At 36.2% G+C, this 570,297-nt stretch overlaps 8 protein-coding genes, 2 long non-coding RNA genes and 1 other non-coding gene across 29 annotated transcripts; 4 read left to right on the top strand and 7 right to left on the bottom strand.

Annotated features, from left to right (window-relative positions):
* Positions 1-58,547: 58,547 nt before the first annotated feature.
* On the bottom strand, positions 58,548-63,108 carry LOC106056449 (microsomal glutathione S-transferase 3-like). Its single transcript, XM_013213197.2, has 5 exons — positions 62,903-63,108; positions 61,668-61,732; positions 61,503-61,560; positions 60,583-60,655; positions 58,548-59,200 (listed from the first exon to the last, which is right to left on the bottom strand). Exons 1-5 carry the CDS (start codon positions 63,026-63,028, stop codon positions 59,100-59,102), a joined length of 423 nt encoding a protein of 140 aa, XP_013068651.1. The 5' UTR covers positions 63,029-63,108; the 3' UTR covers positions 58,548-59,099.
* Positions 60,875-83,880, top strand: LOC106056448 (fatty-acid amide hydrolase 2-like). Of its 2 annotated transcripts, none has more exons than XM_013213195.2 (9): positions 60,875-60,954; positions 69,938-69,988; positions 71,016-71,256; positions 72,877-73,105; positions 73,684-73,893; positions 75,035-75,154; positions 76,467-76,624; positions 77,379-77,477; positions 79,371-83,880. In XM_013213195.2, exons 3-9 carry the CDS (start codon positions 71,071-71,073, stop codon positions 79,953-79,955), a joined length of 1,587 nt encoding a protein of 528 aa, XP_013068649.2. In that variant the 5' UTR covers positions 60,875-60,954; positions 69,938-69,988; positions 71,016-71,070; the 3' UTR covers positions 79,956-83,880. The 2 variants fall into 2 exon arrangements, with proteins under 2 accessions (XP_013068649.2, XP_013068648.2); XM_013213194.2 differs by lacking the exon at positions 60,875-60,954 and adding an exon at positions 63,669-63,791.
* A 654-nt stretch (positions 83,881-84,534) lies between these two features.
* Positions 84,535-148,933, bottom strand: LOC106056450 (cadherin-23-like). 14 transcript variants are annotated; one of them, XM_013213199.2, is made up of 27 exons: positions 148,674-148,933; positions 126,827-126,873; positions 125,689-125,800; positions 124,198-124,305; positions 120,179-120,303; positions 117,991-118,044; positions 116,631-116,732; positions 116,273-116,383; positions 115,886-116,023; positions 115,652-115,762; positions 106,098-106,194; positions 104,524-104,633; positions 101,239-101,412; positions 99,293-99,436; positions 98,263-98,439; positions 97,444-97,643; positions 95,906-96,032; positions 95,199-95,245; positions 93,488-93,563; positions 91,930-92,064; positions 91,697-91,755; positions 91,110-91,251; positions 90,894-90,982; positions 89,870-89,944; positions 89,385-89,450; positions 88,973-89,137; positions 84,535-88,647 (listed from the first exon to the last, which is right to left on the bottom strand). In XM_013213199.2, exons 3-27 carry the CDS (start codon positions 125,726-125,728, stop codon positions 87,837-87,839), a joined length of 3,483 nt encoding a protein of 1,160 aa, XP_013068653.2. In that variant the 5' UTR covers positions 125,729-125,800; positions 126,827-126,873; positions 148,674-148,933; the 3' UTR covers positions 84,535-87,836. The 14 variants fall into 14 exon arrangements, with proteins under 14 accessions (XP_013068653.2, XP_013068655.2, XP_013068656.2 ...); XM_013213201.2 differs by having other exon boundaries at positions 125,689-125,797; XM_013213202.2 differs by lacking the exon at positions 148,674-148,933 and adding an exon at positions 139,160-139,274.
* A 54,189-nt stretch (positions 148,934-203,122) lies between these two features.
* On the bottom strand, positions 203,123-206,983 carry LOC129926567 (uncharacterized). 2 transcript variants are annotated; one of them, XR_008778263.1, is made up of 4 exons: positions 206,772-206,983; positions 205,427-205,552; positions 205,017-205,084; positions 203,123-204,654 (listed from the first exon to the last, which is right to left on the bottom strand). It is a non-coding gene; the product is annotated as an uncharacterized LOC129926567 (long non-coding RNA). The 2 variants fall into 2 exon arrangements; XR_008778262.1 differs by having other exon boundaries at positions 206,744-206,982.
* Positions 206,984-216,289: 9,306 nt separating this feature from the next.
* LOC106056440 (pyrokinin-1 receptor-like) lies at positions 216,290-447,610 on the top strand. Its single transcript, XM_056032859.1, has 5 exons — positions 216,290-216,698; positions 281,083-281,771; positions 361,835-362,374; positions 410,386-410,517; positions 440,527-447,610. Exons 2-5 carry the CDS (start codon positions 281,441-281,443, stop codon positions 441,150-441,152), a joined length of 1,629 nt encoding a protein of 542 aa, XP_055888834.1. The 5' UTR covers positions 216,290-216,698; positions 281,083-281,440; the 3' UTR covers positions 441,153-447,610.
* On the bottom strand, positions 444,910-448,888 carry LOC129926798 (uncharacterized). Its single transcript, XM_056032858.1, has one exon. The coding sequence runs from the start codon at positions 448,886-448,888 to the stop codon at positions 445,232-445,234; it is 3,657 nt and encodes a 1,218-aa protein (XP_055888833.1). The 3' UTR covers positions 444,910-445,231.
* A 26,091-nt stretch (positions 448,889-474,979) lies between these two features.
* On the bottom strand, positions 474,980-475,409 carry LOC129926830 (uncharacterized). The gene is made up of 2 exons (XR_008778585.1): positions 475,316-475,409; positions 474,980-475,208 (listed from the first exon to the last, which is right to left on the bottom strand). It is a non-coding gene; the product is annotated as an uncharacterized LOC129926830 (long non-coding RNA).
* An 18,946-nt stretch (positions 475,410-494,355) lies between these two features.
* On the top strand, positions 494,356-539,134 carry LOC106056452 (serine/threonine-protein kinase par-1-like). Of its 4 annotated transcripts, none has more exons than XM_013213214.2 (12): positions 494,356-494,614; positions 506,881-507,037; positions 508,116-508,638; positions 518,186-518,388; positions 521,122-521,211; positions 523,793-523,848; positions 524,096-524,225; positions 533,800-533,924; positions 535,359-535,610; positions 536,354-536,525; positions 536,805-537,820; positions 538,253-539,134. In XM_013213214.2, the coding sequence occupies exons 3-12, from the start codon at positions 508,357-508,359 to the stop codon at positions 538,471-538,473; spliced, it is 2,547 nt and encodes an 848-aa protein (XP_013068668.2). In that variant the 5' UTR covers positions 494,356-494,614; positions 506,881-507,037; positions 508,116-508,356; the 3' UTR covers positions 538,474-539,134. The 4 variants fall into 4 exon arrangements, with proteins under 4 accessions (XP_013068668.2, XP_055889596.1, XP_013068667.2 ...); XM_013213213.2 differs by lacking the exon at positions 494,356-494,614 and adding an exon at positions 497,591-498,020; XM_056033621.1 differs by lacking the exon at positions 506,881-507,037.
* A 1,033-nt stretch (positions 539,135-540,167) lies between these two features.
* LOC106056453 (uncharacterized) lies at positions 540,168-553,365 on the bottom strand. Its single transcript, XM_056033185.1, has 7 exons — positions 553,051-553,365; positions 551,319-551,427; positions 550,498-550,632; positions 545,750-545,991; positions 544,265-544,390; positions 542,702-542,930; positions 540,168-540,716 (listed from the first exon to the last, which is right to left on the bottom strand). Exons 2-7 carry the CDS (start codon positions 551,332-551,334, stop codon positions 540,523-540,525), a joined length of 942 nt encoding a protein of 313 aa, XP_055889160.1. The 5' UTR covers positions 551,335-551,427; positions 553,051-553,365; the 3' UTR covers positions 540,168-540,522.
* A 2,740-nt stretch (positions 553,366-556,105) lies between these two features.
* Positions 556,106-565,214, bottom strand: LOC106056454 (uncharacterized). Its single transcript, XM_056033184.1, has 6 exons — positions 564,799-565,214; positions 564,010-564,144; positions 563,173-563,423; positions 562,041-562,166; positions 559,249-559,477; positions 556,106-556,872 (listed from the first exon to the last, which is right to left on the bottom strand). Exons 1-6 carry the CDS (start codon positions 564,812-564,814, stop codon positions 556,679-556,681), a joined length of 951 nt encoding a protein of 316 aa, XP_055889159.1. The 5' UTR covers positions 564,815-565,214; the 3' UTR covers positions 556,106-556,678.
* A 4,488-nt stretch (positions 565,215-569,702) lies between these two features.
* On the top strand, positions 569,703-569,784 carry Trnas-uga (transfer RNA serine (anticodon UGA)). The gene has a single exon. It is a non-coding gene; the product is annotated as a tRNA-Ser (tRNA).
* Positions 569,785-570,297: the final 513 nt, after the last annotated feature.

Below are 570,297 nucleotides of genomic sequence, written 5' to 3'. Positions count from 1 at the left end.
TTACTATTTCAGTTGTGACATATATTTGTTTTTTATTTCATTATTGTTATTCATGAGTACACATCCATATTGTCATATAAAAGATTGCTTTTTGTACATTAATTTTTGTTACATTTTATTTGCTCTTAAGGTAGTTTCAGTTTTTCTGTTTAAGAAGAATGTTCTCTTCTCCCCAGTATTATTATTATTATTATTATTATTATTATTATTATGTTAAAAACGAACGATTGTTCATTCTGTGGCACTGCCAGGGTCGACTTTCGCTAAATAAAAACAAAGTTCATTGTAGTCCTTTTATCCGTTTCCACCGAGGAATTTTCTGGGGATGTGGCAGGTCTGCAGCAGCACCGCCCTCTGAAAGGCAACGAGAATGTTCCTAGGAATGCCATTGCCTTGAATGTATCTGTGAGGTCAGTTGTCCCCTCGGTTGATATAACGCTATTTGTTTTGTTTGGAATGTCTGTCCGTCCGTCCATCCGTCCGTCCTGTTTAGATATCGTAAACTAGAAAAGATAGTGAAACTCGGACATTATAATATTTTAGGCCTTTCAAAGTTCTGATGCAACGGCTACTTTTTTCTAATGTAATTTTTAAAAATCATTTATGCAAGCAGTTTTTTTTTCATAAAAATACACATGTTTTTCAACTATTCACTATTAATAGTAACAAACATGGGAGGTTCTGTAGCAGTAGAGACAACTATATACCATATTTTTAACACATTTATGCAAATGGTTTTAGATTTTTGTCAAAAAATTATTTTTTTTTTACATTTGTATTGCTTAGTTATATAAGTTCTGTCATACTAACTACTAAATTTACTAAACAAAAACAGTTTAAGAGAAAAAACTATTTAGTATGCATATAAGTTGGACATATTCTAAAATAACAATTAATAAGTAGTTTTTCATATTATCGTGTGAACTGCAGCCTGTAATTAACGGAAATTAAAGAACACTTACTAAAAGATTTTTTTTAATGTTTTTTTCTTGAAAATTTGAATAAGAGATCAATCAGATATTCATTATAAGACATCAGTTAGGCCAGGTTCACATCTAACTTCCCATTCACTTTCACCTATTCTTTTATCTGCTGACCACTGGGGCACCACACAAGAGCTGTCAACCCTCTTTCTCCATGCTTCTTTGTCATTAGTCTTTTATAGAATTTCATTCAGATGTTCTTTCTGAAAATATTTAAACCTGCCTTTTTACCTGCCTGGGTCGGACCACTTCGGGGACCGATTTTGAGTTTGTGTTTCCACACAAACTGTCTTTGTAGCCTTGTTATTTTACCATACTGGTCATTGAGGGTGTAATGTTAATTACTGACGATAAAAAAAAAATAACTAAAAGATTGAACACAAACATTGGGAATAGAAATATTTATAATGTATTGTGAAGACACTGGCCCATGCGGTCTATAGGGCAGACGATCATCTGTTTCTTCGGTAAACGTTTCACGGGCAGGGTGTCATGTGGCCAGCACAACGACCTACCGCTTCCCTAACTCAATTCAGGCACCCATTAGAGTTGAGTAAACTTATGGGCCAAGCCAAGCATTGAACCGCTCAGCCACCCCACCCCACAACAAGTATCATTGTATTTAAATAACCAATACCTGTTTCAACTCGTTTTTTTTTTTTGTATTTAAACAAGTCAAAAGAGACACACAATAGATAGACATACTAAATGACTATATATAATTTTAAAAAAATTAATTCCATTATGACGCTGGCGTTGGTCTATAACTTTTCATTCTATTTATTTCTTGTAATGCTTCATTATTGCAAGGAGTCTTCCCGTCACTGTGTGTCAAAGTAAAGTTTCAGACCTTGTGATCTATGGGGTAGATGATGTAAAGGTCATCTGTTTCTGTTAACGGTCAACGAGGGTGTCATGTGGCCAGCACAAAATCCAACCGCCTTGACCTTTCCCCAACGAATGTCTGGTCTTGGTCTTCACCAGGATTCGAACCCGGGACCTCCGGTTCGTAAGACAAGCGCTTCACGAATCAGCCACCACATCTCCTCCATCACAGTGTATGTAACATTTTGATTTAACTATTCATTCAATTGTTACATGTTACAGACAGTAAACTGTTCTGATATTATTTAAAACAGGGCGCAAGCAAGGGGTTCCACAATAAAGATAAAAAAAAAAAAAAAACTCCATTATAGGACTTAACATAGGTATCACATTCAAAGACCGCATCAGGAACCAAGAGACCCCCCAGGGTTGCTGCAGCGATTGGAACCCATGATGACCTGCTAACTATTGTAAAAAAACGAAATCTAAAAATCTTTACCGTTACCTTTACCTATCATTTAGTCTGTTGGACCGTTGGCACACCATGCAAGATTAGTCGACCGTGTTTCTCCATTCCTCTCTGTCTTCTGCCTTAGTCAAAAACCTCTTTCAAAGGCAGGCCCGTCATTCTCTCACGTTGCCCTTCTTCTTTTAATAGATTATAAATTATTAATTAAATTAAATAATAAATAAGATTATATAATTATACAATAAATTTTAATAAGAATACAACATGAAGACTCACTGGAAGCTACAAGAATCAAAGTATTAAGTAACTTCCTGTTTACACTTATCTTACAACCTTGACAGTGACCTCTGTGATTGAGACGGCCTTGACGAGTACACCACTCGACAGAATATATTCAGCCTATAGTTACACTCAAACACATACAAACAAACACACACACACACACATACAGTTGTTATCAAAGATGTCACACGGCGAATTTTAAGAAACTACTTATATCTTTATTACTTCTTTATTTATAAATATAAATATAAATATAAATATAAATATAAATCATGGGCGTAGCCAGAGGGGGTTTTGGGGGTTCAACCCCCCCCGAAATGAAATCCCCCCCCCTTGGGGGGGGGGGGGATCGGAATTTAGTGATTGATTTTTTCTTTGATTTTGTTTATTTTAGGTGAGATTTTAAAACTAAACCATCAATTGTCCCAGCACAACCAATGGGGTTTTGAGTTTAAAACCCCTTACCAGGGGGTTTTGAGTTTAAAACCCCCTACCAGGGGGGTTCGAGTTTAAAAACCCCTACCAGGGGTTTTGAGTTTAAAACCCCCTACTAGGGATTTTGAGTTTTAAACCCCCTACTTGGGGTTTTTGCAGTTAACCCCCCCCCCCCTCTTCTATAAAACAAGACAAAACAAAAATGCAAACGAAAATTTCCTAATTCCAAGAGCACAGTTAAGGGAGATTTTGATTTTAACCCCCCCCTCCAAAATTTACGATAAACCCCCTCTTCAATATAAAAGAAAGTTAATTACGCACTCAAAATGTTATGAGCGTAGCTAAATGGGTTTTGACTTAGTTTTTAGTTTAAACCCCACTTCAGCGGGGTTTGAAGGTAAAAAATACCTCTTTAATAATAAAAACAAAGCAAATTATACACTCAAAATGTTTTGTGTGTAGTCAAAGGGGTTTTGAGATTAAACTCCCGTCCAGTGGAGTTTGAAGCTGAAAAGTACCTCTTCAATATAAATAAAAGCAAATTACTCACACTAAAATCTATGAACGCAGCCAAAGGGGTTTTGAGTTTAAACCCCCCGCCAGGGGAATTTGAGACTAAAAAATACATCTTCAGTGTAAGAAAAAAAGCAAATTACGCACTCAAAATGCTATGAGCGTTGCCAAAAGGGGTTTTGAGTTTAAACCCCCATTCAGAGGGGTTTAATGCTAAAAATACCTCTTCAATATAAAAAAAAAAGCAAATTACACACTAAAATTATTTGAGCGTAGCCAATCCAATCGGGGGTTTTGAGTTTAAACCCCTCTTCTACAGATGGCGTTTGTTTAAAGTTTAAAACCCCTCCAGATGGTTTTGAGTTTAAGATCCCCCTACAGAGCATTTTGACGATAAAACTTCTCTTTTGAATATAAAATCTAAAGCTAACTACAGTCACTTAATTCCAAGAGCGCATTAAAGAGTGGTTACACATTTTTATCAGTGGCAGGGCTCCCTTAATAAACTGCAGTGAATAGTCATCTGCCGAAATTGAATAATACTAAATGTACAGTGGCTCAACAAAGATGGCTAAGACAGATTTTAGAAGTCCGAGAGATCGGGTTTAAATCAAGGAAATCCTATGCCGAACTGGGAGTCGACCCTTTAGTAAGATTGTGAGAGAGCGACGCATGAGGTTTGCGGGACATGTTCTCCGACTAAATGGATTACGCATAAGAAGAGTTGCAATGATATCCTAGTACAACTTGACGCCACTCATTCATTGAGGTCCTCATGGCAGGTGGGAAGAGGCTTTAGACATTACCAGTGACAGATTTTTATGGAAACAGCTTGACGTCAAATGCTCCGAACGGCTCGGTAGGGTCTAAGTCAGTAAGAATAGCACATTAGGTTTTTGAAATAAACTTTTTTAATAGCAGGAAAATGCACTGTAGATACCTCAGAATATGCATTTTGTTGGCTTTCAATACCAGAAATAGTGCTTGGCGGCAGGGCTTCGCCCCGCGCTAGCGCTCCCCAGACCCCATTGCTAGTAATGGCAGGGAATCTACAATTTTATGGAAACAGCTTGACAGCAAATGCGCCAAACGGCGCGGGAGGGTCTAAGTCAGTAAGAATAGCACATTAGGTTTTTGAAATAAAACTTTTTAATAGCAGGAAAATGCACTGTAGATACCTCAGAATATGCATTTTGTTGGCTTTCAATATCAGAAATAGTGCTTTGCGGCGGCCACAACAAATGCAGATTTATCTCTGACTTACAATAATCAGTCAAATGTACTTAGTGGTTCAAATATTGGGTACGGCAAAGCTGTTATCACTTGCGGAAGGGGGCAAAGGTGAGTAACTGGCGCCTTAACAAGTTTCGGACAGGAAGAGCGGGTCAGCGTTGACTGGCTACCCACCTAGGAGAAGGAAAACTTAAACTTTTGCTGCCTTGCGGATATACTCAACAGGGGGAAAGGCTTCGGGAGTTGACCCTGAAGAAAAAAGCCGGCACTGAACTATTCTTTTGAACACATCAGCTACGTGGAAATGGGAGGGGGGAGCTGCTATTTGGGTGACCTCGTTCTAACCATAACTGATGCCCTTGCCATATCTCATATCTATGAAATAATCCTTAATTGCCTGGACTACTAAAAGAAAACATATAGCCAAACGAATGCGCTAAAGAACCCCAAATATATTGTCGTTTTCTATTTTATCGTCAATGTGCAGCCACGTGCTTCTCAGTCATTCCTGACGTCACAATGAAGTTTTTATTTAGAACTTCTAGAAATTACTAGTAAATATTGGTAAATCTTTTACTTTAAGCTAAAGTTCCTTGCTATAAGCAACGCAGATCGCTATAGGCGTCATTTTTCCGTATGTTGTATAATAATAGGGCCTATAGAATAAAGTGAACTACTTACATACATTTATAGTAAATTGTGATTGTTCCGAGGTCCAATCCTCATTATTTCTACCGGAAGTCTATGGATAGGGTTATATTGGAATTCTTGTTAGAACGTGATAAGATAGCAGTCAGGGCAGTCAGGGCTGGCCTTAGTCTACCGCAATCTATACGGCCGCAGTGGGCCCGCACTTTCAGAGGCCACGTGCAAAAGCATTATAACTTAAAACTTATATATAAATATATATATATATATAATAACACTGCCTACTTATTTTCCATGACCACCTGGAAATCTCCTGAAATAGCAAAATATACGAAAAAGTCATAAAAATCTGAAATTATTAAAATATGAAAACTCATGAAAATCTCCTGAAAAACACACAAACTTTTCATTTTGCGATGCCATTCCTACGCTGGATTAAAAAAAAAACCGGCATTGTCAGCTTTTATTTAAGACGAATGCATTTTCAAAGACAGACTGGTCCCCGCGCAATCAGTTTCGCACAGTGCCCCGCAATTGCTAGAGCCGGCCCTGATAGCAGTCCTATGATATAGTTAGCTTACATGAAATTTTGAAAAGAGTTATTGAGAAAGCTGGATAGAAAGAGAGAACGAGAAAGAGAACGAAAGAAAGGGATGAAAAAAGAAACACCAAGACATCGTAGCTGAGAAAGGCACACAAATCAGTGAAGGACAAACTTGCCTATCAGATGAAGACTCGGTGCAGACAGACAAAACGGATACTTTGCGTCATTAAGGTGGACAGTCCGGTCATTGTTCTTACTGCGTGTGAACCTTGTCCGAACGGAAGACAGACCCCCCCCCCTCAACTTTTACAAGCCCCCCCCCCTTTCCCTGTGCATTCTGGGGTTGCATTTTTTGTTGTCTTTCCAACCCTGTGCTGCAGGGAGTTGACTGAACTAGCCAGGAAGTCACGTGGTGAGGGACAAGTGCTAGCTACATTGCTTAAGGTTGTAACATTGCTCGGACTTCGGAGCTCGGGCTTCAAAGCTGGACAATGAATGTAACACTGAAGTGACCTTTCGGCAGGGGGAAGAATAACGGAGATTAACTTTTGAAATAGTAACTTTTTTAAAGAAATATGAAAATGATGAAAACTACACAATACAGCTTTGTTAACTGTGCGAAACAATGGATTTGTATTTTGAGTCTTTGTAGACGATTATTTGAATATTTTTTATATCTATTATACAAATATTGTCAACTTCCGGTTTAAGGAAAAAAGAGTCTGGTAAAAAAAATAGGATTCTATAGTTGATTTGTTGTTGTCGTTTTGGTTGGGTTTTTTTTTTTTTTTTTTTTTTCACAAATGTTTTAAAGTACTAAATAAAAACAGGAAGTGATATTGTCTTGATACTTCAACACTCCAACAATCACACAAGTTTCTCTGCGCCCTCCTGTGTGTTACGACTACTCCATCTCTGCTTATCTCTCTCTCTCTCATTCTTCCTCCTTATGTCTGTCTCTCTGTCTGTCTGTCTCTCTCTCTCTTCCTCGTTATGTCTGTCTGTCTGTCTGTCTCTCTCTTCCTCGTTCTGTCTTTCTGTTTGACTCTCTCTGTTTGTATCTCTTTACCTCATTTTCTGTCTATTTGTCTGTCTCTGTCTCCAGCTTTCGTTTACTCATTGCCTCCCTCTCTCTGTCTCTCTTTCTGTCTCTTTAATTCTCTCTTTCTTTTTCTATTTCTCTGTCTGTCCGTCTCTGTTTCCTTCTTTTCGTTTCTCTTTCTCTGTCTGTCTTTGTCTCCCACTTTCTTTCTCTCTCTAACGTACACGCACACATCTACACTGAGACGATTGGTCCACAACATTTTCCGCTCTGTCTCTCCCTCTCTCTCTCTCTCTCTCTGTCTCTCTAACACTCACCCACACACATTTACATTGAGACAATCGGGGCCACAACATCCTCCTCTGTGGTACAACACAACAGCGACACCACACTGACAGGTAACAATGTCATCAAATAAAATACAATAAGGCCCCTGGCTAATTCGATCAGCGGACTACCAAATCCTGTGTTAAACCAACTGTGAGAACATTCCAGAACCTCTTTCGCTACCAAACCAAAAGGCAGACGTCTAATTTGTCATCATTTACCTCCCTTGCCTCTTTCCCGCTCTCGTCTCCATCTTGCAAAAAAAAAAAAAAGGCGTTTATTGACAGAGAAGGGTGACCAACAGATTCTTTAAAAAACATCCGCGGAGTGTTTTTTTTTTTCTTCCTCTAATTTAACTTTCCCGAAGAACCACGTCCTTGATTGTTAAAGACAACCAGATTCCTCCGCCGCAAGTTACCTTCCGGTCTGCGTTAAGGAGGCAATCGCTCCTGGCCACCGAGTTCACAAATACATTTTGAATGCAAATTTTGTCCCCCTCAGAAATGGGCGGGCCTCGTTCCGAGTCTAAACACTCGCCATCCGCTGTTAATCGTTGAGTCAATGACGAGTTAAACCGTTTGTTGAAACAAAAGCATCACACAATGAGTCGATTTATCTTCTGTGCCCATAGAAAGGTCGAAAAAAAAATCCCAAGAAGAAGCAACTGTATATAGGTCTTCATTGTACTAAAAGACCGAAGTATTATAAGCATTTCCAACCGGCTACACCCGTTACATATAAATACCATTTATTCATCTATCAAGAGATCTTTAGAACCGCCTAATGATTTTTTTTTTTTGCATTAACTTTTGCACACGTTTAATTTACCTCTTAGGTGCTCGCTAAAAAAACGGTTTTGAAAGATACGCAGTCTAAAAGCGTTAATTTGGGAAAAAATGCAAACTTTCTAGTTTTTATTAAACCTCTACATTTAATTTCCACCGAAACAAGCAAAAAAGATTTCTGTATTTTTTAAAGCATTTTTTTTTCTTTTTCCTTAAAATAGATCCATGAATGTATGTGTTTGTGTGTATAACTGAGAGGGCCGGTCTTCTCCTTGGGGGCTCAGCTCTATTGAACCATCGCCCGTTCAGTCCACAATTCAAGCATGGTATGGTGACTAGAACTTTATAATTAATGGGGTCTGCTTCATATCGTAACTGGATGTATTGCGGAATGGGTGTATCCTTTTCTCACTTTGATGAAGGATACCCATGTAACAGAAGCGACTCCATCTTTTCTACAAGGTCTTTTTAACTATATACAAGGTTTTATAAAAGAACTACATAGTCTTCTTAATGATCTATCCGGTTTATTCAAATATCTACGTGGTCTTCTTAAAGATCTACAAGGACTTCTTAAAGATCTACAAGATCTTCTTAATGGTCTACACGGTCTTCTTAAAGATCTACAAGGTCATCTTTAGGTCTTCTTAAAGATCTACAAGGTCTTCTTAAAGATCTACAAGGTCTTCTTAATGATCTACACGGTCTTCTTAAAGATCTACAAGGTCTTCTTAAATATCTACAATGTCTTCTTAAAGATCTACACGGTCTACTTAAAGATCTAAAAGTCTTCTTAAAGATCTACAAGGTATACTTAAAGATCTAATAGGTCTTCTTAAAAATCTACAAGGTCTTCTTAACGATCTATATGGTTTTCATAGTACTTAAGTTTTCAAAGTGAATGCGTGTCGTGTCTGTTGTTGATACGCGGGCAGGAAAATGAGGAAATTGGTTGTAGTCTAGGCTGAGTAACTTACACGACGTTTTAAACCAAAGCACTTTCCATTGCTTGTTCAAAGGGCAGGTGGACTAGCGTTCTCTCAAATTCTTTTTTTCTGATCACTCCAGGTGACAATTGCATATACTAGGTCCACCCATCCACCCCCCTCTAACAGACACTGATGATAGCCACAAATAGTCACCGCGATTCTGCGTTTGGGCACCATCCCCTGGTTGACCAAACAACAGATTAGGTCAATTAGAACCGCGGCGTTTCGTTCGATTATTACTGACCTGGGCGATGAGAGGGGCGGCTTCGACTGACCACCACCAAGACCGTGACCCCGAGGTGAAGCCAAGGAGATTTAACGAGAAAACACAAACCAAGTGGGCCTCTATTGACCACTCCACCAAGTAACAACTCAGACACAGAAACTGGTAATCTTCGAACAATGGACCCCAGCTTCTGGCCGCCTTGCACTCAAACCTGCTTGTTAACATTTAAAGTACTGGGATTTCAAAAAAAAAAAAGAAAAAAAAAGAGGCATATTTGCGAAGCAATCTCTAGCCTGTAAGTTAAAATGTAAACTTAAAGATCAAATCTATATAGATTGGCTTGGAGATTAGAATAATAAATTTGAAGCATAGAAATTGGCTCCTTTTATACATTGATTTTTAAGATCCGGTTTAAATCTAAAAAAAAAAGGTAACATAGAAAAAGAAGAGTGATAGGGCAAAATGTTGGGGAGATGCAAAGAACCACAAGAAAAATGTAACAGTATAAAAAAAAAGATTGGGAGTCATATGAAAGACAAACTAAACAACGTAAAAATAACCAAATAGAAAGATGAACGGTGCTAAGCAAATTATTAGAAACAAGGTTACAAAGACAGCTTCAGTATATGTTATAGTATACTCGGCCACCGATGTGGTCTACCCACAACTACTTATTAATTGTTGTTTTAAATTATGTTCAACTAACTTATATGTATACTAGATTTTTTTTTCTCTTTAAAAAAAAAGTAAACCTTTTTTATGTAAATGTAGTAGTTAGTATAATAGAACTTACTTAACTTAGCAATACAAATGTAAAAAAAAATATTACTTTTTTGACAAAGAATCTAAAACTGTTTGCATAAATGTGTTAAAACTATGGTAAAATTGTTATCTCCGGTACTAAAGGGCCTCCTATTTCCGTTACCATTAATAGTGAATAGTAAAAGTGTATTTTTATGGAAAAAAAAATCTTCTTGCAAAAGTGATTTAAAAAATTAGATTTTTCGCTTTCAGAAAAAAAAAGTAGCCGTCGCATCAGAACTTTGAATGGTCTAAAATATTATGGTGTCTGATTTTCACTATCTTTTCTAGTTTACGAGATCTAAACGGGACGGACGGACGGACGGACAGACGGACAGACATTCCACACAAAACTAATAGCGTCTTTTCCCCTTTCGGGGGTCGCTAAAAATCACTTTCTTATACACTCGAAAAAAAAACAAAAACATTGTAGTGCTAAAAAGGCACACACTTCTTGAATACTTTTTGCAACACAAAGCTTATCTCACTTTCTATATTCAATACACCGGATACACCAAACAGCTGGCTATTTAAAGTTTTAAAGTTATCCATCAATAATGGAAATCTCCAATTCGCAACCCCCCTTTTTATTTTCTAACTCTAAGGCCACTATGATAATGCTATTAAAACAAAAGTGTCAAGCTAAATATATCTTGCCCTTGGCTACTCCGGAGACTTAAGAATGCTTTCCCTTTAGAATCTAACCTCACCAAAAAAAGACTAGGCGCCGCTTCAGGACAATTAGCGCCAAGCTCTGAGTGCGACTGCCGTACAAGGGAGACACTGTGTTAGCTCTCCTGGCCGTGAGTACCTCGATTTTTCGCCTCGCTCATAACAAGCCTCCGCCATATGGCACGTGCGAGAATTAATAAAGGCCAGGGATGAGCGGCCAGGGATCAGAACCATTGTCTGAGGAAAGAAGAGCTCGCTCAAGGCTTGGAGGCAATATGGAGTCGCGCGTGTCTGAGTTTTGTGGCAACTTTCCGCGCGTTTACGTTCTAATAGAATGTTTAACTAATTAGCTGACTTAACATTTTTTTTTAAATATCAGCTTATCAATTAATTGGAGTATAACTTTGACAGATACACGGCGATGCGTTTTATGCTGTTTTCACTACACTAAACTAAACTCAATAAAGTTGGGTTGGAAAAAAAATCTGTTGAACAAAATATAAAAAAAAAGTTGTTCTTTTTATTTCATTGGCGGGTATCTTTCAATGGAATTTTTAACTATGCTTTTTTTTTTCAGCTTATATCAACTCACCCACTCTGTCTGTCTGTCTGTCTGGTACAAATCTTGTACACGTTATTTCTCACTCTTCATATTCTCGAATTAAGTTATTCATTGTCGTCATGACAACACATAAATCAATAAAAAAAAATTTTAATCAATTTGTTCATAAATTAGTGGTAATTAAATAATCATGTTGTATATAAGAGATAAAAAGTAGGAGATAAATCTTGCAGTATTGAGATATATGACAGTAATTGTGTGGTTATTTCCAATCTTAGTTTAAGAAAACATTTTATTTAAATTTTATTTATTCATTATTTTGTTTAATTTTGTCTTATTCGTCTTTACTTTTTCAATATGTGAGTTTTTACATATCTGTATGGGAGAATGTAATTATTTTTGTTCAACCGGATTATTATTCATTGATGCAATCCCATATTTACTCTGTTAAAACATTAAATTTAATAAAGAAGAAAAGGATGTTTATTTTACATTGATGAATAATGTCAATCACCTGTACATTGCAATTCTAAATTCCATTTCCGTTTTCTGCTGCCTTTTACCAATACACCCTAATGCTTTCTGTGATATGGGATCAAAGATTTAGGATTCATATTTTAAAAGTCCAATAGCAAGACGAGATATGCCTAAGTTTGGCCAACGCAATGACCAGCAGACTGAATCTCTTCAGTTGAAACATTTGGCACTGTTTCGTCTCTATGGGACAAATTATTCCTGATAATCAATACATTTGTATCATACCCTTTAAGAAAAATAAAAATTTATATCGTTCGCCATGGATTTTTCCAAACATCGATTCTAGATTTAACCGAATATTTCAGTAGAATCTTTAGAACGATTTAAGATTTAAACGAATATTTTAGCAGAATTTCTAGAATCGATTCTAGATTAAAACGAATATTTCAGTAGAATATTTAGGCTATAATATAGGACAGCTAATTTAGTCCATTGTTGGCAGGATGACGCTGATTTAATATTTAGAGTATTTCTAAACGCTCTTCTATAAGAACAAATAAATAAGGTTAGGATTATACTTATACATTTTTTTACAACTCTTAGCATTGCGACTTCTTGGATGATGACAAATTTCATATAAAGGCTTTTTAGACCTGTTTCCGGTTGCCGATCATTATCGTTTTACCACCTAACTCAGATACTAGCATATTTTAAGCGTTTGTTTATGAGAAGTGGCGTAGCTAGAGTGGGGCAAGAGGAGAATTTGAAAATCCCCCCGGCACTAAAATAAGTATTTTTTTAAACATTAAATATTAAATATGTAAAATACAGGGACCCCAAAGAGGTCAACCCCCCCCGGGTCCCCAAATGATGAACAATTCCTAGCTACGCCCCTGGGATGAAGTCATCTTTACAACGAGATAACTCCATGGATCAATATACACCTATTTATAAGGAATAAGTAATATCATGTGTTATTTTATCTTTAACGGAAGCAATAAGTCGAAGTTTTAAACATTTTCCATGAAGGTGGTAGCTGTCGTGCTTGCATTCAGAGATAGAAAGCGCAAGGTCGACACGTCAGAAGTATGTAAAACTAATTATCAAAAAATGTTTGTAACTACTGCTAAATATATTCCCTCACTCTCCCTAGCATACCGCCCTATCTATCTAAATATCGGGGATGATCATAATGTGTATTACAATTCAGTTGAAGCACTCGAAATGGAAGGTGGGTGGCAAGTGGGACTTGACCAGCTCATACATGAATTGAGGATTCGAAGGCGGATACGAAGACGTTGCTTTTATAGCAGGAGGGCACCAAGGGTCCCTGTGATCAAAGCCGCAAGTGGGTTTGGTAGGAGGGGTCAAAGTAAATGATACCGGGGACCTAATATGTACCAACAAGGCAGCGCATCTGTGGGCTTGAGATTAGCCTCACTAAATCCTCCTACTTAACACCGGTACAGCATTTGAGATCTCTACGCACAGCTTTTTTTTTTAATGTTCAAAACGAACATGCCGGTGCCCATTCACCAGGTTAGAATGGTCAAGCTTCGAGGGCCCTCACAGCACCCCCCTCAACGCTAGGAGACCTCGTCTCTGATACGGAACTACTCTAATTATCGACCAGAGCCTTGCGGACCTGCCGTCACCCCATTGACCGTCTCCAAACAAAACTGACCCAGGAGGGCTGAGAGTGTGTTAGCTCTACGCCTTTGGCAACCATTGTACTTCTCGCTGTAAACCTGATTTTTCGACTGCAGTGTAGGGTCTTCAATCGCCCCCGGTAAAGAAAGGGGGGAAGGAGGAAAAAAGGGGGGCTCTTGGTAAAGATACAGAAAAGCGTTTTCAGCACAATGAAAATTGAGTCTTGCTGGACAAGAAGATAAGAACCATCTCCAATAACCAACACGCTCTTGCAGTGTGATCTCGCCTCTGGCTTGTTTTGAGATAAATAATAAAATAAAACTAGACTCTAACTTTCTTTTGTCAAGTTCCTGCGAACAATCAAAAACGTGGGCAAGCGGAGGGGGAGGGGAAACAAAAATGTCCGCGGGCAAGAACTAGAGACCAATTTCGGGACTCAAATACGATAATTTCACCTTTGGTTCTTTGCGAACTCTAGAATGGAGTATAGACAATTTTCCTCAAAGTAAATAGAATTCCACCAGCATTTGTTTTTTCTAGAGAGTAGAGACTTGAAGGATTTGTTTACTCAGGAAGTGGAAAGTAAGCGCAAAATGTTGTGACAGTGTTCTTTATCTAAATAGATTAAAGTCGCTCAGTTTTTGATATACCTTTGTGAACATCTACAAAATGTGGCTCGTATCTGTCAAGGAAGCGTTCTATGCCCTGTAATTATATCAACAGAAAAGAGCACTACATACTCTAAAGTTGATTAAATGTGTGCTATTTTCTATCTATCTATCTATCTATCTATCTATCTATCTATCTATCTATCTATCTATCTATCTATCTATCTATCTATCTATCTATCTATCTATCTATCTATCTATCTATCTATCTATCTATCTATCTATCTATCTATCTATCTAATCTATCTATCTATCTATCTATCTATCTATCTCTCTCTCTCTATCTATCTATCTATCTATCTATCTATCTATCTATCTATCTCTCTATCTATCTATCTATCTATCTATCTATCTATCTATCTATCTATCTATCTATCTATCTATCTATCTATCTATCTATCTGTCTGTCTGTCTGTCTGTCTGTCTGCCACTTCATTTCAGACTCAAAGTGACAGAGAAAAAGCAAATACACAGCTTTCAAGATTAAAGAATCGCACCAGTAATTGAGAGTAACTCAACTATTCAACCGAGGAGCCTTTCTCCCTCAGCAAAAGAAAAAAATGATAATAATATAACCGTTAACTATATATTGTATCGGACATAAAGAAACTTTACATATAATACATTACTTTTAAAATAATTCTTATCATAACCATCATAATCATCATTAAGCTTCTCAAAGTAGGTCTGAGCTGGAGACTGATCTCCCCACAGCGGACAAAGGAGTAGCTGAGTTGTTGAAAGCACACTAACAACACAACATTTGACAATATATATAATATTTAAAAACAACAGCTAGCAAAGCTTCTATTTAGTGTAATTGTATCAGTTAGTTTGGATCAATTATGTACAATCAACATAGACATATAAATCTGTGTGATAGAAAATTTTTACCAATTAATTTTGTTTAGCTATTTGCTTTCTCATTGCGCTATGATCCTATCACTTGTCTGGACCAGTTGTGAAAGAGGGAGGGAAGAAGAGGGTATCTTGGTGAATGTTTACATGATCGTTTTTTTAATGCATAAAAAAAATTTCATTCAGTGCTCAAGATTCTTCAAGGGGACTAATTCAACTTATACCACCACATCTGTCAAGTACAATTTGTTTCCCTTCTTCAGGATACCAAACACTATAATTAATTATCAATAGTTAATTAAAAAATCGTTTTTTAAAATTGATTCTTGTTTTGTCAGGTAAAAGAAATAATTGTTCAAAAGTTCAGCTTAAATTGAGATTGGGTGTGGGAGAGATAATGTGTACAAACTTTTTACCACACAGGCAGACATAGTTGATATAAGTTTTGTAAAAATACTTGCTTAAATAAATTACTACTACAGTGCTTTCTACTCGCGACGTTTGACATACTATTTATCAACCCCCCAACATGACATTGTTTGCATTGACCTAAAGTGACCAATACAGCAAACTTTGACCACTTCTATCCCCCCTCCCCCAAACACACCTTCTTTTCTATTGTTCACGCCTCTCTTCATTTCTGAAAAGTAGCTGACCACATGAAGGAATGTCCACTGGGAAATTCCCAAGACAGTGTTAACTACGCCCGACTGCGCTCTTTCTGGGACACTTGACCGATCAAGAGTTATCTTAACGGAATAACTCCTTGTCATTTGTCGCCCATTAGGTCATGACTCCACCGGGGAGCTTCACAAACCTTTTCGTTAACTTAACGGCTTCAAAGACTGAACACAAGAAAGGAAGAGGGGGGGGGGGGGGAGGATCAAGTCCGTTAGTTCCAGTGGGTACTTACTAGTCAAATAATTAGGAGATTATCTTGACCCGATGTTACGTTAGAGTTCCGTATGACCGCGGTGAATTGAGCTAACGGGTGCGGGGTTGAATAGTAACGGGTCTTAAAGGTCCATTTTTAGGTAGAGTTCCACTTGTTACAATACCCAAGTATTTCTGTTTCGTTTTTCTTTGACCGGATCAAATAGAAGCTCTTTCTCCTTCTCTCTCTCTCTCTCTCTCTCTCTTCCTCTCTCTCTCGTTTACGCAGTCTCTTTCTCTCTCTCAGTTTCTGCCTCTCTCCCTCTCTCTCTCTCTTACGCACTTTCTCTCTTTATCTCGTTTATTTTGAGAATGCTGAGTTTTGGCGCTGCCAGTAATGAGCAACATTAATGCCAAGAGATCAAGCCATTAGACGTTTGCAGTTAGGCGTACATTCTCCATCATTACTAACGGAAGTGTGACTCGCCCCTGTCATCCTTTAGCAGGCCTCAAGTTTGGAAGGTGGTCGCTGTCATTTCATTTCGTTCTGCAGTTCGAATTAAATTGTGGCGCTTTTGATCTTTATTTCAGACGGATCTTCTCAAACAGAACCTACTTTCTGTTTCATGTATCTTATTAGATGCACATCGTATGACCAGCATCAAATTTTACAATATCAGTTTGAGACAGTGTATTCAAGTCATTAAAAAAACATATCTTACTTCTTCTAGCACGCTTTTTGCTGCTGAGCTGTGAGCTCTTTTGCAGACTGTGCCAAGGAAAAACAGTGCTGTTCTCTTCTGTTGTTCAGCACACTTTTAATTTTAAATCTTTAAATTAAATCTAAATATCAGAATCTATATTGCATCCCAATTCAAAGGAGAAAAAAAAAGGTAGATGTTTTGTATTCTAATAGCAGGGCAGGCCTTATGTATAGGCAAACTAGTCAGGCGCAGATTAGTGCAGGCATAGGATTCAAAGTCATTGTTTTAAAGTAAAAATAGTAACATTTATTTTTTTTCGAGTCACTAGGTTTTAAGTAAATTGGCGAATTTTATGATTTTCGTTTTTCTATTTTATTTGGGGCTACCTTATTCTCATATGGCCTCCAATCATCTAAGGCCGGCCCAGATAATAGAATATAAATTTTAAAAACAAATGCAATTTAAAAAAAAAGAATACTCACAAAAACAAACACTCGTGGGTGGCCCCTGTGGGTATTTCATTTTGGTAAATAATGCAGGTCATAATGCATGTTTTGATATTTCATAGCTCGATAGCCATGAGTGTAACATTATATCTCAACAGCCGTTTTCGTTTTTGACTGATAAGTACCTCATAGTAACATATGAGCGGTCACAGTAACTCTACAGAGTAACAAAGTTTTGGACACAGTAACTCTACAGAGTAACATAGTTTTGGTCACAGTAACTCTACAGAGTAACATAGTTTTGGTCACAGTAACTCTACAGAGTAACATAGTTTTGGTCACAGTAACTCAACAGAGTAACATAGTTTTGGTCACAGTAACTCTACAGAGTAACATAGTTTTGGTCACAGTAACTCTACAGAAAAAGTGGATAGAGAATAAGTGTCAAGAAATTGAACAGAGACTTAATAGAAACAACAGCAAAAAAGCGTACCAATTAGTAAAGGACCTCACTACTTCAAAGCATGGAAGAACCAACACAATACAAGACAAAAACAACAAATGCTTAACCGAGGACAAAGATGTGTTGAAAAGATGGACGGAATACTGTTCAGAGTTGTATAACTTTGAAATCTCAGGAGATCCAGAGATACTAAATGTCCCGACAGTTTCCAACATTGACGACTATCCGATTCTTCGCTCGGAAGTAGCAGCAGCAGTAAAAGCTCTGAAAAAGGGAAAATCGGCCGGAGTTGACAACATTCCTGGCGAACTTCTTCAGGCGGGAGGAGAAACTATGATAAACGCACTCTATATGATTTGCAACAAGATCTGGCAATCAGGAGATTGGCCCAAACCCTGGACCCAATCACTCATAATAACCCTTCCAAAGAAAGGCAACTTACAACTCTGTCAAAACTATCGCATCATCAGCCTCATAAGTCATCCCAGCAAAGTTCTGTTAAAAATCATATTAAACCGGCTAAAACCGATAGCAGACAACATCATATCAGAAGAACAAGCAGGTTTTAGACAAGGTCGCAGCACAACAGAGCAAATCCTAAACCTCAGAATACTCTGTAAGAAATATCTCCAACACCAAGAGAATCTTTTCCGTGTCTTTATTGATTTCAAGAAAGCTTTCGATCGAGTATGGCACGGAGCACTCTGAGCGACAATGGAAAAGTACAACATTAATAAAAACATAATCAAAGTTATCCAGAACCTCTACAAGGAGGCCACCAGTGCGGTGTACTTCAACAATAATATTGGGGACTGGTTCAAAACCACAGTTGGAGTAAGACAAGGCTGCCTACTGTCACCAACACTCTTCAATATCTTCCTTGAAAGGATAATGGAAGATGCCCTCGAGGGCTATGAAGGTACTGTTAGCATTGGAGGAAGAAGAATTACTAACTTGCGCTTCGCAGATGACATTGACGGCCTAGCAGGGACAGAAGAAGAACTAGCTGACCTGGTGATGCGCATTGACAAGACTTCCGCAGCATATGGCATGCAAATAAATGCCGAAAAAACTCAAATTATGACCAATAGCCATCAGGGCTTTAAAAAAGGCATCAGTATTGGAGGTGAAAAGCTAACTAGTGTTAACAGCTTCAAATACCTTGGAGCTATTGTCTCAGATGAGGGAACAAAACCCGAATTATTGGCCCGAATAGCACAGTCCACAGCAGCCCTTTCAAAACTTAAAATAATATGGAAAGATAAGGGCTTAGCCCTCGGCACCAAAATTAGACTGATGTGCTCTCTCGTCATGGCCACATTTTTATATGCTTCTGAGTCGTGGACGTTGAATGCAGAGCTTGAGAGGAGGATCCTAGCAATGGAATTGAGATGCTACAGAAGGATCCTAGGCATCACATTCAAAGACCGCATCACAAACCAAGAAATCAGAGACAGGGTTACTGTAGCGATCGGAGCTCATGACGACCTGCTTACTATTGTGAAAAAACGAAAGCTTAAAACCTTTGGCCACATTACGAGATCTACGGGGCTCGCAAAGACCTTTCTTCAGGGAACAGTGCCAGGGAAAAGAAGAAGAGGCAGACAGAAAACGCGATGGGAGGACAACATTAAAGAATGGACGGGCCTGCCATTGAGAGAGGTTCTGAACAAGGCAAAAAAAAAGGGAGGAATGGAGAAAGACGGTCGACAAATCTTGCCTGGTGCCCCAACGGTCCAACAGACTAAGGGATAGGTAAAGGTAAAGGTAAAGGGGGGACACGACAATTCGTTCACTGACATTTCGTTTACCGACAAATCGTTCACGCGACTATTCGCTCACAGACAACTTGTTCACCGACAACAATTTGTCCGTGCCGTGAGCGAATAGTCGCGTGAACGAATTGTCGGGTGAACGAAATGTCTGGTGAACGAATAGTCGCGTGAACGAAAAGTCGTGAACAATTTGTCGGTGAACGAAATGTCAGTGAACGAATTGTCGTGGAACCAGGTAAAGGTAACTCTACAGAGTAACATAGTTTTGGTCACAGTAACTCTACAGAGTAACATAGTTTTGGTCACAGTAACTCAACAGAGTAACATAGTTTTGGTCACAGTAACTCTACAGAGTAACATAGTTTTGGTCACAGTAACTCTACAGAGTAACATAGTTTTGGTCACAGTAACTCTACAGAGTAACATAGTTTTGGTCACAGTAACTCTACAGAGTAACATAGTTTTGGTCACAGTAACTCTACAGAGTAACATAGTTTTGGTCACAGTAACTCTACAGAGTAACATAGTTTTGGTCACAGTAACTCAACAGAGTAACATAGTTTTGGTCAAAGTAAGTCAAGCACGACTACTTTGTAGTGGTTCCTACATAACCAAAACTGCATGTTAAAGTTTAGTTAAAATAATGTGAACACCCACGTACATTCGATATCAACATTTGAGTTGTTTGTTGTTTTCACAAAAGTGTACCTTTTTTGGTGTATTGTGAGAAATTTGGTAGTGGTGGCTGAGTGGTAAGGCTGTAGGCTTCATAACAGAAGGGTCTCTTGGCTGAAGACCTAGATCTTGAACTTTGGGATTTTTAGAACGTCCTTGAGTCCATTCAACTCTTTTTGGGACCTAATATACGTTAGGGCAGTCTAAGCGGTTGGTTTTTGTGCTGGCCCCATGACGCTCTCGATAATCGTGTCATAGTAACAGATGAGCTTACATAATTTACCACCAGAGATAGCAAGAACTGAGAGGGATAGTTTATATGTTTTTGTTTTACATATTAAATATAAATTTACCACACAAAAACAACAATAATGTTTTACGCTGCTGCCCTTCATCAACACATTTAGCTTTTCCCTATTAAGTTGTAGCGTGATAGTTTTCTTTTTGGTCTAAAACATAGTGAATGAAAATAAGGTTTACATATTTCATCTTAAAATGGTTCGCTTTCAGGGTAACAACATCTAAGTTTAACCAACTCTAAGCTTACCACAGGATATGATGTGATTAGATTTTCCATATCGCTTGAGATTCAAAAGTTATAGACAGACCTACAGACCAACAGACAGACGCCATATTGTAACTACTCTCTGCGTTTCTCTTTTCGGGTCCGTTAAAGCAACTTTATTTGTTTTTATGTTCACCAAAAAGGAATCAGATAAGGGTGATTTCTGTTATAAAATTGTCTTTTTTACAAGCAACAGAAACTTGCATGTTAAGCAATAGAAGCCAGAGTATTTAATTTCTTTTTAAAGGGAGGCGTGTAATAACCGACTAAAGCTAGAGATAAGAGATAGAGACCCTGGAGCTCAGTGAGGATGGCTGTACAATTACCAGTGCTTACTGGGGCATTCCTCTCTATGTCCCGCCTGTTGGTGCGGAGCCACACGAGTGAAAGAAAAAAGAAAATACGAGACCAAACAAAATGCCACAATTGGCTGTTAAAATGGCGGCTTGGCTCGATTAGTAGCGGTGGGTTTGTACTAGAAGGGGCAGCTGAATATACACAAGTAGACCCTCAGAAGAGATCAACTCAGACTACAATGGAGCAAGCAAAGCGTGAAAACTGTCCAATGAAACAGCCCCTCCATCCCTTCTTTAGGGCTTTTTTTTTTTTTAAATAGTTTTTCCATCTCTTATAGGAAGCAAATTTGTGAGCATCACTCGGAGAAGTAAAGCACAGTTAAAAAGGGGACATAAGAAGGTATTTCACTTCTTACTTTCTGTAAGACGCTAATCCGAGTTATCGGTACTTGTGGAGGCCTGGTCAAAAAAATAATGACGACTATTTGAAAGTGAAGGATTAGTTTCTGGCTGCTCTTATGAAGTAAATAGCTAGGACCAGTCACATGGTTTACATTCCACAAGTCTATGGGTAGTTCTCAACATACTGCACTACTTTATGCTCGTGCTGGCTTGTTAGAAGAGTGGATCCAGAACTTTGAAGTTGGGGACAGGGCTATTTAAAACAAAAAGAACAACAGAAAAAAAATATCTATGCTAGACACATACCGGTACGTAAATCTTGTTTAATGGGAGGCATGGTGGCTAAGTAGTAAACGCTCTTGGGGTCTCGGGTTTGGGTCTCTATGATTTTGAATTTCGGAATTAGTTGGGTATCAGACCTAAGTTGGGAAAACGTAACGGCATTTGGTCGTTGTGTTGGCCACTCGACACTCTCGTTAAGTCATAGAAAAAAAAATGACCTGTATATAACCTGGCTACAGAACGCAAGGTCGGAAATGCTTACTTTCCTTCTTTTTTTATTATAGGAAAAATTACAAAACAATTTTCAAAGAAAGGAAATTTGATTGCGCTTCCTCAAGAGAATTTTTTTTACCCTAAAACTAGATAACTCATTTGGCCAGCATTAAATACAATAAAATGGCACTAGAAGAACATTACAGCCGGCTAAACGTTGTGCAAAATCTGATTTAAAGGTGCAACATAACACTCGACTTATACTTTTTGTTTTCATTTAGCATGAGGCATCTCTCAGGGGCTGGGCCCCGAGTGACAGTCTCTACTTGTCCTTCTGACGGGCCCATTCTCGGTTTACGGAACCTGCATTCCGTTAAGCCACATCACCGTACCAGAGAGTGACATGGTTAGAAAACATTGATTGTTTTCATTTCAAATCATTCTTGTAAGTACTGCTTGAGAACCTGCGTACCGAATATTTACCGACATGTGCACGGGTGGGCCCCGCGTTGTCAAAGAAACAGGAGATGAAATCAAAACACAACTAACTCAAAAGCCCTCAACTTGTCTTGTGGAGAGGGGAGGAAGAGGGAGAATGGTCAGTTGGTGACCTTTTGTGACCTCCCATGCGACAAACTTTTTTTTTTGCTCCATGCATGCTAGTCATCCCAAACGAGGCGGTGGGTGCCTGCCGATACTGACCCCTCTGTATTCTTACATCTATTATCACTCTCTCGCCGCACCTTCGGTCCCAAGGGCCCACTGACAAATTGGCTTCGACCCTGGTCCATGCGATGCCTGTCATTTTCACCCTTAATCTTCCCAAAGAACTGACCTGGCTGTAGGCGTGTCCAGCTGCGTCCACTGGAGTGGACATCTCTTTATGCTCATGCGTATGTGCCTTTTCATCGTGGCCACTAATTGCGAAAAAATGTAGTCCACATTGAGCAGACAATAGACCTGACCGTCCCGCCCTACAGTCTACCCCCCACCTTCAACATGTTAAGATAATACCTTTCATAGATGAAGAATGCAAACATACACACACGTACACACTCAGAGACTCACACTGACATAGGTCTACACTTTCTCTCTGTGTTTCTCTCCCCCCCCCTCTCTCTCTCTCTCTTTGTCTCTCTCAGATGAGATGTGCATTCTCTGATGTCTAAAATGCATTATTTCTTCTAGTTAAAAAAAAACAACACTATTCAGGTCATATTCTGTCCAATACTAATCTACTTTCCTAATATGCCCAAGGTCAATATAAACAAAGAAAGGTGAGCGAACAGCACTGCGATAGTTAGAAATGTAAAAATATACTTTCATGATGTCTTGTGTTTACAAAGCTTATACCAACTTTGTCTGTCTGTCTGTCTGGTGCAAAGTTTGAACATGAGTTTTCTTCCACTTCCCATTCTCGGATCCAGTTGAAACTTTGCACCCTGGTATAGATAGATTCGTTGTACCCAGCAAAACTTGAATCAATTAAAACAATTTGTCAATTAGGTAATTAATCATTAGTAATTCATTAAAATAAGAGAAATAAGTGCTACTTAATAATAGATTTGGATGCATAAATGGATTTATCCCCCTTATTACGTCGTGACACGTTTTTTTTCTCCCACTCCCCATTCTCGAATCAAGTTGAAATTATTCATAATTAAAGACAATATATGAATCAATAAAAAAAAAATTAAATAATCAATTAGAAGTGTTTAATTAATTTTGTTTCATATAGAAGAAAGGGAGCTAAACCTTGCCATCTTGAAATTAATGGCAGTAATTAGCGGTTCTTTACCATAAATAAGCTTTGTTTTTCAAAAAGAGTATTCTTTTTTCTTTTGCTTGTCGCATGTGTGTTTGACATAACGACCTTGACCCACAACTTTAATACATTACATGCACACGTGACATACAAGAATTTTTTTTTGATCTTATTTATTTATTTCTATGGGGGGAAAGGTGAAGCTTGTATTACACTACCACATACCGTTCCTCCGTGACGAGTATTACGGTGAACGATATTAAATTTTAATAAAGTTAGTCACCAGAATCAATTGATTCAGCGGCCCCCCTCTCGCTTTACCAACACATATATATTTCGTTGTGGTATTACCTCACTTACCTTGACTTCTAGCTGCAATCACGGGCCCGCGCACGCACACACACACACACGTTTCGATTTGTTTACCGGTAAACGCACTAATCACCACATTACACTCCGAGGCGTTAGAACGAGGGGAGGTAAGTCTTAAACTATTGTACGCGTAATCAGACGTGGTTTCCTGTAATGATACGTGACTCCTGGTGTCAATCGGCGTCTTAAGTGAAAACCTACCCCCCCCCCCATTATTTCCCGTCAACCTATTCGGTGGTTTGTTTAATTATTATGTCTCCCCCCCCCCTTTTTTTTTAAACCCCAGGTACTATGACGGAATCTCTCGAAGGTAAGTTATCGTATCCCGAAGTCAGCCCCTCTACGGAGGCACGGAGCATTAATTGGATATGTGTGGGGTGTCAAGTCAGGTCTGGAGTGTGGACATAACGGGGACGTGCGCTGGATGTCCCGCTTTGTGTTTGTCCAATTGGTGCGGGGTAACTTTTATGCAAGAAGATAAACTTTGAAATCTGACCCTAACTTCCTGTTGTATCTAAGCGGAGTTGTAGACCAAGAAGAAAGGTTCTTCAAACAAATAAAACAAACTCTGCGCGCCTCGGAGAATAATTGGGAAAGTGAGAGGACGAGAGAGAACACATGGCTTCCAGACTTTCCTGCAATGTACTTTCAAATTAAGTAAGTAAAGTTTCCCTTTCAGACCTTGCGATCTATAGGGCAAATGATGTAAAGGTCATCTGTTTCAGTTGTCCATGGTTAACGAAGGTGTCATGTGGCCAGTACAACGACCAACCGTCTTTACTTGCCCCAACTAATGTCAGGTACCCATTAGAACTGGGTGGACACAGAGTCATCCAATGATTCCGAAATTTAAAATCCCAGTCTTTACCAGGATTCGAACTTAGTTTCAAGGAAATTCCATTTAAGAAATGAAAGTATACAAGTGAAATTTCTCCACTCTAAACAAGTAACTAAAAAAAGTTTGTTTGTTTGTTACAGACAAATCTTCCACTATAAAGCCGAGAGTCTGACCACGTTTTGTAAGAGCGACTACTTTGTTCTTAATAACTAATGAATGATAGGTGATTGAAGAAATATATATTTACCATCTCCTATTCTCCAACCCCGAAAACATCCTGGCTACACCATTGTATAATAAACTCAGCATTTATAAAATTCTAGTTTGCTGGATATAAATCAAGAGTTACAAACATACAAGACAGTAGTCTAGACTGAGTTGCACATTCAAGACAGTAGTCTAGACTGAGTTGCACATTAAAGACAGTAGTCCAGACTGAGTTGCACATTAAAGAGTAGTCTAGACTGAGTTGCACATTAAAGACAGTAGTCTAGACTGAGTTGCACATTAAAGACAGTAGTCTAGACTGAGTTGCACATTCAAGACAGTGCGCAAAATAATCCTAAACGTCTTTTTTTTTTAAATTTAGCTTTTTAGTGAATATAATCGGGAATTTCCTGTGACGTGTTCAAAATGAAGATCTCGAGACCAATTTTAATTTGATTATTATTATATTTTGAAAATTTAGAATGGTTATACCAGACTTTACCATGTTTGTGGCCAATTAGTTATTACTACTTTTCCCAAAGATATAGATAAACTCAAATTTCTAGGTAAAATCTTGCAATATATTTCGAGGTTCAAGTTTCCATGAAAAGTTTGCAAGCGGATAAAAGGAATTATTTACAAACCAAAACAACAATGAACTGGGACTTCTGACACTAAAAGTTAATTGCAGTAGTCTGCTCTTTGCTTTCACTTTGATTTTTAATATCCCGTTTAACATATTTAAGAAATTTCCCTATTGTGTACATTGGCTAGATGTAAACTAAAGAAAGTTTTGCTGTTTCATGGATTTCAAGCCATGTATGAAACTATCCCGTAAAAAATAATTATGTTATACCCAAACCTGTTTTATTTGTTGTCAAATGTTGGACATGTTTCGGATGTTCCTTCAGATTCTGAAAATAATTACTGCTAGCGCAAACCTCCCACAGGACGACGGGGGATGACAGCGGACAGGGTTCGCATCCAGGACTTTCAAGACCACGGAACGACAGTCCAATGTACCATAAGACCAGCCAGCCTACGTAGGTGGAGCTAGAGGGTCAGTTAATTTGTATACATTACATTACATAAAGCTCTGTGTAATACATCCGTATGGTCATGGTGGTCCTTTATAATTAGTAAATAATAGGAGCTTTTAAAATCATTCTTAAAATGAATTATACGTATATGCATACACAGTGGCGTAGCTAGCCATGTGCGGGTGGTGCGGGCCGCACGGGCATCAAGTGATGAGGGGCATCAAACCGAGCACAAAATTTCTCAGTAGAAACTCCACACATTGTAGGCTACATACATGAACAAACATGAACTAGTGCATTTGGTTAAAAAATGTATTTATTTTGACACTCTGTTAATTGATTGATAAGTCTGGCTGGCTCTCATAGTGCTATCTCAGATGAAGAAATTGTCTTCTCTGTTTAAAATGGTTGACGGCAGGGATCAAATGGTCCTAAAGGTAAAAATCTGATAATGAAAAGAAACTTGGATATCATTTATTTTCTCTCAAAGCAGAATCTGGCCCTCAATGGGCATCATGAACGAGTTTGAAGAAGAATTGTAAAGACACAATCTCTTAAGTAGGTGGATTGTTAGTTGCTATGCAGTCTTAATTTTCTCACCTATTTTGAATTCTTAGCCCCTGAATTAACTGAAATAAACGGCGGGTAAGTCTACCTTCAAAAACACTGATCGTCAATTCGAGACAGCACACTTAAATTGAAAACATTAAAAACATCGATAACTGAAGCCGTTATTAGCCTACCTTTAGCAAATAAAGCAAGTACTCTGATCTGAGGGTTAGTGCAGAACATGAAAGATGTATTGACCACAATAAAAAGAAGCCAAGAGAAAAAGGTGAAGATTCTGTATAAACACATAAGAACGAGCTACGGATTGAGATTTATTCTTCCTTGGACGTGATAGTTCAAGAAATAATCACCAAATATGATGTGATAGGTGAATATGAATTTGGTCGCTATCACAACTATTGAATCCTCAGATTGAAATCAATTTCGATGGTGCTGATAGCTACATTGACGAAAACAAATTTCGTCTGGAGTGAAAGAGGCCTCAACAGTTTGTCGCAATTTCTTTAGAAGCCTTTGAACTTCTCAAACAAAGACCGTTTGAAATCTTGAATTTAAAAAAATAAATAAAAAGATATCAGCTAGAATGCCACTAGATCTAGATGATTCAGTTCTAGGTATTGTCTAAATATTCGCGATGACTATTGAACGCCACATTCTGCTTTGAGAGAAAAAGAATCATGTGCAAGATTCTCTTCAGGTAGCATTATCAGATTTTTACATTTTGACAATTGTGGTCATATGCGAGCGAAGTTTTTTTAAAATTAAGTTGATCAAGAATTAATACCAATCCGTGATGCTTTTCACTAACTAGGCAATTAGTGGAAAACAGATTTCGATAAAAGTATTGATAGTTTTGCGACCAAGAAAGCTCGTAATATTTATTTATAGTATATTTTGTTAATATATATTGACGTATTTTCGTTGTTTTATATCCCTAGGGGGAAGGGGGGGCATCATGAGGAGATGCCGCACTAGGCATCAAACACCCTAGCTACGCCACTGTGCATACAGGAAGCATACTCAATTATAAAAACAAATGGGGACTTGTAGACGGCCAAAAGTATCTCTGTTACACTTATGAACATATTTTCCGATACATTTTAAACACATTTTTTTTTGTTTAGCTTTTCGCATTTTAAGCCGGAAAAATCCAATCATAGAAAAAGAACATGAAACGATACGGTAAAATGTGAAGGCGATATGAGAAAATATGTATACAAACAACACTGATAAATAAAAAGAGGAAGATTGGGAGAAATTTGGAAATAAATAAACGAACTAAGCACTGTAAAGATACAAATTGCCAACTACATAAAATTAGTTTGTCCTACAAGCGAAAGAGATTGTTAAAAAAAAATATTTCGCAGATGCTAAAAATGACATAAATTATCTTGTACATTTTCAAATGCATAGATTTCCTAAACTTCCATATTCTGAACTCTCGATAAACCAAAAATAGTATATAATAATTTATTCTTATCTAGCCAGTGGCGTAGCTGGGGCACTGGCGGATCCATGGGGGGGGGGGCGGTAGGGGCGATCGCCCCCCCCCCCCACTAAGCCGACCTTCGGGGGGGGCCGGACGAATTATAGTATAGAATTCACACAATTTGTATGCGAATTTATTACTTATGTTAATAATATATACTAATTATTTATATTTCAACCTATTTTTAGATTATTTCGCCCCCCCCCTTTCTAGTATTTTGGCTGATTTGGTAAGGTCGGGAGGGGGCGATGGCATCAACAACCCCCCCCCCACACCATAAACTTTCGAGTGGGGGGGGGTCCTATTTATCTGTAGAAATCACAGCTAGCTAACAGAATCAATTAAATATCTATATGATTAAAACGTGTTATTGGTATTTTAACCGGTCTTTATATAATTTCGTTCACATGTTGGCCGATTGGAAGGGGAAGAGCGAATACCTCCACCGCCCTTCCCATCTAAACCGTTTGAGTGGGGGGGGCGGTCCTACTTTTATGGAGAAATCATAGTATGTGAACAAAATTAGTCGAATATCTATATAATATAAACAGGTGGAAGTGCGATACATGCAATCCCCTTCCCCCTATCGGACAAATCAACACTTTTTCTTTTTGTATTATAGTAAGAAATTACAAAATTACAAAAATCTGTCACTAATTTAATTTATATATGCTATTCTTCTTCTTCTTCTTCTAGCCAGCTTTATTGCTGCTGAGCTGTGAGCTCTTTTGCAGACTGTGCCAAGGAAAAATAGTGTGCTGTTTTCTTCAGTTGTTCAGCACTGCCGTACAGGGTGTTGGTTATGTTGGGCTGTAGTGGAAGTAGGGTCTGCCTAAGGTGGATTAGGGAGGGGCATTCAAAGAGGATATGGTTTACGGTTTCAAAGGGGTGGGCGCAATATCTGCAAAGGGGTAGTTGTGTGGAGTTTATTTTGTTCAGGTGGTAATTTAATAGTGGTGTGTGTCCTGTTCTTAGTTGGAAGATTGTAGATTGTTCTTTGCGGGGGAGGAAGTTAATACTGTCCAGTTTGTTAGGCGTAGTCATTTCTCTGTACATGGCTCTGCCTGTGTTTCCTGATGCCCATTGGTTGAGCCACTTCTCTTTGTGATTGTTGACTAACATTGACCTTAGGGTGAGGTAGTTAACAGGTCTATCTGGTTGTTCCATAGTTGAACCTGCCTTTGATAGCTTTTCTGCCTTTTCATTTCCCATGATGCCAATGTGTCCAGGGATCCACTGTAGTGTAATATTGATATTTAATTTTGATATCATCTCGTGGATTATCACACTGAGTGTTGTCAACTCTCTTGGGCTGTTTGAGGTGCTGCTGTTAAGTGCTTGCAGAGTAGATTGGGAGTCTGTAAAGACAACAATATCTGGTGGTGGTTGCACTCCTTCATATAATTTGTTTTCCACTGTCTGGAGTGCTATGGTAATTGCCTCAATTTCGGCTTCGAAGTTTGAGCAGTAATCGCCACAGGGTGCGCTTATCTCAAAGTGTTTATTTTTAGGGAAGACCAGGAAAGCACCAAGACCAGCATTGATGGTAGCTTTGAAAGCCGATCCGTCTGTATAAATATGGATAGCTGTTTTTTGATAGCTTTCGATTGTTTCAAGCGTGCCTACTTTGAGCTCCAGTGGATTTGATTCTTTTGTTAAGGTGTTATTTAGTAAATGTGTTTTGATGGTTGGTTGTTTGTAGTTTAGTCCGGGTGTAATGTTTGAAAACCTGGTAATTTTTTCTCTGTTATTGGGTAGGTGGTGTTTTAGGGCTAGTTCGTCAGTAAGTTGGATCAGAGTCCTTTGCTTTTTTTGGTTGTTTTTCCTATTTCTCTGTGTTAGTAATTTATTTGGATGATCGTCCTCCAACCTTCTGTATCTCTCAATAGCTTCTAATGCTGCTCTGTTGCGCCTTAACTTAAGAGGTTCAATATTGGAGTCTATTTCACAGGCTGCTGTGGGAGTAGTTCTCATACCTCCACTAATTAACCGCAAGGCTTGGTTTTGGATTGTATCTAATGATGATTGATAGGTTTTGTTGGCAGCTACTTGTATGGAGAGACAGTTATCCATTACAGATCTGACATATCCAGTGTATAACTGTCTTAAGGTTTTCTTTTCAGCTCCCCAGGATGTTCCTGCTAGGTGTTTTATTATGTTTAATCTTTGTGATGCCTTTTCTTTTAAATCTGCCATAAAGTGTTTTAGAGACAGTCTTTGGTCTAGTTTTACACCAAGATATGTTGGATTTTCTTCTTTATTTATTGGCTGAGAGTCTATTTTTAGGATGTAGTTTCTTTTTGCTGTTTTGTTGCTGTGGCTAAAGATTGAATAAACTGACTTTTCTTTGTTTATTTCCATTTTCCATAATTTTGAATATGTGGAGATAGTTGTGAGGGCTCTATTTAGTTTGGATCTAGTCAGCACTGGATATTTCTCTGTAGTCCAAATTAAAAGGTCGTTTGCATAAAGTGCCTTATTGACCGAAATGAGGTCCGGGAGGTCATTCATGAAGATTAGAAAGAGAGTGCAGCTAAGACCTGAAACTTGTGGTAGTCCTTCTTCCAAACTTTTTTTTACTAGAGATGGCACCTTCGAATCGGGTTTGGATGGTTCTGTTTTTTAAGAATGCCCTGATCCAGTTGTACATTTTTCCATGGATGCCCATTTTTTTCATCTTCAAAAATAGACATTTTCTCCACACTCTATCATAGGCTTGCTGCAAATCTATAAATACTGCTTGTTTTCATGAAAATCTTCTACTGTGTCCTGGATAAAACGAAAGAGGTGGTCTTCTGTTCTACTTGCTTTCCTGAAGCCAGCTTGTGCATTGTGGAGTGAGCAAGTACTTTCTAGCCACCAATAAAGTCGGTTATTGATCATTTTTTCTGCCATTTTGCCAATGTTGGATGTTAGAGAGATTGGTCTATAACTTTTTGGGTCTCCAGGTGGTTTATTTTTATTTAAAATGGGTATTATGTTTGTGGTTCTCCATTCCTGTGGTATGTCTCCAGTTTTCCATGTATGGTTGATAAAGTTAAGTATACAGTTTTGGGCCTGTGGTCCTAGTCCCCGAATCATTTCATTTGTTATTTTATCGGGTCCAGGGGATTTTCTTGACTTGAGGCTTTTTAGGGCAGTATTCAGCTCATGTAGAGTGAAGGGAGTGTCAAAGATCTGACAGTTGACTGTTGGAGCTTTTTCTTCTTTCTTTAAGATATTACTAAAGGCCTGGTCCAATTGTTTTCTTGGCTTTGACTTGTTAATGCTGGCAAAATATTTATTGAAGGTTTCAGCCTTTTTAAGGTTTTCTGTTATTATGTCGTCAGTGTCTTTTATAGGTTGGGGGTTTGTTATTTGTTTCTTTCCTGCTAGCCGGTGCAGAAGGGTCCAGGCCTTTCGACCATCCTTGTTTAGATCTAGTTGTTCGCATGTTGTGGTCCACTTTTTCTTTTTTTCTGTTTTATTTTTGTATCTTATAAGCCCTGTCAATTTGTTGTACGTTGTCTTGTTCTCTCTAGTAGGATTTTTTTCTATAGTCTTCCTGGTCATGTTTCTTTCTTTTACTAATTTATCTAATTCAGGTGTCCAAAAAGGTTTGTATTTCTTAACTTGGCCTCGGGGGATGTATTTTTTTGCTGCTTGTAAGATGTTGGAGACTATAGTTGAGTAGGTTGAATTGACGTCTGTCTCAATTACGCTTGATAGTCTTGTGTCTGTTTCTTGTGAAAAAGCTGCCCAGTTAGCTTTTTTATAGTTCCATCTAGTTGTTTTGTTGGATTGGTATCTACCTGGCGTTCCAATATTGAGGAGTATAGGCCTGTGGTCACTACCTATGTCTTCAAGTACTGTTATTTTAGAAGAGTCGGTAATGTCTGTAGAGATAAAAGTTAGGTCAGGTCTGCTAGTTGTGTTGTGTGCTCTGTGGAGGAAAGTTGGAGGTGTAGTTTTGTTTTGCAGAAGGTGTAGGTTAGAGGCATTTGTTACATCCTCTATTTCTTTGCCACGCTTGTTGTAGTGTGGGTAGCCTAGGGAAGGTGTGTGTGCATTGAAGTCGCCAGCTATTATTGTCCTTGTGTAGTGTGGTAGTTGTATGTCTATTTCTGCTGTTGATGATGGTGGGCAATAGTAGTTTTTGATGGTGTACTTTGTTCCTCCTCTCCAAAGAAGTATTTCCTGCGTGTCGATGTCTGTATTGTTCTGTATTTGTTTTACTGTGGCTTGTGTGTCGTTTCTTATGAGGGTCATAATTCCCTGGCATTTGGTGCAAAGGCATCTGTACTGTGTGTAGCCTGTGATGTTTATTTTTTTCTTGGGCAGTAGTGTTTTTTGCAATAGCGCTATGTGTATATCATGCTTCTTGAGTATGTGTTGGAGTTCTGTTGTCTTGTTTTGTAGGCCTAAGATGTTGAGTTGCAAAAGGTTTAGGTGTTTGCTGCTAGTCTGTTTTTTATTTCCAGTAGCTGACTTATCACAGGCAGTCCTGGAAGAAACTGCCATGCGCAGACCTTTTACGAGGCGACGTCTGAGCTCGTATGGATTTTTCGTTAAATTGGCATTTAGTGTAGGCTGGGTGTTTCCTCAGACTTTTTTTAAATATATAAATATATAGTCCCCGCATTTTAAGGGAGTTTTCGGTCTTGCCAATTTTCTCCAATACTGACATAAAAGGAAACATCTAGGTCTGAAGACTGTAACCGGAATATCCATGGGACAAGGTGGGGTTGGCCAATGGTCCATTCTCCGCCATCCATAGAGCTCTTCAAATGGAACTTTTCTGCAGTAGAAAGCTTAAAGTGGACTGTGCCCTGGGTATGCTCTGTGGAATCGTCACATCCTGGATCCAGGCCCCTTCACGATATCACATTCACCAGATTTAGAAAAAAAACACTTCATGTTGGGTTTATGTCTAGTATTAGAATGTAGTGAGACAAGGACCTCCGTCTGGTGTAGTGCAATCCAGACCTCTGTCAAAAAGCACCTAGAGGGGGGGAAGGTCCACTATTATTCACTTAGTGAAATGCAAGTGGAAAGGCAGTGGGGTTATTTATTTCTCTTGGTCATTTCCAAGCCCCGATACCCACACGGGGGAGTATCGCCACAGAGTGGAGGTTTGGAGTCAGAGTTTTCCTTCTCCTAGATGGGTTGCGTTATTTAGGCTGACGTGCCCCATCAACACGAAGCTAAACTGGTTTTGAGGCGCCAGTGTTCCGCCTTTCATCCCTTCTCCTGTCAGTTTGTAAGAACAGGTTCCGCCGGATTTTTGAGAAAATCACACGTGAAGGCCAAGAGCTGGATTTGACTGTCAGAGGCATTTAGAGACGCAAGCCATGGGAGCATTTCTTGGAAAGTGGGTGCTTATCCCCACTTTCACCCCCGGCATTGACAGTCCTTTGGAACCCATATATGCTATAAAGTAAATTCTTATCGAGTCGCCCAACCCCTATTCTTTAATGCAAAATGCAATCAATAGCAGAAATTATAAAAAGGAGCGAGAATTAATCGTTTTCATTTTACCGCCCTTCCCATTTCCAGACAGAGTTTGTGTAATTTGACATTTATCATTATTTTAAGAAAGACTTTGCTTTGGAAAAGTTATAATTCAAACGAAATTTTTCAATATAACAGTCACGGTTGAGATGAGTTCAAAAGCCAGATAATCTTTTCCTAGTCGACTTTTTCCAACCTTTACTCTATCTCATATTTTTCTAGTTAAATACATTTAAGACTATAACTCACAATGTATGCTAGAATTTTATTGAATATTATTAATCGAATTTTTTTTTTCGGCGGCGATCTTCAAAACCTTAATCTAAATATGTGGGGTATATGTGGGGACTGTAAATTCATATTAGAATATTTATCTCATTATTCAAAAGGCACTTTATAATAGAATGAATAATGAGCTGTAGGTCAGGAGAATGCGTTACTGCAGTGAAGAATGCCAGAAAACGCTTTTAGCGTCGAGGCTTCGCCCCGAACCTCACTGATGAATAATAAGCTGTAGATGTCAGGAGAATGCGTTTCTGCAGTGAGAAATGCAAGAAAACGCTTTTGGCGTCGGGGCTTCGCCCCGAACACCACTAATAAGTAATGAGCTGTAGATGTCAGGAGAATGCGTTTCAGACGTGAAAAATGCAAGAAAACGCTTTTGGCGTCGGGGCGAACCCACTAGTAAATAATGAGCTGTAGATGTAAGAAGAATGCGTTTCTGCAGAGAAAAATGCAAGAAAACACTTTTGGGCGTCGGGGCTTCGCCCCGAACCCCACTTAAGAAGCTTACAGCACTCTCCCAGACCCCCAAGCTTGCAAGAGAAAGACTGTTTTTTTTTTCTGTTTTTTTCGCCGAAGATTGAGAAACAGTCTTATTTTATTCTCATATGTCGAATATATATATATATGCTGTACGCACGTTTATGCATAGGGTTAGGGTTTACTGGGCGTTAGGGTTAGGGTTTGGACAAAAATCGCCCCCCCCCACTCCAAAGTTCTGGATCCGCCAGTGACCACAGACAAGCTCTTTTGAAGTGGAAGTTAGACACAGAAGACGAAAAGCTTAAGGCAGAACCAGAAAAACTGTCACATGTTTCATGAGCACATTTAGAAAAAATCAGCAGTATTAGAAATAAACATATAAACGGATGTTCTGAGCAATTTGAGATGTAAGCCTCGGACAACGAGTTCACACTGGATGTCATGAACAACGAATGCGAGATTGATGTATTGAGTAATGAATGTGAGATTGATGTATCGAATAACGAATTGATGTCTCGAATAACTAATTGTGACATTTGTCTTCTGAACAACGAATGTAAGATGTAGACCTAGGTTTTGAACAAGGATGAACACACATTTTTTTGTTTCTTTTTCTTTTCTTAGATCTCAGTCTGCACTTCATACGCTACAATCAACCAAAATCAGTGCCGTAGATAGGGTGGGGGGGGAGGAGGGGGAGAATTTGAAGATCCCCCGGGTTCCCACTTGAGGGGGGTCCCCATATTATGGTCCGAAATTTGTTTTTAAATAAATTTAATATTACGTCACTGCCATGTAATCTTGCTTTTCACGTTGTTATATAACAGTGTTTCTCAAACTTTTTTGTCTGCGGGCACACTAAAAAAACTACAAAAATTTCGCGGCACACCACGAAGAGCTATAGTTGTTTTATAATAAAACGAAAAAAAAAAAGATTTGACCTGTTTTTAAGTATTACATTTAATGTGAAAGGTGTGCCTGTTTTTGAGAGCAAATGCGATCTAATCGAGGCTCCAGAGTCGACAAACAAACTCGCATTTCATTGTCTATTGCAAGAAGTCTCTCTCTTTTCTTAGATTTGATTTCAGTCAGTGCTGAAAATCCAAACTCACAAAACCATGAAGATGCAAATGGAAGAATTATTTTGATTGCTTTTAAACTGATTGCAGAATATAACTTGTTGATTGAAATCCAAAACATATTCAGGCTTTTCTCGGCAAAACTTGACTTAAGAACTGCATCGTTTTTTTTTAAATCAATGAGCTGCTCTTCTTCTTCAGTTGTAAGATTTGTAGCTTCATTGTTTCCAAATGGAGAGCTGACCCATCCATAATCATTACTTCAAACTTTTGGAAAGTAATGCTGCTATTCTGACTGCAGGTGTGTCAAAGTGTCCAGAATTTCTGGGGTGATTTCTTTAGTTGAAGCACATTCATTGTAAGTAGGAGAAACAAAAACACATTTCAAGATCTTACTTTGCCACAAAGACAATTTTTTCACCAAATGACTTCAGTTTTGAGGATGCAGTGATGATGGTTTCCGATGGTCCTTGAAGACTTAAATTCAATGAATTTAATTTGTCAAATAAATCAGAGAGAAATGTCAACTTAACCCACCAGATCTCGTCATGAATAGAAAATCCAAAGTCTTTTTTTTTCAGCCTCCAAGAATGAAATCAGCTCAGCCTTGAGATGGACGACACACTTTAACACTTTTTCCCCTGGAGAGCCAACAAACGTGTGATACAGGAGACATTTGTAGTCTGAATCCATTGCTTCACAGAGCTGAGAGAAAAGTCGGGATGCAAGCGGTTGAGATTTGATGAAGTTTACAACTTCAATCACTTGATCCAGAACAGACATCAAAACTTTCGGCAAATATTTGAAGGCAAGAGCTTCTCTGTGGATCACGCAGTGAACAACTAATACATTTGGATTTTCTTGACGCACAAGAGTGATGCATGGAAGGACAGCCATCGGTGCAAGCGCTGACACAGTTGTCCACTGTAGTTTGAAGAGAAAAATGTTTTCGTTCACCACTTTGAAAATATCTTCGCCTTTGGTCGTAGTCTTTGCAAAATAAGAATTCGTTGACACATTTTTCATCCTTTATGAACCGAATAAAAGCTAGCAGCTGGGCTTTGCCGCTAACGTCAGTAGATTCATCAACTTGAAGAGACCACAGCAGAGACACCTCATCGTCAGTCACATCTAAGTGTTCGCCAATTTGATCTTGTAAATCTGATCTTCAATTCTGCACGAGATAGTATCATTTGACAAAGGAACTTTTTTAACTTTTTCGGCGGCATCGGGTCCAAGGATAGTTTCAACAACTATTGCTAAAGCTGGTGCAATGACTGATTCAGTCTTTGTGTGTGCTTTCTTGCGTTTTGCTAATAACTGAGCCACCCTATAACTTGCAATCAATCCCTTTTCAGGCAGCTTTAGGTAGTTCGTAAGTTTCTTAGCTTGTTTATTTTGTTGAGCCCTGATGTTTTCGAAGTATTCCTTCTATTGCGCTTTTACAGCTGGATGTTTTGTTTCCAAGTGTCTCTTCAATTTGCTTGGAACAAGCGCCTCATTCGACAGAGTTGCATTGCAGACCAGACAGAATGGCAATGGAGCATCTTCAGGTCCGAAGATATGAAACCATATCTGATGTAATCTTCTTTGTACCTTCGTTTGGTTCCTTGCTTTTCATTTAACGCTTTCGCAGTTTCATTCTTGCTAACGTATTTCTCCATGGATAACAATGAATAAGGCTTAGTGATAATTTGTTATTATTAGCATACACCTAAACAATTTACATGAAACACATCGCTTATTATTATCGTTACCAATTCAATAACTGCTGTCATTGCTGTGCGTCTAAGGCGGCCAACATTTGATTCATTAAAAGAATATATTATGTATAGTGGACAATTCCATAACCTGAAAAGCTAACACCCCTTTCCGTCACTATGGAGCGATCCACTACTATTACTGGTCGTTGCAAGAGATGATGTCATCGCAACGTAAAATACAAATTTAATATTAGGCAGACCTGTGTAACGCTGCACGGCTGGCGTTCTGAAAACTCACGCGGCACACCTGCAGATCTTCGCGGCACACTAGTGTGCGGCGGCACACAGTTTGAGAAACACTGTTATATAAGTTAGTGCCCCTTTTGTATGTATTCCACACATATTATTAACACTTTCCGTGCGGGGTTACTCTTAATTTCAGGGAGTAACTTCCATAGTTCTGACTAGTGACGGATAAACTGTCACATATGTTTCATGTGCAAATTTTGAAAAATCAGCAGTACTGGAGAGATATTCCGAAGCGTGTAGTAGCAGCTATGTAGTAATTAGAAAAAACAAACTCAAACTTACGTGGTCACAACCCAATCCTGGGAGCTTCCTAGCTTCCTAGCATCTTTGAAATTTCTTGCAGAATTTGATGAAGTTACAAAACACCATAGAATCGAATATGGGAAGACTTATTATTTGTCTCTAGAAATTCAAAATGAGTTTATTAACTTGATGGGCAATAAAGTTAGGGAATCAATTGTTGGGAAAGTCAAACAAGTTTGAAACTTTTACCTAATACTTGATTCCACCCCAGATGTTTCTCATCAAGAACAGGTATCCCTAACAGTTCGTTACTTGGATGTTGATAATTCGAAATAAAAGAATCATTCATTGGTTACTTTGATATTTTGAAACATGATGGACAACATTATGAAGAACTTGTTCAGAAAACTCTTAAAGACATTGGACTGGACTTTGATCTGTGCAGAGGTGAAACCTATGATAACGCAGCCACAATGAGTGGCCGTCTGTCTCTTAGACATAAATACAAAGGCAACATTTCTAAATTGTGATGATCCCTCTCTGAACCCGGCAGCTCTTCATTCATAAATCCGGCAAGTGTCACCTTTTTTTTTTTTTTGGAACAGTACATGAATTGTTCAACTTTTTTCCAATTCACCCCAGAGATTGGCCAAACTGAAAGAAGATGGAGCCTGGAGTTTAAAAAAAAGAGTAATACAAAGTGGTCCGCAAGGGAAGAACCTACGTCGGCAGTTTCCTTGCATCTTGACAAAATAATCAAGCTGTTGGAGAAACTTTCTATATCAACAGCAAAAGAATGGACACTTAGAAAAAATGCACAGAATCTTCTTCATGCAGTGAAAAATTTTGAATTTTTTGCTTATCTGGAATTCTGGTCAAATCTCCTGCTCCTAATCAATATAGTTTAGAAGAAACTACATAGTCTGGACTGCATATATGGGAAGCTGCTGAAGTAATTAAAACCCTTTCATGCTTTCTGCAAAATGATGAGAAACTGACAAAAGTGGTCACCCAAATCATCGAAAAAGCAAAAGAAGGTAGTAAATCTATGGATTTCCTGTAATTAAAACAACCAGAAGAAAGAAAAGACTTGATGTGGAGTTGAGTTCTGATGTAATACTGTCAGTATAACTGCAATTCAAAACAGTAGCGACAGAAGTGCTGGACAGACTTCATATGGAGATGAAGAACAGGTTTCAAAGGCTGGAAAGCCATGTGGACACCTTTGGGTTTCTTCTTGAACCAAGACACTTCTTGGAGTCTATGGATGATGACACACTGATGAAAAACTTTCTTACTTTTTACTGTATGATGAAATACAGGCAAGTCGCTTGTTTAATGATGCCATTGATGCACGAGCACTTTTCATCAACAAACCATTGCCATTTTGAGGAAGTTGGCTTGCAACATTCATCCGAATACCGCTAACTCAGGCCACTTCCATTGCGTCATGTGAGAGATCATTCTTAAAGCTCAAGTTAATCAAAAACTATCTCAGGAGCACAATGGCTTTAATGTAAGTGGAGTCACAAATACTAGACACTATTGATGTAGATGATGTTATAGATGCTTTTGCTGCACCGAAAGCACGACGTGAAGCGATATGAATTGAGATTTGTCTCTTGTGCATTGTTTTGTCAATGAACAACGGTATTATTCATTTAAAGAGTCTTAATGATTATTTCTTGTTAATTTTACTGGTATACTGTACCAATTTGAATGTAGGGTTATATATTTATTAAGTACATTATCTCATGTCATGATGTTGAATGTCAAAATGCAAGGGGCCCCCAAAGAGGTCAATCCCCCCCCGGCCCCCAAATCTCTAGCTACGCCCTTGACCAGAATCTTCATAAAATATTAAAAACACAATTGTATCATAAATTTGTTTCTCAAGTCGAACGTTAAAGTTGCGAGGATAACGACTTTGGACTTATTTATTCATTTTAATCTTTTTTTTTTTTAATTGTATCCAACGTTGTTTAGAGGAATCGTATTTCCATTTTTAATTAATTTCTTAACACACATCAATAGGCCGATTATTCGTGGAATCGATCTCGTATCGTTGGAGTATCGTTGTCGAAATCTAAACATCAATGAACTTTGTGTAAAATTATATGGAATGCTTTCGCCGCCCATGAGATGACAAAAACTTGGATTCTTCTCTTGACATCATGTGTCATCACGAATATGTCAAGTGTCTCTTTACCCAACTGTCACACATACAGGCACGTTTTAACACATGTCTTCATTGTCCTGGTGTCTCTTTCACTTGAAGCAATGTCAAGCATTTTTTATTATAAAGAAATTTAATCATGCACAGATCTTGTAAGCAGTATAAAACTTTAAAATATTTAAAGAAAAGTCAAGGAAACCAAGAAGCGTTAACGCTAACGCAGGAGCCACTAATAATGTTTTGCCTCAAAGCTCAGGTCTTGAACTGCACATGAGAATTAAGACATTACACAGCATTGTAGACAATGTTTTACAATAATTAGTGGAAACAGGCTTGTGGACAACAAAATAATTTATTTAAAACATATAAAATTAAATAGAAAGATTTGAGTTGAAAATTCAATCGAAAGTATTAAAAAAAATAAGGTAGATACAAGTTTTCCCACTACTTTCCCTATTTCGGTAAGTGTTTCATCCCGAATATTTTAATGGTAATTATGACTTTTAAAGTTACGTTAGTTTGGGTTTTTGTTTTTTTTTTCTAATGTACTTGAATGATACGCAGTAAGGGGCAGCAGGCTGAGCGGTAGATTGCTTGGCTTCCAAACGGGGTACGGAGTTCGAATCCTGGTGAAGACTAGTATTTTCAATTTCGGTGAGTCCACCCAGCTCTAATGGGTACCTGACATTAGTTGGGCCACATGACACCCTCGTTAACCGTAGGCTACAGAAAAAGATGACCTTTACATTAGGCTATCTGACCAATAGATCACAAGGTCTGAAAAGGGAACATTTTTAAGGGGCAGCGATTAAGTTGTAGATTTTATATGTAATGGTTTTGTCTTTGTTATAATACTGGAGGAATTAATACGTTGAAAGTTTTACATACTTAGAATTATAGTTATCCTATCCTTGTATATACTTTAGTTACAACGAGTTTCTATTATGAGGAAGAAAAAATAATATTTCCAGCTATGCTCATGTAATTATTAATATCCTATTGCTGGTAGCTGTAATTTTAAACTAACACATCTTAATCTTGAAATACATCTGTGAGAATTGTATCCTACTATTTAGATATATGATGTGAATTGTAAATACATTTTTGGTGAGATAGGAGGCTTTATTATGTGCTATGCGTTATATTTTGGCTACTAGGATCTATGTATAGTTCATATTTAAAGTTATTGTAACTGTTCAAAAAGATTTTTTTTAAAGTTAGCCATTGCTAAGATTATGTTATGTTTCAAAGTCGGAGGTCGCTAAGAAAGAAGCTGCTGTTACATGGGAGTGTTAGGTCAACTACATACGGGGGGCATTCTTCTCCACCTCCGGGTGTTCCCCTCGACAGGAGGATCTTTTTGATTTGGTGAATGCCGTGGGCTGTCACTTTTGGGGGGAATCGGGTTTGTTGTTGTCCCTGTGTCCCGCAGTGTCACTTGAAGTCGTCAGCTTGTCAACTCGTACACAGAGCCCCCGTGGTGCCCTTCTACAGCTCTCCCGGGCATGTCACGAAGAGACGGCACTACTGGGTGGTCTGTCCGCCTCCCGCCACCCATTTTACTTATACATCTGGGTACTTACTTGGGATAACTTCTAGTGCTACTGCATCAGTCATTATTTTTTTCCTGCTACAAAATTAAGGGCATAATTTATAAAACAGAATGTCAGGTGTATATATGCATGTATGTAGGCTATATATGAATTGATCTTAGTTATAGAAATCCACACCGTTAGATACATTTTGATAAAAAAACTTAGCATGAATATACTTTAGATTATGGCCAGGACGTAATTTATGTTGGAATCCACCGCCAGCTCCCAGGGGTCCTTTGTTTTTCTTTATTTGCATTAATTTTGTTTTAACTTTTAGAATACACTCGGGCAAAGCTGGGAATCTCTGCTAGTATTAATCTAGAAACCCCTATACCAACAGGAAAACTGATAAATATTGCCTGTTTATTACAAACCTTCTATCAACTCACCAGTGGCGTAGCTAGGGTATGTGATGCCAGTGCGGCAGCTCCTCACGATGCCCTCACCCCCCCCCCAAAAAAAAGATAACGAAATAAAACAGCTAAAAGTCTTTTTTTTCGAACTAATTTGTTTTCATTGTTAAAGTAATGCTTTTTTTTTTGTTTTCATCAATTGCTAAATTAATGAATTAGTAAATTTTCCAGCTTTGTCTTTGCTGAGTGGTCATTAAAATTTACAAGAAGCAGTGGATTCTGTTTTTAAAGTGACTGAAACTAAACAGAATAATACTGAAATTATTATCCAGATCTAGAGTCTCTAGAGGTAGACCTATACTAACAAGCCATAGATCAAGATGAAACCCGCGTACTGAGCAATGATTCACAACATGTACCATGTGCCCCAGAAGAAAGTGGGCGTGTAAAAGTGCGGGTCTTAGGAGATTTTAAAAAATTTAGTCAATTTGATTCAACCTGGTCTACAGTTTATGTTTCATTTACGAAAGAACATCGGAGATGAACAAAGGTAGTCGGTAGACAATAATGAAACTTTTCAAACACATTCGTTTGTATTTGTTCATGTATATTTGTTCATTTATATTTGTTCATTCATATTTGTTCATGTATATTTGTTCATGTTTATTGGTTCATGTTTATTTGTTCATATTTTTTTGTTCATGTATATTTGTTCATGTTATATTTATTGTTTTTACTGAGAAAGTTTATCCTAAGTTTGATGCTCCTCACCACATGATGCCCCGTGCGGACCGCACCACCCGCACATGGCTCTGCAACTCACCTTGTCTGTCTTTCTGTCTGTCTGGTAAAAAGTTTGTCCGTGTTATTTCTCCCACACCCATCCTGTAATCAAGTTGAAACTTTATTCTATCAAGCAAACATGACTAAAAATTAGCCAATCAGTCAATTAGTTATTTGTAATTAATTATTTGTTGGATATCAAAAAAATGGAAATAGCTTCTCCATTATTAAGTGACATATAGTTGTAATAGCGGAGTTCTTTCCCTTAGATAAACTTTTATTCTTCTTTTTTTAAAGATTTTTTTTAACTTGCTTGTAAAACCTGGACATTTGACAGCTCTAACAATTTTCTAGAAATTTTGACAGTTTATGTATATCCTTGGAGAAAGACGGTCGGCAACTCTTGCATGGTGCCCCAACGGTCCAACAGACTAAGGGATAAGGTAAAGGTAAAAAGGTTTATCCTTGGAAACAAAATTACTAGTTAATTGACCACATAGTGAAAACTATTTTGAACACGTTTTCAGCTGGTATTCCCGCATTCGACTCAAATGTTTCTTTCTATTTAGTGAAGGATTGAATAAATAAATAGAAGTTCATGAACATTTTGCGCACTATTTTATGTAGAAATGATCTGGACTCTAATAAAAGACCTTGATTGTGCAAGCTGACTAGAGAGGCTCTTTGCAGAATTTGAAGCATCACAAGAATGAGACATTTTAGACCGCCACCAGCTTCATAAAAAAAGGAAGGAATTAATTTTTCTAAAAACTTTTATTTTTTTATGTTAGTTCTTTACAATATAATATATTAGCTAACAAGGGAAAAAAAGTTGGCAGTTGGTCAAATTTGCGCAGCATGGTGTGAATGTGGGCTGGTGAGAGAAACTATAAGCTGCTGTATCTAGATCTAGATAGATCTATCTAGGTGTCCTATTGCCGTACAGATCAATTTTTTAAATTTATTTTGAAGCTTAAATTTCGCGAATGTGTGTTAGAGAGAGAGTGAGAAAGAGAGAAAGAGAGAGGTAGGAAGAGTAAAAGAGAGGAAGAAAGAGAGATTTGGGAAGAGAGAGAGAGGAACAGAAAGAAAAAAGGTGGAAAGAGAAACAAAGAGAAACGTGCCAGAGAGTAAGCCATTACGGGTGGTGGCGGACGAGGATAGAAAGAGAAAGTGAGAGTGGGAAGAGATTAAAAGAGAAGGAGAAAGAAGGAGAAGAGGAAGATAGAGAGAGAGTATGTGTCAAAGAGAGAGAAGGGAAAGAGAATGGGAAATACAAAAGGTGAAAAACAGAAGTACTAAGAGAGAGGAAGGGAAAAAAGAGAGAAAGAGAGAGAGATTAAGAGAGAGAGAGAGAGAGAGAAAGGGAGCAAGAGGGAGAAAGAGAGATTGAAAGAGAAAGAGAGACATTAAGAGAGAGAATGAGAGAGAGAGAAAGAATGTGAGAGAGAAAGAGAGCAAGAGAAAGAGAGCAAGAGAAAGCAAGAGAGAGCAAGAGAGATTAAAGGAAAAAAGATTAACAGAGAGAAAGAGTGCAAGAGAGAGAAAAAGCGAGAGAGAGGGGGAAAGAGAGAGAAAGAGAGCGGGAGAGAGAGAAACAGAACGAGAGAGAGAGAGAGAAAGAGAGCAAGAGGCAGAAAAAGAAATGACGTTTCACCTTCTTTGGCCAGCCCCATTTGCCACTCTCTACTATATTTCATCAGAGCCCTGTTTAGTGTACATTCCTGTATCTAGCTCCCACTAGGGTGGTCTGGATCTGGAAACAAAGACTTGTCAGTATCCAACTTGACATCGACATTTACACTTGACATTTGAAAAAAAAAATTATGAATAGCAACTTTTCAGATCAAGTCTCCGACTTTATAATCTTGTCTTGTTATTCTGAGACAGAGGCATGTCTTTAAAGGTGGCGTAGACATTTTGTTTTCTTACAACATAGATATATATATGTATATCTATATACTAGCATTTCCCAGCGGCTAAGCCCGTCGATTTGTCTGAGGCTAAATATATTGTTTATTTTTGTCAGTGTCAGGGCCATTTAATTTATAAATTTAAAAAAAAAATAATTTATGTATTTATTTATTACAAATACAGATAGACAGACAGACAGGCAGCTAGAAAGATAGACAGACAGACAGACAGACATACAGATAGATAGATAAATAGATAGATAGATAGATAGATAGATAGATAGATAGATAGATAGATAGATAGATAGATAGATAGATAGATAGATAGATAGATAGATAGATAGATACCATTTGTTGTTTAACCTTTCATCCAGCCAGAATGTCTCTTTGATAGTACAAGCAAACAGCGAATTCACCATCTTCTTTGTTCTTGTTATGATTTCGGAATGTCCAGTGAAGTGTGCGGTGGTTCCCTCATCAGGCAGTTTCACTTTGATAGGGGCGTTCTAGGGTTATTCCTTGATGAAGTATGCAAGTTTGAAGGTCGTGGTTAGCACTCTCTAGTGACTCTCTTCTAGGGTTCCAATATTCCAGTATCTTGTACAGGATAAAATTGAGATTACACTTTGAGTTATTTCTTCAAACGATCAAATGCAATGAAATTGTAACTTTGCAATGTTATCTGCCTTTTTCCGGAACCACAACGAAAATAATCACCAATTCGAGAATGCAATATTTAGCTTCGGGAAACTCCCGTTTTCCAATTTCTATAACATTATCTATGATATCAGGCTTGTGAATTGAAGCATCAGTTTCGTCAAGGAACATTTCATTAGTTCTCTGCAGCTCTTCAATGTTCGGAGCATAGACCTATATATATTATATCTAGACTGGAAATCGGAAACAAATTCTTATCCGCGATTTATCGGTTCACAGACCTATTTATATATATTTATGTACGTAACTCTTTTTCAAGCTGTAAGGGAAGGCACCCCAAATCTAGGAAAATTAATCTTTTCTGTCTTAGAAAAGTAATGATCTTTAGTTTTCAAAGTTTAGAAATAATGCAAATTATTTCTCGGATTTTCTTTAGAATGGGCTATTAATCACAGAACTATATATTCACGCAAATATATGAAACAAAGCCATTTCCTGTTAGTTATCTTCTTATCTTATATAATACAGACGTTACTTCAAAAAAGAAGATGATTACGTCCTACGCGTCATGCATTTAGTCATGCATATTAACCAATGACATAAATTCTGCCAAGTCACTGGTTTTCCTGGCTAGCTCAGGCAACCCATTCCACGCTGTAATAGCACTAGGGAAGAAGGAGTATTTGACAAATTTGTCCTAGCATATGGGACGAGGAATGTGCCTTTATCTTTGTGTCTTTCATAGTATTTTATTAAATTTTGTTTTGTATTTGAAGATTATGGATCAGTGTTTTATGTATAATTGCTACTTTACTTTTGAGTCTTCTGTCCTGAAGGCTTTCTAAATTTAGTGATTTTACTAAAGGTGTTACTCTAGTCAAATGTGAATATTCGTTTGTTATGAATCTCACTGCTCTATTTTGTGTCTGTTCCAGTTTCTTAATGTTTTCTTGAGTTGAGGGGTCCCAAACGGAGGATGCATATTCTATTATTGGCCTAACCAAGGTTAAATAACATTTTAGTTTTATGTTCTTATTTGATTTATAGAAATTTCTTTTAATAAATCCTAATGCTTTGTTTGATTTTTTTTATAGTTTCATCAATATGTGGATTCCGTGACAGTTTTTCATTTATTATAGTTTCCATTCCCTAACCCTAACTCAAAAGTCCTAGATCGAAATTATTCATGTCTTATCTTATCTTATACATTACAGACGTTACTTAAAAAAAAGAAGATGATTACGTCCTTCGGGTCATGCATTTATTCATGCATATTAACCAATGACTTAAATTCTGCCAAGTCACTGGTTTTCCTGGCTAGCTCAGGCAACCCATTCCATGTTCTAAAAGCACTATGGAAGAAGGAGCATTTGTTCAAATTTAATCATTTATGTATATTTGAATAGATTGATAACCTAGATCTTTCTAGATTATGTATCTAAAAATTGCAAAATAATAATTATGAGACGAGAGTACTCTTATTTTTGATGTTCAATTACTAGATCTAGATCTAAAAATTAAATTATATGTTACATAGGTTAGGGTTGAAAAAAGAAAGACTTTACTTCTTATAACTACTTACAAGATAACGCCTTGTTTCAACTTTTAAAAACATTTCACGACATTTTTTGAGGTGTTAAAAGATCTCCTTGTCCAGTCTAGATATAATATATATAGATCTATGGTTCGGAGCTAATCGAAGGGATGTGAATTTCTTCAATGTGAATTTTCTTGTGAATTTTGAAGACAGAAAACATATTAAAGATAACAAACTTGTTCAGCTTTTGCTGACGTAATAGTATGATTCTATGGAAACACCAACCAGACAATTACTTCAACTGTCACTTTGTGTAAAATTAATTCGTGACATTGTTAGAAGGCAATATGAAAAAAAAAAAAATCCCAATGATACACAACAAAAGAGATTATCATTTTGATGAAATGTGTCAACTTTCAGTTACAAAATTTAAAAAAAAAAAAAAAAAAATTGTTGACTTGTTATTTAAAAAAGAGATGTAAAAAAGGTGAGGCCTACCAGGAATGGAGCTATTGGTGGTAACTTAAAAAAAATATTGAAGATTAGAGAAACTAAGTTTCTACTTGAAGGGAACAATGTCTTCCTGTCAAAATATCGAATGACCGAAATTCCAACAAAGAAAAATATCTATTAGCATAGGATTTAGCAGACTACTTGGGTACTTCCTGAGTTGGCAGCCTCTTCCACCGCGCCCCCCCCCAACACGCACACACAGGATGTCAGGACTAACTTTTTTTTTTTAGGTGCGTCAGTCAGGTAGTGACAGGCAGTGGGCGGTGTCAGCCATCACGTGCCAAAAGTGAGCCATCAGGGGCGATGGCGGACTACAAGTGACATTTTCAGTGGCGGCTCCTTGGAAGGAAGGATACGATGGGAAAGGGGCGGTCATCATTAGGGCCTATTGTTTTCATTTTCGTAGAGTAATTGTTTTAATTACTGTGTTGTATCCTTTAATATTAGTGGCTTGCTGAGTACAATGACATGAAACGTAGGTCGTCGAAACGTTTCAGCATTAATTCTGTGTGGTGCTTGCAGTTGGCAAGTAGTTAGGAAAAATAAAAACGAAAGAAAACAAGATTTCTAGATTGTAATGCCTTAATCCTACGCCTGCATTTATTAGATTTGAGCAATGATGTTCCCGATGCCGGATTCACAATTGATAACGCCCCAAGCTATTTAACGTAGGCCTATGTAATCAACATAATTGGACAATTTTTGGAGCACCCAGGCCAGTGACGGCCCTAAGCAAAAGATTATATGTTCCCTATAGGTAAATCCAGCTCTGGATGTTTAACTTTATTTAAAAAAAAAGACATTTTAGGCTTCTTTACGTGTGTCAGCTCACTTAGCATACTTAGGGAAAGTTCAACTTGCACAGACAATAGTATTCTGTACCATTACATGTGCATCTGGAATCTGGAAAGTAGGCTATTCAATTTGATAGACAATTATACTATGTACCATTACTAGTGCATCTGGATAGTAGGCTATTCAAACATTGTTGCAATGCCTAGACATCGTATGACAGTGAGCTTTATCTTTAGTTTTATTTGGGTGTCAGTATCTTCATGCTTATTTTTATTCTATTTATTAATAGTGACTTTTTGTGTGGATGACTCCAACTGACTTCAAGTGTGAATGAAACTTCAATGTTTTGATTTGTGAGTATGATTAGTGTGTAATTTGTAAATAAAAGGCAAGTCGACCTGTAACTTGTAACAGGCCTTGGTGTTGACTTAAATACTGTAAGTCTAATTTCAAATGTTAATTTTATAGTTGATAACCATTGTCATGTACCCTCTTTTAGTGGGTAGGTTAATTGTTCTTTTTTGTCTTGTTAGATCTTATTTTATGCTACATTCTGTAGAGGATATTGTTTAAGTGTTCAGAATTAGACTATATCGAGTTGTTACAATATTACTTTTATAAGTTTAGTGTCTGGGAAATTACTGTGTTGACAGAGACTGTCTTAAAATAATAGCGTTTTTGTCTTGTAAATAGATGAGGGAATTGTCTATAATCCGGACACTGAAGAACCCGTACGAGAAGGTGTCGAGTTGATACTTATGTAGTTTAGTTCACCATTAAAGACACGTTTTTTGGTTGTAACCTCCGACGAAAGTTTGAATTCATGTTCAACTGTAGCTTATGAACTCTTATGAAATCAATTTACTATATGAGAGACTTTCGAAAATCGATTAATTGAGTGGATCTGAAGAAGAGAATATGAATATAAACTAAGTATTGTATAAATCATATGACATTTGTGTGTGTGCGATAATTGAGCAGGAAGGCCGAGGGGCACACATTTGTAGAAGACAGACAAAGCAGACGTAAAGAAAAGTTGAATAGAATCTATCCCCCCCCCCGGGCAGACAAGTGCAACTGCATCAGATGTGGACACAAAAATATATAGGTCGCAACTTAATTTGAGTGGCCTTTTGAAACATTGCACGCACTCTTAAGACATTTCTATTATTATTATTATTATTATTACTACTACTACTATTATTATTATTATTATTAGTAGTAGTAGTAGTAGTAGTAGTTGTATTATGTTAGAAATGAACGAGTAGTCATTCTCTGGCGCTGCCAGGGTCGAGTTTCGCTAAAGAGAAACAAAATTCATCGTAGCGGCGCCTTCGACACGGAGGTCACGATCGTAGTCCCTGTAACAGTTTCCACCGAAGAATTTTCTAGTGATGTGGCAGGTCTGCAGCAGTACCGCCCTCTGACAGGCAACGAGGATGTTCCCAGGAATGTTATTATTATTATTAGCACTGCTGAATCAAATAAGTTATTTCGTTTGGAGCACAGTGTAAACTTTAATTATTTAGTTGGTAATCGTAATTTTTCGATACAGCCTCGTTGAAATCACCATTTGGGTCCCTCCAATCTTCTTCAGTTCGAATTTTCTAGGTCTTTCTTTTGGATCCATTACATTAATCCCACATTTCTCCATACCGCAGTTTTTTTTTTGTTTCTATAATGTTAACCTGTGTTATAAAAATCAAATGACCAAAGAGTAGATTACTGTGAACAAGTGTGATTAGCTTCACCGTAGTTATGAAAATCTCCTACTTACTTTGAATGTTCGCTAAGTTAATAACAGTAACCAAATAAACTAGAGGCACCTAATCCGGTTACAGACTCAAGTTAACAAATAGAAAGAAAAAATGGGTTGTTAGCGAAGTTATTTACTAGAGAAGTTATTGTGTACTACTGATCAGGCCTGCATGGGATTATCCCCTCTCGTAAATCTGCTTCCTGAAAGTTTGTGACCGCACCTCTAACTGTATATCGATATGGTACTGTAAACACTCACATTTTGTGATACATTTTATGGGCAGGATATTAAGACTGAAAACGAAGACTCGAGGAAATAGACAGCAGTCCCCTTCAACGTAGGTAGCGACTCTTGATTGGTTCGTGACGTTGGCCCTTGAGGCGACGCCTGACCGTGGCGCTGAGTTGGAAGATTATCATCTGCTAGCCTTTGTCCATCGAGTCCTGCAACCCCCCAAAAAAAGAGGACCGTTTGCGGTGGTGGCTTATTGTCCAGCATACGAGAGGGCGTGAGACATCTCTATTTGCTCGGGAAATTGTCCCTTATTATCATTAATATGCGTATTATCTGCGACCACGATGCCCGGATGGACAGCACGCCATTTGAGACTTGCGGTCCTGTGTGAGAAGAACGTCTGCGTGGATGAGGAGGGGTTTGTCTTCAGGGCGAGAGCAAGAGAGGGAAGAGAGAGGGAGAGAGAGAGAGAGAGAGGGGTAAGAGAAGTTTGGCAGTGAGTGTCCCCAAAACCAAAAAATAAACCCTAAGGCCTGTCGCCGACAAGCTATCCACCCCTCCCCCCTCTTTTCCCCACAGCCTCTTTCACGCCTTCTTTCTTCAGCGCGTGAGCAGCGGGGGTCGCCCATTCATTGGATTACTTCGGAGGTTAAAGGTTAGTTATTGAAGTCTGGTTGGAATAATGATGTCCAAGAGACAGATGAAAGTTGAGACATCAAATTTTGAGGGAACCAGATGTTGTTGGTCCCCTCCTTGTCACCGGGGACCCCACTGAAGATGAAGATACAAGGGGGGGGGGGGGACACCGTATTTCCGACATATTGTAGCCATGTCAAGATGGAAAGGGCAAAAATCCATGTGTCAAACATAAGCCCTTGTAATTGTTAAACTATTTTGACAATGTTTGTTTTCGGGTCACTTCCTGGAAAACTTTTTCTGGTAACATTTACTAAGCTATCTATGGAGGGGGGTATGGAGTCCACTTCCCCTGGTCCCACACTCTAAAATAGAGCGACAAACGAGTCACGTGGGAACGATTTTTTTTAAAATAAAAAAACATCTTCACACCGTTATGTACTTGTTTAGAGAGTATGTTAGTTTCGATAGACAAATATTTTGTGTATTGTTTTTAGCGACAGTAAAAGTAATGACGTAGTCAGACAGACGAATGACGTAGTAGACTTAGGCGAACAAGAAGAACAATATGGCGATAGCGTAGAAAAAGTTTGTTTAGTAGTATAGACAGATAAATAGCGACGCTTAAGAAGACTAGACAGACATCCCAGTAATAAATAAATGTATCATGTACAGCAGTAAAAAGTCATTATCAAGTGTATATCGTTAACTGTAATGTTCTGTGGCTAATGTGAAAGATTTAATGAAATAGAAGTGAAGTTGAACAAGATACTAGCCAACAGCAACACACACACACATGCACACAACTATATCCACGGCATGTTTCCACGGTCTTTCCTTTAACCGGAAACAAAATAAATAAATAGAAGATAATGCTAAGAAATCAAGTAATATAAATTTGTTTAAAATCAATAGCCTAATAGTCTAATTCACAGTAAAAAAAAATGGACCTCATTCACTAATCATAAACAAACAACTTTTAGCCACGTGATTCTATATATCTTCTACTACACAAATACGTAATCCATAGTGGCTGTCACGTGATACGTATTTTTCATTGTTTTATCAATCTTATGACGTGGCTAAATGTGTTTATTTACGATTGGTGAATGAGGTTCATTATTGTACTCAATATATTTTTATTTGGAAAGAAGAGCTTTATTTCAAGGCTTTATTTAAACAACAACAACAGTTAGATGCTATTTATAATGAATACTGTAGTGAACGAATGAACGAAGTGCTAAGTGGCTGGATGCTTCTCTCTGGGTCACGATTTTAAACCCGGCTTAGGTGGCTCGTAAAAAATAAACATCTCTCGTGGCAGTTGGTCGTTGTGCTGGCAACGCAGTACTCTAATAATTTCTGAACTTTTTCAACAGAGATAGTAGGCCTACTTACACTTCTATTCATAAGCAGCATGTCGTTTTATGGAGATCAAAATAAAACCGATGAAGACTTCATACAGACATGTTAGTTGCAGCCATTTCTTGCCTGGTTCTGTGCTTTGTACATCGTCAAAACTGGCTGCATGTAAAATATGTCTATTTCAAAAAAATGTTGGTGGAGCGGCAACAAGTTGTAAATCAGACCAACATTATTAGATCTCAAAAACAAGAAGAGCTATTTTAAACAATCTCTTTCACTGTCGTCTGCAGAGCATTCGAAATAGGCACAGCGACTACTTTCGGTCTTCTGAATGCTAACCTTGTTTTTTAAAGTTACAAACTGTTGTTTTTTTTTGGTTGTTTTTTTTTTTTTTTTTTGACATACACCATTTTTAGGGGTAGAAAGTTAACGGTACACTTTTTAGACCTTATCATCTACGGGGGCAGATATTTTGAAAATTTTCTGTTTCTATGGTCGACGGTGTAATGAGGTATGGCCATCACAAAAAATAAACCGCCTTTACTTTCCCAACGTATATCCAAACAAAATGTGTAGTTCAAAAGCCCATCTTCACTGGGATTCAAACTCGAGACCTCTGCTCGGAAGCAAAGCAATTTCCACTCAGCCACTACGCAAACTACACCATCTTTAAATCAAGATTTAAATATTGTTTTAATTAATACAATTGTCAAGTGGTAGAGAAGTAACTTACAGTCACTCACACATAATACATTGACACACACACACTCAATATGTGTTGGAATTTTTCATGATGAATATAGTAATAGATGTTATATGTTAAACATGTTTTCAAACGTACAACAGCTAATTATGATTTTCCTAAATGTTAGCACTTTTTTTTTTGTAAAGAAGACTATTTATTTTATGTCAACATTTGTTGTTTTAAACAGTACGTATTCATTTGTGATTCATATTTCATTTGATTGGGAATTTCTGTGAGATGTAATGTGTGAGTGGGACTGACCCTCAGGTCTGCCGACGAGTTTGTTTGTAATACGAACTTCCTTCAGAATGTTTTTTCTTGTATCTACCTTTCAGTGCCCGATGCCCCTCCTAAATTGCACTTCCGTTTTGGATGAACTCATACCCGACAATGTCATGTTTAAATCCTCTATCCGCTTGGCCACCTAAACTTCACTGCGGTTTACACGTCAATGCAATTTCTTATCAGTAAATCTACCACACCTTTTCTTGTTGTTTAACCCGAAATTGAGTTTCCGTGGGGGAAAGTCCAGTCCAACGATGCACGAACTGTTCAGCCATTCATGCGAAGCAACGCAAAGAGAAGTGTCAAATCTTGCTAGCCAAGGGAAGCAATTATCAAAACAAATAGGAAGAAATCCTTCCCTCTCTGGCAATGGTCTAATTTCTGACACACACAAAGAACTCGGTGCCAAACTTAAGTGTCACATTTTTTGTGTGTTTGGATTAACTCCTTTTGCAGATGTCAACGAGTCCTTAGCTCTTTAATACACAAAAATGAAAAGTTTTCATTTGAAAATTATATTCCAGAGCCGCGTAAAAAGTAAGCTATATTAATTTTGTTCAATCAGTAGGACCGCCAGGGCCTACACTTACTTTAATCCAGCTTGTGGTAAACTTTATAAGAACGAATTTTGCCTTCTATTAATAATACAAATGAAAAAAAATATTAAAAAGGGTTTAAAAATGTCCGGCTTCATGTTCATGGTGATGCCAACTAAGAGGTTTATTTACAAGATGAATCAGACTCTAGTCGTCTTATATATTTCAGACGTTCCTTCCTATGCGTATCATAGCGTTAATCTAGTCGTGCTTGCTAATTAAAGACTTAAACTCTGCCAAGTCTTTGGTTTTCCTGGCTGGTTCAAACAATTATTTTATTGCTCTAGTGAAGAAGGAGCACTTGTATAAAGATGTCCTAGCATATGGAATAAGAAATGTGACATTGTCTTTGGTTGTGTATTTAAGTTTTAAGAAATAGTCCTAGTAGGCCTAAGTACTTTAAAAAAAAAAAAAAAAAAAAAAAAAAAAACAAAAAAAAAAAAAAAAACAAAGCCTTTATAAGACAAATAATTGCACATTTACAGCCAGAAATCTCAATGTTGTCAGATTTATTTCACCTTTTCTATACCAAACAAAATTAATTAATTACCACTAATTAATGTATTAATTGGTCAACTTTTAAATTGATTCTTGTTTCGTTAGGGACAACGAATAATTGTGCAAAGTTTAAATGATCCGAAATTTGGCAAGTGGGAGAAATCCCATGTACAAAATATCAGACAGACAGAGTGAGTGAATTGATAGAAGGTTTGTCATCACACATTTTGGGGCAGGGGATATCTATCAGTAGGTTACTCTCTGTGATGTGTTACTCTCTGTGATGTGTTTCTCTATGTGATGTGTTTCTCTCTGTGATGTATTACTCTCTGTGATGTGTTACTCTCTGTGATGTGTTTCTCTCTGTGATGTATTACTCTCTGTGATGTGTTACTCTCTGTGATGTGTTACTCTCTGTGATGTGTTTCTCTATGTGATGTGTTACTCTCTGTGATGTGTTTCTCTATCTGATGTGTTACTCTCTGTGATGTGTTACTCTCTTTGATGTGTTACTCTCTGTGATGTGTTTCTCTCTGTGATGTATTACTCTCTGTGATGTGTTTCTCTCTGTGATGTGTTTCTCTATGTGATGTGTTTCTCTCTGTGATGTATTACTCTCTGTGATGTGTTTCTCTATGTGATGTGTTACTCTCAGTGATGTATTACTCTCTGTGATGTGTTTCTCTATGTGATATGTTTCTCTCTGTGATGTGTTACTCTCTGTGATGTGTTACTCTCTGTGATGTATTACTCTCTGTGATGTGTTTCTCTATGTGATGTGTTTCTCTATGTGATGTGTTACTCTATGTTGTGTTTTACTCTCTGTGATGTGTTACGTTGTGTGATGTGCATGATGTTTAAGGGTTACGAATGCTGTTGACGGTCGTTGACTTGTAGTACCAAACTGCTGGTAGTCAACTAAACCGCTGTAAGCGTGTTATATCTCAACTAATAAAACTTTAAACGACTTGAGCAGCTTTCTTGTGAACAACACTAAATAGAACTTTTATTATAATATAGACACAACCAGTTAGACATTTTTTCTTCTATTTACATTTTTATCTGCACAATACCAAATTTTATATTCTTCCTTTCTATTTCCACTGTTGATACTAAATTGATACACACAATTCAGTCATTTAAAAAAGAGGAAAGTATATAGAAAAAGGAAAGGGACAATCAAACGGCAAGTGTACATCATTAAATGAATTGAACCTAGTTATGGGTTTACGGATACTGTTGAAACATATCTTGTTGGGAGCAATCGCTGACTACAATTCAGTCTGATAGTCAGGATTGGCTGCCTTGCTGTGTGGTATGCGCTCTGGATTGTCATCACTGTTGTCCCGAGTTCGAACCGTGTCAGTCACCATCCCACACCTTACCGCAGGAAGTTTGGGCAGGGCCGGCTTTAAGAATAGGCAAACTAGGCAGCCGCATAGGGCCTCCGATTGATGTGGGTCTCGCATAGGATTAAAAACATTTTTGTAGACAAGAAATAGCGAGACATGAGCTCAATGTTATTGTTGGAGTACACTAGGTCTTAAGTAAAAGACGTCATTGCACTTTCCCGCTGTTTATTTGTAGGCTACAAGGCTTATATCAACTCACTTTGTCTGTCTGTCTGTCTGGTAAAACGTTTGTACACATTTCTGCCACACCCAATCACGGATTAAGCTAAATTTTGCACATCTATTTCTTTAGCTGACAAAACTAGAATCAATAAAAAAAAAAAACCAAGTAATTAGTTAATTAACTATTGGTTATTAATTATTTTGTTTGGTATCTTGAACAAGGGAAAGAAGTCGTACTTGATAGATGTGATGATAAAATTTGAATTAGTCCCTTTGAGGACTCTTGAGTCCTGAGTCAACTTTTTTTGTATGCATTTAAAGAACGATCATGTAAACATTCACAAAGATAGGACCTCCCCCTTTTCACAACTGGTCCAGACAAGTGGATAAAATCATAGCGCATTGAGAAACCTAAAAAAAAAAAAAAAAAATACAATAAAACGATTATTTGTAATCGCGCATTTTTTCGTATACATTGAAATTTCAGATTTCCAGGACCTCCTGTTAAATCGACAGGAGGCCGCGGGAAATCTTTTATAAGTTATAAAATGGTTGAATATAATAATTTATACACCTAAAATTAGCGCGGGTCCTATAAAAGTGCGGGGCCCACTGCGGTCACATAGGTTGTAGTGGCCTAAGGCCGGCCCTGCAAAAATAGCGGCATATGCTACGCCGCCGGTCGACTGATCCAAACTCAATTACACTTAAAATAAGTTTTTCTGTTTTTTAAAAAGTATTTTGTATGTTTTCCTTGTTAATTGTTCTATTTCATTTTGGGGGCCACCAAATTCACTTTGCCTAGAGCCTCCAATCACCTCAGGCCGGCGCTGGTTTTAATTGTCTTCAGTTCTAAAGGAAAATCCGAAGCCCAGAAAAACATTAGGCCTTCACCCATACTTAAGGTAGAAACAATTGGATAGGATTTCTGAACATATAGTTCGTTCCTTCCTATATGGCGTGTTTAAAGATGTATTAGCCCTACTCATGATAATGACTCTGTAGTTGTAACATTCGCTGTTGTAAGTGTTCTCAACCTTTCTTTCATTACCCACCAAGTAGACCAATTAAACCACGTTTTATCTTAAGACGTTTGTAGGGCTTGACTAAAAGAAATCAAGAGGCATGGTTCCCTGAGATGGCACTCATTTAACACATCTGGCATGCAAGTATTACTTTTGAATTAGGTACGTAGGCCTACAGATAGTGTCAGTAAACTTCAAGATCTGACAATAGGATCTTTACTTGTCTAGTCATTTCTTTATTTTTTACTGGACCAAGGGACACAATTCTTGAAATCTTTTGACAAATATGAATATAAGGTATTGAGAAGTTGTAGAAACCTAGTGTTATTGGACTTAACCTACATAATAGCTTTTTAAAAAAAAAAATATCAAAAAAAACTATGAGGTTTTCAATCCTCAAAAATAAAAATAAATTTGGTTTACTTTTGATACTTTGATATATTTGGTTATTTTGAATATTATTACCAACCAAATAGTATCTTTCTTTGATTTAAATTTACCTATAGGCAACACAAGCTATAGCTGAAGGCCTCGACTCAATTACTGGCCCACAAAAATAGTCCAGGTACCGGGTATTTATATTTCAATAATTTGTGAAGAAAAAGAAAAGAATAATTGCTCTCAGATAGCCAAGTCCAAATCCAGCACTGTTTGTATCAAGAGTAGTTTAGCTATAGAAGAGCGTCCTATTTATTCAGTGTTTTTCAATAGTCAATCTGTCATGTTATGTTTCACAAAGGGGTGTTATAGATTAGTTTAGATGGTTGTTGTGTTAAAGTTCAGTAGATATGGAGGAAATTAATAATGACCCGAAAAAATTTAAAACTAAAGAATAGAGATAGAATAGTGAGTCGACTAAATGTAAAAATAGAGAACAGAGATAGAATAGTGACCCGACAAAATGTAAAAATAGAGAACAGAGATAGAATAGTGAGTAGACTAAATGTAAAAATAGAGAACAGAGATAGAATAGTGACCCGACAAAATGTAAAAATAGAGAACAGAGATAGAATAGTGACCTGACAAAATGTAAAAATAGAGAACAGAGATAGAATAAGTGACCCGACAAAATGTAAAAAATAAAGAACAGAGATAGAATAGTGACCCGACAAAATTTTAAATAAAGAACAGAGATAGAATAGTGACCCGACAAAATTTTAAATAAAGAACAGAGATAGAATAGTGACCTGACAAAATGTAAAAAATAAAGAACAGAGATATAATAGTGACCTGACAAAATTTTAAATAAAGAACAGAGATAGAATAGTGACCTGACAAAATTTAAAAATAGAGAACAGAGATAGAATAGTGACCTGACAAAATTTAAAAATAGAGAACAGAGATAGAATAGTGACCCAACAAAATTTAAAAATAGAGAACAGAGATAGAATAGTGACCTGACAAAATTTAAAAATAGAGAACAGAGATAGAATAGTGACCTGACAAAATTTAAAAATAGAGAACAGAGATAGAATACTGACAGAAACAAAGACAGTTAAGTAAGGGATTTGTAAAAGAAGTTTTGGACTTTATTTTCATTGATGTCAACATTGGACTTTTATTTTAGTGGATTAAATCATCATTTATACTATAATATTTCCTGGCATGATAAATTTTGTTTCTTTTAATTTGTAAGCTAGTAGTTGCAATAACTCTTAATTCAAATTTATCATTATTAATTAAAGTCATTGAAATAGCAGTCTACACAATAACATCCCACAGCAAGCATTGGAAAGAAATTATATTTTACAATGTGCACACTTATATATTGGAAAGATTTTGTTTTGCTATGTGCAAACTGTCATATTGGATAGATGCTATGTTTTATAGGGGAAAAAGTCTAATGTTGGTTTGATGTTATTTTTACATTTGTTCAGTCTTTATGTACTTTTATTTGTACTTTCATAATGTGCTTGCTAACCATTGTTTCAAAAAGAAATGCACCAACACAAATGTTTTTCTCTTAGTTTTACTACAAAAATGTATTACAATGTACATACAGCATTAACAGAAAGCTTTATTTGGCCCGTTCTGAACTAGTCCCTATGATATAGCTTAAGAGCTTTACCATGGCACAAAATATTGTTTTAAATAAAAAATCTAAACACAGCAAGGAAACAATACAAATAATTAATATGTTTACAATAAGGCTTAAAATGTAAGTAGTGATGTAAGTGTCATGATTAAAGTTAAGACACAAGAAAAAAAAGTGATGTTAGTATCAACAATGAATTACAAACCAAAAAATTACTACAAAAAAATAAATGACAATCGCAAAGTATAATTATTTCTGAAATCAGAATAAGTGATTATCAACATTGAAACTACAAAAGTCATTCAATTAACACATCTGACATGTATGTATTGCTCTTGAGTTAGGTAGGTACAAAATAATGTGTTAGAAAAAGATAAATTATGTTTCTATAACAAGAAAGTGTATTGCCCTAAATGATAGTTGTTTCTATAACAAGAAAATGTATTGCCCTAAATGATAATTAAGCAAATGTTTAAATGAATCCAGTGGAGTTCAAACCAAACAGGACAGTGTTCACCAGCAGGCCCAAAAGGCCAATGTAACCGAAGGCACCACGATTTCTTTTGCTTGGATCTAAAACCAAATTAGGAAATAAATATGAAACATTTTAACAAGAATAACAGAATACAGATTCAAACACAGATTTAAGTTTATTGACATGATAATATATAAACATATATAAATAGCAGAATTGATTGTAAAGTATTAGAACCACTTGAAACAAAAGTATAATCCCCTATCATAAAGAATATGTGTGGGGTCAATACAAGTGCTATAAAGACACCATTAAGAACTTAAGAGTGTGATATTGACATTCATGGCTGGGAAGCACTAGCTCTCAGTCGCTCCTCCAGGGATGAAGCCTTTAGTGTCTGAATCACGAGATATGAAGGAAGGAGGATGGCCAGCATGAAAGAGCGCCAAACCAACAAAAAGCTGACAAGAAGCAGACCTATATGCAACTGACCAAACCTACCCATGCCACATAGGTGGCCAGCCTTTCAAAGCAAGGATTGGACTTTACAGTCATCTTCGTGTTCATGGGAAATGAGAAATATGCTCATCTATAATATCAAAATCAAATGAACTAAATAACTATGTTATCACAAAAGTATTAGCTTGAGATAGTGTCAACTAGTTAATTAGATATTTAATACAATTCTCTGATTCAAAAATTCTGTCCCTAAGTTTTCCCTAACAAATAGTTCACTGGCTCACTTCCTATCTATCAACTCCTTCTGAACAACTCAAAGTCTTCTATATGACCTTGAACTTTAAATATTGTTTCCACACTTCCACACAAATCAAGTTAGCTGTCCTCTTGAACTATTAAATTAAATAAATTATGTCTCTATCCTCAAGTTCAGTACACAGTTCAGACACAGAAAAAATACTTACAGTAGTCCCACCACATTATTAGATAACTTCTACAACTTCACAAAAAGACAGCACTTATTTAACACTGGAGTACAGTCTTAAAATGATTATGCTGGCAATGATTTTTTTTAAGTATCCATTTTAAAATATCCTCCTCTTTTAACTGAGACCTTTTTAGTTTTGTTATTTCTGAGCCAATTTAAGAGAAAGATACTTTTTTTTTCTTAGATAAAAAGAAATGGTTCTTTTTTTTTTTTTTTTTTACAATGTCTGAAACTCATTACATTATAATAATGTCAAAACTAGATATATTTTGAAAAATAAATATAAATTATTTACTATTGTGCCAATAAAATATTATTTAATTTTAATAGCTTGCTATACATTGAATAAAGTATTCAACTTACAAAAACATTTTAAACAATCTATATTTCAAATCATCAATGACAACACTATATTTGTCATGTGAGAAAAACAAAAACAAACTATAATAGTATTTAATAATTATTAAATAAAGAAATAAAAATAATAAGAAAATACTTTTTTTTATAACCTAGCATAATAGCACAAAAACTTACCAAATGTGTAGTAGCCATGAGCATAGACCACTCTGCTGACAAGCCATATGTTGCCAAGTACAGCACTCAGTCTCTGTAGAAAAACAAGTTTCTCATACTTATCATATTTGTTTATTTCACAAAGTACATCATATCATAAAAAACAAAATTGTAAATGATAAAGTTTAAGGACAGCAATGAATCCTACTAGGCATGTAAAATCAATAAAATAATAATAATGAGAATCAATAGTGAAAGCAGCTTTAGATTTTCTTGGAAAAGTGATATATATTGCATATTTTCTCAGAAAAAAATAATTAATCTCTTCAGTTGTGTTATTTTTTTCAGAAATGATCAAAACCAGGTTACACTGCAGTTTGTGGCTGAACACAGGTATGGAATGCTTTAATTTCTATCTGTAGTGGATCAGTTTGGGTTCAACTCTAATTTATTAAGTACTATCACTTAACTAAAATAAAATAACAGAAAATGTTGTATACTTTGTAAAATGGTATTTTATTTCCTTTCATGTGAAGTAGAACTTTTCATGCTGCCACAGTAGTTAAGGGAAGAATGACTAAGCTCTTCTAGACTAAAAAAAAACAACATCACCACTATCTTCTTAATTTATAGTTAGGTGTGGATAAACTGCCTCCTAGTACAGGTCACTATCAGTAACAATAAAAGTAGGTCAAAACAATTCAAAATGATTTAAATTGTTACAATACTAGTGATCATATTCTCAAAATAAGACTTTGATGATTTCTAATTAATATTAATTATCAGAAGCTTTCAAAAACTTCCAAAGCTTTCAGAACGGTCATAGAAACTATTAGTCCTAAATACAAAATTAAGCTAACATGTTTGTTACTCAGCTACATCTATTTAATTTATGTAGCTAAAAGGAAAATAAACTATACAGCAATTGTGTCAAAACTTACAGGCAACTGAAGTCCTCCAAGTAAAAGGAAAGCCAAAAATTGCGGATACACTTCCAGCCTTTTTAGAAGGAAACCAAACAATAAAGAAGGAAACAAAGATTATTGATATCCAATTTATTACACTTATGATGTACTAAAAATAAAACAGACAAAAATGTAACTTACGTGTTTTGATGAGCACGCTGTATACAGTTGAACTCATTGCTGGTTTCACTATATAACTTTGGATACTAGAAAAAACAACAACAATAAAAAAAAAAAACTAAGTTAAAAAAAAAAAAAAAGAAGATCTCTATACAAACAATATTATTTTAAGAAATTTCAACACAACTTTGAGAAGGGTTTCAATAGCATCAATGTCAAGACTTAATGCTCAGTGTCACACACTGTGTTTTCTCCATTTCATTTAGAGTATGACCTAGCCATTGCATCTTCTTGAACTGATATGATTTGCTTTCTTCTTTTTCATTTCCCATATTACCTGGTGTAACAGCATGTATTCTAAATGTTAGTGGGTTCTAAGTTCAGTCTACTTATATACTGACAGCACATCAGCAACTAAGATGTGTGTGTACACAGAGTCAAGTCTTATTTCAGCAGACATAATTTTATTATACAGAGTAGATATCTATATCAAACAATAAAAGTCATTCCAGCCACCAGCTGCTAGTAGTCATACAGAATATAAATGCAATCTGTATCTTAAAATCAAACAACTAGTCCAGAAAAGTTAGCAGATAGTCGCAGTGTGAATACATTTATAAAGTAATAGGCCTATCTGATTTTAACAATAAAAATTTATGAAATTTATGGTCATATATATATTATATTAAATCTAAGAAATTGGAAATAACAGGTGTATCCCCAATAAAAAAGGAAGATAAAACATAAGGATAATGGAATTAAAGCTAATATTCATATCTTCTTTTTTAAACTAAAGTCTGTAATAAATTAAAGGTTAAGTCCAGGTTAACTCTTTTCTCTCCGTAATTATTTACCACATTCTGGTAGAATCAACGCTGGTATCGTCAGTTAGGAGAGAAAGAGTTAAGATAAGTAAAGTTACACATTTTGACATTGACATGAATCAGCATAATTGAGCCTCTGTACATGATCATGATATATATATATATATGTTTAACTTCTGTTCTAGTTAACTTAGAAACATAAATGATGTATCAATAAACTCGGTTCAAAAAGCTCTATCTAACTATATTAGTATTATTACTATATCTATCTAACTATATTACTATTAGACGTCTAGTTTCATTGCAATACACTGAACTTGAAATCTTTAACTTTAAACTTTAACTGAACTTTAACCTTACTGTTAGTGTTAGTAGTAAACTTTAGTTAGTGACTCTTTGAGTGACTATCATCCAGATCTAGACTAGATTTACCTGTACATCATACTTCTTTCTTGCTTTCATTACTTGAAACCCTAAGTAATTTAGTAAAATCCAACTCTCTGCTACAACAAGTGCAATATAGCCATAATCGGCAGGTAGCTGGTAACCAGCAGCCATATTTGATGTTTTTGTTAGATCTAGGCTAGCTGAACAAAGTAATCAGTCTTGACCCCACCAAGTAATCGTGGCCAGAGAACGTCATATTCCGCCAAATAGATTTATTTTTTTTATATAAATGAAAATCTCATTTGCATTTTTTTGCAAAGGGAAAAGATCATCTTTCGAGACGTAATATAATATGCTATAGTGTATAGTCACTATAGAGATTCTAGATCAAGATCTTACTAGAATCTATAACTTAGACTATAGTCACTATAGTGACTATAATTATAGCCTGAGTGTTCTTTTCGACGCCTTCGTACATTTGGTCTGAAATGTCTAGATCTAGATCTGTATAAAGTCTTTATTTTGATTTGAAGAAAATTGAACATACAAAATGAATGTAAATCGATACTTAACTTACAAATCAGATTATAAAATATAGATCTATCAATTCTACTAATCTAAGTGTCTAAATCTAGATAGATCTAAAGTCTTTTTTTTTTTACATAATGCATAATCGTCAATTAATTTTATAATTATTTTCATTTATATAGGTCTATTTAATTTATTTACATTTAAATTTAAATGCAGTTACTTTGCAGTCTATATATTTATATATTATAAAAATATTTGTTTTATTCTTATATCTTTTAAAGCCAATGTGGCAGCATCACTATTTGCACTACAAACTCCCCCATCCCCGGCACAAAACTAAACCGAAAATCATTACATGAATGATGAACAGACAACAAAGTCAAAGTAGCTTAGCCCCAAGCAGGTAGATCTAGCTAGAGTCCAGACAGAGCTACACTTAGACTGACTTAGTCAAGATATACTGATATAGAATTATCTAGATTTATCTATGTCACACTGACACTGTGTGACATGTCTAGTACTAGTAAAGTCTAGTTAGTTACATCTCTAACATAATAATAATATTAATAATAATATTTATTATAGATCTTGAAACTAATAAAACCTTGCCCTAGCCCTTGGCTACAGCCTCACCAAAAAAAAAAAAAAATCAAAGAAAAGATTAAAATCTGAACTGTAGTCAGTCTCACAGTGTAGATCTAGATTCTAGATCTAGTGAATCTAGTGATTCTAGTCAGAAGTGACAGACAGTGTCTCAGTCACTCAAGTGACACTTACACTGTAATTTGTAAATCAGAAATGGTCACCCTGCCCGACTCAGTACCTAAATTCATAAAGATCTAGAGTAACTTACTGTCTTACATTTATCGAACAAGTTAAGCTCAGTTGCCGACAATTTTTATGTTTGAATTTGTGACTGTGTATCTCCGTAAGAATTAGACCTAGAAAAAAACTGATTCAACTGATTGTATCTATGAACTCCTCATCCATTTTTCTTAAAAAGTAGACATGTTTTATTCTATTACTTCTCATAGTTAAAATTATATTTGATGTTAAAGTGGGTCAGGTCGATGCTTTCAAACATCGTTTTACTGCTACCTTTAAGAATCTTATAATATCGAACATATTAAGAAATTATCGACCACACGAGAAGTATGGTGTTTTATAAGTGTTATAATCTTAAAATTTTGTGAAAAGTATGGTGTTTCAAAAGTGTTATAATCTTTAATTTGTTTGTATTTATACCATTTTCTTTTTACGCCATGTCAAGACAGACAGATTTTCGCTCATGCTCCACATCGAAGGAATCTATCAGCTCTGCTTAGAAACTGACAATACACATATGCGTAAGGTGCTAAGCCCAGTAACGCATTACCGACACATTACCGTACTGGTACTTATTTAGGTCTAAGCTATTTTGAGATACAAGGCCCTTAATAAATCCAGATATTATTTATTTGGGTGAAAGCCTAGTAAGCTTTGGTAGCCAATAGATAATCCCGCCCTCCCCAAGCCATTGCAGGACACAACAGTTTATGTGGTTGACCTAAAAACAAAACATACGCTGCTCTACGTATCTAGCCGCCGATCTAGCATGCTCAGTGTATGTAACAGCCCAAAAGTCAGTGCTAGATATTTTTTGATCGTGGTGGGGGAGGGAGGGGACTGAAAAGCTATGGTAGCTTGTAAGCTGTGTTACCTATAGATGTAGATAGATCTGCCCTCCCTGGTTGACCAAAAAAAACAACAACGTATTGTAGAGCACGTTTAGTATTTGTCACACACACAAACAACATATCTCTATATATCTATCACCCCTAGTGTTTGTGACCTAATTAGCGGCTTGACCGTAGGTACTCATCTGATGGCTCCTCTCCCTTTCCCCTCAACATTGTTCTTACTACAACTTGAACAATGTTTTGGGACTGTGTTGATGGCCTGGTTTACACCTGTGTGTTGCGCTATCACTGACCATTTTATTTTTGTTGTGTGTTAGTCTGGTGGCTGCGTTTAGATTGAGTCTTGAAATTTACATTGTTACTTTGCACTGAAAAAGTGTGAATGTTGGAGAGTGGAATTGTGTAAAAAGAAAGCGCGGGTAAGGGGGTGTAAGCAGAATAAGAGAGTGGTTAAATGTGTTATTGTTATTATTTTGTGTATTTGTGATGTTTCAAAGGAGTGTCTTTGTAGCCCATTATGACCTTTATCATACTTTATGGCAAAAAAAAACAACATATATATATATAATTTTATAGACCCGGCGCCACAGGTCTAGACCGAGAAGCACTACTGTCTCTACTCTATGTATTTGAGGCTGACATCACATTTTAATGGTCAATCAATTATTGATGATCTCTTGATTCAGTGTCTTGACTGTTTCTCTCTCTTCCCCCCCCCCTTTTTTTTTTTAACCTGCCAAAGACATTTTTATTTCAAAATACCATAATATCTACATTCTACATCCCCCTTTCATTTATTAATATCTCACATCAAGCACATGCGCTAGGTATTGGTTTACAACACATAATTCAAAAGTTAATAGAATGGGGCATCTGAAAAAAAAAAGAAAAACACAACTGGATATGTTCTACTTTCTTTATTTTATTGTCGTTTGTGGGCGGCTATTAGTATCGAAATATATCATCTAGTATGTGTGTCATAAAATCAAGCTTTTAAAAAGGGTACAATTAGTGCATATCGATGTAAATCTTTTTACTTAAAAATATAGCACATTTAGGGTAAACCTCAAATAGCTGATACAAATTGTAACACACGAGTAATTTATATCTGTAGTTTGCATTACATTATTTTAAAAAATAACAATTAAAAAAATATAATTTAAATATTTTGTTATCTTTGGGTTATATCCCTTTGATGTTTATTTTTAACATTAAAATGGTGTTTGATATTTTACGAAGCTGAGATTGCTTATAAAAAAACAACTATCAAACACCCCCTATTTAAACCTCAATTTTCATGTTTGGGTAGCAAGGGACACTTTAAACAAATAGTTGCAAATATTTCTCAGCCTAATTAGAAGCATAATATATAGGTTTTGTTGAGCTGAAGCATCATTGGCATTAAAAAATACCCTTAACCCGAGACTCACTTCACTCTTCCCAAGAGGTTAAAAAAAGTGATGTTTTTATACCAATATTACCAATGCACTTTGAATATAAGTAAAAAAATTATCCTCGGGTAAAAAGAAACTAAATATAACTTTACTATAAAGAAATGGACGATGCACAATACGAATGGACTAGTTTCGTCATAATCATCGAAATAAAGGAGAATTTAAAAAAATACAATGGGGTGTTCGATAAGTACCTTAAAATTAAGGTGTTCGATAGACGTAAGTTACTTTAGATCTAGACTCTATTTTTTTTTTTTTTATATACTATATACTATTTATTTTATTATAACCAAGACTAGAGAGTAAATCTTAGTTCATAAAATACAGACATTATTGAGACATCACTTCAAAAACAACAACAACAAATATTGACTGTTTCAGCGGTAGATCTAGATTCTAGATCTATTTAGAAAATACAAAAATAACAATAAACTTATCAAACAAAAAACAAAAGAGCAAACAACACAAAATAGGCTAAAAGTTAACTTCTCTCCAACCAAAACTTACATGTTAATGCACATTAAACTCCACATTGCTATGCCACTTAGTTGACTTAACCATGTAGATCTATTCTTCATCTAAGTATTCTAAGTGATGTAACTGTCAGACCTCCAAACACATGCTTGCTACACCCACTGTCACTTGTCCTAAGATGACCATCAAGATCAGTGGCAAATTTAACTGTAATAATAGAGGAGTCATATATATTGTTACGATCTTCTCTATTAGGCCTTCTGCAAACACTACTTAACAACACAACAGCACATCTAATACAAGAACTTGACAACAAGAGCTTCAAGTAAAAGTGGCGATTTAATTACAAATACATCGACAGCCAATTCAACACAATTGGCTACATCAAATTCAAATGCTTTCTTGTACTTAACAGAACTGCCTAACTAACACTACAAGTCTCTCTAGCTCGTACAGCTACATTTTCGAGGACTCAAAGGTACATCACAGTCCTTCTGCTATTCTGTCCTGGAGTACTGTCTATTGTTACACACTGTCGCTAGTCCGTGCAGGCTCTCGATCACATGACCACAACATGGGTCATATTTGCTTGAACTAGTAGTACTGTCCCTTGTCTATCGACAGCCGTTGACCTGTGTGATTGGCCTGAGTCGTGTGTATCAGTAGGCCGCACACACATTAACCCTTTCAGTCCGCCACTGGAGTTACTACAATATATATATATATATATATATATATATATATATATATATATATATATATATATATTTGCGATAATATGCTCAAGGTGTCAAATGATCTACATTGGAAACACAGGCAGGACCTTAAAAACACAACTCCAAGAACATCTTAGAGACATTCAAAATTTTGCAACTAAGTTTGAACTAAGCAAGTTTCTATTTATTTCAATAGCACACATCAAAGGGACTTACACTCCACCCTTGTCCCATTCATTTTTGCCGGATTTCACCCCCTCCCCTTTCCAATTTCCTGCGCTTTTACACCAATGTAAATCATCTCTGCCTCTAAAGAGAACAACATTGGACAGATCAAGTTAACTTAAGCCTATTTTATGTTGTTTGTTCCTTTGTTTTTGTTTGTTTGTTTTGTAGTTGATGAAGGCCTTGTGGCCCAAAGTCCTTTGTTTTAACTTTGTCTGGCAGAGTTACATATGTTAAATGTGTTTAAAAAAAGATGATGATTACGTCCTTATGCATGTCCCTTGGTCAATCTAGTCTTACATGTTAATCAATTACTTAAACTCTGCTACATCATTGGTTTTCCTAGCTGACTCAGGCAAACTATTTCATGTCAGTGACATTTTTTATTTGAATTTGTGTATCTTTGTAATGGTTAGATCTAGAAGCTAGGAAAAACTGATAGCTGTAAACTATAGCAGATCTAAATTATCTATGAATTCCTCATCCATTTGTCTTTAAAAATAGACTTGTTTTAATGTACGCTACTATTACTACTACTGATAGTTAAAATTAGATTTGATGTCAAAGTGGGTAAGGCCGATGTCTTTAATTTTGTTTCCTATAGATAATCCAGCACTCCACAAGCAATTGGAGGACAAAACAGTTGACCAGGTTTACTTAAAAAATAAAACAACAAAAAACATGCACGGTTCTATCTATCTAAGACGCTCAGTGTCTGTGATGAAAAAATGTCCAAAAGTCAATATACCATATAATATGTCAGTGCTAAATATTTATCTGTGACCCTAATATGCTAAGAAAGTTTGTGTATTGTGTTACCTGTAGATGATCCGGCCCTTCCAAAACCAGAAACCACCTGGCTGACCAAAAAACATTTGCGCAACTCTATGTATCTAGATCATGCTTAGTGTCTGTCACTTAAAAAAACCAATGTATCTACATATCTAATATGCTTAGTGTTTGTGACCGAATTAGTGCCTTATGACCCTTGGGACTTCCATTGAAGAGAGAAAAAGAAAGGGTGGGGGTGTAAACAGAGGATGTATAGTGCAAATTTCTGCATTTGTTATTTTTAAACACATTTTTTTTTTACATTATTATGTGTTTAAAATGACTTGTCTTTTTAGCCAACTGAGCTTTGTGCAAAACAGTAAAAAAAATAAAAAATTACTGACCATCCCCTCAATCACAATGTTGGTTACTTTAATCCTCTATCAATAATTGAAGTGCAAGAAAGTGATTAAGTCATATTTTTATAAAAATTGAGCTAGTTACAGACTTAATTAATCACCAGAATGCTCTGTGCACCTTCTACAGACTGGTAAAATGAAGTTAATGTGTTTGTAGTGTACATAGTGCCATTGAAAAAATGTACTGGTGGGAGCTATGTCCATCCATAGCCACTTTATGTATGAAATTGCGTGGAAATGACCACCTAGTTACACTGAATGGTGTTAACAAAAAGAGCACAATTTACCTGTTTCACTATTGCATTGGTTCTAGCCTTATAACATAATATACCATAGCATGTTAAAATATTTTAGCTCATAGCCCACAAAAATTGAAGTTTTCATGGATTATTAATTTTTCAAATACGTTACTGTCATCAGTAAAAAGAATTTTACCAGAGGAGAAACAACAGAGATATGGCTACATTTATGAAATTAAATAGAAATGAATTTTTTAAATTGAATTATATTAACAAAACCTTGCCAAGTGATTTTTGTGTTAGTATTTTGTTTTAATGTAGAGTGTGTGCTGTTAAAGTTGTTCCATTTATAAACCTCTGTAAATGATTTTTAGGGTTCACATAAGTAACCTTGAATTTTAGACCCTAATCTGAATTTTTTTAAGCCTGGAATGTAGCAACTCTGAGTAAATTTAAGAAAAAGCATTTTTTTCTCATAAAAGATATAAGACCAACTTCCATTCTGTTTTCCTTATGGAATGACTATGTTTATTGAATTTCTAAAATATGATTGATTTTTTTTCCATTTTCAGAACATCAATGTATGGAGAAGTAACTAAGTAGACTCTTTGGCCCTGATATATGTAAGTAAATTATAAAGGTCAAATTGATATGATTTTTGTTTATATAAGAGTTGATTTCTATTTTGGAACTTAGTGTATTTCTTAGCTAGCTCAATCTTGCAATTTGTTTTCAATCTATTTAATAGTTGTTGTTTTTTTTAACTTTGACTTCTGCTATTTACTGTTGAACTTGGGCTGTCCTCACTATTTTTATGAATGTGTATTTGAGTATTCAGCTGCATGGTATGTGCTTTCTACTGGCATCATGATGGTCCCAAACGATCCCCACCCATGACCATTCTCTGCCATCCTGCAGGTCTAGGCCTACATGTTATAATATTCATGATTGAAGGAGAATCCAAAACTTGTAAAACAAACTAACAATATATTCTTTTCCACAAAATTTACTTATATAAATATATTTCATTATATACACATTTTGTTCAATTATCTTAGCTGTTTTACACAATGAAATAATATTAATGTTTTTGATCATTGAGCCAATTTGTTTCAAGTGAATAAAAATTATTGATTGCATAGATGTGTTAAATAAATTGTAATACTTTCATAATGTCCTCATCAATTACTTAAACATATATTTTTCTACTAGATCTATACATATTTTAATAAACGAACACTGATATTTTTACAAAGCTGCTATCAACTCACTATGTTTGTCTGTCTGTATATGTGAAGCTATTTCTCTTATTATGTTTTGTAAAAACAATTTTTCTTCCACTTTGTATTCTCGGATCAAGTTGAAATTTTGCATAATTATTCGAAGTCAATGACAATACATGAATCAATCAGAAAATTAATCAATTAGTTTATCAATTAATTAATTTTGTTTTAAATAGCAAATGTGGGTTTATTCCTGCAGTATAAAATATATGGCAGTGATATTGCAGCTCTTTCCCTTTGATAAGCTTTGCTTTTAAAAAGCATTTTAAAAATATATTTAGCTTTTTTTTTTAAAGATAGAGTAGGTGCATTAACTGTTTGTAATGCATTTTATTTTTGATTTGTTAATAATTCTTATCTATTATAGGTAACATTGCAAGACTCTTCCAGGCCCAAACAAAAAACAAATCAAATAATAAATCATGAATCCTTACCTACGCTCTATGCTCTACTGGATCTTCACATTGATAACATTTCCTTTCATGACGCTGGTGGATGCCATTTTTTATTTAATCTATTCTGGTTCAAAGAAGAAAGTCTCTAGAGTTGAAGACCCAATATTGTTGACACCAGCCAATGAAATTGCACAGAAAATTCGAAACAGAGAGGTACTACTAAGTAGCTTTTGAATCAGTTAATGTTTTTACATTAAGATATAGAGTATTATGAAGCAATCCAGTTTAGGTTCACCTGTTTTAAAAGCCAATGGTTTATCAGGGTGTCATATGGTCAGCAAAATGGCTAATCTCCTTTACTTTTCATAACGCTTGTGATATCTGCAGATTTGCTCCGGGACATTGTAAATTTCTAAATTAAAATGTCCAGCCAATAACATTTTTAGTTCACCAAATTAATTTTTTTTTAGTAAGTTGCTTGAAACTAAAATATTAAGTAAATTAATTTTAAAATAAATATTTTCCTTTTTCATTTTTCAACAAGTAGTAGTTGGCTTATTTTGAGTTTGTTTCATTATATGTATGGTATAGGTTCAAGCATTCGCAAATTCTTTCAACTACAAAACTGTATCAGTTAAATACCAGATAGATCTGGAGGGGATCATAGTTTATTCCAGTTTTCAATTATTTTTTTTTCTTAGTAGAGGGTAACCTAGGAATATCTGTATTCTAGGGTTGTCCGAATATGATCTTTCCAAATCACCTCTTCTGTTTAATGTTGAACTATCATCTGCAGGTCCCACTGTTGTACTTGTTATTAATATATGTGGAGAAAATAACTCTGAAACATTGTAATGGAAGACATTTAACATTTAATTCTTTTTGTAAAGTGCTTATATTAACTTGCTCTGTATCTTTCTTGTATGTTTCTATTTACACAGTCAATTTTTCAACCATTTCTTCACATCCTATCATCTTCAAATTTTGCATACAAGCTCATGATCAATGACAACTCATGAATCAATAAAAAAAAAAAACTAGTTTGTTAATCGATTAGTCGTAATTAGTTAATTTTGTTTTTATATAGAATATTAAGAAAAACAAACTTCATGCTAAGGGGAGATAAGCCTTGTGTAGAGAATTAGAAGATAAGAATTGAAAGATAGCTATAATGAAGTAAAATAATTAAATGCTATTGTAAAGATTATATCAAAGACTACATGATGATGCTAAGATTATATTAAGGGTATGAATATCAGTTATAAAACTGTGTAATGATTTGTAAATTAATACTGTCTTAATCACAATTTTCACTGTTGGTGGGACAGAGTTTGAAAGAATTAAAGTCAAGAAAGTGATATCTACACTGTGCCATTTTATTTTATATCAGTACTATTTGACTTATATATCAACGGTTCCTCTGAATAACACTAAATTTTAATCTCTAAAATAATAAAAAGTAAAAAAAAAATATTAACAATCAATGTTTATAAAAAACAACACTAAAATTGAAAATTAAAAAAAAAAAAATTGAATGTGAGTTTTACTTCAACTCCTCTACTAAACTCACCCAACACTTTTGTTTTAAGCGTTGTTTTAAAAAAAAAATCTGTTTACTTTTTATTATTTTTCTGTTTTCACAACACTTTGTCTATGTGTTTCTATTAGTTTAATTAAGTTTATATCCCTGTAAGCCCGTTGCATAGTTCAGTAGTTAATTAATGTTATCAATCCATGGCTCAATAACTATAATGTAATGACCTGTTCATTAAATGTACAGAATCAACCTTTAGTAAGTGAAACATTTTTTTGTTCTTTCTTGTGAACTTTCAGTGGAAAGCTGAAGATGTCATGTCTGCGTTCATTATCAGGGCCAAAGAAGTGAATCCTCTCGTGAATGCTGTTGTAGGCGAACGCTATGATTTAGCTTTACGAGAGGCTCGAAACCTGGACTGCACCTTAGACTCCATGACACCTGAACAACGAAATGCAGAGTTCTCTGAAGAAAAGAAGCCATTTCTTGGAGTTCCTTTGTCAGTGAAAGAAGCATTTTATTGGAAAGGTGAGGCAGTTTTTATTTAAAGGAATAAGTAAAGAAAAGTACCTTGTGATCTATGGGGCAGATGATGTAAAGGTCACCTGTTTCTGTTAACAAACTGTCATGTGGCCTGCACAACAAACAACAAATGTCAGGCACTGATTAGAGCTAGGTTGACTCAGAGGAGCCCAAAACACTCTGAAAGTAAAAATCCCAGTCTTGACCAGGATTTGAACCCAGGACCCCCAATTCAGAAGCCAAGTGCTTTACCACTCAGCCACTGGCCTTTTTAAAGGAATAGCTATAGACATGTTAAAATACTATAGAGTAGAAAACCATGTCCATATAGTATGTCCATACATTGAATGAGCTAACACAACTCACATAATCAACATGTTGTGAACTTAATTCTCGTGACCAGTTAGTACTGTTACAAACATGTTTAAGCAGCAGAAGAATGACAACTGACACAACAAATCATAATTCATCTCCACATTGTTGTCACTTTTTGTTTCAAGATGTCAATATGTTTTAGAACTTGTTTTTGGTATTCTTATTGACCTTATTAATGAACCAATAATTGCTCATTATATTTTGTATAGGTATGGCCAACACATCTGGACTAACAGCTCGAAGACATATACAAGCTAGTGAGGATGCTCCAGTTTTGATCAACTTGCGAAATGCTGGTGCCATCCCGTTCATTCAGACAAATATAAGTGAAGTGTGCATGTGGTTTGAATCCTCCAACTATGTTTATGGTACTACTAACAATGCCTATGATGTAAGACGTATGGTAGGAGGCAGTTCAGGTACATTTATTATTTTTTTGTTCTAATTATAGCACTGCCACAGGAAGAATGTGACCCCCTAGCCTGTAGTTTGGACATCACTAATGCAATAAATTAGAAAATTGCTTAACTCTTCCTCTCCGTAATTATTTTCCAAGTTTCAATAGTATTATTCATTTTGCTCATTTGTATTTCACTATCCTGTTATGATCAAACTTCAATTACTTTTTTGTTTGTTATCAGAAAATGTTATATTTGGTATTCAATTATAGGAGAATGCATGCTCTTTTTACACAACACAAATTAAAGTTTATATGTCCAAAATCAATTTAGTTTAATGGGGGTCAATGTTGGCATTGTCAATTAGGAGAGAAAGAGTTAATGCAAAAAATTTTTTTTTAGAATTTGAACTATACTAGTAAAATTTTTAAAAAATTCAACTTACTTAAAAATGTATTCTCTTGATTGTACATTCTATCCATAAATTTAAATAAATCACTAGACAAATTTTGTCACTCAAATTTTCATGAATGATGATCAAATGCATGGTTACTTTTTTGTCTCAATTTGATTTTGTGACCCAGAAAAAAACAAAAAAAATTTAAGTAAAAAACTATATATTAGCAGTGTTTTTAAAAACAATATAAGCACATCCAGTGTCCAATTAATGATAGTAAGAAAGAAAAATAATTTTGGCATTTGAAAAATAAATAAAAACATTTGTAAGAATGAAATAAACACCATTTACCAAACTACAAGTCAGGGCTAGTAATGCCACACTGAAAAGTTAACTTTCATACCAAAATCTTTATATAGGGGGCACATTGGCTGAGTGGTCCTTGGTTTGAATCTCTGTGAAGACTGAGATTTTGAATTTCGGGATTTTTAGGGCGCCCCTGAGTCCACCCAACTCTAGTTGGGGAAAGCAAAGGTGGTTGGTCGTTGTGCTTGCCACATGACAACCTGCTCTTTAACCAGTGGCCAAAGAAACATGACCTTAACATCATCTGCCCATAGATTGCAAGGTCCGAAAGGGGAACTTTACTTCTTTACATACCAAAAATTATTAATTAGCTAAATTAGTTGGATGTTTTTCTTGACAAACAACTTTTTATATAAACCTTTATAATATTGATCATTGTATTTGTTTTTTTTATCAAAGGCGGTGAAGGCTGTATCATATCAACAGGAGCATCTGTTTTTGGTGTTGGCTCAGATATTGGGGGAAGCATACGCATGCCCTGCTTTTTTAATGGCATATTTGGACACAAACCTACAGGAGGTAAAATACATCTTGATTTTACAGATTTGAATTCAATCAAAATAATAAGTAAATTAACTCAATAGCTACTAAGCCCATACCTAAGCAGCATCTCTCTAAATACTAAGCAAAACAGAAATTGATTGACTTTACAAAATATATTTAAAAAAACATAAAACAACATCTATGAATAACAAAAAAAAAGAAATGGATGACCTTTAAAATGATGTATAATTTGAATAGGTTTTACAAGATTAAAACATCAGGTAAAGACGAAAATTTGTTCAAGTGCCTGATTTTTTGAAGACTGGTTGACCCCCCCATCAGATCTGTAATTTTTGGTAACCTCCAACAATTACCAAAGACCAGTAATGTTTATAAGTAGGAATTTAGTAGGCCTATACAATAAACATTAGGCTTATAGATAAAATCTGTAGATGTCTTGAGTATTTACTGACTTTCACTTGGTGCGAGTGAGGCCCTTAGTTGCCTGAACATGGCATCATGCCTGCCATCATGCTGATGTGGTTCTGCGTGTGTCTCAGATTTCATTACTTCTAGCATAACAAAGTAAAAGTAATCAAACCATTGTCCAAACCCTAACCCCAACTAGATCTATTTCATCAAAAGTTTTCATGTGGTAAATAAAAACTTCAAAATATCAGTCAAAGAAGATTCATTGACTCTAGATCCAGAAGTCTAGATCTAGACTAGATGATAGATTTAATGTTTACTTCACTCTCTCTCTGAATCGGACTAGATCTAAGTCTAAATGTAGCGCTAAATTCTAATGATCAATGTCTTGATCAATATCAAGTTCATTATTAGCTGTATTTAGTGTATTATTTGCGATTATGGGTCTAAAAATTGAAAGGTCATTGAGAAAATGGCCTGCGCAGCTAAGGAAAATAATAAAAAAATCACCAAATTTTGAAGGTCCAGAGAAACTGAAGCGAAAGATGTAAAAACATCCATTTTTTTAAACAAAGGGATCTATATTTCTACTTTTTAAAAAACCCAGCCAGCTCAAAATAACACCACGCGTCGCGCAGGAAAACGAAAGCTACGCAAATCACGCTGTGTGTTTGATGTGGCGGGCGCATTTGGATGCTTTAGTAGCGAGTGGGGGATGGGCGCATTTGGTCGCAGTAGTAGCTATTGGGTTAAACAATTTTTTTTCATTTCTAAAATGATTTTTATATTAAGTAATCTCATCAAATTAAAGACATAAACATCACAAATAAGATATGGCTTAGATTTTATATGTATATAGAATTACGTTTGGTAAATAAAACTATGTTTTATAAGAATATCATTTTTCCATCTTATTTAGGCATTGTTGAAAACAGAGGTCAATATCCAATTGCTAGTGAGAAAGCCAAAGATTTATTATCAACAGGTCCCATGTGTCGCTATGCCAGTGACCTCATTCCAATGTTAAAGGTTATGGCAGGGCCTGAGAAGGTTGCTAACTTGAAGCTTGATGTCAAGGTGATTTATTGAAATATATTTTTAAAACTAATTTAGTTTTGAATTTAATTATGGTGCCGCTAGAATTTGGCAAAAAAAGAATGAAGGAAGAGTTGAATTTATTTTTATCGTCTTTGTCACGTGACAAGTGACACCTCATTGTTCACAAAATGAGGACATTGTACCTATCTCAAATCAGGTCACACGTAACAACGCTTAGATGCCAGATAGAGGCCGATTAAAACTTAGTTCAAGGCTACAGCAGAGAAACATAATTAACGTAGGTTAAATTAAAAAACAATTAAAAGGAAAATTAAATGTAAACAGGTCAAGGAGTCAAGGATGGGTATTGAAATGTCACGGTTCTTTATTCTAAGGAAAGATATAAAAGAAGGAGTAGTACCTTGGGACGAGAGAGAGAGAGAGCTAGAAAGTTAGACTTAGAAGTCACTAGTTTAAAAGTAAATAGTTACTCATTTTATTGATCATAATTTGTATTGAATCCTGTATCTGCTTTATATATCTTTGTACATACATTTATTATTTCAAATTTGAGTTTAAAAATAATTAAAACTCCAGAAAAGCAAATCAGCACTTTGTTACTTCATTAATTATTAAAGTGTTTGAACTATAATCAAGGCACCTCCGAACCTGCATATGTCACAAGTTCATATCATCAAGATCATCAAATCAAACAAACATAATAAACATGTGACAGTCTTATACAAATAGAAGAGAAATATTGTATTGTATATAATTCACTGTCTTCCTGTAGGTTGAAATATCCAAACTGAGGGTTATATCTGTACCTGATGATAGCGGCTCACTCATGGTTAGCAAAGTGGAGAAGGAACTTGTGGAAATACAAAGAAAGGTAAAACGTTGGACTAAAGTGTGGCATTACTTTGTATATCTAACTCTTTTTAGACATTCCTGCAAGATTATGACAATCTCATACCCCATATTTCCAGCTGGGCAGGACAGTAAGGCATTAATTAAATACCTAACTTCTAGTTTATTGTCTGGAGCTCATGCAGCATTTCTCACGAATTTGTTTCTAACAATTGAAACAGTCTGACTTGTATATTATAATTTATTATTGCTTAAAGCAAAATCAAAAACAAATGCAGCAGTAATCAGAGACTTGCTATTTGCTGATGACTGTGCCCTAAATGCCTGCTCTGAAAACGATCTGCAGAGCATCGTCAGTGACTTCTCAAGAGCATGCTCAGACTTTGGCCTTACCATCAATACGAACAAGACTGAAGTCTTATATCTACCTGCTCCTGGGAAAGCCTACTAGGATCCAAGCATCACTATAAATGGACAGGATATAAACGCAGTGGAAAAATTCACATATCTTGGCAGCACACTCTCCAGAAATGGAAAAATCGATAGTGAAATCGACCTGCGTATCGCCAAGGCCAGTGCATCCTATGGCAGACTGTCTACAAATGTCTGGAACAGACGTGGTATCACCACAAACACAAAGCTAGGGGCCTATAGAGCCGTCATCCTCCCTACATTGCTCTATGCCTCAGAAACATGGACAGTGTACAGTAAACATGCAAAGAAACTAAACCACTTCCACATGACATGTCTGAGAAGAATACTAAATGTCAAATGGCAAGACAAAATACCAGATACAGAAGTCCTTCGAAGAGTGTGTCTGCAAAGCATCCACACAATCCTGATGCAGTCCCAGCTGCGATTGGCAGGTCACGTCTACAGAATGGAAGACCACCGCATCCCTAAAAGACTCATGTATGGCCAACTAAGCGAAGGAAAGCGCTTGCAAGGTGGTCAAAGAAAGCGCTTCAGGGACACCCTCAAAGCTTCTCTGAAGGCGTTCAGCATAGACCCAGGCACCTGGGAGACAGAGGGACATGACAGAGCATCATGGCGTCGGGCTGTGAAAACTGGCGCACAGGTTGCTGAGGAAAAAAGAACAACGCTGGCAGAAGAAAAACGCCAGAAAAGAAAAGCAAGACAAACGACACTAGCTCCAGCTGGAATAACCTGCCCAGTGTGCAGTTGAACATTCCGGGCTCACATAGATCTCACCAGCCACATGAGGAGGCATAAAACCCCAGTGCAAAGCCCTCAGCCCCCTGGATGACAAAGTGGTCATCATCGAACCATGATGGACTAAATATATATATATATATAATTTATTATTGTGATAAAGGACAGGGATACACAAGTACCACATTGCTGTACCTTGTAAGATAAGTGTTTTAAAATAGAGCAAATAAGTTTTGTTTAAATAAGTTTTGTTTAATTCTGTGAAGATGCATTAGACTTTGGAATATAGTTTGACATCTTGTATATAATATATTGATGTAAATCACATGTTTCATGTTCTTAAAGATTCTGTGGCATTTTACGTCTCGAGAGACGATCTTTTCCCTTTGCAACTTCTTGTGTGACTAAAGAGGCCAATCCTTAAATCCAATATCTTAAAGATATATGTTATGTTATTCATAAATCATAAACATTTATTTGCACATAAGTATGCCATAAAGTAGGCAGAAAATACATAGAATGCATTCAATAGTACTAAATAAAACACATCTGATAAATAGACAATTAATTATTGGTTTGATGTTTTTCTAGAATGAATTCAGGAATAGATTCTGTATCTTGTAAAGTCGTTTTTGATTTTGTCGTTAAGCTTATATTAACTCACTTTCTCTCTGGCTGGATTCTTTTTACCCGTTTTTGTTTTACAAAAAGTAATTTTAAAAATATTTTGTTGACCTTTCAGGTTATGGAATTTTTTAAGAAAGAAAGGGCGGAAGTGCATGAGAAACGCATCAGAAAGTTTCGTTACAGTTTAGAATTCTGGACTGGGAGAATGAATCTGGCTGATGACGGTCCTAAATTTGCTAATTTAATGTCTGGTCGTGAAGCGGGTCATGTCAACTGTTTTCTGGAGCTCCTGAAAAAGTTTGTATGTTTGTCTGAGCACACCCTTCCAGCCATAGCCCTGGGACTTTTTGACGACGTTCTGCCCAAGCTGACTGTTAAAAATGATTTGAAAGCTGTTGAAGTGTTAAAGGTTTTAAAACAAGAATTACTAGCAATGATGGGTGATGATGGGGTGCTATTGTATCCGTCTCACCCAAAATTGGCCCCTTATCATTCCCATCCAATCTTCACTCCCTTTAACTTTGCCTACACTGGACTATTTAATGCACTTGGTTTTCCAGTGACCCAGTGCCCACTTGGCTTGTCCAAAGATGGACGTCCACTGGGTGTCCAGGTAGTAACTACTCCATTCAATGACCATCTAAGTTTGGCTGTGGCTCGCACCCTTGAGAAACATTTTGGTGGCTGGGCTAACTTTTGATTTTCTGACCATCAAAATTTCAAATAGGGTGAAAAAAAACTAAAAACTGACATGCATTGAAGAAATTGGGCTTATACATTGTAAACATTGCTTCAATAACAGGTATTTCTAAACCATAGTTCATAAACGTAACAAGATTTTATTTAGTAAGAAAGCAAGCAATTAAGAATAACAAAAAATCTAAAACATTTTTACTTGTTCTGCCAAATGGGTCTAATAGAAATTCATCTTCAAGTTTTATATTAATTTCAAAGAGAAATAGGGTACAAATTTTGTTTATACACATGTAGACTGCTTTTTATCACCTTTGTATGGACTTCAAGATAAATGAAAAAAAAAAGAAATAATTAAAGAAATAATACAAACATAATTGGATTTATCTTGAAAGACAGCATATTTCCATAAATTTTGTCACCACAAAGGATTTATTAAAAATGGTGTTTGTAATCTTCAATTAGTCAGGGAAAATTATTTGAATTTCATTTGCCAATAGAGAAACATTTTGAGTGTGTTAATTTTTTTAAAGTAATGTTAGCAAATTAAGCTTTTGATTCCATGTAGTTCATGAAGTTACATCATAGATCAGTTGCAGAAACATCAGTGGCACTGGGCATGGAACTGAATAAAAAAACAGCATTCTTTTGCTACGTTTATGTGTGCTTATGGTAATGAATGAAATTATTTATCGTCATTCTGACACATATGTGATGCTTTGTATTTGAGAAAGTATTTGTTGACTTGTTTTTTTTGATACCATCTGTACATTCTATACACTTTATCTACTTTATATTGCATTAACCCTTGATTTTATTTCGTTAACGATTTGTGTTTGAAAAGAAAATTAAATTTGATTATATTAGGTCTTATCAATAGAACTTGACATTTTAGTAGGTATACTCCAGTTTTTTTTAGCAATAATTTTTTGTTCATTTATGGGTTGTCTTTACTTTACTACTGGTTATATGATTTATATATACTCTTGATTAGATGTTTTGTGGTTGCAAGAATATTTTTTAAACCTTGTCTATATTAATTTTTTTTATTCAATATATTTTATACTAAGACATTTTTTCCTCCATCTGAGCAAGTGTCTAACCTAGCTTTTCTTTTTGTAAACATCTAATTATACTGTTAGCGTTCAAATATAAATTTCATTATACATTTATTTTGTTCTCTATTATTATTAATATACTTATAACCATATAATGACCACATTATGTTATAGTATACTGCCATCAATAAACAATTCTGTTCAGATTTTATGTCTTGCACTTAATTAAAGTATTGATTTTGTCTCAGTTTTATCATTTTGAATGTTTGACATTATGTTATTTCTCGAAATATTTATTCAAGTCATTGTTTCTGAGAAATCCACTTTGTGTTTAAATTTCTGATGTTTTTTTTAGAGCTTGTGTTGTGTTTTTTTTTTACCTTTTCAAAGCCGATTGATTTATTTCTTGATTTTGTATCATACATTTATTTAAGCTTTGTAAAAAGTGGCATTTTCTTTTCTTTATTTCTATTTTTTGGGCAAACCATTCATGTTTTTTTTTTTTAAATATTTAGTTTCATTTTGTTTTTTTAAGAGTTAATTTGTTTTTGTGGCTTAAAATGTTTGTGGTAAGAATTGAAGACCTAAATTGGAAAGTACATCCCCACTGAATTTAGTGTTTTCTTTTTATGTAGCCTACACATTTGTTTGACTGACATAGTGTTCTTCTTTTCCTGTTTACTTTTGTACAGAGAGGAATACGAAGCAGGTCTTTCTAATGGTCAAAGCGAAAATGTCAATTTATTTATTGAAGACTTAAGTTTTCTTTATACACAGATCAACTAATGAACTGATTCTCGTGAGTTGATGCTTTATTTCTACAACTACGATATCCATCAATGCTTAGTTTTTGTGTTGTTTTGGATTTTTATTGTTATTTATTGATTTTGTTAATTAGCAAGGCAGCAATTAAAGAAGAAAATAAAGACTGTTTGGTTGTTTCTAGTTGATCTAAGAGTACAATTATTGCAAACTTCTCCCTTCAGACCCTAGGGCTCATGAGCTATATAATGGGAGGCTTATTTATTTCAACTAATACAAAAAAAAATTCCAAATCTTTTTGGATCATAAAATTTACTACCTCTGAGTTTGATTAATTTGCTGTTATACCTCTTTGATTCCCTTGTGAAGGTAACCATTAATTGGGTGAGTGTTGAAGAGAAACTCATTTCTTCATCTCATCATTGGTGTAACTCTTGTATCAGGGACAATAATTGACCAAGTACAGTTATTTATCATACACTAATACAGGATGAGGCAAACTTTCTAGTCTAAAATATTTTTGACGATGACAAAATACATTTCAGTCATACTATTTAAAGAATCATTGTTGAATCATCTACATCAAAAGTATATTTCAATCTATTTCATAGTATTATACTTCATGCATAATTCAGCAAACAAACTATTTCATATTTGTTGCTAAATATCAGTTATTTGTTCTCACATCTATGCTTCTTTTTCATGGTTATTAGTGGGAGTCTATCTTAGTCTAGATTTAACTTTTTTTTCTGGTGCCTGTAATCTCATCAATAACTGAGACTGGATTAGATGGAACAAACAATTTGTTCATTTCCTAACTGTATCACCTGTATGTATTATTTCTCTCTAGAAACATTGACATGTTTGTGCTCTGGTAAAACCTCTTCTAAGAAAGAAGTTTAGTTTTTAAAAGGAGAGCCATGATGCATTCCATCTTTCACTGAACTATAGATTTATGACAAGAGACGAACAAACGAGTGTAACCTTGTGTCTTGTTCAGGCTTTTGTTTCATTGGTTATTTGAAATGTGCCTTGCATAGGAATCTTTTCAGCTTTTCTGTAACATGCCTCCACCCATGTTACAGTTGGTCTACTTTATCTTGCCCTCTTCCCACAACCTTGTTCCACACATTTCACACTTGAATACATTTGCCATATACTTTGTGTTGGTGTCATTTCATTACATTCCCATTTATGTCTGGTTCATTTCCAAGTTTGTTGATATTGAAAATGACTTCCTCCAAACCTGGCAAACCCATCAGTTATCTATAGACTTGTCTGAGATTCATTACTCAACTCACTGTAGTAGTCAGTTCAGTCCAGTGTATTTGTAATGTTGATCTTCACTTAGTTTTATAGTTGATAATACAAAGTCATGTTACTATTTATTATCTATGTTATTATTTTGTTATATTGTACACAAGTGCTAGAAAATATGAAGTGGCAGGGGCATAAATAGAATCAAACAAAAAAAAAAGGGGCAATACACAACTAACAATGTGTAAAGACTGCAAAGTATTTCTTCAATGAGACCAGACATTTAGATGCTAGTCAAGTGAAGTTGTACTGAAATTACTTTAAACTGATTTTGTTGAGTGTACATGTGTAGTGCAATGTGCAGATTTGAAAACGAATTCATGTCAATTATTTTATTCATTTTTCAACTTTGACAAGTTCAAATCACTCCTGCTATACTTAATTTTCAGCAATACAATTGAAATGTGGCTATCATAAAAACTACACGCTGACCTGCTTTTATATAGATGTAAATTGCTCATTTATATGTTCCAGCAACTGTTGTCAATTGGTTTATCTAGCCCTGCTTCTTCAACGCCTTTCCCTAAATTAATGTAAAAAATGTTAAGAAAGTTTTATGATTAGTGCTGCGCTTACCATGCTGTTAAATTAGTTCTGCAATAATGTTTCTGTTCATTCAAATAAAACTAGAGTAAGATCTCAGCCTCGGTTAGGAAAGCTAGTGTTACAGTATTGTGAAAAGTCCCAGAGATGTTCATATTAGAAACAGTAATTCTGCATTGTAAACTCTTGTCTCACCGGGCAATGTTGTTGAGTAAAATGAATTAAGACATGAAATAAAAATGTTTTCACAAACGTTTGTCCTTTGTTTTGATGTATGCAGTAAATATTAGCAATGAGCAGATACAATTGAGCTATGCAGAAAACACATGTGACACTGTTTCATATATTATTGTTCACAATATTTCTCACACACCCATTCTTGGATCAAGTTGAAATATTAAACAGTTATTTATTGTACCTAACAAAACATGAATCAATTTAAAACAAGGTTACAAAGACAGTTTGGAAACTCAAAATCGGCCCCTAGAGTTGTCCAACAAACTAATAGCATCTTTTCCCCTTTCGGAGGCGCTAAAAATTAACCAAATTGTCAATTTTTGGTAATTAATTATTTTGTTTTATATCAAATAAGGAAAATAAGTTCTACATTATTGAGAAATATAGTTTTAAGTGTGCAGTTCTTTCCGTTAGATAAGCTTTATTTTTTTTAAATATATTTACTTCTTTCCACTCTACATGATTTCTTTTTCCTGATGCTCATGTTGATCATGATGCACTCTTCTATCTACCAAGTTTAGTTTTTCTCTATAGTTTTCTCTTGTTTGATTTTCTCTTTTTTTTTTACCCTCTCCAATGATTTACCTGTACTACTTACCATTTAAGTCAAAGATTTTTCTTGCATTTAATCCTGTTAATATCCAAACGTCAATCATTAGAAAGACAATATCTGAAAGGTTATTTTTATTCATAATATATTTACCATCATCATTTGTATCGTATTCAGTTCAAAAGTCTATAAAATATGTGACCATTGGTAGATATGTGATATTAACATATTTGACAGTTATTTACATTGGAATTGTTTATGTGATAGATCAACAAAGTAGCAATTATTTGCAATTATACATGAAAATATTTTTTAATACACAAACAACCTAGTGGTAAGTCACCCGTTTTGGTAGCCAACAGTGAAATGAAAATCTATATATTAAACTATCATGAAAGTGTTAGTTTAACAATGTAAGAACAGACCTCCAATACAGAGAAAATATCAAACAGAATCCATAAGCAAACTTGATCTCTAAACCATCAGTCTAATGCTCAATAGTTTGTATGTGTGATTCTATTTTTGATAAGGAAATCAGAAGATGAACAAATGAGACAGGTAATAAAAGAGGTTGGGAATTCAAGAAAAAACTTTAAACTGCATTCCATATACAATTGAATTCCTTTCTAGAGTTAAGAGTAAGACAAAATCATTATTATTTATTAGATTTATTAAAGGAAGGTCAAGTCCCAGGTCCATTCAATAAGACATGAGTAAAAAAAAAAAGTGATTTAAAATAAATAAGAAATAGGAAGATTGAGTGAATAAGGCAAAAGTCATATTTTTTAAAATAGGAATAGAAGTTTTTGTTAGGTCTTGTTATTAGGCACACTTCAGATCATGCTGTGCCCACTCAGCCCTCATAAGTCCTAATCCATCCATCAAAAAACAAAACCTCAACATATGACACAAAAAGCTATTATGTTTACAGTTCCAATATTAAAAATGTTAAAATAATAATATTAATGAAAATATCCATCTAAAACAAGATATGTCTCTATCTTTACACTTGAAGTTACTCCAAGAAATATTTTTTTCTGCAAATAAACTCTGTTTAAACAGAACTTAGATAAATATTTACTAAAGCTTTTAAATGATCATTATGTACAATCAGGAAACAACAAAGAAAGCAAATAATGATAATAACACATGATTGATCAAAATACAACTCCTTATTACAAGCACTAATCACATAAAAAATCTGAGTCCACCAATTACCTTTACTACTTACAAGATTCAATTATGTTAATAAGAGTGTTTAAAAAATTCACTAAAATTTTGACCTATCAGTACTACTCTGAAACACTAAACAAGTAATAGAAAAGAAATGTAAAACTAATATAGTAAACTAAACATTCAACTTTTATTCTTCGTAATGACTGCATACAGTACATTAAAGTGGTAAATTTGAAAGTGACTCTTCTCTGTATTTTCAATTTTCCTATTTATATAATTACAAAATAGAGAAAAAAAAATGACATTACATTCAAAAGTGAATAGAAAATAAAAATGGCTGCCAAAAATGAATCTTGATTAATAAAAAAAAATTATTAATCCAATAATTTACAAAGTGGTATTTCTGAAATTTTAAAAGAATTAATTTATGTGTGAAATTTCAGCTGGATGGGGTAATGAAAACTTGTTGACATAAATTATTCACTTTTTTCATTTTTGACTTTTATGTATTGGATGAAAATTAGTGGCTTCAATAAAAAAAAAAAGAAAAAACTAATACAACAAAATATGAAAACATATAGGCCTAAGCTTGAACATTAAGTAATTATGGAAGTAGGCATTGAAACTGAAGATTTTTATACCAGTCAGAGGACAGCTGCTAACTTGCCATATCATTAGAAAATTTGTTACAGAAATAGATTTTTAGAAAGCTTATATCAACTCATTCTGTCTGTCTGTCTGTCTGTTAAAAAGTTTGTACATATTATTTCTCACATAGCCATTCAGGGATCAAGTTGAAATTTGGCAATTTATTTATTGGCATAGATAAGACTTAATCAATTAAAAAGAAATTACCAATTAGTCAATTTATTACTGGTTTGATACAAACAAGGAAAATTGATCATTTAGTATTCAGAGATATGGCTAAATATATATAGAGTTCCCCCCCCCCCCCCTTAAATAATTGAACACATTATTTCTCCAACAGCCTTTATCGGATCAAGTTGAAATTGGAAACAATTATTTGTTGTACCTAACAAAACATAAATCAATTAAGAAACTAACCAATTAGTCTATTAATTATTGGCAATTAATTATTTTGCTTAATATAGACTGGAAAAATAACTTCCACATTTGTAAAAGAATTAGTAGTAAATGCAGAGTTATTACCCTTTGACATGCTTTGCTTTTTTTTTTTTTTAACTTTCTTAAAAATATTTTGCTTCTTTCTAATTAATGAAATTTCATCACAAAAATGCTAGAAAATGACATGAGTTAGAATAATATCTGTAGCCCCATTCAAATCTAGAAAGACAACAAAGAAAGATTAAAACTTACGTTTGTTAAAGAATATCTTGAAAGTAAAGATGGTAAAAAAAACGGAAAAATTCTACAAACAATTCTTGCTATAAAAATGATTAAACAAATCATTGATTTTATGTTACAGTGTCATTTATCTGAATGAAGGGATAAATGAGGAGATTGGATGTCCATAAAAGTTTGGGCAGAGTCTGGTAAAATTATTAACCTCCATGCTTTGAATTGCTAAGTCTTTTTGAGACATAATTTAAGTAATCATCAGAAATAAAATGCTTAAGCATTGGTATTTCAAACTATGGTTTACTTCCAACAGTTCCTGAAACTCTGTGAGTTGGAGCTGACTTTGTTAGAAATCCTTTGGGTCACACCAGCTTTGAAACCCATGTTTACATTAGATCAGGATGTGCCTTTATAATATCCATCTTTCAGGGTATAATAAAGTCTTAAATGTTAAATCATTTTTGTTTTCATTATGGAACAAAATATTTAATACTTTTTAACTTGTAATGCATTTGGTAAAATGCTTCAACAGTTACACAAACAGTGAATTTCAAATATTTGGTTCAATATTTGGATATGTTTTTAAGCTTGTCCATGATTTATGGAATAAAAATTCAACAAATGGGGGAAATAAATTGCAGATGACATTGAAATAGGATGCATTACTTAAAATTGCAGGATTTTTTAATCCAGGACTTTTGAAAAGTATAATTTTAGTTCCTCAATCTCTGACTTAAAAAAATGTTGATGATAATGATTGAAATGATATTACTGTACAGGGGAAAGAGTGAACAGTACATTTTGGATGTTAATTTTTAATTGCAGTTATTCATTATTTAATAAAATTTCATTCTAATTGAAAACACATGTGAACAATGAATAGCATATAATACACATTAGAAAAGTATTGCAAAGTCAGTTCTCACTATAATGCAGTAATTTCTGTGTCACCAAAATAAAATTCCTCTTCTATAGCTGAGTTAGAAATGATAATCTCCTCATCTAATCTGTCTTTGTTACTGTCTATCGACCCCCTCTTTGAATTACTTTTCTTAGGCTCTTCATGGAAATGAACTTTTTTAGCATAGTCAGGTTCTGGTTCATAAATATCTACGTAGCTTGTATCTAATTTTGTATCACTGGTTGTTGATAGTGTTGGTGAATTTGTTATGGGTAGCTTAGCTGTTTTCTTGACATGTGCATATGTATCATCAAGGTTTTGGGTTAAAATGTCAGCAACTTCTTTGTCCGCCTCATCAGAATCAATTTCATCAAAGTTTCCTCCTATGCCAGGTACTCCACTGTCAGTTTCACTGGGTCCTCGGCTTAAGGTACGTTTCTGACCTGCATCAGGAGAATCTTTGAGGCTGGAGCTGTCTGAAAGTGTTCCATTTATGTTAGAGCTTATTAGAGGAGGAGTAGACACTCTAGTTGTTTGTCCTGTGGTGCCATCATGCTCATCAGAGCCATGACTTGAAGCACTTATATTATCAGGAATGTTGGTGTTAGTGGCTGACTCAGAGGCATGTGGTGCATCTTCAGTATCAGGTACAAATGTTGGATTTTCAAAAGCCACGTCAAGTTGGGGAAGACTGGTATCTCTGTGGTTGTTTGCATATTCATGATTGCTGTTGTTATGCATTAGCTCTGTTCTAGACTCAGTGTGTGTGCGTGTAGAGTCATAGATTGAGGTATCCTTGTTTAACTTTTCAAAAAGCTGTTTCTGTCTTTTAAGTCTAAAAAAGTAAAAAGAACATATCAGTATTTCTCAAAATAGTTATTGAATTTTTAGCATTAAAAACTATCAGGACTTCATGTTAAAATACACTAAGACTTAAATGTATAACACAAGAAATGTCAGCTGGGTGCTGTTAGATCACTATTTGCTATAAACTACCAAAAAATAAAGTAAAGTAAGCTATATAGATTAACTCACTTTCTAAATTATTTTTTTTAGTCAAAATAAAAAAGTTGAAAAGAGAAAAAGGTTGTCCATTAACTAATTAAAAACTACAAAGTAGAAAAGTAGATAAGGTTTATTAAACAAACAGGGCTACTAACCTCTTTTGTTTCTTTCGCAAACAAATAGACATTACAATGGTAATTATCAGAAATAATACTGCCAAAACTAACACTGCAATGAAGGGACCCAAATAAGCATTGGATGTGGATTCATCAGCATTCTTGAATTGTGAGTAAATTTTCTCAGCATTAGCTTTTATCAAACTGAAGAAAAATAAATGAATTAATAATACATTTTAGTTTCATCTAAATAATAAATAGGCTTTATCTACCACTAAGACTGTGTGTATTTTAAGGTTATTTAATTCATGTATTCATAGACTTTCTTATCTTATTCATCAATAAAGTGCTCTGTAATTCATGAATACAATGTAATAGAAAAACACAAAACAGTGCTATAGGATGCTTTTAATAATTTGATTACCCTAATGCAACTTTGATCCTAACTCACCTATTCAATCCTGTAGCATCAAGTTGTTTCCCTTGTAAAGTAGATGCAGTTATGTAAACTCTTGAACTGGAGAATTTAGAAATCATATTTTCATTTGTTCTTTGATACGAACATTTAAGAAATGTGAGAAAAAAATTCTGATGAATTAAAATGCAGTTATTCTTGCCTGAATCTAGATTATTTCTAGATCTACTAGAAAGTGTAACATTTTAAGTCAAACATATATTCTCAACAAAAAAATATCATTTGAAAATTGTATTTTAAAGGAAATTCAGCTTTTAGAGATGATAACAGGAAAATTTTAAGAGTTATAAGCAAATCTTGATCATTGAGTATTAAAATTAAGTATTACAATTATATTTTTTTTTACTATGATAACATAGAAAGCAATACAAAAAATGAGTTTCCATTTGTTTTCTAAGATTCATTATTTTGTATTGTACAAATAAAATATGTTATGACAGAATAAAGAAAATTAAGTTTACCCCATAATGGATATTTCAGAAAGACTTTCAATATTTAAAATTTTCACTTTAACACCAAGACAGGATTCTAGTTTTCTGAAATACAATAGAAAACTGATTGTTTATTTTGCATTTTTTATTTTGAGAAATATATTGTATAAATATAAATAGTGTGCACTTTGTTTAAAAAAAAACAAAAAAAAAAAACAACTACTCTAAGCTAATCAAATGTTTAAATAAAAAATATAAAAGAAAAAAAAAAGTTCCCCTTTCAGACCTTGTGGTCTATAGGTTAACAAGGGTGTCATGTGGCCTGCACAGTGACCAACCCCCTTTAATTTTCCCCAACTAATGTCATGTACCCATTAGAGCTGAGTTGACTCAAGGCACCCAAAGATACCGAAATTAAAAAGCTCTGTCACTAGGGTTTGAACCCAGGACCCCCAGTTTGGAAGTCAAGCGCTTTACTGCTTAGCCACTGTGCCTCCTTGAATAAAAATATAATTAAATTTAATTGTTGATAACAAGATATGGGACAACTGGAAAATAAAACATCTGTTTATAGGCCTTAAGACACAATTGCAAATTACACAACACAAAAACAATATCGGCTATGGCTGGTGTCAATATAGGTTCTGATTTAAATTTATGAGATATTAAACAAATGCTCTAGTTAATCCTTATTATTAGCATTAAAAGATCAGAAGGTAGTCTGATTCTGATTTACTATTCCAAATGTTTTAACTTTTTCATTTATTATTTATTTTATAGTTGTAGAATAGGTTCTAATATAAAAATAGGTGGTACATTTTGATTTGTTATGATTATTTATTGGTTTGAACATATTTAAATATTTAAATATTACAGTGCATTATAGTTACACATTTACATTGCTATACAAAATGTAAAATGTGTTTGTTTTATTTACTGGTATATCTTAAATGTTTTGTTTTTTTTAAACTCTCAGAAACTCTTTTATGATATTAAAAAAGTTAGTTTGCCTATAAATGTGGTTATTTAAGTTAAAAAAATGCAGTCTACATACTGTCCAACATTTTCACGATCAGCCATTAATTTGTCTTTATCTACTGGCAGATCCACATAGGCAGTTTCATTAAAACGAGGGATATATACCTGTATTAAATAATTAAATGATAATAAGTAATGCATGCTTTTTGACCTAGATAATATCAATATTTAATATAAATTAAAGTATAATCAAATTTCAAATAATAAGATGAATCAATAGAAAATATATTACCTTTAATATAGCTGTACTTTGTAAAGGAGGAAGTCCACTGTCAGTGACTAAAATAGTATAGCCTGTACCATTAATTTCTTTGTCAACAGGAATATTAGTTAGTTTTATTTGGCCCATTTTCTCATCAATGCTTAAAAACTCTCTGTTATAAGGAGTATATATTTGGCATTATTTTTTAGATCTAAAAAAAATAAGTCTTAATGGATAAAAGATAGGTTTAAATAAATTTCAAAATAGAAAGCAGAGAAACACAATGGCAAAAAACACAAAACCCCAATACTGATTGTAAGGGTTTCTGGCTTAAGTTCCAGTGCTGAATCAAATGGACACAACAGCTTGTGAAAAAGTAAGAATTTTAAAAAATTAACAAAAGCAGCTGAGATGGTATTTGGGTAGACTCCATAAGTGTGGAGCTTTTAGGTATCTAAACTAAGTTCAAATGAGTTAGAAGGTATCAGAACTGCGATTGCATTTCAGAGTATAAATAAATATTTTTTTTCAATTGAAAGTGACATGTATACTTATTGCATCCCATGATATAAGTTCAAAATGGAAGTTACGTGATGATGAAAGTCAGGTTGACTAACCTTCCTGATAGTAAAGAATACTTCAGTTCTGCATTTTGTTTGAGATCAGCATCTGTTGCCTGTGAAAAATTAAACAAGATCACAATTTAACAAACATATTGAGCAAAAGTAATGATTTCAAAATATGAAATTGCATGATAATTTAATAGTAAGTTTCTTTTTCTTTGTGCCTATTTAATAAGCCTGCATAGAAGTGTTCATTGATCTGACAGATTGCTATTTAAAAGACTTACATTGATCTGTAGTAACACTTGACCAATGGTAGCATTTTCTTTAAGCAGTAAGTAGTAAACATCATTGGAAAACTTTGGAGCATTATCATTTACATCTTCAATTATGACAGTCATTTTGAAGAACACAGAACTTTGCTATGAATAGAATTGAAAAACAAGAAATAGAAACAAAGTTTTAATATCTGTAATAACAGATAAAACAAAACAAGGAGCCAGGCTTATTTTAACATATTGATAAATTGAAAACAAACAGTCAACTTAAAAAATACAATTATATTGTGGCATATAATATTTCCTGATGAGAAAAATAAAATGATTTAAAAATGATCAAAAATGGAATCACTATTGTTATAATTTGTCAGGTTGAATTTTAAAAAAATATATAAATATTTTACTAAGGGCATAATAGTCTGATTCGTTTTTTAGCATCCCCTGAAAGGGGAAAAGACGTTATTAGTTTTATGTGGAATGTTTGTCCGTCCGTCCTGTTTAGATCTCGTAAACTAGAAAAGATAGTGAAAATCTGACACCATAATATTTTAGACCATTTAAAGTTCTGATGCAACGACCACTTTTTTCTTTTATGTAAGCGAAAAATCTAATTTTATAAATTACTTATGCAAGCTATTTTTTCATAAAAATACACCACTTTTACAACTATTCACTACTAATAGTAACAAATGCGGGAGGCTCTTTATGCAGTGTTTCCAATCTACAAGAGAAAAAATCTATTTAGTATGCATATAAAAATTGACATAATTTAAAACAACAATTAATAAGTAGTTTTTCATATTATCCCATGAACTGCAGTGGTACACTACATAAGTAGTACACTTAACTAAAGGAATTTCTTTTTTTTTTTATGGAAATGTTTTTTTTCTTGAGAATTTGAATAAGAGATTGGCCCTATATAAAACAATTAGATATTCATTATAAGATATCAGTAAGGCCAGGTTCACATCTAGCTTTACATTCACTTGCACCTATCCTTTGGTCTGCTGGACTGCTGGGGCACCACACAAGATCTGTAAACCTTCTTTCTTCATTCTTCTGTCATTTGTCTGTGATAGAATTTCATTCTGATGTTCCTTCTGAAAATATTGAAACCTTCCTTTTTACCTGCCTGGGTGGACCACTTCGGGGGCCAATTTTGAGTTTGTGTTTCCCCCACAAACTGTCTTTGTAACCTTGTTAATATTTGTGATGGCTGCAAATTAATTTGAATACATATATTGCATATAGGAAAATAATTTTTGTTCATTTTGAAATTATCTTATTTTCTCTCAATGTGCAAAGAAAAACAAATTGTTACAGCTGTTTCATTAAAATTTTGTCCTGTACTAGACATTACAGGTTGCTATTTAAACTAAAAAAAATGTAAGTTCTATGTTATTCTTTTATGTTTTTATTGTTTGGATTTTTTAAGTAGTTTTTTTTTTTGAAGAAGAAATTTTAAAAATGGAAAGCAAGAGTTTTGCATTCTTGAAAAGTAAAAATTTAAAATTATTGAGCAACATTATTTAGCGTTGTAATGATGTAAAAGAAGATTTATAATTACCAAAGCGCCACTGAAGAAAAAGACATTGTAGTTGTCCTGCGCCTCTCTGTCTAAAAGTTTACTTGTATACAAGACACTATAATTAAAAATTTTTTAAACATACTTTTCTTTAAAAACAAAGCTTATTTTAATGCGTGTCTATAAGTTTGGATCAGTCATGTAGCTAAATTGATAATAGATCTAGACTAACAATATTAAATCTGTGCGATTAGAAATATTTTTTTACCAATTATTTTTGTTTAGCATAATTTCATGCTTTTAGCGTTCTCAATATGCTATGATCCTAGTGAGCCTGGACAAGTGGGAAAGAGGGAGAAAGAACAGGGGTATCTGGGTGATCACTTTTTAAATGTCTTTAAAACAAAAGGGAACAACCTGAATTTGAACTTGTGGGTTAAAGCCTTCTTAGGCTTCTCAAGCCAATGCAGTAACCACTCTGCTAGTAAAGAGTCTTTAACATGGAAAATTGTATAGTTATCTATTGTTTCTATTTCATGTTTGTGTTCACTAAGCCTGAGAGGACCGCATAATAAAGAGGACTAATTCAACTTATACTAAATACTATTTCTTTCCCTTGTTTGAGATACCAAACAAAGTAATTTATTACCAATGGTTAATTAACTAATTGGTTATTTTTGAAAAATTAATTCTTGTGTTGTCAGGTTAAAGAAATAATTGTGCAAAATTTTAGCTTGATCCAAGATTGGGTGTTGGAGAAATAATGTGTAGGCTACAACTTTTGGTCAGGCAGACAGACACACAGACAGAAAGAGTTGATATAAGCTTTGTAAAAAAATGGATGAATAAATATTTGAAATATATCCTTCCCTTTATGTTTATGCTGGTTGATACCATTTTGTTCTCAGCTAACATAAATAATCTTAAAAACCTCTGGAATACCTCTGAGACTCAAAGAGAAATGCCATGACCACTAAGGATGGGAGCAGATAAAAATAACCCACAGCTGAAAACAGTCTTGCAACAAAAACCTAGGCCATGATGAGTATGCATAGCCAAGCGTTAATGTTCCCCATAAAGACAAAGCTTTGTAATTTGTGATACAAGCCTTTATCTTATTTATTTTACACTCATAAAGACAGTAGCCAATAGGGAAACCTAATTTAATGCATCAAAGTTGATGCTCAAAATAATTTTTTTTTTTCCTTGATAACTAAATTATAGAACTCTTTTAGAACATGTATAATTTTTAAGTTTCTTTGAAGAAATGTAAAATTATAATTTTAAAATGTGCTGAATTTACTAGGCTGTTTCAATTTGTAATGAAACAATGCATAAACCATTTACAACAATATTTACAACAATATGTATAATTATCTACATCAATTGCTATAATGTTTTATAATTACACAAGTTATTCAAGACGTAGATCAATAGACTTGTTTGGAAATGATACATTTTAGAAGTTCTTTCTATTGAACATGTATGTAATGGATTTGACTGTCCAGAACAGTGAACCTAATAATGGACTAGGATTTTAAAGAGCTTTGGTAACTTTGCATTCTCAAGATAGCATTGCCATTCTGACTCTTATCTAATAACACTATTATCAGTAATCACAAAAATGTAATATTGGGTTAGATTTATTGCATTAAGCTAGTTCAGTATTTTAAATTTGTAACCCTTGCAAATGTACTATACATTTTTTTGAAAGTATTTGCCATGTATGAGCAGAAATTTAAACAATACTTACTCAGCTTGTATATTAAAATCAGTGGAGTTAGTTGTTAAACCAGTAAACTGTAAATAAAATTAATTATTTAGTAAAATAATTGAATATACTCTAAAATATTATATGTCCTTCTTTCCCCCATCACACAGAGATTACTTTGCAAATAAATATATAGCCTATAGATAGATCTAAAATAATGATAAAGAAGAATTTATAAGGAGCTGCTAACATAATGAATTTACATGGGCTTTAGAAACATACATGACATGTATACATATAGTTTTACAGCTGCATGGAGATGAGATAAATGAGAGCTATTCTACAACTGAAGGTGACCAACATTTTAAACTAAAATAGAATTAAGAATTTATTATAAGTAATAAAAGGTACAAACATGTATAGTCCTAGAAATAAAATCTGTTGACTAAAAACTATTAGCAATATACGATTGAATATTTTATATCTAAATAGATAATAAATAAGCATATAATCTTTCAACTATATAGATAAATTCTAATAAAACCTATCATGGTGTGGTACATTTACAAAAAACACAAAATGCATATGAGTTTCATAAAAAAATATATAATACATTGATTTTTGTTTGACTAAAATTATATGCCTTTGATTGGGAATGCCTGCTACTATTTGAACATGTTGTTACTGTATAATGATACTATTAAACTTTAAATTTGAATTTACCTGTATTAATTATTTTAGTTACCTACTGGTAGTACAGTTACAGGTGTATTCACTGGAACATTTTCAGATACAGACACATTGTAGTCAGGTATTATGGTGGAGTTAGTTCCACTTGATTTGATGACCACAGTTACAGGGACTGTCGAACACTTTCTAGAGGAACATGAAAAAAAATAAAAGTAAATCTGCTGTGAAAACCAATAGTATGAAAATGCATTGATTTTATACTGATACAAAAGGTCTCTCCTAGTATTCAGTATATAAATTGTTTTTTCTATGGCATTTATTGTGTAAATCCTTGGTAATAAAATGTAATAGTAATAAAGAATATTAAAAATACAACATAAAAATAGTCTACAAAAAAAAAAAAATATGTTAGGAAAGATAACCAAGTTTTTATTGGATAGGGGAGAAAGGGTAGATGACTTAAAGATAAAGTTGAAAAGAAATTAAGCAAAATGTGGATTGAATGATGAAGCAGAGTTTATAAGTGTGAAACAAAATGATGTGGGACATTGCAGTTATTTATTTTTTTGTTGTGGGGATATATATATATATAATTTTTAAATCAACACCTAAACACTACTATCAATAGATGCTGCCTCCTGCCTCATATAATGGTGTTCATGGTGTTATAGAACAATAAAAAGAAACATAATCTTGTTCGGGCCTCTTGATATAGTATGCAGCTTTGTAGGACATGGTCAGCATTCTCTGGTGATGCTCCACAAGGGCAAGTTTCACTAGTCCCGCTTTTAAGCTTCTGGAATATATGTTCTCTCATTCTGTTGTGTCCGGTTCTGAGTCAAAAAGTTATGTATTTTTCATTTTGATATAGCTTATAATAGGCATTCTTTTTCCAGTAATTGGAATGTGAGCTGGTCCAATTCTCATTTATTCCACTCTCCATCATTTTCATTATTTCCTCTGGGTAGAGAGGCATTCTCATTTGTTTGTTCATTTTTCCCTCTTTGGCATGTCTGCTTTTTCATTGCTTTCTAATTCAATGTGTGCTGGAATCCATTGAAGAACAGTTTCCTTACTGTTGATGTTTAGGTTTAAAAGAGCTGTACTGAGTTGCTTTATATGATTTTCAAATAAAAGACTTAAACATGCTATCAAGAGATGCTACCTCCTGACTCCCAAAATGGTGTTCATGGTGTTATACAACAAAAACAAGTAAAATATAAAAATGCTCTGATTGGAGCAATTATTTTAAACTTAAAAACTAAAGAATGACAGCTTTAAACAAAAAATATATCATTTTTTGACCGGCCCTGATTCCCCATAAAAAAAAAAAAACAACAGGTTAAGCAAATGAATAGACCTACTCAGAGTATATAAAATTTTTATGATAGGCCTTAAGATCTAGACTGAGAAGAAAGAAAATGTTCCTGAACCTCTGTTTATTTATTAAACTATTTAATAACTACGGCCACCAAGCTGCAAAACCTGCAGTTTTCATTTCCGAGAACCCTGTCCACCCTGTTTTTTGATGAGCTGATGAAGAGTTTGCTACTTGAAAAGAAGAATTGTAAAAAAAAGGAAAGAAATGAAAACTAACTTTAATGCAATGTTTTCTGGGCTGTCACAAGCTGTGACAGTAAGGTAGCAAACTGATTCACTCAGGATTGGTATTTTCATGATTATTTCCCCTGAGATGTTATCTACCATCAGCTGCTTACAGTTGAAAGTTGAACTAATCAAGAAATAACTATAACCTAGTTTAGCATTATCTCCTTTGTCAGCATCAGAAGCACTTATCTAAAAGAAACACAAAAATTCTATTATTAGCAATAAAAATGTTTCTTGATTAATGATTAGTTTATGATGAATCGATGCAATGATATGAATAGTGTACATTATATACTTTTAAAAAAATGTAACTAGTGGGTTTTTAAACAGGTTTAAAGCATAATAATTTCTAGTACCATAAGTCAGGTGTTCTAGAAAGGTGTTCTAGAAATTTCAGATGAGAAACAGGCACACAAAACAATTGCAAGATAATATTAAGGAATAGGACCTCCAATGGATGAGAGCTATAGGATAACAGACACTAACTTGCACTAAACTATTCAACTAATTTTACCCAACTACTTAGGGATATAGTGTGTACAAGGTGCCAAGAAAATTTAAGAACTTAATGAAATGTAATTTAAAATCAAGACCTCTTTTTCTTCTATGAAAAGTATTTTTTATGTTACCCATATCTAATGATTATATATTATAAAATTAGCTTATTCTAATGTGGACCCTCAGTTCCTGTTATGAAAATGGCTTAGTAAGTTTAATTACCCAAGTTTAATCAATGGCAAGCTGTGCATAGTACAAAATCAAATATCATTCTAAATAAAGGAAATACATTTATTGAGTATAAACATACTTTTCCAATTACTGTGTTTGGCTGACTGCCTTCCTGGACATTAAATTCATAGAGGCTTTGACTAAACTCAGGACTATGGTCATTGACATCATCTATATAGACAGTGATACTAGCCAGACAAGTGGTGATGTAATCACAAAGTTTGCCATAAGCTGGAGTTACCTCTCTTAGTTCTACCTGATATAAAAACAATGTTTAATAAATCTAAAGAGTTATTTCAAACTAAACTAAACTAATCTATAAAAGTCAGGTCATGTTGTAAGTACTTTAGGAATGCCATGATATTAATTCCATGTTTGACTTTAGGAATGTCATGATATTAATTCGATGTTTGACTTTAGGAATGTCATGATATTAATTCCATGTTTGACTTTAGGAATGTCATGATATTAATTCCATGTTTGACTTTAGGAATGTCACGATAGTAATTCCATGTTTGAATTTAGGAATGTCATGATATTAATTCCATGTTTGAACCCTTTCTGCTGCCATACCCTACTGTTAACCCCTGCCTACCTGCTGGAAGTTTGAGATATAACAAATACCAAGCTTCATTTCTATAGGAGCATCCAAAACTTTGGTTTTTTTTTACTGTCAGTGACTGATAAAGTATACTTTCCCCTTCAACTGATCATAGTCAGCAATAATACATATATGATGATGATGATTAAAAAAGACGAGAAATTTAGATATAGATATATTATAACTTCTCCAACATCCCATTTGTGAAAAAAGATTTTTAGCCTGGCCATTTATTACTTTTAGAGGCTTTAAATAATAGGACAATAACAAATACAGGTAGAGCAATCATCTTTAGAAAAACCAGTTCATCATGTTTAGATTTCAGAAAAAGCTTTGGGCCAGAGTCTTGACAGAGTCTGCTGGTTCAACACACTGGTCTGAATGACATGATCTGCACTTTTTCCAGTGTCATGTGCCAAACTATTTGCACATTTTTATTTTGCATGCATGAAATAAGCTAAAATAATTTTAAACTATTAAATGTATGTATATCATCACAGGACTTTACCTTGATGTGAGCTATTTCTTTTCCACGTAAAGCTGTGGAGTTTCCAACAATGAGCCATGATGTTGATGTCGTATTTTCATATTTAATACTAAAAGCACTCGTATCATCCGATTGTATGACATATCTTACTAGTGCATTGTCCCCCTAATAGAGTTTACAAGAATATAACAAAAGAAATAAATATACTGGACATTTATCAATGAAGAAATATTTATAATGAATTAAAGAACAAAAAAAAATGCAAATGAGAGATTATTGTTAATAGAAAACCACTATGGTTGTAGAGAATAGATCTTCAGGTTATGGATTTATATTAAAGCCCACATTAGTTTAGAATGCTGGTTTAACTTTATCTGAAAAGTAAGTTAAAGATTAAATGATGGCTGCCTGGTCACAATGATCACAGGTTCAAACCCAGCCAACCACTATCTCTTTCCTGAGAGGTTTGGGCAAGAATGTTCAACTCTAAAGTAACATCCAAAACATATAAAACAAGAGAACATAAAAAATACTTTTTAAAAAAAAACAAAAAAACATCACTGGCGGATCCAGTGGTGGTAGAAGAAGCAACCCCCCACTAGGCTAACCCCTCCCTTATTGGGCATATTTTAGTATAGAAATCTCAAAATTTGTATGCAAATTCTTTACTTATTTAAAGTAATACTTTATACTGCATTCCTCATTCATCTAGTATGTTTGCCAATTTGTTATGGTGGGGATGGGCCATTACATCAATCTTACCCCCTGACCCTAATCTTTCAAGTGGTGGGGCGACCCAATATTTTTGTTATAAATCACAGTTAACAAAATAAGATACATATTTATATGATATAAGCTACTTATTGATACGTTAACCAATTTTTATATTATGTCACCCCTCTTCTCGTATGTTGATCGATTCGGTGTGTACCCTTTGAGGGTGGGGGGGGGTAGATAAAAGAACTATTAAGTCTTATGACTTCATTAATGTCGATAAGAACTTAAAAAAATGTTTCTAGCAGACACAAGGAAAGGAAGCACATGTGAAGATATATACAAATCTTGTTATGTATAGATGGCACACTGCACTCTTTACAATGAATTTTTTAATGTTGTTAGCCTCCTTCAGTCGTAGAGGGACTACAATTCATCTCAAACACTATTTCATGTGACTGTGGAGTCCTTATTTGGAGAGACACTCCTATCCACAAATATTGCAGGTTAAGGTGGCTTTCGCTTTGGTGGTATGGTGGTAGAGGAGCTGGCCATTTTTCACATAGTACGCTTTTCTTCCAGAGCTGAGGCCCATGTTTTTTCAGTCTATAGCTTTCTTGGTCACTGTCTCCATCTGGTATCAATGTTCACTGTTTTGAGGTCCCGTTTTATTACATCCACGTAACAGAGGTGGGTGCCAACAGTTTTTCTTGAGCCAGTCGCCAGTTGTCCATAGAGAATGTGGACATACTCAAAATACTGACCTTCTCCCTGGCTTATTGATTGGGATAAAAGTTATGAGTTGAATTTATGATGCTGGTGGTTGAATAGATAGCACAGTGGCTTTTCAATATGAGAAGATGGGTTTAATTTCTTTGTTTTACTCACATTTTCTTTTATAACATTTTTAAATAGGTTTACTACAATGTCAATGATTACAGTTACATATTTAAAGTTAAGCCTCTATTGTATTTAAGATTTCAATTTTGTATTTATTAGTATTTTAAGGTTGACTTTACTCGTAAAGAATTTTGATAAATTTAGGAAAATAGGAACCAGTTCTGGAACTCTTAACTGTAATAAGTAAATAAAAGAATCCCTCAAAGATTTATATGTTTTATAGTTATATTGTTTGTTTCTTTTTTAAAGAGAAAAAAAAATAAAAAGAAAAAAAAGATAAAGAGATAGAAAGAGAGAATAAAATAAAATTGTGTGAATATTCAGTACCAAGAAAATCTTAAAAGAACCCTAACCTGATCAAGATCTCTAGCAGACAGTGGAAGGACATAGTAGCCATTAGGAGCATCTTCATTCATGTGAATCTCATTGGTCGGTGTGATAAACTCTGGTCTATGGTCATTCACATCATCCACAATTATTTTTAAAGTAGCATTAGATGACATAGAAGGGTTATCCACTTGAAAGGCCTAAAAAAAGAGCTACATTTTAATAATTCAAACTAGATCTCTTGCATTTACTATTTTCTTCTAGATACATATATATATTTGATGAACCTGACACAATTTGATTCATTATTTTCTTATCAACCCTCAAGTGTTTTGAGTTAATCAATTAAATTTACCTACATTAAGCTCTAAATTTAAGTTCATCTTAAAAAATGTTTAAGGACAAACTCTTACATATGTGGAAGCAAAGCATAATAAAATTATTGAGTAAAAATGATGCTTCATAATACCATAATATCTTGGTTAGTAAACAAAAACAAATTCAGGTAATCTCATCTAGACTAATAAATCAAAATCAATGAATGGACTATAAATATGCAAATATTTGGTAATCATGGTGTTTGCATGAAAACCACTAATTACTTAAGGTACTCTCTATCTGGATTAAAGCAGACCTTAGTGTCACCTTTCCAACTATTAAAATAGTGGTGCTAATTGCTGCTTTCCATGTTTTCTCAACATTAAAAATATAAATAATGTCTATTCTACAGTGTGCAGAGTCAAAGCAACTATTTAAAGGAAACTGGTTATTACCCACCAAAAGCAAAGCTTTTGCACTTGAGACAAAAATACACCTACTTAACACAATCATCACCCCAGCAGCATTGTATGCATGGGAGACATGAAAGTCATCTGTCTAAATTGAGAAAAGACTTAAGTGTGGGTCAACAAAAATGGTTAAGACTTAAGACCTATTTTAGGTGTCAGTTAGAAAGAAGGCATCTTAAATAAAAGAATTCTATGCCAAACTGGGACTCAACCACTCAATGAGGTTGTGACTGAGTGTCGCATGAGGTTTGTTGGGAATTACTCTGAAAGAAAGAATTACGCATACCAAGAATTGCATGATATGGAGGCCAATACAAGAAAAGCACAAACAGTAACATCATAAAACTTGGTGTCATACTTTCATGAAAGACCACAGAGCAGTTGACACCAGGTGGGAAGAGGCTTCAGATATTGGAGACAGTTTGTTGCCCAATACGCTGAATAGGCAGGAGGGTCTAAAGCAAAGACATAAAGCCAATGGCGTAGCTAGGGTAATTGATGACCTGTGCGGGAGCTTCTCATGATGCCCTCAAAATAAAACATAACAGCAAAATGAAGACTCCCCACCCCCAGAAAATAACTAGTGTTAATTCGCAAAAAATTAATCTAACAAAGACAAAAAATGCTTCCAATGAGTTCTACGTGTTTAATTTGCTGACGAAATCAATTGTTTCCCCAGAAATTCGTGTGTAAGAAATGAAATTTCCAATTAAGTCAGTGGTAATTTAGTCATCGTCAGTTGCAAATAATTCTTGATCAACTTTTGTTTTTAAACAAACTTCTATGTGTATGTAGACACAAACGTCACATATATGCGAATCAAGATCACGATATTTTGGAATGAGCTACAAAGGCGATATTTTTTAAAATTGGTACTTCTTAAGAAACTTTGATAAGTCGTTGAAGCCTCTTTCGCTCCAGACGAAATTCAGTTTTGTTAATTTCGCTAGGAGCACTCAAGATTTGTTTCAATCTGAGGATCCAAAAATTGGGATAGTGACAAAAAATCAAATTTTTCAGCCACTTTATAAGGTGCTCAAATTTTGTGATAATCTCTTAAACAGTCCAGTACAACAGATAATAAATTTCACTCGGTATCTCTTTCTTGTGTGTCAATACAGAATCTTCATTTATTTGCTAGGCATCTTTTTCTTGTGGCCAATACGAAGAGGTTTTGCTCTTATCCCTAGGTCTGAGCATATGCTTTCACTAAAGGTAATCCTCCCCTTCAGTGAGGTCCTCTAGAAATGGTAGAGTATATTGAAAAATAGAAATACATCGACTTCAGCTTCAGCAGCTTAAATTTTGCCAGATTTAGAGATTTGGACATCCTAGTGTTGAAGTTTCATGAGAACAGCAAATATTAAAGTCTTGACCTCCGCAGTCCATTATTTCTGAGCCATACGAACGTAGTTTTTCTAAAATAACTGCAGAGATTCCATAGGCATGCTTATTCTTAGTGTCGATGAAGCCCATGAAAGACTCGTCGTTATTCATTACCGTCAATGTTGGAAGCTAGGTCCAACTTTTAGATGTCAGGTATACAATCGAAAATAATCGAAATATAGATGGCTAGTTTTAATTGTTGTATGATCTATTTCCATGACCACCCATAATTACAATAAATTCTTATGTATTTGTGTAAGTTTGGTTCGAACCCAATGTTCCTTCAGGAGTAGAGTCCACTAGGATAGTAATATCACTAACTCCAACAAATTGCCTTCATTTGTGTTCTCCCAATTCTTCTTCAAATTGTTCGTGATGCCCAAGAGTGCCAGATTCTGATTGGAGAGCAAAACAAATGATGTCCAAGAGTCTCTTTATGTAGGGTTTCCAATTTTTCCTGCTTGTTTCAATAAATCTTGACCATCGCTGTGAATACCGCCCTTTACACATTTCCTCCCAGCTGTCTGAATGTTCTGATGGTCTCTTCCTATTCAGTTCTTGGTGATAACCTCCATCTATCGTTTACTCCATTTTCATGCTGATGTAGCCTAATACTTGATCTTGAGAAAAGAGTTTGCAGGGGAAGCTAAAAAGTTGGTAACAATTTCTGAAAACTTTTTTTGCCGTTTAGTATTTTCCTTAGAAGAAAGTAAAGTGGACGTCTAAAAGTGCGTTAATTAGAGATGTAAACAAACCTAGTCAACTCAGGCTAGTCTTTAGTTAGTTAAGTTAAGTTTTAGTTGTGTTTAGAGAGAATAGAGGATATCAACAAAGTAGCTATATAAATAAAAGTGTACATTTCAAATGGTCTGAGTTTGTGCAGTTTTTACTGAGAAAGTTTAAATTGTCCTTTGTTTGATGCCCCTTGTCGCTTGATGCCCCGTGCGGCCTGCACCACCCGCACATAGCTAGCTACGCCGCTGCATAAAGCATAGACTTAACACAATAATATAAATATAGGTGAAAAAAGTTTTATTCGGCCAGGTAACAAGAGGAAAAAAATACTGCTACAATCTTACAACTTACAATGATTGCAAATCAATCAAAATATATTTTAAATGAATTTATTCAACTTACTGTTACGGTAATAATGTATTCACTAATTTTATTTCTGTCCAGAACTGATAAAATGCGAACATCTCCAGTGCTATTGTTTATTTCGATTTGTAAATCTTGTGGAGCAATATCTAAGAAAGAAGAACATGTATATTAGTCAATATTGAAACAAAAAATCCAAAACTTCTTTTTTTTCACATAACTAATATACTTGTACGCGAGATTTGAAAAACTCCAACATAGAAAATTACTTTATCAAACAAATAGTGCACCAAACATTTTCTTGTCTGAATTTAAAGGCAGGATTATTGTTTTATTTCATAGTAAATTTTGTTATTGTTTTGTTTTTACTAAAGAAGTTTTTATTTCATGTTTTAGTCCCATGGCAGTCACATTAGGTCAACATTTTAGACTCAACAACATGGCACTTTTTATGACTGGATTTTGTAGACTTTTTGTTTTTCACAGGTTTGTTTCATTTATTTTCAATGAGTCTACAGTGAGAAACTGAATTTTTTGTTTTTCACAGGTCAGGTTCATTTATTTTTTAAATGAGTCTACAATGATAAAGTGATGTCATCCTTGAAGAAAGTCACATTATCTCACTGATCCTGGCTTTGAACCTTGCCCATCTCCTTCCTCAGCCATCCTGCAGGAGGTTTGGATAAGGACAGGATAATAAACATAAGAAAATCTGTGTATATATTGTTATAAACCTGGTGGTGGCACAGATGGGGGTAGTGGTGTGTGTGTAGTCAGCCGACGCAAATCGCCCCAGGCCAGCGCTAGACGAGCGGTCAACCGTGACGAGTTACGACGGTCAGCAGAGACGAGTATCAACATGAAGGTTCGAGAGGATCGTCGTCGTGAACAGAGCTCAGGAGCGTCACGAGGGATGTAGTCATATGACCACACAGAATGGTCGAGCGACGTTCTGCCTGGTTCTAGAAGGCCAGCAGGGACCCTATATAAAGAGCGAAGGTATCAGAGACGGGGGAGACACAACTTCTCGAGCTACGGTTCGTTACGATGGCTCAGTACAAGTCCGAGAAGAGACAGAGAGACCAATGCAAGAGTTGATACGGCGGTACGGTTGAAACGGAGAGATGTGTACAGTCTTGTGTTACGTGCTGCCAATTGTACAGTATTGGCAGTTATTTATTGACATTAAACTATTACGTTATTTGGAGCCCTGAGTTGTCAAGTTCTTTCAGTTGGTGGTGTCGTGTGGTGCAGTTTGCAGAGAGCCTGGATAGCAAGATTCGTAACAATATGTATAAATGGATAATTTCACATGATATGACTAAAAGAAGCAAGGTTTAGGAGAACCTGGAGAATAATTTAGCAAATATTGCTCATGGTATGAAAATTCTTTTATTGTATGAATTTTTTTATCACAACCCTTGTGGCATGTGCAAATATTATTATATTTAAAAGGAAGTTGTTTTTGTTTATTTATAGATTACTTAAATCTTTTGCATCTATTATTGCATTTGATTACAATGACTGTATAAATAAATACACTTAAAGAGCCTCTATTTTAAAGTTATTTTCAATGAAACCAAATGAACACATAACACTTATAAAAGCCTTACTTGTTATAGAATAATTAATTGTAGTGTTGATTCCTTTGTCTCCATCTTGAGCATTTAAACGTGGTGAACTTTTCAACCATTGTGTTGATAAATCTGTCTAGAACAAATAACAATGATATGATTAAACAAAAGAAAATACATAATTTGAAAAAAAAAATCCTTTCTTGCCAAAGATTTATCTTTGGTGTACTACCCAAATCAAATATTGTGTTGTGCAAAAAAAAAAAACTTAAATGCTTTTTTTTTTTGTTTAAATGCATGATCTTAAAGGTATTATTATTTAGATAATAAAATTATAAGGAGCCAATATATTTTTTGCAGTTTGGTGTTTTTGTAGCTAGTGGTTTTTCTACAGGGTAGGGAGGCTAACTCTACCCCCAACCCTTCTCCTTTCTTGAACTTTCTCTTGGGACCTTCCTATGGTATATTAGTAAATTGTAAAAGTAATTTCCTTTCAACTAATTTGTATATTTATGGGCATAGCCAGGATTTTTTTCAAGGTGGGGGTGGGGTGAATATTTTCTTTACACACACACACAAATGTGTATATGTAGATAATCTACATTCTGATTTTATTCTTATGTCTTTTGTACCCTAGGATAGGTTCTAGCTAAGGGGTCTGGAAAGCAGTCTACATTTAACAAGGTCTTATTAGAAGATAAAATGACATTTCCTACTTAATATATTTTAATTTTCAAACATGTAATTTTACTAATATTCAGATAAGTTATACTGAGTATAAAATATTTTTTTCGACACCCCTCCTTGTTAGTTGGTCGTTGTTGATTTGTCACTTCTAAACAGCTAGTACAATTGAACCAATAAAGGTGTTTTATGTATTTACTTAATAAACTTTAAAAGAAATTTCTTATGTGAACAACTCAATATAGCCTAACTATTATTACAATATTCACATATTTAACTTTAGATAGAGATGTAATATTAATGAAATATACTGATATTTAAACGAAATCTAGCTCACCACAAAACAACGTCTTTAGGCCTACTCTTTCATGTTGCAAGATTGTCCGCCGTTTCACATTTGTATTACACTAATTTCATCATCATCAATGCATAACCACCAATCAATTGCTTAACCTCTTCTTACTTAGTTTCTTACTTTTTAATATTAGGCTAAATATTTATAAAAGAGATTCCGTTTTTAACTGATTAAAATCAGATAATTAAAATTTATTTTGAACTAGAACAAAAAATTTATATCTACATTCTAAAATCGACCAAAAATATCCTACTCTTAACTAGCAGCCATTTCAAATAAAAGTGACAATATTTTAAAATTGACTTTCTACTTACTGGATCTACTTATAGGGCAGGCTATTCCCCTTAAAACGAATATTGCAAACAGCCCGCGAAAATTCAAGGCCAGGGTAGAGTAGGCACGCATGGAAAAACCAATGGGAATCCCTAGCGTGCCGCCCTTCCCAAGTTTACAAAGGATAATAAAATCATTAGAATTTAAGTAAAATATTTAAGTAATTTTTTTTTATTATTGTTAAACCAAAAATATAAAAAAGGGATGTACAAATTACAAAAAATTAGTTCGGTTAAGATAAGGAGGGTTTGTTTGGTTCGGTTCGTACGGAGCAGTTTCAAAGTTCGGGTTCGGTTCAGTCATAAGTGAGGTTTGAGTTCGGTTTGTTCGGTTCGATTTCATTTCATTTCCCATCTCTAGTTTTAACCTCGAAACCCCTCGGAAGGGAGATTTTAAACTTAAAACCCCCTTGGCTGTGAAAGGAAAAGTGATGGCTTAACATTAAAATCTCACCTACATTAAGCAAAATTAGGGTTCCAAAGGACTGTCAATGCCGGGGGTGAAAGTGGGGATAAGCACCCACTTTCCAAGACATGCTCCCATGGCTTGCGTCTCTAAATGCCTCTGACAGTCAAATCCAGCTCCTGGCCTTCACGTGTGATTTTCTCAAAAATCCGGCGGAACCTGTTCTTACAAACTGACAGGAGAAGGGATGAAAGGTGGAACACTGGCGCCTCAAAACCAGTTTAGCTTCGTGTTGATGGGGCACGTCAGCCTAAATAACGCAACCCATCTAGGAGAAGGAAAACTCTGACTCCAAACCTCCACTATGTGGCGATACTCCCCCGTGTGGGTATCGGGGCTTGGAAATGACCAAGAGAAATAAATAACCCCACTGCCTTTCCACTTGCATTTCACTAAGTGAATAATAATGGACCTTCCCCCCCCCCTAGGTGCTTTTTGACAGAGGTCTGGATTGCACTACACCAGACGGAGGTCCTTGTCTCACTACATTCTAATACTAGACATAAACCCAACATGAAGTGTTTTTTTTCTAAATCTGGTGAATGTGATATCGTGAAGGGGCCTGGATCCAGGATGTGACGATTCCACAGAGCATACCCAGGGCACAGTCCACTTTAAGCTTTCTACTGCAGAAAAGTTCCATTTGGAGAGCTCTATGGATGGGGAGAATGGACCATTGGCCAACTCCACCTTGTCCCATGGATATTCCGGTTCCAGTCTTCAGACCTAGATGTTTCCTTTTATGTCAGTATTGGAGAAAATTGCCAAGACCGAAAACTCCCTTAAAATGCGGGGACTATATATTTATATATTTAAAAAAAGCCTGAGGAAACACCCAGCCTACACTAAATGCCAAGGAATTTAACGAAAAATCCATACGAGCTCAGATGTCGCCTCGTAAACGGTCTGCGCATGGCAGTTTCTTCCAGGACTGCCTGTGATAAGTCAGCTACTGGAAATAAAAAACAGACTAGCAGCAAACACCTAAACCTTTTGCAACTCAACATCTTAGGCCTACAAAACAAGACAACAGAACTCCAACACATACTCAAGAAGCATGATATACACATAGCGCTATTGCAAGAAACACTACTGCCCAAGAAAAAAATAAACATCACAGGCTACACACAGTACAGATGCCTTTGCACCACATGCCAGGGAATTATGACCCTCATAAGAAACGACACACAAGCCACAGTAAAACAAATACAGAACATTACAGACATCGACACGCAGGAAATACTTCTTTGGAGAGGAGGAACAAAGTAAACCATCAAAAACTACTATTGCCCACCATCATCAACAGCAGAAATAGAAATAAAACTACCACACTACACAAGGACAATAATAGCTGGCGACTTCAATGCACACACACCTTCCCTAGGCTACCCACACTACAACAAGCGTGGCAAAGAAATAGAGGATGTAACAAATGCCTCTAACCTACACCTTCTGCAAAACAAAACTACACCTCCAACTTTCCTCCACAGAGCACACAACACAACTAGCAGACCTGACCTAACTTTTATCTCTACAGACATTACCGACTCTTCTAAAATAACAGTACTTGAAGACATAGGTAGTGACCATCCAAATAAATTACTAACACAGAGAAATAGGAAAAACAACCACTCCTCAATATTGGAATGCCAGGTAGATACCAATCCAACAAAACAACTAGATGGAACTATAAAAAAGCTAACTGGGCAGCTTTTTCACAAGAAACAGACACAAGACTATCAAGCGTAATTGAGACAGACGTCAATTCAACATACACAACTATAGTCTCAAACATCTTACAAGCAGCAAAAAAAAATACATCCCTCGAGGCCAAGTTAAGAAATACAAACCTTTTTGGACACCTGAATTAGATAAATTAGTAAAAGAAAGAAACATGGCCAGGAAGACTATAGAAAAAAATCCTACTAGAGAGAACAAAACAACGTACAACAAATTGACAGGGCTTATAAGATACAAAATTAAAACAGAAAAAAATAAAAAGTGGACCACAACATGCGAACAACTAGATCTAAACAAGGATGGTCGAAAGGCCTGGACCCTTCTGCACCGGCTAGCAGGAAAGAAACAAATAACAAACCCCCAACCTATAAAAGACACTGACGACATAATAACAGAAAACCTTAAAAAGGCTGAAACCTTCAATAAATATTTTGCCAGCATTAACAAGTCAAAGCCAAGAAAACAATTGGACCAGGCCTTCAGTAATATCTTAAAGAAAGAAGAAAAAGCTCCAACAGTCAACTGTCAGATCTTTGACACTCCCTTCACTCTACATGAGCTCAATACTGCCCTAAAAAGCCTCAAGAAAAGAAAATCCCCTGGACCCGATAAAATAACAAATGAAATGATTCGGGGACTAGGACCACAGGCCCAAAACTGTATACTTAACTTTATCAACCATACGTGGAAAACTGGAGACATACCACAGGAATGGAGAACCGCAAACATAATACCCATCTTAAAGAAAAATAAACCACCTGGAGACCCAAAAAGTTATAGACCAATATCTCTAACATCCAACATTGGCAAAATGGCAGAAAAAAATATCAATAACCGACTTTATTGGTGGCTAGAAAGTACTTGCTCACTCCACAATGCACAAGCTGGCTTCAGGAAAGCAAGTAGAACAGAAGACCACCTCTTTCGTTTTATCCAGGACACAGTAGAAGGGTTTCATGAAAACAAGCACACTACAGCAGTATTTATAGATTTGCAGCAAGCCTATGATAGAGTGTGGAGAAAAGGTCTATTTTTGAAGATGAAAAAAATGGGCATCCATGGAAAAATGTACTGCTGGATCAGAGCATTCTTAAAAAACAGAACCATCCAAACCCGATTCGAAGGTGCCATCTCTAGTCAAAAAAGTTTGGAAGAAGGACTACCACAAGGTTCAGCCCTTAGCTGCACTCTCTTTCTAATCTTCATGAATGACCTCCCAGACCTCATTTCGGTCAATAAGGCACTTTATGCAGACGACCTTTTAATTTGGACTACAGAGAAATATCCAGTGCTGACTAGATACAAACTAAATAGAGCCCTCACAACTATCTCCACATATTCAAAATTATGGAAAATGGAAATAAACAAAGAAAAGTCAGTTTATTCAATCTTTAGCCACAGCAACAAAACAGCAAAAAGAAACTACATCCTAAAAATAGACTCTCAGCCAATAAATAAAGAAGAAAATCCAACATATCTTGGTGTAAAACTAGACCAAAGACTGTCTCTAAAACACTTTATGGCAGATTTAAAAGAAAAGGCAAATTAAAAGACAATAAAAATGCAGTAAAAACACTAACCATAGATAAACACCAAAACCTTAAGGACATAAATGAGCTTTTCATAGAAACTTTACACAACCTGTTTAGATCAAATCATTAAAAAGCCAACTAGATTAAACAACACATTAGATCTCTTCTTAACCAACAGACCTGGATTAGTAGTTGATTATGATATTATCCCTGGTCTATCAGACCATGAGATCATAAAAATACACAGTCAGATAAAAGCAGTAGCCAATACAAAACTCAAAAGAAAAATCTTACTCTGGAATAAATGTAACCTAACACAACTACACCAAGCTGCATTAAACTTTCAACAAACATTCTTATTAGAAAAAGACATTAACCAACCAGTCGATGACCTCTGGAATTTCATTAAAAACCATCTTAAAAGCATTATAGACAATCAAATACAAACTAAATACACATCAAACAAAATAAATAAATGCTGGTTTAATAATAGACTAAAGAAGCTTTGTAAACAGAAGGAAAACCTATATAGAAAATTTAAAGAAACTAATGCAGAAAGAGTTTACAAAAAGTATATAAAAATTAAACACTTAACCCAAAAAGTAAGCAGACAGCTGCAGAGTGAATACATAAATAATGTAATATCTAAAGACAACAACAAAAACCTATGGTCATACATTAAGTCTAAGAAAATGGAAACAACAGGCGTAGCGCCATTAAAAGATGAACATAACATAATACATAATGATAATGAAACTAAAGCAAACATTCTAAACAAATACTTTGCATCAGCATTCTCAGCCCAAGGAGACAAAGACATATTACTGAATTTGAACCAAGTAGACAACATAGAAGATATAGTAGTACAAGAAAATGGAATTCAAAAACTATTAGCCAACACCAAACCAAATAAAGCTTCTGGACCTGATGGTATTCCAGCTAGATTACTCAAAGAACTAAGTAATGAGCTAGCCCCAGTGTTCAAAATACTCTTTCAGGCTTCACTTAACCAGGGCAGAGTACCAAAGGACTGGAAAAAAGCTATGTCACCCCCCTATTTAAAAAAGGAGAAAAATCTGACCCAGGAAACTACAGACCAGTATCACTTACCAGCATCACATGTAAAATCCTAGAACACATAATATGTAGCAACATCATAAACCACTTAGACAAACATAATGTCCTCACACCATACCAACATGGCTTTAGGAAATATAGATCATGTGAAACACAACTAATAGGACTAATTGATGATTTTTCAAAAGGTTTAGATAATAGTGAACAAATAGATGCTATCTTACTAGATTTTTCTAAGGCTTTTGACAAAGTTCACCACCATAGTTTGCTTAAAAAATTAAAATATTTCGGCATTAATGGTCCACAGCATCAGTGGATTAAAGACTTTCTGATAGGGAGAGAACAAACTGTAATAATAAATGGCTCTAAATCAACACCGATAACAGTAAACTCAGGTGTACCTCAAGGAACAGTCTTGGGTCCACTACTATTTTTAATTTACATAAATGATTTACCAAATTGCATTACTTCAGGAACAAAAGTCAGATTATTTGCAGACGATTGCATAATATATAGAACAATAAAAACAACACAAGACACAGATATTTTACAAAGAGAATTAGATGAATTACAGAAATGGGAATCAAATTGGAGCATGTCTTTCCACCCAGAAAAATGTCAGTTGTTAAGAGTAACAAAAAAACTAAAACAAATTAATTCCACTTATCTTATTCATGGCAAACCAGTAACACAGACTAAAAACGCAAAATACCTAGGTGTTATAATAAATGAAAAACTGTCATGGAATCCACATATTGATGAAACTACAGAAAAATTAAACAAAGCATTAGGATTTATTAAAAGAAATTTCTATAAATCAAATAAGAACATAAAACTAAAATGTTATTTAACCTTGGTTAGGCCAATAATAGAATATGCATCCTCTGTTTGGGACCCCTCAACTCAAGAAAACATTAAGAAACTAGAACAGACACAAAATAGAGCAGTGCGATTCATAACAAACGAATATTCACATTTGACTAGAGTAACACCTTTAGTAAAATCACTAATTTTAGAAAGCCTTCAGGACAGAAGGCTCAAAAGTAGAGTAGCAATAATACATAAAACACTGAACCATAATCTTCAAATACAAAAACAAAATTTAATAAAATACTCTATTATACTCTATAATGCTATTAGATAACAGTCATTCAAATACATACATATTTATACATACATACATACACATACTTATATACATATATATAAGCATATATATCTACACACAAATGTATATAATATACATGCAAGTGAAATAGCCCATATTAACCTAACGAAAGAAAGCTCAAGGCTTTGAAGGCTCAAAAGTAAAGTAGCAATCATACATAAAACACTGAACCATAATCTTCAAATACAAAAACAAAATTTAATAAAATACTCTGAAAGACACAAAGATAAAGGCACATTCCTCGTCCCATATGCTAGGACAAATTTGTACAAATACTCCTTCTTCCCTAGTGCTATTAGAGCATGGAATGGGTTGCCTGAGCTAGCCAGGAAAACCAGTGACTTGGCAGAATTTAAGTCATTGGTTAATATGCATGACTAAATGCATGACGCGTAGGACGTAATCATCTTCTTTTTTGAAGTAACGTCTGTATTATATAAGATAAGATAAGGCATCACAAAGATTAAACATAATAAAACACCTAGCAGGAACATCCTGGGGAGCTGAAAAGAAAAACCTCAAGACAGTAATACACTGGATATGTCAGATCTGTAATGGATAACTGTCTCTCCATACAAGTAGCTGCCAACAAAACCTATCAATCATCATTAGATACAATCCAAAACCAAGCCTTGCGGTTAATTAGTGGAGGTATGAGAACTACTCCCACAGCAGCCTGTGAAATAGACTCCAATATTGAACCTCTTAAGTTAAGGCGCAACAGAGCAGCATTAGAAGCTATTGAGAGATACAGAAGGTTGGAGGACGATCATCCAAATAAATTACTAACACAGAGAAATAGGAAAAACAACCAAAAAAAGCAAAGGACTCTGATCCAACTTACTGATGAACTAGCCCTAAAACACCACCTACCCAATAACCGAGAAAAAATTACCAGGTTTTCAAACATTACACCCGGACTAAATTACAAACAACCAACCATCAAAACACATTTACTAAATAACACCTTAACAAAAGAATCAAATCCACTGGAGCTCAAAGTAGGCACGCTTGAAACAATCGAAAGCTATCAAAAAACAGCTATCCATATTTATACAGACGGATCGGCTTTCAAAGCTACCATCAATGCTGGTCTTGGTGCTTTCCTGGTCTTCCCTAAAAATAAACACTTTGAGATAAGCGCCCCTGTGGTGATTACTGCTCAAACTTCCAAGCCGAAATTGAGGCAATTACCATAGCACTCCAGACAGTGGAAAACAAATTATATGAAGGAGTGCAACCACCATCAGATATTGTTGTCTTTACAGACTCCCAATCTACTCTGCAAGCACTTAACAGCAGCACCTCAAACAGCCCAAGAGAGTTGACAACACTCAGTATGATAATCCACCAGATGATATCAAAATTAAATATCAATATTACACTACAGTGGATCCCTGGACACATTGGCATTATGGGAAATGAAAAGGCAGATAAGCTATCAAAGGCAGGTTCAACTATGGAACAACCAGATAGACCTGTTAACTACCTCACCCTAAGGTCAATGTTAGTCAACAATCACAAAGAGGAGTGGCTCAACCAATGGGCATCAGGAAACACAGGCAGAGCCATGTACAGAGAAATGACTACGCCTAACAAACTGGACAGTATTAACTTCCTCCCCCGCAAAGAACAATCTACAATCTTCCAACTAAGAACAGGACACACACCACTATTAAATTACCACCTGAACAAAATAAACTCCACACAACTACCCCTTTGCAGACATTGCGCCCACCCCTTTGAAACCGTAAACCATATCCTCTTTGAATGCCCCTCCCTAATCCACCTTAGGCAGACCCTACTTCCACTACAGCCCAACATAACCAACACCCTGTACGGCAGTGCTGAACAACTGAAGAAAACAGCACACTTTTTTTCCTTGGCACAGTCTGCAAAAGAGCTCACAGCTCAGCGGCAATAAAGCTGGCTAGAAGAAGAAGAAGAAGAAGAAGCAAAATTAAAGCAAAAAAAACAGTCACAAAGTTTCCACCTCTGTAGGAAGGGAGAGAAATGTCATTTTGGAGGAGGGGGGGGATGAACCCCAAAACCCCCTTGATAGGCTAATGGGTATGTCAATCATATCTTGTCATTAAAATTTTGTTAGTTTATAGGCACACCTGTTATTTCTTTTGCATCACAAATAACTATATTATTACCGGTATATTTCTAGTTTCCCTATTCTTTTTTTTTTGTATCTCTTTATAATCTCAAATAAATGGCTATTACAAGTACTTACTGATTCATTGGCATGTAGCTGGAAATCTGTGCTATCAAAAATTGGCTTCTCATCATCAACATCCATCACATTAATTGTAAGAAGTTTCCAAGTGCTCCTATAAATTGTTCCCTATGAGGACAAACAATATTTTCTTAAATTTATCAATGAAAACCAAAATAAGTAAACCATATTGTTTCATTTTCAAAGTAGCTGATTCTCAATATATGTTGTAAAATAGTTACTTTATCTTACCTGCCCACTATTAGGCACTGATGTTACAGTAATATTGACATAAATCTGCTTGGCACCATTTGAAGGCGTTTCTGGCAAAGTCTCATAATCCAAGTCACCGATTAGTGTTAAGAGTGAATTGGATTTAATTACGAACATCTGGGTGAAGAAATATTAGAAGATTTATAGTCTATATAATCTAGAAATAGATCTATGAATGTAACCAAGGGGGTTTTGAGTTTAGAACTCTCCTCTAGAGGAATTAAGTTTTAAATCCCTCAAGATGGTTTTGAGTTTAAAACCCAAATCCAGATGGTTAGAATGATAAAATTCCCCTTTTCGATTTAAAATCTAAAACAAACTACAATAGCTAAATTCCATGAGTGTAGCCAAAACAGTGAAAAATACCTTTGAAGAGTCTGAAATGGAGTAAATCATTTCACTGACAAGACAATCTTCATCTGTGGCTGCATAAATGGAATTTTTAAAATCCAATACCACAGTGTTTCTTGGTGTCCTCTGTAAACAAATGAGACAACTATTTCAAAATAATTATGTCACGAACAGGTCTCTTGGGGGCTTTATTGTCTACTTAAGTAAGTAACATAATTGTTACCTTTGACGTGTCTCAAACAAGTAATCAACAGCTTAGGACTTAGGAGAACAAAGTATTCCAGAAACAAATTCATGAGCCTATATTTCTATCTATTTTTCTATGTATTTATGTAAACTGACAACAGAAGTTGTTTAAAGACACTGTCAATACCTCAGTAACATTGATGCCTTGAACAAAAGTTTGGGGCAAAACTGGATCAAAGTCGTCTTTTGCTTGGAATATGATAATCATAGTAGCCATCGACGGCTCTCCCTAGAACAATGAATAGAATTCAGTGGGTAATAGTATTTCTCAACACATTATGGAAGTCAACATAAATAAGATATCAGTGGGTAACAGTATGTCTCAACACTATATGGAAGTCAACATAAATAACATATCAGTGGGTAACAGTATGTCTCAACACAATATGGAAGTCAACATAAATAAGATATCAGTGGGTAACAGTATGTCTCAACACAATATGGAAGTCAACATAAATAAGATATCAGTGGGTAACAGTATGTCTCAACACAATATGGAAGTCAACATAAATAAGATATCAGTGGGTAACAGTATGTCTCAACACAATATGGAAGTCAACATAAATAACATATCAGTGGGTAACAGTATGTCTCAACACAATATGGAAGTCAACATAAATAACATATCAGTGGGTAACAGTATGTCTCAACACAATATGGAAGTCAACATAAATAAGATATCAGTGGGGAGGAAGGGAGGTAAATTTAAAAAAATATTCATGTTTTTATTTTCAATTTCCATCTTTCTTTTTTTACAAAGCTTCTATCAACTCACTCTGTCTGGTAAAAAGTTTGTACACGTTATTTCTCTTACACCCAATCTAGGATTAAGCTGAAATTGTGCACAATTATTTCTTATACCTGACAAAATAAGAATCAATTCCAAAAAAAATAATTAACCAATTAGTTAATTAACTATTGGTAATTAATTATTTTGTTTTGTACCTTAAACAATGGTAATGTGTTATACTTGAAAGATGCAGTGGTATAAAATAAATTAGTTCCCTTGAGGACTCGAGCCCTGAGTGAATGTTTGTTTTTATTATGCATTTAAAAAAAAACATCATGTAAACATTCATGATATACCCCTTCTTTCCGCCCCCCCCCATTTTTTCACAACTGGGTCCAGACAAGTGATAGGATCATAGCGCATTGAGAAAGATAAATAAAACGAATTTATAAAAATATTTCTATTGCACAGATCGATAGGCCTATGTCTAGGTCAATCATACATAAAATTACAGGACTGATCCAAACTAGATTGATTCAAATACACTTAAAATACGCTTTTTTTTAAAGTATTTTTAAAAAATGTTTTTCTTGTTATTCTCTAAACCAGAAGATGAAGTTGACTCAGGCCAATATTTTAAAAATATTTTTTACCGATTAATAAATCTAAAAAAGATTGGTTAAGAAAGGGACGCCTGTTTTTGCACAGACTGGTTAAAAAAATAAAATTATTTGATTCATAAAACACAAACAATTACCTTGCACTTTAGTTGGGCAACAAAAGTTGTTGTGGATACCTCTTGACAGAGTTTCTATGACAAGAAAATAAAGAAGAGATAGACCCCCAAAATTCTATTCAAACGTAAACATAATATATTCTTTTTGCTAATATAATTTTAAAAGTCATTTTTTTCAAGCCATGAATATATTTTTTGAACTCTTTTAGACTGCTTTAAATCGTATTCCCCCCTCCCCCCAAAGATATATAATTGACCTCATTCACCAATCGTAAACAAACAACATTTAATCACGTGATCTTATTGATAAAAGCACGAAACAAACGGTCACGTGACAACCATCATGAACTAAACATGAGATCGTAAATTCTATAGAAGAGATAGAGCACCACGTGTCTAAAAATTGTTTGTTAACGGTTGGTGAATGAGGTCCATTGCATAAAGGTCCAATGCTATACGTTTCAAACTTTCTTTCAGGACTGAAGATTATCACGGTGGTACCCAAAAGTTCAGCATGACTGCAGGCGTTTCTTGAACTAGGCAACAGTTTCTTGAACTAGGCAACAGTTTCATGAACTAGGCAACAGTTTCTTGAACTAGGCAACAGTTTCTTGAACTAGGCAACAGTTTCATGAACTAGGCAACAGTTTCTTGAACTAGGCAACAGTTTCTTGAACTAGGCAACAGTTTCATGAACTAGGCAACAGTTTCATGAACTAGGCAACAGTTTCATGAACTAGGCAACAGTTTCATGAACTAGGCAACAGTTTCTTGAACTAGGCAACAGTTTCATGAACTAGGCAACAGTTTCTTGAACTAGGCAACAGTTTCATGAACTAGGCAACAGTTTCATGAACTAGGCAACAGTTTCATGAACTAGGCAACAGTTTCATGAACTAGGCAACAGTTTCATGAACTAGGCAACAGTTTCTTGAACTAGGCAACAGTTTCTTGAACTAGGCAACAGTTTCTTGAACTAGGCAACAGTTTCTTGAAATAGGCAACAGTTTCTTGAACTAGGCAAAAGCTAAACTAGGTAACATACGCCGATAGTCCGAATTGAATAACAAACGATTTTAATTAATTGTGTGCCTTTTATAGCGCTCACAAGGTGGACAAAGAAAACGCTTCAGGGAAACGATCAAAGCTTCTCAAAGCCTTCAGCATTGACTCAGCCACCTGGGATACGGAAGCACATGACAGAGCATCATGACGCCGCGCTGTAAAAAACTGGCGCACAAATTGCAGAGGACAAGAGAACAACGCTGGCAGGTGAAAAGCGTCAGAGAAAAAAAAAGCAAGGCCAATGACAGTAGCTCCAGCTGGAATAACCTGCCCAGTGTGCAACTGAACATTTCGGGCTCACATAGCTCTCACCAGCCACACCAGGAGGCACAAAACTCTGTGCAAAGCCCTCAACTCCTCAATGAAAAAAGTGGTCATCATCAAACCACGATGGACGAACTATATATATATATATATAAACAGCAATTGATGTAAAAATTAAACAGGCTATGGTCATCCTTAGCACCAATATGAAGTGGACATTGTTGTTGACTACTGGAAAGACATAATCCTAGACTGCACTATGCTTAAGCAGCAGTAAAGAAAAAAAAAGAATACTTGTCAGGGTGGGGGCGGTGCCTAAGAAATAAAGTACTTGGCTTTTCAACCGAAGAATCTCGGCCATAGGGTTCAAATCTCGGTGAAGACTGTGATTTTGAATTTCGGGATTTTAGGATACTCTAATGGAAACCCGACATTAGTTTGGGAAAAGTTAAGGCAGTTAGTCGTCGTGCTGTCTACAGGACACCCTCGTAATCTGTGAACCACAGAAACACATTTCATAACAATAAAGTATGTCTATCTCGTGATTTCATCAGAATCTTTTCAGCCTAGCCAACCTAACCATTCGCCTACATCTTTAATCATGCCGTCATCAGAAACACACACACTCACGATAACATTCTACAAATCAATTTAAAGTCGACTTTATGTTTCTTTTTAAGCACTAAGTTATATAGGCCTATTCTTTTCGAGCAATGGACTAAAGATTTTTTTTTAAAGAATATTTCACAAGTATCATAAACCTTTGACAGGACAGAATATAATAAAAGAAAAGGAGAGACGGTTAAATCTATTTGCATCTCAATGTCAACGATTGTCTTAAAGCAATATGCCTAAACAGCTTGAGAGTAAATCTCAGTACCTGGTTCTGTTCTCCATCGACAGTGAAGTTTATAGTAGTAAATAGGCTGCCATTGACCACTTCAAAGTATGGCATTTGGTCCAGTTCCAGATCATTGCTTGTGGTGATGTTCCTTATCAATGTACCTTTGTAGAAATACAGGGGGGTTAAAAAAGAATGCATCAAAACCATTTCACTATACTTACTGGCAAAGGTGAAACACTTTCTTTAACACAGGAAAATGTCACACACAGTGGGGTCGGGAGACCTGGCAAGCGGAGAGTGCAAGTTCTTTAACACAGGAAAATGTCACACACAGTGGGGTCGGGAGACCTGACAAGCGGAGAGTGCTTGTTCTTTAAGGTCACACACAGTGGGGTCGGGAGACCTGGCAAGCGGAGAGTGCTTGTTCTTTAAGGTCACACACAGTGGGGTCGGGAGACCTGGCAAGCGGAGAGTGCAAGTTCTTTAACACAGGAAAATGTCACACACAGTGGGGTCGGGGGACCTGGCAAGCGGAGAGTGCAAGTTCTTTAACACAGGAAAATGTCACACACATTGGGGTCGGGGGACCTGGCAAGCGGAGAGTGCAAGTTCTTTAACACAGGAAAATGTCACACACAGTGGGGTCGGGGGACCTGGCAAGCGGAGAGTGCAAGTTCTTTAACACAGGAAAATGTCACACACATTGGGGTCGGGGGACCTGGCAAGCGGAGAGTGCAAGTTCTTTAACACAGGAAAATGTCACACACATTGGGGTCGGGGGACCTGGCAAGCGGAGAGTGCAAGTTCTTTAAGGTCACACACACACAGTGGGGTTAGGAGACCTGGCAAGCGGAGAGTGCAAGTTCTTTAAGGTCACACACACACAGTGGGGTTAGGGGACCTGGCAAGCGGAGAGTGCAAGTTCTTTAAGGTCACACACACACAGTGGGGTTAGGGGACCTGGCAAGCGGAGAGTGCAAGTTCTTTAAGGTCACACACACACAGTGGGGTTAGGAGACCTGGCAAGCGGAGAGTGCAAGTTCTTTAAGGTCACACACAGTGGGGTCGGGGGACCTGGCAAGCGGAGAGTGCAAGTTCTTTAAGGTCACACACACAGTGGGGTTAGGGGACCTGGCAAGCGGAGAGTGCAAATTCTTTAAGGTCACACACACACAGTGGGGTTAGGAGACCTGGCAAGCGGAGAGTGCAAGTTCTTTAAGGTCATACACAGTGGGGTTAGGAGACCTGGCAAGCGGAGAGTGCAAGTTCTTTAAGGTCACACACACACAGTGGGGTTAGGGGACCTGGCAAGCGGAGAGTGCAAGTTCTTTAAGGTCACACACACACAGTGGGGTTAGGGGACCTGGCAAGCGGAGAGTGCAAGTTCTTTAAGGTCACACACACACAGTGGGGTTAGGGGACCTGGCAAGCGGAGAGTGCAAGTTCTTTAAGGTCACACACACACACAAGGGGTTAGGAGACCTGGCAAGCGGAGAGTGCAAGTTCTTTAAGGTCACACACAGTGGGGTTAGGGGACCTGGCAAGTGGAGAGTGCAAGTTCTTTAAGGTCACACACAGTGGGGTCGGGAGACCTGGCAAGCGGAGAGTGCAAGTTCTTTAAGGTCACACACAGTGGCGTTAGGAGACCTGGCAAGCGGAGAGTGCAAGTTCTTTAAGGTCACACACACACACATTGGGGTCGGGAGACCTTGCAAGCGGAGAGTGCAAGTTCTTTAACAACTCTTCTACTAGTCCACCACGTTTGGGACGTACCGGCTAGATGTCCGTGAAGCCGGTGGAGGTCACATTGAGCACTTGTAAACATGAAATACAAACTTGTTATGCACAACACTTGTGTCCAACGAGGTGTCACGAGTAGTTTGGACACGTTTGTATTTCTCTCTCCCTACTCTAATAATTTTGTTTCTACTCGCAAACCCCGGGGGGGGGGGGGGAATAGCGCCCTGTATTTCTTGATTTGATTACTTTACTACGTCATAACATCTGGCCACTTTTATTGGTCATTCTTTGGTTACGAAGCAGTTCACCCTCTGCAATTGGTTGAAACGGACGTGCACTCGGTCCGTACAAGATTCTTAGTTTGATGAAACTAGTAGGCTGCTTTAGTATTAGTTTCTTGGACTATTTCTGTAGAATTTTGGGACCCCTGTTTAGAGTGAGTTTAGAGTGAGTTTCTTTGTTTGTTACATCTCTATTTTATTATGACGTTGTAGTTACTGTTTCTAATCTTTGAGCAGACGTTGAGTTTTCTGTTTATTTCTTATATGGTGTATTACTAATTGGGTGTATTACTAATTATTACTAATTACTACTATAGGGTGTATTACTAATTGCAGGTGTTGGAGTTGCGTTACTGTGAGCTAAAGTTGTAGAGGACGGCGGATACTGAATAGTCTTGAAGTTGTTTGATAGGATGGTTAAACCGCAAAGTGTGAATTGGTTGTTACAATCTTTGTTAGTTATAAAGATCTGATGACATCACCAATATTTTTTTTATTAGTCATATCATCAATAACACACACATTATCAAACTTAACCCTTGAACAGGGTCACCACATTTCAAAAACATTAATTTTTGCAAGTTGTGCCTTTGAAACATTGGTGAAAAGGAGAACGAAATAACATTTTAAAGCACTCTCTTTTCCTGAAATATGGCATACTTTTAGATCTATTAATAGTGAAGAAAATGGAGACCTCAACAAAAATGCTGCCCAGGACCTTCCCATACTCAAGTCTGGTACTTTTATACACATCATATATATATATGTTGTTTGGCGCTATTTTGTTTTGCGCTATTTTGTCGGGAAATTTCGCGCTATTATGTCTGCGTTATTTTGTCCGCGCTATTATGTCTGCGTTATTTTGTCCGCGCTATTATGTCTGCGTTATTTTGTCCGCGCTATTATGTCTGCGTTATTTTGTCCGCGCTATTATGTCTGCGTTATTTTGTCCGCGCTATTATGTCTGCGTTATTTTGTCCGCGCTATTATGTCTGCGTTATTTTGTCCGCGCTATTATGTCTGCGCTATTATGTCTGCGTTATTTTGTCCGCGCTACTCTGTCGTAGAAAGTATTTAAGAGGAAGCCTTCTATCTAACAAACATGACATCATAAGGAGCTCTATTGTTGTAGCCTTAGATTAGAATTTTTTTTGATAAGTGTAATCCGACAGCGATTGCAAGGATTTTGATGCAGTCCGTGAACTTAAGGTCTGCGTTTGCCTTTATTCAATGAAAATGTAGAATTCAAATACAATAAAAGGGTAATCATCATATCCCAGTTACCCTTTCAGAACTTGTGGTTTATAGGGCAGATGATGTAAAGGTCATCTGTTTCTGTGGCCAGTACAACGACCAACCGCCTTTACTTTTCCCCACACTTATGTCAGGTACCCATTAGAGTTGTGTGGACTCAGAGGTGCCCTAAAAATCCCGAGATTCAAAATCCCAGTCTTCACCGAGTAATTTGTTTTTCTGAGAGCAAAAACCGGTTAATGGCGCCCTCCCAATCAATGTATCATGTTGGCACCCTTCTAATATGTTTCTTATGCTGGGCAACAGAATAACTTTACCTATATAGTCAAAGCCCAGAGAATGAATGTTTGAATTAAAAAAAAGAGATTAAATCAATGAGTTTAGAAGACCGCATCACAAACCAAGAGATTAAAGACAGGGTTACTGCAGCGATCGGACCCCATGATGACCTGCTAACTATCGTAAAGAAACGCAAGCTTAAAATATGTGGCCATATTACAAGATCTACGGGGCTCGCAAATACCTTCCATCAGGGAACAGTACCAGGAAAAAGAAGACGAGGCAGACAGAAAGCTATGGGAGGACAACATTAAAGAATGGACGGGCCTGCCATTGAAAGAGGTTCTAAACAAGGCAAAAAAAAGGGAGGAATGGAGAAAGACGGTCGACAAATGTTGCCCGGTGCCCCAACGGTCCAACAGACTAAGGGATAGGTAAAGGTAAAGGTAAAATGTGTTTAATCTATTTCCTATGAAGGCGATCTATCAAATGTCATCAAACCTGCCATGGTGTGTTCTTCTATCGTGGATGGAACGCTGATTGCACTGAGATCATCTGAACACATTGATGAGCTGATCCCAGCAGGCATAAAAAGTACAGTGACTGGAGCTGTAAAATGTAGAAGCGATGTAATGTAGCATTAAATGAATGTGTCCTTCTTTAGTCTTCTCTCTCTATTTCTCTCTCTGATTAGTATTCTTTTACTCTTTTTCTCTCTTTCTCTCTCTCTCTCTCTCTTTTCATTTCTTTTAACTATTTATCGGTCTCAATCTTTCTCTGTCTCTATCTCTGTCTGTCTGTCTCTCTCTCTATATCTCTCTCTATCTCTCTCTCTATGTCTCTCTCTATCTCTCTGAGTCTGTTTCTATCTCTCTGAGTCTGTCTCTATCTCTCTGAGTCTGTCTCTATCTCTCTCTCTCTAACTCTGTCTCTGTCTGTCTCTATCTCTCTTAGTCTGTATTTATATCTATCACTCTCTCTATCCAACTATCCATTGTGCACGGTATAGTCCTGTCTAGACAACATCATAAAAAGAGCATCAAAAATTACACTCACATCATTACCATATTTAGAGGAACTTTTTGAACAAAAATGTCTAGGAAAAATCGAAAAAATCTTGGAAGACAACGGCCAATTATTCTTTACTACGCACAGAATTACTACACGAACCTTGCGTGTAGCAAAGTCATACAGTATCTATCTATATCTACATATCTATATAAATCTCTTCATGGCTCAACAGTTTGGACAGTAAAGGAAATATCACTTTTTTTCTGATAGTCGGACGGGCTAGAGTTACCCCACGAAAAATAAATTAGGGGGGGGGGGAGGAGAACAAGTAGTATTCACCCGTCACTAAATAACAGGGCCGGACTTAAGCATAGGTTGCAGTGGCGTAAGGAGGGCCATGCAAAAGAGCGGCGTATGCTACGCCGCCAGTCGATTAGTATTTCTATACTTGTGTAGCGGACTTTGAAGCTGCTAAAGTGATATCAATCTTTCTTGAGAAAACAATGTTTATCAACCTTCCCAAAGCTTATTTGATATGTGTCACACAGAAGTTATGACTTGACGGGTTAGACTTTAGTCATATTTAGAGCGTCCCCTCGCTGTTGCTGCTTCAGGTTCCATGTTTAATTGACAGTATGGCTTGAATAGCAGCAAATCTACACCAGGGTGTAACGAGTGATTACAAATGTTGATGTGGTTAAACCATCAAGCTGAAGGATGGACGTTTAGGTTCGATTGCTTGGCATACACCAACGGACTACAGATGGGCAGCAAGTACTCCTCAGGTCCCAGAGATGGGCAGCAAGTACTCCTCAGGTCCCAGGCCCTGCTATGTCCTGACATATTCATCCCATGACAGCCACTCACGTGACTTTGTTTTGCACCCTTGCTAGTCTAGCAGATGTTATCACCGCTAGGTTAAATTAAGCAAGAATTTAAGTTTATTTAGAGAGTTTAGGATAAAATCAGTTTGTGACTCACCAGCTAAGAACAGAAAGCTGTAGATACGAAACATTGTCATGATTCGACGGATCAAAACATGTGCAGTAAAATTGTGCTTCTACTCCGCCGATCTAATAGGATGCTACAGCTGCTGGAATAGAATTTGATTTGTTTTTGACCAAAAAATAATACTTTAAGTCATGATGGTTATATATAATTATAGTGCAACAGTTAGAAGAGGCATAGATTTCTAGAAAATAAATGTCATGATGTAATTTTGGAGAGAGCTTTCTATTGTATCCACAATTATGTGTCCTACACCTACAAATATATACACCACACTACTGGGATATAGTGAAGAAATAATGCAATGATTTTAGTTTTGTAGAGTACAATGTCTTCAAACACCGATGGCACCAAAATAAATAATCCAAAGAATAAGAGTGAAGTAGTTGAACTAAAACACTGTACATACGTACCAATATTTTTCTATAGTGAATAGGCACATTATATAACCTACACGAAACAATGACTGATGATTAGCGACTGACTGATTGACTGCGATAGCTCGTTTTCCATGTATATAGGTATTTTTAGAAGCGGATATCTATCTTTCTAGATAATTTTCGACACTGATAGAAGGTACTACCACCTTCCCATGATTCCCTTTTTTTGGACTTTATATCTAGTTTATGCAAATTAAATGTGCTCTACATTATTTTCCCCTGCACACTCAGTGTGACCTAATATTACTGACTAGTATCGGTCAGTCGTCAAGCGTAACACTCTATACACCTCTGTAACTAGCTGTTCTTTCTACTCTGGTTTACACACTGGAGTGCAGTGGCGTACCTAAGAATCTGCCATCATATGGGGGCCCAGCGGGCTTGACCTCTTTGGGGTACACGCTGTATACGCTGCTTTACAATCTATCTTCTTACGCTTTTTATTTTAAGTATCTGACGTGTTTGTAGTAGGATAATAGTTTTCCATCATTAGAAATACAGAGAAGATTGATCTAAATCTAGTATGAAACAAATATTTTTTTGTTAGCTAAATTAAAATTTGAAAATAGGATTTTAAAATGTCCTCCTGCACAGGATAAAAGCTAGAAAAAAAAACAACAGTATTATTCCGTTTCTGTGTTTATCAGTTAGGGGGTAAATCTTTAACTTACCTAATCTACTCATGGGTATACTCGAATAGCAGCACCAGCCACTTGCTCTAGATAGGAGAAAATGTAATATATTTGTAGGGAGAAATCGTCAATAACAAAAGAAAGAAATGAAACACACATGAATTGACTTATCTAAGTAATGAAGTAGGAACAAACAGTATTTTGTTTTAAACAAATCCAAGAAAAGACCATTCAAGGGAAGATTACTAGGACTAAAGTATGTAGATAACAATGTGTCCAGGCCTAGTCAAGTTAGTCAGTCAAGATACACCTGCTAGATGTGTGCAATTACAATGTTTGTGCTTGTCTTGACTGTAAGATAAAACAATTAGCTGAGATGTTCTTTCTAGGAACCCCCCCCCCACACACCCTTTCAAATCTCCCTCCTTCCCAAATATCTGGCTTGTTAAGCGTGAAGCCATCTTAACCAATGAACTAGAGTGTGCTGTAGACAGAGTTTTGAGTTTTTTGGCACATCGGCCATGCCGTGCCCGTAATCCCTAAAAGGTAACTCTCCCTTCATACCACAAGAGCTAAATTTTATTTAGTTCAGTTATTAAAGGCAGTGGCGTAGCTAGAGTGGGGAAGGAGGGGGAGATTTTGAAAATCCTCCGGGCCCCCACTTAAGGGGGGGCTCCCAAATGAGTGTTTTTTTTTTACATAAAATATTAGATATTACGCAAAATGCAGGGGCCCCCAAAGAATTCAAACCCCCGGGGCCCCCAAATGATGGAAAATTCCTAGCTACGCCCCTGATTAAAAGCAAGGTCTATTAACAGTTAAAAAGTAAAGGTAGTAAAAATTTAATAATTTAGTAAAAACTTTAGTAAATATTATATGTTCACAATTTCACAAATCAAATCTACACATATATATATATATATACATAAGATTTGTACGTTTCGTTCGGTATATGCAACTGAATTCTTCACTGAAGTCATCCAATTTTGAATACTTCCGGACCTAAATAAGTTTCTAACCTAAACTGTTCCACACTCAAACACGCACACTTTCTTTCACATCACACACCGGACACATTCCCTTTCCTTTAGCTCGTGCAGATGGACATTACTGGTCAAAACATTGTATATTCTACAAAGCTTATATAAACATATATGGCTGTAAATGTGAAATTCTCTCTCTTACATAAACGTTTTTAAAAGGTATTTTTACAAAGCTTATATCAACTCACTCTGTCTGTAAAAAGTGTGTACATGTTATTTCTCCCACACCCATTCTTAGATCAAGTTGAAACTTTGCACAATTATTTATTGGCATAGACAAGTCATGAATCATTAAAAAAAAATTAACCAATTAGACAATTAATAACCGATAATAATTTTTTTTAATACCAACAAGAGAAACTAATACTTCAGTATTCACAGATATGACTAAATTGTTGGGTTTAGTCTCCTAAAATGATTGTTCACGCTATTTCTACCTCAAGTATTCTCCGATCAAGTGAATACTTTAAACGATTATTTAGTGGACCTAACACAACGTGAATCAATTAAAAAAAAAACACCAATGAGTCAATTAATTATTGGTCATTATTTGTTTGTTATCAAATACGAGAAATAACGTGTACATTATTGATAGATCTAGTTGTAAGGGCGGAGTTCTTCCCCTTTTGATAAGCTTTGTGTTTTTATGAAGAAATTTTTTTTTTATTTTGTTTTTTAAAACTTATAAACCATAGGACTTGCGGACTGGTGCAAACCTCGCGTAAAGCAAAGGAATGAATGCAGCCTTAGACAGTAGAATGAGAAAGAAATCTGCCCTATAGGCTAGCCTTTAAACAGAAGCATTCACATGTACAAACTACAAACTCACATGTACAAACTACAAACTAAGGCAAACGTTGCCGCTCCAGGACTGGCTTGTTTTGTCACCAAATTCTGTCCCGACTCAAGAGGAAACTAAAACCAGTGACTCGTGTGTGCCGTCAGTTGTAGACTCAGAGACGGAAGGAGCCAATTCCATATATACTGTAGTAACTATGGTCTTTTTAATAGTTTTTTTAATATGCATAAGTAGCACTATGTTAAATAGAATATTCTTTTAAATGGTTTGTTTTCAAAAGACAACATGGAAACGTTTGACATTATTGAAGTCAATTAAAGGCGATGGTAAAATTAGATTTTCAGAATGCAGAATGTAGGGTTATAGTAGTCTACAGTCTTTACTTAAATAAACATAAGATGTAGCGTTGTAGACAAGGGAGATAAATACGATATATATCTTGACTGTGTCAACAACATGTTAGCCAGTTCATGTATTTCATAAAGTGAAAGAATGCTGGCATGTTTATATTTCTAACAGATTCTTTTAACAATCAAAATATAACAAAATACTTTTAGAAAAAGAATCTTATATTAAGTGTATCAAATAGTTTGGATGAGTCATGTAATTAAATGTGTAATAGATCTAGACTAACAATAAATCTGTGCAATTAGAAATATTTTTAGCAATTTTATTTGTTAAGCGCTATTTCATGCTTTTAACTTTCTTACTACACTACGATCTTATCACTTGTCTGCACCAGTTGGAAAGGGGTGGGGAAGAAGGTACGGGGTATTGGGTGATCGTTTTTTAAATTTTTTTTTTTTTAAATCGAACGACCTGAATTTGAACTCGTGGGCTAAAGCTTCTTGAGGCTTCTCAGGCCAAAACGCCAACCACCCTGCTAGCGAAGAGCGTATGAACATGCGAGATCCATTGTTTCTATTTCATGTTTGTCTTCACTAAGCCTCAGACGACAACCTATAAAGGGGGCTAATTGATTTGATTTGTTGATTTGAGGCACATCGGCACAATTTAGGCCATGTCGTGCCTGCAGTCCCTTAAGGACTATTCTCTCTCTAAACAACAAGGGCCAGATTCTATACAGTCATATAATTAAAATCAAGGTCTATTCACAGTTAAAATAGTAAAGGTAGTAAAAATTTAAATATTTGGTAAAAATGTAATGTAAATAGTGCATGTTCACAAATTCAGAAATCAGATCTTCGTAGATAGCCCCACTTCCCGAATAAAGCCCAGTACCTTCCCAGGGTCGACATTATTAAATAGTGTTTTTAGATTAGTGGCTCTAAAATATTTCGCCCTGACATCCTGGTATCTGGGGCAATCAACGAGGATATGTTCCACGGTGAGGCGAGAGTCACAGTACTCGCAAAGTGGGGGCTCCTCTCTCTTCAGTACAAAAGAGTGCGTGATGTAGGTGTGGCCAATCCTAAGTCTGGACATGGTTGTGCTACCACGCCTTGTCAGACCCTTAGATGTGGGCCGCCACCTGACATCCGCCACAATCTGCCTGAGTTTACTGTGAGTCTCAGCCTCCCATCGGTTCTGCCACTCTCGATAGGTGGCAGAGGCAATACTTTGTCTCAGGTCCGAGTAGGGAATTTGGGTTCCTGACACCGCATGATTTAGGGCTCTCTTTGCTTCTCTGTCTGCGGCTTCGTTTCCCTCAATGCCAACATGGGAGGGGAACCAGATGAAGGTGACATCCCTACGGTCGGCTGTTATTAGGTCCAACAGCTTCAGGCTCTTATGTACCAATGGGATGTCATTCTTCATCCGCCCCAAAGCTTGCAATGCAGATTTGGAGTCGGAGCAGATTATAAATTTACTCCTTTCTGATGCTTTTACGGCCATAAGTGCAAGCAATATTGCGTGCAATTCGGCCGTAAAGATGGAGCAGCCATCGGGGAGTCTACGGGAGATTGTTTTGTTCCGAAAGGAGCAGGCACACGCGACCTTTCCCTCCATTTTGGATCCGTCTGTGTAGATGGTGCCACAATCTCCGTAGCTCTCCTGCAGTTCCCTAAAGTGGACTTGTAGTATGCTTGGGTCTGTATTTTCTTTTTTGAAATTAAGGAGGGATAAATTTAATTTAGGTTTATTCATTAGCCAAGGAGGATTCTGAGGGGTTTCTATTTTAGAGATTTGGTCAATGGGTGGGGTTAAATTTTGGATGGGTTCTCTCATTCGAAGGCCCAACGGCTGTATGACGTTAGGCCTTCGATTATATAATTCTACCTCTGTGGGGTTAAATATGGAGTCAAAAGCAGGGTTCGTGGGGTTGGATTTTAGCTTGACTATATACTGCATTGCAAGCTTTTTCATTCTTATATCCATGGGGAGTTCTCCAGCCTCCACATGGAGACTTAGGATAGGTGATGTACGAAACGCGCCGAGACAGAGACGCAGGGCAGCATTTTGTATTGGTTCCAGTATTTTTAGGTACGACTTCCTTGCTGCTCCATATATTATGGATCCGTAGTCTAGCTTGGATCGAATTAGACTCCGATAGAGCAGCAGCAAGGTATCTCTGTCAGCTCCCCAGTCCGTATGGCTGAGTACTCTTAGTATGTTTAATGACTTTTGGCATTTCTTCTTAAGTTCCTTAATGTGGGGGAGAAAATTAAATTTGGAATCTAAGGTGAGGCCTAAAAATTTTGTAGTTTTCACGACAGGGATCTTCTTTTTGTGTATAAATAGTTCAGGGTCTGGGTGGAGTCCCCTTAGATTACAAAAATGCATACTAACTGTTTTGGAGTCTGAGAATTTGAAACCATTATAGTTTGCCCAACCCTGAATTTTGTTTAAACATAACTATAATTTCCTTTCTAAGGTGTTCATGTTTTTCCCATAAGTAAGAATGACAAAGTCATCAACATACAAAGAGCACTCTATGCCAGGGGACAGCGCATTTATGATGCTATTTATTTTAATGTTGAACAGGGTGACTGACAGAATGCTGCCCTGGGGTACACCCATTTCCTGGTCATGAGTGTCAGAAGCGGAGTTGCCCACTCGGACCTGAAATTTTCGATCTTTCAGGAATTCCTCCACAAAACGGGGGAGGTGTCCCTTAAGCCCCATAAGCGCCAGGTCACGTAGAATGCCATGTTTCCAGGTTGTGTCATAGGCCTTTTCTATATCGAAGAATACAGCTACTAGATGTTCTCTTCTGAGTAATGCATTTCTAATATAAGCTTCCAGCCTTACCAGGTGGTCAGTTGTTGTCCGCCCCTGCCGGAATCCGCACTGGTAGTTTGAGATCACTTTATTCCTTTCCAGGTACCAGACCAGCCTACTGTTAATCATTCTTTCCATGGTTTTGCAGATGCAGCTTGTTAGTGCTATTGGTCGATAGTTAGCTGGGTCAGAGCCGTCTCTTCCCGGTTTAGGTATCGGTATAACTGTGGCTTTCCTCCAGCTGTTTGGGAAAGCGCCTGTTTGCCACACACAGTTATAGACAAGGGGGCTAATGCAGCTCATACCACCACTTCAGTGAAGTACAATTTATTTCCCTTGTTAGAGATACCAAACAAAATAATAAACTATTGTGCGAAATTTCAGCTTCATCCAAGATTGGGAGTGGGAAAAATAATGTGTAGAAACCTTTTACTAGACAGACAAACAGACAGAGTGAGCTGATATAAGCTTTGTAAAAAAACGCACACACACACACGTGAACACAGAAAAGTCCCGTGCTACGGCCTTGATTACGTGTAATAACTGAACTGTAATAAGCAGGAAGTTACCTGTATCAGTTGTGTGGACAAGATAACATTCAATTTGATGAGCGTGATAAAACACGCGTTGCAATTAGGCAGAGATAACAACTTTATTGTAGTCTTTTATCAAACATGCTGGACTTTTGGAGAGCCATGCATGGATCTAAGTACTTTGTGATGTTTATGTTATTATTTTGTTAGTGAAACAAAACAAAGTTTTTGAAAAAAAAATGTGAATGTGAATCTATCATCTGTGTGAAATTCTCCATATTTTGTCTATTAAAAAAAAAGGTTTTATTGAATGATAACCATTCCGAGAAGAATAAATCACATTACGTTAACATCAGGCTGAAGATTGTTTCAATACCATTTGATGTCACAACTCTGTTAATAATGATCAGGTGCTCTATGATGATATACCAGCCACAGAGTGTTTACATTAGATTTAGAAAATCTATGTCTGAACATAATGCAAGTGCTACGGACTGTCTTCTCAATGGTCCCGGGTTCAAACCCTACACAACGCCATCCCCGGTTTCCTGCGCGAGGCTCGGGCAGGATGTAATAATCTTCACTTCTGAAGGAACATCCAACTCATGTCAAACAAATCAACATACAATGTGAATCTACTGAGATTAAGAAACGCTTCAGCAGAAAAAAAACCTAACTACAATTAATCTCACATCTAGAGAATTCATGAAGAGCAGTCCAATAAAGATGACTTAGATCTAGAGCACAGGTAACATTGAAAATATATAGTAGGTTACCAAAATGTAAAATAACAAAAAAATGATGAAATCTAGTTACCAAACCTCCTACACGGACTAGTCACAATAGTCTTAATGTGTGTGTGTTATAGTTTGATTTGAATCTCACTGTCAATTTTATTTTTGCCTTTCGGTCATATATGTAATTAATGCAATTTTTATTCGATTTTGAAGATAGATAACACAGAAATCGTCTTTCCTGTATACTCATTGACTCAATAGAATAGAGAGATAGACTGTTTGCTCATTGACTCAATAGAATAGAGAGATAGGCTGTTTGCTCATTGACTCAATAGAATAGAGAGATAGGCTGTTTGCTCATTGACAATAGAATAGAGAGATGGACTGTTTGCTCATTGACTCAATAGAATAGAGAGATAGACTGTTTGCTCATTGACTCAATAGAATAGAGAGATAGGCTGTTTGCTCATTGACTCAATAGAATAGAGAGATAGGCTGTTTGCTCATTGACAATAGAATAGAGAGATGGACTGTTTGCTCATTGACTCAATAGAATAGAGAGATAGACTGTTTGCTCATTGACTCAATAGAATAGAGAGATAGACTGTTTGCTCATTGACAAAATAGAATAGAGAGATAGACTGTTTGCTCATTGACTCAATAGAATAGAGAGATAGACTGTTTGCTCATTGACTCAATAGAATAGAGAGATAGGCTGTTTGCTCATTGACTCAATAGAATAGAGAGATAGGCTGTTTGCTCATTGACTCAATAGAATAGAGAGATAGGCTGTTTGCTCATTGACTCAATAGAATAGAGAGATAGGCTGTTTGCTCATTGACTCAATAGAATAGAGAGATAGGCTGTTTGCTCATTTACTCAATAGAATAGAGAGATAGGCTGTTTGCTCATTGACTCAATAGAATAGAGAGATAGACTGTTTGCTCATTGACTCAATAGAATAGAGAGATAGACTGTTTGCTCATTGACTCAATAGAATAGAGAGATAGACTGTTTTCTCATGACCACAGTTGACATTACGATCTGTTGGTCTACAACACTTTATAAAGTGTTTACAGATTTCTATAACACAGTTGCACAATGAAATTAAACAAAATACACAGGTCAAAGTTGCAATGAATTAAATATCGAGCCTTCTACTTGTATAGATGAAGTAAGGAAGTACAAGGAGATAGCTGGAAACAAGATTTAGGAGACTCAAAGGCCAGTCAAAAAAAGGTACCAGTATCTCAGAGACTATAAGTATACGAAACATGTCCAGCTCCTTCACCACCAAAGAGAAAGCCACATTAACTTGCGATATTTGTGGATGGGTGTGTCTCTCCAAAATAGGGTCACATGAAAACGTGTTCTACGAGATTAACCATAGTCGCTCTACGCTCTGAAGAAGGTTAATATAAGTATTCAGATCACATTCAGAAACTTAATTTACTTGATATTCTAGTACAGCTGTAGTGCCTATGTAGGTAGGCAAATGTGTTCATCAATATTTTATTTTTTCCATTATATTTTAAAACTATTATATTATTGGTCTGATGACTTTCTTAAAGATACCTAGATTTGTATTATCCTTATAATATCGAGACAAATAGTTTGGTTTTATATTAATTTTACAATTATTTGCAGGCCATAAATGTCTGACATTTGTATAAAATCGAAGGATGTTCGTGTGTCAATGTAAAATAAAATTTACATTCTGAAGGTCACAGGCAACATCCTCTGGTTGTTCTTTTATGGTTTTCACTCCTATTAAAACAACACATTCTATGAACTAAAGTATCCAGAACGTTTGAGTAGGCAATTTCTTTCCAAACCCAAATTCCAGGAAATACAAACCCTATATATATATATATATCATGGGCGTAGCCAGGGGGGGTTTTGGGGTTCAAACCCCCCCCCCCCCGAAATAAAATCCCCCCCCCCCTTGGGGGGGGGGATCGGAATTTAGTGAATGATTTTTTGCTTTGATTTTGTTTATTTAAGTTGAGATTTTAATACTAAACCATCAATTGCCCCAGCACAACCAATGGGGTTTTGAGTTTAAAACCCCTTACCAGGGAGTTTTGAGTTTAAAACCCCCTACCAGGGGTTTTGTGTTTAAAACCCCCTACTATGGGTTTTGAGTTTTAAACCCCCTACTTGAGTTTTTTTGTAGTTAACCCCCCCCTTCTATAAAACAAAACAAAACTAAAATCCCCTAATTCCAAGAGCACAGTTAAGGAAGATTTTGATTTTAAAACCCCCTCCAAAATTTACGATAAACCCCCTCTTCAATATAAAAAAAAGTTAATTACGCACTCAAAATGTTATGAGCGTAGCTAAATGGGTTTTGGGTTAGGGTTAGTTTTTAGTTTAAACCCCACTTCAGCGGGGTTTGAAGGTAAAAAATACCTCTTTAATAATAAAAACAAAGCAAATTATACACTCAAATGTGTAGTCAAAGGGGTTTTGAGTTTAAACTCCCCTCCAGTGGAGTTTGAAGCTAAAAAGTACCTCTTCAATATAAATAAAAGCAAATTACTCACACTAAAATCTATGAACGCAGCCAAAGGGGTTTTGAGTTTAAACCCCCCGCCAGGGGTGTTTGAGGCTAAAAAATACATTTTCAGTGTAAGAAAAAAAGCAAATTACGCACTCAAAATGCTATGAGAGTTGCCAAAAGGGGTTTTGAGCTTAAACCCCCATTCAGAGGGGTTTAATGCTAAAAATACCTCTTCAATATAAAAAAAAGCAAATTACACACTAAAATTATTTGAGCGTAGCCAATCCAACCGGGAGTTTTGAGTTTAAACCCCTCTTCTACAGATGGAGTTTGTTTAAAGTTTAAAACCCCTCCAGATGGTTTTGAGTTTAAGATCCCCCTACAGATCATTTTGAGGTGGCAAACCCCCAACAGATGATTTTGACGATAAAACTTCTCTTTTCGGTATAAAATCTAAAGCAAACTACAGTCACTTAATTCCAAGAGCGTATTCAAGAGTGGTTACACATTTTATCAGTGGCAGGGCTCCTTTAATAAACTGTAGTGAATAGTCATCTGCCGAAATTGAAAAACACTAAATGTGGCTCAAAAAAGATGGCTAAGACAAATTTTAGTAGTCAGTTATAGAGATCGGGTTTAAATCAAGGAAATCCTATGCCGAACTGGGAGTCGACCCTTTAGTAAGATTGTGAGAGAGCGACGCATGAGGTTTGCGGGACATGTTCTCCGACAAAATGAATTATGCATAAGAAGAGTTGCAATGATATCCTAGTACAACTTGACGCCACTCATTCATTGAGGTCCTCATGGCAGGTGGGAAGAGGCTTCAGACATTACCAGTGACAGATTTTTCTGGAAACAGCTTGACGTCAAATGCTCCGAACGGCGCGGTAGGGTCTAAGTCAGTAAGAATAGCACATTAGGTTTTTGAAATAAAACTTTTTAATAGCAGGAAAATGCACTGTAGATACCTCAGAATATGCATTTTGTTGGCTTTCAATACCCCGCGCTAGCGCTCCCCAGACCCCATTGCTTGTAATGGCAGGGAATCTACATATTTATGGAAACAGCTTGACGGCAAATGCGCCAAACGGCGCGGGAGGGTCTAAGTCAGTAAGAATAGCACATTAGGTTTTTGAAATAAAACTTTTTAGCAGGAAAATGCTCTGTAGATACCTTAGAATATGCATTTTGTTGGCTTTCAATATCAGAAATAGTGCTTGGCGGCGGGGCTTCGCCCCGCGCTGGGGGAGCTCCAAGCGCTCCCCCAGACCCTCTTGCTAGTGTTAGCGGGGAATCTACAATTTTTCCACTAACTCATGGAAGAACCTATTCTAGGGCACAATAAACGTCTTCCGAAAGAATGAAGGGTCAGAATGCAATAAAGATTATTTACACACACACACACACACACATAAATACATTTTTAAAAAAATTCGCGGGGGGGGGGGGGGGTCGGGGGGGGAAGAAAAAAAAATCCCCCCCCCAAACCCCCCCCCCCCCCGAAAAAAAATCCTGGCTACGCCCATGATATATATATATATATATACACCCACACACAGATACATTTCATTGAATTAATTTTTGAACGTTTTAGTGTCCGCCTTGATTTCCTACACTTTTTTTTTTGCTAAACCAGTACTCCTTCTTGAGTCTGGCATTTCTCTGGACCTCTCTTTTGACATAAGTGTAACGTTCTCGGATTTGGGGACCATTGATGAACATGGCAGATATGTGGCTTGTACTATGAAAATTTATGACGCAAACAGCCTCATTCTCTCGCCCCTTGCCAGCTAATCCGGTGGCAGAACAGGGTCCAGACAACTGGAGTCTGTTTGGGTTGCAGTGTATGACCAGTGTGCTCTACATGTCCCACAGTGCTCCAAAATGTTCCCGGCATTTGCAAGGTGACGCCTGATGGCCCTGGTAGTCCAATTCGACTTGAGCGTCATGCAGCCGCAACTAGACTTCACATGCTGGGTGGTTGACAGAGACCAGAGTTTCACCAGATACTAGCCCTGGCTAACCCTCACCTGGTTTGGCCCGTCAGTCGAGACCGACTGGCCGTTGCCGCATGCTGACAACTGCTTGGAGCCATAGGTGAGAATTGAGCTCTGAGTTAGTACCTAGGTGAATGAACTGCTCAAGGAGCCCGACTGCCCAGATGACAGAGGTACTCATCATCTTACAGAACCGCGGTTTGCGCGCTGGATTGTCGTTTGGATTTATCGATGGTCCCGGGTTCAAACACTGTCCACTTCCATCCCCCGCTGCGGGAGGTTTGGACTAGGAAGTAAACTATCTTCAACTCTGAAAGAACATTCGAAACATGTAAAACATTTTACAAACAAAACACCTTAGATACATAAATACAAACACACACACACACACATATATATATATATATTCAGATAAAAGAAAAAAAGCACAGAAAAAATGCAGGGTATCAGATACCAAGAAAAGAAGACAAAAGACTTTGTACTTCCATAAGTCAACACTCTGGTTGGCAAAGTGTACACCTTAGAAACATTAGGATCTATTTTTTCACTATAAACAAGCCCATTCCTAAAATATTAGGGTCTGTCAGTAGTTGAGGGGGGGGGGGGCGTTTGCATCTACAGCCCAATCGAGTACCGACCAATCGCTCCTATTGTATACTTATTATTGATTGAATTTGAGATTAAAGTGCAGTTCGACATACTATACCAATGGGTTCAAATATCAATAAGTGTTTTTATTAAATTTGATTGATAAGTTTGTTTATTAATTTTGTTCACAAACTGTCCTTTCTGCACGCCAATTTGACCGCTCTACCCGAAGAGTTAGGGGTGAAGGGGGAATAAATCTAATCGCTCCTCCCCCACACCCCACCGCATTAGCCTAAATACTACAGGGGTGGGTGGGGCGATATAAACATTGCTAAAAATATAAATATTTAGTATATATTTATAAGATAAGAAAATAACTTAGCAAAAAATATTCGAGCAGCGGGAGGCGAGCGATCGCCCCAAGCACTCACCCGCCCTCAGCCAGGATTCGCCAGTGATTCAATGCGAATATGAAGTTTTGAAAGGATTTTCGTGCTTTTATCAAAGTAGTTTCTAGGGCAAGTATTTCAAGCCTTAGCGTAGGGCTTTGGGTGGAAACGTTCGTTAGAGGAGACGATTAGCCCGATAGATAAACAAAAAGAAATCTTTGTTGGGTTGACTAGGGATCAGGTCCATTGCAGTGGCGGGGATGGAAGAAAGCCCAAATACGTATTTCACTATACACTCGCCGTTCATTTATGGTCATTAATATTTTAACGAGCTTCTATGTTTCGAAAATATTTATACAATATATTTTTATTTTGTGAGAACAAAGTATGTTTTTAGCTTAAACTTTCCTGTTGATATTAATTAAATAGTAAATAATACTAAAAAAAATACATCATTTAAAATTAATAAAAATAAAACGTTATGATTTCCCCATTTTTTTTTCATAGGGAGCAAGAGGCCCCATGAGTTATATCGCTTTAATAAGAGAAAGCCAAAGAGTTTGTTAGCAGGACTTATTACATAAAGTTTGTATTTACCAAATGACCGTAAAAAAATGAATTTCACACTCTCTTTCTTTAATCAGAGGCACAATACTTTCCTAAAACAATGAAAACTGGAGCACAAATAAAATCTGAAGTAGTTTATACGAAACACAACACATTGAACACAACATTGTTGCACTTCTTATCTGCAAACACATACACACTACTAGGATGGGGCTTGAAGGAAGTTAAGATTAATTTTTCAAGTCCATTGATTCTGTCTGAGTGTGCCACTGGAATGGGGATGGGATCAATAGATTTGAGATAAAATAGACTTTCGTTAAGAGTCGAGTTTCTACTTCTTTAAGTAAGACCTACTTTCATGGCGTGAAGTTTAAGCGTTAAAATTAGTTTTTCTTATTTTAAAGAAATAAATACTAAATCTATCAATATTGTCGTTGCAGAAGTTAATGCCCCTTTCGCAAGAGAAAGCAATAAGAAAATGTGTTTTTAAAGCAAAAGGAATGAGGTTAAAAGCGTTCCTTGATTATATTTCTACCAATAATCTATTGTATGCAGGACTGTAAACTCAAATATAAATAAAAAATACATTTTAAAAAAATTAAAAAGAAAAAAAAGCTTATTTGAAGTGTAATTGTATCAATTAGTTTGGATCAGTGATGTAATTAAATTTGTAATACATCTAGAGTGATCTAGACCAATCTGTGTGATTAACAATATTTTTACCGATTGCTTATAACTAGCGCTTTGAGCTTTCTCACTAGGCAACGATCCTCTCACTTTCTCACTACGCTATGATCCTCTCACTTTCTCACTACGCTATGATCCTCTCACTTTCTCACTACGCTATGATCCTCTCACTTTCTCACTACGCTATGATCCTCTCACTTTCTCACTACGCTATGATCCTATCACTTTCTCACTACGCTATGATCCTATCACTTGTCTGGAGCGGTTGGGAAAATGGGGATGGGGACCGTTTGATTGTCTAAGAGCTGAGCCGAAGGCTCTTCGAGCTCTAGGTTTGAAAAAAACAAACCTGCTTGAACAGGGAAAAAAACAAAACCTGTTTGAACAACCGTTCTGTCAGGAAGAGATCCGAGTCAATGCCTAAGTAAAGCATTGCTATTTCCGCATGGGCTAGAATGCATGGCCGAAGGCCGAGTATACCAGGAACCTCCGCCATTTTCCTATGTTGTACCAAGCTTAGCCGTGCAGGACTCGCATGGATTATCGACAGGACCGTAGGAGCTCTCTTTCAACTCCGCTCCGTGCAATAGGACCATTCTCGCGTTTCCTTGGACACCCCCACGGGAGTGTTGTTTTGCTATTCATTTAGCCTAACCACTTCCTCTAATGGTCGTTTCCACACGAGCGCCACGTTGAGGCAGAATAGCGAGCTCGCGATGGGGATGGGGAAGAAAGGGAGATCTAGGTGAAGTTTATAGCGACGAATCGTTATAGAAGGCCTGAAAACTGACCTGCAACGTCACAATCTGTGGGCAGATTAGACAAATAGCTCGCTGCTACGTCACAGATCAGTACGACTCGATTTTACCGTAATTAGTTTTTAAAAGCATTTACAAAAAAAAAAAGGTGGGCAACGACCTGAATTCCAACTCTTGGCGCATGTCCTTGGGTCGACCTGCTAACCACTCTGCTAATGAGGAACTTATATTTAGAGCGGCGACCTATAAAGTCAAGTACACTTTCTTTCCTTATTCGAGACACCAAACAAAGTAATTAATTACCAATAGTTAACTAATTGGTTAATTTTTAAATTGATTCTTGCGTTGTCAGGTCAAAGAAATCATTGTGCGAAGTTTCAACTTGATCCGAGATTGTGGGAGAAATAACGTGGACACATTTTGTACCAGACAAAGTGAGTTGAAATAAGCTTTGTAAAAAAAAAATTGTCTAGCGACTAGAGTAGATTTAAAGTAAATCACGATATGCGGTTGACTTTGTGAAGTATGATGTGCTGAGTTTCAACTTTGTTGGTTATGTTGAGTTTCAACTTTGTTGGTTATGCAGAGTTTCAACTTTGTTGTTTATGCTGAGTTTCAACTTGGGAGTAGAAAATATAGAACAATCATATTTCTTAGAAACACCCAACAGTCTTAATTCCTATCATCTTAACTATAAAAACATAGCATAATAAAGTGTTCTTATGTTGCTTTATATCATTACCTATGTAAATCTTTCTTCGCAAAAAACAACGAGTTACAGAATATTTTCAGAGCGAAAGATTATACGCCCTCCGTTTAGATTTGTATTTCTTATCGAAAGAAAAACCTGAAAGTTAAAAAAAAACTGTAACATGTAATCAGCGGTAACATGTGCTAGTGACGGAAGATTTATCTCCCATTCCATTTTTTGTTTAAATAACCACTTCACATGAATCAGGCAGCAGTTGTTTACCAAAATCTTCATCAGTAATTCCTAAACTATGGACCGCGGACCATGTAAGGCAATGTGTGTGTGTGTCCCATTTTTTAAATTGTAGGTTCCTTGGCAAGATTTCTGTGGAGACCCCTACCCTCTTCAAGCCAGTAGCACTGCATTTAATAATATTTGAATATCTTAAAATAATGTCTTATCAGTGAAGAAAAAGGTAGAAAAGTCTAGTTGAGTGGTTAGTCCAATGTCCATTTTTTTCTTTTTAAATAAATATGCATATTTTGTTTACCATGTTAAGACTATCTACATTTAAATTCAAGATTTAGATTCAAGTATAGTGATATTTTCTTGTAGATAATCTACATTATATTAGTCTTTTGTGATTGAGTTATCCGATCATCTCCAAATTCAGTGTATCTTGTAAAAAGATTATGTTGAAACCAATTTGAAGTTTAGCTACAGTATCAATTAATTTTTTCAGTCTCCGAAACAAGAAGAGAGAATGACGTCATCATCTCAAGAGTTGTTCCGGAAACAAAAATCATTTTGGTGCATTGCTTTTAAACTGCTAGGTAATTTGTCAGCGGCTCTTCAAGGGACAAGCTGATATTGAGTTTATACCCTCTGTCCGTCCGTCTCTTTATAATTGAAAAACTAGAAACAGTATGAAAATTCCGATGGCGCATTGCCAGAATGGACCTAAATCACCAATTGTAAACAAACAACCTTTTGTCACGTGGTTCTCTAATTCTTCAATACCAATTACGCAATCCATAAAGGCTGTCACGTGATACGTTATTTTTATTGTGTTATCAATATTGTTTGTTTAAAATTGGTGAATGAGGTCCATTGTGCTGGGCTAATGATCAAGTCCAGTTTGAAAATTTTGAAAGTGATTCTTTTGTGGGATTTTTAAATAAAGTGTGTTAACTATTTTTAATACACATACAGTATTTGTAAGAGGAAGAAATACAGCTGTACAGTGGTATGGTGTATATTGTAAGGAAACAAACTGATTTGTCCAGCCACACATGCTTACCACATCTCCAAGTTATAAAACTACACCCAAACTAAAACATGCAAAAAGAGAACAACAAAATATGAAGCAGTTGTGTGCGCATGAGGGGGGAGGGAAGGGAGTAGATCCCTATATGTAAACATTGGACATGTGTCGAGGTATTTACAACACTCACGTGTACAACATAGGCCTTACAATCCTCTACCTCACGTAAATTGGGCAAGCGATCGCCTAGTCTCGTGTGACTTAGGCTGCCGCGTGCGAGACAAAAACAAACAGAGGGTTTGTTACATAGAAGGCATAAATCCTATTGATTGCAAACCCGATGCTCGTTAGATCTACTTGTCCCGCAATGATACTGGAGTCTTTTGAAATATTTATACTCAGAGTTAGACATGAATGTTGCCCAGATCAATACAGGAAAGGCAAGCTGGGTTTTGGTGATTAGTAAGTAAAAAATAAAAGGAAAGTTTCCCTTTCAGACCTTGTGATCTATAGGGCAGATGATGTAAAGGTCATCTGTTAATGTGGCCTACGGTTAACGAGGGTGTCATATGGCCAGCACAACGACCAACTGTCTTTACTTTTCATCATCTAATGTCAGGTACCCATTAGAGCTGGGTGGACTCAGAGGCGCCCAAAGATCCCGAAATTAAAAATCCCAGTCTTCACCTGAATTCCCGGTTAGGAAGCCAAGCGCCCGATTTAGGTAATTAGAGACAATGTAAACCTATCACAGTCTTTTTCTATATGGGATCCAAGTGCCTTAAAGCACTTGTGGTAGGGGCGATCGAATTTTAGTATAGAATTCACACAATTTGTATACGAATTTACTACTTATGTTATTAATAATATATACTAATTATTTATATTTCAACCTATTTTTAGATTATTTCGCCCCCCCTCTCTAACATGTTGGCCGATTTGGTGGGGTCGGGAGGGGGCGATGGCATCAATCCTGCCCCCCCCCCCCCTAAACTTTTGACTGGGGGGGGTGGGCGTCCAATTTATTTGTAGAAATCACAGCTTGCTAGCAGAATCCATTAAATATCTATATGAATTTGTTATTGATATTTTAACAGATCTTTATATTATGTCGTTCCCCTGTAGGCCGATTGGGGGGGGAGGGGGCGAGTACCTCTACTGCCCTTTCCTCCTAAATCCTGTGAGTGGGGGGGCGGTCCTATTTTTATGGAGAAATTATAGTTTGTGAACAATATAAGTTGCATTAATATATACATTTTATATTATGTCGTTCCCCTTCTGGTATCTTGGCCGATTCGGTGGGGTAAGAAGGGTGGGGGGGGGCGATTGCACGTACTGCCCTCCCCGCTGTAGCCCTCTGAGTGGGGGGAAGGGCGGTCCTATGTTTATGGAGAAATCATAGTTTGTGAACAAAATTAGTTGATTATCTATATAATATAAACTACGTATTGATATGTGAAACCATTGTAAATTATGTCGTACCACACTCTAATCTAAAATTTTATGATTAGTAATATAAAATGAAAAAGGGTTGTACCAGGTGGGAGGGGCGATACACGCAATCGCGTTTCCCCCATCGGACAAACCAATACTTTTTCTTTTTGTATTATAGTTAAGAAATTACAAAATAAAAAACAAATCTGTCACTAATATAATTGATATATGTTATAAATTAGATTCTTATATCGAGTCGCCCCACCCCTGTTCTTTAATGCCAAATGCAATCATTAGAAGAAATTATAACAAGGAGCGAGAATTAATCGTTTTCACTCTACCGCCCCTCCCATTTCCAGACAGAGTTTATGTAATTTCACATGAATTTATCATAATTATTTTAAAAAAGACTTTGCATTGGAAAAGTTGGAATTCAAACGAAATTTTTTAGTATAAGAATCACGATTGGGATGAGTTCTAAGCCCAAATAATCTTTTTCTAGTCGCCTTTTCTCAACCTTTACTCAATCTGATATTTTTCTAGTTAAATAAATTTGGGACTATAACTTACAATTTATACTGTAATTTTATTGAATATTATTTATCGTATGTTGTTTTTTTTTCGGCGGCGATTTGCAAAGCCTTAATCTAAATATGTGGGGTTTATGTCGGTTTTATTTGCAATGCACCAAGGGCCTATAAATTCATATTAGAATATATTTCAAGTGAAAACGCTTTTGGCGTCGGGGTTAGGGATATGCTTAGCGCTCCCCCAGACCAACAAGCTTGCAAGAGAAAGGCCTCAACATGACTGTTTTTTTTTTAGCCGAAGGTTGAGAAATACTGCTTTTTTAAAATTCTCATATATATACATCATCCTGATGTTCTTTCTGAAAATATTGAAACCTGCTTTTTTACTTGCCTGGGTGAACCACTTCGGGGGCCGATTTTGAGTTTGTGTTTCCACACATATTTTTTGTAACCTTGTTAGATTTTACTTTTGAAAAAAAATGACTAGACGTTTCTGAGCATGCATGCCACACAGTGAGCGTTTTGCAATGATACATTTCTCACAGAGATAAAAAAATCGAACTATTTAAAACACCACACGAACGAACACTACAGTGACCACAGTAAAACTCTTGTTTCGTTTCGTTGACTAGATCTCATTTTTTTGCAAATCTTATCGAAATAGAAAGGCAGACATACTTTTTATATAATAATTTTTAAACAATGAAGTAACGTAGACACGATTTTATTATGTTAGTCAAACGGAATAGAGATATTTAACATCCAACTCAAAGTCACCTCAAACTTAGCTTAGTAAATTGAAGTAAAACATTTTCAACGATAGAAGAGAAAGTGATCGAGGTACTGTCACAATTCGTCAATTTCAAATCTATAATTAATGAATAGAAACGACAAACCGAATACAAGGAAAGGCGTTTAAGTAGTGTTAGGCACTTAGTTTATATTATTAGTTAGTTAGAGACGCACCATAGAAGACGTATATTGAACGGGACTAGTGACACTTGGGATATTTTGGGTTAGAGACTGGAAAATCAGTTAGCGATAGGATTCTCTAGAGTAAAGAGATGTTTATTTGACAGACTCTGACTGTGGCCTTTTCTTGGATTAAACATTATATTTATTGTTCGGCAGTGTTGAACACATCTTTTCACTAGTTCAATAGATATTTGTTGTTCTGTGCTGTTGGTCAACTATATTGAATACTCCCGAAAAAGAAACTCAAACACTGCTGAGTAATTGTCTTCATTTGACAACCATTTACAGTTGACTTCAATACAGAATAAACATCTATCACAGTAGTCTTCTTTTATATCATTCAATATAATTTTTAAAAATCCAACGGGGTGGGGGGGAGTGTACAAAACTAGAACAGATTCATCAATGTGTCTTGTGTTAAGTCAAACTTTAAGTCCATGTAAAGGTTTATCTTGCTAGACTTTTCAACCAACAGAGACAAGAAGATAAGAAAACTAGTTACAAGTTAAACCTTCGGTGATAAACATGAACTGGATTAGACAAAGGTTTCAGTACAATGTTTACAAAGTTTCCCGATCAATTCGTTCCCACATAATCTCGATTTATAGTTTGAACTGATATGGAGCTAGTGTAATTAAAGTTTGACACTGTTGAGATCTCTAGTGACTATTTCAAACTACAAAATGAAGCCAATTTTTTGATGCCTTTTGTTGTAGCTGAATAGCTGTTTTAGTATAGGCTCCTAGTTAACTGCAGGAAACATTGTTACATTTTAAATTTAAAAAAAAAATAAAAAAGTATGTTCTTTCCACAACTGGTTGAGTTGAGATTGTAAACTATTTTTTTTTAGCTTTTTATTTTGAGATATTACTACTACATAAAAATGTATTGATAATTTGATATACATTCTATTTATCAATTAGGAAGGACTCGAACCAAAATATTTTATTTTTTATCAAAGAAAGTGATTATTTGTTTTGTCAGAATAGTTATATAATTATCTTCCTCTCTTATAAAAAAGACGATACTAACGTCCTACGAATTTCAAAACTTAATTGTTATACGTCCATTTTGTTTTACAGAAACAATGGAACAAAATTAGTGGGAGGTGGCTTGTCATCCATATTTTGTAATTATTTGAAATGATATACTAATAAGTATCTAGATACATAATTCTCTAATTCGTCAAAGCATGCGGGACACCACGATGAAAAATTCATGGAAAGATAACTCTTTTATTTCTGCAAGTGGGACTAGAGTTACCCCACGTCACTTTCGCTGTGACAGAGAGCGAGGCTCAGAAAAAAAAAAGAGGGGGAGGGCGTATGCTAAGTGCATTTTAAAAAGACAACTTTAATGAGCTTGTGTTTAGAAACTAACTTAAAAGATGATAACTTTAATTCCCACATATTCCCCCCCCCCCCAGCCGCTACGCTGGCAGAAAATCGATGGAAGAGACAAATGCACATCCACTAGGCAACTTGGAAACGTATTAATTATGAACGCATCGGGAGTCATGAAAGGTCATGAAAGGTCATTTAAAATTCGCCCCTCACCAGTGACTTCGGTTTTCTTAGAATCCCATAGTAAGCTTAATCAATTCTCTGCTTAAATAATAACGAGAATGTTATACGTCCAGCACAAAGACCATTCACATTAACTCTGTACTCTCTTAAACTAATTCCCTTTTATAGGTTTCAGCTGGAGTAGGGTCTAGAAAATGTAAAAAATACTTATCATCAGAAACAAAAAATTTCAAACAGTATAGAAAATTCCCCTTCCAAAAAAATGATGACCTTTAACATTTGTGAGCTAATGACATAGGACTCTGAATATAGAATCTATCAAGAAAAGTGAACGGATCTTTACATTTCTGTGGAACATGATAATAAGCCAACATATTTGTTTTGTAAAGAAGGTGTGGCTGTTTTAAAAAGAACAACATATAATCGGCATTAATAAATAATTGAAGCCTTAATCCGACGCGTAAAAAAAAAACTAACTTCAAATAATTAACGTTATTAATGCACGGGTTTCTAATAAAAATATATTTAGGTCAATTTCATTTCCTTTCTGTATTTTTTCATTGATTTGGCCCGCGACATGAGTGTCAGAAATTAAAATGGCCCTCAGGTCAAATTAGGTTTTGGGCATCACTGCATTTAAGAATTAAATGTATGTCATTGAAAGAGATTCTATTCAAGGCAAAAGACAGAAATGGAGAAAGATGGACGAAAGATCATGTGTGGTACCCCAGGTTCAACAGACTAAGGGATATGCGAAAGTGAACCAAAAAAAATAATAAAAGAAATAAACTAAGTATTTTATCAATTTGGTTTAGCCAAAGAGTTTAACAAATTTGATTGAAAAAAACAAAACCCTCATCGCCCCCTAGAGACCTGGAGTGTTATAAGGCAAAAAGCAAAAAAAAAAGGAATATTCTGAAGCAAAGAAAAACTCGAGGCAATCTAGACAAACTTTAGTGAGTGTCAACTAGTCAAGCCAAGGGCCCTTCTGAATCTGGACCAGAAGGAAGGATTTAGGGCTAGACAAGAAATATAAGCTCTTCACTGACCAATTTATCCAAAGGTCTCCCATCAACTAGACATCCGTTTATTGTGGGGTTACAACTATTTTAGCCAAGCAGGATGCTCCCTTCACGGTGAGGTCAGAGGCCCATCCTCATAAAGGGTTCCTTCTTACACCTACAATGTACAGCCACTAACCTTGATAAAAGCTGTACAAAGCCCAATTTTTGTCCATATATTCACGATTGGATATGCTCATTTCTTTCATTTTTTTGTTTGTATTTTAAGTCATACCTGTAAGCAAATACATAATGTCATAATCTCTTTGACACTAAAGCAGAGTTGTGTGCCCCTACGAGTTCTCCTCAAAAACTAAAATATCTACACGGACACAAATAACAATCTGGACTAACAAAGAAGTCTCCAAAGCAGAAGATACATCAAGATGTAGATGGTGTTTATTGAAGGATGTAACTCTTGTATGTCGTTTCTTATTGTTGTCTGTTTCTAAACTGTCTAGAAGTGTATCAGTTATTGAGATTTATGGTTTATTGACTATATAGTAAGACTAGGTTAAACCGAGTACATCGATCAGAAATGAAATCCTAGTCTCCAATAATCTACATCAAAACCTAGATCTATGTTATTTAGGGTCTAGGTTTATGGTTATGACTTACGGTTAAGTCCTCACAGAAGTAGTCTCCTCTTGTCTTGGTGTGATAACAACATATCCCAGTGTGTCTGTGTGTGCTAATTTCAAAAGAAAAGAAAGACTAGTGGCAAGCAACGAGTCAAAATCAAGCCACACTGTGTACCTAATCAGAAAATCAACACGGACTACTATTTATTAAGTCCGGAACGGTTGTTGATGACCGAAGTTTTATGACACGGTTACACATCCGCGCACCCACACACAAACACACAGGCCATCGCGACATCAGATACAATGTCGGTAGTGTTTCTCAAGCTCGCACGCAATCATTGTCTGACTTTATGTGTCTCATGGAGTTACTTTATGACTTACCGCCCCTTGTACTTGTTAAGCAAACGCGACACTTCTGTAGTCTTGAGTATTTAATATAATTTTAAATAATTGTTAAAAAAAATCTTTTCCAATACCTCTATTCAGTTCGTTACTTCGTGGATACTTCAGAAACCTGGGTGGATGGAAACTTTTGGCTCGAACGATTTTGCTAGAAATTGAAAGTTGATGTATGTTGTTGAGCAAAGAATTACTAGCTCGTTGGCCACACGGGGAAAACTCTAGTTTTGACCGTTATAATTTTTCAAAGTAAAAAAGAAAAAAAAGAAATCAAGTTCTATTTGACTAGAGAACGAGAACATATTGATCTTGAACTTTACGACTCCTTGAAGAGTTAAATAAATTAATGTTCAGGAAAATTTAGCCCATCAAGATCTAATGGCCAATTCTTGGAATATTATAAACAGTAGTAGATCTATCATGGGCGTAGCCAGAATTTTTTTTCGGGGGGGGGGGGTTTTGGATCCCCCCCCCCCCGCGAAATTTTTTTTTATATGTATTTATGTGTGTGTGCCTACAAAATCTTTATTACATTCTGACCCTTCATTCTTTCGGAAGGCGATTAATGTGCCCTAGTATAGGTTCTTCCATGAGTTAGTGGAAAAATTGTAGATTCCCCGCCAATACTAGCAATGGGGTCTGGGGGAGCGCCAGGAGCTCCCCAGCGCGGGGCGAAACCCCGCCGCCAAGCACTATTTCTGGTATTGAAAGCCAACAAAATGCATATTCTGAGGTATCTACAGTGAATTTTCCTGCTATTAAAAATTTCTATTTTAAAATCCTAATGTGCTATTCTTACTGACTTAGACCCTCCCGCGCCGTTCGGCGCATTTGCCGTCAAGCTGTTTCCATAAAAATCTGTCACTGGTAATGTCTGAAGCCTCTTCCCACCTGCCATGAGGACCTCCATGAATGAGTGGCATCAAGTTGTACTAGGAAATCATTGCAACTCTTCTTGTGCGTAATTCATTTTGTCGGAGAACATGTCCCGCAAACCTCATGCGTCGTTCTCTCACAATCTTACTAAGGGATCGACTACCAGTTCGGCATAGGATTTCCTTGATTTAGACCCGATCTCTATAACTGACTCCTAAAATCTGTCTTAGCCATCTTTGTTGAGCCACATTTAATGTTTTTCAATTTCGGCAGATGACTATTCACTGCAGTTTATTAATGGAGCCCTGTCACTGGTAAAAATGTGTAACCTCTCGCTCTTGGAATTAAGTGACTGTAGTTTGCTTTAGATTTTATATCGAAAAGAGAAGTTTTATCGTCAAAATAATCTGTTGGGGGTTTTCCACCTCAAAACAATCTGGAGGGGTTTTTAACTTTAAAAAAAAGCCATCTGTAGAAGAGGGGTTTAAACTCAAAACCCCCGATTGGATTGGCTACGCTCAAATGATTTGAGTGTTTAATTTGCTTTTTTTTTTATATTGAAGAGGTATTTTTAACATCAAACCCTCTGAATGGGGGTTTAAACCCCTTTTGGCAACGCTCATAGCATTTTGAGTGCGTAATTTGCTTTTTTTCTTACACTGAAAATGTATTTTTTAGCCTCAAACCCCCCTGGCGGGGGGTTTAAACTCAAAACTCCTTCATAGACTTAAGAGTGAGTAATTTGCTTTTATTTATATTGAGAGGTACTTTTTAGCTTCAAACTCCACTGGAAGGGAGTTTAAACTCAAAACCCCTTTGATTACACACATAACATTTTGAGTGTATAATTTGCTTTGTTTTTAATATTAAAAAGGTATTTTTTACCTTCGAACCCCGCTGAAGTGGGATTTAAACTCAAAACTGAGTCAAAACCCATTTAGCTACGCTAATAACATTTTGAGTGCGTAATTATTTTTTTTTATGTTGAAGAGGGGGTTTACCGTAAATTGTAGAGGGGGTTTTAAAATCAAAATCTTTCTTAACTGTGCTCATGGAATTAAGGGATTTTCGTTTACATTTTTTTTTGTTTTGTTGTATAGAAGAGGGGGAGTTAACTGCAAAAACCCCAGGTAGGGGTTTAAAACTCAAAACCCCTCTGGTAGGGGTCTTAAAACTCGAACCCCTCTGGTAGGGGTTTTAAACTCGAACCCCCCCCTTGGAAGGGGTTTTTAAAGCTCGAGCCCCCCTGGTAGGGGTTTTAAACTCAAAACCCCCTGGTAGGGGGTTTTAGACTCAAAACCCCTTTGGTTGTGCTGGGGCAAGTGATGGTTTAGTATTAAAATCTCACCTAAAATAAACAAAATCAAAGCAAAAAATCAATCACTAAATTCCGATTCCCCCCCCCCCCCCCGCTGGGGGGGATTTCATTTCGGGGGGGGGTTTGAACCCCCAAAACCCCCCCTGGCTACGCCCATGAGATCTATACCAGTGGTCTTCAACCTTTTTTGGCCTACCGCCCCCATTTCGTATTTTTTCTTTAAAAAATTGGCCAGCGCCCCCTCTAAGAAAAACACTTATAAAGAAGCGTGAAAAGGCAAATTTGAACAAAATGTAATCTTTTTATTAATTTTTATGCTGTCAAATTTTCAAATTCTCCCCCTCCTCCACTCACCCTGGTTACGCCACTGTGTGCCTTCTTATGTTTACATTCTTTTTTACTGAAGACATAATTTTGCAAATCTATTTTTTCCTGCAAATCAATTTTGAACATCAGTAAAATTTGTTTAATAATTGTCATTTAATTTTTTTTTATTTTAGAAGCGAATCGTAATTTCTTCACAGAGCATTGTTATGTGAATTGCATAGATTATCGGTGTCCTTAGGCAGTAATTCATTTGTCAACAAACAAGTTATGTGAGATTCGAAAACTCTTTAAAATATATTTAATATCTCGATAAAAGAAAGTAGTCGAAAGTTCGTTTTATTCATTTACTCAAGATGCCTACCATGTAAAACAATTTAGTTTAGCCTGCTTGAAGTCATCGCCAACCGTTGAATATTCCTGTTTCTCAAACAAAAAATCAAAATTGTATTTAAGAGCTTAACAAAGCGAGCAATAACAAAACCCTTTCGAAATCCAGCGAACTTCAGTTTACAACAAGAGTCTAACATCATTTTCATCATTTCTTTCACAAAACTGTTTGAAATATGAGATTATTTTCGGCATGTTTTTTTTTTAATTTTATTTACAATTTTTAGATTCTTGTGTAGTGTGGTAGTTGTAGGTCTATCTCTGCCGTTGAGGATGGTGGGCAATAGAAGTTTTTGATGGTGTACTTAATTTCTCCTCTCCAAAGAAGTATTTCCTGCATGTCGATGTCTGTAGTGTTCTGTACATGTTTTACTGTGGCTTGAGTGTCGTTTCTTATGAGGGTCATAATTCCCTGACATTTGGTGCAAAGGCATCTGTACTGTGTGTAGCCTGTGATGTTCAGTTTTTTCTTGGGCAGTAGTGTTTCTTGTAACAACCTGGTTCAGATGTCCAAATGGTTCGAGGCAAACACGCCCCTTTTATGAACCATGTGACCCGAGAAAGGCTTTTATCTCGTGGCCAGGATGAAAAATTGGCTCTTCACCGATCTCTCTGTCAGGAGGGCCCCGTCGACTAAGTGATTCATTTATTCACATCCGTCTTGTAAGTTGCACGTTCTTCCGAACCCCTGCATGAATTCCTCCTTTCATGTGTGGCCGGAAGCTCAAGCCCCACGTGGGGGCCATCCTTATACCTATGCTGTCCCATCGTACCCGTTGGGGGGGGGACCATCACCTCATGTATGGGCACCTTTGGGAAACGGGCTGATGGGGGTTTCGGACTGGTTCAGCGAGCCTTATTTCCATCCCTACCACGTGTAATGTAGACTCGCTAGAGGAGACGTGTGGTAGCCCACTGAGAGCTATGTTTGCTATCGTACTTCGTCTATACACTTGCTCGGGCGGACGTTTCCACTGGAGGGCCAACGCTGAGGTGACGGGAGCATTCCTCCGGTCTTGTGACAACCAGATATACTGTTAACTACCTCACCCTAAGGTTTATGTTAGTCAACAGGTCTTGTGACAACCAGATAGACTGTTAACTACCTCACCCTAAGGTTTATGTTAGTCAACAGGTCTTGTGACAACCAGATAGACTGTTAACTACCTCACCCTAAGGTCTATGTTAGTCAACAGGTCTTGTGACAACCAGATAGACCTGTTAACTACCTCACCCTAAGGTCTATGTTAGTCAACAAACACAAAGAGGAGTGGCTCAACCAATGGGCATCAGGAAACACAGGCAGAGCCATGTACAAAAGAAATGACCATGCCTAACAAACTGGACAGTATTAACTTCCTCTCCCGCAAAGAGCAATCTACAATTTTCCAACTAAGAACAGGACACACACCTCTGTTAAATTACCATCTGAACAAAATAAGTTCCCCTCAACTCTCCCTTTGTAGACACTGCGCCCACCCTTATGAAACCGTAAACCATATCCTCTTTGAATGCCCCTCCCTAATCCACCTTAGGCAGACCCTACTTCCACTACAGGCCAACATAACCAACACCCTGTACGGCAGTGCTGAACAACTGAAGAAAACAGCACACTTTTTTTCCTTGCCACAGTCTGCAAAAGAGCTCACAGCTCAGCAGCAATAAAGCTGGCTAGAAGAAGAAGAAGATACTTAGATTCAAATAGCAATGAAATTGCGATCTAAACTTTTCTTGTGTATCATAACTCACAAGGTTAATAGTGAATAGATCTGTTCTTTATTCTATATTACTTATGAAGTCATTGTAGCGTCCAACCACTGATGGTTCCTTGTATGTCCTCATAAGCTACATAACTAGACAATTTTGAAATAATATTTCATCACTAAAGGAAAAAAAAGTCGTTTTGTGTAACATATGTTTAAAAATATTTTTTTTTTAGTTTTAATCAATTTTTAAACAATATCATACGATTTTTTTTTTAAAAAGCTATGCATTTTTCTAAGAGGCCACTAAAACATATCTTGCTTTGCCGTTTTTTTTGTTTTTAATATTGTTTTAATTTTAATTATTTTTTTAATGTGTTTTGTTTCAGTGCCCTTTTAGTTTCTTCTGTCCGCCTTTATGCCCAGCGCCCCCTTTCGTGCCCAGCCCCCCCCTACAGCCCCTTTGGCCCACAGCGCCCCCCAAAATCTTAAAAACGCCTCCTAGGGGGCGATATCGCTCCCGTTGAAGACCACTGATCTATACATTCACCTCTTTCACAGTGGGGGGGGGGATGGGCAGGAAAAAAAAACATTTTTGTTTAAATCTTACATTTATCCATTATTAAGATCAAAATAATCGCTCTATAAGGAGGCATTGTCAGTTTAAAAAAGTATTTTTAATGTTTTGTTTAAATTCTAATTGGTAGAATGCTTGATAGAAATACAAAAGATTTTTAAAAAATAGTAAAAGGGGAAATCTATTAAAAAGTCAAAATACGACAAACCCACTGGGTCGTCTACGAGTTTCCGTAACACAAACCAAAACAAATCTTCACAGAAGACCTGAACACTGACCTGCAAAGTCACAGGCCGATACGACGTGGCAACGAGCTAATGGTCTCAATAGCCCACAATGATAGATAGATAGATAGATAGATAGATAGATAGATAGATAGATAGATAGATAGATAGATAGATAGATAATAGATAGATAGATAGATAGATAGATAGATAGATAGATAGATAGATAGATAGATAGATAGATAGATAGATAGATAGATAGATTGATAGAAAGCTAGATAGTTAGATAGACAGACAGACAGATAAATAGATAGATAGATAGATAGATAGATAGATAGATAGATAGATAGATAGATAGATAGATAGATAGATTAGATAGATAGATAGATAGATAGATAGATAGATAGATAGATAGATAGATAGATAGATAGATAGATAGATAATAGGTAGATATATAGTTAGATAGACAGACAGACAGACAGACAGACAGACAGATAGATAGATAGATAGATAGATAGATAGATAGATAGATAGATAGATAGATAGATAGATAGATAGATAGATAGATAGATAGATAGATAGATTAGATAGATATATAGTTAGATAGACAGACAGACAGACAGACAGACAGACAGATAGATAGATAGATAGATAGATAGATAGATAGATAGATAGATAGATAGATAGATAGATAGATAGATAGATAGATAGATAGATAAATAGATAGATAGATTAGATAGATAGATAGATAGATAGATAGATAGATAGATAGATAGATAGATAGACAGACAGACAGAAAGATAGATAGATAGATAGATAGATAGATAGATAGATAGATAGATAGATAGATAGATAGATAGATAGATAGATAGATAGATAGATAGATAGATAGAATAAAAGATAGATAGATAGATAGATAGATAGATAGATAGATAGATAGATAGATAGATAGATAGATAGATAGATAGATAGATAGATAAAATAGATATATAGATTAGATAGATAGATAGATAGATAGATAGATAGATAGATAGATAGATAGATAGATAGATAGATAGATAGATAGATAGATAGAGAAAGAGAGGAGAGAGAGACTTATGACAAAAAGAAATTACATTTTTATTTTATTTTTAACAAACTGGAAATAGAAGTAAAGGCGACCTATCTATTTTATACCATTTTTTTAATTTATATTTTATTTTTTATCAATAAAAAAATTCTATAATTTCCATCCCATCTGTATGACGTTTTCTTTTAATACCCCCCCTCCCCTCCCCATGCCCCACGGAGGTTTCAATGCGTCCTTGCATTCAGTTCATCCCTCTTCTACATTTATGCTGTCCCGTCCCAAGCCAACCTCTGGCCACTAAATAAAGAACACGTGTGCCTGTGTTACTGTTTTAGCATTGAACACACTAACGGATTCATGTCACGACACGAACCGTGTAATAAGTGATGATTAGTCATCTTCTGTGATCTTACTGTCAGCTGAAAGCGATTTCAAAACGTGAATTCCCGAGACTTCGTATATACTTCAGTGCTAGTCTTTTTGTTTTAAACTTTGTTTTTAGACCACTTAAGAATTCAATTCTGCTACTTTCTAACACCTTGGCATCCATTATAGCTGCTTAATGACGGTCTTTTTTTTTTGTTTTGTAGAACAATACAGATTTTCCTGCACATATTCTCCCCCACCCCACCCTTTTGTTTAATTTCCTATCAAACCTATTCATTTTATTCTGACCACATTTTTCCAATTTCCAGCGCATTTATAGGCTACCATTGTATCCTTTTTTTCTTTGGTAGCATATTTCCATTTTTTTGAAGTCCTAGAAACGATAGATGAAAAAAAAAAAAAAAAAAAAACAACGTTAGACTCTACTAGTAAATAAAGACAGTGACCTTCAAAACTACGATCAGGCATTTCGTTTGAGATGTAAGCCCATGTGGGCTGTATGTCTAGGCCAGCCTAGGGCTGGAAAAGGGACAAGCAAAGGAAACCGAGAACTATGAACAATTCTGAACAAAGTTCTTACATTTGTTGTTGTGATACCATAAAATTAGTTGTTGTTTTTTTTTAATGCAATGTATCTTTTGGAAAGTGAAAACAAAAATAATTTAGGAGGAAAAAAAATTGAAATGGGTTAAAATGTAGTTATAGGTGTAACTTTGAATTGTGTCTTGTTCGTTATATTTGTCAGTAAAGATACGTCATATGAGTTATCAGTATTAACAAAACTGACATACTTTTCAGTGGCGTAGCAAGGGGTTGGGAGGGCGCGACCTTTTTAGATATCATGACATCAGGTAATGTGCTTAATAAATATCTATCTAAATTCAAATTGGTACAAACTAACAAAAAAAATCAGTAAGGCTCTTTTAATCAACAATACCGCTGTTTATTTACGAGAAAATGCAGAAGACAAATATCAATTCATATCGCCTCACATCGTGCTTTCTGTACAGGAAAGGGCATGTTTAACATTATCTAGGTCAGTGCTGTCTAGTTTTATTGACTTCCATGTAAATAGCAAGATTACTTGTCAGTGGCGTAATATTTAATGTAAAATAAAATTTAAGACATTCAAGTGGGGACGCAGCTGATTAACGATGGTGTCATGTGGCCAGCGCTACGACGAACCGCTTTTACTTTTTCCCAACTAATGTTAGCTCATACAAATACAAAAAAATAAATAAATCCCAGCCTTCACCGAGAATCGATCCTGCGACGCTTGGTTTGGATGCCGAGAGCTTTACCACTCGGCCACTACGCTTCCTATAGGCTTATATATGGAGGTGTCTGCTCGAAGCACTTGAAACGCAATGAACCCAGTTCGCGTAACCAAATCCCACTAGACGGTCAGCAGTTGTTCTTAGCAGGATATCAAAAGAGGCCGGTCCATTCTTTTATATCCTCCTCCCAACTTTTCTTTGGACAACCCTTTCTTCGTGCTCCCTCCACTGTACCTTGAAGGAGGACTTTTGATAGTGAGTCCTGTCTTACAATAGGACCAAACCAGTAGGAGTATGGAGTAGTTCCTCCTTTTAGCCAGCCTCGATGTAAAAACAACAACTCAAAACGGTGTAACTAAACAAGTACGTAATGTAGCTAAACCAGTAGGTGACGATACTAAATCATTTCTAGTTCCTCTGTCTGTCACTCAAACTGAGAATTCGTTGTTTCATAAAGGTTTCAGTTGTAGTGAGAGTGAGAGGGGTTTCAAGGGACATGCATTGCAATGACTTGGTTCAGAAACAATTCTCGTGGGTAGTCTCTCTTTGTACACTATTTTTTTTCTTCCATTTACTCCCCTCTCTCTCTCTCTCTTTCTCTCCTTTTCTCTTTTTCTCATTCTCACTTTCTTTTTCTCTCTCTCTGTCTCTCTCTATTTCTCTCTGTCTTTCGTATGTTCTCTTTTTCTCTCTCTTTCTCTCTCTTATGTTCTCTTTTTCTCTTTCTTCTTTCTCTGTCTCTCTTTCTTTTTTTCTCTTTATCTCTGTTTCTCGTTCTATCTCTTTTTCTCTCTGCGTCTCTCTTTACTTTTCTTGCTCTATCTCTTTTCTCTTTCTCTCTTTCTTTCTTTTGCTCTCTCTTTCACTTTCTTTTTCTCTCTCTTTTTTGTCTCTTGTTCTGTTTCTTTCTCTATCTCTATGATTTTAACTCTTCATTTCTCTTTTTCTCTCTCTTTCACGCTTTCCCTGTCGCTTTCTTTCTTTTTTTCTCTTTTCTCTGTTTCTCTCAATCTCCTTCTTTCGCCCCTTCTCTTTCTCTCTTTCACTTTCTTTCTTTTTCTCTTTCTTTTTATCTCTCTCCTTTTTCTCTCTTTTTTTCCTTTCTCTTTCTCTCTCTTTCTCTCTCTGTGTTTCTTTCTTTTTCTCTCTCACTCTTTCTCTTTTGATTTCTTTCTTTTTCTCTCTTTCTCTCTTTTCTTTTCTTCTCCTTCTTTCTTTCCTTCTCTTTCTTTTACTTTCTCTCGTTCTCTCTTTCTCTTTTTCTCTCTCAGAGTCTTTTTTTCTCTTATCCTGTCATTTTCTCTCCTTTTCTCACTTTTTTATTTCTGCCTCTTTCCCTCCTTCTCTTTCTCTCTCTTCCTCTGAATGAACTCTTTATGTTGTCTGTTGTATTTATGTGTATTTTTCTGTTATGTTGTCTTTATATGAGAAAAGAGTCATTGTAATCACAAAAATTTCCACAAGGATCAATAAAGCTGTCTTAGTCTTAGTCTCTCTCTTTTTTCTCTTTTTTTCTTTTTCTCTGTCTCTGTCTCTCTTTCTCTTTCTCTCTCTTTCTTTCTCTCTTTTTCTCTCTTTTTTCTTTCTCTTTCTTTTTTTTCTCTCTTTCTTTGTCTTGCCAGGGTTCTTTTCTTGCTTGTCTTTGGCTTGGCTCCTTAGGCTCGTTAGGGGTTACTTAAATACAAACATTTATCACTAAACAAACTCCAACTCACATATCCATGGAAATGCAAATAATGCTTTCATACTTTAATAATATCCGATAGAGCACAAAAAATAACATCAATTTCAATAAATATTTAAACACAAACCACCAGTCCAGGAAGTAAACGTCCAACCTTCCTGGACCGGGGACAAGATCTTACTGACCTAACACACTCTCTCGCACATTCAACGAAGGCTAAATCATTCAGTTCATAACTCGTGCAAGAATATTTACATTCATAACCTGGGAGTACATAAACAAGGAGATATCACTATCATAGCAAAATATCAAAGTAACATTCACTCTCGCCATACCTTCCCCTGACATCCCCCTCTCACGATATGACTGCTATTAGATAACAGTCATTCAAATACATACATATTTATACATACATACATACACATACTTATATACATATATATAAGCATATATATCTACACACAAATGTATATAATATACATGCAAGTGAAATAGCCCATATTAACCTAACGAAAGAAAGCTCAAGGCTTTGAAGGCTCAAAAGTAAAGTAGCAATCATACATAAAACACTGAACCATAATCTTCAAATACAAAAACAAAATTTAATAAAATACTCTGAAAGACACAAAGATAAAGGCACATTCCTCGTCCCATATGCTAGGACAAATTTGTACAAATACTCCTTCTTCCCTAGTGCTATTAGAGCATGGAATGGGTTGCCTGAGCTAGCCAGGAAAACCAGTGACTTGGCAGAATTTAAGTCATTGGTTAATATGCATGACTAAATGCATGACGCGTAGGACGTAATCATCTTCTTTTTTGAAGTAACGTCTGTATTATATAAGATAAGAAGATAAGAAAGAAATATGTCCAGTTAGAGCAATCGCTTAGAAATATGACACTATTTACAACAAAGAGAAAGAGAGAAAATAATAAATGAGAGAAAAAATTGTGTCATGGAGAGATAAATTACAATTTGAACTAGGCCTAGACGTTTCAACGTTTTGTATTTAATATGTCAAAACAACAGAAACAAAAGGAAAGATCAACTCGTATGTCTATAGCAATAATATACAAAAAAGATACAATCTTTTGCGGTTAAAGTCGCGTAGGCTTCTACGGTTTCTCATTATTTTGGAAAAACAAACACTGACAATTACAATGTAATACAATTATGTACAATTACTCGGTTAGTCTTGACAGTGTATCAGCCAGGCGACAATGGTCTGTGCCTCTGTGGTCAAACTGGATTGTGACTTGAGTTCCACATAGGTGTCTGTCTAGTGTCTAGGAGTTGGACCCTCACGTTCAATGATGGCATACAACCACTCTTTAGGTAACAGCTTTCTCCTGAGGTACTTTACGGGTGAAGGATGCCATCCACTTTGTGCAACACGCAGCAAGCTATTCTCTTGTCGGGTTCACTGTTTAGATAATACAAGAACTGTTAATGTTTGGTAATATACAATTAAAATAAGAGAAGAAGACAGACAAGACTAAATTCTCCTCAATGCTTAGTCGCACTCAGAATTTCGGGTGACCCTCGTGGACATTTCCCTTCTCAGCAACTGGGAGAGGGGAAACACTACATCAAGATTTCTTTTTCTTTTTCTGGGGACCTTTATGTATAAGAACGTTTGTAGCCTTTTGGGGTCTGGTTTCACTTTACCACCACCAACAACTTGACAAACTCCTTTAGTTAGGTTTATTTCCTTCAATGGTTTAGCTTTGTGTACTTTGTGAAATGGTCTAAGAACTTAAACTATAGTATTGACAATAGACTGACAATCAGTTTGTCCCTTATTAGTTACTAAGACATTTTCAATGACTTCTCCATTCATTATCTTCTATCTCACTCATATTATTAAGAAAATACTGACAATCCTTTAGTTCATTGTAAGTTAATAAGACATTTTCAATTTCCTCTCCCTTATCTCACTGAAATTATTAACAATCTACTGAAAATCATTTAGTTCCTTATTAGTTAAAGACATTTTCAATTTCTTTTCTCTTATTTTCTATCTCACTGACAGCAGCAGCATCGGCTTTGTTTGACTTATCATTATACTCAGATCAAGACACGCAATGTGGTCAGTACAATCTCTAACGTGAAAAGATATATTTTGAGAAATGGGGTAGGGGTGATTTAGGTGACACATCTCGCATTGACGCAGGTAGAGTTAAACAAATATAGACAAGACCAACACTGAGCACTGGTCGTTGGCGTCATGCGTCTGGCGATCATCTCCTTAGGAATGGTCATTACATTTGACACCTATCCCGCCCCCTCTCTTCTGCTCACAGTTCACTCCTTGTATATACTCTTTCCTCCACCCCTCCCCTCTCTCACGCGATTTTTGTTTTTAATTTTAAAGTAATTTCTTAAAAAACTTTTTTGAAAATAAAAGTGTGCCTCTTAATAAACACACATACACAAGCCAAAATGTTTATTAAAGAAAATGATGTGAAAAACAAACACACATTTACATTTAGTACGTGAAAAAATATGTCTTAACACAAACACTCACGCAAAACATAGATATGAATAATTCTTTTAAAAGAAATAATACAATAAACGTACATAATGTATTTCGCCAAAACGTCCCGTCGCCAAAACGGTCGCGCCAAAACGACCTTCGCGCCAAAACGGTGGTGCCAAAACGTCCTGCTTCGCTCTATTACTCTCTGTCTTTCTCTCTCTTACTCTTTCTCTTTCTCACATTTTCTCTCCTTTCTATATCTCTTTCTATCTCTCTTTTTCTCTCTTTCCTTTCTTTTCTCTCTTTCTCGCCTTCTCTTTCTTTCACTTTTCTCTTTCTTTCTCTTTCTCTGGCTTTCTCATTCTCTATTTCTTTTTCTGTCTTTTTGTCTCTTTTTCTCTGTCGGTTTCTCTCTGTCTTTCTCTTTCTCTCTTTTTTTGTCTCTCTCTTTCTCTTTTTCTCTTTCTTTTTGTTTTTCTCACAGTTTTTTCTTTCTCTTTCTCACTTTTTTTTCTCTCTTTGTCTTTTCTCTCTCTTTTTTCTTTCTTGTTAGGTCCTTTTCTCTCTCTTTCTCTCTCTCTCTCTTTATTTCTCTTTTTCGCTCTCTCGCTTTTTTTTTCTCTGTCTCTCTCCTTTCTTTATCTCTGTTTCTCTATCTCTTTATTTCTCTCTTTTTCTATCTCTCTCTTTTTCTCTCCTGTTGTCTCTCTTTCTCTCCCTCTCTCTCAACCGACAACAAATGAGACAAAACAATCTCTCTTTGTTGTGTCAACTATGAAATACTTTTTATAAATCAATATATCTGTTACAGCCCCTGCAAAGAGGATGGTTGTGCAGTATGCGCGCTGGACTGTTGTTCGATCGTCTCAATAGTCCCGGGTTCCTAGCCTGCCCGCTGCCACACCCCGTCGTCCTGCGGGAGATCTAGACTAGGAAGTTGATTATCTTCAACTCTGAAGGAACATCCGAAACATTTAAAACATTTTACAAACATTTTGACGTGATTTACAGAAACCTCGTTATTCTTTATTGTATTATCAAGATGTGTCCAGTCTCAGCAGATTTCGTTTGGCTTATTGGCCGCCAGCAGCTCTCGTGCCAAACAACTTACTGTGACAAGAGGGACAATAAGGGTGGCTACCTTTATTTTTTTTTTATTAGAGTTAGTCCCCTTTATTACTTGATTTAAGTCCCTGTTAACTGTTTACAATTGCCACTCTCTCTCGAGTCTTTCAACTGATCAGTGTAGTTTGAACTAAATCTATATAATGTTTAACTAATACTTGTGTTGTACTATTGTTGTGTTACTCAAGAGGAGTGTGCTAGTAGACCTATACCATTTACATAAATCAACTTAGTACTAACAAATCGATAAAGTCTACTTACCTCATTAACGAAATACTCTTCCCACAACAGTGGCATAGTCGCTTAGAATGTACAGGTCATAGGATGCAGTCTTTACCGAAACTGAACTGTATTTCGAATCCAAAAATGTTGTGTTAAGAGCTGACGTGGTAATTGGTATCATATAGATGCCAGAAAATATTGACAACAGTTCCTTGTTTATGAGAACTGGTCTAGTTTTCGAACCTGGCGGTGACAAAGGAATCTCCTTTCGCGGGTCCCTTGCCCAGCTTGCCACCCAATAAGGCCGCTACTGTATATACATATGCCAGCTCTTACTAACATAAAGAAAAGTGCTCACTATACAGGCGTTGTAGACTAGCATTAATTGAATTTTTAATTATTTTGTTTACATTTAAAAATATTAATTGCCCAGGTCAATGTTCTAAAAAATCTAAGTGCTAGTTAAGTCAGTGGCGTCACTAGAGTCGGTGTCACTCGGTGCGGTAAGCTCGGGGTGTCCACCCCCTCCCCCAGGAAAAAAATTAATCTCCCCCTAAAAACAAACAACTCTTGTTCATTTTGTTTCTTTATATTGAACAATAAAACTGTTAGCTAATTAATTGAATGGTTACACGCGAAAATGTTTTTTTTTTATTCTATTGTACAATGTCATTGTTTTCGACATTTAATTATTAAAAGTTAATTAGATCTACATAATTAAACATGTACAATTATTGAATTGAGAAAAATTGAGATGAACATATTTTTTTATTACAGATTTTTTAAGAGCTCCATAATAGCTCTTTACGGAAAAGGTTTTAAATTATACTTGTGTTTCTCAGCTGCTTTTGAAAAGGCAAATCAAGCACTGAACAGGTTTACGTCATGCGTCGTCGAGCAAAGCCTCAAATGCCAACAAAGGATGTTGAGCAGTTATGTAGATTTTTTTTTAAAAGTTTAATAGGGTTAATCGGAATCATCTGGAAAATAGCAAGAGAATAAGGCATCTCGCAACAATTTGTCCAGATTCAGCGAATGAATGCAAATGAATATGTCACAACAGACGGTGGAATTCTGCAACATCGAGATGGATGTGAGATAAGGGTGTATCATTCCCCCAGTTTCTCTTTCTTGTAGCCAGCGACAATGTCATAGAAATACATTAAACAGGCTGCCTTTTGGGTTTCCATGGTGTAAACCAAACCGAGCTAGATTTTGCAGACGATATAGCATTACTTTGAAATACAATTAAATCTACACACGAGATGGCGGATAAAGACGCACTCAAAGTTATACATATAGGGTGCAGGTTAACCAGTAAGCCCATCAACATTGGTCCTACAGATCTTGAACAAATAAAAAAGTTCAACTATCCAGGTAGCGTTATCTCAAGTGATGGAGATGCACATCGTGGTGTTGCATGTCGGATTGGAAAGCAGGAGCCGTCTTTCAAAAAGTGCGGCCTATCTGCAGGAAGGAAATCAATTAGCCTGGACATTAAAATCCACCTACTCAATACAATTATTGCCTAAACGGCAAACAAACTTCGAGACGTGGAAGGCTGAGCATTGACGGCTGAGAAGAATCCTACGAATAACATACCGAGATAAGGATACCAATAGAAAAATATTTGCTCGCCCAGGCTTTCTTCGTCTATAGAAAATTGCAATTGAACGTCGATTGACATTTGTGTGAGACACATCAATAGATATGACGAAACATGTTTCCCAAAGTCAGCTTTAACTTGAAACCGGAAAATGAGGAACGCAAAAACATGGCGATCCACATCTAGCTTAGCGTCACGCGTTTTTAGAAGTCCTGAATATCCTGATCACCAGCTGGGAAGTGGCCGTGAAAGTCGCCTTAGACTGATTTCTGTTGAGAGAGCTGGCAGCCCTTTGCGTGGAAGAATGGCGCGCGAGAGGCTTAATATTATGTGTTTCTTAGCATTTTACAATGAAAAATGTTACGTTCGCCACTCAACTGGTCAGATAAGATGTTTGGAAAGAGCCTTAAGTGCATTCACAGTTGTCCGGGGCGAAGCCCTGGGTGCCAACCGTTTTTCTACATTTCTGAGCTTCAAAAACTCTTTCATCTGCCACCTACAACGCATTAATTCTCCCAGAACAGGAAGATTACAAGTCAAATAGAATTAAATTAAAAAGGTTTGGGACCACATGTTGATACTAAATTAAGATACGTTCGAGGTAGCAATTTTTGTTTTTTAAAAGATGCATTTTGGAAAAGTGCCTTTTTCCGACTTGGGTGTCACCCTCTGATGGTAGTCACCCGGTGCGGCCCGCATCCCCCTAGTTACGCCACTGAGTTAAGTTACTTTTTAATTTTGCATTTTTTTTCACAAAAATTATAACCTATATTATATGACACAAAAACATTTATTACTAGCCTGACATTACCCGCGGGTCAAAGTTTGTGTTTACTAATCTAGTGGATTGGATTTAGATGTATGTTAAATTAGCTAATGATCCTTTCAAGTTTTTTCTCTTTCGCTACGAAAATAAAATTAGTTTTGCGAAAATGGGATTACCCGAAGCCGATACATTCATATCTATTAAAAACGAAAAGAGCGATAGCTTTGTTAAATGAATGGGATTATAAAGTAAACAATTAAACGAAATAATTTTTAGTACGCGATTCATTACGGTATTGTCTAATGAAAGAATGTTCGCCAGGAAATCTGTAGTCACAGATATCAGGAACTAATTTATGTAAAAAATGCTTTTGAAACACAAAATTGAAGGTTAATTTTATTATATAATGAAATCAATGGATCTTCTTTTGTATTTTCATGTGTCAAAGTAAAAAACTATCTGCGCAAAGTGTATTTCTAAATCCTTTCGATCTTTTCTCATGTCAACATTGTTAACCATGGCCTAGATCAGGGGTGGGCAAATTACGTCCCGCGGGCCAGATGCGGCCCGCCGAAGTGTTTTATGCGGCCCGCCGACACCTATAGAAATCAGGTGTGCACACGGTATATACATATAAAAATGCAAATATTAAAAATAATATCTCTAAATATTATTGAAATTGTCTCATTATAAAAGTTTTAAGTAAACGAAGATTATGCTTATTGGTTATACATCAATACACTCGATTCAAGACACAATCTCTGAGTGTTGGGTAGGCTTGGAACAAAATGGCAAGTGTAACAACAGATGGAACTCGATCTTCGACTGTGAAAATGTTTTTTTTAAATATCCAAACCATAAACTCTAAACAAGAAAGTTTGCACAAAGCTGCATAAAATTTCTATATATGTATATTGTAACAGCGCAGGAACTAAAATTGTTAGAGGTAGGGATGTTAACCACGGGTAGTTCCGATTTATGTACAAAAATATTCCAATGTACCCGCAAGCTTAGCATGGGAAAAGCAAATGAAAAGAATATAAAATGTCAAGGATGAAATTGTTGTTACTTGAAGGACATTGACTGTGACTTTGATACCAATATTTCTAATGAAGAGTGAAAGACAGATTTCATGTCTTTTATAACTGCCATTGCAATTGGTTACTTATATATGAAATGTAAATGCATGTTAAATCTTTTCAAACAAGGCTTTCTCATTTCCACAGGCAAGCAAAAGAAAATAGTTTTTGTCATTTTCCTTTGCTGAAAGGTGAAACAATTTTTAGTGATTTAATTAAAAGTACAACACTTATTAAGATTCCTTAATTGTGCAATTTATAAAAGCAAATTTTAAGACGTCAAGAACCAGTTTTGAATATATATTATCAGCTCACCATTTATCGCAGAAGCTGATTCAGCTCCAGAGGACATAACTCCAAGCAAAGAGAAGTTCCAGTCAGTACTACCACGGGAGTCTTATGGGGACCAGAAGCTGTATTTTCAAAATTAAAAAAACTTTGCTGCTGTTCACACTATTTGGGTACATATACATCTGTTCTTCTTCTTCGTTCTCATTTTACATGTTGGAGGGTTCAGATCAGTAATTCTATATCTGAGATGAACCGCGCAGTGGTTTTCAGATCAGGCAGTTCTCCGAATAGTTTTTGTAGAGTCTTGATTTAGTATGCACCATTGAAGGACATGGTCAGCATTCCTTGGTGATGTTCCATAAGGACAGGTTTCCCTCGTCCCGACATTTAACTTCAGGAACATATATTATTGTCTCATTAAGTGAGCAAATTTTTTTTTGTGGAAACTAAACAAGTATCATCACTGGTCAATGTAGACTGACTAATTTGACAGTAGTCACAGGGGTAACAACTAGTAAGATGGTTTCACAGTTCCGGAACATTGTAAACGAGTGTAAAAAGTAAAATACTGCACATTAAGTACAAATGTATATTTGTGGGGATATTGTGATATAAAAAGACAACAGAAATTTTAAAAATTCGTAAAATTGGTTTAAAAAACTGCTAACTCTTGTTGTAATTTTTCAACGTGGAGTGTGAAAAAAAAAAGAAAGAAACGTGGCTATAATACAGTGTAAATAGGAATTAAAAGATATTTTACACAGTTAGCGAGCGTGCCTTTCTAAGGTATCTACATATATGCGGCCCGCCATTCCCAAACTTTTTTTAATGCGGCCCTCGATACAAAAAGGTTGCCCACCCCTGGCCTAGATCCATAAATACTATAGCTCTAATAGAGTCGGACAACATTTTTTTTTTTTTTGAGGTTCTTAAGTTTGTTTTAAGGCTACAATACATACACTACGGTCCAAGTTAGTACCCAAGGAACATTCCTGCCTAGTTTTATCAAGATTGGTCAAGCGGTTTTGATGTCTATAAGTCACGTACATACATACACCTTACTTTCTAATTTATAGTATACATAAAGCAAATTACATAAAATGAAATATACTGATAGAGATGCCATACTGATAAGAAACCTTTTCTAAAACGAATAGATCCCAAATATAAGCTCTCTTGGATACAATTTTTATTGTTATTAATTTATTCTTGTTGGCAATATAAACACTTCTGTATCGAAAAAAAAACAAAACCCCCAATTACATTAGATTTAATCAATTAATGATTGCTGTAGGTGTCCACGTAACAAATTACCAAAAGAGGCATATCAAAATCCTGAAATTCACAAAAGTCTCTAGGAAGATTCGAACCCGAGATCCACCAGTTCGGAAGCCTAACGTTTTACCTCTCCACCACCCTTCCCACAATATCTATCTATCATGGGCGTAGCGGAAAAAAAATATATATGTGTGTGTACATAATTAATCTTTATTACATTCTGACCCTTTCGGAAAACGTTTATTGTGCCCTAGAATAGGTTCTTCCTGGAATTAGTGGAAAACTTGTAGACTCCCCGCCCTTGCTATCAAGGGGGTCTGGGGGAGCTCGCAGCGCTCCCCCATCGAGGGGCGAGGCCCTGCCGCCGAGCACTATTTCTGGTATTGAAAGCCAACAATATGCATATTCTGAGGTATCTACAGTGCATTATCTTGCTATTAAAAAGTTTTATTTCAAAAACCTAATGTGCTATTTTTACTGACTTAGACCTTCTCGCGCCGTTCGGTGCATTTTCCAGCAAGCTGTTTCAACAAAAATCTGTCACTGGCAATGTCTGAAGCCTCTTCCCACCTGCTCTGAGGATCTCAATGAAAGTGTTACGCCAAGTTGTACTAGGATGTCATTGAAACTCTTATTATGCGTAATTCATTTTGTCGGAGAACATGCTCCGCAAAACTTCATGCGACGCTCTGTCACAACCTTACTAAGGGTTCGACTCCCAGTTCGGCATTTGATTTCTTTGATTTAGACCCGATCTCTATAACTGACTCCTAAAACCTGTCTTAGGCATCTTTGTTGAGCCACATTTAGTGTTTTTCAATTTCGGCAGATGACTATTCACACTTTATTAATGGAGCCCAGGCACTTGTAGAAATGTGTAACCTCTCTTGATTACGCTCTTGGAATTACATGTATGTATTTCGCTTTAGATTTTATATCGAAAAGGGAAGTTTTATCGTTAAAATCTTCTGTTGGGGGGTTTTAAACTAAAAAATCTCAGGATTTTATTTGTGTTTTTTTTTTATTCAAAACCCCAATTAGCTTCGGTCATAGAATTTGGTGACTGTAGTTTGCTTTAAAATAATATTGAAGAGAGAGGTTTTCAACTCAAAACGCTCTGTAGGGGAATTTTAAACTCAAAACCACCTGAAGGGGTTTTAAATTTTTAAAAAAGCCATCTGGAGGAGGAGGATTTAAACTCAAAACCCTTCATTCGCTTAGCTACGCTCAAATAATTTTAGTGTAATTTACTTTTTTATATTGAAGAGGTATTTTTTAGCATCAAAACCATCTGAAGGGGGATTTAAACTCAAGACCCCTATGCCTACGCTCAAGGCATTTTCAGTGCGTAATTTGCTTTTTTTTTAATATTGAAGAGGTATTTTTCAGCTTCAAACCCCGCTGGCAGGGGGTTTTAAACTCAAAACCCCTTTGGCTGGCTACGCTCATAGATTTTATTGTGTGTAATTTGCTTTTTTTTATATCGAATAGGAACTTTTTAGCTTCAAACCCCAACTGGAGAGGGTGGGGGTTAAACTCAAAACCCCTTTGGCTCATAGAATTTTTAAATATGTAATTTGCTTTTTTTTTGTATTGAGAGGGTGTTTATCGTAATTTTTGGAGGGGTTTTAAAGTCAAAATCTTCCTTAGCTGTTTTCTTGGAATTTGGGGATTGTCGTTTGCACTTTTGTTAGTTTTGTTTATAGAAGAGGGAGCTTTAACTGCAAAACTCCTGGTATGGGGGTTAAAAGTCAAACCCCCTGTAGGTGGTTTTAAACTCAAAACCCCTGGTAGGGGGGTTTAAACTCAAAACCCCCTGGTAGAGGGATTTTTATCTCAAAACCCGCTGATAGGGGTTTTTTTAACTCAAAACCCCCCTCGGCTGTGCTGTGGTAAGTGATGATTTAGAATTAAAATCTCACCTAAAAAAGCAAAATGAAAGCAAAAAATCAGTCAATGAATTCAGTCCCCCCTCCCCTGTGGGGGGGATTTCATTTCGGGGGGGGGGGGTCCCTGGCTACGCCCATGCTATCTATCTATCTATCTATCTATCTATCTATCTATATATATATATATATATATATATATATATATATATATATATATATATATATATTGTCGGTGTATCATGGTAAATAATACATTATACTATTGCCGATGGTGAATCGAACAATATAATTAGAATAATTAAATCAATGCCTGGGGAATGTAACCAAATTGTTGATGAACATTAAGTTTTATACACGTGGTACATTTATTCGTTATGAATAGGAAGTATTTTAAACATTAAAAAAATACTTACGGAGAGAATGAGAGGCTACACCGGTGTCAGATAACCTCAACACACTTCACACTGAAACAAACATTTAGTTCAGGACTTTCATTTCAAGCGAATCAAAGAATATAGACATTTTTTCAATAATTTTGCGTAAAAAATTTACATGCTAAACTAAAAAAAAAATAAAGAGGTTTCAAAAATGTTTCTAATTCATTTTATAAATTGCTCCTAGCAAGAAAATATTTTAGGCGTGTGAACAAAGGTAGACTTTTTTTTTTTTCTTTTTTTACATAGAATCTTACCCGAAGACCGAAATTGTTTGTTTTGTTTTTTTATTCTAATTATAAAAATATGCTCTAGTGCAGTCTTGATAAAGGGCCATTAGAGAATGCTCATGTCTTGTTTCTCAAGAAAAAAATAATTGTACAAAATATTTTAAAGCAACGTTTTCATTTTAAACATAAAAAAAAAAACTTTCATTTATTTAACAAGTCATTTATTCAAAATGAAGAAGCAACCAAACACACACACACATAAACATGGGCGTGGCCAGAATTTTTTTTTTGGAGGGGGGTTGGATATATATATATATATATAGTGTGTGTGTATGTGTGTGTCTTTGTACATAATTAATCTTTATTACCTTCCAACCTTTCATTTTTTTGGAAGGCGTTTATTGTACCCTAGAATAGGTTCTTTTTAGAGGTAGTGGAAAGACTGTAGCCACCACGACCCTGCCAGCTACGTGGCGAGCGCATTGAGCTTACCCAGTGGATCAAGCAGTATTCTGAAGTATTTGCAGTACATTATCCTGCCATAAAATTTTTTGTTTAGTTCAAAAACCAAATCTGCTATTCACAACCCCTCTTGGCTACGCTCATGAAATTCGGTGACTAGTTTATTCTAGAACAAAATTGAAGAGTGGGTTTTTAACCTTAAAACTCTCTGTAGAGAGTTTTAAACTCAAAACCATCAAGAGATGGTTTTAAATTTAAAGAGAGGTTTAAACTCAAAACCTCCCTTAGCTACGCTCATAGAATTATGAGACTGTAATTTGCTTGAATTTTATATTGAAGAGATGGTCCGATCAATTATTTATGTAAACCACATGCTTCACTAATTCAAGAACATTATTAAGATCTATCTGCTCAAAACGTTTTTGTTGTAGATTAGTTTGTCATTTTCTCTCTCGTATTTATGTTTGTTTTGTTATCACAGCGCCTGGAACACTACGTTCGACATATGTCTTGATGTTACAGGCCAAATGTTAAAAGTAAAAACAATCAAACAAACAGGAATTTGATTTCTGTGAACAGCAAGCATTAGGTCTCGGCCGTTTTTCTCTACTGTAGTCAAAAGTAAAGTTCCCTTTTCAGACCTTGCGATCTATGCGGCAGATGATGTAAAGGTCATCTGTTTCTGTGGCCCACGGTTAACGAGGGTGTCATGTGGCCAGCACAACGACTAACAGCCTTTATTTTTCTCAAACTAATCTCAGGTACCCATTAGAGCTGGTTGGACTCAGAGACCCCCAAAGATCCCGAAATTAAAAATCCCAGTCTTCACCAGGATTTGAACTCGGGACCCCGGGTTTGGAAGCCAAGCGCTTTACAGCTCAGCTTTTAGTAAGAAACAAATTTAAAACAAAAGAAATAAAAAAGAAACAAAACAAAACAGAACTCTTCCATTAGTGTGCAGAATGATTTACTTCTGGCCGACCTAAACAACAACAAACGTACAGGCCTAACATTCAGAGAATAAAAAACATATATTGCTGTTATACACGTACTATTACCAGGAGAGTTCGGTATAAGTATTTCAACGAGTATTCTAGAACTAGACTATTAATGCTGACTGACCTAGAGGAAGAAACACTATTTTGTTAGAAATAATTGTCTTTCTGGATCTAAACTAGTATCTCGTGAAACATTGTCCGGCCATATTCTCATTTGGTCTGGTGTCTATTGTGGCGGTCAGTTTCCATTACATTCACTTCCCGGTAATCTCCGCTAACTGGACTCTATCTGGCTCAGTCGAGTCTGGGTTAGGTCAGCATGACACAGAAAGCTTTCCACTCCCCACCCCCCATCTCCCACACATCCCCTGATCGTTTTCTCGGCTTTCTCCGTGGCGTATCGGGGATTTACGGTAATCTAGCTCTATGACTTTTATGCCTACAATCTGCATTGATCTGTCACTTAGCGTGACTCCCATTGTACTGGTGTAATCTAAATGGCAAGGGCCAACTACGTGGAATGGTAATGACTTCTAATGGAACTGAAACTAATCGATTCTGTAAATGATTAGAAAAACAAAAGCAAAACGAATTAGAAGAGCCAAAAAACAAAAGCTTAAAATAACAGACCAAGCTTCGATTTTATACAAATTTATATAAAGCTTCAATATTTCTTATTTTTTGTCCGATATTGACATTATTAAAGTTTTAGTTAATATTTTACCATGTCTACCATGGATTTAGTTTTTTTTTCTGAGTGTTTATCCCTACTTGCTTCAACAAAGCTTAAATTAAATCATTCTGTCAGTCTGGGTGGAATCTTTGACACACTATTTCTCCCACTTCCCATTCTCGGATTAAATTGAAACTTTGCACAATAATTCTTTGTACAGGACAACACATAAGCCCGTAAAGAAAAGTCATGAATTAGTCGTAAATAATTAATTTTAATTTGTTTTACATAAAATTTTACTAAACTACAAATGTTAAACTAGCAAAAAACTATAAAACAATCTGTACGTACTTATTTTACTCTCTTATTCATTTTATACTATCAATCAAGAATCTACCTTTTATCTATCTATCTATCTATCTATCTATCTATCTATCTATCTATCTATCTATCTATCTATCTATCTATCTATCTATCTATCTATCTATCTATCTATCTATCTATCTATCTATCTATCTATCTCTATCTATCTATCTATCTATCTATCTATCTATCTATCTATCATCTATCTATCTATCTATCTATCTATCTATCTATCTATCTATCTATCTATCTATCTATCTATCTATCTATCTATCTATAGTTTGTTTGTTTTCATCTCGTACTACATCATGACACAATTCTTGCCACTTTATACAAATTCCTCGCTCGTCTCCAGGTGTTGTGAAGTGCACTGTTGCATTCTCTTTGTAATTGGCCTTCATTACTTCAAGTACAGTTCTATTCAACTTCTTTAGTTTGTGGGTCACCAAACAAACCTGAAAATAGAACACACCAGTCGGTTTCTTATTATAGCTCATCCTAGTCAATAAAAGCCTCTCTGACATCCGTGCCTCCGCGGTTTTATGGGGCGCTATGGCGCGGGGTTCAATGAAATGAGGAAAGATAAGGTTGTAGCTAATCGTGCTCAAAGTCAAAACATTCCCTGATGGAAGTACTCACGGTAATCTAGTGCGATGTCCAATACTGTGGCATGAATACAGCTCAGCACACACTAGAGCAAGAAGTTGAACTTTTCTCGGACTAAGTACAAGCCCTGTTGTGGTGAATGTATTCGGTTTATCATTAAATCTCCCCTTAAGACCACGAGTGGTTGAAGCTAAACTGAAGAACGGTTGATGAGTCTCTATCTTTTCATTGCCACTTGCAAGCTAATTGTTTAATGCTTCTGGTGGTCTTACACCGAGAGCAGTTGCGACCAGGCCTATGGAAAGAAATGGTTACGTACTTTCAAAAGTAAATTAGACACACCTTACATTTATAAAGGTTTCGATGAGCACCGCGATTTGAATTTTAGTTCAGTGATTCTCACACGAATGAGAAGCAGGGGAAGCTCAGTTGCGTTTTTATTAGGTTTTTATTATATGTCTGTAGGATAGGCTTTCCTATGCTATATTTTTAATGGAAAATATAAGACAGTTTTTAGCTAAGATTATCCTCCCCCCCCCCTTCTCCTTTTTTTGGGGCTCACCGAAAACACACGTGGATGCAATAATAAAAAAAAATGGACAGTTAAGTCAATTCTAACTTTTGAACTCCTAAGTCACGAGGTGTGGTGGTTGAGTGGTAAGGCACTTGGCATCCGAAGACTGGGATTTTTTTTTATTTTGGGATCTTTATGGCGCCTCTGACTCCACCCAGCGCTAATGGGTACCTGGCATTAGTTTGGGGGGGGGGGGGGGGGGAAGGGGAGTAAAGGCTGTTGGTCTTTGTGCTGGCAACATGTCACCCTCGTTGGCCGTAGGCCACAGAAACAGATGAACTTTACATCACCTGCCCTATAGATCGCAAGGTCTGAAAGGGAACTTTACTTTTTGTTTCTACTTAGATCCTGGTGGGTCACATAAAATCGGAAATCGTACGTTAAGGGCCTTATAATTTTTTTTTTATTATTTGTAAAAAAAAACAACAACAAAGAAATGATAATTGATTTTCGTAGGGAAAAGAAGGAAAATGATAATGTTTCTGTAGCTGGAGAGACTATTGAAATAGTGCAAAATTTTAAATATCTTAGTATTATCCTAGCCATAAAACTAAATTTTACTGCAAATACTGATTATATCAGTAAAAAAAGGCAGCAAAAATTACGATTACTGATTTTATCATCACAAAAGAGATACCAGACACCGAGAGCAAAGACAAACAGACAGAAACACTCTTTTGTACCCCTGGCAATCAAATCATTAAATAGGAACAATCTGATATAAACTTTGTCACATGTAAATTATGAGTGAGTCTGGTGTGAATGTACACTTTGGTTTCTTATAGTTATAATGTTTTTTGTTTGGTGTAATGCACAAATTGTAAGACTAATTTCCACACGGACAATAAAGATTATTATTATTATTATTATTACTATTATTATTATTATTATTATTATTATAGACTCCAAAAATCGTCGGGTCCAAAGAAAGAGCAGCCTCTATGGCCTCACAATGCAATGCGGGCATAAACCTTCGAGGGACCGGATATCACTGCGTCATTGCTTGGCTTTCACCAGCTGGTTGTAGTTGGGTATCAATGACATGCACCTCAAGTTTCCAATTCATCAGTTATGAATTTTACAAGTAAAAGGATTTATCAAAGTCCACAGTACATTGTATCAGTAAAGTGTTTTACATTCACCTGTAGTCCTACAGAGGTTGTTTTTTTTTTTAAATCTTATCATACTGAATCTAGCTACCATCATAATTATTTAATATTTGAAACAATTCTAACGTATAGACTGAATCTAGCTACCATCATAATTATTTAATATTTGAAACAATTCTAACCTATAGACTGAATCTAGCTACCATCATAATTATTTAATATTTGAAACAATTCTAACCTATAGCCCCAATAACAGACGAACTCATTGATTCACAAATATCTCCTGTCGAGCATCAGCTAATTGAATTTACCCAGCAACGGGTTTTTATTCAATTTCTTTATGACTAGATAAAACTGGATTTATTGCTGGAGCTTCGTTTTATTTTTCTACCCTGTAAAGTCTCGCTGGCCCATTAAATGGAATGATCTTCGCTATCTGGCTAATATATATAAATGTGTCGGAGAAGATATTGTTTACCTAATTAGGTTCCAATGTTTAGTGTTGTAGATCTAGATCTATATGTGGAAACAAAAACAAAAGATCAATGACCCCTCCAAATTTATAGCGCCTAGTTTATACCTGGCTAGAAAACTGCCATCTCTCTCTCTCTGTCTTTCTCTTCCTCTTTCTCTCTGTCTTTCTCTGTTTCTCACTCGCTGTCTCTCACACGAATTCCCTCTCTTCTTCTTCTCCTTTCCGGAGATCTCTTTGACTAAAGGTTTATTTTTTTTACAAACCTCACTCTGTCAGTTTCATATCGTAAAAGGGAAATAAATATTACATTATTGAGATATATTAGCTAATGTGAAATTCATTCCCTTAGATACGTTTTTTTAAAAGTACTTTTTATATTTTGCTAATTTCTATTTATTTCTCTCAGTCTTTTGTTCACTTTTTTTGCCTCTATCTTTATCTTTGTTCTCCTTTAACTCTTTAAATTGTTATTGTTTTATCTTCTCCGTCTCTCTGTCATTCTCTTTTCCTTCTTTCATTACTCTGATCTAGCTCCACGTCTCTTTCCTCTATGGTCATTCTCTTTCCCCTCTTATCTTTGTCACTTACATATATTGAGTCTGAATACATATATTCACAATTACTATGAGATATATCATTTGAATAAATTTTTCAAGTTTAGTCTTTTATACTGAGAATGAAGAAATTTGTTCACGTTTTTTACAATGTGCTTGAAAAAATTTTGATGATTATTTTTTTATTTTTAAACATTGGATCTAAAGCTTTAAAGGCATCCATTTTTTAAATTATTATTAACTGTTTTTTTTTTTAAAACGTTTGGGCCTATTCTGTTTCTGAATATAAGATAAGCCTGTGCTTTGCTATTTGTGTATACAATTAATAATCTCATTCATGTAAAAAAAAAAGATTATAGAACCGCTGATCTAAAAAAGCCAACAGCGGAAGTGTTGTAATGAAAAGAATATTCGACCTGGCTGGACCCGATATCTTACCTACAGCAGCCTACTTGGCAGACAACATTTACCTACCTGCTGATATGTGATTTAAGAAAACAAATTTAATTAGTGACTACCACAGCTTTCCTGTTTCCCATCAAGGAAGACCCCGCCCATCGTCACCCCACCCCACACTTTACACTCGAGTAGGAGAAAAGATTGTTACAAAACTGATAGAAGAATTTTTTTTTTGTCTTGTGAATGTTTTTTTTTTTTAATGTGATGATATTATAAGTGGCCACAATTAATACCAGCTCTTCGAAGTCCTTAGACCTACCACTTTAGGAAGGAAGCTTCAAATGGACTAATAATTGCATAATAATAACAGGCTATTAAAATAATAAAGATATTATATCTTCATAATTATTTTATTTTAAACTGCAAGACAAGTTCAAGGACAAAAGAGACACAAAATATCATGAATAAAAAAATAAATAAATGTTGCCTTTGAATCAGTGGCGTAGCTATCGACCGCAAGTCCTGGGAGGTTTAACCTCTTTAGGGGCTTCTGCATTTTGATATTCCACATCGTGATGTAATATAGTATTCTTATTAAATATTTAACTTAATAATATATAACTCATGTTACTCGCTGAGAGTTAATCTGTGTGGAATACATGCAACAAGATCACTAACTTACATAAAAATATACATAGCAAGAATACATGGCAGAGGCTTAATATTTAATATGAAATTATTCTGGACACTCGTTTAAGGGTCCGGGAGGGCTTTCGAATTTTGACCTTTCACCCGAGCTACGCCACTGCTTTGAATAAAATAAAAGAATAAAAGTCTTGCAAAGATTCTTCCTATTTTTCTTTCAAGTCAAAGATAATTTAAAACAGAACGTCACCTGAAGTTTTTATGGACCTTTAAATAGAAAGAGCTTCTCTTTGAGATCAAATTGAAAGCGTTTAAATCTTGGAGATGAAAGAATAACACTGTTCATTGAGTCCTAGAATTAAACTTTATGGGGAAAATTTATTTAAAGCACTTTTAGAGCAAATCATAAATTATTATATCAGGAAAATGTTGGTAAATAGAATACTAAATAAAACCATTGTAACACTAACAGAACTACATTTAACGTAACAAGAGTTGAAGTGGTCATCGGTTGTTATTGACGGTCGTTGACTTCTAGCACCAAACTGCTGGTAGACAACTAAACGCTTGTAAAACTGGAAATAACATGAAACTTCTTTGTCAGCAATGTGATATATTTAACTTTTATTGCAATATAGACCAAAATCAACTAGAGATAAACTGAACAAAAAAAATGTAGTAGACTTTCATAAAAATATACAAAATGGTATTCGGAACAAAATCTACCTTATAACAACTTCACACTGGCAATCTGGGGTCGTCTCTTCTACTTAAGATCGTTTGACAACAATGTTGATTATCTTGCATCATTCACATACATAGCCACCAACCAATCGACAAGTTCATCTCATCGTCACCATAGACATGCACAGACACACACTCCATCACATGGACGCAATTTAATCCCATGTACTAAAGTATTTTACAGCCAGTTCTACAACTATCACACTGAAAGCGATATCGGATGCCATCATTTATTAGCGGCCTCCGAAAGGGGAATAGACGTTATTATTTGAGTGTGGACTATCTGTACGTCCGTCCATCCTAGAAAAGATAGTGAAAATCCGACATCATAATATTTTAGACCATTCAAAGTTCTGATGCAACGGCTACTTTTTTTTTCTTTTCTGAAAGCGAAAAATTTAATTTTTAAAATTAACTATGCAAGCAGTTTTTTGTTCTTAAAAATACACCATTTTTACAACTTTTCACTATTAATAGTATCAAACACGGGAGGATATTTAGTAAGGGAGATGACTATTTACCATATTTTAACACATTTATGCAAACGGTTATAGTTCTTTTGTCAAAAAAAAAATTTTTTTTTACAAATGTATTGTTCAGTAAATTATGTTCTGTCATACTAACTGTTACTTTTTTTGGTTAAAGAGAAAAAAATATTATTTAATATGCAAATAAGTTGAAAATAATTTAAAACAACAATTAGTAAGTATTTTTTTTTATATCATAGCGTCAACTGCACAGTGCATAGCAGAGCAGAGATATGCACAGACACATAATTAAAGACTTTTTAAAAATGTTAATGTTGGTATTTCTCACTTGAGGCTTTGAATAAGAGATTGACCCTTTAGAAAACAATTAGATCAATTAGATAATCATAATATGACATCAGTTTGGCCGGGTTCGCATCTATCGTCTTTGGTGAAAGCGCTCAAGCTGTCGCAGTAGTAAAGTAGCCTCAGATCTATATAGAAGGGTTGAGAGAACCACCATTTGATAGACATTAATTTTTGTAGGCAGTTGGAGCGATTTTTTCCGCCAAACTCTCCCCTGAAGGCGTCCAAAGGTACTACTGGCCTTGGTAAGACGGTTATCAACTTCCCTTGAAAGCGAGGAGTCAGAAAAGATCGTGGAACCATTGACATGATCTTTGCGGAAAGGAAGCTCCAAGAAAAAATGCCAAGAACAAAATGTTGACCTCTACTCAATATATGTCGACCTAACAAAAGCATTCGACACTGTTAGCAGAGAATGACTCTGGAAGATTATGTCAAAGTATGGTTTTCCGCAAAAATTCATAACCATGGTGAGACTATTTCATGATGGCATGAAGGCTTGTGTTCAGGAAAGTGGAGAACTATCAGAGCACTTCGAAGCATCAAACGGGGTAAAACAAAGCTGTGTTCTATCACCTACACTGTTCAGTATCATGTTCTCTGCTATGCTGACAGATGCATTCACAAATAGAGAAAACAACGGGATAAATATAACAGATTTGACGGTGGCCTCTTCAATCGCTGCCTCATTTGACCCAGCATTACGCCAAAGAAAATAGCAAATAGAGTAGGAGCAAGTACACAGCCCTGCTTCACGCCATTTTCTATTGGGAAGTGATCAGACAGGTCACCATTGTGTCTGATCTGGCCTTTTTGTCCCACATAAAAGTGCTTGAGAATGGATAGGAACATAGGTAGGCATCCGAGCCTGGCTTAAATCCTCCACAAGCCATTTCAAATAGCAACACGTCAATATACGAATTATACTAAGAGAAAAATAAATCGCATGGCAATCTATCCGATGTTTTTAATGGCATTGTGTTGCCAATACAAAGACATATTTTTTTCCTTCACCTCTTAAAATAAATCTCTCAATTAACAGACAGCGCGGAATTTTTATTTCTGCTCTACTTAGAAAAATGCTGAATTTTAGCTTTTAATTACTTTTTTAACACTAAATTCTAGTACCTGTATTCGTGCATACTGTCCATATTTATTCTAATATATTAGTCTATGTACTTTTCGCTCTACAAATAGATTCCATGGAGCCAACAGATAAATCTGACACTTAAATTAAAATGCCGCCCACTAAGCTGTGAACATTTTGTCGTAATTCCCGTCAACTGTTGAAGCTTACGTTGTCTGGAAGAAATCAATAATTGACTGCTAAGCCCTTCTGATTATGTATCCGTCTTGCTAAGCCCTTCTGATTATGTATCCGTCTTGCCTCTGTAGCTTCAGGAACTGGCTGTTCATTGGTTGTTATATTATTGAAAAGAAATGAAGTATAACTAATAGACCTTTAGATTTATGACTCCATTTTATCTTCGAATACAAAAAAAGGGAAGAGCAATACCAAGGACTTCTGGGAGAAGAAAAGGAAATGGAAGAGCAATAGTGAGGACTTATGGGAAGTAAAACTTAAAGGGGAAGTAACAATGACATTTTTTTTCACCGTGATAGTGCTCGTTCATGAAAGATTCCAAATCTGTATGTATTGATGGGTACAGCTAGAGATCTATGTCATGTTTGAACATAAGTTTTGATTGCTAAGGGCATAGTAATTGCCTAGTGCTGGTATTTGGTGGGGGCAATGTGCCAGGTTATTCCAACTAATTCAGTCTCAGTACTTGGTGGGGGCAATGCGCCAGGTTATTCCAGCTAATTCAGTCTCATTATTTGGCCCTGATGAAATGTCCTTAATATACTGACAGTGAGAGGTTAACTAAAACAAGTGGGTTACTTCTTGGCTCTGGGTAGAGAGAGAGAGAGGGAGAGAGAGAGAGGGGGGGGGGAGGCTGGGAGGGAGAGAGAGGGAGAGCGAGAGAGAGAGAGAGAAAGAGAGAGAGAGAGAGAGAGAAAGCGAGAGAGAGAGAGAGAGAGCCATATGGAAAGAGAAAGAGAGAGAGACATCAATGACCAACTTATTTTTGGTTAAATCGAGGATAAAGAGGATTGCTTACAAGTTTTTTTCAGGGCGATAACTGTGTCAAAGACGCAACTAAAAGTTTATAGGCATATCACAAGGTCCTCAGAGCTCTCATAGACCTTCCTTTAGGAAACGGTACCAGGAAAAAGAAGATGAGGCAGACAGAGAAAGCGATGGTAAGGCATCATGAACCCCAGGACAGGCTTGTCACTGAAAGAGTTTCTATTTAAAGTAAAAAACAGGAATGGAGAAAGACGCTCATCAGAGCCCATGTTCCAACAGACTAAGGGCTAGGAGAAAGTTGAACTATGTTTGATAAATATTTTTTTTATTACGCTTTTTCAGTATTTTCGAGGAGATGACCGTAGAAAAAAAAATGAATGAATCAATTAACAAATTAATCAATTAGTCTCTCTGGTACAAATTTTAACACGTTCCCCCCCCCCCACGCCCATTCTCGGATCATGTTAAATCTTTACACACAATCATTTATTGTACCTAATATAGCATTAATCATAAAAAAAAACATTAGTCAATTAATTACTGGCAATTAATTATTTAGTTTGATTCTAACAAGGGAAATACATCCGCCAGTATCCAGAAATATGGCTTGATATGTAGGTTTTTGACCCCTTAGATAATAGCACACTTTTTTCTCCCACACAAGTAGAAAAATGTTTTGTAACTAACACAACACGAATCAATTTGAAAATTCCCAATTCATCAATTACTTAATGGTAATTTTATTTTGTATCTAAAAGGCACATAAATTCTACATCATTGAAAGATATAGTTGTAAATATAGTTATTTCCATTAGATTAACCTTGCTTTTTTAAATATGCATTTGTATATTTTGCATGTTATCGTTTTGGGCTTAAGGAAGCTTGTTTCTTCCCAAATCACTGCTGTCACTGCGGTTCTAAATGGTGCGCTGGAGCGCAAAGTAAATACCGCCGCAGAGGTAGATTATAACAGTTTGTTATCTAGAAAAATGTATCTGTAATAAAAAAAAACTGACAATTTTAACATTTAAAAATATGGCTCCAGACCAAACAAAAGCGAATCAAAAGCTGCATTTTATGTCAGTGCAAAAAGGTTAGGGAATGCAACGAGCCCTTCGAACCGGTTAGCTGTAAAATAGCTGTCAACAAATGCTCACGAGGCTATTCCTGGTTATTTGTGTGATAGATTTATCCCGAGGAGAACTAGGAAATGCAATGTCAGCTGATTACTGGTGGTGAGAATCAACAACAATTCGATACTTGATGTATTTCTGAATTTGTTCACATCAATCATTGTATTTCTTAAAGCTTTAATTTTTTTCCCCTCAATGAATCGTTATACAATGTAATCAAATTATGTTTCATTGATAGATGTTGAAGAAGATAAGAATGACCCTTTACATTCTCCCAGTTTGTATGAATCATCAGAACAAAATGACGTTTTTTTGTACTTGCAAATATTAAAAACAAGGTGTGGGTAAGGTAAAGGTTTCCCTTTCAAACCTTGCCATCTATAGTGCAGATGTAAAGGTCATCTGTTTCTGTGGCCTACGGTTAACGAGGGTGTCATGATACCCATTAACGCTTGTCGGACTCATAGGCGCCCTCAAGATTCTGAAATGCAAAATCCCAGTCCTCACTAAGATTCGAACCCTGGACCTCCGGTTCGGAAGCCAAGAGCTTTACCACTCAGCCACCGCGTCAAAGGTTAGGGTGGTTCATTTTAATTCTGTAATAGTAGAACAAAAAGGACACAAGGTTCAAACTTCATATGACCTTTGGTACATGTTTAATATTAATTCCTTTAACAGACACAGAGGAATTACCACAGACACAGAAGAATTACCACAGACACAGAAGAATTACCACAGAAACAGAAGAATTACCACAGACACAGAAGAATTACCACAGACACAGAAGAATTACCACAGAAACAGAAGAATTACCACAGACACAGAAGAATTACCACAGACACAGAAGAATTACCACATACACAGAAGAATTACCACAGACACCAAAGAATTACCACAGACACAGAAGAATTACTGCAGACACATAATAATTACCACAGACACAGAAGAATTACCACAGACACAGAAGAATTACTGCAGACACAGGAATGACTCCTTGTACAGAAAGTAAAGTGTAATGACCTTAAATCCTGTACGCATAATTGTTGGCAAGTGGGATAAAACATCCTGCGGTTGAGGAGGGGTGGGGGCTGTAATATGAAGATACTTATGTCACTGTCATCACATCGTATCAATGTGAGGCGCCTAGCGACTCCTCTAGTACTGGGACAGTGTATTATGTTAATAGAATCCCTACAGTAGTTTATGTTGTTGTTTGACATGTTTCGGATATTTCTTCAGTATGAGGAACTTTTGCCTTGCTTGTTTCGGGTGTTCCTTTATTAAGTCCTAACCCAAAACTCCCGCAGGATGGGGAGGGGAGTGGAGATGGCGCGGGTGTGGCTCGAACCTGATACCATCGATGGATCGTATTGAGCGCATACAGGGGCGGCCTTAGCAGTGTGCGGGGCCCTTTGCCGGAAGGGTAGACTATAAGTATATACCTTAAACACATAAAGCTTACGGGCTAATCCGTCTCTAACGCTGTGCCAATAACAATACAGAATGTCCGTCTCTAAGCTGTGGGTCTTATTTTTACTACAAAACATAGAACATGACGTAGGTACTGTTGGCTTACTGTTGGCTTACTGTTAGCCGCTTAAGTACTTTATATAAAAAAAAAAGTAAAGTAAAGTTTCTCTTTCAGACCTTGCGATCTATGGGGCAGATGATGTTAAGGTCATCTGTTTCTAAGGCCAACGGTTAACAAGCAGGGTGTTATGTGGTCAGCACAACGACCAACCGCCTTTACTTTCTTCAACTTAGGTCAGGTACCCATTAGAGTTGGGTGGAATCAGGGGCGACCTAAAAACCCGAAATTCAAAATCCCAGTCTTCACCGGGATTCGAATCCAGGACCCCAGGTTCGGAAGCCGAGCGCTTAACCACTCAGCCACCGCGACCCATTACATTATATGCTGTATTGTAAATGTTGTGCATTAACAGAAGCAAATAAAAAAGCAAACACTCTCACACTATTAATATTATGTCTCCTCTCTCACTCTGAAAATTGAAGCCCATTGGAAGTTCTATAAGAACAAAGTCTGCTACAAGAGCTACAGTGGTCCATACACTTTCGCAGACCCGACTTTTGAGGAAAGGCTCTACCACGGGTTTTCAAAATTAATCGAAAAAAAAAGGCTACTGCCGCTTTTGTTTTTTTTTTAACATGGAGACACGGGTTTTCAACGGCCGCACGATGTTTATTGGGAAAAACAACTTAATACGTCATCGCCAAACTTTCTGGAAGCTGATTGGCCGAAATAGCTGTACAAGCACATTAACAGGTTCAATACAGGCTAGGAATCCTCATCTCATACTCCCTCAACTCTAACTCTCAACCATCTTTTTCCATTGCAGAATAAATTAACAGTACATTTAATGTTTACTTACCAATTCTTTTTATACTGTAATGCGACATAAAAATGCTGTATGACACTTTTTAAAAATACTGCGTTTTTAAAAGGAACAGCATATAAAAGTTATTAATGAATATGGGAAATGGTTATTAAGAGGTTTTAAGTGTTTTGTTTTTAAGTCCTGTGATACTGTTCATTTCCGAAAATAGTGTACGTATATGAAATCAAATATCGCGAAAATCTGAACTTCACGTGCGGTCTTAGAACGTATCCCCAGCGAAAGTCAGAAAACTCAAAATCGGCCCCCGAAGTGGTCCACCTAGAGTCCTCTCCAGGATTCGAACACGGGACTTCCGGTTTCAGGTGCTTTACCCTTCAACCACATCATCGCTATATATATTCATTTAGCGTACACTTATATTTTTTAAAATAATAATTATTTACCTATTATATTAATCCATACATTCAAAATTAATAACATGTTACATTGTAATAAAGAGAAACTAAAAAAGATTTAGTCCTCTAACAAAATTAGATAAATTGGCAACACGAAAAAAAAATTCTTGACCTACTTTAAGCTACAGTAGTGTACAAATGACTTAACATTAAGATGTTCCCTTCGCAAAAAAAAATTAATATCTCCATTGTCATTTGTCATACAAAATACACATAGATCTAGCTAGATCTAGCTAGACCTAGTTTTAAATCTAAATCTAGATTGAAGATTTAAGTCTACGTCTAGAACTATGCTGTTCGTATCCTATTTATTTCTTAATGTGATACTATTGTTTACATAACAAATCAATCTGCACCTCTAAGCTGTCAGAAGATAAGTTATTGCTTTATAATTACAATTTTGTTTAAATTATCAATAGGGCCTACATTTCTTATATATATATATATATATATATATATATTGTGATGTTGCTTATTCAGGCTGTCTTGAAGTCAACCAATTACTCTGCAATCGTGTGGGTGTAATTGTTCGGGTGTATTACGTGTAGTTGACCAACAAGTCAGACAAAATAACACAACACCTGTTTTAACTAGTGAAGAGATGTAGTCGACTCTGATGAACAATTGTACATGGATTTATTCTGATAAAAAGGCCACAGTAGAAGTCTCTGTCACTAAACACATCGTTACCCTGGAATGTTCTATCGCTAACTGATTTTTCAGTCTCTAACCCAACATATCCCAAACGTCACTAGTCCCGTTCAATATGCGTCTCCTATGGTGCGTCGCTAACTAACTAACCTATATAAATAAGGTGTCTAACAGATTCCTCCCCCCCCTTGAAAAAAAATATGTCAATATTTTTCCACTACTGTCAAGTCTTACAAGGGCATTTTCAATTTAAGGGGAAAACCACAAACATAAAATCTTGACATCTTCATCTTGACATCTTCATCTTGACTTCTTCATCTTGACCTTTTCATCTTGACTTGACAGTTCTTCATATTCAATGTCAATGTTCATAACATTCCAAAATCATCTTCATTAGTACACAGTTCATCATGGAGGAGAATGTGGCATCTTATGGGCACGTCATACATTTCAAATGTTCTTCACTGGCAGTAATCTGATAAAATACAACATTTCAAAAAACAATTATAGACTTTATTTACATATTCAATAAATTTTTTTCTTACCACCCTTTTATACGCTTTTGTCCATTTTTCTTTTATACTCACCCTTTTCCATAGAACTAACTTTCGTCAATGATATATGAAATGATTCACACAAAAAAAAAAATATCCATACTTACTTTCAAATGCTTAACATCAAATTTACTTATCTCCCTTTTTCATAACATATAAATGGTGTCAATATATTAATATATATTACAAACTCAATATAATCATAGTTTATTTACAAAATTATTTCACTTCAATGTCATTCTAGACAATAGATCAGCTACAATATTCATAGATCCACTAATAGCTTTCACTTCAAATTTATACTCCTGTAGTGCTAAGAACCATCTATATACACGACTGTTTTTCATGCTCTTTTGCTGTATATACTGAATAGGTTTATGATCAGTTAATAATATGAATTTCCTTCCTATTAAATAGCTCTCTAGCTTAGTAATTACCCATATTACAGCTAAGGCTTCTCTTTCAATGACACTATATTTTTTTTCTGCCTCTGACAATTTTCTGCTTACATATAATATAGGATGTAAGTTATCATAGTTCTGCATTAAACAACCACCAATAGCATTACCAGATGCATCAGTTGTGACATAAAATATTTTGTCTTTATCAGGTAGTCTTAATATTAATTCATGACCAAAAACCTCTTTAATTCTGTCAATAGCTTTCACACATTCCTCATTACAAACTACTTTTTGAGGTTTTCCTTTTTTAAGTAAGTCATTTAATGGATTCACTATTTCTGCTAAGTTCTTTATAAACTTTCTGTAATAATTTACTATTCCCAATATGCTTTTAATTTGTCTTTTTGTTGTAGGTATTTCAATATTAAGTACTTTCTTTATGTTATCTTCAATAGGGCTAATCATGTTGTTATTTACTTTATGTCCTAAGAAAATTATTTCCTCCAATCCTATTTCTACTTTTTCTGCTTGAATTGTAAGTCCACTTTCTTTTATTATTTTGAACACTTCTTTTACATCTACCAAATGTTCCTCCCAACTATTATTAAAAATACATATGTCATCTAAATAGCAAATAACATTTTCTTTGTTTCCAATTATCATGTTCATCATTCTATTAAATGTGGCAGGTGCATTTACTAATCCAAAACTCATATAATTCCATTGAAAAATACCATATGGTGTTACAAATGCTGTGTAAGGTTTTGCATTTTCTGTTAAAGGTATTTGCCAATAACCTTTAGTTAAATCCAGTTTAGTAAAAAATTTTGCTCCATTTAATTTATGTAAAATATCCTCTATATTTGGCATTGGATATGGGTCAAATTCTGTGATGTTGTTAAGTTTCCTATAATCAATACATAACCTTATATCTCCATTCTTCTTTTTGGCTATCACAATTGGTGAAGCATAAGGAGATGTTGATGGCTCAATTATACCTGATTCTAGTAAATTGTCTATTTCTTTCTTTACTTTGTCTTGTAAATGTAGCGGTATTCTATATGGTTTAAGCTTGATAGGTTTTGAGTCTGTTACTTTAATGTCATGTTTAATAATATTAGTTTTTCCTGGTATACTGGAAAAAATTTCTTTGTATTCCTGTATTATTTTAGTTATGTCTTTTGACTTTCCTTAGTTAAATTATTAAGATTAATCTTTTGCCAAGTTTGATTCTCTTTTGTTTCTATTACAGGTATTTCCTTAATATCATTTTCATTATGATTTTCATTTGTTATTATCATCAAACATTTTTCTCTTTCTGAAAATGTATTTTCTATTTCCTCCTGAATGTTTTGTATCAACTCATCTTCTCTATCATGATATAGTTTCAAATTATTTATGTGATATGTTTTAATTTTCCCATTTATTTCAATTTGATAATTCACATCATTAATTTGTTTTATCACCTTAAATGGACCTTTCCATTGTTTACCAATTTTATTTTTCAGGTCATTTATCAATATTAATACATTGTTTCCTACTTCTAGTGTTTTCAATTGTCTTTTCTTATTTATATTCTCATGAGCACTTTGTTTGTATTTCTTATTGTTGTTATATGCTTGAGTCCATATTTCTCTCAATTCTGTTGTGATTGTTGTTTCACTGTCATTATTTAATTTATTCTCATTGTCTATTAGATTTTCTTTAAAAACATCTAATTCATCTCTAGGTTTTCTTCCATGTATTATTTCATATGGTGAAAATTGTGTTGCTTCATGGATGTTGTTTCTATGAGCAAATAGTACATAGTTAATGTAATGATCCCACTTGTTCTGATTATTCTGAATTATCTTTGTTAGTGATCTTTTTAATGAACCACCATATCGTTCACATAAACCATTACTCTCTGGGTGGTAAACCGAAGAGTATATGTGTTGTATATTGTATTGTTTAGTCCATTTCTTAAATTGTTCTGACTTAAACTGAGATCCCTGATCACTCAATATAATTTTAGGTATACCATGTCTTGTAATTACTTTTTGAGTTATGGCATTAATGATATTCTCTGCACTTGTATTTGATAATGGGATTGCCTCTGGGTATCTACTAAACATGTCTATTACTGTTAGAATGTATTTGTTATTATTTTCAGTTTGAATTAAAGGTCCTATTAAATCAATAGATACTTTCTGAAATGGTGCTGTAGGTTCATCCATTTCTTGAATAGGTGCTTTATTCACTAAGCTTTTGTTAGATCTCTTTTGACATATGTCACATGAGTTTATGTATTTGTTGATTGTTGCTTTCATTTTGGGCCAAAATACTTGTTTTGACAAATTCCTATAACATTTCTTTACTCCCCTATGTGCTGCTAAATTATTATCATGTGTCATGATTAAAACATCTTTCCAATATTTCTGTGGTAAGACAAGTTGTTTTATTTTCTTGTTATCATTACTTGTTTGTCTAAACAATATTTTATTCTCTATACAAAATTTCTCCATTGGATTATTATTGTTTTTATCTGATATTCTTGAATAAATTTTCCCAATAATATTGTCATTCATTTGTTCTAATGCAAATGTGGGTGTTGTTTCTTTTTCACTTTGAGATATTTGTGTTTCAAGACTATTTTGTGTTTCATTTTCTATCTCTCTTTCCTTAATATCTGTATTTTCTATTTGTATTACATTACTGGTTTCTTTTCCTTTATCATTACTTATAACATTTATTGTATTTTCCTGTTTCTCATCTTGTTTATCCATTGATCTTGTTATTATCATACTTGTTATATTTTGTGTTTCTATGTTTTCATAATTTTGTCTTATGTTTTTGTATTTGTTTTGCCAGTCTTCTAATTCTTTTCTAGAACATTCTTTAACTCCTTTTATGTTTCCTACCAACATATCATATCTCATTTCTGGTATTGCAATGCCATCACAATAACCAGTGAAAAATGGAGTTTCAATGTACACCCTTATAGCTTTAAATTCCCTTACAGTGCCATCTGCTAGTTCTACTTTCTTAGTAAACCCTTTATACCAATGAGGTTTGACAAATTTAGTTTTTACTGCCAAAGTGTTACAACCTGAATCCCTAATTAATTCCACCGGAATTCTATCTACAAACCCTGGGTACACTGCAAAATTGTTCCTATTTCTTTCCATGAAATATACCCTATCTGTACCTTTATTTTTGTATTCCCTACTGTAACTCCTATTTCTATAATTTCCCCTGTCATTCCTATCTCTACTCCTATATCTACTGTTATTTTGTTCATTGTATCTATTTCTACTTCCAGACCTACTATTCCCTCTTCTACAGTTAGCTGCTATATGACCTTTTCCTCGACATTTAAAACAGGTTATTTCATTATATTTTCTATTTCCACTACTTGATCTGTTTCTATTTCTACTTCTATCAACATTTTCTTTGGTGTATCCTATTAAATCTACTTTGCTCTTATCTCTATCAGAAAATGGTTTGTTTGGATAGGCATTTTTGTATACCCTCATTATCTCTGTTATTTCATCTATAGTTTTTGGATTTCTTTCTCTAATAAAAGATTGTAATTGAGGATCACATTTATTTACAAAATTGTCCACTAGAATAAAATTTTTTAATCCCTCATAAGAGTTTGTCACTTTTTCTAATTTTACCCACTTATTGAAAAAATCCTTTTCCATATTAATAGTAGTTTGGGGTTCTATTCCTAATGATGGTATATTGTCAAAATATTTCTTTCTAAAAGTTGTAGCATTATGACCGTATGCATTCAATAACTCTCTTTTTAAAACCTGATAGCTATCATCAATATGATGGTCATGATTTTGGCATATTGTTAGAGCTTGACCATGAACAAAGTCTATTAGTATTTCAGACCATTCTTCTTCAGGCATATTAAATGTAGACATTTTTGCCTCATATCTTTTCAGGAAATCACCAATGTCATCCTTCTGTTCATCAAAACTTTGTATTTTTCTTTTTAGCCATGTTTGCGAATTAGGGTTGTCTCTTTGTGTGGTACTATTTGAGTTATTTGTGTTATTTCCTTGTTCAGTTTGAGCTCTGGCTTGTGCTGCATCCAATCTCATCTTCTCCATTTTAGCTTCATGTTCTCTAATTTTTTCTCTCTCTTTGTCTTGCCTTTCTTGTTCTTCTTTTCTGATTCTTTCTTGTCTTTCTATCTCTTCTTTTTCCCTTCTTATTATTTTATCTTGCCGTTCCATTTCTTCCCTCACAACTTGCTGTACATAAGCTGCTAAGTCTTTTCCTTTTAACTCCATGGCCTTTCCATCCTGCATAGCTGCTTCCTTAACCTCCTTAAGGTCCACATATGATGATGTAGCCATTGTGTTTTATATTTTATATATATTTTTACTTAGCCTATATTGGTTATGGCTATACTTTAAACTTATTTTATATTTAGGTTTTTACAAACTTTTATACAAGTTTTAAATGTTATGTCTCTATCTATAGATTTAGTAAATGAGTAAATCTAGTCTGAGTTATTATGGTTATTTCAAATCTGTATATTAGGTCTAGTATCACACAAATTTAAATCTAGTATATTATAGTATATATAATAATACCATTTAGATCTATAGTTATCAAGAGCACTATGATTATTAGATCTAGTATGAATAACTATGATCACTTTTAAAACCTGGTATGACTGAAGTCACAGTGAAGTGTTTAGAGTAAATTCAAAGACTGTCTAGAGTCTAGATCTAGAGTAGATTATGGTTCTATTTAACCATACGAAACAAATATGTGTATACAATGTCAAATATATCTTCAACAAGATATATATATCTAGAATGTACTACCTTCATTCATCTTTTAATTAATAATATTTCAAATTAGAGTCTAGATAATCAAATGTACCAAAGAGATGTACAATTTGTAGATCTAAATTTAGCCAGACGACAGTGTTTGACTACATAGCCAGTTTCGGCATTATTCTCATGGCAAAATCATATTTGATTTTAACCGCTCAAACTAAAATTATTTTAGTCTGATTCACAGTAAAAGAATCCTACCCGCACTTTCTATCATTAAGTGAAAAAAAAATACAGATCTAATTAAATTAATAAAAATAAATAATTTAAAATAATATAAACAAATGAATAATTAAATGAGGCTATCGCTATGGGTTGGGATATGACAATATGGCACACAATGATAACGTCACGAAGTAACTAGGCAACAACGGATATGACGTTTACACAAACAAAACAAATTACAACCCTAAAGGTATAATATAGTTTTTCATCTAAATTATGTCTTTACCCCGAACGGGTTTAAGGCTTCAGCACCACCTGATTTTACTCAGGCTAACATACCAAATTTAGACAAAATCTATTTCTAAGGGCAATCTAAACATATACTAATAAGAAAAATGGCACTTAGCTTTTGATAAGAAAGATCCCTTTGTTCGGACTCCCGAATATGCTAGATCACAACAAATTCCACTGCCTCTCTTCCAGTTCTGACTCTGTTCTCCGGTGCTACCAGTATCCCACGTAATGCCACAGATGTCCTGATATGCCACAGCAAAATGTTCCAGTTTCTTCGACGACTGTTGATGACCGTATGTGTAGTTCCGACGACTTTGTGTACACAGTTACTGACGAATAGGTTAACGGTTCTTCTGGCGACGACTTGACTTGTGTAGACGACTACTGACAAATAACAGTCTCTTGACGGCAACTTGATCTGGACGACTGACGAATAACGAATTTCTTGACGATGACTTGATCTGGGCTGACGAATAACGGCTTTCTTGACGATGACTTGATCTGGGCTGACGAATAACGACTTTCTTGACGATGACTTGATCTGGGCTGACGAATAACGGTTCTCTAAAATAGTTCACTGCTTCTGCTGCTTCTCTGGTAGTACGACGAAGTTTGCTGTTGTACGTTGCTTCACTAGACCAAACTGTCCAATGTAGACTGGGTGAAACCAAGGTCACCTCCGACGACGTTCCGTTATACGACTAACGGTTTTCAACGAAATTAAGTGGATGTAGCTGTTTCCACAACTTCACTGCTAACAAGTCTAGATATGGTCTAGACCGACGAATACTAGATATATCAATGTTCAGTACTGATAAAGATTACTTCACTAACCTTCCAAAGGTTAAACACAGTGACCGTTATAAACGTGGTAAGCAACCGGTTCAATGAGCAAACTGCTCCACAAGAATCTCTCCAAGGGTAAGACGACAGAGCGGTTTCGATTTAGTTAGCTACCAAACTTGTAGTACTCACAATACTTCTGACAGCGGGCAAACTGTCCTTCTCGAACTGGCGAGGTAAAACTTGATACTCAATGTGGCTCCTACGACGAAGAAAAAATATGTCCAACAGGTTCACTAGCGATCTCTCACCCGTTATGAATGAACGGTTTCTCTGGTTGTAGGTCGATTCAGCATATGAAGATCAGGCGTTGATAATATACTGGTTAAGTAGACCAGACGTTGCGATGATTACTGTCCTGACGAAGGTCACCCTGAGTTAACGGCTCGTTGAACGTACGATCAAGAACATGTAGATCTAGAACAAAGTCACTCTGCGATGATTCTGTGTTCAGCCGTACTCCGATGAAATCTTATAACTTCGAGTGCACGACCCTCACCTGAGTAAACGTTCTGCTTCGAGGTCCGGTTCGATGTTCAGACTTCGGGCGTCGGGGGTCGCCACTGTGATGTTGCTTATTCAGGCTGTCTTGAAGTCAACCAATTACTCTGCAATCGTGTGGGTGTAATTGTTCGGGTGTATTACGTGTAGTTGACCAACAAGTCAGACAAAATAACACAACACCTGTTTTAACTAGTGAAGAGATGTAGTCGACTCTGATGAACAATTGTACATGGATTTATTCTGATAAAAAGGCCACAGTAGAAGTCTCTGTCACTAAACACGTCGTTACCCTGGAATGTTCTATCGCTAACTGATTTTTCAGTCTCTAACCCAACATATCCCAAACGTCACTAGTCCCGTTCAATATGCGTCTTCTATGGTGCGTCGCTAACTAACTAACCTATATAAATAAGGTGTCTAACAATATATATTATAAATATATCTAGATCTGGGCTCTATTTAGTCTTATTTAGACTGTCAAGTGTAGGCCCCTATAATGAGGATATGTCAAAAATGAGGGCTATAAAAGTAGTTTGTAATTTTTTAAAATTATAACTAAAACAAAGTTCGTATCTAAATTATTTTTTAAAACAATATTTGAATCAGTATTCTATTCAATGACAAATGATCCATTGACACTTTTACCATTGTGACCTAAGATGCAAATTTTTTGTACCAATGCGAGAATCTATGAATGAAGCTTGAATTATTAATGAAGATGTCTAAGACCTTTTAAGAGAAATTGACCTCTCCTGAAGTTTTTCATTGAAAAGTGATGTAATTTTTTGAAAAATCTGCTTGCTTATATAAATTAAAAAATTAGATGGTTCAATTTCGGATAAGAAAAAAGTAGCCGTTGCATCAGATTTTTTGAATGATCTAAAATATCACGATGTCCAATTTTCATTTTCTCTTCTAGTTTCTGAGATCTAAACGGGACGGATGGACGGACGGACAGACGGACAGACAGGCCACACAAAACTAATAGAGTCTTTTCCCCTTTCGGGGGCCACTAAAACTCAATTTTTCAAAAGTTGCTTTTATGTTACAGCAAAAGTTATAAATGGCTCTTTCATATGCAATTTTCATAATTCAAAGAGTAGTTTAAACTTTATCATTTTTTTTCTATGTCCTAATAAAATTCGTTTGGACGTCGATGTTTTAAATATGAAATATACGATTTGGATTGGCTGCTTCCACCTACGTGTTTTTATTGTGAACTGTTAAACGATGATAGCCCCTTAGACTCAGCAGGTTATAAGATGCTGTCTTTAACAAAACTGAACGGTATTTCGAAACCACAAATGTGGGCCTATGTTAAGAGCTTACATGGTCATTGGTATCATAACGAGACTAGAAAAAATATTGAATAACAAGTCCTAGTTTATGACAACTGAATTGGTTTTCGAAGTTGTTGACAATAAAATCTTCGATAGCGGAGCACCCCTCAGGCGCGGTACCTGTGGCGGTTGCCCCACTTGCCACCCCCTAAGGCCGCTACTGCGCATACCACACGATCAGACAGTCACACAGTATAATGTGTTTCAAAGGTGATCTATATAGCATGATGGCCTCATGGTTAATAAAACATAAACGATATCTAAAACTTCCTTCAGGGAACAGTACCAGGAAAAAGAAGAAGAGACAGAGAAAGCGATGGGAAGACAACACAAAAGAATGGATGGGCCAGCCTTTGAGGGAGATTCAGTCCAAGGCCAAAGACAGAAAGGTCTGGAGAAGGAAGTTCAATAGATGTAGCGTGGTTGCTCAACGGTCCAACAGACTTAGGTATAGGTGAAGGCGAAACTATTAACTGTTGTCTCTGATTTTGTAAAAGTAACATTTCAAAAGTTTTTTAATCGATTCCTTCTTCATAAAGCTACTGGTTTTCTATAAGTTCATAAGGTCTTTTATTATTATTATTATGTTAGAAATGAACGAGTAGTCATTCTCTGGCGCTGCCAGGGTCGAGTTTCGCTAAAGAGAAACAAAATTCATCGTAGTCCTTTTAACAGTTTCCACTGAGGAATTTTCTGGTGATGTGGAAGGTCTGCAGCAGTACCGCCCTCTGACAGGCAACGAAGATGTTCCTAGGAATGTTAAGGGCCTTGAAGGTGTCTGTGAGGTCAGTTGTTATTATCCCCTCGGTTGATATAACAATGGGGTATATTGTTATTTTGGACAATTTCCATAGACGCTTAATCTCCAAGCCTAGGTTCCCATATTTTCTTTGTTTTTCTATCTCAGTTTTACTTAAATTATGAGACAGTGGTACGGCGATATCGATAATGGTAGCGGTTTTTTCTTTTTTATCGATGAACAGCAGATCCGGGCGATTGAAATCTACCGTTTTGTCGGTCAGAATAGGCCTATCCCAGTATAGCAGATGTTCAGTAGACTCGAGAACCTCTTGCGGAGAGTATTTATAATAAGGGGGAGTGTCCTTACCGATCAATTTGTACGTCAAAGCCAGGTGTTGGTGTATTAACTTTGCAACTTGGTTATGGCGACCCAGGTAGGCTGATTCTGATAGGGCTGGACATCCTGCCATAATGTGTTCAATCGACTCGCCCACATTTCCACATTTTCGGCATTTGTCGACAACATTGAGTTTCAGGATATGCTTCTCGTAATTTTTTGTCCTGATTACTCTGTCCTGTATTGCTGTAACAAAGCCTTCTGTTTCAGGATAGAGATGACCTGCTTTGAGCCATGTTAAGGAAGCAGCCTTGTCGATGTTGTCCCCATGTAATGAAGCCGAAAATTTTCCGTGGAGTGTTTTTTCTTCCCATTGGCGAATCTCATGCCCTACGTCGTCCAAACCGACATTGACATCAGCATTGTGTAGGTTAAGAGGGGTTGCATCGGAGTCGTATTTCCGTAGGAAGGAAACTAATTTGTTGCTGGAGGCGAGCAGTTTTGATCGTATTTTTAAAACTTGCATCTTACACAATTTGAAGATATTCTGCAATCCACGACCCCCATCCTTCCTGGGCAGGTATAACCTTATGGTGGAGGACTTGGGGTGTAGGCATCGAAACTTGGTTAGTAATTTTCTAGTGAGTCTGTCAATGTCATGTAGGTCGGTGTCAGTCCATTTGATCACACCGAACGTGTAAAGGAGCACTGGGACGGCCCAGCTGTTTATTGCAGTGATGAGATTACTGCCAGACAGTTTGGTGTTGAGGATTTTATTATCTTTTTGCCTATATTTGCCAAGAAAGTCCTCTTTTAATTTCTTATGGTTTATCTTGGTATTCTGGTTTATTCCAAGATATTTATAAATAGAGGCGGAGTTCAATTCCTCGATGCCTTCATATTCAATGTTGGTGTTCGTTGCCTTGCCCTTTTTAATGCTTATGATGCCACACTTATCCAGGCCAAAAGACATACAGATATCGTCACTAAAGCATTTTACCGTTTTGATTAAGGTGTGTAATTTTTGCTCGGTTTCTGCATATAGCTTTAGATCATCCATGTATAATAAGTGGGACACACATTTTGTACATTTAGTGTCAACCCTAAAACCGTTTGTAGAGTCTTGGAGTAATGTAGATAGAGGATTAATCGCTAGGCAGAACCAGAGTGGAGATAGTGAGTCACCCTGGTATATACCTCTTCTTATGTGCACAGAACCTAGTTTATCACGATTAAGGTGCAGGTTTATCTTCCAATTATTCATACAGACTTTCAATAGTTGTTTTATTCTTGGGTTGATTCTATGAATATCCAGGGTTTTTAATAGCCAATCATGCGGAACTGAATCGAAAGCTTTTTTGTAGTCGATGTAACACATGTGTAAATTTCTCTTTCTTCTATTAGCTTGATGCAATATAATACCATCTATAGTTAGCTGTACTTTACAGCCCATCGACTCTTCAATGCAACCTTGTTGTTCCTCTGCTAGTAGCTTATGGGCAGAACAAAATTTATACATTTTACTTTTTAAAAGTGAAGTTAATAGTTTATACACCACTGACGGACAAGTGATAGGGCGATAGTTTGATGGTTGGTTCGGATCCCCTTTTATTATTATTATTATTATTATTATTATTATTATTATTGGTAAGAGTCTTTCCTGTGAGCTTTGCACAACCAAGTTCTTCTATTAACAGTCCAGCTCATGAGTTTTTAAAAGACGGTGCGCCAACTGTTCACGTGCTTCTATTTATAGAATGAAACACTTGAGTGCGGTAATTTCCGCTAAGGCCGTGTCCAAAGTTGAAATACTTAAGTCTAATACATTTTACAATTATTATTTTTTGAAAAAAAAAGGTCAATCCAGAGTTTTCTCTCTTCACATATCTATATTATAAAGTAGAATGTGAGGGGTATGTATGTATGTTACTTATAGACATCAAAACCGCTTGACCAATCTTGATAAAACTAGGCAGGAATGTTCCTTGGGTACCAACTTAGACCTTAGTGAATGTATTGTAGCCCTAAAACAAATGTAAGACCCTCAAAAAAAATAAAGTTGTCCGACTCTATTACAGCTATAGTATTTTATGGATCTAGGCCATGTCTACAATGTTGACATGAGAAAAGATAGAAAGGATTTAGACCTAGATCTAATTTTAAGAAATACACTTTGCGAACATAGTTTTTTACTTTGACACATGAAAATACAAAAGATGGTCCATTGATTTCATTATATAATAAAATTAATCTTCAATTTTGTGTTTCAAAAGCATTTTTTACACAAATTAGTTCCTTATATCTGTGACTACAGATTTCCTGACGAACATTCTTTCATTAGACAATACAGTAATGAATCACGTACTAAAAATTAATTCGTTTAATTGTTTACTTTATAATCCCATCCCTAGATCTAAAACTCTAATTCAACTCTAAGATGATAAAACTTCTCTTCGCACAGATAGTTTTATACTTTAACACATAAACATATTAATTAAAGTCCATTCATTTCATATTTTGATCAAATAAACATTCAAATTTGGTTTTCTAAAGCTATATTCACTTATGAAAGCTGCGAAGCCGAGTTGGGATAGGCCTAGATCTATATTCATTCATGAATCGCGTACTAAAAATTATTTCGTTTAATTGTTCACTTTATAATCACATTCATTTAACAAAGCTATCGCTCTTTTCGTTTTTAATAGATAAGAATGTTTCGACTTCGGGTAAACCGATTTTCGCAAAACTAATTTTATTGTCGTAGCGAAAGAGAAATAACGTGAAAGGATCATTAGCTACGTTTAACATACATCTAAATCCAATCCACTAGATTATTCAAAAGCATTTTTTACATAAATTAGTTCCTGATATCTGTGTGACTACAGATTTCCTGGCGAACATTCTTTCATTAGACATTACCAAATGGTTACACATTAACACATCTCTCTACTGAGTCTATTCCTAGGCCTAGGTCTAAAACTCTTATTGAACTCTAAGATGATAAAACTTCTTTTCGCAAAGATAGTTTTATGCTTTAACACATAAACATACTAATTATTGTCCATTCATTTCATATTTTAATCAAATTAACATTCAAATTTGTTTTTCTAAAGCATTTTTAATACATTCGTTAGCTGTTCGCTAAAGCTGCGTAGCCGTGTTGAGATAGGCCTATATTCATTCATAAAAAAAGTTCACGCATGCACAGCACAGAATGAACTCTATAAAAGCCAATTTTTAACTCTAGATTAGTGTAGATTTAGATCTATGTCTACCTCAAGATCTACTTTATACTTTATACACATGAACATACAAAATTTAGTCTATTCATTTCAAATTTTAATCAAATATATGTAGGCCTACAAGCAAATGTTTTAATTTGAAAAAAAAATGGATTTAAGCCTATTAGCTATTTTGATTTGATAGCTTCATTCACACTATTTTTACATTGACACATTCGCTTTACTTATTACATTATTATTTCGTTTAATTGTTTACAAAACACTCTCAGTGACTATATCGAAAGTAATGCGCAAATAAAGACCCGCGGGTCGCGGGTAACATATGTCTAGTCTATATTATAAAGTAGAATGTGAGGTGTATGTATGTATGTTACTTATAGACATCAAAACAGCTTGACCAATCTTGATAAAACTTGGCAGGAATGTTTCTTAAGTACCAACTTAGACCTTAGTGTATGTATTGTAGCCCTAAAACAAACCTCAAAAAAAAAAAGTTGTCCAATTCTATTACAGCTATATTAGGCCTATTTTATGGATCTAGGCCATATCTACAATGTTGACATAGAAAAGATCGAAAGGATTTAGACCTAGATCTAATTTTTAGAAATACACTTTGCGCAGATAGTTTTTTACTTTGACACATGAAAATACAAAAGAAGATACATTGATTTTATTATATAATAAAATTAACCTTCAATTTTGTGTTTCAAAAGCATTTTTTGAATTAATTAGTTCGTTATATCTGTGACTGCAGATTTCCTGACAAACATTCTTTCATTAGACAATACCGTAATGAATCGCTTACTAAAAATTAATTCGTTTAATTGTTTACTTTATAATCCCATCCCTAGATCTAAAACTCTAATTCAACTCTAAGATGATAAAACTTCTCTTAGCACAGATAGTTTTATACTATACTACTAATTATAGTCCATTCATTTCCTATTTAGATCAAATAAACATTCAAATTTGGTTTTCTAAAGCATTTTTAATAGACTGCATTCGTTTACGAAAGCTGCGAAGCCGGGTTGAGACAGGCCTAGATCTATATTCATTCATGAATCGCGTACTAAAAATTATTTCGTTTAATTGTTCACTTTATAATCCCATTCAGTTAACAAAGCTATCGCTCTTTTCGTTTTTAATAGATATGAATGTATCGGCTTCGAATTAACCCATTTCGCAAAACTAATTTTATTTTCGTAGCGAAAGAGAAAAAAACTTGAAAGGATCATTAGCTAAGTTTAACATACATCTAAATCCAATCCACTAGATTAGTAAACTAAGATGATAAAACTTCTCTTAGCACAGATAGTTTTATACTATACTACTAATTATAGTCCATTCATTTCCTATTTAGATCAAATAAACATTCAAATTTGGTTTTCTAAAGCATTTTTAATAGACTGCATTCGTTTACGAAAGCTGCGAAGCCGGGTTGAGACAGGCCTAGATCTATATTCATTCATGAATCGCGTACTAAAAATTATTTCGTTTAATTGTTCACTTTATAATCCCATTCATTTAACAAAGCTATCGCTCTTTTCGTTTTTAATAGATATGAATGTATCGGCTTCGGGTTAACCCATTTCGCAAAACTAATTTTATTTTCGTAGCGAAAGAGAAAAAAACTTGAAAGGATCATTAGCTACGTTTAACATACATCTAAATCCAATCCACTAGATTATTCAAAAGCATTTTTTACATAAATTAGTTCCTGATATCTGTGTGACTACAGATTTCCTGGCGAACATTCTTTCATTAGACATTACCAAATGGTTACACCATGGAACTATACTAATGGAACACCAGCTTCGAATTTTTTAGAAAGCCAAAGAGAGTCGAAGTGCCGTCGCGCATCATTTTTGCGCATGGTGCAATGTGGAGAAATCCATGATGATGCCAAAGAAGAGATTTACTCCGTCAGTCCCTTGCAATGGGTGTAAAACTTTCGTACGCTCTATTTGATTAGATGTGTAAAAACTTCATCCATTTTCTGACTATCTGATATAATAGATAAAATTTTCCCGAATAAGAGATCGTCACAAAAGTTATTTTTTTCGACCACCCTATAAAATGCCACATTTTTTCAAAAAAATAGAATCTAAATTCCGAAAATACAATCTTTCAGTGTTTCTGTGTTTGGTTTATTTACACTAAATCTGGATGAAGACCTGTCTACCGTTCCTCTAAATGCGTATTTGTTACGATATACTAAATTGCACGAAATAAAAATAAAAATAGGAGGCCTAATACAGTTTTGACACTCCAAGCTACGCATTTCTAATAGTTTTTTTTTAATTATTATTATCGAAAGGACTAGGCTATAGACATACACGTCTCGTGGGAAACAAAGAAAAAGTTCATCTCCGTAATATTGTAGCCTAAATAAAATGACCAAAAAAAAACAAACAAACTATAGCCTAATCTAAAATGAAATAGATCTAGAGCTAGATTTTCTTGGACGAATGATACAAAATAAGTATAAATAATAAGTCATAGTCATATGAATCTGATAGATCTAAAACAAATACTGATAGTCATTCATTAATTAATTATTAGAATTACTTGACTACCAACTGGGTATTTTTATTGCCAAAATACAATGTATTTTATGTGCATTTATTAAAAACAACAACCAAAAATTAAGCGTTCGACGCAACTAGATCTAATATTAATAATATAGATTCTGGTTCTAGATCCAGAAAGCTACTTCTCTAATTCAGTTTTCTAGTTTAATTCTAGTTAGATCTAGATGTCTAGACCAGTAGATCTAAATCTAGCCAGGGTTTTTGTTATGGAATAGATCTATAAACCTGCAGCCGCCTACTGATCACGATATGGCAGATACTATTGATGAGATACTCTCTCTACTTCTATATGAGTATATTGACTATATTATACTGAGTATATAATATAATATATATAGATCTAGATCTAGTAATCTAGTAGATCACAGTAAAACTCAATGTGTACTTCCGACTTTAGCTCAACAAGTCTACTCCAAAGTATACTAGTAAAGTCACAAAGTGTAAAGGATCATTATATATTCAAATAAAAAATTTATAGGCCTAAATGAATCGAATAATCAGTCACTAATTTGACTAATCTAAATTGTTATTTTTTAAATGGCAACTGTTATTGATGACTTCTGACTTGTACACGAGTTGCAGAGATTCTAGCTTTTATTTTGATGAAATGTTACGATATATCAATATTTAGATAAACGCAAGTACCTAGAGGAACAGAGAGAAGGACCATTTAATATAAGGCAAAGAAGTAAGATGTTTATAATCCATCAAACTCACTTGTGTCGGCATTTCATGCATTTACAGAAGCTACAAACTATGCTACAAAAATGATAGGCTTGTCTTTGATTCCTAAGACTATGAGGAATGCTATGTTTCCAGAGGCTACTCAGCCCCAGCTGTGACCTACATATTATGCCACACTGAGAACAGGCATAACCATTGTCCACCTGTGGTAGAATCAGTTGTTTTTGTTTTTTTTGCCATCTACCCTCGGCAATTAATTTTCATTGGTGTATACCACACCTTTGTAAGTGACCTCCAGCTGTCTCGTTCTGAAGCTGTATGCAACCAGGTGCTCTCTTATTCTATTTCAGTTAAAGTAAGTTGGCGCCTAAGCATTTCTCTGGTACCTCTTTATGTGCATATGACATGTTAGGCAAATAGGTTTAGCCTTTCGGAATGCCATTTTGGAAAGTATAGGTGCTTAAAATGAAACTCCAATTATCTGGACTTCCAGTTACCAAGAAAATGAGCTTAGGTTTCAAAGAGACGACACTGGCACTTCAGCTAAGACGATCAGTAAAATTAATAGCAACTTTAATTGCAGTCCACCAAACAAGATAAAAAAAACAAACAAGTGTGGCTTCAATAGCATTGATGATATTTAGTTTACTTTTATCTCATTTACTAGTATTACTATTTCATTGACTATGGTTTTACTAGTTCCTGCAATTTGATGAAAAATAATAATTAAATTGTGTATAGTCTATATACAAATGTTTATAAGAGATCACAGCTTAGCTTAATTTACTTAATATTTTTAAACTATGATTTTGTGTTCTGACTCTACTCTAAATAAATTATATTTTATTTTAAGAATGCAAAGTTGGAAATTCTGTTCTGATGAAAAAAAATTATTAAACTAAAGTAGATGTTTATGGTTCTTTTGTATTTATTTTTAAATTATTTATTCATTAAAAATTAATTGCTCATTAACATTTACTTGAAGTAAAGATCAAAAACACAAATTCAATACATTATCAGCTCTCAATTCACGCAGATCACAGCCCATCACTTAAATGTATTTACTGTCAATTCTACAGACTATTCATTTCAAAATGTTGCTTTAAATAGTTATATGACACAATCAAAGGATGGTACCTCACATTGATGTAGGACTAAAGCAGCTGTAATAATGACAAATTGTCATTCACTAACTTGTACTGTCATTTATTATCAGACGTGTTAAAACTAATGACCTGTATATATAATTGATTAAGCAGGAGCATCAACAAATCTTGAACAATAATTGTCTACAGAAAAACTTTATTCTTATCCAAACAATATACATTTACAATGTATTTAAACAAGTTAATTTATACAAATCTGTATGGCCTAAAGATTATGGTGTATTTTGAGCATTGTGTGAATACCAAGTTACATTATTACATGAAAATAGTGTACTCATTTTTTAAATATTCTGAAGTACAGGCATTATTCTGGGTAATAAAAATTAACAACTAATATGATACAATAAAATTGAAGCATTAGTCAAATAAAAAAAAAAATTCACTCAAGATCTATGTGAACTCTATGCTTGAAAAAAATCATTTTGAAATTAATTTAAAAAAAAAAAAATTATGGTTCTTTAGTCAATGGAATGATAGCAGCAATTATTTAACAATTTCATGATTATCCATTAATCTCAATATACTTATGACTGAAAAATAATTCATAAAAGGTTTAGATACAACCATTTGAAATAATGATTATAATTTTTTTCTTAATTTGCTTAATTCAAATCTAATATAAACAAGATTTCCTCTGTCAAGAAACTTATGAGGGAACAACATGCATATTCTTCTCAGTAAGTTTTGCAAAGGGAATTAAGAATATATGATGTTGCTTTTTTTTGCCAACATTTTAAACCTTCGCACCAGGTTTTAGTTTTAAGGAGAATGCACCATATTTTATGTTTACTTTTGATAGATTCTTATTTTAATTTTAAAAAAGTAAAATTTCCCTTACATATCTTGCAATCTATGGGGCAGATGATACAAAGTTTATCAGTTTCTGTGCCCCATGGTTAGCGAGGGTGTCATGTACCCAGCACAACAACCAACCACCTTTTGAAAAAAAATCCCATTTCAGACGTCACAATCTATAGGGTCATTTGATTCTTTGGCCAGTGCATCATGTGGCCAGCACAACAACCAACCATCTTTACTTTCCAAAACGAAAGTCAGCTACCCATTAGAGTTAGGTGGACTCAGGGGCACCCAAAAATCTAAAAAAAATTGTAATCTGAGTCTTCACAGAGATTCAAACCCATGACTTAACCATTCAGCCATGGATCCCCAAACTGCCTTAACTTATTCCTTACTATTGCCATGTATCCCTAGCCTTTTGAATTCTGAAATTGAAAATCCCAGTCTTAATTGAACCCAGGAACCCTCGGTTCAGAAGCCAAGTGCTTTACCACTCATTCACTGCACTCCCTATTGTTTTAATGGGGCTCAGATTAATAGTTTTCAAGTACAATATCAAACAGATTTAAAGAAATACTAAATCCAAACCTGTTGGCTGAATGACAGGATACACATAAATATGTATAGAGCTTACAGTATAATATATATATCTTAAATTAAAATTGGTCCAAGACTTTTATTTTGCAACATGATGGGATTTTCCTTTCTGGTGGTGCTATGCAGGAGTCCAAGAATCTCATCTTTTCTCATAACAGAAAGTTATCTAGTTATAAAAATAAATAAAAGGATTTAAAAAAAATAAAAATATGTGTGACATATGTGTTGACCATGCTAAACGTCTACATATGTTATTAAGTATAATTATATAATTTTGCCATTCTAAAAATAGTCTGTACCTAAAAGGAGCTACTGCGTTAATGTGTAGACATGGCCCTGACCTTAATAGTTATGAATTATTACTAAAGGTGAAGGCAGATATTCAGTTAATTTGATGGACATTGCACTCATCTAATAGCAACTGTAACATATATTATGATTTACATTTTCATGGAAAACTAGTTTTTCAAAAATACAAGTACTTCAGCTTATGAGAAAAGTGCATAGGGGAAAATTGCAATGCCTTACCTTTAGAGGTGCAACCAATCATTGACTTGTCAGGAATGCATGCCTTTTTCTTCCATTTCCAAACATAACTGTAATTATACAATTAGGCATATTGGCTAATTTCTTTTGAAAACATTAAAATTAAAAAATAATATTAAATTGAAAACATTGTTGTATCAAACATACAAATTATCAGACATAACTTTGCCTAATTTCATCTAACAGTTTATTGTAAAGGAATGGCCTGCACAACAGCCAAGTTATATTAGGCATTCTTGAAAGATGAATTTGCTTAAGAGTGTTATAAAAAAAAAACTAGAGAAAAATGTTAAATTCCATCCCAGATATTTGGATGTTGCTTGACCATGAAAATCACACTTCATAAAATATCTTTTAGATAACTAAAATAAAAATTGTATAGTAGTACTTACAATAAATATTGAATGGATGCCAATATTATTAATGTCTGCCCAGAGAGTAGAAATAGTATAAGTATGATCCTTGAGCCATTCTGGTACATCATCAGAACTGGTTGGCATGGTTCTACTTGTTAATAACTGAAACATTACAAACATTTTTTTAAATTTATAATTTATCACAGACTAGAAAAGAAATGTTGCGAGGAAAAATACCAATGGTTAGAATACACCTGATGATACTTTTGTAGCCTTAAAATGCACCAAAACTTCATTCATTAAATCTGATAAGAAACATATATGTATCACACAAGTCAAAGTTGATCAGAGTGTCATAGCAAATAATTAACTAGATATGTGAGTTTTATATTAAAGTCCTAAATTTCAGGGGATAGATCCATAATTGACACCACATCATTTATTATTTCATGAACTCATGGGTCTGGGCATGGCATGGAATGGAAACTATTATTTAATGTATGGGGTGTAGGCGAGGCATGGATTATAAATTGTCTTGTATAGATTAGATTGGGTAAAAGTTCTCGTCGAAGGTAACTTTTACTGATAGATCTGGATCAATTATAAATTTATGGGATCTAGGCCTGCATAAATTTTATCTTTTATTTATATATTTTATGTACATATATAACTAGTCTAGAATCTATAATTATATCTTAATAATATTTTGTTGTAGATGTCATATAATATCTAAAATATTAAGTATAGATCAGTAGATTTAGAATTTTAGCTAGTAAACATTTTTATATTCCAAATCTAAACTGGATCTATATATTGTATATCTATCTAGAATTTAGATCTGTAGATTTAGTACTTTAGCTAGTAAAATACTTTTATATTCTAAATCTAAACTGGATCTAGATCTAATTATTCTAGAAGCTTAGATCTAGAAGACTAGTTGTCAAGATTTGACTACACTATGGCTAATGCACTAGCTTAGTAGGCCTACTAGATAGATCAAGAGACAGAGTACTAATAGACACTTGCCTCGTTGGGCCTCTCAAATCAGATACAGACTTTAGAGACAATTTAGGAAGGTGAATTTCAATCCAATTCCAACATCTACAAACTACAAGTTAGAGTCTAGCTAGAGATGCTAGATCTAGTCTAGAAGGCTGATCAATTAAAAATAAAATCAATCATTTCTAAAGTTTGTAAAATTATATTTTATAGATCTAATCTATCTATTTATAATATAGAAATCTATGTCTACTATAATATTTTAATATTTAAAATGATATGGCTGATGATATTAATTATTTTAATTGAGACATTGACATACAAAGTAACAAAATAATTAGATCTTATACTAACTCATAGCTTATACTGTATTGTATTAAACCTTCGAGTTTACGTTCCACTATCTTGACTTGACTACATTGACTAAAAAGGGCACTATCACGGTGACTATGATTATTTATAGATCTAGAATACTAGTCTAGATTATTATCTATGATGATGATGATTATCAACTGGTAGATCTATAAGTATAATCAGTATAAACTATAATCACTGCATTCGTTTCATTCACTGTCTGTATCAATAATAGTGTGATCATGTGATGTGAAAGTGAAGTCTAGATTTAGATCTAGATTAGATAGAATTGATACATTATAAATCTACTTTCTACTATAAAAAAGTATTATTATTATACTATAGATCTACATCTACTAATATTAGTACAGGTACTAGCTAGATCTACAGCCTACTACAGGCCAGGCAATACAGCTATAGTATAGCCTATAGACAGTATAGATGATCGATAGATCTAGACGTAGACTACATTGACTAAAAAGGGCACTATCACGGTGACTATGATTATTTATAGATCTAGAATACTAGTCTAGATTATTATCTATGATGATGATGATTATCAACTGGTAGATCTATAAGTATAATCAGTATAAACTATAATCACTGCATTCGTTTCATTCACTGTCTGTATCAATAATAGTGTGATCATGTGATGTGAAAGTGAAGTCTAGATTTAGATCTAGATTAGATAGAATTGATACATTATAAATCTACTTTCTACTATAAAAAAGTATTAATATTATACTATAGATCTACATCTACTAATATTAGTACAGGTACTAGCTAGATCTACAGCCTACTACAGGCCAGGCAATACAGCTATAGTATAGCCTATAGACAGTATAGATGATCGATAGATCTAGACGTAGACTAGATCTATAAGCATTCATATTGATATATTGATCTCATGTATGGTTTAGATCTAGAGAAAATAGAGTAAAAATCATGACTTTATTAGATCTATTGAGTTATTTTTTAAAAAAAATATCTTTAAATAGATCTAGAACCATAGTCTAAGACTGGGTGTTGTAGATCTATATTATTCTAAATATAAGAGATCTATAGATAAGTTCGGTTTTTAAAAAATGCGCATTCGAAATTTAAAATACCCAGATTTAAGTATTAATATACCCATATTGGTAGGTCCGCGTTAATCATTTATTAGATCTATTAAAGCATGTCTATATAAAAGATATTATTATTTAAAAATATATTATTATATAAAAGATATAGTTGTGAATATTTACTAAAAAAAATTAAAATAATGAATTTTTTTACTTTTGCCAATTAACACTCTGGCTGGCAAAAAGGATGACTCCTCAATACTGTGAAAAGACAATAACTGCATGAGTTGGTTTGGAATTGTATTTTGTAAGACTAACTTAAAAAAAATATCCTTCAAGAGAATAAACGAAAAAAGGTTTGTCAGAAGAAAAGCTGGCTTGACTACGCAAATAATGGACCAGCCTCTCTCTCTTGATATCTTGTTAAGAACATTGGTGACCGGGAAAAGTGGAGGATTTGGTTACGCGGGACAGATGATAATGATTTCATGTACATAAAAAAAAATCCAGATTTTGTGTAAAATACCCAAATGTGAAAGTACTGAAAACAGCTATTTTAATGGGGTGGCCTTAAAAAAATAACTTTTGTGACGATCCCTTATTCAGGAAAATTTTATAAATCACAAAACATTGTGAGAAAATGGATGAAGTTTTTAGAGATCTAATAAAATAAAGCGTAGGAAAGTTTTACTCTCATTGAAGGTCAGTCCAAGTGACTGGAGGAGTAAATTTCTTCTTTTGCATCCTCCTGAATTTCTCCATATTGCACCTTGCGCGAAAAAAGATGCGCGACGGCACTCCCCTAGTAAAAACTAGGAGCTGTTGTTCCATTAGTATAGTTCCATGGTTACACATTAACACATCTCTCTACTGAGTCTATTCCTAGGCCTAGGTCTAAAACTCTTATTGAACTCTAAGATGATAAAACTTCTTTTCGCAAAGATAGTTTTATGCTTTAACACATAAACATACTAATTATTGTCCATTCATTTCATATTTTAATCAAATTAACATTCAAATTTGTTTTTCTAAAGCATTTTTAATACATTCGTTAGCTGTTCGCTAAAGCTGCGTAGCCGTGTTGAGATAGGCCTATATTCATTCATAAAAAAAGATCACGCATGCACAGCACAGAATGAACTCTATAAAAGCCAATTTTTAACTCTAGATTAGTGTAGATTTAGATCTATGTCTACCTCAAGATCTAATTTATACTTTATACACATGAACATACAAAATTTAGTCTATTCATTTCAAATTTTAATCAAATATATGTAGGCCTACAAGCAAATGTTTTAATTTGAAAAAAAAAATGGATTTAAGCCTATTAGCTATTTTGATTTGATAGCTTCATTCACACTATTTTTACATTGACACATTCGCTTTACTTATTACATTATTATTTCGTTTAATTGTTTACAAAACACTCTCAGTGACTATATCGAAAGTAATGCGCAAATAAAGACCCGCGGGTCGCGGGTAACATATGTCTAGTCTATATTATAAAGTAGAATGTGAGGTGTATGTATGTATGTTACTTATAGACATCAAAACCGCTTGACCAATCTTGATAAAACTTGGCAGGAATGTTTCTTAAGTACCAACTTAGACCTTAGTGTATGTATTGTAGCCCTAAAACAAACCTCAAAAAAATAAGTTGTCCAATTCTATTACAGCTATAGTAGGCCTATTTTATGGATCTAGGCCATATCTACAATGTTGACATAGAAAAGATCGAAAGGATTTAGACCTAGATCTAATTTTTAGAAATACACTTTGCGCAGATAGTTTTTTGGTTACACATTAACACATCTCTCTACTGAGTCTATTCCTAGGCCTAGGTCTAAAACTCTTATTGAACTCTAAGATGATAAAACTTCTTTTCGCAAAGATAGTTTTATGCTTTAACACATAAACATACTAATTATTGTCCATTCATTTCATATTTTAATCAAATTAACATTCAAATTTGTTTTTCTAAAGCATTTTAAATACATTCGTTAGCTGTTCGCTAAAGCTGCGTAGCCGTGTTGAGATAGGCCTATATTCATTCATAAAAAAAATTCACGCATGCACAGCACAGAATGAACTCTATAAAAGCCAATTTTTATCTCTAGATTAGTGTAGATTTAGATCTATGTCTACCTCAAGATCTACTTTATACTTTATACACATGAACATACAAAATTTAGTCTATTCATTTCAAATTTTAATCAAATATATGTAGGCCTACAAGCAAATGTTTTAATTTGAAAAAAAAAAATGGATTTAAGCCTATTAGCTATTTTGATTTGATAGCTTCATTCACACTATTTTTACATTGACATATTCGCTTTACTTATTACATTATGATTTCGTTTAATTGTTTACAAAACACTCTCAGTGACTATATCGAAAGTAATGCGCAAATAAAGACCCGCGGGTCGCGGGTAACATATGTCTAGTCTATATTATAAAGTAGAATGTGAGGTGTATGTATGTATGTTACTTATAGACATCAAAACCGCTTGACCAATCTTGATAAAACTTGGCAGGAATGTTTCTTAAGTACCAACTTAGACCTTAGTGTATGTATTGTAGCCCTAAAACAAACCTCAAAAAAAAAGTTGTCCAATTCTATTACAGCTATAGTAGGCCTATTTTATGGATCTAGGCCATATCTACAATGTTGACATAGAAAAGATCGAAAGGATTTAGACCTAGATCTAATTTTTAGAAATACACTTTGCGCAGATAGTTTTTTACTTTGACACTTGAAAATACAAAAGAAGATACATTGATTTTATTATATAATAAAATTAACCTTCAATTTTGTGTTTCAAAAGCATTTTTTGAATTAATTAGTTCGTTATATCTGTGACTGCAGATTTCCTGACAAACATTCTTTCATTAGACAATACCGTAATGAATCGCTTACTAAAAATTAATTCGTTTAATTGTTTACTTTATAATCCCATCCCTAGATCTAAAACTCTAATTCAACTCTAAGATGATAAAACTTCTCTTAGCACAGATAGTTTTATACTATACTACTAATTATAGTCCATTCATTTCCTATTTAGATCAAATAAACATTCAAATTTGGTTTTCTAAAGCATTTTTAATAGACTGCATTCGTTTACGAAAGCTGCGAAGCCGGGTTGAGACAGGCCTAGATCTATATTCATTCATGAATCGCGTACTAAAAATTATTTCGTCTAATTGTTCACTTTATAATCCCATTCATTTAACAAAGCTATCGCTCTTTTCGTTTTTAATAGATATGAATGTATCGGCTTCGGGTTAACCCATTTCGCAAAACTAATTTTATTTTCGTAGCGAAAGAGAAAAAAACTTGAAAGGATCATTAGCTAAGTTTAACATACATCTAAATCCAATCCACTAGATTAGTAAACACAAACTTAGACCCGCAGGCCGCGGGTAATGTCAGGCTAGTTATCTTATATAATACAGATATTACTTCAAAAAAAGAAAAGGATTATGTCCTACGCGTCATGCATCTAGTCATGCATGTTAACCGATGACTTAAATTCTGCCAAGTCACTGGTTTCCTGGCTGGTTCATCAGATTCCGTGCTCTAATAGCACTATGGAAGAAGGAGCATTTGTTGAAATTTGTCCTAGCATATGGAAAAAGGTATGTGCCTTTATCTTTGTGTCTTTCTGAGTATTTCATTAGATTTTGTTTTGAAGTATGGTTTAGTTGTTTTTGTTCCCAAAGATATACAAAAATTCCCAAATTAAGTAAATCATTAGAGCTGTTTTCAAAGAGTTTGCAAGCTAATAGGAGGAATTGTTAAAATGTCCCTTTTAAGTTTACATAAAAAAAAAAAACTAACAAAATTAGTGACTCTTATGTTTAGTCAACAAAGAGAGAACAAACAGTATAACACTTTAAAGACTTTTCTGTGACTACATTTCATCAAGTAAAATTTGTTGATCATAAAAGGTACTGCATAGCATTGCGCAACACAGCTTCCTACCAAAGAAAAAACTTATAAGTATTATTATAACGACAAGGTCACAGAAACTTTTCTAAGGCAATAATGGTGTAGATAGTATTGCTAACGAATCATTCTTGATAACAAACATATTTGGGAGAGCTACAATCTTCTTCTAAACGCTTTATAAGTTTGCGACTAACTGAAAGACAATTGTATTTAAAGGGCTAGTTTTGAATTCTCAATATCTACTGTTTAATGGCAAGATAAGGTAGGCCTAATAATTGATAAATTGAAAATGTGCAATGTAACTGAGTTATTTTCTGCGCGTGTCCAGCGTGTCAGAAGGCTATGTCCAGTGTGTGTATTCATAATACATCAACAATGTCATGTGAGACCTGTTTATATTCGTTCACTGTTTACTGTAGCCATAAACAGCCTAATCTTTTTGAATAACGGAAAGGTAATGTTGTTTTTTTTCATTGTATCATAGTTGAGTGTTCATTTTTTAACGAAGATTTTGCCACTATGTCATTACAATGATAACCAATTAATAAACTTGCGAAATCATCTTATTTTATACTTTTAGAAAGTATATATGTTTTTGATTTTCTGAAAATATTACTTTTATCTTTTTTCTTCTCCGCCAACACATAGAGTGTTCCAAGATAGATAAAAAAATCTAGTTTATGACTTTTAGAAACATACCATGTAGCTTCAGTCAAAGGTGAAGTCAAGGTAGACGCAGAAGACAATCAAACATTCAAGGCCTTAAAAATTCATTACCTTAAACCTTACACTGTAAGAAACTTTGAATGGAAGAACGCTCCTGATTTCAACGTTATTTACAATAGAAACTAAAATCATCAAGGCACCTTTTTTTTATTTGAGCCCTCCAAATAGATTTAGGGATGCGCGGTGGCTGAGCGGTAAAGTGCTTGGCTTCTGAACTGGCTGTCTTGGGTTCGAATCCTGGAGAACACTGGGATTTTAATTTCATGATCTTTGGAAGCTTTTAGGTCCACCTAGCTCTAATGGGTACCTGACATTAGTTAGGGTAAGTAATGGCTGATGGTCTTTGGTGCTGGCCACATGACAACCTCGTTAACCGTAAAGGCAAATAATCAGATGGCCTATAGACCACAAGGTCAAAAAGGGGAAATTTACTCTTTATATAATTTTAGAGCTGAGGTCACCATTTCTCAACCAAAAAAATGCGTTCAAGTCTCCCTTCCCTTACCCAGCCAGGGTTCAGTGGGGAGCCTAGGGATCGCTGTAAACACTATTATTCACTGAATTTTGAACTAATTAAGAAAATATTTTATTAAAAAAATGAGTGCAGGGGAACAAAAAAAAAAAGGTTACAAATAAAAAAAAAATCTAACCCTAACCCTAATCCCTAACACTAACCCTAACCCCTAACCCAAACCCCAAACCTTAACCCTAACCCCAAACCCTAACCCTAACCCGTCGATATTGAAGTGAAAAACATGTTTGAGGCAAAGAATATCTGACATGGACTTGTTTATCGTAGAATGTTCTTCTTGTAGCGGGCCTGTTTTAGTCAGGATAAAGAAGTTATAATGTTACGGCGCTAGGAATAAATGAGACCTCTCCTACTTCTACTGATGTACTGATAGACTTGAGCCAGCAGAGACATATAAGAACAATAGGATTCAATCTGATCTTGTTGCAGAGTCTCTCCACTAAAAAAGATCCTGCTAGTAAATAACAAGATGCCACTTATATTATAAAGGTAATACAAATATAACTTATTTTTATTCCTTGAAAAAAAGGATCCCATCACGTCCAATTTATCACCCTGCTTCACAATTTGAGAAACGCTAGCTTTAAGCTTAGAAGATATTTGTATTTAAAACCGTTTTCTAACTAGATATGTTTCTTTAAAAATATTATTTTGAGCACATAAATATCAATCATCTATACGGATTTTTTTGTGTGAAAAGCACTAATTTAACGAATCTAATGATAGAATAACACGTTGACAACTGACTTTTAAAACAAAACACGCTACAGGAACAACAGGACACGAAACGAAGAGCTAAATAAAAAAGCTAAATTAACAACAGAGAAGACACGACTCACTCTATAAAACATCAAACGTTAAAAAAAATGTTCATCATGCAGACATTTTTTTTTTGAAGTGATCAAAACTTTGTATTAACTCGAGTTGGCAGGTGAGTTCATGCTTCGTCTTTGATGCCAAGAATAGATGTACATGCTTGGATCTAACAAGGTTGTTAATACACAAGGAATGCATCTGTGCCTGATTCCGGTTCTATGCATGCTATTTGCCATCATTGCAATGTAAAAAAAAAACAACCCAACATGAACCTACTTAAAAAGCATGTCAATATTTGTGTTTGTTTGATGTTGTGACTTTTGAGTTGATCTATTTGTATTACTATTTTAGACTCTAGATATAGCAACAAGAATTTGGTTTAACATATTATTATCTTTATCTATCTATCTATCTATCTATCTATCTATCTATCTATCTATCTATCTATCTATCTATCTATCTATCTATCTATCTATCTATCTATCTATCTATCTATCTATCTATCTATCTATCTATCTATCTATCTATCTATCTATCTATCTATCTATCTATCTATCTATCTATCTAACTAACTAGCTAGCTAGCTATCTAGCTATTTATCTATCTATTTATCTGTCTCTGTATGTCTCTCTTTCTTCTTTCTCTCTATCGATTTTTATTTATCTATTTAGAAACTCAAACATCTAGACAGGTTCATTATAGTGGGTTTTGAATATGTACCATTAGTATTTTGTCATCTGTATAAATATGTGTCTAAAGCAGTGCAACTGTATGAATGTTAGAAACGACAATCGTGTACTTAGTTGTTATATTCCACTTTATACTCAAAACGAATCCTAAAATAACACCAACATAACATTTCTAAGTGAAAAATACACTACGATTTCTACTCTCGTCTAGAGGGTTACACTCCAACAGTCTTGGTTTGACTAAGCTTATAAAAGCAGCTACAAATGAAAGTAATTTGCTGACTGCATGCAACTACTGAGCTAGATCTAACACGCTTTAGAATGTTTATCGTCAAGAGGAACTATCCTATACGAATCATTACCATTGTTGCTGTTTTATTGTTTGGATTTCCACCTGTTGAAATTATTCTCTTAATGTATTTGTAGTAGAGTTTACTGAATTTGAAAATGAAATGAAAAATATTTAAAAATAATGTTGAAAACTTAATGTACATGTGTGATTTTGTATGTATAAAGAGTAATCATTAATCAAACAAAGCGTCAAAAATCGGCAGCTAGTTGATAGGAAGAGACAATTTGAAACCTATCCGCCCTTACAGAAACCTTTAATTCTGTTGTGCAACATTTGGTGTCATAAGTGGGTATCAGTAAGATGTCTAGATTAGCGAGTAGGGCATACATAGTTGCTTTCTGGTTAATGTACATCCTCAGAATGTCTAGATTAGCGAGTAGGGCATACATCCTCCGAATGTCTAGATTAGCGAGTAGGGCATACATCCTCAGAATGTCTAGATTAGCGAGTAGGGCGTACATCCTCAGAATGTCTAGATTAGCGAGTAGGGCATACATCCTCAGAATGTCTAGATTAGCGAGTAGGGCATACATCCTCAGAATGTCTAGATTAGCAAGTAGGGCATACATCCTCAGAATGTCTAGATTAGCAAGTAGGGCATACATCCTCAGAATGTCTAGATTAGCAAGTAGGGCATACATCCTCAGAATGTCTAGATTAGCAAGTAGGGCATACATCCTCAGAATGTCTAGATTAGCAAGTAGGGCATACATCCTCAGAATGTCTAGATTAGCAAGTAGGGCATACATCCTCAGAATGTCTAGATTAGCAAGTAGGGCATACATCCTCAGAATGTCTAGATTAGCAAGTAGGGCATACATAGTTGCTCTCTGGTTAATGTACGTTCTCTATTTCCCTTCAGATACACTTCGCCAGGTTATCTGACTCACATTTTTGTCCGGTTAGATTTCCTAAAACTTATCCAGCTCTCTGGTATAAATTGGTTGTATGATAAATCAAGTTTGTCCGCTTTTGATTTTTCGCCGATAAGCCATTCGTCTGGTTGCCTGTGTCACACCACGTGATAATGTGGCCCGGTTAATAAACGTTCGTCAGCCTGGTTGATACTAGTGTCCAGACTCACAGACTGATACACATGGCCTTGTCCTTGAGTTAATTTACAAGGAGATGTTCACGGGTCTCAGAGCAAAGGAACCGAAGATTTTTATTTCCCATGAGCACTCCTTACTGCAATCCTCATTCCTTTCTTTTTTTTTATCCCGGTCTTTCGTTCACAATCGACCCTCTCTCTCTCTCTCTCCCTCCCTCCCTCCCCCCCCCTCTCTCTCTCTCTCTCTCGGTCTCTTACTTATGACTCCGCACACGCGTTTCAATGGAGGCTTTTTTTTTTTTTTTTTGAAGTGAGAGCGATTAGGGCGACTCGCGGTAGTGTGGCAGCGTCTACGGCAAGTGGCGACAACTCAATGAAGAGTTCCTGCTTTAATTAACGCGCGTTGTTCCCCCTTTATGCCCAAAATGAAAACATTAGGTTTCTTTTAACACCTGATGTGTGTTAGAAGCCGCCAAAAGCCACCGGATATTCTGTCAATAACTTTTCTATTTAAATCTGACACCATGTGACGTTTTATTGTAGTGTTTTCTTTCGTGTCAAAAAAAAATCGTTGTTTTGTATTTCACTTGATCTTCGTGGAGTAATGTTGTTGTTTCTTCTTTTTAATTTTCTATAAATGTGTGATGCTATTTAATACGAGAAGGTTTATTGATTGTGCCATGGATATCAACACATCGCTGGATTGTTGACTTTTCTCATTGGTCACAGTTGACTACATACGAGCGAAATGAGTCTTGGATAACGGATAATTGCAGGTAATATTATAATTAGATTTTGTGTCTCCCATTCTTTTTCAATTTTCTCCACTCTCTCTCTCTCTCTCTTCTATCTCTCTCTCTCTCTCTGGCTTGTTCTTTCTTTGCTTTGGAAGTACCATCCGATAGCTTAGAATTGATACAACGTTTTATTTTATTAATTTTAACTTTATGGAGTTCTAGGTTTTGTAATCATCTACAGAAAACAAAATGTGCCTAGATGTATTTACTTCCAAATGGTTCTCTCTATTTCTTTCAATCTCTCTTTCTCTGTCTTTCTTTGTCTATTTTGCTAGCTTGCTAGCTTTTTCCATTAGTTTCTATTCCCCTTTGCTTGTTGGCTGTCTGTGACGGTTTGATCTTCTTTATCTCTGGAATTCTCTCCCTTGTTATGTAGATTTATCTCTTTTCTGCATTTTGGTTTGGGCCAGAATATATATCTTACCCCCCCCCCTCTCTCTATCAATCTTTCTTCTCTAGCGTTTTTTTTTCTCTCTTTTTTAAATTATTTGTTTACCAAGTGGTAAAGTTGTTGCTCCCCTTTCAAACCTTGCGATCCATAGGAGAGAAGATGTAAAGGTCCTCTGCTTTCTGTGGCTCACGGTTAACGAGAGTGTCATGTGGCCAACACAACGATCAACCCGCCAATACTTTTTCCCAACTAATGTCAGATACCCATTAGAGCTGGGTGGACTCAGAGTCATCCTAAATACCCCCTAATTAAAAATATCAGTCTTCACTAGAATTTGAACCCCGGACCCTAGGTTCGGAAGCCAAGCGCTTTACTGCGCCTTTCAACTATTTCATTTTGTATTTCTTTGTTACAATCTCACTTCTATCATTCTCTCTCTCTCTCTCTCTCTCTCTTATTCATTTACCGCCTTTATCTTCATCTTGCTCTGCCTTTCATGCAACCTTTTGTCCATTGGGTCATTTTTTCTTTAGATTGGTGTTTCTTGTCTCACAACTCCTTCCAGGCCGCTCTGGACCTGGGGTGTAGCTAGGGTGGGGGGAGCTGGGGGGTCCAAATTTGAAAATCCCCCCGGGCCCCCACCTCACTTGAGGGGCCCCCAATGAGTGTCCGAAATATGGTTTTACATTAAATATTACGCCATTGATGATGTCGAATGTCAAAATGCAGGGGCTGCTAAAGTTGTCAAGCCCCCGGGCCACCGAATCTCTAGGTACGCCACTGCCCTGGACAAATCTTTCTATCTTTACTTTCTAAATTATTCTCTCTCCACGACTCTCTTCTTTTTTCCTTTTAAATTCTCCTCCTTTCTACCTCACATATCTCTCTATCCCTGCCCCTCCATACCCACTTTTACATTAACTCACTGTGTGTTTTGTTTTTTATCTTTATGCTTCATTTCACGCAATTTTTTTTAAACCTCGGACATTTAGGTGCACACGCTGAGCATTTACCTAATAATTGTAAACGATGCCAATCGTCATAGACCTGCAACGTCACTACCTGTGGGCTGTGAAGACCAATGTCTCGTTGCCACGTCACATGTCTTTACGACGTGGCTGCGAGCTATTGGTCTCCACTGCATAGGTTGCGACAATGCAGGTCAGTGTTGAGGCATTCTATAACGTGTCGCCGTAGACATGTAGCAGACTATTATGCTGCTACCAACAACTACCGTGTGCAGCCTGAGACCTGTTGAGGCTGACATATTCAAATGCTTGGTTATTTCCATTCCCACACAATGGTCCGAGTACTTTTATTTCTTACCCATATCTTCATCTTACAAAACTTTATTTTTTGTTCCAAACTGCGGGTAGCCACATTGTTCCTCATAGAGACACACAATGGCTAGATCTATGACTTGCACACAAAAAAGGTGTGTCCATTATAACGAGGGCGGCTCGTCCTCACACCATACTGTGCACCAGGTTTGAGGTCAAGGATAGAATAAGTGAGATGCATACGTAATTATTTGCAAGGGTTCTCATACAGTGTTTAATTACAATTGTATGTTTGTTGTCCTCTATTGTAGCAAACGTTTATATCCTCATTTCCCTTAGTCGGTCGGATCGTCGGGGCACCACACATGATCAGTCGACCTATTTCTCCATTCCTCTTTGTCTTCTGCCTAGACTAGAATCTGTTTCAATGACCTGATCGTTCATTCTTTGATTTGGTCTTTCCATCGCTTTCTCTGCCTCTGTTTCCCCTGGTACTCTTTCCTGTAAGATAGTCTTTGCGAGACTTGAGTTCTCTGTCTGCCTCTGTTTCCCCTGGTACTCTTTCCTGTAAGATAGTCTTTGCGAGACTCTGTCTGCCTCTGTTTCCCCTGGTACTCTTTCTTGTAAGATAGTCTTTGCGAGACTTGAGTACCTCGTTATATGACCATTCAGAGTAAGTTTGCGTTTTTTATGTTGTTTTGTTTAATAATTAGAGATTGATCATCTACAATATAGCGCGGCTATATCGCCATAGGACACTTAACTAAAGGAATTTTTTTTTTACGGAAATGTTTGTTTTTTCTTGAGGCTTTGAATAAGAGATTGACCCTTTACAGAACAATTAGATCAATTAGATCAGCGGTTCCTAAACATTGCACAGTCCCATCCGTGGCACCGTTCTCCAGTGGGGAACATACGCGCGGTGATGTTCCTCCCACGGTTTGCTTCCGTACATTATAGGGACAAGGAGAGTCCCCCTTTTACGTAAGAGGAGGAAGTTACGTCGTCTGCTCAAGGAGCCCCTGTCTCATCAAAGACGGGTGTGAATAACTGATCACGTGGTTAATGGGCCTGCTGACAGGGAGGTCGGCAAAGAGCCAATCTCTCTTCCTGGCCACGGGGTAAAAGCCTTTTCAGGATCCTAGGGTCATAAAAGGGATTTATCTCGAACCTTTTTTAGACACTTGGACAAGGTAGTGTAATACATTTCATGACTAGAACAGTAGAGATCAATTTGAGATTATGGTTAGAAATATTTGCTCGCATTGGGCTTGCACTTACTACACAATACAATCTTCACTCTGTGTTTAATGCCCGCTAAGACTGTTTCATTATCAGGTTATAGTAAAGCAGAAAAAGTCAATCAATAATGTGTTCTTACAAATGTACTTTAAATATACTTTACGGAGAAGCCCTGTTCCGCAAGGTTGTTAACACCGGAAGTGGTAATGGTCTTAAGCCCATCATTACCTATGAAATGCCTGCATTGGTGTATCTGCCAACCGCATCTGTTTAGACCGTGAATAGATTGAAACATTCCAGTTTATACTTGGTTGACTAAATTTACATAACAATTTCTTTTTCGTTTCATAGATTTGATCATGTAGATTATTATGTTAGCGGTATCTGCGTGGAGCTCAGTGAATGTAACTTAATAATTATGCCCAGACCGCTACAGCTAAGAGCTTTGACTCAATCTACAAAGGTTGCCAGGACTTCTGAAAATTTGTAACGTGAGAATGGAATAAATAAATCCTTTATCTTGACCAAGAGATTCTAAAGCTCTAATCTGAATTTCCTGTGCACCAGGCTATTTGAGCTTCAAATTTAAGACACATTACTTATCAGTTCTTATGGCAGTTTAACTCCAACCAACCAGATGACAGAGACAAGTTTTTTTTGAGGTTTTCATAAACGCGGGGAAGTAAATTAGATGAAACACACTACAAGATAACCAAGATCCGACCAGGTAGACATTTTCCAGGACTAAGAGGGGGGAAAAAAGGAGGTAGGGAGGGAGTGGGGAGAGAGAGGGGTTTGAGCTGGTTTTCGGTTTACTTCTAATTGTTGGCTTTATGGTCTAGGGTTTAATTCTTCTATTTTCATGCCAATGCCACCTGACAAGAGCTTTAAAGAATTGTTTCGGTGGCTTTACCTGGCCTGGTTGTGCGTCAGGGTTGCAGAGAGGTCTGAACAAGTACCGAGACTAAATACACACAATTTTCTAACTAAATGTTCGCACAAACGTTTCACTTGAACATACCACACTACTTAGCATGTGTGACCGGGTGGTATCAACAGTTAAGCTACTTGAAGTAGGGCTCTGCCTACATTTCCATTAAAGAGAATGAACCAGAGCGCTAGGGCATGAAACACTCGCGATACAAAAGAAAATTCAAAAATGCTTTTCTAAGTGTGAGTACTTTTATAAGTGTGATTACAGTGGAACCTCGAGATACGAGCAGCGTCGAGAGCGAAATTTCTCTTAGTTTTACGAGCGACAATTCGAGTTACGAGTTGAGATAAATAGCTAAAATGTAGCGACAATTCGAGTTACGAGTGGAGATAAATAGCTAAAATGTAGCGACAATTCGAGTTACGAGTGGAGATAAATAGCTAAAATGTAGCGACAATTCGAGTTACGAGTGGAGATAAATAGCTAAAATGTAGCGACAATTCGAGTTACGAGTGGAGATAAATAGCTAAAATGTAGCGACAATTCGAGTTACGGGTGGAGATAAATAGCTAAAATGTAGCGACAATTCGAGTTACGGGTGGAGATAAATAGCTAAAATGTAGCGACAATTCGAGTTACGAGTGGAGATAAATAGCTAAAATGTAGCGACAATTCGAGTTACGAGTGGAGATAAATAGCTAAAATGTAGCGACAATTCGAGTTACGAGTGGAGATAAATAGCTAAAATGTAGCGACAATTCGAGTTACGAGTGGAGATAAATAGCTAAAATGTAGCGACAATTCGAGTTACGAGTGGAGATAAATAGCTAAAATGTAGCGACAATTCGAGTTACGAGTGGAGATAAATAGCTAAAATGTAGCGACAATTCGAGTTACGAGTGGAGATAAATAGCTAAAATGTAGCGACAATTCGAGTTACGAGTGGAGATAAATAGCTAAAATGTAGCGACAATTCGAGTTACGAGTGGAGATAAATAGCTAAAATGTAGCGACAATTCGAGTTACGAGTGGAGATAAATAGCTAAAATGTAGCGACAATTCGAGTTACGAGTGGAGATAAATAGCTAAAATGTAGCGACGATTCGAGTTACGAGTGGAAATAAATAGCTAAAATGTAGCGACAATTCGAGTTACGAGTGGAGATAAAGAGCTAAAATGTAGCGACGATGATCGTGCGAAAGCGGATCTCTCCGTTCTCACTCGGAATAGGAACCACAAATGCCAGTGCAGGAAAATGGGGAGAAGTTGCCTCAGCCACTACTTGGACAAAAACGGCAGAGTGTGGGTACACCATGATCTCGACCACTAGCGCGTATCGCAGCGCTTAATAAAGGCTCGTCTCTGTAGTGTGAGTGTTATAGCTTGCGAGTTTAGTGATTGGAATCGGAATTATTCTTGTGCATCATGGGCCCCAAGAAAATTAACGTAAGTACAAAGTCCAATGATACGAAGATGAGGATGGTGTCCATGGAAACGTGGATGCTGTTAATGAAGTGTTTACGTAGCCTTAGGTCTGAGCAGTCAATCCCCCCCCCCTCGCTTCCTCCTCCTCATCCGCACTCGTTAGCCCGGGTTATATTCTGTACCTGTGCATTTATTCATTCATAACAAAGTCATTTTCAGCATTTAGGTAACTTTGGGACTTTATATAGGGTTAGAACCACTTAATTGACTTTACTTTATTTTATATAGGGAAAATTTGTTCTAGATACGAGTAGATCGACTTACGAGCTCGGGTCTGGAACGAATTTAACTCGTATCTCTAGGTTCCTATGTACTCTTATTAGTGTGATTACTTTTATAAGTGTGAGTATTTTTATAAGATTGATTACTTTTATAAGTGTGAGTACTTTTATAAGAATGAGTAGCCTACTTTGTAAGCCTTGTGACCTATACAACAGTAGGGTTGTGTTTTGAGGCCTTCTATAACAAGTGATCTCGGTAGAAATAGACAAGTGCTCCTAAACCTCATAGAAAACACACCCTCTCTCTCTCTCTCTATCTTTCTATCCATCTATCTATCTGAGAAACACACGCTAACATAGAAAATATGAGTTCATCAAAGATGCATTCAGAAAGGTCATGACTTCTCCATGGGTTATTTTACTGTTTGGGTCCCTCAACCAATCTGATGACCGAAACAGTAAAATAACTCTAGAAAAAAACTATAATTTCCGCCATTACATTAGTAGTACGCGTGTCTTCCCCTTTTCACACACACACACACACACACACACACACACACACACACACACACACACACACGTGACCCAACTACATCCATTACCTTCAATAGTAGACGCCAACTCAACTACAGACAACTTTAAAAGAAAACTGTTTACAGCATAATCAGCATAAGGTCAAGCCCAAGGTTATTGAGATCTATTTTTGTAAATCATTCAAAAGGTGGTAAGAAAGGAGAGAACTGCCCCGAGAAGTGATTTAGCGTGGATTTGGAAGGGGGGGGGAAAGAAGATTTGACATGCAAATTATGGAAAGTACATAAATAATTTAAAAAAAAATGAAAGAAAAGTAAAGTAGGAAAATTAATAACCAATACATGATGAAGCATATCAGTATACAGACAAACAAATAGATGGCTGCAGCTTAGTATTTACGACAGTGCTCAAAATTATACTTTTTTATTTTTACTAAAATAGACATACCAATTTTTTTTTTAAATTTAAAGAAGGTAATTGGCATTAAATTTACAAGTACTCAATTTCTTTCTTTACAGTATGACATGCTTTTAGATATGAACATTAGTATTAATAAGGAAAATGTTTTTAAAGCTTTTGAAAAAGTGTAGGAGCCTGCACAAAAATCCTGCCCCGGGACCTCCACTTACATAGATCAGGCCCTGCCTAGACATACCACAAAACAAACCATGAGAGACGCCTACAAGTTTTTTTGTGATACCGAATTCCGTATAAGTCCCACTTGGACTTAGATCCTACTGTTAGGCGCATTGGGTGGCAGGCTGTCTCCATAAAGATTTGTCACTGGCAACGTCTGCAGCCTTTTCCCACCCGTTGTCCACTGCTCTGAGGTCTTCCATGACAGCATGGCGCCAATTTATAGAAGGACGTCCCTACTTGCGCCTTCCTCGTTCTGTCCTCCATGCTTTATGTCATCACAACTCTTGGTATGCGTAATTCACTCTGTCAGAGGACATGTCGTGCAAATATTATGCGACGCTCGGTCACAACCTCATTAAGTGGTCGACTTCCAGTTCGGCTTAGGATTTCTTTGTTTGAGACCTGATCTCTGTAGTTCACACTACTAAAATCCGTTTTAATTTGAGTTCCATGCCTCGCATGCATACTTCGCTGTTGGGATGACGATTGGGTGAAGCCCTTGAGGACGTTAAAGTAGAGAAAATTAGAGACAGTCGGTTGCCCTGTATCCAGGAAGTAGACTCGACTGTTTGTTCAATGAACATCTGTGATATCACTTTTTTTTTATGAGCCTTGTAAGTCTCACAACTTTTTGTTGTTGTTGTTTTACACAGCAGGTGTGGGGGGAAAATGTGTTTATTAAGAAGATATTTAATTCACTCCGGATCCGATGCGCGTGTTAGGTGTGGCGAGCAGAAAAATATTTAAGGGGACTTAAATTTCATTTTAAATGTATGAGATAACTATGACAAATGAACAAGATCATTCCTCTTATATTTCTGTGTTATCATTAAAAGGTTAATAAGCTACAAAATCTTAGATAACTAATCCGACGTCTGTTTTCAAATGCGCAGAACTTTCCAGAACAGCAGCAGTTAAAAGCGTAAATCTTCTATGGGGCGTTTTAGAGTTAGTGCTTTCTCAATAAACTATAAAGCTTTGAAGTGAATCCTCGTAAACATCAATCTCCAGAGACACTCCACAAGAGCACGTTTCCGGAATGTTGTCTCATTCTGTTATGCCCTGTTCGGAGGCGAAAGGATTTCGTTGATAAATGTCCCGAGAGCTTGTTATAACCATCATTTGCCCTGAAGTCTGTGTGAGAATTGGTCCATCTTTGGGTTATTTCCTTACTTACATCACCAAAATCTGTCTGCCTGGTCAAAATCTGTTAAACGTCATTTTTCCCACTTCCTTTTCTATAATCAAGTTGAAACATTGCACATTTATTCATTGTGGGTGACCACAAATGAATCAATAAAAAAAGTCATAAAACCAAAAATTAAAGGAACTTAAAACGGGATACGGAGTTGAAATGTAATGTTCTTGAGGCTTTGAATAAGAGCTTGACCATTTACAAAACTATTAGATCAATCAGACACTCATTATTAGACATCAGTTAGGTCTGGTTCACATCTAACTTCACATTCACTTTCACCTATCCCTTGGTCTGCCAACCTTCTTTCTCCATTCCTCTCTGTCATTTGCCTTTGATAGAATTTCATTATGATATTTTCTGAAAATATTGAAACCTGCCCTTTTACCTGCCTGGGTGGACCACTTCTGATAGAATTCAATACCGATATTCTTCTGAAAATATTTAAACCTGGCTTTTTTTTCTTGCCTGGGTGGACCACTTCGGGGACCGATTTTGAGTTTACACAAACTGTCTTTGTAACCTTGTTTTTTTTATACATTAGGTCATTTTAAAGTTACAGAATTGAAGCATGAATGCTGCGATTGACTTCAAATTAAAACTAATCAAAACTTAAAACGAAACAAAAACTAAAAAAAAAAAAAGATAAAATTGAGTTTGTAATTTAGAACAGCGAGATGACAAGTGGCTAATTGCAGACAATAACTATTTTGTTCTGATTAGAGTGAGTTTGATGCCTGAAGCTCCTGAGAATTACTCTAGAATCACTTCAAGTTATTACGTTGTGAGGCTATGAGTGATCGTTCTTGATGACCTGCCAGATCTATTCAACTGTCTGTATTTGTAGGTTCAAATTTCTTTTTTTTTAATTCTTCTTATTGAAGTTTTCCTTTTTGGACGTCGCTCTTTCTTCTCTATTTTTCTCTTTCTACACCCCTCTCTTTCTCTGCTCTCACCTTTTTCTATCTCGTATTTCAACTTTCTCTCTCCCTTTCTCATTTGATCTCTTTAAGAATACCTCTTTTGTTCACGACCTCTCATTTTTTGGTTTGTTTATCGCAAAAAAAATTTTCGCCACTCTATCTTTGTATTCTTTCTTTCTTGTCACTTTTCTAGCTTTCTTTTTTTATTTTGTCTCTTTTCAATTTGTCTCTTTTTCTGCCTCAATCTATATCTCTTTCTCTTTATGACCATAACTTATTCTTTCTCTCTCTACTTTCTCTCTTTCTCTCTCTCTCTCTCTTTTGCATCATAGACACATATAGTGACACTGACAAAAACTTTCACACACACAAATATAGACAAGCTACAAAACAAACACACAAACATACATTGAATACATGCTCACACATAAATGCTCACACGAACGCACACATACACACAATTATTCATATTAATTTTTAGCATGTTTCTCACTACCTTATCATTCTCTCCTCTCTCTCTTTCTCCTTGTGTTCCACTCTCTCTTTTTGTGTTCCACTCTCTCTCTCTTTTTGTATTCCACTCTCTCTCTTTTTGTGTTCCACTCTCTCTCTCTCTTTTTGTGTTCCACTCTCTCTCTCTCTTTGTGTTCCACTCTCTCTCTCCTTGTGTTCCACTCTCTCTCTCTCACTGCGTTCCACTCTCTCTCTCTCCTTGTGTTCCACTCTCTCTCTCCTTGTGTTCCACTCTCTCTCTCTCCTTGTGTTCAGCTCTCTCTCTCCTTGTGTTCCACTCTCTCTCACTCTCTCCTTGTGCTCCACTCTCTCTCTCTCTCCTTGTGTTCCACTCTCTCTCTCTCTCCATGTGTTCCACCCTCTCTCTCCCCTTGTGATACACTCTCTCTCTCTCTCCTTGTGTTCCACTCTCTCTCTTTTCTTGTGTTCCACTCTCTCTCTCCTTGTGTTCCACTCTCTCTCTCCTTGTGTTCCTCTCTCTCTCTCCTTGTGTTCCACTCTCTCTCTCCTTGTGTTCCACTCTCTCTCTCCTTGTGTTCCACTCTCTCTCTCCCCTTGTGTTCCACTCTCTCTCTCTCTCCTTGTGTTCCACTCTCTCTCTCTCCTTGTGTTCCACTCTCTCTCTCTCTCCTTGTGTTCCACCCTCTCTCTCCCCTTGTGTTACACACTCTCTCTCTCTCCTTGTGTTCCACTCTCTCTCTCTCTCTCCTTGTGTTCCACTCACTCTCTCTCCTTGTGTTCCACTCTCTCTCTCTTTCCTTGTGTTCCACCCTCTCTCTCTCTTTGTGTTCCACTCTCTCTCTCTCCTTGTGTTCCACCCTCTCTCTCCCCTTGTGTTACACTCTCTCTCTCCTTGTGTTCCACCCTCTCTCTCTCCTTGTGTTCCACTATCTCTCTCTCTCCTTGTGTTCCACTCTCTCTCTCTCCTTGTGTTCCACCCACTCTCTCTCCTTGTGTTCCACTCTCTCTCTCTTCTTGTGTTCCACTCTCTCTCTCTCCTTGTGTTCCACTCGCTCTCTCTCTCTCTCTCTCTCTCACTACGTTCCACTCTCTCTCTCTTTCTCCTTGTGTTCCACTCTCTCTCTCTCTCACTACGTTCCACTCTCTCTCTCCTTGTGTTCCACTCTCTCTCTCCTTGTGTTCCACTCTCTCTCTCTCTCCTTGTGTTCCACTCTCTCTCTCTACTTGTGTTCCACTCTCTCTCTCTCTCCTTGTGTTCCATTCTCTCTCTCCTTGTGTTCCACCCTCTCTCTCCCCTTGTGATACACTCTCTCTCTCTCCTTGTGTTCCACTCTCTCTCTCCTTGTGTTCCACTCTCTCTCTCTCATTGTGTTCCTCTCTCTCTCTCTCCTTGTGTTCCACTCTCTCTCTCCTTGTGTTCCGCTCTCTCTCACTCCTTGTGTTCCATCTCTCTCTCCCCTTGTGTTCCACTCTCTCTCTCTCTCCTTGTGTTCCACTCTCTCTCTCTCCTTGTGTTCCACTCTCTTTCTCTCTCCTTGTGTTCCACCCTCTCTCTCCCCTTGTGTTACACACTCTCTCTCTCCTTGTGTTCCACTCTCTCTCTCTCTCTCTCTCCTTGTGTTCCACTCTCTCTCTCTCCTTGTGTTCCACCCTCTCTCTCCCCTTGTGTTACACTCTCTCTCTCCTTGTGTTCCACCCTCTCTCTCTCCTTGTGTTCCACTCTCTCTCTCCTTGTGTTCCACTCTCTCTCTCTCTCTCCTTGTGTTCCACCCACTCTCTCTCCTTGTGTTCCGCTCTCTCTCTCTTCTTGTGTTCCACTCTCTCTCTCTCCTTGTGTTCCACTCGCTCTCTCTCTCTCTCTCACTACGTTCCACTCTCTCTCTTTCTCCTTGTGTTCCACTCTCTCTCTCTCTCACTACGTTCCACTCTCTCTCTTACCTTGTGTTCCACTCTCTCTCTCCTTGTGTTCCATTCTATCTCTCTCCCTGTGTTCCACTCTCTCTCTCTCCTTGTGTTCCACTCTCTCTCTCTCCTTGTGTTCCACTCTCTCTCTCTCCTTGTGTTCCACTCTCTCTCTCTCCTTGTGTTCCACTCTCTCTCTCTCCTTGTGTTCCATTCTTTCTCTCCTTGTGTTCCACTCTTTCTCTCCTTGTGTTCTACTCTCTCTAGCCTTGTGTTCCACTCTCTGACATTGTGTTCCACTCTCTCTCTCTCTCACTACGTTCCACTCTCTTTCTCTCTCCTTGTGTTCCACTCTCTCTCTCTCTCTCCTTGTGTTCCACTCTCTCTCCTTGTGTTCCACACTCTCTCTCTCCTTGTGTTCCACTCTCTCTCTATCCTTGTGTTCCACTCTCTCTCCTTGTGTTCCACTCTCTCTCTCTCACTACGTTCCACTCTTTCTTTCTCCTTGTGTTCCACTCTCTATCCTTGTGTTCCACTCTCTCTCTCTCCTTGTGTTCCACTCTCTCTCTCTCCTTGTGTTCCACACTCTCTCTCTCTCCTTGTGTTCCACTCTCTCTCTCTCTCCTTGTGTTCCACTCTCTTTCTCTTCTTGTGTTCCACTCTCTTTCTCTCCTTGTGTTCCACACTCTCTCTCTCTCCTTGTGTTCCACACACTCTCTCTCTCCTTGTGTTCCACTCTCTCTCTCTCCTTGTGTGCCACTCTCTCTCCTTGTGTTTCACTCTCTCTCTCTCTCACTACGTTCCACTCTCTCTCTCTCTCCTTGTGTTCCACTCTCTATCCTTGTGTTCCACTCTCTCTCTCTCTCCTTGTGTTCCACTCTCTCTCCTTGTGTTCCACTCTATCTCTCTCACACTACGTTCCACTCTATCTCTCTCCTTGTGTTCCACTCTCTCTCCTTTTTTTCCACTCTCTCTCGATCTCACTACGTTCCACTCTCTCTCTCTCCTTGTGTTCCACTCTCTATCCTTGTGTTCCACTCTCTCTCTCTATCCTTGTGTTCCACTCTCTTTCTCTTTCCTTGTGTTCCACTCTCTCTCCTTGTGTTCCACTCTCTCTCTCCTTGTGTTCCACTCTCTCTCTCCTTGTTCCACTCTCTCTCTCTCCTTGTGTTCCACTATCTCTCTCTCTCTCTCTCTCTCTCACTACGTTCCACTCTCTCTCTCTCTCTCCTTGTGTTCCACTCCCTCTCTCTCTCACTACGTTTCACTCTCTCTCTCTCACCTTGTGTTCCACTTTCTCTGTCTCCTTGTGTTCCACTCTCTCTCCTTGTGTTCCACTCTCTCTCCTTGTGTTCCACTCTCTCTCCTTGTGTTCCACTCTCTCTCTCTCTCCTTGTGTTCCATTCTCTCTCTCTCCTTGTGTTCCATTCTTTCTCTCCTTGTGTTCCACTCTCTCTCTCCTTGTGTTCCAATCTCTCTCTCTCCTTGTGTTCCACTCTCTCTCTCTCCTTGTGTTCCACTCTCTCTCTCTCTCCTTGTGTTCCACCCTCTCTCTCCCCCCTTGTGTTACACTCTCTCTCTCTCCTTGTGTTCCACTCTCTCTCTCTCCTTGTGTTCCACTCTCTCTCTCTCCTTGTGCTCCACTCTCTCTCTCTCTCCTTGTGTTCCACTCTCTCTCTCTCCTTGTGTTCCACCCTCTCTCTCCCCTTGTGATACACTGTCTCTCTCTCTCCTTGTGTTCCACTCTCTCTCTCGTTGTGTTCCACTCTCTCTCTCTCCTTGTGCTCCACTCTCTCTCTCTCTCTCCTTGTGTTCCACTCTCTCTCTCTCCTTGTGTTCCACCCTCTCTCTCCCCTTGTGATACACTGTCTCTCTCTCTCCTTGTGTTCCACTCTCTCTCTCTCTTCTTGTGTTCCACTCTCTCTTTCCTTGTGTTCCACTCTCTCTCTCCTTGTGTTCCGCTCTCTCTCTCTCCCTGTGTTCCACTCTCTCTCTCTCCTTGTGTTCCACTCTCTCTCTCTCTCCTTGTGTTCCACTCTCTTTCTCTCCTTGTGTTCCACCCTCTCTCTCCCCTTGTGTTACACACTCTCTCTCTCTCCTTGAGTTCCACTCTCTCTCTCTCTCTCTCTTTGTGTTCCACTCTCTCTCTCCTTGTGTTCCACTTTCTCTCTCTTTCCTTGTGTTCCACCCTCTCTCTCTCTTTGTGTTCCACTCTCTCTCTCTCTCCCCTTGTGTTCCACCCACTCTCTCTCCTTGTGTTCCACTCTCTCTCTCTCCTTGTGTTCCACTCTCTCTCTCTCTTTGTGTTCCACACTCTCTCTCTCTCCTTGTGTTCCACTCTCTCTCTCTCTCCTTGTGATCCACTCTCTTTCTCTTCTTGTGTTCCACTCTCTTTCTCTCCTTGTGTTCCACACTCTCTCTCTCTCCTTGTGTTCCGCTCTCTCTCTCTCCTTGTGTTCCACTCTCTCTCCTTGTGTTCCACACACTCTCTCTCTCCTTGTGTTCCACTCTCTCTCTCTCCTTGTGTGCCACTCTCTCTCCTTGTGTTTCACTCTCTCTCTCTCTCACTACGTTCCACTCTCTCTCTCTCTCCTTGTGTTCCACTCTCTATCCTTGTGTTCCACTCTCTCTCTCTCTCCTTGTGTTCCACTCTCTCTCCTTGTGTTCCACTCTATCTCTCTCACACTACGTTCCACTCTATCTCTCTCCTTGTGTTCCACTCTCTCTCCTTTTTTCCCACTCTCTCTCGCTCTCACTACGTTCCACTCTCTCTCTCTCTCTCCTTGTGTTACACTCTCTCTTTCCTTGTGTTCCACTCTCTTTCTCCTTGTGTTCCGCTCTCTCTCTCTCCCTGTGTTCCATTCTCTCTCTCTCCTTGTGTTCCACTCTCTCTCTCTCTCCTTGTGTTCCACTCTCTTTCTCTCCTTGTGTTCCACCCTCTCTCTCCCCTTGTGTTACACACTCTCTCTCTCACTACGTTCCACTCTCTCTCTCTCCTTGTGTTCCACTCTCTCTCTCTCTTCTTGTGTTCCATTCTTTCTCTCCTTGTGTTCCACTCTTTCTCTCCTTGTGTTCTACTCTCTCTAGCCTTGTGTTCCACTCTCTATCCTTGTGTTTCACTCTCTCTCTCTCTCTACGTTCCACTCTCTCTCTCTCTCCTTGTGTTCCACTCTCTCTCCTTGTGTTTCACACTCTCTCTCTCCTTGTGTTCCACTCTCTCTTTCTATCCTTGTGTTCCACTCTCTCTCTCTCTTCTTGTGTTCCACTCTCTCTTTCCTTGTGTTCCACTCTCTTTCTCCTTGTGTTCCGCTCTCTCTCTCTCCCTGTGTTCCATTCTCTCTCTCTCCTTGTGTTCCACTCTCTCTCTCTCTCCTTGTGTTCCACTCTCTTTCTCTCCTTGTGTTCCACCCTCTCTCTCCCCTTGTGTTACACACTCTCTCTCTCTCCTTGTGTTCCACTCTCTCTCTCTCTCTTTGTGTTCCACTCTCTCTCTCCTTGTGTTCCACTTTCTCTCTCTTTCCTTGTGTTCCACCCTCTCTCTCTCCTTGTGTTCCACCCTCTCTCTCCCCTTGTGTTACACTCTCTCTCTCTCCTTGTGTTCCACTCTCTCTCTCCTTGTGTTCGACTCTATCTCCTTGTGTTCCACTCTCTCTCTCTCTCCCCTTGTGTTCCACCCACTCTCTCTCCTTGTGTTCCACTCTCTCTCTCTCCTTGTGTTCCACTCTCTCTCTCTCTCTCTCTCTCCTTGTGTTCCACTCTCTCTCTCCTTGTGTTCCACTTTCTCTCTCTTTCCTTGTGTTCCACCCTCTCTCTCTCTTTGTGTTCCACTCTCTCTCTCTCCTTGTGTTACACCCTCTCTCTCCCATTGTGTTACACTCTCTCCCTCCTTGTGTTCCACTCTCTCTCTCCTTGTGTTCCACTCTCTCTCTCTCTCCTTGTGTTCCACTCTCTCTCTCTCTCTCCTTGTGTTCCACACACTCTCTCTCCTTGTGTTCCACTCTCTCTCTCTTCTTGTGTTCCACTCTCTCTCTTTGCTTGTGTTCCACTCGCTCTCTCTCTCTCACTACGTTCCACTCTCTCTCTCTCCTTGTGTTCCACTCTCTCTCTCTCTTCTTGTGTTCCATTCTTTCTCTCCTTGTGTTCCACTCTTTCTCTCCTTGTGTTCTACTCTCTCTAGCCTTGTGTTCCACTCTCTATCCTTGTGTTTCACTCTCTCTCTCTCTCTACGTTCCACTCTCTCTCTCTCTCCTTGTGTTCCACTCTCTCTCCTTGTGTTTCACACTCTCTCTCTCCTTGTGTTCCACTCTCTCTCTATCCTTGTGTTCCACTCTCTCTCTCCATGTGTTCCACTCTCTCTCTCTCACTACGTTCCACTCTTTCTCTCTCCTTGTGTTCCACTCTCTATCCTTGTGTTCCACTCTCTCTCTCTCCTTGTGTTCCACTCTCTCTCTCTCCTTGTGTTCCACACTCTCTCTCTCTCCTTGTGTTCCACTCTCTCTCTCTCCTTGTGTTCCACTCTCTTTCTCTTTTTGTGTTCCACTCTCTTTCTCTCCTTGTGTTCCACACTCTCTCTCTTCTTGTGTTTCGCTCTCTCTCTCTCCTTGTGTTCCACTCTCTCTCCTTGTGTTCCACACTCTCTCTCTCTCCTTGTGTTCCACTCTCTCTCTCTCCTTGTGTGCCACTCTCTCTCCTTGTGTTTCACTCTCTCTCTCTCTCACTACGTTCCACTCTCTCTCTCTCCTTGTGTTCCACTCTCTCTCCTTGTGTTCCACTCTATCTCTCTCTCACTACGTTCCACTCTCTCTCTCTCTCCTTGTGTTCCACTCTCTCCCCTTTTTTCCACTCTCTCTCGCTCTCACTACGTTCCACTCTCTCTCTCTCTCCTTGTGTTCCACTCTCTATCCTTGTGTTCCACTCTCTTTCTCTATCCTTGTGTTCCACTCTCTTTCTCTCTCCTTGTGTTCAACTCTCTCTCCTTGTGTTCCACTCTCTCTCTCCTTGTGTTCCACTCTCTCTCTCCTTGTGTTCCACTCTCTCTCTCTCCTTGTGTTCCACTATCTCTCTCTCTCTCTCTCTCACTACGTTCCACTCTCTCTCTCTCTCCTTGTGTTCCACTCCCTCTCTCTCTTACTACGTTTCACTCTCTCTCTCTCACCTATTGTTCCACTTTCTCTGTCTCCTTGTGTTCCACTCTCTCTCCTTGTGTTCCACTCTCTCTCCTTGTGTTCCACTCTCTCTCTCTCTCCTTGTGTTCCATTCTCTCTCTCTCCTTGTGTTCCACTCTTTCTCTCCTTGTGTTCCACTCTCTCTCTCCTTGTGTTCCACTCTGTCTCTCTCCTTGTGTTCCACTCTCTCTCTCTCCTTGTGTTCCACTCTCTCTCTCTCTCCTTGTGTTCCACCCTCTCTCTCCCCCCATGTGTTACACTCTCTCTCTCTCTCCTTGTGTTCCACTCTCTCTCCTTGTGTTCCACTCTCTCTCTCCTTGTGTTCCACTCTCTCTCTCCTTGTGTTCCACTCTCTCTCTCTCTCCTTGTGTTCCACTCTCTCTCTCTCCTTGTGTTCCACTCTCTCTCTCTCTCCTTGTGTTCCACTCTCTCTCTCTCCTTGTGTTCCACTCTCTCTCTCTCTCCTTGTGTTCCACTCTCTCTCTCTCTCCTTGTGTTCCACCCTCTCTCTCCCCTTGTGATACACTGTCTCTCTCTCTCCTTGTGTTCCACTCTCTCTCTCTCTTCTTGTGTTCCACTCTCTCTCTCCTTGTGTTCCACTCTCTCTCTCCTTGTGTTCCGCTCTCTCTCTCTCCCTGTGTTCCACTCTCTCTCTCTCGTGTTCCACCCTCTCTCTCCACTTGTGTTACACACTCTCTCTCTCTCCTTGTGTTCCACTCTCTCTCTCTTTCCTTGTGTTCCACCCTCTCTCTCTCTTTGTGTTCCACTCTCTCTCTCTCCTTGTGTTCCACCTTCTCTCTCCCCTTGTGTTACACTCTCTCTCTCCTTGTGTTCTACTCTCTCTCTCCTTGTGTTCCACTCTCTCTCCTTGTGTTCCACTCTCTCTCTCTCTCCCCTTGTGTTCCACCCACTCTCTCTCCTTGTGTTCCACTCTCTCTCTCTCCTTGTGTTCCACTCTCTCTCTCTCTCTCCTTGTGTTCCACTCTCTCTCTCCTTGTGTTCCACTTTCTCTCTCTTTCCTTGTGTTCTACCCTCTCTCTCTCTTTGTGTTCCACTCTCACTCTCCTTGTGTTCCACCCTCTCTCTCCTCTTGTGTTACACTCTCTCTCTCCTTGTGTTCCACTCTCTCTCTCCTTGTGTTCCACTCTCTCTCTCTCTCCTTGTGTTCCACTCTCTCTCTCTCTCCCCTTGTGTTCCACCCACTCTCTCTCCTTGTGTTTCACTCTCTCTCTCTTCTTGTGTTCCACTCTCTCTCTCTCTCTCCTTGTGTTCCACTCTCTCTCTCTTCTTGTGTTCCACTCTCTCTCTCTTCTTGTGTTCCACTCTCTCTCTCTCCTTGTGTTCCACTCGCTCTCTTTCTTACTACGTTCCACTCTCTCTCTTACCTTTTGTTCCACTCTCTCTCTCCTTGTGTTCCATTCTCTCTCTCTCCCTGTGTTCCACTCTCTCTCTCCTTGTGTTCCACTCTCTCTCTCTTCTTGTGTTCCACTCTCTCTCTCTCTCCTTGTGTTCCACTCTCTCTCTCTCCTTGTGTTCCACTCTCTCTCTCTCTCTCCTTGTGTTCCATTCTTTCTCTCCTTGTGTTCCACTCTTTCTCTCCTTGTGTTCTACTCTCTCTAGCCTTGTTTTCCACTCTCTATCCTTGTGTTCCACTCTCTCTCTCTCTCTCCTTGTGTTCCACTCTCTTTCTCCTTGTGTTCCACTTTCTCTCTCTTTCCTTGTGTTCCACCCTCTCTCTCTCTTTGTGTTCCACTCTCTCTCTCTCCTTGTGTTCCACTCTCTCTCTATCCTTGTGTTCCACTCTCTCTCCTTGTGTTCCACTCTCTCTCTCTCACTACGTTCCACTCTTTCTCTCTCCTTGTGTTCCACTCTCTATCCTTGTGTTCCACTCTCTTTCTCTCCTTGTGTTCCACTCTCTCTCTCCTTGTGTTCTACACTCTCTCTCTCTCCTTGTGTTCCACTCTCTCTCTCTCTCCTTGTGTTCCACTCTCTTTCTCTTCTTGTGTTCCACTCTCTTTCTCTCCTTGTGTTCCACACTCTTTCTCTCTCCTTGTGTTCCGCTCTCTCTCTCTCCTTGTGTTCCACTCTCTCTCCTTGTGTTCCACACTCTCTCTCTCTCCTTGTGTTCCACTCTCTCTCTCTCCTTGTGTGCCACTCTCTCTCCTTGTGTTTCACTCTCTCTCTCTCTCTCACTACGTTCCACTCTCTCTCTCTACCTTTGTTCCACTCTCTATCCTTGTGTTCCACTCTCTCTCTCTCCTTGTGTTCCACTCTCTCTCTTTGTGTTCCACTCTATCTCTCTCTCACTACGTTCCACTCTCTCTCTCTCCTTGTGTTCCACTCTCTCTCCTTTTTTCCCACTCTCTCTCGCTCTCACTACGTTCCACTCTCTCTCTCTCTCTCCTTGTGTTACACTCTCTATCCTTGTGTTCCACTCTCTCTTTCTATCCTTGTGTTCCACTCTCTTTCTCTCTCCTTGTGTTCCACTCTCTCTCCTTGTGTTCCACTCTCTCTCTCCTTGTGTTCCACTCTCTCTCTCCTTGTGTTCCACTCTCTCTCTCCTTGTGTTTCACTATCTCTCTCTCTCTCTCACTACGTTCCACTCTCTCTCTCTCTCTCCTTGTGTTCCACTCCCTCTCTCTCTCACTACGTTTCACTCTCTCTCTCTCACCTTGTGTTCCACTTTCTCTGTCTCCTTGTGTTCCACTCTCTCTCCTTGTGTTCCACTCTCTCTCCTTGTGTTCCACTCTCTCTCTCTCCTTGTGTTCCATTCTCACTCTCTCCTTGTGTTCCACTCTCTCTCTCTTTGTGTTCCACTCTCTCTCTCTCCTTATGTTCCACTCTCTCTCTCTTTCCTTGTGTTCCACTCTCTCTCTCTCCTTGTGTTCCACCCTCTCTCCCCCCTTGTGTTCCACTCTCTCTCTCTCTCCTTGTGTTCCACTCTCTCTCTCTCTCCTTGTGTTCCACTCTCTCTCTCTCCTTGTGTTCCACTTTCTCTCTCCTTGTGTTCCACTCTCTCTCTCCTTGTGTTCAACTCTCTCTCTCTCCTTGTGCTCCACTCTCTCTCTCTCTCCTTGTGTTCCACTCTCTCTCTCTCTCCCCTTGTGTTCCACCCACTCTCTCTCCTTGTGTTCCACTCTCTCTCTTTCCTTGTGTTCCACTCTCTCTCTCTCTCTCTCTATCTCCTTGTGTTCCACTCTCTCTCTCCTTGTGTTCCACTTTCTCTCTCTTTCCTTGTGTTCCACCCTCTCTCTCTCTTTGTGTTCCACTCTCTCTCTCCTTGTGTTCCACCCTCTCTCTCCCCTTGTGTTACACTCTCTCTCTCCTTGTGTTCCACTCTCTCTCTCCTTGTGTTCCACTCTCTCTCACTTCTTGTGTTCCACTCTCTCTCTCTCTCCTTGTGTTCCACCCACTCTCTCTCCTTGTGTTCCACTCTCTCTCTCTTCTTGTGTTCCACTCTTTCTCTCTCCTTGTGTTCCACTCGCTCTCTCTCTCTCACTACGTTCCACTCTCTCTCTTACCTTGTGTTCCACTCTCTCTCTCCTTGTGTTCCATTCTCTCTCTCTCCCTGTGTTCCACTCTCTCTCACCTTGTGTTCCACTCTCTCTTTCTCCTTGTGTTCCACTCTCTCTCTCTCTCCTTGTGTTCCACTCTCTCTCTCTCCTTGTGTTCCACTCTCTCTCTCTCTCCTTGTGTTCCATTCTTTCTCTCCTTGTGTTCCACTCTTTCTCTCCTTGTGTTCTACTCTCTCTAGCCTTGTGTTCCACTCTCTCTCTCTCTCACTACGTTCCACTCTCTTTCTCTCTCCTTGTGTTCCACTCTCTCTCTCTCTCCTTGTGTTCCACTCTCTCTCCTTGTGTTCCACACTCTCTCTCTCCTTGTGTTCCACTCTCTCTCTATCCTTGTGTTCCACTCTCTCTCCTTGTGTTCCACTCTCTCTCTCTCACTACGTTCCACTCTTTCTCTCTCCTTGTGTTCCACTCTCTATCCTTGTGTTCCACTCTCTCTCTCTCCTTGTGTTCTACACTCTCTCTCTCTCCTTGTGTTCCACTCTCTCTCTCTCTCCTTGTGTTCCACTCTCTTTCTCTTCTTGTGTTCCACTCTCTTTCTCTCCTTGTGTTCCACACTCTCTCTCTCTCCTTGTGTTCCGCTCTCTCTCTCCTTGTGTTCCACTCTCTCTCCTTGTGTTCCACACTCTCTCTCTCTCTCCTTGTGTTCCACTCTCTCTCTCCTTGTGTGCCACTCTCTCTCCTTGTGTTTCACTCTCTCTCTCTCTCACTACGTTCCACTCTTTCTCTCTCCTTGTGTCCCACTCTCTATCCTTGTGTTCCACTCTCTCTCTCTCTCCTTGTGTTCCACTCTCTCTCCTTGTGTTCCACTCTCTCTCGCTCTCACTACGTTCCACTCTCTCTCTCTCTCCTTGTGTTCCACTCTCTCTCTCTATCCTTGTGTTCCACTCTCTTTCTCTCTCCATGTGTTCCACTCTCTATCCTTGTGTTCCACTCTCTCTCTCTATCCTTGTGTTCCACTCTCTTTCTCTCTCCTTGTGTTCCACTCTCTCTCCTTGTGTTAAACTCTCTCTCTCCTTGTGTTCCACTCTCTCTCTCCCTGTGTTCCACTCTCTCTCTCTCCTTGTGTTCCACTATCTCTCTCTCTCTCTCTCACTACGTTCCACTCTCTCTCTCTCTCTCCTTGTGTTCCACTCTCTTTCTCTCTCCATGTGTTCCACTCTCTATCCTTGTGTTCCACTCTCTCTCTCTATCCTTGTGTTCCACTCTCTTTCTCTCTCCTTGTGTTCCACTCTCTCTCCTTGTGTTCCACTCTCTCTCTCCTTGTGTTCCACTCTCTCTCTCCTTGTGTTTTACTCTCTCTCTCCTTGTGTTCCACTCTCTCTCTCTCCTTGTGTTCTACTCTCTCTCTCTCCTTGTGTTCCACTATCTCTCTCTCTCTCTCACTACGTTCCACTCTCTCTCTCTCTCTCCTTGTGTTCCACTCCCTCTCTCTCTCACTACGTTTCACTCTCTCTCTCTCACCTTGTGTTCCACTTTCTCTGTCGCCTTGTGTTCCACTCTCTCTCCTTGTGTTCCACTCTTTCTCCTTGTGTTCCACTCTCTCTCCTTGTGTTCCACTCTCTCTCTCTCTCCTTGTGTTCCATTCTCTCTCTCTCCTTGTGTTCCACTCTTTCTCTCCTTGTGTTCCACTCTCTCTCTCTTTGTGTTCCACTCTCTCTCTCTCCTTGTGTTCCACTCTCTCTCTCTCCTTGTGTTCCACTCTCTCTCTCTTCTTGTGTTCCACCCTTTCTCTCCCCCCTTGTGTTACACTCTCTCTCTCTCTCCTTGTGTTCCACTCTCTCTCTCTCTCCTTGTGTTCCACTCTCTCTCTCTCCTTGTGTTCCACTCTCTCTCTCCTTGTGTTCCACTCTCTCTCTCCTTGTGTTCAACTCTCTCTCTCCTTGTGCTCCACTCTCTCTCTCTCTCTCCTTGTGTTCCACTCTCTCTCTCTCTCCTTGTGTTCCACCCTCTCTCTCCCCTTGTGATACACTGTCTCTCTCTCTCCTTGTGTTCCACTCTCTCTCTCTCTCTTCTTGTGTTCCACTCTCTCTCTCCTTGTGTTCCACGCTTTCTCTCCTTGTGTTCCGCTCTCTCTCTCTTTCCCTGTGTTCCACTCTCTCTCTCTCCTTGTGTTCCACACTCTCTCTCTCTCCCCTTGTGTTCCACCCACTCTCTCTTCTTGTGTTACACTCTCTCTCTTTCCTTGTGTTCCACTCTCTCTCTCTCTCTCTCTCTATCTCCTTGTGTTCCACTCTCTCTCTCCTTGTGTTTCACTTTCTCTCTCTTTCCTTGTGTTCCACCCTCTCTCTCTCTTTGTGTTCCACTCTCTCTCTCCTTGTGTTCCACCCTCTCTCTCCCCTTGTGTTACACTCTCTCTCTCCTTGTGTTCCACTCTCTCTCTCCTTGTGTTCCACTCTCTCTCTCTCTCCTTGTGTTCCACTCTCTCTCTCTCTCCCCTTGTGTTCCACCCACTCTCTCTCCTTGTGTTCCACTCTCTCTCTCTTCTTGTGTTCCACTCTCTCTCTCTCTCCTTGTGTTCCACCCACTCTCTCTCCTTGTGTTCCACACTCTCTCTCTTCTTGTGTTCCACTCTCTCTCTCCTTGTGTTCCACTCGCTCTCTCTCTCTCACTACGTTCCACTCTCTCTCTTACCTTGTGTTCCACTCTCTCTCTCCTTGTGTTCCATTCTCTCTCTCTCCCTGTGTTCCACTCTCTCTCTTCTTGTGTTCCACTCTCTCTCTCTCCTTGTGTTCCACTCTCTCTCTCTCTCCTTGTGTTCCACTCTCTCTCTCTTCTTGTGTTCCACTCTCTCTCTCTCTCCTTGTGTTCCATTCTTTCTCTCCTTGTGTTCCACTCTTTCTCTCCTTGTGTTCTACTCTCTCTAGCCTTGTGTTCCACTCTCTATCCTTGTGTTCCACTCTCTCTCTCTCTCACTACGTTCCACTCTCTTTCTCTCTCCTTGTGTTCCACTCTCTCTCTCTCTCCTTGTGTTCCACTCTCTCTCCTTGTGTTCCACACTCTCTCTCTCCTTGTGTTCCACTCTCTCTCTATCCTTGTGTTCCACTCTCTCTCCTTGTGTTCCACTCTCTCTCTCTCACTACGTTCCACTCTTTCTCTCTCCTTGTGTTCCACTCTCTATCCTTGTGTTCCACTCTCTCTCTCTCTCCTTGTGTTCTACACTCTCTCTCTCTCCTTGTGTTCCACTCTCTCTCTCTCTCCTTGTTTTCCACTCTCTTTCTCTTCTTGTGTTCCACTCTCTTTCTCTCCTTGTGTTCCACACTCTCTCTCTCTCCTTGTGTTCCGCTCTCTCTCTCTCCTTGTGTTCCACTCTCTCTCCTTGTGTTCCACACTCTCTCTCTCTCTCCTTGTGTTCCACTCTCTCTCTCTCCTTGTGTGCCACTCTCTCTCCTTGTGTTTCACTCTCTCTCTCTCTCACTACGTTCCACTCTTTCTCTCTCCTTGTGTCCCACTCTCTATCCTTGTGTTCCACTCTCTCTCTCTCTCCTTGTGTTCCACTCTCTCTCCTTGTGTTCCACTCTCTCTCGCTCTCACTACGTTCCACTCTCTCTCTCTCTCCTTGTGTTCCACTCTCTCTCTCTATCCTTGTGTTCCACTCTCTTTCTCTCTCCATGTGTTCCACTCTCTATCCTTGTGTTCCACTCTCTCTCTCTATCCTTGTGTTCCACTCTCTTTCTCTCTCCTTGTGTTCCACTCTCTCTCCTTGTGTTTCACTCTCTCTCTCCTTGTGTTCCACTCTCTCTCTCCTTGTGTTCCACTCTCTCTCTCTCCTTGTGTTCCACTATCTCTCTCTCTCTCTCTCACTACGTTCCACTCTCTCTCTCTCTCTCCTTGTGTTCCACTCTCTTTCTCTCTCCATGTGTTCCACTCTCTATCCTTGTGTTCCACTCTCTCTCTCTATCCTTGTGTTCCACTCTCTTTCTCTCTCCTTGTGTTCCACTCTCTCTCCTTGTGTTCCACTCTCTCTCTCCTTGTGTTCCACTCTCTCTCTCCTTGTGTTCCACTCTCTCTCTCCTTGTGTTCCACTCTCTCTCTCATTGTGTTCCACTCTCTCTCTCTCCTTGTGTTCCACTATCTCTCTCTCTCTCTCTCACTACGTTCCACTCTCTCTCTCTCTCTCCTTGTGTTCCACTCCCTCTCTCTCTCACTACGTTTCACTCTCTCTCTCTCACCTTGTGTTCCACTTTCTCTGTCGCCTCGTGTTCCACTCTCTCTCCTTGTGTTCCACTCTCTCTCCTTGTGTTCCACTCTCTCTCCTTGTGTTCCACTCTCTCTCTCTCTCCTTGTGTTCCATTCTCTCTCTCTCCTTGTGTTCCACTCTTTCTCTCCTTGTGTTCCACTCTCTCTCTCTTTGTGTTCCACTCTCTCTCTCTCCTTGTGTTCCACTCTCTCTCTCTCCTTGTGTTCCACTCTCTCTCTCTTCTTGTGTTCCACCCTCTCTCTCCCCCCCTTGTGTTACACTCTCTCTCTCTCTCCTTGTGTTCCACTCTCTCTCTCTCTCCTTGTGTTCCACTCTCTCTCTCTCCTTGTGTTCCACTCTCTCTCTCCTTGTGTTCCACTCTCTCTCTCCTTGTGTTCAACTCTCTCTCTCCTTGTGCTCCACTCTCTCTCTCTCTCTCCTTGTGTTCCACTCTCTCTCTCTCTCCTTGTGTTCCACCCTCTCTCTCCCCTTGTGATACACTGTCTCTCTCTCTCCTTGTGTTCCACTCTCTCTCTCTCTTCTTGTGTTCCACTCTTTCTCTCCTTGTGTTCCGCTCTCTCTCTCTTTCCCTGTGTTCCACTCTCTCTCTCTCCTTGTGTTCCACTCTCTCTCTCTCCTTGTGTTCCACTCTCTCTCTCTCTCCTTGTGTTCCACTCTCTCTCTCTCCTTGTTTTCCACCCTCTCTCTCCCCTTGTGTTACACACTCTCTCTCTCTCCTTGTGTTCCACTCTCTCTCTCTCTCTCCTTGTGTTCCACTCTCTCTCTCCTTGTGTTCCCCTTCTCTCTCTTTCCTTGTGTTCCACCCTCTCTCTCTCTTTGTGTTCCACTCTCTCTCTCTCCTTGTGTTCCACCCTCTCTCTCCCCTTGTGTTACACTCTCTCTCTCCTTGTGTTCCACCCACTCTCTCTCCTTGTGTTCCACTCTCTCTCTCTTCTTGTGTTCCACTCTCTCTCTCTCTCACTACGTTCCACTCTCTCTCTCTTTCTCCTTGTGTTCCACTCTCTCTCTCTCTCTCACTACGTTCCACTCTCTCTCTTACCTTGTGTTTTACTCTCTCTCTCTCTCCTTGTGTTCCACTCTCTCTCTCTCCTTGTGTTCCACTCTCTCTCTCCTTGTGTTCCACTCTCTCTCTCCTTGTGTTCAACTCTCTCTCTCCTTGTGCTCCACTCTCTCTCTCTCTCTCCTTGTGTTCCACTCTCTTTCTCTCTCCTTGTGTTCCACCATCTCTCTCCCCTTGTGATACACTGTCTCTCTCTCTCCTTGTGTTCCACTCTCTCTCTCTCTTCTTGTTTTCCACTCTCTCTCTCCTTGTGTTCCACTCTTTCTCTCCTTGTGTTCCGCTCTCTCTCTCTTTCCCTGTGTTCCACTCTCTCTCTCTCCTTGTGTTCCACTCTCTCTCTCCCCTTGTGTTCCACTCTCTCTCTCTCTCCTTGTGTTCCACTCTCTCTCTCTCTCCTTGTGTTCCACTCTCTCTCTCTCCTTGTTTTCCACCCTCTCTCTCCCCTTGTGTTACACACTCTCTCTCTCTCCTTGTGTTCCACTCTCTCTCTCTCTCTCCTTGTGTTCCACTCTCTCTCTCCTTGTGTTCCACTTTCTCTCTCTTTCCTTGTGTTCCACCCTCTCTCTCTCTTTGTGTTCCACTCTCTCTCTCTCCTTGTGTTCCACCCTCTCTCTCCCCTTGTGTTACACTCTCTCTCTTACCTTGTGTTCCACTCTCTCTCTCTCCTTGTGTTCCATTCTCTCTCTCTCCTTGTGTTCCACTCTCTCTCTCCTTGTGTTCCACTCTCTCTCTTACCTTGTGTTCCACTCTCTCTCTCTCCTTGTGTTCCATTCTCTCTCTCTCCTTGTGTTCCACTCTCTCTCTCCTTGTGTTCCACTCTCTCTCTCTCCTTGTGTTCCACACTCTCTCTCTCCTTGTGTTCCACTCTCTTTCTCTCTCCTTGTGTTCCATTCTTTCTCTCCTTGTGTTCCACTCTTTCTCTCCTTGTGTTCTACTCTCTCTAGCCTTGTGTTCCACTCTCTATCCTTGTGTTCCACTCTCTCTCTCTCTCTCTCACTACGTTCCACTCTCTCTCTCTCTCATTGTGTTCAACTCTCTCTTTCTTCTTGTGTTCCACTCTCTCTCTCTCTCCTTGTGTTCCACTCTCTCTCTCCTTGTGTTCCACTCTTTCTCTCTCCTTGTGTTCCACTCTCTATCCTTGTGTTCCACTCTTATTCTCTCCTTGTGTTCCACTCTCTCTCTCTCCTTGTGTTCCACACTCTCTCTCTCTCCTTGTGTTTCACTCTCTCTCTCCTTGTGTTCCACTCTCTTTCTCTTCTTGTGTTCCACTCTCTTTTTCTCCTTGTGTTCCACACTCTCTCTCTCTCCTTGTGTTCCACTCTCTCTCCTTGTGTTCCACACTCTTTCTCTCTCCTTGTGTTCCAATCTCTCTCTCTCCTTGTGTGCCACTCTCTCTCCTTGTGTTTCACTCTCTCTCTCTCCTTGTGTTCCACTCTCTCTCTATCCTTGTGTTCCACTCTCTCTCCTTGTGTTCCACTCTCTCTCTCTCACTACGTTCCACTCTTTCTCTCTCCTTGTGTTCCACTCTCTATCCTTGTGTTCCACTCTCTTTCTCTCCTTGTGTTCCACTCTCTCTCTCTCCTTGTGTTCCACACTCTCTCTCTCTCCTTGTGTTCCACTCTCTTTCTCTTCTTGTGTTCCACTCTCTTTTTCTCCTTGTGTTCCACACTCTCTCTCTCCTTGTGTTCCGCTCTCTCTCTCTCCTTGTGTTCCACTCTCTCTCCTTGTGTTCCACACTCTTTCTCTCTCCTTGTGTTTCAATCTCTCTCTCTCCTTGTGTGCCACTCTCTCTCCTTGTGTTTCACTCTCTCTCTCTCTCTCACTACGTTCCACTCTCTCTCTCTCCTTGTGTTCCACTCTCTATCCTTGTGTTCCACTCTCTCTCTCTCTCCTTGTGTTCCACTCTCTCTCTCTCTCCTTGTGTTCCACTCTCTCTCCTTGTGTTCCACTCTCTCTCTCTCTCACTACGTTCCACTCTCTCTCTCTCTCCTTGTGTTCCCCTCTCTCTCCTTTTTTTCCACTCTCTCTCGCTCTCACTACGTTCCACTCTCTCTCTCTCTCTCCTTGTGTTCCACTCTCTATCCTTGTGTTCCACTCTCTTTCTCTATCCTTGTGTTCCACTCTCTTTCTCTCTCCTTGTGTTCCACTCTCTCTCCTTGTGTTCCACACTCTCTCTCTCCTTGTGTTCCACTTTCTCTCTCTCTCCTTGTGTTCCACTCTCTCTCCTTGTGTTCCACTCTCTTTCTCTCCCACTCCCTCCCTCTCTCTTTGAGAGTCTCTGTCCCACTCTAAATTTTTTACTTTCGCATTTCTATTTGCCTCTTCACTCTTGTTCTTTTTCTCATGCTCCCTCTCTCCAGACCAAACCCTAAATACTCCATCCCTTTCCAGTGGCACCTCAATTCTTTTTGTTTCTCTTCTTTTAATTTTTCCCACTTGTATTTCGTAACTTTTTCTAACTGGTAAATGAGGACAACATTGGAGGATGGATAAGTCTGTCATTGAAGGAGGAGCTATTCAAAGCCAAGACATAGAGGAATGGAGAAACACGGTTGACAGTTCATGTGTGGTGTCCTAACGGTTCCACAAACTAAAGGATAGGTGAATAAGAGGGTGAACTGAATCAGGAATGAGCATCATTAGACTAGTAACCTAATTTTAACTTCCAGACTCAAAACATTTCTTTTCATGAATTCTATACCACGACATTTATGTTGATTCTAGCATCAGTATTAGTATTATGGTTGTAATTTTTCTTTTTGTATAGAATTTTTTTTATTCATTTACAGTCCTATCGTAGTTTGGATTTGGTATTTTTTTTTATTCACTTTCCAAATGATTACAATTCAAGAGATACTTACACTACCGCCCTTTAATTGTTTATGTCAAACGGAGAAATATTAATTTTACAATAGTTTTAGAATTGGTTTATGTCTTATAATTTCCGGTAACCTAATTTTTTTGTGTACTATATGTATTTCTTGCTTCGAAAGTCTGTATGGGTGTCTTAAGAGTGTCGTAACCATTCTTGCAAGAGTAATGCATGCTAATTCTTTTATTCTTGCATTCTCGTAAACTAGAAAAGATAGTTAAAATCCGACATCATAATATTTTAGACCATTCAAAGTTCTGATGCAACGGCTTCTTTTTTCTTTTCTGAAAGCGAAAAATCTATTTTTTTTAAATAACTTATGCAAGCAGTTTTTTTTATAAAAATACACAACTTTTACAACTATTCACTATTAACAGTAACAAACACGAGAAGTTTTTTAGTAGGTGAGGGGGGCATTTACCCTATGTATAACACATTTATGCAAATGGTTTTAGATTTTTTTTTTGTCAAAAAATATTTTAGTTTTACATTTGTATTGCTAATTTAAGTAACTTCTGACATATCAACTACTACATTTATACCCACATTTTTTTTTTTTACTTTTTTGTAAAGAGAAAAAATCTATCTAGTGACTACATTTATACCCAAAATTTTTTAAATACTTTTTTGTAAAGAGAAAAATCTATCTAGTATGCATATAAATTAGACATAATTGAAAACAACAATTAATAAGTAGTTTTTCAGATTATTGCGTAAACCTGAGCGACACCATCGTATGTCATAATAGAAAGAAAAAATATTTTTTTTTTTACGGAATTGTTTTTTTTTCTTGAGGATATATATATGTAGGTTTGTTTGTATATGTGTGTGTGTGTTTCTCTCTCTGTTGTGCGTATGTAATACAAGGTGCTTTATGTCATTTATTATTAGCCTCCTATCTATCATACATGAATTGTTTCTCTTTCTCTTTGAAGTAGTGAGAGTTATGCCTCTTTGAGCAGCCCACATCTCATATTGCAACTTGAAAACATAACAGACAAATATCATCCATTGTTATTGATAGGCCGACGACCAGCCGATACATAAATATGTCGTTTCAATGATCTCCCCTCAGGGAAGGGGGGCATTGGCGCCCTCTGTAGGTCAGCGTGTGAGTTTAGGTGGGTGACGATGGTATTTTAGGTACAGTAACTAAACCAACAAAAAGTTTCTTGTAACTAAAGTTAATTTAATCTAGTTTTCCGATCAGTAGCACATATCTGATTATAGGATAGTCTCAAGACACATTCTAAGTAAACAAACATATTAAAAAATATTAATGCAAACCACGTTTCTTGGGTTTACAAATTTAAACATAGCAGGAAAGTGCGTAGTAGACACCTCAGGAAATGCATTTTTTTTTTAAATTCCCAATTCAAGAAAAACACTTGGCGCTAGTTCTTGTAAGAACCTAGTCAATAGTACATATGAATTTGAGAACAAAATTAAACGGACTGACTGATCATTCATTATGTAAGTGTGAGTGTGTGTGTGTGTATGTGTATATGTATGTGTAAAAACGAAGAAAACTACATCCTTCTTAGAAATAATGGCAACGCCCAAGCATCATCTACACCATGAGCTACTCTGGCTTGTACGATTTGGGCGCTTACTTAGGAATGAAGATTGTTTTGTCCTAACCAAAGCGCACCCAGGTCAGCATGCGATCTCAGCGGGCGAGGATACGAACTGAAGACTATCGTAACAACGCAGACCACATGGCAAGGTCCTCTAGTTGGAATTGAAAGAAAGTTTGTTTTTTTTTAGTACAACTAATTCTGTCTGTCTGGTAAAGGGTCTGAAAATGTTATTTCTCCCACTTCCCATTCTGGGATACGGTTAGATGTTTGTGCCATGGTTCATTGGCGAAGATAATACATGAATCAATCAATTAGTTAACTCTTTACTGGTTTTTAAATATTTTGTTTAATACCAACATGGAAAATTGTCATTCAGTATTAGGCAATATGGCCAAATTTTTGAAGTTTTTCTCTCTTAGATAATTGTACACAGGGCCCGATTGAAGTAAGGGCTGACAGGGCTACAGCCGTGGGGCCTCTACCTGAAAGGATCCGCCAAAAAATAAAAGACAAACATATATCTGATATATGCCACATGATACCCTAGTTAACCGTAGGCCACTTTAACATCATCTGCCCTATAGACCACAAGATCTGAAAGGGGAACATTACTTTTTACTATTATGAATAAGTAAAAAATAAACCAATATTTTCAATTCAGTATTTGTAATTAATTGTTTTGTTTGATATTGAATAGTGGAAATAATTTCTACATATTGAGATATATAGATATAAATGTGGAGTTCTTCACTTTAGGAATCATTTTAAAAAATGTATTTTAGTATTGTTTTTATACAAAGACAGGTTGCTAAAAGCCCTTTAAAATATACATATGATATTGAAACCGAAGCAACCCTCTAACGCAAAGAGTTTCTCATGTAACGAAACTTGAGCCTGAAATGCGGACGCCCCACAATTTAAATGTAATCTTTCCCACAGCTTTAGATTATGACGTGATTGGTGGTTCCTTCCATGGCGTTCATTAACTTGCTCTGTCCGCGCACCACTTACCGCCCCTTCCAACCCCCATCCCCCCGGCAGAAATCAGTGATCACCAAATCTCTGGGGAAGCAAGTAGGAAATAAATTGAACAAAGAAATCAATAGATTCTCAATTCTCTAGGATCGCACACTTCAACACACCAACACCCACACAAACTCTGACGCTTACACATCCACGTTATTTAATTTATCAAACTTTCCCCACACAAGAGTTCTGACAGTTAACGACAGCCATCGAGTTGGGTCGCCATCCAATTTGGGCAAAAAAATTGGCGCCAAATTTACGCTTTCGTCCAGCCTACCTTGTCCAACTCGCTGGCTGTTGGCTATAAAAATGAAGCCAATATAAAAAATGTCCGCTGTGATAATGGAAAAGTCTAGAAGAATATAATCTCTTCTAATAACTTTGATCTTAAGTGCTGCATAAACATTTACAAACCTTTTCACTAATGGCTGTCAATATCTGAAGGTGTAATAAATTGTTAAACTTTAAGATCTATTTTGCATGATTGATAAGATTGACTGTTTTAATAAAATTTTTATTACTTAATAATAATAATAATAATAATAATAATAATAATAATAATAATATAATAACTCGACTGTTCATTTCTAACATAATAACAATCTTCATTATCCTTTAGGAAATGTGTCTTACAATAAGAAAAACATTATAACTATAGAAAACAAAAATATACATTCACACCAGTCTCACTAATAATTTACCTGTGAAAAGTTTATATCAGATACGTAAATTTTATGTAATGATATGATTACCAGAAAGACCAAAGCGTTTTTACATCTTTTTGTCTTTGCTATCGGTATCTTGTTTCTCTTTTGTGATGGTACCCTCAGAAAAAACTTCTGTATTGCCTGATGTAGTTTGAAGTTCAGGGTCACATATCAGCACCGAAACGCATAGGATTATAAATACAATTGCCCAACTTTCGCACTCAAAATTTAAAAACGAACTATTTTATTGGAGTGAATGTCATTCAAATCTTTTTTTCCTATAAATTGTACAGAAATATATTCAACCGCCTTTACTTTCCCAACATAAGTCAGGTATCCATCAGAGTTGGGTGGACTCAGCGCGTCCTAAAAATCCCGAGATTCAAAATCCCAGTCTTCACCGAGATTCGCACCAAGAACCCCAGGTAGGGAAGCCAAACGCTTAACCACTCAGCCACAGCCCCCACCCAATTATTATTATTATTTAAAGTGAATATCAACATCCATTGATTTAGCAGGGCTTAAAAAAGGCACTAAAAATTTTATAAGCTTTTTATAGTACATAGCTAATCAATACTTAAGTATTCAATACACTGGCTGAACCCAACAAAGACTTCACTGATGAAAATCTAATGTTAAATAGATAAACTTAGAAGAACTGATATAGATAAAGCAGCTCTTGCAAGACAGTAAATAAATCTATAAAAAAGAAATACTTAGTGCTAAAAGGTAAATGTTAACTTTTATATCAAACTTCACCAGGTTCTCGAGTCTGAGTAAGCAAACGGAAGGGCGGGCATCGATAACAGTCCGGGAAACTTTCAAATAAGTCAAATCAGGCGTGGTAAAGAACCCGCACAGATAAACATGTCATATAGAGAACATGTAAAAAGGTCACCCAGATTTTCAGAGATGTCTGGAAATTTTTCACTGAAACTAAGCCAAACTACCTAAGTTACTGTCAGTCAATATCACTCCACGTTACCTCACTCTTGTTTATAGCGATTAATCATACTTCTTATGAGCATTATATCATTTTTATAGCTACTTTCTTTTCATACTTACTTGTAGAGATATATCATGCTTATGAGAATTATATTATACTTACATATAGCATTATATCATGTCTATTTATAGCGATATATCATGGTTATTATGAGTATTATATCTTTTTTATAGTGATATTTCATGATCATTATGAGCAAACGCATCGCTATAAATAGGTATATTTTCTGCCCTGTCTGATGCTATCATTGATTGCGCGCTAGAAATTGTTAGACACCTTATTTATAGTTTAGGTATTTAGCGACGCACCATAGAAGACGCATATTGAACGGGACTAGTGACGTTTGGGATATGTTGGGTTAGAGACCGGAAAATCAGTTAGCGATAGAATACTCCAGGGTAACGACGTGTTTAGTGACAGAGACTTCTACTGTGGCCTTTTATTAGAATAAATATATGTGAAGTTGTTCATCAGTGTTGACTACATCTCTTCACTAGTTAAAACCGGTGTTTGTTTGTTTATCTGACTTGTTGGTCAACTACACGGAATACACCCGAACAATTACACCCAAACGCTTGCAGAGTAATTGGTTGAAATCCAAAAGTCATCCATAGTTGACTTCAAGACAGCCTGAACAGGCAACATCACAGTGGCGACCCCGAACCTCGAAGCCGAACCTCGAAGCCGAACATCGAACCGGACCTCGAAGCTGAACGTTTACTCAGGTGAGGGTCGTGCACTCGAAGTTATAAAGTTTCATCGGAGTACGGCTGAACACAGCATCATCACAGAGTGACTTTGTTCTAGATCTACATGCAGTCGTCGCCTGTTTGATCGTACGTTCAACGAGCCGTTAACTCAGGGTGACCTTCGTCAGGACAGTAATCATCGCAACGTCTGGTCTACTCAACCAGTATATTATCAACGCCTGATCTTCGCATGCTGAATCGACCTACAACCAGAGGAACCGTTCATTCATAACGGGTGAGAGATCGTTAGTGAACCTGTTGGACATATTTTTTCTTCGCTTGAGAAAACAGTCGTAGGAGCCACATCGAGTATCAAGTTTTACCTCGTCAGTTTCGAGAAGGACAGTTTGCCCGCTGTCAGAAGTATTGTGAGTACTACAAGTTGGTAGCTAACTAAATCGCTCTGTCGTCTTACCCTTTGTGGAGCAGTTTGCTCATTGAACCAGTTGCTTGCCACTTTTATAACGGTCACTGTGTTTAACCTTTGGAAGGTTAGTGAAATCGTATTTATCAGTACTGAACATTGATCTATTTAGCATACGTTGGTCTAGACCATATCTAGACTTGTTGATATTGAAGTTGTGGAAACAGCTACATCCACTTAATTTCGTTGAAAACCGTTAATCGTATAACGGAACGTCGTCGGAGGTGACCTTGGTCTCACCTAGTCTACATTGGACATTTTGGTCTAGTGAAGCAGCATACAACAGCAAACTTCGTCGTACTACCAGAGTAGCAGCAGAAGCAGTGAACTATTTTAGGGAACCGTTATTCGTCAGCCCAGATCAAGTCATCGTCAAGAAAGTCGTTATTCGTCAGCCCAGATCAAGTCATCGTCAAGAAATTCGTTATTCGTCAGTCGTCCAGATCAAGTTGCCGTCAAGAGACTGTTATTTGTCAGTAGTCGTCTACACAAATCAAGTCGTCGCCAGAAAAACCGTTAACCTATTCGTCAGTAACTGTGTACACAAAGTCGTCGGAACTACACATACGGTCATCAACAGTCGTCGAAGAAACTGAAACATTTTGCTGTGGCATATCAGGACATCTGTGGCATTACGTGGGATACTCGACACGGATTGTATCCACTGGTAGCACCGGAGAACAGAGTCAGAACTGGAAGAGAGGCAGTGGAATTTGTTGTGATCTAGCATATTCGGGAATCCGAACAAAGGGGATCTTTCTTATCAAAAGCTAAGTGCCATTTTTCTTATTAGTATATGTTTAGATTGCCCTTAGAAATAGATTTTGTCTAAATTTGGTATGTTAGCCTGAGTAAAATTCAGGTGGTGGTGAAGCCTTAAAACCCGTTCGGGGTAGAAGACATAATTTAGATGAAAAGCTATATTATACGTTTAGGATTGTGATTGTTTTGTTTGTGTAAACGTCATATCCGTTGTTGCTTGGTTACTTCGTGACGTTATCAATGTGTGCCATATTGTCATATCCCAACCCATAGCGATAGTCTCATTTAATTATTTCATTTGTGTATATTATTTTAAATTATTTATTTTTATTACTTTAATTAGATCTGTATTTTTTTCACTTAATGATAGAAAGTACAGGTAGGATTCTTTTATTGTTAATCAGACTAAAATAATTTTAGTTTGAGCGGTTAAAATCAAATATGATTTTGCCATGAGAATAATGCCGAAACTGGCTATGTAGTCAAACACTGTCGTCTGGCTAAATTTAGATCCACAAATTTTTGTACATCTCGTTGGTACATTAAATCATCTAGACTCTAATTTGGAATATTATTAATTGAAAGATGAATGAAGGTAGTACATTCTAGATATATATATCTTGTTAAAGATATATTTGACATTGTATACACATATTTATTTCGTATGGTTAAATAGAACCATAATTTCTGGATTGAATCTATCTTATCTACTCTAGATCTAGACTCTAGACAGTCTTAGAGTCTACTGAGTACTCTATAGACACTTCAGTCACATCAAATTTTAAAATTGATCATAGTTATTCATACTAGATCTAATAGTCATAGTGCTCTTGATAACTATAGATTTAAATGGTATTATTATACATACTATAATATACTAGATTTAAATTTGTGTGATACTAGACCTAATATACAGATTTGAATATAACTCAGACTAGATTTACACATTTACTAAATCTATAGATAGAGACATAACACTTAAAACTTATATAAAAATGTGGAAAAACTTAAATATAAAATAAGTTTAAAGTATAGCCATAACCAATATAGGCTAAGTAAAAATATATATAAAATATAAAACACAATGGCTACATCATCATATGTGGACCTTAAGGAGGTTAAGGAAACAGCTATGCAGGATGGAAAGGCCATGGAGTTAAAAGGAAAGGACTTAGCAGCTTATGTACAGCAAGTTGTGAGGGAAGAAACGGAACGTCAAAGACAAGAGATAGAAAGACAAGAAGAACGTCAAAGACAAGAGATAGAGAGGCAGAAAGAAGAAAAAAGACAAGAGATAGAGAGACAGAAAGAAGAGATAGAGAGACAAGAAAGGATCAGAAAGGAAGAATATGAGAAGCAAAAAGAGGAACAAGAAAGGCAAGACAAAGAGAGAGAAAAAATTAGAGAGCATGAAGCTAAAATGGAGAAGATGAGATTGGATGCAGCACAAGCCAGAGCTCAAACTGAACAAGGAAATAACACAAATAACTCAAATAATATTACCATACAAAGAGACAACCCTAATTCGCAGACATGGCTAAAGAGAAAGATACAAAGTTTTGATGAACAGAAGGATGACATTGGTGATTTTCTGAAAAGATATGAGGCAAAAATGTCTACATTTAATATGCCTGAAGAAGAATGGTCTGAAATACTGATAGACTTCGTTCATGGTCAAGCTCTAACAATATGCCAAAATCATGACCATCATATTGATGATAGCTATCAGGTTTTGAAAAGAGAGTTGTTGAATGCCTATGGTCATAATGCTACAACTTTCAGAAAGAAATACTTTGACAATATACCATCATTAGGAATAGAACCCCAAACTACTATTAATATGGAAAAGGATTTTTTCAATAAGTGGGTAAAATTAGAAAAAGTGATAAACTCTTATGAGGGATTAAAAAATTTTATTCTAGTGGACAACTTTGTAAATAAATGTGATCCTCAATTACAATCTTTTATTAGAGAAAGAAACCCAAAAACTATAGATGAAATAACAGAGATAATGAGAGTATACAAAAATGCCTATCCAAATAAACCATTTTCTGATAGGGATAAGAGCAAAGTAGATTTAATAGGATACACCAAAGAAAATGTTGATAGAAGTAGAAATAGAAACAGATCAAATAGTGGAAATAGAAAATATAGTGAAATAACCTGTTTTAAATGTCAAGGAAAAGGTCATATAGCAGCTAACTGTAGAAGAGGGAATAGTAGGTCTGGAAGTAGAAATAGATACAATGAACAAAATAACAGTAGATATAGGAGTAGAGATAGGAATGACAGGGGAAATTATAGAAATAGGAGTTACAGTAGGGAATACAAAAATAAAGGTACAGATAGGGTATACTTCATGGAAGGAAATAGGAACAATTTTGCAGTGTACCCAGGGTTTGTAGATAGAATTCCGGTGGAATTAATCAGGGATTCAGGTTGTAACACTTTGGCAGTAAAAACTAAATTTGTCAAACCTCATTGGTATAAAGGGTTTACTAGGAAAGTAGTAGAATTAGCAGATGGCACCGTAAGGGAATTTAAAGCTATAAGGGTATACATTGAAACTCCATTTTTCACTGGTTATTGTGATGGCATTGCAATACCAGAAATGAGATATGATATGTTAGTAGGAAACATAAAAGGAGTTAAAGAATGTTCAAGAAAAGAATTAGAAGACTGGCAAAACAAATACAAAAACATAAGACAAAATCATGAAAACATAGAAACGCAAAATATAAAAAGTATGGTAATAACAAGATCAATGGATAAACAAGATGAGAAACAAGAAAATACAATAAATGTAATAAGTAATGATGAAGAAAAAGAAACCAGTAAAGTAATACAAATAGAAAATACAGATGTTAAGGAAAGAGAGATAGAAAATGAAACACAAAATAGTCTTGAAACACAAATATCTCAAAGTGAAAAAGAAACAACACCCACATTTGCATTAGAACAAATGAATGACAATATTATTGGGAAAATTTATTCAAGAATATCAGATAAAAACAATAATAATCCAATGGAGAAATTTTGTATAGAGAATAAAATATTATTTAGACAAACAAGTAATGATAACAAGAAAATAAAACAACTTGTCTTACCACAGAAATATTGGAAAGATGTTTTAATCATGACACATGATAATAATTTAGCAGCACATAGGGGAGTAAAGAAATGTTATAGGAATTTGTCAAAACAAGTATTTTGGCCCAAAATGAAAGCAACAATCAACAAATACATAAACTCATGTGACATATGTCAAAAGAGATCTAACAAAAGCCTAGTGAATAAAGCATCCATTCAAGAAATGGATGAACCTACAGAACCATTTCAGAAAGTATCTGTTGATTTAATAGGTCCTTTAATTCAAACTGAAAATAATAATAAATACATTCTAACAGTAATAGACATGTTTAGTAGATACCCAGAGGCAATCCCATTATCAAATACAAGTGCAGAAAATATCATTAATGCCATAACTCAAAAAGTAATTACAAGACATGGTATACCTAAAATTATATTGAGTGATCAGGGATCTCAGTTTAAGTCAGAACAATTTAAGAAATGGACTAAACAATACAATATACAACACATATACTCTTCAGAGAGTAACGTTTTATGTGAACGGTATGGTGGTTCATTAAAAAGATCACTAACAAAAATAATTCAGAATAATCAGAACAAATGGGATCATTACATTAACTATGTACTATTTGCTCATAGAAACAACATCCATGAAGCAACACAATTTTCACCGTATGAAATAATACATGGAAGAAAACCTAGAGATGAATTAGATGTTTTTAAAGAAAATCTAATAGACAATGAGAATAAATTAAATAATGACAGTGAAACAACAATCTCAACAGAATTGAAAGAAATATGGACTCAAGCATATAACAACAATAAGAAGTACAAACAAAGTGCTCATGAGAATCTAAATAAGAATAGACAATTGAAAACACTAGAAGTAGGAAACAATGTATTAATATTGATAAATGACCTGAAAAATAAAATTGATAAACAATGGAAAGGTCCATTTAAGGTGATAAAACAAATTAATGATGTGAATTATCAAATTGAAATAAATGGGAAAATTAAAACATATCACATAAATAATTTGAAACTGTATCATGATAGAGAAGATGAGTTGATACAAAACATTCAGGAGGAAATAGAAAATACATTTTCAGAAAGAGAAGAATGCTTGATGATAATAACAAATGAAAATCACAATGAAAATGATATTAAGGAAATACCTGTAATAGAAACAAAAGAGAATCAAACTTGGCAAAAGATTAATCTTAATAATTTAACTAAGGAAAAGTCAAAAGATATAACTAAAATAATACAGGAATACAAAGAAATTTTTTCCAGTATACCAGGAAAAACAAATATTATTAAACATGACATTAAAGTAACAGACCCAAAACCTATCAAGCTTAAGCCATATAGAATACTGCTACATTTACAAGACAAAGTAAAAAAAGAAATAGACAATTTACTAGAATCAGGTATAATTGAACCATCAACATCTCCTTATGCTTCACCAATTGTGATAGCCAAAAAGAAGAATGGAGATATACGGTTATGTATTGATTATAGGAAACTTAACAACATCACAGAATTTGACCCATATCCAATGCCAAATATAGAGGATATTTTACATAAATTAAATGGAGCAATTTTTTTTACTTAATTGGATTTAACTAAAGGTTATTGGCAAATACCTTTAACAGAAAATGCAAAACCTTAAACAGCATTTGTAACACCATATGGTATTTTTCAATGGAATTATATGAGTTTTGGATTAGTAAATGCACCAGCCACATTTAATAGAATGATGAGCATGATAATTGGAAACAAAGAAAATGTTATTTGTTATTTGGATGACATATGTATTTTTAATAATAGTTGGGAGGAACATTTGGTAGATGTAAAAGAAGTGTTCAAAATAATAAAAGAAAGTGGACTTACAATTCAGGCAGAAAAAGTAGAAATAGGATTGGAGGAAATAATTTTCTTAGGACATAAAGTAAATAACAACATGATTAGCCCTATTGAGGATAACATAAAGAAAGTACTTAATATTGAAATACCTACAACAAAAAGACAAATTAAAAGCATATTAGGAATAGTAAATTATTACAGAAAGTTTATAAAGAACTTAGCAAAAATAGTGAATCCATTAAATGACTTACTTAAAAAAGGAAAACCTCAAAAAGTAGTCTGTAATGAGGAATGTGTGAAAGCTATTGACAGAATTAAAGATGTTTTTAGTCATGAATTAATATTAAGACTACCCGATAAAGACAAAATATTTTATGTCACAACTGATGCATCTAGTAGTGCTATTGGTGGTTGTCTAATGCAGAACTATGATAACTTACATCCTATATTATATGTAAGTAGAAAATTATCAGAGGCAGAGAAAAAATATAGTGTCATTGAAAGAGAAGCCTTAGCTGTAATATGGGTAATTACTAAGCTAGAGAGCTATCTAATAGGAAGGAAATTCATATTATTAACTGATCATAAACCTATTCAGTATATACAGCAAAAGAGCATGAAAAACAGTCGTGTTTATAGATGGTTCTTAGCACTACAGGAATATAAATTTGAAGTGAAAGCTATTAGTGGATCTGTGAATATTGTAGCTGATCTATTGTCTAGAATGACATTGAAATGAAATAATTTTGTAAATAAACTATGATTATATTCATTATGTAATATATATTAATATATTAGCACAATTTATATGTTATGGAAAAGGGAGATAAGTAAATTTGATGTTAAGCATTTGAAAGTAAGTATGGATATTTTTTTTTGTGTGAATCATTTCATATATCATTGACGAAAGTTAGTTCTATGGAAAAGGGTGAGTATAAAAGAAAAATGGACAAAAGCGTATAAAAGAGTAGTAAGGAAAAACTTATTGAATGTGGAAATAAAGTCTATAATTGTTTTTGAAATATTGTATTTTATCAGATTACTGCCAGTGAAGAACATTTGTGAGTGTATGAAGTGCCCATAAGATGCCACATTTTCTTTCATGATGAACTGTGTACTAATGAAGATGATTCTGGAATGTTATGAACATTGACATGAATATGAGGAACTGTCAAGCAAAGATGAAGATGTCAAGATTTTATGTTTGTTGTCTTCCCCTTAAATTGCAAATGCCCTTGTAAGACTTGACAGTAGTGGAAAAATATTGACATATTTTTTTTTCAAGGGGGGGAGGAATCTGTTAGACACCTTATTTATATAGGTTAGTTATTTAGCGACGCACCATAGAAGACGCATATTGAACGGGACTAGTGACGTTTGGGATATGTTGGGTTAGAGACCGGAAAATCAGTTAGCGATAGAATACTCCAGGGTAACGACGTGTTTAGTGACAGAGACTTCTACTGTGGCCTTTTATTATATGTGAAGTTGTTCATTAGTGTTGACTACATCTCTTCACTAGTTAAAACCGGTGTTTGTTTGTTTATCTGACTTGTTGGTCAACTACACGGAATACACCCGAACAATTACACCCAAACGCTTGCAGAGTAATTGGTTGAAATCCAACAGTCATCCATAGTTGACTTCAGGACAGCCTGAACAGGCAACATCACAAAATAAATATCATATAAAAATATCGGTTTAAAGAGCGGTGTATCTTACTTATCATAAAGTTTTGCTCTTTTAAGGAGTTTCATTCGCTCATTTAAAGCAGCAAATCATTCTGTTTAGCATTCTAGTATTCTCACTTATAGTGTCATAAGGTCATTTATAATGTTAGTACGTGGTGACCAAGCCTCGCTCAGTTGAATGTATTATCAACAAAAGTTGATATCTACCCGAACTCATTTTGAAAGCATTTTTGTAATGACGAAAATAAGCGATCTGAAAACTATTTCAAATCTGAATTTTTTTAATTAAAAAGTTTATATTATTCACTTTATCTTTCTGATTATTTATCAAGCTGAAACTTCGAACAGTTATTCATTGACATAGACAAGATATGAAACAATAAAAAGTAACCAATTAGGCACTTCATTACTGGTAATTAATTGTTTTGTTCAATAGCAACAAGGGAAAATAAGACTTCAGTATACACAGATATAGCTTAGTCTGTTGGGTTTAGTCCCCTTAAATAATTTTTAACACTATTTCTCCCTCACGTATTCTCCGATCAAGTCGATACTTTAAACAATTATTTATTGTACCTAACAAAACATGAATCAATAAACACAAATACTCAATTCGTCAATTAATTATTGGTAATTAATTATTTTGTTTGATATAGAATTAGGGAAATATCTTGTACATTATTGGTATAGTTTATAAGGACGGCTCATAGTCGTATTCAACCAATTACGTTAATCTTAAATACACGTTATCGATACCTCCCAATGTAATCCTATTTCGGTAACCTAGCGCTTCTCCGTAGCCATACATTTAAGAGATTTACTTCATCGTGGTATCGATCCAATCCTGACAGGTCCGGGACTTCCCGCAGCCTCTTCTTAATCTCTGAAATTGTCGCTTACTAACGACGACAGTCATTTGAATGGCATTCAGTTGTCGACGTTTTCTTTTCTATTTTCTTTTCACGCCTGCACAAGAGAGTCTATGGCCCTTTTTTTTTTAGTGCAATAATAACTCTGATTTATAAGGCCAAGGGGGATGCAAATCTTCTGTAATGTAAGGCTCTGTCTGGGTTTTTGTTTAAGACTTCGGTCCTAAAACGAGATTTTTGTGTACAATGCTTATATCAATTCACTCTGTCTGGTCAAAAGTTAGTACACCTTCAATATTCTCCCACATCAGTTCTCGGATTAAGTTGAAACTTTGCAGAAGTATTCATTGGCGTAGACAATAATGAATCAATAATATAAATAATCACATTAGTCAATTGATTACTGGTAAATGATTATTCTCTTTGACAGTAACAAGGAAAATTAATCATTCAGTTATCACAGATATCGCTAAATATATATGGTTTTGTTCCCTTTGATAAATTTACACTCTATTTCTATTCTTGGATCAAGTTGAAACTTTAAACATTTAGTCAATGTAACTAATAAAACTTGAATCAATAATATAAAAAATTAACAAATTGGTCAATTAATTACTGCCATAATATTTTTTGTTTGATATTGAATAATGGAAATAACTTCTACATTATATAGAGATAGTTATTTGTGCGAAGTTTTTTTCCACTCAGATAATAAGCATTGTTCTTTTTAAAGTAGGATCTATATATATATATATAATTCTCTTCATAACCCAACCATGCAGGATAAAGTCATGGAAAGATAACTCTTTTAGTTTTGTTAGTCGGACTAGAGTTACCCCACGTAACTTTCGCAGCGGCATAGAGCACGGCTCAGAAAAAAAAAAGAGGGGGGATGGAGAATAAGTAATCTTTCTCTTTATACATCGTGGCCCAACCATGCGGGACACCACGGTGAAAAAGTCATTGAAAGATAACTTTTAATTTTGCAAGTCGGACTAGAGTTACCCCACGTTACTTTCGCGGTGACAGAGATCGAGGCTCAGAAAAAAAGAGGGTTGGGGCGTATGCTACGCCGCGGGTCGGCTCGTTTTTTATATTTTGCTTGTTTTATGTCTTCGTGGTTTGTTTTTTCTTTTCTCAATTAAAAAAAAAAAGGTGTTTTTTTTTTATTTTATAATTTAATTTATAAAAAAAAAAATTTATGTCAACAGATCAACACTCAGTACACAAAGTTTTGTCACTCTCCTTCACCTTTACCTATCCCTTGGTCTGATAGACCGTTAGGGCACCACAGAAGATCTTCTCTATCTTTTGCCTTAAATAGTATCTCTTTCAATGGCATTTTTTAAAGTGTTATTTTCCCATCGCTCTCTCGCTCTGTCTCTTCCCTTTTTCCTGGGTCTGTTCCCTGAAGGAAGTTCTTTGCGAGGCCCTGAAGACCTTGTAAAATGGCCATAGAGTTTTAGTTTTGCGTTGTTTTTTACAGTAGTTATCAGATTGACGTGGGGTTCAATCGCTGTACTGTCTCTAATCTCTTCGTTTGTGATGCGGTCTTTCCTTAGCCGGATTCATATTTTTCTCTTTGTCCATATCAACATTCTGTCTATATCAGTTTTGAACAGTGCGTTGGTGCGCAACTTATGCGTCGGTGCAGAAGCCGAGCTATGTTAACTGATCGGATGAAAATTGTCTTTGCACTGCGGTACTGATGTGCAGAGCTAGTATATTTTCTTAGGTCAAAGCTTTGTGACTGCCTATAAATATGTTCTGAATAACAAAGAAGGTAAACAACTCCTACAGAAGAACATTTGGATAAGAGAATGAAAAGTGTACACGTTTAGTCCGCAGGGAACAACACGTTATAACCGTTACATTTAAAAGAATATAATAATAATATTAGAGAGAGACAAAAAGCTCCACAGTCAAATGAGACAATATAATTCTCTAAAAATCAATTACTACTTTATGTTAAAATAAATCGAATAGGATTGGTTAGATCGAATCTAATCAGATTGAATCGGATATTCATATTTAAAAAAAATGGCTGAAGATCGAACCCACGACATCCGCTTAGCGAGCGCAACACTCTAAAATAATGGAGTTTATTTTATTCAACATTGTCTGAACTGTAATATCTGTATCACAGTTCTGAATATGTTTTTGATTTCCAATAAAGCGTATAGTTTTGAGATAAAGGTCTAACAGTAAAATAATATCAACAACAGACAGACAACACACATACAATATCTGGGCCGCAAAATATGAAATCTTATAATATTTAAGACATGAAAATAAAACACATTTCTTTGAAAACACTAATGGAAAAAAAAATAAAAATGGGGAAAAAAAGGGGGGAGGGAGAAAACACCATAGAATAAAGCATAAAAACCTAAAATGAAGAGATTTTATAAATATTTTAGTGTTTTATGTTTAAATTTTTGGGACGCTGCAGGACATTACGCAGGAAATCTGGTTGAACCTGAAAGTTCCCATGCAAGGGAGATTAATGAGAAACAGAAATGTGTGGAAATTGCACGGAAATTATTTCTTGCATTGCAATGATCCTTTGGAGTCTTACAGAGAGACAGCCAGTTGAAAGGGTGTTTTCTTTGCCTTCTAGCTTGTAGTTGTCTCTCTGCTAATGTTATGCGAAGTAAGCTTTTTTGTTTTTCTGTTTAAGTTTTAATGTTGAAAGCATGACGATACGAACAAGAACAAAAAAAATGTCCAAATAAAATTATAATTAGGAATAAAAAACATACATTTGAGATGTAAGCTGCTGGAATACACACAAAAATAATGTTAATTTTATTACGTTTTACATTGGAAATTCTTCAATATTACATTTTCATCTCAAGTGCATCATTTCTTCCATTGACTCCCTTTCTCACCCTCTCAACATTTCACCTAACCCTCCCCCCCCCCAAAAAAAAAAAAAAAAACTATAATGATAAATTAATGAGAATGAGCTTACGAAGTAAACGTCACTACCAATATATAATGTAGAAGACGGGGGGGGGGGGAATGTAAACAAACATTAAGGAGAGATAGAGAGAGGGAGGGGGGGGAGAAAGGAGAGAGTGTGTACAAATAAACAGGAAAGAAACTGTGGGAAAGAAATATTTAAAAAAAGAAACAGAGAGAAAGAAACAAAGAGAAAGAAACAGATGTTTGTTTGTAAAACGTTTTATATGTTTCGGATGTTCCTTCAGAGCTGAAGATAGTTTACTTCCTAGTCCAAACCTCCCGCAGGACGACGGGGGATGGGAGCGGGCAGGATTTGAACCCTCGACCATCGATAAATCCGAACGACAGTCCAGCGCGCAAACCTCACGACCAGGCAGCCATCCTGGATAGAAAGAAACAGATAGAAAGAAATAGAGAGAAAGAAACAGAGAGAAAGAAATAGAGATAAAGAAACAGAAAGAAAGAAACAGAGAGAAAGAACCAGATAGAAAGAAGCATAGAGTAAGAAGGAGAGAAAAAGAGACAGAGAAAAAACAGAGAGAAAGAAACAGAGATAAAGAAATATTGAGAAAGAAATAGAGAGAAGGAAGGAGAAAAAAAGAAACAGAGAGAAAGAAATAGAAAAAAGCAGATAGAAAGAAACAAACAGAAGATACATCTGATAGAAAGAGATAAAGGAAAAGATATATTGAAACAAAGAGACAAAAGGAAGGAAATATTAAAAGAAAGAAACAGAGAGAAAGAAGCAGAGAAAAGGTTAGATAAAGAGAAAATGAAGAAGAGAAAATGTAAAGAGACAGAGAGAAGGAAAGAGTAAGAGAGAAAATAGAGACAGAGAGAAGGAAAGAGTAAGAGAGAAAATAGAGACAGAGAGAAGGAAAGAGTAAGAGAGAAAATAGAGACAGAGAGAAGGAAAGAGTAAGAGAGAAAATAGAGACAGAGAGAAGGAAAAAGAGAGAAAATAGAGACAGAGAGAAGGAAAGAGTAAGAGAGAAAATAGAGACAGAGAGAAGAAAAGAGTAAGAGAGAAAATAGAAACAGAGAGAAGGGAAGAGTGAGAGAGAAAATAGAAACAGAGAGAAGGAAAGAGTAAGAGAGAAAATAGAGACAGAGAGAAGGAAAGAGTAAGAGAGAAAATAGAGACAGAGAGAAGGAAAGAGTAAGAGAGAAAATAGAGACAGAGAGAAGGAAAGAGTAAGAGAGAAAATAGAGACAGTGGGAAGGAAAGAGTAAGAGAGAAAATAGAAACAGAGAGAAGGAAAGAGTAAGAGAGAAAATAGAGACAGAGAGAAGGGAAGAGAAAGAAAAAAATACACATCTTTAGGTTGTATTAAAAACCAGACAGTTCAGAAAATTTTTTAATGTTTTCAAGAATGTTTACTCTCTCTCTCTCTCTCTGTCTCTCTCTCTCTCTCTCTCTCTCTCTCTCTCTCTCTCTGTCTCTCTCTCTCTCTCTCTCTCTCTCTCTCATATTGACATGATTGAAATGTCTCGCTAAAATGAAAGGGAAAGGAAATGTGTAAAGGGAAGACAACTTTGCTTGAAGTACAAGACCAGATTGACAAGGGACTGAATTCACGTTCAATTAACTTACATACTACAGTTTTGGTTTTAAATGTTAAAAAGAAAAAACTGATGGCGATGTACCGAAATTCTTTTTCTCAACTTATTATTCAAATGATTCCACACGACTTTGTGGTCCCTTTTAGTCTTAGAATTACTTTTTGGTACTGACAAATTGGGGAAACATTTTTTTCTTTAGAAATACGAATTGTGGAATTTCTCTTCAATACTGTTTGCTTGATTGAGGCTATCTTCAGTTGCTCGGATAGATTTTATCGGATGCTTCGTACAATCATGGACACACAAAAAAGGCAAATAAATGAATAAAACTCAAAACAAATATAAGAATAGAAACTCCGAATTATTTAATAAATAAATCCAAAAGAAAAAACTAATAACAAAAACCCCATTTGTATAAATGAATTTTAAAATCAATTCTTAATTTATCATTTCTGTTCGAATAATATAACAGACTAAACATTCCTATTTATATTTTTTTTTCACCCTAAAAATGGAGGTGGCCATGTACAAAATTGATATTAGTGGTTGTCAATATAAGTAAAATACAATTAAATACGTATAATTTGTACAGAGTACTACCGGTCTATAGCAGTAAATAATATTGTTTAATTCATTCCCAAAAAATGGTGAGGGGATGTTTCTAAAATTGTAATACAATGTCTTGTCAGACAGCTACAAGATTTTGTGTGAAATTTTAGTTCGATAGGGCAATGAGAAGTTATAAAAACAAATGATTCTATTTTGTGTGACAATGACTAAAAGTAGGGTTCACTAATAGCAAGTAGAAAATAGTCTGACAACACTGATACAAATAAATAGATTTGTTTTTTTTTAAAGTATCTTTTCGATGTATGGGCAGATGATATAAAGGTTACATTTTTTCAGAGTAAAAAGAAATAAATTTTAATTTGGCTAGAGAAAGAGAAAATATTTATCTTGAATGGACTATACTTCTTCGGGTATTTCCTTATGTAGGCACAGAGGCGTAGCGAGGGGGGGGGGAGGGCAAGTGGGTCGCGATGGCACGGGCGTCACCCTCAGGAGGACGCCACACGCAGAGAGGCTTATATTTTTATGTGCGGTTTAATTATTGCCAATAGTTAATTGATTAATTTTTTAACATTGGTTATTGTGTTGTCATGTAAAAGAAATAATTGTGCAAAATTTCAGTTTGATCTGAGATTGGGTGTGAGAGAAATAACATGTACAAACTTTTGGCCTGACAGAGTGAGCTGATATAAGCTTTGTAGAAATCTGTTTGTCTTACAACTGTAACTATACATTTTTTAAAAATTAATCTAGAATATTTTTTTAAATAAGATACGAGGATTTCTGGATAACATGAATATTTTTTTATTTCTTTTGTTTGGTCCAAGACGTGAGCTAGCACCTGGCCAGTGCATCTAGTCTTTTTTTTTCCTCAATGTTCTCTATTGACATCTTCAACAAAACTTCATCTGTGAACCAGACGCTGTACGCCTTATCTTGACAAGTCTCTTATCTTTTGAAGAAAAGTAAATGACCCTGTTTAAAGATCAGTGAATCTCAAATCTTTTTCTACAGAAAAGAGAAGACGTTGGTCTCTTTGACTTTTGGTCTCAACAAGCATGGATTAGCGTCCCAGCAATGGACCTCATTCACCAATCGTAAACAAACAACATTTAGCCACGTGATAATATTGATAAAACAATGAAAATTACGTAGCACGTGACAGCCTTTATGGATTGCGTAATTTGTATAGAAGATATAGAGAACCACGTGGCAAAATGTTGTTTGTTTACGATTGGCGTATGAAATTGTTGTGTGGTCCATTGCGTTTCTTTATTTTAGATATCACCGCTTACATTACAAAACTTTTCTATGGCACTAGGTTCCCAGAGGAGCAAATTTTAGAAGCCCCTAGAGTCCAGATCGATATGTGTATCCGTTAAGGTCGAGAAATCTCATCTGCCGTGTCTGCAATCGTGAATTGTGGGTCAAGGCGTATGTGTTGCCTGGTGGGATTATAAATAGTCACCAAGGTTAAAGGACTTCCATCAGTAAAGTTTGTTTTTTTTTAGGACGAAATTGAATCAACGTTTCGATCTCAGAGATTTTTTTTTATCTATAGCTGGCTATTTGGTGTATCCGGTGTAAAGAAAACAGGAAGTGTTGATGAGCTATGTCATTTAGAAGGTGCACAATTGAGCTCTGTAGACCCCAGAAGGTGCACAGTTGAGCTCTGTAGACCCCAGAAGGTGCACAATTGAGCTCTGTAGACCCCAGAAGGTGCACAATTGAGCTCTGTAGACCCCAGAAGGTGCACAATTGAGCTCTGTAGACCCCAGAAGGTGCACAATTGAGCTCTGTAGATCCCAGAAGGTGCACAATTAAGCTCTGTAGATCCCAGAAGGTGCTCAATTGAGCTCTGTAGACCCCAGAAGGTGCACAATTGAGCTCTGTAGACCCCAGAAGGTGCACATTTCAGCTCTGTAGACCCCAGAAGGTGCACAATTGAGCTCTGTAGACCGCAGAAGGTGCACAATTGAGCTCTGTAGACCCCAGAAGGTGCACAATTCAGCGCTGTAGACCCCAGAAGGTGCACTATTCAGCGCTGTAGACCCCAGAAGGTGCACAATTGAGCTCTGTAGAATCAAATTTCGAAGCTCTGTCGCTTGCAACGCAAATTATATTTTTCAATTATTTTTTAACAATTTATTTAACGACATCGTTTAGAATCCAAAAATTATCCGGAAACTCCGCAGTTGGGGTTTATTTTTAATGACTTGGTAATGAAAAGATTATACGCTAATAGATGGTATTTGAGCTGATTGACCTTAATATTACCAATAATATAGTTATAAGACATACCATAACATAATTATTGTGAATGCCACAACATAAACACATCAAACATTAAAAAGTTCTTTTTTGGAACTTCCTATCTATAGGGCGGATGATGTGAAGGTCACCTTTTTCAAAGGCCCATGGTTTACGAGGGTGTCGTGTGGTCTGCACAACTACCAACCGCCTGTACTTTTCCCCAACTAATGTCAGGTACCCATTAGAGCTGGCTAGACTCAAACGCGCCTTAAGGATCCCGAAATTAAAAATCTCAGTCTTCAACAAGATTCGAACCTGGGACCTCGGTTTGGAAACCAAGTGCTTTACCTCTCAGTCACCGTGCATTCACAGATAAATTAACTCATACAAAAACGTATTGAACATTGATGTTTGTACCGCAATCCCATGTATCGATTACATCAGACAAACCTATTGGATATTAAACTGATCAGCTGACTTTGTCTCGTTCACTTTCATAAACAACGTAACTGTCACAGAGACGTAGCTAGGTGCCTAGTTGCCTTGATTCAAGACTATGCTGCTGTCCGCCTATCCAATAAAAACTAGAAGGTTGAATGTATCCTGCAGGCAGTCAGTATATTTACAAAAAGACATTCCGGTATCTACAATAATCAATTCTTGTTCTTGATAACTGTTTCACTCATAATATATAATCTCGAAACTTGTGCATGATAAAATACTAAATTGTTATCTTTTATTTCTTAACTTAAGCCAAAGACAGATTAGCCATTTTTTAAAGATCGAAACCGCAGGGGTCAAATTTACAAAAAAAAAATATTTTTTATTCGCAATTACTACCAACAATATATTTGAAAGCCTGGTCGTGCGGTTTACGCGCCGGACTGTCGTTCGGATTTATCGATGGTCGAGGGTTCAAATACTGCCCGCTCCCATCCCCGTCGTCCTGCGGGAGGTTTGGACTAGGAAGTAAACTATCATTATCTCTAAAGGAACATCCGACACATGTAAAACAAAAACAAATTTTAATGTCTAAAGAACAAAACAATTATTCCTTCCGCTTAAGCTTGTTTTGTTTTGGTGCGTAAGTTTGTATTATATTATTTAGTTATTCATGTCTATTTCTTCACAGATCGAGATCTTTCATGTAACTCTCCTCTAGGTTTAGATAATTGTCAGTTTGTTTGTACATTGGTATGAAAGTGTATGTTTGTGTGTGTGTGTGTGTGTGTGTGGAAAAGTACTACAATTTAGAATGTAAAGACTGTTGTTAATAATAATGTGTAGAACAATTTTAAATCGACTAGAACTTAATTCACAAATAATTCTCTATTATAAAGCAAAAATTTAAAAAGTTCTAAAAATATGAGGGCAAATTTAAAATGTGTGTGTATGTGTTTTTTTTTTTTTTTTTGGGGGGGGGGATGTATAATACAGTTTGTAAAGACGGCTTATTCTAAATTTTGTAGCTCTCTACAACAGAGTCATTAAGCTCAATTTCACCATTCGCTACAAACACTGTACAAGTAAGAGTGTACAGTGTACATCTTCCCAAAAAGTGAGATAATCGACAGTAAGTCCTATTTAGTCATGAGCCTGGGCACAAGCTAAACATCTTCTCTACACTACGCCAGTGACTTCATATAAAACAACATAAATAGCATAGATGAATTAGCTACCCACAGACCTGATAGATTTTGTTCTCTGCGCCCAGCGATTTATTTCATCCTTTCCTCTCTTTTGGCGCGGTCCTAAGAACACGGTTGTTCTGCCGACACCACCGATTTGTCATGTAGAAAAACTTTCATTTAATCTTGTATTGGTTTCTATGTCTTGCAGATTTGTTATTGACTTCACATTCACTGTAAACCAAATGCACTACTCTCAACAGATCCGTATTATCTAACACATATAGAAAGGTAGTCTAAAACTTAGTAATTTTTTTTGTACCTTTGGAAATAACTTTTGTACATGCACTAATCTTTTGATGAAATTGCGTGCTCTTTTGGAGAAAATGTAGGAGGGAGGAGACTGTTTCGTTGCTAGCATTAGGCGCTCATCAAACATAATTCAACGAGAGTTGGGATTTGAACAGGAACCCTTTGATACGTAGTCAAGCAGATTGTGCCAATTAAAATATTGTGATATAGATTAACTCTTTAATGTGAAAATTATTACACAATTTTTTTTATTTTAGAAAACATTGTCGTATATAAACTTCTAAACGATTGTGTTGACAAATCTTCAGGTTTATTTTTTATATAAAAATGATGGTTTTGGCCCCTTTAATGTGAAATAGTATACGCTGGTAAAAAAAAAAAAATAAAAAAATACCGCATTTAACACGCAAACGGCAAGATTGGCAACAAACAATTCTCGGGGAGACACTACACAAAATAATCTTTCAGTTGGCAGCTCTCACCATTTAGACTTGAGCTGCTCATTATGCTGATCTTCTGTCTTGCACTATGTCAAGCAGTGAATTACTTCTGGTTTTATAATTTATGCTGTTTCCAACAGTGAGGGCAACAAACAGAAACTGACTTATTGGAGCGTTCTTTGTGTTGACAGTACCAAGCCATACATTCAATTAGACAGAGTGATGGGTTCAGTGCTGTAACTAATGACAACCAGTTTTATTGTAATGTTTCCAGCGTGTTTTGTGTGGATGTGTATTTATGTAATATTGCGTGTATTTGCATGTGTGCGACATTTGTTTCCTTTTTGTCCCATAAGTGTGAGCTATCTTCGATGTTACCATCTCTTTTCATCCATATTTCTCTGTTTTTTATTGGTTGTTGATTGGATAAGGCTTCATTCAGAACTTTACAACGTAACACTCCCCCCCTTTGTTCCACAGTCTACAAATATGACCAATTTATTCAGCTTCATTTCGTCTAGATATACAAAGTATTTTAAAACTTAAATATGAACAGTGTCCTTGTTTTTTACACAGTCGTTCTTCTCTTTGCACTCTTTCTGTTCTTTACACTGTCTTGCTGTTCTTTACACTGTCTTTCTGTTCTTTACACTGTCTTTCTGTTCTTTACACTGACTTGCTGTTCTTTACACAGTGTTGCTGTTCTTTACAGTCTTTCTGTAATACGCCACATTTACTAAAAAAAAAAGTGTAATAAAGTTTCCCTATCAGACCTTGCGATCTATAGTGCAGATGATAATATCAATTGTTTCTTTGGCCGGCGGTTAAATAGCGGCACAACTGCTAACTGCCTTTATTTTTCTCAACTAAAATCAGGAACCCATTAGAGTTGGGTGGACTTAGGGGCCCAAAGTTCAAAATCCATGTCCTCACCTAGGACCCCTGGTTCGGAGTTAAGAAGTTTAACCACTCAGCCACCTGTTAACTACGATCTTAATATTCAGTATCTTGTTAAGGTATTGCAACGTTTCATCAAATGTTACACTCACGGAGCAATCAATACACATTTCAAATAGATTCTTTATTTCATCCCCATCAGTTCATCGTGACCCTGTCCTAACAAGCCCCATAACTAACGAGGAAGTGGGGAGAGTTCTAATATTACAGGAACTTGTCCTGAGCGATGGTGGTCTCAGCTTATCGTCCCTGTATGCCCCAGGGTGAACACATTGTACAGGAGAACTGCTTTCATTACATTTATTTGCATGAGAAGTTGGCCTGGTCTAAACATTTGTCTGCATTCAGTTTTAGACGTAGACCTTCTTATTGTCACATAGTCGTGCACAATTTTTCAAAGGTCAATAATATAATTAAGTTTTAATTACTTTGATATAGAGTAATGCATGTTTATTCGGGTCTTAAACTTGGCTATATCTTTTGTTTTCGTGACTGATTCAGGCTACCCATTCTATGTCCTAATGGGATTAATCGTCTTATTATATCAATTACAGACGTTCCTTGAAAACATTAGATAATTACCTCCTACGCATATCCATGTGTAAATAATTGTTATCAGTAATAATTACCTTCAAAGTAAAGTCCTTACAGATGACATGTGCAGTAGACGAAAACAAAATTAAAATGACCCCTGGCGGACATTTTTTTTCTGAATTAGATTTTGGAAAAAAAATATGCAGCTAGCAACTGGTTTGCGTTGTCATGTGAAACACTGCACTCATCATTAATCGGGGTCGAAGACGCAGCCATTAATGAGTACTTTGTGCTATGTCTGTTACGTCATAAAGGTTACCAAAGTTACAATGACGTATGAGAAGCCCATTATCCCTGTCATGTAGAGTGCAGCCCAGGATTTGGGTACTCTGGTGCTGAATTAAAGCAGCTAAAACAACAGGTATAAAGTCCAATCATATTAGCGCAAAGTACAGAGGTCAGAGGAAAGAGCGTCACTATAGCTGAAGTTGTCAAACAAAGGTAAACCTTAAGTCTAACCCCTGATCAGCTCCACACGACTGCTATTAAGAGACAAAAATTGACATCTGTATACCATTTATGTACATTTAGAATGTCATTTTTATTTATATGATCGCCAGTTGAAAACCATGTGACCTTTAATGTTCTTATGTTGCAACAACTTTGGTTTAATAAACATATCCTATAGTTTGCCGAGGAAAGAAATTCTAGCAACAAATATAGCATCTGAAACCAGACGAAGTAGCGCCCCCAACCCCTCCTGGGAGCTTTGTTGCAATTAGGACTATAAATAACAACTTGTTATGGTTAAGATATTTTTTTTTTATATTCATCACTAAAACAGAATGTCACATCGACCTAACTCTAGGCCACGTTTACGAAGAGATTATTTATAGCGTTACGTGTTCAGAGAGTGAAGATGAATGTCGCCGTCGCTCTAAGATGAGAGATACCATTGGTAGTTAAAAATGATTAAGCTTAATTTAATTTATGAGCAGAAGAGGTTGGACTAATATTGGTGAAATACTCTATGAATCTGGATTAGATTGGATTATTATAGGCTCTGCCTGTAAATTATGAGTAGAGGTGAGGTGCGATATCTGTAAGGTTCACAATGAGATGGTGCATGGGAACCTTACATGTCTCTTGTTCAAGTCACCAAACGTCGAGTACTGCCGCTGAGCGCGTTGTATGCGCTCTGGACTGTCGTCTCGATGGCCCGGGCTCGAACCCTTCTCGCTGCCAAATCCCTCTATCCTGGGAGGGGGGAGAGTTTTGGGCTATGATGTAACAATCTTCAATGCAGATGAAACATCCAAAAACCTGTCAAAGAAAACAAAATAACTTTCACCAACAAAAAGTGAAGCATTCATTAGAGCTAAATACACACGTCCCGCTCTCTGTCATTCGAGCTATACTGATAAGTTTCGAATGTTACTTCCCTTGGTTCTGTTTTCAAACACTTCCCACTCGGTCACCACTTTGATCAGTTTTCTTTTAAATGTCACCAGGACGCTCTTCGGCGGCACGTAGAGGATCACCGTGACCTGTCATACACCCACACATCATGGCCTTGCTGTTAGTCGCTATTTTACGAGGACCCTATGTCATGGTTATTACTGCCATTGTAACAAACTGACAGCCGGGATAATGAACTTTCGTTATGTCAGTGTGGGCGGCCGCCCAGTTACTTGTGTGACTACTTAAGACGATTCTAGAAGAATCACACACTCGTCAGGGGCGGATTTACTTTCAGTCATAATTTTTACTATATTAAAAATATTATGAAAGAATATATAGTAAGCTCTACAAGGATGAAGGGAAGGCCCTGCTTTAAGAGAAAGGAAGTTGGAATCTAATTTATTTGACATTTCAATTCTAATTTATTCAAATCTTAATGTGTTACAGACTTAACCTTTAGGAAAGTAAATGAAAGTGATCTAGAGGTCAGTGGGATGAGGTCACCTGACGTCGTCGTCACCTGGAGGGCCACGTCTGCAAATATCGAAACACAATATTTAGATGTCTTATGGATTAGTTTGTCCTGTTTTGTTTGACGATTACATGCAGGTTTCGCTGTACATAACAAAGGAACCGCTGCTTTCATTTCACTTAACAGTATCTGAAAGTAAGCAGATAAAGCCTCTGACCTTGAACAATGCTGACTCCCAGGTATCATGTGTCATTTTACAGAGCAGAAGTTTTAACTTTCATGGATGTTGGTGATAGAGTTAGGTGTTGTCTTTTTTTTTATAACGGAAAGAAAAAAAAAATAGTTCAGTGGGTCAGAATAGTTTCCCTTTTTAGACCTTGCGCTCTATAGGGCAGATGACGTAAAGGTCATCTGTTTCTGTGGTTCGCGGTTAACGAGGGTGTCTTGTGGCCAGTACAACGTACAACCGCCATTACTTTTCCGCGACTAATGTCAGGTTAGAGTTGGGTGGACTCAGAGGCGCCCAAAGATCCCGAAATAAAAAAATCCCAGTCTTCACCAGGATTCGAACCCGGGACCCCCGCTCAGAAACCAAGTGGAGCTTACAATATAGATCGTTTCTTGGATCTCAATGTTAGCGAAGTTCAGTCGCCATTGTTGTTTAACTGTTGTGATATTTCTTAGCCCATTTGTAACTTCTGAAGTTGGAAATTACCTTTAGTTTCCCCTTTAAATAATATTCTAGCAAATTGGATTAATTTTCACTTGTAATTTCGGTATAAAGATTTCTCTTCTCAATAGGTGAAAGACCTTCTCATGCTGATGCATAGTGCGACATGGACTCTTTCTTTCCACGCCTTTATTCTTTGTCAGCTCCTTAACTCTGTACTTTCACTTCCTAACTGTAATCATCGCTTTCATATATCAATAGATCTCAAAATGTATAAACAGTACCCGGTGTCCACCTCAAATTCTTATAATAATGAAGATTGTATTTCATTTAAGGTCGTGAAACGGAAATAGCCAAGCTTGGTTTGATTTATATCAGTTATCATCACGATCTCACAGTCGAGATCAATATCTAGAGCTGAATCTGTTCTGTAACCGAACTCTTTGAGTGGGCTTGCAGGTCTTTGTTCAATCGTCCATCTCCACGCCTTGGAAACCAAGTACTGATGTCAGGTCTCTTAGAGCTTTGTCTGCCTATGCATGGTTCACTCTACAGACCCTGCCCAGTCCAGAAAAGTCCGCCATATCTTTTCCCCTGGCCTTATCTGGAAGATTCGTCTACTCACATGTATATTGGTCGTCATTTCCTTGATATGTGAAAGAGTTCCCCGAAGTTCTCAAGAAACTATGAGTTAAAATTTCTCTAGAAACTAGGAGCTAAATTTTCTCAAGAAACTATGAGATAAAGTTTCTCAAGAAACCAGGAGCTAAAATTTCTCTAGAAACTAAGAGCTGAGGTTTCTCTGGAAACTAGAAGATAAAGTTCCTCAAGAAACTAAGAGATAAAAGTTTCTCAAGACACTAGAAGCTAAATTTTCTCAACAAACAAGGATCTAAAATTTCTCTAGAAACTAGGAGCTTAAGTTCTCAAGAAACTAGGAGTTGAAGTTTCTCAAGAAACTAAGAGCTGAGGTTTCTCTAGAAACTAGGATCTAAAAAAAGTTTCTCTAGAAACTAGGAGCTTAAGTTTCTATAGGAGCTTAAGTTTTTAAAAAACTAGGAGCTTAATTTTCTCAAGAAACTAGGAGTTGAAGTTTCTCTAGAAACTAGAAGCTAACATTTCTCTAGAAACTAGGAGATAAAGTTTCAGAAGAAACTAGGAGCCAAAATTTCTCTAGAAACTAGGAGCTTAAGTTTCTCAAGAAACTAGGAGTTGAAGTTTCTCTAGAAACGAAGAGCTAACATTTCTCTAGAAACTAGGAGATAAAGTTTCTCAAGAAACTAGGAGCTAAAATTTCTCTAGAAACTAGGAGCTTAAGTTTCTCTAGAAACTAGGAGCTTAATTTTCTCAAGAAACTAGGAGTTGAAGTTTCTCTAGAAACGAAGAGCTAACATTTCTCTAGAAACTAGGAGCTAAAGTTTCTCAAGAAACTAGGAGCTAAAATTTCTCTAGAAACTAGAAGCTTAAGTTTCTCAAGAAACTAGGAGTTGAAGTTTCTCTAGAAACTAAGAGCTGAGGTTTCTCTAGAAATATAGGAACTAAAGTAATCGTTGGAAAACAACTCTGTAACATGGTGTAACCCAAATCAAGATGCTCTACCATAGAGGAATCTTTAGACAGAAGCTCTACCATAGAGGAATCTTTAGACAGAAGCTTCACCATAGAGGAATCTTTAGACAGAAGCTTCACCATAGAGGAATCTTTAGACAGAAGCTTCACCATAGAGGAATCTTTAGACAGAAGCTTCACCATAGAGGAATCTTTAGACAGAAGCTTTACCATAGAGGAATCTTTAGACAGAAGCTTCACCATAGAGGAATCTTTAGACAGAAGCTTTACCATAGAGGAATCTTTAGACAGAAGCTTTACCATAGAGGAATCTTTAGACAGAAGCTTTACCATAGAGGAATCTTTAGACAGAAGCGAGATCAGAGAGCCTCTGCTTCATTCTAAGTATAATCTTTCCAATAGACTAGATGTTAACTGAACTTTGCGATGGCTCCACCCGAGACCATTCGTGATAGAAAGCATCAACACTGACATGCGACGTAGCAACCTGTGGGCAGTGTTGACCAATAATAGCACGTTGCCACGTCGTACTTACTGGCAAAGAACTATTGGTCTAAACTGCCCACAGGTTGTGACGTTGCAATTCAGTGTTCAGGCCTTCTATAACGAATGGTCTCGAACTGATACCCTAACCACTGTGCCAGGGAAGTGCTTATGAAAATAGAAGGTTTTATAGTTATCTATTGTTAGTTTCAAAGTTTTCTCTCTCTATAAAATATAAAGGAAGTAATTCAACTTTTACCACATTATCAGTCAAGTACAAACTAATTACCAAGAGTTAATTAACTAATTTAGTTATTTTTTAAATTGATTCTGGTTGTGTGTAAACGAAATAATTGTGCAAAATTCCAGCTTCCACCGAGTTTAGGTCTTGGAGAAATAATGTGTACAAACTTTTTACCAGAGTGAGTTGATATCAGCTTTGTATAAGGTCCTATTTCCCAGTTTATATTTAGATACAGTAGCGCTAAAATAATCTAATAGTGAAAGAAGACATTTTGGTTTTATATCTCAAGTAAGTCTAGTCGTCTACAACGTAACGAATCATCCGAAGGTGATTGTAGGTCTTACTTTAATATTCGTTATTTGTTACCCAAATATTAGTTTAATCACGTACTGCTGTGCGATACCATTTTCAACTATTTAAAAAAATAAATTAGTATTTCATTTTACTGATACACTTGGTGAGTTCATAAAAAAATATTTCAAGTAATTATTGTCCTAGCCTGTTGCCTATTTCACTTTGCAGTACCGATAAGCCTTATCACGTCTTTGACTCTTTAGCATGTTTATACATTGATCCAACACTAGGACGGAAGTCACGTGACGTTGACTGAATCGAACTTGACAAAGTTGAAAAATAAGCAAAATAAGTCATTGCTTGAACGCACCTGTACATTTACCTGAATGACATAAGTGATGACGTCACAAATCTGCACTTAATCCAGTGCACTTAATCCAGTGCACTTAGCCTTAAGATACACTGCTGTACTTTTGTTTTTCTTTTGTAAATGTTGGTACAATGTCAGAAGATGTTATTGCATTACAATATCCAGAATAAGAGTGGTTCTTTATGTTTTAGGCTTCTAAAAAAACTTAAACCATTAGTTGGAGGCCTGGTGGATAGGCTAAGTACACTTGAACTTGACCTGGCTTGGCTACCTATGAAGGGGGCTAAAGGTTTGACACCCGACTCGAGCAGAATTGTCTCTACCGAGAGCACAGAAAACCTTCTACCAGGTACCCCCCCCCCCCCACCCCCACGTCCACAAATGAGATTGGACCATAGCGTTACGAGCATGAATGCTATAATATTGGGACTGTCACACGATTTGAATACAATTGTACATTCTTGTAATGTAATGGAAAAGCAGGCCCTTTGATGGTCCGTGACCTGGTGTATTAGTAAAGATTTCTTCTGGCAAGCTGAATCTCCTTGCAATGGTTAGGAGTTATACTTGAGGAGCTTAAACTCTAGTCAAGCTGACATTTGTTATTTATTGCTAAATGCCATCCTGAAAAAAAATTGCTTTATTTTGTCATAGAAGTCAGTTATGAATAAAAAAGAAAAGTAAGTCCTTAGTTTTATAGATGTCAGAACGAAATCTTTAATTACAAACCATCAATCGAATTGATTCAATAATGTCTTCAGCAATCAACTAAAAGTGTTTGTGAATTAGCCAATGAGTACAAAATGTAGCATCTAGCGTGAATCACTGGTGAAAGTCTCTTAGAATCTAAGTTACCCCAGAGCCTGGACACACGTTTACTTAGTCTGATGTTTTATTCAGAAGGTCTTGTAACGAGGTAGGACGAACTGAGACTGACCCTTGAGAAGTCCGAATTAATTAACGCTGACCATTCTAGAGGAGATGCTAAGTTGATAGCCAGCGACGGTTAGATGGATTTGGTATGCTAATGTTCTTTTGTTCATTGTTTCTGCTCAGACACCAAGACCTTGAACTTAACATAGTCAACGTATAGTCCTACAAAAGTCAGCAAGTATCAAGCATTACTGAATTCATAAATGTGACTTGTACATATATTCAGAGAATTCAAATATTCTATGTGTTGATTAAGTAACTGGCAAATAAGAAGCTGTACAGATGCTACACTGATTATCACATCGCAAAGAAAGAGATTAGAGACAAGGTCACTACAGCGATTGAACCCCACGATGACCTGCTAACCATTGTAAAAAAAAAGCGGAAACTAATATGTTCATATTTTACAAGGTCCTCGGGGTTTGCAAAGACCTTCCTTCAAGGAGCAGTACCAGGAAAAAGAAGAAGAGGCAGAGAAAGCGATGGGAAGATAACATAAAAATGAACGGGCCTGCTATTGAGCGAGGTTCTATCCAAAAGACAGAGAAGAATGGAGAAAGACGGTTGACAAATCTTGTGTGGTGTCCCAACGGTCCAACAGACTAAGGGGATAGGTGAAGGTGAGAGATGCTACTTCATACTTTGATGAAGTAACTGGCAAGTATGAAGCCGCAGTGACGCTACTCCATACTTTGATGAAGTAACTGGCAAGTATGAAGCCGCAATGACGCTACTCCATACTCTGATGAAGTAACTGGCAAGTATGAAGCCGCAGTGACTCACTCCATACTCTGATGAAGTTTTTCTGATCCCATAGTTCCTCGCTCCTCAACAGTTTTTAAAAGTAAAGCATCCCAGGACGCGCTCAACCCTCAGAGAGTCTCGAGGAAAGATGTCATTTCCAACAGTTGTGGAATGCAGAAATGCATGTTCCTAGCGTATTTATATACAGATGTAGCCAGGAGGGCCTAAGGTAGTCAGGGGGGCCTCTGGTAGTCAGGGGGGCCTATGGCAGTCAGGGAGGCCTATGGTAGTCAGGGAGGCCTATGTAGTCAGGGGGGTCTATGTTAGTCAGGGGTGCTTATGGTAGTCAGAAGGGCCTAATTGAAATGAGTCCCCTTGAGGAGGCTTGAGCTCTGAGTTCAAATACAAGTCGTACATGTTTAGAGAATTCAAACCGTCTATGTGTTGATGAAGTAACTGGCAAATAAGAAGCTTGTACAGATGCTACACTGATCACCGCACCGCAAACAAAGAGATTAGAGACAAGGTCACTACAGCGATTGGACCCCACGATGACCTGCTAACCATTTTCATTACTGGAGTAGTTAAGTTATAGGATTATAACACACTGAGAAATCTAAAAGCATGAAATTGCGATAAATAAAAACAATTGGTAAAATATTTATTATTTTTAATTACTGACTGTACACTGAGTGAACAAGAAGCTGGACATTGATATGGATATAAATAAACATCAAGGCACGTGGATATACATGGATTACATAAACACATACTTATATCACAAGCTTTAAACACACACACACACACAACTTTAACCTTATCATTTTTTTTCTTGTGGGTTGTTTCTAGTTAAAAAAGACTTTAGCTTTAGTTTGTTAACTTAATAGCGATCACAGGAGATCTAATGTTATGAGGAATCATATAGCATAGACACATATAGAGCTAAGGGCGTAGTTGTTACGGTCGTAGCGCAGCATGGTGTGAATGATCAAATGGTGTGAATGTGGTTATCGAATGAAAGAGAAGTAAAAAGTAGGGATTTTGAAGATATGGATGTGAAGCGAGATGAAAATATTATGTTGACATTAAATGTACGAATATTTTAAGTGTTTCTTAATTAGAATATTAGTGCATTCTTATTTGGAAGAGTCTTGTGTCGTAACAGGAGTTAAAGGTTTTAACGTGCTAGGGATGATTATAGACCTAGTCGAAGGGTCCGGCAAGGAATTGTCGCAGTGACCCCAATGACTTTTGGAAACGATTTTATCCAACAGCTCTTCAAGCCCTGTTTGAAAGGTTCACAATGGTAGCGACCATTGTGGTTTTGGGTTGTACGGTGTACGTAGCCTAAAGGTTCTCAAACTTTTTTGACCCTGGGACCTCTTCTTATAGTCAAAACTTGCTCACGGACCCCATAATGAAACAAAAAGCTACATAAATGCTAACATATAAGTAACAAATGTAAAAAAAAAAAAGAAAAGGAAACATTTTATTGAAGGAGGGTTGTTTTTTTTTTAAATTATAACCTTTGTTTAAAATAAAATTATAAAAATGGCTTACGTGAAGTTGTTCGGATTTCGAGTCGGTTTCTTTGATTTGTGATGAGGCTCATTATGACAATGAATCTACGTTGTACCAAGCAAGAACATGTAAATACAGTCAAAAACTTCTCTACAATGACCCCAGAGGCGTAGCGAGGGGGGGGGCAAGGGGGCACGAGGCCCCCGGAGCCATCCTCACGGGGAGGGGGGACCATATGCAGCCTATATTTTTATGTGATGTTCATTGAAAATGAGGGAGGGTGACGCCGATAATGTACCTTGCCCAGGGCGCACGCATTGCTCACTACGCCTCTGACCCATAATGCACGATAAAAAATTTGTAATACGTTTATGTCACTAGAATTTGTGGTTCAGACATTGGTTTAAGTTCCTCGTTTGTGAGTAGTTCAATAAGCTGCTCCTCCATTCGTGGGCATTCATCATTGATCAGTTCTTATATAAGCTCAATTCGTATCATAGCACTGCAGTTATATCTAATATTAAATGGTGTGAGAAACAGAGGGGGGGGGGTACCATTTTTTCGTTAATACTTATCTAGATTATTTTTTTCCAAGAACATTAAAGCTTGCAGTTCATGATCTAATGAAACGATGTAGGAGCAATGTGAGATGACTTTGTGATCGGGATCTTTTCTTTACAATGCATTTTTAACCAACAACTTACAGCAAGTCATTGAAATATTGACATTTGTAAGCCTAGGTCGGGATAATCTAAACACGGGTTACCTTAAAAATGAAAGTCCTAAGTCTTTATATTGGTACGATTCTCTCTCTCTTAATCAGGTCTTTTGTAAACACTGCTCAACACACAATACATGTAACTCAAGAACCTGACAACAAGTTCCAAAATATAGTGGTACTTTAATGAATAGATAACAGCCAATACTAGACGCCAGTAGAAAAACAATAAGCTACTACAAATGTTACATGGTACATCACCGTACTGCCGAACTAAACTCTGTAGTCTATTGTCTCTTCCTGAATTCATACGATTCACTCGAGGACTGCACCAGGACCGACCTTATGGCCGACCAACAGTCCCGGTCTACTCGCTGTCCTGTCTTGAACTGCACTGCCTTACACACTCTGTCTCTGGTCCACGAAGGCTTCTGATCACATGACCATAACACGGGTCATATTCAAGTGCAATGTTCATACCAGTACTGTCCCTTGTCCATCGATACAGCACGCTAAACTGTATTACTGGCATGTGTCACATGTGTCAGCTGATCATACACAGTTAACTCTATTGTATCGCCAATAGGGTTACAACAATATGTATGAAAATTTTCAAATGTTCCAATAACGTCTAAACTAGAGCTTATCCTCGGTGAGTGTCCATTAAAGGTCGAGTTTGCGTCTTAATATGACCCAACAAAACGATTTTACTCACAGGCCAGGGAGAGATGGCTCTTGTACGATGCCCCATCAACTTGGTAGATTACATACGATAGCTTCACACACGACTCATTGAGCCACATCTGGGTTCCTCATTCCAATTGAGTCCGGAGCCCGAACCCTGAAGGGGTTCCATCTTGTTCCTATAATCTGTGTAATGTGCCGCCTGTAGCCGTAAGAGGGTCATAACCACCCGTATAATCTTCGTGAGAAGCGGCTCGGCGGATGGGATTGGTTAGCGCAACTCTTCTTTCATCCTGTCCCTGTATAATGGTTGTTCTCTAAAGCGTGCAGTGGAAGTACAATGGAGGCAGTGTACTATCAAAGTCAGCCTATCCGTCTCCCCTAACGGACGTTACCACAGTAGTGCCATGATAATGCCTGCCCAGCAGGCAGACGATGTTAGCTGTCCAGTAGAAGCGATATTTTATTTTATTACAGGTCAACTCAATCAATAATAGCATGAAATCAAATCAATAACAGCATGAGAAATTCAAAATGATTTGTCGATGAGAAACCGACATCGATGTGTTGCAAAATAAAGTTTATGAACTGTATAGGCAATACAATTAGTCTGTCTCTGTAGACACGTTGCTCTTTATTCCATAAATGGTATGTCAGTGAATTATTATAGAATATATGCATCTCCCTTTGATTGCGATTCAAATGTTGGATATTTAAGAAAAAGCGTCGTCAATTCTTTTAAAGTTCTTCCAATTTACATAGAAGATCAACACAAAGTTTGACGAGTAACATTGTAGGAATATGCCTTCCAAATGATTCAAAAACTAAAAAATAAATAAATAAAAATAAAACACATAAAAAAACGAAGCATTTTAACAGGGCCTGCTCAACGTTTCGATTAACCAGTCATGAGGACTCAATTTGTTGGACTCACTAAAAATAGCTCAAACTTGCTTTTCAATGAACTTCAAATTTAATGATTACTAATTGAACACAAGATGTATTTATATATTGATGAATATGAAATTTTAATGAGAAAAGTTAAACTTTCATGTATTTTTTTCTTACTTCCTTTCAATACGTTCTAAAATGTTTGCTAATTGCTTCTATTTTCACCAGACATGCCCCGGAACCAGACGAAGATAATCTAACGGGACCAGACCAGATGATGCTTGCTTGTGTTGAGCGAAAGACCAATTAAGACTGCCAAGAGTTCAGAGATGTATATATTTCGGAAGCCACCTTAAAAGTAACGTCTGCATTTCAGTATTTCTCTGGTCGTTTACTTTTTGGATATAAACATATCAACATTCAATGTTATAAACTCTTGCTGTTTGCTCTGCTACTGTTGACGAAATAACACCCTGTGTTGTCAGGGATGAAGGCTTCAAGCCATGGGTACGGAAGGTCAACGTCGATGTTTTCTGCAAAGATCGGACCGTGAACTTTCCTCGAGTTCCAGGGACGGCTAAAAGACATGATGGATCAATACATGGGGATCCTGGTCATCCCCGACGTCCACCCGAATTCATCGGTCAACGGTTCCGGCTCCGGAACGGAGAGCAGCAACTCGACTTTCCCCACGGGCACCGACGAAGGGCAGATACTGCTGGAAATTCTCGGGGCTAAGAGGAAGGAGTTGCGGTTCGTTGTGCTGCTGATAGTCATCTACAGCGTGGTCTTTGTCACGGGCATCGTTGGCAACGTCTGTACCTGCGTCGTCATCGCCAAGAATGCCTACATGCGAACTGCCACTAATTATTATCTCTTCAGTCTGGCCATGTCAGACATCTTTACCTTGCTCTTCGGTAAGTCAATACACCATCCATCTTTCTCCTCAGCTACCACAGTACCATTCGATGACCATCCCCAGTCTTTTACTACTTTGTTGTTTTTTTTACTCCTCTTTCTCCCTTTCTCTCTTTCTGTTTCTAATGCTTAAATCTCCGTCCATCTCTCTTTTTCTCTCTAATCTTTGTCTCTCTTTTCTCATTTTCTGCGATGTTTGTGTCTTATCCATCTATAAAGTATACACAAAGCAATCTTACTAAAGACTTTTTTCACTGTGATCGAGTGCTATTTTATTCTCTGTCAATAAACTCCTTCTCCCCACCCCCTTATTCGTATTATCTCGCCATGTGATTAAAATCACACTTTAAAGATCCAGAGATAAAAAAAAAAACAGGCATTTACAAAAAAGTTTAAAATAAATCAATTGCTACATTATGAAACTGATAATGGTCTATGGGTTATCATTCTATTCGATTGGAATCTGATCAGACCGGATCGAACAGCATCTGACCAAATGGAATGGGTTCGAATGGGTTCGGGTGTAATCGTTAATGAAAAACAAATGGCCAGTATGACGATTGACACCACAACATCCGCATTATTGGCGCGACACTCTCTCAACTTCGCTGCCAGCTTCGCGACTTTCCAGACTTCTACCCACGCCACCTTTTCATTCCACCCTTTTTTGTCTTCCACACAAGACGAGAGTGTAAGGTCAAGGTAGGAATTGAAAAAACAACACAGAAAGCAATTAAAAGAAAAAAAGAAACAAAAGATTTTATCACCCCAAATTTTACAAAAAGAAGGAAATAGCAAGTCAATCAAGTTTTGGACTGGGTTACCGGCCTTTTTGTTTCAACCCCAACGCTAGTGAGATATAAAAAAAAAAAAGCTTACCCAAGGTAGCCCTAAGGAGGCCTTGTTAGCTACCGGTCATTTGCGATTCACTACTAGGGGTTTCCATGGATGGATGCACCCTGACCACACTTCCCCGTGGTGAAGGCTGTCCAGGCCTGAGCAAGCTATTATAGCACAGTGCAGGAGATGCCATTGTTCATATTTCTCACGGCTATGGCCAAATTTTGATTCACGGTTTCCCCGCTGTGGGGAAGAAGAGGAAACCCTTGTCTCATATTCTTTTTGACTGCCCCAGACTGGCTAATCTCCGTCTCGACGGGTCTGGGAAACCAAAAATTCTCGACCTGTATGGTGACATGTATGGACTACGCAAATTAATGATATAGCCAGTAGTGTCACTTCCATGTAGGTCTACTTCTGACGTAAAGGTGGAAGGAAAAAAAGGTAGGGGAGAAATGCATAAACATTTATAAGATAAGATAAGATAATTTTTGGTCCAAAACAAATGGAAATTCATTTTTTTGTTCACCTCAGCATTACCACTTAATGGCTATAACACTAATACTAGAGCTGCAAACATGAACAGCATTCGACTGCTAAACATACGCACACATACACACAATTAGCGCTGAATAAATTAGGCTTCTTTTTATGTACTTCTCTGTGACAACATGTGACCTTGAAGCACTCTGACTGAAAGTGAAATGAAGGAGATTTAAAAACTTTTTGTTCGAGACGAATTCTCTATTTCCAGAAACTGGGCGCAGAGAGTTAGGATTTCTCTGAATGCATATTGTTTCATGACCACAGAAAAATATTCAAGTAAACAATGACTGGATATAAGAATATTAAATTTAGCTTCAAATATATGAATACATTTTGTCTGTCCTGTTTCCATAGGGAAAGTAATTTATCCCATATATTAAAATGATATACTTCTCAAAAACTTTTTGTATGTATTAGGAGTTTTGATGACATGTAAATAATCTGTCAGTCAATGTCTCATTCAGTTGCTAGAATCTCCCAGGCAGGGGCGCTTATACTCAAATATTTCATCTCTTGGAATGACAAAACCTCCACACACAATATAAACAAATCTGAGTTGTCCATCTTGAAAAGATAATGAGATATGAGAGTTGGTTGTCAATAACATGTCCTTAGAAATATAGACACATGATCACATGATCACATACACAGTTTGATGAACGTTTGAATGCACTTCTTAAAACTCCAGAATGTAAGGGAAGGAGTAGTTCTGTAAAAGGGACAAAGTGGGACACCAATACTTTTTATCTACAAGACAGATTGCATGTTTTTCATAATTGCTATTGAAAATGGGTTGTTTGCATATGAAATGTAAGTGCATGTTAAATCTTTTCAAACCAAGATTTCCCATTTCTCCAGGCAAACAAAAGAAAACACGTTTTGTCATTTTCCTTTGCTGAAAGGTTGAAATTGTTTCTACTGGAATGGGTAAAAGTACTAGACTTATTTAGATACTTTAATTGTGGAAAGCAAGTTTTATGACGCCAAGAACCAGTTTTCAATACCATCATCTCACCATTTAGCGCAGATGCTGATTCAGCTCCAGAGAACAGAACTCAAAGCTAATTATGACCTGAAAGAGACGTTCCAGTCAGTTCTTCCGCTAGAGTTTTATAGATGCCAGAAACTGTATTTACACTTAAAAAACAACATTTGCTTCTAAACGTTCACATTATTTGGGTTTAAATACACCTGTGAACAAGTATTTTTTGTGGAAACTAGTAGTGTAATCACAGGTCAATGGTGACTGACTGTAATTTGACAACAGTCACTTAAGGATAGGAACTAGTAAGCTAATCACACAGTTCTGGAACGAGTATAAACAGTTAAATACTTCACATTTAGTACAGCTGCACATTTGTGGTGAAATGTTGTGATGTAAAAAGACAATAGCAATTTTAAAAAAATAAAAATCGTAAAATTGGTCTTTAAAATCGCTAACTCTTGTTGATGTGTAATGTTGTTAATGTATAAATATGTATTAACTATGAACTAAAAGATCTCTGTCATTATTTTTTGTTTTTACCCTATCACTCTCCTTTTCTAAATTTCCCAAGCTTTCAGCAGTGTTCTCTCTCACTCTCCATCTCTCTCTCTGTCACTGTTATCTCTCACTGTCTCTTTGGCATTTTACTTCACCCTCTCACGTTCTCTCTTATTCTCTGTCCTCTTCTCTCCCTCTCTTCACTCTCTCTCTCTCTCTCTCTCTGTCCCACATTTCTTTTTCTCTCTCTCTTTTACATCTCTCTTTCTCTCTCACTATCTCTTTTGTTCACTATCTCACCTTCTCTTACCGAATCTCTCACTTTCCCATTCGCTCTCTCTCCCTCTTGCCTTTACAAAACAAATGTTTTATCTAGGTTAATTCTGTCGCTTCATGTATCGCTTGTTCACTTGACTGTGTAATCATGAAGTGCATGTATATTAACTCCTACTGACCTCTCCATTTAGATCTGAATCTCGATGACATCGTTACAAAAGAACGTTTTCTAGTGAATACATGTTTTTTCCCTAAATCGACAGTTGTAGCCATCAAAAAAGATGACATTCTGTTTCTATATCCAAGAGTCTCCCGGTGCATCCATGGTGCAACTCCTTGCATCCACGCGTCGCTATTTCGGATAGTGAGTCATACTGACCTATTACTTTTATCTCAAATTTCGCGAATGGCAGTGGTCAGGTTGCGAATCTGTCAAAACCGAGTCTTAGCAAGCACTGAAGAGGTAAAAGGAACCTGTGTATGAAACTTCGTGCGGCATGCAATATAACATTCATACTTCATTGTAAACAACAACATATCCTGAATTGAAATGAATTGGAAAATGCGTTGCTACTTTTTGTAATTTCAACGTGATATTCGGAAAGACAGACAGATATTCAGACAAGAGAAAAAAAACACAGAAACAGCTCAAAAAACATTTTTTTCTTACGGTAAATAAATTACAATAAATGTACTATTAATATTATGTTTAGATCAGTTTTAGTACTTTATAGTCAAATCTTGAAGTATTTCTGACCGGAAACAGTGTGTCGCCCATAATTTAGGCTCCAAATTATTAAGGGACAACGGCGGACATTTGCGGACAACTTGGGTCAAGTCAATCATTAGCAGGACAGAATCAGGACATCGGGTTTCCTTTTCAATGTGTCTGATATCATTGAGTTTATTCCCTTTAAATGGACACCTGTCTATATAGACAGAGAAGCACTATCTATTGTGATATCCTGGTTAGAGGCTCTCAATTATGTCTCCACTCATTTGAATGTAAGGGGCGGGCATTTGAAAGGAGGTGGTTGTGGTTGCAGGAGTGACCCATTTAAAATGACCAGCTTGAGCCCGAAACGAAAACTTTGAATGTTTTTATGAAAGTTTCATTTTGTGCCGGCTTTCAATTCTAATTTTACAATGGGCCTTGCAATTTTTTTTGCCCCATAAATGGCTGCCTGGTCGTGTGGTGTTGCGCTTTGGACTGTCGTCCCAGGTTCGAACCCTGTCCGTCGCCTTCCCCCACCTTCCTGTGGGAGTTTCGGGCTTGCATGTCAATCTTAACATCTAAATGAACATCCACAATATGTGAAACAAACCTCGTAGACTACACACTTTTATTGTTCAAAAAGTCTAGCCTATTTTTTGTTATTAACAAATCACACTTTTATTTTTCAAAAAGGTTAGCCTATTTTATGTTATTAACAAATCACACTTTTATTTTTCAAAAAGTCTAGCCTATTTTATGTTATTAACAAATCACACTTTTATTTTTCAAAAAGTCTAGCCTATTTTATGTTATTAACAAATCACACTTTTATTTTTCAAAAAGTCTAGCCTATTTTATGTTATTAACAAATCACACTTTTATTTTTCAAAAAGTCTAGCCTATTTTATGTTATTAACAAATCACACTTTTATTTTTCAAAAAGTCTAGCCTATTTTATGTTATTAACAAATCACACTTTTATTTTTCAAAAAGTCTAGCCTATTTTATGTTATTAACAAATCACACTTTTATTTTTCAAAAAGTGTAGCCTATTTTATGTTATTAACAAATCACACTTTTATTTTTCAAAAAAGTCTAGCCTATTTTATGTTATTAACAAATCACACTTTTATTTTTCAAAAAGGCTAGCCTATTTTATGTTATTAACAAATCACACTTTTATTTTTCAAAAAGGCTAGCCTATTTTATGTTATTAACAAATCACACTTTTATTTTTCAAAAAGTCTAGCCTATTTTATGTTATTAACAAATCACACTTTTATTTTTCAAAAAGTCTAGCCTATTTTATGTTATTAACAAATCACACTTTTATTTTTCAAAAAGTCTAGCCTATTTTATGTTATTAACAAATCACACTTTTATTTTTCAAAAAGTCTAGCCTATTTTATGTTATTAACAAATCACACTTTTATTTTTCAAAAAGGTTAGCCTATTTTATGTTATTAACAAATCACACTTTTATTTTTCAAAAAGGCTAGCCTATTTTATGTTATTAACAAATCACACTTTTATTTTTCAAAAAGTCTAGCCTATTTTATGTTATTAACAAATCACACTTTTATTTTTCAAAAAGTATAGCCTATTTTATGTTATTAACAAATCACACTTTTATTTTTCAAAAAGTCTAGCCTATTTTATGTTATTAACAAATCACACTTTTATTTTTCAAAAAGTCTAGCCTATTTTATGTTATTAACAAATCACACTTTTATTTTTCAAAAAGGCTAGCCTATTTTATGTTATTAACAAATCACACTTTTATTTTTCAAAAAAGTCTAGCCTATTTTATGTTATTAACAAATCACACTTTTATTTTTCAAAAAGTCTAGCCTATTTTATGTTATTAACAAATCACACTTTTATTTTTCAAAAAGGCTAGCCTATTTTATGTTATTAACAAATCACACTTTTATTTTTCAAAAAGGCTAGCCTATTTTATGTTATTAACAAATCACACTTTTATTTTTCAAAAAGTCTAGCCTATTTTATGTTATTAACAAATCACACTTTTATTTTTCAAAAAGTCTAGCCTATTTTATGTTATTAACAAATCACACTTTTATTTTTCAAAAAGGCTAGCCTATTTTATGTTATTAACAAATCACACTTTTATTTTTCAAAAAGTCTAGCCTATTTTATGTTATTAACAAATCACACTTTTATTTTTCAAAAAGGCTAGCCTATTTTATGTTATTAACAAATAACACTTTTATTTTTCAAAAAGTCTAGCCTATTTTATGTTATTAACAAATCACACTTTTATTTTTCAAAAAGGCTAGCCTATTTTATGTTATTAACAAATCACACTTTTATTTTTCAAAAAGTCTAGCCTATTTTATGTTATTAACAAATCACACTTTTATTATCCAAGGGTCCATAAATCACTTTCCCAAAAGATCCCAAATCTTTTATTCTGGGTTGTTGATGGTCGTTGATTTATAGCACTAGATAGCCAGTAAACAACGAAACCGCTGTAAGCGTATTGTATTTTAACTTACAAAACTCGAAATAACTTGAATAACTTCTTTGTAAACAAAACTAATTTTTATAATATAGATATATAGTCACTAGTGACAATAAAAGCACGTCTTTACACAATGGCTCCCTGAAGTCTGGCTTATTTTATCAACACAGCTTACGACTGCGGCGATTATCTTGCATCATTCTACAAGATTAACACTAACATTAAATTAATTTCTCTCTCTCGAAAACTAACTGTAAATATTTCCTTTCTGTGGAAACACAAACACACTCCATACTACGGTTCTATTGGTGTACAATGGTGTTAATATAAAGATAAGAATCTTTGATTTGAAGCACTAATATAAACAACATTATCCTGACATTTGTGTCTAATTGTAGTCCAGGTTTGGGAGAGCGTCTGAAAGTAGAGACATGAGAGCAGTGAGTGAAAGGATCGGCATGGCAGCAGAGGCGTGGTGAGCCAAGTGTGCGCACAGGGAAGGGCACTTTATTGGTGCCCCCCCCCCCCAAATTTTCCATGACATCACATAGAGATATGGACTCATAAATAAGGAGTACTTAATAATATAATACAAATAACCTTGGAATGTATTACCAAACTAAAATATCTACAATATTTTTTGGCGTTTGGCGTTTCTATGCGTTGGCGCCCTACTGATGGTGGCGCCCGGAGCATCGTGCCCCTTTCCCATCCTTTACTGCACCTCTGCATGCCAGTGTTTTTCGAATGCTTCAGTTCTATTCACTGTTTTATGTATCAAATTGTTGTTTCTTATATCAATCGATCATGTAACTCTTATACTAGTTGTAAGTTAGAACTGTGAAGTGTGTGCAGGTCTTTACATTAATTTCTGTTTTTAGCCTGAATTTTAGCATGTATATTTTAGGTGGATGAATGAATGTTCTTCATTTTCTCGGTAAATAGCCTGAACTTTCAATTCAGGAGAGCAAAGGTGATTCGCGCAGTTGTTGTCACTCAAAACACTCGTGTACTATCGGCAACAAAAACCGATGACATCATCGACATTTTCATCTAAGAGTCAGATGTTGGGTACCTCGGGCGAACTGAGCCATAAGATCTAGAATTGAGGCTATATTTCTTAATGAAAGTCAGGCTAGCTTCAATCTCTCTCTATTATCTGTTCCAATCTCTTCTCTCTCTCTCTCTCTCTCTCTCTCTTTCTCTCTCTTTCTCTCTATGCCTCTAAGAAACGTGTAGCTGCTTGTGCACTTCAACCAATTCATTATGTCCTTGGATTGAAAGTTTCCCCGCGCAAAAAAGTTTTTAGCTTTTGTCGCAGTTACCAAACACTAATAGCAGCAGAATGTGCGCAAATCATGTACAATTTCCGCTCTGCACGCCGGTACCTGAGGCAACTTCCGGTCTAGACAGGGTTTTATTCATCTCTTCATTTCACTGAGTCTCTTGATATTTGCTGACATTTTTATCTCCAATTTTTGTTATATTTTCTTCCCTTTTCCATTTCTTTTTTGTATTTCTTCCATTCTTTCTCTCCTTCACGTTTCTTCTACATTACTTGTAGTCATTCTTTTAAATCTCACTCTTTGTCTTTAGTGCTCATTTAATTCTAAGGAAAACAATATATTTCAATACTATAATAACATATTAGCATATTGACATATTATTTTATTATAGCTTTTATATAGCGCTACTTTCATGCGTATAGCATGCTCAGAGCGCTTTGGTCCAATCTCATTTGTGGACCGTTGGGGGAGAGGGGATATCTAGGAGTTGGTTTTCCGTGCTGCCTTTAGGCGCTCAGTAAACGCAACTCTGCACGAGTCGGGTGTCGAACCTCGAGCCTCATTCTAGGTAGCCAAGCCAAGCCAAGTTCAAGCGCACTTAGCCTCTCGACCACGCTTGTTTGGTGATTAAACCGGCACGTTTCATTCTGCCACTCTCTTTGTCTTTCCCTCTTTGTCTCTGATCGTCTCTTTCTCTTACTTTCTCTCTGTCCTTTTCTTTATCGTTAAGCCTGTTTCTCTCTTTGTTTCTGTCTCTTTCCCTTTCTCTTTCTTTTCTTTTACTATGCGACTCCTTTTTGTCTCGTTTTCCCACTTTCTCTCTCTCTCTCTCTTTCTCTGTACCTCTATCCATTCTCACAATCCCTGAGTAGCTTTAGATAGAGTGAAGTACAGAAAGTGAGAAAACTGTAAGGTCTCTTTAAGTACTTAATGAATTGACTTACCTGAGCTAAGAATGATGCTTGCTTCTCGTATGCCCCCCTCCCCCCCCCATTCACTTCCAATCATTAGTTTCACACTTCCAGCAAACATTTGCTTGAACAGAGTAGAGAAAGATCTTCCCGCGTTGGAGACATTGAGGATTAGCTTGAGAACGTTCATTTATTCGATATCAAACAAACTAATTGCCTATTTGGTTAATTCTTTTTTACTGATTCATGTTTTGTTATGTACCATATATAATTGGTGAAGCTCCAAGGGAGAAATAACGTGTGGAAACTTCTTACCAGACAGACAGAGTGAGATGAAATAAGTTTTGTAAAAATGCATATCAATCAACAGAGTTTGTTCAGAGTGAAAATTCTGTCTTGATAAACTTATTGACACGAGCGTTTTCAAAGATCTAGATTTTTTTTTCTCACCCATTCTATGTTTTTCTTTTTATTCCCCACTGTCTTTCAACAGCAGAGGCTTTAGCCCGCACTTTACGCCTCAAGGCGTTTCTGAAACAAAACTTAGTTTTCTTTATAAATTATATTACAACAAAAAGATATAGATATATTTTAAAAAATGTTTAAATCCCTAAAAACAAAAGAATAATTTGCCCGCAGTCCCCTCCCCCACTCCCCATTAGATCTACTACCTGAGGCTTGAAGGTTTTGTTTGGAATGCGTTCTTTAATGAAAGCTGACGCCAGCTTCCTTTTAAAAAAATGTGAACAATTATATTTTTATTCCACTTGTTCGTTTGCCACCCAATTAAAACACCCACACCAACGATGCTCGTGATACCTAAGGTAATGAATCACGTGACAGTGTGAGCAGTCTGCAGTTTGTTGATTAAGTCTGAGCCATTTCAGTTTCCGTCTGGGAATAAACCCCTGATCAGAGACAGAAAACTGCTCAGTTGACGCTGGTGAGAGGATGTCTAAAAGACTTCTAACTAGGAGAGGTCATCAACACCTGGACTTTGAAATGTGGTAGAATAACTAGACCTGTATTTTGAAATGTGGTAGAATAACTAGACCTGTATTTTGAAATGTGGTAGAATAACTAGACCTGTATTTTGAAATGTGGTAGAATAACTAGACCTGGACTTTGAAATGTGGTAGAATAACTAGACCTGGACTTTGAAATGTGGTAGAGTAACTAGACCTGGACTTTGAACATAAAAAAAAAAACAAGCGAAATACAAAAAAAAAACTACTTAAAAAACAACAACAAAGCTTATAATAACGTGTATAAATTAGGTTGGCTCAGTCATGTAATTACATTTGTAATAGAATACAACTAAACATAATGAGTCTGTGCAAGTAGAAGTATTTTTTTAACCAACGTTTTTGTTTAGCGCCATTTCATGCTATTAGCGTCCTCAATACGCTATGATCCTATCAATTGTCTGGACCAGTTGGAAATAGGAGGAAGAACGGGATATCTGGGTGATCGCTTTTAAATGCATTTTTTTTTTAAAAAAGGGAACGACCTGAATTTGAAATTGTGGCCTAAAGTCTTCTCAGGCTTCTCAAGCCAACGCGGTAACCACTCTGCTAGCGAAGAGTCTATGAACATTGAAGATTTTATAGTTATCTATTGTTTCTATTTTATGTTTGTTTTCAATAAACCTAGTTCACCTTATACCACCACTTCAATTAAATACTATTTCATTCCCTTGTTTGATTAATTTATTACCAATAGTTAATTAACAAATTGGATAATTTTTAAATTGATTCTTGTGTTGTCAGGTAAAAGAAATAATTGTACAAAATTTCAGCATGATCCGAGATTGGGTGTGGGAGAAGTAACGTGTACAAATTTTTCTCGCCAGACAGACACACAAATAGACAGTTAAAAATATGAAATGTTTAACCATATAAATTTGATTGAAAAATTGATGAATACATTTAAGCTCAGAAATAAAAGATAATAAGAAACCAATGAAAATAATAATCAAAGATAATAAGAAATCAAAGATAATAAGAAATCAAAGATAATAAGGAACTAAAGATAATAAGGAACCAATGATAATAAGAAACCAATGATAATAAGAAATCAAAGATAATAAGAAATCAAAGATAAGAAATCAAAGATAATAAGGAACCAATGATAATAAGGAACCAAAGATAATAAGGAACCAATGATAATAAGAAATCAAAGATATTAAGAAATCAAAGATAATAAGAAACCAAAGAAGAAAATGATTTGTAAAGAGCAATACTTAATTAGCATCAATGTCAAACAGAATCTATAGTGGTTCCCTTTTCTAGTGCTACCGTCTGAGCCAATCTCACATAGCTAGTGTATTACGTATAGCAAGGATCTAATGGAATCACTCACAGTAGTCATAGCTCTGCTGCTCCAATACACCGGACCTTTGGGGTCACCAAAGAAAATTCAATTATTCAGACAGCCCTAGAGGTCAAAACAAAAGAAGGGACTCCCGAATACCCCAGATTCTCTCCCTGGCCTGAATCTGACAGGCGAGCAGATGTTGACCCAAATCTATTCAAGCTGCTAATGGGGCAAGTGACTTTTCAGTACAGACAATCTTTTGCGGTGACTAGAGAACGCAGAGTTATGGTGGCAGGGAGTAAATTTACTTATTCTAACCTTGGTCTTTTGTGGTGGTAATGCTGACCTAATTTACGACTATGAGATTTGCTTTTCAGCATAGAGTGACCTACTTGAAGAGTGACACATTTTGAGTTACGAGACTATTGCGCTAAGCCTTATCCTTCTATACAAATGCTGGGATAGCGAAATCAAAAATCGTTAAGAGAATATTACGCTAAGCCTTATCCTTCTATACAAATACTGGGATAGCGAAATCAAAAATCGTTAAGAGAATATTACGCTAAGCCTTATCCTTCTATACAAATACTGGGATAGCGAAATCAAAAATCGTTAAGAAAATATTACGCTAAGCCTTATACTTCTATACAAATACTGGGATAGCGAAATCAAAAATCGTTAAGAGAATATTACGCTAAGCCTTATCCTTCTATACAAATACTGGGATAGCGAAATCAAAAATCGTTAAGAGAATATTACGCTAAGCCTTATCCTTCTATATAAATACTGGGATAGGAAATCAAAAATCGTTAAGAGAATATTGCGCTAAGCCTTATCCTTCTATACAAATACTGGGATAGCGAAATCAAAAATCGTTAAGAGAATATTGCGCTAAGCCTTATACTTCTATACAAATACTGGGATAGCGAAATCAAAAATCGTTAAGAGAATATTACGCTAAGCCTTATCCTTCTATATAAATACTGGGATAGCGAAATCAAAAATCGTTAAGAGAATATTGCGCTAAGCCTTATCCTTCTATACAAATACTGGGATAGCGAAATCAAAAATCGTTAAGAGAATATTGCGCTAAGCCTTATACTTCTATACAAATGCAAGGATAGCTAAACCAAAAATCCTCTACATTCTCTCTGTATTCAAAAATCGTTAAAATCTCTTCAACTTGTTCGATCTATATCATTTGCTGAATTAAGAACAGTAGTTACAATAATCATGATTATATTTGTTTGAGGTAAAACGTATTAAGCTTTTAGATTAAGTTACAAACAATACAAAAAATATTTTTAAAAAAGTAGCTTTTGGATAAATAGTCAGCTTTGATACTTTTATCATAATGAAAAAAAAGTGAAATTCTATTACACTTTCATTCTTTTTATCTGAAGCATATTTCGAAAGTATGTGGCCGGCAGTTTGAAACGAGGAGTGGACTTTGCAGTCATCTTCGAGTCCATAGAAAATAAGAATGTGCTCATCTTCGATCACGAAGGAGGAGATATAATTTCGAAAGGGATCTATTATTGTATTAATTTATTAATAGACGAGACATAGCATAACAATGTATGGTTATCAGAAGCTATGTAATACAAACCAATAACTATACACATAATCTACATCATTATAAAATATTCATCAAAAGCATAATCACCTGCAATACCGCAAACCGAATTCATAAAGTCCTGATGGTGGCAGTAGCGTAGCTAGTGTCGGTTGGGAGGGGAATTTGAAAATCTCCCGGCCCTTACTTGAGGGGGACCTAAAATGGGTGTCCGAAAATTTTTGTTGACATTAAATATTAAATATTGCGCAAAATGCTGGGGCCTTCAAAGAGGTGAACCTCCCGGGCCCCCAAATGATGGCAAATTCCTACCTACGCCCCTGTATGTTGGTCAGCCTGTTACGTTCAGCTTGTACATTGCATAAGTGTATTGTGTACATGCAACCAAAGTGTGGATAATGAATGGTGTGTACAGAATTTAACATTGGAGAGTCCAGTTTTTTAAAGCCGGAATGTGTACTGTTAGATTGGTAATATAAATGTAACTTAATATCTATGATTCGTTTGCTTAGAATTAGGCGGGCAAAATCTGACATTTTTTTAATGTTCGGAAATGAAATAACAACCTTCACCTAATTGCATCCCTAAAGAAGTCTTTGCCCACGCGGCGCCAAGAACAGCAACCTGGTTGTTGTCTTAGGGAATATCGTTGAGGTCAAAGAAATATCTTGTTCGCCGAGCCTGAGGTCGACGAGTTGAAAGACGTCTTGAGCATGACGTCAACGGTGTAATTTTTCTTCGTCCTCTACAATGTCTTGACTGGTATTTTAATTTCTAGTTCAGTTTTTGCTGGGTTTTTTTTTTGTTTTGTTTTTCATGTTAGGAAAGTGAAAACATTTTCTTCGGCTAGACATTTTTTTAAATAGACGATTTCAATGTAATGTCTGCAAATTAACTTAATGAACGCATCTGAAGGACACACAAACACACAGACACACACACACACAATGGAATAGTTACGTGGTTCAAACATGCTCAATTTATAATGTCGTTAGAGCGTCTGTTTTCCTGCTGTTTTGTGACGAGAAAATTTTTTTTTTGTGAGCCATTATCAGCTTTTTTTTTTTTTGGGGGGAGGGGGGGGGCAAAAAAACAACCTTTAAAACAATCTAATTAAATATAGCTCTGTTCTTTGTTAAATTTAGCTTTAATGCAGACACGAATAGAAATGTACATGTAGAACCACTGGCGGATCCAGGGGGGGGGCGGTAGGGGCAATCGCCCCCCCCACTCGGCCGACCCCCCCCCCGTCGGAAAGGGGGGGGGACGAATTTTACTAAAGAAATCACACAATTTGTATACGTATTTATTAGTTATGTTAATAATATATACTAATTATTTATATTTCAATATATTTTTTTAGATTTTTTCGCCCCCCCCCTCTCTAGTATGTTAACCGATTTGGTGTGATGGGGATGTGGCGATGGCATCAATCCCGCCCCCCCCCCCCCCACAACCATAAACTTTAGAGTAGAAATCACGGCTTGTTAACGGAATTAATTAAATATCTATACAATTAAAACTTGTTATTAATATTTTAACCGATCTTTGTATTATGTCGTTCCCTGTTAGTCGATAGGGTGGAGTGGGGGGGGGGGCGAATACATCTACTGCCCTTCCAACCTAAACCCTTTGAGTGGGGGGGGGCGAATACATCTACTGCCCTTCCAACCTAAACCCTTTGAGTGGGGGGGGCGGTCCTCCTTTTATTTAGAAATTATAGTTTGTGAACAAAATTAGTTGAATTACTATATAATTTTTATGTTATATCGCTACACTTCTGGTATCTTAGCCGATTCGGTGAAGGGGGGAGGTGATTGCTTCTACTGCATTCCACCACCCTAGCCCTCTGTACGGAGGGGCGGTCCTATTTTTATGGAGAAATCATTGTTTGTGAACAAAATTAGTTGAATTTCTATCTAATATAAGGTACATATTGATGTTTTAGCCCATTTGTATATTATGTCGCACACACACTCTGATCTCAAATTTTAACATTAGTAAATATAAATGAAAAAGGGTTGTACCAGGTGGCAGGGGCAATACATGCAATCGCCTTCCGCCCATTGAACAAACCAATACTTTTTCTTTTTGTATTTTAGTTAATTAACAAATTACAAATTTTAAAAAATACTGATATTTTTCGGTGTATAAAAAAATTTTGGGACTAAAGCTCACAAAGAGAGAAAGTCTACTTAAATCATAAAAATGAAAAAAGATTTTGAGTAGAATCTAATTGGTTCACTTAATTTCTCCTCCCACTTTCTAAATTTTTGGATTAGAGACTTGAATTATAGTTCTGTAACAAAACAAAGTTACAAACATGCCTATTTAAAAAAATGAGCTTTTTTAAAAAATATTAATAATTATTTTTCGAATGCATTTTTTTTTCAAAGCGATTTTCAAAGTCTTAATCTAAATATGTTTTGTATCATATCTTTTCAAGGATCAAAGGATGTAGTAAAACATTATTCAAAAGGTCCCTTTTTAATACGATGAATTATGAGCTGTAGGTGTCGGGAAAATGCGTTTCTGCAGTGAAAAATGCAAGAAAACGCCTTTGGAGTCGGGGCTTCGCCCCGATCCCCACTGGGGGAGCTTGCAACGCTCCCCAAGACCCTTTAGCTGTGAAGAGAAAATCCAGGACATAACAGGGTTTTTTTTTTTCGAATATTTTTTTTTTTGGCGGCGATCCGCAAAGCCTTAATCTCAATATGTGGGGTATCTTATCTTTTCAAGGAACAAATCGGTTGTATTTGCAATGTAGTAAGGGACTGTAAATTCATATTAGAATATTTTTGAAGTAAAACATTTCCAAAAGGTCCTTTTTGAATAAGATGAATAATGAACTGTAGATGTCAGGAGAATGCGTTTCTGCTGTGGAGAATGCAAGAAAACGCTTTTGGCGTCGGGGCCTAGGGGAGATTGCAGCGCTCCCCCAGATCCCCTAGCTGTCAAGAAAAAGGACTCAACATGGCTTTTTTTTTTCGCCGAAGCTTGAGAAACACTGCTTTTTTTTTTTTTTTTTTTTTAATTCTAATACATAATTATATATATATATATGCTGTAGGCGCGTTTATGCTTAGGGTTAGGGTTAACTGGACGTTAGGGTTAGGGTTAACTGGACGTTAGGGTTAGGGTTAACTGGACGTTAGGCTTAGGGTTAACTGGACGTTAGGGTTAGGGTTTGGAATAAAATTCCCCCCCCCTCCACTTCAAAGTTTTAGATCCGCTAGTGTGTAGAACTCAGGTTCGCCAAACAAATCAAAAACATTAAAAACTATTTATATAAAAATTAAATACAGCTGCATCGTATAGCAAATTATATCTCAGATATTGGTAAAGAGTTTGTGAAACAAATATATTCAATGTTCAAGTCATTCAATTCAACATTGTTTCAAATATTGTAAATCTCGTAAAAACACGGAGATTCTCCTCGCCGTCCTCTATTCACTTCTGACTTCGATGTTATCAGTAATTGTTACCTGGAGATAGAAGTTACTCCCTACAACCCACCACTCTGACCTTCTCAACGGCCGAGGAATTAAAACATTTTATCGACTTGGTGACAACGATTGACTGTCACGAGACTGACAACTGGATCTCTTTATCTGTGCTGTCCGAACAAGCCTATGGGGGGGTAAGGGGGGAGGTACTTTTACGCCCACTACACAGCTGCCAACTTAATTCAAGGACTATATACTACTTCATGTAAGTAACAACAGCGAAATTGCATACAATTGTCGCCATATCGGAATATCCTGTTCTATAAGTCGAAGAAAAGGGGGGGGGGTGGCAGTGCAATGAAAACGATTAATCAGGTCAAGGTCTTACCTCCATTTCATATTTATTTCTAATGATTTCATTGTACAATAACGTGTGTTTAGATGGGCGGGGGGGGGGGCGACTCCATAAAAGAGGGTAAAATGTTTTAATGTTTTCTGTCTAGTCAAAGTTATTCAAGTTATCATATATTTTTTCTTATATTAGATTTATAACTTTTTTTTTTCTTTTGGAAAACTTGTTTGTTACTTCCCATAGAGTTACATCTGGCACACCTGGTAAATTGCAGTTGGTCATATTGGGCCCTACATTAAGACCTAAGATTTCCAACACATTGTGAAGATAAAGGAAAGGTCAATAGTAAATAATAAATATCTTTCGAGGAAGACCGGGAATCGACCTAGAAGGTTTGCCTGCCCTCACACAGAAACGCATGCTGCGCGTTGTTTCAAAATGTTCTTTTCATTGTCTGGTAACTCTAGCGAGTTTCTAACAAATTTGATGTCTTCATTAAAAGTTTTTTTTTCTTCTTTCTAGCGCTATTGTAAATTTTAAAAAAGTAAAGTTCCCCTTTCAAACCTTGTGATATATGGGGCTGATGATGTCAAGGTCAGCTGTTTCTATGGTCCACGGTTAATGAAGGTGTCGTGTGGTCAGCACAACGGCCAACAGCCTTTACTTTTCGCCAACTAATGTCAGGTACCTATTAGCCCGGGTACGCTGTTCTGCCTCATCGTGGCACCCGGGTAGAAACGACCATTAGAGAAAGTTGTTAGGCTAAATGAATGGCGAAATAAAACTCCCTTGGGGGAGGCGAGAGTTTACCCATTGCACGGAGCGGAGTTCAAAGAGAGCCCTCACGACCCTGTCGATAATCCATGCGCAGTTCCTCAAGGGACCGTTAACACTAATGGCGAGTCCTCCACGGTTAGCTTGGTACAACATAGGAAAATGGCGGAGGTTCCCGGTGCACTCGGCCTTCGGCCATGTCTAGCCCATGCGTCGGGGGCCAGATGCATTGGAAATAGCAATGCTTTACATAGACATTGACTTGGGTCTCTTCCAGACAGAACTGTGTGTTCACACAGGTTTTTTTTTTACTGTTTGACGCTCAAACAGTTTTTTTTTCAAACTTAGAGCTCGAAGAGCCTTCGGCTCAGCTCTTAGAAGATCTAACGGTACCTATTAGAGCTGGGTTAAAAATCCAAGTCTTCATCTGGATTCTAAACCGGGACTCCCGAATCGAAAGCCAAGCGCTTTACCACTTAGCCACTGAGCCTCCTATCGACATGGCTACCAAAGTACGCTCCTTTATACCAGTGGAAGTAAGATGACGTCTGCTAGCTGTACGAAAAAATAACCGGAAGTGTATTCGTGTAACATTTCACCCCTTAAACAGTCCGGTCAACCTATTGCTTACCATCCATCAATGATATGTATAGTTTAATAATACACCGAAAACACGATATATAATTTCCTTAAGCCCGTCAAGAAGTGAGCATTTACTAATTTTAATTTTTCTTACTCCGTCCGGCAGATGTCGGCCTAAAGTTGGTTAGTCTTTCACTCGTTGAGTGCAACTATTACACACTGAGTGTAACTATTGTCCACAAAGAGTTGCCTCTTTCTTGTCTAGACTGACTGAGATAAAAAATATTACAAGGAAAAAAATAGGAAAGGCCAACATTAGAAGATTTAAAATTTTGGAAACTCTCGCTGAAAAGTCTTTTAAACATTATCAAGACCAAATTTTAATATTTGACCATAATATACTTTGAAAAATTATAACAGTCAAATTAGAGTTTTAATAGTCTGGCCAATTACCTAGTAATTCTTTGCTAAAAGATATACATCATGTATCAATTTTTTAGGAAAATTGCTATAGCCGTTTTCATCCAGATTTTTTTTTTGACCCAATGAAAAAATTAGCAAGATGAATAAAGGATTAGTAAATAATAAAAAAGAAACTTAAAATAAGACCAATAACATAAAAATAATTTAAAGTAGAACAAAAATGAAGGTGTCAGAAGTGAGCGGTAAACAAGTTTCCGACGTGCACATCGCTCGCCTTAGAAAAAAAAAGTTGATTTCGATATTTTGTGAATGATCTTAAAGTGTTTATTTCACGACACTAGTTGGATTCATCAATGATTCTGACAACGTTCTACGTGCTATCGCCTCAGCTTTTACATCACTATATCATTGTTGTTGTTTCGTCTGTTTTTTTTTTATTTATTTGTACAAACAAAATGTCAAACGACCGCTTCTTCATAGTCACGAGGACGAAAATAATTTTAAATAGTAATGGCCAGATTATTCCAGGCTCTTTTAGTTAGATCATCTCTAGTTGTGGAGCCTGATGATGTCAAGCTTTGTGGCTAGATGATGCCCAGCTTTGTGGCCAGATGATGTCCTGTCTAGTGGCCATATAATGCCCAGATTTGTGGCCAGATGATGTCAAGCTTTGTGACAAAATTATGCCAAGCTTTGTGGCCAGATGATGCCCAGCTTTGTGGCCAGATGATGTCCTATCTAGTGGCCATATAATGCCCAGCTTTGTGGCCAGATGATGTTAAACTTTATGGCCAGATGATGCCCAGCTTTGTGGCCAGATGATGTGAAGCTTTGTGACAAAATAATGCCAAGCTTTGTGGCCAGATAATGCCCAGCTTTGTGGCCAGATGATGTCCTGTCTAGTGGCCATATAATGCCCAGCTTTATGGCCAGATGATGTTAAACTTTATGGCCAGATGATGCCCAGGTTTGTGGCCAGATGATGTGAAGCTTTGTGGCCAGATGATGTCCAGTTTTGTGGCCAGAGGATGTCAAGCTTTGTGACAAAATAATGCCAAGCTTTGTGGCCAGATGATGTCCAGTTTTGTGACCAGATAATGTTAAGCTTTTTGGTAAGGTGTTGTCATGTCTTGTGTCCAGATGATGCTCAGCTTTATGTCTAGATGATGTCAAGCCTTGTGGACAGATGATGTCAATCTTTTTGGTTATGTCTTGTGGCCAACAGCTTACGATGGTGGTTTATAGCCAGCTACAATTTGCACGAAGCCCATTGGAACTAAACATTTCCTGGGACGTCCTAGTCAAACAACTCCAGCATTCTACTTGATCTGAAGATTACATTCTTGTAAACGCACTGCTATTTGTATAGCAATTATTATTTAAGTTTTAAAACTCGTTCAAAATCTATTACATTTTCTATAATGTCTCTATTCAGTGTATATTTGGTTCCAGTTTTGTTCTACTACAGTTTGAGAATCTCAATTACTCTAAAGTGCTTTAAACCCCAATCTTTCCAACTTGGTTTTTTCCATTTCTTCGTGCCACATCGCAGTGATTAGGTGACGTCAATCTGTGGGGAGACACTGTAGGAGATGGAGGGGGGGGGGGCAGGCAGGAGGTATATGACATTAATAAACCTTGTTAGCATAAAACTCCCTGATATGACAGCTTTCTTTTTTTTTGTATTCTTCTTTTAGACATTATTTATTCATTTTTGTCTTTTTTTAATTTACACTTTAGCTCTTGAAGTCCCAAAACAAGATCATCATTTTTTTAAATCATGTTTCCCGATGACAAAGGAGTCAAAGCTGTGCACGCTGAACGGTCAAATTAATGTTACACTAGTTTGGCTGGAACTGGATTCAGACAGACATACTTTGTGAACAGAACGGGACCGTCAGTAGGACACGTGTCCGTCGCCAAGATCATGTAGAATAAAATAATGTTATATAAATATATTGTAAAACTGTCGAAGGGCGTATCGCAAAGGGTCAGTTTGTTATGTAAGCAATCAATACAGTTTGTCCAATCTGGATTAAACTTTGTGTTAATATACATTAGATGTTTGCGGAATCGCGGTAAAGGTTTTTTTTTAACGCGGGGTGGTCAAAAATACGCAGTGTTAAATGAAATTAATAAGGATATGCTTACAAATTAAACAAAGACCCAGAATTCTGTTAAATAATATCAAGTCTTTACTATCTAATTACTTCAATTATTCTATCCTCGTCAATGGATATTATGCACCTATATTTCTAGGCTCAGTTAAAATTCGTTACATTCGATCTGGATATCTATACATGTATTTAGCCTACGGTGACCGGTCACTTCATCCCCGGTCACTTCATCCCCGGTCACTTCATCCCCGGTCATTTCATCCCCTGGTCATTTCATCCCCTGGTCACTTCATCCCCCGGTCACTTCATCCCCCGGTCATTTCATCCCCTGGTCACTTCATCCCCCGGTCATTTCATCCCCTGGTCACTTCATCCCCCGGTCACTTCATCCCCTGATATTTTCATCATCTGATAATTTTATCTAACAAATTGTAATTTTAAAAAGCATTAAATAAGCAATATTTAATGTATTCCTTTTTTATTTAAATGACAGAGAGAGAGAAAGAGAGAATCACACCCTAAATATACATGCAAGATTATTTCCAATAAGCACTCAAACAATTAATTTTAAGGATATAGGAACCTCATCATGACGGGTATGTTCTCAGAACTAGAGGCCCCCCACCAGTTTCGCTATCTAAAGTGAATATCAATAAACAAAATACATACTTACATATACATGTAGAAATGAAATATCGATAGAAATAAAGTCCTATAACACAATTTGTAACTTTAATGTTTATAAGGAAGACCGCCTTTATTAGAAAAAAATAAAACCTTATTACAAGGCTAAAAATGACTCGCCCATTTTCAAGAAAGAGCGATTGAAAAATCAAATAAAGTGAAACATGGTCGTACTTTCACCACAGCTTGACCTTTGATTATAAGTTATCAGCGGCACGGTCATAATTATTGTAATCGCACTTCTATCTCTCAAAAGATTTCCACTACTTGCACCACACATTGGCCTTTGATGATAAGTTATCAGCGGCACGGTCATAATTATTCTAATCGCACTTCTATCTATCAAAAGATTCCCACTACTTGCACTACACCTTGGCCTTTAATCATTACGCTTTAGATAAGTACACATCCAGATTTACCATATAATATTAGATTTCTCATTAAGAATACAAAGTGGAAGAGGAAACACTATAAACGCATTAGTAATATGTCATAAAATGTAAAAAAGAAAGCATTCTACATAATCATATTTATAAATAAAATATTTAATTGGGGATGAAATGACCGGGGGATGAGGTGACCGGGGGATGAAGTGACCAGGGGATGAAATGACCAGGGGATGAAATGACCGAGGATGAAGTGACCGGGGATGAAGTGACCGGGGATGAAGTGACCGGGAACCTAGCCTACAGCCTAGAGTTGCACTAATTTAGAAGCTTTTCTTTATTTTATGTGAACAGGAAGGAACAAAACGTAAAAGATTTATATATAAATAATCACTTCTTTTATATATAAATAATCACTTCTTTTATATATAAATAATCACTTCTTTTTTTTAAATATAGAGAGAATTAATTCACATTTGGTCATGATACAATTTGAAATAAAACACTGCAGTTATTGCCCTTTCTCCTTTGTCTTCCTTTCACCTTTTATCTACTAGGCCGCTACGTCTTTGAAATAACGATTTACACATAAATAAACTATGTAAACTTGACCAAAATAATATGATAAAAACATGTATACTGTACAATGACCCACACACAAAAATATCTATATTTATAATTCTCTTCTTCCCTCTACAGTTTAAATGAGAAGAAGAAGTAAAGGAAAGATCACTCTCTTATTTCTGCGGATAGTCCTCGAGAAAACAAGAGGGGGGGGGTGAAAACGTAGTCACAAAATAGCAAAAACACAATTTTCGTCTGTATATTACAGGAGATTGGTATGAGTTTTCAAAAGATTTCTATAATTTCCGGATATTTCCAGGACTTTTTCGTTTTTTTTTTCAATTTCAGTAGATTTCCAGGATCTCCTGTTAAATCGACAGGAATCGCGGGAAATCTGTTATTGCGCGGGTCCTATAAAAGTGCGCCCCACTGCGGTCGCATAGGTTGCAGTGGCCTAAAATAATGGCCCTGCAAAATAGCGGCGTATGCTACGCCTCCGGTCGACTAGTAATATATAATAGGCAACGGTGTTTTTATCAATAAAAAAGTTCCACATATAAAGTTATTATGTAACAAGAATTATTTTAAAAAACAAAACACAACATCATGCGTAGATTGAAACTTCTGGACAATTCTCAACAAAAAACTAGTTTTACTTTTATTTTACTCCAGATAATTGTAAATAGTTTTGACTAAAATGTCAAAGTTCTGTAACAGCTTTCCACATTCAGCTCTAAGCATTCAACTCTGAGCATTCAACTCTGAGCCCTTAAATTCGTACTGAAAAATTAGACCACCCACCAATATTTAAAGCTGGACTCTGGGGCCAATCAAATAGATTAGCTGACCCCATCACGTCTGCGAGGGTGACCTTGAGGGTCTGTGAGAGTGACCACTGTGAAATCTGTTACGAAAACATGACAGAAAGTAAGTCAAGGTCAAGGACAAACATCAATTTACTGTCCTAGAATACTTTGCATCACAACGAAACACTCTGGCCAATGACATTATCTAATAGTTTGATCTGACTGTAAAAAAAAAAGCTTCTCTTAAATTTCTTTTCTAGTTCCGGTTATTGATTTGGCTTAAAATTATTGAGTCTCAGAACATTCTTGACATTGTATGAAGCAATGTTGTTATTATGAACATTTATATTGTATAATAATTCAAAATGAACAAATTTGTAGAGAAACGAATTGAGTTTCATCAACACTAGTACTCGGAAATAGCCATTGTTATGAACATAAAGATAAGAGAGTTGAGAACCAAGTCTGTATAGTATGGCTTTAATACACTGAATGACTACACAACACACATTTCGTGAACACATTCTTACGGACGAGTTACAAGCACATGTAAACATAAGAACGATAACCGATACAGAATATAATTTTCATAACAGCCATTTATAAAGAAGAAATTAAACCTATCTATAGATCACTTTCATTTCTGGCGCATAACTATAAATAGTTGGTTTGTTTTTGTTGGTGCAACTGGTGTACAAAATATAGGACATGTAGCTCATCTGTGCATTTTTTTTAAAGTTCTGGTTAAACGACTGCTTTTTGTTTTCTAAAAGCGATTCGTTTTGTTTTAAAAATTAATTATGCAAGCCATTTTTTCATAAAAATACATCAATTCTTAAACAAATGCATAAATATAAGGAGGATGAAAAAGAATGATAATATTTTATAACATCCATTCAAACATATTTGTGAAATGTGAAAAATAAACAGGTTAAACATTTAATAGTAATAATAATTGTGTATTTTCTGAAATAATAGCTACTGAAACTGAACAAGAAATATTTATTTTTTGTTTATAAAAGCTAAGAATGTATTATGGATGTAAATGTCACGAACATTTTTTGAAGTTGACTTTTTAGGCTGAGCGTTTTGTTCAGTGGCGGGCCGTCCATTTTTTAAAAATTATTTTATGCTACCGTATTCAACAGAAAGTCTTAAATATTATTTTTTTTTATGGGGCCACGTAAGTGTAAAAGTTTTTATTAATTATGTATATTTTGTCTTTCGGAACGATTTCATTAATAAAAGTACCCCGAATCCACGCTCGGTTTGAGAACCGTGACGGATGATAAATAGTAGAGGATAGGTTGTTCAGTTTATTTTGTAGGGAATAAAAAATAAAGCCATGCGATTGCTTTAAATCTCTCATCTGAATCATTACATTTAATCAAGGTTCAAAGTTGCATCATCGATTTATCAAATAAAGGTTAAGTATGTAAACTGTATACACATATCACGCACATTTTCTTTTACAATCTAATTGTGATTTACATTATTAAAGATCTAGGATTATGTCTGTTGTCAATTCGTTGCGATATTATTTCAAGAAGAACATGACTTGAATATTTTTATCAATGAGCAGGTCTGAAGGGGCCGCCTCTGAGTTTGTGCGATAACGCAAACTCTCGTTGTAATATTGTTTTAATTATTTGTCAACAGTAATTTTTTACAATGACATTCTTGACATTATTTTAAAAAAATCCCCTTTTTATTTTCTTACGATTTTCTGAAGTTGTCCTTGTATTGTCTACAGCCCTACTCAGATCTCAACATCACATTCTCTTCTATTTCTACGATACTGTATGTTACAGCTGTAAGGATGAAAATCGGAACCTATAAATCGAAATGCATACAGAGAGAAGATAACTGTGTTTAAAAGGTGTAAAATTTCTTCAATATCCACAATAAATTCTATAAACAGCTTCTGGACTAAAAATAAAATAGTAGGGTCTTCAAAGTGCAGAGAGCTATCCGCTGATGTCTTCCAGGCCAAACACCAAAGTCTACTTTATACAAGATCAAGTGCGGCCGGGGTTTGAATAATCTAAGCAACACGTGGCTGGCGTGACTTTGACCTTGAACAAAAAGGAAGCAGACGTACAGTTGTTTTACGCCTGGTTCTCTACACCAGTGTTTCCCAGACTTTTTCCTTGACGGAACACTTCGCACATGCTGAGTATTTAGCGGAGCATTTTGCTTTTTTTTTTTTTTTTTTTTAAAGAGAGATACATTAATTCAAGTGATGGCCTAGTAGTGAATTATTTAAGTAGCTCGTGGAACACCTATTCAAGCCTCATGGAACACTAGTGTTCCCTGGAACACAGTTTGTGAAACACTGCTCTACACTACGGGCAGATGGGATGAACCATGTATTCAGCGCCAGGTGTAACACCGTGCCGTTTCCTTATATATTAGACATCTCTTTTTTTTTCCTCCCGTTCTCTCTTAATGGTTGAGTAACATTTGCTTAACTCTTCGACACCTCCTGAAAACCTGTAGTGCTCATTTGTGCACAGACGGCCAGCAGTGTGGATTAGCTCAGGAGTGGAGGTAGAATAACGTAACAGTTGTTTATCCACGTAACATTTGTTACAGTTTTTTTTACAGTGTTGTTTAGTTACACTCGGACGGCTCCAGCCTACTTCAGCTTCTACTTTCTTGAGTCGAACTTATTTTCCTTTGTAAGTTACTGGGAAAGAGTTTTTATAAGACCTACATATTATTACACTGACCAATAAACTAGAACAAATCATGACAGGAGATGTTTCAGTGATATATGAGACACTGTAAATATGATTGCTTAGATCGAAATGGAACCTAAGTCTTCAAGAAAAGTATGACGTCATGACCTGTTGCAACAAGCTTTTGGTCTAAACTGCCCACAGGTTGCTACGTCAGTGTTCAGGCCTCCTATAACGTTTGGTCCCGGTCCAGTGCGGTAAAATGACTGCAAGAAGTCTGCGATAGGAAAACAGTGTGACCTTAGAACAGTGTGGTTTGAGATGGTTGTTGGATGGCCGCTGAAACATCTAACTGTACCGTCGTAGGCGCATCATTTTCTAAATATAGATCTTGAATAAAAGATGAAAAAAATTCTTTTTAAACAAAAAAGGATCTCAACTTTTATTTTATAGCTTTCAGTTCCAATGTAGATCTCTGTAGAAACACAAGTGTAATAATAAGTTGTTCAGCCATTTGCAGAAAATATAACTAAATAAAAAAATAAATAAATAAATATCACGTCTTTCTATCTTTCATCTCCAAAGTCAGCTGACTTTAATCAGCCGCTAACCCCTTTCATAAACTTCTTCTGCCAAAGACTTACTGGTGGTTACATCAGAACACATCAACCAATCTAAACATCAATACGCCTGCACAACAGCCAACCGATTTATCTTTTTCCTAACTAATATCAAGTAAGCATTAGAATTGGGTGGATTCCTAATCCCAGACGTCATCGAGACCCTAGTCCGAGACCCCTCTGTTCGGAAGCCAAGCGCTTGACCACGAAGACATTTTGAAGGATAAAAACGTCCACTTTCCGAATTATCAACTAACTAATCATTTAACTTACTTACTTAGACTTAGGTCCTCCCGCGCCGTTCGGCGCATTGGGCGGCAAGCTGTCTCCATAATGATCTGTCACTGGCAATGTCTGAAGCCTCCTCCCACCTGGTGTCCACTGTTCTGAGGTCCTCCATGAAGGTGTGTCGCCAGGTAATACGAGGACGTCCCTGTTTGCGCTTTCCTCGTTTTGGCTTCCATGTTATCGCAACTCTTGGTGTGCGTAATTCATTTTGACGTAGAACATGTCCCGCAAACCTCATGCGACGCTCAGTCACAACCTCACTAAGTGTTCGACTCCCAGTTCGGCATAGGATTTCCTTGTTTGAGATCCGGTCTGTGTAACTGACTCCCAAAATCCGTCTCTGCCATCTTTGTTGAGCCACATTTAGTCGTTTCTCAATTTTGACAGATGACTTCCACGTCTCACATGCATATGTAGCAGTTGGAATGATGATTGTGTTGAGAAGGTGTATTTTTGTCTCGAGTCCAATGGCTTGGCTAGTCCAAATAGGCTGCAGCCTTTGGAAAATGCTCCCTGCCTTTCCTATTCGGCATGCTACATCATGGTAAGCATCTCCATCATTTGTTATGATGCTGCCAAGGTACGTGAACTTGTCCAGCTCTTCAAGCTTTGACTCGCCAAGTCTGACGGGGACACCCTTTGCCTTATATCCCACTCGCATAATTTTAGTCTTATCCAAGTTTATGCGGAGGCCAATTTTGGGTGCCTCTCTGTCTAGGCTCTCCGTCATTTCTTGAATGAATTTATTTGTAGCCCCGAGTAGTGCAACATCATCAGCAAAGTCCAAGTCCGTCAATCGGAGTTGTTCATGCCATGGAATACCAAAGGCAGTCTGGTTCATTTGAATAGATTTGTTTTATAGAGTCGAACGAATTGGTAAACAAGATTGTAAGGCCACAAACCTTAAATCCTTAGACATGGCTCTCTGTATTTTTTTTCTTAGCTGCAAATGTTTGCCAAGTAATCATAAGTCTAAATTTATACACGCACCTCCAACCAAAATGCAAAACTAGATTAAGTTATGTATTCTTGTTTAAAATTGCATCTTTATTTTTAGAAAAAGTTTTTTATATTTTTTAATTATTTTTGTTTTTGCCTTAAGGGCGATTTCTGATATTGTAACATCTTGGTAATTATTTTTATGACAATATTTGCTTATGAATGTCGTAAAAATTCAAGTTTATGGCGAAACCTTTTTTTTTAAAAAATACAATATTGACGTCGTTAACATTTAATGCCGTAGATATGATTAGCGTGAAACGAAATTAAAACTGATCCAACCATGGGTCTGAATAGTAAATAGATAGGTATTGATATGTCCATCACGGGTATCAGAATCTATCTATCTATCTATCTATCTATCTATCTATCTATCTATCTATCTATCTATCTATCTATCTATCTATCTATCTATCTATCTATCTATCTATCTATCTATCTATTTATCTATCTATCAAACATATCAAACCACGACTTAGTCTTTCTTCACTCTAAGCCAACTTTCTTGATTAGGTCTGACCTTATTTAATAAACATGTATATGTAACGCGGGTGTTTTAATGCTATTTGGGTGATGCTCAGCTTTGCTAAAACTCCAAACCTACTTCAAAATTAACTTAAGAAAAAAAAAATTGCTTATTATGGACTAGTCCTTGAGACGTCGAGTTGACTCTAGCCCTAACCAGTCACTATTAAAAACACCTGTCCTCATCACCTCTCTCAGCTACAGTTATAACACTTGCTCACCCACACCTGTCCTCATCACCTCTCTCAGCTACAGTTATAACACTTGCTCACCCACACCTGTCCTCATCACCTCTCTCAGCTACAGTTATAACACTTGCTCACCCACACCTGTCCTCATCACCTCTCTCAGCTACAGTTATAACACTTGCTCACCCACACCTGTCCTCATCACCTCTCTCAACTACAGTTATAACACTTGCTCACCCACACCTGTCCTCATCACCTCTCTCAGCTACAGTTATAACACTTGCTCACCCACACCTGTCCTCATCACCTCTCTCAGCTACAGTTATAACACTTGCTCACCCACACCTGTCCTCATCACCTCTCTCAACTACAGTTATAACACTTGCTCACCCACACCTGTCCTCATCACCTCTCTCAGCTACAGTTATAACACTTGCTCACCCACACCTGTCCTCATCACCTCTCTCAACTACAGTTATAACACTTGCTCACCCACACCTGTCCTCATCACCTCTCTCAGCTACAGTTATAACACTTGCTCACCCACACCTGTCCTCATCACCTCTCTCAGCTACAGTTATAACACTTGCTCACCCACACCTGTCCTCATCACCTCTCTCAGCTACAGTTATAACACTTGCTCACCCACACCTGTCCTCATCACCTCTCTCATCTACAGTTATAACACTTGCTCACCCACACCTGTCCTCATCACCTCTCTCAGCTACAGTTATAACACTTGCTCACCCACACCTGTCCTCATCACCTCTCTCAACTACAGTTATAACACTTGCTCACCCACACCTGTCCTCATCACCTCTCTCAGCTACAGTTATAACACTTGCTCACCCACACCTGTCCTCATCACCTCTCTCAGCTACAGTTATAACACTTGCTCACCCACACCTGTCCTCATCACCTCTCTCAACTACAGTTATAACACTTGCTCACCCACACCTGTCCTCATCACCTCTCTCAGCTACAGTTATAACACTTGCTCACCCACACCTGTCCTCATCACCTCTCTCAGCTACAGTTATAACACTTGCTCACCCACACCTGTCCTCATCACCTCTCTCAGCTACAGTTATAACACTTGCTCACCCACACCTGTCCTCATCACCTCTCTCAGCTACAGTTATAACACTTGCTCACCCACACCTGTCCTCATCACCTCTCTCAGCTACAGTTATAACACTTGCTCACCCACACCTGTCCTCATCACCTCTCTCAGCTACAGTTATAACACTTGCTCACCCACACCTGTCCTCATCACCTGTCTCAGCTACAGTTATAACACTTGCTCACCCACACCTGTCCTCATCACCTCTCTCAACTACAGTTATAACACTTGCTCACCCACACCTGTCCTCATCACCTCTCTCAGCTACAGTTATAACACTTGCTCACCCACACCTGTCCTCATCACCTCTCTCAGCTACAGTTATAACACTTGCTCACCCACACCTGTCCTCATCACCTCTCTCAACTACAGTTATAACACTTGTTCACCCACACCTGTCCTCATCACCTCTCTCAGCTACAGTTATAACACTTGCTCACCCACACCTGAGATTTTATTTAACTATAAAATATTTCTCAAAGCTAAAACAATTTGAATTTCTAGATGGTTTGTAAAATATTGTAACACAATGAATTAAAGTTTTCCCATCTTTCAAGTGAAAAAAAACAACTAAACTAATTTAGAAATAAAATGTTACTATGTACTTATGAATCACAACTTTTCACATTTTGTGATTTTACCAATCATACTACCATATTTTAGTATTATTATATTCAATGCCAGTTCAATGCATTCGTTCAGATTCATCTACTAAACAAGTCTCCCACCATTCAATAGAATCGGAAGCACGACAAATCGTTCATGACAATTCGTTCACCTGACAAATGGTTCTCCCGACATATCGTTCACCGACTATTTGTTTCACGACAAAAGATTTTCTGACTATTCGTTCACCGAAAAATCGTTCACTGGATGTTTGGATAGTAACCTAGTGTTAGAATTCTCGTCGTGTGTTTCATCGAACGAATGGTCGGTGAACGAATTGTCTGGTCTGTCTGGTCGGTGAACGAATTGTCTGGTCTGTCTGGTCGGTGAACGAATTGTCTGGTCTGTCTGATCGGTGAACGAATTGTCTGGTCTGTCTGGTCGGTGAACGAATTGTCTGGTATGTCTGGTCGGTGAACGAATTGTCTGGTCTGTCTGGTCGGTGAAAGAATTGTCTGGTCTGTCTGGTCGGTGAACGAATTGTCTGGTATGTCTGGTCGGTGAAAGAATTGTCTGGTCTATCTGGTCGGTGAAAGAATTGTCTGGTCTGTATGGTCGGTGAACGAATTGTCTGGTATGTCTGGTCGGTGAAAGAATTGTCTGGTCTATCTGGTCGGTGAACGAATTGTCTGGTCACCGACTATTTGTTTCACGACAAAAGATTTTCTGACTATTCGTTCACTGAAAAATCGTTCACTGGATGTTTGGATAGTAATCTAGTGTTAGAATTCTCGTCGTGTGTTTCATCGAACGAATGGTCGGTGAACGAATTGTCTGGTCTGTCTGGTCGGTGAACGAATTGTCTGGTCTGTCTGGTCGGTGAACGAATTGTCTGGTCTGTCTGATCGGTGAACGAATTGTCTGGTCTGTCTGGTCGGTGAACGAATTGTCTGGTATGTATGGTCGGTGAAAGAATTATCTGGTCTATCTGGTCGGTGAACGAATTGTCTGGTCTATCTGGTCGGTGAACGAATTGTCTGGTCTGTCTGGTCGGTGAAAGAATTGTCTGGTCTGTCTGGTCGGTGAATGAATTGTATGGTCTGTCTGGTCGGTGAACGAATTGTCTGCTCTGTCTGATCGGTGAACGAATTGTCTGGTCTGTCTGGTTGGTGAACGAATTGTCTGGTCTGTATGGTCGGTGAAAGAATTGTCTGGTCTGTCTGGTCGGTGAAAGAATTGTCTGGTCTATCTGGTCGGTGAACGAATTGTCTGGTCTGTCTGGTCGGTGAACGAATTGTCTGGTCTATCTGGTCGGTGAAAGAATTGTCTGGTCTGTCTGGTCGGTGAAAGAATTGTCTGGTCTGTCTGGTCGGTGAACGAATTGTCTGGTCTGTCTGGTTGGTGAAAGAATTGTCTGGTCTGTCTGGTCGGTGAACGAATTGTCTGGTCTGTCTGGTCTGTGAAAGAATTGTCTGGTCTGTCTGGTCGGTGAAAGAATTGTCTGGTCTGTCTGGTCGGTGAAAGAATTGTCTGGTCTGTCTGGTCGGTGAACGAATTGTCTGGTCTGTCTGGTCGGTGAAAGAATTGTCTGGTCTGTCTGGTCGGTGAACGAATTGTCTGGTCTGTCTGATCGGTGAACGAATTGTCTGGTCTGTGAACGATTTGTCGTTTAACCAATAGAAACAAATTAGGCTGGGTGGGGGGTCGTGAAAATCGGACACAGAAGTAGTTACTCTTTGCTAGCCTAGTTTATAACTTCCGGTCACTTCTTAGGGCTTTTAGAGAAGATTTTTGTTAAGTCCAACAATGAAATAACATTGAAATCTCATTGACAGCTTTCTCGACAAAGCTTATGTTGAAATACTCCCCTACAAGACACTCAAACCCTCCTAGGTAATAGTCAAGGTCAGACACAACAGCGAAACCCATTATACTGACCTTAGATCAACTCACTCCGACTTTTTGTCTGTCAGGTATAATGTTTTTACACGATGTTTTCATATTGTCGGATCAGGTTGATATTTTACACAATTATTTATAGCCCCTAACAAAACACGAATTTATCATGCTATTTGATAAAAGAAGGGAAAAAATACAGCATTGAGAGATATGGCTGTTATTTTGCAGTCCTTTCCCTTATATAAGCTTTGTTTTTAAAAGAATTTTATTTTTTTTTAAATTTTAGCTTGTTTTTTTTTTTAATGTAGAAAACATATAGCCGTCCATTTTTATACCTTTTGTTATCTGCTTTCAGTTTTAAATATCTTAATGAGTTTCTTGAAGTCTTTCTGAATGGAACCATTTGGTCTTTCTAATAATAACGACCGAAATAATTTTTGCAATGTATTTTCAAAACAATTTCAACTCTTAGAAATTCAGAGAGGCGGGGGACATTACTTGAAACAAGTCTTTATAGAAACTGCTGAGCACCTGTTCCTTCTAGCCAATCTAGTGCTAATGGCTTCCGTCTGTCTGTTAGTATCTTAAATCTCAAACAACTTATAAATTACATTTGATGTGATAAGAACATGACTTTAACAAAGAGATTTAAAAAGTCAGTTGATTGATTTGACTGTCCAGTAGTCGATGTTAGAGAAATCTTCATTACAATAAAGTTGGGAAATGTAATATTCAATGGGGGAGTGGAGTCGTCAAATGGAGCACTTTTTACAAAGCTCATCTTCATTCAGTCTGTCTGGCCGAGACGATATTTTACACGTCACTTCTCCCACACCCATTCTCGAAGGAAGTTGAAACTTTGCACAATGATGTATGGTACCTAACAAAACAGAGATCAATAAACAGGTGTGACCAATTAGTTACTTATTTATCGAATAAATGCTATTTATTATTGTGGGATGTGGTTGTATATAGAAGAAAGGGAGCTTATTCCAATAGTATTGAAATATATGGAAATAAATTAGTGGTCTCTCCCCTCAGGTAAGCGTTGCTTTTTTTTTATAAATATTTTGCTTGTTATTTATTGGGTTGTCAAGCCAGACCACCAACTGATCAAAGCGAGGTTTAGCCTCAGGGGAAGCAATACATTGATAAAATACACAGTGTTGAGCCTAAAACAAATATTGTACGGAGTCATCGGGGATTCTCAATCTTCCTTCCGGTTTTCATCTATCATAATTAAAGAATGATCTTATGTTAATTGATTTTGTCTCTTGTCTGTCTGATTTAGTTCTCTGCTGTTGAAAGGCTTAAAATTGTTGAAATCAATGCATAATTACTATAACACACAGTCAGTTTTCTGATGGGAAATTGCTCAGTATAATGATAACCATTTTCCTGTATTTTATCTGGCATTCTGACCAATCAGTAACCTTGGCCTCAATAAGACGTCATATTACTGGCTTAATTCTGACTCTATTTCTGAACATCTTAATGTTTAGAGTCATTGACACAGTATATAATAGCAGATTTGGTTAATGGTCTCAAGATGTTCATTATTTAAAGGGGCGGGGAGGTGGATAAAAACAAAATGAATGTATGTGTGAAAATTAAAGAACAAGTCCCCTGGGCGGTAAACGTCGACCAGATCACTTAAACAGTCAGACAATGTCTCGCTAGTTTTTTCTCTGTGGACAACTGAATCGATTCCTAACAACATCGGCCATTAGTATAATGGCTAGTATATTATAGATATATAAGAAGAGAGAAAAAAAAAAGAGACAGAGCGAGAGAGAGAGAGAATAACATGTTGGCAAGGCAACGCTTCATCTAAAGTTTCTAAACAGTTGCGCCGCCTAGAAAACATTATTAAAAGGGCATCAGAAATCAAACGCACAACATTACCATATATACAGAAACTTTTTGAACAGATATGTCTAAGAAAAATCGCAAAAAATCTTGGACAACAGCCACCCGTTCCTTCATAACTACGTCAAGTCGTCGCGAAGCGGGCGACTGCTGTCAATCAAGACAAGAACAGAGCGGTACAAAACTCGTTCGTACCTTACTCGGTCAGACTTTATCATAACAAAGATGCCTGTGTAGTCGCTGAATGAACTCTTTGTGTTGTGTTCCTTTCGTTACCAACGAATTCCCACAGAAGTCACATTGTCTCCCTTGCAATGGAGTTTTGCATCGTATCAATGCGCACTGATGTCTTCAGTTTTTTCCATTCAATATTTTCACGACAAAACTAAACAATGTCAAGGACGCCAAACTAAACGTCAACGTTGCCAACTAAATAAAGAAAAAAAAAGAGCTAAAAATGCAAGTGTAATCTTATTACTGAATGTTCTAGCCTTTAATTTTAAAATGCATAGTTATATCCGGTTTTTAACTGTTTTTGTTTTTGAAATAAGAAGTTTGAACGTTTGATGTTTCATTCACATTCAAATTATTTTGTGCTAGAAACGGAAGAGCTTGGAAAATTTGATTCTGCAGTGCTCAGAAAGTCCACACACTAATGACTAGGTAGCTTTAAAACACATAGCTTAGCAACACTACCTTTAGTTTGTACGCCGGATACACCAAATACCTAGCTATTTATAGTTTTCCGCCATGTCAGAATTAATTAAAATGATACAAAGAATACAATTTAGCACAAGTGCGGGTACATGGGCTTTCAAATACAATTCTACTAATCCATCTGACTAAGCAGATGCGTACACAACATACGATTCTCGTCAAGAAGGAATTTCTTTCAGTGATACACATCCTGTGGTCCTAGAACCATATCCGGCTTGTTATTGCAGAGCTCTCCAATCCTTCCAAACTTTTGCTCATCGCCATGTCAAAGAAATAAAATATTTAAAAAGGGGGGAGGTGAGGACTTTTAAAGTCTAGACACATGTCTCAGAAATTTCAAAAACCATCTCCCGTTTTTTTGCTGTTACCTTTTTAAGGTAGTAACCATTTCCATTTTCCTAACTGCTTTGGAAATGGAATAGATTTTCCTGGATTTAGGTCAAATAGCAATGTTCACATACATTTTAATAGCTCCATTCATAATATCGCGCGCACGAACAACGCAGTCATGCATATCAAATGAGCACATCTTGCGATCTCTTGATTCGCTAAGGTCAGATGTAAATCTAATTCAAAGATCTAATCTTTGCAAAGATAAATGTTTAGTTTAACACACGAACGTCTATTCATTTGTTTATTTAATAAAATTAACCTTTAAATTTGTGTTTTCCGCAATGCCTGAATCGGGTGTTCTACGAACTACTGGAATAATTAACTAATAGGTCACCACGTGATTTTATATCTTGAAAAAATAAGCGAAGTGTTCCGCTAAATACTCAGAATGTGCCAAGTGTTCTGTTAAAAAAAATATTGGGAATCATTAGTCTAAACTATACCTAAGCCATGACGGTAACCTTTCTCTTATCTATACCTTAAACTTTACTCAAGCCTAAGACCAAATGTTAGAAAATTCTTGAAAAAAAAATACTTATGAATGTTAATTAAAATTATTAGGTTATAACTTTTTAGGCTATTTGTATTCAGATACATCCTAAATTCGTACACTACACAAACCGCAATTTCATTAACAGCACCACGGGAGCAACTTTGAACTTATCTTAGGACGAATTCTTTTCTGGTGAGAGAAAGTATCCCTGCACTCTTATTTCTTGTCTGCCGAGTCCAAGATAACATTAACAAGATTACAGTGTATAAGAGATAGTCCGAATCTCCGGCGCTGTGTGTCCTGGGATGGAAGACCGCGGGAGAGATTTCCGATTACCAGGACTCGGCTTGGGCTATAGCGGTGATAAATAGAGATGCTAACACTCAAGACCGACCTCTTTGATCCGACTTCACAGATGTTGGAGATGTAAAGTCGATACCATTGGACCAGAGATGTTTAATTCCTCGACTACTAACTACCATTACTTACGTCATGGCATTTAAATTCTAATTGGTCAACTCTTTATTCACGTCTGCACTAGAATCCAAAGGCTCTGTCTACATCAGATGTGACAAAATATTCAGGTCACAACTGGGTCTGCGTATTCACGTAAAACTAGACTCATTGTAAGCCTTCGGGATGGAAGAAAATGTTTATTATTAGTATCGATTCCAAGATGATTCTAAGCACGTGTAAGATGTTCTGGCGATACTGGCGTATAGAAATATCTTTTGTTTTTCAGATCTATTACTCCTCTACAAACTAGATCTATCAAGTTCTTATAATTTTCATTCTTTTTTTTTTAAAGTTCTCATCCAGTCTGTCTGTCTGGGTGGATTATTTTACACGTTTTGTAGGCCACTTTCCATTTTCGGATCATGTTGTAATTTTGCAAGATTATTCATTGTCGAAGATGTGCTAGAATAAAAAAAAAACAAATTAGTTAATCCATTACTGGTTATTAATTAATTGTGTTTTATGAAGAAAAAGATGAAATAAATCTTGAGGTATTGAGATATATGGCAGCGACTGTGCGGTGCTCTCCCTTGTATAAGCTTATTATTTAATTATATTATTTATTTAATTATTGTGTGTTCCTTTTTTGTTAAACCTTTTTAGCTTAAACACATAGACTTACACACACACACACACACACAACGACCTGGTAGTTCTTCCCTTTCCATGTAAGACGCACCAGCGTTCAAGCTTCAATTGCTTGGCTTTCGTGTCTGAGTGCCTGTGTGGGAGCATAGCCGCGTATAAGTGTTTATAGTGTCTGGTCCAAAAAAAAAAAAGTTCCAAAAGAACCAGAATGGAGGGAAAAAAAGATGAAGTGATGAATGGATAGGCCAGTCTCCAGTCAAGAGGTTCCCAACAAAAAACAAAAGCGTCAACGTATTCAACATTTTGTCCCATTTTCAAGAAGTATATTTCATTGCATCTAAATATTTTAGTCTTCTTATTGCATCTAGATCTGTCTGAGACTTTTTTTTGTTTCTTTTCAAAGCTATAATTTTGATTATAAATTTAGTTTCTAAAAAATTATATTGATTTAAATATTTGAGAACTGTTGAAGAAACTACTGGAGAAAATAAAACATACTGTAGAGAAGAAAAAAAAATCCCACACGAAATGAAGAAGTCGAAAGTTCTAGAAGATTTGAAAAAAAAACGAATATAAAAAAGTCACTAAAATAATTTATTTGTCGTCTGAGAATTTGCATATGGGCTTTTAGGTTGTACTTTAAGTAAGCAATCTAATCTGTAACTTGTTGTCTTAGGTTCAAATCTTTCCTAACATAGTGGATCCTCCTTAGAGAAACAGAAGACCTGGATATATAACTACTATATAATCCCGTAATGGGTTAACAACGAAGATTAACTATTCATCTAATACAAAAAAAATCTTGCCACGAAACTATCCAACAATGCAACTCGCGCGAGTTCATTCAAAACAATGTTTCCATATCAGACATTGCAGACGTCGTGGCTGTGGATATCTATGTCAGCCAAGGTATTTTGTGTCTAGCACAAATTAATTCCAGGTATCCTCAGAGCAGGGAGCATCAAATGGCATTATAAAAATACCTGATTTCAGATTCTTAGAATTCACATGCGTGACATGTATCTAATAATATTGAAGATATCCACTGCCAAGGACATACGTAGACAATCTAAATCGACCACCGGCAGACAATGGTTATGTCAGCGCTGCAGGTGGCAAAATATTTAGGTCGAAGCTGGAGCAGCGTAGCCACGGGAAATACAATCTCGAATGGGTGCGGTGGCTGAGCGGTGGCTTGGCTTCCAAACTGGAAGTTCTGGGTTCGAATCCTGGTGAAGACTGGAATTTTTAATTTCGGGATCTTTGGGCGCCTCTGAGTCCACCCAGCTGTAATGGGCACTTGTTATTAGTTGGGAAAAAGTAAAGGAGGGTGGTCGTTGTGCTGACACTATGACACCATCGTAAGCTGTGGGCCACAGAAACAGAAGGCCTTTACATCATCTAACCCATAGATTACAAGGTTTGAAACTTTAATTTTTTTTTTCTTTTACAATCTCAAAGTCTAAGACAAGAGACTAGTTCTCCATGTGATCTATTGATGTTTAAAAGTATCACTTATCAGTTCGTATCTACCTTTTTTTATCTCTTTCCCGCCTTTTTAAAATATTGTTTTGTTTCAGTCTATTACGATGGCCACTTGTCAAATTTGATCGATTTTATCACGACCTGAGCGTCTTTGGTTTAATTTCCTATATCTTGGACTTCAAATAGTTCTTAAATATAAATAACCCTGTTCACGTTCTTCAGAAAGTAGGTCGAAAAAATTAATGATGCAGAGTTGATACCTACGTCAGCGATACCATGACATAAAATGTCTGTAAAAACTTTACTGCCAAAATAAAAAATACACGGTTGCCTGGTCCTGAGTAATGCCCTCTGGTGTGTGTTACGATGGTCTAGGGTTCGAACTCTGCCCGCCGTAAACCTCTGCAGAACGTTATGGATAGAGAGAAATTAAGTTTCTTTCTTTAAGAACTGAAAAGACAGTGAGAAAACAATTCACTCCAGCTTCGCTAAATCTTTGATTTCTCATGTTATGATAAACGAATACAAAAAGTTCTCTCCTCTTCACTTCTAATAAATGCACGTATTGTTAGTTACAGTCTAACAAATGCACCTATTGATAGCTACAGTCTAATAAATACACGTATTGATCGGACAGTTTAATAAATGCACGTATTGATAGTTACAGTCTAATAAATGCACGTATTGATAGTTACAGTCTACTATATCCCCGAATGTCATGAGCAGTCAGAGCAGTGGGAGAGTTATTTGACCCTATTATTGTCATTATTTACGAATTTAACCACATCTATGCATATTTCTAAACCCTTTAAATTAATGAATAATTTCTATTTAACTTTTAGGCGATTCTAATGCTTCAATGTGAATCTCGATCATAGCAAAGCTACAACTGAATAGTGCAAATTCTGAGGTTTCCTAATTTTAAAAAATGTGTTTTAGATATTGTTCAATTTCTAAAATTAAACATACACTATCCTCATCGGCCGGTTAAAAGCTGAGAAAAAAAGTCTAAATTCTGGAAATTCCCGAAACTGGCAGTGAAGTTGACATCGTGAGTTCGACACCGATAATGACCATTTTGTTCAATGACGATCCGATCCGACTCCTTACATGTTAATTTTTAAAGCCTGTCTTGTCAGACATATATAAATATTTGTACGTTCCTTATTTGTTCTTCATACTGAATAGATATTATGTCGTAACATAGCCTTAGTGTAGCTTAATGGGCTGAAAGTTTTGTGCCCAATTCAGGTTAAGCAAATTTGTTTTTAAAAAAGTTTTGAGGCTAAGACAATAAAAGCAATCAGACAACATTTCCCAACGCTGGCTAAATTTATTTTGCCAAATCTGAGGACATAAAAGCAGAACTGTTATCCTTTGGCTTACAAATGTAGGCTTTACCCGCGTCAAAAAAAATATGTGTTGCAAAGACATGACGTAATTGACACTAAAGGCTTGCGTATTACATTTCTGTTATCACACACAGACATAGAATATTGAATAGATTTATTGTCTAGGAAGTTTGAAGATACATTCTTGTCCCAAGGCTACAGGCTCTGATCTAGGAGACTCATCCGAATTCCATTTCTAAATCCTCTAAACATCAAACTTGTATCAAATCTACAACAAATTGATTGTATCAGCAACTTGTCAAACCTTCTTTGCTTCTTTTACTCTTCGTATACATAATAAATATTGAAAGATATTTCAGACAAAATAGATTGGAAAACATTTTTTCCCCTTTTTTTCGAGAAACTCTCAAAGACGAATCAATGTTACCTAGGATGTTTGAGTTCATATTTAATGTCATCTCTGCTACAGAACAAATGTAGATCATAAATGAAATAATCTTGATCAGCCGCAAAACAGAAGCCTAAGAATATTCAAAATTAATAGAGCAACACCATAAGTAAAATCACTACGCCCCAGGACAATAGACTAAAACGTAATCTACAAATAATGCATAAAACACTGAGCCATAATTGACACATTAAAAATATTAACAGAGAAAATGCTCAGAAAGTCAGTATCTCAACAAACGCTGAAAAGATTGTAAATAGAAGTGAAGGACTATTGGACTATAAGGAAACAAAAATCTCCTTTAGTGCTGACCACACCAAAAATAAATCTGATGAAGAATATGCGATAATAAAGTAGTACAACAGTACAGTACAACTAAGCCTTTTGACGTGAAGTCTAACCCTTTAACTAATCATCAGTTCTACTATCATTGTTACAGTTCCACTATCATTGTTACAGTTCCACTCAGAAAACAACGGAAGCAATAAACATGCTAAATTGTTAGAGCCAGCTGTAATGTTTTTCTATGAATAGAATGAATCCTGGCAATCAAATCATTAAATAAGAACAATCTGGTATAAACTTTGTCACATGTAAATTATGAGTGAGTCTGGTGTGAATGTACATTTTGGTTTCTTATAGTTATAATGTTTTTTGTTTGGTGTAATGCACACATTGTAAGACAAATTTCCATACGGACAATAAAGATTATTATTATTATTATTATAGATAAAAATAATTTTGCATAGAGAATAAGTATAACTCTTTTTAAATTATGTAGTGACATACTAAATATTTTATGTCACTGGAAGAATGACCGAATAAACAAAGCCATACTTAGTTTTCAAGTTAGTCGAAATTTGACCTGCATAATTGACATTTTCATAAATAGAGTCACATAGAGCTTTCTGGTGTATCCGCTGTATTGACTCGCTCATATGTTACTAAACAGGAGAATACTTGTGTGTACATGTCAGTGCTGTTGAACCAAATTTCTAAGCTCTCTTTGTGCATTTTATTATTAAGTTGATCTTTGAATATGGCGTCCTTGACACTGATTATTTTATCTCTTTATTTCAAAATCTCTACTACTTTTTTTATCATCATTTCTTTGTGTTTTTTTCTGTATGCTCCATTTTATCTTACCCGCATTTCTTTCAATCGCTTCCTCTTCTTGTTCTCTCTTTAAAGCGCGATTGCATAAAGTACGTTAACCAGACTTAAAAATCAGATCGTAACAAGGGGAAGATCACTGTGATTAACTTTTCTTTTAAAAATCCCAACGGGCATAAAACATACTTATAATTTCAAAATACTTACAAATTAGGATAAATTACAAATTAGGATAAATTGGGTACGTGTAGTTTCATATAAATATAAATAAAATACACTATCTGAAAAGGAATTGTGAAATGGCAAGGTTAAAGTTCAAGGACATGACCATGTCAAAGTTTTTATAGTTTATAAAATTTAATTGATCTTTGTGTGTGTGTGTGTCTGTCTATCTTTCTTCCTGGATTTGAGGGAGTTCTAATTTTTTAAATGTCCATCTTTAAAAATTAATGTATCTTCTCTCTAGGGATTTGTTAATAAGCCAGTGGCCTTCGTGGCATGTTTGGTAATCTAATCATTACTATGATTAAAAAAAAATGTTTCTTTTTTTCTTTCTCTATATTTCTTTTTGCTCTCTCTCTCTCTCTCTATTTATATATAAATATATATATATATATATATAGATATATATGTTTATGCACACAGGAGATACACCCACATACACAGGCACACACTAACACACCGTTATAGTCGACAGACGCTATTCTAATGGAGAGAGACGGAGGAAATGAGAGAGAGAGAGGGAGAGAGAGGGAGGGAGAGAGAGAGAGGGAGAGAAAGAGAGAGAGAGAGAGATGGCTCACTAAGTTTTGAAATCTATGACAGATTATATGCAGACAGACTTTCATATCTCTGGCAAAAGGGATGAGATTAGAGTTCTTTCTCAAACATTTTTTCTCAAGCGGCAATGATCCATCCCAAGATTCATTCCATCTCTTGAAACCTGGTGTCCAGAAAGTTTTCCTCGAGGAAGCTATTTAACATACAAATCCTAATGAGAAAGAAATGTTTTCAAAAGAATATCTTTGCCCTAGATCTTCTATGACCTTTTCATTACAACGGCATGCTTCTTGCAACACTTGGGTTAAAATAAATAAAAACACGTGACTTTAGTTTGTTTGGTTTTTGCTGGCGTTGGCTTGGCGTTGGCCAAGATCACGCTGCGCCTATCAAACAAAGAGAAGTGTCACTTTTGTACTTGCCCTAACCACACTGCGACCTATAAATTTCTGCTTTTACATTGCGTATGTCTTATGCTTGTGGCATGCTCAGCGGGCCAATGTACAATCTCATTTATAGACCACCGCTCAGCCACCGCACCCATTCGGGATATTTAAAACGCCTCTGAGTACACCCCAGCTCTAATGGGGTACCTGACGTTACTTGGGAAAAAGTAAAAGAGGTTGTTCGTTGTGCTGGCCACATGACACTCTCGTTAACGGTGGGCCACAGAAACAGATGACCAAACAACATCAGTCCTATGCACACTGTACTTGCAGGAAACACAAGTTACGCTATGTGTTAGGATAAAACCTAGAATACAGTACAATGCCTCAACACAAGTTAATTACCGCGAAAACATTAAGCACTTCATTGGTGAGCCTTTTTTTTAGTGGGCAGTAGGGATATTAGTAGACACTATTCAGTGGGCAAAAGGGATATTAGCTGACACTAGCCAGTGGCAGTAGTGATATTAGTAGACACTAGCCAGTGACAATATGGATATTAGCAGACACTAGCCAATGGGCAGTAGGGACATTAGCAGGCACTAGCTAATGGGCAGAAGGGATATTAGTAGACACTAGTCAGTGGCAGTAGGAATATTAGTAGACACTAGATAGTGGGCAGAAGGGATATAAGTAGACACTAGCCACTGGCAGTAGGGATATTAGTAGACACGTTGCCGTGTCACGAGCTATTGGTGTAAACTGCCCACAGGTAAAGACGTTGGAGGTCTGTGTTGAGGCCTTCTCTATGGAATGGTCTCTCTCAAACACATACACATCTACACAAAAAGTACTGAATATTGAACGTAAATACATGACAGTAACTGGCCTCTAGGGGAAATAGTTTATTACATTTGTAATGGACCTCGTTTTGAAAGAGAGGCTTATTCAAGCTGACTTCCCATTCTCTTGCTACTGTCCATGTTTGAAAAACATGAAATCTTAACAAAATCATTGAGATTTCAATATCAGATTTGAGCTGTGTTTATCCCGCAGGTAGAAAATTTGTAACATTTGTGTAAAATATGCAGATTTTAAAAAGTTAAAATATTTTACCAAAAAATATTCAACTACCTACACTAATTCACGCGTATAGTTGGTATCACTATCCATAGATAATCTCACATAAAGCTTCCATAGGAAATAAGGACAGATCCTTCTGTAAGAATCCCAATAACTTCGTTCGTCTACAACACAGGACAATGGACAACCCAGTGTTCGTCAAGTTTGGACAGTTTTTGAACAATTTTAACGTGAACTGTTGAGTAAACCGTAAACTTAGGTTAGTGTCTTCAGTACTGAATTTAAAAAAAAATTGATTATCGCAAATTCTGAGGTTTCCTTTTTTTTTAAAAAAAAAAAAAATCTCTGTACAGTATTTCTTCTATTGGGAGTTGTGGTAGTGTGTAATTCAGGCTTCTTGATAGAGTATGCAGCTTTAAATGACTTGGTCAGCACTATCTGATGAGGCTTCACAAGGGATCTCGTATATGCGAATAATGATTTTGACTTTTATTTTGAATTGTACATAATATCAATTACGCAATGGTGTCATAAGCACAAAGGTTATTGACACAAGACCTAATCAGATAGCTGCCTCGTCGTGCGGCTTGTGCGCTGGCCTTTCTTTCGAACTTATCGATGGTCCCGGGTTCAAACCCTGACCGCTCCCATCCCCCGTCGTCCTGCGGGAAGTAAATTATGTTAAACTCTGAAGAAACATCCGAAACATATAAAAATAAAAGTTAGAAAAAAAATTAAGAAATATAAAACAGACAGCTTTCTAAAGTGTTTAACCCTCTCCCGCCTAAAGTTTTATCTGCGGTCCAGGGTTTGAAAATCCTTCACAAGTAATCCTTCATACTTCTTCTCAGACCCCAATTTGCATAACTCGTGACCGTATGACGTGTTTAGTCTTTTTTTCCGAGCATCAGCAGACGACATCGCTTCATCGTGCGGATTAATATTTTCACATTGAGACCAGATTGAACTCCTGCAGTGAAAGATCTCTGAAAGCCAGATTTGTTTTTGTTTTTCCCGCGTGCTGTCAGAGTTTAAGGGTCAGTAGGCGGATTTTAAAATAACATTTTTTTAACTGACGTAAGACAAAACCCCGGCCCTCTAACACATACATGCACACACTACCCCACCACCACCAATCAATGTTCCACTATATCGGCAGCAGCTTGTGTTAAGATTGTAAATTTTGAAAAACAAAAAAAAAATAAAAATAAGAAACGGGTGGCAAGGGACATAATTGAAAGGAAAAGGTCTCAGTGTTAACCCTTAAAACGCGTGTGGTAGTTTAGCCCCTAAACATCAGACTTGTGTATGCACTCATTGTGAAACAGTTCAGCACTTTAAGGGTTAACAATGTTGAAAAATGGTGTGCCAAGAGGAAGTAACTCTTTCAAAGAAAACGTTAGTTTGACTTTAAAAAGTTTAGTCTAATGATCTATGGATCAGAGTTTTTTCAAAGTGTTGAGCGTCCTCCACAAGTGGGGGCTCCATGTGCTGTTAAAGTTGACGCAAATGCAGCTTTTTAAAATCTTTTTTTTTTCAAACATTGCATTTTATTTATTAATCCATATGTGATAATGTAATCTACATCTAATGTTCCAGGTTGCGACCCTGATAAGGCTAATCATTTTAAAAAATAGCATGAATATTTTATGACATTACATCTAATGTTACCCTGGGTGCTGGTTTCATCCTCACGTGATCTATCACTGAAAGATAAAGTGTACAATTTGAAAGCTACTTCTTCCATGCTGAAGTCGAGACATTAAATTGAAATGATATCGGCTATGGTCATGTTTCCTTAACAGTTCTTCCTATAAGAATTTCACCAGACAATGCGGGTATCTATGTAGTAAGACAATTTATTAGAGATTATCTTATACTCTTCAACTAGAAATTCTGTGTATGTATGTAGGCATGTATGTATGGCTTTAAGATTTTCAGGGTCTATGTGTATGTAAGAGAAAAAAAAAATGATCAGCTTAATGACCACGTCGGGAAAAACTTGAAGTTGACCGTTAGATTCGTTTGAAAATGTTTCTTTATCGTAAAATTAATAGTGTCTTTTTATGAATGGAAGTGTTTCAAATGATCTCAAAAGGTGGTGGTGGGGGGGGAGGGACGCATGCCTGTAGACCTCCATTTTGGTCGCTTTAGTGAGCTTCTGCTTTTCCCAAACTCTTTATCTCAGTCTAACGAAGATCGATGCAGTCCTCCCCCAGACTCCCTAGCTGTCAAGAGAAAGGCCTCAACATGACTGGGTTTTTTTTGTTTGTTTTTTTCTTTTGTTTTCGCCGAAGGTTGAGAAACACTGCTTTTTTCTCATATATATATATATATATATATATATATATATATATATATATATATATATATATATATATATATGCTGTATGTACGTTTATGCTTCAGGTTAGGATTCAAGCATAAATTGTGAGTTTTAGTCCCGAATTATTTGACTAGAAAATCATCAGATTGAGTAAAAGCGACTAGGAAAAGAATATTTGGGTTCAGAACTCATCTCAATTGTTACTCTTCTACTGAAACATTTCGTATGAATTCTAAATTTTCCAAAGCAAAGTCTTTCTTAAAATAATTATGATAAATTCATGTGCATTACATAAACTCTGTCGTCATTTTTGACTATTCTGTTTTAAAACGTCATGTTTTCGTCTGGAAAGGGAGAGGCGGTAGAGTGAAAACGATTAATCCTCGCTCCTTTTTATAATTTCTGCTAATGATGGCATAGAGAATGTAAGTAGGGCGACTCGATATAAGAATTTAATTTATAGCATATTTAAATTATATTAGTGACATTTGGTTTTACAATTATGTAATTTCATAAGTAAAATACCAAAAGAAAAAGTATTGGTTTGTCCGATGGGCGTTGGATTGTATGCATAGCCCCTCCCATCTGGTACAACACTTTTTCATTTTATATTTACTAATAATAAAATTTGAGATTAGAGTGATGTGCGACGTAATATACAAATGGGTTAAAATATCAATATGTAGCTTATATTATATAAATATTCAACCAATTTTGTTCACAAACTATGATTTCTCTATCAAAATAGGACCGCCCCCCCTCCCACTCAGAGGGATAGAGTGGGGAGGGCAGTACATGCAAACCCCCACCCCCACCTAACAGCATCGGCCAAGATACCAGAAGGGGAGCGACATAATATAAATGTTTTGTATTAATTCAACTACTTTTGTTCACAAGCTATGATTTCTCCATCAAAGTAGGTCCGCCCTCCCAGTCAAAGGCTTTAGGTGGGAAGGGCAGTAGAAGTATTCGCACCCCACCCCACCCAATCGGCCAACAGGGGAACGACATAATATAAATTTTTAATCATATAGATATTTAATTGATTCTGTAAACAAGCTGTGATTTCTACAAATAAATTGGACCGCCCCCCCCCCACTCGAAAGTTTATGGGGGGGGGGGCGGGATTGATGCCATCCCCTCCACCCCACCCCACCAAATCGTGGCCAACATACTAGAGGGGATGGCGAAATAATCGAAAAATAGGTTTAAATATAAATAATGTGTATATATTATTAACATAAGCAATAAATTCGTATAGTAATTGTGTGACTTCTGTACTAAAATTCGTCCACCGAGTAGGGGGGGGGGGCGATCGCCCCTACCGCCCCCCCCCCCCTGGATTCGCCAGTGCCGCAAAGCTAAAGTCAAGTACCCATTAAAGATGGGTAGTAGGCGTCCTAAAAATCCCGAAATTAAGAATCCCAGTCTTCCACGAGATTCAAACCTGGAATCTCACGGTTTCGAAGCCAACCACTCAGCCACGACTCCCAAAAACACTATTTTGTCACAAAAACAAAACCGACAATAAATAAATAATTTAAAAAAAAACACATAAGTTCATGTACTGAGTCGATCATGTGGAGTTACAGGCTGTTTTAAGACAGCGTCCCGTCAATTTACAGAGTTCTATTTTTATTTTTGCTTAAGGAACATCTAAAAGCATTGTCATAAAAACCTACTCCAAAGGTCGTCTTCTCCTGACACCATAAAAGCCACAGACGAGAAGATATTTTCAGAGTGCGCAATATGTCGGACACTAAAGGGGGGAACGAATCTGGAGGTTAACTGGAAACCTTGCGAGGTCCTCATAACTTCTCAGGCTACACTGACTTGATTTGCATATCAAATGATGAAACTGTCTCTCTATGAAACATTAGAGTGCATCGGTTCCTCTTCACATAGTTGATCCCCCCCCCCGCCCCCACCTATGACACAGACACACACTCTTCTATTTTTTTGTCTAGATTTAGGATATCAGGAAATCAGGGACGCAATAATGATTACTTTAAAAAAAACAACTAAAGCTTATCTAAGGGGAAATAACCTCTAATTACTGTCATTTATCTGAAAATTGCAGGGTTCAGCTCCATTTCTGCTGTATAAATCAAAATTTATTTAGTACTAAATGATTAATTAATGGTTAGTTTTCGAATTGATTCGTGTATTGTTATCGACTAGAAATGATTATGCAAAATTTCAACTTGATCCAAGAATGGAACTGGGAGAAAAAATGTGTCAAATGGGGACTAAATCCATATATACATCCATATCTCTCATTAAGTAGCATTTATTCCCCTTATTTCGAAAACAAACAAAATGATTAATCACCAAAAATTAAATAAATTAATTGTGTTGTTTTTTTTTTAATTGATTCATATCTTGTCAGGTTCAATGAATATTTGTGCAAAGTTTTAACTAGATCCGAGAATAGGAAATTTGAGAAAAAAACTTTTCAAACTTTACAGACAGACAGACATGGTGAGTTGATATAAGCTTTATAATAAAAAAATAAGTTTGTGCAACATTCGAAAACAATTAGAAATTTGATTCTACATGGCTGAAAAAAAAAATAACAACAGTAGAAAGTCGATTATCCGAAATAATGAGCAACGTGTGGTGTCCAGATAATCGTTGATCAATACTGTACATCGGATACACCAAAAAGCTTGGCATTTAAACCTCGGTGAATAAAAACTGTTAATAAACGTTTGCTGAACATCTATCCATATTTTCACTTGACTTATGTTTTCAAATTTGTTTTTCATTTCTGAGAGACTTTCTATACAGCCGATGCCATTCTAGAAAACATTAGCAGACATGTTTGTGTTATGATTAGTGTTGCTTTAACATGTCCAGTAAAAGGAGCCAGTGAAATAATTATTTTATACCGTAGAATTATTGCCACCGGAGGCTTTCTTAGCGTCCCGAAATATGTGGCCAGGTTTTCTAGAAGTTTTTTTGGCCACCACATGTCTGCTCTTCTTGACACACACACACATACAGCTACTTACGTGAACGTAGACACACATACATTGTCTGTCTCTCAATGTCTCACACATTCACGTTCTCTAGCCCCCCCCCCTCCCCCTGCTCACTCTGTCCCTCACTTTCTCTCGTATTGCCATCTAATATTAACAGACAGGGATATTTGATTCCATCCAACTTCAGGGATATTTTTTTTTGGCTCATTCTTAGAAAGTAATATAATATCAGCGGTTCTACATTACAAAGTGACAAGTTCCAAAACAAGAAAAATAAATTAAAAGAAATACTTCATAAAAAAACAACAATACCTCCTTTATATATCTTATAGACCACTCTAATTATTTTACTCTTAATAACTAATGAATGTTAGATTTAAAAAAAATTATGTTTTACCCCGCCCTAATCCCTCACCCCTAGAAAACAAAACTGGTTAAGGGAATGTATACATCTACTAGGTATTATACTATTTAATGATATCTCTTTAGATCAAGACCTACAACACGGTGCGCATAATGTTCCTGAAAATTCCATGATTAAACTCGTGAATAAATAGGGTGCACTTGCGCATGTCTGTCCAGAACAAAGATTTTCTAGTTCTCTAACCAAATTTAAATAATACTTTGAAAATTGTAACTGTCAAACTATTTTTTCCAGTCTTACCAGCGGTTCACAATTTTTTTCCCAAAGATATAAGATATAAAAAAAATGCCTCGGTGACGTTCATTGTTTTTCTGCCTATTTGTGACAATCGTATGTTTTTGATTGTGTTTTCCATTGCGTACATATAATGTCACAAACAGACTTAATGACTAAAACACACTGAAGACACTTCTATATTCTTTTTTTTTCTTTTAATGAATTTCTTCAAAACATTTATTCAATAATTCACAATGCAGCACTACTTGAGAAATTGTCTTACAAAAAGCACTGAAGTAATACATTTTCAACACAATAGCACTTCAATATATTGATACAACTGAACAACTGAACTTTTCTATCTTCTTCACTTTTCCTTCACTAATAGTTGACTTCAAATGTGCTCAAAGACTTCTAGCAACTTATGGGTCTGCAACATCTCATCCCCTATTTATGCCTTTTTATATCTTTTCTTGAATCTTATAAACTTCTATCTATATATATATATATAATTCTTTTCGTGGCCCAACCATGCTGGACACCACGAAAAAGTCATGGAAAGATAATTCTTTTATTTCTGCAAGTCGGACTAGAGTTATCCCACGTAACTTTCGCGGTGACAGAAAAAAAAATGGGGGGGGGGGGAGAATAAGTTATCTTTCTCTTTATACATTCTATATTTGACTACATTTATGTGTGTATTTTTTACACACGTCAATATCTGGTGTCATTAAAATAGTTGCATTTTTTTCTGCAGCTTTGTTTTGATTTAGCCCCTTCGTATTACCCTTCATTTCCTAACCATGGCCACCGCTTCACATATATTTCGGGGAGTCAACAGGTCTTTCAATGTAGTCGAAATTCCTGCATCAAGGTAACTGTTTATTTCACATATTTCTGGAAAAATGTCATCGACGAAATTGTTTCTCTCGAACTTCGCAAGACTGCTGTAAGCTTTGTTCGCGAACATTGGGATAACTAAGGCGACGCCCTGTCCGTTGTTCTTTCTCACGGAAGCACAGTCATACACTCTGCTTGACAATACGCTACCTGCATGAATACTTCCGGCAAATAGCAGCGTATGCTACCCCGCTGGTCGATTAGTTCTAAATATTTTTATTTTGCAATGACCTTCTAAAATCTGTTGTTGATCACTTTTTTCTGACCTCTTTCTCTAATTGGTTAACTATAATTAACACGTACTTACTCTGCGAACTTCTTTTGAACCGACCTTTTCTAGAAAGAATGAGAATGAGGTCACACTACCCGCCATTCTGCTTGCAATTTCATCGGGTCAAAAAACATTAAAAGGGTGTATTCGGTTAAACGAACTGTCACAGCACCCCTACAAACCTTCACAGCACCCCAACAAACTGTCACGGTATCCCTACAAACATTCAGAGCAGCCCTACAAACTGTCACAGCACCCCTACAAACTGTCACAACACCCCAGCAAACTGTCACAGTATCCCTACAAACTGTCACAACACCCCTACAAACCGTCATAGCACCGCTACAAACTGTCACAACACCCCTACAAACTGTCACAACACCCCTACAAACTGTCACAGCATCCCTACAAACTGTCACAACACCCCTACAAACTGTCACAGCATCCCTACAAAATGTCACAACACCCCTACAAACTGTCACAGCATCCCTACAAACTATCACAACACCCCTCTAAACTGTCACAACACCCCTACACACTGTCGCATCACCTCTACAAACTGTCGCAGCACCCCTACAAACTGTCATATCATCCCTACAAACTGTCATAACACCCCTACAAAGTGTCACAACACCCCTACAAACTGTCACAGCATCCCTACAAACTATCACAACACCCCTACAAACTGTCACAGCACCCCTACAAACTGTCACAACACCCCTACAAACTGTCACAACATCCCTACAAACTGTCACAGCACCCCTACAAACTGTCACAACACCCCTACAAACTGTCACAACATCCCTACAAATTGTCACAGCACCCCTACGACGAACCTCAAGGGACAGATGATGATGATGACGACGATGAGCTTCAGTTGTAAAAAAAAGAGAGACAACTAATGAATGTCACTCTAAGCGTAACCTTTACCTTGTTTATAATTGGTTTCAGTGTGGGGGATAAGCATGTCAATTGTGTGGTCTCAGGTAGGAGAATCGGATCTTTCATAGTTTTTTTGTCTTGGGTGTTTCGTATGTTGAGCCCAGGACTATATGGATGACTGTCCCAGACCACGTCCTAGTACAGATATAAAATAACCCAATAGGTCATTAGATGAAATGTTTTAAAACACTTTTTTAAACGTATTATAACATTGGACAGTAAGCATTTTATAATTTCAACTATTTGTTTTTAATAGTTAAGTTTAACAGTCTTTTTATATATCCAGCTCTTCAAAAACTTGTGCCAAGACTTAACACAAGAAACACTAATGACCACTTCCCAAGACAATCAATGCAAGTTTCAACAACAGATAATCAATTTTCATCAATTCGTTTTGAAAGAAACTCAAAATCAATACTCGACAGATCTCTTTAAAAAAGAAAAAAGAAGTGAGAAACGAGGTTATTGAGGTAACACCCCACCTTATATATATATCTACAGGTCCAACGTCACGAACTGTGACGTGGCAACGCGCTATTGGTCTAGACTGCCCACTGGTTGCGACGTCGCAGGTCAGTGTTCATGCCTTCTAAGGATCCGCTCTGGAGTAATCCCTTACAGCACGGTCCAGTGTTCTGTAGGGTTCATTTGTGTCTCCGTACAGTGCAAGACCCCCGCATACACCAGTTCTATCTGTTTCAAGACTAGTCCTATCTTCCTTTGTGTTTCTGAGCACCCTTTCATTCGTAGAGAATGTGTTCTACTGTCTCATCTTCCGTGTGACAGTGTCGACATCTGGGATCATGCTTCTCTTTGATCCTAGCGAAGTAGGCTCCTATCGGACAGTGTCCAGTGCGAAATCGTGCCAAAATTGCCTGATCCTTTCTTTCTAGCTGACAATATTCGTTTTTTCTGTTTGACGTTTGAGAACCTTTCAGACTTGCCATCCTGTGCTACAAAGGTCCCAGCTGTTGTACCATTTGGACTTGATCCATCCACAAATCCTCGCTTTTGCACACACCTTTGTTTGCGGCTCATCTGGCGGGTCCAAAAGCATTCCTATCTTCGCCAAACTGTCCGCCCTCTCGTTTCCTCTGATTCCACAATGTGAGGGTATAAGCCAGTCCAGAGCCCGAACTCCAGGTCGGTAGTCTCAACTGCACTCAGGCCTTCTAAAACGATTGGTCTCGCTCCATCTCTCAAAAAGTGAATGAAAAAAAGGAGGTGGTGGAGTGTGTAAGCGGTAACTACGATAATGTTTACATTGACTACTACAAACTTAAAGCAGAGAATGGAGTTCAAGGCCATATCAAAACCTGATCCTAAATGTATCACTTCTTTTAAATATTTGTTGGTTTGTTCTTTAAAACAACTCTGTCCAGAAGGAAGGCAGAATTAAAGCGTTTATTGTGAGGTCACATGCCTAGTCTTGTAGAATAAGAGGCTCTGGTCAATAAATCGAGCAATTAACAACCGCAAGATGAAAACACTACGTACATTTCTAAAAATAAAACACTTATAGTAAACTGCAGTGTTTCCCAAACTGTGTTCGGCGAGATTCTAGTGTTCCGCGAGGTCTGAATAGATGTTCCGCGAACTTTGGAATAATGAACTAGCAGGCCACCACGTGAATTAATCTCTCTCTAAAAAAAATAATCAAAGTGTTCCGCTAAATACTCAAAACATACGAAGTGATCCTTATGGGAAATGTTTGGGAAACTCTGGTGCACTGTATACATCGATGCCCAAATAGCCAATGGCAGGCCGCATCCGGCTAGTGGGGCGGTGTTATTTGACTCTTTGTTAATTCCTAACGACCCCAACAATACATATTTAAGCCTTAACGACTCAGTTGCATTGGACTCGACGATTTATTGTGCTGGACTCCTTGAGTGGACAGTGTGTAAGTCTCTATGCTAGAAGGGCTGTGGTCCACTCGAGTATAAACTATTACTGCATTTATATATTGCCAACTATAAAACAAATGGAAGAGGCGGTATCGAGTATTTTCTGTTAGTGTTGACTGATCTACGCTTGTCTTTATAGAAGTACTAAACGCGATAGTCTGATTGGCCCCAAGTTGTTAGTAGGCGTTGGCACGCCAACGGTTGAGAATGTTTAGATATTTTGTGTTATGTAAAAATAAAAAACAAAAGTGGTATAGAAATAAAGTAAACGTGTTTTAACTCTTTCTCTTCGTAATTATTTGTTTCACATTCTGACGAGATTCTTCATTTTGCTCATTACTATTTTACTACCATGTTATGATTAAGCTTCAATAAATTTTTCGCTTGTTATCAGAAAATGTTTTAGTTGGTATAGAGTTAAAGGGGAAGGCCAGTTCTTTTTATATAACACAAAGTCAAGTTTATTTTAATTTAAGTTAATTTAAAGGAACTTTTTGAACAAACGTGCCTAAGAAAAATCGAAAAAATCTTGGAAGACAACGGCCACCCGCTTTATCAGAACTACGCCAGGTCGTCGCGAAGTGGGCGACTTCTGTCAATCAAAACAAGAACGGAGCGGTACAAAAACTCGTTCGTACCTCACTCGGTCAGACTCTATCACCGCCACTCATTGATCAGGGAACATGAAATGCACCAAGATACCTGTGTGTAGTCGCTGAATGAACTCTTTATGTTCTCTGTTGTATTTATGTGTATTTTTCTGTTGTGTTGTCTTTATATGAGACACGAGTCCTTGTAATCACAACAAATTTCCGTAAGGATCAATAAAGCAGTCTTAGTCTTAGTCTTAGTCTTATAAAATTAAACATTAATTTAATTAAATTAGGTCAAATCAACGATGGTATCATCAAATAGGAGAGAAAGAATTAACATTGTGAAATATTCTTGGAAGACTTTAAAGTATGTGTTCAATAGCGTAATCTTCTCTTTGTTTATATCTCCAATTTTAAGAAACGGTTTACATTTCTTGAGTAATAATATACAATAATAATTATAATAATATAATAACATGGACAAAGAAGAGAAAGCGATAAAAAGAAATGTGGGTTGGGTGTAACATAAAGAAAACCTCAAGAATGTAAAAGTATAAAGAATGCAAGAGATTTTAAAATAAATACATTAAACTAAACAATGTCAAGGACACAAACATTACCCTGTGCTACAAAAGTGAGAGCATAGAAATGTAATTTTAATTGCCAAATAACACCAAGTTCATCACACATCTTTCAAATATATCACATATGAACAATTGCTATAGTGAGAACAGCAAAAGCACCAAAATAGCTTGCTATTTTTAGTTCTAGGCCATAGATAGCAATCCAGTATCCCTAGGGGCAGAAATCATTTTTATGCAACAAATTTCATTTTGTTTCGTATATCATGGAATTAAAAAACCCAGATTATTACTAGAGCGTTAAGAACTTTGTTTTTATTATTGATGAGGAATTGAGATTTGTTTCCCCTCTTTTATTACCTCTGCACAACATTGTGATGTCTGACTCTTTATGATAATTTCCTAGCATAATAATGCTTCCTAAGTCAGAAACCATTGCTATTACAACGATTTGCAAAAGAACGTTACGATATTCGCATTTGGTAAATAAGAAAAACAAAAAAAAAATACTTAAAAAAAAAACAAACTAAGCCTATATGAAGCGTAAATCAATTTAATTAAATTTGTAATAGATCTAGACCAACAACAATAAATCTGTACGATTAGACATAGTTTTCCAACTGTTTTTATTTACCGCTGTTTCATGCCTTTAGCTTTCTCAACTCTCTATTGATTCACGATTTATGGGTTTTCCGCTGAAAGATTTGTCACTGAGACTACTTAAATGTTTACCATTGAAGTGTTAGTCTTTGAAGAGTTTGAGACTGAAGAGTTTACACATTTAAAATCTCGTGCCTAATTAACACTATTTGAAATGTTGAAGATAAAAATCTACCTAATTTATCAAAAGAGCTAACGTCACCGAACAGACCATGTAACTTGTGCTGACCCATTTCGGTCACATATTTCTTTATTTTCATCTGAGATGATGATTCCGTCATCATTGATGTCTCGTGGTTAGTACTTCAAAAACTATTCCAGAGGTACCCCAACCATTATCTGTATTTTGGTACTATTTTTTCCAACATGAAGGCCGCCATTGATCGACCAATAATCAATAGCCGGTGAACATTGATATTTCTAAGTAGTTTGGAAAGTAGTGTAGGAACAATAGTGCGCACGAAGTAGCAGGTACAAATAAATTGTTTCCCTTTGTTATTCAGAAGCTTTTAGTTTTCAAGTGTATTTCTTCTATGTGACAGGGGGAAAATGTGTTCACAAAATCATTAAGATTTTTTTTTTGTGAAGGAAGAACATTTTTAATTAAATTAAATCACATGAAGAATCTTATACATGATTTAAGGATCTTGTTGCTTTACTTTGTTTTTTAAAACGTCATGTAAATAAAAGAGAGAAAGAAGAGAGACGGACAGACAAACAGACAGACGGACATGAGAAAGAGAGATGTGACAGAGAGAAAGACAGACAGAGTGTCAGACAAACAAATAAAGAGGTTTGGGAGAGAGATAGGGAGTGTAAGAGAGAAAGAGAGAGAGTAAAAGAGAAAAAGAGTGAAGAGGGAGCGAGAGAACTAGTGAGAAAGAGAAAGAGAGTGGAACCAATTATATAGAGAGAAAAATAGAAAAAGAGAAAGAAACAGAAAGAGAGAAAGAGAGAGAAAGAGATAGAAAGAAAGAGAAAAAGAGAGACAATCAGAGAGAGAATGAGCGTGAAAGAGAAAGAGAGAAAGGGTTTCAATTGTGTTTGACAAGATGAAACCATTCTTGTGAGACACACACATAAAGTGACTGCTCTAAGATATTTTCCTAAGTGCTATATGTTTGTTACTGTCAATGTCTATTTAGTAACTCTAGTCTACAGTCGTTGGCTTCAATTTAACAAAAAACTTTTATATACAGACAGTTCTCATTAGTACCTGATTTCCTTGAAATAAACCTCGATGTGATAAGTTGATCTATGGACAGCAAGGCGGCGATAATCTCTGCAGACTTCAGAAGGGCGAAAAACTGACTCCTTTCATTACACTGACAGACGCTACTTTAGGAATCAGTGGTTGAAACAAGTTTTTCCAAGAACAATGCTTTTATAACACACTAGTCGACCGGCGGCGTAGCATACGCCGCTATTTTGCAGGGCCGGCCTTAGGCCACTGCAACCTATGCGACCGCAGAGGGCCCCGCACTTTCATAGGACCCGCACTAATTCTAGGTGTATAAATTATTAAATTAAACCATTGTATAACTTGTAACAGATTTCCCGCGGCCTCCTGTCGATTTACCAGGAGCGATAAAAAAAAAAAACGGCATTATCCCGTAATTTTGGAATCTGGTAAAAAAAGCTTCTCGCACCTCAAACTAATGAAGAATTACTTGAGGTCAACAATTTTCGTAGATAGATTGAAACATTTGGTAATTCTTGCTATTGAGCGTGATCTACGTAGGAAATAGAATTTTTATGATATACTGTATGACTTCGCTACACGCAAGGCTCGTAAATTAATTCTGTACGTAGTAAAGAATGAATAAAATGCAAAGACCAATGTATTTTCTAATATAAACTCTTAATTTTCACTTACAATCCGTATCCCTACCCAAACTGGGCCCCGCGAATTCCGTTTCGCATAGGGTCCCACAATGGTTAAGTCCGGCCCTGCTATTTATTGACGGGTGAATACAGAGTAGATTACTTGTTCTCCCCCCCCCCTCTTTTTTCGTCGCTAAATTTACGTGAGGTAGAAATAAAGGTCGGCCCTGCCTTTTTAACACGTGTGAATACTACATGTTCTCCCCCCCCCCTTTTTTTTCGTAGGGTAACTCTAGTTCGTCAAACTTGCAGAAATAAAAGAGTGACCTTTCCATGAAGAGAATTTTTAATAGATACTTTACTAAAGTTCTATAGTCTTCCTTTGGGACCTAGTGCACAGACAATGAAAATAACAAATCTTATCACTGTTACAGTCCACGATTTAATTGCAATGGTTTCATCCGCTCAGTCAAATCCACCTATTTTCCAAGTCCGATTAGCTAATATAGGGACTCTAATGCTAATAGACCAAATTCAAACTCAACCATGGCTCTGTATATGGACAGCTTTACGTTTCAGCCATTGGTAGCACCTTACATAATACCATTATGTAAGACATTTTTTTGGAGGACATTTCTTCACATAAACTTTGGCATAAATCATTTTATCTTTGATTGCCTGACAATACTATTTATCTACCATTGTAATAGACTCTAGCTCAGGCGCTTTGAGAGCTACCTTTACCTTCAATGAAGTCCAGTAGCCGATGGTGCCGTTATCCCATTGATAGTGAAAAAGGCTTTTATTCAACGAACAGGCTTGGACATGGGGCTCTTCACTGCAACCATAGATCTGGCTAGAAAGTAGACCATACCACGTACACAACGCACCGCTCCCTGTCCTGGGTCTACTCGCTCTAAGGGCAGCGCCGAGAACGATCTCTGCATTAGCCTGACCTTAAACCTCTACAGCGGCCTAAAGAACGACCTCTGCATTAGCCTGACCTTAAACATCTACAGCGGCCTAAAGAACGACCTCTGCATTAGCCTGACATCTTCTCTTGACCTAAGAATGACGTCTCCCATGCACAGAGGACTGTTGTGTCCCCTAAAGGCCTAATTGTCTACACCAGCCTGACGTATGGCCTTCTAAAGATTAGCAGGACAAGAACATTGAGACAGCCTTTCATATTTAACCTTCACTGTTTGTGTATTTCGACGCACGTGAAAGAAGCCATTGATCAACAGCGCCATCTATCTGTTCACGTCTGCTCGTTGGGATAGTTGGAGCTAAGAGCATGCGCAGTGGACAGAAAGTAGCCAAAACAAGTCCAGACGATTTCTTAATCCCGTTGGTTAATCCTTCAACCTCTAGCATTGGTCGGAAATACGGAGAATATTAACTCTTATGGGATAAAAGCAAAATTTCATATTTTTGAAGCATGTTTTTTTTTTATTTGTTGGTATTAATTTTTCAAATACTAACTGAAAAAGTCACATTTGTTAAGTAGATTTTGCTTTACATGTCTCATGATTGAAGAATAATACATCTTGGCCCACCTCCCGAAGGATGGAGGGGGATGGCTGTGCGCAAGGTTCAAACCCGGATCCATTGAGACGATAGCCCAGAGCGTACACCACACGACCAGACAGCTTTTTATCCTTTACAGAACGGGTGAGAGTGGTCTCCCTTAAGTTATTCGCAGTAATCTCTGGCGAGTGAAGGATGAAGGAGAACCCCAACTAACATTTCTATCCTCACACCGTTCTTCAAGGAGCTGTTTTAATGGTGGATGCCCACACGGCCGATGTGGTACAGAGAAGCAATTTAGAGGAGTTTTACCGGTGTGCTCGGCCTTTGGCCTCGTCTTAGGTTACCATTGGTAATAGGGAAGTAACTAATTTACATCTTGTACACATCCTTCAAAGATATAACAGTTGCTCAGACAGACCTCTGGGTGTGAGAATCCATGGGCCTAGAGTTCCAAGAGTCGTGGATCATCTTTTACGACAAGGTCAAACATCAAAGGATCTCGTACTAAATATGGCCATTGTATTCTATTGTTATTAATGATTTTGGATAACAAAAGAAAGGTTCATTGATTGCACATCATTTCTGACTTTTTTTTACAGGAAACTGCCGCGCATGCTGTTGCCATGGTTACCAGGCGGATGTCGTCAAAGGGCATACAAAGTCAATGCCCCAGCAACGGTGGACAACTCTTCTTTGAAATTAATGTCTTTTATTACAAAATCATTTTTGATATTTCGACCGTGCATACCCTCCGCCTAAACCCGTTTTACAATATCTCTATTCAAGTCGCATAATTGGAATGGATGGGCCAAACCTTCTGGGTGAGTGGGCACAGTTCCCGAAAACGGCTCTAATAATTTTCCAAGAAATTTGATAGTTGATGTTTATCTTTGATAAAAAAATTACGAAATAATTGGGCACACTGGTAAAACCTCTAGTTTGACCGTTAGCTGTGGGAAGCGTGATCGAGAGGCTCAGTACGCTTGAAGTACAGAGCACTCTCGTCTCATAATTATTATTTTGCTATTTTGTAGATACAAATTAAAAATTAACAGACTTGAATTATTTCGATCTAGGATTTTCGAAACATCATCTCATTGGAAACTACCTAACTAATTTATTTTATAGATTTGTGTGCATATATAGTTCTGTAATTAATAGCACTTTCTATTAAAATTCCGCAAAATAGTATTGCATTATTTCTAAACTTTGAAAACTAAAGATCATTACTTTTCTAAGACAGAAAAAAATCGATTTTCCCAGATTAGGGCGACCTCCCTTACAGCTTGAAAAAGAGTTAAGTACAGAAAAATGTATATATAGGTCTGTGATCTGATCCTTATCGGATAAGAATTTGTTTCCGTTTTCCAGTCTTGGTCTAATATATATAGGTCTGTGGTCTGAATTTAAGTAATGTCAAATTATTTCCCTCTGATGGTGAGTTAGCTAATGGTGTCGCTTGGACTGACTTATGTTCTATATCAGCTGGGTCAATATGACCGTTTCAGCCTTAATGTCTGGACATCTTCTTTTATTGATTACACATCTGGATTGTCCGGCCAGTAGACCATCATGACATATTGTCCACTATTAGTCAGAACTTGATATATTATCCACTCCGTAACGTTTCCTATATAGTAGAGAAAATCTTTTCAATTCTGTACACTGTTAATGATGAAGAAAAAAAAAAGAGCTTTGGAAATTACACATTTTCGCAAGTGGTTTTTAGACTAGACGAATTAGTCATTGTCTTCATGTCCGGAAATTAAAGAAGATTGTAAGTTTGTGCAAGGCAAAGCAGACCCATTTGGAACATAATCTCACGCTGATTAAATGGTTGTCTGACGTTTGTTTATGTATATACTCACACAGTCATAAATACATGTACCAAGGACTTGGTTAGGGAGCTCTGTCTATTTCGTAAACCAGTTCAATGCTTTCTCACTATGTTGTACAATTATTTATGTAAAAAAGCGCTTGGTTTTCGAACCTGGGGTCCTGGGCTCGAATCCTGGTGAAGACTGGGATTTTTAATTTTGGGATCTTTAGGCGCTTCTAAGTCCACCTACCCTGACATTGGTTATGGAAAAGTAAATGCGGTTATCGTTGTGCTGGCTGCATGACACAGATGGCCTTTACATCATCAGTTCTATAGACCACAAGGTCTGAAAGGGGAACTTAACTTTTTTTTTTATCATTGATCATATTTAATGCATAACCTGTGAGATGATTTTAGCCTGCCTGAACACCTCATGTAAGTGAAATTATCAGCCTGGTTTGGTCCTAATAGACTTGTTACAGCCGCGGATTAGTTTCTCCTCTTCCCACGCTCATTGACTCAGTTGCGATGTCATTCCACCAAAATAATTTCTCATTTGTTTGTACGAATGTTATACAGAACGTGTGAAAAACAAAGTGCGTAAACAAATGTTTTGTTTTGGCTTTGTTTTTGGAAGTCTTGAATTGAACCAAAAAACAAGAAATAATTTATTCAACGTTATTATGAACAGAATTTCAACTCTGACACAAACAATCAAGTTTGTGCCAACCATTGTCTCTAAAGGCTAGAATAAACTCTCACTGCACACTCGCGTAGCCTACATATATCTATACACAACTCACACACACACACACGCACACTTCGTTAGGTTATTACAAAACAAACAAAAAAGATTTCGAATGAAGCTGAAAAGTGTATTGTTAGCTGTGCATGAGCTGAAAGAGACGAGTAGAGATACAGAATACAAGAGAACAGGGAAACAACTCACACAAACTTCTGACCTTCTAACTTCACTTTTCTCCCCTGTTCCTAAAAAAAAAAATCTTGCGAATGCAAATGAAATTAGTTCTATAACAAGACATGACAATCTAAACACAGGACAATCTAAACACAGGACAATCCAAACAGAATGTTTACGTCCAAACTGTTTCTGGACACTATGCTAATAAGCGTAACAGAGCGAGTCTTTAAGTGAAACAGTGGTGAATGGCTGGGGGTAGAGGCTGGGTTTTTATGAGATGTGAATCAAGGTCAAGGTCAAGTATCGATTTATATTTCTAATATTATCAAGGGACAATAAACCCGCTGCTTTGCACTTTCTTTGGCTGTAGGAGAGTAACTTCTAAACTTGTTTAAAGGGTTGAATTTTTATATTAGATTTTGAGCAATCTGCCAATGGCACTCTTTTAAATGGTCATGAATGTTTTGTTGTGGTTTGATGGGCTGGAAAGCTTGCTGTTTGTAATACTTCCAACAGCAGTACATATCTACACGAAAGCATAAATTTAGTTGAAATACATGGATTTGTATACACATAGACAAATAGATACAGGTGGTTTTGTCTCAATTTTTTCTTTGTATTGGAGGGAAGATTTTAAAACTAAACAATCCTTTGCCCCAGCGTTGCCAATTGGGTTTTGAGTTAAGAAATAAAAAATAAACAAAAATGAGAGTCAACTAGTTGCATGAGCGTAGCCAAGGACGTTGTGAGATTCATCCCACCAATAAAAAGAAATGCAAAACTATACAATTCCACGAGTGTTGACAAAAAGCGTTTTCTGCTTACCCCACCTTTCCAATAAAAAGCTAAAGCAAAACTATAGTTACCATTTGAGCCTAGCAATGTTTTTTTTTCTGTCGCTGTTGGTACCTTTTAATAAAATATATGTACGAGAATTCAAGTCAAAGAGAGTTTCAGACCTACACCAAAGAAAACATTTCACACGTTGATTTATTTTTGTTTTTAAACAGTCACTGGGCTCCATTAATAAAGTGCACTGAATAGCTAATTGGACATTTCAACTACAATTTACTTATAGAAGAGCTGGTGATTGAGGGGTGTATGCTGTCATTCCACTATTTCCATAAATTATGTGTGTGTGTTTGCGATCGAGCACAAAAGATATAATCCAACACCCAAACAAACCCATCCCCTTAAAAAAATCCTGGCTATGCCCATTGATACTTGGATAAATAGATACATAAATAGATACATAAATAGATACATAAATAGATACATAAATAGATACATAAATAGATACATAGATAGATACATAAATAGATACATAAATAGATACATAAATAGATACATAAATAGATACATAAATAGATACATAAATAGATACATAGATAGATACATAAATAGATACATAGATAGATACATAAATAGATACATAAATAGATACATAAATAGATACATAAATAGATACATAAATAGATACATAAATAGATACATAAATAGATACATAAATAGATACATAGATAGATACGTTGATGAGATAAGCCTTGTTTTTAATGAGGTTTAGATGTAGATATTGAGTCAATGACACTTGTCCAAACCTGGAAACTTCGAAGTAGAACAACCTCCCTGTCAACATTTCTAAAAGTAGAACTACCTCCCTGTCAACTTTTCTAAAAGTAGAACTACCTCCCTGTCAACATTTTGAAAAGTAGAACTACCTTCCTGTCAACATTTCTAAATGTAGAACTACCTCCCTGTCAACATTTCTAAAAGTAGAACTATCTCCCTCTCAACATTTCTAAAAGTAGAACTACCTTCCTGTCAACATTTCTAAAAGTAGAACAACCTTCCTGTCAACATTTCTAAAAGTAGAACTACCTCCCTGTCAACATTTCTAAAAGTAGAACTACCTCCCTGCCAACATTTCTAAAAGTAGAACTACCTCCCTGCCAACATTTCTAAATGTAGAACTATCTCCCTCTCAACATTTCTAAAAGTAGAACTACCTTCCTGTCAACATTTCTAAATGTAGAACTACCTTCCTGTCAACATTTCTAAAAGTAGAACAACCTTCCTGTCAACATTTCTAAAAGTAGAACTACCTTCCTGTCAACATTTCTAAATGTAGAACTACCTCCCTGCCAACATTTCTAAAAGACCAAACCAGAAGACTATTTCGAAACTAAATGTCATCCGTCACATTGACCTGTTTCAATTACTAACAATCAATATCAATGATAAGGCTAATTAAGTGACTACTAGACGAACAAAGTATTGACCTGGCAGACGCTGAAATGCTCGTCTGTTCAAAGACTGTACTGTTTCCGTTTGATTCCAGTATGCGACCAATTTAGAGCCTGTCGACCTTTGCGCAGTCATCCTTAAACACTTCTCATTAGTGTTGGTACACGCTTTATCATCGCTGCCTTTATTTTGTTTCTCATGAAAGCGTAGCGTCAATATTTTACGAAAAGCTACCTTACCATTTTTTGTCAATTAGAAAAAAAACAAAAAACAAGGAAAATCTAAAATAATACTTTATAAAAAAGATCACACTTCCATGATACAACTTATAGAGCGACTGTTATGTACTTTATGACTAATGAATGTTACATTTAAACAAGAAAAGCTTAAACAACAAAAACAAGGCTTATCTAAAGACTGTTATTTATCTAAAAATGGCAAGGTTTAGCTCCCTTTCTTCTGCATAAAGCAAAATTAATTCATTAGTACTAATTGATTAACTAATTAATTTTTTTTTTGAATTGATTCATGTATTGTCATCGACTATAAATACTTATGCTAAATTTCAACTTGATCAGATAATCAAAAATGGGAGAAAAACGTTTCAAAGCTATAAGAGGCATTAAATCCGTATATACATCCATATCTCTCATAAAGTAGCATTTATTACCTTTATTGCGATATCAAACAAAATAATTAATCACCGATAATTAGTTAAATAAGTGTTATATTTTTTTATTGATTCATGTCTTATCAGATGTATAAATAACCACTCTTGGCCAAGTGAATATCCTGGGCGAATGTATCAATCTATGACACTATTTAATATTCTTATGATTGACCTTTAGATCTAGACTTAGAAGACTATGCACACAATGTTTCCAAACATTATTTTGTTTATACTCTTTAATGCATAGATCCTACATGCGAAAATCCAAACAGTGTCGAACCTGCTTGAAGGTCTTGCCACCCAGCCATTCTAAATCTGCGACTTGAACAGAGGTACTGCAGAAAAAACAAACCATTAGTGAATCTTCCCTTCCATTTTTGTTTTAACTCTGCCGACCTGTCCTTCCCTCACTGTCTTCTTGAGAATGTTTTTTGAGATAACGTTACAGACGCATCTCTCTCAATTATTTATTAATGTTCATTGTTGACCTTTGCAAGATAATAGTATCATTTTAAGAGTATTTGTTTAAGTTTTTTTTTATATTCTTGTAGAAGCCCGGCTCTTTCTTCTCGTCTGAACATTTCCAGAAATAGATGATCTGAGAGCCACGTGACCTTTGCAAGACTTACATAAAAGTCACTTTGTTCAGTATGTCAGCCAGTCTCATTGGCATCATTATATTTCTAGAAGTCTACTAGAGTATGTCATGGATCTGATTATAATGTATTATTGGCACACTGCTAGTTGTGGCTACAGAAACTGATTGGAAATAAAACCTTAAAACACAGAAACCAAATTATCCTAAAAACTAAATATGCATAAAAAGGAAACAACTGTTAGTTATTGATACACTAGGAAAATAATAAAGAATATTATAATTTAAGTATTTTTACCAAATATATATATATACTAGACATATGTTACCCGCGACCCGCGGGTCTTTATTTGCGCATTACTGTCGATATAGTCACTGAGAGTGTTTTGTAAACCATTAAACGAAATAATAATGTAATAAGTAAAGCGAATGTGTCAATGTAAAAATAGTGTGAATGAAGCTATTAAATCAAAATAGCTAATAGGCTTAATTAAATCCATTTTTTTTTTCAAATTAAAACATTTGCTTGTAGGCCTACATATATTTGATTAAAATTTGAGATGAATAGACTAAATTTTGTATGTTCATGTGTATAAAGTATAAAGTAGATCTTGAGGTAGACGTAGATCTAAATCTACACTAATCTAGAGTTCTGTGCTGCGCATGCGTGAACTTTTTTCATGAATGAATATAGGCCTATCTCAACACGGCTACGCAGCTTTAGCGAACAGCGAACGAATGTATTAGAAATGCTTTAGAAAAACAAATTTGAATGTTAATTTGATTAAAATATCAAATAAATGGACAATAATTAGTATGTTTATGTGTTAAAGCATAAAACTATGTTTGCGAAAAGAAGTTTTATCATCTTAGAGTTCAGTAAGAGTTTTAGACCTAGGCCTAGGAATAGACTCAGACCTCAGAAGAGAGATGTGTTAATGTGTAACCATTTGGTAATGTCTAATGAAAGAATGTTCGCCAGGAAATCTGTAGATATCAGGAACTAATTTATGTAAAAAATGCTTTTGGATAATCTAGTGGATTGGATTTAGATGTATGTTAAACGTAGCTAATGATCCTTTCACGTTATTTCTGTTTCGCTACGAAAATAAAATTAGTTTTGAGAAAATGGGTTTACCCGAAGGAAGTCGATACATTCTTATCTATTAAAAACGAAAAGAGCGATAGCTTTGTTAAATGAATGGGATTATAAAGTGAATAATTAAACGAAATTATATTTAGTACGCGATTCATGAATGAATATAGATCTAGGCCTATCTCAACTCGGCTTCGCAGCTTTCGTAAACGAATGTAGCTTTAGAAAACCAAATTTGAATGTTTAATTGATCAAAATATGAAATGAATGGACTTTAATTAATATGTTTATGTGTTAAAGTATAAAACTATCTGTTCGAAGAGAAGTTTTATCATCTTAGAGTTGAATTAGAGTTTTAGATCTAGGGATGGGATTATAAAGTAAACAATTAAACGAATTAATTTTTAGTACGCGATTCATTACGGAATTGTCTAATGAAAGAATGCTCGTCAGGAAATCTGTAATCACAGATATAAGGAACTAATTAATGTAAAAAATGCTTTTGAAACACAAAATTGAAGGTTAATTTTATTATATAATGAAATCAATGGATCTTCTTTTGTCTTTTCATGTGTCAAAGTAAAAAACTATCTGCGAAAAGTGAATTTCTTAAAATTAGATCTAGGTCTAAATCCTTTCTATCTTTTCTCATGTCAACATTGTAGACATGGCCTAGATCCATAAAATACTATAGCTGTAATAGAGTCGGACAACTTTATTTTTTTTGAGGGTCTTAAGTTTGTTTTAGGGCTACAATACATACACTACGGTCTAAGTTGGTACCCAAGGAACATTCCTGCCTAGTTTTATCAAGATTGGTCAAGCGGTTTTGATGTCTATAAGTAACATACATACATACATACATACCCCTCACATTCTACTTTATAATATAGATATATATAATCTGATTTCTATTATCTGGTGTCGCGTCAAGCCTGTTTCTGTACTTTGACTTTGTTGCGACATAATAATGAAGGACATCCAGATTCGCACAAATAGGTAGGTTGTAGGAATCTGAAATTTAAAACAAAAAGACAACTTGTTTTAAAATATTGTGGTGCTCTCAGGAAAACACAATCAGAAAACATTTAATGGTTGATCTTCTATTATATCTTTGTTTCAAATTAGATTCAGATTCTTGGTCAGCTCAAAGTGATGTTCTAGAATTTATATAACTCTCAAAATAAAAATCTTTTTTTTTCCTGTATTTACTTACAGATTAATTCACGTGGTGGCCTCGCGAAACATTAGTAGGAACCACTGTTCTAAAACAACATAAATACTTTCATAATCCTAATTACAGATGTAAGTAATTACATAGTGAAAAAAAGTAAGCCTAGGTCCTCGTTCATCTAAACAGTTTTTAGCTCTTTAGCAATCTTTGCCTAGACAATGTAACGTATGGTTGCTCTCATCTGTTCCGCACTGTTCTACAGAGTGTTGGCTATGCTGAGTTAATGTGGCAATATTGTCTGTCGGAGCTGAATTAAATTAAAGAGCATATAGTGGCCTCCATGTCGCCCCTTGATGGAAACGCCTTGTATATGGAAGCAGATAGTCTACAGAAGAAATGGTCCCCCAGATTAATGAAGGGATCCTGGGAGTCAATGTAAAGACTCTGCAAGGTCCTGGGTGTAAACAAAGCAAAGATCTGGCAGTATTTCGGCCTCCCTAGAAGGGTGACTAACGGACACTTGATGGCATATATTCCCACTATATGGTACGACCCAACCTATCAATGGTCGAGGCCCTAGTAGAACCTTCAGATAGGACTCGGGATGATGAGCTCCCGATCGACGGCAGTTGCTGAAAAAAAACTTATTGGCAGTGTTATGGGGTGCCTCGCCAATCAGATTCCCTGAAACACTTCACCATTTCATAATGGTGGGCGAAGTGTTAACAGTGGGGTGGGTGGGTATGGTTTATTCTGTTAAATAAAGTAGGCCTACACATATGCTTTCGTAGAATGACAGAACATACGAACACCAGGTGTGGTTGAAACAAAACTGTAGTCTGGAGACATCTACGTCTCAATGAAACAACGCACCAGCCGGATGTTATTAATGAACTATGAATATGATTGTGTTTAGAGTTGAGACTTTGCGGTAGTGATATAGAAAACTAAAGTGATTGTAAGAAAGAAAGATAACCTTATGTTGAAACATATCATTAGCTCAAACATATGAGGGCAAGTTTGGCAAGTGAATGCATGCTGGGATATGTGCATTTTAGATATTTTGTGTTTCAATGAGGCGAATGTTGGTTTGTGACGGGTGAGATTACCTGGCCATGTTTTTCGTACTATTAACTGTTGGACTTCAAGTTCGAAACCTTTCCGTTATTAAAATTCACAATTTTCTTAATTTATAAAGAATATAAAAAAAATCTAAAACAAATAATTGGAAATGATTAAAATACACCCTGACTGATCTTTCAAATGAGATGAAGAGGTATACTATTACAAACTAATTACTTCTGAATTACAGACAGAAATGAATGTATGCTAAGTACTTAGAATTCTGACATTTAAACATTTAGAATGGAATTTTAATAGTAATAACTTCATATATATATATATATATATATATATATATATATATATATATATATATATATATATATATATATATATATATATATATATATATATATATATATATATGAGAGAGAGAGAGAGAGAAATAAAGAGAATGAGAGAGATATATTCTCTTTTCCCCTATCTCTTTGACTTTTTATTCCTTTTACAACTCTCTCTCTCTCTCTCTCTCTCTCTCTCTCTCATATATATATAATAAGGCTTGTCTTCAAGTCCGAAGATTAATGAGGAATACAGTATTTCCCGTGGCTGCGCAGCCCCAGCTGTAACCTGTATATTTTGCCACATCCAAGGCAAGCATAACCATTGTCCGCAGGTGGTCGATTTAGATTTCCTTTTCGTCGTCTGCGTTTGTCCTCGGCAGCAGATTTCTTTTGGTTTCAAATGTGTATCCCGCGTCCTTCGTGAGTGACCTCCAACTGTCTCGTTCCGACGCCGCATGCAGCCAGGTGCTCTCTTCTATGTCAGTCAAGGAAAGTTGACGCCTAAGCTGGTCTTTGAAGCTTTTTCGTGGGGCGCCTCTGTTACGTCGACCACCTTTTAGCTCACCAAAAAAAGACTGCCTTTGGCATGCGTTCGTCTCCCATACGGGATACGTGCCCTGCCCAGCGTAGTTGTCGGACCATAAGAAGTCCCTCTATACTGTCCATACCGGCGTTCGTAAGGACATCGCTGTTTTTAGTGTGGTCCTGCCACCTTATATCCGTGATGGAGCGCAAGCATCTTTGGTGAAAGCGCTCAAGAAGTCTTAGTTGTTTTTTATATATTCTCTCTCTAATTTTCAAATAGGTGTCTCCGTCGTAGGACTTTAGACGTAACATAAATGTCATAACATTAAATTGGATATTGACAGATGACACATTAAAATTAATGTCCAGGGTTTTCTTGTTCTCCAGATTTCTTTTCATTGCGCACTTAGGACCGGTAAACTTAGATCTTTATGTTTTATCTAGTTCTTCTATATACACGCCAATACACGCCATTGTGTTCGTAATTAAAGTCAGCCCAACAGACCTATATATATTATACCTAGGCTGGACATGCCCATCTCTTATCACTACACAAAAATATGAAAACTTTAAAAAGCTGTAACAAGGCGTTGTTTGTAAAGTAGTTTTAAGCAGTAAAGTTGTTTATTTTTCAAACCTAACGTATTTAACTTATGATATATAAGATATAAATTAGAATTTTGTAATTTTTTGATCGAATCTAGAGGTAGAAAGATTTATGTAATCAATATATTTAAATGTGCTGTCTTAAATCATAAGATGATTTAAATCAACAGGCTTGAATTACTTAGATCTTGGATTGCGAAACATAATCTTTATGGAAACTAAAAGGTAATGGCTATATATCATAATTTGCGTGAATATATAGACCTGTGATAAATAGCCCCTTCTATTTAAAATCCGCCAAATTGGACTGCATTATTTCTATATTTTGAAAACTGAAGATTATTATTTTCTAAGACAGAAGAGAGCGACTTTTTAAAGTTTCAAGGCGACTTCCCTTACAGCCTCAAAAAAGTTACGTACATAACGATCGGATACGACTTTGTTTTCCATTCTAAGCAAAATAAATATAGGTCAGTGGTCTGAAGCTTATCTTGGACGAGACATCCTGCGGCTGTTACAAAACAGGCAATTCCTGCAAACAAATTAAAAGACAAGGTTAGAATAGAGTCAAAAAATATTTCTCGAAAGTCATTGAACTGGTTATAGAGTGTCATTGATGTATAGACTCACCTGCCTCTACAGACATTTGGAGTTTAAACATGGAAAGAACTGGGCATGACATTATTGCCAATGATTGGTTGACATTTGTTCGTTATGACAATCAATCAACACTAAATTATCTGGTCGGTCAACAAACTTTTACGTGATTGAGAGTTTCCGAGCTCCACTCCCATGTTGAAACATCAATCCTAATAACTAAATTGAACTTTGAACTTTATTTGAACTCCTTTGAAAGCATTTAACATTTGACATTTAAAATAAAATAAAAACATTTAGACTCTTCAATAACATTGTTTCAATTGGTTGAGTCAGCTCAACTCTAGATTAAAACTTACTCTGTAAAGTAAAGTACCTTTTTCAGACATTGACATCTATAGGGCAGATGATGTATAGGTTATTCGTTTCTGTGATCCACGGTTAACGAGAGTGACATGTGGTCAGCACAACGACCAACCGCCTTGACTTTCCCCAACTAATGACACGTACCCATTAGAGCTGGGTGGACTCAGAGGCTCCCTAAAATTCCAAAATTAAAAATCCCAGTCTTCACCAGGATTCGAACACGGAACCCTCGTTTCGAAAGTCAAACGTTTTACCACTCAGCCACACTCTGATTAAAACTTAATAAGAACCGATGATTGTACTGTAACATGATTTTTAAATCGATAGCCTACTATCTCGATTTTATTCAAACGGACTCGCGTTACACTACAGCGTTAGAGATCCTAGATCTAGCCCTAGAGTCCCTGCTATCTGAATACTTAATACCTCGCCACAGTAACATCACACTCCATACTTCAAATAGATTCATGATGTGCAAACACATGTCATTGTGTTGGCTCAAGTACATGGACATCAGCTTCTGTATCTTCTTCCAACATCCCAAAGTATGGTGGACCGTTAGCACGACGTTCATGGTCTGTCGCCCGTCTTTCTCCTTTCCGTCTTTTGGTTTGACTAGTATTTCAATAAGAGGCCCGTGTATTACATGATGTTGTCTTCCGATCATTTTCTCTGTCTGCCCGTTCTTCTTTGCTCTGGTACTGTTCCCTGCAGGAATGTCTTAACTAGCCCTGAGGACCTTGTGATATAGCCATACAGTTTACGTTTGTGTATTCTGTGATCAATGGGTCATGGTGTAGCATAATCGCAGTTGTATTCCTGTTTCGAATTTAGAAAATCCTTGACAGGATAATGGAGGGATGTTATTGAAAGTTTGGAAGATGCTGTAAGCACTACATCAGCTACGTAAATCAAATGTACATTCTCTGAACTGGTGGCTCAACAAAGAAAACAATCTATGATTTAAGTATAAATCTATTAATAAGTAAGCCTTTCATTGGTCGCTTTCCATACTTAGCCTCCTAACGACACACACTCACAGACTAGTCACGTGGTATACTTCAGTATTTTATTTTGTAATTTTCCTGATGGACGTCTTTTATGATCTGACGACTTTCTTGATGAAATGGGGATTTTTTTTTTTTTACTTCATTCTTTTCCCCACGAATTACAAGATAAGCTTGTAAAGTACGCGCCCCTGCCTGTCTATAATTCATAGAAAAAAACGAATATGTTATTGTTGTGATATTTTTCTTTGATAATTTAGATTACTTTATCAAAACATTGTATTCCAGCTCCTGAGATAAATGACTGAAGCACAATCTAAGACACATTATATAATTTGTAGGTCAGTGCCTCGCACTTTTTAGTTTGAAACAGTAAGGCTATTGTGAGCACTCTATTGCACTCTTCTGTTACACAGCATTGTATCTCTGTTTGTAAATGTATTTATGTAGTATTTATATATGTTTCGATTATTCCTTTGAGTGTAAAATATAAATACATTTAAAAAATATACACTATACAAGCAATATAATTTGAAGGCACCAACAAAACAAAAAAATATGCTTTAAAATTGTAGCAATTAAATATAAGCACGGAGCACTGAACTAGAATTTTAGAGAGTCAACACCAAACTTTAACTCTTTACTCTTTTCTTTTATTGTAACAATCACATTTCTGTCTGTTAACATTTTAGGTCAACATTCGCCTTGCTTTCTGTCAACATTCTCCTTACTTTCTGTCAACATTCTTTTTTTTCTTTCTGTCAACATTCTCCTTTATTTCTGTCAACATTCTCCTTACTTTCTGTCAACATTCTTTTTCTTTCTGTCAACAGTCTCCTTTCTTTCTGTTAACATTCTCCTTACTTTCTGTCAACATTCTCCTTTATTTCTGTCAACATTCTCCTTTATTTCTGTCAACATTCTCCTTTATTTCTGTCAACATTCTCCTTTATTTCTGTCAACATTCTCCTTACTTTCTGTCAACATTCTTTTTTTCTTTCTGTCAACATTCTCCTTTATTTCTGTCAACATTCTCCTTACTTTCTGTCAACATTCTCCTTACTTTCTGTCAACATTCTCCTTTCTTTCTGTTAACATTCTCCTTACTTTCTGTCAACATTCTCCTTTATTTCTGTCAACATTCTCCTTTATTTCTGTCAACATTCTCCTTTATTTCTGTCAACATTCTCCTTTATTTCTGTCAACATTCTCCTTACTTTCTGTCAACATTCTCCTTACTTTCTGTCAACATTCTCCTTACTTTCTGTCAACATTCTCCTTTCTTTCTGTTAACATTCTCCTTACTTTCTGTCAACATTCTCCTTACTCTCTGTCAACATCCTGCTTACTTCCCACCAACAGTCTCTTTACTTTCTGTCAACAATCTTAATCCATTACTTAGTCTTATTTTCAAACCTATTAAGTTAACTGTAATCTCCTGTGTGCGTTTAAAATTACTTTAACAAGATGATGAAATAGTCAGTTCTATTTTTTTTTTCAAAGCTTATATCAACTCACTCTAAAATTTTGCAATTTTTTTTCCTTTTACTTGACATAGCAAAAGCAATGAAAGAAATTTAAGCAATCAATTAATTAACCATTGCTAATTAATTATTTTGTTTGGTATCTTGATTAACGGAAAGAATTAGGACTTGACTAAGGCAGTTGTAAAAGCTGAGTTTTAGTAACTTATACAAATAAGTTTCTATTTTCATAGGCGCTTCACTAACAGAGTGGTTAAGATGTCGGTTTGAGGAGGATTGAGCTATGAGTTCGTATTTAGGTCATTCCCTCTTTTTTTTAATATTAATGCTTTTAAAAAGCGAATACGGAAAAAAATATCTCTTTATTCCCCCCCTCCCCCCCCCCCACCCCATTTTCCCAACTAAAAGCATGAAATATCGCTAAACAAAAACAATTGGTAAAAATATTTCTAGTAGAACAGATTTATTGTTGGTCTAGAATCCGTAGATCTATTTCACATTTAATTACTTGGCTGATCCAAACTAATTGAAACATAATTTCTATAAGCTTTGTTTTTTTTAAAAGTATTTTGTATGTTTGTTTGTTTTTTGGTTACATTTAGGCCTAGATGCTACATTGATTTTGATTAATTACTTAGAACTGAATCCATCAAATACCAAAATAAACAAAGTTACAAAGTCAGTTTGTGTGGAAACAAAAACTCAAAATCGGCCCCCGAAGTTGTCCACCTAGAGTCTTCACGAGGATTCGAACACGGGACTTCCGGTTCCAAGTGCTGTACCCCTCAGCCACAGCATCTCCATATATTCATTTAGCGTACACTTATATTTATTAAATAATAAATTATTAACTTTACCCATGCATTCAAAATTAATAGCATGTTACATGCAATATAGAGAAACTAAAAAAGATGTATTTTTAATACTTCTTCTTCTTCTTCTAGCCAGCTTTATTGCTGCTGAGCTGTGAGCTCTTTTGCAGACTGTGCCAAGGAAAAAAAGTGTGCTGTTTTCTTTAGTTGTTCAGCACAGCCGTACAGGGTGTTGGTTATGTTGGGCTGTAGTGGAAGGAGGGTCGGCCTAAGGTGGATTAGGGAGGGGCATTCTAAGAGGATATGGTTTACGGTTTCTTACCAAAATTAGATAATTTGGCAACACGAAAAAAAAAAACAATTCTTGACCTAGTTTAGTTAGGTCGTGAGCTAGCTAGAAGTGACTTGAAAGACTTTGAATACGTGGACCAGACATGCCCCGCGCAAAATAACATTTAATATCCCCATTGCCATTGGTCATACAAACTAGATCTCGATCTAGCTAGATTTTGAATCTTGAACTAGATTTAGATCTAGAACTAGATCTAAGTCTAGATCTAGAAATAGATCTAAGTCTAAATCTAGAACTAGATCTAGAACTAGATCTAGAACTAGATCTAAGTCTAGATCTATATTTAGATCTAGATCTAGAATCTTGAAATAGAATCTAGATCTAGACTAGAATTCTTATGACTTTACACATTTAATCTTAAAATTACTAGACCTAGGTCAAGGTCATGATCAGGCATAGTAGGCCTTTAGGTACCGGGTAATACTGTAGGCCTATTATGCTGTCTGTATCCGATTCACTTCTTAATGTGATACTACTGTTTATATTATAAATAAATCTGCACCCCTAAGCTGTCAGAAGATAAGTTATTGCCTTAATAATTAAAATTTTGTTCAAATTATTAATACATTTATAACATATATTAAAAATATATTTAGATCTGGGCTCTCTTTAGTTTTATTAAGACTGACAAGTGTATAAAACTGCGCGCCATAAATGTTTTTTTTAGTGGCCCCCGAAAGGGGAAAAGACGCTATTAGTTTTGTGTGGCCTGTATGTTCGTCCGTCCGTCCCGTTTAGATCTCAGAAACTAGAAGAGAAAATGAAAATCGGACATTATGATATTTTAGATCATTCAAAGTTCTGATGCAACGGCTACTTTTTTCTTTTCCGAAAGTGAACCATCTAATTTTTAAAATTATCTATGCAAGCAGATGTTTCATAAAAATACACCACCGCTTAGGAGGCGAGTGTGCGTTTGGCAGAGAATTTATGTATTGGTCACCCTATCTTGATATTCTACTTCTAGAATACTTTTAAGCCTTATCGCAAAGCTGTTAAAATCTGTTCACTAAAGCAGCAGTGAAAACTTGACAAAATATGTGTTGATAGACCTTCTGCTGTGTCATCAAATATTCTGCAGAAATAATTAAAATTGGAATCCGGATTAACGATGTTTATTGTTAGAACTTAGGAAGTCTCATTAGATGGACACGACATAAACATACAACAGTCGACATCCTATCGGTCTCCCGGGTCCTTTTGTGTCACAGAGAAACGAGACTGGAATGGAAAGAACATTTTTGGCGCCTCAGACATCACAATCTGGTGCTCTGATTACATTTGTTATTACGTGCAAGTGCAGAAAGTTCAACTCTAGAGTCAGTATCGGTGTTTATACAGGAAGAAATAAAACAATAACAAAATAATCAATGTTTACTTTGTCCAGAGACAATATATTTGCCCATTTAGAATTCTAGCATCGTAAATGTAGAAATGTGTGTTAGCTTTCATGCTTGAAATTAGAGAGAGAAAGACATTAAAAGAGAGGGAAAGAGAGTATGAAAGAAAATTAAAACGAAAGCAAAAAGAGATAGATTAAAAAAGAGGTACCAAGAGAGAAAAAGAGATAGAAAGAGTTACAGAGAGGAAAGCTGGAAAGTTATAAAGTATATTTTTAAACAAAGAATTGAGAAAGTGAGATGACGGAAAGAATAGAAAGAGAGTATCATGAAGAGAAAAAGAGAGAATGGGATAGATAGAGGTTTTATCAATATTTGATATTTACTTTAATTGCCTCTATGACATCAACCTTAATTGCAAACACTTATTAAACAATAAAAGTTATTTTACTGACCGGTCAAAACTGGCAAGTTGGGAAGAAGCTACGGGCTTCTCTTTCAATTCAATGTACTTTATATCTTATCTTCGTTCAAATTATCTTATTTTCATGTGTAAATTAATATACCACTATATGTTGTTCTACCGTTGCAGTAACAATGTGGTTTCTGAAAAATGTAACCGTGGAGTTTTCAATAAGCTTTAATAAGGGCTTGAAAGCGTTTTGATTGGCAATTGCTTTTGTCTGTAAATCAAATTACTTTTTACCTGACATGCATGACATGAAATGTGTTGTACAAAACATGTTTATTACCTGAAATGTGTTGTACAAAACATGTTTATTACCTGAAATTTGTTGTACAAAACATGTTTATTACCTGAAATTTGTTGTACAAAACATGTTTATTACCTGAAATTTGTTATTACCTTACAAATAGTACCTGGCATTTTATGAATTGCCATTCTTTTTATCTGACATTTTTGTCAGTGACATTTATAGCATAAGACTTTTTTTTAAAATATAAATAGCATTCGATCGTACGTGTCATTAGTCAATGCTGGCATTTACTTGGCCTGACATTAATGCACTCCACATTTATTTTAACCGACAATTATTCCATCCATCCATCCCAGTGGTACTACAGCCCATGGAGGGCCCTGGCCTGCTTTAGCACATCTCTCCGTTCTGATCTATCCAGCGCTTTACGTCTACACACCCGGACACTGAGCTGTTGTAGATTGCACTTGACCTTTGTTTTACTTGACTTTTGTAACGGGGGGGGGGGGGGACACGAAATATAAGAGAATTTTGGACCCTGCAAAGCCTTTATAACCATGCACACCTCACACTAATCAGATTCATCCTAACACCCCTAAAACTCTCCACATGGTGTTAATCTAAACATTACATTGTGAGATTACCCCCCCCCCCCTCTCTCTCTCTCTTCGTGCATCAAGTTCAACTAGTTGGCATTGGTCTCATTCATTACAACTTAATGATATCCGAGTGTCACGTGATTCAGTAGCACATTAAATAATTAGACATCAAACGCCCGGAGGAGCTAAAAAAATGACTGATCTAATCGTTTTAAGTCTTTACCTGACCAAAGATCGATACAGCCGTGACACGGATAGGCTTCCACTAAATAGATTGGGTTAGTTGGCTCTGATTACTTAGAGCAGGATAGAGGACTCCTTCAATCTTGGGAAGTTTCAGCACACAATTTTAAAATTTGATCCAACTTTTGCGTTCGCTAAGATTCTCTCAAGAGAGCCAGACGTTATGTTTTAGTGAATGCTAAATGAGAAACTTAGTCAAAATGAAAAACAAAGTATCTGTGGAACTGATTACTTCAATTTAATTCTCATTAATTAGTAAAAGTAGAACTAGGTTTCTTTTATGTTGAAGGTGATGGCCAGCGGTAGAACGGTGTTATCATCTGGACAACTATAAAACATTTTTTTCTCATTGATTTATTTTTTTATGATTGAATTAATCAGTTCATCATTACTTTCGCGTTTCGGGTTCACAACATTTTAACCCATTGACCTGCTCCCCCTCCCTCCCAATCACTTCCTTAACGAAGTAGCCCTTCATATTCCTACACTGTACAGCCACTAAATGTTAGATTGATTTGGCAGTGGAGCTCAACACTTTAAGGGCCTCTCCTGAGTTTGTGTGTTTCACACAAACTCTCTTTGTAATCTTGTTTAGATAAAATCATTTCTTTTGAAATATAGTTTTTATGTCCGTCAAAGTCCATCCATTAAATCTATAGTCTTCCAATTGAAGAACCTACTTTCTCTACGAAATGGTCGCTCCGAGATAAATATAGCGGAGAACAATGCTCACACAAAAAGCAGTGACCGAAATAAAAAGGAACAATGGGAACACGCTCCCACTTTCTCCCCAATAACATTTGTTCGTGGATCATCATTTCTCGATTCTTTTCATCCTTTCAAAAACCCCAATTACTCTGCCTCCGACCACTGGCTACTCCTGTCTCCACCCACGATCCTCCAATTAGCCAGATTTTTTCTAAATTTATCTTTGTCCTGCCAATACTATTTTAACCAGAAAATACTTGCCCTCCTTCTGTGTATGTTATTCTTTAATGGTATCCTAACAAACTTATGGTGTACAGAGATTGTTTATATTTGTCTTAGGCAGCAAAAAAAAGAACAACAAAATATAATCACAGTAATTAGAAAGAACCGTTTATTCAATTTGTCTCTATACTCCAAACTTTCGGATCTTCCTAAAACCAATCAATATGGTGCAATCGTCAGCATTCACAAATAAATCTACTGATTCATGTCCTTGAGAGAAATCTAAGGCCATATATTACAAGGTCTTCGGGGCTCGCAAAGACCTTCCTTCAAGGAACAGTACCAGGAAACAGAAGAAGAGGCAGACAGAGAAAACGATGGGAAGACAACATAAAAGAATGGACGGGCCTGCCATTAAAAGATGTTCTAACTAAGACAAAAGACAGAGAGAAATGAAGAAAGATGGTCGACAAACTTGCAGGTCCAACAGACTAAGGGATAGGTAAAGGTAGAAAGAGAAGGCTTGGTCTTCGACGAGCGTTTATGTCTAGAAATATTCCAAGAATACAAAGACATACCTGATGTACGTTCTATGTGAAGCTGTCAGTCAAGGCATTACACAAAGTTGTTTTTTTTTAATCTATAACAAATCTACTTTAAAGGACACAACGATTTATTGACATAAATAATTAAGCTCCATATCAAACCTTTTGATTTCTGGTGCAGATGATTTAAAGCTTTCATCTATTTCAATTGCTGATGGTTAACGAGGTTGTCACGTCGTGGTCACGTCACAGGTCTGTACGGCGTGGCAACGAGCTATTGGTCTCAATTTCCCACAGGTTAAGATATTGTAGGTCAGTGCTCAGGCCTTCTATAACTATTGATCTCGGATCAACACATCAACCAATATTAGGTACACAAATCAGGTACACATTAGAGTTGGGTGTGACATCAGTTCCTTGAGTCGTACGGTTGCTGTGACTTCCTATAACCAAATACCTCCACTCTTCAATCAGAAAAATACTTAAAACATGGGATTTCATTAAAAAAAAATATCAGTCCTTTCTGGGACTCGAACTTAAAACTCTTCGTTGAATTAATTTAAGAAAGTATAAGATATTTTTATTTATTGAACTACAAAAAAGTCAGCCGGAAACGATACTTTCAATGTGCGGAAGAGAACTAGGACTAAATCAATAGCCCAAGATATCAAAAAGCGAAAGCCAGCTACAAAATTGCAAGGCAGGCGCTTGATTGGAATTCACAACGAAAGAGGACCTCGGACAGGCACTAGCAAACCTGGCAGTTAGTGAAGCTGAGGATACTGGAATGTCATGAGAGCAGATGAAGAAAGCTGCTCAGAACCAAGTTCAGTGAAATGATGTTGTAGCGGCCCTATGCTCCCCTGGGAGTTCACACTATTAAGGAATTGAAATATAAAACAGTCACTTCTTTAGTTTATTGCACAATACGAAATATAGGAGACTAAAAAAAACACATTATACGACCTCTGGATATTAATTGGGAATTTCATATTGCTATCAGTGGTAAGTGTCCACCAAAATAAAAATAATGAGTCTAAAATATTTAAAATGAGAACTGAAGCCCCAAAAAGAGGCATAAAAATAAAAATATATATTTATTATTTTAATTATTTTCACTCCATATGTCCTTTAGCCATCCCTCCGCTTCACCGACCCTTCCCCTTCTACCTCTCTCTTGGCCTTGAGATCCTTTTCAGTGCTCGCACTAAAGGGTCTGAACTCGCTTCACATGGAGTCAAGACAACGTGTTTCACCTTTCACTAGAAATCAAGACAATGACTTGGATCTTGTAGAATCTCTTCTTTGTCTATAATATAATCAATAGCCAAACGTCTACATTCTATGAGCTTACAACGTTATAAAAATGGCAATCACCTTTATCTGTAATCTATCTTCTTCATTGTCATAGCCTGAAATGGTAGATCCACCTCAAGACAGATCTGTTTAGGGATAGTTTCTTTTAATAAATAGTATACGCCGTACAAAAAAGACAATAGAACAGTACTGTGTACTTCAAAAAAAAGACAATACCTCCCTTATACAACACTTATAATTAATAATTGATTATTTTGTCCTTAATAACTAATGAATGTTAGATAAATGAAATAAAAAAAAAGATTTTTTTACCACGCCCCCCCCCCTTCCCAGTAAAATACTCCCGGTTAAGCGAATATATTAATCTTCTAGACTTTAGAATATTTTAATGATAAGTTTTTAGATCCTGAAAATTAATTTTTTGTTTAATCAATGGGTTCTACATGCGGAAATACGAATATGTACAGTCTGTTTCAGAGAAATATGTTCTAGATATCGAGCCAAGTTTCATTTAATTGTGTTTAATACTCTGAAAAGGATACATGATAACGGTCGTAATAGAATTTTTCTCAGTGTGGCCAAGGAGCTAGTATTTTTTCCAACCATATACATCATTGTCCAATTTCTATTTTTAAAAAATCGTTAGAGCCTTTTTCGAGAATCAAGTCCTTCCACACAGAAGGTTTTTCCTACCCACCCATTTCAAAAGTGCAACTTGAATAAACGTATTGTAATGCTATTCAAATGACATAATTTGATCTCTAACTAGATCTGATCAAATAAATCTCTTTTTTTTTTTTGGCTTTATTGTTGCAGCTCTACCCCCGGAGTTGTACAGTATTTGGGAGGCCTATCCCTGGCACTTCGGTGAGACTTTCTGCATCTTTAAAACTTTTTTGATGGAGATGACTTCCTACACGTCTGTTCTGACCATCACCAGCTTCACCGTGGAGCGCTACATCGCCATCTGCCACCCTATCAAAGGGCAGAAGTCCTCGAGGCACTCCCGCGCTGTCAAGTGCATAGTCTCCATTTGGATAGTCGCCGCCTGCTGCGCGCTGCCCTACCCGATCCACACGCGGGTGTACACCTTCGTTCACCACCCACTTGACCACCGGCCCATTCAGGAGTCGGTCGTATGCAACATTCCCTTCCAGTGGCAGCAGAGGATGTCGTACATTTTCCAGGTCTCCACATTCGTCTTCTTCATCATCCCCATGGTCGTCATCACTGGAATGTACCTTCTGATAGGGATGCGCCTCAGGAGCTCGGCCATGACGGCTTCCTTTAAGCACCAATCATTGCCTTCAAAAACTGCAGCGTCCAGAGCAAGAAGAGCAGTGCTCAAAATGCTGGGTATGTATACAGACTTGTTTAAAATAATCCTTATATATATATTATATATATACATATATATTATTTGTAGCTGTTATTTTAGTGCAATATAAAACAAAGACAAATAGTAATAAAAACTGAAACATTACTTTGACGTCCACAACTAGAAACACAAAAGGTCAACATTAGGGCCGGACAGTAGGGCCGGACTTACCTAAAAGCTACACAAGAAATATGATTAAGCATTAACATAAATTATAGCAGCTCTATATACCAAATAGCTTAGGGTCTTTTCAAATGTAAATATGGCGTCGTAGGAGAGTTGATGCGAATGATTATAAACATACAAACAATACATTACAACTATGACCCATGCACTAAAAGTGGTGCATTGCACAATTACAAGTGGCGCTTTTTACCCCGAGAGAAAACAAAAATCCAGAAAAAAGCTTGCCGCCTGTCCGCAATAAATTATAATAACCGATTTCTAGTAGACACAAAAGTTTCACAGGTATTTGACTAGCTATTACGACACGCAAATTGACCGAAATGTTTATAAAACTAATCAAACAAAAAAAAACGAATAACACGTTGGTTTTATGTAATTGTTAGCATGGAGTTCCCAGTGGGAATATGTATCCTCTTTCTTCTCGTTAGGCTTGGACCTTTTTTATGTAACCTATTCAAGCTTTTTGTTATTAGTAAAAATGACGATAATTTTAACATTTTTAAGACCTTATTGGCCACTTTAAGGCAAAACAAGATAGTCAGAGATATTTAAGGAAGCAAAGTCATGTCAAGGAAATCATCTATATAATTAAGCTAACTAAAGTAAACTAAGCCCTCTGTGACTGGTAGAGTTACTGGAACTGTTATCTTGCTTAGGCCTGTCAGATGCTGATGCGAACAAAACATTTTCCTTTATACAAATAAACAAAAATAGAGGTCACGAAATTAACGCTTAATATTACAGATGTAGTGAGAGGACAGCAAATTGAAACAATATATGGCCTATTTGTTTATATTTTTAAAATTTAAAACTGCTAACAGTGTTCACAAATTATAAGCTCATACAGAAATAAATAAAAATTATAAATGCAAACTTATTAATGTTAATAAAGGACAAACTTTATCAGTAAAATTGTTTTGTTTTTCTTAAATGACTTCATCTACTATGCACCACCAGCGGATCCAGAACTTTGGAATGGGGGGGGGGGCGACATTTTCCAAACGAAGCCCCGACGCCAAAAGCGTTTTCTTCAGCTCATTATTCATTCTATTGAAAAAGGAACTTTTTGAATAATGTTTTACTTGAAAAATATTCTAATATGAATAAACAGGCCCTTATTTCATTGCAAATGCAACCGATTTGTTCTTGAAAAGATAAGATATCCAAACATATTTAGATCAGGACTTATATATATATATATATATACAAACAGAGAATAACAAAAAGTGGTCATAGTGTTTCTCAAACTTCGGCAAAAAACAAAAAGTAACGTTAGTGGCCTTTCCCTTGTCAGCTAGGGGGTCTGGGGGAGCGCCGTAAGCTCCCCTCAGTGGGGTTTGGGGCGGAGCCCCGACGCCAAGTGTCTTCTGGCATTCTTCATTGCCAGAAACGCATTGTCCTGACATCCACAGCTCATTATTCATTTTATTAAAAAAGGGGCAGGTCAAATGTAGTAAAATAAAGTAACGTGGAGGCAAGAGCCGATCCTGAAGTGTGACTGACAATCGAGGTACAAGTAGTGTAAGTATATCTCTAGTAAGCGTATTTGTCGTAATATTATCTTCATGTTAAGCGAGACCTTTTTTAGTATTTGTTTTTGTCAGAATAAGACGCCTTAAGAACAAAGGTTAAACGCTCTGCGGATATTCGACTGTTTTGACGCGCGCAATATGTCTAAATTTGAAGAACCCTTTGAATAATATTTTTACTTTTTAAAAATTATTATGTAAATTTGTAGGCCCTAAGTACATTGCAAATACAACAGATGTGTTCCTTGAAAAGATAAGATACTCCACAGATTTAGATTAAGGCTTTGAGGATCGCCGCAAAAAAAAAATTCTTTGAAAAATAATATTTTAAAAAATTCAAATATCTATATATATAATTCTCTTTTTCGCTCAAGAGTTTGGACGAGAAGAAGAAGTAAAGGAAAGACCACTCTTTTATTTCTGCGGATAGAGTTATCCCACGAACTTTACGAGCCTTGCGTGTAGCGAAGTCATACAGTGTATAATAAAAATTCTATTTCCTACATAGATCACGCTCAATAGCAAGAATTAGCAAATGTTTCAATCTATCTACAAGAATTGTTGAACTAAAGTAATACTTCATTAGTTTGAGGCGCGAGAAGCTTCTTTCACGCATGCCTTGGAGAGCTCCATTTTGATCGCTGTGGTGAGCTTTTGGTTTTCCCAAACTCTTGGTCGGAGTCTAGCAAAAGTTGATGTGGCCTTCCCTATGCGTTTTTTGGTCTCCTCTTCTAGTGACAGGTGTTAATTTTTGGATTGATTCGTTTGTTGTCATCGACTATGAATAATTATGCAAAATTTTAAGTTGATCCAAAAATGCGAGGAGGGTCTAAGAATGTGTCAAAACGCAGAATTCGTTTACGGCATTTAGCTTGTTATCGTCAATGACGATGGATGGTGGAGCTGTAGCAGGTGGTCCCATAACATTACTTGTCTTTGTGCTAATGGTTAGGCCGTACTCTTTGCAAGCCTTAGAGAAGCAGGACATTAGTGGCTGAAGCTCCTCTTGTGAGTGGGTCACTACCACTGCGTCATCTGCGAAGAGCATATCACTTATGAGGGTTGTTCTGGTTTTGGTTTAGGCCCTCAGTCTAGTAATATTTCAAACTTTGCCATCGAATCTGGAATGAAGATAGATGCCTTCGGTTGATTTGTCAAACGCGTGGTGGATTAGCTTTGAAAAGAGTATTCCAAAGAGGGTTTTTGCCAGGACGCATCCTTGTTTGACTCCGCTGTTTCTACAGTATAAACAGTATAAGTAGCTTAGATTATAAATATTCTCAACTAATTTTGTTCATGGACTATGATTTCTGATTAAAAATTGGACTGCCCCCCCCTACTCAAAAGTCTAGAGTGGGGAGGGGAATAGCTAAAATCGCCCCCTCCCCCAACTCCACTGCCACAGAAGCGGCCAAGATACCAGAAGAGAAACGACATAATATAAAGATTAGTTATATCATATAGATATGTAACTAATTATGTTAAAAACCTGCGATTTCTGCAAAAAATTTGGACCGCCCCTAACTCGAAAGTTGAGGGGAGGGCGGATTTATGCTATCGCCCTCCCCACCCCACCAAATCGGCCAACATACCAGAAGGGGAACTTTATAATAATGAGATTAGTTAAAATATCAATGGGTACGTTTTATCATATAGATATGCACAAAAGTGTATAATAAAACAAATATGTACATATTACCAACTTTCAAAGACTAAAACTTCTAAAATTGTAAGTGGCACATCTGCATCAGAAGTGATAAAATTTGGCGCACGGAATCAAAAGGTTGGCCATCTCAGCATCACACAGTTTAAAGCTTGTAGACACTGAATAAAAATATCAATTCAACCACAATATAAATACATGTCAATAATTCAGCCTCGTGAAAACATTTACTTATCTTATCTTTTCTTATAAACATAGATGTTACTTCAATCAAGGAGTTGATTACGTTCTACGCGTGTACATAGGTCACTCCAGTCTTTCAAGTTAATGAATGACTTAAATTCTGCCCAGTCATTGTTTTTCCTGGCTGGCTCAGGCAACCCACTCCATGCTCTAATAGCAACAGGGAAGAAGGAGTATTTGTACACATTCGTCCTAGCATGAGGAACAACTTGTGCATTTTTATCTTTGTGTCTTTCTGAGTATTTCATTAGATAATGTTTTTGTATTTGAAGATTATGGTTCAGTGTTTTATGTATAATTGCTACTTTACTTTTGAGTCTTCTATTCTGAAGGCTTACTAAATTTAGTGATTTTACTAAAGGTGTTACTCTAGTCCAATGTAAATATTCGTTTGTTATGAATCTCACTGCTCTATTTTGTGTCTGTTCCAGTTTCTTAATGTGTTCTTGAGTCCCAAACAGAGGATGCATATTCCATCATAGTTTTTCATTTATATAACACCAATAGTATTTTGAGTTTTTAGTCGACTTTACAAGGTTTCTATGAATAAGATAAGTGCTGTTTATTTATTTATTTATCTGTGCTCTGAATGATTGACGTATTTTATGGGTGAACAAAGATGCTCCAATTTGATTCTTATTTTTGAAATTGAACAAATTCTTGTGTTTTCGTTTTCTTCAATATATTATGCAATGGTCTGCCAATAATCTGACCTTTTGTTCTTTTACTAATACAATTTGGTATTTCTGTAAATAGTGGACCTAAGACTGTTCCTTGAGGTACACCTGAGTTTACTGTTATTGGTGTTGATTTAGAGCCATTTATTATTACATTTATTATTATTTATTATCCCTATCTATCTTTCTATCTATCTATCTATCTATCTATCTATCTATCTATCTATCTATCTATCTATCTATCTATCTATATATATATATATATATATATATATATATATATATATATATATATATATCTGTCTATATATATATATATATATATATATCTGTCTATCTATCTATCTATCTATCTATCTATCTATCTATCTATCTATCTATCTATCTATCTATCTATCTATCTATCTATCTATCTATCACCAATACATTTCTTTCTTTCTTTATTATTCTCTCTCTCACTCTTCTCTCTACCTCTCTGTCTCTGTCTCTTTCTGTCTGTCTGTCTCTCTCTCTCTCTCTATCTATCTATCTATCTATCTATCTATCTCTCTATATCTATCTATCTATCTATCTATCTATCTATCTATCTATCTATCTATCTATCTATCTATCTATCTATCTATCTATCACCAATACATTTCTGTCTTTCTTTATTATTCTCTCTCTCTTCTCTTTACCTCTCTGTCTCTGTCTCTGTCTCTCTCTCTCTCTCTCTATCTATCTATCTATCTATCTATCTATCTATCTATCTATCTATCTATCTATCTATCTATCTATCTATCTATCTATCTATCTATCTATCTATCTATCTATCTATCTATCTCTCTCTCTCTCTCTCTCTATATATATATATATATATATATATATAGAGAGAGAGAGAGACAGAGACAGAGACAGAGAGAGACAACAGATATAACAGTTCTGATAGAATGTATTTTATTGACCTACTGAAAATTTACATCCAGGCTTTCTAAATCTCTGTACATGTAGCCACCAAACATCACAGATGTAGCAGTACAAACGAGGTAATCGTGTTCAACATAATATTCATTTGAATTCAGTGGAAAGTTGAAAAGTTACATACATAAAGTACGTAATAAAGAAATGTGTATTCATGGGGCATTGTGAATACGAAAAACTAGTTTGAGAATCGCTGCATTAGATGATCAATGAATGACAGAATAAAACAACACAACCAGTGGTCCCCTTGGGAGAAAATGGAAAACTGTGTCAATTTAGTCGAGTATTTATTGATGGCATGTTTGTGAACTGCATATTCTATGGAGAGTAACATCCTTCACACTAACCTCCCTCCCGCCCTGCCCCTCCTCAATCCCTCCACCCCATCACGCACCAGCTTGTGGTACTCACCAATCCTTGGATAAAGTGTACTCACTACGTGCTTCTTGTCTACTTTGCACTTTTCATTTCTAATTAGTTTAAGAATTGAAAGTGCATTTCTATGTATGGGATTAAAAAGTATTGCTCTAAACAGGAAACCGTAACAAAACAAAACAAACCGAAAAAAAAAATTACAAGAACTCTTCAAACGTCGGAAATAGGATTGCCAATTGAAATTTTTTTTTTCTACAAGTCTTAATATGTTTAACGGTGTCACTATAGTTGATTCGTTTGCAGTCTGGGTTTTGTAAATCTAAAACAGTAAAAATTGTGTAACCTTGCCCCATGCGGCCGTCAAATAAAAATGTGAAATGCAATAAGTGAAATGATTTTTTTATTTAACAGTTGGCACTTATTGCGTTCCTGATATAACTCTCAGACCTATATATCTATGTGTATGATATGTCTACTTGCATAGAGCTTGCTTAGTTTAAAGATTATTAAGGTGTATAGTTGTTATATATTACTACTACTATTAAATAAAAAAAAATATGGCTTTTATATAGCGCTACTTTCATGCTTATAGCATGATCAGATCGCGATGGTCCAATCTCATTTGTAGACCAGTGGGGGGAGGAGGTATCTGAGAGAAGGTTTTCCGTGCTGCCTTTAGGCGCCTGGTAAACACAACTCTGCTCGAGTCCGGTGTCGAACCCCATCATTATGGCATCATAGTTAGCCAGCCAAGTTCAAGCTTATCTCGACACCCTTCCCACTATTACTGAATAAATGTAATAGACATTTTCACCTGAATATCATACATTGATGTCTATAGTCATGCTGTTATTTTTTTATTGTGCTTGCTGTCTCTACCTACACTATTTTAAATTATCATTTAATTTGCCTTCATCGTGCTTCCATTTTACTTACAGACAGAGTTCCTAATTATATATTTTATACCATGCCCGCACTTTCTCGTTACTATTCAAATGGTGCTTTATTTTCTCGATCCAATTGAATTACATACAAGAAGTAAAGAAAAGAAAGCCTTACCAATGTCACATTAAAGTCTGTCTCTTAAACGCTGTATCTAAGCTGCTAATATATATTCAGAGTAACTAAAAAGAGTATTGGGCTGTGGAACATTGAGTGATAAGCAGAATGAAGGAATGCGGACATTTAAAAAAAATATTCACATTTTTATTGTGTCATTGATTTTGTTAATAAAATGTCTGATAAAAAGAATATTAAATAAAGTAATAATAATGTCAACGCTTAGAGAACTAGCGACTGTAAAAATTGTCTAAAATAACAATATTCACAGTTGTAATTGTAATGGGGAGTGTGTGTGTGACTGAGTGATTGTGTTACGATGTAACCATGATTATGGCGGATAATGTGTTTGTATTAACTGGATAGATTCTAACGTAATCACGAGTTAGCCCACCGGAGTTGAGTTATAAACAAGGGAGAGAAACTTGAAGAACTTGTGACGAGGGACAGAGAGGTTGAGAAGTGAATGAAATTTATTTTTCTTATTGCTCCAGATATTACAATGGTATTTGTGTTTGTTCATTCATTCACAGTAAAGTTCAAGACCGTGTTTATACAGGTTTTTGTTCAAAAAATAAGTTTGCCCCAGATTGAAGCTACAACGGCCGTGTATCAACAGTGATAACAGCCGAATGGGTTCAAACCTTTGACCTCGCAATTATTTCCCAAGCCCAGAACATTCCCTACGGAGATTGTTATTACCTGCCAGGGAGTTGCTGCTGCTACAGACCTGCCACATCATTAGACGATTTCTCAGGGGGACAATACTATTTTTTTTTCTCCCTTTTAACCAATGTTGATCCTGGTAGCGCCGGATAATTTGAAACATGTTTTAAATAATCATAAAAATAATTCTGAGATTATCTGGCAGGGTGCCGAAATAATTAACAAAAACCACGAAGAATTATTATTTTTTTAGTCGTATTTTTTATAGTAATTATGAAAAACATTTGTTTATCTTTGAAATTGTGATGTTCGCCGCGTAATACGCTATAGTAGCATTACATGTAAATTGGATGTTATGACGCTTTTTACTTTTCAAACTCCCCACATCTCGCATTGTAATGTTATTATCCTGATGTTAGTACAAATTCAGTTATAAGCTTGGGGGAGAATAAGAGAGACCTAAATTCTGCTAAGTCACTGGTTTTCCAGGCTAGCTCAGGCAACCCTTTCCATGCTCTAATAGCACTAGGGAAGAAGGAGTATTTGTACAAATGTGTCCTAGAATATGGAATGAAAAATGTGACTGTTTTTTTTTTTTGTGTTTTTCAGAGTATTTTATTAGATTTTGTTTTTGTATTTGAACATTATGGTTCAGTGTTTTATGTATAGTTGCTACTTTACTTTTAAGTCTTCTATCCTGAAGGCTTACTAAATTTAGTGATTTTACTAAAGGTGTTACTCTATTCAAATGTGAAAATTCGTTTGTTATGAATCTCACTGCTCTATTTTGTGTGTTCGAGTTTCTTAATGTTTTCTTGAGTTGAAAGGTCCTAAACAGAGGATGCATATTCTATTATTGGCCTAATCTATTTTAAATAACATTTTATTTTTATGTTCTTCTTTGATTTATGTAATAATAATAATAATAATAATCTTTATTGTCCGTATGGAAATTTGTCTTACAATTTGTGCCATTTATGTGCAATTATGTGCAATAGAAATTTCTTTTAATAAACCCTAATGCTTTGTTTGATTTTTTTTTATAGTTCATCAATATAGGGATTCCGTAACAGTTTTTCATTTATTATAACACATAGGTATTTTGCATTTTTAGTCTGTGTTACTAGTTTACTATGAATAAGATAAGTGGAATTAATTTGTTTTAGTTTTTTTGTTACTTTTAATAACTGACATTTTTCTGGGTGGAAAGACATGCTCCAATTTGATTCCCATTTCTGTAATTCATCTAATTCTCTTTGTAAAATATCTGTGTCTTGTGTTGTTTTTATTGTTCTATATATTATGCAATCGTCTGCAAATGATAGGACTTTTGTTCGAATGTGTTATTGAATAATTGTACTAAGTTTCAACTTGATCCAACAATGGAAAGTAGAAGAAATAAGGTGTACAACATTCCACCCAGACAGACAGAAAGACGGAATGAGGTGATAAAAGCCTTTAAATTTAAAAACAAGCAATAAAAAAAAAAGAATACTTTTTCAAAAACAAAGCTTAACTAAGTGAAAGAACCGCTAATTACTGCCATTTATTGAAAATTACAGGGCTTAGCTCCCTTTCTGTTATGTAAAACAAAAATTAATATATTAGTACTAAACGATTAACTAATTTGTTAATTTTTGGATTGATTCGTCTGTTGTCATCGACTACGAATAATTATGCAAAATTTTAATGTTGATCCGAAAATGCGAGGATCGTGTGAGAATGTGTCAAAACGAAATAAAGGAATTAAATCTATATATACATCCACATCTCTCATTAAGTAGCATTTATTCCACTAATTTCGATATCAAACAAAATAATTAATCACCAATAATTAACTAATTGGTTATTTTTTGGATTGTTTCATGTCTTGTCAGGTTCAATGAATAATAGTGCAATGATTTAATTGATAGCCTCAGCAGTATACACTATACACTACTTGCGATGAACTTAGATTTTCAAATAAGCGGATTGCCAGATTTGATTGGATAGGAAGAACATTTTTTTTATTATTTTTTTACACTGTAAATGGATTAATCGAATGGTGCAAATATGCGGTATGCAATTAAGCAGGCTCCACTTTATTTGCTCAAAATAATGAAGTAAATAATCGAGTCAGCACAGAAGAAAAACGTTTTATATTTAGAGTATCCAAGGCAGCCGCTGAGACCTTTCCACACAGCCATCCCTCACATCCACACATGCACTCGTTCAATGGGGGGTCGGGTGAGAATACAAGGAAATGATTCAGTAACGGGGGGACATTTGCTACATAAATAATTTAAATCATAAATTTAATTTCGAGAGTGAAGGAAACTTCCAACATATCTAGAGCCTCCCAGGGTTCACTTTCTACGAACCTAATGCTCGCCACTAGAATCACGCAATCTGGAGCCCAGAGCGTTACATAGTTTACTAACGGCGATCCAAGAGCCTTATAAGAGTCAAGTACTATAAACCTAAAGCCTAACCTGAGTCTTGTACCACACCCTATAGCACCACACGAGCCATGTACTTATGAGCCTAAAATTTCATCAATAGTTATGGCCTCCTTCAGTCGCGAAGCGAGTATGGTACATCTCATGGAAATGAGACGAAGGCCTGAGCATTAGCTGTGGTCGGAACGATGTCGACCTGACATCAGTTCCCCCTCTACGCCGCTGATGTATCCAAAAGAGCGGCAAGTGCCGATACAATTTGAGATCAGCGGCGTCGTAGTTTCTGAAGGATGTAGCACTAGGAGCTGCAAACTGCCTAAGGGTCGCCGGCTCCTAATGTTTCCTCAGGGTTAACTCCCGAAGCATTTCCCATTATTTGGTATAGCTGTAAGGCAACAGAGTTTTGAATTCAGAGTTTTCCTTCTCCTAGGTGGGTAGCCAATGGCTAACTATCTCTTCCTGCCAGAATCTTACTGGTTTAGGCGCCAGTTACTCACCTTTGCCCCTACTTCTGTTAGTGAAAACGGATCCGCCGGACTCAATATCTGAGCCACACGTGAAGAGCAGAAGTTGGCTTGTTGTCAGAGGCTAATTGAGAAGCATTTTATAGGTAAGTGGAGTGCTTTATTCATCACCACTTCCGGCTATGACAACGTTGCGAAATCTTCATAAATATCAGACACAATGACCCTACTAGCCTGTGGCCTTATAAAGGACAGGTTTCACGAGACTAAAGCCCACCATCCAGATCAAAAACCAACAAGGCCGACATCTGCAATAACTCTACTAAGTAAGAGATAAACAAAAAGTTATTTACTTGCATGAGATTTATATAATTTGTATCAAAAGTGAAACGAAATTGCTGGTGAGTCAGATTGGGTCGAGCATTAAGGATGAAGTTTATTGATTGCATACTAACTCTTCCCAAACTGATGAATGCGTTGTTTACAGCTCCAAGGTTTAAGATGGAGTCAGTGGTCAATGGTCAGTGATAAAGATAAATGGAGCTATGACTGCAACCAACATGTCTCAAGGGAGGGCACTGGCGGAGCCCAAATAGTTTTAACTTATTTTTTTACTGGAGGATTTTGAATGTTATATATCTGTTCTTGGTGTTGCAGGTGTTGGTGCTGTTGTTGCTTGTGGAGGGGGTGTGATTATGGTGTCTGTGATGTTGTTGGTTTTGTGTCCTCGTTGTTGTTTTTTTTTTTGTTGTTAGTATTGGTGGTGGGGAGTTGTTTGTGTTGCTGCTGTTGTTGTTTCTGTTGGTGGTATGGTGTTGTGTTGCTGTTGTTGTTGGTAGTGGTGGTGGTGTTGTTTGTAGTGTATTTGTTGTTGTTTGTGTTGTTGTTGTTTGTGTTGTTGTTGTTTGGGTTGGTGGTGTTTGTTATGTTGATGTTTTTATTGTTATGATGGTGTTAGTTGTGGTGTTCTTGTGGTTTGCGTTGTTATAGTTTGTTTTGCTATTGTTGTTGGTAATGGTGCTGATGTTGATGTTGTTATGATGGTGGTAGTGGTGATCGGGTTTTGTCGCTGAATGACTCGCTCATTCTGTAGTGCATGTCGTCTTGTTGTATTCTAAGTGTTAGACATTCTTCAGACACTAAGTGTTAGACATTCTTCAGACACTAAGTGTTAGACATCCTTCAGACATAAACATTATTACGTACACATCAAGACCTCGTGCAAGGAGAGGCCAGGGCTCGATCTCGGGACCATCAGGGCGACGTCCAAAGCGAGTAGCACACAACCATCCATTTAACTTGTCCCTATAAAGCCTTAGTGTCAGCCATACTACTATAAGTAATGTGGACTAAGGTTAGGATTAGGGTTAACCCTAACCCTTGTCCAAAGCCTGCAGTGAATTACTGAGATTTAATTAATACGTTTAATTACTGCAATAAATTTACATTTTCTCTTCGACCCGACCCACACATTACTTACTTTAAGGTAAATGTGAAGACTTTGGACTCCAGTGAAAATCTTATATAAAATACTTTATTAATATCGAAATTAAAATGCAGCATTAGTTTTAATTTCATTTAACCCTAAATCAATGTTTAAACCCGAGAAATTTTATAGTCTTTTAAATTTGTTTGTTGTTTATTTTAAAATAAAATGTTGTAAGTGTAGATTTTAAAATACATTTTCTTATTTGATGATGTGTGTATACAAGCATTGATAAGACCCAAGCTTACAATGTCCTTGTGCTATTTTAGAATAAAAAAAAAATTAATAATTTCAAAGATTTTTTAAGTACTGGAATTCTTGCCTAACGTAACATCCTTGTTCAAGATACCAATCAAAACAATTAATTACCAATAGTTAATCAACTAATTGTTTAATTTTTTATTGATTCTTTATTTTTTTTATTATTTTTTTAAGGTCAGGTAAAATAAATAATTATGCAAACTTTAAGCTTTGTTTGAAATTGGATAGAGGGAAAAATCGTGTACAAGCAATTTACCAGACAGACTGACAGACAGACAGAGTTGATATAAGCTTTGTAAACAAATAGAGGCTAGTATGGTGAGAAAGTCCGCGACATTAGCAAGACTCACTAACAGTTTGAATATGCGGCTATTCTACCTCGCGTGAAATTCCCTCTCTAAATAAATGTTTCAATCAATTTTTTTTAAGTGTGGTTTTGAGTTTTTGACTTGCGGTCATGACTATGAAGAACATTTGAGCTAATCGTAGAGAAAAATCAAAAGAAAATAACAAGCCAAATAGAAGAAAATCTTTTTAATTTTTTTTTTAAAAAAGCTTCCTTAAGGTGAAGATCCACAAAATTCACCGCCATATATCTAAATACGGCTGGAATAAATTCCATTTTTTCTATTTAAAACAAAATTAATTACCAGTAATGGTGAACTGATTGGTCAATGTTTTGATTGATTCTTGTATTTCTTATTGACTATGAATAATTGTACAACATTCAACTTACCCGAGAATAGTAAGGGAGAAAAAAAAACCTTTACAAAATGTACTAAGGAGAATAACTATATACATACAGTCCAATCTCTCAATGAATAGTATTTATTTTACTTTTTTCGATACCAAACATAATCCTTAATTATCTGTAATTAATTTAGTAATAGGTAAAAATTTAAATTATATGTATGTCTTTTAGGTTCCATAAATAATTATTTTAAGTTTCAACTTAAACCCACAATGGGTGTGGGAGAAATAATACCATAGTGCAATATACCAGACAGACAGATAGAAAGAGTCAATATAAGCTTTGTAAAAATAAATTAACTATATTCCAGGACCTTAAACCTTGGTCGGTACACCGTGATCACCAACGGACCCTATGACCTTTAGGTGTGACAGGCAATGTCCTTTCGTGTGACAAACATGACAACTGGACAAAAGGTCCTGTCCTCATTGGGTAACTTTCCCCACAGTTCACCTTAGGGGACTGGTTTCAATTGACACGGTCTGAATGAAGAAGTAGATTGGAGTGATAGATGCTGCCTTGGAGCTATACACGCTGGAGACCAGCACCAAAAAAAAGTCACTTTGTTGACTTAACGAGGGAAAACAAAAAAGTGCCTGGACTAATTGACTAAATGGTCAATTGAAGAGGTGTGCTTTACGAACTCCTTGGGGACCCTCCACGGGCCGCGTGAAGCATTGACCGTGTTAAAATGTGATGAGAGGGTGGAAGGTAACAAACGGCTATGTTCACGTTGTTTTTGTAACTAATACCAGATGAAGGGGCGAGGTGGCCAAGTGGTGTAGCATTCGACTGCTAACCTAATGTACGTGCATGTACAAGAGTAATACAACCCTATCCCATGGATTCTTAAAATGTAGAGGAAAGCCTGAAGCATTTGTTGTTGTTTTTTTTGGTGGAGACTACAAGTGAAGACTTTTCGTTTTGATAACAAGGTGAAATTTGCATCTACTAAATAGACAATCAAGTCTCTAAGATGAACATGTCAGATACAACTTGATTTGATTTTTTTAAATTTTAATTTCAACGTAACTTACGAAATTGATTGACAATTCAGTATTCTCATTGGGAAACTAATTTCCTTACATATAAGCGATGAGCACTTGACTTCCGAACATCTCCAACACCATCTTTGCCTCTCTACCCATCATGGGCGTAGCTAGGAAATTTCATTCATTTGGGGACACGGGGGGGGGGGCTTGACCTCTTTGGGGGCCCCTGCATTTTGCGTAATATTTAATATTACTGTAAAAAACACTAATTTGGGGGTCCCCATCAAGTGGAGTCCCGGGGGGATCTTCAAATTCTCCCCCCTCCACCACCGTAGCTACGCCACTGCCATCCATGAATGCAAAATTGCAACTTTTCTATTTCAAATTGTGCACAATTTTAGTGCTCAGTTGATATAATAGTTCGTAATTTTAAGACTAACAAAATAATTATGATGAAATAAAATGAAACTGAAATCTTACTTAAGTTGGAACATTGAAATTTCTCCCGAGTGAGGTTCTAACGTCCAGTGGACACCAACATTCTGTGGACACCAACGTTCTGTGGACACCGAAGTTCTGTGTCTCTGAACATTAACGTTCTGTGGACACCAACGTTCTGTGGACACCGAAGTTCTGTGTCTCTGAACATTAACTTTCTGTGGACACCAACGTTCTGTGGACACCGAAGTTCTGTGTCTCTGAACATTAACTTTCTGTGGACACCAACGTTCTGTGGACACCGAAGTTCTGTGTCTCTGAACATTAACGTTCTGTGGACACCAACGTTCTGTGTCAGTAAACACTAAAGTTTTGTGGACACCAACGTTCTGTGTCAGTAAACACTAAAGTTTTGTGGACACCAACGTTCTGTGTCAGTAAACACTAAAGTTTTGTGGACACCAACGTACTGTTGATGGCTTTTTGCATAAACAGAACAGGTCCGCTACAAGATTTATCCCGTCTGCAGTAAAAGCCAGCATCCATCTTCTTCCAGACGTCTCGGCTCTGGGCGAGTTTTTCCAACTGTCTCTTCTGAAAACAAACATGACTCATCTCAAGTAGGAACTCAATCCCTCCAAGCCACGCGGTTGTCGCCTCAATCACAACTCCTCTCAAACATTCTTTAAGGGCAAATTTATTTTGTAAATACAAAAAGTAATCGTCTCTGAAAATCGGGATTAATTCATTGACTGCGAATTAGGAAATGATTTCAAATAAGATTTAAGTTTTAAACCCTTTAAATCGACACTTTTCATATTTTTTCCTTGGCAGCCAACGTCTCAGCCAGTTTCCCATCCAAGAAGATTAATGTTGTGTATCTAGACATTATGTTTGGCCCCGTCTAAAAGTGGACGAAAAAAAAAAGACATTTGAAGATTAAAATGTGTTTTCTCGTCTGCGGCGTCCTGACTGAGAGATGGCACCTTGGTCGTGTGGAGTTACAACGTGATACAGGAGGTGGGGGGCTGTACCAAACTATGTTAGCGCCAGATCAGGGACATTTTGGGGTCATTTCTATGATTACTGGCCAAAACAAAATGACTTGATCAGGACTCGATCAGGACTCATACATAAACAACAAGATCTGTAGCACAAAACACGCACACACACACTCACGCACCCACTCGCTAACGCACATTCCGAGGTGTAGCCAAACCATGGGTTTGGAGATCAATCATACGGGGTTATTCTGTAGAGAGAATCATATGTACGCAGCAAGGCAGCACTGTCCATCATATGTGGGGCGTTAGTCTACTTTGAGGGGGAAATGAGTAGAGGGGCAGGCGGTATAAGCAAACTAACAATTTACAAAATGTTTACATTGCCCCCCCCCCCGCTTCCTTATGGGATCGATTCGTCCCTACCTCCATGTAATATCTCTGTTCTTCATTCTAGGTCTTACACTGTCTCTGGATCATTCTCTTTTTATCTGTCAATATCGCCTTGGATTTTCCTGTGTTCACCTTTCTTTCCTTCTCTCTCTTTCTTCATTTCTTTCCTTCAATCTCATTCATTTCGTTTCTTCCGATATAGTGCCACCTGCAATATGTTGTTTAATGTTCTATCTATCTATCTATCTATCTATCTATCTATCTATCTATCTATCTATCTATCTATCTATCTATCATCTATCTATCTATCTGTCTATCTGTACGTCTGTCTATCTATATGTCTGTCCATCTATCTGTCTATCTATATCTGTCTGTCTATCTATCTATCTATCTATCTATCTATCATCTATCTATCTATCTATCTATCTATCTATCTATCTATCTATCTATCTATCTATCTATCTATCTATCTATCTATCTATCTATCTATCTGTCTATCTATCTATCTATCTATCTATCTATCTATCTATCTATCTATCTGTATGTCTGTCTATCTATCTATCTATCTATCTATCTATCTATCTATCTATCTATCTATCTATCTATCTATCTATCTATCATCTATCTATCTATCTGTCTATCTGTACGTCTGTCTATCTATATGTCTGTCCATCTATCTGTCTATCTATATCTGTCTGTCTATCTATCTATCTATCTATCTATCTATCTATCTATCTATCTATCTATCTATCTATCTATCTATCTATCTATCTATCTATCTATCTATCTATCTGTATGTCTGTCTATCTATCTATCTATCTATCTATCTATCTATCTATCTATCTATCTATCTATCTATCTATCTATCTATCTATCATCTATCTATCTATCTGTCTATCTGTACGTCTGTCTATCTATATGTCTGTCCATCTATCTGTCTATCTATATCTGTCTGTCTATCTATCTATCTATCTATCTATCTATCTATCTATCTATCTATCTATCTATCTATCTATCTATCTATCTATCTATCTATCTATCTATCTGTATGTCTGTCTATCAGTCTGTTCTCAATCCATCCATTTATCTATCTATATCTAAATGTCTAAACCTCTTGATTGATATATCTTTCACTTGGATATATCATTCACTGCGATATATCATTCACTATACTTGCCCGTTCAAAATATTTTTCTGCACAGTTTTTTTTTCTCTTTACTTTATGTTAGGGTTAGGGTTAGGGTTAGGGTCCATTCTCTCTCTCTCTCCCTTTTTCTCTCCCTCTTTCTCTCTCTCTATCTACTTCCCTCTTTCTCTCCCTCTTTCTCCCTCTTTCTCTCTCTCTCTTCCTCTTTCTCTCTCTCTTTCTCTCCCTCTTTCTCCCTCTTTCTCTCTCTCTCTTTCTCTTCCTCTTTCTCTCTCTCTTTCTCTCCCTCTTTCTCTCTCTTTCTCTCCCTCTTTCTCTCCCTCTTTCTCTCTCTCTACTTCCCTCTTTCTCTCCCTCTTTCTCCCTCTTTCTCTCTCTCTCTTTCTCTTCCTCTTTCTCTCTCTCTTTCTCTCCCTCTTTCTCTCCCTCTTTCTCCCTCTTTCTCTCCCTCTTTCTCTCCCTCTTTCTCTCTCTCTACTTCCCTCTTTCTCTCCCTCTTTCTCTCTCTCTCTCTGCCTCTTTCTCTCTCTCTCTCTTTCTCTCCCTCTTTCTCCCTCTTTCTCTCTCTCTCTTTCTCTTCCTCTTTCTCTCTCTCTTTCTCTCCCTCTTTCTCTCTCTTTCTCTCCCTCTTTCTCTCCCTCTTTCTCTCTCTCTACTTCCCTCTTTCTCTCCCTCTTTCTCCCTCTTTCTCTCTCTCTCTTTCTCTTCCTCTTTCTCTCTCTCTTTCTCTCCCTCTTTCTCTCCCTCTTTCTCTCTCTCTACTTCCCTCTTTCTCTCCCTCTTTCTCCCTCTTTCTCTCTCTCTCTTTCTCTTCCTCTTTCTCTCTCTCTTTCTCTCCCTCTTTCTCTCCCTCTTTCTCCCTCTTTCTCTCCCTCTTTCTCTCCCTCTTTCTCTCTCTCTTTCTCTCCCTCTTTCTCTCCCTCTTTCTCTCCCTCTTTCTCTCCCTCTTTCTCTCTCTCTCTCTGCCTCTTTCTCTCTCTCTCTTTCTCCCTCTTTCTCTCCCTCTTTCTCCCTCTTTCTCTCTCTCTCTTTCTCTCCCTCTTTCTCTCTCTCTTTCTCTCTCTCTTTCTCTCCCTCTTTCTCTCTCTCTACTTCCCTCTTTCTCTCCCTCTTTCTCTCCCTCTTTCTCTCCCTCTTTCTGTCCCTCTTTCTGTCCCTCTTTCTCTCCCTCTTTCTCTCTCTCTTTCTCCCTCTCTTTCTCCCTCTCTACCTTCCTGATTCTCTCCCTGTCGGTCTTTCTCACATTCCCACTCACAAGATCATTCTTTCTAATTCTCTTATTTTCTGGAAACTCTCAAACCTTTACTTCTCTATCAGACCACGTGATCAATTTTAGAGATGAATAAGTGAGGCGCTGTATTGGAAGCCAATGGAGATATCAGATGACTGCAGCAGTGCAAGCTGTAACCCCTAACATCAATAACCGAGTTCATATCCGAGGGTAACATTGCCAGACAAAACTATCAGCTGTCTTCTATCAATAAAAGAAAAGGCTTAAAACTGATTCAATTATTTTTACAATAAGACAAAAACTATGAAGTAAAAAACAAAATGTCCCACGCATGCAAAATTGCGAACAAGGGAGTAAAGAAAAGAGACAAAGATTGGAGTCAAAGAAAGGAGGGAAAAATCTCCGAAATCACTGCCATAAATGTAAATACTGCAGTATTAAGCTCCCTTTTCTATATAAAACAGAATTAATTATTTACCACTAATTGATAAACTAATTTGTAATCTTGATTTTTATTGATTCGTGTATTTCCATAGATAATGAATATATGTGCAGAATTTCAATTTGATCCGAGAATGGGTTTGGGAGAAATAACGTGTATAATATGTTTAAGTAGAATAACTCCTCTTTCAAAACCAAAAAAAAAAAAACAATAATAATTACCAATAATTAGTTGATTGTTCGATTTATGAATGATTTTATATTGTTAGGTACAACGAATTATCGTATAAAGTTTCAACTTGATCCGAGACTGGGTGTGGGAGAAACAACGTGTAAAAAACTTGTACCAGACTGACAGACAGAGAGACAAACAGAGTGATTCGATATAAACTTTATAAAAATTAAGAACATAATTCAAGTGAGGGGAAGTGAGATAAGAAAAGAATTTGTGTAGGCAAGGAGTGTATTGTTTGGTTAAAATAAATGGCTTTGCAACTCCATGATAGTATGTAATATTGAAATTGATATAGAATGTTTTACAGTAAAGCAGAACTATGTTCAAAACTGAATCTCGATAAAAACCTTATGTGGTTTTCGCACTAACCACAAAGCAATTTAACGCTGTAACGTTCCGTGACTATAATGAACATGTTTGTTAGCGGCCCCCGAAAGGGGAAAAGACGCTATTAGTTTTGTGTTGCCTGTCTGTCCGTCCGTCTGTTCGTCCGTCCCGTTTAGATCATAGAAACTAGAAAAGATAGTGAAAATCCGACATCATAATATTTTAGTCCATTCAAAGTTCTGGTTTTTTTTTATTTTCTGAAAGCGAAAAATCTAATTTTAAATCACTTATGTAAGCATTTTTTTCATAAAAATACACCACTTTTACAACTATTCACTATTAATAGTAAACAATATTGGAGTCTCTTTTGTAGGGGAGAAGGCTATACAACTTATTTGTAACACATTTATGCAATGGTTTTAGATTTTTTGTGAAAATTTTTTTTTTAAATGTATTGCTAAGTTAAGTAAGTTCTGTTATATTAACTACTACATTTACAAAAACAAATGTTTCCCTTTTTTAAAGAGAAAAAATCTATTTAGTATGCATATAAGTTGGACATAATATAAAACAACAATTAATAAGTAGTTTTTCATATTACCGCTATAGCCGTAGGATTCTCCACCAAAGGAATTTTTTTTTTTACGGAAATATTTTTTTCTTGAGGATTTGAATAAACAAAACAATTAGATCAGTTAGATATTCATTATAAGACTTTAGTTAGGCCAGGTTGACATCTAGCGTCACATTTACTTTCACCTATCCTTTGGTCTGCTGGACCGCTGGGGCACCACACAAGATCTATCAACCTTCTTTCTCCATTCTTCTCTTTCATTTCATTTTGATGGAATTTAATTCTGATGTTCTTTCTGAAAATATCGAAACCTGGTTTTTAACCTGCCTTGGTGGACCACTTCTGGGGCCGATTTTGAGTTTGTGTTTCCACACAAACTGTCTTTGTAACCTTGTTCTTCTATGATTTCCTTCAGTTTATTTTTTTTTAAAATAATTTTTAGAGTGCATTAGCAAAAAAAAAAAAAAAGCTTAAGCTGTATTTCCGACAAAGTTACTCCCCTTTGTTTGTTGCATCGTGATGACATATAATCATCTTTTGACCTGGAAAAACTGATGTGTGTTTTCTGTTTTCATCTCTTTACATTTCCATTTGTTCCGCTGAACACCCGCGCCTCTGTTCCTAATATCTTTCCACTTTTTAACCAAACCTTGTCTAGTTCAGTGGTTGACTTTCCTGGCTGAGTGAAATCTGGGATACAAATCAATGTATTGGCAGTGTCTGTCTCTGACTAAATCTGGCCAACTAATGACGTGGTCACTGAGTTTTATGTTGGCCAAGTTGGCTCTCTCTTCAATTTGTCAGTTTTGTTGCTAGGAGGTACATCAGCGTTTATTAGCATGGGGCAATATTTTGCCCACGATGTTTTGGCGCCTACCGCTTATCGCTTAAAATTTGAATGTTACAAGTACTTGCGAAATTGTAAAAAACGCGGTATTGTTCGAGGTACTTTTTGTAGCGCACCCACGTGTGTAAGGTTCGTGAAAGTCGTAGGATTAAATTCGTGTTAAGCAAGAGTTGTAGAGAGTCTGATTTTTTGTCATGTAAATTATTTTTTTATTTAGTTTTTTGTTTTATTAAGTACAACAACTAATTGTGTAAAGTTTCATCTTGATCAGAGAATAGTTGTGGAAGAAATAAAGTGTGCGAATTTTTAGCCAGACAGACAGAGTGAGTTGATAGAAGCTTTGTAATAAGTCAACAGGACTAGGGCCCGATGAATTCGACTCTTTTAGTATGAGAAATACACATTGAATGTGAAAATAATGAAATGCCTTTTTTTTTTAAAGAACGTTATAAGTCGATTTTGAAGTAGACGTCTTTCAATTAAAGATGAAATGTGTCTTACTGTATTTTTAAAATACATAGGCGCCTTTCTTTTTTGTTATGCCATATACAAACATGGTTTTATACCTAAATGCAGAAACAACATATTTGTGTCCATATCTTTTCCCCGAGAGAAAGGACCTTAAAATGGCACCGGACGTTTGGGCGCTAAATGTTCTTGACCAAAACAGAATATTCATTTAATAAAGAAGAATGTGTCATACTAATGAAGATGCCATTGATATAGTCCAAGAGTAATGTTTTAATAATAATAATAATAAGAAGAAGAATCTTTATTGTCCATATGTACATTTGTCAAAGTTGATAATTATTTTTGTGACGTCTTGTTTCAGTCCTCATTCAAACTTCGAATGTTACAAACCCATGTTGTTGTTATTTTTATGTTATAGCGCCGTCCGAGCTGCATTTGTTAAAGTAGCGTTTCTTAGCCTTTTATTTTTAAGTAACTTTCAAGTTCACAGCGTTTAAAAAGAAAATTGCTACCAACATTAAAAAAAAAAAACCTAACCCACCAATCTGTTTAGACAAAAGATGTTTTCCTCCTTACAAAATGAGGTCACACAGTACTGACGTAGGACACAGAGACTAGGCTCACGTGACCCATGATTGCTCTACAAGGTCAAGCCATCTGACACAATGCCCTCCAGGAGAATCTATTTCACCCACGCCTGCCTTGAGTCGCTCTTGTGGCTCGTCTCACCCCCGCATTGTACTGTATCGAGTAGAGTTTAGTAGGAGGCACTCTTCCCTTTACGGAAAGATGTTGGAGTGACTAGTAGCCGGGGAGGGGGGTACACGGAAGAAGAAGTAGAAGAAGTAAAAGAAGAAGTAGAAGAAGTAAAAGAAGAAGAACAAGAAGTAGGAGAGAAGAAATAAAAGAAGTAGGAGAAGTAGAAGAAGTAAAAGAAGAAGAACTACAAGAAGTAGGATAAAAAGAAATAAAAGAATTAGAAGAAGAAAAATCAGAAGAAGAAGAAGAAGAATTGAAGTAGAAGTTGAAGAAGAAGACTTAAGAAGCAGATGAAGAAATAGAAAAAGAAGAAGTAGAAGAGAGAAAGAGAGAGTTGAAGAAATCGTGGAGGAGAAAGAGAACTATAGAAGAACATAGATTTAGACGTAATTTTGTAAGGCTTCATTCTAAAAAAATAATTGCAGAACAGGGGATGGGGTGGAGAGAAAAGAAAGGTCTATTATTTCCATGAAGTCATCATCTTGCTGGTCGCTCCACCAAATAGACAAGAGCAGGCGCACCAATCAGGTGAACGAAGCAGAAAATGTGCAATCCTGTCAGACTTGGTAAGAAAACAAAAGGAAGAGCTTGTTAAAAGTTCTACAAATCTTGACTTAACAAATCTTGAGAGTATTTCTGATGACATTGTCGCAACTTGCATCTTAAAGTCAACATTTGATTCTCTTCCAAAATATTTGTTTCTGCCATGTGTTCTGTCTCACCTAAACCCTAGTTACTATTTGGTTGGTAATGATCAGCATTAGATATATACCTGTGAGTGTTCTGTCTTTTTTTTTTTTTTTTTTGTTTTGTTTTGTTTTTTCAGAAGGGAAGGGGAGATACATCCCTGATACTTTGTAAAGAAAGGGTCGAAGATATAGAACAAACATTTCTTTAAAATGAAGCTAATTACGGTCATCTTTTACCTGTTTTCTTTTTTTGAAAAATAAAATGACAAAAATCCTTGTTGTATACTTTTCTCTGTTTTTACAATATATATATATTTTTTGTCTTTTTTTTAAACAAAGCTTATATCAACTCACTCTCTCTGTCTGACTGTCTGTTAAATAGGTTAAACGCGTTATTTCACCAACACCCATTCCAGGGGGAAGATCAAATTTTACACAATTAAACCTGGGCAAAGACAAAACATATATCAATAAAAAAAAAAGCCCTAGTCTGCCGGACCTGTGTGTTGAGCACCTTGCTATACGGAAGTGAAACTTGGTCAACTTACTCATGGCAGGAAAAAAAGCTGAATGTCTTCTACCTCCGATGCCAAAGGCGGATCTTTAAAATAAGGTGGCAAAATAAAAAAAAACAATGAGGAAGTGCTACGAAGAGCAGGATGCCAGGACATCCGCTCTGTTATCAGCAGCAGACGCCTTGGCTGACTTGGCCACGTACGTAGAATGCCAGTAGGTCGACTTCCACAAGACATTCTGTATGGCGATCTAACAGTAGGCAGGAGAGCCGCTGATCGCCCACTTTTACGTTATACGGATGTATGCAAACGCGACATGAAGCTCTTTAAAATCGACACTAGCAGCTGGGGAAAAGTAGCACTGGATAGATCTACATGGGGCACTCTGGGGACACATGCGCATTTTTTTTAAAACGCTTTTAAACGATAATTATATATTATTTAACTGAAGATAATACAGGAAAAAATTGTAAAAAACAATATGAGAAGATGTTACCTTTACCAGTCAGATCTGGTCATCTGGATCAAAAAAATCAGCATCTTGGGTTCCCACTCCCCTACCTCCAATAGGTATGGTAAAGGCAAAGCACCATGTGGGCATTCCATAGGATCGAATGAGTTAATTTTTTAAACGAAATCCTTTGTCGTGGTAAACTAGTGGAAGAAATATGAGTAGCTGTTGTGCCCCAGAGAACGCTTAAGTCTACTCTTCGCAGCACAATTGAAAGCGTTTGATCTCATCAGCACTGCTCGTCAGAACACAGCTAAAAATATAGCCTCCTGGAACCATCTGGTACTGTCTGGAATCTGGTGCATACAGTAATGAGTAGAACAATAATTCAACAGAACTCAATAGAACGAGAGTGGCCTATCACCGAACTTACACTGCAAGAGTACAGTCGAGACTTCTGTTAAAGGGAGGTAACAAGTTAAAGACTTGACATTAATAACATTTAAACTGACCTGCGAATGTTCAAATTTTTTTTTTGTTTTTTAGTTTTGTTTATTCAGAGTAAATGTTTCCATTCCAGTGCACTACGGCCGATGGAGGGCTCTGACCTGATTCTTTCCATTCAAATCTCTCGAGGTTTTCCTATTTATGCCTGGGCCCTGAGTTACTGTAGGTCTTCCTCTACAATCTACATCATCAATCCAACATAGTCGTGGTTGTCTCTACACCATCAGGTCCAAGTTGTCCTATTCGTGGTCCGCCTCTACATACACAATCCATTGTATTCCTGCTCTGATTTGAGTCGCCGATATACAATGTTCGCTGTAGTAATTAATGAACTAATTTGTTACATTTTAATATTGATTCATGCTTCGTCTATGCCTACGAATTCTTGTGTAAAGTTTCAAATTGATTCAAACTGCTTACCAGACAGACAGACAGACAGACAGTTTTGCAACAAAGAACTAAATCTGTTGACCTAAGAACACGAAAACATAGATCAAACAGAAAACCTACAAATGACCTTCACATTGTGGCCATAAAATAGACCCCACATTTCTTAAAAAAAAAAAAAAAACCTAAAGACTAAAATATTCTCTGACTTCAGGTCATTAACTGTACATTTAGTTCTCTTATAAAGAACTAATTATTTTAGGTATATAGGGGTTAGTGAGGGAATGGAGCAGGAAATAAAACAGGAACAGGAGGTTGGGAGAATTCATACTTTTTGGTTTTCATTTATATATATATATGTGTGTGTGTGTATGTGTGTGTGTGTGTGTATGGTACTTCCTGATTCTCTTCCGTCAGTACTATGCTACTTTTGGTTACTCATGTTTGCCATTGGCATCATTGAGACCTTTAATGACAGAATAAGTTACCAGGCATCCAAAATATCTTTCCCCTCAACTACAGGCTCTATCGGTTTACGTATAGTTCGTCTTTTCGGACGAAAGATGAGGAAATATTGATGCTAGTGTTCGATCGTTGGCTTGGGGCCATGAACATCAAGTACAACTAAACCGTTGAGGTTTATTCTATTTTTAATGAATAAACTTTAAAGTACTTGAACAAGCTTCTCTTGTGAACAAAAACTCTATTACACTATTCACAGGTTTAACGTGAAAGGAGATACAGATCTATAAGTATTGGCGCGAACTGATATTTCAACAAAATCTCTCTTTAAAACATGTTCTTAATCTTACAAATATTTGGTTTGTCTACCGTTTTCAACATCAATTATGACAGACCCTGACGTGATTTCGTCATTGTCCAAGAAAAAATGAATTAATACTTCCTTTCTTCATCACCACCTTGGAAACTCACACTCACACACTCAATAACAAATGACTCCTCTGAAATGGTGTAAAAGGCGCTGTGAGAGCTGCCACCCAATACACTAGCAACTAAATCTGATGATTTATGATCCAATCGTGTTTGGAAGTTCATTGTTAAAAGTGAATGAATAACAGATTTCCTCATGGTGAATAAAACAAAACTTTAAGTAGAAATCATGAAAAACATTGAAGACACTCTATCTATAATAATAATAAGTCTCGACTCTGAGTCGGAAGATTAATGAGAAATAGAGTATTTCCTGTGGCTACACAATCCCAGCTGCGACATACACATTTTGCCACATCTAGCGCAGGTATAACCATTTTCCGCAGGTGGTCGATTTAGATTTTCTTTTCGCCGTCTATTTTTGTCTTTTTGGTCTCAAATGTGTATCCCGCAGCCCTTATAAGTGACCTCCAGCTGTCTTGTTCTGAGGCCGCATTCAACCAGGTGCTCTCTTCTATGTCAATTAAGGCAAGTTGGTGTCTAAGCTGGTCTTTAAAGCGTTTCTATGGGGCATCTCTGCTACAACGACCACCTTTCAGCTCACAAAAAAAAGACTGCTTTTGGCATATGTCCATCCACAATACGGGTTATATGCCCTGCTTGGCAGACACACTATCTATCAAGCAACAATTCACATCACATTCAATAATACATTTCAATAGTACATTTAACATGAACCTTTAAACTTATAGACTAAACAGACTGTTTTTTCGTAACCTGAAAAAAGCTCGTGTCCTCAGTATATAATTTTTCAAATATAAAATCCAAGGGCATTCTAGTACGGGAAATTAATTATCTCCCTTTCATGAATTATTTTTTATTTATTTATTTTTGTCATGATATGTATATTGTCATCGACAATGAATAATTATGCTAATTTCAACTTGATCCTTAAATGGGTAGTGCGAGAAAAGAATACATCTGCAAAAGTAATAAGGGGAAAAAATACACATACAGTCACATCTCTCAACAAGTTGCATTTATTTCTCTTTTTAAATGCTAAACATAATAATTTATTAAAAATAATAATTAACTGTTTGGTTAATTTGTTTTTTATTTTATTCTACTATTTCTTTATTGATTCATATATGTACCAGACAGACAGGCAGAAAGACGGAGTTGATATAAGCTTCGAAAAAAAAAAAGTAGCAAAAATAAGTCAAGTTGTGTAAACGTTTTCTGAATAGTGACGAAATGGACAAGAGAACATTATGAAACTTTACGACATCAAGTTTGTTTTAAGTGACGAAATGGACAAGAGAACATTATAAAACTTTACGACATCAAGTTTGTTTTAAGTGACGAAATGGACAAGAGAACATTATGAAACTTTACGACATCAAGTTTGTTTTAAGTGACGAAATGGACAAGAGAACATTATGAAACTTTACGGCATCAAGTTTGTTTTAAGTGACTAAATAGACAAGAGAACATTATGAAACTTTACGACATCAAGTTTGTTTTAAGTGACTAAATAGACAAGAGAACATTATGAAACTTTACGACATCAAGTTTGTTTTAAGTGACGAAATGGACAAGAGAACATTATAAAACTTTACGGCATCAAGTTTGTTTTAAGTGACGAAATGGACAAGAGAACATTATGAAACTTTACGACATCAAGTTTTTTTTAAGTGACTAAATAGACAAGAGAACATTATGAAACTTTACGACATCAAGTTTGTTTTAAGTGACGAAATGGACAAGAGAACATTATGAAACTTTACGATATCAAGTTTGTTTTAAGTGACTAAATAGACAAGAGAACATTATGAAACTTTATGACATCAAGTTTGTTTTAAGTGAGGAAATGGACGAGAGAACATTATGAAACTTTACGACATCAAGTTTGTTTTAAGTGACTAAATGGACAAGAGAACATTATGATACTTTACGACATCAAGTTTGTTTTAAGTGACTAAATAGACAAGAGAACATTATGAAACTTTACGACATCAAGTTTGTTTTAAGTGACGAAATGGACAAGAGAACATTATAAAACTTTACGGCATCAAGTTTGTTTTAAGTGACGAAATGGACAAGAGAACATTATGAAACTTTACGACATCAAGTTTTTTTTAAGTGACTAAATAGACAAGAGAACATTATGAAACTTTACGACATCAAGTTTGTTTTAAGTGACGAAATGGACAAGAGAACATTATGAAACTTTACGATATCAAGTTTGTTTTAAGTGACTAAATAGACAAGAGAACATTATGAAACTTTATGACATCAAGTTTGTTTTAAGTGAGGAAATGGACGAGAGAACATTATGAAACTTTACGACATCAAGTTTGTTTTAAGTGACTAAATGGACAAGAGAACATTATGATACTTTACGACATCAAGTTTGTTTTAAGTGACTAAATAGACAAGAGAACATTATGAAACTTTACGACATCAAGTTTGTTTTAAGTGACGAAAAGGACAAGAGAACATTATGAAACTTTACGACATCAAGTTTGTTTTAAGTGACGAAATGGACAAGAGAACATTATGAAACTTTACGGCATCAAGTTTGTTTTAAGTGACGAAATGGACAAGAGAACATTATGAAACTTTACGACATCAAGTTTGTTTTAAGTGACAAAATGGACAAGAGAACATTATGAAACTTAACGGCATCAAGTTTGTTTTAAGTGAGGAAATGGACAAGAGAACATTATGAAACTTTACGACATCAAGTTTGTTTTAAGTGACGAAATGGACAAGAGAACATTATGAAACTTTACGGCATCAAGTTTGTTTTAAGTGACTAAATAGACAAAAGAACATTATGAAACTTTACGACATCAAGTTTGTTTTAAGTGAGGAAATGGACAAGAGAACATTATGAAACTTTACGACATCAAGTTTGTTTTAAGTGACGAAATGGACAAGAGAACATTATGAAACTTTACGGCATCAAGTTTGTTTTAAGTGACTAAATAGTCAAGAGAACATTATGAAACTTTACGACATCAAGTTTGTTTTAAGTGAGTAAATAGACAAGAGAACATTATGAAACTTTACAACATCAAGTTTGTTTTAAGTGACTAAATAGACAAGAGAACATTATGAAACTTTACGGCATCAAGTTTGTTTTAAGTGACGAAATGGACAAGAGAACATTATGAAACTTTACGGCATCAAGTTTGTTTTAAGTAATTAAATGGACAAGAGAACATTATGAAACTTTACGACATCAAGTTTGTTTTAAGTAAGGAAATGGACAAGAGAACATTATAAAACTTTACGGCATCAAGTTTGTTTTAAGTGACGAAATGGACATTAGAACATTATGAAACTTTACGGCATCAAGTTTGTTTTAAGTGACGAAATGGACAAGAGAACATTATGAAACTTAATGGCATCAAGTTTGTTTTAAGTGACGAAATGAACAAGAGAACATTATGAAACTTTACGACATCAAGTTTGTTTTAAGTGACGAAATGTACAAGAGAACATTATGAAATTTTACGACATCAAGTTTGTTTTAAGTGACGAAATGGACAAGAGAACATTATGAAACTTTATGACATTAAGTTAGTTTTAAGTGACGAAATGGACAAGAGAACATTATGAAACTTTACGGCATCAAGTTTGTTTTAAGTGACGAAATGGACAAGAGAACATTATGAAACTTTACGGCATCAAATTTGTTTTAAGTGACGAAATGGACAAGAGAACATTATGAAACTTTATGACATTAAGTTAGTTTTAAGTGACGAAATGGACAAGAGAACATTATGAAACTTTACGACATCAAGTTTGTTTTAAGTCAGTAAATAGACAAGAGAACATTATGAAACTTTACAACATCAAGTTTGTTTTAAGTGACTAAATGGACAAGAGAACATTATGAAACTTTACGGCATCAAGTTTGTTTTAAGTGATGAAATCGACAAGAGAACATTATGAAACTTTACGGCATCAAGTTTGTTTTAAATGACTAAATAGACAAGAGAACATTATGAAACTTTACGACATCAAGTTTGTTTTAAGTGACTAAATAGACAAGAGAACATTATGAAACTTTACGACATCAAGTTTGTTTTAAGTGACGAAATGGACAAGAGAACATTATGAAACTTTACGACATCAAGTTTGTTTTAAGTGACGAAATGGACAAGAGAACATTATGAAACTTTACGGCATCAAGTTTGTTTTAAGTGACTAAATAGTCAAGAGAACATTATGAAACTTTACGACATCAAGTTTGTTTTAAGTGAGTAAATAGACAAGAGAACATTATGAAACTTTACAACATCAAGTTTGTTTTAAGTGACTAAATGGACAAGAGAACATTATGAAACTTTACGGCATCAAGTTTGTTTTAAGTAATTAAATGGACAAGAGAACATTATGAAACTTTACGACATCAAGTTTGTTTTAAGTAAGGAAATGGACAAGAGAACATTATAAAACTTTACGGCATCAAGTTTGTTTTAAGTGACGAAATGGACATTAGAACATTATGAAACTTTACGGCATCAAGTTTGTTTTAAGTGACGAAATGGACAAGAGAACATTATGAAACTTAACGGCATCAAGTTTGTTTTAAGTGACGAAATGAACAAGAGAACATTATGAAACTTTACGACATCAAGTTTGTTTTAAGTGACGAAATGTACAAGAGAACATTATGAAATTTTACGACATCAAGTTTGTTTTAAGTGACGAAATGGACAAGAGAACATTATGAAACTTTACGGCATCAAGTTTGTTTTAGGTGACGAAATGGACAAGAGAACATTATGAAACTTTACGGCATCAAGTTTGTTTTAAGTGACGAAATGGACAAGAGAACATTATGAAACTTTACGGCATCAAATTTGTTTTAAGTGACGAAATGGACAAGAGAACATTATGAAACTTTATGACATTAAGTTAGTTTTAAGTGACGAAATGGACAAGAGAACATTATGAAACTTTACGGCATCAAGTTTGTTTTAAGTGACGAAATGGACAAGAGAACATTAAGAAACTTTACGACATCAAGTTTGTTTTAAGTGACGAAATGGACAAAAGAACATTATGAAACTTTACGGCATCAAATTTGTTTTAAGTGACTAAATAGACAAGAGAACATTATAAAACTTTACGACATCAAGTTTGTTTTAAGTCAGTAAATAGACAAGAGAACATTATGAAACTTTACAACATCAAGTTTGTTTTAAGTGACTAAATGGACAAGAGAACATTAAGAAACTTTACGGCATCAAGTTTGTTTTAAGTGATAAAATCGACAAGAGAACATTATGAAACTTTACGGCATCAAGTTTGTTTTAAATGACTAAATAGACAAGAGAACATTATGAAACTTTACGACATCAAGTTTGTTTTAAGTGACTAAATAGACAAGAGAACATTATGAAACTTTACGACATCAAGTTTGTTTTAAGTGACGAAATGGACAAGAGAACATTATGAAACTTTACGGCATCAAGTTTGTTTTAAGTGACGAAATGGACAAGAGAACATTATGAAACTTTACGGCATCAAGTTTGTTTTAAGTGACGAAATGGACAAGAAAACATTATGAAACTTTACGGCATCAAGTTTGTTTTAAGTGACGAAATGAACAAGAGAACATTATGAAACTTTACGACATCAAGTTTGTTTTAAGTGACGAAATGGACAAGAGAACATTATGAAACTTTACGGCATCAAGTTTGTTTTAAGTGACGAAATGTACAAGAAAACATTATGAAACTTTACGGCATCAAGTTTGTTTTAAGTGACGAAATGAACAAGAGAACATTATGAAACTTTACGACATCAAGTTTGTTTTAAGTGACGAAATGGACAAGAGAACATTATGAAACTTTACGGCATCAAGTTTGTTTTAAGTGACGAAATGGACAAGAGAACATTATGAAACTTTACGGCATCAAGTTTGTTTTAAGTGACTAAATAGACAAGAGAACATTATGAAACTTTACGACATCAAGTTTGTTTTAAGTGAGGAAATGGACAAGAGAACATTATAAAACTTTACGGCATCAAGTTTGTTTTAAGTGACGAAATGGACAAGAGAACATTATGAAACTTTACGGCATCAAGTTTGTTTTAAGTGACGAAATGGACAAGAGAACATTATGAAACTTTACGGCATCAAGTTTGTTTTAAGTGACGAAATGGACAAGAGAACATTATGAAACTTTATGGCATCAAGTTTGTTTTAAGTGACGAAATGGACAAGAGAACATTATGAAACTTTACGACATCAAGTTTGTTTTAAGTGACGAAATGGACAAGAGAACATTATGAAACTTTACAGCATCAAGTTTGTTTCAAGTGACTAAATAGACAAGAGAACATTATGAAACTTTACGGCATCAAGTTTGTTTTAAGTGACTAAATAAACAAGAGAACATTATGAAACTTTACGACATCAAGTTTGTTTTAAGTGACGAAATGGACAAGAGAACATTATGAAACTTTACGGCATCAAGTTTGTTTTAAGTGACTAAATAGACAAGAGAACATTATGAAACTTTACGGCATCAAGTTTGTTTTAAGTGACTAAATAGACAAGAGAACATTATGAATCTTTATGACATCAAGTTTGTTTTAAGTGTCGAAATGGACAAAAGAACATTATGAAACTCTACGGCATCAAGTTTTTTTTAAGTGACGAAATGGACAAGAGAACATTATGAAACTTTACGGCATCAAGTTTGTTTTAAGTGACGAAATGGACAAGAGAACATTATGAAACTTTACGGCATCAAGTTTGTTTTAAGTAATTAAATGGACAAGAGAACATTATGAAACTTTACGACATCAAGTTTGTTTTAAGTAAGGAAATGGACAAGAGAACATTATAAAACTTTACGGCATCAAGTTTGTTTTAAGTGACGAAATGGACATTAGAACATTATGAAACTTTACGGCATCAAGTTTGTTTTAAGTGACGAAATGGACAAGAGAACATTATGAAACTTAACGGCATCAAGTTTGTTTTAAGTGACGAAATGAACAAGAGAACATTATGAAACTTTACGACATCAAGTTTGTTTTAAGTGACGAAATGTACAAGAGAACATTATGAAATTTTACGACATCAAGTTTGTTTTAAGTGGCGAAATGGACAAGAGAACATTATGAAACTTTACGGCATCAAGTTTGTTTTAGGTGACGAAATGGACAAGAGAACATTATGAAACTTTACGGCATCAAGTTTGTTTTAAGTGACGAAATGGACAAGAGAACATTATGAAACTTTACGGCATCAAATTTGTTTTAAGTGACGAAATGGACAAGAGAACATTATGAAACTTTATGACATTAAGTTAGTTTTAAGTGACGAAATGGACAAGAGAACATTATGAAACTTTACGGCATCAAGTTTGTTTTAAGTGACGAAATGGACAAGAGAACATTATGAAACTTTACGGCATCAAGTTTGTTTTAAGTGACGAAATGGACAAGAAAACATTATGAAACTTTACGGCATCAAGTTTGTTTTAAGTGACGAAATGAAAAAGAGAACATTAAGAAACTTTACGACATCAAGTTTGTTTTAAGTGACGAAATGGACAAGAGAACATTATGAAACTTTACGGCATCAAGTTTGTTTTAAGTGACGAAATGGACAAGAGAACATTATGAAACTTTACGGCATTGAGTTTGTTTTAAGTGACTAAATAGACAAGAGAACATTATGAAACTTTACGACATCAAGTTTGTTTTAAGTGAGGAAATGGACAAGAGAACATTATAAAACTTTACGGCATCAAGTTTGTTTTAAGTGACGAAATGGACAAGAGAACATTATGAAACTTTACGGCATCAAGTTTGTTTTAAGTGACGAAATGGACAAGAGAACATTATGAAACTTTACGGCATCAAGTTTGTTTTAAGTGACGAAATGGACAAGAGAACATTATGAAACTTTATGGCATCAAGTTTGTTTTAAGTGACGAAATGGACAAGAGAACATTATGAAACTTTACGACATCAAGTTTGTTTTAAGTGACGAAATGGACAAGAGAACATTATGAAACTTTACGGCATCAAGTTTGTTTTAAGTGACTAAATAGACAAGAGAACATTATGAAACTTTACGGCATCAAGTTTGTTTTAAGTGACTAAATAGACAAGAGAACATTATGAATCTTTATGACATCAAGTTTGTTTTAAGTGACGAAATGGACAAGAGAACATTATGAAACTCTACGGCATCAAGTTTTTTTTAAGTGACGAAATGGACAAGAGAACATTATGAAACTTTACGGCATCAAGTTTATTTTAAGTGACTAAATAGACAAGAGAACATTATGAAACTTTACGACATCAAGTTTGTTTTAAGTGAGGAAATGGACAAGAGAACATTATGAAACTTTACGACATCTAGTTTGTTTTAAGTGACGAAATGGACAAGAGAACATTATGAAACTTTACGGCATCAAGTTTGTTTTAAGTGACGAAATGGACAAGAGAACATTATGAAACTTTACGGCATCAAGTTTGTTTTAAGTGACGAAATGGACAAGAAAACATTATGAAACTTTACGGCATCAAGTTTGTTTTAAGTGACGAAATGAACAAGAGAACATTATGAAACTTTACGACATCAAGTTTGTTTTAAGTGTCGAAATGAACAAGAGAACATTATGAAACTTTACGACATCAAGTTTGTTTTAAGTGACGAAATGGACAAGAGAACATTATGAAACTTTACGGCATCAAGTTTGTTTTAAGTGACGAAATGGACAAGAGAACATTATGAAACTTTACGGCATCAAGTTTGTTTTAAGTGACTAAATGGACAAGAGAACATTATGAAACTTTACGACATCAAGTTTGTTTTAAGTGAGGAAATGGACAAGAGAACATTATAAAACTTTACGGCATCAAGTTTGTTTTAAGTGACGAAATGGACAAGAGAACATTATGAAACTTTACGGCATCAAGTTTGTTTTAAGTGACGAAATGGACAAGAGAACATTATGAAACTTTACGGCATTAAGTTTGTTTTAAGTGACGAAATGGACAAGAGAACATTATGAAACTTTACGACATCAAGTTTGTTTTAAGTGACGAAATGGACAAGAGAACATTATGAAACTTTACGACATCAAGTTTGTTTTAAGTGACGAAATGGACAAGAGAACATTATGAAACTTTACAGCATCAAGTTTGTTTCAAGTGACTAAATAGACAAGAGAACATTATGAAACTTTACGGCATCAAGTTTGTTTTAAGTGACTAAATAGACAAGAGAACATTATGAATCTTTATGACATCAAGTTTGTTTTAAGTGACGAAATGGACAAGAGAACATTATGAAACTCTACGGCATCAAGTTTTTTTTAAGTGACGAAATGGACAAGAGAACATTATGAAACTTTACGGCATCAAGTTTATTTTAAGTGACTAAATAGACAAGAGAACATTATGAAACTTTACGACATCAAGTTTGTTTTAAGTGAGGAAATGGACAAGAGAACATTATGAAACTTTACGACATCTAGTTTGTTTTAAGTGACGAAATGGACAAGAGAACATTATGAAACTTTACGGCATCAAGTTTGTTTTAAGTGACGAAATGGACAAGAGAACATTATGAAACTTTACGGCATCAAGTTTGTTTTAAGTGACGAAATGGACAAGAAAACATTATGAAACTTTACGGCATCAAGTTTGTTTTAAGTGACGAAATGAACAAGAGAACATTATGAAACTTTACGACATCAAGTTTGTTTTAAGTGTCGAAATGAACAAGAGAACATTATGAAACTTTACGACATCAAGTTTGTTTTAAGTGACGAAATGGACAAGAGAACATTATGAAACTTTACGGCATCAAGTTTGTTTTAAGTGACGAAATGGACAAGAGAACATTATGAAACTTTACGGCATCAAGTTTGTTTTAAGTGACTAAATGGACAAGAGAACATTATGAAACTTTACGACATCAAGTTTGTTTTAAGTGAGGAAATGGACAAGAGAACATTATAAAACTTTACGGCATCAAGTTTGTTTTAAGTGACGAAATGGACAAGAGAACATTATGAAACTTTACGGCATCAAGTTTGTTTTAAGTGACGAAATGGACAAGAGAACATTATGAAACTTTACGGCATTAAGTTTGTTTTAAGTGACGAAATGGACAAGAGAACATTATGAAACTTTACGACATCAAGTTTGTTTTAAGTGACGAAATGGACAAGAGAACATTATGAAACTTTACGACATCAAGTTTGTTTTAAGTGACGAAATGGACAAGAGAACATTATGAAACTTTACAGCATCAAGTTTGTTTCAAGTGACTAAATAGACAAGAGAACATTATGAAACTTTACGACATCAAGTTTGTTTTAAGTGACGAAATGGACAAGAGAACATTATGAAACTTTACGGCATCAAGTTTGTTTTAAGTGACTAAATAGACAAGAGAACATTATGAAACTTTACGGCATCAAGTTTGTTTTAAGTGACTAAATAGACAAGAGAACATTATGAAACTTTACGACATCAAGTTTGTTTTAAGTGAGGAAATGGACAAGAGAACATTATGAAACTTTACGACATCAAGTTTGTTTTAAGTGAGGAAATGGACAAGAGAACATTATGAAACTTTACGACATCAAGTTTGTTTTAAGTGAGGAAATGGACAAGAGAACATTATGAAACTTTATGACATCAAGTTTGTTTTAAGTGACGAAATGGACAAGAGAACATTATGAAACTTTACGACATCAAGTTTGTTTTAAGTGACGAAATGGACAAGAGAACATTATGAAACTTTACGGCATCAAGTTTGTTTTAAGTGACGAAATGGACAAGAGAACATTATAAAACTTTACGACATCAAGTTTGTTTTAAGTGACGAAATGGACAAGAGAACATTATGAAACTTTATGGCATTAAGTTTGTTTTAAGTGACTAAATAGACAAGAGAACATTATGAAACTTTACGACATCAAGTTTGTTTTAAGTGACGAAACGGACAAGAGAACATTATGAAACTTTACCACATCAAGTTTTTTTTAAGTGACTAAATAGACAAGAGAACATTATGAAACTTTACGGCATCAAGTTTGTTTTAAGTGAGGAAATGGACGAGAGAACATTATGAAACTTTACGGCATCAAGTTTGTTTTAAGTGACGAAACGGACAAGAGAACATTATGAAACTTTACGGCATCAAGTTTGTTTTAAGTGACGAATATTGAAGAAGGAAAACATACAAAATACTTTTTAAAAAAAAAACAAAGCTTATATTAGGCGTAATTTTTTATTTATTTATTAGTTTGGGTCATTCATGTAATTAAACTTTTAACGGATCTAGATAAGCAATAATATATCTGTGAGATTAGAAATATTTTTTTACCAATCTCGGCCTCCTTTGAATGCCATGGAAATCACTGCGCAAGTGAAGTGCTTATGAAAATAGAAGGTTTTATAGTTATCCATAGCTAGTTTCAAACCTTTCTCTTTGCAAAGTATAAATGGGACTAAATCAACTTATACGACCTTATCAGTCAGGTACAATTTCTTTTCCTTGTTCGAGATACCAAACAAAATGATTAATTAGTAATAATTAATTAACTTTATTTTTTATTGAATTTTGTTATATCAGGTAAAAGAAAACATTTTAGCTTGAGCCGAGATTGGAGATTGGGTCTGGGAATGTAACACGTACAAACGTTTGACCAGACAGACAGAGTGGATATAAGAGTTGAAAAAAAAAAAGATTTCCTCTCAAACTTAAGACTTTCTAACCTCTACATAGAAAACAAAAAAAAAAATAATTCAATGCTAAATCTGTCATCTATTCGATTTATAATCTATCACGCTGCGCTTCTCGTGAATTTCTGAGCTGAGAAAGATAATATCAACTTTTGCTGAAAACACTGTCGGGTCAATTCAAAATTACAGCTACATTGGAAAATCAATAAGACACACACACACACACACACACACACACAACCTGAGCTAAAACCCAGCATGACCCCATTACATCATCTCTACTGATTAAAACTAAATTAAAGTCGTTCAACTTTGAGCTGTCTTGACATTTACGCCCTCGGAGCCGAGTTTAAGAGCAGATTTCAAGTTCATTCAATCTGTCAGTGAGTTCTTTGAATGTATCCATCTCCCTTGAGGACACATTTCCTTCAGACTGTTACTTCTTCAAATTCCTGCCGTTACATTACGCATACAGGCTTGAAATAGTGCAAGAAGGAAAAAACGATGTATCGACCAAATCGGAAAGTACACATTGTGTAAGGAATTATCACAACACATGTTTTCTGTCCATTATGGTGATCAAGTGGTTTATTTCGGTTCCTGATCTGGGACGTGGCTGGGGGGAGGTAGGGATACTCTCCTGATATAATCGATGTGATTTGCTTAAGAAACGGGAAAACCTTTAAAGTTCACTTGGTTGATTATGATATCCAAAGAAATGATGTCTGGTCATGATAAGGCAAGTTAATACAATAAATGAAGTCATAAAAGTCCATGAACTAAACGGGAAAATAACTTCCGTATAATTTCTGTTCCAGTTGTCTGGCAACACAGTTCTAAATGGTTTTACACAATTGATTAGAAAATAAGATAAAACAAATTTTCTTCAAACACTCTTTAGGTGATTTCACATCTATTCAATGTTCAGAACCACATTATATCGTGTTGTTTTATTGGACTCCTAAAGGGTCTTCTGTTTTTTAAAAACTACTTTTTGGACATATCTTGCAGGACAATTTATTAGAGAAAAATATGATGAGAATACTTTCTAACCCTTCCAAGAATAGTTCATCTTGTCTGACTCAAGGCCTAATCGCTACAGCAAAACATAGGTATTGAAACAAAACAAAGAGAGAAATGTAAATTCACTAAAGAATGTTTCTTTACTTTGTTGTTTTTCATTCAGAAGTAAAACAATATTAGCTGTTACTTGAAACATCAGTGCACATGATAATTGTGATGAACAGGTGTGTAGTATCATGCAACTCATCCCAACGTCTCTGCAATAGAACTCCTATATGAACTTGATTTGTAATTTAGTTGAAAGCGTCCAATAACTGTTCAAATATGTTTACATAAGAAACACGTGTGCAGATATTCTATTCTTAGTTGTTCTATTGGATTACGCAGTTTACAAATCATGGGATGAAGTGAAAACAATTCCTTGGAGACCTCTAGATTCCTGAGATTTCATTCCAACTCAAAGCTGCTACTCATGCAATTATGTTGAAAGCTGCGTGAGACAGTGGAATAAGCGCCACAGACCACCAGCTGACCAAAGAATCCATCTTAGACTTTTCTTTAGCTACTACAGAAATGGAGCAAATATATTTTTTAAAAAATTATTCCCCAAATGCAAATCGAAAACTCGAATTTGATAATAAATAATGTCAGTGTGACGTAGGTTATGGTGACCCGCTAACTCTGGCTACTTCCAAGAACCCAAGACTTTACTCTCTGACCGCAGTGTCTGTTAGCGCCTTCTAAAATGTTGCGTGACCCAACAACACATCGCTGACAGTAGCAACAACTCATTTTACTTTCCACAAGAAAGTACTTTAACAGTTAGTTCACATTTACTTGGTTATTAGATCTATGAACTTATTTATATATACTTTAGCTTCTTATTATTAGTTTTTATATACAGTGACATTGTTAATTTACATACATGTACCACGACGTCTAATCACTTTGTGGTATTTTTGTTTCGTGGTTAAAATTATTTCTCTGCTTTAATTATCTAATCATACAGAAGATAATATCTTAAATCTATAAACAAATACTTTCAGGGGCTACATATAAATTTAACAGAAACAAATCCATACTTTAAACTCTTCGATGATTTTCATTACTGACTTGCAGAGTAAACAGTTTGATACCAACTGCGTGTCCATATCGGTTCTAGAGAGTGTCGATATGCTAACATTGTGGTCACCTGTCTGTCAATAAACTCAATGTGATGGACTAAACAAATAAATAGGGGGTGAGAGCTGTTCTTCTCTACCTCTGGAGATATACCCGCACAGCTAGACAGACGTCTGGTCAGAGTGATAGAGTCAAGGAATATAACATCTTAACATGTTAACTAACCCACGCAAAGGTCAAGACAAAATGAAAAAAAAATGTACCAGCCATTGCTGCTCTGTAGGTAACGCGCATTTATAATGTAAAATTTCATTTCTATTTAAATTAAAACACCTTGTCTTTATAATAAAAGATGTTTGGTGCATATTAATATATGTCTTATTTTTTAAGCACATTATTATGTTTTAAATATAAACATAAATACATTCTATAACAGACATTAATGGAACGTGGTCCACTTTATGCATGTTAAATAGGTACATCGTATACTTTTTACAATTCGGCCAACTATCCGGCTGTGATATGCGACCGGAGCCGAATATGGCCGAATTGTGAAAAAAAGACCGAAAGACCGGCAGAAGCCGGAGCCGGAGCGACTATCCGGTGCACCCCTAGTTCTGGATTTCCATAGAATGCTGCCAAAAAATTAAGTGATGAGCAGCCAATCCATTAAAAAAATACATTTTAATTATGACTCAACAACTGAACACACGCATGCGGGAGTTAACGTCACGAATTCTATTTCTACAAGTAGATTCTAACATAGTTCATGATCTAAATTAGCGTTTCTCAAACTTTGGGGATGGGGCGTTACGTGCTAACAAGGAGGGCGCGTAGGCGTTCAAATTATATTTCAAAGGAAAAAAAATGGTATATTTGCACTGAAGTCATAACTACAGATATGAACATCAATTAATTTTTTAAATATTATGAAAAAAATGTATAGAATCAACGAAATTAAGAGACACCATTTCCTTGTCTAGTAAAAACGTTTAGATTGTAAACTAGGGGTTCTCAACCTGTGGGTCGCGACCCCCTTGGGGGTAGATTGACGATTTGCCAGGGGTCGCCTAAGACGATCCAAAATATGGATTGTTATTGTCTTCTCTTCTATTGCTGTATGTGTGCGTGCGGGGAGAGGGGGGTCGCGGCAGAGTGGGGGATTGTGAAAAGGGGTCTCCGAACATAAAAGGTTGAGAACTGTAAAACCAATGTTTTAAATAAAATGAATAATGTGCTCAAGATGCCATGAGAATGCAATTCTGCAGCTTAGAATGCCCGAAAATCCCCGTAACAATTGCTAGCGGGGGAGAGGGGCAACGATTTTTCTAGACGGTCCATTCCTTTCCTGTAGAAAAGCCTAAAAATTATAAAAATGACTAAACGGACTAGAATTTATGAACGTACATTACGAGTATTGTGATTCCAAACATATCGGGCGTCACTTGGAAAAGTTTGAGAAACTCTGACCAAAAGTTTATGCAAATTCATACTTTTAAGAAATCAATGGAGCTGTTTCAACTGTTGGCGCTCATCAATCAGCTTGTACCGCCTCCAGCATTCTTGTCGCTTTGAACACAACCATTTACCAACAGTTGTCTGCCTACCAGCTCGGGAGATACATCGAAATAATCTTTCCCATAATCTCCCCAAGAATATGACGTCATTGCAGCTACAGAGAGACGCGCACAAACAAGCCGCAGTGTAACACAGGAAGTGACCCCCCCCCCACGCACGCACGCCCACATCGCACGAGCACAAGTTCGAGAGCTTTAAAATAGTTGAGCGGGAAAACACGAGATGACTTGAACAGGGGCGGCTCCTGAGGTCTGCAACAGAAGCTTAGAAATGACGTAGATTAAGGACTGTGCAAAGCAATGACATTAATACATTAGAAAATTTAAAAAGATGAAAGAGATTATCTGTAAACATGCTACAACTAACGGCTGGGTAGTGGACTAGATGACTACGAGCGTTGACACTACCTGTGGTGTTTTCTTTATATTCTTTTAGGTTTATATTATTTTTGAAAATGAGATACTTGCCAGATAGTTTACGTTTCCGGTTTGAACAAAACAAGTAAAAAGCCAAATAGTATGATACTTCAAAAGAAAAAAGTGTATCTTAGGTAAAGAGCTTAACACTTACAACTATATCGATCAATAATGAAGAAGCTATTTCCCTTTTTGGATATTAAACAGAATAATTAATTACCAATAATTAGTTGTTGTTTTTTTTTAAGTACAATAAATAATTGTTTAAAGTTTCAACTTGATTCTAAAATGGGTTTGGTAGTAATAACGTTTACAAATGATTGCCCAGATGGTCACTTTATAACTCATTGAGTGACAAGAACATTTAAAGACTTAAAGGGGAAAAAAAGAGTAAAATAAAAAATAATACTTTAAAAATGGCTTCTTTATACATCTTATAGAGTGATTATTTTGGTGTTTATAACTAATGAATTTTATATTTTTAAAAAGTCACATTGAAACACTGACGTGTATTATAAGCCTAAAGTAAAACCGTAATCTTCTAACTTTTTGTTCTCCTAGCATTCCCTTAAAGTTTTATTAGGGTGGGGTGGGAGTGCAGGGGTATTGGCATGGACTGGGTAAAGAAGAAAATCTGCCTTGATAAAGTTGTTGGTTGCAAGCCAAAATTTAAAACACGCAATATTTGAATTGCTTGGGGGAAAAAACGGAAATAAATCTAATTGAATCGTGTGTTAATCAGCTTGATCATACTCAATGTTCGCATGCAGTCTGAATGAGCAGTCTGCTTGCTTGTAAAAAAAAAAGTAAAGTTCCCCTTTCAGACCTTGTGGTCTATGGGGCAGATGATATTAAGGTCATCTGTTTCTATGGCCAACGGTTAATGAGCAGGGTGTCATGTGGCCAACACAATGACCAACCGCCATTACTTTCCCTTAACAAAAGTCAGGTACACATTAGAGTTGGGTGGACTTAGGGGCGCCCTAAAAATCTCGAAATTCAAAATCCCAGTCTTTAACGAGATTTGAACCAAGGACCCCAGGTTCGGAAGCCAAGCGATAAACCACTTCCAAAATCTAACTCACTACAATAACACAACCTTTCAGTCTCACGTTATGGAATCGTCTTTCCTAGCTAAGACCAAATGACGAAAATGCCACCTATGTTGCATCATTCACAACCAATTGCTAACCTCTTCCCATCGTCACCATAGCAACACACACACACACACACTCCATAACAGATGGACAATGTTTATAATTGATGGACATTGTTGAAGGTTGATGGGAAATGTTCATAGCTGATGGGCAATAATCAAAAATGATGGATATTGTTTGGGAAATGTTCATAGCTGATGGGCAATAATCAAAGATGATGGATATTGTTCAGAGTTGATGACAATAATCACAGTTGATGGAAAATTTGATGGTCAATTTTTAAAGTTGATAGACATTTTAAAAAGAGCTAAATAACTGGTCAAATAACATTCCGAGTTGTTTATTCTAAACTGCCCAACAGTCCTTCGTCTCAACTAGTTATTCAAGAAATATTTCAGTGTCTTTTTTTTTTTTCGGAACCTATTGGGACAAATACCCAGGCGTGCTTATGGAACTTGGTGTGATCTAATATCTTCTAGTACACCATACTCGCCCAAACAGCAACTACCGAGTTAACCTACCAGTAACTGTAACCAGTAACTGTAACCAGTAACTGAAACCAGTAACTGTCGTTAAAACCAACTTTAAGGACGGCAGGTGATGACGGAGGCGTTGACCTAGTTCAACACGTTAGCCGCTAAACTGAACCAGATTAAAGATAGCCGCACCGCTCAGGCAGGAAGTTAGTACGCAGAAATGTTTTTTTTTTTAGCTATTGTCAGAGTTTACCTGGTGGGGTTTAACAGTAAGTCACCTATTTTCTGTCTCTAACAAGCCGCACTAATAAAACAAAAAACTTATAGCCCTACGAGGTATTAATTAGTTTGGATCAGTCATGTAATTACATTTGTAATAGATCTAGACCAACAACAATACATCTGTGCGATTAATAATATTTTTACCCATGTTTTTTGTTTAGAGATATTTTATGCTTTTAGTTTTCTCAACACGCTATGATCCTATCACCCTGTGGCGTAGCATCCATGACGTGAAGGGGTTCAATGAACCCGGGTCCATGACCATAGGGGCCCACTGCGCTTGAGCCCATGACTCTTGACTAGTTGAGAACTTGGGGATAACACCAAAGTGAAAACATTAATTTACTTTTCAAAAAACCGATTTAAAAAAATAGAATTTAAAAAGCTCTCTCAAAATATATTGAACGTTGTACCAAAGTTTATATCAACTTCAAAATCAGTGTTTTAAACTTTTATGTAAGGATTTGCTTTGCATCAGGTTTTGTAAATTGTGATGGCGCTAGCCCTAATCATGTGTTTGAGGTGACAATCGTTTCCATATCGTCCCATTCATAAAACCATTGGTAGTAGTACAGGATATGGGTGGGGGAGGAGGAAGTTTGGTTAAGAAATATTGATGTCCTGATTGTCACTAATTAAAATTCCGATAAAACTGCAAATTATTCAATTTTTTCAAAGCTTAATATGTTTTTATTTTATTTTATATATAAAATATGTATTTTCAATGCTTTATTTGCTCTCTTTACATGTAATTTTCTGCAATCTTTAAAAAAAAATTCTATAATTTTTTATTTTGGTGTACTGTAATCATTGGATCATGGATTCATGGATTGGAATGAAACATAAGTAATTTTAATTAGCGATGTATTTCTTGTCGTAAACTGTACTCATAGTTTGATATGAAAAAAAACAAACAACTGAGGCAGATATAAAAAAAAAATTAGTCTGAAATCTAAACTGAATTTGTAATATGTTTAGTAGTTCAAAAACTGTCTCAACTGTTGTTTTAAAAACTATTGAAGCTGATGAAATTTCCATTGTGAAATAGTGTAAAACATTCAAGCAGGACAATGCGTCCTCGAAAGTCGTCATCGCATTGTTTTGTTGTCTTCTGTGGTGTTTACAAAATGTTGATGTAATCGTTCGAACAGAATAAAAAGGAGATGAAATCTAAACAAAAACAAAATACAAATAACATTAAATATTTAGCAAGCCAAAGAAATATCAGAGTGTTAACATAGGAATCGTTCAAGTTGAACATGCTTTTGCTATTGCAATTAATCAGGAAACCGAATCGGGAAGCAGGCTTATAACAAAGATCTAGAAGATAGAGAGATAACTAAATGAATCTTGGAATAGTGCCATTCTATGACCAATGCGTAGTATTTGGTTGAAATAGCTCTTAAAGAGATTTAACGCCATATATTTATTAAAAAAACAACTCAGAAAATTGCTATGAATATTTAGATTTGACAGGAAATCAAAGCCCAACAGATTCAAAACGAGATAATACATCTGTTGGGCAATGCAGTTCTAAAAAAAATATCGGTAATTTAGGACATCCATTCTGCACCATTTGTCTCTTTCATTGGTGGCAGCACTCAAGACAAATAAAAAGTTCATATCAAATTCGTATTATTTTTTTGATACTGCTAGTGATCTCCGATGACGGAGCATCCAAAGAAATAGAATTAAGTTAGTCATTTCTAGGATTTCATATATGTGAGAATCAGACGTCAGCAGAATTTGCTGAACAAATGCTCCAAGTAATTAAAAAAACACATTTATCCTTAAATAAACTACGAGGCTAAAGTTATGATGGTGCTTCCAATATGACTGGAGACTAGAATAATCTTTGGGCATTGTTTCATCAGAAAAAGCCGCTGGCGCATTTAGAAATAGATGCACAGGTTTCTTACTTTGCAACTAAAAAGGCAAGGTTGTCATTGCCGGAAGTGGTAATGGATGTAAGCACTCCACTACCTATAAAATGCTTCCTAATGGCATGCTTCTCAAATAGCCTCTGACAACCAGTCCAACTCCTGGCCTTCACGTGTGGCTCAGATATTGAGTCCGGCGGAACTGTCTCACTAACAGGAGAAAGGGCAAAGGCTAGTAACTGGCGCTTTAACCAGTAAGCTTCGGGCAGGAGGGGCTCGTTAGCCATGGCTGGCTACCCACTTAGGAGAAGGAAAACTCTGAATTCAAACCTCTGTTGCCTTGCAGCTATACCCAATCATGGGAAAAGCTTCGGGAGTCAACCCTGAGGAAAAATCAGGAGCTGGCGACCCTAATGCAGTTTGCAGCACCCAGTGACACACCCTGGCAGAACCTGCGACGCCGCTGACCCCAAACTGTATCGGCACTGCCGTTCCTTTGGATACATCAGCTACGTGGAGAGGGGGGGGGGCTGATGTGTGGGCGACATCGTTCTGACCACAGTTATTGCACAGGCATTCATCACATTTCCACAGAGTCTCTTCGTGACTGAAGGAGGCCAGAGAAATGTTCAATAAATAAATATTCGATTTGTTTACTGTGAACGTAGAACTAGATACTAGTTTGTATCAATGTTTCAAAGTTTGACACTTAGAAGTGCTTTAGGAATGTAAATGTGTAGAATGGGAACTAGAACTCATAAAACATTTAATTCTGTTCAAAAAAAATTGTATAAACATACAAACTTTTAATGTGTGTTGGAGTCCTGCTTCAAACGTAATAAGATTATTAAGAAGCTACTCTACTTGCATTAGAATGTATTTTGGTCAATGTACCGATACATTTAGATTACTCAATTGTTTTGTCTTACGGTGTATTCGTCTTATGGGGGGAGGGGGCCCACCAATATATTCATGAACCCGGGCCCACGGGTATCTTGCTACGCAACTGCTATCACCTATCCTATCACTTATCAGTTGGGAAAATGGGCGAGGGAGTGGGGGGGAAGAAATGGATATCTAGATGGATTTTTACTGTCATCGGTTTTTGAAAGCACTTATACACAAAAAATAAGGCAACTAACTAAATTCGAACTCGTGCCTCACGCCTCTTCGGGCCGACGTGCCTCACGCCTCTGCTAGTGAAGACTAGAGAAGATTGTATAGTTATATGTTGTCAGGTTTCCATTTAGAGCGGGGTTTAGGGATATTTGGGCGCCTCTGGGTACCTGACATTAGTTGGGGAAAGTATGGGCTGTTGGTCTTTGTGCTGGCCACATGACCCCATCGTTAACCGTGAGCCAAAGAAACAGATGACTTTACATCATATGCCCTATAAATCGCAAGAGCGTATCAAGATTGGTCAAGTTTGATTTTTTTTTCGGGATATACATAACCACTGCATTATTTACATAATATATATCATCATCATCATCATCATCATCATAAAACTCCATTTGAGTGAGGACTTGAGAGGTTTTAATGATCAAATTGTAGAGAGCCCTGGACAGAAACCCTGCTGTTTGGCGTAGCGCATACATGTCACCGTACAGGTTGAGAATCTGGGACATATTTATTTATTTATCAAATATCGAAAGACAAAATAGTTTTGTACAAGCTTTGAATAAAAAACGGTGCTCATAAAATACTGTCTGTTATTTTTTTGCTGAACTATGAAAAAGATTTTATATTCTTTGTTTTGTTTTGTTTTTTGGATGAGAAAAATTCTCTGCTAGTCAATATTTACAACCAAGCGAACTCTTATAGCTAGAAAGCCAATGGTGTTGAAAATAACTTCATAAACTTGCCTCACATCTTTTATTAAGTAGACTAAAACACAAGATGTCATTGGCTCTAATAGTGTTCCAATTAGAATATCGGACTAAAAGAAAACCAAATTACTTTATTGTCAAGCCAGTCGTTATAAGCACGTCACAGATAAAGTTCTGATGTCTACGTTGTTTAAAACTCCAAGTAGTCTTGAATTGAGTTCTCATTGACATGGGCGTGCTGTGTTTGTTTTTAAAATATGCAATAAAAAAGAAAAAAAGACAGTTAACAAGAGAACAGACAGAAAACTAGTAACAGACACTAAGAAACAGACAGACATAAGTATGAACATTAACCAATTAGTCAATTAATTGTGGTTATGTTATTATTTTGTTTGATACCAACAACAGTAGTCACAAATACGGCTAAATAAGTAGGGTTTATTCCCTTTAGATAATTGGGCACGATATTTTAACCCACACCCATTCTCTGATCAAGTTGAAACTTTACACAATTTTTTATTTTACCTAAAAAAAAAACTTGTATCAATTAAAACAAGATTACACAAACTCTGAGTCGACCCTCATAGAATCTTTCAATTGGCAAGAAATATCCAAGCCATGATTTTCTTTTATCTAAAGTAATTGAAGTAATATAAAGAAAGATATAAAGACAGAAACATACAACTAAGTCAGACAGAAACATACAACTAAGTCAGACAGAAACATACAACTAAGGCAGACAGAAACATACAACTAAGTCAGACAGAAACATACAACTAAGGCAGACAGAAACATACAACTAAGGCAGACAGAAACATACAACTAAGGCAGACAGAAACATACAACTAAGGCAGACAGAAACATACAACTAAGGCAGACAGAAACATACAACTAAGGCAGACAGAAACATACAACTAAGGCAGACAGAAACATACAACTAAGGCAGACAGAAACATACAACTAAGGCAGACAGAAACATACAACTAAGGCAGACAGAAACATACAACTAAGGCAGACAGAAACATGCAACTAAGGCAGAGAGAAACATACAACTAAGGCAGACAGAAACATACAACTAAGGCAGACAGAAAACTAGCAAGAGACACAAAGAAACAAACATGAGTACAATCAGATTGAAAAGACTTACACACTGACAGAAGGAAAAAAAAAGATAGATAGATAGATAGATAGACAGATAGGTAGATAGACAGACAGATAGATAGATAGATAGATAGATAGATAGATAGATAGATAGATAGATAGATAGATAGATAGATAGATAGATAGATAGATAGATAGATAGATAGATAGAGACATACAAACCTAAAACACACATACATATATACATACATTCATACATAGGTAAATACACACACAGAAGTTACCTGTTTAACTCGTAAACACTACGGTCTTTTCTATTCACACAGTCGCTGTGGTCATCGCCTTCTTTGTCTGCTGGGCTCCCTACCACGCCCAGAGGTTGATGACGTTTTACATTGAACGTGACCAGTGGACACAGGAGCTAATGCTAGCCCAAAGTCATCTGTTTTATATATCAGGTGAGTCAAAGCTTTTCTGGAGACATTGGATAAATGATCGGTGTAGAAAGAACATTGCGCCTAATTAACAACTAAGATAGGTAAGTAAGTCCCATTTTCCTCAATTGTCGATGTTTATAATTCAGATTGACCTCTAGCTTCCTTGTTTTAAAAGCAAGAAAAAGCCTGTATTGTAAATATGCTGTCTGTCAGTCAGTTAGTATGTTACATTTATATATAAGAAAAAGAAGATGCTATAGCTACTTATTACTATAAGGCAGAGGACCCTCCTGACAACACAGCAAGTCTGGAAATGTCAATATCTAGCACAGTACTTAATATCTCTTCTAACAAAAGTAGTAGATCTTTTTCTTTGAAGATAATGCGTTTATAAAAGGCAAGCGTTCACGAACCGATCATTGCTCAGATACCTTTTTAATAGTTGCAATCTGTTTTGGATCAAATTCACTTGAGTTCTTTCTACATCGTCCCGGGATATGTAGAAACTCTCGACGGTAATGTTTGACTAGCCTTGAGACTAACCAAATCAATAAGCGAGTATCTATACGGGTAACCGAATTCCAAGCCGTAGTCGATACTGGTCTGACAATCACTAGCCCAATGTCAAACAGGGAGAGTTTACTCCACGAGACTTAAAGAATCGATTCCCACTTAATTATTCCGATCAGTTCTTTTTTCTTTTTTTCCCCTCGACGCCGGGTTCTCTTTGGCGATCACAGTCCAATAACTTCCTTTCCGCACCATTTAATACTTGGGAGACATTAGAAGTGTTCTGGAATGTTCCTGGCTTGACTTCACGTGATTTTTAATGCAGACACAAGCCATCTCACGTGGACATTATCAAGTTCTTCAAACTACAACAACTGGAATGAAGGAAACTGATTCTATGGCCGCCGGGTAACAACTGATCTTGGTTCTCCCAACTAATGCCAGGTCAGGTACCCATTAGACCTGGGTGGACTTGGGGCGTCCTAAGAATCTTGAAGTTCAAACTCGAGGTCTTCAACATTGCCTCACAGTCCGGATACCAAGTGATCTACGTCTCGGTCAACAATTTAAACACGCCCCCTACCCGACCCGTTTTCATACATAATAATTATAATAAAGCTTGTCTTCCAGTCCGAAGCTTAATGAGGAATAATGCATTTCCCGTGGCTACACAGCCTCAGCTGCGACCTACATACTTCGCCACATACAGTGCAGACAGAACCATTGTCCGCGTTGATATAGATTTTCATACATGTGCCTTAAACAATATTCGACACTCTATTTATTTTTCATTCTCTTTTTCTTGGTTATTTTCTATCTTGAATTCTTTATCTCTCTGTCATTTTTTGAGCAGCTTTCTTTTTTCCTTTTTATTTCACTTCTACTTTCTTTCTTCTTAAAAGATTTGCTTTCTAATAGTACAACACAAATCTCTTTTTTTTTTAACAACAGTTAATTCTCCGTGAGACATTTAAAGTATCTCCTTTTTATTTCTGCTGTCACATTTTAACGATGCTGAAATATAGCCGGCACAACGATCTACTTTATAAAAACTTCCAGACCAGTGTTAGAAAATCATGAGTGTGGGTAGACTTAAGTCTATTCAAACAAACATGGAATGGGTAGCCAAGATTGTAAGGCACTCCGTGAAGGTCGCAGCCTCCAGTTCCTTGTGATGGCACCTGAATTTATTTTACTAGTCATTGAGGGATGAACTGAAAAACCCGATTTAATTCTAATGCCTCCTATGGCGACTTTGGATCATCTTATAGAAAGGAGATGAAATCCGGAGCTTAGCCCACCTAACAGTTCCACCTCTGCATCTCTTTACCAAATGAATGTGTCTAAAATAACGCCAGTTGCCGATACAGTTTGGGATCATCGTCTTTGTTGGTTAAGAATCTAGAACATTGCGTTGCAAGCTGTATAAGAGTCACCGGCTCCAGATATTTCTTCTGTGTTGATTCTAGATGCCTTTCCCATGTTTGCGTACAGTATGAAGGCAGTGGAAATTTGCATTTAGAGCAGTGGCGTAGCTAGGAATTCGCAATCATTTGGTAGCCCGGGGGGCTTGACCTCTTTGGGCGGGAAGGGGGCTTCATTTTGCGTAATATTAATATTTAATGTAAAAAATATTTTGAATACTGATTTGGAGGCCCAACTCAAGTCTAGGCCAGGAGGGATTTTATATTCCCCTCCCCTTCACGCACCTTGCTACGCCTTTGATTCAGAGTTTTCCTTCTCCTTGAAGTCCTCCAAGGCTACCATGTTTCTCCTGCTTGAATCTTACTGGCTACCATGTTTCTCCTGCTCGAATCTTACTGGTTTAGGCGCATAGATCAAGATCTATTGGGATGATTTAACCTCTTCTTTCCTCTTAGAAGTGCTGAAAACAAAACCCCAGTATTTAGAGAAATTCGAACTCCTTACATTATGGGTCGGATGTAAGTACACTACCACTGCATTCCACTTATAGTCATCCTCCCTCCAGACATACATATTGAAAAATATATTTAAATCTATTTTAAAAACTGTACATAAGAGATGAGATAGCCAGATTTATTTTGCACTGATGAAGAAGGGATGTCCAAAAGAGATGACCATTACTTACATCTAGAGATCTATCCCCAGCAGACAAAGCTAACGATTGGCTTGTGGCTAGGAAAACATGGTCCTAAATTTAAACAAGAGATAATATTTTATCGTAACTTAATGGAGCAAATCACATCCTGGTTTGTACGTACCAATGTCATGTCAGTTTTTTTTTCTTGTTTTGATATGGCGGGAGAAAAAAACGAAGGAGAAACAAAAAGATTTCCTCGCACGTGACTGCCAAGTGGGTCGTTGTGACGTAGTAAAAAAAGGGGGAAAAAAAAAGGGGGGGGGGGAGAAAAAAAAGTTATAAGTAGGGTTGATAAATTTGAACATGTTGGTTGACATTGTTAACTACAGAATATGTTTAGTTCTAGGATTGATTCTGACATAATATTGTTACAAAGCTTATATCATCTGTCTGACACGCTATTCTTTCCACACCTTAGATAATGTTAGTTTTTTTTGTTTTTTTTTTAATTCTTTTAATAATTTGCTTCTTATTAGTCTTATTTTCTAAATATTAGTTAGAGCTCCGTGAAGAATGGTGCTTCTTACGAACTAGTAAGTTTTATGCTATCGAAGATTATTTTGTTATAGAATAACTTAAAAACTATGGTGTTAGTTATTATGACTTTGAATTATTCTTATAGAACTATGGCATTAAAATTATGACATAAGGACTATGACCATAGATTGATGACTTCACAAGTATCTACTTTATAAAGTAGAATGTAAGGCGCATGTATGTATGTATGTATGTTATGAATAGAAATCAAAACCGCTTGACCAATCTTGATAAAGCTTGGCAGAAATGTCCCTTGGGTACTAACTTGGACCGTTGGACCCTAAAACAAACTTAAGACCCTCAAAAAAATAATTGACCGACTCTATTAAAGCTATAGTATTTTATGGATCTAGGCTTTGTTTACAATGTTGACATGAGAAAAGATCGAAAGGATTTAAATCTAGATCTACTTTGAAGAAATACACTTTGCACATATAGTTTTTTACTTTGACACATGGAAATACAAAATGTAGTCTATTGATTTCATTATTTAATAAAATTAACCTTCAAATTTGTGTTTCAAAAGCATTTTTACATAAATTCGTTCCTTATATCTGTGAATTCAGAACGTCCTGACTTAATTATAATCCCATTCATTGAACAAATCGGGTAAACCCGTTTTAATTGAACTTTATATCCTATTCATCTATCGCTCCTTCCGTTTTTAATAGATATGAATGTATCGGCTTCGGGTAAACCCAATTTCGCAAAACTACTTTTATTTTCGTAGCGAAAGAGAAAAACTTGAAAGGATCATTAGCTAAGTTTAACATACATCTAAATCCAATCCACTAGATTAGTAAACACAAACTAGGACCCGCAGGCCGCGGGTAATGTCAGGCTAGTGACTTTATATAATGCCTTTACAATTATGACTTTAGATATAGATCTCATCTTAGATCAATCTAAGTTTTGACATTTCGTAAAATGGAAGCTAAATCAATTTCGCGCTAAGCGCTTATTATTTTGTATAATATTAAATCTTTTTTTTTCTTTGTAAATTTTATAGACTTCCACTACATTTTATAGACTTCCACTACATTTTATAGACTTCCACTACATTTTATAGACTTCCACTACATTTTATAGACTTCCACTACATTTTATAGACTTCCACTACATTTTATAGACTTCCACTACATTTGATGAACAGAAGTTTCCGTCGGATTCTAAGTGGGCATTGAAAAAAAAAAGATTTCTGCAAAGTTAAAATTGAAACAGAGTTGAGAACCACTGGCTTAGAGTCATAACTCGTAAGGTTGCTAGATGATAATAGTGTGAACACAAAAGTGTCTGACTAACTAGTGCTGACATGTCAAATCCTTCAATGCACGTGTGATCATTAACTCTAATATTCGTATTAAAGTACAGTGTACTTTAGTGTGAGCATCACCACTGTGGGATGTTACGTTTGGTTGTGCACCTTTCAAACTGACGTAGGCGTTTAATGGAGTAATCAAGTAAATGATAAAAGTGCATTATAAAATATAATAACATAAATCAAACAGACTCAAAGACATTTTTCCTATTTTTTTCTTAAATCACGTAGATAATTATTTTTGGTTTCTATTGGAAAGCCCAATCAAGCGAACTAAAGAAAGAAAAAGGGAAAAAAAAAAGTAACCAATAGAGGTGTCGTTAAAATAGGCAGGGCCGAGGGGCAACCACCACTACAGGGCCGTAGTGGAACTACCTTGATAGGTATGGGAAGCGTGATCGAGAGGTAAAGTGCGCTTGAACTTGGCTTGGCTACCTATGAAGGGGGCTCGAGGTTCGACACCCGACTCGGGCAGAGTTGTGTTTACGGAAAAACCTTCTCCTAGATACTCACTTCCCCCCCCCCTCCACTGGTACAAAACTGAGATTTGGACCAAAGCGCTCTGAGCATGCTATAAGCATGAAAGTAGCGCTATATAAATGCCATAAATTATAATGTCTTAAATACATACAGTTGGGCTAAATTTATAATGTAAAATAGCGCTCACCCTTAGGTTTTAATAGTAATAATTTCATTCGATTGTGAACAGAAGCGTAAAGCTTTTTCTATATTTAAGCGAAAAAGTTCTAAAAAATTTTTAACACCGTCAATTTTATTGACAGACATCAACACAGAAAAATACCCTCAAACAACTATTAGTTGTTTTTTTTTTATTGAAATTACTCAGAAAGATAATTTCAGTGCTGCTCAGCAGTCTCTTCTAGATCGGGGCAATGGGCGGTCACCCCCATCGCCGCCCTCAAATGCCCCCTCTGCTTGTGAAATATGACATGCTTCTGAAGAACTCATTTATTAACATCAGAAAGAACGAACAAAGATGACATTAAATGTCAGGGAGATAAAATGAATGTCTACCTACGGCTCGCTACACTTTCCTTGGCTTTGAGAATTCTAGAAACTTCTTCTCTTGATAAACTCTTTGAACTCAATTTTATAATGAATTTCACTTCCTGTTTAATTGTGTGTTCCATTCCAATACCTTGTCTGGTAGCGGATCTACACTTATGAGGCATCTATTTTAGTTTTGACATGCACACATATTTTATAACGATGTACATTGTTTTAAGAGACCTCGGTAATAAATAATATGATATAAATAAAAGTGTATAGAGATTTTCATCATAATCTTAAGTGACATTAGTTCCCATTTCAAACCTTGCGATCTATAGGGTAGATGATGTCAAGGCCGTCTGTTTCTGTGGCCCACCGTTAACGAGGGTGTGATGTGGCCAGCACCATGACCAACCGCCTTTACTTTTCCCCAACTAATGTCAGGTGGCTAAGCGGTAAAGCGCTTGGCTTCCGAACCGAGCTCATTGCGTAAATGTATATATATATATTATAATTTTTACATTTATATATAACTACATTCATTTTTATAGCACGCTTAGAGCGCTATGGTTCAATCTCATTTGTGGACCAGTGGGCGGAAAGGGTATCTGAGAGAAGGTTTTTCGTGCTGCTTTTAGGCGCTCAGTTAACACAACTCTTCTCGAGTCGGGTGTCGAACCTAGAGCCCCCTTGATAGGTAGCCCAGCCAAGCCGAGTTGCGTACTTAGCCTCTTGACCACGCATCCCAATAAAATGTAGCTAGATGTCGACTGACCATACACTTGGACTCTACAGAAGACTTGTTACATATAAGAAACATTTCATATGCAGAACAACCCTAAATGACATAATGAACACCAATAGTTTGGTCTCAACGTAAATGACATTTTTAACTGCTCTGTAGCTATATAAAGAACACCCTAAAAGAAACTGGAAACCTCAAGTAGATAATGACTTGTCTTTTTTTAGAGCCGGTTCAAACAGGTTCCAGTTATCTGGGAATCTCTTAAAGTTGGGCACATCAGGTGATATTTCCTGAACAGGTAGACTAATTGAATAGTACGAATGGTATCTGAAAATCTAACACATTTTAACACAAAAGTCGAACCTATTGAACTCTGATATTTCCGTAACACTGGCCAAGTCCCCAAAGTCCTTAGAGCTTAAAGTTTTCAGAAAAGATTCTCTGCCTTTCGTAACACAAACTCGCCACTTTCTAATCTTAACATCATTCTTTCCTGTCATTTGTACCTTATCATCAAAATCTGCTAACAAAACTTAAAAAAAAAAACAACTTCTCTTGGTTCTTTGATTCATTGTTTTTAGAAGTACTATTAGATTCACTAAGAGTCGTTGTTTTTTTCCTAAAACCAATGATTGTAGTTCCATCACTCAGCAGTCCAACTCAAACTAATGTTTCCTGCTTCACAACCGACAAAGAAACTAGTAATGAGCTAGTCGTTTGTTCAGTTGTTGTTTTTTTCCTTGGCCTCTAAATCTTGTATAGTTGATTTCCCAACTTTTACACTCCAGCGATCCTTGATTTCCTAGCTGTGTATTTCTCACAAGATTTGGATATTTCTGGCTTTGCCATATAAATATAGTTAGGTTGACCAAAATCTTTTTTTTTTTTATTTATTCTCTTTTAAAGACGCATTATGGAATGATTTTGTAAAAATTTTTATAAAACATTAAAATTTAAAAAAAAATGGATTTTTAAAAATTAATTTTGTTAAAGTACGTTTTTTCCAGCCTGGCCCAGTTAGTAGACGGAAGTTAAGTGCCCTCACTGACAGGTTAATCTTGACAATTGTTCGGTTTAAAGCACGCCCACAATATGGCGTATTTTTTTTTACACCAAATATTATTTGTACTACAAGATAGATAGATTGGATAGATAGATAGATAGATAGATAGATAGATAGATTGATTGATTGATTGATTGATTGATTGATTGATTGATTGATTGACAGACGTGAGGCGCGGTGGCTGAGGGGTAAAGCTCTTGGCTTTCGAAACGGGAGTCTCGACGTCGAATCATGGTGAAGACTGGGATTTTTAACTTTGGGATCTTTAGGCGCCTCTGATACACCCATGACAGTAATTGGTACCTGAAATTAGTTAGGGAAAAGTAAAGGCGGTTGACAGACAGACAGATAGATAGTTAGATAGATAGATAGATAGATAGATAGATAGTGTTCTTTAAGGTCAGTGGAATATTTCTACTAGCTTTCAAGGACGTGTGAAGACAATAGGGCGGTATCGATGCAAAATTATATGCAATTAACTCGCATTTTGTAATCGATTCTATCTCGTCCAGTATCTGACTTCTGCTATAGATTACTACTTGGTCAGATCCAGTTACACTCTCTCTCAATAGCATAGGAGATATCTTTGATCTTATCGTGTTTCATTGATAATGTTCTGTTTAGTCGATACACTTTCTCAATTAGCGTTTTTAAATGAGATAAAATATAAGATAAAAACTGCTGATGTTTATAGAGATAAATGGAACTTATAAATGGAAATGTAGTTTGACTACAAGACTCCAATGCTATTGGTTATAAGTCCTAAGTGTACACTACAGAGTATAGCTTATCATGTACACTACAGAGTATAGCCTATCATGTACACTACAGAGTATAGCCTATCATGTACACTACAGAGTATAACCTATCATGTACACTACAGAGTATACCCTGTCATGTACACTACAGAGTATACCCTGTCATGTACACTACAGAGTATACCCTGTCATGTACACTACAGAGTATACCCTGTCATGTACACTACAGAGTATACCCTGTCATGTACACTACATAGTATACCCTGTCATGTACACTACAGAGTATACCCTGTCATGTACACTACAGAGTATACCCTGTCATGTACACTACAGAGTATACCCTGTCATGTACACTACAGAGTATACCCTGTCATGTACACTACAGAGTATACCCTGTCATGTACACTACAGAGTATACCCTGTCATGTACACTACAGAGTATGCCCTATCATGTACACTACAGAGTATAGCCTATCATGTACACTACAGAGTATAACCTGTCATGTACACTACAGAGTATAGCCTATCATGTACACTACAGAGTATAACCTATCATGTACACTACAGAGTATACCCTATCATGTACACTACAGAGTATACCCTATCATGTACACTACAGAGTATACCCCGTCATGTACACTACAGAGTATAGCCTATCATGTACACTACAGAGTATACCCTGTCATGTACACTACAGAGTGTATCTTCCAGATACAACTAAATATGGAGTTTGAAACAAAGAAACAAAGAAGACAAATATAAAAAAAATACTCTAAAAGTGTAATTGTACATTTGAATAGATCTAGACCAAACAAAAATAAATAAAAATATTTCTTACCAATTAATTTTACTCAGCGCTATTTAACTTTCTTGACACGTTATAATCCTATCACTTATCTGGACCAGGTGGGAAAATGGGGGGAGGGGGAGAAAAAAAAAGGAATATCTGTATGAATTTAACCGTAATCGCTTTTTAAAAGCATTGATTAAAAAAAAAAATAGGGGGAACGACATGAATTCGAACTCATGGCTCAAAAGTTCTCAAGCCGACATACTAACCACTCTTTTAATGAGGTGCTAATGCAAATTGTAGATTGTAATCTATTGTTTGTTTCAAGCTTAGTTTAAAGCGGCGACTAAATATGAATTCGAACTCATGGCTCAAAAGTTCTCAAGCCGACATACTAACCACTCTTTTAGTGAGGTGCTAATGCAAATTGTAGATTGTAATCTATTGTTTGTTTCAAGCTTAGTTTAAAGCGGCGACTAAAGGGGACTAATTCAGCTTGTATCAGATCAGTCAAGTACATTTTTTCCCATATTCGAGATACCACAAAATTAATTTATAACCAATAGGTAATTAACTAATTGACTAATTTCTCGTTTATTGATTCTTGTGTTGTAAGGTAAAGGAAATAATTCTTCCAATCTTCAGCTTGACCCGAGAGTGTCGGAGAAATAACGTTTTCTTTTTTTCCACAGACAGAGTGAGTTGAAATAAGCTTTTTAAAAGAAAAAGTCTGTTGTTGTTTTTACGACAAACTTAGCAATATCAATTATGCAACATTGAACTTATATGTTCCCAAATTTAAACAGTAATAACAACAAACTAAGATTACATTCTTAATGCTCGGTCGCTAGTTTGTAGCTCCAAATAGCTAGTACAGCTAAACCGATGTAAGCGTATTATATTTTTTTACACTTGAACTAACTTATTTTTACACAAAGTTGCATATAACTTTTTATATCTATCTAGCTATCTATCAATCTATCTATCTATCTAACTATCTAGCTATCTATCAATCCATCTATCTATCTATCTATCTATCTATCTATCTATCTATCAATCTATCTATCTATCTATCTATCTATCTATCTATCTATCTATCTATCTATCTATCTATCTATCTATCTATCTAAATATATAGATAGATTTAATTTGAGAGTAGTTGTATATAGAAACAAGTGAAATGATAAAATCAAGATATAACTCACTACTAATACACGCCCTTACTGTCTTAGGTCTCACAAATAAAAAAGACTTCATTTTCAACTATCACCTAACTGACTTCTATTCACATCAAGTATGACAGACGCTGTCGTGGTTACATCATAGATCCAACGGTCAAGTACAAACGCTCCCCTCTCCTCATGGTTACCTAGGAAACTCACACATACTCTGAGGTGCTAAAATTGCTCAAAAATGTTTGATAGCCTTAAAAAGAAACTGCTTAAAACTGTTCTTTGACTCTGTAGATTATGTACTTGTAATATACCAAAAAGCTAGCTATTTAATGTTAGTCAGCAATTGATGAAAACCTCTAATAGGCAAAAGTGGAGCATACAGAGTCTTACACTCGGCACATAACTTCTCGCTAACTGCAAGATAAAGCTAAGACGCAATCTTTATGTTTTTTAATTCCTGTTTCTAGAGATCTTTCATTTTTACATCCCAGCGTTCGAACCCGTGATCACCTCGAAGACAGTCTAGACTCTAGAGTGTATACAAAATGTCAACCACACTCATAGTCGAGGTCTGAATTAAAACGTCAAAGTGGAAGTTTCAGATGGCCATTTATTAACATTTGTAATCGCAGATCTGCGTAACTTTAAACATTTTTTTTGGTTCAACGTGACGAGAATGCCCAAATAAAGAGAGGTCTACATACAAGCTGATTATGATGACTTTACAAGGCAGTTTACTCGTTTCTTTCAAGGCTACTCTTTCCAATGCAAAAGTGTATGAGTACTTCAGGAACAAAAGAACTACTTTTAAAATGTACAAGTTGACAGTCATGAGAAGTACATCAATAGTCAGAGAGATGGTGTTTATACATTTTTTCTTTTTGTCCTGACATTTGTTTAGTCTCTTGACAGCTTCGTCGGATAAAATAACAAAAAAAAAAAAACTGTAAAAAAATAATTGTGTCTTTTGTTTTCAGGTTTTTCTCGCTATTTTAAGCTCACGATACTCTATTTACAATAACTATTAGATGACATTTAAAATAAAATAACACGCTAGGAAATATTACATTTAAGATGTTTTAAAATTATTTTTTTACAAGGACAGACATGGATCGCTTAAGCTTAAAAAGCTTACTTTTTTCACGCCTTAATGCACAATAGATTGTGAAAGTGCCCTCTCTCTTGACGTATGCCCCAAAATGTTCTTTCTTGTGGCGTATGCCGTGAAGAGTGCTTTCTCCTAACATATGCCCAAAGTGTGCATTCTGCTGACATATACCCAAGGTGTGCGTTCTACTGACATATACCTCAAAATGTGCTTTTCACAGATATATGCCCAAAATGTGCTTTCTGACGACATATACCCCAAAGTGTGCGATCTGATAGCATATATCTCAAAGTGTGCTTTCTACTAACATGCCTTAAATGTGCTTTCGGCATTCGGTAATCTGGACAATCGATTTTCCGGAGAGATCCGTTATCTATGGTGGTCCAAATTATCAATGTTCGACTGTATATTTAAGGGAATATATATAAGTTATATGGTGGTCGTAGGGTAAAGATTTCCATCTAATAATGAATCTATCAAGTTCTTAAACAACTATTTACGGAGAAAAGATGCTAAATAGTACATGTATCTATTGAATCTATACAGTTTATAACCTGAGTTGAACACCGGCACGTTCACACCATCTTCAATGTAACGACTCCTCTCGTCTGCTGTCTCCGGCAATGATTTATCACGTGATCTCATACATCGCTCCCACAATTCAATCTGCTCTTGCAAGTCCCAATTTCCGAGCACCGTAATTGACGCAGCTATGGCGTCTTAGATACAATGTTGTTGGTACCCCCCCCCCGCCCTTTTCTTCCCACAGGAACTCACACTGATACACACAACACATTTCATGCAAGGTAATTTACTTTAGAAATCCGAGCAAAACAGTGATGAAGTTGATAATACACCCCAATAGAAGTTGAAGGCTCACTCTTGAATGTCACCATCAAGTAAACTCATAGCGGAAATTTCTTTTCTTTCATTGGTAATACAAGTTAAAAAAAAAACTACAAAAAGAAAAAAAATGTGACATGATTATCCTATTTTTTTTGGGCGGTTACATAAAATATTATTTTATTAAGCTTATATCAACTCACTCCGTCTGTCTGTCTGTCTCTGTTTGGTACAAAAGTGTACACGTCATTTCTCCCACCTCCCATTCTCAGATCCGTTTCAAACTTTATACCTAACAACAATTTAAAAAAAATTAATTAATTATATAATTAGTGGTAATCTTTATTTTGTGTTTTTTGTTTGATTTAGAACAAGGGAAAAAATCCTACAATATTGAGAAATTTGACTAAATGTGCACTTATTTACTTTATAAAACGTTAAAAAAAATATTTTGCCTGTTGCAACCAATGAACAAATAATGAGTTGACTTAGGATCTCAGAGAAACGTATAAAACGCGAACATACACTGTGGTATAAAGTTTAGAAAGAATGATGTATATAGCGTACGTACACGCTGTTGTGGATTTACTTTTGTGTAGATCGTAATCTGTCACGCTATAGAATACTCAGCGCTCTATGGTCCAATAGCTTTTGGGGATCTGAGGACGGGAATGGAGGGTTTTGATATAGCCTTTAGGTGCTCAGCCAACACATCTCGAGTCAGCATCCGAACACAAGCCACCTGGATAGGGAGGCAAGAGGTTTATGCCACTAAGTCATACACCCTATTCTTGGACAGACACGTTTACATACTTTCCAGATAAAGAGGTTACATTCTATAGGTTACACAAATACGGAGTTCTGAAAGCCAAAGAGATTAATGTCACAAATTGATATGTTTCTCCTATAAATAGATGGCAATCAATGCTGTCTGTAAATTAGTGTAAATAGTCTGTGACAAGCGAAAATGACGGGGCGAACTATTTCACAACTGACCAATACATCAAGAAAGTATTTGTAGTGACTGTTGTTTCAATTGAATCGGGTCGTGTCCTGCTCCCAACGGTGCCCTCGATCGTAACATGGCAGTGTCTGCCATCCCTATAACCCAGTAGTTACAAAAGTGCTCTGTGGTATGTTAACTGATAAAATCAATTACGGAAAAAAAAATAATTCCAATAGCAGGGAGTCTCACCATTTCTTCATTGCTTTCGCGGCCAAATAAATTTCCATAAAAATGTTTTTTTAAGCCATTCGTAGAGTTGAGTAGTTAAACTTATTCGATAAGCCACAACATGAATTCTATATTTCATTTAATTAGGCGACACACTTGGAGGATAGCGATGTTTTACTGACCATTTGAAGATTTGAAAAAAAAATCTAAATTTGATGTCAGGTTTGTGGATGGATGCAACTAGAGTTATTTAGAATGTCAGCGTTAGTAAACTGCTGAGCGAGAATTGCCTGCATTCCTAGATGGATAGGAAGTTTAAATAATGAATAAATAATATCTAAGCTGAAAGCGACAGATAGATAGATAGACAGACATAGATGGCTGCCTGGTCGTGCGGTTTGCGCGCTGGACTGTCGTTCAGATTTATCGATGGTCCAGGGTTCAAACCCTGCCCGCTCCCATCCCCCGTCGTCCTTCGGGAGGTTCGGACTAGGAAGTAATTATCTTCAACTCTGAAGGAACATCCGAAACTTGTAAAACATTAAAACATTAAACAAACAAACAGACAGACAGAAGGACGGACGGACGACAGATCGATGGTTGGATGGACGGACGGACAGATGGACGGACGGACGGACAGACATATAGATAGATAGTTACTATATTAGTTTCTTGTATTTCGTTTTTTCTAGAGTTCCCCCCCCCAGTCTGGCAGTTGTTCAAATTAGCTGAGATAATTACCCTATACGTTAGCCATAATACCACTTATGCACGACTAAAGCCTTATCGTCTGAGCTGTCCGTAGCTCAAAAAACAAAACAAAACAATATTTGTCCAAAGATGGAGTTTTTTTTTATTTTTCTTCCTACCCATAAATACTTCCAGCAAAACACTCCATCGTAAATCAGAGAGGCGAAACCAAAAGTCCCAACTTAGTTCTTGCAGTCTCGAAACCCAGTTATCTTCACAAATCAATATGTTAGGAAAGAATGTTGTGGCAACCGGAAGTACCAAATCTGTGATACATGAGTGGCACGCCGGGATATTATTTCAGGAACAAAAGGCGAGGAATAAAGGAAGACGAGGCGGGAGGGAGGGGTGGGGGTGATACTGAAACCAATAAAAGAATTATTCTGACTAGCTTCGGAAATTCAATTTTAGGAGACCTTTTTTTTTTTTTCAATAGAAACAAACAATGTTAGCTGTCTTCTATTACAGTTAGGTTACTCTGACCTGTTTACAAATTGCTTTCCCTTGTATTGATACTCTGTTTTTAAACCTTTTTTTTTTTTTTAGCCATAGCTTGGCTTCAGTTGTGATTATCAAAGGTATTTTATTTGTGTATGAAATGGATATATTGGTAAAAATACTTTTTAAAAGTTCACTTTGTGAATTCAATAGATGCAAAGTCAACTCAGTATTATTTGTTGATACACTGACGTGTACGTGTCCTACATTCAAACTAAGTAAAGATGATTAGTTCTGACACCAACGTTCAATCTTGTGACTATTGTGACGACAGTTCAATACACATACTAGCAAGACTATTCATTATAGCAGGCTTCAATAGTGACCTGCGACGTCGCAACCTGTGGGCAGTGGAGACCAATAACTCGTTGCCACGTCGTACAGACCTGTGATGTAGCAATGAGTTATTGGTCTAAACTGCCCACAAGTTGTGACGTTGCAGGTCTGTGTTCAGGTCGTCTATGACGAATGGTCTCTATACTACACGGTTAGTTTTCAAGACTATGTCCTAGAGAAATGTGGCTAGATATACTATGTCCGTGAGAAATTAACGTAATGATTTTTGAGGATGTTTGTAAGAAAGAAATATTTTTTTTTGTGATCGCTGGCCTCTATCAGACGAAAGTCAACTGGTGATCACCCTACACACATCAATTAGCATAAATGTTGGTTTATGTTTGAAAAGGCATTGGAAGTTTCAAAGCTAATGTATAAAACTATTAAGAGAAACATCTCTTTCTTCAATGCGCCGCCTAAAGACAAGCTAAGACCTGTATTAAAAAAAAAGTTTCTAAGTTAAACTTTGACTTTTATTTGAATTTCTCTGAAAGCAATGCCATTTAAAATTAAAAACAACAACACATTTAGACTCTTCAAAAACATTGTTTTAATTAATAGCGAACTCAACTCTAGACTAAAACATACTCTGTATAGTAATGAACTCCTTTCAGACCTTGCGATCTATGGGGCAGATGATGTAAATGACATCTGTTTCTGTGGCCAACGGTTAGGGAGACCAGCACAACGACCAACAGCCGTTACTATTGCCAAACTAATGTGAGGTGCCCATTAGGGATGGGTAGAACCAGAGACGCCCAAGAGATCCAGAAATTGAAAATCACAGTCTGGATTCGAAACGAGGACACCTCGATTCGGAAGCCAAGCGCTTTACTCCTCAGCCCCCACACCTCCTAAGATCTGTCTGTTGGCCTGAGTTTAATGCTACCAGTGCAATAAATATCACGGCGATAATAAAGACCACATTGTGGTGCAACATTTAAACCACAATTTATTCTTTGGTTCCAATGACTCTCATTTCTTGTCGTAACCGCAGCCCTTGAAGATAAATTATCGTTATTTTTGTGTAGGCAGAAAGCCATAGATCTGGTCAGATATTTTTGTGTAGGCAGAAAGCCATAGATCTGGTCAGATATTTTTGTGTAGGCAGAAAGCCATAGATCTGGTCCAGATATTTTTGTGGAAGGTAGAAAGCCATAGATCTGGTCCAGATATTTTTGTGGAAGGTAGAAAGCCATAGATCTGGTCCAGATATTTTTGTGGAAGGCAGAAAGCCATAGATCTGGTCCAGATATTTTTGTGGAAGGCAGAAAGCCATAGATCTGGTCCAGATATTTTTGTGGAAGGCAGAAAGCCATAGATCTGGTCCAGATATTTTTGTGGAAGGCAGAAAGCCATAGATCTGGTCCAGATATTTTTGTGGAAGGCAGAAAGCCAAAGATCTGGTCCAGATATTTTTGTGGAAGGCAGAAAGCCATAGATCTGGTCCAGATATTTTTGTGGAAGGCAGAAAGCCATACATCTGGTCCAGATATTTTTTTCTTGATGATCAACTGCATCATGAATCATCAAGCAATCAAAGTATATCATCTCCAACTGAATCTGTCGATGCATTCAATTTTTTTTTCAATACCTCTATTCAACTTGTATCTTCGACAAAACTGGGTGGGCTCAAAAACCTGCCTGGACACGTATCTCAATAATTTAACGATATTCCTAGAAATCTGACAGTTGATGTATATCGTTAGGAAGAAATTACTAGCCCTTTGGCCACACTTGGAAAACTTGAGTTCACTTAGATACACGTAGTTCGAGTCAATGATATTGTCAGCCATTGAAAACTAGCGCTCTAAATAAACATGAGTCGAGACAATAAATGGTGAAGATTTCATCACAAGGCGGTAGCCTCTCAGTGCCGACCCAACGCATATGAAATCTAGGCGGCCGCTCAGGGTCTCTGATTGGCGTGGGTCTCCCACAGGACTAAAAACAATTTCTTCAGAGAAGAAATCTATAACCTTGTGCCCAGTGTTATTGCTTGAGTACACTAGCCTGACTGTTTAATAAAATTCGTATTTTTTTTTCTCTTTTCAGTTTTAATTTTTCTATTTCGCCCAGGACCTCCAACTATGTAAGACAGGCCCTGACCCTACTCGGAATCAACTGTTATATAAGATAATCGATAAATGCAAAAACAAACATTAGTTTCACATTTATAGATCTATTTGTTCAGAATGTTTATAGGCTAAAAATGTAATAATATAAAATAAATGTAGCTAGGAATCACGAATAAACTTGAACTGGTTCGGAAAGCAAGGCTTTTATTGTAATAATCCAACATTTGCCTCACCCAAGTGGAACTAAGTATTCCCATCAGCGTTATTATCTTATGTCACGGCTACGATCAAGGGGACGCAATCGATTATTTATCACAGATCGAATTAACGTTCTTGTCTACGTTACATTATTAGATGTTGAGCTTAAATTTGGTTATGTTTTGTGTCTCTCGTGAATGACATGTTGTAACAATTGTGCCACGTCAGTTCGGGGTACTCCTAAGTAAGGTTACCAGGCACCAAAGGAGGACAAAACGAGGACAAAGTCTAACAAAGGAGGACAAAAACGAGGACAAAACCTTACAATGGAGGACAAAAGAAGACAAATTAGCTTTAAAAGCTGGACATATACTTATTTCATTAAACATAGAGTAAATCATAGGATGTATTAAATATGACGTTATTCAGAATGGACTATTTGCAGATTTTTATCATTCATGCTAACATACGCGTGGAGCTCCGTGCAGGACATTTTCACTAAATGTGTTTGAATAATATCTCTCACTGAACTAAGGCATGAATTAATTCTCTCGTTGGTCTAACGTAAAGTTATCAGCAAAATCTATCTCAAAGTTGTCATTATGCGCGGGAATACAAAAGAAAAATTAACATTTTTTTAGTAGCTCTGAGTAACAAGTTTCTTTTGAACAATTTTGTAGACACGCACTTCACTGTTCAGGAAGAAGCTTGTCAAAAAACATTTTATAGTTTTATCCTACAAACAGGCTAATTTCTAATTGCACTATTGGTCAAACAATTGAACATTGTTGACACCATTAGGACAATAGATCATTGAATTTTGTGTCTTTTTATTGTATTTAGAAAGAACTGGAATTCCTCGAAAGGTGCCATCCATTTTTCTATATAGTAAATGTATCTTTTATATTTATATTGTTTTGTTGTCAGAAATGCCTTGCATTCGCCTAAGACAGTCTAAGGTATATTGATACTTGGATATGGTTTTAGAAGTTTTATTTACTGTCCTGTCTATAAAACTTAGACGTCTGTGTTCCACCAGCTTTACAATCAAAGTATTGAACTACTACTGGAAAAAGTTTCACTGCCCCAATGTTATTTGCATCCGTAACGAGTCTAAAACATCTAATGTCACTTCACTCCTGTGGTAGGCATATTTTTGTATCAGTTTGAAGACCATGAACATTGTTTATAGCTGCCTATATTTTTGTTCTGTTACATGCCATGTTCTTAGCTGTTTCGGAATCCCTTATTGCTTTGAACCGGCCCTGCTAATAACATGTTACTACTATATTCTATGTTGGGACATGGTGGCTGAGTGGTGAAGCGCCTGGTTTCCAATGATCTCAGGTTCATATCCATGTCAGGTCTTTAGATTATTTATATTATTGAATATTAGTAAGTATTAATGTATCTAGGTATTAAAGTAATTTGAATAAATTATTATTTCTTTTTTTGTCCCAAGGTCATCCCGACAGACACACCATACACACCCAGTTGTGCATAAACTAATAAACGATGTGTATGATGATTTAAATAAAAATTATGAATTTAATACAATGATATTTATTCAATGAACTGATATATGAATAATGATAATTATATGAATACCAGTAGATATATAATATGGTGTAGTATAATATATTTAAGTTTAAATACTTAATAGAATTTATAATACAAACACTATATATAATCACCTTAACTTATAAGGTTCAGTAATATTGACCACACAATCTTTCAAGACGACAACTTTATGAAACAGCTCCTCAAAATGTATGTTCAAATGTCAGGACAATACCAAATTATCTTCTAGTCAATATACTGCTCACCGATACCTTATATCAGAGTTCAAAGTAATACCAAAGCTCTCAACTTTAAACTGTATCACCAGGTCTGGACACATCAACCCGTAGTCTGGAGTCTGGAACCTCAGATTCGTAAATCAAACATCAGACACATAACCAGAGATGAAAACCTCAGACCTGTAGCCGAAAGTTGAGATCTAAATACTGAGACTGAGACTTAGATAGAGACTCTCTATAAAGATAAAAAAAAATAGATTCTTCTAATCTTCCAGTCTAATTATTCAAAATACAAATACGATCGAATCCAGATACAAACAAGTATATAATGTGAAAATAAAACTCACCCTAAATAGGGGTTAAAATAATTCTTCAAGAAATATATCCAAGGAACAATGATAAGGCTATCAGATCCAGGAGAAATTCAAGAGCTCACAAAATACAACTTGGCTCTACAGCACAAGATGGAGAGAATGAAACAGACTATTAACTGAGAAAGCCTTACTACGAAATCATTTTATGTCATAAAAAATTATGACGAAGTAGCAAGGGGAGATCATCTACTAAACACTATACAATAAAAAGGAAATAGCGCTAATGACGTCATCGCCTATTGATGAAATCGGCGCTATTAGACTAAGAACACATTAATGAACAACTAATTCAATAGTTGCGACAATCCCGATGAAGACTGAGATTCAACTCAAATGGGTATCTGGCGATAGTTGGCGAAAAAATAAAGACGCTTATTTGTTGTGCTGGCCACACAAAATTCTAGTTAACATTCGGCCGCAGAAATAGATGACCACTACAATATCTACCCTTTAGATCACAATGTCTGAAAGGGAAACTTTATTTCATAAATAAACAGCAGCACCAGGGACCAAATTTTTAAATGAGAGAAAGTAGTGAATTAAAATGAGACGAAAATAAGTTATTGCGCCGACCAGGGCTCGAACCAGTGACCCTGGAAACGACAACACCGCCTTGCGATAACGCACAAAGCGAACGACAACACCGCCTTGCGATAACGCACAAAGCGAACTTAATATCATTTGTTTCAGCACCTAGCTTCATTTCTATATTTATTTCACTTTATGTATTCTTTGTACTGTTGTTTTTGATTTGCAATATTTATACCGAGAGCAGCTATGGTCTGATATGCCGACATACCAAGAGTACAGCAGCACCGTAGTTTACTTTTCGTGCAACTATTTTTGTTTAAATCTTTAAATAAAATAGCTATAATATATTGAATTGTCCCCTGTGATTACTGAAATTCAATTTAATAAATTGCTTTTTTTTTTCTTTTTTAAAAGAATGTTTAGTAAAAGGCCAGAAGATTGGGTTTTTTTTTTTTGTCTTTCCGAAAATAAAAACACAAAAAAAACAAAAACGCAATATTCACAAAAAAAAAAAAAATATGTTTACGTCTGCAGAACTATTCAGGGGAACTAATCCCATACGTTAGATAACGAGCCGAAATGTCGGTTGTTGATCTTGTAATTGCCGCGTGTATAATGCAGTATGCGTGTTATTCCATGTTTGTGTGTGTGTGTGTTTAATGTTTATGTCCATATAAGCCATATTTTACACTGCTGTAAACTGTATAAACAATTTCTAAGTGGATATTTTAGTTCTATTAATCACTGGTAGGTATTTTCTTCTTTAGTTAGATAGATGCTTCCCCCCCCCCCCCCCAATTTTTATTTCGGTTCTATCCCGTCCCCCACCTCTTATTTCTCTAACAAATATTTTCTGCTACTGAATTTATTTCTATGACCAGTGTACGTAAGTGAACCTCTCTGCCGTCTACCCACGTCTTTTATTTCTATGACCAGTGTACGTAAGTGAACCTCTCTGCCGTCTACCCATGTCTTTTGTTTCTATGACCAGTGTACGTAAGTGAACCTCTCTGCCGTCTACCCATGTCTTTTGTTTCTATGACCAGTGTACGTAAGTGAACCTCTCTGCCGTCTACCCACGTCTTTTATTTCTATGACCAGTGTACGTAAGTGAACCTCTCTGCCGTCTACCCACGTCTTTTATTTCTATGACCAGTGTACGTAAGTGAACCTCTCTGCCGTCTACCCACGTCTTTTGTTTCTATGACCAGTGTACGTAAGTGAACCTCTCTGCCTTCTACCCACGTCTTTTGTTTCTATGACCAGTGTACGTAAGTGAACCTCTCTGCCGTCTACCCATGTCTTTTATTTCTATGACCAGTGTACGTAAGTGAACCTCTCTGCCGTCTACCCATGTCTTTTGTTTCTATGACCAGTGTACGTAAGTGAACCTCTCTGCCGTCTACCCATGTCTTTTGTTTCTATGACCAGTGTACGTAAGTGAACCTCTCTGCCGTCTACCCATGTCTTTTATTTCTATGACCAGTGTACGTAAGTGAACCTCTCTGCCGTCTACCCATGTCTTTTATTTCTATCCTTTTTCTTCCACCCTCTCCTGTTTTCTTTCTCTTCCTTTTCTTTTGCTTCTCTTTCTCCTTTTTGTTTTCTCTTTCATTCTCCTCATGCTTCTTTCTTTCTTTCTTTCTTCTCTTTTTCTTTCTTCCTCTTTTTCTTCCTCCTCTGTAATCTGTCTTCTCTTTTCATCTTTCTTTTCTTTCCTCTGTCTTTTTTCATTCTTCGTGCCACTCACTGTTTATCTCAATTGTTTCTGTCTTTTCAAATAGAGTATCGTTCAATTTTTGCCACATTATTTTCGTTGTTACCATCTCTCTCTCTCTCTCTCTCTCTCTCTCTCTCTATCTCTCTCTCTCTCATACAAACGTATTCTTACCTGACTCTCTCCGTTTCTTTATATTCACCTCCCGAACTCTCTTTTAAAAATCTTTTTTAAATTTCTCTCTCGCCCCCTCACCCTACGTCTTTCACTCATGTTCCATGTCGCCCTACCCACACTCCTTCTGACACACTTCTACTTCCGGTTCAGATTTGCACTATTAGCAGATTGATACTTGGAATCCCGAGAAGAAATTGTTATTTGTGTAAAAGGACCAATCTGGCCTGGGAGGACAGTCAAAGAACGACTGATCTTACACCTGGGACCACAGCGGACAAGTTTAGAATAACAACGGCATTTGTCTCCTCGTTTTCCATGATTTCACTTCACGTCTGCCCTCGGCCACAAGCTTCTCGGTATCTTGTTTTTTTCCCTAAGCTTTATTTTCTTGTTGCCTCCAGGCTTAATCTAGTTTTGGCAAACCCTAGAAGAAACTCAAATTGGGTTAATTCACCTGGATTGTAAAAGTTATAAACATTCATATAACACATTAGACAAGCGTAAAAGAAACAAATCTCGGCATTGACACATTCCTATCGATAGCGTCTTGAACTAGTCACAAACGAGGAGATATATATAGATATAGTATTTATACATGTTTAAGTTATTCAATTTGCGATACATTTTAATACATGAATATAAAATTGCAATATATTCGTGAAAGATTGTAGTGTAGCACGCGATATATCGGAGTCACGTGGTTCATTCAATTTCGTCAACCATTTTTAAACAGTTTCTCTCCTGTATCCCACCTTTCTGTTTTTGGATTTGCCCACAGTTGCAACCACATTCTTACTCTTTCTCTATTTCTTCTATCTTTCAATTTATCTTTCAATATAAATATATGTTCCCTTAACACTGCTTGTTGGTTGGCCACCAAAATGAATATAGAGTGTAACATATTCAATGATATTGATTTCAAATATAAAATACTGTGAAAACGGGTTTAACCGATTTATAAAAAAACGTTTTCTTCTTCAACAGAAATACATATATAATATATTAATTAGGGCTTTCCGGTTGTGGAAAGGACATTAAATATAGACTAAGGCCTCCTCCATGATATAAGAAATATGTATGTCAAGTTTTATCAAGATTAGTCAAACGGTTTTGATTTACATACATACATATATACATACTCCTTATATTCGAAGGCTCTTCGAACTCTAGGCTTATAAGTCTGGTTGGACAAACCTCTCAGCCTGGAAGAGGTCAAAGTCAATGTCCATTTGTCTGTCACGAACTTTATATCAGCTCTTGATGGCTATACGTCTAGGATGATTCTTACTGATGTAATTTAACTGATAAAACACACATCACAGATGACGATGAATTAAAGACCACAATATTCAATAATGATATGAATTATGATCTCTGGACACAAATTCGCATTCGAAAAATAAACATTTAATTAACAGCTGTAGTTACATATCATAAGACAGTATAATATGTAAAAAAAATATAAGTTTTTATTAAAATACTATTATAAAGTTAAACTCATGGGATTCTAGAATTAAAATTTAATAATCACATAGACATTGATACTTGGCTTGTAGGTCACGATGGACTCTCTCTCTCTCTCTCTTTCTTTTGTCTCTCTCTCTCTATCTATCTATCTCTCTATCTCTCTCTCTATCTATCTCTATCTCTCTCTCTCGTCTCTGCACGGATCCTGGAGCCCAACGTCACAGTCCGCTCAATACTAGAGTGATTTTGACTTGCGTAGCAGGCAAGGCAAGGTTACACCATATATATATATATCTACCGTCACCTAAATTATAATTAAACATAACACTAATAGTCAAGTATTTAAACTTCAGGTTTAAATATTACTTCTGTTCGTGTATTAAAACGAACAGATGAATAATAAATCATTTTGTCTTACCCCGTGCTCTTAAGGATGTGCACCTATAATGCTGTCTCTAATCAATCACAAAACATCTGGCACTTGACTTCTTCTAACATCGGGTTGGTCCAACACCAAGCCGTGGTTATGTCGTCTGCCCTTTTGTCACTCTGTTACTGTCTTTATAGACCCTAAAGTTATGTCTAATTAATTATCTAAAGATCATGTTATCACCCAGACTACTATCCCAACATTTTCCCCTAGATAAACAAAAGGCTCTGCTACTTGTCCTACCAGTATCCCTGTCCCCAACTGTCTGCTAAACGACAGAGAGAAAAAACGTTTTACCATGCTTACACAAATAAAATAACTATTTTTCCACACACCTGGGACAATGTTCAATGTGTCAGGTAATCCGCACGCACGGACTAGAATACGTGACCGAAGGCCGAGAACTCCGGGAGCCACCGCTATTTTCCTATAGTTTACCAAGCTCACTGTAACTTGAGGAACAGCGCCTGGATTTCTGACACGCTCGTTAAGGCTTTTTTACAACTTCGTTCTCCCTTAGGCACTCCAACAGGAATTGCGTTTAACTCCCTGTTTAGCCTAATCGTTTTCTCACAAGATCAGTTCCACCCGAGTGCCCCGTTGAGGCAGGGGAGTGTACCCTGGACATGGGCGTAGCCGGGGGGGGGGTCTTGGGGTCCAAACCCCACCCCCCGAAATGAAATCCCCCCCTGGGGGGGGGACGGAATTAAGTGACTGATTTTTGCTTTCATTTTGTTTATTTTAGGTGAGATTTTAATACTAAATCATCACTTACCACAGCACAGCCGAGGCAGTTTTGAGTTAAAAACCCTCTACCAGGCGGTTTTGAGTTTAAATCCCCCTTCCAGGGGGTTTTGAGATTTTAAAAACCCCTATCAGGGGGTTTTGAGATACAAATCCCTCTACCAGGGGCTTTGAGTTTAAAACCCCCTACAGGGGTTTTTGGATTTTAAACCCCCTACCAGAGGTTTTTGCAGTTAAATCCCCCTCTTCTATAAAACAAAGCAAAAAAAATGCAAACAACAATCCCCAAATTCCAACAGCACAGTTGAGGAAGATTTTGATTTTAAAACCCCACCCAAAATTTACGATAACCCCATCTTCAATATAAAAAAAGCAAATTACACACTCAAAATTCTATGAGCGTAGCCAAAGGGGTTTTGAGTTTAACCCCCCTCCCCCTTCCAGTTGGGGTTTGAAGCTAAAAAGTACCTCTTCAATATAAAAAAAAAAGCAAATTACCCACTATAAAATCTATGAGCGTAGCCAAAGGGGTTTTGAGTTTAAATCCCCCTCCTCCATATGGCTTTTTCTTTAAAGTTTAAAACCCCTCTAGATGGTTTTGAGTTTAAAATTCCCCTACAGAGCGTTTAGAGTTGAAAACCTCTCTCTTCAATATTATTTTAAAGCAAACTACAGTCACCAAATTCTATGATCGTAGCTAAATGGGGTTTTGAATTAAAAACAAAACAAAAACAAAAAACCAGAGATTTTTTAGTTTAACCCCTCAACAGAAGATTTGACGAAAAAAACTTTCCTTTTCGATATAAAATCTAAAGCGAAATACAGGCATGTAATTCCAAGAGCGTAGTCAAGAAAGGTTACAAATTTCTACCAGTGGCTTGGGTTCCATTAATTAAGTTTGAATAGTCTTCTGCCGAAATTGAAAATCGTTAAATGTGTCTCAACAAAGATGGCTAAGACAGATTTTAGGAGTCAGTCATAAAGATCGGGTCTAAATCAAAGAAATCATATGCCGAACTGGGAGTCGAATCCTTAGTAAGGTTGTGACAGAGCGTCGCATGAGGTTTTGCGGGACATGTTTTCCGACAAAATAAGAGTTGCGGAAACAGCTTGCCGGAAAATGCGCCGAACGGCGCGAGAGGGTTTAAGTCAGTAAGAATAGCACATTAGGTTTTTGAAATAAAACTTTTTAATAGCAAGATAATGCACTGTAGATACCTCAGAATATGCATTTTGTTGGCTTTCAATACCAGAAATAGTGCTCGGCGGAGGGGCTTCGCCCCGCGCTGGGGGAGCGCTGTGAACTCCCCCTGACCCCCTTGCTAGCAAAGGCGGGGAGTCTACAATAAACAATAAACGTCTTCCGAAAGGGTCAGAATGTAATAAAGATTTATGTACACACACACATACACATATATATATTTATATATATTTTTTTTCCCGGGGGGGGGGAGGTCGGGCGGGGGGAATCCCCCCCCCAAAACCCTCCCCGAAAAAAGATCCTGGCTACGCCCATGACCCTGGACGTAGCAGACCAAGTCTGTGACCTGATTACGACACGAGATTATCGTGAAGCTCCTCCTGATTGATAGATCGTGATTTCTAGGTCCTCGAAGATGATATAAGTTCAGAAATAAAAGGAATAGAATGAGAAATAATATATACAATGAAGAAATAAAAGAGGGATAACAATGAAATATCTTTCCTCCTCTCTTTACTAACAAGAACAGTTTGATTATCTCCCACTTTGTCAATGGCCATGATATTGTATGGTCATGCAATTGTTAGACTATTTGCCGATCCGAGAAACTGTAATCCTGTTCTTCTATTTAATTCACTGAATGATTCGGCTTAGGTTACATCAAGCTATTGAGTGTCATATGTTACATGGCAATAGAAAACTAATGTCAGGGTTTTTAAATCTAGGTTTTAAAAAGGAAAATTCTTCGTTTGATTTTGAACTTGCAATCTAGATCTGGGGTTCACATTTCTACTAGATGCTGCTTTTTATTTTGTCTGCTTATTCTTTTCTTCAACACCCCCCCCTCTCTTTCTGTGTGTGTGTGTGTGTCTCTCTCTCCCCCAAAGAGGGCTTTCCGAATCGCCCTCTTGAAAAACGTAGCGCCAGAAAAAAGAAATCACTGAACAACAACGCCAAAACAGCAAAGGCAATATGTCAAGCTTATTGGCCTTGATGCTATAGAATAACAAATTCTTATAGAAGCTAATAGTTTAAAAAAAAAAAAATATTTCAAATTTGGATCGCATTGTATTTGATACTTGCTAACTAAATAAATAGCAAGTTTTCTGGTACATCCGGTGTAGAGAATAAGAAAGTATTGATATGCGAAGTGTTTTAGTAAACCATATAATAATTTGTGTGGATTTATTTACATTCACATAATAATACGTCATCTCTAAGATCTTACACACTAAGTTGTTATTATGTAATTGTGAAGTTCACATTTATATCTAGTCTATAATTTACAAAATCTTTACCGATCTCATCTTTTTATTTTCATCTTTTTTTTTAAAACATTTTCTTTATTTCCCCACCACATGTACCTATATTGATTTCTGCTCTTTTCTCAGAGAGAGAGAGAGAGAGAGAGAGATTGATATAGATATAGCTATATAGATATAGATGGGTGGGTGCATGGATGGATGAATGGATGGATGGATGGATGGATGGATAGATGGATAGGTAGGTAGGTAGGTAAATAGATAGATAGATAGATAGATAGATAGATAGATAGATAGATAGATAGATAGATAGATAGATAGATAGATAGATAGATAGATAGATTACTAAGGGCCCTGATTCATTCGTCTACTGATAGATATACTGACACATCACTACTTCTCTCACTTGCCGTGGACAAAAAAAAAAATTCAACCAGTTACTACTTTCTGTGTGCCTTGAACACTTCAACACCTTTCACGATCGAATCGGTTAAATTTACGGAAAACGATTTTTATACGGTACACACTATTTATCCAGTTTTTATTACCTAGATCTGTGTTGTTGTTTCTTCCATACATCCGTCACTAGCCGGTGATTTATTCACGTGCTGACATAGTCTAGCCAGTGGCGTAACTAAAGGGGGGGGGATGGGGTGGAGAATTTTAAAATCCCCCCGGGCCCCCACCTAGGGGGGCCCCCAAATGGGTGTCCGAAATTTATTTGTAAATACATAAATTAATATATTTGATTGACAAATAGTGTCAACGGGTGTCTTATTATCAACATTTATGGATTAAATTTATCACAAAGACTAAACCTAGATATTTTAAAAATATTTTTGCCGAAGAGATCAATTTTTAAAAATCAAAGCGATCTCCTATTTTAAATTTTGTTGCCACGAATAAAACTTTCAGAATTAAACTTCACACTCGAGTTATTACCTCTCTATTCATCTTTCCTCAATCCAATGGAAACTCTCTCTTTTTATTTACATCTAATGATCTAATCCTTTTGCTTTCGCACAAAACATAAACAAAAAATAATGACGTAATATCATATAATATTAATACATCCTTCCTATTGAAGTTATTAACACACCCTTCCTTTTAAAGTTCTTAATAGTGATATCTACTAGCAGGGCCGGCCCTAGCATTTGCGGGGCCCTATGCGAAACGGATCGCGCGGGGCCTAGTCTGGGTAGGGATAAGCATAATGTCAAAATTATTTTTTTTTTGAATTAGAAAATAGGCCTACTTTCGTCTTTGCAATAAATTTTTATCAAATGAAAGCTCGCAATGCCACTTTTATTTATTGGCACCCCAAAATGTCAATTTCGTCTATTCTTCAGGAGATTTGAATAAATTAAAAAAAAGTTCAGGACTTTATCGTATATTTTGCCTTTTCATGAGATTTCCTGGAGGCCCTGAAAAATCAGGAGGTCGCGAAAACCCTGTTATTTTATATACGTTATAATTGTTTAATTTAATAAAGTACACTTGGAATTAGCGCGGGGCCTATGAAAGCGCGGCGCCCACTGCGACCGGCACTGTCTACTAGGAACTTTAACAATTCGTCCACTTCTGGTTGTCTTGACTGAACAAGTTCTCTAGACGTTGGTCTATAACTGTCTGTTTCGTTTGTTCCAACAGTTTGCAGTTCATTGTCTTCATCGGTATCATAGTACCCAGAGATTTCTTCATCGAAACTCTTATTCAAAAAGCGTTGATTTCTTCTGTATGTTTTTCCATCGTTTGTCTTTATGATGTAAGATCTGGGTGCTGAATGTTTTTTTTATGACAACTGCTTTCTGCTATGTTTGACCTAGACGAACTCTCCGACAGAATAATCTTTAGGTAGTCTTGCTTTTGCATCGTATTTCACTTTGCTTTTCATCTGTTCATCGTTGAGTAATGTCTCTGCATTTTGAGCTACCGATGGTTTCAATAGTTTGTGATCAGTTGGAATGATTCCCTGAGTCTTCTACTCGTCAGCAGTTGTGATGGTGAATACGGCAGTCCACTTATCGGAGTATTTCTATACTCGAGCATAACGAGATATGGATCTTTCCCACTTTTGTATGCTTTGAATACTTTTGCTTTCACACAAAACATAAACAACCAACAATGACGTAATACCATATAATATTAGCACAGAACCTTCTTCATGCAGTAAAAAATGTAAGAATTTTTTGCCTATCTGGAATTCTGGTCAAAGCTCCTGTGCCCAATTAATATAGTTCGGAAGAAACTACAAAAGTCTGGACTGCATATACGGGAATCTGCTAAAGAAATTAGTACCCTTTCATGCTTTCTGCAAAATGATGAGAAACTGACAAAAACCCAATCCATCAAAAAAGCAAAAGAAGGTAGTGAATACTATGGATTCCCTGTAATCAAAACAACCATATGAAAGAAAAGACTTGATGGGAAGTTGAGTTCTAATGTAGGACTGTCAATACAACTGCAATTCAAACGTGTTGCGACAGAAGTGCTGGACAGATTTCATATGGAGATGAAGGGCAGATTCCAAGGCTGGAAAGAAAATGGATACCTTTGGGTTTCTTCTTGAACCAAGACACCTGTTAGAAGACACGCTTATGACAAACTGTGCTGGAAAATCGCTTTTTCAATGATGTCATTGATGCACGAGCACTTTTCATCAACAAACAGTAATACAATCACCAATAGACATATTGAGGAAACAGGCTTCATATGGGAATTACGTGTGCTCAAACTTTGCAACCTCCTCCGAATACCGCTAACACAGGCCACTTCCATTACGTCATGTGAGAGATCATTCTCAAAGCTCAAGTTCATCAAAAACTATCTCAGGAGCACAATGACGCAAGAAAGGCTTATCATGGTTTTAATGTCAGTGAAGTCACAAATACTAGAAAGTATCGATGTAGTTGATGTTATAGATGTCTTTGCTGCACGACGTGAAGCGATATTAATTTAGATTTGTCACTTGTGCATTATTTAATTACTAAACAACGGTATTATTCATTAAAAGAGTCTTGATGATTACTTTTTGTTAAGTTTACTGATATACTGAACCAATTTGATTTGGGGCTTATATATTTTTGCTTACATTATCTCATGTCATATGTCGAATGTCAAAATGCAAGGGGCCCCACAAAGAGGTCAATCCCCCTGGGCCCCCAAATCCCTAGTTACGCCCCTGAGTCTAGCGTTCCTTTACTGTTGGTTTTGACATTGTTAAGCATTGACTTATGTATACAAAGTCTTAAATAATAACTTTTGTATACAAAGTCTTAAATAATAACTTTTCAACTGTTTTCTTTATGTTTCAGGAGTGCTGTATTTTCTAAGCTGTACGGTCAACCCTATTCTCTACAACTTATTATCCAGAAAGTTTCGCCAGGCCTTCAAGCGGACCCTCTGCCGGTGCTGCTTCAAGCTTGACTCTCATTCCATTCCGGCCTTCTACAAGCTCAAGGCCAAGTTCGTCGGCACCGAACGGCGTTCCCCGGGTCTGAATAACAGTAACACTTGCTACCTCTACCCGGACAACGGGATACGCCTGGCTAAGTTCACGGAAAACGACGCCAGAAAGGGACTCAGGCACCTGCCTTACGGCTACGCCCACCCATCCACCAACGAGACCTCGCTAAAGAACTCCAGCCCCACAGCGGCGGGCGGCAACTCCAGCGGCGCCCACGCTCACTCTGATGGACGCCTTCATCGCATCTGCCGTCATAAGTATTGCTCTACCCGCCGCGCCGGGATGTCGCCCACAGGATCTACCGGGCCGCAGGTTCTGGCCACACCCAACGCCCGGACAATAATTTCTTACCCTGACATCCTGTGCCACACAAGACATAGCCTGAATGAACCTTCGGTGCTGGTAAAAGAAAGAGTCTCAAAATCTGAGTCTGTCAGCCACATCTTTAAAAGTAACGTTAAGGTGTCCTGGTGACCTTTGTAAACTCTATATCCTTACAATTTTATTACTTTTCATACCAGCGTTCATTACATTTTATGTGTCCTAGTAAAACATTGTTCTTTGCTATGTAAAAATACATTGAACAGATATTAAGTAATATGTCACATTGGACCGTAACATCTCAAATTATTTTAAACATTTATTTTTTTTGGGCCTTGCGATTTCCACTAACCAAAGTCATACTACATTGGGTGGACAGCAGTTTTATTTTATAGCATAGTAGAGGCGTCTCTAAGATTTGTGTCACCCGGTGCATCTAATGGCACCAGCCCCAATCCCAATAAAACTTTTCCAAAGTAATTTCCGAATAAAATCCTTATTGTTGATACAATATAAATAAAAAGATCCATTTTCATACATTTATTAGAACACAACTATTAAATGTGTCACCGATTCTTTTTTTTTTAAGTGGTGCCCCTAAAAAAGGCAAATCTGTTATTAGCTTTGTGTAGCCTGTCCGTCCGTCTGTCTGTCCGTTTGTAAGTATTTCTGTCCGTCCGTCCATCTCGTTTAGATCGCAAAAACTAGAAAAGATATTGAAAATCCGATATCATATTTTAGATTTTTCAAAGTCCTGGTGCAATGGCTACTTTTGGTCGATTCTAAAAGCTAAAAATTATTTTTTTTTAAATTAAATAGGCAACCAGTATTATTTCATAAAAATACAACATATTTACTATTTTTTATTATTAATAGAAATAGTAAATCTGTTAATAGGAGAGACAACATTTCTGTATATTTTAAAACGATTATGCAAACGATCTTTTCCCCTATAACAATGCTGTAAAAAATATTTGTATTGCTAAATTAATAGTTAACTGTTATACAAGCTATTTACATTGTAAATCAATTGTTTTAGTTATAAAAGAGAAAAAGCTTTTAGTATGTATATAGGTCGAAAGTAATTTAAAACATTTAATACAAAGTGTTTCCTGTTATACACGTGAAGGGCAGTGTTGCATCACGTATGAACAACAATTTGTTATTTAACTAAATGGAAAAGTGAAGATGGAGAGGCTGGCGCTTTAGAAAATCATCAATTAGATAATCTTTCAATAACATCACTTAGGTCAGATTCACTGGTCAGATTCACAGCGAACCATATCTTTACAGCAATCAGATCAATGAATAAATAGGAATATTAACAATGTAACAATAATAGCATATATAGAATGTGGTATTATATCGTCAGTCGACCTGATAGCACCATAATATCCGCAACACTTTCGATACGTAGATTTCTCTTTATGTATGTAAGTTGAGATAAATTGTGTTTATTGATAGTCTGTAGTTCATGGCTTCTGATAGTCATGCTGAAAAAATTGAAACATGCCATTGTACCTGCCCGAGTGGTCCACTTTGGGGGCTGTATCCGAGTTTCTGTTTCAACACAAACCATCTTTCTAACCTTATTTTTAATCAGTTGCTTCTGTCATTATATCGCATTGGTGTCACGTGTCACTAGTTGCGATCAGCACCCCCACTTGTCTCTAGCAGCACAACTCTTATATAAAATAAGCTATTGAAAATTATGTAAGTAATTTGTAATATGCACGACCTCAGTGACTGTATTCAATTTGAATGAAAAATAGTAAATAACTAGCAAATAAATGTGTTTCTACGGAGAGTCACGATCCACAAGAATTAGGAAAGACTTACAAGCTTGTCTTATCTTCATAACTAGGTCAATCTTTAGTGAAATACAACGCATCCCGCCCCTGACTCTAACGGTCGATATGTAAACCATAAAGCAATTAACAGCATCGAGAGACGTAAAGACAAGATAATCTTCAATGTATGACCCACTTCTAAAATCTCTTTTATTTGTTTTAAGTCTTGGCCAGAACGGCTTAGAGATGATGCATGGAGATGTTAATTGATTGGCTCTTTCAATATATATCATATTTATCTATATTTGCACATAGATCTATGTACATTCATTTTCAAATAATTTGTAATTCGTTTTTTTTTTAAATTTCTGTATTTATTTTATGTTCGTTTTATCCATTTTTCTTTTAGTTTTACAAACATTTGAATGTAAATAGTACTCGCGCCAAGTCTTTCAATAACTTCTCTAAGCAGACGTCAAAATGCTCATTGTTGCTGTCTGCTGTACAAAGTCTGCTTGACACTGTAACTAAAGAACATTTCGACTACAGTTTTGTAGTCCATTCTCGCGATGTTGTTAAAAGATCTCTACTAAATGTTTTCGTGAAATGTATGAAAAGCAAGACCGCTTATCGCATTAGAAGTAATTGAAGAATAATTACTATTTATTTAGAAGCTTAAGAGTTGGCATCTGTACATTAATACCCATGTGCAAACAATGAAAATCTGTTACAAGCTTGCAGTCAAGAACTCTTGTCTAGCATGCTGTTATTTGTATGATAATACTCTTGTTTCATCCTTCAACAATAAATGCATTGAAGAACAATAGATATAACGGATTGACTACAGATACAATACGCTTAATACAATACAATAATCTTTGCACACTATAGTCAAGTTCAAATGTAGTCTCAGATCTGTCCAGTTTAGGTTCATAGATTGTGGACAGTAGATAATAGAAGGATAGGAAATTAAGTCGAATTGGGGAAGCAATCGCCACATAAACAATCTGTTTTCTTGTATTGACATATTTCTATTGAAACTATCACTATTCACTCGCTGTTTTTAGTCTCAGTGGAAATACAAAATTTATTCCTTTTTTTTATATATACGCTCAACTTTCATCTAGACTTTTGCTCCAATTATGAGACAATGACTAAAATGGCAAAAATATTTCATTACAGACACATTTTTGAATGATTTGACATTCTGAATATTTAAAAAAAAAAAAGGTTGCAGAACAAACATTGTGTAAAGATTTTTGAGTCTCCAATCAAGACATTGTCTTTCAATTTAGTACATTTTCTTCATTCTTCATTCCCAGGAGACAAAGACATATTACTGAATTTGAACCAAGTAGACAACATAGAAGATATAGTAGTACAAGAAAATGGAATTCAAAAACTATTAGCCAACACCAAACCAAATAAAGCTTCTGGACCTGATGGTATTCCAGCTAGATTACTCAAAGAACTAAGTAATGAGCTAGCCCCAGTGTTCAAAATACTCTTTCAGGCTTCACTTAACCAGGGCAGAGTACCAAAGGACTGGAAAGAAGCTAATGTCACCCCCCTATTTAAAAAAGGAGAAAAATCTGACCCAGGGAACTACAGACCAGTATCACTTACCAGCATCACATGTAAAATCCTAGAACACATAATATGTAGCAACATCATAAACCACTTAGACAAACATAATGTCCTCACACCATACCAACATGGCTTTAGGAAATATAGATCATGTGAAACACAACTAATAGGACTAATTGATGATTTTTCAAAAGGTTTAGATAATAGTGAACAAATAGATGCTATCTTACTAGACTTTTCTAAGGCTTTTGACAAAGTTCACCACCATAGTTTGCTTAAAAAATTAAAATATTTCGGCATTAATGGTCCACTGCATCAGTGGATTAAAGACTTTCTGATAGGGAGAGAACAAACTGTAATAATAAATGGCTCTAAATCAACACCGATAACAGTAAACTCAGGTGTACCTCAAGGTACAGTCTTGGGTCCACTACTATTTTTAATTTACATAAATGATTTACCAAATTGCATTAGTTCAGGAACAAAAGTCAGATTATTTGCAGACTGTTGTACTTAATAATAACAATACCATGTTACATTCAAAGCTTTATTTCACTGAATGACAAACAACTACACACATAGTAGAGTTCACAACACGGACTACGAAATACGGTCAGTACACAGGTTAACAAGTGTAACAAACACTAAGGGGTGACAATCCAAATAAGCAAATTCACGACATTCACCCCACGTTTAAATTTTATACATATAACACAACATTAAGTAGTCAAAGCAAATACAATGATTAATAAAACATAAGCATCTAAACACATCTGCAATACTGGTTAATAGCAAACTGTTTATCAAACACATTAGTCTATTATACAGCAACTGTTTATCGAACACATCAGTCTGTTAAACCCTGTAGTTGGGTCTTGATTTTCGTTCTCTTAGGTTGTATCGGCAGTTTGGATCGGCAGTATCAGTACAATCAGTATCAGTACTAACAACATTACTTGGTGACTCGATGGTAGGGGCTTCAACCGGGTCCACTTCCCCCGAAAGGGGTGGTTTGGTTGTTCGGTTAACAGGAGGGTTCAGAGAAGAGTTCTCTGTGTTGCTTTCTGTTTCGCTTTGAAGTGAGGGTGTCGCATTCCTGGGGGAACCGTCTCTCAGCACAGGGGGTCTCACATTCTCTGTGAAACAGTCTTTTTCTTTGGGCGCCAACAATCTTAAAGAAACTGTTTCTTCTCGGCCCGTAGATGTTTTGATAAGAGCGTATTGAGGGTTGCTGTTCACCAGCTCTACCTCCTCTGTTAAAGGGTCATACTTAGAGGATCTATTATTTCTTTTTAACAACACGGGGCCAGGAGATGTTAACCACGTTGGTAGGGAGGTTCCAGAAGTACTTTTGCGATAGTATCCAAAGAGTCTCTCGTGTGGAGTTTTATTCGTCGCCGTACACAGAAGTGACCGAATTGAGTGCAACGCGTCTTGCAATACTAGTTCCCACTGAGACGTACTCAAGTCCTGGGAGTGTAAAGCTAAGGTTATAGCTTTCCAAAGGGTACTGTTCAGTTTCTCTATTTGACCATTTCCTCTAGGGTTGTAAGCCGTGGTCCTGCTCGTAGCAACTCCTCTTTCGTTAAGGTACTTCTGTACTTCAGCAGACATAAAGGAAGTACCTCTGTCGGTATGGACATAGGAAGGTAGCCCGAATAAGGCGAACAACTCATTTAGGCATTTAATAACAGTAGCAGATGACATATCTGGGCATGCAAAGGCAAAAGGAAACCTAGAGAATTCGTCGATCATGGTAAGCAGATATTTATTGCGTGAGTTGGAAGGGAGAGGTCCCTTAAAGTCCATGCTTATTCTTTCGAATGGCTGAGTGGCTTTGATTAATTGTCCTATTGGCGGCTTGAAGAATCGAGGTTTAAGTTCAGCACATGACTGGCACTGGTCGATCACTGTTCTGACGTCATCGGTGGAAAAAGGTAGATTTTTTGATCTCACAAAATGTAGCATTCTTGTTACACCAGGGTGACACAAACTATTGTGGAGTAATTTTAGGTCGTTACGTGACATTGCGGATAAGTAGCGATTTCTGCTGAAAGTGTCAGCAGCAGTGTTCTGTGTACCTGGTCTGTAAACGACGTCATAGTGAAAGCAGGATAGCTCTAACCTCCACCTTTGGATCTTCTCATTCTTGATCTTGCCTTTATTTTGTCTACAATACATAAACGACACGGATCGCTGGTCTGTGACAAGGGTAAATGGTCTTCCAATAAGAAAGTGTTTCCATTTCCTCAAAGATTCTACTATTGCATACGCTTCTTTTTCCACTGATGAGTGCCTTCTTTCGCTTTGCGATAGTGTCCGGGAAAAGAAAGCCACAGGCCGGCCATCTTGATTAAGTGTAGCTGCTATAGCTATGTCAGACGCATCTGTCTCCACTGTTAGTGGGCGAGTGTAATCAATGGTGTACACGGCGGATTCCTCGAGCTCGTCCTTTAGGTTCTGGAATGCTTGTTTGACTTCCTCAGGGACAGGAAATCGTTTATTTCTAGCTAAGAGGCTGATTTTGTCTGAGAAGTTAGGAATCCATAGAGAATAATAAGCCAGCAGACCCACTATTCGTTTCTGTTCTCGCAGGTTCGACGGAGCATTTAATTCCCGCAAGGCTGTGAATCTTTCAGGGTCAGGCTTGAGCTGACCTTTAGATATTTCGTATCCCAGCAGTCTGACGCTATGTGTTCCTATCTCACTTTTAGCTTCGTTGAAGGTAATGCCATACTTCTGAGCTACTTTGAAGAATCTCTGCAGGTTTCTATCATGAGATTCATTATCATGTCCACAGATGGTCACATTGTCCACATAAGCGAATGTATTTTCTAGTTGCTCATCTTCGATTATTTTATCTATGGTTCGCTGGAAACAAGCCACTCCATTTGTAACTCCAAATGGAATTCTTCGAAACTGGTAAAGTCTACCCCCAGCCTCAAAAGCTGTATATGGCCTTTCTTCTTCTTTAATCGGGATCTGATGATAAGCATTTTTGAGGTCCAGAGTGCTGAAGACAGAAAACTGTGATATCTTCTCCGCTAATTCATCCATTCTTGGCATGGGATAGGCGTCTAGCAGCGTATATCTGTTGATCGTCTGGCTATAGTCAATAACCATACGTCTTTTGTGCCTCTCATTGGATGTTATTAGAACCTGTGCCCGCCAGGGGGACTTTGAGGGTTCTATTACTTCTTCTTTGAGTAGTCTCTGAATCTCAGCATTAATAAACTTAGAGTCCAGTAGTGAGTGTCTGCGTGACTTAGTTGCCACTGGGGTGCAGTTTGGAGATAAGTTACCAAAAAGACTAGGCGCCTCTACTTTGGCTGGTCTAAGGGTACTTACGCACAGAGGTGGTCTCTTCCCACTAAAGGGAATCTGTAGATTCTCGTGTAGGCTTATGAAATCCAAACCTAGAATAACATCTGAACACAATCCATCTAAGAGTGACAGTTTAATATTTTCATATTTTTCATCTTTGAGTTGAATGGTAGCAAAGATATGGCCTTCAGTAACTCGAGACAGGTGAGTAGAAGCCATAAATATTCTGTCCACAGAGGTTTTTATCGGCCATTTGTGATTCCTGGCAACTCGAGCTGACACGTAACTCTCACAGCTTCCAGTGTCTATCAAGGCTTTAAGTGGCACCCCATTGAGAAGAATCAAGGAGGTTGATTTGCCTAGTCCTAAAGAGTGCAATGTAGCGAGGGCAAATGCTGTAGATTTTCTTGATTTGCAAGATCTCTGAAAATGTCCCTTCTTGCCACACTGATTACATGTGGCTTCACGTGCGGGGCACTCATTACGAGGATGTCTTCCTCTGCCACAGAAGTAACACTTGATAGATATAGCGCTTACCTCTTGTTTTGTTTGAGTCGAATTAACCGAGGCTCGTAGATCAGGCAACTGGGGAGCGACAGGATCAGCAGGGTGTTCTCTTACAGCATTTGTAGTAGCCCCACTAGTGGTTTCTGACTGTGACTCGTACAACAACGAATGTTGATAGGCGTGTTCAAGTACTCTGGCTTCCTCAAATGCATCCTTTAACTTTAAATCTGTTTTCTCAAGGAGACGTTTTCTAATGCTGTTGGAGGCAATACCTGTGATGAATGCATCGCGTATGGACTCGTCACGATGTTGCTCAGCTGTCAAGGCTTTGAAATTGCAATCCTTGGATAGACTGCGGAGTTTTTGAAGAAAGGCGTCAACGCTTTGACCCTGTTCTTGTCTGCACGTGGCTAACTTGTGCCTTGCGAAGACCTCGTTATTGGGTTGCACATAGATGTTGTTTAGTGACTGGATCGCTTCCTCATATGTTTCCTTGTCACTAATCATCTGGTACACCGATGGCGAAATGTAGTTAATTAGTAGTTTCTTGTTATCTACATTTTCTATAGTAACTACAGACAGAAAGTTTTTAAATGTTTCGTACCAGTGCAGCCACTTTTCTTGTGCTTGAGGTGCGGTAGGTTCCACATCGAACCTTTCAGGCCGAAGTAGTCTATCCATGTTTAGACAGATTCAGTGAAATAAATTGTTGTACTTAATAATAACAATACCATGTTACATTCAAAGCTTTATTTCACTGAATGACAAACAACTACACACATAGTAGAGTTCACAACACGGACTACGAAATACGGTCAGTACACAGGTTAACAAGTGTAACAAACACTAAGGGGTGACAATCCAAATAAGCAAATTCACGACACAGACGATTGCATAATATATAGAACAATAAAAACAACACAAGACACAGATATTTTACAAAGAGAATTAGATGAATTACAGAAATGGGAATCAAATTGGAGCATGTCTTTCCACCCAGAAAAATGTCAGTTGTTAAGAGTAACAAAAAAACTAAAACAAATTAATTCCACTTATCTTATTCATGGCAAACCAGTATCACAGACTAAAAACGCAAAATACCTAGGTGTTATAATAAATGAAAAACTATCATGGAATCCACATATTGATGAAACTACAAAAAAATCAAACAAAGCATTAGGATTTATTAAAAGAAATTTCTATAAATCAAATAAGAACATAAAACTAAAATGTTACTTAACCTTGGTTAGGCCAATAATAGAATATGCATCCTCCGTTTGGGACCCCTCAACTCAAGAAAACATTAAGAAACTGGAACAGACACAAAATAGAGCAGTGAGATTCATAACAAACGAATATTCACATTTGACTAGAGTAACACCTTTAGTAAAATCACTAAATTTAGAAAGCCTTCAGGACAGAAGGCTCAAAAGTAAAGTAGCAATCATACATAAAACACTGAACCATAATCTTCAAATACAAAAACAAAATTTAATAAAATACTCTGAAAGACACAAAGATAAAGGCACATTCCTCGTCCCATATGCTAGGACAAATTTGTACAAATACTCCTTCTTCCCTAGTGCTATTAGAGCATGGAATGGGTTGCCTGAGCTAGCCAGGAAAACCAGTGACTTGGCAGAATTTAAGTCATTGGTTAATATGCATGACTAAATGCATGACGCGTAGGACGTAATCATCTTCTTTTTTGAAGTAACGTCTGTATTATATAAGATAAGATAAGATAAGATTCTCCTTTGAAATCAAATTTGCCTGGCTTATTCCTTTTTGGCAAGATCTTTAATAACATATCTTTGTAAGTTCTTCGGTAACGTTTCTCAACAAAGTTTATTTTATTAGGGGCGTACCTTATCAGGAAATGTGCTGTAAGAAGACTAAGGTGTAAACATCGTTTCTTGAAAGAAATCCGAACGAGAATTTGTAGGACTGGGATTTTTTTTTATACAAATTACCATCTGAAATAAACTAAAAAAAAATAAAGGTTCTTGATTCAAGCGCACAATTTACAAAGGTTGACTGCCAGCCGTTGAAATCTGCTTGCTAAAGATGGTATTCGTCTTCGGGACATTTGATGGTCTCAGATTTCAATGGACAATGTTTGTTACTGTGCTTGTACTTTATTTCATGATTGGCCAAGTTTAATCTTCTGTATTACTTCACCTCTAAGACAGTGAGGGAACCAAAAAGAACCATCGTCTGTTCAATCTTCCGTTTCAACTGTGTCGATGATGGCTGTCTTTAGAGGTATTCTGGGAGAAAAAAATAGACTGTGTGTGTGTATGAACTGCGGGAACTTATTACACACGGGAACTTATTACACACGGGAACTTATTACACACGGGAACTTATTACACACGGGAACTTATTACACACGGACTGATTCGGTGAACGTAGCAGACGTAAACTATTTTATCTGATATATTTTAACAAAACAAGCAAACATTTTACAATGTGACATGCAAGGGCGTAGCTAGGAATTTTCCATCGTTTGGGGGGCCGCATGGCTTGATCTCTTTTGGGGCCCCTGCATTTTGCGTAAAATTTAATTTCTAATGTAAAAAAAATTCATTTGGGGCGCCCTCAAGTTGGGGCTGGGGGGATTCTCAAATTCTCCCCCTTACTCCCCCACCCTAGCCATCCCACTGGTGACTTGTATTATTTAGTTAACATTAACGCTTTTGAAAGATGTAGGTTTTTTTTTTCTATAAAAAATAACTCAAAGTTGGCAGTGAATTTGTCATTCAAAGGACAGGAAAATGTTAAACATACAAACGCATTTTAAAAAGTCAACCAGAAATGAGACCCAGCAGTTATGATTAGCCACTTTTACGTACATGAAGAAAATGTGTTACTAAACTCATTAAACCATCATTACCAAAATTGCATTTATATGAAACAAATTTTGTGATAATTCATTGAATGTATTTTTTTCTCAACTCTGTTTTTGCCTCTTTTGTGATATTCAAATCTAAATAAAATTTACAGCATTAACTTTGTCTAGTGTGTGCTTAGTTGATTGTATTTATGTAGGCTACATCTCTCAAGAGGAAATCGCCATCAGGATCACAAGCCGAGCCTTCCCCAGGTTGTAAGCTAAGATTAAACGGTCATATCACAAGATCCACAGGGCTTGCTAAGGCCTTCCTACAGGAAACAATGCCAGATAAACGAAGGAAAGGAAGACCAAAAAAAAAAAAAAAAACAAGAAAAACAATGTGAAAGAATGCACTTCTAGATCTAGACATTGATAAGACAATTTTTATTAGTCCAATAAAATGGAAATTCAGTTAGACTGCAATTAATCACCTCAGCGTAATCTCTGTAACAATAACAATATAGATGTAAATACGAACAACATTCACACACGAAACACATACACACTTACAACCAGCGCTTTATGAATTAGACTTCTATGTACTTTTCGATGACGACAGATGACCTTGTAACACTTTGGCCGAAATTGGGATAAAGGAGTTCAAATCTTTCTGTTTTTAGTCCTAATGGAAACGGAGACGACCACTTCGTTCAGATCTGATGTAACACTGGTTTAATGGTTATTATAGCTTTTATATAGCGCTACTAACATGCTCAGTGGGAGGGGGTATCTGGGAGTTGGTTGTCCGTGCTGCCAATAGGCGCTCAGTAAACACAACTCTGCCCGAGTCGGGTGTCGAACCTCGAGCCCCCTTCTACGTAGCCAACCCAAGTTCAAGCGCACTTGGCCTCTCGACCACGCTTCCCACAATGGTTGCAGTTTGTCATTAAGAAACGTTTGTGTGTGTAAGGCAGTGCAGTTCAAGACAGGACAGCGAGTAGACCGGGACTGTTAGTCTGCCATGAAGTCGGTCCTGGTGGAGTCCTAAAGTGAATGTACGAGTCCAGGTAGAGATAGAGACAGTAGAGTTTATTAGTTTAGTACTGTGATGTACAGTATGGCATTTTTAGTGTTGATGTATTGCCAATTGTGTCATATTGGCTGTTTTAATTGACCATTATTAAAGCACCAGATTATTTGGAGCCTTGTCGTCAAGTTCTTGATGTGTTAGATGTGCTGTGTTGTGTTTAGCAGTGTTTACAGAAGGCCTGATAAGGAAAGATCGTAACAATATTCTTTAATGAAAAAGTTCTTCAAGAGAGGGTAGCTATGTTCGAGTGATATACGGTACTTTTTAAATTAGTCTATTTAGTCTATGTCTTTGTGCCAGTCATTAGCGGTTCCAGAACTTTGGAGTGGGGGGGCGATTTTTTCTCCAAACCCTAATCCTAACGCCCAGTAAACCCAAACCCTAAGTATAAATAAACGCGCGTACAGTGTTTCTCAACCTTCGGTGAAAAAGAAAACACACACCCACAAAAAAAAACAGCCATGTTGAGGTTTTTCTCTTAATAGCTAGGGGGCCTGGTGGAGCGCTGTAAGCCCCGACGACAAAAGCGTTTTTTTTTTTTTTTTGCATTCTTCACTGCAGAAACGCATTCTCCTTGGAAAGATAAAATAGCCCACATATTAAGGCTTTGAGGATCGCCGCCCAAAAAAAGTTATTCGAAAAAAAGAACACCCAAAAGCATTTTCTTGCATTCTTCACTGCAGAAACGCATTCTCTTGACATCTACAGGTCACTATTCATCCTATTAACAAAGGACCTTTTGAATAATGTTTTACTTGAAAAATATTCTAATATGAATTTATATGCCCCTACTACGTTGCGAACACAACCGATTTGTTCTTGAAAAGATAAGATACCCAACATATTTAGAGTAAGATTTTGAGGATCGTCGCCGAAAAAAAAAATGTATTCAAAAAATAATATAAAAAAAAGGCTTATTTGTATGTGATCTATTTTGTTTAATTGGCATGTTTGTAGCTTTTATTTTTGTTACAGAACTATAATTCAAAGCTCTAAACAAAAAATTTCGGAAGCGGGAGGAGAAATTAAGTGGACCAATTAGATTCTACTCAAAATTGTTTGCATCTTTAGGATTCAAGTATATATTGTAAGTTATAGTTATACAACAGAAAAATATCAGTGTGAGTAAAGGTTGGGAAAAGATGACAAGGAAAATAATATTTGGGTTCATAACTCATCTCAATTGTTACTCTTATACTGAAAAATTTCGTATGAATTCTAAATTTTCTAAAACAAAGTCTTTCTTAAAATAACTTAGATGAATTCGTATGCAATTACATAAACCCTGTCGCCATATTTGACTTTTCTGTTTTAAAATGTCATGTTTTCATATGAAAAGGGGAGGGCGGGGGAGGGGGTGGTACAGTGAAAACGTTAATCCTCCTTCCTTTTTATAATGTCTGCTAATGATTCCATTTGGCATTAAAGAATAGGGGTGGGCCGACTCGATAAAAGAATTTAATTTATAGCATATATAAATTATATTAGGGACAATTTTAGCGCCCCCTGAAAGGGGAATAGACGCTATTAGTTTTGTGTGGCCTGTCTTTCCGTCTGTCCGTCCGTCCCGTTTAGATCTCGGAAACTAGAAGAGAAAATGAATATCGGACATCATGATCATTCAAAGTTCTGATGCAACGGCTTCTTTTTTCTTTTCTGAAAGCGAAAAATCTAATTTTTTAAAATCAACTATGCAAGCAGTTTTTTTTCATAAAAATACACCATTTTTACAACTATTTACTATTATAAGAAACAAACACTGCAGGCTTTTTAATAAGGAAGAAACAGGTTTACCATATATTTTTATTTTCTTTCCCCTTGTTTTCAAATACTTTTAAAAGCGATTACCCCGATACCCCGTTTGTTCTCCCCCTTTCCAACTGGCCCAGGCAAGTGATCGTATCATAGCGCATTGTGAAAACTAAAAGCATAAAATTGCTCCTAAACAAAAAATAGGTAAAAATATTCCTAATTGTACATATTTATTATTGTCAGTTTAGATCTATTACAAATTTAATCATATGATTGATTCAAACTAATTTCTACACTTAATATTAGCTTTGTTTTTCACATTTTTTAAAAACTTCCTATGAAAGGATAATACCTCAACGATTCCCTAAACTTTTAGCCTGTGATTTCTAGTATCTGTTACACTGAATAGAGACAGCCCACTCTCTTACTCTAACCATCTCTCTCCCTCTCTATTTCTTTCTCTCTCTTTAACTACTTCTCTCACTCTTTTTCCCTCTCTCTCTCTCTCTCTGTTTCTCTCTCTCTCTCTCTCTTGCTCTCTATTTCTCCCAATCTTTTCTTTTCCTATCTCTTTCTATCTCTGGAATCTCATTTTTAGCGGCCCCCGTATGGGGAAAAAGCCGCTATTAGGTTTGTGCAAAATGTCCGTCTGTCCGTCTGTCCGTCTGTCACACTCAGATCTCGAAAACTAGAAGAGATATGAAAAATATTATTTCATCATTAAATCCGGCTTGAAAAGTTTAGGTGCAACGGCTACTTTTGGTTTTCTAAAAGCAAACCGTTTAATTTATAAAATTAATTATGCAAGCGATTTTTTCATAAAAATACACCAATTCTAAAACAATTACGTAAATTTAAGGGAGGCAATGTTACAATATGCTAACAAAGATGGACAATTTTTGTGTATTTTCAGTATCACTAAGTCAAATATATTTTTAAAATGTACAGAAAATGTTTACAACAAATACAAATAATAGTTAAATATGTTTTTTCTGGTCAACTAGCTGCTAAAATTAAAAGAAAACATTTCTGTTTGTTTATTAAGGCTAATAATGCACTTTGTATGTAAATATCACGCACATTTTTTTAATGGACTTTTTATGCAGCGATTTTCGTGCAGTAGCGTAACGTCGCAACATGATCAGGTGCTAAACCAATTCCTTAAACTTTTTTTAAAAATCAGATTTTATTTATTTTTTGTTTAGTGCCCCCATCCGAATAAAAGAAGCTTATTTTTGTGCGTTTTGTCTGTTGGTCGGTCTGTCTTAGATTTAAAAAACTAGAACTCTAAAAGCTATTGAAAATCTGATTTACCCTTTAATGTTCCTCCCATAACATCTCAATAGTTTTAAGTATCTAAAATTGATTGTTCCGGATTTTTTTGTGCAAAACTAATCAACGCCAACAAATGTTTGTTTGCTCTTCTGACTTATATTACATTCAATTTCCATGCTTAAACGTTGCAAAAACACATTATCAATAATATGTTGTTCCGTTTTTTATGTAAATAGCATATTAATGCTAAATCATAATCTCTATACTGACTTATATTTCATTAAGTGTAAAAATGTTCCGGATATTGTTTTATAAAACAGGAATTATGCCTAATGATTGTTTGAAATCGCATAAGGCTTTTAAAAAAAGTAATTTACTAGAATTGATTACTGAAAATTACTTTTTAGACATTTAATTTTCTTGTAAAACATAACATAGAAGTTTTGTAATCGATAAAGAAAGTTCCGGATTTTGTTTCTTACAAATCGTCGCCAGAAATTTCCGAATTTATTTAAAAATCTACTAACGCCAAATAATTGTTTGAACTCCCTCTTCTAATTAATAAACAAATAATCTTCTCATTTACGAAATAATGTTTTTACGGATTTTTATGAAAAATATTTTAACTCACTACTCTCTTACAGTACATTTAACTTTCTACCTAAAACATTAAAAAATCTAATTATCGTTAATATTATGTTCCGATTTTTAAGGAAAACAGAATCCAAACACCAAAGTAAGGTATGAAAATCTCTCCACGTGGCTGTAGTACATCTAATTTTTATACGAGACCATCCAAAAAATTTAATTAACGGTATTACATTTATCTGAAATTCTCTTTTTCTTTTACTATTTATACAAACATCCGGAACAATCTATTATATAAACTTTTCAATTGTGTTCATACCTAAAAATTATTGCGATGTTTTGAAACGTAAAATAAAGGTTAATCAATTTTTAATAACTTTTAGTTTTTTTTTTATATCAAGATAACGGACAGACCGACTGACAGACAAAACGCAAAAACAATGTGGCTTTGATCCTTTTTAAATAATATCTATTAGAACTCAGTGCACCAATGTCTATGAACTCTCGTTAAATATCTCGTGTAAATAAAGACATTTTTTTTTATGGTACCGGTACTAGCCTATTGTGAGGTAATGGAATTTTTTTTTCTTTGACGTCATATGAATGGACTCTTTAAATGTAATGTTAAAAGAACGCACTCGGTGCACCAATGTCTATTAACCCTCGAAAAAATTGCTTGTATTAATGAAAACATACTTTAGTCTAACTAAGCCGTGTGACGTAGTGTTTTTTTTCCTTTGACGTCACATGGAATGAATTCTTTAAATGAAATGCTAAAAGAACGCACTCGGTGCACCAATGTCTATGAACACTCGAGAAATGGCTCGTGTTGATAAAGGTGATTTTTAGTCTAGCTAGGCCTTGTGACGTAGTGTTTTTTCTTCCTTTGACGTCATATGGAATAAATTCTTTAAATGAAATGCTAAAAGAACGCACTCGGTGCACCAATGTCTATGAACACTCGATAAAAGGCTCGTAATGATGAAGGCGATTTTTATTCTAGCTAGGCCGTGTGACGTAGTGTTTTTTTTCCTTTGACGTCATATGGAATGAATTCTTTAAATGAAATGCTTAAAGAACGCACTCGGTGCACCAAAGTCTATGAACACTCGATAAATGGCTCTTATAGATGAAGGCGATTTTTAGTCTAACTAGGCCGTGTGACGTAGTGTTTTTTTCCCTCTGACGTTATATGGAATTAATTCTTAAAATGAAATGAAAAAAGAACTCGGTATAGTAATGTTTATTAAGCCTCGTTATGTGACTCGCGTTTAAAAAAAGGAATGATATCTTGATTTAGATCTAATCTAGATTTTTTAAACTAGATCTAGATTTTTATTACAGTATATCTAGATCTGGATTTATATTCTAATTAAAATTATTTTAGAGTCTAGATCTAGAAATTCTAGATCTAGTTTATCTTATATAGACTAAAATAGACTAGATTAAGATGTAGAATTTCAATTTCTAAACTTAAAGTGTAAAAAAAAAAGTGTAGATTTTCATTTCCAAACGTTTTGATCAATATTGTAATGTTTTAATATACTAAAACTAATCTACTATTTTTTTTATTAAATTTAAATTTAAATTTACGGCAAATGAATCTTTGAAACATTATTACTTTTGACCATCGGATGGCTGCCTGGTCGTGCGGTTTGCGCGCTGGACTGTTGTTCAGATTTATGGATGGCCCAGGGTTCAAACCCTGCCCGCTCCCATCCCCCGTCGTCCTGCGGGAGGTTTGGACTAGGAAGTAATTATCTTCAACTCTGAAGGAACATCCGAAACGTGTAAAACATTTTACATCAAAATTAAATCACCTCTTGAATATTATTTGCGAATATGCAGATCCGACAGGGATCCGACTTCGACGGGGGCCGCCTCTGAGTTTGTGTAACACAAACTCTCTTTGTAATCTTGTTTGTTTGTTTGTTTGTTTGTTTTTCAACCAGCGCATCGTTATGTTCCCTGACCTAGACTTTCATCATGTATTGGAACGTTATGTTCCCTGACCTAGTCTTTCATCCTGTATTGGAACGTTATGTTCCCTGACCGAGACTTTCATCCTGTATTGGAACGTTATGTTCCCTGACCTAGACTTTCATCATGTATTGGAACGTTATGTTCCCTGACCTAGACTTTCATCCTGTATTGGAACGTTTTGTTCCCTGACCTAGACTTTCATCCTGTATTTGAACGTTATGTGCTCTGACCTAGACTTTCATCCTGTAATGGAACGTTATGTTCCCTGACCTAGACTTTCATCATGTATTTGAACGTTATGTTCCCTGACCTAGACTTTCATCCTGTATTGGAACGTTATGTTCCCTGACCTAGACTTTCATCATGTATTTGAACGTTATGTTCCCTGACCTAGACTTTCATCCTGTATTTGAACGTTATGTTCCCTGACCTAGACTTTCATCATGTATTTGAACGTTATGTTCCCTGACCTAGACTTTCATCATGTATTGGAACGTTATGTTCCCTGACCTAGACTTTCATCCTGTATTTGAACGTTATGTTCCCTGACCTAGACTTTCATCATGTATTTGAACGTTATGTTCCCTGACCTAGACTTTCATCATGTATTGGAACGTTATGTTCCCTGACCTAGACTTTCATCATGTATTTGAACGTTATGTTCCCTGACCTAGACTTTCATCATGTATTTGAACGTTATGTTCCCTGACCTAGACTTTCATCATGTATTTGAACGTTATGTTCCCTGACCTAGACTTTCATCATGTATTTGAACGTTATGTTCCCTGACCTAGACTTTCATCATGTATTGGAACGTTATGTTCCCTGACCTAGACTTTCATCATGTATTTGAACGTTATGTTCCCTGACCTAGACTTTCATCCTGTATTGGAACGTTATGTTCCCTGACCTAGACTTTCATCATGTATTTGAACGTTATGTTCCCTGACCTAGACTTTCATCATGTATTTGAACGTTATGTTCCCTGACCTAGACTTTCATCATGTATTTGAACGTTATGTTCCCTGACCTAGACTTTCATCATGTATTGGAACGTTATGTTCCCTGACCTAGACTTTCATCATGTATTTGAACGTTATGTTCCCTGACCTAGACTTTCATCATGTATTGGAACGTTATGTTCCCTGACCTAGACTTTCATCATGTATTTGAACGTTATGTTCCCTGACCTAGACTTTCATCATGTATTTGAACGTTATGTTCCCTGACCTAGACGTTCATCATGTATTTGAACGTTATGTTCCCTGACCTAGACTTTCATCATGTATTTGAACGTTATATTCCCTGACCTAGACTTTCATCATGTATTGGAACGTTATGTTCCCTGACCTAGACTTTCATCATGTATTTGAACGTTATGTTCCCTGACCTAGACTTTCATCATGTATTTGAACGTTATGTTCCCTGACCTAGACTTTCATCATGTATTGGAACGACTCGTTTTCCTCCTTCTCCACAAACACGCACACATACTTGTCCGCCGTAAAATATTACTTTTACTTTACCTCTTTACCCCCTCCCCCTCCATTTTCCCAAACTCCAACCCACAACAACAACAAAAGAAAAGGTTCTATTTACAGTCTCTGACCTTTGGCATCTTTCAATCATAAGGCAAGCAATGTAGAAATATTAGACACCGCACACCATTCGTTTTAAGCCCTAAATGCCCCCAAAAAAATCACATTTCAAATAGCTAAATTGAATGTCCCCACACAATGGATTCGTTTGGGCATTCTGTTCTCTAAAAAATATTTAGTTTTATTTGTAATCGTTTAAACTCTTTTTGAATATAGAGAAAAGATAGTGCTACAGAGTAGAGTAGACCTATCTACACAGGAAGATTCGCTACAATCAGTATCACTCTTTGCTCCCTTTCACTAAAAAAATTAAGGAATAGATTCAAGATCTTTTTTGTGATACTGTTAGGCTAAGCTTTGGTCTTTATTACAATGAAGCGGAAATGAAAATGCAAAATGCCGTTAGGCAAATTTAAAGGAAGTTGATTTATTGAAAAAAAAAAGTGCTTTAAATAAATGGATGTCTTTTTCTATTTGGGATGGGGGAGAGGGCTATTTCTATGTATGCTTTATATATAGGCTGCGGGCCTTTTGGGGAAATACCAAAAATAAAAAATTGCGTTTTTGTGTGCAAATTGCAGCTTCCTGGCTGCGAAACATTCGTTTCTTAGCAAGTACGTAAGAAATAAAAGGAGCCTGTGTACGAAATGTTATGCTAATCCATTGGTTGTTAATGAGATCTTTTAATGATTATATTCATTCGTCAGTGGATGGTATTTTGAGCTTATAATATGGATTTGTTATCTGGGATTATGGTTAGAAATAGAATTATGGTGCATTAGAAAATGGTTAACGATACAGTTTGAGGTTATGTTCATAGAACAAAAATTGAATTTCAAAATTATTATATATTTTGGAAAATCATTTTTTTAAAGTATAAAAAAAATAACGCTTTTTTTAAAATACATTTTTGATTGATTTAAAAAAGAAAAGAAAATCTATTTAAAATTTAAAAAAAAACCGGAATCATCGTAGGTACATTTCAAACTACGGCTAGACGTCAGCACTTGATGACATCTCAGAGATTTTGTTTTTAATTTGGTAAGCACGTGACCAGCACTTGTCTAGTTTCTAACAGTGTCAAAAGACCAATGGAAATCTTAAAAGAAGTGTTCTATTTATAGTTTCTACTCTTCTACTTGTAAACATGGTATACTCCCATCAGTATCCATACATGATACAGCACACACTACCGGTATGTGGTCTAGTTATAAGCTTTACTATTTACGTATAGTGCATTATAATAACAACAAAAACATGGAATACAAACTTGAACCGTGTACCAGAAGTTTTGTTTTCTACATGCTTGCTATACATGTATTGGATAATCCTACAGAAATGCAGATAAATACATCCTAGCCCATAACTGCCGAAGGTTGGCTTGGATACAAACCCTGTACCATCAAGACGACAGTCCAGAGAGCATACTCCATGACCAGGTAGCCATCGAATGACGGACCTCAGTTTTCAAAACTGTATCTAATAATATATTTAACTTGACATCAAAGCTAAATTTAATATAAAAAAATTTCAACCAAGAATATAAGTTGAAAAGGAACGTTATGCGTCATCTACTGAGTCTTTATCCCATGAAAAATACAAGATACAAAAGTACTTTATTTTGACACTTTTTTTTTCAATGTTGTTAAATTGTCTTTTGTATGACCTCTTATAAATATTATACAATTTATTTTATGCATGACCAGTCATGACCTTAAGTACTGCCTTTAGATTCACCCTAAAATTTTATTATTTATAGTATTAATACAGATTAACAAATGTAATTTATTTTCCTATGGTCTAATAATGATGTAAGCAAGGGAGGCTATTTGCAAAGTATAAGGTTTATCTTAAAAGTTCACAGTAATTATCTGTCCTTTCTTCTGTCACTGACTGACGGATTCAGGTCGAGTCAGTGCCGAGTAGATAGCGCTAATCTTAGCCCAGGGCAGTCATTTATTTCTGGAACTCTCCGGAGACAAACAAACAGGCGTACAGGGGGCTGAACGAAGACGCCCTTAATCACAGTCAATAATATTTAAGAAGAAATCAAAGTAAGATGAACTGTCACCACTCCTACTCTTTCCAGGCAAATATTCTCTTGACCCAAATTGCTGGCCATCAAATAGTAATTATACATGGCATGACATGATTTTACGACCTGGTTCAGATTCTGGGCCACCTTGACCTAGTTTGCAAAATGAGATGTCATCGTAATTTTGATGAAATATTTTTATTATATTCAAGAGCCTATAACCCAATTAGATTTACCAAAAATATCTTTTATATAGAGGGTAAAGATATATCTGACAGGCCATCGGACAATAATACCATAATGTTAATTTTTTTTCAAAGCTTATGTTAACTCCCTCTGTCTGGCGAAAAAGTTTTAAAAGTGCAATTTATTTCTCCCACCCCATTCTCGGATCAAGTTGAAACTTTGCATTGGCATAGTCAAGACGAAAGAGTAACCAATAAGTCAATTAATTGCTGATAATTAATTATTTTGTTTGAAACCTCGTTCAGATGTACAAAAGGTTAGAGTTAATTCCCTTCTGTGAACCCTTGAGCCAGGACAGGATTAAGTTACCTCATTTGTACTTTCAAAAATATATTGATTGTTTACCCTCTACCTTTTATTATCTAGTAACTATTAAATGGTTAAGTAATGTTATGTTAACATCAATACATCAATGCAGTCAATTCATCATAGTCGACATGTCGATCTTATTTGTCCTTATTGTTTCCCTTGAATAATGTCTTGGCCATTAAAAATACAGAGTCGGATGTCCTAGCAAATAGTCAGGAGTACCACTAACGTGGAAAGTAAAGGGTTACCATTAGGCCCATACGTCTTAAAGTTTATCACAGTATAAACAAAAGGAACGGAAATGCTTGGACCATTTACCAGATACATATCTTACATACAAAGGTTACTACCTAACTCTATTAGCCAAATGGAGGGAAGGTCTCATAAAACCCCAGCATCCCTCCGAGCTTACCCTAGGTCCAACACAAGCCAGCCTCATCTTTTGAACTAGTAAAATATGAAAACACTTTTTTAAAAACAAAGCTTATATTATGTGAAATTGTATCTTATCTACTTATCTTATATAATACAGACGTTACTTCAAAAAAGAAGATGATTACGTCCAACGTGTCATGCATTCAGTCATGCATATTAACCAATGACTTAAATTCTGCCAAGTCACTGGTTTTCCGGGCTAGCTCAGGCAACATCCTCTAATAGCACTAGGGAAGAAGGAGCATTTGTACAAATTTGTCCTAGCAATTATTTTGAAGTATCATTTATTTTGAATCAGTCAATTTATAATAGAGCTAGACTAACAACAATTAAGCTGTGCGAATGTTTATCTTCCTACCCGTTGACTTTGTTTAGCACTACTTTATGCTTTTAGTGTGCTCCATGCGCTATGGTCCAATCACTTGTGTGGAACAGTTTGAGGAGATGGGCGTATCTTGGATGGCTTTTTAAAAGCTCGACTTGAATTCAAGCTCGTAGGCTCAAGCCTCATCTAGTTTACACTACATCCACTATGCCAGCCAAGTGCTTATGGAAATAAAAGGTTTTACAGTTATCTATTGTTAGTTTCAAATTTATAGGCGACGACCCAATTTTCTACACAAGGACCATCTCCCCTCAGATAGTACTGTCTATGTATAAAAAGAAATAAATTAACTATGACTAATTGTCATGTAATTGGAGGATTTTTTTGTTTTAATTTATTCATATTTTGTTAAGGGCAATAAATAATTGATAAGTTTTAACTTGAGCCGAGATTGGGATGTGGCAGAAATAAGACGGACAAGATTCCAGACCAACAGACAAATGGAGTGAGTTGACAGAAGGTAAAAAAAACAGAATACTTTAAAAACCAAAGTTTATCTAAGGGAAAGAACAGCGTTTATCTCCCTTTCTGCTATATACTTAGATTCAGCCTTAGGTCCTTCCGCGCCGTTCGGCGCATTGGGCGGCAAGCTGTCTCCACAAAAATCTGTCACTGGCAACGTCTGAAGCCTCCTCCCACCTGGTGTCCACTATTCTGAGGTCCTCCATGAAAGTGTGGCGCCAGATTATACGAGGACGTCCCTGTGGGCGCTTCACTCGTATTGGCCTCCATGTCATCGCAACTCTTGGTATGATATTTATAATAAGTGCTAAATGATTGAATAATTGATTAATTTTTAGATTGTTTCGTGTATTGTCATCTACTGTGTATAATTATGCAAAATTTCAACTTGATCCGAGAATGGGGATTGGGAGAAAGAACGTGTCGAAATGTAATAAGGGGATTAAATCCATACATACATCCACATTTCCCATTAATTAGCTTTTATTCTCCTTATTTCGAAATCAAACAATTAATTAATCACCAACAATTAATCCACTAATTGTTTAAATTTTTTATTGATTCATGTCTTGTCAGGCTCAATGAATAATTGTGCAAAGCTTTAACTTGATTCGAGAATGGGAAATGGGAGAAAAAACATGTTCAAACTTTTTACCAGACAAACAGAGTGAGTTGATATAAGCTTTGTAAAAATAAACATGAACTTGTTGTTTCTTTGTCTGGCACTTTTGGCTCGCACCTGGTCAATAGCCTTAGAGCTTTTTCTTGGTTTTATAAAAACAAGAAGACCTATTCCAGGTTCTATCCAATGCAAAAGAGAGGAATGGAGAAAGACGGTTGACAAATCTTGTGTGGCGTCCCATCGGTCCAACAGGCTATGTAATTGGTGAAGTAGTGAGAAGACCTTTGGTCCAGCACTCACTTTCTCATTTTTGGCGCCCTCTAAGCACCAGTGTAATATGGCCATATTACAAGGTCTTCTGGGCTTGCAAAAGACCTTCCATCAGGGAACAGTACCAGCAAAAAGATGAAGAGGCAGACAGAGAAAGCGATGGGAAGATAACATAAAAGAATGAACGGTCCTGCCGTTGAAAGAGTTTCTAACTAAAGCAAAAGACAGAGAGGAATGGAGAAAGACGGTCGAAAATCTTGCGTGGTGCCGCTACGGTCCAAAAGACTAAGGAATAGGTAGGCCTAAAGGTAAAGGTGAAAAGCATCAGTGTATGTAGTGCTACGTTATATTGATCTAGTGTGGATATAAGTTTTTGATCTACATTAATTTAGAGTCAAATATTCTGAATGGAAAGAAACAAACTCTTTATTCAATTAAAGTTTACCCATGAAATCTTATTTGTTCCATTTGCCTCCCCTTGACGACGGTGAATGAGAAGAAGGAGGAGGAGGGGAGGGTCGTGACAGGGACAAGGGAGAGAACATTTTGGCTCTTTTCATTAAGTAGCTGTCACTAGGTCACCCCCATCACCCCCATCACTCTCTGACACTGAACCAGGCGTAAGGGGACGATACCGGCCAGGGGAGCAAGGAAGGGAGAAAATACAATTTGGGTGGGTCGAGGCGTTACTTTCAAATAAATATCCCTGCGCTATAGTGCGTATTTTTTAAATGTGTTTTGAGAGTGTGTGAGTTTAGGAGCGAGTCCATACGAGTGTGTGTCTCTGCAAGTCTGTCATTAAGAGGGAGAGTCTACTATTGTTTTGTAGCGAGCGAGTGTTTGCTCGTAAATAGATCAATTGGTCTGTGTGGGGCTGATTAATAGCGTAAGGAAGCCATTTTCCTTGACCTAATTTTATTATTTTTGTCTAAAGCAAAAATTAAAAAAAAAAAACACACACACCGAAAGAAAATAATCAAAAAAAAGTGTAGTAAATATCTGATCAGTGTAAAGTGTAAACAAAGCAAGGTCATTTCATCGTCTTTTTGGTCGTCTGGTCCAGGACAAAAAAGTGTAAATAGTTTTCTCGGTAAATCATTGGCTAGACATTCAATAAAATAAGTATCATCTTACTGTTGACATTTCAGGGTACGCATTATCAAATTCTAACATTAAAAAAAAATATTTCTATGTGCACTGTGGCGTAATTAGAAGACGGATAATTAACGCCACGGTAATTATGGCGTGATTAAATTAACTAGGGATAATATAATGACGCAATGGAATATGAAAGCAGTGCCAAGAGTTCACGTGGACAGCATTAGATAGATCAACAGAATACACTCAATAGATCAACAGAATACACTCTATTGTCTCAGTTCTAGTTAACTCTTACGTTTAGTCTTTACCTTCAGGGCCGGTCCTACAGATTAGGAAGCCCTATGGAAAACGGATTGCCCATTCTGGGTTGTGATAAAGATAATAAATGAAAAGTAAGATTTTTGTATAAGAAAATAAATTCGTCTTTGCATTTTATTCATACTTTACTAAGTACAAATCAGTGTCAAATTAACTTTACAAGCCAGTTGATAGTAGTTTTCCAACAAAAAGCTGATAAACATTTAGATCTGTCTTTTAGATTTACTAAAGACTAGCAAAATATCGCTTTTTTAAAGAGATTGAGATAGATTTGGATCTATATTTGTATGCCAGTGACTATTAAAGTAAATTAAATATTTGAACTTCTTGTTTTGGTTAAAATTCGCCGTATTATTACATTTTTATTAAATGAAAGCTGAACAATCCGATTTTCTTAACGCGAGTAGGATTGGCGTTGTCCATATTGAATGACACCCCCAAAATGACAATATTGTCTGTTTTTACGGAGATTTGCATCAGTTTTCAGAAGATTTTAATCATTTCAGGAGATTTTCATGACTTGTTCCTATATTTTACAATTTCATGAGAATTCCAGGAAACCTTTAATAATAAGTTAAACTGGGCCTATTAAAGTGCGGGGCCCACTGCGGCCTCATTAGTTGAAGTGGCTTAAGACCGGCCCTGTTTACGTTATACTTAAATGTTATGTGTGTATAAAATTAAGAACTCAAATGCAAGTCGTAGTAGGTCTTGTCATAGATTTTCATAACAAAACTCATTAACGCGGGAAACATTGAAGTAGATGAGTTAGAAGTCACGTGACTTTCGGCCTCGAAGACATACTTTCTATTTATATATATCTGCGAAATACCACTCACTCAATGCAATATCACGAAATCTATGACACCATCTAAGAAACGGTTTTGATAGATTTGCGGAAATTCGCGAAAAAAGTGTCAGTATTCTATTAAACCTTCGAATCGACTTTACTGAGATTCCCACAAAACGGCAGCAATATTGTTTAGTCCATCAAAGATTTATTAAGCTGAATTTAAAACACAGTAGTTTCCTTTGTTTACATTTTCTCTAAGACATCTTCAAAAGCATTCTTAAATATATCGTTCAAAGCAATCTCAAAAAAAATATTCAAAGCATTCTCAAAAACATTTTCGAAGCATTTTCAGTGACATCTTCCAAAGCAATCTCAAAAACATTTTTAAAAAATTTTCGGTGATATTTTCCAAAACAATCTCCAAGACATCTTCCAAATCATTTTCAAAGTTCACATAAAGCATGCTACCAAACTCTAATTGAGAGTAGTAACTTAAAAGACAGAGTGCAACTGATACCTACAACATAAATTCTTAGTGCTGACGACTCATCTATTCACGTATGATAATGATCACTCATTCTCTCACTTGCTTTGACAATAAAATACGAAAAGTTAACCTCTTCTTACCGAACTTAAGCCAAGGGCAGCTAACTTATTTTCAAGATCAAAACCACAACATCTGAATTTACCAAAATTATTTTTTTATTCGCAATTTCTATGAAATTCTACCTACAATGTGTTTGAAAGCCGACATTTGAAGGTCTAAAATACAAAACAATAATTCTTTAGCTTTATCACTTATAAGCACTTTTTGTGATAAGTAAATTTCTTACTCTCCGTTTTTTTTTTTATTTATGTATGTTTTTTCACAGATCTAGATCTTTAGTGTATTTCTCCTCTAGGTGTAGATAATTGATATGTGAGAAATTATCCTTAGACCATTGTCATTATCAATATGTTTTGTAAAGATGGGCTATTCTTAAGAAGTTGCTTTTCTAGATCTTGATCCATGACTGACAAAATACAAATAAATATGTAATGAGAACAGCTGATGACCGGGAGAAGTGGAGGGATTTCATTGCGCGAACTGACCCAGCACCCCTACGACTCAAGTTAAGGGACATATAAGTTGCGAGGACTCCAATAAGTTGCCAATGTGAATGTTTCTTCTTTCGAACTGTTCTTCGGTAAGGGGCGTTTTCTTTTGAAAGTATTAAGTGTAGGTATGTGGTGGGTGGGCATTTTAGTGCACGGAGATCGGAGGTTAAAACTGATCGACCTAAGAAGTGTTTCTGTTTACTCGATAATAGGGATTTGCGAGCCCTTCGTTTGGAGAATGAAAAGACAAAAAGAAAAGGACATAGAATTTGAGGGCTAGAAAATAGTTTTGGGTTGGGAGCAGTTAGAATGCTTTCAGTTTGACTGATGGATTTTAGAACGTTCCGGGCAACAACAACTAAAAAACAAACAAAAAACACCATATTTACCAACTATATAAATAGTGGCGTAGTGAGGGTCTCAGCTAGTTTTTCAATAAACAAATCAGTATAATCTTTTTCTACCTCTTGTTTCTATGTGATGAAGCACAGTCGCTACGCGAGATTGAATGACGAAACAAGTTATACAAAATGATTTTCTCAACTAAGAGATTTGTTTTGTAACGCCGCTCAGAACAGCATTGAACAAAGGCGTAGCTAGAGGGGGTCAAGGGGGCACGATGCCCTTAAGGGGGCGCCACTCGTAGAGAGGAGCCAAAACAAAATCCACGCGCAGAGAGGAGCCAAAAAAGTATTGTAAATCAGGGGCGGACTGGGTGTCGAAATCGGCCCGGGCATTTCCATACAATCCGGCCCATAACTTGTATATCATATGATGGGCATATAATTCTAGGCCTACCTGTCCTCAAAGTCATTATGTCAAGTTTGATAATGTATCGATATGCATGCATACAGTGAACTCTAAACCTTTATAGAAATAACGGCCTTATGTTGATTTTTTAATCCCTAGATGTGTAGGCCCTAAAAGGATGAAGCCTACCACTAGCACTATCTACGGATGAAGGCCATCACATTATTACTGAAAATGTGTTAGATTAAAATAATATTACACTGTAGAGTGTGTGAATGTTGTTTTTTAACACAAAGCTCAGAGGGCCCCTTTTATAAGGTTTTATAAAACCTTCAACAATTTGATGCGTGCCATAGTGTCATCATGAGGCCCTTTCATGGCCTACCAGCCCATTAGTGAACCGGCCCACCGGGCATTTGCCCGAATGCCCATATAGTCAGTCCGCCCCTGTTGTAAATATTTTAGTTAGGTAATACATTCTAAGGTTATTTGTATATTATTATTATAAAATACTTTAAATTTATAAGCCTATATTTCTATGTGATGTTCATGGAAAATTGGGGGGGGGGGGCAATAAAGTTTCTTTCCCCGGGCGGACGTTTTGGTCACTACGCCTTTTGCACTGAAACAAAGTTATCATGTTAATACTAACAGCAAAGTCTGGAGACTCCCTCAAACAAAACAAAAACCACGTACTTTGAAATACATTTCCAAATAAATCTTGCACTATTATTTACTTTAGGATTCACATTACTGAGAAATGTTACGATACCAATCGTCAACATAACCAGCAAATATCTTTCATGAAAAGAAACATTTACACAAATTCTTTCCTAAATTAAAGAAATCTCTAGACAGCGCTTTCCTGGGTTTTCCATTGAAGATGACAAGTCATATAATGTAGAATTTTTATTTTATTTTATGTAGACTACATCCAATCACTTGTTACTTAACAATGTTCATCTCCACCCCCCCCCCCCCTTACCCATCTCCTGCTCTCCTCACTTTGCTATTCTTTATCCTTTTATACCTTAAAAGCATTATCACCTCTGTTCCTCCACTAACCAATTCAGCCAAAATCGAAGTTGTGCCAGCGTCCCCCACCCCGTCCCTAAGCTATAAAACTTCATTCCCCAATAATGTGCAGATAAGGGGAGTAGATTCACTGACTAGATAAGGGGGGAGTAGATTCACTGACTAGATAAGGGGGGAGTAGATTCACTGACTAGATAAGGGGGAGTAGATTCACTCGCTTTCATTTCGCATATCGACAATACAGTGAACTGTAGGGGGGGGATGGAAAGGGACATAATCGTTCGGGACATTGAAACGAGGAAAAAGAAAAGTTTCCTGTGCCACGTCGCAGGCTTGCAACAGGTCAATTCTCGATATCATCGAAGATGGCCGTCTCGATTCCATGCCCCAGAGTGATAAAAAGTCGAGAAGGAGACGGACGTCTGCTGAGATAGATGACCCTGGGACTGGCCTACTACATAGTAAAAAGGCGGCATATATATATATATGCAATATAAATAAATAGATAGAAGCCAATAGTTAGTAGACTGGAATCATCTTAGGGGATTTTTTTCCTTTGTACACACACAATACACACATACACACACACGCTCATGTAATTTGGAGACTTTAAGTTTCCTTGAAGAGGATTGTTTTAATCTCAAAGCTGGAGCAAGTGATGTTTTAACATTAAAATCTTCTGTCCGATAAAAGGATTTAATGTAAACCTATAGTCACAAAATTCCAACCTTACCGCGGCATTTCATTTCGGAGAAGGGTGTTATTTGAGCCCCGAAAACCTCATTAGGCTGCGCCCATGATATATTTATATATATATATACAAAGAATACAAAGTATTCTGCCATATTTTTATCTATATTGCTATTTTTGACATAACATATATCATTGTGTACCGAACCATGAGATCACAAGTAAAGATTTGCATTTTCAACAATGGGATCATTGGAATTAACCAATTTAAAGGCCGTTGGTCGTTGTACTAGCCACATGACATCTTCGTTAACCGTCGGCCATAAAAAAAGATGGACCTAGGAAAGTGGTTGGGAGCATTCTATTCTATAACATTCTCAAATCCTAAAGGCTATCTTTAACATCAATTATATTGAAATAGTTATGTAATTGATTTTTTACAAAGCTTATATCAACTTTGTCTGTCTGTCTGGTGCAAAGTTTGAACATGTTTTCTCCTATTTCTCGTTCTCGGATCAAGTTAAAACTTTGAACCAGACCAGACACAAATCAATCAAAAAGATTAAACATTGAGTTAATAAATTGCTGGTGATTAATTTTTTTTTTCATTTCGATCTAAGGGGAATAAATGCTACTTGATGAAAGATGTACATATACATATATATATATATCTATATTATAAAGTAGAATGTGAGGGGTATGTATGTATGTATGTATGTATGTATGTATGTTACTTATAGACATCAAAACCGCTTGACCAATCTTGATAAAACTAGGCAGGAATGTTCCTTGGGTACCAACTTAAACCTTAGTGTATGTATTGTAGCCCTAAAACAAACTTAAGACCCTCAAAAAAAATAAAGTTGTCCGACTCTATTACAGCTATAGTATTTTATGGATCTAGGCCATGTCTACAATGTTGACATGAGAAAAGATAGAAAGGATTTAGAGCTAGATCTAATTTTAAGAAATACACTTTGCGCAGATAGTTTTTTACTTTGACACATGAAAAGACAAAAGAAGATCCATTGATTTCATTATATAATTAAATTAACCTTCAATTTTGTGTTTCAAAAGCATTTTTTACATAAATTAGTTCCTGATATCTGTGACTACAGATTTCCTGACGAACATTCTTTCATTAGACAATACCGTAATGAATCGCGTACTAAAAATTAATTCGTTTAATTGTTTACTTTATAATCCCATCCCTAGATCTAAAACTCTAATTCAACTCTAAGATGATAAAACTTCTCTTCGCACAGATAGTTTTATACTTAAACACATAAATATATTAATTAAAGTCCATTCATTTCATATTTTGATCAAATAAACATTCAAATTTGGTTTTCTAAAGCTACATTCGTTTACGACAGCTGCGAAGCCGAGTTGAGATAGGCCTAGATCTATATTCATTCATGAATCGCGTACTAAAAATTATTTCGTTTAATTGTTCACTTTATAATACCATCCCTAGATCTAAAACTCTAATCCAACTATTTTAACGCATACATATATTAATTAAAGTCCATTCATTTCATATTTTGATCAAATAAACATTCAAATTTGGTTTTCTAAATATACATTCGTTTACGAAAGCTGCGAAGCCGAGTTGAGATAGGCCTAGATCTATATTCATTCATGAATCGCGTACTAAAAATTATTTCGTTTAATTGTTCACTTTATAATACCATCCCTAGATCTAAAACTCTAATCCAACTATTTTAACGGGTACATATATTAATTAAAGTCCATTCATTTCATATTTTGATCAAATAAACATTCAAATTTGGTTTTCTAAATATACATTCGTTTACGAAAGCTGCGAAGCCGAGGTGAGATAGGCCTAGATCTATATTCATTCATGAATCGCGTACTAAAAATTATTTCGTTTAATCGTTCACTTCATAATCCCATTCATTTAACAAAGCTATCGCTCTTTTCGTTTTTAATAGATAAGAATGTATCGACTTCGGATAAACCATTTTCGCAAAACTAATTTTATTTTCGTAGCGAAAGAGAAATAACGTGAAAGGATCATTAGCTACGTTTAACATACATCTAAATCCAATCCACTAGATTATTCAAAAGCAAATGTTTTAATTTAAAAAAAAATGGATTTTCCCCTATTAGCTATTTTGATCTGATAGCTTCATTCACACTATTTTTACATTGACACATTCGCTTTACTTATTACATTATTATTTCGTTTAATTGTTTACAAAACACTCTCAGTGACTATATCGACAGTAATGCGCAAATAAAGACCCGCGGGTCGCGGGTAACATATGTCTAGTATAAATATATATATTATTGTAGGCCATACCAAGACAAAGACAATGAGCATAACACAACTTCTTCAGATCTTACTGGCTCACACTGAACACAATCTCCAGCTCGAGCTCAACGAATGCGCGTACGCTGCCGCCTCTTTTGGTTTAACTATAAACCTCGGTAAAACGGAGATCATGTTCCGGAATTCACCCAATAAAATCTGCTTAGCCCCAAATATCATCGTGATCAGGCAAAGTCACATATCTAGAAAGGATACTATCAAACGACGCATTGCTTTAAAGAGAGTTTGATAAGCGTCTGATCAGGGGTAGTTGTGCTTTCGGACGCCTTCAAGCGAAAGTGTGGCGGAACAGATCGCTCCGACTGCCTACAAAAACCAGTGTCTAGCAAGCAGTGGTTCTCTCAACCCCTCTTTGTGGATCTGAGACATGGGTACTTGACAGAAAGCATCTAAGACTTCTTGAACGCTTTCACATCATTATGGACATGCGGTGGCAATGTCAAGACTGCACTACAAATAGCGATGTTCTTGCTAATGCAGACCCTGTTACGACCTGCATATTGTTGTCAGCTGGGAGTCTATTTAAGTTTGCTTTCCTACTTCTACGCCTGTCTTCAATAATGGCTTTTCTTTGAATCTCAAACAGAAATATAAGAAATAAGACGTCAACAAATAGGCGAATGTGAAATATAAGACGTCAAGTGCAACAGAGGACCGTCATTGGAAGATCAAATTCAAGAAAACATTGAGTGAAAGTCCAATAGAAGAAAAGGAATGGAAGTTTTCACATACACTTTGAGTAGGTAAATAAACAAAAGGCTATATAAAGGAAAGCTTTGATACATTTATATATCAGCAGTATGTGAACAAGAATGTCCATCATTATAATATGGCACAGATAATCCTAATTACAAAGCTTATTTCAGTTAACTCTGTCTGTCTGTCTGGTAAAAAGTTTGTACACGTTATTTCTCACATACCCAATCTCGGATAAAGCTGAAATTTTAAACAATTATTTCTTTCACATGCCTACACAAAAATCAATTTTAAAAAATTAACCAATTAGTTAATTAACTATTATTTATTAATTATTTTGTTTGGTATCTCTAACAAGAGAAAGAAATTTTATTTGACTGATGGTATAAGCTGAATTATATGTCGCCGCTCTAAATTGAAACAAAACAATATATAACTATACAATCTTCTCTAGCTATAACTTCCTCACTAGCAGAGTTGTTAGCTCGTCGGCACGAGAATGCGTGAACCACAAATTTGAATTTAGGTCTTCTCCCCCCTCTCTTTATTTTTTCGTTTTGTAAATGCTTTTAAAAAACCAATTATGGTAAAATCCACCCAGATATCCCTTTCTTTCTACCCCCACCCCGTTTTCACACTGGTCCAGTCAAAGTGATAAGATCATAGCGTAGTGAGCAAGCCAAACCATGAAATAGCGCTGAGCCAAACCAATTGGTAAAAATATTATTAATAACACAGATTTATTATTGTTAGTCTAGACTCTAGATCTATTACCTAACCCTAACAGATACATTTCATATAAGCTTTTTTTTTTTTTATTTTTGTCTCTTTTTGTAACTCTCTTGAATCTCTATTGAATTTACAGAGGATCTCTTATGTATCTTTTGGATGTCGCTGTTGTGATAACTATATAGCTAAGAGTTTTAGTTTAGCGTAGTTTTTAAATGTACATCTGAGCCGCATGGGCGTCCTATTTTGTGTGTAAAACAGACTCCCTTTGTAATTCATTTTTGTTTTAGAATGAATATGTCACATTTTCCAAAACGGTCATTGCTAACTAGAGGGAAGTAATACTACGCAAACTTTTATGGTTGTAAGCTATCCCGAGTTAATCATCTTATAAATTCTATCCTAGACAAAGCATATTGAAAAATTACTAGATATATTTATTTCACTCGTTGTCTCCTAATGAACGATACTATCGTTGATTCGACACCCAATAAACTAATTTTTGGTTTTATAGACTTTAATGGATGTAATAGTATAAGAGCATGCATTCTTCTATCATTCTATACCAACAGTAACGTTTTTACAACAAAAATGTTATTGAAGTTTAATGATAACAATGTAGAATGTACAAATGTGGAAAATGAACAATTCTTTCAGAAAATGGAAAATAATTACGGAGATAAAGAGTTAAATTTCAATTTTAACCAAAATATCCAAAGAACAAAACTACATGTAAGGTCATTCTTCACGTAAAATATCATTATGTCTTTTCTTTTTTCCAGATTCTCCGTGTCTAGGTCACCAGCTTATTGGTCCGGTTACTGGGGAAAGGTACAAGGTAAGCTTTTTGTATACATTGAGATTTGATTAATTCTCACTTATGGATCTATAACCAAAAAAAAAATCCTTTAAAAAAAAAAAAAAAGCTTATCTAAGGGGAATAACTCCTCCATGGCATCTATCAATAATGTCGAAGTTATTTCCCTTATTCAATATCAAACGAAATAATGAATTACCAATAATTAATTTAACAATTGGTATTTTTTTTTTGTATTTATTTATGTTTTGTTGGGTACAATAAATATTATTAATTACTAGTAGTTGTCAGGTGGGTTTTGTCCTCGCGCTCATCTAGGGTATGATGTACTCCGCCGGGCTCCCCACCTGAGCAGTGTTTATTAGCTTTATGCCGGGGTTATAATTTAGCCTTGGCTCGTCTGCCTGGGCACCCCTAACAGTCTAGTAATCAATGTATGCAATACATATCTAGGAACGAATAAACCAAACTATTAACGTATACTAGTGAATAACAATATTGCATATAACAACAAAGGTTTAATGAGTTAATGATATATATGATATTATGAGGCATACATTATGAATAAATATCAATGGCAATTACAGATTACATTCAACGGGCTATAGCACACCTTAATCTCAGTGCCATAGTCACTCCGGCCTCACAACGCCAACCCAACGCCACGGGCAATAGTCAACTACCAAGCCTACAACTCAGACTTGACTCCAGCAGAGTCCCAAGCCTGCGTCCCTAGATAAGAAAAATACACACTCCTTTGATACCGCCATTCTCACGATTATTAAAGAAACGATTGTAAAGCTACGACATGTAGAAGATAGTAAAATAAACTAACTTACCCAATACTGGGGAATAACACCACACAGATAACTCAATCTCAAGGCACACCAAGAGAACACAAAGAGACTCATCTCAAGGCACAACAAGAGAACAATGACAACAATATAGCGCATCCTTAGAAGGATGAACTAATAAGATCTTATGGTGCTCAAACGAAAATACCCTACCAGATGCGCACGACAGTAGTTACTTGACTAATTGATTAATGTTTTGTATTGTTTCATGTTTTGTCAATATGAAAATGGGCGTGGGTGAAATAAAGTGTACACACTTTCTACCAGTCAGACAGACAGACAGAAAGAGTGATTTGATATAAGCTATTAATGAAGCTAAAACAGAATTTCGGCCCTTTTAAAAAAAATAAGACAGATTTTGGGCCCACGCGAACTCATTACAGTTTGAGTGACGCTGATCTTTATCTTATCTTCTATACTACATAAGTTACTTCAAAAAAGAAGATGATTAAGTCCTACGCGTCAAGCATCTAGTCGTGCATGTTAACTAATGGCTTAAATTTTGCCAAGTCACAGGTTTTCCTGGCTGGCTCATCAGATTCCATGCTCTAATGGCGTTAGGGAAGAAGGAGCATTTATACACATTTTTCCTACCATATGGAACGAGGAATGTGCCTCTATCTTTGTGTCCTTCTGAGTATGTTATTAGATTTTGTTTTTGTATTTGAAGATTATGGTTAAGTGTTTTATGTATAATTGCTACTTTACTTTTGAGTCTTCTCTCCTTTTTAAATTTAATGATTTAGTGTTACTCTAGTCAAATGTGAAAATTCGTTAGTTATGCATCTCACTGCTCTATTTTGTGTCTATTCCAGTTTCTTAATGTTTTCTTGAGTTGAGGGGTCCCAAACAGAGGATGCATATTCTATTATTGGCCTAAGCAAAGTTAAATAACATTTTATTTTTATGTTCTTTTTTATTTATAGAAAATTCTTTTAAAAAATCCTAATGCTTTGTTTGATTTTTAGCGGCCCCCGTAAGGGGAAAAAGCCGCTTTTAGGTTTGTGTAAAATGTCCGTCTGTCCGTCTGTCACACTCAGATCTCGAAAACTAGAAGAGATATGAAAAATATTATTTCATCATTAAATCCGGCTTGAAAAGTTTAGGTGCAACGGCTACTTTTGGTTTCCTAAAAGCAAACCGTTTAATTCATAAAATTAATTATGCAAGCGATTTTTTCATAAAAATACACCAATTCTAAAACAATTAGGTAAATGTAAGGGAGGCAATGTTACAATATGCTAACAAAGATGGAAAAATTGTGTGTATTTTCAGTATCACTAAGTCAAATATATTTATAAAATGTACAGGAAATGTTTACAACAAATATAAATAACAGTTAAATATGTTTTTTCTGGTCAACTAGCTGCTAAAATGGAAAGAAAAACATTTCTGTTTGTTTATAAAGGCAAATAAAGCACTTTGTATGTAAATATCACGCACATTTTTGAAAATGGAATTTTTACGCAGCGACTTTCGTGCAGTAGCGTAACGTCGCAACATGACGAGGTGCTAAACCAATTCCTTAAACTTTTTTAAAAAATCAGATTTTATTTATTTATTGTTTAGTGCCCCCATCCGAATAAAGGAATATTATTTTTGTGCGTTTTGTCTGTTGGTCGGTCTATCCGTCACGATTAGATTAACAAATAACACCAGAGGCTATTGTAATTCTGTAATTCTATTCTTTAATTTTTCATTCAGAAATATTGCAATAGTTTTAAGTATCTATAATAGATTGTTCCGGATGTTTTGTGAAAAACAAATCAATGCCAATGAATATTTGTTTGCTCTTCTAACTTATATTAGATTTTATTTCCATGCTTAAACATTGCCAAGAAACACAAGATCTTTAATATATTGTTTTTTAATGTAAATAGCATATAAATGCTAAATAAAAATATCTGTACCGATTTATATTTCATTAACTATAAAGTTGTTCCGGATATTGTTTTATAAAAAATAAATTATGTCAAATGATTGTTTGAAATCGCATAATTGACTAATATTACACTTATATTCTTTGACACTACGTCACTGTTACGTGCGCATGTTAATGTGAATGTGAAATGGTGCGAATGCGTGTTGAACGGAGAGGAGAAAAGAAAATGGAGAAAATAGAAACGAAATAGTGTTCTAGTGTTCATGAGAATTAAAATGAGTTCTAAGCGATGACGTTGTTGTTTTAGTGTTAATGTACTGTTTAAAGAGTCTCATTCTAGAAAGGAACGTAACAAGTGGCGCCCAACGTAAAGGTAAAACCTACGTAGTCCTTTATACACAGTTGATCTCCTGTCAACAGATAGTAGAGATATCATATTATATATTCTAGATCTAGTGATAGGATACTATTCAATTTGATTAATAGTAATAGAAAATGGCGGACAAGGCTGAGGTAGCAGCGTTGAAAGAAGAGGGAAGGTTGTTAGAGCTTGAAGGGGCAGAACTAAGAAAATACGTACAAGAAAAGTTGATGGAGAGGGAGAGATTAGCAATGGAAAGAGAAAAAGAAAAGGAGAGATTAGCAATGGAAAGAGAAAAAGAAAAGGAGAGATTAGACATGGAGGACAAAAGAGAAAGAGAAAAAGAAAAGGAAAGATTAGACAAGGAGGACAAAAGAGAAAGAGAAAAGATAGCCATTGAAAGGGAAAAGAAAAACGAATTAGTTGCCATTGAAAGAGAGAGATTGGCGTTCGAAAAAGAGACGGCCGAGAAAAAGTTAAAAACAACCCAAGAAAAAGAGAGTGATAGAAGAAAAGGGGAAACTACAGGGAACAAACTAGCAAAGTATAAAGGTGCAATATTCGAAGAAGCTAAAATAGACATAGACATTTTTTTGAAGAAATTTTAAATTGAAATGAGGGAACTGGAATACCCCGAAGACAAATGGTCATTCTTATTATCGAAGTCATTCGTAGCAGAGGTTCCATCGAAGATATGCATGAACCAGAGCTATAGCGTGGTGAAAGAACAATTACTACGAACGTACGGAAAAACAGAGGCATACTACCGTGAACAATTTGTTAACTGTGCGATAGAAACAAATGATGACCCACAGACATTCCTGGACAGAATGACCAGTAGTTTTGAAAATTGGACTGAAACCGCTAAAATAGAAAAGACCTTTGACGGTTTAAAGACATTTCTAATGATAGACAAAGCAATTTATGAGTGTCAGGAGGAATTAAAAATATTTTTGTTGGAGAGGAAACCAAAAGCCATAGAAGACATAGTGAGACTGATAAGGGCTTATAAAGTGGCACATCCCGATAAGAAACTATCCAGAGGCAGTGACATAGAAGAAATTGTTGCATTTAACAGAACAAGAGATACACGAGACAACTACATCAACAATGGAAGACGATTTAGATATGATGAACAAAATAGATTTAGAGGACAAGGAAGGAACCAAATGGGTAGTAGACAAGGACATTTTTATAGTAACCGAGGGCGATACCAAAGAAATGTACAGGGAAGATACGGCGGAGTGAGAGATAGAAGAGATCAAAGCCTTTCAATGTTAACATGTGCAGGAAGCCTTGAGTATTTTGAGACTTTCGTGGGAAACAAAATAGCAAGGACGATACGAGATTCAGGCAGTACAATTGTGGGTGTTAATAAGAAATTAGTAGAAGAACAAGAATATACCGGCAAAACCAGGAATTGTGTGATGTTTGATGGGAAGACTGTACAATTACCAGTTGCTAGAATTAAAATTGATACACCATATTTTACTGGAATTGTGGATGCATGTGTAATAGACCATGCTCATATTGATTTGATTATCGGAAATATTCCAGGTATAAAGAATTGCAATGAAAAGGATATGGGAAATTGGAAGAAGTGTTTCGGAATGAGTATTACTCGATCCAAATGTAAGGACCTGGATGCAGGAGATCTGGAAAAATTATTTCAGTTACCAGATAAGAAAAAAAAAAAAGAAGGATTAATAGGAAACTCAGAAACATTAGAACTTAATGATGTAGTATTCAACAAGGAAAGGTTTATTACAGAACAAAAAAATGACCCAGAGATGCGTCAGTTGGCCCAGAAAGGAGGTAGAGGAGGAAGATTTTATATGGAAAGAGGAATTTTGGTAAGAGAAATTGAGTCACAAGGAAGAAAAATTATACAGGTTGTTGTACCAGCTGAATTTAGAAATGTTATATTGAAGAATGGGCATGATGAAGCATATGCAGGCCACATGGGAATTCACAAAACAAAACAAAGAATATTTGGGGACTTTTATTGGCCATCTATTAGCAAAGACATCAAAAAATTATGTGTTGTCGTGCAAAGTTTGTCAAATGAAAGGCACTAAAAAAATCAGAGCTCCATTACAAAAGGTAGATATACCAGAAAGGCCATTTAGGAAGATTGCGATTGATTTGATTGGACCCATGCCGGTGATATCAAATAGGGGTCATCGATATATTCTAACTGTAATAGACGTTTGCTCAAGATGGCCAGAAGCGATCCCACTAAAAAGAATTGAAGCCAGTGATATAGTTCAAGCGTTATATACATTATTTACACGGTTTGGATTTCCTGAAGAGGTACTGTCAGATAGGGGCACACAGTTCCACTGCCAACTAACGACAACATTTTTGAAAATGTTTGGAATTCGGCAACGGTTTACAGCCCCGTACCACCCGCAGAGCAACGGTATTTGTGAACGTTTTAACTGTACGTTAAAGAAAGCGTTGTCGAAAGTAGCAGATGACAATCCCAAAGAATGGGATGTGGCATTACCCTCAATCCTTTTCGCATACAGAGAGAGCCGTAACGAAACCACGGGGTATTCGCCATTTCAGATGATTTATGGAGGAAATCCAAGAGGCCCAATGGCAATCCTAAAAGAACTAATACTCCCACAAGAACATGTTGGAAATAAAGAAAGTTACGATATAGTGACAGAAACTATAAATAAAGTAATAAAGGCTTGTGAGGAAGCGAGCAAACATGTGCTTGATAAAAATGAACTAACACAGTCTAGGGTGAATGAACACAGGAAATTGACCAAACTAGAAGTAGGTCAAGATGTTTTGGTATTACTAAAGGATAAGGAGAATGTACTATTCACGAAATGGTTGGGTCCTTATAAGGTAACAAGGAAAATTAGTGATGTGGATTATGAAATTAATATTGATTCAAGGCTGAAAATATTCCATGTGGATATGCTAAAAGAATTTAGGTCGAAACAAAAAAGTGAAAAAAGCAGTAAAGAAGACCCATTGGTCATGGGTACATCCGTGAGTGTAGACATTGAGACAGAAGAAAGATTGGGACACATAGAAACAATTTCAACCGATGCCAGTCAAACATGGAAAGATGTGGAAGTGAAGGGAATTTCGTCAGACAGAGCTAAGGAAGTAACAACATTATTAGAAGATTTTAAGAATATTTTTACAGATTTACCAGGAAAAACGAATATCATAGAACATGATATCAAATTAACAGGCAGAGTTCCAAATAAACTACCTCAATATGCTGTACCATTGCATCACAGAGAAGCATTACAGAAAGAAATAGATGAATTACTTCAATTGGGAGTGATAGAACCATCTAATTCGTCATGTGCTGCACCAGTTGTACTGGTTAAAAAAAAAATGTGGTAACATTAGACTGTGTGTAGATTACCGCCAACTAAATAAAGTTACAGAATTTGACCCATTCCCAATGCCACAGGCAGAGGAAATGTTTACTAAATTGAAAAAAGCGAAAATTTTCACCACGTTGGACCTTTCTAGAGGATACAGGCAAGTACCTCTAAAGGAAGAAGCTAAACCACTATCCGCATTTAAGACACCATTCGGAGTCTATCAGTGGAATGTGATGAGTTTTGGCTTAGTAAATGCCCCAGCCACTTTTAACAGGATGATTGCAAAGATACTGGGCCACAGAAGAGACACTATTTGCTATTTAGATGATATCTGCATCTTCAGTGAGGACTGGAACGAACACTTACAGAGTCTAAGAGAGATATTTGCTATTATCAAGGGAAACAATTTGACATTGAAACCAACAAAAATAAAAATTGGACTTAGTGAAATTCCTTTTTTGGGATACAAGATAAAAAATGAATCAATTACACCACTGGAAGAAACAGTTGCAAAAATAATGGATATTAGTGTACCAAAAACAAAAAAACAAATTAGAAGCCTTTTAGGTCTATGCAATTTTTATAGAAAATTTGTTCCAAAATTTGCAGAAATGATTGAACCTCTTACAAATCTTACCAAGAAAGGGAAATCTAACATTATAGTTTGGTCTGAACAATGTCAAAGATCGCTAGACAAGATTAAGAGGGTGTTTTCTGAAAACCCAATATTAAAATTGCCCGATAGTACTAGAGAATTTATTTTGGCAACGGATGCTTCATCCATAGCTATAGGGGGCTGTTTGATGCAAGAGTATAGTGGAATTGCACACCCTGTTTTTTATGTAAGCAGGAAACTAACCCTTGCAGAGTTAAACTATGCAACTATTGAAAAAGAGGGGCTGGCAATTGTGTGGTGCATAACAAAGCTAAGTTTTTATCTGATGGGGGCTAAATTCCAATTATGGACTGATCATGCTCCGTTGGCATTTATTAATTTAAATAAATGTGGTAATAATAGAATTGCTAGGTGGGCATTACAACTGATGGACTATAAATTTGAGATCAAGACAATACCAGGGAAAGAAAATGTTGTGGCAGATACATTATCACGATGTACTTAGGTTGGTGAGATTGTGTAGGGTATATAATGATTACTTACATGCTGTTAAGAATTAATCTATTTTATTGTTTACAAGTGTAAATTCTGGCACGGAGTGTAGTAGATATTCCACAGAGGATTGTCCAATTGGGAGTATACACAACAATGATTAGTGAACAGATATAGATTTAAATTGAATTATAGGCGGGGAGTGGTATTAACGAAATCTGCATGATTACATAGAGATATGCATAGATATATATATGTGTCAATTGTTCATAATAACAATTAGTATTGTGATTGTTACTGTCACAATGGGTGAATATAAATGCTATATGTTAAATCTAATGTTAGAATTGTATTGGTATTAATATGTCATTGTGTATGATTTTGTTTTGTAGTACATTATGGTTCTCTATGTTACAGAGAATTTAAAGTAGTTTTAACTTGGAATAGGCTGATAAGATATGTGACAATTTATATTTTGGACGTTCGATGTACATCGAACTTGTTAAACAGGGGGGGTGTTACGTGCGCATGTTAATGTAAATGTGAAATGGTGCGATTGCGTGTTGAACGGAGAGGAGAAAAGAAAATGGAGAAAATAGAAACGAAATAGTGTTCTAGTGTTCATGAGAATTAAAATGAGTTCTAAGCGATGACGTTGTTGTTTTAGTGTTAATGTACTGTTTAAAGAGTCTCATTCTAGAAAGGAACGTAACAGTCACTATAGTTTATTTATCAATATCAATTGTTCCGAATTTTTTATTTAAAACAAATTATGTCAAATAATTTTATTTTTTTCAAAAATATCGACAATAGGTTATTCAAGATTTTAAAATAAGAAAGTAATTTACTAGAAACGATTATTGAAAATCAATTTTTAGACTTATTTTACAGTAAAATTTTGTTGCCAAAATATAATAAAAGTTATTTAATCGGTAAATAATGTTCCGGAATTTGTTTCCAGAAAGAAATCGTCACCAAAAATGATCCGAATTTTATATGGAAAAACTAATTACGCTAACAAATGTTTGAAATCCCTCTTCTAATAAATAAAACAAATAATTTTCTCATTTACGAAAATTGGTTGTTCCGGATTTTTTTACGAAAAATAGTTTAACTCTATTTATGTAAAATTGCACTTCTCTCTTACACTACATTAAACTTTCTAGCTAAAACGTTAGAAAATCTAATTATCGTTAATATTATGCTCCGATTTTTAAGGAAAACAACTTCCTAACACCAAAGTATGGTTTTAAAAAATCTCCATAAGGCTATGGTACATCTAATTTTCATAACAGACCATCCCACAAATTTAAATAACGACATTTGATTAATCTGGAATTCTTCTTTTCTCTCACTATAAATACAAACATCCGGAACAATCTATTATAGAAACTTAAAACTAACGCGATGTTTTGGAAGGGAAATTAAATTTTAATCAGATTTTCAATAGCTTTTAGTCTTTTTTTTTCGCTATTAACATAATGGACAGACAGACTGACAGACAAAACAAAAAAAAGCGTCTTTAATCCTTTTAAATATATATATATATTTATATATATATAAATATATATATATATATGTTTTGTCTAACTAACCCATCAAATGAAATGCTAAAAGAACAAACTCGGTGCACCAATGTCTATGATCCCTCGAGAAGCTGCTCGTATAGAAGACATTTTTTAGTCTAACTAGGACGTGTGACGTAATGGAATTTTTTTCCTTTGACGTCATATGCAGTTAATTCTTTAAATGAAATGCTAAAAGAACTCACTCGGTGCACCAATCTCTATGAACCCTCTAGAAGCTGCTCGTATAGAAGACATTTTTTAGTCTAACTAGGACGTGTGACATAATGGAATTTTTTTCCTTTGACGTCATATGGAGTTAATTCTTGAAATGAAATGCTAAAAGATCTCACTCGGTGCACCAATGTCTATGAACACTCGACAAGCTGCTCGTATAGATTACATTTTTTAGTCTAAATAGGACGTGTGACGTAATGGAATTTTGTTCCTTTGACGTCATATGAAGTTCATTCTTTAAATGAAATGTTAAAAGAAATCACTCGGTGCACCAATGTCTATGAACCCTCAACAAGCTGCTCGTATAGATGATATTTAACTAGGCTGTTTGACGTAGTGGATTTTTTCCTTTGACGTCATATGAAATAAATTCTTTAAATGCTAAAACAACTCGGTATAGTAATGTTTATTAAACCTCGTAATGTGACTCGCATTTTAAAAAGACATAATAGCTAGACTTAGATCTAATCTAGATTTTTTACACTAGATCTAGATTTTTGTTTACACTAGAGCTAGATTTTTTACACTAGATCTAGATTTTTTTTCTTACACTAGAGCTAGATTTTTAAAACTAGATTTAGATTTAAGTTCTAATTAAAATCATTATAGAATCTAGATTTAGAATTTCTTGGTCTAGTTTAGAATGTTTGTTGTTTTACATGTTTCGGATGTTCCTTCAGAGTTGTAGTCCAAACCTCCCGTAGGACGACGGGGGATGGGAGCGGGCAGGGCTTGAACCTGGGACCATCGATGAATCCAAACGACAGTCCAGCGCGCAAACTGCACTACCAGACAGCCATGATTTAGACTAGATCAAGATCTATAATTTTAATTTCTAGGCTTAAAGTGTAGATTTTTATTTCTAAAGTCTTGATTGTCAATATGTCAATATTGCAATGTTATAAAATAGTAAAACTAATCTAATATTTTAATATTTCATATTGCAATTAGTCTATTAATTGATTATCTAATTGATTGTTTTTTTTTATATAAATCTTATCTAAATTACATCTACATTATCCCAAATATATATTTTAGATCTAGATCTAGTAGATATAGATATTGAGAGTGCTAAATTAGTAGTTTAATTTAGGTAGATTTACATCCTCATTCTAGTTCCATTTAGGCCTAAATGAAAATGCTCAATACCAAAAGATCGCTCTTCTGATATATTGTACATATCCGGTAGTTGTCATTCGGTTATCTGTAGGTATATTATCAATAGTAGGCTATTAGTTTGTAACCAGTTTGTCATTAGATTAAGAGCAATGCCTGGTCGTGCGGTTAGCGCGCAGGACTGATTATCTCTACGGTCTCGGTTTCATACCCTGCTCGATGCCATCCTCAGTCGACCAGCAAATATGCGGATCCGACAGGGATCCGTCTCCCACGGGGGCCGCCTCTGAGTTTGTGTGGCAACACAAACTCTCTTTGTAATCTTGTTTTTTTATAGTTTCATCAATATGGGGATTCCATGACAGTTTTTCATTTATTATAACACCTAGGTATTTTTCGAGTCTGTGTTACTGGTTTACCATCTATAACATAAGTGGAAATTATTTTTTTAGTTTTTTTTTATTTGTCACTCTAAATAGCTGATATTTTTTTAGGGTGGAAAGACATGCTCCTATTTGATTCCCGTTTCTCTAATTCATCTAATTCTCTTTGTAAAATTTCTGTATCTTGTGTTGTTTTTATTGTTCTATATAGTATGCAATCGTCTGCAAATAATCTGACTTTTGTTCCTGAACTAATGCAATTTGGTAAATCTTTTATGTAAATAAAAATAGTAGTAGAACTAAGACCGTTCCTTCAGGTACACCTAAGTTTATTGTTATTGGTGTTGATCTAGAGCCATTTATCATTACAGTTTGTTCTCTCCCCATCAGAAAATCCTTAATCTACTGATTCAACGGACCATCAATGCCAAAATATTAATTTTTTTTTAAGCAAACTATGGTGGTGAACTTTTTCAAAAGCCTTTGAAAAAACTAATAAGATATCTATTCGCTCACTGTTATCTAAGCATTTTGAAAAATCATCTATTAGTCCTATTAGTTGTTTCACATGATTTATATTTCCTATAGCTATGTTCGCTAGTAGTTTTTGGATTCACTTTTCTTGTACTTCTGTATCTTCTATTTTGTCTTTTTTGGTTCAAATTAAGTAATGTCTTTGTTAGCTTTAGTTTTATTATCATTGTGTGTTAATAAGTTATCCTCTTTTTAATGGTGCTACTCCTGATACTTATATTTTCTTGGACTTAATAAATGTATGACCATAGGTTTTTGTTGTTATCCTTAGATATAACAATGTTTATGCATTCAATCTGCAGCTGTGTGATTAATTTTTGGGTTAGGGGTTTAATTTTAATACACTTTTTATACAATTTTTCTGCCTTAGTTTCTTTAAATTTTCTATATAGGTTTTCCTTCTGTTTACGAAGTTTCATTAATCTATTATTAAACCAGTATTTTAAGGTTCAGTTTCATATTCATTTAGGTGGTATATGTTTTTAAGATAGTTTTTAATGAAATTCCAGAGGTCATCAACTGGTTGGTTAATGTCTTTTTCTGATAAGAATGTTTGTTGAACGTTTAATGCAGCTTGGTGTAGTTGTGTTAGGTTGCATATGTTCCCGAGTAAGATTTTTCTTTTGGGTTTATTATATGGCTTGAAAGTATGTCTCTCAAACCGTATTATGTTTCACCACTTGTTTGTTATTTGACCTGCCATTTTCTTGCTACAGCACTTGGAATTGTACCCTGTCTTTACCAGAAGAATTTACACTTTCTGAAGTTCAGAAAGCAAGAAAATGACTGGCGCTCTGTGCCACGCTAGACGAGTTAACAGCGCCCCCCCCTCCCGCCGACCATATTGATTGCAAAAGGGGGAGGTTCGAACATAATTTGTTTGTTTTTTTTTTGTTCTAAGTGGGCGCTAGAAGTAAACGTCTTAGAAACGAGGCTTAATTAAAATACAATGTGATAATCATACGTTAATAATAGTATCATTGTTTGTTTTAAAGGGAAAGTACTTTTAATTAAAAAAAATAAATTTAATTGAATATGTTGACATATATTGTTAATATTATTGTATTTAGGCTTACAATTAAAAAGTAATCTATTTGAAATTAGATTCGTATAGTTCCTCATTCAAAAATTAAAATACATACATTGAAAAAAGCATAATGATATGACATATGAGAAACTATGATTTTAGTATAAAATATATTTAACCACTACCCTAACTACATAACATTTGTAGGCATGCAGTATTTGAATGCAGACATTCTAGTAATTTTGATATCCCTCTACATATGGGGTTATTGTGAATCTATGTCTCAAAATAGATAAGTTAATACAAATAATAAGACTTGTCTTCGAGTCCGAAGATTAGTGAGTATTTCCCGTGGATACGCAGCCCCAGCTGTGACCTACATATTTTGCCACACAGGTCAAGCACAAACATTGTCCGCCGGTGGTTGATTAAGATTGTCTTATCGCCGTCTGCGCCTGTCATCGTCTGCGGATTTTCTTTTGGTCTCAAATATGCACACCGCGGCCTTTGTGAGTGACCTCCAGCTGTCTCGTTCTGAGGCCAAATGCAACCAGGTGCTCTCTTCATTGTCAGCTTGGGCAAGTTGACGCCTAAGCTGGTCTTTAAAATGTTTCCGTGGGGCGCCTCTGTTACGTCGACCACCTTTTAGCTTACCAAAACAGACTGCCTTTGGCATACGTTCGTCTCCCATACGGAATACCTGCCCTGCCAAGCGTAACTGTCGGACCATAAGAAGTCCCTCTATACTGTCCATACCGGCATTCGCAAGGACATCGCTGTTTGTAGTGCGGTCTTGCCACCGTATGTCCATGATGGAGCGCAAGCATCTTTGGTGAAAGCACTCAAGTAGTCTTATAGTCTTAGTTGGTTTTATGTAATACCCATGTCTCAGACCAATTTAGAAGGGTTAAATATACCTGTTTAAATAATCAATTCAAGGACTTTTACTGCATTGTTTTCTTTGACGTGTGGTTTCATAAAATAATAATTTTTGTTAATCAGGTATACTAAAAAAACACATCTCTGATCGGCATTGAAATTTTGAGTTCTGCGACTTTTAAATAAAATATTTGATTAGCATTATCGTTACGAGCAGATGAGAATCATTCATAAAAACATTAACACCAAACGTCAAAATCATAGTTTTATAAACAATTGAATCTTAATTTTATAACTTACCATTACCAACACTATTTGTTTATATCCCTCCTTTTTGGCATTCGCACATTCCATATTCATACTACGATGCGCACATAACACCATTCATACTACGATGCGCACATAACACCATTCATACTATGATGCGCACATAACACCATTCATACTACTGTCGGTGCGTAGATTATGGCATTCTAGCACCAATGTGTATTAAGTGCACAATTTTTGAACGCACTTTCTTTTTGTTACCTTGCTTGTAAGCTGGTGGAGTGTTTTCGTTATTATGCTGGTGAAACGTTTTCTTTGAGATTCTTCTGTGTTCCCCTGTTTAGGGTAAGTATCTAAGGCATGACTGCATTTCGCAGTTGTTTTCGATGCCATAGTATACTAGACTGGTTCTTTTAGTTTGTCTTTATTTATGTCTCTACAGGGAGTTAGTATGGGATTGGAAGTCTACGCTGGTGACTAGAGACAGCAGTGTGTTGTGGAACGTTAATGTGTACGTTGTGGGACAGCAAGTGTGTAGAATTTATTGTTTAACTAATAGATTCACAGTATTGGAATGTTCCAAATTCAATGTCATTACTCCATCAGTTTGTCATCATAACTTATATTCATATCATTAAACATTTACATTGTCAACACTGAGTCACTTATTTATTGCACGCACGAAGGTGCCTGGTTGAATGTCAGGGGCCCGGGAAAACGAGCTATGGCCTTGACACAACCATGACAACTACGATGAGCACAAAACACCATTCGTACTACGATGCGCACAAAACACCATTCGTACTACGATGCGCACATAACACCATTCATACTAAGATGCGCAAATTACACGTTCGATTTATATAGAACGTTGATCACACAAATTTCCAAATATATGATCAGACTATTTTCAATTAAAAATTCTAAATTCTTTGTTACATCTAAAACCATAATCTTGTAAGAAACCAAAATCATACACAATGACATATTAATACCATTACACGTACAATCAAACAAAACAATTATATTTGTGACAGTAACAAGTACAATAATAATTGCCAATGTGACCATGTAATGAAACAACAAATATTAGTATACCAATAACATGGCTTTATTCGACAAAATTAGACTACAATGAACAGTGAATGAAACCAGCACGTCTGGCATAACACTGATGCAGTCTATACACACACACACACACTGGACATGAAACACGCTCTGGGCATGACCTTCTGACACGCTGGACGCACGCAAGAAATCAACTCAGTTACACTACATTCACCCCGCCTAAAAGTTATACGAACATGAACATGTAAATAATAGTGAAGGACAACGATATAGGAGGCCTTAGTATCCCTAACCCTAACCCTAACCCTAACCCTAACCCTAACCCTACTCTATTGAAAAGCATTGTATAACTCTAAACAAACACGTTATACACTATAAAATTATCAGTCCCTAAGTGTCATATTATGCATACAAATATTAGGTTAGACCAGTAGAGAAAGTAGTCTTGAGTAATAATGTAATAAGTAATACAATACAAAAGTCTAACTAGAAAAGCTATACACTGTAAAATGATCAGTTCTAAGTGTGTCAGCCTACAGATATTGAGTTAGAACTTGTGATATGGAAAAATAATTAAATAAATGTTAGACCTTATAATTAGGTCTGCTTGTTCATGGTCTTAGGTTATATCTACCAGGACCAATACTGCCGTCGCTTTGAGTTGGTGACATCGGCGTCTCTCTAACTGGAGACTCAGACCCTGCATTTACTTCTTCTTGATGTCCCTTTTCCCCTTGTTGTACATGTGTGTTAGGAGCAGCCATTGGTTCCATAGTCACATGGTCAGTAGGCATCTGCATCTGTGTGATAGGGTTTGTCTCCGGCTCAAGGTCTTCATGTTCCATATGTTGATACACCTCTGATTCTCCCTCTCTTGGAGCGGGGGCCAAATGTCGCAATGACACTGTTTCTTCTCTTCCATCAGGAAGTCTTACAATGGCATACTGTGGGTTGCATGTGATTAAGCCAACAGCTATTGTACCATCGTCATATTTTGATGCACGGACTCCCTTTTTCAACAACAATTTTCCTGGTTGAGCTAACCATGTCGGGAGTGATTTGCCGAAGGTGGACCTGCGATAGAACTTGAATATTCTCTCGTTAGGGGTCTCGTTTGTAGCGGGACAGAGCAGAGAACAAAGAGAGTGCAGGGCATGGTTTAACACCTTCTCCCATTTGGAAACCGGGTGTCCTTGAGTTTTTAAGGCCAGAGTTATAGCTTTCTATAATGAGCCGTTTAGCCTTTCTACTTGAGAGTTTCCTCTTGGATTATAGGGGGTCGACCTGCTTGTGGCCACCCCTCTCTCGTGTAAAAATTTCTGCACCTCTCTTGACATGAATGAGGTACCTCTATCAGAGTGTACATAGTCAGGCATTCCGAATAGTCCAAATAAATTATCTAGACATCTGATTACTGTTGAAGCCGACATATCAGAACAGGCGTATGCAAACGGGAATCTTGATGATTCGTCAACTATAGTTAGCAGGTATGTGTTCCGAGATGTAGAAGGGAGCGGTCCTTTGAAGTCCATAATTAGTCTCTGGAAAGGCTGCATCGCCTTAATTAAAGTTCCATTAGAATTACTGAAATATCTGGGTTTTACTTCGGCACAGATTCTGCACTGGTTGACAACCAGCCTGACATCTTCACAAGAGAAAGGTAAGTTTTTCGCTCGCACTAAATGCCATAGTCTTGTTACTCCCGGATGACACAGAGAGTCATGGAGCAGTTTCAATTCATTTCGACTTATAGCTGACACACACCCGTTTCTAGAAAACGTATCAGCCGCTACATTGTGTTTGCCTGGTCTATACAAGACATCGTAGTGGAAACAGCTCAGTTCCAGTCTCCACCTTTGAATTTTCTCATTCTTTATTTTCCCTTTGCTCTGTTTGTCGTACATGAAGGCCACAGAGCGTTGATCCGTGACAAGGGTAAAGCGATTTCCTACTAAGTAGTGGTGCCATTTCCTTAAAGATTCTACAATGGCGTAGGCTTCTTTTTCTATTGCTGAGTGCCGCCTTTCACTTTTAGAGAGTGTTCTTGATTGGTATTTGATGATAGGCACTTTTGAGGTCTAGTGTACTAAAAACGGAATAGTTGGATATCCGTTCTACCAGTTCATCGACTCGGGGCATTGAGTATGCATCCAGTAAGGTGAAGCGATTTATTGTTTGACTGTAGTCAATGACCATCCTTCTTTTATGTCTCTCGTTTGTTGTCACAAGCACCTGTGCTCTCCAGGGAGACTTTGAAGGTTCAATGATTTTGTCCGAGAGGAGTTTTCTAACTGCAGACTCAATAAATTTGTTATCACCTATTGAGTGCTTTCGGGACTTAGTAGCCACCGGTCTGCAGTCAGAAGTTAGATTACTGAATAGGCTCGGTGTTTCGACTCGTGCTGCTTTAAGACCACAGATGTGTAGAGGATTGCGTTTTCCTCCGTACGGTATGGTCAATTCCTTATGAAGACTTATAAAGTCTACACCAAGGATTACATCCGAGCACAATCCAGCAAGTAGAGAAAGTTTTACCTTTTTGTAGTGTTCTCCCTTGTACTGGACATCGGCAAATGTATGTCCTAATGTCTTTTCAGAAAGATGTGTAGTGGTCATGAATATTCTGTTTGTAGACGGGCGTACTGGCCTTTATTTCTCTTGACGATGGCTTCTGAAATGTAGCTTTCACAGTTGCCAGTGTCTATGAGAGCTTGCAACACCAACCCGTTGACGTTCACTTGGGCCGTAGACTGTGTAAGCCCAGAGAAATGCGTTGATGACAAGGTAGTTGGAGTTATCACACTGTAATCAAGTGCACTTGGCAGATCTTAGCAGGTCTTTAAAACAAACAATTTCTTGTGAAAATCACTTTCGAGAAATGTAATGTTTTATATTTGTTAACAAAATCAATTTCAATTTATTTGACGTTTCAAGGTATTACCGAAGCAGGACGTTTGAGCGCTGCCAGTGGCGCGATGGACGCTTTGGCGCAGCCGTTTGACGCAGGGGACGTTTTAGTGCAAAATGTTTTGATCACATTGTTTATATTCAAAGTATTACTTCTTTAAAGAAGAATGAGACATATTCTCGTTTTGCATGTGTGTTTGTGTCTAACGTATTTTTCATGTATAGAACAAGAGATATTTTATCCATTATTTTGGTCTTTAATTTTGTTTTGTAATTATTTTAAAATTACACTGTAACGGAATTAATATTGCCCAAATCAAAAGAAAACAAATGATAGAAAAATGGATGCAATTTTAAGTTGAAACGACAAGGATCTATTTAATTTATAGTACCTTCAAAAAAAGGGAAAGAATACTGATGCCTGTTATCCTGTGCACATCTCACGTATAACTTAATGGGTGTGGTCCCAGGTAGAAATCTTACCTGTCCTACTTTTATATAAAGGATAACATCATATTTATATATGCGTGTAATCAAGTGCACTTGGCAGATCTCGCATATAACTTAGGGTGGAGAGGGAAGCTTGTCATTACCGTGGTCTCAGGTAGAAATCTCACTTATTATATATTCATGGAAAAAAATTAAATTAAAACTTTTATCAAAAACTATTCGGTGGATGGTGGTTGAACTCATACATACAATAATAGAGTTAAGTGAAATAAACTTCATTATAAAAATACCTCGCGCCAAAACGTACCCTACGCCAAAAAGGCTCGCGCAAAAACGGCTGCGCCAAAACGTCACATATCGAGGTTTTACAGGTTTAGTTAAAGGATGATTTCAATGAACCAGTATCCCCAACCTTATCTGCAACCAACACAAAGGACATGTGAAACAAACTAACTTTGAACTTAAATAAATGATCAACGCTCGTTTAACAAGATAACATAAAATAATGAAATGTAAATGGATGATGAATATTATAACAAATTATGCTGTTTTACAATACCAATCCATATATAGTGTAATATATGAATAAAAAACACTCATCATACATACACTCTCACAGTGATTATCTATAATCTTATTATATGTGGTTTCTGGCCAACATCTACAATATTGTACTGTAGTGAGGCAGATTTAATAGTTAACATTCGTTTATAAGTCTTTTTATGTTTTTTACAAAGATTATATCAACTCACTCTGTCTGTTCGTGTGTCTGTCTGGCCAAAACTTTGTACACAATATTTCTCCGACACCCAATCTCGTATGAGGCAGAAATTTTGCTCAACTATATTTTTACCCTACAAGGCAACTTAAAGAGACGTTAGAACTATAATCCCTGGATAGGACTACCGCAACATAGGGATTTTTTAAAATTGCTCTGTAAAAGCTTTTTACTTTAGATGTTAAAGTAATCCAAAATATCATCTTCTTAAGTAATAGGCAAACTTGGAGAGTGAGGCCATGGACAGTTTGCAGTGCACTAAATCCTGCTTTTAGTTTTACACACAGCGTTGAGACTGCGATTCCGTGCAAGTTTTTTGGAGTAAAAAACATTCAATAAAAAACATTTAACTCCAGTTGATTACAGTTTTACCTTAAACCCAGGCAACAGAAATTCTTAAATTGGAGGGGGGGAGGCTGTAGGCTCATTCAGCTGGATTCGGGGCACAAATAATCAAGTTTCCCCCCCCCCCCAATCGAAGATTTATGTTCTGGTGGGGAGGTACATGCCTTACAGAATTGAACAACATACCATATGGGGAGCGACATAATGAAAAGTGGATAAAATATCACTAAGTAGCAGATATAAATATTTAACTCATTTTGTTCACAAACTGTGATTTCTGTACATTAGTTCTCCCCCCCCCTCATCTGAAGGGTTATGATCGGGAAAGGTCGGTGTATCAATAGCGTCTCTTCCAACCAGAGGTTAAAATATAAATAATTTTTATAGATTCTTAAGAAAAAAAAATTTTCTACACAATTTGTGTGTTTTTGTAAAAAAAAAATAATTCTGGAGGAGGTAGGTCGGGGAATTATGACGATCCCCTTCCCTACCCTTATCCGCCAGTGGTCCCAAGTCACTGTTATCGCAACTACTTAAGACTAATTCTCCCTTCCTCCCATAAACTAACTGGCATATTTCTGTTGCGCAACCTTTCTATACCCAAAGATAAAACTTAGAAAGGCTAAATTGCTGTTGGATCACTTGCGCTCAAAACAAATCGCGTCACTTAACAATCGGGAATTGATAACTTCCCTTGCGCACAACTGGTACATGATGTTCTCAACAACAGAACCTTAGAGAGATAACCACGAGCACTGTTGATACACAACAATCAAAGACTGAGCTTCTACATGTAAACCAACTCGGTTAGCTCTAGCTCTGACTTGACCGGCTAATCTAAACAGGAAACTGGCCTGAATGCCACTAATTAACCCAGGGCAATGAGGTTTTATGGATTTATAACGAGCCTTTGTATTCCTATAAAGTGAGTAGAGAAAAAAAAAAGCATGATTGATTTTGGAATGATTGAGCAGCATGTGATCGTCACGCTAGCTGTGCTTTGAAAGCTAAAACTTAGGTAAGTGAACTCGCTACTGTAGAAACTTGATGATAATGTTACATCTTTATACATATATTCAGAGCAAATGCATTCGCAATGTTGTATCTATATATGTTTTTTTTCATTGATAAAGAGGGTTTTGACATTAGAACCCCAGGGACGTGGGTTTTTAGCTGAAACCTCTCTGGAGGGGTGTTTTAAACTAAGCCCCTACCCCCTTGTGTACGCTCATAAAATTAGTTTACTGTAGATCTCTTAAGTTTGTTTGTTTTTTTACCACAAAACCCGCAGAAGGTGGGAGGTTAAACAAAACTTGGCAAAGCTGGGTGAGCGACGGTTTAATATTCAAATCTCGCCTCCAATAATAAATGTTAAAAACAAAAGAACAGTCACTAAGTTCCACCCACCTCACCCCCGTGGGGGCATTTCCTTTCTACACCCATGCACTGTACTTATAAAATATATTTAAATCTATAAACACAAAGGTGATGATAAACTGACATTTCATTACCTCTCTCACTAGCCGTGGACAAAAATACGGAAATTTAACCAGTGACTTCTCTCTGTGTGCCTTGAACACTTAAACACCCTTCATGACATCTTTCATGATCGAAACCGCAGCGGTTAAATTGACAGAAATCGATTCTTTATTCGCAGTTTCGACTGAACCTTTTTAAGTTAATCCTCCAATTTAAAAAATTACAAATGTATAATTTCGTTTAGATTTTGTGAGTAATTTCCACAGAATGTATAACACCCGGTCAACTCAGTCGATAGGCTGTCAGACTTGACATCTAAAGGTCAATTGTTCGAATCATTAATCTGATGCTATTTTTTAAAAATATCTTTAATAGTGTTTTTGTACAATTTAAAATTATTAATTCAAACTACATAAAAGTTGAAACAGAATTTATAACCTCGATCCTAAGATACAGTTGTAACACTTGATTAAACGTAACATAGACTAGAATACACTGGACAGACGGGGGGGGGGGGGGTTGTTGAAAGGGGACAGGTTTTTAATGAAAGTGCGAAACAAAAAATGAAGGTTGGGAGGAGGGGAGGTACGGCCAAAGAATTATGTGAGCATATACAAGATGTACTAAATAAATAAGCAACATAAGCCTTGAAAACAATCACCGGTCGAAGCTGGTGAACAATGCTTGTTGATTAATATTATTAGTTTAAAATTTGTAGCGATCGACGTAATTCTTACACAAGGTTTATCTCCCTTAACTTAGTACATTTATATATATATAGGCCTAATTAATTAATTACAACTAATTGATTAAATAATATCTAAAGTTGTTACTGTAACTTCAAACAAAAAAAAAACATTAACAATAATTTGTTCATGTTTAGTACTTCTTGTTCACTCCTAAAAGGAGAACTGAGTCGCATGTCATCTCTGCCAGCCACATCGTAGCCTCCTCGTGGAAATCTTTATAACAGGAAATGGATTGACGAATAGGTAATGGTATTGTCGCATTTTTTTGGATCTACCTAAAACACCTAAACACCTAGTATACTGCACGTTATGAGGATGAAAAGAAAGCAATGCAAACCACTGTTACATCAGATAATCCATTTCTCATGGCAGTCGCACTCTGTGTGGAAGTACATTGTAGACATACGAAAGACTTCCTAGTAGTTATCGGTCTCCAGTATCACAAATGGCAGCGGTTCTCAACCTTTTATGCTCGGCGACCCTTTTTACAATCCCCCTCTTAGTCGCGACCCCCCCCCGCACACACACACAGCAATAGAAGAATAGACAATAACAATCCATTTTTTCAATGGTCTTTGGCGACCCCTGGCAAATCGTCAATCGACCCCTAAGGGGGTCGCGACCCACAGGTTGAGAACCCCTGCACTAAGGCATAGGGTACCAGACAGCGTCTTCAGGAGCATTGACTTCAATGTAAAGAGAATAAACTAACAAGCAATAGAAAAAAAAAAGAATATTTATAAAAAAAAAAACTTTTATACGTTAAAGAACTGCTGATTACTGCCATTCATCTGAATATTACAGGGTTTATCTCCTTTCTGCTAAATAAAACAAAATGAATTGATTAGTATTAAATGATTAGTTTATTGGTTAATTTTTGGATTAATTCGTGTATTGTCATCGACATTGAATAATTGTGCAAATTTTAACTTGATTCGAGAATTGGAAGTGGGAGTAAAACGTGTCAAATCGTAATAAGTGGATTAAATCCACATGTACATCCACATCTCTCGTTAAGTAGCATTTATTACCCATATTTTGATATGAAACAAAATAATTAATCACCAATATTTAATTAACTAATTGTGTTTTTTTATCGATTCGTGTCATGTTAGGCTCAATGAATAATTGTGAAAAGTTTTCACTTAATCCGAGATTGGGAAATGGGAAAAAAAACATGTTCAAACTTTTGACCAGACAGATAGAGTGAGTTGATATAGCCTTTGTAGAAAAACAATTATTACTAACCAAGTTTCAGTGAAATTAATTTTTTTGATCAGCATTTTTTTTTGTCAATCATTTGTCATAAAACCATTTGTGTGATGAATCATTCTTCTGATAAACTATTTCGCTCAGAAACGATTGTCGGGTGAATCAAATGTTATGTGAACTATTTGTTGAAAACGAATTCCCGTCGAAGTTGTTGTCTGTGAACTACTAACCAAAACTACTTAAATCAGCCATCTCTTTAAAGGTCCAAGCGCAAAGAATCAACCTATAAAACTGTTTCATTGAATTTCAAACCTTCATGAAAATAGGTTGTGTGAACCTACTCTATAGTATAATTTCTGAAAATCTATGCTACGAAGCATGCTCGATAAATTTTCTTTCCAAATAGGTCTCGTTTCCGTAAGACTATTACCCGAAAAACATATTAGAGTAAGCAATCAATAAATGTGTTATACTAATATAAAGAGATAGGCATAAACACCCTCGCTAGTTTATGTATGTGTGTGTGCGCGCGTGTAGACTTGCAGTAACTCAAGCATGAATGTTTAAAATCACACCCCAAGATCTGCACCGATCTGTCTTCTCTTGAATAATAGAGCTAACCCAGCCAGTCTTCATAGGGAAAAAAAAGAGCTTCGTACCAGTGATTTCCCTTGACAGAAGCCATAAAAAAGAAAACTGCCCAACTCCAAAGTCTGTCAGCTCAAGTTGAACAGATCGATTTCAGGACAACATTTATTGGAGCAGTGTGGATTAACGTACCTGAGTTATACGTAATAGAGCGAACCATTATTGATATAGAAATGTCTCGCTTAAGGGGATCTCCTTCTAGTTGGTATTTAGAGTGACATGCGTATAACACAGAGGGATTGAGTCATTTCATTCTGAACACGTTCCTATACATTACACTTGTTCTGGAGTGTTTTATTTCCAACTATCAAGTTATACTACTCTGAAAGTCTTTTGGTGAGTTGTTGAACCTAAGTTTTATATCATCTTATTAGTGCATTATGTAATCTGTATAATATCATATGTGCAAACGTTCCATCTCCAAACAATCTAAATGCTATTCAATGTAGGCATTAACCCACTTTAGTCGCCGCGTTTTTTGACATTCCGCCTGACAGAGAGATGAATAGATAGTAGAAAGAAATAAAGAAAAATTGACTGACCAACAGAACAGACAGACAGAAAGACAAATAGATTAGATAGATAGATAGATAGATAGATTAGATAGATTAGATAGATAGATAGATAGATAGATAGATAGATAGATAGGGTAACGGTCTTGTAAGCCAGTCAAGGGAAAGTAATCAGATAAAATTTCCCAAACAATCAAACATTAATTTGCCAGCAATAAAATCCTTCACTTAAGATGGAAGGCAATAAAAGAAGTTGATGGATGAGATGGTAATGTAGCTCTTACTGAAAGAGTCTTAGACCAGGTCGATAAATGAAGTTAGGGGTAAACTAATATAGTCTCATAGTTTGTAGAACAAACAAAAGAACAGCGCGGTGGTATGGGGTTCCTTAGTAGAGAAACAGATTTTAGCTATTGTATTGAACTTGTAAAAGAACTTCAAACCTCACATGGTCAACAATAATATAAATCTGAAGATTCAATTAAATCTATACATTTAAAGAGTTTATGTAATCTTTAAATTTGAAGTTTCCATATAATCTACAGATCTCAAAATTATATGTAATCTATAAATGTGAAGGTTCAATGTAATTTTTAAATCTCAAGATTCAATGTAATCTATATATCTCAAGATTCAATGTTATCTATAAATCTCAAGATTCAATGTTATCTATAAATCTCAGGATTCAATGTAATCTATAAATCTCAAGATTCAATGTTATCTCTAAATCTCAAGATTCAATGTTATCTATATATCTCAAGATTCAATGTTATCTATAAATCTCAAGATTCAATGTAATCTCTAAATCTCAAGATTCAATGTTATCTCTAAATCTCAAGATTCAATGTTATCTATAAATCTCAAGATTCAATGTTATCTATAAATCTCAAGATTCAATGTTATCTATAAATCTCAATATTCAATGTAATCTATAAATCTCAAAATTCAATGTAATCTATAAATCTCAAGGTTCAATGTAATCTGCAAATTGTAAGATTATTTCCTGTTTTTGCTGATTTAGAGTCAGAATGTATATGTATATGAATTAAGAGGAATATAAAAAATAGTCAATTTAATTATATTTTACTGATTATTTGTCTGTCTGTCTGTCTGGGTGGAATCTTGCTCAAGTTTTCTCTTCCACTTTCCATCCTCGGATCAAGTTGAAACTTTCCATAATTATTCACCGTCGAAGACAATACATGAATCAATAAAAATCAACAAATTAATTAATCATTTAGTGGTAGCTAATACTTTTTTTAAATTTAGAAAATGTACTAGGCTAAGGGGAGATATACCCCGTGTAGAGAATAAGGTCCATATCTAAAAATTGTAAATTCAAAATCTACTATAAAACATTTTTTGACTGGAATAGCACAGAAGCTAACGTGCCCGCCTTCCACCGTGGCGGCTTGAGTTCTAATTTAGACTCGATCAACATTTTTCTTTTTTTAGCGGTCCCTGAAAGAGGAATAGCCACTATTAGTTTTGTGTGGTCTGTCTGTCCGTCCATCGGTCTGTCCGTCCGTACCGTTTAGATCTCGTAAACTAGAAAAGAAATTAAAAATTCGATATCATCATATTTTAGACCTTTCAAAGTTCTAATGCAACGGCTCCTTTTTTCTGAAAGCGATAATTAACCATCCAAGCAGGTTTTTTTCTTCCTTAAAAATAGAACATTTTAAAAACTATTCACTGTTACTAGCAAAACACATGGGAGCCAATCTAGTAAGTGTAATGACTGTTTATCATAATTTTAAACACATTTATGTAAATTGTTTTAGATTTTTTGTACATTTTTTTTAAATTGTATTTTCAAATTAAGAAACTTGTTCTAGTGTAACATGTGCTAGTGTAGAAAGTGCTAGTGTAACATATGCTAGTGTAACATGTGCTAGTGTAACATGTGCTAGTGTAACATATGCTAGTGTAGCATGTGCTAGTGTAACATAAACTAGTGTAACATATGTTAGTGTAGAATGTGCTAGTGTAGCATGTGCTAGTGTAACATATGTTAGTGTAGCATGTGCTAGTGTAGCATGTGCTAGTGTAACATGTGCTAGTGTAACATGTGCTAGTGTAGCATGTGCTAGTGTAACATGTGCTAGTGTAGCACGTGCTTGTGTAACATATGCTAGTGTAACATATGTTAGTGTAGCATGTGCTAGTGTAGCATGTGCTAGTGTAGCATGTGCTAGTGTAACATATGCTAGTGTAACATGTGCTAGTGTAGCATGTGCTAGTGTAACATGTGCTAGTGTAACATGTGCTAGTGTAGCATGTGCTAGTGTAACATGTGCTAGTGTAGCACGTGCTTGTGTAACATATGCTAGTGTAACATGTGCTAGTGTAACATGTACTAGTGTAACATGTGCTAGCGTAACAAGTGGTGGTGTAGCATTTGCTAGTGTAACATGTGCTAGTGTAACATGTGCTACTGTAGCATGTGCTAGTGTAGCATGTGCTAGTGTAAAATGTGCTAGTGTAACATGTGCTAGCGTAACAAGTGGTGGTGTAGCATTTGCTAGTGTAACATGTGCTAGTGTTACATGTGCTAGTGTAACATGTGCTAGTGTAGCATGTGTTAGTGTAGCATGTGCTAGTGTAACATGTGCTAGTGTAGCATGTGCTAGTGTAACATGTGCTAGTGTTACATGTGCTAGTGTAACATGTGCTAGTGTAGCATGTGTTAGTGTAGCATGTGCTAGTGTAACATGTGCTAGTGTAGCATGTGCTAGTGTAGCATGTGCTAGTGTAGCATGTGCTAGTGTAACATATGTTATTATAGCATGTGCTAGTGTAACATGTGCTAGTGTAACATGTGCTAGTGTTACATGTGCTAGTGTAACATGTGCTAGTGTAACATGTGCTAGTATAGCATGTGCTAGTGTAACATGTGCTAGTGTAGCATGTGCTTGTGTAACATATGCTAGTGTAACATGTGCTAGTGTAACATGTGCTAGTGTAACATGAACTAGTGTATTATGTGCTTGTGTAGCATGTGCTAGTGTAGCATGTACTATTTTAACATGTGCTAGTGTAGCATTTGCTAGTGTATCATGTGCTAGTGTAACATGTGCTAGTGTAACATGTGCTAGTGTAGCATTTGCTAGTGTAGCATGTGCTAGTGTGCTAGTGTAACATGTGCTAGTGTAGCATTTGCTAGTGTAACATGTGCTAGTGTAACATGTGTTAGTGTAGCATGTGCTTGTGTAACATATGCTAGTGTAACTTGTGCTAGTGTAACATGTGCTAGTGTAGCATTTGCTTGTGTATCATGTGCTAGTGTAACATGTGCTAGTGTAACAAGTGCTAGTGTAACATTTGCTAGTGTAATATGTGCTAGTGTAACATATGCTATTGTATCATGTGCTAGTGTAACATGTGCTAGTGTGCTAGTGTAACATGTGCTAGTGTAACATGTGCTAGTGTAACATGTGCTAGTGTAACATGTGCTAGTGTATCATGTGATAGTGTAACATGTGCTAGTGTAACATGTGCTAGTGTAACATGTGCTAGTGTAACATGTGCTAGTGTAACATGTGCTAGTGAATGTTTTATTCCTTTCCCACCGTTAGAGTTCGAACATCATTACATTGAAAAATCTTTATTTAGATATCGGGCTTAGCCGGTGGGTCAAATGTAGTTTTGGATAAAGCATGTCAAAGCAAACACACGAGAATAAGAAACGTAACAATGACACGACAATGAACCAACCAACGGCGTCCCACCCCCTTGGATGACGTCATTACAAGCATTAAAAAAAGATCCCTAGTTACATAACGTGACTTTAAAAAAAAAGGAAGCCTCTTTTTGTGCTTGGTGGTTTCACGAGTAGATGTTCTTCTGGTTGAGGTTAAAGGGCGTGGTGACCAAGCGCATGACAACCGAACGCTGCAGTTCTTAAGTTCGATCCTGAGCTTGGCATTGTGGGATTGCTAGACGGCCCCACTGTTTGAATGGCTACTTGACATTTGTGTGAGAAGTCTGGATATGCTGGGGGGCGCCAAGTTGTTCTTGTCAAAGACTCAAGACTCCCACCACACACACACACACACACTTAGGGTTAAATGATAACATTGTTAAGACCCCCACCACACACATACACACTCACTTAGGGTTAAATGATAACATTGTTAGCTGACTTTTAAGAAGACTTCTAGAAGAACAAATACTGTTTGGATCGATTTCGTTCCGTGAGCAGCAGTTCGATTAAAGAAATAAAAAAACGGGCAACTAAATAGTTTTAGGTTCTCCGTAAACACCTTAACACACCCACACACACACACTCACCCTCACATGCACTGACGGATCCAGGTGGGGCGGTGGGGGCAATAGCCCCCCCCCCCCCACTCGGTCCTACTTTAGTTTGTGAACAAAATTAGTTGAATTAAAATATAATTTGTATGTTATGTCGCTCTCCTTCAGATATCGTGGCCGATTCGTGGGGAGGGGGAGCCATTGCTTCTACTGCTCTCCCCACTCTAGCCCTCTGAGTGGGACGACGGTCCTATTTTATGGAGAAATCATAGTGTGTGAATAAAATTGGTTGAATATCTATATAATATAAGCTACATATTGATATTTGAACCTATGTGTTTGTTATGTTGCACCACACTCTAATCTCAAATTTTATTATTAGTAAATATAAAATGAAAAAGAGTTGTACCAGGTGGGAGGGTCGATACCTTCAATCGCCCTTCACCCATCAAACAACCAATACTTTTTCTTTTTGTTAAGAAATTACAAAATTTAAAACAGTATCAGCAATATATGTTATATATTCTATAAATTAAATTATTTTATTGAGTTAATATGCTCCCTATTCTTTAATGCCAAATGCAATCTGTAGTAGATTTTTAAAAGGAGCGAGGTTTAATCGTTTTCACTCTACCGCCCCTCCCTTTTCCAGACGAAAACATGACGCGTTAAAACAGAATAGTCAAAATGGCAACAGAGTTTATTTAATTGCAAATGAATTTATCAGAATTATTTTAAGAAAGTCTTTGTTTTAGAAAATTTAGAATTCATAGTAACAATTGAGATGAGTTCTGAACCCAAAGATTCTTTCCCTAGTCGCCCTTTACTCAAATTGATGATTTTCTAATCAAATAAATTTGGGACTACAACTCACAATTTATGCTTGAACCCTAAAAATGCAAAAAAAAAATTTAGAATAGAATCTAATTGGTCCACTTAATTTCTCCTCTCACTTCCGAAATTTTTTGTTTAGAGCTTTGAATTATAGTTCTGTAACAAAACAAAGTTATAAACATGCCTATTGAACAAAATGTACCACTTACAAATGAGCTTTTTTTTTATTTATTATGTTTCGAAAATTTTTTTTTGGCGGCGATCCTCAAAGCCTTTATCTAAATCTGTGGGGTATGTTATCTTTTCAAGGAACACATCTGTTGTATTTGCACTTAGGGCCTATAAATTGATTTTAGAATATTTTGCAAGTAAAGCATTATTCAAAAGGTCCTTTTTTTTTTAATAATGAGCCGTAGATGTCTGGAGAATGAAGAAAACGCTTTTGGCGTCGGGGCTTCAACCCGAACCCCACATGGGGGGAGCTTACAGCGCTCCCCCAGACCCCCTAGCTGTCATGAGAAAGGCCTCAATACGATTGTTTTTTTTTTTTCGACGAAGGTTGAGAAGCATTGATTTTTTAAAAAATTCTCATTTATATATATATATTTATATATATGCTGTATATGCGTTTATGCATAGAGAAGAAGATTATGTCAAAGTATGGATGTCCACAAAATTGATAACCATGGTGACACTATTTCATGATGTCATGAAGGCTCGTGTCCAAGAAAGTGGAGAACCATCAGAGCCCTTCGAAGTATCAAACGGGGTAAAACAAGACTGTGCCCTAGAACCTACGCTGTTCAGTATCATGTTCTCTGCTATGCCTACAGATGCATTCACAAATAGAGAAAACAACGGGATAAATATATCATACAGATTTGATGGTGGCCTATTCAACCCGAGGCAGCTCAAAGCAAAATCAAAAATAAAATCAGCAGTAATCAGGGGCTTGCTATTTGCTGACAAACTGTGCCCTAAATGCCTGCTCTGAAAATGATCTGCAGAGCATCGTCAGTGACTTCTCAAGAGCATGCTCAGACTTTGGCCTTACCATTACAAAAAAGACTGAAGTCTTATACGTACCTGCTCCAGGGAAAATCTACTCGGATCCAAGCATCAAGATAAATGGACATGATATAAACGCAGTGGACATATTGACATATCTTGGCAGCCACACCCTCCAAAAACGGAAATATCGATAATGAAATCGACCTGCGTATCGCCAAGGTTAGTGCATCTTAAAAATTTAAAAATGTCTGGAACAGACGAGGTATCACCACAAATACAAAGCTAGGGATCTATCGTGCTGTCATCCTCCCTACATTGCTCTATGCCTCAGAAACGTGGACAGTGTACAGAAAACATGCAAAGAATCCGAACCACTTCCACACTTCCACAAAAAAAAAAAAATACGGAATGTCAAATGGCATGAAAAAAATACCAGGTACTGAAGTCTTTCGAAGAGTGGGTCTGCAAAGCACCCACACAATCCTGATGCAGTCCCAGCTGCCATTGCAGGACACGTCAGCTGAATGGAAGACCACCGCCTGTATGGCCAATTAAGGGAATGAAAGCGCTCGCAAGAAAACCCTCAATGTTTCTCTGAAGGCGTTCAGCATTAACCCAGCCACCTGGGAGACAGAAGCACATGACAAATGGCGTCGCAGTGAAAACTGGCGCACAAATTGCTGAGGAAAAGAGAACAGCGCTGGCAGAAGAAAAGCGCCAGAGAAGAAAAGAAAGGCAAATGACATTAGCTACAGCTGGAATAACCTACCCAGTGTGCGGCCGAACATTCCGGGCTCACATAGGTCTCACCAGCCACATGAGGAGGCATAGAACACCAGTGCAAGGCCCTCAGCCCCCTGGATGACAAAAGTAGTCATCAGGAAACCACGATGGACGAACTATATGCATAGGGTTAGGATTTACTGGCCATTAGGGTTAGGGTTTGGAAATAATCGCCCCCCTTCCAACTCCAAAGTTCTGGATCCGCTAGTGCGCACATGTTAGTCACACATTTCACTGTTAATCACACACTTTCAAAGGTGCAAACAACGACAGTCACTCGCATGGACGCAAAACTAGAATACACTGAAAGACATTCCAACTGTTTTCGCTATCTTTGTTATAAGCGATTATTACAGACATAGTTTTGATTCTTTTGATATTTCTAACTAAAGTAATGTTTTCCATTAAAAGCATGATCCTTATACATAACATTTTTGTAATTTTCTTACCGGGTTTTGTGTGTGTGTGTGTGTGTGTTACTGCAAATTTATTCTTTTGACTGTCCAGAATACTCCAATGCTAGTTATCATTTTAAAAATTGAATGAGGCCTCCAAAGAAATAGCACGCTGAGATCCTACCCTCAGTTGAGTCAGTCCCTACGTAAAGTAAAGAAATGACAAATCAAGATACACTTTTATGTGTACAATGGGTAACATTACCGACCACTTAGTAAAACTTGGATTATGTGGTTCTTTTTCTGTTACAGTTCTGCAGCTGTGACAGTTATCTGCCTATGACAAGTCTATGTCTTAAACTGTTTTGTGTCCGTGACAGTTCTGTGTCTGTTACAGTCCGACTTCTTAGAAAAGTTTGTGTTCTGACAGTTCTGTGACTATGACAAGTCAGTGCCTGTAACAGTTCCGTACCTATGACAAATCTTAAAAACATTTCATTTAAATATTTTCACATTGGCTGGTCAAAAACATTCCCTAGTTTACCGCAGAAGCTGACTACTCCTATTACAGCCGATATCTGAACGTTGATTGAATATTTTTATTACATATTAAAATAGCCATTGTGCTTTTAGTCATTTCAAAAACCAATTTACCAATTTTTTTACAATTTGTTGTAATTTTTGAAGCCGGTGATTGTCTTTGATTTCCACCTCTCTACCTTTCTTAAAAAATCAAGAAACAAATTGTCAGTGTGATGATAGAAACCATGTCATTCTCATGATAAGCTAACCAGTAAGACTTCCAGATTAATGTGAAATTTTAGCTTGAGATAAATAAATGTAAATTTTTTTATGTATCTGTGGATATCATTTTGTAATAGCTACCTCCAGATTTTGACATTTTTTTTTGTTTTTATCTTGTGGTTTTCAGTTCTTGTTTTTTCTTTGTAGTTTTCAGTTTTAATCTTTTACTTTTTGACGAAGACGAAAGTGTGATCTAATAGAAGTGAAAACTTTTTTTTTACTAAACAGATTAGAAAAACAAAGTAATTCATTAATTAGATGACCATTTAAATAATGTACGAACTGTTCTGAGAGTTTTGTACGGCAAAAGTTATATTTTAACAAAAAAAAAAAACAACTGATCTTTAGAAGCATGAAAACTTACAAATCTTTGTTAATTAAAACTTAAATCTTTTAAAATTTGAGCTTTAAAAAGATTATTATTAAAAAAAAGCTTGATATCTTAATTCTTAAAATTACATTTAAAAATGTTTAAATTGTTTAGAAACTTCAGACCGTCTCGCGTTCTTATCAAAAGAATCACATAGAAAATTATGTTTGAAACTCTTCATTCAAAGAGTTGTGCGTTCAAAAGATTTTTGGAACTCTTCTTTTCAGCCAGGTAACATAGAGCTACACCAAGCGACACTCGTTCCTTACGGTTACCTATAGAATCGCTGAGAAAGACTGAACAATAACGCGGTGCCGTGATACCTGTTCTACTGCAAGGTGTCAATGCTGAGAAACATCGATATAGATCAGTCGGATTAAAGACGTAATGTGTTCAACACTGATCGGGTGGCTGCCTGCTACTCTTGTATTGTCCAGCTACTCTTGTATTTGTCAGCTACTCTTGTATTTGCCAGCTACTCTTGTATTTGCCAGCTACTCTTGTATTTGTCAGCTACTCTTGTATTTGTCAGCTACTCTTGTATTTGCCAGCTACTCTTGTATTTGTCAGCTACTCTTGTATTTGTCAGCAACTCTTGTATTTGCCAGCTACTCTTGTATTTGTCAGCTACTCTTGTATTTGCCAGCTACTCTTGTATTTGCCAGCTACTCTTGTATTTGCCAGCTACTCTTGTATTTGTCAGCTACTCTTGTATTTGTCAGCTACTCTTGTATTTGTCAGCTACTCTTGTATTTGCCAGCTACTCTTGTATTTGCCAGCTACTCTTGTATTTGCCAGCTACTCTTGTATTTGTCAGCTACTCTTGTATTTGCCAGCTACTCTTGTACTGTACTCAACGTGTTCTGATTATATTTCCTCCCTGCTTCATTGCTTTATTTCATCATCTATTTAAAGGATGTCATTTAGAAAGACAAAGAGATTCGAACAATTACAACTAGTGCAAATGTTTATAAAAAATAGATTTTGAAGAAATACTCAACCATCCGGTTTCGAAAAAAAAAAAAAAAAAAGATTAATTAATAGTGTATGATGTTACTGACGTATCAACAATTTTTGACAGCGATACAAAACATTTCATTAAGTCTTCAACTTTGGCGAATTAAAAAAATTTCCCAAATTTCCAGTTTAAACTTTAAGACAATTAATCATTGACTTCCTAAACACCGAACGCTCATGAAGAATATCTTAGCTATTGTAAGATTTATATCGGATTAATAGGGATATTTAGTGATAATTAATTGAATTCAGTTTCTGATGCTCAAACTCTTCAAAATAAACTTTCCTCCAGGTTGCAGTTTATCTGTCCACACATTTATCGCAGTGCCAACGAATCTTTACCATGTCTCTCAATCAAATGAAACTCCAGAATTCCAGCTCAATTTAAAGCTTAAATCTGTACATAGTTTCTATGCTTTAAAATATCTTTACTTTAAATTTTCAGAATTCAAACATACAAGCCAATGAAGCGGAACTGTGACACAAAATAGAATACACTCATCATTTGGGAAAACAAGCTTAAATAATGTTAGGAATACATTTATATTTGACAAGGACCCAAACTTTGACATATCTGAAGTCAAACTAATGATATGACATTGTCTCATGAAGTCTAAAGTAAACATCGGTATGTCTTGAGACCAATGCATTGAAATGGATTACATACCAGGGGGTCCATTGATCTGATGGGCACGATGGCGAACTATGAATCTGAGGGCCCCAATGTTCCGAAGATTTTTACCACGGAGTTCAGTGATGATCATGGCGCTGACCTTACAGAAAGCTCTCCTGTTACCCGCCTGCAGTCTGGCAAAGATGACCTCTCGACCGACGACCATCTGGCATCAGCCAATAAGTTACAGAGCTCAAAGTGTAAGAAAGTAGGACAATATCTCCTGGGGCCTACTTTAGGAGAAGGTTCTTATGGAAAAATACATCTGGCAACGCATCTCATTTCTAAACAGCAGGTTAGTATTAACATGCATACTAAGATTATTATATTATATTATATTATATTATATTATATTATATTATATTATATTATATTATATTATATTATACAGTTATTTCATTAATAAATAAGTGGAAAAATGCATTTAATACAGTGACATGAAGAGTTAAATACATTTAAGTCAACAAGTTGAAGAGATGTGAAGCTACTAAAGAGAACAAGATAAACAGTAGTGAGAACTATCATCCATCTCTTTGACTATTCTGTTTGGTTTTACAAATGCCATTAAGATGATAGGTAGTCGTGCTGATCAAAGAGTGTGGTAGTGTCCGCCGACGGGTCAACAGCTTCAATATTTTTTGTTTCTGAGGGTTTACTTTTAAAACCGTGTTTGGGTTTAGCCTCAAGGAAGCGTAGATGTGAATTCTGAATTCTAGATGGTAGACAACAAAACTTAACAAGCACCTTCTCCTGTCAATGTTAACAGTTGCACCCGACACATTTTTGACACAGGTTGTTTTTTTTTTCCGGATATTGTAATGGATATAAGCACTGCTATACGTATAACATGTTTCAACGTCAGGGTATGGATATATATGCTGCCTACGGGTTCTGTTGCCTCTGACAACTGTCCAATCCTGGCCTTTTTACGTATGGTTGAGAAAATATGAAGGACAAGAAAATATACTAAATTATTATTGAAAGAATTACTTAATTATTATTATTATTATAGCTTTTATATAGCGCTACTTTCATGCTTATAGCATGCACAGAGCGCTTTCGGTCCAATCTCATTTCTGGACCGGTGGGGGGGGAGGGGGTATCTAGGAGTTGGTTTTCCGTGCTACCTTTAGGCGCTCAGTAAACACAACTCTGCCCGAGTCGGGTGTCGAACCTCGAGCCCCATTCTAGGTAGCCAAGCCAAGCCAAGCTCAAGCGCACTTGGCCTCTCGACCACGCTTTAGGTGGCTTGGTAGATAAAAGTCACGGAAGTCAGACAACTTGAAAGCAATAGGTTCACTAAAAGACCGACTTTTCGTTTTGACACCATGATATAATTATTGATTTTCCAGTGGAATTATATTTTTTCAAAAGAAACGTCTGCCAATATTTGTAGTGGAGATACTTGTGTTCAATTAACAATGGAATTTGTTTATTTCGTTGCTATTTGCATTTTTAATTCAGCTTTTATTTTTTTCGCCATTGTACGAATATACATTCAGTGTAAGTAGCCTTGCACTCTGTTTCAAAGTCTGGCTACTTGTGGGCTGTGGGGACAAATATTCTCCAACATTGTACACACTTGTTTCTTGTGTAAGTCAACACGACGTGAATCTCTGTGAAAGCTAAACGTCAAGCTCTTTAAAAAGACGTGACCCAAATATTGCCATTAACTTTGACTGCACTATTTATGTTTTTACATTGTAACACATGAAATCAATAATCAAACATAACAATTGTATGATCAAGGTGTCTCTATCGATCTTCCAATTCAAAGTCAATAATAATATTAAGAAAAGGATTTGATTGATAAGATTCTTTGTTCCGTTGGTTTTAACTTGTTTAGTTTTTATTCTTTTCCTTCGCGTCTGCTTTATTGACACTTTGGCCAGCCACTTCAAGAAATCAGCGTTAAAAAAAAAAAACCCAGACCCCGGCATTAGACTGAACAGCTTGACAAACACAAAGATTGGCCTAAAGGTTTTGATTTGCGGATCAGATTTTTTTTTGGTTTGATCCTGAAGAGGTTTTTTTTTAAGCAGAAAAAATTCTTTAGGCTTGAATCAGGCTAGAGAAGGGAGATAATTCGATAAAAGTGTAAGAAAGGGGGAGTTATCGTTATTACTTCTGTTCATGGAATGAAAAATTTTTCAGCATATGTAGATCGTTCTATACACGACTTTCTAAACCAGATGTTGGTTAGTTAGGTCATCGATATTGACATCGTGATGGTTCAAGAGCAATAAATGTTTGGGTGAGCCCAACTCTTTAAGTATTTCTTTATGTAGAGTCGCGTGACTAGATCACGTCCTAAATATCTAGAAATACTAATTTTTGTTCTTCAATTGGAGGTAAATTGGAGATGGCAAAGGACTTACAATGGCACCAATACACCTAATATAAGATCTATGGATACTGTTTAGGCGCTTGCGAGGTGTATATTATGCAGATAAGTCAAACGGAGGTAACTCTCAAACAACGAAATCCAATAACACAGGCGAAAGGCCAACACTAGAAGTTAATCGACGCTGATAGCGAATGTCGAGCAAGAAGTTTAATATTAATGAAGAGAACTGTCGAATGTCGTCAAGCTACATCTCTACATTTATAAAAGTTGCCTCTCTCTAAAGCCTTCCAAAGTAGTCTGTTAACATTTCTCTGTCCTTCCTTAAATCCTAGTCCTGTTTTTACTAGTCACGTGATTGTCTCTAAGTCAAAACTTTCTATGAAACAAATAACTAATTCCTATCGTGCCATAACACTACTGAAAAGCTATGCCATACGCTCACAGAGACCTACTAGGTGCAAGAGTTTCAATGTTCAATCTTTGGTTCTCTAAACCGCTAGTTTAAATAAATCTATATAGGCGTATTTAATTCTTGATGAAATATAAACTTGAACAGATTTCTTTTAAAACAAAGTGGGAAAATTGGTGATGAATGAATCAGCTTGGGCTTTAGAAAATGTATAATAACTTATGACTTACCATCAGGGGCCGCCCACGAGTTTGTATTTGAATGTAACCTCCATTATTATGTTGCACTACATGACTACTTTTTACTCTAAGCCCTTCATTTTGTGATCTGTTTGTAATTTAGCTTGTCATTTAAGACCCTTCAGTGTGCCTCGCTTGGAACGCGTACCAAAGTTTGTCCACCCTTGAATTATAACAAGCTCCTTGCTAAAATATGGCAATACAAATTGTAAGGAACTTGTAAAATCTATATGATGTACTTTGGTCAAACTATCGCATCTTATTGTCTGTTACCTAACTATAAGCTACTAAATACTTTAAGCTCTTGAGTGCTCTTGGCTCTAAGTATACACTATCCAGTAAGCTGTCTTAATGCTTGCAGACGTCCTCTCATGATTTATGACCATGACCTTAAGCTAAGGTGATGACAGCGACATTGGCATTGCTGATTTACTGATCGGTATTTCAAGTATTAAATACCGAGAATAGAAAATTGGACTTTATTATAATGTGTATTAGTCATTCTCAAAAATTAAAATTCAAGATATATTCACATTTGAATAGTAGATCTAGTACGTCGACTGAGCTGAAAGTGTTAGCATTACGATAAGAACATTTCCAAGCCGTGTAACAATTTTATGAAACATTTTGAACACATTCGTAACATATCCGTAACACATTCGTAACCTATTGATTTCACATTGAGATAACACGATCAAACGTTCACACACACACACACACAAACATTGTTTCAGCCTTGGAGGGAAGATTGCATTTTTTTTGTACTGTAAATATGAATAAATTAAAATGTAAACTTAATTATTTTTAAAGTCTAAAACTTTTTTTATATTGTTATTTGTACCATTTATTTTTAATTTGTGTGGAAAGGGGGGTCGTTAATGTCCCGGAAAAGAGATGGAGGGGTGGTATTAATAGTTAAAATAGTCATACGTTTCGACTGTTTATTAATGTCTATTTTTCACAATGAAATATGTATCCCAAATATTTTAAAATTGTGAACCATTAGATCAGGGGTTCTCAACCTGTGACAAATTGTCAGGGGTCCCCTGAAAACTAGGATTTTTTGTCTATTCCTCATTGAAAGTTGTTGTTTTTTTACCACTCTTACGTGCTGTAACAAGTTTATTTGAACCGTACTTGGTCTTCAAACTAGTTCCCATCCCGTTCTGCTTGAGATTGTGTTGCACCTTCTTCTTCCATTTCCAAGAACAAATCTTTGCGAGCCAAGGTTTTCCAGCTTGTTAGTTATTAAGTCCAAATTCAGAAACATACTTGATGCATAAGATGACATTCGTTGTGCCGGTGAATGTCCTGATCAGGTGGAACAGAAACAAGCTCAATCTTGGCGTGTCAATAACAACTGTCGAAACATTATTTCTATAACAATGTAGTTGATTGTGTCAAAGACTTCTACATAATTCGCCATATTTGTCAAATTGTCTCGTATGCAACATGTATATTGTGATTACGCAATAGAAAATTAAACAAGGTTACAAAAGACAGTTTGCGTGGAAACACAAACTCAAAATCGGCCCCCGAAGAGGTCCACCCAGGCAGGCTTCAATATTTTCAGAAAGAACATCCAAATGAAATTATATCAAAGACAAATGAGAGATAAGAATGGAGAAAGAAGATTAACAGATCTTGTGTAGTGCCCCAACGGTCCCGCAGATCAAAGGATAGGTGTAAGTGAATGTAAAGTTAGATGTGAACCTGGCCTAACTAGTTCCCCTTTTAGACCTTGTGGTCTATAGGGCAGATGATGTAAAGTTCATGTGTTTTTGTGGCCTACGGTTAGCGAGGGTGTCATGTAGCCAGCACAACGACCAACCGCCTATACTTTTCCCCAACTAATGTCAGGTACCCATTAGAGCTGAGTGGACTCAGCCCAAAGATTCCAAAGTTGAAAATCCCAGTCTTCACCAGGATTCGAACCCGGGAAGTTTGGAAGCCAAGCGCTTTACCGCTCAGCCACCGCGCCTCCCCTGGCCTAACTGATGCCTTATAATTGATCTAATTATTTTGAAAAGACTCAATCTCTTATTCGAATCCTCAAAAAAAAAAAAAAAAAAAAAAAAGAAAAAAAATTCTCCGCAATAATAAAATCCTCATGTTTGGTTGGGAGTATAAAAATAAGTTCAGGAAAATGAATTTTACAAGATTACTATTCATTTTAAATTAGGTCTAACTTATAATGCATACTAATTAGCTTTTTCTCTTTTAAAAACTGCTTGCATAACTGATTTTAAAAATGAGATTTTTCGCTTTCAGAAAAAAAAAAGTAGCCGTTGCATCAGAACTTTGAATGGTCTAAAATATTGTCGGATTTTCAATATCTTTACTAGTTTACGGGATCTAAACGGGACGGACGGTCAGACGGACAGACGGACAGACATTTCGCACAAAACTAATAGCGTCTCATCCCCTTTCGGGGGCCGCTAATAAATGTTAGTCTGAATAATAACCCTTTTGTTGAGCACTAATATATTTATCTGTAAACGAAAACAAAATTTACGAATGGGGTCGCCGCCTAGTGGTAAATTATATTAAGGGTTCGAGTAACTAAAAATGTTGAGAACCGCTGGATTAGAGAGTTATCTTCTATTATTTATAGTGCTAGTTTAGCGTTGCAGGCGCAAACAGATTACTGAGGCGACATGCTGGATGGGGCTGAAATTATATTTACCCTCTACCGTTTTTGTAAGATATACAATGACCAATGGGTTATAAGGTATTATTGAGGCGGAGGAAAATGGTTGAAATATATGTGTTACATTCACCTAGCCATGAACTAAATTTACTATTTAAAAATACGTTAGTAGCTTGAAGCACGCGCTGCATATTTATTGGGTGCAGAGTTTAACACCCAATCAGGAATATCGAAGTGAAGAATATCTTTGGTTAAGGTCGTCTTAGAATAGTACGCAATACAATAGACATATTAAACAGTGGTGAGGGGCCAGTAGATTATTACTAAAATTATCCGGAAAATTATCAGGATAATCTGACTTTTAACGAAGAATTTATTTCTAAGTGTATGTAATATTGATCTTTCTGTGGACCCCTTACGGTCGTCTCGTGGACGCATTGGGTCCGTGGATCATAGTCTGAGAACCACTAATCTAGAAATGTCTCAGTTTGACCAGACTCGTCAAAAATGTATAAAAAAGAAAGCGAGCGGACTGTCGAGGTTCAGTTATTTCAGTTTTATGCTCAACCTAATTTGACCTGCGGGCCATTTAAATGTCCAACACTCGTATCGCGGGCCACATGAAGAAAATGTACAAAAACGAAATGAAGTTGACCTGAAACTATTTTATAAGAAACCCGTGGATCTATTACTTTCATTAATTAAGTTCATCTTTTTATTACGCGTCGAAAAATGGCTTCGATTCTCTACTTAAAACTTGAGCACCATTGAAGCTAGCTTGCCCACCGCCATATTGGTCTCATAATAACGTCTGTATATTGCTGTTCTTTTTAATCAGCCAATCATTCTTTTTTAAACAAATATGTGGGCTTATTATCGTGTTCCGTAAAAAGTATCCGTTCACTTTTCCTGGTAGATTTTACATCGAAGTGTTAAATGCCATGGTGCCAATACATTAGAGAAAAATACAGGGCCCTGACATAGGTAAAGATATATTTTTCAATCTTTTTTAAGGGGAGGGGAAGGGATATTCTACACTTTTTGTCGTCGTTTCAGCGGACCTGGTGGAACCAGTAGCGGGCCGGATGTGGCCCGCGGGCCGTATTTTGGGCATCACTGAGTTATGCTGCTTAAGGTTAACAACTGTTTTGGATGTGATTTCACTATTGTGAATTAAACATAGGATTATATTGATTGGGTTTATTCAATTCAAATACTTGCTCTTTCTATTCGATAATTTGTTGCAGAAGTTTATTCATTTTCATGTTTCGTTGTGACTATGAGAGGACAAACAATTCATTAAAATTCATCACCGCAGCAGAGAATACACTAAAATTAAGAACAACGTAATACCAAAACATAACTCATACCAAAACATAACTCATACCAAAACATAACTCATACCAAAACATAAATCATACCAAAACATAAATCATATCAAAACACAATTCATACCAAAATATAACCTAATACCAAAACACAACTCATACCAAAACATAACTCATACCAAAACATAAATCATACCAAAACACAATTCATACCAAAATATAACCTAATACCAAAACACAACTCATACCAAAACACAACTCATACCAAAACACAACTCATACCAAACACAACTCATACCAAAACACAATTCATACCAAAATATAACCTAATACCAAAACACAACTCATACCAAAACACAACTCATACCAAAACACAATTCATACCAAAATATAACCTAATACCAAAACACAACTCATACCAAAACACAACTCATACCAAAACACAATTCATACCAAAATATAACCTAATACCAAAACACAACTCATACCAAAACACAACTCATACCAAAACACAATTCATACCAAAATATAACCTAATACCAAAACACAACTCATACCAAAACACAACTCATACCAAAACACAATTCATACCAAAATATAACCTAATACCAAAACACAACTCATACCAAAACACAACTCATACCAAAACATAACTCATACCAAAACACAACTCATACCAAAACACAACTCATACCAAAACACAACTCATACCAAAACACAATTCATACCAAAATATAACTCATACCAAAACACAATTCATACCAAAACACAATTCATACCAAAACATAACTCATACCAAAACACAACTCATACCAAAACACAACTCATACCAAAATATAACCTAATACCAAAACAAAACTCATACCAAAACACAACTCATACCAAAACATAACTCATACCAAAACACAACTCATACCAAAACACAACTCATACCAAAATATAACCTAATACCAAAACATAACTCATACCAAAACACAACTCATACCAAAATATAACCTAATACCAAAACATAACTCATACCAAAACACAACACATACCAAAACACAACTCATACCAAAACAGAACTCATACCAAAATATAACCTAATACCAAAACATAACTCATACCAAAACACAACTCATACCAAAATATAACCTAATACCAAAACATAACTCATACCAAAACACAACTCATACCAAAATATAACCTAATACCAAAACATAACTCATACCAAAACATAACTCATACCAAAACAAAAACTCATACCAAAACACAACTCATACCAAAATATAACCTAATACCAAAACACAACACATACCAAAACACAACTCATACCAAAACATAACTCATAACAAAATATAACCTAATACCAAAACATAACTCATACCAAAACACAACTCATACCAAAATATAACCTAATACCAAAACATAACTCATACCAAAACACAACTCATACCAAAATATAACCTAATACCAAAACATAACTCATACCAAAACACAACTCATACCAAAATATAACCTAATACCAAAACATAACTCATACCAAAACACAACTCATACCAAAACATAACTCATACCAAAATATAACCTAATACCAAAACATAACTCATACCAAAACACAACTCATACCAAAATATAACCTAATACCAAAACATAACTCATACCAAAACACAACTCATACCAAAATATAACCTAATACCAAAACATAACTCATACCAAAACACAACTCATAACAAAATATAACCTAATACCAAAACATAACTAATACCAAAACACAACTCATACCAAAATATAACCTAATACCAAAACATAACTCATACCAAAACACAACTCATACCAAAATATAACCTAATACCAAAACACAACTCATACCAAAACACAACTCTAACCAAAACACAACTCATACGAAAACACAACCTAATACCAAAACACAACGTAATGTCACAACACAACCTACTAATTGTCTACATCTGGCTCCTTTCCTCCAGGAACAAATCGGGTTCGCTTTTGGCCTCATTCTAACTTTTTTCCACCAACCGTCTTTTTTTCTCCATTCTCATAAAGTAGCGAAGAAGAGCGCGTGACGCAGTCCACGTGACAGTCTTGTTGTTTTCAACCACTTATTAGCCAGACTATTAGTTTATGCTTCATTGAAGTAATCTTCTTGATCTGTGAGACATGGCCTTTGATTACAGACGTACACGGCCAGATCGTCAGGTACAAACTATGGCCTCTATTTCTGTTAAAGTGTTCGTCTCTTTAATAATTCAACCCAGTTTATGTCAGCGCGACATATAAAGAAGGATTTATTGTTTCCAAACATGTACGAAACAAATAATTACCCAGGTCATGATCTGGTCATCTGTCTACCTCGCAGTGGTTAGATATTTAGCAGCTTATTTACATCTATTTAGACGTCCAAATAATATGAATCTGGATTCAATCTTTAAATATAGTACTAAATGTTTTGAATATGATTATCGCAATATTTGTTTTTGGCGGGAATGTGAATGAGGTTTCCATAATTTTACTTTTTGTTTTGCTGCAATGATGTTAAGGCTCTTTAACACGGCCTCACTTGTGAAGGATCCTCAAAAAAAACGATGTTTATCCGTCTCGTTCTTGACCTTTTGCTGTTTTTTTTCTCTTGGGGACCTTCTAGACTAAATAAAGTGTAAATGAAAAAAATCTACTTTATATAAATAGAACTAAATCCCCAGGACACACGAGGAAAGATTAGCAAGAGAGATTAAAATAATGCACTTGCAGCACTGTACAAATCAAAAGATATTGATCTGTAGTCTATAAGTTACGAATTCGAAATCCAGCTTTTTAGTTGTCTAAACGTTAACCAAAAGATTAATAGGTTGAACCATCTTTCCTCTGCAAGGTCGCTATGAAGGTTGTGGCCAAGAAGACTCTCGTCCAGAGGGAGGTGGCGAGGCGCCACTTCAGACGCGAGGCGCTGCTCCTGCAACAGGTCTCCCATCCCAACGTCGTGAGGCTGTACGAGGCCATGGAGACGTCCAACTCTTACTATCTTGTGTTTGAACTGGCTACCGGAGGCTGCATACTGGATCTCATTACTCAGAGGTAAGCTAAAGGCTGGCTACCAGAGGCTGCATACTGGATCTCATTACTCAGAGGTAAGCTAAAGGCTGGCAACCGGAGGCTGCATACTGGATCTCATTACTCAGAGGTAAGCTAAAGGCTGGCTATCAGAGGCTGCATACTGGATCTCATTACTCAGAGGTAAACTAAACCTGGCTATCAGAGGCTGTATACTGGATCTCATTACTCAGAGGTAAGCTAAAGGCTGGCTATCAGAGGCTGCATACTGGATCTCATTACTCAGAGGTAAGCTAAAGGCTGGCTATCAGAGGCTGCATACTGGATCTCATTACTCAGAGGTAAGCTAAAGGCTGGCTATCAGAGTCTGCATACTGGATCTCATTACTCAGAGGTAAGCTAAAGGCTGGCTATCAGAGGCTGCATACTGGATCTCTTTACTCAGAGGTAAACTAAACCTGGCTACCAGAGGCTGCATACTGGATCTCTTTACTCAAAGGTAAACTAAACCTGGGTACCAGAGGCTGCATACTGAATCTCTTTACTCAAAGGTAAACTAAACCTGGCTACCAGAGGCTGCATACTGGATCACTTTACTCAAAGGTAAACTAAACCTGGCTACCAGAGGCTGCATACTGGATCTCTTTACTCAAAGGTAAACTAAACCTGGCTACCAGAGGCTGCATACTGGATCACTTTACTCAAAGGTAAACTAAACCTGGCTATCAGAGGCTGCATACTGGATCTCTTTACTCAGAGGTAAACTAAACCTGGCTACCAGAGGCTGCATACTGGATCTCATTACTCAGAGGTAAACTAAACCTGTCTATCAGAGGCTGCATACTGGATCTCATTACTCAGAGGTAAACTAAACCTGGCTACCAGAGGCTGCATACTGGATCTCATTACTCAGAGGTAAACTAAACCTGTCTATCAGAGGCTGCATACTGGATCTCATTACTCAGAGGTAAACTAAACCTGGCTACCAGAGGTTGCATACTGGATCTCTTTACTCAGAGGTAAACTAAACCTGGCTACCAGAGGTTGCATACTGGATCTCTTTACTCAGAGGTAAACTAAACCTGGCTACCAGAGGCTGCACAATAAGTTTCAAGACTTGATGGTCAGGGGATCTTAAATGTAGAGAAAAGACGATGCTCCAAGACAAAAGGATTATACTTTCTTTATACTTTCTTTATACTTTCTTTATACTTTTTAAATACTTTCTTTATACTTTCTATATTCACTATTCTTTCACGTATTAAAAGACTAAATTTTGTTTTAAGTTTGTTTTTGAAGATGAATCTAAAGTAGTGACAAATGTATATAGATATAGTCGTAGAATTGAAAGTATCAAATGAAGTAGCGAAGGATACATATTCCATTCTAAAACGACACGTACATTTTTTACAATATTTTAAAAAGACAAGACAAGACCTTTTTTTATGTAAACGTAAAGTAGGGCCATTATTTGCTCTTAATAACTTATGAATATTAGATTTTTGAAAAAAGGAACTTCTTTTTAACCCCCCCCCCTTCCCTGGCACCAACCGAGAAAAAAATCCTGGTAAATCGAATGTATAAATCTATTTCACATTATAATATTTGAATGATAGTCCTTAAGATCTAGATTTAGAAGCTGCGCAAAATATTCCTGAACATTAATTTATCAAACTCTTGAACAATACTATACTTTTAAACATTACTATGTCTACGTGAGGGAATAACCGAAGATGTACAGTCCGTCGAAGATAAATATTTTCTAGTTCTCTAGTCAAATTTAAATGTATCTCTTTTTATACTTTGAAAAATTATAACGTACAAACTCGAGTTTTCCAAGGAGCGAGTAATTCTTTTCTCAACGTTATACTGCAACTGTCAAATTTCTAGGAAATTTATTAGAGCCGTTTTCGATTTCCGTGTCCAGGTTTTACTCACTTAGAAGGTTCCTTGTTCCATGAAGGCATGAGTGAATAGAAGTGTTTTAAAAAACTAAATTGAAGAAAAAATGATTGTTATATGCAGATCATTAAAGCCGTTTTCGTAAACCGTGCCCAGGTTCCACTCTAAGGTTTTTTGTTTCCACGAAGATACTAGTTGAATAGAGGTATGGTAATCTATTTGTCACATTGAGCGCTGTGTACGTTGAATAAAATAAATTTAGATTGGTTATTTCATTAATTTTTATCTCTAGTAGTCTAAGCCTTACCAGTGCCGCGATAAAAATTTTAAGTGAAGAATATTGATATTTCTTATATATTTTGTAGACATTTTAAAAAATGTAGGCCTACTTTCATTTAGTTACTGAATTTCATGATGCTTGTCATGCTATCTTAAACAGGCCTGGTTACAAATGAAACAAAGTTGGGGGGTGGACTTACAGGCAAAACATTTCTAGAACTTTTAGAAGCAGACAATTCAAGATTAAGCTAGATCTATGCTAATTATTAATTGGCCAAAAGCTTTAAACAAACATGGTAAGGTTCTATTGGAAATTTATGAAGAACACGCGGATTGGAGATTTTAAAAAGTTTTACTAACATCGAGGTTTTAATTTAACCATTCATCTCTACTCTCATACACTATTATTAATTGGATCCACTTGACTTGTTCCTAAAATGAAATCCCATCTCATTATCGTGTATTAGCCGAGCTTTAATGTTTGCTTTCTAGCCAGAGTTACATTGGAAATGGAGACAATAAATAGGTTTCTACATCATGTCTCATTTCAGTGACACAAATACAAATTTATTTCAGAGGCTGTCTTCAAGAGGAAGAGAGTAGACACTATATGAGACAAATAGCCTCCTCCGTGGACCATCTTCACCGTACGAACATTGTGCACAGGTTTGTTTCAAGACCTTCCTGACATTTCATTAACAGCTACATTGGTTATCGTATCTTATGTATAGAACGCTAGAATATTGTAAATGGTTTTCAAATTAATCAAGCTTTGAAACTTTTAACGAGATTGTCAGGTCTTTGTTGAATGAAATTATTAAGTATTAATGTGTTGTTTTTTTTTAAACAATTTGAAGTACAAATGTATGTGTATTATAATTAAGTTATAACTTAATTTATTTTTGTCCCAAGTTCAGCCCGACTGTCACACCATACACACCCAGTTGTGCATAAACTAATAAACGAGGTGTATGATGATTTAAATAAAAATTATGAATTTAATACAATGATATTTGTACAATGACAATGGCATATGATCAGCAATAATGATAAAGGAATATGAGCGCATATAGTATGGTATGCAAAGTTAATACTTATAGTAAGATTCTAGCAAATACTTAATTAGTATTTTAAAATAAGAGTATTCACCTTAATTGTAAGGTTCAGTAATATTGTCCACACAGTGACAATCTTTCAATACAACAACTGGCAATACACGTAGATCTATCTTCCAGCCAAGATACTGTTCACCGACGATCCTCAAGTAAAAGTTTATTGGAGCATCCAAAGCTCACAACTTCACAAAACACCACCAGGTCTGGATATAACAATCCGCAATCTGGAATCTGGAACCTCAGACTCGTAAATCAAACTTGAAACATCAGACAGAAAACCTGAGATGAAAAACCTCAGTCCTGTAACCTAGAACTGAGACTTGCAATCTCACTCCTGAAACCTGAGATTGAAACCCTATAGAAAGATAAAGAACAGATTCTTCTAATCTTCTAATCGAATTACAAAATATGAATACGATCGAATCCAAATAACAATTAACTATACAATATGAGATAAAACTCACTCTAAACAGGGGTCAAAATAATCCTTTAAGATTATCTCCAAGGCAAACGCTAAGGCTGTCCAGTAACATAAGCACAAAGAGAATTCAAGCCCTCACAAGCCCTTGGCTCTACAGCTCAAGATGGAGTGAACAAGAACCAAACGATCGGCTACGAAAGTTTTTGCGTCATAAGAAATTATGACGAAACGACAAGGGGAGATCACCTACTGCACACAAACAAAACAATAGTAAATGACGTCATCAAAATAGATGAAATCGGTGCTATTAAATAGGGAACATTTTTACTATTCAACTAATTCAATAGGTGCGACAGAGATAAATTTTTGAAATAGCTTCTTTTAGTATTTCAAATTAAACCTAGCTCTAGATGTATATCAAAGTTTATTTTAATATGACTAAATTCTTTGTATATTTAATTTGACGTCTTTAAAATTGTGTTGTTGTTTTGTTTATTTGTTTATCAAACTCTTCTCGAAGTTTAGAATTGAAATATTTTTATGTCTGTCAATTTTTAAATATATAAGCTATTGATACTAATTTCACTAATACTTGCTAAGTACTTATGAATAAATTACTAATCAAAAGTATACATATTTACATAGACTTGAATCTATAGTCCTGAATCTTCAAACTGTTTGTAGTTTGCTCTGTATGCTCAAATTTGACACAATACTAAAATGCGTGGAAAAAAAGTTTTAGAAAAAAGACAGTTGGAAAATGTAACAGTTTACAACTGACATATATTTTCTGTTTTTCATCTAATATGTCCAGACCATAGACGTATACTATATCTAGACTGGACAGGGAGATTTTTTAACACTACCAAAAATGTCGTGAAATTTTTTAAAGGTGAAACAAGGCGTTGTTTTGTAAAGTAGTTATAAGAAGTAAAGTTTTTGTTTTTTCCAACCCTAACCTATGTAACATATAATTTAATTTTTAGATCTAGATCTAGTAATTGAACATCAAAAATAAGAGTACTCTCGTGTCATAATTATTATTTTGCAATTTTTAGATACATAATCTAGAAAAATCTAGGTAATCAATCTATTTAAATGTAGGCTACAGACATGAATTATTTCGATCTAGGATTTTTGAAACATTATCCCAATGGAAACTAACAGGAAATGGCTTTGTTTCATATATTAGCGTGAATATATAGTTCTGTGATTAATAGCCCATTCTAAAGAAAACCCTAGAAATGATTTTGTATTATTTCTAAACTTTGAAAACTAAAGATCATTACTTTCTAAGACAGAAGAGATTGATTGCGGTGACTTTCATTAGAGCTTGAAAAAGAGTTACATACATAAATATATATATATATATAGAGAGAGAGAGAGAGATAGATAGATAGATAGATAGATAGATATAGATAGATAGATAGATATAGATATATATATATCGATCAATCGAGGATAAGAGTTTCCGGTTTCCAGTCTAGATATAATATATAAGTCTATGGTCCAAACTGTGACATGTGTGTTTTACATTTCAGGGACATTTGAAATGCTTATATATTTGTTTATTTTTAAATATTCGCAATCGATATAAATATTTATAATTCGTGCAACAGACTTATAAATAGACTTACAGTTCAAAAGTATAGATATATACATGGACTATATAGAATGGAATATGTTTGTATATGTGTGTTTTACACTTCAGGGATATCAAGCTGGAGAATTTATTATTGGATGGAAATAATAACATTAAATTAGTTGGTAAGTTTGTTTATTTTTTATATGTTTCTGTAAAACATTCGATTCGCTAAATAAATCTAATTCTATGGGGCATTGATTTTGTTTTATGAACTACACATCAATGTCTTTAATGAAATGCATACATTCTCACTTATGTCTTCATATGTATCACTTTAATATGTTTACAGTAAGTTTAGAATAGGTTTAAGGTTTAAGCTACACTGAAGAGACTTATTTAACTTTTGATCTTACTGTGAACCTGTTATAGATTTTGGACTAAGCGCTGTATGCCACGACACTGATCATCACCTCAGCACTTTGTGTGGCAGCCCTGTGTACGCCGCCCCTGAACTGTTTGCTGGCAGGAAGTACGGCAAAGGAGTTGACTTATGGGGGATGTGAGAATCAAGTTTCATTTACATTTTCTTTTGCCATGTCCGCCTATGTCAGAACTATAATATAAAAGTTATTTTATAAAAGCAAAGTTTCCCTTGAGTAGGGCCGAGCTTACGAATTGCGGTGCCCAATTTAATGGATGCTTGCGATGTCCCTCTTCTAAATGTGGATACAGCAACAACTATAGTTATTTATTAGATCTCTCTATCAACAATTGTTGTACAACATGCATAGATCTCTCTACCAACATTAGTTGTACAACATGCATAGATCTCTCTACCAACATTAGTTGTACAACATGCATAGATCTCTCTACCAACATTTGTTGTACAACATGCATAGATCTCTCTATCAAAATTTGTTGTACAACGTGCATAGATCTCTCTATCAACATTTGTTGTACAACATGCATAGATCTCTCTACCAACATTTGTTGTACAACATGCATAGATCTCTCTATCAACATTTGTTGTACAACATGCATAGATCTCTCTATCAACATTTGTTGTACAACATGCATAGATCTCTCTATCAACATTTGTTGTACAACATGCATAGATCTCTTTATCAACATTTGTTGTACAACGTGCATAGATCTCTCTATCAACATTTGTTGTACAACATGCATAGATCTCTCTATCAACATTTGTTGTACAACATGCATAGATCTCTCTATCAACATTTGTTGTACAACATGCATAGATCTCTCTATAAACATTTGTAGTACAACATGCATAGATCTCTCTACCAACATTTGTTGTACAACATGCATAGATCTCTATATCAACATTTGTTGTACAACATGCATAGATCTCTCTATCAACATTTGTTGTACAACATGCATAGATCTCTCTATAAACATTTGTAGTACAACATGCATAGATCTCTCTACCAACATTTGTTGTACAACATGCATAGATCTCTCTATCAACATTTGTTGTACAACATGCATAGATCTCTCTACCAACATTTGTTGTACAACATGCATAGATCTCTCTATCAACATTTGTTGTACAACATGCAAAGATCTCTCTATCAACATTTGTTGTACAACATGCATAGATCTCTCTATAAACATTTGTAGTACAACATGCATAGATCTCTCTACCAACATTTGTTGTACAACATGCATAGATCTCTATATCAACATTTGTTGTACAACATGCATAGATCTCTTTATCAACATTTGTTGTACAACGTGCATAGATCTCTCTATCAACATTTGTTGTACAACATGCATAGATCTCTCTACCAACATTTGTTGTACAACATGCATAGATCTCTCTATCAACATTTGTTGTACAACATGCATAGATCTCTCTATCAACATTTGTTGTACAACATGCATAGATCTCTCTACCAACATTTGTTGTACAACATGCATAGATCTCTCTATCAACATTTGTTGTACAACATGCATAGATCTCTCTACCAACATTTGTTGTACAACATGCATAGATCTCTCTATCAACATTTGTTGTACAACATGCATAGATCTCTCTATCAACATTTGTTGTACAACGTGCATAGATCTCTCTATCAACATTTGTTGTACAACATGCATAGATCTCTCTACCAAAATTTGTTGTACAACATGCATAGATCTCTCTATCAACATTTGTTGTACAACATGCATAGATCTCTCTATCAACATTTGTTGTACAACATGCATAGATCTCTCTACCAACATTTGTTGTACAACATGCATAGATCTCTATATCAACATTTGTTGTACAACATGCATAGATCTCTCTACCAACATTTGTTGTACAACATGCATAGATCTCTCTATCAACATTTGTTGTACAACATGCATAGATCTCTCTATCAACATTTGTTGTACAACATGCATAGATCTCTCTACCAACATTTGTTGTACAACATGCATAGATCTCTATATTAACATTTGTTTTACAACATGCATAGATCTCTCTACCAACATTTGTTGTACAACATGCATAGATCTCTCTATCAACATTTGTTGTACAACATGCATAGATCTCTCTATCAAAATTTGTTGTACAACGTGCATAGATCTCTCTATCAACATTTGTTGTACAACATGCATAGATCTCTCTACCAACATTTGTTGTACAACATGCATAGATCTCTCTAGCAACATTTGTTGTACAACATGCATAGATCTCTCTATCAACATTTGTTGTACAGCATGCATAGATCTCTCTATCAACATTTGTTGTACAACATGCATAGATCTCTCTACCAACATTTGTTGTACAACATGCATAGATCTCTATATCAACATTTGTTGTACAACATGCATAGATCTCTCTATCAACATTTGTTGTACAACATGCATAGATCTCTCTATCAACATTTGTTGTACAACATGCATAGATCTCTCTACCAACATTTGTTGTACAACATGCATAGATCTCTCTACCAACATTTGTTGTACAACATGCATAGATCTCTATATCAACATTTGTTTTACAACATGCATAGATCTCTCTATCAACATTTGTTGTACAACATGCATAGATCTCTCTATCAAAATTTGTTGTACAACGTGCATAGATCTCTCTATCAACATTTGTTGTACAACATGCATAGATCTCTCTATCAACATTTGTTGTACAACATGCATAGATCTCTCTACCAACATTTGTTGTACAACATGCATAGATCTCTCTATCAACATTTGTTGTACAACATGCATAGATCTCTCTATCAACATTTGTTGTACAACATGCATAGATCTCTCTACCAACATTTGTTGTACAACATGCATAGATCTCTCTATCAACATTTGTTGTACAACATGCATAGATCTCTCTATCAACATTTGTTGTACAACATGCATAGATCTCTCTATCAAATTTGTTGTACAACATGCATAGATCTCTCTACCAACATTTGTTGTACAACATGCATAGATCTCTATATCAACATTTGTTGTACAACATGCATAGATCTCTCTACCAACATTTGTTGTACAACATGCATAGATCTCTCTATCAACATTTGTTGTACAACATGCATAGATCTCTCTATCAAAATTTGTTGTACAACGTTCATAGATCTCTCTATCAACATTTGTTGTACAACATACATAGATCTCTCTACCAACATTTGTTGTACAACATGCATAGATCTCTCTACCAACATTTGTTGTACAACATGCATAGATCTCTCTATCAACATTTGTTGTACAACGTGCATAGATCTCTCTATCAAAATTTGTTGTACAACGTGCATAGATCTCTCTATCAACATTTGTTGTACAACATGCATAGATCTCTCTACCAACATTTGTTGTACAACATGCATAGATCTCTCTACCAACATTTGTTGTACAACATGCATAGATCTCTCTATCAACATTTGTTGTACAACATGCATAGATCTCTCTATCAACATTTGTTGTACAACATGCATAGATCTCTATATCAACATTTGTTGTACAACATGCATAGATCTCTATATCAACATTTGTTGTACAACATGCATAGATCTCTCTATCAACATTTGTTGTACAACATGCATAGATCTCTCTATCAACATTTGTTGTACAACATGCATAGATCTCTCTACCAACATTTGTTGTACAACATGCATAGATCTCTATATCAACATTTGTTTTACAACATGCATAGATCTCTCTATCAACATTTGTTGTACAACGTGCATAGATCTCTCTACCAACATTTGTTGTACAACATGCATAGATCTCTCTATCAACATTTGTTGTACAACATGCATAGATCTCTCTACCAACATTTGTTGTACAACATGCATAGATCTCTATATCAACATTTGTTGTACAACATGCATAGATCTCTCTATAAACATTTGTTGTACAACATGCATAGATCTCTCTATCAACATTTGTTGTACAACATGCATAGATCTCTCTATCAAAATTTGTTGTACAACGTGCATAGATCTCTCTATCAACATTTGTTGTACAACATGCATAGATCTCTCTACCAACATTTGTTGTACAACATGCATAGATCTCTCTATCAACATTTGTTGTACAACGTGCATAGATCTCTCTATCAAAATTTGTTGTACAACGTGCATAGATCTCTCTATCAACATTTGTTGTACAACATGCATAGATCTCTCTATCAACATTTGTTGTACAACATGCATAGATCTCTCTACCAACATTTGTTGTACAACATGCATAGATCTCTCTATCTACATTTGTTGTACAACATGCATAGATCTCTCTATCAACATTTGTTGTACAACATGCATAGATCTCTCTACCAACATTTGTTGTACAACATGCATAGATCTCTATATCAACATTTGTTGTACAACATGCATAGATCTCTCTATCAACATTTGTTGTACAACATGCATAGAGCTCTCTATCAACATTTGTTGTACAACATGCATAGATCTCTCTACCAACATTTGTTGTACAACATGCATAGATCTCTCTATCAACATTTGTTGTACAACATGCATAGATCTCTCTATCAACATTTGTAGTACAACATGCATAGATCTCTCTACCAACATTTGTTGTACAACATGCATAGATCTCTATATCAACATTTGTTGTACAACATGCATAGATCTCTTTATCAACATTTGTTGTACAACGTGCATAGATCTCTCTATCAACATTTGTTGTACAACATGCATAGATCTCTCTACCAACATTTGTTGTACAACATGCATAGATCTCTCTATCAACATTTGTTGTACAACATGCATAGATCTCTCTATCAACATTTGTTGTACAACATGCATAGATCTCTCTATCAACATTTGTTGTACAACATGCATAGATCTCTCTATCAACATTTGTTGTACAACGTGCATAGATCTCTCTATCAACATTTGTTGTACAACATGCATAGATCTCTCTACCAACATTTGTTGTACAACATGCATAGATCTCTCTACCAACATTTGTTGTACAACATGCATAGATCTCTATATCAACATTTGTTGTACAACATGCATAGATCTCTCTACCAACATTTGTTGTACAACATGCATAGATCTCTCTAGCAACATTTGTTGTACAACATGCATAGATCTCTCTATCAACATTTGTTGTACAACATGCATAGATCTCTCTATCAACATTTGTTGTACAACGTGCATAGATCTCTCTATCAACATTTGTTGTACAACATGCATAGATCTCTCTACCAAAATTTGTTGTACAACATGCATAGATCTCTCTATCAACATTTGTTGTACAACATGCATAGATCTCTCTATCAACATTTGTTGTACAACATGCATAGATCTCTCTACCAACATTTGTTGTACAACATGCATAGATCTCTCTATCAACATTTGTTGTACAACATGCATAGATCTCTCTATCAACATTTGTTGTACAACATGCATAGATCTCTCTACCAACATTTGTTGTACAACATGCATAGATCTCTATATCAACATTTGTTGTACAACATGCATAGATCTCTACCAACATTTGTTGTACAACATGCATAGATCTCTCTATCAACATTTGTTGTACAACATGCATAGATCTCTCTATCAACATTTGTTGTACAACATGCATAGATCTCTCTACCAACATTTGTTGTACAACATGCATAGATCTCTATATTAACATTTGTTTTACAACATGCATAGATCTCTCTACCAACATTTGTTGTACAACATGCATAGATCTCTCTATAAACATTTGTTGTACAACATGCATAGATCTCTCTATCAAAATTTGTTGTACAACGTGCATAGATCTCTCTATCAACATTTGTTGTACAACATGCATAGATCTCTCTACCAACATTTGTTGTACAACATGCATAGATCTCTCTAGCAACATTTGTTGTACAACATGCATAGATCTCTCTATCAACATTTGTTGTACAACATGCATAGATCTCTCTATCAACATTTGTTGTACAACATGCATAGATCTCTCTACCAACATTTGTTGTACAACATGCATAGATCTCTATATCAACATTTGTTGTACAACATGCATAGATCTCTCTATCAACATTTGTTGTACAACATGCATAGATCTCTCTATCAACATTTGTTGTACAACATGCATAGATCTCTCTACCAACATTTGTTGTACAACATGCATAGATCTCTCTACCAACATTTGTTGTACAACATGCATAGATCTCTATATCAACATTTGTTTTACAACATGCATAGATCTCTCTATCAACATTTGTTGTACAACATGCATAGATCTCTCTATCAAAATTTGTTGTACAACGTGCATAGATCTCTCTATCAACATTTGTTGTACAACATGCATAGATCTCTCTATCAACATTTGTTGTACAACATGCATAGATCTCTCTACCAACATTTGTTGTACAACATGCATAGATCTCTCTATTAACATTTGTTGTACAACATGCATAGATCTCTCTATCAACATTTGTTGTACAACATGCATAGATCTCTCTACCAACATTTGTTGTACAACATGCATAGATCTCTCTATCAACATTTGTTGTACAACATGCATAGATCTCTCTATCAACATTTGTTGTACAACATGCATAGATCTCTCTATCAAATTTGTTGTACAACATGCATAGATCTCTCTACCAACATTTGTTGTACAACATGCATAGATCTCTATATCAACATTTGTTGTACAACATGCATAGATCTCTCTACCAACATTTGTTGTACAACATGCATAGATCTCTCTATCAACATTTGTTGTACAACATGCATAGATCTCTCTATCAAAATTTGTTGTACAACGTTCATAGATCTCTCTATCAACATTTGTTGTACAACATACATAGATCTCTCTACCAACATTTGTTGTACAACATGCATAGATCTCTCTACCAACATTTGTTGTACAACATGCATAGATCTCTCTATCAACATTTGTTGTACAACGTGCATAGATCTCTCTATCAAAATTTGTTGTACAACGTGCATAGATCTCTCTATCAACATTTGTTGTACAACATGCATAGATCTCTCTACCAACATTTGTTGTACAACATGCATAGATCTCTCTACCAACATTTGTTGTACAACATGCATAGATCTCTCTATCAACATTTGTTGTACAACATGCATAGATCTCTCTATCAACATTTGTTGTACAACATGCATAGATCTCTATATCAACATTTGTTGTACAACATGCATAGATCTCTATATCAACATTTGTTGTACAACATGCATAGATCTCTCTATCAACATTTGTTGTACAACATGCATAGATCTCTCTATCAACATTTGTTGTACAACATGCATAGATCTCTCTACCAACATTTGTTGTACAACATGCATAGATCTCTATATCAACATTTGTTTTACAACATGCATAGATCTCTCTATTAACATTTGTTGTACAACGTGCATAGATCTCTCTATCAACATTTGTTGTACAACATGCATAGATCTCTCTATCAACATTTGTTGTACAACATGCATAGATCTCTCTATCAACATTTTTTGTACAACATGCATAGATCTCTCTACCAACATTTGTTGTACAACATGCATAGATCTCTCTATCAACATTTGTTGTACAACATGCATAGATCTCTCTATCAACATTTGTTGTACAACATGCATAGATCTCTATACCAACATTTGTTGTACAACATGCATATATCTCTATATCAACATTTGTTGTACAACATGCATAGATCTCTCTATCAACATTTGTTGTACAACATGCATAGATCTCTCTATCAACATTTGTTGTACAACATGCATAGATCTCTCTACCAACATTTGTTGTACAACATGCATAGATCTCTCTATCAACATTTGTTGTACAACATGCATAGATCTCTCTACCAACATTTGTTGTACAACATGCATAGATCTGTGTACCAACATTTGTTGTACAACATGCATAGATCTCTCTACCAACATTTGTTGTACAACATGCATAGATCTCTCTATCAACATTTGTTGTACAACATGCATAGATCTCTCTACCAACATTTGTTGTACAACATGCATAGATCTATAGATCTCTCTATCAACATTTGTTGTACAACATGCATAGATCTCTCTACCAACATTTGTTGTACAACATGCATAGATCTCTCTACCAACATTTGTTGTACAACATGCATAGATCTCTCTATCAACATTAGTCGTACAACATGCATAGATCTCTATATCAACATTTGTTGTACAACATGCATAGATCTCTATATCAACATTTGTTGTACAACATGCATAGATCTCTATATCAACATTTATTTTACAACATGCATAGATCTCTCTACCAATATTTGTTGTACAACATGCATAGATCTCTCTATCAACATTTGTTGTACAACATGCATAGATCTCTCTATCAAAATTTGTTGTACAACGTGCATAGATCTCTCTATCAACATTTGTTGTACAACATGCATAGATCTCTCTACCAACATTTGTTGTACAACATGCATAGATCTCTCTACCAACATTTGTTGTACAACAAGCATAGATCTCTCTACCAACATTTGTTGTACAACATGCATAGATCTCTCTATCAACATTTGTTGTACAACATGCATAGATCTCTCTATCAACATTTGTTGTACAACATGCATAGATCTCTCTACCAACATTTGTTGTACAACATGCATAGATCTCTCTATCAACATTTGTTGTACAACATGCATAGATCTCTCTATCAACATTTGTTGTACAACATACATAGGGAGCCACTCCAAAGAAATAGGCGCTAGTGGATTAATTAAATTTTCGTCAATCGTATGATACACTAATTAGTTTAATGCTTTAAAACCTTTGACAAGAACCGTAACTGATAGTGATAACTTAATTTAAATTGCGGGTCCACTGCCAGGCGTGGGTTGAAAATTTGGAGCAATCGGCATAAGTCCTGCCTTGAGACAATGCGATCTTTGGAGAATATGATGTAAAAATGTTCCCCCGTTGCAAATAGTGACCAACTGTTTCAAAGTCAACCAACTGATAGAGAAGTCACCACTAAGACCAACGGCTACGCTTTCCTTTTTTTTTTTAGAGATAACTAGCCTTAACCGCCCACATTACGGCAGAAGATGGCAGTGGGCAGGGTTTGAATCCGGGGCCTTCGAAATGACATTCTGATATTACACCACGTGACCAGACAGTCATCCAGGTGACCACTAATATCTGGGTAGGCTTAGACCTGGCATTCCTGAATGTTCTCTTTGGTTACGACTTTGACCAGTCTTTAAAATAACATTGAAAACTCTGAGCCTCCAACACGATTTGAACCAGAGACATGCGATCCAACAAAGGAACACCTAACCACTCCTAAAACCTATGATGTTAACATGTGAATTCAAGAGAATGAAGGTATCTCCTCTGTTTAAATGGCGCCTTCATATCGTTCTAATAGTATATGGGTTTACATTTATCAGTGAGCTCTTAAATGCGTGGTAATCTTTTTTTTTTATTCGTATTGCTTGAGGTGGTTGGTGGTGCAAATAGTACTTTTAAAATCCGTATTTCTTTTCGTGTGTGCCAAACTTGACACGACCACAGTGATATATTAGATTCATCAAACCAAATTAAAATAGCTGTACTCCCTGGAGGATGAAATATATATTCGTTAAAAATGTTGTATGTTGAATGATTAAAATGAATAATTATTTTTGACAGTGGTGTTTGCTTCTTCGCCATGTTGACAGGGAAGTTACCATTTTTACCAGACGATAAAACGTCACTTCCTCAACTGTATTCACTGATACTCAAGGGTGTTACAATGCCTGTCTTTGTTTCTCAGGGTAGGTAATAAACACGTTGGCTTGATTCACTGGAGTCAGTTTTTATATTAGGATGAGTATTAAGGTATAAAGTAGTGATTCGCTCCTTATATCAGTAAAATAATAAATAATAGTAATGCTTTCGAATCCTTGTGAAGATATTTAATTTCGGGATCCTTGGGCGCATCTGAGTAATGTCATGGGTAACTGACATTAGTTTGGGAAAAGTAAAGGTAATTGGTCGTTGTGCTGACCACATGTCACTCTCGTTAACTGTGGGCCATCGGAACAGATTACTTTTACATCATCTGTCCTATAGATCGCTTGGTCTGAAAGGGGAAATTTTTTAGTAGTGCATATATAATTTTATAATTACTCACTCTGCATGTTTCTTATATGTTTCTACTATGTTTCTTGTATGTTTCTCGTAAATTTTCTTGTATGTTTCTTGTATGCTTAGAATTTAATTTTTCAATCGATTTTTCGCCCACTTCTACTCATCCAATCGTCATCAAATGTTTGCATACAAGATTATGCTCGATAACAACATATGAATCAATGAAAAATAAACCAATTATTAATCAATTAGGCGTAATTAATAAATTGTGTTTTTATATAGAAAATTCACTAAGCTAAAGAGGAGATAAAACTTGGGAAGAGATTGACTCGAGAATTATACGATTAGAATTGTAAGATAGCTAGAGCAAAATACAATAATTAGATGTAATGTAACTATTAGGTCAAAGATTGTACCTCTTATTAATGACTCAAAAACATTTTAATGAATTTGGTTATTGACATCCTCTTCATTAACATTCTCACGTACGATCTTTCCTTTTACAAAAGCGCTATAACATGGTAGCCTCAATCCTGGGACTGACCAATGTCCACACAAAATAAAAAAAAAGTGTTTAAAAAATAATAGAATAATGCTTATATTGAACGTACTAAAAAGTTTAATGCAAATAATTAACAAGCAAAATATTTTTTAAAATCCTTTAAAAAAAAAAAAGAAAGAAAGCTTATTTAAGGGGCACTATATATCAAAATAATGTAGAAGTTCGTTTCCCTTATTTGATATCAAGCAAAATAATTAATTACAACTAATTAATTGCCTACTTGGTTAAGATTTCTTCATTGATTAATGTTTTGTTAGGTACAATAAATAATTGTTTAAAATTTGGAACTTGATTTGAGAACAGGTTTGGAGGAAAGAACGTCTTCAATTATATATGTGTACAAAACCCTTCTCATTTAGTCGTTTCTATGAATACCGAAAAATTAATTTCCCAAATTGGTATTAAACATCATAATAATAATCAGTAATTAATTGAACAATTGGTAAAAATATTTTTCATTGATTCATGTCTTGTCTATATCAAAGAATAATTGTGCGAAGTTTCAACTTGATCCGAGAATAGTTGTGGGAGAAATAAATTGATGTCGTTGTTTCAGACTGCCAACAGCTCTTGGGGAGGCTCCTGGAGCACCAGGAAGGACGTCGGATCAATGCCGAAGAGCTCCTGTCACACCAGTGGATGACCCAGCCTGAAGGTCGACCTGTCAGTCGAGTAGCGACTGTGCCCAAGAGACTTCCCGAAAGCGCCATCAACACTGCGATCGTCAAGTACATGTGCTCTGTGTACGGTTTCAACGAGAATGACGTCATCAGTTCGGTGGTTGAGAAAAAGCTGACAGCGGCAGCTGGTAAGGACATAGTTTAAGTAACTTAACCATACACACACTTCTTCACATTCTTAAAAACAAAAGGGATTAAGTAACTTAGAGCTACGGTGTTTAACTGCCGAGCTCAATGTCGTGGGTTTAAGTCCTAGTAGTGAGTGAGTTTTGTATAAGTTTGTTTTAACATTCCCCTTACTCAAACGGTAGTCTGTGATATTTGTGTCGATTATTAACACTGTTTGTCTACACAGCTCCTTGGAAACGCTACGGTCATATCAATACCATTAATCCGTGGCCAGGGAAACTTTCTTATTAATAATTTCTTTTTTACATTGTATGAGAGCGCAGAAAGAGTCGTCCAAAAAAAAAAAAAACAACTGGCTGGACAACGTAAAAGAATGGCTCGGTGTTTCTCTCTAGATCTCCTGCACAGGACAGCTGCTGACTAGGGAAAGTGGAGGGAATTGGTGTTACTCGAATAGGAATAGCACCCCTTAGGACGAAAGTCAAAGTACAGATGATCATAAGGATGAGCATTCTAATGAAGCATTCGATGACTTTTATAGTAATAATAAAATCAACAATTACAGTGAAAAATTAGGAAAGAAAGTTAGCTTTAAAAAAAATTTTTTAAATTATTAATCAAAATAAAATTTGCAATAGAAAATTCTTCAATGTATTTGTTGTGATGTTTTTCTATGTTTTTTGTTTGTTTGTTCCTAAATCAGCTAAATTTTCACATTTATGCATTTTTTTTATACTTTTAGCAACCTACAACATCTTAAAGGATGGGGTAGAGAATGGTCAAATCACTATCGCATTGACCAACCACACTTTAAATCAGGACACGCCCTCGGCAGTGAAGAAATTGTCCTCCACTTTGCCCAGACTGGACACAAGAATCTTGTCTGGAACATCAAGTGCTACCAACGAGCATTGGTAAAGTTCTATATTCAATCTAAATCTTTGCTTTTGTTGAATTTTGACAATTACTAACACCTGAAATTTAATTATTTCAGTACTATTTGTTTACAGATGTAACATTTTTATTTATCTATAAAAAACAAAAAGTTAACTCCTTATGCTTTCTTATGCTACCTTTAATATTTGAGGAGTTTTTGATGATTTTATTACATTTTATTTAGGTAGATAGTTTTTGTACAGTTTGTATCTACTTCATGGTGTACCTGTATTTAAGAATGCATTCCTGTGTTTCAGGACAGAAAATGTGACAGAGACAGAAGCGATGAGCAATAATCTCAAATCTGAAAGTCAGCAGGACCGGAAGTTATCCGAGACTTATAAGTCCTGCATTTTGGTGCTGAAAAGAGCGAGGCAGCATATACGACACGGCGACCTTCACCTTGACCCTCACAATAACGTGGACTACGTGGTGGTTGGGAAGTCTCCCCGCCACTCCCGTGGAAGCATCCTGTCATGCCTGTCACCGCACGCGGGTAACGGACACACCACTACCTTGACTCTGCCGCCTATAGCGGCTAATCACCTGGCTCTGTCCGGTAACCTTAGGTATGTCCGAGGCGAAGCGCACGGCAAGAAACATCAAGTCCACCTTGATCACCAAGGCGTATCTCAGTTGGACGTTAAAGGCGTTTCACCAAGCTTATTTGATAGGTCTTCCCTAACAAACGCCGGATCGGTGTCCACAAATATATACGCTTTCAACCAGGGATACATCGCAAGTGGAAACCCTCCTCCACCACCACCGCCCTCAACATTTGGTGACGGCTCTTCACAGAGCAGACATTCTAGCCAATCCCATAGCGACTCGTCCCACAACAACCGGAAGTTATCTCATCTTAGCCCACTCAGGGAAACAAAAGACAATCTATCTCCCAACTTCCGGGAAATGGATGAGATAACGACCAGTCAATTAACAGAAAATGAATCTAGGATACATCGCGATCCCCTCCGGCCCAGTCTTGCAGCGTTGCGTGACCCCTTCGGTCGAGATACGTGGCGAAGGTCGCACCACAGTGGACTCGGTAATGGACTTATTGTATCCAAATCAAACCTACGCAAACCTAATATCAAATCATCACCCCAGACAGACTCATCGTCTGGTTATGTAGAGCAGAGCGGGCTAGTCAAGAGCTTTAAATGGCGGGAAACGACAAACAATCCGCCAATGAATCAAACAGAAAATGCTAATACAGATTTTCTATTCGAAGGTTCTTCTGCAGATTCACCATTGGTGTTCTCAGATATTAAAGGTAAACAATTATATTCGGATTAATCTATATAGTAACTGTGCATTTAAATATCCTAAAAAATAAATATTAAGCTGTTGATAATATGTCTAACCTTTAGAGTTGAAATGCCCTAGGTCGTAGGAGAATGCAAGTAACATTACGACTTGTAACGCTTGCTTTGTGTTTGTTAAAAAAAAAACAAAGGTCAAGATGACACTGTATTACTTGAAATGAATTTTTGCCTTTTTTTTTCCTTATGTAACATATTTTGTTAGTTACAGCTAAAGGGTGTTTGTATTACTGTATTAAATCCTTTTATGCCAATTGTTATATCTAAGCCCAAAGAAAATACCATGAAACTACGGTGTTCTTTAGTTTAACCATAAAGTACAAATCTATTTCTACACTTAATGTTATGTTTATAATCACACTTGCTTTTTCTATCTCTTACAGCGGGTGACAAGTCCAATCAGCTGAGCCCGTCTAAATTTCTTCAACAATTTCATAAACTCAACCGACTTCAGGACATTCGCGACATGGGCGGAGGAGGCTCTCCTGATGAAGTGCATACGAGGCAGGAAACAGACACGCCGCTGAGTCAGTCACAGGAGAAAGAGGAAATGGACTACCTAACTCCCGTGACCCGTGTCACTGTTACTATAGGCCGACACTGACATAAAGGGTTGAATTTGAAATAGGATTGTAATTCACAGATAGCTTCATTAAAAAAGGCGAGGCTACAGGTTTCTTTTGCTGGAGAGAGAGATGTATCGAGACCATCGGAATAGAAGGCCTGTGCTTTGAAATGCATCGTCGCAACCTGTGGGCAGTGGAGACCAATCGCTCGTTGCCAAGTCGTACAGACCTGTGACGTGGCAACGAGCTATTGGTCTCCACTGCCCATAGGTTAAGACGTCGCAGGTCAGTGTTGAGGTCTTCTTTAACGCATGGTCTCAGATGTATAGCCAGATAATAATGACAACAATGACTTTCGTAGACACACGTTTGATCTCATTGGAAGCTTTATTCATAGTTGTACATCTCTTGATTTAAAAATATGGACTGAAATACATGATGTATTTTAAACAGATAGTATTTCTATTTTTCTCTTCCACACAATCACCTTACTGATGAATGTTTAGAAAAACACAAAAACAGTTGAACAAGTGAGTGACCAAAGAATTGTGGATACATGGACCCAGCTGAAACTAGGATATAACTTGTGCTGTTGAGATAAGATGTAGCTCTGTCTTTGTGTTACTGCCATCGTTGATCATCACGAGCTACTTCAAACCTTTGAATATTGTTTTTAAATATTATACCACATACTTCTTATTTGTTTATTTGTTTTTTTATCAAGAAAAACAATGTGTCGTTGTTAGTGTTATTATTATCGTTACAATTCCTCTTATTAGCCTGACATTTGTTGGGGATGGCTGCCTGGTCGTGCGGTTTGCTCGCTGAATTGTTGTTTGGATTTATCGATGGTCCCGGGTTCAAACCCTGTCCGCTCCCATCCCATTTGGACTAGGAAGTAAACTATCTTCAACTCTGAAGGAACATCCGAAATATGTAAAACATTTTACAAACAAAAAGTAAAGGCGATTGGTAATTTTGCTGGCCACATGACACCCTCGTTCACCTTGGGTCGCAGAAAAGATGACTTTTACATAATCTGCCGCGTAGATCACAAGGTCTGAAAGGGGAATCTTTTTTTTTTTATCTTTCAAACTCTTTATGGGTGAGTGTCAGCTGTTTTCGAAAACGAATTAGAAGATTTTCCTAGATATTAGAAATTTGACAGTTTATGTATATCATTCAGAAACAAAACAAAATAATAGCTGATTGGTCACACGGTGAAAACTCTGGTTTGACCGTTATATAATAAAAATATAATAATCTGAAACTAAAGAAAGCTATCTTGAGCACGCTTTCAGCGGGTATTCCCGCATTCGGCTCAAATGTTTGTTACCATTCATGAACATTTTGCGCACCATCTTATGTAGAAATGAGCTCGACTGTAATAGAAGTACTTAATATCCATGCTCACTGGAAAGACTCTTCGTACAATCCAAGTATTACAAGAAATACTGTAGAATGAGAAGTTATAGTCAGCCATCAGTTTCATAAAGGAGGAAGTGATACTTTAAAAATACTGTTATTTTGCTACTTGTTTATAACTATAAAATTCAGCTTTAAATCACAAATATGAATGCCAAATATGGGTGCAACCGTAGTGAAATATAATGATATCCATGACCTATCTCTATTAATAAAATCCTACTCTACTAGGACCCCAGTACTCTTGAAATCAAAATGAACAATCATTTTCGAATTCAATATAATTTTTATTTTTAAGTAATATAATTACGCAACAAAAAAAGACATCTTTAATTATCTATATAGTAGATCTAAGCGGTAGTCTTTATAAGAGGCGTTGATATTCATATTATAAAATATGTGTACATTACATTGGTAAGTGTTGCGCAACTTTAGTGTACATATTATTTTTTTTTTTCATTTTATTATTTTATACCATCTACAATCCATAAACAGTTCATACAGTAACTTGTTATTATAAAGGGGAAAAAAAAAGAAAAATCTGTCACAAAAAAAATATTTCTGTACATGCCATATTTTGAATTGGGCTCCCAAGAATGCATAAATCTCCTCAATCTAAAAAAAAGTTAATTTAATCAAAGTAAAGTTGTATAGAGTGTCAACTAGCAGTTCAAATCAAATGCCAAGTCCACAAGTGGTAATGGCATGTACGCTTGATTGGTCACGTATTTTTGCATGTCGGTCTTTCCGTAAATTGCCCACTGCAGAAATCCATGGATGACACCCGCTGCAAAAGTTCGGTAGTTCTCTAGCCTGGTGTTGTTCGTAGTTCTGCAAACGTTGGCCGAATGACAAACTGTAACAGTAAATAAAGTACGCAAGGTCAACAGATCTCCAAATGTACATTTTATTTGCTAAAGTATATTTTTAAAAAAGTCTAAACACTTGAAAAAATGGTGAAAGCATGGCAATAAATACTTGAGTTTTAGTGATTAAAGACAAACATATAATAGTGAGAAAGAAAGTGCTCCCCAACCTCACTCAACATCAAATAAATAGAGGAATGGAGAGATGGTCAAACTGTTAGCTCTCATCACAGTCCAATACAAGGCGCAGGAAGAGGAGAAAGAAAATATTTTGATCCATTTTTAGCGGTCCCCGAAAGGGGAAAAGACGCTATTAGTTTTGTGTGGCCTGTTTGTCCCGTTTAGATCTCAGAAACTATAAAAGAAAATGAAAATCCGACATCATGATATTTTAGATCAACTTTTTTCTTTTCTGAAAGCGAAAAATCTAATTTTTTAAATCAATTATGCAAGCAGTTTCTTAATATAAATACACCATTTTTACAACTATTCACTATTAATAGTAACAAACACTGGAGTCTTTGGTTGACATGTAGGCACACACCGGCCGCAGGGCTACTATTTATCTGTAGAACATTTTACCAAGGACTAAAAGGATTATTTTTTTTTTACGAAATGTTTTTTTCTTTTTGAGGATTTGAATAAGAAATTGACCCTTTACAAACAATTAGATCAATTAGATATTCATTATAAGACATCAGTTTGGCCTGGTTCACATTTAACTTCACATTCACTTTCACCTATCCTTTGGTTTGCTGGGACACCACACATGATCTGTCAACCTTCTTTCTCCATTCTTCTCTGTCATTCGCCTTTGATAAAATTTCATTCTGATATTCTTTCTGGAAATATTAAAACCTGCCTTTTTACCTGCCTGGGTGGACCACTTCGGGGGCCGATTTTGAGTTTGTGTTTCCACATAAACTGTCTTTGTAACCTTGTTTTAAATGTATTTTAAATCGTGTAGTTTTATTTAGGAAAGAGATAATGAATTATTAGTAGACATTCACATTCCATTCAAATATGTTTGATTGCCCTTTTACAGGAAACCCTTAGGCCATCTCATTATCTGCCTGCCATTAGTACTCATTTCAGTTTCTCGGCCAGTTTAAGACTCGCCCATTCCATGATACCGTGTCTTGCTTCTGTCTGTTACTCGTAGGAAAGTCTTTGCAAGAGACCAGAATCTTTTGACATAGTCTAATCAACACAATCGTAAAGTAACCTCAAGACATCTTTAGATCGAAACGAAAGATCTTCACATCTGGCACTCAAGCAAAATTAGCTTTCACAGGCTGGGCATCTGTACGGCATCTGCAATCCAGGACCCTTCCTTTATTCGTGCTCTCAATGTGGATCTATCCAGTGCCACTTTTAAACAGCTTTTAGTGTCAATTTTGAAGAGCTTTAAACTTTGAATACATCAGTATACCTTAAAAGAGGACGACCAGTGGCTCTCCTGCCTTCTGACAAAGCTAAGGTTCAATAACTGAAGTTCCTTATCTAATGTGGGTATATTCCTAAAGTTCTGTAGCTCCAAAAAGGATTAAAACTTCTAAAATTTAGTGAATTGCCTCCCTTTAAATATACAATTGTGACACTTTGTCCAGCCCATAATGTAAGAGGCCGAGCAGACCATTTTTTTTTTAGTTTATTATTAAGATATATTTTTACAAAGCTTATATCAACTCACTCTGACTGTCTGTCTGTCTATATGTCTGTCTGGTAAAAAGAATGATAATTAAAGTAACTAGCGGCATTTGTTTTAGGGTACAATTTTATTATTACTATGTTTTTTTTGGGCAGATTTTGGGTCATTGGTTAATATGCATGACTAAATGCATGACACGTAGGACGTAATCATATTCTTTTTGGAAGTGGTGTCTGTATTATATAAGATATAAGATAAGATACTACAGATATTAAACAGTGATGGATAATAGGTAGAACGAAATGTATAAGAAAAAAAACTTACCATCCCAAAGTAAATCGTCCATAATGTCGCAGTGACCAAAGTCCTTGACCTGCATTCTGACCTTGGTGCAGTTCATAAGATCGTAAATTTTTCTGTAGTCTGTCCCAGGAATACAGCACATAGGTTTCTCTTCAGACAGTTGAGACATGGAAGCCAGAATTTTCACCTTAGAGTTTAAGGTCTGCAAGACCATTGCATCCAAACTCATTGGATCTAGAAACACTGAAGCCTGTTATCAGTGGAGAAACAGAAAGAAAGGAGAGAGTTTTGTTCAAAACTTTGGAGCAAATGTTATAATATTTGTCATGTCAGCATTATAATAATTACGAGATCATAACAGACCATACACAAGCTTTAAGGCTTTAAACATTTCTTACTAATATACATTTTAATAGGTAAGATTTAATGCTTAATAGGTAAGTCTTAATGCTTAATAGGTATTTCTTAATGTCTAATAGGTAAGACTTAATGCTTAATAGGTAAGACTTAATGCTTAATAGGTAAGTCTTAATGCTTTATAGGTAAGTCTTGATTGCAGCCAACAAATTTGGCCTGAAATAAATGGAAAGCCAATTCCAAACCTTTCATCAAGTACTAAAAAACTATTTAAAAAACCTAAAGCTGTAAGTCTGAAGAAGAAAATATAGTATTGGAAGAATCATACTAATTACGGTAACTTACAATACAGTTAATAAGTGTCTGGACTTCAATCTCCACGCTATTTATTGGGAACAACCAATATCGGCAGTAGGTGTACGCCAAAAAAAAAGCGATATGAGGACGGACTAACCGAAAAGAGGCAGGAAGTTCCAAAAAGAGACACAAAGCTCCAAAAAGAGACGCGAAGTTCCAAAAAGAGGCACAATGCTTCAAAAAGAGACACGAAGTTCCAAAAAGAGGCACGAAGTTCCAAAAAGAGGCACAATGCTTCAAAAAGAGACACGAAGCTCCAAAAAGAGGCACAAAGTTCCAAAAAGAGGCACGAAGTTCCAAAAAGAGGCACAATGCTCCAAAAAGAGGAACAAAGCTCCAAAAAGAGACACAAAGCTCCAAAAAGAGGCACAAAGCTAAAAAAAAAAAAAGGCACGAAGTTCCAAAAGAGTCACGAAGCTCCAAAAGAGGCACAAAGCTCCAAAAAGAGGCATGAAGCTTCAAAAAGAAGTGTAAGCTAGAAAAAGAGACATAAGCCCCCCTCCTCTTTTAACAAAAGCAATTATCCATGAGAAACATTTAGAGTACGAGAATGCCTCAGTATTATATATTCACTGCAATGTTTTCTTGAAGAAAGCGGAAATTATAACATAAAGTTTCTATTCATTTAACTTTTAGAAATACGCTTGCTTGCTAAATATCTCGGTCATTAAAGTGACCAACCAAAAGAATTAATAGAGCTAGAGATCACAGAAAGTGATAGCTTCATTTTAGGTTTTATTAAGTTTCTTTTTTTTTTAATACAAATATATCTTAGAAAGAGATAACACTATTATTTAAAGAAAATGACATAAGTATAGATTTAGACGATTAAATGATGTGTATACGACCTAGAATTGTGAAGTTCATGACCTGGGCTATTGTCCGGCTCACGTTGACCATGACTAGTGTATCATCACAACCAGCAGAGTGACACAACAAAGAAGTCTTGGTCCAGTCAGCCTGAGCTACAATCTGATCGGACAAATGGTTCTTGATCTAGAAAAAAAAAGATCCACTTTAATTGAGGACATAATTGAGATTCCATTGTGATATTTTAAAAAAATCCTCCCTCCTTCTTTCTATCTCTCTCTCTCCATCTGTCTCTCTCTCCCCCTGTCTCTCTAATTCTCTCATTCTCTCTTTCATTTTCTCTTCTCTAATTTGTGTGTGTGTGTATGTATGTTTGTGTGAATGTATGTGTATGTGTGTAAGACTTAAAAACAGTTTTAAAGTACGACTACTGCACGCTCAAGATCTAACAAAAAAAAAAAAGGTTGGCCAGTTCTATGTACGCTATAGACTTAATGCATGTAGGTTGAATAGCCATGTGGACATAAATTTTAATACCTCCATTCCTAATATTTACTTTTACACATGAACGTACAAAATATAGTCTGTTCATTTCGTTACTTAATCAAATGAACTTTGAAATTTGTGTTTAAAAAATATTATTACCACTATAGCAATTAGACACGACCGAAAGTCTTACACGAGGCACTGTCTGGGTTTTTATTTTATTTTATTAAATACAATTTTAAATCTACGTCTACAATAACCTAGGTTAGGCCTCTCAGGTCTTTTTTTTTATTATTTTCTTGACCTCTTAGTTGACTATTCAATGTACTTGAAAACTACTTCAAAGTGTTACTCACTGACAAGTCTGTGGCTCGAGTATCCAATACATTCGAAATTAACATTTTGTTTTATTTAGCATTTTACGTTCACTCATTACTTTAACATAATTAATTTCTTTGTCTAATGCACTAGATGAGGGACAAATTAAAGCACGAGGGTCCTATCCGGCTAGTCCTAAATATAACAGATCTTCTCATCTACATATCACAATGAATAGCATATCACGGCTATAGCTAGATATCCATCCTAGATAATATGGAACAAAACAAGCTTGGCTATAGCACGCGCTTCTTGTTGACATGGGTATCAAGTTTGAGTATCAAAAAAAAAACAAAAGCAAAAAAGTAGTTTTGTCAGAATTATTGATTTGAAACAAACTGAAAGCAAATGGACAAGCTTAAAATAGCTGATAAACTCCAATGGGGGCTAAAAATAAACAGTCTTCGCGTATCGAGAATCCAGATATTTCTAGAATTATTCTGAAATTGCAGAGTATATAAATGATATAAGTAAAAATTCAGGGTCGTTTGATTATTGTGGTTCATTCTAAACCCTGTAAAAATATTATGCAAGCTGAACTTTACTTAAAGCATTATGGAGCTCATTTATTATGCGATTTAAGTTATGTAACTTTGATTCGCGAATCTCCAGCAAACGCTTGGATGTCGCGTCTCTAAATGTACATCTAGAAATACAAGTGGATACTAACATCACACTTACCCACTGGGTCGTGTTAAAGAACAACTCTATGGAAGGGCTCTCATTCTGGCGACCTACAGCTCTCACTGGAGACGTCAGCTGGTCCAGTTGACCTGGGTAGTAACGGTCAAAGCCGACAACGATGTAACCGCGACTAGCCAGCTCAGTCAGAAGGATGGAATAGTAACCAGAACTCGCCCAACCATACATACCACCGATGAATAAAATAGGAGAATATAGTCCAGATGGTTTGGGGAAATACACTAGATATTTTGTAGGAGAAAAAAATATACATAATTAAAGGTGAGTTAAATACTGAATTACACGATGTATTGCTTAGTAAATTAACATAAGGATTACATTAAAATACAGATAAATATAGTTTAAAAGAAACAGAAAAACCATAGTCTGTATTATGTCAATGATCGGTAGCGACCTATTTCGATATGGGGGCCTAGGGCCGCATCAAACTTAGAACACATCAGTTCTTTTAGAACCAAAGCTATGCAGAGTGTAAAGTTTCTAGTGGCCCTATAACATCGATCACGAGCTGAACATGACACGCCAGTGGCATTTCTCGTTATGTCCTATCTATTACTAGCCGCATAAGACCCGCGGCCTACAGGCCTCAGTTTGAGTGTCACTGATCTAGTGGATTGAATTGAGATCTATGTCAAACTTGGGGAATCTTCCTTTCACATTCTTTTATTTTGTCACGAAAAAGTAGAATGTAAAATTGGTTTAATCGATCAGCCGACACATTCATATCTATATAGCAGAATGTAAGGCGTGTGTCCCGCATAGAAATCAAGACCGTTTGACCAATCATGATAAAACTTAGCATAACTTTGAAAGTTTGAAAAGTGTTTGGTGAAGGATCTATCAATTGGGTTTAAGGTTTTGAGTTTTGGCACATCAATTGGAGGATGCTTTAAAAAAACGGTTTGCGGCTGTCATTGTCAATAAAAGGGGCCGCAAAGTGTGAAAGTGGATGTGTGTGTTGGGAGGGGGGAGGGGGACTTTGAAAAACAAATAGGGTCGAATAAATATTGAAATGAGAAACCTAAGAAAAGTCAGAGATTATTTGTAGTCTTTTTGTTGTGGGTAGGAGGGTAGGGGTGAGGAGAGGCTGATTGGGAGAGGGAGGGTTCCGAGAGAGATAGAGAGAAAGAGAGAGAGATAAAGAGAAAGAAAGAGATAAAAGGAAAGAGAAAGAAAGCGGGCAATTTCATTTCATTGTAACATATACAATAATTCTCTTGCTGGGGTGATACAAGGGAATGTTGCGGCTATACTTAACAATATGAAGCCCGAGAACAAATCAACGGGCGTAGCCGGTGTGTACTGCTTGTTAGTAACGAAACGACAAAAAAATACGTTGTGATGCAAATATTGAACATTCTGAACGTTTTAAATGAATTATAAAATGCTTCATTCATTCACTTATGTCAGAGAGGTGTCATGAGTAGAAAAAGCCGGCAATCTGAATCGAGCATTAGGGCCCGTCGGATTTGGGTGTATTTTAGATATGAATTTATAGGCCTATTTAAATATATCTTTTCTGATACTTTTCTGGTACTTCAATCCTGAATATTTGTAAATGTACATTATCATTTCTAGTGATCTAGTTAGGAAACATAGAAGTGACGAGGCCAATAGTGTTTCCAATGCACTAGTGCAGTGGTTCCGAAACTTTTTTGTCTCGTAGACCCCTTGCCATGTTTTTAAGTTTTCGGTAGACCCCCCAGCATTTTTTGAAAATTCATTAACTTCAGATGTGCTTTTCTCACTGATTACTATGCGATATATATTTATTGATGACATTCAAAGCAAAAAAAAAAAAGCAAAATAAAATTTAATATGCATTACAAGAAGTAACTAAACAACAACAACAAAAAACGCCTATTGGTGGGCAGCTTTGATAATAAAATGTCAATATAGGGCTTCAATTTAATTCGGGTTAACATTCTATCTTCTCGATTAGATGATGTCTGACTGATTTAAATTTGGAAAGTAAGAAAATTTATCATTGTCATTGTATGCTTTATTAATTTAATCCTCACATGAAACACTGAGATTATGCCATCGTGTTGATTAAATTTAGGTTATCACATTGTAGCTGCAAGTTAACCTCTTTCAATTTATGAAACAAGTTTGTGAAATAGACGATGTCGGATTCCCGTTTAATTTCTGTGTTTTAAAATAGGATCTTAGCAACCAAGAACTCAGAAAAAATAGTGTCAAAGATAAGCCTTTCGAAAACTATCATACTTCAGTGTGAAGGAGCAATTGATCAAAATTTCAGGCAAAAAGCAATTCTTTATGAATTTCTTGATTCATAACAAAAATATAATAATACCACTACATTATCAGGCAAGGTTAACTAGTCCAGCTTTTTAAAAAAGTAAATCGTAATAACACTATAATCATTCATTGTCCAAAACTCATTTCACCATTACACCTTTGAACTGTATTGTTGGTTAGAGGAATTTTTAATGATATCAGATATAGGATTGTGTAAAACAGATTGTAAAACCTCTTCAATGGTTGGCAAAGTCAATATTTTGCTTATAGTGTGCAGTTTTTTAGAGTTTGATATAAGCCTAAGTAAATATATTGTAAGACGCTCACAAACCTATTCATCCCTATGATGTTTAATCAACATTTTTCTACTGTGGCTTTATTCTGAATTTAAAAGTTTTCAAAAGTATTTCAAATCTTAATCTATTTTATTTCATGTTGACTTTTCTCGATGTTCCAGCTTCGATGGTTTCATAGCGACATAGCTTCAAACTTTGTTACATAAAAATAAAGAACAAATGCAATAGTTGTTCTACAAAGAAAGAATGAAGCCAAATTTTAATAACCAACAATTTACGGTCAACATTTTATTTTATAGACTCGGCCATGTAAATTATTACTTTCGTGTAGACACAATTTAGGTATTTAAAATAATACGTTAAAATTTTTAAATAAAAAAAAATCATTCCACTAACAGGGTTGAAATTCAAAGGTACAAATCATGTGTGAACGAGTCAATTTCATGAATGGTCATGCTTCAATGAGATCCGCCTTCGTAGACCCCCATTAACAGGCCATAGACCCCCAATTTATTTTTTCACTTCCGTAGACCCCTTGGAAGTCCTCGTAGACCCCTGGGGGTCTATATAGACCAGACCACTTTGGGAATCACTGCACTAGTGCTTTCGTTCTAAATATAGCTTAGAAACTATGTTATCAGTAAGTCTTGATGTGTTGGCCTTGTAATCGCGATATGATATATCAGAGATCGAAATCTCGGTAAACTGATTGGCCTAGTTCGGTTTAATGTCATGAGATAGTATCAAATACTAAACATCACAATGTTGAGAACAGGATAGATTTGTATTTGATGTGTTCGTATTGCTGATTACTCATTACATGGTACGACTAATACAAAGAAACATAGTCTCTGGTAAAGAGAGTGATGAGAGAGATAGAGAGTGGGAAAAACGAGAGAGAGAAAGAAAATAGAAGAGAGAGAGAGAGAAAGAGAATGAGAGAAAGGAAGAGAAATGAAGATTGGAATGCAAAATGTAAGCAAGTGAAAGAATAAACCATTTTTTGTTAGTGCAAGCGTAAATTGATTTTGACAGTGACAGCGACGAGTATTGTTTACATGCAAGTGGGGACCTTTTCTTACATCTTGAGGCTTTTGCGAATAAACAGGTAAACTGAATTCATTTACCCTATAGATCGCAAGGTATGAAAGGGGAATTTACTTATTTTTGTTACAAAGCTTATATCAACTCACTATGTCCTTCTGTCTGTCTGTCTGTCTGTTTGTCCAAAAGTTTGTACACGTTAATTCTCGACACCCAATCTCGGATCAAGCACTATTATTTCGTTTACCTAACAACACAAAAATCAATTACAACAATTAACCAATTAGCTAATTAACTATTGGTAATAAATTACTTTGCCTAGTATATCAAACAAGGAAAAGAAATAGTAATTGGCTGAAGTGTTGGTATAAGCTGAACTAGTCCCGTTTATAGATTGTCGTTTGAGGCTTATTACAAATGTAATTACATGACAGATCCAAACTAATTGATACACTTAATATAAGCTTTTTTTTTATCTAAAGTATTTTTTGTATTTCGCTTATTTTTAAATCATTTTCCACAGTGCTTATAAGTAATTTTGTAAAGTAAGAGATACAGACAATGTCTCCCACATGACATGTCGAGAAGCCCTAACAAAATGAACCAATTAAAAGCCAGTACTTGTTATAAGGGACGATGCACACATACGTTGGTACAGTTGTTATTCACTGGAATACGTTTTTTTTTTTCAAGTTTGTTTCGACCCTATTAAAAAAAAAGGCCATTTGAGAATAGAAGCGCATTTTTCCACAGCATCCCTTTGACTGTAGAAATCTGGAAAGGCCTGCACCGGGAGCTCTTCCATCTAGTCTTGTCTGAAGGTGACACAATATATGTGACCATTACTTTGTTGAGTCACATCATATACGTAATGGGGACTCAAGGTTTTGGTTCTCGTTGAGCTGCCGAGGCGCATCTACAGTGAATTTCTTTATTTCTATTTAATAACCGCAAGACACTGCGAAAGGGCCACCACTCCAACAATAGGAAAGTGATGGGGATCCGCTCTTGGAAAGGTGAGTTCTAGGCTATGGAATCTTTGCATCAAATGTGTTAGCTTCCAGCCTGATGGAGACCAGTTATCAACCCTGGAACCACGTACTTGTAAAAAAAAAAAAGATTTACCTGTAGAGTGCAAAGGTATGCCATCTGGCTTTGGTGAAAAGTCAATCCAGTCCGTGTCGTACTGTCCAGGTGTAAATGGATTCTGTCCATAACAAGACACCACGCAAATAAAAACAACTCCGGACACTAGTTTGCCTATGTAGAAAAACAAAAACACTTACTTTTAGGAAACTTGTATAGAAGCTAACAACGCTTCAACCGGGATACATTTGTCAATGAGGTTTCGTCATATAGATTTAAACATCTTTCTTTCTATGGTAAGAACCGTCTTTACTTTCCCCAGCAAATGTGAGACACTTGTAAGAGTTAAACCCTTTATCAATCATCTCAGTAACTTATTAGTTGAGCCCAGGATTAGAGGAGTAAGTCTCTACGTTGTTAGGTAGACCGTGTTGTCACGTAGGAAGTGGAGTTGGGTGAGTCCTTAGTAGATAAGCTCAAAGAATTAGTCGTATCTAAAACTACAAAACACAAATTAGAGAAACCTTGCTATTTATTTTTTAGTCTAGTTAACATATCGTTTCTTTTTTCTATTGTTTTTATTTTTCAAGCTGTGGGATCACATTTGATATGTAATTTTTAATCTGACTATTCTACGTGACGTGTTTGTTAGCGCTTCAAAAAGAGATTTGTAGAACTTTAATACTTCTTTAAGCATGGGCACCCCAAACCCATAAACCCTAGCTTTAAAATGATGAAATATGACACAATTTAAAAAAAAAAAGTTTCAATTTAACATTTAACTGGTTTAGTCTAGCGCGTCAAATTATCCTTAGTAGGCGTGATAAACAGTGATAAAAAATTAAGCTTTAGATACGTACCAGACAAAGCCCTCATTGTAGATCAAAGAGTGACGCCAACAGAATGACACGTCAACAGCGGCTGTTTAAACAGCACGATGCAGCAGTTACAGAGCTTGTTTGATGTCTTCTGTAATATAGGACAAACCTTGGTATGAAGACATTTGGGAACGAGAGAGTGAGAAAGAAATGCATAGATAGATAGATAGATAGATAGATAGATAGATAGATAGTTAGATAGATAGAGATAGATAGATAGATAGATAGATAGATAGATAGATAGATAGATAGATAGATAGATAGATAGATAGATAGATAGATAGATAGATAGAGATAGATAGATAGATAGATAGATAGATAGATAGATAGATAGATAGATAGATAGATAGATAGATAGATAGAGATAGATAGATAGATAGATAGATAGATAGATTGATAGATAGATAGATAGATAAATAGATAGAGATCGATAGATAGATAGATAGATAGATAGATAGATAGATTGATAGATAGATAGATAGATAGATAGATAGATAGATAGATAGATAGATAGATAGATTGATAGATAGATAGATAGATAGATAGATAGATAGATAGATAGATAGATAGATAGATAGATTGATAGATAGATAGATAGATAGATAGATAGATAGATAGATAGATAGATAGATAGATAGATAGATAGACTTTAAAAACTTCCTTTATGAGGCTGATGTCTGTTTTGTAAGAGCGATTTTTTTTGCCTCTTAATAACAAATGAGTGATAGAGTTGAACAAGAATGAAACATTAGTTGTTTCTATTTACTCTGCCCCAATTCTCTCTTCCCATGTAAAAATCCTGGCTAATGGAAAGGTAAACTAATGGAACGTATGCCAAAGGCAATCTTTTTTTGGTGAGCTAAAAGGTGGTCGAAGTAACAGAGGCGCCCCACGGAAACGCTTCAAAGACCAGCTTAGGCGTCAACTTTCCTTGGCTGACATAGAAGAGAGCACCTCGTTGCATGCGGCCTCAGAACGAGATAGCTGGAGGTCACTCAAAAAGGCCGCGGGATACACATTTCAGACCAAAAGAAAATCTGCTGCCGAGGACAAACGCAGACGGCGAAAAGAAAATCTAAATCGACCGCCTGCGGACAATGGTTATGCTTGCCCTGGATGTGGAAAAATATGTAGGTCACAGCTGGGACTGCGCAGCCACGGGAAATACTGCATTCCTCATTAATCTTCGGACTCGAAGACTAGCCTTATTATTAAATAATGGAACGGTTAAATAATGGAACGGTTAAATAATGGAACGGTTAAATAATGGAACGGTTAAATCTACTCAGAGTAAATAACATTCGAATGATATGACTTATAGATCTAGACTTACAAGATGGGGCACCAAATGTTCCTGAACGCTTGTTTATTCATGAAATTATGAAGTGAAGGCGGCCAACAAACAGAACTACTCACTGACCTAGGTCTATTCAAGTTTGTTTAGACCTCAATCTAAATATTCCTTTTTTTAAATTATATTTTAACATATTATAACGGTCAAACTAGAGTTTTCTAATTGTGGCTAATTACTAGTCTATGTAATACATTTCCCAAAGAGATACAGCAACTATCAAATTTCTAGGAAAATCGTTATGCTCGTTTTCGAGAACGGTTCCATTCTTTTGTTGTTGTTTGTTTGTTTTTAGCTGATGAAGAGTTATAATGTAATAATAAAATAATGATACAAAAAAAAAGATTATATTTACATTCTTACCGTTTTAGATTGGAGGTAAAAGCCTTTTTTATATCTGTACACTTTTTGTTGATCGAAATACCAAAAGTAAACAAAGAACTTTCCAAGTTTAAACTACAAACGTTTGTTAGTCCAGTACACTTTAAAAAAAAACATGTAATTGTTATCAATGAAAATCAGAATTTACAACAGCCTGATAGAGAGATAAGCGTTACAGCTGGCCTACATTTCTAACTAGATAATTTAGATCTATGTCAAGCTTTTACTCAAACTCAAGCAGACATTGTGGTCCAAATTTTTCTTTTGGCAACCTTCATTTTTACCAAGCTTATTTCAACTCGGGTCACGGGTTCGAATCCTGGTAAAAAATTGGGATTTTTAATTTAGCGATCTTTGGGCACCTCTGAGTCCACCCAGCTCTAAAGGGTACCTAACGTTTGTTGGGGAAAAGTAAAGGCTGTTGGTCGTTGTACTGGCCACATGACACCCTTGTTAACCACCACAGAAACAGATCTGCCCTACCTTATCTTATATATTACAGACGCCACTTAAAAAAAAAGAAGATAAATACGTCCTATGTCTGTCTAGTCAAAATCTTGTACAAGTTATTTTTCCTCATTCCCATTCTCGGATCAAGTTGAAACTTTGAGCAAATATTCACAACCAACGATACCAAATGAATCAATCACAAAAAATTACCAATTAGTAAATAAGTTAGTCGTAATTAGTGCCCACATGGAAGACTTACATTGTACTAAGCTGACAAGAGATATGCCGTGAAGTAACGAGAAATAGGCTATGTCAACGATTGAACGGTGCCTTCCCCAAATACAAGCGAGGTTTTTAAAAACTATTTTTTTTATACTTAACTTGTTAAAAAAAAACAATTATTTCAATAAGAATGAAAAGCAAACATCACTACAATTAAATAATATACTAATAATGAAAAATTATATGGTCGCTTCCACATGATTTTCTGATGCCACCGTGAAGTAAATCAATAGAGAAAAATATCAAAAAGAGTTTATGTTACAACCAAACTCATAGGTTTCTCTTTAGGGTGAGACGCACACACGAAAAAGCGACGGCAAAATTGTGTTTTTGCAAAGCTTATGAGCAGTGTCGGCTGGCACGACCCAGTTTGAGCCATGTCGAGGTCGACAAAATTTATGTCATGTTGTCAACAATTGGCTAGAGATAAATAACTGGTAAAATCAAGCTAGATCAAGATAGAATAACGCTCCAGACTCGTTTCAACCAGATCTACAAACATTGTATAAACTCTGTGTGGTAAAAGTTTTACATATCATTTCTCCCACATCTAGGATCAAGTTAAAACTTTGCACAATTTTTTCATTGGCCTTAACAATAGGCTACATCAGTGATGCCCAAAATACGGCCCGCGGTTCAGATTCGGTTTCATCCGGCCCGCCGAAACATCAGCTCAAAGTGTAGAAAATCACGTCTCAACAAAAAAATATTAAAATCTTTCCCTACCTTAGGGCTCTCCCTATTTCTTTGATCGATTGTGGTACTGATAAAAAGCCAACATTTTTGTTTTATACACGAAATGTAGCTGTTTTGAAAGAACGTAACACGCAACATCCTAACACAAAAACCATGAAGGCGGAACAATGAGACTATTGACCAAAAAAAGAGACAAGACAATAAGTCTGCTGAAAGACTAACTACAGGACTGATTATGTCAATAACAAAAAAAGTTCTTGCTTGCAGTGATTCATTAAAAGAAAGAATGCACTAGAAGCACATGGTAATTACAAGGCGAGTGAAGGATATGGCGTAAAAATCTCCATTCAAAACTAAGAGACAGGCAGCAGATTTTGAAATGTTTTCTATTGCCGCTAACGAGTACACCAACCAGGGCCGGTCTTAGGCCACCGCAACCTATGCGGTCGCAGTGGGCCCTGCGCTTTCATAGGCCACGCGCTAATTCTAGATGTAATTATTAAGCAAAATATATACGAAAAATTCCTGGAAATCTCCTGAATTTATTATAATCTCCTGAAAACTCATACAAATCTCTTGAAAAATAGACAAAATTGTCATTTGTGGGCGTCATTCATTGCGGAAAACGCCAATCCTACGCGTGATAAAAGAAAAAAGGCATTGTCAGCTTTCATGTAATAAAATGTAATAATCGGGCGAATTCTCACCTTAATCGGAAGCTACAATACTTTATTTACTTTTATAGTTACTGGCATATAAATATGCCAAAGGTTGCAAGGTTCGTAAAGTAAAGTTAATTTGATCGCAATTTTGTACTTAGTAAAGTCGAATTTTTTTTTTGAAGACAAAATCTTAATTTTCACTTATTATCCTTATTCCCACTCAGACTAGGCCCCGCGCAATCAGTTACGCATAGGGCCCCGCTATTGTTAGGACCGGCCCTGCCACCAACATATCTGATACTGATCCAAACTTTGGGATTTATTCGAGGCACAAACAGCAACTTTGAAATCATTTTTTTTTTCTAGTTAATTAAAAAATGAATTATGCATTCTATCAAAGAAATGAATCTGAAAGTTTTATTTACAGCCTTTGGTGAAGTCGTTGATAAACGTTGAATTCCAAATATAATCAAAATACGAATAATAGTATCATGTTTTTCCTCCAAATGCAGATATGTGGACCATGTGTAAATTTTAAATATAAAAAAGTAATATATTGTCATATTGTTTGTCCAAACAAGGTGTTCACAATCTCTGCATTAAAATCAGGTGTAGAATAAATGTAGAAAAGAATTTCTAAATTCTATTGACCATCCCATTTCCTATTAATTTTTAATAAACCTGAAGGGTGGCTCATTTTGAAGATATTGCGGAATAATTTGCTTATTCATTAAACATAAATAGTAAATAAAAAGAAGGCTGAGTGATAAAGCACTTAGCATCCAAAATAATCGGAATCGAGGGGTCCTGGGTTCGAATCCTAGTGAAGACAAGACCTTTAGATCATCTGCCGTATAGATCACAAGGTCTAAAAGGGAAACTCAATTAATAATCAACAGACAGGCATCAGGAATTAGACTTATTATAAATGACACAAAATGACAGGATGGTGTTAAAAGAATTATATATTTATATTGTACATTGTTTCAAAACGTAAATGGAACATCATATATATGTTTAAACAGTAAGATCTTCATCTTTTCCATTTTAAATAAATACAATTTAGTCATCTGTTCCATTTTCATAAATAATTACATAATACTATTTGAAATTGAAATGATTTCTATCCATTAGTATTGTAAGAAAAACAATGTGTCAAGGATTTTCATTCTAAAATATGTTCTGGGAATTGACTTGGTTTGTGTTTATTGGTTTAAAAAAACACAACTATGTCCCAAATAAATAAAAAAAAAACACTTTCAGTCAGAATAGGCTGAAATAGAAGTTTCCTAGAGTGTGACTGAAGGCAATACGAGATAGATAGATAGATAGATAGATAGATAGATAGATAGATAGATAGATAGATAGATAGATAGATAGATAGATAGATTACAATAATCTTCCCTTTATAAAACAACATGAGGGGAACAAAGATATCTTAGCTGACTGGTAGCAATACTTTCTATGTATTCAATAAGGTCTTAATGCATTCAATAAAGAGAAACTTTTCATTAGTGCCACTAGCAAGTTAAATCAAAAGCCAAGTCGACCAGTGGTAGAGGCATGTACGCTTGATTGGTCACGTATTTTTGCATGTCCACGTTCCCGTGAAGTGTCCACTGCAAGAATCCATCAATCACACCAGTTGTGAAGTTTCTGTAAATACCTAACTTTTTGTTGTCTGTAGTCCGGCACGCGTGGGCAATATGACAGGCTGTAACAGAGGAACACATTGCTCTTAGAGAAAGCCCATGGGTTATAAAGAAAAACATAAATATTTGAAAAAAAAAAAAACTTAAATTAAGTGTGATTGTATTAATTAATTTGCATCAGTCATGATATTAAATTTGTCATAAATTTAGACTAACAACAACACATCTATGCGATTAGAAATTTTATTTGTTTTTGTTTAGTGCCTTTTCATCCTTTCTCAATGTGCTATCCTCCTATCACTTATCAGGACCAGTTGGGAAAAAGTGGGTAAGAAATGGCAATCTATGTGTACGTTACTGTGATTGCTTTTTAAAGCTGTACGAATTACATTCACAGGACCTCTACAGGGAAACTAATTTAACTTATACTCATACCTATGTCAAATATATAAATATTCTTTTTATTTTCCTTAAATTCTTAAAAAAAACTATCCTCGAAACCCACTGTGGAAGACTACCAGAAAGCGCTAAAGACTACCAGAAAGCGCTAAAGACTACCAAAAGGTGCTAAAGACTACCAGAAAGCGCTAAAGATTACCAAAAGGTGCTAAACACAATCAGAAGTTACTACAAGCAGCCCCAACGTGTTGTATTTGGTCGAAGGAAGTTGTATATGGTAAGAAGACTTTGTACATACAAGAAAACGTGTTGCGCGTGTCACGATAGTACGATCAAGGAAGTTCAGATGGCGATCCTTGGGCTAAGCATATCATTAATCATTATTGTATTTTGGTATATTTTGATTGATTAGTTAGATTTGGCCTCAAATGATTTCCTAGAAATATATTTTAACCCTGATGATTTTCGCCATGAGGTATTCCCAAATATGACGTTTTTTCTAGCCTTATGTCTGTCATGAGCTAAATTTGTCTCGAATTACCCGATGACTATAAGTGGGTTTCCCTGAAGCTTATAGCTCATCAAGACCTTATTTCGGCTAAAGGTGGCTAAGTATTGACCAGAAGCCAAGACCTTATTTCGGCTAAAAGTTGTTGTGTGCTGGCTTGAAGCCTGTGACCTTTTTTTCTGACCCTGATATTTAAAAAGTTGTTTTTTTTCCCGAATGAGACAATAGATTGCCTTATGTCATTTGATTATGTATTTTTTTTGTAATATGTAATTTGTGTGATGTATCATACAATTTTGGAGTGTGGTTTTTTTTTTGTTTTGAAAAGGCTTAGAGCATGCGCCCAGTTATTTATACATTTATTTAACTCTTCATTAAAAAAAACACTATTTTTAGACATGTTAACCTTGGACTTTGTTAAGTCTTATGATGTGTAAATATATACCTAGAGGTTATACTTGATAAGCTAGGAAATAAAGTAGAGGCCGATATACCACTGGACGAACGTACCGTACCTCAAACAATGACTGGTTGATCTTAATAACCTAATTCTAGCTAAAGGACAAAGGGGGACTAGTTATTACCAATAAGGTCGCACTGGGACACTTATATTGACGTTACATCTCGTTGACTATTTGTACCTATACCCGCTACTAAGTTAATAATAGTTCACATTTGATGTAACAAAAGTGCTCGTATTTTGGGGATGCTTTTGCCATTTTCCATCGTTATGTTACAGGGAGCCTGTAACGCTACTCCAGGTCCCCAGCAATCTAAAGGGGGGGGGGGGGGGGGGCAAAGAGTAAAAGTTTGAGAAACACTGCTTTAAATTGCATATAGGCCTGAATAAAATGGCTTTACATTGTAATTTCAATATATAATAAGTAATAGCCAAACAACGCAAATATAACAAGCCAAATATTTTGAAAATATTTAAAAAAAAAAAAACTTATCAAACGGGAAGAACTACAAAGCCACTGTCATATATCTCACTATTGTAGGAAAAGGCTTCCTTATTCCATGCAAAAAAAAAATAATTACCACTAATTGATTAACAAACTGGTAATTGTTTTGTTGATTCATGTACGTTCATCAACTATAAATAATTATATAGAATTTCAACTTGGTCTGAGAATGGGAAGTGGGAGAAATAATGTGTACAAACATTCTAGGAAACAGAATGAGTTCATATAAGCTTTGTAAAAATTCCACAATTTTATAAGCATTTCACAATTTTTAAATAAGTATCTAGGTTTATTTGACATTAGCTTTGACACAAACTTTTTTTTTTTAATCTGGATAGTTTCTTTAATATTTTGTTTTAAAATCGTAGACCTTATTTACAAGCAATATAGATTAATTTCCCTTTTCTGACTGTAGGCTCTAGTTCAATAATTGTGATAAAATATTGCGTCTTTAATCAGCATAAAATTATGAGACCTAATAACGGTTTCGGACTTTAAAAAAATGCATTCAGAGTATTACAAAACAGCGAAGTTCTAATATTATGTAACCGGAAATCTTTTTTTACCTTCCCAGAGCAGGTCATCCAGGATGTCGCAGTGACCAAAATCCTTGACCTGTACTCTGACCTTGGTACAATTGACCAGGTCATATATCTTCTTGTAGTCTGTCCCTGGAATACAGCACATGGGTTTCTCTTCAGATAGTTGAGACATGTACGCCAGAACTTTCAATTTTGACTCGATTGGCTGTAAAATCATTGCGTTGACACTCATAGGGTCCAGAAACACAGAAGCCTGTACCGTATACATAGAATACTAACATAATTAAAGAAAGTGAGGGAGATTTAATCCCAGACCGATTGACTCTAGATTTGAATGCAATATGAATAAAGAGACAAAGCCTAGTCAGGTGAGAAAGTTAATGTGTTATTAGTAATTGGTTTGGCTTAACAATTATATTCAGTTTTGTTTCTTTATTATTCAGATTTGTGAAGATATTTATATTGGATCTATGGGTCAGGGCCGCCTTTAGGTATAGGCAAACTAGGCAGCTGCCTAGAGCCTCCAATTGTTGAATTGAATATCCAACAATGTCTCCACTACGGACATTTCGAAATAGGAATTTCAGTTATTTATTTGTCCATTTAGAGTGAGACGGGCAGGTTTTTAATACATTGCGGTTTTTTTTTCCATGTTTCTTTTGATTATTATTCTTTTTTATTTCATTTGGAGCCACTAATTAACTTCGCCTAGGGTCTTCAATTATCCAAGTCCGGCCCTGTTTTGGTTAAAGTGTTCTGAATTTCTATTTTTTTGTTGTTGTTTTTTTTTTGTTTATTGCATCAGTCATTTTGAAGTCAGTTCATTATAGGAAATTATTATTACAACTTGTTTATATGACTGTGGAGCCCTATTTTAGAGAGACACTCCCATCTACATATATAGCAGGTTAAGTTGGCTTTCGCTTGGTAGTATAGATCTAGAAGCGGACATTTTTGCTTGACACGCTTTTCTTCTAGGCCCTATGGCTATAATCGTGCGCGCGTGGTTTTCTTTGTATTTAATATAGGTGTTTTAGCGTATAGGAAGTAGTTTATATTAGGTGCGTTTTGTTGACTAGAATATTGTGTGTGTGTGTGTTTACGTCATCCTTAGTTTATGCAAAACATAGCTTCTGTTGTTATCTGGGTAGCTGGTTTTGTTGGTTCCCCGTTGTAACGGTACGTAAGTACATAGTTTTATTAAGTAAGCTGATCTTTCGGGACGGGTGTCGCTATTGAAAAGTTCGTTGTTGTAGCGGCATTGCTAGATCTAGGTTTTCTTTTCGTTTCAGGGTGTTTAGCTTGGGCTATGTGCAAGAGTGTCGTCTTCCGCCCTTAGAGCTGTATCGTAACTATCGTTGTTAGAGGTGTTGGAGTGTGCGTGTGGAAGGTGTGTTATTGGTGTGATATTTGAATAATTATTAGTGAATGCTGACATCAATGATATTGATGTACATGTAAATATGTTACTAAATTACAATTAAGTATTATAAAATATTGTTCCTGTTAACAACTGTTATTATTCGCTAAATGTTCAGTTGAATAACTTTTATTCAATGTTCGTAGTTCACACGCTATTAACTTTGGATTCTTGCTTTATACTGTCAGGTGAGGTGTGGGGGGGGTAAGAATCCGGGACTTCAATGCAAGTGTATCTTACCCTAGTTAAGTAAACAGCAAACCCCTCCTCCTGACAGCTATGTTTTCCCAATGGTCAGTATCAATGTCCACTATTTTGAGGTCCCATTTGATTACATCCACGTTTACGCAAGGAAGTGGTAATTCTTGTATAAACTAGCTCCAAACACAAAAACTGGATTTTCTGTGTCTCTGTAATAACATTGGGGTAACTTACAAGATTTGCTATACCCACACATTGTAATCTGCTTATGTCTAGTCCACAAAATTCCCTATTCCATATAAAGCTCGGCCTGAATTCAACAGCAACGTTGGATAGTTCCATAAGTATATAGAGAAGACGGAAAGGTTAAATTCGCGGATATATTTCTCTAGTCACCTAGCTTATACCTGGGAACGACTTGAGAACAAACAATGTCACCCGTTCTCTCAACTTACAGACGCTTCTCTATTTGTGACGAAGAAAAGAAAAAGATGAGGCTCAGGTGTCACATTAAGCCTGCTTTACACTATTAAGTTACATATTCAAACAGTTACATACTGTGGGACTCAGGGGTTTCCAAACGTTTTGATGTCAAACTAGTACATAATCACATCCACTCTATACGTTCCAGTTTACACTGTTTAAACAATTAACATTCATTGGAAGAAGTAGTAGTCAAAGTGATATGTACTGAAATCTAAAGAAAAATAATAAAGAAAATATAAAGAGAAAGATTTAAAAGAGATTTTGAAATCAATAGAAAAGACAAACTAGACGTTATTAGTTACGTCATCTTGTCAGTTACGTCATCTTGTCAGTTACGTCATGTTGTCAGTTACGTCATGTTGACAGCTGACAGTTGCAAACCAAATAGTGACATTTACTTTGCGCTTCAAGAGAAGGAGCTTAACTTTTGTTTTTAATTTTACATGACTAAAAAGAGCAAAAAAAAGGTGTCCAAAACTTTTTAAAATAATTCCTGATCAACACGTACTTTAGTGTATACACCAGAAACACCAAGAATCTAGCTATTTATACTATCTCTAATTGATGCAGATATATAGGCTACACCTATCTGTTTAAAAACCTCTTAGATCGTAAATTTGAATGTTCTTATTTACAAGAGTATATCTAAGTGTTAAAGAGAATCGTATATCCTTATTGTTTAAATATTTTTAAATGTAATTCAAGTGACCTGGGCTATTGTTCGACTCAAGTTGACCATGACCAGTGTGTCATCACAACCAGCAGAGTGACACAACAAAGAAGTTTTATTCCAGTCTGCCGTGGCTACAATCTGTCTTTTCAAATGGGTTTTAATCTGTCGGAAAAAATAGTGAACATTAAGAAAAAAAGGTTTTCTTTCAGACCTTGCAAATCTTTAGGTCAGTTAATATTAAGGTCATCTGTTGTTGTTGTTGTTTTTTTTTGGCAACGGCTAACGAGCAGGGTGTCATGTGGCCAGCGAAACAACCAACCGCCTTGACTTTCCAAAATTAACTCAGGTACCCATTTGAGTTGGGTGGACTCAAGGGCACCCTAAAAATCCAGAAATATAAAATCCCAGTCTTCGCCAAGATTCGATCCCAGGACCCCAGGTTCGGAAGCTGGTTAACCACTAAGACACCGCGCCCCCGAAAGTTGAATAACAGAGGCATTAAAAATGTAATATACTAGAACAATATAAAGTACATATTCACATTTAGACACATAGGCAGCCATCGATGTTACAATCTGTATTACATTAAAATAATAAGCTGTGTCAGGATACATAGATTGTAGAGATCAGAAATTATTTTATTTTATTACAATACCTTTATTTAAGTCAGAACTTCATGGAACCAGGAACCAAGAACCTGGAAGGCTGATTTAAAATAAAGATTTTACTATAATTTTCTCTTTCCCCTTTCTCTCTCTCTTTCTCTATTTCTCTTTTTTTCACTCTGTCTCTTTCTCTCTCAATTCCCCTCTCTCTTACTTTCTCTTTCTCTTTCACCCTTATCGTATTCTTTCTCTCTCTCTTTCTCTCTCTTTCCCCCTTCTTTCTCTTTCTTTCCACCCCCGTCTCTCTCTCTCTTTCTCTCTCCCTCTCTTTTGTTTTAGATTTGTTTCTTAAGGTTTCTTTAAAGTTCCTGAACATCTCTTCTTCATCTCTAGGTTATTGTAATGAATTGCTTAATGAATGTACAGATGATCATGGAAGCAAAGAGGAGATGACTGTGTTCAAACAATTTCACCGTGAAAGTCCTCAATGACATTTTGAAATCGATTGTTACATAACTATTTGTCAAAGTCTACATCTATGACCCAGACAATGATCTACATACCCACTGTGTCGTATTGAAGTACAACTGAAGAGCCTGACTTTCGCCCTCGAGACCTGAAATCTTTCTGGGTTTAAAATCAGGAGAAGATAGGTCAGTCTGATCTAAGTAGAACCGGTCCATGCCTACCGCGATGTAGCCGTGACTTGCCAGGTTCGACAGGAGCGTGGAGTAGCTTTCAGACACAACCCAACCGTACAGACCTCCGATAAACACAATCGGGGTGAACTTCCCGGTTGATTTAGGAAAGAAAACTGGAAATCATACAACAAAATAATAGTTTAAAAGATTGTCATATCTATATCTATCTAGACATGTTTACTAAGGGCCTTGTTGAGTGGTATGATACATCATTGATAGTCTGTGAGCAGTTCTCTTTTGCATTATTAAATTGTTTTAAATTTTAAATTGCTTTAATAGTAGTGTATTTTTATTTTAAAGCAAGTCTTGGATAATTAACTTTTAAAATTTAACCATTTGCTTTCAGAAGACAAAAAGTGTATGAAGAACCTCAAGTCACAAAATACTCTATAGTTGACAGACGGGCAGACAAACAAGACTGAATAGCGGATATTTTTTTTTCGGTGCCTCTTAAAAAAATGAATTAAAGTCTCACTGAGCTTTGGCTAAATATTCAGATATTTTAATCTGACTAAGAAGTAGTCATTAGTCAACTGTGAGACATTTATTCTCACTCTATCTTCCCCTCCCCCCTCTCTCTCTCTCTCTCTCTCTCTCTCTCTTCTACTAAGTATAGAACTATTTATCTATCCATCCATCTATTCATTAATGTATCTCAACTTAGAGTAATTATCTATTGAGTTTTAAAGGTGAGGTTACCTTTTGTATGCAGGGGTATGTCGTCTTTCTGAGGTGAAAAGTCAAGGGAGTCAACACCGTACTGGCCGGGATTGTATGGGTTATCTCCCTGAGAACTGACCAGACAAATAATCAGAAGAACAGTCGCTGGTATACCTGAAGATTGACATTTAATTTGAGACAGTTGGAAATGGGTTTGGTAACTTAGAAACGAGTTTTCAAGTTACAGATCTTTTTACAATTACTATACTATGGCGAATGATTTTTGTACATGGCGGAAAAACAATAAATAGCATCCGTTTCTGGTGTATCCGACTCTTGCTCCAGTCTCCAAGCTATGGGTGGAGGCGGGGGAGGGTCGCCTGTAATAGAAGAGGCAATCGGCGCTGCAGATAACATCCTCCGAGCTATTGGAGCTGTCGTTTTCATGCAGTGGGCGCCTTCACATTGCGGCATGAGGGGCAATGAAACTGCAGAAACCCTCGCAAGGAAGGGTGCTTTGGCAGCCACACACCTCGAAGCACCAAGCACGTACTTACAAGCAACGGCACAAATCCGAGCACTCATTCATGAGAAGTGGTTAAAGTCCTGGGAGGAATCCGACAGAGCACGAGGTGTCTGGCAGCACATACGTCACCCAGATCGCGACGATCCATGGTGGCGACTGAGGAGGTCAGAGCAGTCAATTATTGCGCAGTGCAGAACGGAACACTGTCCTATTGGGGCATACTTTGCCCGGTTCCGCACGAATTCCTAGGTCTTTAAAAGAATGGGATTCGAGGATATTGATAATGACGATGAATCACTTACCTTGTGAAGGCTTCATTCTCAGTCACTACTTTCAGAAAGATGAGATCAAAATGTTTCTAAAATATTTTGTATGAGCTCTATCGTTATAAATAATGATAAAAAAAAATATTCAAAAAGACCGAAATTTGGAAGGTGTCTTGTAGTTTTCTTTAATACAAATATCCAACAATGTTACACAGACTAGGCATGCAGTATTGTATATCACTCTGCTTTCTGTTTTCTGAACAATTAGTTGTTCTAATTGACTTAGTGGGTTTAAAAGAAAAAGAACTTGTTTCCGGTTTACATCTATTTGAATAATTTACTAAAAGTTTAAAAGAACTATTAGCACTAAAAAGTTTGCTTATTCTCTTTTTAGCTAAGAAACAATAGTCAGATTGAACGATTGTTTCTTCCAAAGATAACATTAGTCGACCTTCACAGTATAAACAAAACTTCTATCTTTCTATTATCTTTATCATTGTTATCTGCAGACACCCTAGTAGTTGAACTTATTCAGTCTTAACCTTAAACATTGCGTTCTATAGACGTTTACTTTTAAATTGAATACATCTATATATCTGGACCTGCCATTTAAAAAAGAGGAGACATCTTTTCGTTATGACATTAAATCTAGTTTTCTGTTGATACAACTAGGATAGAGGACCTGACGACAAACATATAATTTCTTCCTTAAAACTCTGACCTGCATAGTGACGTGTAGCTTCCAAAGGGCCTTGTACTTAAACAAGCGGCGAATCCAGGGTATGTTGTAGTAGCGATCACCACCTTCCCAAAGCAACTCAGTCCTCGATAAATATGTATGGTAGAGAACTTACACATTTCGGTTAATAATGAGCTGCTTATTAATACTTATAACACATTTTAATATTGTATCACCCATCAATCTCTTTAATATAAATTCACAAATCTACAGGAGGAGGGGAAGGACGTAATATTGTGGTTAAAAAATATTGGTCTAAATTAAGCTTAGGATCCTCCCTTATCTTAATTTCTCTTTATGTTCCGTCGCGTTTAGGGAATCTCGTCAAGAATAAGATCTAGAGGAATTTTCTTTATAAATCTTATATCAGCTCACTCTGTCTGTCTGTGTGTCTGTCTGGTAAAAAGTTTGTACACGTTTTTCTCCCACAACCAATCCCGGATGAAGCTGACATTGGGCCTACTTATATCTTTTATCTGATAACGCAAGAATTTATTAAAAAAAAACAAATTAGTTTTCTTCTTATCTTTATCTTATATAATACAGACGTTACTTTAAAAAAAAGAAGATGATTACGTCCTACGCGTCATGCATCTAGTCATGACTTAAATTCAGCCAAGTCACTGGTTTTCCTGGCTGGCTCAGGCAATATTATTCTCAAGCAAACTACAGTTACCAAATTCTATGACCGTAGCTAAATGAAGTTTTGAATTTAAAAAAAAAACCGGGGATTTTTTAGTTTAAAACCCCAACAGATGATTTTGTCGATAAAACTTCCCCTTTCGATATTAAATCTAAAGCAAACTACAGTCACCTGATTTCAAGAGCGTATTCAAGAGAGGTTAAATGTTTCTACCAGTGGCGGGGCTCAATTAATATAGTGAAGTGAATAGTCATCTGCCGAAATTGAAAAACACTAAATGTGGCTCAACAAAGATGGCTAAGACAGATTTTAGGAGTCAGTTATAGAGATCGGGTCAAAATCAATGATATCCTATGCTGAACTGGGAGTCGACCCACTATTAAGATTGTCACAGAGCGTGGCATGAAGTTTGCGGGACATATTCTCCGATAAAAATGAATTACGCATAATGAGTTGCGATGATATCCTAGTACAACTTGGCGCCACACATTCATGGAGATAGGAAGAGGCTTCAGACATTACCAGTGACAGATTTTTATGGAAACAGCTTGACGGCAAATGCGCCGAACGGTGCGGGAGAGTCTAAGTCAGTAAGAAGAGCAGATTAGGTTTTTGAAATAAAACTTTTCAATTGCAGGAAAATGCACTGTAGATACCTCAGAATATGCATTTTGTTGACTTTCAATACCAGAAATAGTGCTTGGAGGTGGGGCTCCGCCACGCGCTGGGAGAGCTCCTAGCGCTCCCCCAGACCCCCTGCTAGCTATGGCGGGGAGTCTACAATTTTTTACACTTACTCCAGAAAGAACGTATTCTAGGGCACAATAAACGTCTTCCGAAAGAATGAAGGGTCAGAATGTAATAAAGATTATATAAATATTTTAAAAAAATGTTCGCGGAGGGGGGCGGGGAAAATCCCCCCAACCCCTCCCCCCGAAAAAAAATCTTGGCTATGCCCATGCTTATTATGCAATCGTCAGCAAAAAACCTGACATTTGTTCCTGAACTAATGCAATTTGGTAAATCATTTATGTAAATTAAAAATAGTATTAGACCTAAGACTGTTCCTTGGGGTACTCCTGAGTTTACTGTTATTGGTGTTGATTTAGAGCCATTTATTATTACCAGGGGCGGACTGAGTATGAAAATCGGCCCGGACATTAACATGTAAACCGGCACACAAAAAGCATGTCATATGTTGTATTCAGGATTTCTACGGTGGGAGGGGATTGGAGGGATTGCCCCCCCCCAACCGCAACAAAGACACACACACACATACACACAAACACACACATATATATATACATCATATGATCCAAATTTATTAAAGTTTTGTTGTATTTTGTCACATTCCCCCTTGTTTTGTCTTTTACAACGCTTGAATATCAACTCACGATGTCTGTCTGGTAAAAGGTTTGAACCCGTTATATCTCCCTCACCCATTTCGGGATCAAATTGAAACTTTGCAACAATTATTTATCGGCGTAAACAAAATATGATTTAATTTAAAAACAACAACAAGTAGCTAATTAATTGTCGGTAATTAATAATTTGGTTTCATTTTGAGATAAGGGGAATAAATGCTACTTAATGAGAGATGTGAATGTATATAAGGATTTATTTCCCTTTTTACATTTTTTACTTATTTTCTCCCACTTCCTATTCTCTGATCAAGTGGAAATTTTACATAATTATTCATTGTCGATGACTATACACGAATTAATAAAAAAACTTAAACAATTAATCAATCAATTAGTATTAATTAATTTATTTCATTTTATTTAGCAGAAAGGGAGCTAAACATGGCCATATTGACCTAAATGACAGAAATTACAATGTTTTTTCCCTTCGATTTTCTTTTTTAAAGGATTTTCTTTCCCTTTGCTTATTACTTCTATCTCCTTTTGGGGATGATCAATTCATTTGTGCATTACTCCTGACAATCTTCTAGATTCAGGGGACGCCACTAATGAGCTGTGACATAAAGTCCATGTTTCAACTAGAACAGAAGATGACACGTCCTCGTTGTGATAGAGATACAAGCTGTTAGGAGAGTTGCTGTTTTCTAATGACGTTAGTCAAGTATTGCTCAATCTTTTTTTTTTCAGACTAAAAACTTGCGGCTCGTGTTTCGCACATATATACTAAGAATTGAGAGTGTACACATACGTAGGCGAAAACAAATTTGTAATAATAAATGGCTCTAAATGAACACCAATAACTGTTAACTCAGGTTTACCTCAAGGAACTGTCTTAGGTCCACTCTTGATTCTAATTTACAAAAATGACCTACCGAATTGCACTAGTTCAGGGACAAAAGTCAGATTATTTGCACACGATTGCATAATATATAGAACAATAAAAACAACACAGGATATAGGAATTTTACTAAGAGAATTAGATGAATTACAGAAATGGGAATCAAAGTGGAGAATGTCCACCCATAAAAATTTTTTTTGGTATTGAAGAAGGTAAAATTCTACTTATTGATAAATGAGGCTGTATATGTGGAGCTATTCCCCCTTTTATATTTTGTGCACCTCCCCCCCACCTCCTTTTCCAACTCTAGGATCAAGTTGAAATTTTGCATGTTTAAAGTCGGTGACGCTATATGAGTCAATACAAAAATTAACCAGTTAGTTAATCAATTAATTTTATTTTACATATAAAAAGGGAGCTTATTCCTACATTGTTGAGATATATGGCTATGTAATTGCGTTGCTTTCCCCTTTTTTAAAAGATTTTTAACAAATATTTTGCTTGTTTTAATGAATAGTGTTATGCAGTGGAGTCACTAGGGTCGGTGTCACCCGGTGCGGTAAGCTTGTGTGTCACCATCACCCCCTTTTCAAGAAAGAATAATCTACATTTGTGAGCTTCACCATCACCCCCTTTTCAAGAAAGAATAATCTACATTTGTGAGCTTCACCATCACCCCCTTTTCAAGAAAGAATAATCTACATTTGTGAGCTTCATCATCACCCCCTTTTCAAGAAAGAATAATCTACATTTGTGAGCTTCACCATCACCCCCTTTTCAAGAAAGAATAATCTACATTTGTGAGCTTCACCATCACCCCCTTTTCAAGAAAGAATAATCTACATTTGTGAGCTTCAGAAACTTTTTCTCCTAGCGTCTACAACGCATTATTTTTCTCCTACTAGGAAGATTACAAGTCAAATAGAACTAAATGCAGAAGGTTTGGGACATGTTGATACTAAACTGGGAGAGACTTTCGAGATTGTAATTTTTATTTCTAAGAGTTTCATTTTTGCAAAACATTTTTCCGACTTGGGTGTGACCTCCTTGTGTCACCCAGTGCGGCCCGCACCCACCAAGTGACGCCACTGGTGTTATGGAGTATATAAGCAAGTTTCTGATGTAACAAGGAGTAAAACTATGCGGATAATTTGATTACAAGCCTACAAGTGTAGCCTCTAGGCTGAATTGATTCTGATGTAACCACGGCGTTTAGAAATTAATACGCTCACAACGGATTGTTTGGTCTAGTTGTCTGGAGTTACAGGTAGTTACATACGTAGTTACTTCAGAGTGTCAGCTGTGATGGCCGAGTGGTTAAGGCGTTGGACTTGAAATCCAATGGGATCTTCCCGCGCAGGTTCGAACCCTGCTCGCAGCGTACCATTTCTTTTTTTAAATCTTTCGTGATGGATTTTTTTAAATGTAGTTTTTAAACTAAAATGATTTTAATTTTAAGCTACACATTCTTTTCGTAGATTAAAATTAATATGAAACTGTACGTTGTTTAAAAAAAAGTTTAACTAAATATTTTTGTATAATACGGTACCCACTAGCGGATCTAGAACTTTGGAGCGGGGGATGGCCATTGTTTTCCAAACCCTAACGCCCAGTAAACCCTGACCCAAAGCATAAACGCGTGTACAGCATATATATATATATATATTAGAATTTTAAAAAGCATTGTTTCTCAACCTTCGGCAGAAAAAAAAAAACAGAAAAAAAAAATGCCATGTTGACAATTCCTTAGAGTCATTAGACAAAATGAAACACCTTCCCCTGAAACAACAATGACAAAATAGAGGCCGAAACGAGAAAAAGTGTCATCCTTGTCCTTGCTTGGTATTTTCTTTTGAGCACCATAAGGTTTCGTGAGTTTCTGTTCCTAAGGGTG

Source organism: Biomphalaria glabrata, chromosome 6 (assembly GCF_947242115.1).
Source record: "Biomphalaria glabrata chromosome 6, xgBioGlab47.1, whole genome shotgun sequence".
Taxonomy (NCBI): domain Eukaryota; kingdom Metazoa; phylum Mollusca; class Gastropoda; family Planorbidae; genus Biomphalaria; species Biomphalaria glabrata.
The sequence above is the reverse complement of the archived record's forward strand: the minus strand, read 5'-3'. Positions and strand labels throughout refer to the sequence as shown.

What these genes read in the sequence shown, in the direction of transcription:
- LOC106056449 (XM_013213197.2), bottom strand. Translation starts at nt 63,028, where the DNA reads ATGGCTGCTGGTTACCAGCTACCTGCCGATTATGGCTATATTGCACTT. An exon ending in CAGCGTGCTCATCAAAACAC is followed by an intron (nt 61,561 to 61,667) that starts GTAAGTTACATT and finishes CCTTCTAAAAAG; the next exon opens with GCTGGAAGTGTATCCGCAAT. An exon ending in TCATGGCTACTACACATTTG is followed by an intron (nt 59,201 to 60,582) that starts GTAAGTTTTTGT and finishes ATTTGGTTTTAG; the next exon opens with ATCCAAGCAAAAGAAATCGT.
- LOC106056448 (XM_013213195.2), top strand. Translation starts at nt 71,071, where the DNA reads ATGAATCCTTACCTACGCTCTATGCTCTACTGGATCTTCACATTGATA. An exon ending in TGGACACAAACCTACAGGAG is followed by an intron (nt 75,155 to 76,466) that starts GTAAAATACATC and finishes CATCTTATTTAG; the next exon opens with GCATTGTTGAAAACAGAGGT. An exon ending in ACTTGAAGCTTGATGTCAAG is followed by an intron (nt 76,625 to 77,378) that starts GTGATTTATTGA and finishes GTCTTCCTGTAG; the next exon opens with GTTGAAATATCCAAACTGAG.
- LOC106056450 (XM_013213199.2), bottom strand. Translation starts at nt 125,728, where the DNA reads ATGACAATGTTTCGTATCTACAGCTTTCTGTTCTTAGCTG. An exon ending in TTGCCCAACTAAAGTGCAAG is followed by an intron (nt 116,733 to 117,990) that starts GTAATTGTTTGT and finishes TCATTGTTCTAG; the next exon opens with GGAGAGCCGTCGATGGCTAC. An exon ending in AATACATTATTACCGTAACA is followed by an intron (nt 101,413 to 104,523) that starts GTAAGTTGAATA and finishes CTCTTTTTTTAG; the next exon opens with GCCTTTCAAGTGGATAACCC.
- LOC106056440 (XM_056032859.1), top strand. Translation starts at nt 281,441, where the DNA reads ATGATGGATCAATACATGGGGATCCTGGTCATCCCCGACGTCCACCCG. An exon ending in CATCTTTACCTTGCTCTTCG is followed by an intron (nt 281,772 to 361,834) that starts GTAAGTCAATAC and finishes TTATTGTTGCAG; the next exon opens with CTCTACCCCCGGAGTTGTAC. An exon ending in TCATCTGTTTTATATATCAG is followed by an intron (nt 410,518 to 440,526) that starts GTGAGTCAAAGC and finishes TTTATGTTTCAG; the next exon opens with GAGTGCTGTATTTTCTAAGC.
- LOC129926798 (XM_056032858.1), bottom strand. Translation starts at nt 448,888, where the DNA reads ATGGATAGACTACTTCGGCCTGAAAGGTTCGATGTGGAACCTACCGCA.
- LOC106056452 (XM_056033621.1), top strand. Translation starts at nt 508,357, where the DNA reads ATGGGCACGATGGCGAACTATGAATCTGAGGGCCCCAATGTTCCGAAG. An exon ending in ATCTCATTTCTAAACAGCAG is followed by an intron (nt 508,639 to 518,185) that starts GTTAGTATTAAC and finishes TTCCTCTGCAAG; the next exon opens with GTCGCTATGAAGGTTGTGGC. An exon ending in CGTACGAACATTGTGCACAG is followed by an intron (nt 521,212 to 523,792) that starts GTTTGTTTCAAG and finishes TTTACACTTCAG; the next exon opens with GGATATCAAGCTGGAGAATT.
- LOC106056453 (XM_056033185.1), bottom strand. An exon ending in TGAGCCGGACAATAGCCCAG is followed by an intron (nt 542,931 to 544,264) that starts GTCATGAACTTC and finishes CACTGATAACAG; the next exon opens with GCTTCAGTGTTTCTAGATCC. An exon ending in GGACGATTTACTTTGGGATG is followed by an intron (nt 540,717 to 542,701) that starts GTAAGTTTTTTT and finishes TTACTGTTACAG; the next exon opens with TTTGTCATTCGGCCAACGTT.
- LOC106056454 (XM_056033184.1), bottom strand. An exon ending in CATACCCCTGCATACAAAAG is followed by an intron (nt 563,424 to 564,009) that starts GTAACCTCACCT and finishes TATGATTTCCAG; the next exon opens with TTTTCTTTCCTAAATCAACC. An exon ending in TGAGTCGAACAATAGCCCAG is followed by an intron (nt 559,478 to 562,040) that starts GTCACTTGAATT and finishes TATACGGTACAG; the next exon opens with GCTTCTGTGTTTCTGGACCC.